The sequence below is a fragment of the Urocitellus parryii genome, chromosome 5 (assembly GCF_045843805.1).
Source record: "Urocitellus parryii isolate mUroPar1 chromosome 5, mUroPar1.hap1, whole genome shotgun sequence".
NCBI classification, from domain to species: Eukaryota; Metazoa; Chordata; class Mammalia; order Rodentia; family Sciuridae; genus Urocitellus; species Urocitellus parryii.
Genome location: NC_135535.1, coordinates 57,742,866 through 58,303,797, shown reverse-complemented (window position 1 = coordinate 58,303,797; position 560,932 = coordinate 57,742,866). Strand labels below are relative to the sequence as shown.

Here is a 560,932-nt window from a genome sequence, read left to right as displayed (position 1 = left end):
AAAGTTTTAAATTATATAATTAATGACGTATTGTGAATCTATAATGATGAGAAAATTTGTAATAAAGGGGGACCCAGAGAAAGCTGCTTTAGCTCTCTCTCTGGAGATTGCTCGAACAGAACGACTCCTGTTTCATCTTTTCGCAGACACCACTCATCCTTCAGGACTCCCTGGACCCCGCTAGGGCAAGACCCCGGCAGTCAATGGACCTTTATTTTATTTATTTATATGTGGTGCTGAGAACTGAACCCAGTACCTCACACAGGCTAGGCAAGCGCTGTACCATTGAGTCACCACCCCAGACCCAAAATACCACCATATTGAATGCACCTAAGACCCAAGGTACAGGATAAATGGACATGGACAGCTGTTCTATTCTTCTGGGGGCAAGGACAGCAAAATGGTAAGACAATGACCTGTCCCCCTGCATAAACACCCAAACACAGAATCATGATAATAAAACCTAAATCAGAAAAAAAGCTGATTCACTCCATCTTAAAAGTCAGAGAGGTTGTAGGCCTCAAGTTAGTGCCTTACAGCTAGACAGGAGGCATTCCCTTGAACATAATCTTATATTTCATTACCACAGCAACTAGCTCAAAGTTTTCTCACATTAATTTCCTCTTAAATACACTGTTCTATCTCAGTAATTCTATTCCCTCTTGATGCTAAATGCCATGCATATACTTAAATATAATTATCAAAGCTCCATTAGCTGCTGAGGAAGAGATAAGGGTGTTCTCTTCTGTCATTTCCGTGTTCTTTCAGACTCTAAATACGTCTCACACTCATGAATCCCCATCTCTCACTACATACACTACATGCCTACTCTCTAGCCCTATAACCCAGAGCCATTACAGATGCTGGTCTACCACATTCTCTGAACTTATTCTGTGGATGAAGTTTAAATATTAAACCAAAGAGGAAAGCGAATTAGAACACAACTGTGGTAAATATTACTTCCATACGTTTCATTTCTTTTTACCAACCTTTACCAGGTTTATGCTTATGTTGACACTATACTAACAGATTTACTCAATGCCTTTAAGAGAGGCATCTAATTACGTAGGTAAGACTCCTGCAGGCTAGTTCAATATCACTTTTTCCCTTTTCAGCTCCTGCACGCCTAAGTTGCATGCTTGTTCAGTCTCAGGACTCGCCCTGCGCAGCAAAACCCCTTTCTCCATTTCATAGATTCCACCAATAACTCCCAACTTTTTCCGGGCCCAGCAAGCTTCTGAATATTCTTGGGTGCCAGCCACGCATCTCCCAGGCCTTGGCGGCCACTCATCCACGGTGGACGGGTCAGGGCACTGGGTAGCCTGAGCCGAGACCGGAGTGGGAGATTCGGAACTTCAGGGGAGGACGCCCCAACAAACGGTGGCACCGCGGTCTCCCCCACGGACGATAGAATCCGCGAGGTCAGGGCATTGGACTGGACAGGGGCACTCCACCTGAAGGACCCCGAGCGCCAGCATCCCCCCACAAACAGCGCGGGGTCCACCCCGGCGACCCTGAGTGGGAGGCGGGGTGGGCGCGGAGCCGAAAGGGGCACAGAACGGCTGCCGGGCCGGCGCGGAGGCGCGCGGCGGAAGGATGGGGCCGGCCAGGAGAGCGGACAAGAGGAGCCCAAGGAGAGCGACAGAAAGGCCGGGCCGGGGTCGGGCTCGGCCAGGGGCAGCCCTAGCCCGGCCGCGCTTACCCGGCTCCGCGGGGCCCGAGCACCATCGCCGCCACCGGCTCACACAAAGGCCCCGGCCCGCCGTACCCGGCCCGACGAGGAGGCGGCGCCGCCGGCCGCGGCCAGACTCTCCATCCGCCGCGCCACTCGCCGCGCCGGCCCGGGCCGCCCCCGCCGCCCGGCCCGCAGCGCCCCCCGCCGTCCCGGAGGAGGCAGCGCCCCCCGCCGCAAGGCCGCAGCGCCCCCAGCCGCCAGGGAGGAAGCAGCGCCCCCTCACGGCGGGGCCGGGAGCCTGCCTCCGCGCCAAGCCCCCAGGCCTGGCCTTTCCAGGAGCAGATCCAAGACTGGAAGATCACCCACTCTTCGCCTTAGCGGCTGGGGAGTGAAAAGCCCGATCAAAACTCATTTTGGATCTGGTAGTCCAAAAGCTTCTCAGAATGTCCCCTGTTGCAGTTTTACAAAACATTGAATGCTTTCTGAAGGCAGCTCCTGACTTCATCTCTGCTCTTAACCACACTCCCTGGTAGATGCTTAACAAAGCCTGTGTGAATGATTCAAGGAAGGAATGAATGAAGGAGCACTTGAGGGCTGGACCTCTGGTGTCCCTCATTCCACTGATGACCCACTGCTGTCCCTCCTTCTGTGATAATAGGAGCAAATGTGACTCCATTTTGTTTTATGACTTCATTCTGTAAAACAACCATGCCAAGTAGAAGAGTCATGACTGGGGCAAGATCTTCTTTTCCTTTTGCTATAGAAACCTTTAAGAACATAAAACTACCTAATGGGGTATTGTTTCTATAACTAGGGTAATGGGGCTCTGTTTCTGTAACTGGGGTGACTGGGCTAACTGTGATTGGTTAGGCTTCCCTTTGCTTGACTGCACTGTCCCGCTTCTGTAACCTGGCTTGCTTGCATTGGCTGGACCCCCCAAAATCCCTTTTGTGGTTTTCAGGCTTATAAGGAGCGCCCTTGGAATTGTTCAGGGCCGATCAGGGGAACAGCTTTATTTTCTGGTCAGCCGCCACGGGTGTGCTTCAATAAAGTCTTGATTCAATTATATGTGAGTGGTCTGGAAGTCAGTTTATGAAACCCTGGGACAAAGCTTTAACTCTAACACTTCCACTTAGCCAGATGAAGGAAGTCACAGAATCCATCGCACCCTGGAAACCTAGGCCAGTCCTTGAAGCCTATACTTCCAGAGTCTTTCTAGAACTCCATCACTCTGCCTTCCCAACATTCTAAATACTCTCCTCAGATGTGCCTGTCCAAAAGTAGCCATCAAAACAAAATGACCTACCCTGCCTGCCCTCCCCACAACCGCCTTGGAGACTTTGGAGGTCTTGGTTACCCACTCTGTCTCCCAACAAGGAAGAAAGGTCCTGGACTCCAGTACCCTTCAGTTTCATCCTCTTTCTGGTTTCCTCCTGTCCACTGGCTAAAGATAGCCCTCAGTCAGGACAGTCATATGGTAGGGTTCCGTAATTCCCTGATGAATAAATTAGAAGGAGGGAACACAGGATCTTGCCAACTGATCTAAGCCAAGTTTGGCCATTTGGTGATGGCATGTTCTCTTGATGAATTTGGAAGATCATGTGTCTTCATTTCCACAACCTCACTAACTGATGGTTGATAGTATTGAAAGGAGGCACTGTACCAAATGCTGCCCCCAAAAAATATTGCATTTATTAGCTAGAGGGCACAAAAACAGCCATGCAACCCGTTCTTATAGTTTGGGGCTGAGGAATTCTATTTTGCCCTCTAGTAAAAGGGTCACTTAGAGACTGATGCAGTCAATATTCTAATGGAAAGCCCAGCCCCCATGACTAGGCAAGGTGAAAGAACTCACACTGGTCAGAAGATTCCAGACCTCCAGTACAATTCTAGAGATGTTAGGTGAATGACTTGCAAGGGCCATGGTTCAATCTTCCTAACCATCTGTTTAGGCCATCTCTGGAGTGTTGACTCCAGTAAACTTCATGAACTAGCAACCACCTGAAGGGTGCAGGTGAAAGTTTATGCTGTTTATACTCAAGTATTTCTATTTATTTATTTATTTATTTATTGGTACCAGGGATTGAACCCAGAGGTACTTACCCACATTCCCTAGCCTTTTTTTTTTTTTTTTTTTTTTTTTTGAGACAAGTTCTCATTGCTTAGGGACTTGTTAAGTTGCTGGGCTGACTTTGAACTCATGATCCTCCTGCCCCAGCCTCTTAAGCCACTGAGATTACAGGCTTGCACCACCATGCCCTGTTGAAGTCTTTTTAAAGTAAAGCAACACACAGTCACAACACCACGCATACAGAAAGCTAAATGGAGAAGAAAGAACCAGGAACTTAGCCAAGGTCTTCTTGAACAGGTCTACTCTAGTATCAACCTCTTCACAACTAACAGCAAAAGGAGGGTCAAAATCCCTTCACACATTCTCTAAATTTAAAAAGAGAAACTTGATTTAAAATTTGTCTCCATTTTTCCTGCAATCCCCAGTATTGCAATTTTTGTCAGCCCCACCAGAGAGCAACCTTTCTGCATTTATACTCATACTTGGCAAGCAATTATCTCACCTCAGCATATATGCCTGACTCCAAGTCTAAGCAGAATCAACTGTCAAGGTTTCCATAACCCAAAGGAATTCTCCATATTCCATGAAAGTATCCCCTTTGAAAAGTGAGAGGTGTCTCACAGGAGAAAGGCTCTAGGATCTAGAGTGGGGGGCATCCTTTGACCTCTGCTATGAAGGGGGTTCTCTCTCTCCTTTCCCCGTCCACATCATGCAACAACTGTCAATCTAAGGTGACTCCAGTGAGGTTCTTGGAAGACAAAACATTCACTAGTTTGAAAGAACTACCAGAAGTGGCCTCTGACTCCAAGATCTTGTCCTGATGCCACCTTGGGAGAGCTGAATGTCGGCTTTATATTAATGCAGTTGAAGGGCACAACCAAGGCACCTGAACCACGTTAAGATGGGGAGCCTGAGAATTTCCCAGGATGTTTTATGGGTACAGAGACCACCTGGGATCAGTAGGCTGTGAGCACTGGCATATCAGATTAATGAAAGATACCCACACCCTCCACATTAAGTGCCTTTACACATTCTGAACTACTAGGCCAGTGCTTCAGGGGCTGATAACAGGCACATTATAGAGGAATAAGAAACAAATGTTTTCCCCATTAATGCTAAAGATTTCTGCTCCTCTCTTTCTGGGCCTCGGTAATCACTTCTCTGTGCACCCTCCATTCCAGCCAGATCAAGTTCTGTTTGTTTTTCTTTTTTCTTTTTGTACTGGGTGTTGAACTCAGGGGCACTTAACCACTGAGCCACATCCCCATCCCTACTTTGTATTTTATTAAGAGACAGGGTCTCACTGAGTTGCTTAGGGCCTTGCTAACTTGCTGAGGCTGGCTTGGAACTTGAGATCCTCCTGCCTCAGCCTCCTGAACCACTGGATTACAGGCATGTATCACTATGCCTGGCTCTGTTTGCTCTTCCACAACCCTGCTAGTCTATAAAATCTGTGTACAGATCACCATCTCATCTCCATGATCTGTCACAGAACCTATGCTCCATGTTTACAGATAGTAAGATGGTGCAGTTCTATGGACACATCTTCTTCTGCAGCAGTGTGCTTTGCACAGCCTCGATCCTACTTCCCTCTCTAATTAAACAGTGTCAATTCAGGGACTAAGGTCTCCCAGGTTCATCTTAGAAATATACACAAAGGGCTGGGGTTGTGGCTCAGCGGTAGAGCGCTCGCCTCGCACATGCAAGACCCTGGGTTTGATCCTCAGCACCACGTATAAAAATAAACAAGTGAAATAAAGGTGATGTGTCCAACTACAACTAAAAAATAAATTTTTTAAAAAAGAAATATACACAGAATCACAATATTTGTTTTTTTCCTTATCTGAAGCTGGTCTGTGAAAGCCTCTGAGTGTTAAAAATTATATTCTAAATTCATATATTTATTTTTTAAACCATTAAATAAATCTAATAGTAATTGTGTAAAGCACTATTAAAGGCACTATTAGGGCAATTGATATGTGTACAAAATAAAAATACTTCCATTTAAATATATGGGTCATACATAGGTATATATGTATTTATAATGTAGCTGGAGAAAAGGAAAAGAATACATCACATCACTCATACGTAAAAATTCTTTATTATTGGGGAGTAGAGAGAGACATTATATTTTTAATGTAGGATGCTACAGAAACAATATTCAATCTACAGAATCTACAATCAATGACCATTGGGACTGGTGTAGTTTCTTTACAGTTTCCACATCAGGCTGGGGTAGAAGAGTTGAGGAGGGTGTCAAAGCACAAGAAAGTTACAAGGATGGGGAAGAGAAAGGGAAACAGGAGAACGTGCACCTGGCATCATGATAGGGGACAGTGTCTTCATGATGCAGCCCAGGGGTCCAAAAGTGGAGTGCTAAGGACAAAAAAAACCAAAAACAAAAATCACATCCATGTCCTGTGAAACTCCCACCGACCACCTGCTGGGGAAGCAGGAGACAGGGAAGGGGCATTTATAAAGGACTTACACCTCAGTTTCACTGCAACCTTTGGACAGAAAGACTGGACCTCTTAATATCAGGTGCCTGCCCCTTCCCTGCTGCCTATCCAAGGTACCAGGTGCTAGTGCTTCCCCTGCCTTATTTAGTCCTTCCTTTTCCCAGAAACATCCCAGAGAAAGGATGGGCACACAGATCACTTCCTTTTCCAGCAGTTTCATGTGAATGAAGAAGGTGATACAATGATCTGTGTTGATCCATCTCATCTAATCTCCAGCCTTCAGGGACCTTCCGTCCTATTCTGCCTGGCACCTAACAGGTTGAGAATGCTTCATCAGTGCTGAGATTATGAAGGCTGCAATTATGGGCCTGGTCCCTCTGAAAGAGCCTGGATTCACCAGCAAACATTAAAAGTAGATTTCCACAATGCACTTGTTTTTGCCATTTGTATAAAATACTATGGCAAAATTGCACTGTAATTATCTTTATGGCCGGTGCATAACGCCAGAGGAGAGTATGTCATCCAGATATAGCTGCCCATATAATTATCTGGCCGACGGCAGGACTGAAATAACCATCTAATGAGAGCAAAATGATACGGTAAGCACCATGTAATCAGCGAGTTACAGTTATTACAGCTCTTTGTGCCCTCTCACCCAATAGTAAATGGGGGGCCAGACCCAGTCTCTGGTCCAGGGAGTCATGCACAGGCAGTATCATCACCAGCCAGCCCCTTGGGTCTCTGGCTGGCCACCTTGAGACCGGCAAGTGTGGATTCTAGGGGCACAGAGAGAGAGGCAGGGGGCTCCCTGTGATTACTGGGGCTCATGCATCCTTCTCCTCTCCTCTTCTCACCGTCTTTTTATGGAAGTTAGTGAAAAGAAAGCCATTAGTTGTGCGCTATTGCTGGGGTGTGGGGAGACGGTGTCAAGGCATTAGGTTCTGAGATTTGACTAGACAGTTTCCCTGGGGGCTTACACTCACAGACAAGTGAGGAATCTGCCAGCCAACTCAGGCCTGAGGTCCATCCCAGACAGCTCTCGCAGGCAGTTCAGAGCCAGTCACGAGAAACACTACGACATCCTCCCACCTCCCAGGTCCAAAGAGCCATGATACAGCTAACACAGCATTGGGCACCAGGCACCAGGCACTGTTCTAAAAATCCTCTCTTTACTCCATCCCCAAGACCACAACGCTGGGAGGTACCACCATTGCCCTCATTTTTCAGATGAGTAAACTGAGGCACAGAGGATTAGGTAACTTGGCCATGGAGTCACAGTTAGAAAATGGCAGATCCAGGATTCAAAGTTAGGTCATGTTCTAATCCCTACATGGCACATAGAGGCTAAGATGTGGTTTCCAGCTACTCCTGTTAGACTTTAGAGTCCCTTGCATCTCTTCCTAAATCATCCTGTGTCTGACTAGCTCTATGCTTATTTCCTGAGTCTTTGAACCAAAAGATTCAGCCTGCCCAGGAGGCAAATGCTTCAAATGTGAATTGGACACCATATCTATAGTAATCAGATGATGACCTCTCCATCATAAGAAAACAGGGTCCAAACAACAGAAACTGCCTGTTAGGCTTCTTTTAGGGCAAATTAATGAGCATTAATGTCTTTAGCATCCAAGGAAATGTACAACTGGCAACCCCTCCCCCAACACACACAATCACACCAGTCCCCTCTCCACTCTCCACCAACGGTCCTTACTTTATTCTGCACTGGGGGGATACTTGAGGGTGCCAAAGCTGGGGATGTTCTCTGGATTCAAATCAGTAGGATTATCTGGATGAAGTAAACAGTGTAATTAGAATAATTAGAAAAGATTTTTCTTTTTTCTTTCTTCTTTCCCTCCAGTACTAGGGACTGAACCCAGGGTTTCATGCAGGACAGGAGGGATTTTTCTGAATGTGTCCTTTACCCTGACCCAACACCCTAGCTAGAAAGGAGAGTGTTGGAAGAGAGTTGGGAGAGTGGGGAGGCAACAGAGCCTCATTCCTAGCAGTAGCAGGACTATCTTAGAAAAGGCCCCCACTCACTGCAACCAAAAAAAAAAATCTTACTTTTCCTCTGGTGACAAATAGGCACTTAATTTCTGTCATGTCCTTACCAGTTCTCCAAATTCTTCTACTATACCTCCACACACTCCTACCTGGCTGGCTGTTTCTCTTGCCCATAAGTCCAACAAAGAAATCATGCATGTCACCTGCAGAAAAAAGCCAAAATTGTCAACAGAAGGAGTGATGCTTTCCCCATACATGTGTCAGGACTTCTGAGGTTGGGTTTCTAGTCTGTTTCTTTATACTGACCCTTCACAGCTAACCAACATATCCTTTATGACCACCTTTCCCTCCTCCACATTTCAAGGACTCTCTGTCCCAGCAGGTGCCTGTTTAGCATCTTCATAGGCCCCAAGAGATCCTTTGGTTCCTAATGTCCAGCCAGTGAAGCAGGACACCACCCCACCCCACCCCCTGGGCCCTGGCCTTCACACCTGCTGAGGAAGTACGTATGAGTGGGAGAGACAACTCCTAAAACTGTCCTCCTAGCTCCCTAGTTGTCTTTCCAGTTATACAAAGCTGGCTCATCAGTTGTAGCTGACATAGTGTCTGCACCAGCTGAGATGGGGCTGGCCAAAATGGCCCCTAGGCCCCTGCCCATGGAGCTCTGAGTAAGTGACCAGGGAAGCAGAGCCTCCTTGTGTCTCCCTCCCAGCAGCAGCAAGATTACCTTAGAGTCCATGTCATAGGTATTTGGAGGACGAAGAGGCTACTCACGTTTTTGGGGAAGTGATGATTCCTTAGGATCTGAGAAACCAAGAAAATGTGCATAAATGGGGAGCAGACCAAGAAAGTAATGATGAAGGGGGATTGGCATCACAACCCTTACAGATTCACTAAGCTATGCTCTGTCTCCCACCCTCTCAACCCACCTAAATGGGTCTCCCAGGCCTATCTCATCTTCAGAGTCATTCCTCTCACACCCTCTCCCCCGGGGACTGCTTCCTACCCACGCTAGCCTTGCTCAGCACTTTGAGCAATCCTTCCAGGGAGACAGGGCGGCTGTCAAAGAGTCTCCGCAGCAACGATGGGGGCAGCTGGTAAAGATCCGAGTCCTTTAAGGAAGAGAAAAGGAGGGCTGAAGGAGAAGGCTCATACCCTGTCCACACACTCTTCCCATACAAAGCAGCCTGAACCCATTACAGCTGAATTCCAATACATCTTTTATTCAGGATTTCCTCTGGTTTACACTGGAAGAGAAGCAGGTGCTCAGAGTATAATGTATGGACCAACAGCAGCACCAGCACAGAGGGGAGTTTGTTAGAAAGGCAGAATCTCCATCTTTTGCCAGACCTGCTGAAGCAGAATCTGCATTTGAACCTGACTGAGGTGATTCATATCTACCGTGAGGTTTGAGAAACCCTAATGAAGCATCCCTGTAGGCTGGTCAACTGTCCTGTTTGCCTAGGACTAAGGACTTCCAGACATGAAGGACATTCTCTGCTCAAAATGGGTCAGTTGATCACACTAACTCCCAAGCTCGAGGACTGTCCTCTGGGGCCCCATTCCAATCCTGCAATCTCTCAGTGACAAAGGCCATAGGTTCTTTTCTCCCTGGCATATCAGGAACCAGTGTGCCCAGGGATGTGTTTGTTCTACCAAGAGAGAGCCATGAATGCCCCCATTCCCAAGAAAGCACCATCAGACAAAGCAGGTGTCCTCTGGTCTATACTCCATGAATGAGTCACAGACAAGACTCAGTCCTGAGGTGGGGTGGCAATAGATAGCCAGGGCACACCAGCTAACCTGAGATCCCCACGTTCTGGGCTATGTCCATGGACGTTCCCCTCTCTGCTTCTTTATGGGAGGGAATTCTCTCATTCTCCCCTTCTCCATGTCTTTTTGCCTCTGGTTTTTGCTCCCTCTCTCCTTTCTGTCCTGGATCTGTAATTTCGGGAAGGCCACATGCTCGGAATGATATCCCTTCCTCTTCCTCACAAACAGAACCCAGATTCTGGAACTGCTGCCCAGCAGGGGCTCTTATGATTTTTTTTCTAGCAACTTGGGCACAGCAGGGTAGTGGGTACATGCCATACACCCAGTTAATTGCAGTTGCAAAGACGATGATTGTGTTTGGAGATTTTCACCTTCAAACTCAGCAGAACCTCTCTCCAGAGCCCAGGCATCCTTAGGCTGCTATGCACACACAGCAGTGCATTTACCCAAGTACATACCAACCTAGTTGCCTGGGCACTCTAAGGACACACATATATTCTACCCTCTTCCTGCCTCAATTTCCCCATCTTCACAACCTGTGGGGAGAAGAGGCTAGAGGGCATTCGTCTTTCATTTGCCAGGAAGAGCAGAAGGGACATCTTATTACCCAAAATCCAGCAGCAGGTTTGTCTCTTAATAACCCAGACACTCTGACTACCCCAGACGGGAACTTTGGGGCACCAAACACAGGGTCCAGCCCATATCTGGCACTCCTGGGTGATTCTGAATGGGTTCAGGGCTTTTGGATCTGGCGCAGCTGCTGCCACCTGCAAGGCTGCCCTGCAATCTCTTTTTGTCTCTCTTCTTGGCCCAGCAGACACTTTCCCCAAATTGTTCAAATACTCTGCTGCCCAGCTCTTGTAATGAGATGTTAAACAGATTGGAGCTGGAGAGGCGGTTAGACTTTGCACACTGAATTTGTAATAAACTCCACCCATAATCATCTTAAAAGCATTTGTACCAGTGTAATTGCTGTCATTTCAAAACCTTCTAAAGACTTCTTCCCTGCACTCTCCCTGCACCGTAACCCTGGCAGTTCCTTTTTTTTTTTTCCCTTAGAGGAACTTTAGAAATCAGGGCTCATTCTGACTTTTGGGGTTCTATTTTGTTCTGTTTGTTTTTGTTTTGTTATCCCATTTAAGCAGAGGCTAGAGGCAGCAAAGGTAGAGGAGGGCAGGAGACGGATTGAGATTTTACAAGTACCCAAGATTACAAGAGGTGGATAAGTGGAGGAAAAGACAATTTATTTTCATTTTAAAAATAAGATAATACATATAACTGATAGGTGAAATAGTATGCAAATGATCATTTGGGAGAGACATTCTGCATTTCCTACTATCCAGGGAGTAAATGAGATCTGCCCTTGCCAAGAATAGAATCTGAGCCAGACCCTACAGAACCTTAGACCATCTTAGCTCACCTCTCACAGGACTATCAAATCACCAAGCCTCCTGACAATCAACCAACATATTTGTTGGACACATTTTATGCACAAAGACATGCAGAGACAAAGATACTTAAGGACCTGAGACAATGGGAACGTGAGAGGATCAGAGAGGCAGAAACCCAAAAGAAGACAAAACACCCTAGGACAGAGAACCCACGTAACTCCCAACCCTGCCCTCCTCCCTTCTTCCCTACTCCATACAGGCAGAACCCCAGGTGTCCATGATGTTCCCAGGACTCTGCCATGGCTGCCTTACCTTGCTGTGGCTCCCGCCAGGCACCACCTGTTCCTGTGACTCTTCACAGACAGCCCCAAAGGTCTGAGCCAGACCAAGGGCCAGGATGACTGCGAACAGCAGGGCACTCCTCATGGTGATTTAGAGGGCAAAGAGAGGCCCTGGGCAAGGCAGGAAGGGGAAGAAGATACAGCTCCATGAAAACACAAGAGGCATTTGTGACCAGCAGCTGGGCTCAACCTGCTTTCCCAGCCGCCAGTTCTCCCATCCTAGTCGTAGTCAGAAAAGAATAAAACACATCTCTGAGCCAGGGGTTCATCCTTTGGGCTCAGTTTTCCTGCTCCCTCATTAGACATCACCCCAGGATGTGCCCTTGGCAATGAGCAGTGGTAAATGCTGTCGGCCTCTAGCTCCCAACAAAGATGATGATTTATACGACATAAACTAGTCTGTTTCCTTAATCAGTTTAAAAAGAGGTGCTGAAGGCTATTTTTCAGGACTAGATAACCCCAAGACTTATGCAAAAACTTTCTGCTGTGGAATAATCAGTCTGTTAAAGCTCCAAATATTAGCAGCTCGCTACCCTACGGACACTTTCTGCTCACTACTCTGCTCACCTATCAGAATGCTATCTCCTTTATTCCCTCCTGACTCTGGCCCCTGACCCTTGGTGCCAGCTTCAGACTATCCAACACTCTTCCCCTTGTGCCTACCTGTGGGGCAGCTCTGAGCCTGGTGCTGGGGGGGACTGGCAGATCAGGGAGTTGATCAGTGGAGACTCCCCACTCCCCACAAGCTGGTGCTGCCGGTGCTGCTGATGCTGAGGCAAAGAGAGAAATGGTGGCAGGATCTGGAAGGTTGCAGGAACTCAGTCCCAGCTCCCCGATTAAGGCTCTGGGAGGGTCTGGGGGAGCCAAGGGGAGGGGCTGAGAGTCACCAATCCCAGGGTGGCTGGAGGGGAGGGGGGAAGATAGTGGGGGTGGGAGGACGCAGACTGCAGCCACATACCCAGACACACACACACACACACACACACACACACACACACACACACCAGATCTGGCAGTAAGCTGGAGCTGTCCAGCAGCCCACTTTCCAATGGCACAGAAGGTGGGCATTCTAAGGAATGTTGTTGTGTATGATTTGTCATAAAATCACCATACCAGGTCTAGCTCAATAGGTGTGGACCCTGGACCCCTTTCCTCCATGTTCACCCCCTAGCTCCTTGCCCTTTAAGCCTTCAAGCTTGACAGCCAGGCTGGAACAGCACAGCAAGTGCCTCTCTGTCCCTGTCACATCAGGATCACCAGGTGCAGGCCCCCTACCTGAGGATTGGGGGTGAGTCTGGCATCCCCTCCCATCTGCATTCTCTCTGTCCTCCTCCTAGGGGAGACTGCCCCATCACATTAGTCCTCACCCCAGTGAGTACCAATGCTTCTCTCCTGTTGCTGAGTGCAGAGAGCCCTGTCTGCCTCCCTCCCCTCTCCTTCCTGACCCTGAAATAGTCAGACTTAGCTACGTCTTTTACAGTTCTACCTTCTATCCCCCAGGGAGGAGGTATGAACACTCCACTGAATGGTCCCCCATCCCTCTCCCACTCCACTGTGCTCCAGCATTGATCTCATTGCTTCCCTTTTCCTTCAAAGTTACATTTTTCCCTGCCCTAATCTGCCTCCCTGCCGCTTGAGCATCTTCTCCTCTGACCTTTCAACCCTCTATTCACACCCCACACCCATGAAGGGATTTATCTGCCTATTGCCACCCAAGGGAGAAAGTCCCAGAGGAGAGGCAGAGTCAGGTCAGGAACAGAGTCCAGACTCAGAGCAAGAAGTTGTTTCCCAAGAGATGGGGGAGATCTGTAGTGAAAGCCAGCTTCCAAGCAAGGCGTTAACCTTAGTATTCTCCCTAGCACAGGGTTTCAGCATTCACAAAGTACTCTGGCATGGAGCAATCATTTGGTTTTCAGCAACTCCATCATGGAAGTAGGTAAGAAAGATGTCTATTTTTTCAGATGAAGAAACTGAGGCTCAAGAGGTTAGGTCATTCACTCCCATACACACAGCTACCAGTTGGTACAGAACAACCACGAATTCAGGTTCTTCTCACTTCATCTCTTCCACTCTTTTTACTGCATTGTCATGAACATTGACCTGTGAGAGAACACTTGGCACTCCCAAAGGGGCAGATGGCCCACCTCTCTGAGACTTTGAAATATGGGACCATTTACTTTTCTACATCTTGGGATGAGAACAGTATCTCTATCTCACATTTACCTCAAAGACTCCTTTTAACAAGGTCTTCCTTAATCATCCTATTTAAGTAATTACCACCCCAATATTCCCTACATCTCCCTCCTGTTTTTATTTCTTCATGCACATTCATTACATCCATTATGCTAATTACTTATTATTGTCTCTTTACCACACACTACTTTCACTAGAATATAAGCATCACAAGGTCAAGAAGTTTTGTCTGTTTTTTTTAATATTCTTTTTTTAGTTGTAGTTGGACACAATACATTTATTTGTTTATTATTATTATTTATTTATTTTTATGTAGTACTGAGGATTGATCCCAGCACCTTCACGTGCTAGGCAAGTGTTCTTCCGCTGAGCCACAACTCCAACCCACTTTTGTCTGTTTTGTTTGCTATTATATCCTATAGTATTTGGCATACAATAGGTGCTCAATAAAATGAAAAGGGAAGCCAGAGTCAACTCAGCCCAAATCATGGATCCTTCATGGAGTCTCTCAAGTGTTGATGGGATCCTGAAATCCTTACTCACCACTCTACCCACTCTAGGATTTGGGCTATATTGACAAAAGTTACCCTGGCTGCACATGGCCTCATGTTCACCCTGATTGAGGGCAGCAGCTGGGTACCAAGTCCTCTTTATTATGTGAGAGGCTAATGGGGCCTGATTGAAAGCTTCTCATTACCCAGCTAATTGCAGGGGTGTGTGGGAAAAGAACATGGGCCAGAACCCAGGGCTGGAAGCATTTAGTGGGATGAAGAACAGAAGTGGGTGGCAGTTTACATACAAATGGCATGACTGGTTTATTCTTTTGAGAAGCCCAGGTGCTCTTCCTAATTGACCCGTCATCTCTCTGCCTCCTCTCCCATCAGTCTGGAGTTAGAAACCCAATCTAGGCAGGTGGAGGGAGCTGGGTGTGCAGAAGGAGGTGTTGGACCAATAGCCTCCTGGGCCCCATCTCTGTATCGACCCCTCCCCAACTATCCCGTGTGTCCCTGCCCCCAAGCCCTGGCACCAGGGAAGCAGGGCTTCAGCAAAGGTCCACCATGAATAATGTCCTTTGATGATGCAGCATCTCACAGAGGATAGTGAGAGCCAAGGCTGTGGGGAGCAAAGGGATGGCAGGGAAAGCTGATCACCCTTGATCTCTGGGATTAGCTAAGACTTGAAAGAGCTGATGTTAACCTAAGTTAGAAAGGTGATGAAGGAGGGAGGCATTGGAGAACTGTAGCAGGCAGCTTCGTTTTGCCCATGAATCATATGCAAATGACATGTAAATTGCCTATTGCAGCTATAGAGCATCTAGGTATTTTTTCTTTGAATATCTACGTGAGCCACATCTCAGATGCTGTCACCAACCTAGAGTAGATGGTACTTGGAGTCCAGGCTCCCTAGCAGCAGATCCCACCTCACCCCCCAACAGATCCCCCTCATTATTGAGGGCAAGGCAAGGAAAAGGTGTGTACAGATGTGCTGAGACAGGTTTGTCAGTCTTTCTCTAGGGATTAGAGGTGGAGGTAGACCTTGTGCACACATGAAGACCTGCACCTGTCCTCCACCACATGCTCCACTTGTGGACTTCCTCTACATCCTGGAGAGGTGCTGGGTGTGAGGGTAGGGCTAGGGCCATATGAGACACTGGTTGGAGATACCAGGGAAGAATGGAAAATCAGCAGCATCTGTGACCTTCCATGCCTGCAGCCAGGAGACAGCTGGAGACAACCCACAGAGCAGGTTGATCAGGAAGATCCCCTTAGGGCCTCTTAGAGCCTGTGAAGAAAATTAGCAGAGCCAGAGAAAGAAAATCAGGACTGTGCCAGAGCTGGTTTAAGCTGTGATATGTTAGAATGGCTTCTCATGGTGGTCAGGGGAACCCAGAATGGCTGTGGCTCTCAGAAGATGGAACAGTCTAGATTTTGAGAATGCTGAGCAGATAGTGGGGAGGGTTGGGAGAGAAGGCTGATGCAGAACCCTTGCTTCTTCATGATGAGAAAGCCAATTCCAAACCCTGTAACACAGGTGGGGAAAACTGAGACCTGTAGTTTTCAGATTCCTGGGCTTCAGAAGCAAAGAAAAGCAACACCAGGAAAGAGAAAAATGGAGAGAAGGAAGAATAAAGGAGAAGAGGAGCCCCATCCATCCTTGAACCATCATCTACGCACATGACTGACACAGGTAGGCCAGAGATCTATTCCTCCCCCTACACCCACCCCCTCCTTCCCTGGTCAGAGAGCTGACAGTTCCCTCAGCCCTGGGAAAAGAAAAGCAGGATAGGGAGCAGCAGCTGCATTTTCTCCTGAAATTGCTTCTGAAAATGACCAGACACTTCACTGGGAAAGTGACGACAATTTGGGCCCTGGGAGCAGGAGATGAGGCAGAGAGCGGGGGCGATCAAGATCAGGTCATCACCCCCCACACCTCCCACCCCCTGCTCAGCCAGACAGGATTTCTTGAGCCTGATTCTGAGAAGTCAAGGATGGGGGAGTCATCGGGTAGAGGAAGGCTGGCCAGAGCTGGAGCTGCCCCTCATCTAGATATAGCCCCCACAATCTGGGCCCAGCCCCTCCCCCATCTGGGAAGAACTGACACCCTGGGTCCCATCTCAGCTCAGAGCAGGATGTGCAGAAGCATGGGGCTCCAGCTCAGAAAACAAGATTAATCTGCAGGCAGGAAGAGAAGTTAATCAGGTCTCCCCGACAGCATGATTACCTGGAGCCGTGAGCTGCCTGCTGATGGGAGCCAGGTGAGGCAGACCCCAGCCTCAAGGCACAGCAAGCTCAGAGCTTAGCGGAGGAGGCAAGGAAGAGATAGGGAAGGTGGAGGTTATGGAAGGAGGAAGAGACTTCCAGAGACAGTAATAAAGGCAGCGCTTTTTAAGCTCTTATAGAAGGCAAACCTAAATTTCACTGTGAGTATATGGGCAGCATGTTTCCCAAAGGTAAAGAACAGAAAGTAAGAGGTCGGAAAAGACAGAATCTATGAGGAAACAGATGTTAAGGGGAGTGGGAAAATATATAAAGCATTCTATTAAATATGATTATATATTGATATTAGAGCCCACATGAACAGGGACAATGAGATAGTATGAGACAGTTGGGGACTAAGAAAAAGATAATGACAATGATACAGTAGAAATAAAGAGGAAAGGAGTTAAATCATAGGGGTAGGGGAAACTCCTCTTGTCAAGTGCCACCAGCTGCAGGCCCCAGCTGTGGAACAGTGATTAGCAAGATAACTGTTGGTGGCAGCTTGGCATTCTAGATGTGCAGAAAGGCAGTGGGTACAAGGCAGGCAGGTGTGATGAGTCCAGTGCTGAGCCTGGGGGTGGAGGGGTGATGGGAGCTCCTGGGTGCAGGGGACCCTGAATTACCCAGCTCACCTCAACTTACATGAGCCTTCCAGCCCTGGGCCTCTTATCAGGCTAAGTCTTCAAAGCAATCCCGTCTCTGCCAAGAAGGGATCCTCACTTCTTCCCTTCCAGGGACACATTTAATGAATCAGCCCATCGGCCACCTGAGACCTAAGCACTGTCCCCGAAGGCCCCACCCCCACCCCTCTCTCCAAACCCCTCCCCTCAGAGCTCAGCCGGTCAAGGAGCTCAGAGACAATTTCCCTTCTTTTCCCTTATTATCCGTACTAGCTGGCTCTGAGGAGCCAGAGGGAGGGGAAAGGGCATGGGGGACAGGGATCTAAATGCAACTGTGTGGGGAGATTGAGAACAGGGACTCACCCACAATGACTAAACCTTTTTGAACCACATTTTATTAGTGGGCATAGAGGCTCAGGGCAGGAGGGAGCAGCGTTTAGAGGAGAGCTCTGGAAGGGTTGGGAAAGTCCTCTTCAAGAGTCCTTCTGTCTCCAAGGCCCACCTCATGATCAGAGGGGCTAGACACAAGATGCCCCACAGAGGCAGGCGGAGGGACTTAGTGCTGCTCCCAGAGAAAGAAGCTGTGTCTCTGCGGGAGCCTGTCCTCACTACACAGTCACCTCCAGGCCGTCACTCCCCTTCTTCTTGCAAATAAGCTTGCTCTTTTCACCACGCCCAGGGCCCTGGATGACCTTGACAGCCACACTGCTCTCCTTGAACCTCAATGAGAACCTGGAGGGGGAACAGACAGAAAAACTAAAGCTAGTGCCCCCATCTCCTTAGCCCTACTCCTACATATCCATGATGGTTTCTCCTCTCCTGGCCCTGAAGCCAGCACGCGGTACATCCCCCACCCTCTGTGAGATGACTCAAGGTCTCAGAGAACTTGGGTAAGGGACTAAGAAACACTGCCAAGACCTGCCCTGACATAGCATCCTTCACTTTCATTGCACAAATTTCCCCGGTCACAATGACCATCAGCCCGGTCATCTGTCTTAAGCTGTCCCTCACCACCAGCTCTATGGCCTTACCTCTCAGTCACAGTAACAGAAAGCTGCCTCTGCGTGGCATCCAGCACAGCCTGGTACATTTTTGTCAGCAGTTCTATCACATGGTCACTGACCAACAGGAAGTCACCCTTGGATCCCACTGGTGACATCTTACAAGAGGAAAAAATAGCAGGAAAGGGATTCATTTTTTTCTCCTCAGAAGTAGGTTAAGGGATATGAAAGACCCAGAGTGAGAGGTCTGGCCCCCATCAGCCCCAGATGCCCACCCTCTTTGGCCCCATCAGCTCAGGTACCTCATTCAGATGCAAACCAAAGAGTCCATCCTGGAGGCTCGTGACTGACACCCCAGCCACACTGTCCAGCCCAATGACAGTTTTGGCCTGGGACTTCTTGGTGTCTGTGAGAATCACATGCCCCCTGGTTAGGAGGAGAATCCGGGCAGAAGTCTAGGGATGGAACAGGAAAGAGTGAGGATGGGCAGGATCAGCCTCCAGTCCGTTCTACTGAGCAGAGCACACACAGCCCTGTTCTCTGCCACCCACTGGCCCCAGATCTGGATGGGGCTGTGGGGAAGTGTTCAGCATGCAGGCCTTCACCTTGCCATTGCCACGGTTGACCTTCTTCACAGTCTCTGCCATCAGAATTTGGTCTTCCTCCCTGCCCTTCAGCTTCTGCAGCTTGGGGTTACTTTGCAGCCCAATGTAGTCACCACGGAATGGAATGGGGACACTAAGGACACATGGAAGGTACACAGTGGGGATACGACCTTGCACCTCCCCACCCTCAGAGTATCTATCCTAGTTCTCTGGGCCGTTCCCCCACCCTTCATCATATCCTTTGTCTCAGTGGTTCATAGATGTTATCCAGGACCAACAATATCAGCACCACTGGCAGACCTGGTAAGTCAGAAACTCTGAGGAAGGGCACAACATCTGGGTGTCTACAATCCTGCCAGGTGACGCTGATGCAGGCTCAAGTTTGAGAACCACCTCTGGATGGAACTAGCTGTGCAGGTTCTGAGCCCTCACCTCTGGGGGTAGGAGGCCTTCTTGCCCTTGAACAGTTGGCTGGCACAGAGTTTCTCCCTCAGCATCTGCACCTGCTTGGGGGACAGCTGATCGCGGAACTTCTTGCACTGTAAGGAAGGGGGAACAGCAGCTAAGATCATGGAGGAGAGGGCAGGCAGAGCTGGGGAGGAAGGTAAGACATGGACTAGCACATATTAGAGGAGAAGAGGAACAAAGGGAAAAGGACAGGCACTGGACGCTTCAGAAGTATGTACACTTCAGGAGAGGTCCAGGGCTGAGGATTGCTGAAGAGGAGGGAAGAAGCTGGAGAGGGAAATGGAAACTATCATGTATGAGCATCATGAGGCATAGGCTCAGCACACAGGGCAAGGCTTAGCTCAGACGGGGGCTCAACAAGTATTTCCTGAATAAAAGAACAAATGTCATCACACTGAGTAAAATCAGCCAGTCACAAAAAGACAAATACTATATGATTCCAAGTACTAGGACGTATCTGTGATAGTCAAATTCATAGAAACAGGAAATAGATTATAAGGTATGTGGGGGGAGGTAATGAAGAGTTAATGCTTAATGGGTACAGAATTTTAGTTTGGGGTGAAGAAAAATACATGATGGTGATGATTGCACAACAACGTGAAGGTACTGGACACCACTGAACTGTACACATGAAAATAGCTAAAATGGTAAATGTTATGTAATCCATATTTTACTACAATAAACAAAATGGGGGTAGGGCGAGTAGAAGAGGGAGGCAGAAGATGGAGATGAGAAAACCACAAAGGAGAGGAGAGGTGCCTGTCCTTACCTTCCATTGGTGGAAGAGCTGATGCAGCTCCTCATTAGCCCTGTTGAAGCACTTGTAGGGGGCTGCTGGCCATGTGTTGTCCAAGACCTTGGTAGATGGCAAATTGTTCTTTAGGCCCAGCAGGAATTTCTGTGCCTGGGTTGGGAGCAGAGGGTTGGGAGTGGAATGATGATAAGTAACATTTCGTGGCAGGCAGACTCACACCCAGATCCTGCCACTCATCAGGAAGAAGGCTGCCCCTATGAGAAGCAAGAACAGAGTCAAAGAGACAAGGAGATCTATTAACATGAAGTGTAGATAGGGACTAGGAGGTGAAAGCATGAATGGAGAATGGAGGGAGACAAAGACTAGCTTCAACCAGGGACCAGTTACCCAAGGCAGTAAAGTGGGAGGAACCAATACAAAGGCTGGTCTTAACGTATTGCTCACATGTTTCCTATACTCTCAGCTCAGTGGCCTACAGTTGGTGGCCACTCTCTGTGTTGGCTACTCGATGGGTAGCAAATCTGCTCTTCTCTCTGATCAGTCAGGTCTAACACCTCAGTCTGCCATTCAAACTCCCCCATTTAGAACCCCATTTAGGATCCTCTGCACTTCCCTTCCACACCAAACAGACAGGACTCCTTACCACACCTCTACTCAGCCCACACACTCTCCTTCCATGCCTAGCCTCCCTTAGCTTAGGTCTGCCCACCCAGATTTTGCTGCATCCTTTGAGATACAGCTCAAGCCTTCCCTGATTCTCCAGGCAATAGAGTGCCTCTCCTTACTCTGAAGCCTCCTCATACTTTGTCTAGACCTCTGTGTTTTTACATTACAGTTATTTGTATAGAAAACATCTTCCCCTTCTAGATAGGGAGTCTTTGGGAGTAAAGATCTCATAGTACCAATTTTTTTTTTTTTTTTTTTTTTTTTACCATTCAACATTTATTGTCTCTCTGCCTGTCACTCTTCTAGGTATGAGGACACAGCAGTGAACAGAGTGCATAAAGTCTTGATTGTCATTGGGTTTACATTCTACAGGGGGGTAGGGAAGGAGACAGACCACAAGCAAAAGAATACAAAATGCAATATCAGATAATGCTATCTGATAGGATGCAAAGAAGCAGGCCCTGCGGCAGATATGACACATTCCAGAAACACAAAGAAAGACAGTGTGGCTGGAGTAGATTGAGCAAGAGGTAAGAAGAACCTTGGTTAGAGGCAGATCCTGAAGGACCACGTAGGTTTAGAGGGCTTAAAGCAGAAGAGTAACATGATCTGACTTAAGGTGTTTTTTTTTAAATACCTATATGGCTTATTTTTCATTTTGAGTTTTTATGTTTGCAGAAAAGCTAGGAAAAAAATCTATTATGAACACATGTATACTGTGTACCCCTTACCTAATTCCCCAATTAATAATGTTAACATTCTGCCCTCACTGTATGCTCTTTCTTATGTATACTAGCACACACATACATACTCACATAGACACAAATCCTTGCTACCCCACTATCCTTCGTAGGTTACAGATATCATGACATTTCCCCCCTAGAACTTCATCATGCATCTCCAAAGAACAGGGATACTCTTGCACAACCATAATTCTATCACACCTAAAAAAATCCACATTCATTAGAAACACTCATCTAACAGCCATCTAGGCTCAAATGTCTCCATATGTCCTTTATAAGCTTCTAAACATGTCCTTTTTAGCTCCATTTTTATTTTTCCTGTTCTAAAATGCAATCAAATTTGATGCATGATATCCTACTGTTTAGCCCCTATAATTTAGAACAAGGATTGTTCAGTTTTTACTGCCCAGAAAACACCTAGCACCCTGTTTGTTTATGGCATAGACTTATTGAAGATAGGGAAAATAACTTGATCTTGGGTATTGCAAAATGATTGGAATTTTTATGAAAATGTTTTACTAAGACATGAGGTTTAAAAATTATAAAAATTACAATAGACAAAGGCAGAGCACGTGGTGTATTGCTGTCACTCTGCAAGAACTGCCCAAGTCTCTTCTCAGAAGCTGGCTTGGGCCACAAGACCTGAACCTGGCGAGGCCTCTAGTTACTCTGGAGTACCCAGTTCTTGGTCTGGTTTGATTTAATTCAAGAAACATTTCTAAGCATCTCTCATAATCTCCTTTGTTCCAATCAGTGTGGAACATCTGAAAACTTTATTCTTATTGCTTGTTTTTTCTATATTTAGAAAGTTCTGCCCTTCCCTATGCAGTCCTCCTGCCTCTTCTGCCAAGGGCCATGAGTTTCCCAGGCCTATGTTATTGTCACACAGTCTTAGGCAGTGGTTAAAAGCCCTGGAGTCAAATATTTATATCCCAGCTCTATCATTTACCAGCTATGAGACCCCTGAGTCTTAGGGGTTTTTTGTTTTGTTTTTGTTTTTAACCTATAAAATGGAGGAAAGAAAAGAGACTACTTCATAGGACTACTGAAAAACCTTAAAAGTTAAGCATATGGGCTGGGGATATAGCTCAGTGGTAGAGAACTAGCTTGCCTATCATGAGGCCATGGATTCAATCCCCAACCCCAAATAGGGAAAAAAAAAAAAAGAAGTTAAGCATGTAAACAGCTTACCACATGGTGTTTAAAATATAATGGGCATATAGACTAGCCTTAGTTATCATCAAGGCCTTGGCAAACTATGGAATAGTGGGGAAACACTGGAGGAATAATGCCTAGAGTCCCTACATGCTTCTATGGTGGGGTGTGATTTATTGAAATCTGAACCCAGCAGCTCCTGGGTTGACACTCAACAGCTGCCTGATAAAATACAGGTGAAAGAAAGTGCAAGGGCCAGTCAGGAGATAGGAGCAAAATCAGATTACAGGTCTCAGGTATGGAGCAAGAAAGCACGTACTCTAGAGGTGCAGACACACTGGAGCCAGCAGGAGAGGAGGCCAGGTGAGGAAAAGGCCAGGGAGGAAAGAATTTCCCCAGGAGGTGGGAGGAATCAAGACTGGGGGGACAACCTGGAGGCTCTGAGCCTCGGAACGCCAGCTCCCCTCCTCAGCAGAGGGTCCCAGCCTCTCTGACAACAAAGAGAGGCTCCAATGAGAAGTAAGGGTCCTAACAACTGTCCAAAATCTCACTGATGGAAGTCAGTTATAATTACTGCAGTCCTCTAGCCAATCTCCTCTCCTCCTTCCCCTCTCTGGCCTTTCCCAGGGCTTCACTAAAGTGCTGCTTTCTCCCTGGCTTCCTTTCAGACACTTTCAGAAGCACCACTGCTATCTGACAGGTGACTCCAGAAATCACACTTCTCTGTACCATTTTCCTCCCTGGAAACTGCTCACAGTTTTTTTTTTTTTAATATTTTATTAGCTGTTGATGGACCTTTATTTATTTATATGTGGTGCTGAGGATTGAACCCAGTGCTGCCTCACACATCCTAGGCAAGGGCTCTACCACTGAGCCACAACCCCAGCCCCACTGCTCACAGTTTGAATGTGACCCAGGGCCTGGCTTCTTCCTGCCCATCCTGACCCAAGTCCTCCAGAATTGAGAGAGATCCTTCCTGAGATTCATTTTCTGACTTGCCTGATATGGATTCAGAGGGCATAGAAGGAAGATGAGAATTCCTTTACCCTAACCCCAAAGTAGATCTTGGAAGGTTGGGCCAGTTAACCCTCTGTGTGTCCACTCTGTCCTGATATCCCAGTCATTCCTCCAACCCATTATCCCATGGACCAGATGGCAGACGTGCTGGGACCCTTTCTGCTACAGGCTTCCAGCAGTATCCACTCAAGCCAAAATGCTGTCTGATTTTGCCCTGGGCCTGAGGCAGCTGGGGCCACTCCCCAGGTTGCTGCTCCATCCAGTCTTCTTAGAGGACTCAGGTACACACAAGCTGAGGAAGCTCTTGGGGAAAGCTTGAGTCACCTCTTCCTCTTCCAAATCTGCCCCAACCTCTTCCACCCTCCACTTCCACCCTAACACTCAGCACTTACTATGCTCTTATAGATGAAATTTGACAAGGTGAGGGCAGCTCCTGACCGGAAGTATTTTCGATAATTCTTGCGAGCCTGGTGGGGATATACAAGAAAAAAGCCAAAGTGAAGACAGATTCTGGAAGAGGTTATTTTTTCAACCATGAAGGAAGAGAGCAAGATAAAGAGCTGAAACCGTAGGGGTGGATGGGTGTGAAGTCAGACAGGTGGCGGTGAGGGGGTCACCTACCGCAGAAGGCAGAGCCCTGCTGCTCTGACACACGTACAGATCTCCTGGACACCCCCCTCACACAGGCCAGCCTAGGAGGAATGCCTGGGTGCCACAGACCCGCCCTTGGGGTTCCTTCTCCCCAGAAGCTGGCTCAATCCAGGGGAGGGGGAGTCACAGGCAGAGAGGATCCCTCCTACCTCCCCCTTACCTTCCACCCTCTCACGAAAGCCTGGATCAACAAAGCTGATGCCTTCATCCTCCCATAGTGTTTCTTTTGCTGTAGAAAACATTAGTACTGTGAGAAAAATCCACATCCTGAATCACCTCTCCCACGCTAATGAAAGGGTTGGGATTTGGGGAGCAACTGTACCCTGTTGCCCCGGAACCAAGCTGATATGAGGATCTGACTCTTCCGCATCAGCTGGTAGTGGGTTCGGCAGCGCCAACCCCGGTAAGTCTTCTGTATGAGGGTGGCCAGCTGCTGGAGCTTCAGGCGCCTCTGCTCTTCCAGATAGAAAAGCTGTGGGGGAAGAAAAGGGTGGGGCAGAGGGGCTGGCCTAGGGAAAAGTGCTGTCCTCCTGGACCCCACAGGACCACAGGCTTCCCAGCCCTCAAGGAGCTCTGCTCCAGGCAGAGGCCCTCAGAGAAGGCCAGGCTGCACACCCAGCTCCCAAAATTCAGGGCAGGGTAACACTCATGAGGATTCAGTTCCCAAAGATAGGTCTCCTGCAGACTTCCTGAGCCACTGTCCATTCCAGGTTATGGGTACCACCTTCCCTCCAGCCTTTCTTAAGTGGGATTTTGAATCCTCCACCTTCCACCCCCACCAAATGCAACAGCACTTTCTAACTCACAGTCTTGGGGCTTCTGATGAAAATCTTTGTCTTCCCAAAGGCCAGCTCCTCTGACGACATGCTCAACTCCCCCAGCAACTTCTCAACTCCCTCCCTACAGAAGCAAATGGGGGAAAGCTGTAGAGGGACATCTCAGAAGAGTCCTTTTACACGTTGCCCCCTAACCCTTTCAGCCTCTGGGAAGAGATCTTTCGTTTCCGCCAGTATCCATCCACCAGCTTCAGGAGATATGGCTGGCGCCTCCAGAAGCCTTCCCCAGAGATGTTCCCTGTGCTGCCCTTCACTGCTTCCTAGTCTCCCCACAGTGTCTTACCTGTCTCCTCCATTCCAGTGAGGCCAGGTGCTCCGGCTCAGCAGTCGGTACCTTTCCAGGAAAGACTTGTAGCCCTGCCGGTAGGCATAGCCTGCCCTTCGCACCCGCACATTCTCCAGCAGTCCCAGGTACCGTGCCTGCACTGCCACCAGCTCTGAGGAGAACCGACCGTGCTGCTGATGCTCATTGGGCTTTATGCACCTGGTAGGAAATGGAGTAAAGTACAGGATTCAGGAGCAGATACAACTGCTGGTGGGGACTATCCTGGTCTCCACACAACTATTCTGCACACAGTCTCCTTAGCTGAAAATTTCAGTGAAAGTGAACCACTCATCTTCCCAGTTTCACTCACTACTCTGATACTATCCTCTCCACCTACAAGCCATTCAGCTTCTCATCTGGCTCTGTCTTCCATGAAGAAAGGATCTCTGACACCCTGTTCCAGAGACATCCCCCACGGACATGTTCTGCACTGCATGGAGCCTGCACATGTCATCACCTATGAAGCATGTTCCCCTGTGTGCCCAACTTGTCACCTGATGTAATTGGGGTTCTTGGAATACAGGTTCTTCATGAGAATTGCCACAGAATTCTTGAACTGGGACCCAGCAGTTGGGGGGCGTTTGAGGGATGCCTGTTTGGGATTGCCCTCAGGGAACAAGGACCGAAGGAGAGGGTGCTGGGCCTTCCACATGGCCTGGGACAAGTCTCGGAAGAGTAGGTCATTATTCTTGTCAATGAAGCTGGTCACATTGTACATTACCTATAGAGAAGCAGTTATCGGTTTAAAAATTCCACACACTGTTCCAGCACTGGGCCCTCACAGTCTTGTTGTAAAGTATTGTCAGCTCTTATCTCACCCCAAACCACACCCCCAGCTGCCTACAGCCTGTGCCCAGGCCCTAGTCTTTACCCAACATTCCTGCTATATCACCTTGCCCGCATAGTGGCAGATGCGAAAGCAGCTGAGACCCATGTTGTGATCATACAGGCGCTGGGCATTCTGGGTGACTTTGCTCTCGTAGTGACTGTGGTTGCAGAAGAGCTGGTTCAGCTTCGCTAGGAAAGTAGAGTCACTGACCACCCCAGGCCGAAGGCACTCTTCATCCAGCATGGCCAGGATGCCTCGTTGATTCTGGGTCAAGGGAACAAGATCAGTGCAACCTAGACCTGATCCTTGAAGATGTCCACATTCTCATCATTGCCTGCTCTAGCCCTTCATAGCCTTTGCTCTCCTTTACCATTCTTACCAAGGGGACAGTGGAGAGAAAGACAGGGGAAGGATGTTCTGGAAAAGGAGGTCCTAGAGGTAAGAAAAAGATAACTCACATGTTCAATGAGGTTACAGATGATGCCATTATCAAAATATTCCACCTTTGTCCATGGTATACCCTGGTAAGGGGAGAGAGAAATTGTAGGAGCAGATTCAAATCAAGTCTCCAAAGACCTTCCTTTTACCTATCCTACAAAGGACCATCAGAAAAGCCTATAATTCCAAGGGTCCTTAGTATGGTTCTGTTTATGTCCTGTCCCTTCAAGTTGGTGGAGAATTTGAGGGGTGAGTGGACACACAAATGGCAGGAACCAGAGCCACCTGAAAGAATAGGTGAGACAATGCAGGTAGTGCAGGATGGGAGGAAAGTATAATATTTTGAGTGGAGAACAGGACAGAGATTACTCCAGTATGGGAGTGGGGAGGGATCCATGTGTCTGTGGAAGAGTAATGGCTACTCTTCTCTGACAATAAACTCTAAGACTGGAACACTTGAGCAAGAGTTTAGCATCAAAAATAAAACTCAACTGATAACACTTTCTAAGATCTACATCAGTAATTTTTAGACTTGAGAGTTCATCCTAATCACCTGGAGGGCTTGCTAAACACAGATTTCTGGGTCCCCAACCAAGTTTCAGATTCAGCAGGTCTGAGATGGTGCCCAGGAATTTACATTCCCAACATGTTCCTAGGTGATGCTAATGTTGCTGGTCTAGGACCACACTTTAAGGACCACTGATCTAGACCATACTTTGGGAAAATATAAAACTTTAAAAAGCAAAAATGGCACAACAGCAAAAGACTCAAAGACAATCGTTCTCTGCTTTAGGGAATTGTTGAGCTTCAGGCCCACAGTCAGGATAGCTCCTAATCTCTCCCAGGCTGAGGTCACTCCCAAATGTGGCTAGGAAGCACAACCCTTTCTTTTTTCCCAAGTCTTTGGAGAAAGTAGAAGGAAATTAAATCAAGTTTCTCTCCAACTTCATCCTAAAAATATCTTCCCTAACTGGTTAAATGAATTACGATAACCTTATAATCCCCTGGAGGTATAAAAAATATCTTTATGTGGAAAAATCTCTTGCTAAGTGATGATAGCAAGATACACAACACTATATTTACTGCCATTTGTATAATTTTTGTAGAAAAATACATTTACATATTGCTTTCGTCTATGCAAAAAACCTCTGAAAGGAGGCCCATCTTGTTTGCCTCTGGCAGGGGATGGAAACTAGGAGGCCAGGGACAAGGATGGCAGGGAGACTTTGTGTATACACCTTTTTAAGCTTTTTGAAATTTGAAGCACGGGAATTATTATCTATTTGGTAATTTAAATTGTTAAAATAAAAATACACGAAACAACTTCAAAAACTCTTTCACACATTGTGACCATATTGCCTGAAATTCTGCCACAACAGATTCTTGAGAATTAACAAGGAATATCCCTGGGAGGATTTTGAAGAGTGAGACAGTCATTCACACTTTGGGATGGATTAGCTCAATCAGAGAACTTTTCTAACGCCTTGCCATTGAAAACAGGAGTTTGCACTGAATCAGGGAAGGGGTATGGAAATTTGGAGCCATGGGGCACTTCCAGTGAGGAAGTCTGGAATCAGGATGCTATGAGGGGATGGCAACATCAACAAGCGCCCAGAGGAAACAAAGGATTCTGAGATGTTGGAGAAAGGCACAGAAAGGGATGTGGGAGGATGCCAAACCCAAAAGAAATGTCCCTTCTAAATCTGGATCACAGACTGCCATAGGCCATGCACAACTGTCACTTCATTCATGTCAGGACTCTCCACAGACACATCCTTACATCAATCTGTCCCCTTCGTGGCCTGGCCTGGAGTGGAGGCTGGGAACACAGAGGGATGGGAGCAGAGCATTAGGACTACTTAGTAATGCTGAATGCTCAGCTGTGCAAGAGAAACTTTTCATCCTTTGTGTTCCCATCTGGAGACAATTTAGAGGAAGTTGTGGTCAAGAAGAAAGGAAGATCTGGCATATGTCTGGAAATAATTAAAAGAGTAAGGGGGCACTGGGGATGTAGCTCAGTGGTGGAGTGCTTGTCTAGCAGTCATGAGGTCTTGGGTTTGATCCCCAGTAATGGGAGGAAAAAAAAAAAGAGTAAGGGAAGGGAGAAGACTTAGCTTACCTCTCTTTTATATTCCTCTTGCTCCTCCTTCAGGGTCAATTCTATGAATACCTGCTGCAGCTTCTCATTGCAGTAGTTGATCACAAATTGCTCAAAGCTATTATCCTGAGGGTTAAAGAGAGAGATCAGCTCACCCAAGACCTTTCCTCCCTTGCAGCCCTACCTCCATCCTCTCACATCCCCCCATCAGCCTGCCCTCCGTAACCAGGAAGCAGGCTGCTGAGGTTGGGTGAGACTCTCTCACCTCTAATATCTCAAAACCGTAGATATCCAGGACCCCCATTACCTTCTTCTTCTCTCCAATGCCTACCTGAAGAGGAGAAAAGATAAATCTAAGGACAGGCCACATGAGCACACCAAACCAGGCCCTTCTGGAGCAGACAGGGTCAGAGTGGGGGCAAAGAGGACTAGAATGAGTTTGACCAAGCTGAAAAGGAACTGTGGTATCTTATTCTCCTTCTCCCTCCATAAGCTGCAGGATAAGCAGAGGAGGAAGAAGGAAGAAAAGGAAGATAGAAATAGATTCCAGGATGATGTTCCCATGAGGTAGAAAGACATTAAAATCCTTTCAGGATAATAACTATCCCTTATGTTTATAGAGCATTTACAATGAGCTTATTTAATGAGCTTATCATAACCTTATAAAGTATGATTATTCCCATTTTTGAGACCAAAAAAAAATCAAATTTCAAAAGGGAAAAGCAATTACCCCAGCCTAAATTCAAGTCTCATCTTACCTGCTGCCTTTCAGTAGTAGCTTCTAAGTAGATAGTACTTTCATGTAGATAATTGCTTAAAAACAGCTTTATTTGGGCTGGGGGTATAGCTTAGGATCTTTGTGAAATTGAAAGACCACATAGCTGGGAAACAGATGAATCAGACTGTCAAACTCAAACACCAGTGATGTTGCCACAACACATGGAAAGGAGCTGTACCCTTCCCCCATCCTCTTTCCATCCATCTCAGAAACCAAGGAATGGAGATGGGGGCCAATGTAAGAAGCCGCAGCAGGCAGAGGGCATTGAGGGAAGAGGCCCATCACTCACTTTGATGCTCTCATTGATTCGATTCACTATCCAGTTGAAGAGGCGGCTATAGATGTTCTTAGCCAGAGCATCACGAGCATACTGAGCCTGCAGGGAGCACGGGCAACTTGGTTAGTGTGGCAGCCACAAAAACAGACTCAAAAGCAGCCCCTTTCAGGAAAGCCCTTACCTGGATGACATTCAGTACGGTGACCACCTTTTCCTTGGCTGTTTCCATGGTCCTTGAGCACAAAGCTCTCTCTAGTTCCTCAGAATTCAAACCCACCATCTCCCCAATCTCCTGAACACCTGGAGTGATGAGGAAATAGAACCTGGCCAAAGAAGGGGCTTCCTTCTGGGGAGAGGATAATAAGTGGAGCTGTCTGTGAGACTGATACCCTGGGTCTTGCTGGGGAAGTCACTACAGCTAATTCAGAACATGGCCCTGGAGGAATGGGGGTGGGGCAGGCACCGTGGGTGTTGGGATCTAGGCACTCTGTGTGCAACCTCTACTTTAATATGAATATCTCCTGAAATAATTGTGATTACCCCTATTTTGTATAAGAAGCAACTGAGACTGAGAAATCTTGGACCCAGTTCTATTAAACTTTACCACCTCATTGGGAGTTCTCATTGAGTCTCTGGGGGGAGAACTCAGGGGTGGGCTGCGTGAGATTCATCAGGTGAAGTCAATTATACTGGAGATGGTTAAACAGGACCCAAAGTAGGAGATTCAGGATGGGGGCTCTAGCAGGGTGGCACAAACCTTTCCCATCACGAATGCCACTTCCTGGGATTCCACTGGCCTGGAATTCATCAGTCAGTTCCACGTTTCCCAGCTTCAGGACCAGGGCTGTCACCTCTAGCACTTGTCGAATTTCCTCCTCTGAGAACCCAATCACTGTCATTGCACTCTTGGGGAGAAAACAGAATTCAAGCTGAACTAGTGGTACCAGTCCAATCCCATCTTTTTCAAAGCCAGAACCTGGGCTCAAGGGACAGACTAAGAGTCTGAGCCTGCCCCACATTGGTCACCCACCTGTACATCTTGGAAGTTGGAGGCATCATCCATGCCACCCACTGTGGACACTTCCTTGTTCAGATAGGTATAGGCACTTGTATCCCGCTCGAGCTTCAGGGCCTCTGGGAGGGCCAGCATAGAGGAAGAGGGTTAGTACTAGGCTCTCTGTAGCCCTCTAGCCTTGACATCTTGTCATCTCACTGTCCTTGCCCTCACTGGATTCATTCCTTTATTCCTAAGGACCATTTTGGTCTTAGGCTCTTCCCTTTTCTCCTTTGTTTGAGGATTATTAATTCCTATATTGATAGATCTAGGTAGTATTTAAGGCTTGGGTATTCATACTTGTTGTTTTCCCAACTTTTATGAAAGAAAAGCTTCATTTGCCACTTCTCCCCACACTTGGGGTTTTAAACAATGAAAACAATCAAGCAAACCATCCATCCTGTTCAGGTCTCAGTGCCTTTGGGAAGACAAAGGTAAGGGAAGAAGACAAATACCTATCTTCTACCCTACCCCTGGAGCTCAAAACCTCACTCACCCTTGGCCTAGGTTGCTCATTCATTATATGTTCACCAAGCATCAACAAAGTGGCAGATAGTGTGTTCCCTGACTATGACACCTCTTCTAGAAGATTCATTCTGAGGCTGAGGAGTTGAGTTATATGGCTCTCTTATGTTCCCCTGCAGTGAATCTCTATCCTAGCCCACATCACATGGGCTGCATTTTGGTTTCTTTCTCTCTCTCCCACAAATGAGCAACCTGTGTTTTTGGACTGTGTTTTTCATCTCCATATTCTGTATGCCTAGCTGACAGGTAGGAACTTTTTTCTTTTAAAAAATGAATCAAGGAAATGTTAAAATCTGTATACCTAAATGTTCAAAGCTGTCTACCTAAGATATTCTAATCAGGAAGCTTGAGAGGTGTCAATTATCTCTTTTGCAAATAAGCTGAGAATCAGGGAGTATGCCTTAAACTAGAGTTTAATGGCAGCTCCCTCTAGCACACAAATTTTGAAACAAGAGCCTGCTAAGGAAGGGCATCTGGAGGAAGAATGAGTCAGAAAACCTAGGGATAATGACACCAGGGAGACTCCATCTAGACTCAGCTTAAACTAACAGGTGAGGAAACAAGCTAGAGCAAGACCCCAGTACCTATGATTCAGACAATCCGAACATGGCTGAGACTATTAAGCCAATCAGAAGGATAAGACCTGTGGAGACTCTTGAACCATAGAGATCTCCAGGAGGGGAAATGTAGTCAGGCATAGGACCAGCAGAGAATAACAAGAAACCAAAGGGACAGATGTCTGGGGACCAGAAACTCATGGTTCTCCTAGCAAGAGAGGAAATTAGGAGGTAAATTCTATCAGGGTCAAAGTCCCACCAGAGCCCACAGTGATGCCCATCCAGAGCCACCTCCATCCAGTCCAGCATCCAGGCTCTTCCCCAGGACAAGGCAAGGGACTCTACACCTTAATCCCCTAAAGCCATTCATACAGGTCTATTGACACCAATCACAGTGTACTGCAATCTGTTTACATGCGTGCTATAACTAGAAGACTAAGTTCTTTAAGGACAGGGCCCATGTCTTACTAAACTCTGTATCCCTAGAGGCTAACATAATGCCTGATCATAGTAGGTGTTCAAGAGTTATCTGAAGAATGAATGAATGAATGAATGTATAAAACCACTTTAAACTATCTAAGAAGAGAAAATCAGTGACAGAGTCCTAGGTGAGGCTGATGTAGGCCCAGGACAGCTTCAACTAGAGTTCCTTGAAAGTTCTTGAACACTTACAACATCTTAGCTTCTTTCCAACTATAAATAAGCCCATGAAGTTGGAGGTAGGAAGGAAGGTAGATGGGGGTGATTGTTCCATATTTCAGGCCAGCTTGGGGAAAGAGGAATCAGGCAGGACAGAGGGATGAGAGTAGTGAAAAGGCAAGAAGCATATCCCTGGCAATCAATCTGCAGCAAAGGAAGAGAACAGTGGGATCATGGGATTTGTTCCCAACAATGAGTGGAAAGGTTCCAGCTGGGGAATTCCGACAAGGAGAGGTCTGGGGGCTCAAGGGATGGGCACCACAGGGTTCACAGGGGCCTGGGGATCTGGCTTTGCCATGTGTCCGGGGAAAGCACCTACTCAACAGTTGTGCATCTGCTCCAGCCAGCAGCTGATAGAAAATGTGGAAGTTCCTTTCCCCTTTGAGCTGCTTCACCACTCGGGATTTCTCAAGCAGATCTGGCAGAAAATTAGGAAAAAACCTCTTGAGGGCCTAGGAAATACCTCGGCATCCATCTCATTCTGCCCTCAGCCCTGGTGCTCCTAGTGGTTGGGAAGTTTCCAGAAGTCTAATGCTCTTCCTTCCTACAGAAGTAAATGAGCAGAAAGGGATGCTGCAGGGCAGGGACAGGAGAGTTGGTGAACAACATGGGGAAGACACGTACAGTTTGTGATGACACCGCCAAGAGGAGATCCTTTGAAGTCAAACTCAATATCCATGTATTTTCCCTTCAGAGAGAGACCAGAGAATGACTTTGCTTCTCTCCCTCTCACCACCCTGTCTTAATTCCCCACCTGCTCCTCCCAGGCTGGCCACATTCACTCACAAATCGAGAGGAGTTGTTGTTGCGAATGGTCTTGGCATTGCCGAATGCTGCAGGGATAAGAGAGGGCAAGTGAGGTGGCTGAGGGGAGAGAAAACTCCAGAGAAGGGAAGGAGAAATCCTCATGCCAATCTCAGTTTTCAGGCTAAACAGGAGAAAAGTGGTCTTGGAGCACTGGGGAAGTGGGTCTAGGTCTGAGGGATGCTGGGGCTGGGGACTGGGGGAATGGGGGGAATGAAGAGGGCAGAGACCAGAATGCTCACCCTCCAGCACTGGGTTTGACTGAAGTAGCTGTTCCTTCACAGAGTTCACTTGCTCCCCTTTCCCACAGACGGCAGCCACATAAGACATCACTAGCTTGCTAGCCTCTGTCCAGAAGAAACTCTTACTCAGGGGTCCACCCAAGACTAACCCATCCTCCCACCTTCCTCCTTAACTTCCCTCACCCTAGCACCTCACACCCCCTTGGAGTCAGAAAGAGTGGGAACAAAATCTGGGTTGGAAGGAACAGGGCTGGGTTTGGCTTGGAAAGAGGTAGGGAGGAGGTTCCAGAGGTGACTCCAAGGCTTCCTGGCCAGGTGCCTCACCAGTCTTCCCAGCTCCACTCTCGCCTGTGATGAGGATACACTGGTCTAGGTCCCGGTCCCTCAGTGATTGGTATGCCACATTTGCCAAAGCATAGCTGGTAGGGAGGAAGTGGGCTATGACTAATGGGAGGCCAACCCAAGACACCAACTTCACTCAGTCCCTAGCACTATGCTTATTCACCCTCCCCAAATGGGTCAGATCAGATAAAAAACAATAGGCCTAGGAAGGGCCCTCCAGAGGGCCAGGGGAGAAGGGGGCAGCTGGTGAATCCTCTTTAGGGGATTGTCACAAAGCTGGGAACTTGTCAGTCTTCCCTGGGTCCCCCTACTCACATATGGGGCTTTAACTCATAGAAGGTATAGTCCTGGTATTTGGCAATGAACTCCGGGCCATAGATGGGCAGCTGTTGGTAGGGGTTTACTGAGATCACCACGTTCCCAATGTAGGTCTGGAACCAGGAAGAAGGTGAAGGGAATGAGGCGGGTGGGTAAGGGATGGGAAACATGAACTCTCCAACACACCCTCAGCCAGGGCACCCACAGAAAACTAACATAAATCTCCTTGTTTTCATAACGAAGCTGAAGGTTCTTGAGCAGAGACTCCTCCTCCAGGGGTTCCAAGAGGACAAGGTCCTCCACACCAATGGTACCTTCTAGGATAGGCATGTCCGGAGGAGCTGTGGATCCTAGGAATAAAAGGGCAATTTGTTGATGTCTGCTTAGCTTAAGGGGCCACATGAAGGGAAGAGGGCAGAAGGACCTGGGAGCTTTCCTTTCCCCCTGTCCAGAAGAATCCCTATCTAAAAGGGCTTTTGGGCCAACCAGGAAGGCCAACATTCTCTGTGGGATGTAGGGGGAACCCTCTGCTCCTGAGGTGGAAAGGACAGAACAACCCACCTCTGATCACCTGGGGAAGAAGAGCTGCCAGCGATGAGGGAGCAGAGTTGTGCTGGAAGGAGAGAGGGCTGAGGAGGAGAGGGTTAAGCCACAGCCAGGTAGAGAAAGTTCCCTCCCTCCTGCTCTGAGGCCCTGGACAGCACCCCGACTCTGCTCAATCCCCTACTTCTCCAAGCCCCTATTCCAGTCAGCCAACCCCATATAAGTAATTCAGGAGCTCTTCCAGAGGTCTCTCCTCCCCTGCCATTGTTACAACCAGCTTCATTTTTATTTATTATTATATTTTTTTTGTGGTACTAGGGATTGAACCTAGGGCCTCACACATGTTAGGCAAACAGTTTATCACTGAACTACATTCCCAACCCCCTTTTTAAATTTTACTTTGACATAGGGTCTCAATGAATTTCCCAGGCTGGCTTCAAACTTGCAATGCTCCTGCCTCAGCCACCTGAGTTGCTGGGATTACAGGCATGTGCCACTATGCCTCACTGAGCTTCAACTTTAAATGGCGAGTCAAGGAGGCAATGAATTAGAGAACAGAGGCAGGAGTACTCTGAAAAATATTGGAATACTTACAGGTACAGTAGCACAGGCCTCTAATACCAGCAACTCAGGAGGCTACAGTAGGAGGATTTCAAATTCAAGGCCAGCCTCAGCAACTTAGCAAGACACTATCTCAAAATAAAAAAATAAAAGCTCCTGGGTCAATCCCCAGTATCAAAATCAAACAAACTGGAATTCCCCATAAAAAAATGAGAGTGGAGTTTGCTTCCCCAATTAATAAATAGCTGTCAGGCCTCTAGATGTCCTCTATTTTTCCATCTCCAGCTTTTACACCCATTCCTGTAAACTTCTGGCATGGACTTTGTCCAGAAGGACACACCCAGCTTTTTAGTAGCTGTTAGGTGGGCAAGGAGGTAAGCTACAGGGAGAGTGGGGGCTGGGCCCCCATGCAGTAGACACATGGCATGACAGGTATTCTCTCAGGAGGAAGCCCAGCCCTCTTCAGTCTTTCCTGTGGAACTGAGTAGGCGGGGTGGCCTTGTACAGGACAGCAGTGTTTGTACAATGGTCAATGCCACTCCCAAATAGGAATAAGAGAGACACATTCTCCCACTCTCCTGTATCTTAGAATCTGAATGGAGGAGGGGAGGAGAAGGAGAGAAATGAAAGGTGGGGCAAGAAGGGATGGGGCTTTCTTCTTTCCTCAACCTGCTTCCCCTAAGCTCCAGTAACTTCCTAGACACACCTAAGGAGGCAATAAGAATACTGATAAAAGCAGTCTCCAGAAATCATGCAGCATTTACCATGGGCCAGGCTGGGCTCTAAACACTATGCAAATACTAATTGATTTGGTGCTTAGAGTATCCTGATGAAATAGACACTATGGTTATCTCAGATTTTCCAGATTTAAAAAAAAAAAAAAAAAAAAAGGGCTGGGCTACGGTGTAGATCAGTGGTAGGGAACTTGCCTACCACACACAAAGCCCGGGGTTCAATCCCCAGTACTGCAACAACAACAACAAAACAAAAACAAAAAACGCTGAATCTTTGAAGTAACATGGAAGGGTGAGAAGCAGAAGGTGGGTTAGAAAGAGGCATTTTCTTTGGGTTTGAATTTGAGAGGAGTGGGAATGTAATTAGTTGGAGATAGAAAAGGGAAAAGGAAGAAGGCCTCAAGTGGGGCACGCCAAGGTGTGAAAGAGGAGCAGTGACGAGTCAAGGCAGGACTTACCACACTGGTGTAAATCAGCGTCCCTTGGAGAATGGTGAATGAAATCCCAATTTGACAAGAAGCAGGTAGGAGTCCCAAGTGCCAAGGGTGGAGAGGTATCTCAATTAACAGGAGCTGTCCATGGTGTCGGAAAGCCAGGAAAGTGGTTGATCTTTTTCTAATGTCCACTCTTCTGACCTTCCTTTGTGCTGCTTCCTTCAGTCCAGGTTCCCTATGCCAGTCAAGCCAGGAGGGGCTGGGAGAGATGGCTGCTCAGCACAAAGTCCGAGGCTTTTCCTGCTTAGGGTGTGGCTCACTTAACCCTTGCAGGTCTGCCATGCTCAGTCTCACCTGGCTGGATTTCATTGAGAGTTCTTGCTCCATCCACTGTCTCCAAAATTTGGAAGTGAAAGTAGGAAAAATGAAATTCATAGCCAAGGGAAAGGTTTTCCAAGGAGAAGTCAGGAATTGTGCCAAGGAGGAAGGCAGGCTGGAATATCTTCCTAGCAAAGAAAGTACTTCCCTCCAGCCTCCCTTTCCTATCTTATAGGGAGGGAGTCATAGGTTATTCATGATATTATTTGGGGAGTTAAGCAGACAAAATTCCCAAATCTTTCTCTAGTTCCCTCTGCCTGTGAATCAGAACTCATCACAAAGATTCAGATATTAAAATTCACAGTAGTAATATCTCACATTTGTATGGACATCACAGTTTCACTGAACTCCAGACTATCTCTTCTGAGTAGCCCCACCCTGTGATACAGGCAATGCAGACTCTCCATTCAAAAGGCAAACACTGAGCTCAGAAATATTAGTCTACAGCTACACATGTCAGATCCAGGAACAGAATGCACCGACCTAAATCTATCCCAAAGTGTAGTTCACATCTGATGTTTGTGATTTTTTTTTTTTTATTTGTAGATGGACTGAATGCCTTTGTTTATTTTCATGTGGTGCTAAGGATCAAACCCAGTTCCTCATACATGCTAGGCAAGTGCTCTGCCACTGAGCTGCAGCCCCAGCCCATGATGTTTGTAATTTTAATCCTTCTTCAGATCTAGGAACTGAATAAGACTCTGAGATGGTGTTTCCTGCGCATTAGCCTAGCAGAAAGTAGCTCCCTCTGATAGATAAAAAGCCTATCAAATCCAGTTTCCCAAGCACCCTCTCATCTACCAGAAAATTCCTAAACAGCAGGCCTCTTCTGCTTGCCATCCTCTCTCTCAAGCATGCACAAAGAGCAAATTAGGTAATTACACACACTTAACTAAAGATAAGAGACTTGATTCTCCAACTCCCAGCCATGGCTGCTTGGTTCAAGGTCCAAATTCTATTGCTCTCACAGAAACACTCTGCAGAAGCCTGGGCCATCAGCAGTTCCATTATCAACCTGCCCTTACATAATTTATTGATCCACTGTATCTACTTGAAGTGGGGGAAAAGCAAGGAAAAAAGAAAGAGAAAGCTGAGTGGAAGTGAGTTAAAAACATTATCGCTGTTAAAGTGGAGCATTACCACAGGATCGGAGGCAGAAGTGACTACAGATCCCATTTTTTTTTTTAATATTTATTTTTTAGTTCTCGGCAGACACAACATCTTTTGTTGGTATGTGGTGCTGAGGATCGAACCCGGGCCGCACGCATGCCAGGCGAGCGCGCTACCGCTTGAGCCACATCCCCAGCCCCAGATCCCATTTTTTAGTGGAGGAAACAAACCTAGAGTGAGAAAATTATTTTTTCAGAGCCACACCACTGCAAATCTGACAAAGTACTAGAACCCACATCTCATGTTCTCTTGGCCAGGAATCTACAGTCACTTGGGGTGTATCTGTGTGTCTACCCATTCATTTATTTGAGTGTTTACTATGTGATCTTAGGAGAGAAGTGACTATAAAATGAAATGGCAACCTTGGGTTTTAAAACAATGGTATGAACACCACAGCCATAGCAACCAACTATGCTAGTCTGCCTAGGACACATGATAGGTCACACCCACCTGGAGGTATGAATTTGGATATCAAAGTCCTGGGTAAAATGGAACATGTAGGTCACCCTAAATTAGCAAGGTACAAAGAAACACACCCAAGTCTGCAGGGATTTCAAGATCTATTCATCTATCAAAACACGTCCTAAGGTAGGAGGTACAGGGGGATATAGCATTGTAATCTCTTTCTAGACAAAACTGAAGCAAATGGAACTTATTAGCTTATTCTTCTACTGAGTCCTAAACCACCCTACTTTGCCTCATTAAAATATCCAATCTGGAATAGCTCATTGGTAGAGTGCTCCCTTAGCATTTGGTAGGCCCTAGGTTCTCCTAGCACCAGGGGAAAAAAGGTCTGGTCCATGTAATAGGCATGAGGAAACTTTTTGGAGTGGTGGAACATTCTATATCATGATTGTGGTAGTTGTTATTCAGCAAAACCATACCTGAAACAGATAAATTTTATTATATAATAAATTATACTTCAATAAAGCTGGCAAAAAAAAAATAAAAAGCAAACAAAGAAGAAACAATTCCAAACCCTATCTTGTGGATTTCTAATAAAGCTGGGAGGGCAGCAATCTAATTTAAACCAATTCACTCAATAATTCTGAGATATAAACTTTTTCAAAGATGCTATACAATAAAAATACCTTAAGTTTTAAGATATGATGGGCAAAATATTTGGTAGTAGTTATGCAATAAAAATACCTAAAGTTTTAAGATATGATTGGCAAAATATTTTGGTTCTCATAAGTTATCTGATTTCAATTAGTAATACTTGTTTTGTGTTAGGCATCAAGCCAAGTACTTAACATCCTTGCTATACAAAATGAGGTCCACAGACCAGCAGCATCTAGACCACCCAGAACCTGATTAGAAATGCAGAATTTTGGGCACAGATAAACATAGTGAATTCAGACAAACACAGTGAATCAGAATTTGCATTTTAATAAGTTTCCCCAAATGATTCCTATGCATGTCAAAAGTTTAAGGGCTGCTTTATGCATCCTGGTCTTTTTCTATCTTCACTAAAGCTCTGTGATGTAGCCATCTAGCAATTATGCTTCAAATTTTTATTAACTAAACCATTAATGATCGCTTATGTCTCTTAGTTACCTAGTTAGTATGGAAGGGAAAGGAGAAAGGGTGTCATCAGTGTGCATTCATCTACATAAATTTAGTCTGTATCCTATTTTCTTATTTTGCCAATTTTGTCTTTTAAAAAATATGGACAATGGATTTCCATGTAGTCTAAGGAAAAAGAGAGAAGATAAGTACAGAATTAATACAAATGCCATAAAGAATTCTCAGAATGAAGAAAATAGATAATACCAAAAAGAAAACGGAAGGCCCCAGACTCCTACTACAGAAGCTGGGCCTAGACAAAATTGAAGTTTTTATTCCATGGCCCCTATTACAACAGCGCTGCCTCTTCTTTTACCCTACACACATCTCTTGGCAGGCATCCCATAGCTGGATCCACTGAACCCACAGGTCTCCCCAACAATCCTAGTGGAAAAACAAGAGATACTTTATACTATAAATAAAGAACTAAAGCACAGAGTAGTTCTCTGGACAAGGAGTAACCTTTACTTTGGTTTTTTATGAGACTGCACAGTAGTACAACCTGCTACTTACACAAGAATGTTCTTTGTAACTCAGTAGCAGAGCGCTTGCTTGCCTACCATGTGCGAGGCACTGGGTTCGATTCTCAGCACCGCATATAAATAAATAAAGGTCCATTGATGACTAAAATGAAAAAAAAAATGTCCCTTAGAGATCTGTCACCTGGGAAGGGTGACAATGATGGAAGCAGAAAGACTCAGGATGGGGGAGGATGGTTAAAAAGCAAAGGGAAACTAATGGTATGAACACTGAGGAGTAAATTACTGATTACGTAGAAACATCAAATCCAAACAAGAAGACTGTAAGTTCATTAAGAGAGACCACTATATAGTCTATAAAACTTTATTAAAATTGGGACTATTTACAAACCATATAATACAAATGAAAAAATACATAAGACATCATTATTTTTTCTTACAGAAAAGTGGGCAAAATGAGACCCATGGCAAAGAGCCATCCCTGATTTTTTTTCTTTCAAACATTCATTAACATTTATTTTAAATATAAATGACAAATCTTTTCTCTAAGTAATACTAAGGTTTTACCTGTAGGCTAAAACTCACACAGTGATTTCTTAGCCCTGTTATCTCAACACTAATTCCATAAATATGGGAAACTGGCAACTGCACACTGTTAGCAATTTCTAAAATTCACATTATGAGCTATTCGTTAACATGAGAATGCTGCTCATGCTATAGGAAAGTACAAAAAAAGTGACTTCAACATTTTCAAGTCATCATCAAGAATGTGAAAGAGGAAGATGATATACATGGGCATGGGAAAATGGACACCAAAGCTACACATTTAGGAAGTCTGTGTGACCACTCCCATTCCTGCTAAAGATGCAGGTCAATATTGGCATGAATCTGTTTTTGTTGTTGTTGTTTTGTTTTTTTTATTCCCAGCAAGCTCTGGCTTTTGCAAGGTAAGGCACAAACACCCTTTTACAGGTAGTAACTGTCTAGAATCCAACTCAATAGCAACCTGAATCCATACATCACTAACACACCATTGGTCGCCATAATTGCATAGGTTCCTCTAAAGAGGAGAAAATAATAATAGTTTCTGCTACATAGAAAGAGAAATAACAATTTTGGGTGCATTTGTCTAATGCAATGGTTATTTACTTGGTTTCAGTTCTTACATAATGTTAGGGCACAATAAGTCTGTTCCACTGTCCTTTCCTTGGTTCATATAAAATTCTTAGCATTTCAATATAGGTTATTATCTAACATGTCAGACCTGAGTCCAAAGGAACACTAGGACATTTAATTTCCTTCCCTCCTACTTCAACTTTCACCACTAATTAAAAAAAAAAAAGAGTTATGAGTACATAGTTAGGAATCATTTTTATGCAGGCATCCATCTGAGCCCATCCTTGTGTGTGTGTGTGTGTGTGTGTGTAACAATAAAAAGATTTGAGGGCCAATTATATAATTCATTCCTAAGCCTCTTATTTTTTGGATATCAGGACCTGGGGGGACTATCTGGTCTATCTGGATCCTTTAATTCATCAAACCTCTATCAGATATACCCAGTGGAGACTGAGTTAAAGGAAACTTAGTGGACAAAGAGAGGGCTGGCCCCTAGAATGGGATGTACTCTCACAGAATGGTACATGTGGGATCCAAAAAGCTATCATTAGCAGAATTCCCTTTGCAAAAAACTTAAAAATCACAAATTTGAGGGGAGAAACAAAGTACTTTAGTGTGATGAAGACTGATAGGAATTTCTTATTAGAAGGTCCCGGAATGGGTAAGTTTTTCTTGATTTTGGTAATGTGTTCTGTTGCTCTCACAAAAACAATGAGTGAGGAAGTGAAAGGAAAACATTTTAGGCTAGTTGCCTCTCTGTGTTCCCAGTAATGGGAGTCATGCTCTACACAACTTTGTCAGACCGATTAGAGGCAATAGATTTCCAATGCTGATGAGACCCTGAGCCCCAGAGCCAATTTACAGCTTGATATTTGGCAAGCAAGACGCTGACGTGGCAGCAGACATGGCTCCAATGTCCATCTCACCCCACAGTTATCCCTTCAATCCTTCTTGATGAGATTGGTCTGAGAGATGAGACTGTGCTGAAATTGCAAGAGCTATATAACTGCCAGAGAAAATTAAATAGGGGCTTCAAGTAGTGACTGAGCCAGCAGACTAAGTGGCCATGAGGGAGACAAGAACAGTTCCTAAAGAAGGTTTACAGAGTCAAGCAATCTCCAGGCAGGGCTCTGAAGTATAGCCACACAAGCAGGCAGGGCAAGGACATGCTCCACACCAAAAAAGCACCGTCCTTCACTGTCTGAGAGCAACTCTCATGCTGCAGGGCAACTGTCATTTCCTGCAACTCAGTTCTCAACTACCAGACAGGGAGAAATAAAATAGTTTGATTTTATTCATCCCAAATTCAAGCACAGTGAAAAATTGGTCTTGGTATGGAAACTATAGTTCTCAAGGAGTTTACTATACAGAAAAGGGAGAGCATTTCCTAACTTCACAATGCCTTTCTCATGAAAATAAAGACATGAGTCAGGAAAAGTCACCTTAGAGGAAAGCTACCACCTCCTTAGGAGTTGTTTTGGGGAAGGCACCAAAATCCCCATAGAGTCCTGAGACCATCCATACAGTTGGAATTACTTCTTCAAATCAACTTATGTTCGCATATGCTAGATCTCAAATACTATAAATAAGGTAAAAGAACACTTCAGAGGGTGTGTGTGTGTGTGTGTGTGTTTGTGTGTGTGTTTTTGTGTGTTTAATGCTGGGGATTGAACCTAGGGCTTCATACATGCTAGGCAATTACTCTACCATTGAGGTACATGTCCAGCCCCTTGGAGGTTTTAGTAGTACTTTAGAGGAATAAAATTTAACCATGTACACAATTTACAAAGGCATAAAAGTTTCCTTGTACTCTGTGACTTTAAGACATCTGCCCAAATATTGCTCATTTTTCACTTTCTATTATTTGTCTCTTTCTACCAATTGAGGTAGTTGTCATTTTAGGATAGTTTAAGGCTCCAGGGAACCCTGATGGAAATAATCGACTGGCCACCTGGAGGGGAGACTCAGAGCTGATATTTTAGAAGTTAGCAATGGAGCCTGGGGCCTTTCAAAACTACATGCTAATAGCTGGTCTGAAAAAGTTGTAAAAGCTTTTTAAAAAAAATCTTTCTTTTCCAAGATCAAGATAAGTCAGGAAGGGGCTGGGGATGTGGCTCAAGCGGTAGCACGCTCGCCTGGCATGCATGCGGCCCGGGTTCGATCCTCAGCACCACATACCAACAAAGATGTTGTGTCCGCCGAGAACTACAAAATAAATATTAAAAATTCTCTCTCTCTCTCTCTCTCTCCTCTCTCCTCTCTCACTCTCTCTTTAAAAAAAAAAAAAAAAAAAAAAGATAAGTCAGGAAATCCAATGTTGTGTACCTTCCATGAGTTTCTATCTTCCTGGGTAAAGGAATTATAGCTTTTTCCAGGGTTCAAGAATGAGGATAACAAAGAACCAAGCAAATGACAGATACTTGGGAATTTGCTCCTTCATAAATGATATTGCTGGCCTAAGGGTACTTTCCAATGGCAAAAGAATCTGAAAGTAATGCCACTATAACAAAAGGCAGCATGAACCTCTGATGAGAATTGTAATTACAAATAAGTACAGTATTCTTAGGAAAATGTGTCTTCTCCTGATGGCTAAATAGGCATCAGAGGCATAAAGATAACCTGGAGACCTATTTCCTGGCAAGGCATCAAGAAACTTCACAGATTGTTTTAGGGCTTACAAATTAGCCTGAATCAACAAATTAGCCAGAATAGGAGAGTGCAAGGAGTAAGGAAAGACTGAAAGGAATAGATAAAATGGGCATACAAAGGAAGAAAAAAGGAAAGGAGATAATTTCTTGGTTCCATAGCAACTCAATGTATGTAACACATGAGAGAAAAAAAAATGGGGTAAACATCATCATTTCTCCTGGCCAGCAGGAATAATGCTATAAACCAAGGGGAAGATAAGGAAGAAATGAGACAAACTCTCAACTGTATGAAATAGACCCTTCCTCAAAGGGAAAAAGAGTGCAGGAGGAATAGGAAGAGAAAAAGGCAAATATATTTTTAAAATGGAATTAAATGTTGAATAAAATAAAAAGTTCAAGAGCTCTTCACTATAGAAGAACCTATAGGCATGTTACTAAAAGCAAGCAGGACTCAGAATATCATGTGTAAGAACTAATTCAAAGCTCAACACACAGCTCCTAGGGCTTTAATGAATAATCCATAAAAATATCTAGGGGCCAACTGGGCTTATCACTCTGGAGCATTTGCTGGTTCAGGAACATGAGTTTGATATATTTTAAAAAACATATTTGTTTAAAAGACAAGACAGGCGCTGTGACTATAGCTCAGTGGCAGAGCACTTGCCTAGCATGTGTGAGGCACTGGGTTCAATCCTTAGCACCACATAAAAATAAAAAAAAATAAAGGCATGCTGCCCATCTACAACTACAAAAAAATAAAAAAAATAAGACAGACAAAAAATCCATTTTCCTCTCAAAACAGTTAAATCAAGGATTATTCTAAAGTCACTGTAATAAAAGCAGAAAGCGAAGGATGTTCAGACTTATGGATTTTTCTCTGGAAGATGCAGCCTCTAGTCTGAAAGCCCTACTTAAAATTCTCATTTTAGAGGACCAGCCAGTGACAGAAATGTCATGATCAAATCAACTTTCAAAGAGGAGCTAGAATGCCATGCTGGCTGTGACCTTCCAGTTTTTTTAGAAACAGAAAAGTGGGCTAATAACTTAACAGGTGGAAAGCACACTACCATAGCATTCACTTTGTCCACTCTCCCTCCTTAGGGATCCCACAGAGACTACCACAATCATTCCCAGAGAGATCTACTCAGGCCTCTCATTTAATTTCTGCACTATCCTTCAACCTGCTGTAAAGGCCTGTAAGAAATGCACAGTGTTTGCAACACAACCACCGAGGCACCAAATCAGTCTACATGAAAATAAATAACCACCACACTTAAGTCAGGAAATTGTTCTGTGTGGCAATGAGGTGCTGAGAACCTGAGTCCTCCTCCTCCTCCTCAGAAGTTGCTTCCTCATCCTGGGCAATAATGCTCCCTAATCCATATTCCTGTTCATGGACGGAAACTTCATTTGGTGTGAGGTGGAACGAACCTTCTACAAAGTCAGCAAATCTGGAAAAGAGAAGGTAATATTCATTAGGAATCTGCCTTCTGTCCTTTTAAAAAATATATTTTTTTATTTATGTGTTTTAGTTGTAAATGGACACAATACTTTATTTTACTTATTTATTTATTTTTATGTGGTGCTGAGGATCGGACCAAGTGCCTCACACATGCTAGGCAAGTGCTCTACCACTGAGCCACAACTGCAGCCCAGCCTTCTGTCCTTTCTAGTTGTCCTTCAATAAGAACAAATCACAACACCTGTTATGTTCACAACTCAAATTATAATGAGTCTCGTCAATATCCCTGTCTTTACTCTGACAGATAAATGGAATAAAGCAAGAAATAGAGAGAAAGGAAGGCTGGGATCATAGGCCAACCTTCCCTGCAACCCTATTCTGCTTAATAAGCACTAGCCTGTCCTTTTTAGTCACGGAAGTGCTAAGGTTCCTTGAGTCACCATATTCCTGATAAGAGATGATTAGGGGCATTACACAGTTATTTTTGTTTATGGCCCTATAAACTTCATGCTGTCAGGATTCCAAATTGAAGCTTCGCATACTCATTGGTATAACTACTCCCAAACAAAAAGGAAAAGGAAAAAGAACAAGAAAAAAGAAAAACCAACTCAGAGAACAATGTAAAACTTTCATTGTACAGACATAATATGGAATCATCCCACCTCAGTGTTATAAATAAAAGGTAAGGCAGGTAGTTCCTTGGGGAAAGTGGGGAAAGAGGAAACAGGTTACTGATATAGGTATCTTTCTCTTGACTACCCTTAGATTAACAATAAACAAAGGCCACAAATACAACATGACTATCTAGAGTATGATCTCTGTTAGAATTCAAGGTCACAATTACCCTGATAGATACTTAGCTTATCTGGCTAAGAGTTTACCTTTTTGGAGACTGGATTCGAGAAATAGTCTTCCAAGCAGAACAGTCTGGACTGTTACAAAATTCTCGGAGCTCCTCTAAAGCCCTTCGGGTCTCTACCTCTCCTTGTATCCGATATTCTTCTTCTGTCAGGAGACGAGGGGGGACAGGCTTTTCTGTTGCTTTACACATCTTTCTGTGCTCACCAAAATAATATCATGAATCATTAATCAGTAACCTATATTCATCCTTACTTCTAGAGCCCTTCAGCAGACCAAGCATACAGCAGACAATCTGAACATTTTAATAAGAGTCATTACTCCCACTTTTTTCCATAGACATCCTTAGTTATGATGGATCCTGACATATTAAATTACAAATGAAAAGTCGGAATAGTCATTATTATTCACTAATGTGAATAAATTCATTTATCTTCCAATAAATAATAAACAAAGTATTTATTTCCTGATAAATAGAAAAACAGCAAGAAAACAATGTTATAATATTGTGGTCTGTTAACTTCATTCCTCAAACTGAAGGTATCACTCTATCTGAAATAGAACAACCACTGATAATCTCAGAATCCATGACCATTTCATATTCACTATGCAAAGTGATAACATGCTATGAATTATATCTTAAAATAAGATTAGGACTTCCAGAGCAATTTGATCCCCAGTGTGAAATAACCTGAAATAAGGTAACCTGAGGTCTGTGGTATAAAAGTGATATAATTTGCACCACCTAGTGGTAACAGGGACACATAACAATTTACTGGATGCTTTTATATAAAATGATTAGAATAAAAATTTTTATAAAGCCTAACAGAGTCTAAAAACATAGTCTCAGGAAGAAACAATGTCAGAGAATAACACAGTGACTTCTCATTAACAAAGAGGCTCTCACAGGGTAACGCCTCTGGATCCTTTTGCTACAAACTGTATCCCATACTGCACTGTGTCAATACAAAGTTATACTGCCTTCCAGTCACCTGTAGGTGATGTACAGCCACTGAATAGGGTACTCCAGGTTCTTAGTACACAGTGCAATGATGATAATGGCAAGGGCAATGTGAGGTATCTGGATGCCGGAATACATGAAACCCAGGCCCATCAGTTGCAAGGTCCAGGTCAGCAGGTTGATACTTCGTTCATTCTCCAAGGGCCCATACTTGTAACATACTGCAAAACTCATGAATCCAACTGTGAGGATGTAGCCTATGAGAAAAGTTATCAGAAAAAATTCTTTTTCATCTATACCTGATAAAGATAATATATATGGGAGCAGTACTAAATTCACAATATAGCATCTACAGAAGCAGAAACTGGATGTGATCTTTACTCAATTTTTCATTTTTCACTATTAGAAAATATAAATATACACTCACCCACACATATAAACACACACTTATATCTTTAATTTTCTATCCTTTTTCTGTTGTACTATTTGGTTCAAATGAACAATAAAGCTACATGTTGAAAAATTCTGAGTTTACTTTTAAAAACCTGAAATATGAAAACATAGATTAATAACCACATAATTTCTCAAATGATAGACTGAGGGTTTCTATCAGCATAACCAAAAAATTCTCATTTTATGGTCAAGATTCACTGCAGTCTTCTTTTGAGGAAAATGGGGGTACCGAGGATTGAGTCCAGGGGCACTCTTATCACTGAACTACATCTCTAGCCCTTTTATTTTTTACTTTGAGACACGGTCTCACTAACTTCCTCAGGCTGGACTTGAACTTGCAATCCTTTTGCCTTAGCTTCCTGAGTCACTGGGATTATAGGCATAGGCCACCATGACCAGCAGCCCCTGTAGTCTTTTACTTCTTAAACCCTTTAAGTCCCATTGTTCCAAATGAGAGACACCTAAGAAACTTAAATTGGCCGGATGGCATGGTGGCACATGCCTATAATCCCAGCGGCTCAGGAGGCTGAGACAGGAGGATCACAAGCCAGCCTCAGCAACGACAAGGTGCTAAGCAACTGAGTGAGACCCTGTAAATAAATAAAATACAAAATAGGGCTGGGGATGTGGCTCAGTGGTTGAGTGCTCCTGAGTTCAATCCCCAGTACCCATTAAAAAAAAAAAAAAAATCCTTAAATTGTGCAAGAAATATACCATTTATGGTAACTTTTGAAATGAATATTAAGTTTTTACAGTTCTATTCTTTTGAGAAAATAGGTGAATAATTAGAGTATTCCAAAAGATATTTCATGTATATAAAATATATGCAAAAAATATATGAGCTCTAGATTATTTTACCATACTTTTGTCAATTTCATTGAAATATACAGAGTTGAAAACTTGGAACTTAATGAGTTAGGACTTCATGTACTTAAAATATAATTATATTAACAAAGTCAATTTTATCACTTGTCAGAAAGATACTTTTTGTGCAAAGAGAAGTGCATTTATAAATACCAACAAATTAAAATCTTCTCCATAATACCTGCATTTTAATTTAAAATAAGGTAGTAATGGTGGAGATGTTTAAAATAAATGGAAAACTATGATTTTTCAAATTAATCAAATGACATAAACTATTAACTCTTTGTAAGCAGGCAACATCTTTTAATGATCAAATTAACTAAAATAGCCTACAAACATGCAAAAAGAGAAGCAAAACCGACAACACTTACTTAAAAGATACTGCCAGTAACACCTCCAGATCTCTTGTAAATTCTTAAAAACTAGCTGAATGAGGTACAGAGAAAAGGACCAGCCTCCCACCAGGATGACGTAAATGGGACTTTTCTAAGAGAGTAAAAGTGAAAGCAAAAGTTACAACAGACTTTCCATACATAAAAGAAGCAAAATGGAATTATGATTTTTTTCTTAAAATTCAACCTACTCAAAATGCACAAAAACCACATCTCTTAAAAAGATGTCCTTTATATCTAAAAGGTACAGTCTGCAAGGAACACTAGGAAAATGAGATGCTAAATAACTTAAAAGCCTGGCTATGCAATTAGAAAACAGAAAAGTGACTTTACACTCCCACTGAGCACAGGATTTTAAATAAAGAGAGTTTTGTATATAATCAGGCTTCAAGTTTCATCAAGGAAAGTTCCTTTCAGAATCAAGGAAAGAGTAGGGCATTCACTCTGTCATCAATGCAAATTTTCAATGTTCTAAGATTACCTAAGAAAACAGGCCTTCAGCTATTCTGAGTTCATCCTAACTGCATATGAAGATTCTGCTACTTACCCTGGGCATGAATTTGGATAGTATAAAAATGATAATTAGTAGAGAAGCCACAATTCCCACACTCATCCCCGTGGAATAGTAGAAAACTTGACTCCTGCAGAGAAAAAATTTATTTCATGACTGTTGGTATAGACTCTGTACACAGCATTATTGAAGCCAGGGCAACTAACCAGCCAAAGGATTTTTTTTTTTTTTAAGATATGAGATTAGAGTAGGTATTTACCAAAAACTTTAGGTCAGAGAATTATAAAGACTGATACAATATAGTTGCTGGGAGATTATGAAGATTATTATCAATGAGGTCCTCTCAAATATATCCCCACAATAAATAACTATGCTTGATCTTCCACTCACATCCCCAATCTCTCTCCCAACCCAATTCTTTTTTTTTAATATTTATTTTTAGTTGTAGTTGGACACAATACCTTTGTTTTATTTATTTATATGTGGTGCTGAATATTGAACCCAAGGCCTCGAAGGTGCTAGGCGAGTGCTCTACTGCTGAGCCACAACCCCAGCCCCCAACCCAATTCTTATTAAGAATCTCTCTTCTGAGGAACAACTCAGCTTCTCTGGGGAGAAGGAAGGAACAAGAATACTGCCCAAGTAGACAGTAAAAACTAAAACCAAACTGACTATCCAGAAAGATAAATTAACCTTTCATGGGTCCTAGAACAGAAAGGTCCTATTTCCATTCCAGGTTCTTTCTTCAATTATTTCCTGCTCTCTGTGAGTTTCTCTTAGGATCCCCCAAAGTAAGGAAAAATTTCCACCAACTCCACTTCATTCCAACTTCAAATTTTAATTTTTAATCTTTCATTCACTATTCCACAAATATTTTTTACTTCATATATACATAATGATGATTCAACCTTTATCCAATGTTTTCTTAGTTATCCATATTTTCTTTGCATCTGTACATAACAGTTTCACCTCTCTCAGTAGGTAAAAAAGAAAAGCAATGTACAGCAGCTTATGTTTGTCTCCTTACATGTGAACAGTATGAAACTCATCAACATATGACCCTGTAAATATGAGACCTTCAAGTATTAACTCTAACAGTAAAAAGGATAATGACGGTCACCTTTACAGTAACTGTCTAACTCCTATTGGCCCTCCATGGGTCTACTCAATGGGAGAATTTCATTATTAACATTGCTATTCAAATCAGAAAACAACAAAAATCACAACACATGTTATTTTAAAAATATACAAGCAGGCAACATCTAAAACATATAGGCCTGAAGGGGGGATGGCAGTACTTATGGCTTTTACGATAAAAGTCAGACCTTTTCAAGCTGTACATTAGCCTTCAAACCTACCTGCTCAATAAGTCTCCACAAAAAAACAACATAAGTCCAAGGAGGAAAATGAGGAAGAGTTTGGGGTCAAATCCTGAAATAAATAAAGATTTTTTTCTTAAAAGGGGAGCCAAACAGTTTAAGGCATTATAAAATAAAAGGCAGTTTTAACATTATTGGTCAGCTACAATAAAATAAATACAAATAGCCCACCTAAACAGCATTGTAAATTCCACACAAAGCCTGGGCACTCTTTCAAAGAGAGAATATAATTAGGTTTCTGCTTAATCTACTTTTCTGAAGATCTTACTTATATTTAAGTATATACCTACTTAAAGCTACCTGGACTAAGGCTCAAAGAAGCTAAGCTTCACTTTGGACCAAATTAGACACAGTGACATAGCACTTCAAGCAATGCCCACAAGAGGTCTCTACCACTCTTTATACCCTTAAGTTACAGCACAGAAGTTAGTAAATTTGCCTAGAACTCTGGGTCTGAGCCTCCTGTTTCTTTCTGACTGCTTATCTTGCCCAATCTCCTTCTTTTCTTTGCTACATAGCACTGTGCTGGAAAAAGCTACCTGTCAAATACATCTTGCCCAAGACCAGAGAGCCCAAGCAAAGACCCCTTAATAGCATACCAGAGACTCCTACAGCTTTTACATTCAAGAGCTCTGAATCTACGGGAGGCCCACAAACAGAGCCAGAGGGCTTAGTTAATGTAGAAGGGTACACCGAAAAACCATGGAACTCTATGACTTTGGAAGGGCATAATCTATTTTTGTAGCAAGAACCTAGAAACATGTCTACTATTCACAATATGCCAGGATCCCAGGTAATAACAAAGGAAAACCCAAGTTGGAGAGAACTCAACAAAATCCATCTCCTCTAAAATTTTCTCAGATATCTTCAGAGAAGGAAAAACATTTCCCAGCTCCACTGAATAAGTCTTAAACTGCAATGGTCTTTACTTACAGTTCCACTCTTTTTATTTGTGAATTACTAATAACCAATTTTATCTTTCTTTGGTTTTTATTATTTAACCACTAGAGTCTCCAAATACAGGACAGCTACCTTTGTCTAGAAGTGTCTAGAAGGCATAAACATAACTGACTCACTATAAGAGTACTATGCATATCAGCTCAGGGCCATTGGCAATATTAGAAATGCAAGACTTCACAATTTTAGGAAGGAGGTACTCAGAATGGCCTGAGGTAGTGTCTCGATTCTAGGTCTAAAGAGTCTTATGTGGGTGGAGTCTTTGTGAACTGTTTGGAGCTATGGTACACTCAGGGCTATAATCAGAACCAAAAGGGAGCCATCTTGGGTGGACTTGTCTGTCTCACTAATTATACCCTCCAGAACTCACTCCCTTCTCAATCTAGAATCCATCAGAAAAACAGGGGTGAGACTTACTCCGGGTCACAATGACACTGTACTTGGCATCCTCTATAATTTCAACTTTAAGGCAGGTTTTTGTGCTGTATAGACCCACGTTAATATAGGTGTCATTCAATTTCTCTTTTAAAAAAGAGGAAAAAAAGTTCCAGATACTGAACTGCTCGAGCTCCTTCAATTTCTCCTCATTGTCCACCTGGGTGACTCGGACCAATGTGGAACTATTTACCCGGATCTGTAACACAAGTAAATCAGGATGAGAAAGAAGGAAGTAGGTTTTTAAAATTTTCAAATAAAATTTTTAAAAACCCTTAGGTAAATAAATCAGTAGTGGGCAGTTTTCTACAAGGCTTATCAGAAATATAGAGATACAGCAGCTAAAACATAGTTGGGCAAATAACACTGCACATGGCACAGAAAGGAAGCTGTTAGAATGTCTTCTTGTTAACATGATCTGAATCTACTATTAGGCCAGAACATAGTGGGGTGAAAGACTCTCAAGCTGAGTTATCAATACAGCTATTTATAAGAGATCATACAAAGAAAGGATCTAGATTATTAAGAAAATTACCAGTCATAAACAGCCCCAGAAAACTAAAAATGTTTCCCATAATGACAGGCTGAGAAGTTCAACCTATTGTTGCAAATCACGGATTATGTGTAAATGCTGATTATAATGTACCCCAGATGGAGTATGATTTTTATACGAGACAATAAAAAAAGAGAATTAAAAAAAGAAAACAAAAACCACAAGCCCCCTCATAGGTTTTTGAGGTGAACAACAAATACCCTTATCAGTAACTATACTTATAGTAGCAGCAACATTTTCAAAAGGACTCATTTTGTTCAATCACTATTACAGCCAGACACTCTTGCTTGCCAGGTGACTTAACAGTGTTATGAAATAAATAAGACCAAAGTCATTTTACCAAGGGGAAACTTCAGCTCAGGTGGTTTATAAAACATCTTTTGTAGAATCAAAATAGAACAGGGGCAGCGAGGCAAGAGTTTACGTCCTGACAGGCATGCCAGTTTCCAGCCCAAAGAAGGTATAAGGGCTTTAAAAAGAGAGAGGTGTGTTTATGTGCATATTGCCAAAAGGAAGAAAGGGGAGGAAGCTTCTTTGGGAAAAGAAGAAAGGAAGTTTACCTCAAAGTCATAGTACTGTAAGCTTCTTAAGGGAGCTGAGATGCCCCTGCGAGGGGCTTCCAAATTATTACCTGTATCCGTGTCCATATATCATGCCACTTTGGGACAAGCACATTTTTATAACAGAACTGTTGGCTGGTACTCATACTATAAACTCGGGATTCCTGAAGCATGATCACATTTACATCAATTCCAGCTTTATGCAAAGAAAGGAAACAAAAATTAAGTATAACAGAACAACCTAATAACTGTAACTCATTTCATAAGAACTAAACTAACCACTTTCTTAAACTTGGAGCTGAAATATCAGCCAGACCAAGAAACAAAACTAAAATGAAAGAATAAGGCAGAATCTTATTTCTGTTCCATTTAATTGTGTGCAGGACTGCGTGCACTCAGGATTAAACCCAGGGCCTCAAGCATGCTAAGAACACAATCTACCACTCAACCCCAAAATTTTATTATTTAAATATTACAAATAGTCATTAACTCAGAATAAATATTAACTACTATTAAGTGTTTATTAACATAGAGTGCTGTTTCATTTAACCCTCTTAACAGTGCTATGAGAGATATTTCCATAATGCCTAGTTTACAAATGAGGAAACTAATATTGAAGAAAGGTTAAGTAATTTGTCCAAAGTTAGACAGCTAGTAAACAGCCTAATGGTGAGAGTCACAACCAGGTCTGACTACAGCTTTAACCATGTTATCCTGCTTTTCCTGTAATGGGATAACTAAAGTAAGCTAAAGTAACCCCATATGTTGATTTTTCTAGATACCCTGAATATGACAAACTAACAGAAGTTTTTTTTGTTTTGTTTTGTTTTTGTTTTTAATAAGTCTTTAAGAAGAAACTAAAAGATTGCAAAGTTGCTGTTTATTCCAGCTGTTTCAAGTTTTAAGAGCAGCCAATATGCAGTCCCTCTGATTTATCAAAATGGAAGATTCTCCCCTCAGTTTGTATTCACCCTTAGCTAATTCAAGGTTTAAGAGTGACCATTCAGCTAGGTGTGGTGGCACATCTGTAATTCCAGCTACTTGGGAGGCTGAAGCAGGAGGATGGCAAGTTCTAGGCCAACCTGGGCAACTTAGTGAAACCTTGCCTCAAAAACAGAATTTTTAAAAAAGGGTTGGGGATGTAGTTCAGTAGTAGAGAGCTTGCCTAGCATGTGCAAGGCCCTGGGCTTAATCCCCACTACAGGGGTCAGAGAGGGGAGTGACCAGTTTCCTATACTTTCCCATCCAATTTTGTTCACATTCCTGTTTTAAACACATGCATTTAATTTTTTTTTTTTTCCCCAGTGCTGGAGATTGAATCTAGAGCCTCACACCTGGAGTAAAGTCCTCTCCCACTGAGCTGCATCTCTACCCTGTAACTTCTTTCTAAAGTTCTGTGTTTTGCATACCAATTTATCAAATTCTATCAACTGGAAATTTAGTTATCACTTTGGTTCTTGATATAGTATAAAGGTGGGGAAATTAAAATAAGCTAGAAAATAAATAAATAAAAAATACAAAAATCTTGATCAAATCTTAGAAAGTCAAAATTACACACACACAAAAAGCACTGATGCCTACCACTGAGTCCAAATGGTTTTGGGGTGAAGCTAAGACCAATTTTGATTTCACATTTAGTCTTTTAGCAAAAAAACTACAAAACTCAGAAGAAAACATAGGTGTACATCATTATGACCTCAGATTAGGTAACAGTTTCTTAGATATAACTCTAAAGTATAAGCAACTAAAGAAAAACTAGGTAAACTGACTTCACCCAGCACCAAAAAAAGAAAACCAACAACAAAATATTGCTTCAAAGGACACTATCAAGAAAGCGAAAAGACTAACCCACAAAATGGGAGAAAATATTTGCAATCGTGTATGGTTTAGTATCCAGAATACAAAAATAACTATTACAACTCAACAACAACCCAATTTTTTAAATAAGCAAAGGATGTGTATACATTTTTCCAAAGAAAATACACAAATGTCCAATAAACACATGAAAAGAAATTCAACATCATTAGTCATTAGGGAAATGCAAATCAAAACCATGATGAAATACTATTTCACACCCATCAGAATGGTTATATTAAAAAAGAGATCAATAACAAGTATTGGTTGATGATATGGAAAAATTAGAACCTCCATATATTGCTAATGGTAATGGAGAAGTTTGGTAGTTGGTAATTGAAAAAGTTTGGTAGTTCCTCAAAAAGTTATCATACAATTCCACTGCTAAGTATATCTCAAGAGAACTGAAGAAATGTGTTCACATGAAAACATATGAATGAATTTTCACAGCACCATTATCCAAAACAACCAAAAAGTAGAAACAACCCAAATGTCCACCAACGGAAAGAACAGATAAGCAAAATGTAGTATATCCATACAATGGATATATTCAGCCATAAAAAGAAATGAAGTACTGATATATGCTACCAGACAGATGAATTTGTTGGGCTTGGTAGCATATGCCTACAATCCCAGTGACTTGGGAGGCTGAAGCAGGAGGCTCATATATTCAAGGCCAGCCTCAGCAACTTAGTGAGACCCTCAGCAACTTAATAAGACTCTATCTCAAAAAAAATAAATAAATAAAAAGGATGTAGCTCAGCACTTCTGGGTTCAATTCCCAGTACCAAAAAGAAAAGATAGATGACTATGGAAAACATTACACTGCATAAAAGGAATCAGACGCACACACACACACACGCGCGCGCACACACACAGCAACAGAAAGCCACATATTGTACAATTCTGTTGATACAAAATGTCTAAAAGAAGCAAATCCACAGTGACAGGAAATAGATTAGTAGTTGCCCGGGGCTAGAAGGAGAGGAGAATGGGTAGTATATAGAGTTCCATTTTGGAGTAACTAAAATTTTATGTAATTAGACAGTGGTGATGTTGGCAAAACCTAGTGAAACATTAAAAACCACTGAAGAGAGAATCTTATGGTGTATAAATTTATATCTCAATTTTTTTAAAAATTAGGTCTTTATAAACTATCAATTTCTCACTAGGGTTATACAATAGTAATTTGGATTTCCTCCAAGTCTTTCCTAAAATGAAGCCTTTTCAAAGTCCTGTTGACACTTATCTCCCTAACAAACCTACAAATATACAAAAAGAATACCCATTCACAAATATAGATCAAGTTAATTTTCTTATGAAGAGTGAAGAGTAAGGTTACATAAAACATTAAACATACTGTATTTACAAATGTGTTGAGACCTGCAAAAACACTGCTAAGTTAAACAAGAACTGATTACTTTGTTAAAATAATATATAGTCTATTTACAAATCCCTAGGCAAAAACATGCACCTGTGCAGAAAAAGAAAAAAAAAACACTTATTAATCCTTTCTCTCCCACAGCACCAAATAATATGACATAACACTTTTCTAAGTCTATTATTACTTTCAAAAGGGTAGTTAGATACAAATAATGCATCAGTACCACAGGACATTTGAAAAACTTAATGTCAGGAAAAAACATCACTGTTTTTCTTTTGTTTGATTGTTTTGGTGCCATGGATTGAACCTGGGGCGCTTAACCACTGAGCCATATCCCCAGCTCTTTTTTATATTTTACTCAGAGACAGGATCTTGCTAAATTGCTTACAGCTTCTCCAGGTTGCTGAGGCTGGCTTTGAAGGGATCCTCCTGCTTCAGCCTCCCAAGCTGCTGGGATTATAGGCACATGGCACCATGCCCAGCACCATCATTTTAACAGTAACCTTAAAGTTTTCCAAAGCCACATTCCTAAAGAAATAAAACTGTCCTGTAAGACCCAATGCCAGAATTAATAAAAATCTAGTTTTTTTCTTTTCCTGAGTCCCATACTATTCAAGGGGGAAAAATGAATAAATAAATAAACCTCTTCGATAGTAACCTCCAAGAGAAATAAGCACCTTGGCTAGCCATATCCTTGGAAATGAACTGAGGGGGACAATATGACAATTCGGCCTTAGGGAATAATCTGCAGAAACAAGCAGGACTCCAGATACAGATTAATATTTTTAGAAATATACAACTAAACCAAATGACCTTAAATATATTAGTACTTTGTATTTCCCATAGCAAAATAACATACATCACTTTTCCTTCCTTCCTCAAAGTGAGTTAGCCTACATGTTAAAAAGCAGAATAAATTAAAGTCAGGCGTATAATTCAATAGAGCACTTGTCTAGCATGTATGAGGCCCTGGGTTAGATCTCAAGGACTGCAAAATGATAAAAATAAAAACTAGCAAACATGAAAGAACAGAACAAATTAAACATTAAGGAAAACAACTTCTAAACCTCCCAGAATTTACTGAATAATAAATTGCTAACTGTATTACCTATAAAGTACCTATTCAAAGATTAATAATTAGGGGCTGGGCTCAAGTACCTAAAGAGAATGGAGTACTATTTCAAAACACAGGTAGTAGCACCAGGTAGCAGGGTGCTTAGCTAGCCTGCACAAGGCCTGGGTTTAATCCCAGTTCTGAAAAAAAAAAACCAAAAAATAATAAAATCATGTGAAAAAGACCAGAAGAGAATGTGATAAAATTGATTACATCTAAATGGAATGAACAATGAGAGTTTTGATTACTTCTTTATGCTTAATTGTACTTGCAAAATATTTAGAACAAATATGTATTACCTTTATAATCAAACATTTCAATAACATCCAGTGAGGACTGGGGTTGTGGCTCAGTGGTAGAGCACTTGCCTAGGGCAGTGTGACACTGGGTTCAATCCTCAGCACCACATAAAAATAAATAAAATAAAGATATTGTGTCCATCTAAAACTAAAAAAAATATTTAATATCCAATGAGGGCTGGGGTTGTAGCTCAATTGGTATAGCATTTGCCTTGCACGCGTAAGGCACTGGGTCGATCCTCAGGACCACATTAAAGAAAGAAAGAAAGAAAGAAAGGTGTTGTGTCTGTCTACAACTAAAAAAAATATTTTTAAAAATCCAATGAGAACCCTTACCTCCCCACCCAAATATGAATCTCAATTTCATTGTGAGTTTTCTTGACAAAATGAGTGAACTTCTACATATAACATGTAAATCGGAGGTAGGATAAAAATCAATCTGTGGTTTATATATGCTTTGAGTATACAATTTCATAATAAAGAAAAACTTCATTTAAAAAAAATCCAATGAGAAGAAACTAGATCTTTTTTTTGGGGGGGGGGGGGCATTGTGGATGGAACCCAGGGTATTCTACCACTGAGCTACATCACTAGCCCTTTTTATTTTTATTTTTTTTAAATATTTATTTATTAGTTATTGGCGGACACAACATCTTTGTTTGTATGTGGTGCTGGAGGATCGAACCCGGGCCGCACGCATGCCAGGCGAGCACGCTACCGCTTGAGCCACATCCCCAGCCCCTAGCCCTTTTTATTTTAAAAGAGTAACTTGCTAAATTGCCCAGGCTGGACTTGCTGTCCTTCTGCCTCAATCTCCCAGTAGCTAAGATTACAGGCATGTGCCACTAGTACACCACTACTACCTATCTTTTGCAATAATATTTCATTCTCTATTACATGATGGCTCTTTGTAGCTGCCACCCACATAATATATCAGGCTGTACAGAACAAATATCATCCCCAAGTTTACTTTTCTCTAAGCCAAGAAGTTCCTGTTCCTCTCAACAAATCTGCAGGGCTCAGAAAGAAAAAAAAGAAACTTCAAAGAGAAAGAAACTTCTGACTGAGTGCTTAATATTTTCTCCTTTCTACAAACCACAATTTCATTTTAGAAGTTCAATCTGATAATAGCCTTCAAATGCCATTGTAGGCCCTGACTCTGTAAAAGTACATTCCTGAATACTTATTCCCCTCTCCCTAGGAGGAAAAGTTTTCAGAAGGATGCTGCAGTTTGGAACTAGATCTTTGAGTGCTGATATGACGCCTTAATCCTAAATGACAGCAGAAGATAGACATGAACCTAAAAGGAAAAATGAGAGTGCATTGCATGTGTTTACAAGATAAGATTATTTTTACTCTCCTCCGCCGTTTCCACTCCCTCCAGTGGAAGCTTGGGAACCCCACTTATTTTTCTATCATGAATTTAACAAAGGTTAAAGGAAGTTTCTAAAAAACACACTTTAAGATTTCTGGATTCGAGTGAAAAGCTTCCTTCCCAATCCCAAACTGTCAGTCCAGCTAGCAGATATCAAACACATGTGTTTGAAGGAATCCACAAATTTCCAAAAAGAAACCCATTGATGTTAAATAGCACTAGCATCTTTTTTGGGGAAACTGAAGTATAATGATCTCAGGTCCGTTAAATAGGGCAGTTAGGGGACAGAGTCTTAAAAGAGCAGATGTTAAAGAACAATGTATTTCTGTAAACTCTAGGGACCTATTCTACCGCCCATGCTCCTGCTCCTGACCGCACTGGCTGAGAAGGTGTTTGCTAATTTGCTAAATAAATGTGATCCTCCCTTTCATGAGGCCTCTCCCCCATCCCCGAAAGGTTCCGGGATCTTATTCCTTTTAACCTACAATCTCGAGAAGACCCCAGCAGCGTGGCAAAGTCCCCACGGCCAATTCTCACTCAGCGCAGGCCTCTTTTTCCAGTGTTCGCCAAAAGATTCCAGGATCCTCCACTCTCGGGGAGCTCCCCAAGACCTCCCAAGGGCCTTAACCCACCAGTCCCGAAGGGGCTTCCCCCCGCACCCCGGGCTACTCCACAGAGCCACCGCCCCTCTGAGGAGTAACGGCCCACGCCTTCAGGGCAAGACCCACTTTTCCAAAAATAAACCCTTCCGCCCCCACCCCCAAAGCAGCTGCTGCCCGGGTGGTACCTGAGCCGCAGACCAAGCAGCCGGAAAAGACCAAGAACAGCCGCATTGCCCCACCATCCCCGGCCCCCCAGCCCCAGGACCCGGGACCAACAGCCGGCGACACCGCTACTTTGATTCCTCCCGCCATGGTTGCCTTAAGCCGCCTCCTCCTCTCTTGCCTCTCCCCTGCTATTAGCCCCTAACAGGCAGTCCCAACAGCCAGTCAGCTACAAGGCCCTCTCCTAGCCACTAACTTGGAGGGCGGGGCTTCGAGCTCTAATTTCTCCCAGGACCCTAGGAGTCCCGCCCCTTAGCAACTGATGTAAGAGGGCGGGAGAAGCAGCTTTAGCCTATTAGAAAACCGGTTCTCGCCTCACCTTAGCAATGGCAACAGGAAGATCCCACCCCTTAACAACATGCTTCCGTTCCCCAGTTTATTTACAAGCGCAATTGATGGCAAGTTTAGCCAATGGAAAACCAGAATTGGCGAAGCCTCCTGATCAAAACTTGGTATTTCCATCGAAACTGTCTCAAGTTCCTTCTGCTTTCTTTTTCTTCTTCTTCTTCTTTTTTTAACCACGATCTTTTTGTTATAGGAAGCCTATAATCAAGATCTCTTTATGAAGAGAGTCTATTCATGTTTTAAAATAAAACAATGTTTTAAAATAAAACGATTTGGCGAAGTGTGGTCTTCCAAAGTCCTAAATGATTTAAAACAGAAATCACAAAAATTTTGTGTTGTCAGGCATAAATGTTGGAGTTTAAAAATGTGGGGCTGGGGTTGTGGCTCAGCGGTAGAGCGCTCACCTAGAATGTGCAAGGCTGTGATCGTCAGCACCACATAAAAATAAATAAATAAAACAGAGATATTGTGTACAAATAGAAAATAAATATTTAAAAAAATGTGGCCATATGTCTGGGGATGTAGTTCAGTGGTGGAATGCCATCTTAGTATATGCAAAGCGTTGATTTGGTCCCCACACACACAAAAATGTCACAGGGATTTTTTTTTAAATGATGTTCAATTCAAAACAAAATTAATTTGAGAATTAAGAAAAGGTCTCTTTACTATTGCCATTTAAGCCAAAGATAGCATGTACAAATATGCGACAGCAAATCACTCTATAATACACAACTACAATTCACCAATTTAAAAAGCATGGAAAGGAAAAACAAAAGCAGCAGCAGTCCAGGATAAGAGGCAAAGGAATCCCCATAGGATCTAATAGTTGTAGATAATAAAACTAGACACAAAGGAGCCAAGTGAGTTCAGAAATTCAAGGACAGGGATAACTTCTGAAGATTCAAGCTTTCAAAACAGGAAGGTTTTTTTGTTTTGTTTTGTTTTGTTTTTTTCTGTCTTTTCTTTTTTGGAACTGGGATTGAACCCAGGGCTTCGGGTATACAAAGAAAGTTCTTTGCCACTAAACTACATCCCAGCCCATCAAAACAAGGACGTTTTAAAAATTCCAAATGTCCTGAGCTATGGACAAGAAAAGAAATTACATTCTCATAAAACGTTTAGGCCAACCATACTTCAATGTTCATCCTGTCTCCTAGAAACACTCAACAGATGACCAAGAAAGGTCAATATCAACAGCAATAAATCACACTTATATTACATGTACCCTTGCTATCATCTGATGAAAATGGTAATTTACTTCTGTGGTATTCTTCTTCAAAACTCATAACAGGGTTGGGGGTGTCACTCAGTGTTAGATTGCTTGCCTAGCATGAATGAGGCCCTGGGTTCAATCCCCAGCATTGCAAAAACAAATAATAAAAACTAGTTAATACCAGTCTTAATCAAAACAAAAATATTGCACAAATTCCAGAAGGACAGTAATCAAAAATGCTTCTCAAACTATCAAGACCAGGGGCTGATGTTGTGTCTCAGCGGCAGAGTGCCCGTGTAGCACATGCGAGGTGCTGGGTTTAATCCTCAGCACCACATAAAAACAAATAAATAAAATAAAGGAATTGTGTCCAACTATAACTAAAAAAATAAAATATGAAAAAAAAATATCAAGGGGCTGGGGTTGTGGCTCAGCGGTAAAGCACTCGCCTCTTACATGTGAGACCCTGGGTTCGATCCTCAGCACTACGTTAAAAAAATAAAAATAAGGATAAGGGCTGGGGATGTGGCTCAAGCGGTAGCACTTTCGCCTGGCCTGTGTGAAGCCCAGGTTCGAGCCTCAGCACCAAATACAAACAAAGATGTTGTGTCCGCCGAAAAAACTAAAAAATAAATATTAAAATTCTCTCTCTAAAAAAAAAATAATACAAATAAGAATAAAAAAAGTTATAAAACTTAAAAAAAAAAGTTTAATGTGGTATTATGGGTAAGATTTTGGACCAGAAAAAAGAAAGGTAAAAATAAAACTAAGGAAATATGAACAAACTACAAACTTCAGTCAATAATAATATATGAATAACTGACTATGGTGATGTTCACCTGTAATCCCAGTTACTCAGAAGACTGAGGCAGTAGAATAGCAAGTTCAAGACCAGTCTGGGCAATTTAGCAAGACCCTTTCTCAAAAAATAAAATGGGCTGTGGATGTGGCTGAGCGCTAGAGTTCCTATGGATTCAATCCCAAGTATCAAATTTTTAAAAAAGGACTGGGGATATAGTTTAGTGTTACAGTGCTTCTGGGTTCAATCCTCAGTATTGTAATAATAATAATAGTAAATGAATAATATTTTACTAATGGTGGAAAATATACCATGCTAATGTTGAATAGTAATAGGGTAAATAATGGGAATCCTCCCCTCGTGGTGGCGCAAGCCTGTAATCACAGCAGCTCCAGAGGCTGAGGCAGGAAGATAACTGAGTTCAAAGCTAGCCTCAGCAAGTAAGACTAAGCAACTCAGTGAGACCCTGTCTAAATGAAATACTGGGGATATGGCTTAGTGGTTGAGTGCTCCTGAGTTCAATCAACAGTTACCTGCCCGCCGACCCCCCCCATGGGAACTCTCTGCACTCTTTTCAATGTTTCTGTAAGTATAATATAGTTCTTAAAGTCTAGTAATATGCATGTGTATATATGTATATTTTATATATATTTCAGAATACTATTATGTACAAATATATAATTCACATACACTTACATAAACACACACACACTCCATTTTTTCTTCCACACCATTCAGAGCTTGCTTTTTGGTTTTGACTAAAGGCAATTTAATTTCAGGTTTGGGAACTAATTCCAAAAGATCATTAACTACTGATTATTAAAATGTGTAAATGAAGTATACAGTAATGAGATTAGTGGTCCACAAATATATCACACCTTATCACACAAATGACTGCTGTTGGTTCAATATAGTACTTCAATGCTTATAATACCTGTGACTCCACAGACTGAGCCAAGAGGATCTCAGGTTCAAGGCCAGTAATCCCAGCAGCTCTGGAGGCAACTTAGGGATACCCCCCACACGTATACACCTCCATCTCAAAATTTAAAAAATAAAATAAAAAGGGTTGAGGGTGTCACTCAGTGGCAAAGCACTTCATTCCCAGTACCAAAAGACAGAAAAAAAAGGAGTAATTTTTGCCTTATTTTAATAACGAGGACACCACTCAAAACACTTTGAGATTCACCTTCAAAATCTATGTAGCACACGCTACAATGAATATTCATTATCTGCAGGTGGATCTGATTTATGCAAATAGCCAAAAAAAACTTAGGCCAAGGCTGATGAGTAAATAGGGTGGGAAATCTGGATGTAAATGTGTGTTCAGAACTTCTTGAATTTTAGAAAAATAAAATGGCACATATGCACTATACAAGGCAACAATCGTAATGGCATCTAGGACAACACCTGTTAACCAAATTAATATTTCTGCAATGACATATGAATAGTGATACTAAGATAAATGAAAGAGGTATAAATGAAAACCATAAATAATCTCATGTAAGTTTAGGTCAGATTCTTTGCCACAAAATAAGCACAATTCAGATTAGGTTGAAGGCTTTGTTATTGTTTTCAGTGATGGAGGGCCTGGCACTTAACAAGTGCTCTATCACTGAACTACATCCCAGCCCCCAGAATAGGTTTTAATGTGTCAAGTAAGTTATGAAAAAAACTTTTGGTTTTCCTAATTTCAAAATTTATTATTATAAATAAAGGATTGCAGATTGTGAATATTTTATGAAAACAATTCAGCCATCACCAAGTCCTATAGATTTTATTTTCTATCTTTTAGATCTGTCCTTTCCTCTCCATTCCATGCCACTAAATGCACCCAGCACTTTGTAATTTCTCACTGGGAGGATCTTGAAGCGACAGCATCCTTTGGTTTCCTTCATCTGGCTTCCCTGTTTTTGCAGTTATAAATCCTTCCTCTACTTTGCTCCTTAATGCAGATCTGACCCTGCCATTCCTAAGATGCAGTCTTTATGGTTCCACATTATCTATCTCTGTAGGATGAAACCCAAAACATAGATATAAAGAAACTACAAATTGCTATTCAAAGTTTGATACTGTTTGATATTTTGATACTAATCTGCAATAAAACTATTGCAGAAGTATGCTTAAGAAGTTTACTAGCAATCTGAGGGAGAAACAATATTTATGAACTCTAATTTTTAAAATGGGGTGATTTTTTTTCTAATCCACTTTTTTTGTATTTTATAAAATTAGTGGGCAACATTAGAATTTCTTTTTTTTTTTTTTAAAGAAAAAGCTTAGTCCAGTCCTTAACAACAGTTTGAGATATACTGGTGTATAACATCCTTAATACCACGCTTGTACACCTCCCAGGGCTCATTTTTAACCTTTCCACCTACCTTAATGTTCTACCCGGCAATAATAAACAATGCCTAGTTTTCCAAACATGGAGTTCTGTTTCATGACTCCACACAAGCACATGCTCTGGTCTGATTTGACTTCCTTTCTTCCCAGAAATCTCTTCATACCTCAAAATTCTGGACTGCCTCATCACCTCTCTTGGATCCCTGTCTAAATCAGTCCCTCACAACAGGCAGAATAGGTAACTTGCCCCTTAACACTTCTGTCATAGTTTGTACCCTTATTATTACAGTATGTTGTAATAATTTGTTTGTATGGCTATTCCCCTACTAGTCTTGAGTTCTATATAGAAAGAAGTTAGGAACATTTGTCTTTTTTTTTTTTTTAAATTTTATTTTTAATATTTATTTTTTTAGTTTTTGGCAGACACAACATCTTTGTTGGTATGTGGTGCTGAGGATCGAACCCGGGCCGCACGCATGCCAGGCGAGCGCGCTACCGCTTGAGCCACATCCCCAGCCCAGGAACATTTGTCTTTAAGAAGTGAAGCACTTCTTGTAAAATAACTGAGTCGTGAGTGCAGATACATCCTTATTATTCCAGCTACTAAGGAGGTTGAGGCAGAAGGATCACAAGTTCAAGACCAGCCTCAGCAATCTAGCAAACCTAATATCCTAGGTTTGATCTTTAGCACATGTGTGTACATACACACACACACACACATACACACACACGTGAAATTGAAGGATGACACTTCATGGACTAAATTGAAGGATAACACTTCATAGACCATAAATTCTGATGTTATTAGAGGAGAGGAAAAGAAAAAGGAGAATCATTACTTTATATTCATTTTTTCTTTTTTTATATATCTCTTTATTAATTTATATTTATTTTTATGTGGTGCTAAGGATCGAACCCAGGGCCTCACACGTACAAGGCAAGAGCTTTTACCACTGAGCTACAACCCCAACCCTATATTCATTTTTTTCTATTACCAGCAAGGATTTCAGCTTTCTATGTATAGTACCAGGGTGTGAATTAACTTACCAGAGTAGTGGACATTTAAGAATGCCAATGAGCCAGACTTGCAGGACTCACTGGAAACTAAGGAGGAGAGACATAAAAACAAATGTCTCCACTTAAAAACAATTTTGTCCAGGCTCAGCCCCTTTTGCTCTAAATTTTGTGTTAATTGCCCTCTTCTTAGTTGCTCAGGCCTGTAAATAGCATCATCAATTCATTCATTTTAGAGGGCAAACCAGGTATCAGGCCTCTAAAGAGGTCCTGAGCTGAGGGTAATACAACTATATTGAAATAGTGTATAAAGACCTCCTTGGAGAAGTGGGAGGAATTAATTTTGCCTGGAGGCGTGGAGGTGGTCCAGGAAGGAGAGGGTCCAGGAAGGTGAGTTTGAGCCACAGTGAGTGAGTCTTCAAGCATTTGGCACTGTGAAAAAGTGGGGAGGAGGAGTGAGCGGTGCAATCTGCTAGATGAAAATCTACACGTGCCTGGGAACAACAATCCTTCTGGTTCGCAGTGACTGGTTTGCAGTATCCTCACTCCTCTTCCACCCACTTTCTCCCTTTTCTTCACAATCTTTTTCCCCTTTTCCTGGAGAACTAGGTCCAAGGATGTTGTCTCCTTTCCTGGAAGAGACCAGTGTAGACAATAAAGAGAATATTAAACTTTGATTAAATAAGATCGGTTGATCTGCTGTGTGCATTTTGAGAACACTGATGGGGGAGGGGGGAGCAGGTGAGTCAGGTACCGATATGGTCCTAAATGACCAAGTGGGACACTAAGGAGAATGCGGCCCATGCAGAAAAAGCAATGAAAATTTTTGTTGTTTTTTTCTCATTCCCTTTTTGTCCCTCCCCCAACACACACACACACACACACACACACACACACACACACCCCTCTTATCTTTATGTTTTTCTATAGTTTCTCCTGGTCTTAGTCTCTCCTACCTCTCTCTCCCTTTGCTAAAGGCTGGAAATTCCTTGTTCTCAACGGAAGGGAGTAGGAGGGGAGTGGGGGTGGTAGGAGTGGGAGGGAAGCGAAGAACAGACATCTCAGCAGCTCCGGCGCGGGCTGCGGGGGCGCTCTGGGCCTCTGGCGGGGCCTGACAAGTCAATGATTTTTAAAATGTATATATTTTTAAATCCACACATAGATGGGCCCCAATACAAACCTAGATAGACAGAGACACAGATATACAAGTAGATATAAAGAAACATAAATACATAAACTCAGGGTACTGAGCTTATTTATTTAAGACAATAGCGTCTTAAATTTGCTTTGCATTCTACAATTTGCAGAGTTTGTCACATAGTTTCTATTTGAACCTTATGACAATCTTGAGATACAAATACCCAGTAGTTTCACTCTCCCACACAGAGGTTCGCACCCGGACCCTTTCTGACTGCGTTTCAAAGAGTGGACAAGCCCCTTCCGCGGGATTTTACTCCCCTCCTTCCTCTCCCGCCAAGCATCCGCCCCAGGACGCGGGACCGGAGCCCTCAGAATTGCTCCTCCCTCCTCCTCTTTCCTGGACCCGGACCCAGTAGCCCATCACCCAGCAAGTTGCCGCCCCCTTCATTCACGCCCTACTCCGCCTCTTTCCACCGACGGGCGTAGCCCAGCAGATCCCAGGACTCAGCACCGCCCCAGGGGGGCCGGTGGGAGGGAGGGGGCGCCTGGAGCAGAGGCTGCGTGGGCGGAGGATGTGCGTCACGGGGAGCGTGGGCGGGGGAGGGCGGGGGCACGTGGAAACCCGGGGCCAGCGGCTGGCAGCCGGGACTCCAAAATAACCCGAGTGGCGGTGGGGGAGGGGCACTAACACTCCTCCAAGGGTGTTGGGAGGTGCCCCCGGAGGGAGCCCCTCTAGGTAAGGTCCTTCCTTGCAGGATGAGGTTTGGGATTGGGGGGGCCTTACTGGTTTCTACCACCCACATTATATGTGGTGTTTAAGAGGATGAAGACAAAAGTCTGAGCTACTGAGATCCTCCCAACCAATAACGCACCCTTTCTCCCCTACCCCCACCAGAAAAAGAAAGGTCCCCTGGCCAGGCTGGAATGTAGAACCAGCCGGGACCCACGCCACCCACGCCCTGCCTGACCGAGCCACTCAGAAGGGCGGAATGGGCGGGCGGGGCTGACGTTTGCATCTAAGGGGACCCTGGCCAGTGGCTAGTCCTCTAGCTTTCCCCCACCTCCCTTCCCCGCATCCTAAAACCCCCACTTGCCCGCCCCCCCACCAGCCCTCCTAGTAGTGGGCGGGAGTGTAATGGGAACCAGATGGGGCTAGGAGAAAGCAAGGGGGGAGGGGCGGTGGGTTGCGAAGTGGGGCTAGGCTCCTTGAAGGAGCTCCTCCCTCTAGCTCTTCCACTGGGAATCACGTCGGACGCTCCGGACCTCTTGCGCATCTTTCACAACACTCTCTACAGCGAGTTCTCTAATAGACAGTCCTAGAAGAGGTGTTCTCCTTATCCCAGCTTTGCCACCTACTCCTCAAGAGGTCCCCAACCTCAGCACATAGGGTGTCATCCCCCCATCCCTGCCAGATCACTAACAAAACGCCTTGCACCTAATCAACACGCACCTATCTGATGACTTCTAGCATAACCCGCCCATCCCTAGTCCCCAAACTCCGGCGCTGACTGGAGGCAGGGGTGTAGAAAGCCTGTGTTTCTGAGAGTTATCCTAAGAACTCCTTTTGGGGCTGGAGAAGGGCGCTGGGATATCTAAGGGATTCCTACAGAAGTCCGCGCTCACACTTGCCCTAAGTACCACTCCCTGGGAGTCAGATGCACGCACAAGAAAAAGCCGCGCACCCCAAAGCCTTCACCAACTTTTCCCTATACTCTCCTCTAACATTCACACGAACAGCAAGCACCACGAGGCCGGAGTGTGGGCAGCGGACTTTCGTGTAGTTGTTTAGACGAGTGTGCACGTACGTGCGCTTCTCTGTGTCTTTGTGTACCTGTGCGTGGTTGTGAAACAGCGCTCTCAGCTTGGAGGGGGGGGGGGAGTAGGAATGTAGCCGGCGGGGCGCTCACGTGGGTACGTGGGCGCAGAGAGGGCCGGCTGTGCATCCGGCGTGGGCGGCAAGGAGCGACCTCGCCCCGCCCGCTGGGTCCCCAAGCTCGCCCTCCACAGCCCGGCCTCGGTCACCTCAGTCCCTGACTCGGCACCCTGACTCCGAGCCCCCGCCCCCGCCCCCACACCTCTTGCCCCAGTCTCCTCCTTTCTGTCTTTGCTGCGGCGTCTCCGGCAGCCCAAAGGCCCGGGCGCCCACCCCCAACCCCTGGCCCCAGCCCCAGCCCCCGGCTCTGCCCACGCCCTCCTCCCGCCAGCCCAGCAGCCAGCGCAGCGCCGGGCCTCGCTCCCCGTGCGTCCTGCGGGGGTGGAGGCGCGGAGAGGCGGCAAGCGCAGCCGGGGAGGGGGGGCAGAGGCATAGACAGAGGCGCGGAGGCTCGGAGAGAGAAGACGTGGAGGGAGGGACTGAGCCTGGACAGCGGTGGACACAGCATTGCGCCGGGCAAAGCAAAGCGTGCAGCAGGCACGGAGCGCCAGGCATCGAGAAGGCAGCCCGGGTGGTCTTCGACCGTCCATGCACAGAGCGCCCTCCCCCACAGCCGAGCAGCCGCCGGGCGGAGGGGACAGCGCCCGCCGGACTCAGCAGCCTAGACTCAAGTTAGTGGGCAAAGGGAGGCGGTGGGGAGTGGAGATGGGTGGAGCTGGACTCAGGAATGGGGTCCGGAGGGTGGAGGTCGAGGAGAGGACGTGGGGAAGTGGGACGGGGGTGGGGGGTGGAGACTGATGGAAAAGGGGGTGAGTCTTTGAATTAGGGGACCTTGGGAGAAGACAAGGAGCTGATGAAGCGGAGTACAAAAGAGTACTATCTCGTTCTCCATTCCAGATTTACTCTATGGGCATGACCTAGCACGAGAACCCCCTGTAAAGAATGCGGGACCCCCTAAGTGCCTGGGGAAAGCCCAGAAGCTTGAGCTGGCGATAGTACGGAGGGTGGGGGACGCACAGCTGTATCAGTGTGTTGTTGGCACTGAGCGTGGTCCCCGGGTCCAGGAGAAGCTAGCGCCTTTGAGTTAAAGGCGCATCAGCCGGCTTAAAGCAGGGGATGCCTGAGGCGTCCCTTCCTGTATTTGACCGTTCCTTCACAGCGTGGGGAGGGGAGTTTCGGTGTGCAGCCTCTCGCTGAAGAGGCCTTCAGCGACTCCCCACTCTCCTTAAAGATGTAGGTGGAAAATAAGGGAGAGGAGAGTAGGCGGGAGCCCCCAGGCGGTTTTCGCCCACAGACGCTACCACTGTGGGAGTGTGTGGGTGGAACAGCCCCGGAGCAGAACAATTGAGGCGCCCCTCCCCCATTGCCTGAGCTGAAGGGACAGGACTACCGAGGGAGTGGGGAAGGCCACACCAGGGGAGGTCACAACTGAGGGGCACTGGGCAGGCTGGAAGGGAGAAGAGGTCTTGGAGGGAGAAAGCAAGGGGGAACGCCTAATTTGTGGGAAAGCTGAGGGTAGAGGAGAAGGGTCCACCTGCCTCACTGAGTAGGAAAGCCAGGGAAGGGGCCACACCCCTCCCTCAGCCACCTGGGCAGGGATGCTATCTGGCCAGCAGTGGGCCCCAGCAGTGGGCCCCACTGTGAGTAGGAGAGACTCCTATATTCTCTTTACTTTGGCAAGTTATGTGAGGATTGTTTTGAGGGAGAAAAAAGGTCCAGCCATCTCAGAGGTGCGATAATGGGCCTCAGCACTCCAGGTCTTTTTGTCCCAGACCAAAAAGGTCGAAGATGAAGATGAAGGGTAAGAGTCTGACTATAAATAGACAGAACTGGCTTTTGGTGCGTAAGGTTAGCCTGTGAAGGCTCTATCATGGTTAAGCCTCCAAGAGTGCCACATTCTCATAGTCTGTGTTCAGCTCTGGACATTGGGCAGAAAGAGTATTCAAAGGAGGGAGGGGAAGAAGAGGAGGCAAGAAAGAGAGGTCAATTGTTAGTGTGGGTTGGTACCCAGCAGGGGCATTTGCACTGACTGCCTCTTTTTTGTACCCTCCTCAGGGCCAGTGGCCGAGCCATGGCACTGCCTCGGACACTGGGGGAGCTGCAGCTGTACCGGGTCCTGCAGCGGGCCAATCTCCTTTCCTACTATGAGACTTTCATCCAGCAAGGAGGGGATGATGTGCAGCAGCTGTGTGAGGCTGGGGAGGAGGAGTTCCTGGAGATCATGGCACTTGTGGGCATGGCCACCAAGCCTCTCCATGTCCGACGCCTGCAGAAGGCACTGAGAGAGTGGGCCACCAATCCAGGGCTCTTCAGCCAACCAGTCCCTGCTGTGCCTGTCTCTAGCATTCCGCTTTTCAAGATCTCTGAGACTGCGGGTACCCGGAAAGGGAGCATGAGCAATGGGCATGGCAGCCCAGGGGAAAAGGCGGGTAGTACCCGTAGTTTTAGCCCCAAGAGCCCCCTTGAACTTGGAGAGAAACTGTCACCACTGCCTGGGGGACCTGGGGCTGGGGACCCCAGGATCTGGCCAGGCCGGAGCACTCCGGAGTCGGACGTTGGAGCAGGAGGAGAAGAGGAGTCTGGTTCACCCCCCTTCTCCCCACCTGCAGGGGGAGGAGTCCCTGAGGGGACTGGGGCTGGGGGGATGGCAGCAGGTGGTGCTGGGGGTGGTCCAGACCGGCTGGAGCCAGAGATGGTACGGATGGTGGTGGAGAGTGTGGAGAGGATCTTCCGGAGCTTCCCAAGGGGTGATGCCGGGGAGGTCACATCACTGCTGAAGCTGAATAAGAAGCTGGCACGGAGTGTGGGGCACATATTTGAGATGGATGATAATGATAGTCAGAAGGAAGAGGAGATCCGCAAGTACAGCATCATCTATGGCCGCTTTGACTCCAAACGGCGGGAGGGCAAGCAGCTCAGCCTGCATGAGGTGAGGACCCAGGTCCTCTCAGTACTGTCATTGACTCTTAGGTTTCAGTCTGCTTACCTCTTGAGAATTTCTATGTTCTCCAGCTCTGCTTCATTGCCCCTTGACCAGGACCCTTGTCCTGGACCCCCTCCTTCCCACACCCACCCTGGCTGCTGCAATGCCTTCATTCTTAGCAAGGAGAGCAGAGATAATAGGCAAGAGCTCAGCTGCTCAGTAGTATTTACTTAAGACCCCACAGGAGTGGAGGAGGCCCTGAGCATTACTAGGAAGCAGTGGGTGCTGCTCTCTTGTCTTCCTCCCTTACAAAATTGCTGTGTATTGTCCAAACAAAGCAAGCCTCCTGTGGATAGGTCTCTTTGATGGTAAAGTGGGGTGAGGTGGTCTGGGTAAAGCAATGGGGGAGTTAGGATTCTGTCTGTGCCTCCTCCACAGCTGACCATCAATGAGGCTGCTGCCCAGTTCTGCATGAGGGACAATACACTCTTACTTCGGAGGGTGGAACTCTTCTCTCTGTCTCGACAAGTGGCCCGAGAGAGCACCTACCTGTCATCCTTGAAGGGCTCCAGGTGAGACCCCTTCCCTGGGGGTTCTTCCTAGATTGGAATGCTGCCAAGGAGTTGGATCACATCCCGACTTCCAGTTCAGGCAGCTCTAGACCTTCTTCCCACCCACCTGCATGCTTTGCCTTTGGCCAAGTTAACTTGTCTGAGGTCTGGTTCCTCCTCCCGTCTGCCTTGGCTCCTCCCAACCCCCCACAGCAGCTATTGAGCTGGAGACTCCTACTCACTTAGCAGCTTTTCAGAGTTTTCAAGTAATGCATGTCCCTGACCAGATTCTATACCTTGACCATCATGTGGCCCTCCCCTTCATCTCCTTTAATCTTTTCATCTTTATAGGCTCCATTCTGAAGAATTAGGAGGTCCCCCTCTAAAGAAGCTCAAACAGGAGGTAATGTTTTATGGGATGTTGTAGGGGTAGGAAAGCCTGCCCCAGCCTCCTACTTTGCCATGTTTTCATTTTCCCATTTGGGGTATCCACAGGTTGGAGAACAGAGTCACTCTGAAATCCAGCAGCCTCCACCAGCCCCTGAGTCCTATGCATCCACATATCGTCCCAGTCTGGAAGAGGATAGTGCTAGCCTGTCTGGGGAGAGTCTAGACGGACACTTGCAGGGTGAGTATGCATTAGAGCACTTCTCTCTTCATTGTGGGAAGACAGGGATGGGTGGGTGGGTGGGAGGATTGAGCCAGGAGCCACTGCCTGGAACAGGGTTGGGACGCCTGGCTGGATGGGGACAGAGGGCCTATGGGTCTGGCTGTGTGGATGAGGGTGGGGTTCCATTGGCTGCAGCCCCTTACCTGACAAGTGCCCATGCCCACAGCTGTGGGGTCGTGCCCAAGGCTGACGCCGCCCCCTGCTGACCTGCCCCTGGCATTGCCAGCCCATGGGCTATGGAGCCGCCACATCCTGCAGCAGACACTGATGGATGAGGGGCTGCGGCTCGCCCGCCTCGTCTCCCATGACCGCGTGGGCCGCCTCAGCCCCTGTGTGCCTGCGAAGCCACCTCTCGCAGGTGAGGCAGGCAGCAGTGCTGTCCCCAATCACCCCAGTCACCCAGGCCCCAAACAACAATCCTGGTATCCTGGGACCTGGGGGGAGGAAGAGGGGACAGTAGGAGGGGTTCCAGCTAATCAGGCCTTTTGTGGAGTTGAGGGTGCTGCTGTTCCCATTGGGGGGGTTGGACCCTGGTAAAGATCTGAGAAGAGGGGCCAGGGGGTGTAGAGAATGGAGGACGAAGGCAGCAGAAAGAAGTGTCATTAATAAGAGTAGCGTGTCTAGAACTTCCACTGATTCAGGGGGTAGAGCAGGCTAGGATTTGTGGGGATGGGTTGCCCAGCCTGGAAGCAGGGGAGCCCAAAGAGGGTTGCTTTGTGGACAGGGGAAGAGGGAGTGGGCCAGCAGAGGGCTGGGCAGCGGCTGGGCTGAGAGTGACGCAGCAGACAAAGCCACCAACCCTGGCTTGGTATTTTTAAACTCTGCGTGGGTGGGAAGTGGGGGCGGGGACTAGAAGGGGGACTCTTCTTGAGGGAAGAACTGGGAGGCTGGCTTCCTGTGATCCCCTTGATTTGGCTACCAGAAAACTTGGGGGAGCAATGGTAGGGTGGGTGGGGCCTGGGTGGGGGCCAGAGATGAGTGGGGGTGGCACAGCCAGGAAAGGGGGGAGAGGGAGAGGTCAGAGCCAAACCGCCCCCGCGGCTCCTGACAGAACCAGAAATTCCAGCAGAGCAGAGGCGGCAGAGACAGAGACACACACAGAGACAGCTACACACGGCCAGAAAGGGGAGGGGGGCTGCACATACTTGGGTACAGAACCTTCCCCTCCCCGGGCACAGGCAGAGGGCATTAGATAGCATTTCAATAAACTAAGTATGTCTCACAGCTTTCTCTGCCCTAGCCTCTGTCCGTAGCTTCTCTGTCCTCAGCTTCTGCCCCACTGTTTTCTAACCTATGCTTTTTCCTTGCAGAGTTTGAAGAGGGACTGCTGGACCGATGCCCGGCCCCAGGACCCCATCCCGCACTGGTGGAGGGTCGCAGGAGCAGTGTGAAAGTGGAGGCCGAGGCCAGCCGGCAGTGAAGGAGGACCCAGGACCCCAACTTCTGGCTCAAACAGACCCTCACTTTCCATCCTTGGAACCAAGTCACCACCCCAATCCTTCCGCTGCCCTCCTCCTGCCTCCCCACCTGCTCCATGGGCACAGGACTATGGGGCTTCAAGCAATAATGAGCGGGGGCCTGGCGAGAGGACACATGGAGGGTGCGTGGTGCCCCCTCACCCCTGCCCAGAGCCCAAAGCAAGGGGCAAGGACTCTGCCTCCAGGGCAGCTGGGGCTCTCCTCTCCCTCACAAAACACACTCCCATTCTCTCTAGGTGGCCACCAGTGGTGTGAACAGTCCGGACTGAGTTTGGACATGGGATAAGGGACTTCCCTGGGAAGGTCCAGCAGCTAAAAATGGCAACATTTCCTCTCAGAAAGGGGGGCCTGAGAACACTGGACCTTTCCTCCTCCTCCCCTCCCTGTCCTCATTTTTGTGCTTCTAGTTTGTTTCTTTAATTTAACGAGAGCTGCAGTTTGCCGGTCCATCCCTCTCTCCTCTGAGTCCTCAGCAGTTCTTCCCTCATGCCCTCTGGAGGAGATGGATGGAGACTTCCTCCACCTGCCCCTGGGAGGCCTGGGTTGGATTCAGGGTCTCCCCAGGCAAGGCCAGACTGCAGCATCTGTCCAAACACTTAGAGCGTCTTTCTTTTCAGATTGTGTACAGTAGATTATTTATTTTGTTATTTTGGAATAAAATTTATTTTATGGCTTAGGATCCATGACCCCCTGAGAGGGGAAAAAAGGGTGGCATGGGGTGGGGCAGTGGAGGGAAGTGGGCAGTGGATGGGGAAAATAGAAGACAAGCAATGGGCATGGCCCCCAACACCCTGGAGAGCCACTCAGCAAGGCCTGGGCTCCTCTCAGGAAGGTCTGGGTCCTTGTCATCCTCTGGCTCCAGGCAACATTGAGGGTGTGGAGACACTGAAGCTATAGCCTATATGTAGATGTCACAGCCACACAGACCCACCCAGGCACTGTCACCTTAAAATGATGTTGGGTTAGCATACCAGAGGCCAGCATATTCCCTGGTGTCTTCATCAGTGTCTTATATTTCCAAATTTGTGTTGTCACACAAGCAAAAGCAGATAGACACAAGTTATATGTGATCATGTAATGAATATATATGTCATGTCATAGTATGTTAACATGTCCTGGGTACACATAATTTCACACAGCCATGCAGAGGTTTGGCTCCTGTACTATATAATCTCATCTGTGTACCAAAAACCTAACAGGCAAGAATTCAGGGGAATTTATTTTTCAGTCTAGCAAAATCCGTATAAGTAGTCACATGTCCAGGTCCCTCCTCTCTTCCCACCAAGGGTCTCCTGGGTTACTACTACAGGATCCCAAAGTTGAGACCCAGACCCATGCCCTCAGTCTCTGGCCTCTAGTGCAAATGTGTGCACATCTGTTTCTGCACATGCCCCTGGCCCTGGCTTAGAGTGAGTAAGAGAAGCCCTCTATGCCCTAATCTCTGATCCCTCCCAGCCCCATTCTCCCCAGAGAGCTGTGTGTATTCTACAGGTGCAGGCGTGTTGGGGCTTGTCTCTCAGTGCTGGAAGAGGGGGGACAGCGATGTGCAGTGGGAAGGAAGGAGTCAAATGGCTCCCTCCACCATGCATTCTCCAGGCAGTCTTTTCCTCCTAATGGAGGAATGGCTGGAGATGGAAGGCACCTGCATGAGCAGGTATCCAAGGCAGGTCCATGGAGACAATAGAAGAGCTGTCTCTGGGCTCCTCCTCCTCCGGTTGGAATCACCAACTGGGGTTAGCCCTCAAGTCCAGGTGGGACATTGAGATCCCAGACTGCCCGTAAGGAGTGGACTGCAGGAGGGGCTGGGCTCCCAAGGACCCTCCCCCTGCCTCTCCTTGACCTTCCAGGAGAAGCTTGGTGAGGTCCTGTTCAGTGGGGGGCAGCAGGGGAGGGAACATGTCCTCACCAACCCTGCGAGAAAAAAGAAAAGGGGAAGCAGTGGAATAGGCATAGCACCCGCTCCCCTGCTCCCACCCAGCTTCTGCCCCAGGCTGCCACTCACCAGGTGCTTTGGGGGAACCCTGCCACTGTCTGGTTTAGACAGTTGTCTTCTGCCATGGTCACATCTGGGCAGAGTAGGGGTTCAGGACTAGACACAGCATGCTCTTGAGGCTGGCACTGCAGTAGGCCTCTGCAGGGAACCAGAAAAGGAAATAAGAAGAAAGGAATGGAGTGAACTCAGGGAAAAAGGGGAAGCATGGGGTCAGGAGGGGCTTTGTCACTCACTGGGGGTGAGGCTGGTCAAAGGACAGACTCATCTGGCTCAGGCTGGGGGGCATGTGCAGGTGTGGCCTAAAAGCAGAAAAGAAACAAAGAAAAGAAGGCTAGACAAAAGCAGGGTATTGCAAAGTCAAGACCACTAAGTGAGCTCTAGCACCGCCTTCTGAATTAGCTGCTCACTGAGTGTTTGACCATGAGCAGGCCATTTTTATACTCTGAGCAGTTTCCTCACCTATAAAATGTGATAGGGTGAGAGATAGGGGTGGCTTAGCCCATTTCTAATGTTTCTTTGGACTCTGAATTGGGGTGGTTTTAAATCCCCGCAATGTTGTATCTTAATGAAGAGCTAATGTACACCTGAGTAATACTTGGGGAAGAAAAATGTCTAGGGCATTTCAAGATTGAAGTAAAGTAAAAATAAGTAAAAATCAACACAGCAGCTGGGGGTATAAGTTAGTGATGAAGTGTGTTCTTAGCATGCCTGAGGCCCTGGGTTATCCCTAGCACCTCAATCATTCCATCAATCAATAATAGCCAATAAGTGACAGTAGATTTCAGATGCATAAGAGGAAATATTAAAATGGTCCTTGCCATAATATGGGCATAAAGCTCAGCTCTACATGTATTATGAACTCATTCAACCTTCACGACAATCCCATGAGGCATTATTCTTATTATTATGTCCCACTTTATAGCCAGAAGGTTAGGTCTCATTTCCAGTCAGTAAGTGGCAGAGCAGGCAATTGGGATCTTACCCACCAGCACCATCAGTAAACAGAGGAGAAGAAAGGGTGTTAGCATTTGCTGCCCATTTCCACAAATAGCCTTTTCTAGTAGAGGCAAATGCCCACACCTTGCAGTAGGATGTTGTCCCCACTCCATCCCCCCAAATCCTAACTTACTCTTGGAAAGCCGGCAGCACATTGACCGACTCTTCTGTAGGGAGGTTCTGATACGAGGGGATGGAGTGAGAGTGTGGGGGGTACACCTGGGGCCTGGGGAAAGAAAACAGATCCCTGAAGTCAGCCCTCCCTACCTTAGGAGGGGGAATTCCCTTCATGGGAGAGAAAATTCTCTGTTTCAGCCCCCATACCAACTCTCCCAGCCACCCAAGCTGAAGGTCCATCTGCACAGACCACATCCCTCCCCATTTATCCAGTTCCTTACACCATATCTGGGCCAAGCTGCATGCTCATGGAAGAATCAGGGGGCATTCCAAGATCATAAGGTGGCACCATGGTAGTCACCTGGGGCTCTGGAGTGAGAATAGGCTGGTCCCTGGAGGAGAGAGGAAGTCACAGGTGACTGATGAAGGCATGAGGCTGCCACTCCTTCCTGCAGGTCAGTACCAGCCCCTAGCTGCCACCCACCATCCATGGCCCCACACTAACCTTTCTACAGTCATCTTGATGATAGCTGGGACATAACCCCTGCCATCCTTCCCCATCTGTTCAGCTGTTGTGGGAAGGAAAGGATAGTCATAAATGCTCCAGGGGTAGGGAGAAAGGGCGGTAGAAAAGCAGGGAAGACTGATGGGCAGGTAGAAGTGGGGCTAAAAAGGGGAAGGGAAGTTAGGGATGATATATAGCAGACAGGGAGAAGGGTGCGGCTGGGATCAGGGAAGTGGTGGGCAACTAGAGGGCATCAATGCTGCCAGCTGCAGCTTACGCTTATAGTGGCTCCGGAAAGCCTCGTCCTTGGGTTTCTTGGGGTAGAGGTTTCTGAGCTGAGCAAGGTCCCGGATTCGGTCTCCCAGTGAACGAATGGACAAGTCTTTGGCAGAGAACGGTTGGATGTTCTCTATCTGTGGGGAACCTATGACAGGAATGAGACCTTGGGTTTCCTCTGTCCAGTCTCCCCCTTCCCTACCCCTGGCACAGGACCCATTCTCATTCCACCAAGGCAAGGGAGAGTGAACTTAGATCTCAGGGAGGGAAATCCACTAGTCTCCATTGCCATGAGCTCACAGCAAGAGGTAGAAATTAAGATCACAGAGGAGGAAGAGAAGTTGGACCCAAGGAAGAAGTTCCTGAAGATCAGGTTGGCATCAAGGAAAGCCAAAACATTTCCTTCCCAGTAGAAACCCCAGAGGGCATAGGTACAGAGGCAGAGGACTAGCTAGGGTTGGGGTGACCTCACCATCCTGGCCCCGGATGACATGGGCAATGGTGATGCCCCCAATCTCTGAGTCACTGAAGCGTAGGAGGAAGGTTCCATCAGGCTCATTGAGAAGAAGGCTAGTGACATATTGTTTGCTGATGAAGCCAATGATCAGCCTGGACAGAATGAAGGAAAAGATAGGGTGTGGGTACTGGATGTGGAGAGGGAGCCAGAGGTATAGTTGCTCAGACCACCTGGGGCAGATACACACCGGTCTGACCAGTAGCTTCGGAGACAGCGTTTGGTGAGGTCCAGAACACCATCGAACCACTGCCAAAAGGTAAAGCCACGGCCCAGCAGGATCTCCTGGGAGGGGGAGAGGGAGCTGGGGTGAGCAGGGGTGGGGGCAGAGCTGGAGCCTGGTTAGGGAGGCCCATCAATGACATTCTCGACATGATTACATTGTGTTAGGCACCATTCCAAGCCTTTCCATATATTATTTGCTCTTTACAAGAATATAGAGGAAGGTACTATAACAATCCTATCTTACAGACAATGAAATGGAAGTCCAGAAGGATCAAGTGATTTGTCCACACCCACATAGCGGTTGAGAGGGAGAGCTGTGATTCAAGCTCAAGCAGTGTGGTACTGGTGCCCCTTATAACTCCCATACTAATCTCCATCCCTACTGAGGGATGGCAGAGATGGACTTCAGAGGAAAATGAGTGACTTGCTGGCTTTAATTTCCATGCTCCTTTTACTAGCATGTCATGTGGGCTTCTTTTTCCTCCTTTTAAAAAATATTTATTTACTTATTACAGTATAGCAATTGAGCCCAGGGCCTTGTGCGTGCTAGGCAAGTGCTCAGTCATTGAGCTATGTTTCAGCTCTTTTATTTTATTTCAAGACAAGGTCTTGCTAAGTTGCCCAGACTGGCTTCAAATATTCAATCCTCCTGCCTCAACCTCCCAAGTAGCTGGGATTACAGGAGCGCACCACTGTACCTGGCTCCTCTTTTTGTTTTGTTTTAAAGGGAGTAGTACATGGCTGTGTTTACCCAGCTAGGTGTCAACCAAGACACCAGATCTGCTTCTTCTCATGTTCTTTTAACTGACCTAGTCCTGAACTACCTCATTTTGGAGGCAGTAAAATATAGTAACTAGAGCTCCATCGTAGCCATGGAGCTCACTGCTGTGAGACTCTACACAAACTAGTTAACTTCTCTAACCATAGCTTCCTTATCTGTAAAATAGAAATAAAAATAGAACCTACTTTAAAGGAATGTTGAGAGGATTAAGTGAGATAACATACATAAAGTGTAAAACATTATGCTTGGCACAGTGGACACATAGCAGGGTTATTAGCATACATGTTCCTATGGAGTTTCATCCAGCTTTTGCAATAGGAACTATTTTCCCAGTGGGTCAAAATCATTTTTTAATCAGAGCCCTGTTTATATACAATTTGGGTGAGTGGTGCACGTCACTGGTAAAGAGAAAGGACAGAGTGCCCCAGACCAAAACCTGAGGGATGCCTGAGAACGCAACCCTAGGGGTGACCACCAGGGTGAGTGATTTTCCTGCCTGGACCACTACAAAGGACTTCCTGATGGCCATGATCTAGCAGTCTGTCCCTCAGCAGAGGGTGGGGAGGCCTTGAATGCCCTGAGGATGTAGAGCTTGAGGATGGGAGAGTCAAAGAGCAGGAGAATAACCTTGTTAAACTGTGACCAGGACACAGAACGGTGCTGGAAAGCCTCCATGCTAAGGCTATTGTCATTGAAGATCTTCTGGGCAAGGAAGAGGAAGTGCTCTGGGAGTAGCCCCCGGTTGGTCCCCACTTCAGCCATGAACTTGAGGTTCAGAGTTTCACACATCTTCTCCCAGGGTACCCTCTCAGCCACCACAAAGGGCACACGGTCCTGAAGGAGAGAAGCAAGGATGATATCATCATTAGTGTTCCTCAGGAGACCTTCGTTCTTCCCACCTCCCCAACCTGCACCTCTTGGTATTGTCCCCTGAACTGGCTCACAAACATGGTACTTTCCCAATAGTAGTTTCTGGTGCTATAGAGTAACAGTTGTTACTGTTAGAAGCCAAAAAGTAGGCTCATAAGAAGAAAAATTAAAGTAAAATGCATTTGAACATGCTTGCTACCCACCAGCCCACACACCCTGTGTTAGAACCCTTCCTACCCCTGCCTCTGCCCTCCACTCCTCACCATCTCAGAGAAGGCATTGTCCCACAGGATGGTGGCTTTGGCATTGTTGTCTTGATTGCCATGGACAATGACCACCAGGGGCAGAGATAGGACCTGAAGGGATTAGAAGAGACATATCTAGTTAGTGGTGTCCTCAGGACACAGTTAGAGAGCTTGTGGCAGTTAGTTCTCACTGTAGAGAAGTGGGTGTATGTCAGTACTATGGGAGCCAAACTTCTCAGGCTCAGATACCCACCTGACACTTATAGCGCATGACCCGGGCAAACTACAAAATCTCTCTGTGTCCCAATGTCCTTATCTGTAAAATGAGGCTAATAATAGTAATAACCTTATAACGTGAAAACCAAATGTGTATGTGTGAGAGGGCCACTAAAACAGTGCCCTGGTGTATAAAGTACTTGGTAAGAATTAACTGCTACAGGGCTGGGGATAGAACTCAGTTGGTAGAGTGCTTGCCTCACATGCACAAGATCCTGAGACCCTGGGTTCACTTCCTCGGCACCACACACACACACACACACACACACACACACACACACACACACAGTTAACTGCTACACTCTATGTTCCCTGGATGAGTATGCTGCAGTCTTGCTTTCCCTTACTCACCTTCGCCCCAGTATGCATGAATCTGAGACCCATGAGGTATGAGGCAGTCAGGCGGGGTGAGGATCCAGGTCTTGGTGTGTGGCACAGAGAGGGAACTGAGATCCCAGTCTGGATTGGGGCAGGGGCCACATCTCACCTGGAGCTGGATGGGGAGTTTGTTGGGGCCAAGCACAAAGCTGGTGGAGAAGAGCACAGCACATTTCTCCTCCGTGACAGATTCAGTGCCCTTTCGCTCACACCGCTTGATTTTCTTCAGTAGCTGTGGAGTCATGGGAAGAGTGGATGAGAGAGAGGAGAGTGAGAATGTGAGAACAGAGATCAGTACTCTGGGGCTCCCAACATGCTCCCCAAGGAGAGTCCCATATGAGGTATGAGGACCCCGACCCCATGCTCTGGAGCTCCTCACCAGGTTTTTGAACAGTGCAGAGCAGCAGTTCCCAGGAATGCTGTTCTCCAGGGGGACTGTGTTGTTGATGATCTCCCCAGTGCTCTCTCTGCCAGGGGGGTCAGAACATGAGTAAGCTTATTCCAGCTGGGCTAGGGGTGGTGACGAGTCCATGGGTAGTGATGGGGACTATCACTGTCATTGGCCACAGATCTCCATGTCCCTGCTTGGGTATTTTTTAGTGGGGAAGGAGACTGGTGATCCAACCCAGGGGCTCACATATGCTAAGTTTGGTTCCTAAGGAAGGCGTCCCCATTTTGGCCAAATCCTGATGCCTCCACCCCATAGATTGAATGGGTCTCTCCCCTTCTTCTGCCTTAACCATTCAGAGCCTCCACACCCCAAGGGCCTCCATCTTCATCTCCCTGTTCTATGTGGTATCAGCCTCCTGGCTCCTTTTGCCTCCATCACCCCAACAGGCCCTCTCCAGCCCCAGATCCAATCCTCACTTACGCTCCAGTTCCAGGCCCCTGGGGCATGCTCAGCTCTCTCGCCTGCTTCTCAGTCACCATGTCAGCCCTGACCAGTGGAGGCTTGGCTGGGGCCCCAAGGAACCGCAAACCCAGCAGAAATCGAACCCCAGCCTGGAACTTGGTCTGGGTCTTCAGAACCTGGGGGGGCTGCTTCTCCACCAGGAAAGAGCTGGGGAGAGTGAGGAGGACAAAAGGGGAGTTAGGAAGAGGTTCCTTCCTGGTACCTTCCTCACAACTCTAACCACCACTTCCTTCTCCATGGCATCTGCATTAGACCAGAATGGTATCTTATAGGGCATACCTGGTGACAAGTGTTCGCAGGACTTCATCCAGCCGGTTAATCAGTGATGCCCGGGTCTTTGGCTCAAGCTCCCCACCAGCAGCCCCTATCTCCTGCTGTAACTGGGAGTAAATGTCCACCAGGCTCTCACACCTGGGGCCAGGATAGTGGTCAGGGGGGCACAGGATTCAGGATGTCTGCTCTGGCCCAGACTCCCTTCCCCTAAACCCAGGGAGAAAGCAGGATGTTGTATGTACAGGGGTAGGGTGGGCAGTGGGAGTGGCCACAAGGCACCTGGGCTGAAGGGGGTTCTTAGGCCTGCCTTGGCTTTAGGAGGGATGTTCATTCTTAGTGCCTAGATGCCCTGTGGAAACTGGCTGCCTCTTTCCCAGGGTTCCAGTACCTAGCATGTAGTATACTGTAAGGCAAAGTACCTGCTATTTGTGACCCCTCAACTGAGCACACTTGTGCAGGATGCAACTTGACCAACTGTGTGCAGCCCTCTGGAACTGGATTCTCTGAGTCTTGTCCACATCAAGGCCCTCTCCTCCGGCCCTCCCCTACTTGAGCATTCTCCCCAGGGACAGAAGCACCACCCTACCATGCTCCTCTTACAGCCTTGCTCTAACCTCTCCTGTAGTGCTGCCAGGCTCTCCTCAAAGGGTGCACCATTCCCTGCCAGCTGCTGCTGCCGTTTCCAAATCTGGATCCTCTTCAACACCAGGGTCTGGGTAGCCTCCAGCTCCCCAACAGTCTCCTGCAGTAGCGTGGCTACAGCCTAAGGGCAGGGAGGGGCCTGAGCCAGGGCCACACATGGCCTCCTCACCCAGATCCTAGGAACAGAGCTCTCTTTCTCACCTCCCTGCCATTCCCTCCCCCCACTTTAGTCTGTGTTTCCCTGAGGTCTGACTTCCACCCTTCCAGGGCACTTTTGAGTTTAATCTCCACCTCTCTATCAGTTACTCACCTCACTTGGCCCAGTCCCATTGGCGGCAGTTTCAATCAAGCTGCGCAGAGGCACTGAGGGAGGGGGCAAAAATCAGGGATGAAGAAAGAACAGAGGTTCATCAAGGCTGGTGTCCAAGAGAGGATCACTCCCAAACTTCCCAGAACCCCTGAGAGCTCCAGTGCTGGCCCCCACCTTGGCCAGCCTCAGTCCCCTGCTGCAGGGCTTCTCGGAGAAGGCGAGCCTCCCCTACTCTGTGCTGCAGCCTCCGCAGAGCTGTATTAAACTTAAGTTCTTCCTGTTTCCAGTGGAAGGGCATTGGCAGGTGGCGGAACTGTGCAAGAGGAACAGATGACAAGAGGTGAGACACTCTGCCCATTCCTCCCCTGCCCAGCCTCCACTCTGCTTTGCAGAAAAAGAGATAGACCACTTCCTTTTCTGATTCCCTTCTCCCAGTTGGATGTTCCTCTGACCTCCTGGATCTCCTGGAATAAAACCTTTCACCTGGCAGAATCAGCTCCTTACCACTTGCTCTGTCCTCTCTAGGCCTCACTACTAACCACCGCTCATTTGAAGCTTCCCTAAACTTGGCTTGGGGTTTATTATGACCTAGGAATTCCCTTTGGTCATCCTGAATATTAAGACTACTAAGAATCCTAGAATACTAAGCCTTTCCTGAGTTTCAAATTCTTTCTAGTTTCTATTGGCTCATGCTAAAGCACCAGGGAAATGAATTAGGGTAGTAACGGAGTATCACAATACCTGGTCCATAACAGCTTTTTTCTCCCCTTGAAGTATTTGTCGGAAAGTGGACACCAGCTTCAGGGGATCCCTCTGATATATGCTCTATGGAAGTCATGATGGTGGGCAGTTAGCTTGGCTCTGACCCATATCCCCTTCCCCCTCCCATCCCCAGGCCCCCATTCATACATACACTGCAAGGTAGCACAAGCATAGACTCCAGAAGTTTTGTGCATTTGCATGCTTTTAAAATCAAATTTGCATGCTACCTAACAGCTAACCACAGGAACACCATTTTGCTTCCAACAACCTCCACCAGCCAAGCATCTCTTCTAATGCTCAATGCTCAGCTCTGTCTTGGCCCCACCTCAACTGTGTTCCTTGCCCTCCTGTCCCACCTCCAGGGTGCTGATATGTTGTAAGATGGTGCTCCCCTCTCCCTGCTCTCCTGCAGAGGCTTGCAGATGCTGGACAGTTGCTGAAAGTAGGGCGCTGGCCATGTTGCAGCAGAATGCATCAGAGCCGACCAGGAACTCCCTGCAGGAAGATCAGGATGAGTCTACCTTAAGCCAGGGCTTCCTCAGTCCCTGACCCTCCATCACACAATCAACTGTTCAGTGGTTCCTTTCCCTCTCCTTATACTCCATCTAGGTCATCAGCAGTGGTCACTCTTGTTCCCTAATATTCTAGCTATCATGAGAAGTGCCTTTGTCTCAGCCCTGACCTCCATCCTTCTTTTTTTTTTTCTTTCAGCACTAGGGATTGAACCCAGGGTCACACAACATGCTAGACAAGTGCTGTACTACTGAGCTACATCTCCAGTCCTTTTATTTAATTAATTTTTAATTCATTTTTGAGACAGAGTCTTGGTAAGTTGCTGAAACTGGCCTCAAACTTGCAATCCTCCTGCCTTCCTGCCTCAGCCTCTTGAGTAGCTGGGATTACACAACTGTGAAACTGTGCTTAACTTGACCTCCCTCCGCTTTGACTCTGCCTCCTAGGAGGTGAGTTGTCCACATGTCAACATGCATAATCTGATCTTAAAAAGGTACAGAGTCCCCATTAAGTCTAGGCCACCACACAAGGAATAATGGGTCCCACGTTTTTAATTCTATGGATAGGGGACAGAACCTAAAGAGAGGGTAGATGGGTAAAGGAGGACATGGGCAGCGCCACTCACCAGGGTTGGTTCTCTAGCCAGTCAGCCAAGAGATGCCGCAGATGTTGGGGAAAATCAACATAGAGCCGCTGCAGTTTTTCTGGGGGCATCTTGGAGACCAGACCCCACAGAGACATGATCTGGGTTTAGAGGGTGCTTGGAAGAGAAAAACAAAACCACTCTGGGAGACGGCCAAGAAATGTGGGGTAGCTACTGACCTCTTACAGACTACCTTCTGAGACAGTGTGCCCACAGCCACTGATGGGCACTTTGAGTTTAATCTTCAAACCCTGGGCGCCCATTGTCAATGCCTGAGATGGGGCAGCACCTTCAACGGTAGCCACAGGTGATAGAGGTGAGAAGAGCTGAGCTGCAGCAAGAGGGGATAACAAGGGAACTCAGGGAAGTAGGGCAAGAGCTCCCTACAGAAGCCAGAGGATTTAGGTTGCAGCTCTAGACCTGGCTCTGGTTCTGTGGGTAAGGATCATCTGGTCTAGGGGCCTTGATCTTCTCATCCACAAAATCTGAGAGCTGAATGAGTGGAGCATTTTCCTTTTTTTTTTTTTGGTACTGGGGATTGAACCCAAGTGCACTTAACCACTAAGCCACATCCCCCCAGCCCTTTTAAAAAATATTTTATTTAGAGACAGGGTCTTGCTAAGTTGCTTAGGGTCTTGCTAAATTGCTGAAGCTGACCTTGAACTCGTGATCCGCCTGCCTCAGCCTCCTGAGCTGCTAGGATTGCAGGTATGTGCCACCACATCACTGCTTCCAAATTTTTAAGTAGTGGATGATTTTAGTTTTTAATCTGTGGAGTCCCAATATGGTAGTCCCCTCTAACTGTGAGGAATACAGTCAAAGATTTTGTAGGGATACTTGAAACCTCAGATAGTACCTGAAACAGAAGATAGTATTGAACCCTATATCTACTATTTTTTTTTTTTCTTTTTTTTTTTTTTTTTTATTGGTCGTTCATAACATTACATAGTTCTTAATACATCATATTACACGGTATGATTCAAGTGGATTATGAACTCCCGCTTTTACCCCGTATACAAATTGCTGTATCACATTATCTACTATTTTTTTATACACATGTACCTATGATAAAATTTAGTTTATAAATCAGGCACAAGAAGAGATTAACAACAATAACTAATAATAAAATAGATACCAACAAACTAAAAGTTATTTGAAACATGAATTGTTTTCTTCTGGTATTGTCCATTTAATATTTTCAGAGTGTGGTTTTTCTGAGGATAACTGAACTGTAGAAAGTGAAACCATGGATAAGGGGGAACTACTGTCCCTTAAAGGTATAAAACCGGAGTTGTTTTGTTGAAGCCAAGGGTGGAGGGCCTGTAACTGTGTCTGCTTCCCCTCTTTTTAACCTCTTAATCCCAAAGGTATCCCTTGAAAAACCTGTCAAAATTCTAGGACTCCATGAGGTATTCTGAAAACCAGTGGGCTAGATGACAAAGAGAAGAGTAATAGAGTGTCAATAACTACTATTTATCATGAATTTCTCTTCAGAAGGCATTACACTCAGTACAATATTGTGGGTAGTTTTGTGATGCTGGAGATTGGGCCTAGGGTCTCATGCATCCTAGGCATGAGACCACTAACACTGAGTTTGTACCCCCAGCCCCCTCACAAAAAAAATTTAAAGGTATATAATTATATACCTCTTTCATATATGAAGAAACCAAGGCTCAAGGAGGTTCTCTAACTTGCCCAAAGCCCCTGGCAAGTGAGTTGGAAATCAAGCTATGAATCTGAGTGGGGATTAACTACCACATTGTGCTGTGATGATCCCTTCCAGCTCCAAATACCATCATCCTAAGAGTGGGGAAGGTTTGAGGAGATGGAGAAAAAGGGAAAGTAGAAAGATGGAAGAAAGAGGGTGAGAAAGACTGGAGAAACACTGGGATTAGTCAGCCTGGGGTGAGGAGACTAAAAGAGGGAATGAGAAAATCAGAGGGCTAGAAAGCTGAAGGGAGAACAACAAAGAGTGAGAGAAAGGAAGAGACAGGGAAGAGAAGAGGCTTGCTCTCCATTTCAGGGGTGCGGGTGTTGCAGGGAGGGCTGGGTAGACTAGTGGTCTCTCAGTTCATGTTTCTCACAATGTCACTTTCCCAGAGAGGAGGGGGAGGATAGAATGGAAATTCCCTGGGTCTCTCCAATCCAGCAACACCAAGTCCTTCTGTTACTTTGAGCCTCTCACCTCTCCCAGCCCTCCCAAATAGATGGAAACCAGAGGACCCTTCTCTGGACATTCCCACCCCAAGACCCTTTGCTTCTCTTGCCCCCAGTTCCTACTCTCCTGAGCTCTTTTCTATGAAAAGCAGAAATCTCCCTCCTGCTCAGGGTCTTCCAACAGGCTTTTTTCTAATCAACTCTCCTCTGGGGGAGGCACATTCTGAACTGTGTTCAGTCTGTTTCAAATTCAAGAGAGAACTCCATTCCTTTCTTCTCTCTTCCTCCACTCTCTCTAAGGTGCTGATTCCTCGATTTCAGACCTTTGACCCCCTATCACTACCCTGTTGGAGACTGGGGAGATACCCAGGTCATAGGCAGGCCCCATTTCCTCTATATCCCCTTGTTGAGTGACCAGTCGCCTGGCTTGGCCAGGTTTCAAATTTCCAGCCCTCCTCACTCCCCAGACATGAGGAAGCCACATATCTCCCCACCACTACCCAAGGCTAGGTCGCTTGGTCTGGAGAGGACCGCGGTACCTTTAGTCCCTTCCAGGGCCACGGATGGGGAGGAGCAAGAGGCGAGGGGGCGGGGCCGGAGTTTCCTCCCAAACCCGGAGGGGAAGCCCAGCGTCCAACGTCCTCAACCGCGGGCTTGGTGGCCTAAACCCCGGCCCCTCAACCCCCTCCAAACGCGATTCCTCGGACCGTATGACTACAGGATCTAAAGTCAGACGAGCTGCTCTAAGTTACCTAGAGTGTGACTGTGGCGGCGGGGTGGGAGGAGGGGCGCGGGGAGGTGGAGCCTGATCAGCACGAGGAGGGTTAACTCCACGCCGCCCCGGGAAATCTCGGCGTCTACAGCAGCCAAGCGTGGAGCGGTTTTGAGGGGGAAATTCCTCCTCCTCTGGGGCACCATGAGGTCTACATCTGGGGCTCACTCACCAGCCCCCCCTCCCACCCGAGTCCGGCCACACCCTTGAACAGGAACCTTCGGCAGGGGGCAGAATAGAGATTTGACAAGGGCCCACCGCCCTCTGGCAGCAACCTCCTATGGAGGGGCAGCCACTTCCCCCACCCAGAGGACAGAGAGGCCCTCCTCCAGTCGCCCCCTGCCCCCGACTTTCCATGCCCCTGGGAGTGCAGAGGTTGGAATGTTTAGAAAGTGACCCATGGGAGAGGGGAATGCGGAGGTCCCTACCCACCCAGATTCCGAGAGTCGGAAACTGCCAAAACCTAGTACCACGGGGTACTAACACTAGACGAAACAGTTTCTAGGGGACCATCCGCCCCGCCCAGGGGAGGATCCCAAGAGGCCCCACTAATCCATCCCCATACTCAAAGTCAGAGCCCCCACCCCTCCTTTGCTCGCAGGCATCCCCTCACCTCGGCAGGCACCCCTCTGCCGTCTTCTCCCTCTCAGAGGGCACTGCCAGGCCCCATGGGTCTGTAGCTCTGTCCAGTGAGTTCAGGGCTGGCCCTCCTAGCACCCCCTCCACCACTACCACCAAAAAGAAAACAACAACAACTCTAACTCTCTCTCTCTCTCTCTCTCTCTCTCTCTCTCTCTCTCTCTCTCTCTCTCTCTCTCTCCCCTCACTCGGCCTTCCTTTTCAGTGCAAGCAGTGGCTGCCCCAGCCTGCTGTTTCCGGCTTCTCTGTCTACCCAGGTCCCTCCCTGGAGCTCTGACGACACAGCAAAGAGAAAGTGGGCTGGAGGAGGAAGAGGAAGAAAGTGGGGTGAACATGTGTGCCTCCTCTGCTGGGTGGGGAAGCACATAGTAGGGAGGTGGGGCAGGGCTGAGGCTCTCAGTATTGGAACCAGGCTGGAAGGGAAGTTGATCCCCTCTTACTCTATCCCCCTCAAAAACAATCAGCTTCTCCAGAAAAATCACATAATATCAAGCAGAAATATGCCACCCCAAACTGCCTGGCTTCCATACCTAAACTTTCTCAGGGCTAGAGTTTGGGGCCCGGAGGGATTGGGCTCCCTGGCATTCTCCAAAAAAGCAAATCCCTCTGGGCTCCCTCCAGTGGAGGACCCTGAAAACTAGCTGGGGAGCTTGAGGCCATCTGGAATGCCAAGGTTCACCTCCCTTCTAGCTGGCAACGCCTTAGAGGTCCCTGTGACCACTAGTGGGAGGAGGTGGCTTACGGGAGCCTTCAGCTCAGAATTCTGAAAGACTCCAAGAGTCCCTCATATTGAAGACCTTCTTTGCTACTCCTCACTGGATACCCCTTCTCAGATTCTAGTGGTAGCAGTACCGACTGCCTGCAGGCTCCCAGGAGACAAGTTTGAATAGGAATCTGCAGCCTTGGCAAAGTTCCTATCTATTTCTGGTACAAACACTGAGACACACCCGGAAACAAACACACACATGCACAACTTCCTCAGCCACAAGAACTCCACACACCCTCACACGTGCAGGCGGGCACACACAAGTTAGCACTGAGACACACACACACAACTTGCTCAGCTTCTGAGTCATCATAACTAGTGGCTTGTTCAGCATTTTTTTTTTTTTTTTTTTTTTTTTGCTGGGGAAGGAGCTGGAGAAGAACAGGAGACCCAAGGAAGCCTTTAAGACCCTAAAACTTAGAGCCCTGGTATGTGGAACGCCTAGTGTCTAGGGCACAGCAAGAGATGGGAGGAATTTTCTGCTTCCCTCCTCCTTCTACAGGGCTGGGCTGAGGGGCCAAAGCTAGGCCTGTGCTGCCCCCTGGTGCCTGAGCTGATTCCTCCCCTTCACCTCCATGTGAACAGGCACATCTTTGCATGCCACGTGAATCAAACCAGTTAGCAGAGAGTAGGAGCCAGCTGCAGAGTAACTGCTTGGGTTCAATGAATACTGTTGACTGCACAACCCTGGGCAATTCTCTGTTTATGATTCACTTTCACTACCTTTAAATGGAGCAAATAAGGGTCTTAATCCATAAGATTGTGTGAAGGAAATGCAATGATACATGTGAAGGCTTAGAACAATGCCTGACACATAGTGAACACCAGGCATTATTTTTATGGCTTGGAATAAACCAGGAAAAAAGAAGGGCCTACATTCTACATAAAGGTCTCTTGATTTGGAGGAAACATTACTGCCACAAAAAGCCTTAGTGGAAGTGTGAATGTTTGTGTTTCTTGTGTCTGCAAGGCAATAAAAAGGAGAGACAACAGGTCAAGAAGGCAAGCAGGAAATCCATCCAGAGAATTGTCTAGCAAGCAATGCTTGGATTGAGGTGTGTGCACATGTGTGCTCACAACACATAACCTTTACATGCCTACTTTGCCTGCAGACATCCACAGACAGTAGCTGAAGTTGAGATTTGCCATCTGAGGGTCTCAAGAGGTCCAGGTCCCTAAAGATGGGCAGGAAGAGGGGAAAGAATAAATGCAGTCTCTAATTTTGGCTCCTTTTAGAGAGTAGGAAGGTGATGAGCAAGTACTGATAGGAAAACAATATTTACTATTTTTCTTTTTCATGATTGCATGACTGGGGGACACTGTGTCATGGAAGGAACCCAAAATTTAAAGGCAAATTTGACTTGGGTCTGATACCACCTCAGAGCTTTGTAACTGTGTGTCAACCTCTCAAATGGGGACAATAAATACAGCTACTTCAACAGGGCCTCAACTGCAGTGATGCATCCAGGGTACAGAATTTCAGGAAGCAGTCATCTTCACTTTGTGTAATTGCAGGGTCAGTGAGACCTTCATTAATGACAAGTCAGCACTGAGACACACACACAACTTGCTCAGCTTCTGACTCTGAGCGTGAGCACCTCCTTCCTCATCCTCAACCAGGCCCTGCGGTCCATCAGGTGACTATAAAGATTGCATGAAAGAAAGCATAGGAAAAAGAGAACTTTATGGTCTGTGAACTACAGTTTGCAACCCAATAGTGAGTCACAAAACCAATTTGGTGAGTGTATTAGTTTTCTAGGGGTGTACCACAAACTGGGTGGCTTAAACAGAAATCTGTCTCACTGTGCTGGAGGCACAAAAGTCCAACATCAAGATATTGTCAGGGTTGGTTCTCTCTGAGAGCTGTGAAGAAAGAATCTATTCTAGGCTTTCCTCCTTGGCTTGTAGATGGCCACCTTCGTGTTCACCTGGTATTCTCTTACATGCAAGTCTGCCTCCAACTTCCCTTTTTATTAGGATGCTAGCCATATTGGATTAGGACCCACATAATGACCTCATTTTAACTTGATTACCTCTGTAAAGACCCTATCTCAATATCACCATGTACCATCCACATATCAGAGACAGAACTTTCGGGCTTTAGTTTTCTGGGATTGTTAAGCATCATTTTTAAAAGTGAAGTAAAATAGAATATAAATAGAATATAAAATATCAAAAGACACCATATAAAAAAGAGTCAGTGTTGTTTAGTAAGGCTTTTGTTTCAGATTTTATGTTATTTTTTGCAGTACTAGGCATTGAGCCCAGGGGCACTCTACCAGTAAGCTACATCTCAAATCCTTTTTATTTTCAGACAGAGTCTCTCTAAGTTGCCCATGCTGACTTCCATCCTACTGCCTCAGCCTCCCTGAGTCGCAGGGATTACAGGTCTGGGCCACCATACCCAGCTTATTTCATATTTTATATGTACCTGAATTCTAGGTCATAATGTAAAACCTACTTTCTAGTGAAGGTTAAATTTTCTAAAAAAGCATCTTTTAATGCATTACTTTTTTGTTTTTATTTTTGTGGGGGTTTCTTTTGGGGGGAATCAACTGTTTTTATTTTTGTGGCGCTGGGGATGGAACCCAGGGCTTCACCTATATTAGACAGGTGCTTTACCTTGGAGCTACACCCCAGATCTGCATTGCATTTTAATATTTTTATGAGCACATCTTTCTTCCTCAATGGGAACATAAGCTGGAGGAGGATGGGGACTCACTACACTGTACACACAGCTATGTGGCAGCTAGAAAAGACAACATGTATCCTTGCTAGTAAATACAGCAGGGCTGCCATTTACTGAGTGTGTCCTATGTTCCTGGAGCTGGGCTAAATTTTTTACACAAACTTTCTTTTATAAGGACTAAACTTATTGATGCATTGATTGCTAGAGCTCAGTACATTTCACAGACCAGACAATACAGGAGCGCTGGGTAATGGCCTGGCATCTGTGGAGGATCAAGGGATTACAGGAAGAGGTCACAGAAGATGGGAAGTTGCTGAGGGCCCCTTGTCAGCTCTATCTCCAAGGTCTACACCACTGTGCCCAAATTTACATCCACCTTGATATCAATTCACCACTGAGACTAGAGAAAACAGGGGCCTTTTAGTTGGAAACTCCCCCACTTTCCTGCCTGCCACCTAAAATAGACACACATATCAGCACCCGCAGGCTCAAAGGAGTGGATCCCTTTCTCTATCTGAGTTATATTCCACCACCAGGGCTCAAGGGCTCTGCCTTCTGCCTCTCCAAGCAATTATTCTATTATCTTTTTTCTTTTTTTTCCTTTTTCTTTTTGTACTGAGGATTGAACCTAGAGACACTTAACCACTGAGCCACATCCCCAGCCCTTTTCATTTTTTACTTTGAGATGGGGGTCTCACTAAGTTGTTGAGGCTAGTTTTGAAATTGTGATCCTACTGTCTCAGCCTCCTGAATCTCTGGGATTACAGGAATGAGCCACTGCATCAGGCTTCTATTCATTACCTCTTTTTTTTTTTTTTTTAAATGGAACCAGAGGCTTTATTTTTTTTTTAATTTTTTTTTAAGAGAGAGTGAGAGAGGAGAGAGAGAGAGAGAGAGAGAGAGAGAGAGAGAGAGAGAGAGAGAGAGAATTTTTAGTATTTATTTTTTAGTTCTCGGCGGACACAACATCTTTGTTGGTATGTGGTGCTGAGGATCGAACCCGGGCCGCACGCATGCCAGGCGAGCGCGCTACCGCTTGAGCCACATCCCCAGCCCCTTCATTACCTCTTGATCTGCCAAACCTCTGATCTCTTGCTCTTTGATTATTGTAGCTCTATCCTCTCAACATATATACATTCAAAGCCATTCCACCTTTAAAAAATAAAATAAAACTGATATCATACAAACAAAACCAATCCTTCTAGTACTACATCCAGTGAATTCAACAAACATTTGTTGAGTGTCTGTCTTTAGGAACTTATAACTGAGAGGCAAAGTTAAGTAGTTAACAGATAATGATACTACTGGATAATCAGGACTGCAATTCCAACAAGCACAAGGTGCCGTGGAAGTACATGTAGAGGCATTAAATTAGGCAGAGTATGGGGGAGACCAGGGAAGACTTCCTGGAAGAAGTAATGCCTGAACTGGATCATTTTATCTGTATTTTTTACTGGTGCATTATGATTATACATAATGGGGTGGGATTTGTTTTTATATATTTGTACATAAACATTATATGAACAATAACAAAATAATTTGGTCAATATCATTCCCCAGTATTTCCCTTTGCCTTTCCTCCTCCCTTTCTTCTACTCTACTGATTGCTCTTCTATTTTTGTGAGATCCACCTCCATCTTTTTCTTTTTCCTCTGTAGCTCCCACATATGAGAGAAAACATACAACTTTTGACTTTCTGAGTTTGGTTTATTTTGCTTAATGTTCTCAAGTTCTATTCATTTTTTTGAAAATGACATAATTTCTTTATTTTTTTTATACCAGGGATTGAACCCAGAGGCACATAATCACTGAGCCACATCCCCAGCCCTTTCATATATTTTATTTAGAGACAGGATCTTAACTAAGTTGCTTAGAGTCTCGATAAGTTGCCGAGGTTGTTTTTGAACTTGTGATCCTCCTGCCTCAGTCTCTGGAGCCCCTGGGATTATAAGCATACACCACTGCGCCCAGCCTCATTTTTTTTTTAATTCTAATTAGGTATGTATGACATCAGAATGCATTTTGATTCATTGTACACAAATGCCTCTCAACTTTTCATTTCTCTGGTTGAACACAGTATCGCACCATAGTTCAGCCATACATGTACCTAGGGTTACATGTCCATTGCATTCTACATTCTTTCCTGCCCCATATCCCATCTCCTCTCCTCTCCCCAGCTTTGCCCAATCAAATTTCCTCCATTCTTCCCATGCCCCCTCCCCATTATGGATCAGCATCCACTTATCAGAGAAAACATTTGGGCTTTGGCTTTTTGGGATTGGCTTACTTTGATTAGCATGATATTCTCCACCTCCATCCATATACCTGCAAATGCCATAATTTTATTCTCTTTTAATGCTGGGTAATATTCCATCATGTATATATACCACAGTTTCTTTAGCCATTCATCTATTGAAGGGCATCTAGGTTGATTCCACAATTTAGCTATTGTGAATTGAGCTGCTATAAACACTGATGTGGCTGCATCCTATAGTATGCTGATTTTAAGTCCTTTGGGCATAGACCATGGAGTGGGATAGCTGAGTCAAATGATGGTTCCATTCCAAGTTTTCTAAGGAATCTCCATACCGCTTTTCAGATTGGTTGCACCAATTTGCAGTCCCATCAGCAATGTTTGAGTGTGCCTTTCATTCTTCTTTATGGCTGAATAACACTCCATTATACATACACACACACACACACACACACACACACACACACTACATTTTCTTTATCCATTAATCCCTAGGCTGGTTCTATAGCTTGGCTATTGTGAATTGTGTTGCTATAAACATGGATATGCATGTATTGCTGACTTTGATTCTTTAGAATGAACATTGAGAAGTGGTATAGCTTCATACAAACAAAACCAATCCTTCTAGTACTTACATCCAGTGAATTTTAATGCTGGGTAATATTCCATCATATATATATATATATATATATATATATATATATATATATATATATATATATATATATATATATCACAGTTTCTTTAGCCATTCATCTGTTGAAGGGCATTTAGGTTGATTCCACAATTTAGCTATTGTGAATTGAGCTGCTATAAACACTGATGTGGCTGCATTATTCCATTCCATTCCTACTCTTTTGAGGAACCTCCATGCTGATTTCCATAGTGGTTGTACTAATTTACAATCCCACCGACAGTGTAAAAGTCTGAAGTGAATCTTGAAGAAAGAACAAAGAAAAAGTTGAACCAGGAAGAAAGCCAAGGACATGCAAAGGCATGGATACCTGTGGGAGCTTAGTGCCTTCTGAGAACAAGTAGTAGCTGGCAATGGGGAGTGTTGAGGATTTAGCAGTTGAGTAATAGGATGACATTTAGTTACAGCTATCGCCCTACCTGCAGTGTGGAGGATGCACTGAAAAGGAAAGTCTGAAACTGGTTCAAAAGGAGGTCATTGGGTTGAAGAGCTGAGGGGAAGCCTACGGAAGAGACTGGTTAGAAAGAGAAGTAAAGAAATGAGGGGCCAGTGGGAAAGGCAAGAATGGAATCAAGGAGCTGGAAGTTTCAACAGACATAAAGAGCAGGCTTCCTGGGGGCAAGAGATAGAAAGAGTGTGAGGCTAGGATGTTGTGGTTGGAGACCAGGCGTGAGGTCTCAGTCCTGCTCTTCTGGAGGAGGGCAGGAGACAGAATGTGGGAGTGAGTAGCTATGGCATCGTGGAGGTGAGTCAGTGGAAGAGAGGAGGGCAAGAAACCAAGGTGCTGGCTGGACTATAGGTCACTGTGTAAGTATTAAAGCCATCTGGGTTTGCAGAAGACCTATCAAAGTCTTCAAGGAGAGGAGAATGATCCGGTCACCAGGACTTCAGTAGATGGCCATAACAATAAGAATTAACGTTACATGGGGCTTTATGTGTTACTTCAATTTCTGCCTAAAAGTTGAAGCACTGTACATTTTACAGTAGCACTAACCACATGTAAATATTTAATTTTAACTTAAAAATGTATGTCCTCATATGCACTAGCTACATCTCAAATGCTCAATAGCCACATAGGCTAGTGGCTACTATAATACACTGACATGGGACATTTCAATCATCACAGAAAATTCTACTGGATAGTGCTGGTAGCCCTCATTTAGCAGACAAGGGAATGGTGGCATGGAAAGCCAGGCAACTTGCCCAAGGCCAAAGTAAGGCAGCTGGGATAAATCCAGTTAGTCTGGCGTCAGCCCTTAAGCAGTGTAGCTGGACCTTAAAGGAAGAGGATTTTATGACCACTGAGGCAAGCACTGATGGTGCTTAATCAGCAGTCAAGCCCTTCTCCCTTGAGGTAAAGTCCTGACTTTGTACAGATTTTCTCTCCCACCTATTCAGGAGAGGAATCTGATTGGTCTAGCCAATCAGTGTATTTCCATTCGCCTGGCCAGTGACTCAAACCCAGCCCATAGGATTTAGGGGACTCCTGGAAATTTCAGTGCCAGGCCCACTTGTGAGGACTGGAACAGCTGCAACCACATTGAAGATATGAGGGGAGATCCTAGTAGTCACTGAAGACAGAGTGTCAGTGTGAAGACGTGGAAAACCCTTGATGAATCAGCCTTGGCCTGCTCTAGAAATCTTTATTGTTCAGTCTACTCTAACTGAACCTTCTATTACTTGCTAATAAATGCATTCCCCCCTGAGACCCCGTGAAGCTATAATGGCTATAAGCAATAGGCCCAGAGCAGACTGTCTATGCTTCCACTACCAAACCTCTTGTGTACTTGGGCAAATAAGTGAGATCTCTTCAAAGGAAGAGTGTCCACAGGGAAGAACCAGGTTTCAGACAAGCAAAGAGAAGCAGGGACAACATGAACTGAGGTTGGCTCAGGGTTTTGTGCAAGAAGCGGGGCGGGAAATAGTGCAATAGTGGTTAGGAAGAGGAAGCACTGGGCTTAATGGAGAAGGGTGGATGCCCATTACAGCCTGCCAAGGGTGACAGGATGTGAGCAATGGTGGAATCAGCTGATCTCAAGACACCACAAGAAGCTCTCAGGCTGTTAGAGGCTTACTATGGCCAACAGACCTTCAACTCCCAGAAGGACAAACACGAGTCCTAGTGGGTGGGCAAAGTCAAGCATCTCTGGATGGAGCCAGCTGTGGTCAGAATTGAGCCTCTGCAAGGAATTTCCAGCCCTCTAATTACTGTCTTGCCTTTCTCTCTTCCCCTGGGCCAGCCAAGCTTCTTGGGAATGTTTTTCACATCTACTGTCTTCTTTTCTTCACCTCCTCATTACATTGCCAGCTGGCTGCTTCCCCCACCAGCCCAATGAACTGGTTTTGGCCCATGTCATATGTCCTTCAAAGCGTTGTCCCTTTTTCCTTATCTCATAGATCTCAGCAATTTTCAACACCATTATTCTGTGTGCACTCGCACATCGCACCCTGGAGATCAAATGCAGGGTCTTAAGCATGTTAGAAACTGAGCTACAGTCCCAGTCCCAGCCATTCAGGCTTTTTTTCTTTTTCCCCAGTACAAGCCATTCTACCACTGAGTTACACTCTCAGTTCCTTTTATATTTTGAGTCAGGGTCTCACTAAGTTGCCTAAGGCCTCACTATGTTGCTGAGGTTAGCTTTGAACTTGTGATCTTCCTGCTTTAGCCTCCTGAGTCTGGGATTACAGGCATGCACCACCATATCTAGCTGCCATGTTAGTCATTCTTGAGTAAGCCCTTCAGCTGGCTTTCAAAGCCCCTCTTTCTTAGTCTTCCTCCTATCTCTCTGCATGCTGTACTCGTTCTGTGTGATCTCATTCACACTTGAGGCTCTATGTCCTAAGTAAGGCAATGTGTGGTGGTAAACTATGACTTCTGGGGCCAGACCATCTGCCCTACAATGTGGTTGTTGTATGATATTCAAACTCTTATTATTATTTTTTTTAAAGAGAGAGAGAAGAGAGAGAGAGAGAATTTTAATATTTATTTTTTAGTTTTTCGGCAGACACAACATCTTTGTTTGTATGTGGTGCTGAGGATCGAACCCAGGCTGCACGAATGCTAGGCGAGCGCGCTACCGCTTAAGCCACATTCCCAGCCCCTTATTATTTTTTTAAAAGAGAATTTTAATATTTATTTTTTAGTTTTTGGCAGACACAACATCTTTGTTTGTATGTGGTGCTGAGGATCCAACCCGGGCCACACGCATGCCAGGCGAGCACACTATTGCTTGAGCCACATCCCTAGCCTCGATATTCAAACTCTTATCAAGGAGTGATTGTGGGCTGGAGGTGTTGCTCAGAGGTAGAAAGCTGGTCCCTGCATGCAAGGTACTGGGTTCAATCCCCAGCACGACCCAAAAAAGGAAAAAATAAAAGAAAGGAAAAATGATATGAATCATTACTCTCACCCATCCCAACTGATGGAGGCAGGGAGCCACCATTCTGATTTTTTCTACAATTCATATAAACAGAGTAATACAGCTGTACTTTTATGTCTGCCTTCTTGTACTCATCACTTTTCTTGGGTGGGGATACTAGGGATTAAACCCAGGGGGTTTACCACTGAACTACATCCACAGACCTTTTATTTATTTGTTTATTTATTTATTTAATATTTTGAGACAGGGTCTCACTAAGCTGATGAGTATCTTGCTAAACTGCTGAAGTGGGTTTGAACTGTGATCCTTCTGCCCAGTCACTGGGATTACAGGTATAGGCCACTGTGCCCAGCCTATTTAATGCATTTTGAGATTTATCTGTGGGCTGGGGATATGGCTCAAGCAGTAGCGCGCTCGCCTGGCATGTGTGCAGCCCAGGTTCGATCCTCAGCACCACATACAAACAAAGATGTTGTGTCCGCCGAAAACTAAACAATAAATATTAAAAAAAAATTCTCTCTCTGTCTCTCTCACTCTCTCTTTAAAAAAAAAAGAAGAAGAAGGAAAGTAGGTATCCATAGATGCTAGAAATGCTAGAAAACTAAATTAAAAAAAAAAGAGATTCATCTGTGTTGCTGTATGCATCCATAGTTTGTTAATTTTTATTGCTGAGCAGTATCCCATTGCAGAGATATACCACAGTTTATCTTTTTTACTTTTTAATGATGGACACCTAAGCAATAGCCAGGTTTTGGCTATTAGAAAACTGCCATGAATATTCTATGTTCAAGCCTGTGTTCGAACATGTTTTCATTTCTCTTGTATAAATTACTAGGAATGGCTACTGAGTCATAGGGTAGGTGCATGCTTAGTTAAATAAGAAAACACCACATCTTGTTTCAAATCTATATGCAGTTTACATTTTCACTAAGGATATATGAGAGCTCCAGTTGCTCTACATTCCCATTAACATTTTTGTTTTTTGTTTTTTTGGTCCTGGAAATTGAACCTAGGGGCACTTTACCACTGAGCTACACCCTAGTCCTTTCTGTTTGTTTATTTTGAGACAGGGTCTCTTTACATTGCTTAGGGCCTCAATAAACTGCCAAGGCTGGCCTCAAACTTGTGATTCTCCTGTCTCAGTCTCCTAATCAGTGAAGAAGAGCTAAAGAAAGGAAAAATTTGCCCAGCCAATACCAAAAAAAAGCAGGACTGCAGGGGTACAGGGCAGGGCAGGGCAGGGCAGGGGGAGACGTGCGGAAGAGTGGTAAACACTAAAGAATTGAAACAAGAAATTGATTAACTATCTGATTTTGTTTCTTTCTTTTTTTTTTTATCTTGCCAATTTCATTTATTTAATTGTACGACAAACTAAAATCAGTGGTTTAACATCACTACCACGATTGTCCCCTTGAACCTGAAATTTGGATTGAGTTTGGTAGGAAGTCAGTCTATGTATCATGCAGAATCAGTCAACAGGACAGCTCACCTGGGGGTGGAGGTCCACTTCCAAGACAGTTCATTCTCCCTGTAGGCAAGGTGGTGCTGGCTCTGGGCACCTCTCCAGAGGGGTCTCTCCAAGGTGTGGCCAGATTCTAAGGATAATTATTTCTAAATACAGAAAATAAAAGTGGCCAACTTCTAAAAGCCTACCCCCCAAACTGATGCTCTGCCATTTCTGTATTCTCTTGGACAAAATTCAAAAGAAGTCATGGAAGGAGTACCCAAAACGTTGGGAATCATGTGACAAAACTCTTAACTCCTTAAGATTTCTTATTCAGCAGTGATTTTCTTAGACCGTGAAGCTCCCATCTCCCATTACTTTAAAGATAAATATCCAAATGGTAACTTCTTAGAGGAGAAAAGGTCTGAATCTTTTTTTTCCCATTTACCTACATATTCCTTATCTTGTTTTTTTTTTTTATTTATTGTTGGTCGTTCAAAACATTACATAGTTCTTAATACATCATATTTCGCAGTTTGATTCAGGTGGGTTATGAACTCCCAATTTTACCCCGTATACAGATTGCTGTATCACATCAGTTACCCTTCCATTGATTGACATATTGCCTTTCTCGTGTCTGATGTATTCTGCTGTCTGTCCTATTCTCTACTATCCCCCCTCCCCTCCCCTCCCCTCCCCTTTTCTCTCTCTACCCCTTCTACTGTAAATCCTTCCTTCCCTTTGTATTATCTTGTCTTACCCCTCCTTTCCTCTTATATGTCATTTTGTATAACCCTGAGGATTGCCTTCTATTTCCATGCGATTTCCCTTCTCACTCCCTTTCCCACCCACCTCTCATCCCTGTTTAATGTACATCTTCTTCTCAAGCTCTTTGTCCCTACCCTGTCCTTGTTTACTCCCCTCATATCAAAGGAGTCATTTGGTATTTGTTTTTTAAAGATTGACTGGCTTCACTTAGCATAATCTGCTCTAATGCCATCCATTTCCCTCCAAATTCTATGATTTTGTCATTTTTTACTGCAGAATAATACTCCATTGTGTATAAATGCCACATTTTTTTTTATCCACTCATCTATTGAAGGGCATCTAGGCTGATTCCACAATCTTGCTATGGTGAATTGTGCTGCTATGAACATCGATGTAGCAGTGTCCCTGTAGCATGCTCTGATTTTGTTTCTTATATTTAAAGATTTGAGGAAAATGATAGATACATAGAAAACTAATCAAATGAAAAAAAATAACAATTCCAAGACAAAAATGTACAAAACTACCATTGTAAAATAAATGCATATAGAATTTTTATTTTAAAAAATCAGATATCTGTTAAGTGTCAGTCTATTTCTGGCTCTCTATTCTGTCCCATGAATCTGCTAATCCTTGAACCAGTTCCACACTATCTTGATTACTTTAGCTCACAAGACTTACAATCAAGTAGGCTAAGTCCTTCAGTAGTAAGATTTTTTTTCCCATACAGGATTTTTTTCAAACTTCTAGGTGATTATAATGTACATCCCAAGTTTGGTAACCTTGAGAAATTCTAATGTAAGCTGAAGTTTCTCAATCACTATCTTTAGGGCTATATGATAAAACAATTAGTATACTAGATCCTACTTCCTTAGTGTCTCAAAATGCCCTTCCTCAACAGCTTTACCACTGATGCACTAAAGACTTCATTATTGTCTCACCTGGTTCCACACTACTTCCTTTTTAAAAAATATTTTTAGTTGTAGTTGGACACACTACCTTTATTTTTTTATTTTATGTGGTGCTGAGGATCGAAACCAGTGCCTCACACATGCCAAGCAAGTCCTCCACCACTGAGCCACAATTTTAGTTCATACTACTCCTATTAAAAAAAACAAAAACAAAAACAAAAACAAAAAGCACCCAAGTCTTTAATGTGGCCAAAGTCACCCTTTGTGATTAGACTTCTTGACAGTTCACCCATTACTCTCCACCCCATAATATTACCTAAACTTGAGCCATGCCATATTTGCCATTCCTCAAATATTTAAACTCCCTTATGCCTACATGCCTTTGCCTGATCTGAGGCTTAAAACACCCTTTCTTCTTGTCATTGCTTGTCATCTCCTTCCTCTTTCAACATTTAACCTGGCATCATCTGCCCTCTTTGCCTTGACTTCCTTACCTGGAACATGTATGCTTCCCTGGTTCCCATGCCCCTCTGTGCATGCCTTCATCATGGGCTTTAAGGTATTGTGTTGTAATTTTCAGTTACCTTATTAAGCATTCCCACCAAACTGTAATCTTGGAATATATGAGGTACCTAACAAATGTTTAGTAAATGAATAAAATCTGGGCTCTAATCTGCTCAGAGATTTGGGACAAATTCCTTAATTTCATTGAACCTCAATTCCCTGGTCTACAAATTGGCAATAACACCCATGCTGCAAGATAGCTATGAGTCTTAAGTGAGTTAAACCATATGAAGTCCATTGCATGGACGCAGTATATAATAATTGCTCAATAAATATCTTTTCTCTCTCCCCACCTTCCATCAGATTCTTCAAATATCCCTTCCTATTCACACCACTAGGTGGTGGTAGCCTCTGGCCTGATGTCAGTACAAGAGCTGCCAGCTTAAAGCTCCACACCAGAGACCCTGTTGAACTCAGAAAAGGAGGATGGTTTACAATTTGCATACCAACTTTTTTTGCAGTCTATCACCATTGTAGGTATCCCGATCACGAATTTTAGAGAATTCCTCCTTGATTTCTTATGATTTTGGCTATAATTCCAACTCAAACATTTGATGATGAAAGAAGCTTCTGAAGAAGTGGATATAAAGAAAAGACACAGAGGTGGAGAGGAATTGAATAATGTGTGCTTTAGGAGCAATCCTGTTCCCTTATCAGGCAGGAACTCTCAAGTTCTAACACTCCTGCAACCTCTCCACCAATCAAGAGCTGGATAGATACAAAGGAGTAAAAAAACATGATCTCTGCCCTCAAGAAGTTTATAGTCTAGTGGTGAACATACAACCCACAAAATCAATTGGCTAAACTCTGGATACTTAGGTCATCTTGTGTACAAGTTTTGAACAGGGAAGATGGGCAGAGGAAGAATAATAGAACTTTTCTGAGAAGAGCAGAGAAACTGGGGGAACAGAATAATTAAAGGCTCAGGTATTTTCTCATTTTACAGAGACACATTTAGCATTTTTCATACTAGAAATAACCTAAGTGCCTAACAATCCCAATAGATTGTGGAGCACCCAAGCAAGGAGATTCCAAGGAGCTAATATAAAGTGTCAGCTGGATGCATACATAGTATGGAAAGGGATCAAGACAACTAATTGAAAAAAATCAAATTGCAAGAACAATATACATGAGTTCACTTGTAGTTTTAAAGGATATTTATTTATATTTGTATATCATTTAAGAAAAACCCTCCTGGGAGGAGCCTCAATGAACTGCTAGTTGGGGGTGGAGCTGAAGAATGGGATCCATGGAGAGTGAGCAGTTGCCTTTTCACCTTCTTCTACCTTTCTATACGCTGAGGTTTTTTTAGCCACTAAGTTTTATTATTTTTTTGCAATGCAAAGTTTAATAAAAATAAATACTCATTCACATTCAGGAGCTAGCAGGAGTTGGGAGGTTGCAAGTGAGGTAAATGTTAACACAGTGGCTAAGACCAGATTTTAGAAGGCCATGACTGGGAGAAAAGTTCATGGTTCAGTTCTCTACAGACACCCGGTAGAGGTCTGTCAGCAAGGAAGAGACACACATGAAATGGAGTTTTAGGAAAATTCACTTGTGTAAGTAAGAAAGCTAGGGGGAGACCCCTCACAATACTTAGGCTACATATACATGGTTGCTCCAGATATCTTTTTCCTGACAAAGTTGCCTGAGGTCATCTTCAACAAGATCTCACTTTACCACACTGGGAGCGGGAGTCCTGATAGAAACCCACATAGTAGGCATCCATTAAAAATATTTGGACAGTCTCTGCTTGGCCTGGCACTGTGTTAGGCCATAGAGGCTGGAAAGAAGGAAAAAGACCCCACTCCTGCTGGAGGAAACCCTCTGACAGTTAAAACAGAAAATCCGACATGTATTTCAAAGGGGAAAAACTGACAGGCTTTAAGCATAGGTTGGTTCGACTGGATATAGGAAAGAAAGACTCTGTCAAGTTAGCCAAAGTCTGTTTCCAACCTGAAGACTAATGTCAAGTGACCATGGCCCTGAGCAAAGAGAGCCAGGACAAAGCTCTGGTTTGGGGGAAAGGTCAAGCTCACTGTCATTAACAGACAAGTCCTTTGCTGCTTCTCTTTGTGCCACTGTCTGACTGGAGTGAAAGCCCTTCCCTGACCAGAAGAGAAAGTTGGTGCAACTGTCCCTCAACTCTAATGTCACACCTCTATCAGCTGAGGTCGCTTGCCGGTCTCCCTGAACTCTGAAGGATATAGCTTCAAACGGCGCCCAGAAGGGGGCAGTGGCCAGAAGCACGTTCACCCGCCCTAAATCACAGCCTTCTGGACTTAAGACTATTCGCGATCGGGCTGAGCCCGGGGACAAAGGTCCAGCACTCAGCAGACACCCCCTCCGAACCGAGGCCTGAAAGCGGAGGTCTAGAGTCCCTTCTCTTATTCCAAATCCCCGTTGCTCGGAATCTAAAACCTCGACTTGGTGGGAAGCCAGTCAGAAGGTATAAAACACACACACCAAAAAAATAAATGAGCCCGACTTAAAAGGGGGTGGCCCTTCCTCAACCCCACCCGCTGGTGACTCACCTCCCTCCAAACCAGGGCCTGCCCCTCCCGTGCCCGGTGCCAGGCGAGCAAGGCGGGGCGGGTCCTAAGGTGGGTTCCATCCCCAGCCCTAGGCGGGCAGACAAGCTCCAGCGTGTCCCCTCGGGTGTCCCTGTTTACTCCGAGTCCGGGAGCGAGGTGGGGGCGGGCCCTCCCGGCCCCTCCTCCACCCCGCCCCCCTCCACCGCAGGCCCCAATCCCGGTCCCAGTTTTACAAAGTCTCCAAATCAAAGCTCAGCCTTTCCGAGTATCTCCACCACCAACTGGCGGTCCCTGCCCCCACTCCGGGCAGGGGAAGCACAGTCACCGTTCCCCCGAGGAAATCGGGTCTCGGCCCAGACACCCGCTCCTGGACCCCCCAGCGAGGGCCTGAAAGCCTAGGGTATGACACCGAGTTTCAAAGAGGAACGCTCAGATCTGCTCGCCCACTACCCCAACCAGCCTTAGCCCCTTCAGCCCTCTGGAGCGCAGGGGAGAGGGCCAAGTCACCGGAGAGGGCGCCCCAGGACCCCAACCGGCTAGCAGGCTCCCGGGACTCCCACTCTCGGACTGCTTCCCAGAACTCCGAAGCTCGTCGCGGCTCCGATTCCCCCTCCCCAGGGCAGCGCGCCAAATCGACGCATGCGCATTGGCAGGATTGCCGCGTAGCTCTTTCTCTCCCCCCCCTTTTCTTTCCCCGCCCCTTCCCTCCCTCCCTCCTGTCTCCGTCCCCTCCCTCTCCCCCCTCAGTCCCCCCCCCCACGGCACTTCAGTCCGAGGAACAGCGGTGCGAGCTCCAGGCCCGTGCACTGAGGAGGCGGAAACGAGGGGCGCCCCTAGAGCTCCATCAGGCCCCCTCCAAAGGCTCCCCACCCGGTCCACGCCCCCCACCCCCCCACCCCGCCTCCTCCCAATTGTGCATTTTTGCAGCCGGAGGCGGCTCCGAGATGGGGCTGTGAGCTTCGCCCGGGGAGGGGTAAAGAGGAGCGAGGAGTAAAGCAGGGGGTGAAGGATTTGGATTTGGGGGCAGGGGGCGCACCCCCGTCATCAGGCCCTCCGGAGTGGCTTGGAACTCTACCTCTTCACCCACACCCTGGTGCTCTTTGCTTGAAGGAAAGAATAAAAATAGAGAAGAGGAGGAGAGCAGAATAAAGGGGGACGGACCCCCCAGTTGGGGGGGCGAGGGTGAGAAGTAGCAGGACCAGAGGGGAGGGGGCTGCTGTTTGCATCAGCCCACACCATGCTGACCCCGACGTTGCTGCTGCTGCTGCCCCTGCTCTCAGCTCTGGTCGCGGCTGCTATCGATGGTGAGTGAGATTCCGTGGCCCCCTCGGACCCCTGGGGGCATCCCCTCCCCAGCCCCCACTCCGGTGTACGGATGGGGAAGAGAGACGCGGGAGGGGGTGCCTTTTGTTATCCCAGTCCAGCTGACACAGCAACGGCCCGACTGGAGGCGGGGATGGGGGTCCGATTTGGGAGATGGGGGCCCTGGGCAATGATGCTTGGGGGGAGCCCCCAGTCCAAACAAAGACCAGAGGCCTGGTTAGGGAGAAGAGGCTCCCCTTTTTCTGATCCCGGGATTGAGAGGCCTTCTCTTCCTATCCCTGGTTGGGGAGGGCCTCCGCCTCCCCTACATCCTCCACCCTCCCACCCCCCATCTGAATTGTGAAGGAATTCAGATTTGCAATGTACAGCAGCAAAAGGGGGCGGAGGGGGGGCTTTGCGGTAGCCTCTGGAGGCTGGAAGGGGAAGCCGGGCCAGGGTGCCCCCCTGGGCAGAGGGCAGACAGGCCCGAGAAGGCTGTAGGTGGGGAGAGGGAGGGCCCCCTGCTTGGGTGTGGAATCGCCCCCGCAGCCTTGGAGGCCTGGGTCCAGAATTGGGGCTGGCCGCCTGGGTTCCGAAGTGGGCACTTCCCCTTCTCAAGGCCTCTGTCAGTAGCCTGGGTAGGGCTGTGTTGGGGGGTGCAGGGGAGGGCAGCATGCTATGTGACTTTGAATTTCCCTTCTTAATTCCTGGGAGCTTTGAGATGAAAAGACGTCAGATGTCATCATTGGGGAAGGGGGCTGAAGAATGGCCTGGAAGGCTGGGGTAGGAGAGTGTGAGGAGGCTTTTTTCTCCCAGACTTCTGGCTTGATCACAGTTTGGATTGGAAGGAGAGTTGGAGGTTGGATGGGGGTTATGGCTATGCTCCCCCCACCCTAGTTCCTCCGCTCCTTAAGCAAATATATTTAACCCCAACCCCACCCCATCTCACTCACACACTGTATACTGCCCTTAGTCTTGGGCTAGAACTGTGTCCTTTGGGGGAAATGGGGTCCCCTCTCCCCTTTTTCTGTCAGCTGTTTTTCCTCTTACTGTGAGTCACCAGTTCAAGTCTTGCCTAAGCTTTAAGCTGGGGTCATGGGGTTGGGCTGGGTTGGGTTCCTGACTTGAAAAGGGCTGAGTTCATCCCTTCCAGACATCTTCTCCCTCTCACCCAGGGACAAAACAGCCTCATTACCATCATACACCCCTCCTCTGTCTTCTAAATCATGGCAGGCTTGGACTAGGAAAATTTTTCTATGAAACCAGATTATCTACCCCCACCCCCATGTCTTCTCCCTAACTTGCTTCAATTGGAAGAAGAGGGCTAGAGGGTCAGGAAGCAGCTGTGCCCAGAAAAACAGTTTATTCAGTGACCCTCAATCATGCCATCTTGGGGACTGTCTGCCTCCCTCCCCCCACCACCCTGAGCAATTATCTGTCCAAGAGAAGAAAAGAGGCTCTGCCCTGAAAATCCTCCAGACCAGCCCACATACCCACCCTCTGCCCTTGATTCCTTCCAGGATCGAGTTCTTTCCTCTTGTGCGAAGCCCTGTGAGGGGAGAAGGGAAACTGAGGCTGAGAGATTTGTGTGCAACTGCTTCTGGGAGGGAAAGAAAAAAAAATTGAGCAAGGAAGACAATCAGGACCCCCATAAAAAAAGGGCAGATGCAGTTAGGCAGTTAGGTAGAAGCAAAGGGGTCTCTATGGAAAGCAGAAGAGGTCAGGAATGAGCTCTAGACAGCTGCCCTCCCAAGGTCCTAAAGGGGTCCTAATTGCCACACTGAGTTGTCCGTGATAATTAGATGAGGGAGGCTGGATATGTTCTCCTTAGCTGTCTCCCTACCCTTTCTTGAAATCTCTGCCCTGTCCATCTCTGACTTTCCAGTTCAGACAAACTCTAAAGTCCCAAGAAGAGGACCCTTCCTCAAACACACACCAGTATTTCCATCCCTGAAATGGGAATAGGAATACTCTGCCAGGTAGGAAAGGAGAACTGTATAGAAACGTAGGTCCTCCTCTATCCAGAGGCAGCGCCTTGCCCATGTCCCTGTCCTCTTACCTCTGGATGCGCAGCAACTGAACTTCCTTCTAAGCTTTTCAGAGAAGAAAATCTCTCGGCCGAGCTCACCTGACTTAACATTTAACCTCCTTCTTTCTGCTGTCCCAGACCTTGCTGCTTTCCCTCTGTGCCTGAAACTGCCTCCTGGGTCCCTTTCTTTTGGGGAAGAATTGTCATTCCTCCAGTAGACAAACTTTAGTTTACTTGCTACTGGGGAGGATGGAGAGAGGTGGGCTGTAGAATAGGAAGAGGGATTATTGAGAACCCTGCTGCGATCAGGGGATATTTTGTAGTGGAGAGGGTACCCCCAGGCTGAAAGAGCTCAGAGAAGAAGGCTGACTTCCTCTCTACCGATCCCACACACCCACCTTGAGCAGATATATGACCACTTCTAGAAAAGGTGGGCAATTGAAGTGATCTATGAGGCTGGGGTTAGCCTCCTGGCTCCCTGAGGAAGGTTCCAAACTATATCCTCCCTGCCCAGACCGATATCCTAAACATCTCTCCTTACCCTTATCTTTCAAAGCAAGGATAAGAAATTCATTGGGGATTATTTTGATGTTTGGGGTTGTTTCTCAAGACTTCTTTTCTATCTAATCTTGTTCCTTCTCCATTTTCTCCAAATTCTTTTACCCTCTACTGCTCCCCCATCACTGGGCCTCCCAAGGATGTTGGCCAGGGTCCTGGCCAAGTCAAATCCTGTCCAAATCCCCCTACTCTTCAAAACTCCTTTCTGGGCTGGGGGTGTAACTCAGTGGTAGAACACATGCTTAGCATACTTCAGGCCCTGGGTTGGATTCTCAGCACCAGAAAACCCCCAAACAACAAAAAGCGACTCTCTTTCCTTACCTTTGGGAAACCTTTCTACACACTTCTGTGGCCACTCTTTTCCTTCCTGCTGTAGTTTCAGCCTCCCCAGTATTCTAGTCTCAGGGGGTCCTCCCCACCCCTTGAACTCCCACTTTTTCTGGTGCTCCAGCTCTGGGTGGAGGGTTTGCCGTCCTTGGACAATCTGGTGCCATTGAGCCAAACTGCATAAGGGTCCCTGACTTGGTGGTGCCAGTGTGAGCACCAGGGAGCCTGCCCCCCCTGTGTTCTGTCCCAGATTTCAGCTTGGTTAGCAGGATCCTGCATTGTTTGGAGAAGGAAGCAGTTGGCTCTGGAGTGTTTCCGGTGCAGTGGCCTCAGGCACCGGTGTAAGGCCTCCCTGAGAATGAGATGAGGGGTGAGGGAAGAGAGGCAGTCACCCCTCTTGTTGCTCCTGGGGAAAAGAGTCTTTCCCAGGACACGGCTTCCCTGTCTAAAGATCTCCGCTTCCTTCTTCCCTCCCTCCCACTCTGTGGGAGGCAGTGACCCCTACTTTTTCTGGGTCTCCAGAAAACCGTGTCTGGGTCAGACACTGTAAGTGCTAGGACTCCACAAGCCAGGATATATGCTGCCCCCCACCCTGCTCCGAATCTTATGAGGTAGTCATTCTCTGGGTTCATCCCAGGACAACTGTGTCACTGTCTTGGCAACCACTGGGCTGAGCCCCCTTCCTATCTCTTTGCCTGTCTGCTTTCCTGTCTTTCTTTCTTTTTTCGTACCAGGGATTGAACCCAGGGGCACTCAACCACTGAGCCACATCCCCAGTACCCACCCCAGCTTTCCATTTAAGACAGGGTCTCACTAAGTTGCTTAAGGCCTCACTAAGTTGCTGAGGCTGGCTTTGAACTTGTGGTCCTCCTGCCTCAGCCTCCAGAGCCGCTGGGATTTCAGGTTGTGCCACGGTGCCAGGCTCTGTCCTTTGTTAACACATGTGTGCCATCTTGGCCTTCCAGAACTTCTCTGTTGCCCTTTTGGTTCCTCTCTTATTTGCCTAGGCTTCATGGCATTTTCTGCCCTGACTTTCTGCCTTCTGTTGCTTGTCTTACTTCTCTGTGTGTCTCCATTCACCTCCATTAAGGCTGGGTATCCCAAAAGCTATGTAGGTAGGATAGGGCGTCTTTCCTACTTCTTCCCTAGCTCTCACATCACCATTTTGGAGTTATTTGTCCTCTCTCTGGCCACATCCAGATTGTCCAGGAAACAGTGGAAGTTCTCTCTCCACTTTCCTCCAAGCTCCTTTCACTAATTTTGGGATGGGTTTTAGAATGTTTCTGGAAGAAGGAAACTGGATACCTTTTGTGGGCCAACAGGGGGGAAGGACGTATTTCAGAAGAAAGGAGGTTAGACTTATGTCAGAACTTCCTCCTGTCAAGAGAGTCTGAGAACTGAAGGAAAAAGATGTGGAGAGTAGGTCAAAAGCTGAAAGCTTTTACTTCTGGTGAGCAAAGGCCATGTAGGGGTATGGTGGGAGGGCTTATAACGGCCTGGTGAGAGATAAGCTGACCTTTGCAGGCATTTGAGGGGTCTGGATTTTATTTGTGGGGAAAGGAAAAGATGATAGGGAGGTCACGGGTCAGGCTAATGTCCTGCTGAGTCAATATTGACTCAAGATGGAAGGGGAGACCCTTCTCTCCTGGCGGTCCAAGTCACCCCATCTGTCCATCTGTCCAGGCCGCAAAGCAGAGGCCCAGACTCAGGAATGACAAAAATGTGTCTGAGCCTCACTGAGCTGCGGGAAGGAGCCACCGGGTAACACCCAAAATACATAAAATTCAGTGGAAAGCTCTCCGTTTGGTTCTGGGAGGCCCTTGCTGCCCCACCCCCATGTGTTTGAAAGGTCAGATTCCTGTAGGCTCTGCCTCCCCAGCCCCTCGGCACCCCTGGCTTCTCTGCTCCCTTAGATATACATTTGGTTCCCTTTAGAAAACACCTCCCACCAGCCTCAGAGGGAGAGCCCCTGTCCCTTCAGCCGTGTTCAGGTCTCCTAGTCCTTGAGGAAGTCTCATCTGAGGCTCCCAAGGTATTTCGAAGACCCAGGTCTCCCCTCTGGAGAAGACTCTGTTGAGGCCTGGGCTCTTCCCTCAGCCTCTTTTGCCTCCCTTCTCCTTCCCACCCCCAAATTCCCAGAGTGGGATAGAGGATGACAGCCAAGGCCCAGGCAGGGCAGTGGGGTCTGTGTTGTGTCTGGACACACACCCAAGCCCACACCTCCTGCCCTGGCTCCAGCTTGGTGGCCCTGGGGGCCATGGCTGGGCTGGGTGCCTGAGTTGGCGGTGTGTGTGTGTGTGTGTGTGTGTGTGTGCGCTTGTGCGAGGGTGTTGGCCAAGTTAGCATGGCGGTCACATTCATCTCCAGGCAAAGCTGAGAACAGACGGGCCCTGTGTCCTGGTGTTCTTCCTGCAGCCTCACTTACTCTCCTCCCTCTCCGTCTTCTCCTCTTCTCCCTCATATCTCACCTCTCTTTGACTCACCCTTGTCCTTGTCCGTCTCCTCCACGCCTTCCTCCTCTCCAAGGGGCCCTGAAGGCCACACTCTTCAATTGGCTCCCACTCTGTGCCAGAGTGCACCCTGCCATTTGTTTCCCTTCTTAATCAGGCTCCACACGCTCAGTTACTAATCACTCCTCCGTCTCCTCATCTGGGTTTTGAGGCTCTAAATGCGTTAATTCACAAAAGTGTTTGAGACTTGTGGCTGGCCAGAGCAGAGCCAGCCCTTAAAAGTGTTAGCTCAGGTCATTGGGAAGCCCTTGTTCTCATGAGGTAGGGGGAGGTAGGGGAGGCAATTATTTGCTTCCAAACTTAGGGCAACGTTGACCACTATCAAAGCTGCAGGCCACCAAGGTGGGTTGCCTGGGTGCTGTGTTCAGGGGCAGAAGGCTCAGCAAAGGGCCGGCTTTGCCTGTAAGCAGATTATAAGTTTTCTCCCCCACCCCCACCCCAGCTCCTTCCCAGCTCAGAGAAGGCTTCCCTTGGCTGTGGAGACTGCCCCAAAGTAGGTTATGTGTTTCTTTCCTCCCCTCTCCCCCTGAAGGAAATCAAAGACAGGCCTCAGCCTTTTCACAGGAGATTCCGAGGGCTTTCTCCACCAAGGATGATGGGAAGGAAGTTCCTTCACTTTTCTCTATGATCCTTGTGCTGCCCTGGAGCTGGGGAGATGTGCACCCACCAACCCCTCTGCCCTGGGGCCAAGGAGATGCTGCTGTGGGACAGGGGCTGAGTCTTCCTCTTCCTTTCACTTGCTCCCATCCCCCACTCCCCTCCCTCTGCAAGAGCACATCTGGTTTGTGAATCTCTCTCATTCCAGCTTTCCGAGTTTGCCAGCTGCTGTTTCCTCTGTCGAGTTCAGGCCAAAAATGGGGGTGGGGGACAGTGGGGGGACTATATGAGGGCCAAAGGAGGGGGGACCATGGCTGGGACATGGAATGGTGGGGAGATTAGAGTGACCAACCAGTGACCTCAGGCCCTGGCTGCAAGTTCTGCCTTCGGAAGGAGGAGGGGCATGAGTTAAGTTCCAGGTTAGGAAAGGAAGATGTGTCATGGGGTCTGGGGTGGCCTGGAGGTCCCTTTCTGGGTTCCAAACATCCCATCTGCCTCTAAGTCCCACTGTAGTCCCCTCTCCCCCCGCGGCTGGCGGCTTGGCTGGCCAGGGAAGTATGGTTCTCCGCATGCTAACTAGGCTGGGGGCTGTGTTTCCTGGGAAGACCTCACAGCTGGCCCAGTGGGGCAATGAACTCGGCATTATCCACCTCCTCAAGGGGCCTTTATTCCCGGCTCAGGGTGGGGGGAGGGAGGGGGACTTCGGAGGGGGGGCCTGGCCTGGCCATCCTTGATGTGTTTCCTGAACTTAGCTCTGGTTCTGGCCAGGGGCCTGAGTGCAGTCCCCTTTGCCAGAGATGGGGGCTAGGGAGGGAGGACATTTCAGTGTGGCCCCCAACAGACTCCCTCCTTCCTTGGAGCCCTGACACACATTCCATACTCTTCTGTCTCTGCCCTGAGTTTGCATTAGTTGTGTACAGCTGTCCTCCCTGGGGACTGTATGGAGTGGGCATATCACCCTTCCTTGGCACCCCTGCACCTAATACAGTGCCTGGCGCAGAGCTGCCCTTCACTGTGTGCCAGCGGCATAGAAAGGGACTCAACACAACCAAGGAAAAGTTGACAAGGAATCCGGAGGCTGGGAACACAGTCTGGGGTTGGAGTGAAGGACCTTGGTGGATGGCACTGTGTCGGGGTGGAAGAAACGCAGAAATGGCTCCCGAGGACCTGGGGGAATGGAGGCTGGGGTGGACTGCGCTGTTGAAGTCAGCTGAACTAGGTTGAGGACTGGTTTTGTCACTTGCCAGCTGTGTGACCCCAGGAAAGTCTGGCCCAATTTCTGTGAAATGGTGGTGTTAGCTGTCCCTATTTTGTCATCCTGTGGAGAGGATTAGATGAGATGATACATGGAAAGAACTGGTTTACCACAGTTACCACAGTTCCCGGCACATACTTAGCCCACTATATTGAGAATTAACTGTTAACATTCACCATTCTCATTCCTTTTTGGAATACAGGATAGGGACAGGGACAGGGACATGGGTGGGAGGGTAGGGCCAGCAATTCTCAGATGTAGTAACTCTACAGGTTGGCAGGGCCAAAACTAGCTCTTAGAGCTCGTGCCAGCCAACCCCCTGCCTCTGTTCTCCAAGTCTAATATCCTGAGCAATATTTAGGTGCCTCTTACCTCAGGATATCTTCAAAGTCCCCCTCCCCAGGTCTAATTAGCAAGAGAAGACATGTCTTTAAAGAGTAGAGGTAGAAGCCAATCTCTCAACCCAGCCTTGACCTTCTGGCCTTCTGCAGATTCCATTCTGAGCTATGCTGTGTGCCAAAGGCACCCCCCCACACACACGTAGTCCCACTTGGGGGTCTGGTGCTTAGGGTGATGGGTCAAGGGACCAGGAGTGTCCTAGAGGGCAGAGAAGTAGAGAGGTTAGCACAGGCTTCCGTATCCCTGCCATCACTGTTAGTCAGCAAAGCTGGTGTCTGGTCAGAGTAAGTAACAAGAGCAGCAAGGGCTTTGACCCAGAAGGAGCAGCAGGGACACACTGGACCGGCAGGGCAGCCTAAGAGACTTGGTGGGGGGGACAGTAAAAATCCCTTGGATCCTTCCCCTTCCCTGCCACAGGTATGCAATAGTGTCATGGAATGCCTCCCAGCCACCCCCAGCCCCCAGGCACACAGACTGCTGATGTCTGGTAAAGAGGGACTCCTAGGGAGCTTTAGAGTCCCAGTGTTGGCCTCCACCCTTCATTTGCATTCTCCTTTTCTTCCTTGCCCCTAGCCCCTAAGACTTGCAGCCCCAAGCAGTTTGCCTGCAGAGATCAAATCACCTGTATTTCAAAGGGCTGGCGGTGTGATGGTGAGAGGGACTGCCCAGATGGCTCTGATGAGGCCCCGGAGATTTGTAAGTACCTTTTCTGGATTCTTCTCCCTAAACCCTTGACTTATCCCTTTCCTTTGGCAGATGTTTGGGATGAGGACAATTGCTCTTTAGCCTGGTGTGGACCTTGTTCTGTGACAATGTTTGTCCATGACACAGCTAAAACTGCCCTCTCCCTCCTCTTCCAGGCTCCCAGCAGGGAGCCGGGTGTGCGTGGAAATGGCACCTTAGATTTCTCCCTTGGCTGCTACACCCTGAAACCTTGTCAGGGACAGAGTCACTTGGCTTCAGCTTTGACAGAAGGAAATGGCGTGGCCATCCATCCTTCCCTTCTAGCTCGTTCCTCTCCTCCCCAGCTTTGAGCCTCCCTGGCCCTTGATGAGTGGCCTTCAGGCCCTGCCAGGTACTCTTTACGTCCTCAGGCTCCCAGGCCAAAGGCCACACATTTTTGCTCGGCCTCTGTACCAGAAGCCCCACCCCCGTGTGTTTCCTGTGTTTCCCGACACCCCATCTTCCCCTGCCCCCAATAAATGGTGTAATCAGAGGCAGCTGTTTAAACTGGGAGAAAGGTCCCCGCCCAGCCTTCACCCTGCCAGTGGGGGTGGAGAACTGGCTGGCAGGACCCCAGAGTCCTGGCAGCATTCTGGGGTCTCCACCTGCATCATCTCCCCTTCTTGGCTAAGCGATCCTAGACCGTCAGTCTCTGTCCTTTCTCCTGGGCTTTATTCTGCTCCAGTCCCATATCTTCTCCCCATGCCCCTATCCATAATTATCAGGAGTAATTTTAGGGCCAGAAAGGGAGCCACCAGTTCTCCCTGCCTCACCCCTACACCCTGCCCTGGAGGGCTCGGGGCCAGGGGTATTGGCCTGGAGTCTCTTCTTGTCTGATGACAACTTTGCCCCCACATTTCTGACTCTGTGCTCGATTGTTAGGAGTAAAGAAAGCCATTCAGAGGGGCTGGATTTGGATTTTTTTGTGCATTTTTTTTCTTCAGTTTGGTGCAAACCCCACCTTATTCACGTCTCTACTATTCATACTCATGGACGTTCCCGGATCCCTAATGGTCACAACATACCCACCTGACACGTCCAACCCTACTGAGACAAAGGCATAGACACATTCCCACAGTTCATGTCCACACTCTCAAACATGGAGGCAGAAACAACCTGAGCCGGAACAGATGCCCCAGACACATATACTAACAGAGGCACACAAACCCAGACTCACTCACAGAAGGGTGTGGAAACTCACATACCCAGCGCCCACACTACATAGTACAAGCCACTATCCATTGCACACCGCCCCTCACTTGTGTGGATACACTCCTATCAGGCCCATGTGGATCTGCACTTAGCATGTGCACACTCTGACACCCTGCCTGGCTGGGGGGACCAACTGGCAATGGTCTCGCCATTTTGCACATCCTCCTGGTATCTGTGAAAATACCAAAGGTATGACACACCAGTTGAACACAACCTCTGACCCTTCTCAAATCCTTCCATCAAGTTGCCGCTCTGGGTTGGAAGTCCAGGTTAGTGCTGTCCAGTAGAAATGTATTGTAAGTCAGATATGCAATTTTGAAATCTTCTGGTAGCTACATTAAAGAAAAAGAAATAGGTGCAATTTATTTTAATATTTTATCCATTGTATGCAAAGTATTATCATTTTAATATAATGTCCATAGAAAATTATTAGAGATCTTTTGCCTTTTTAAATATTGTCTTCAAACTCCAGTATGTATTTTTTTATTTTTTTAACTAATTATATAGTTTATTGTTTAGATGGACACAATACCTTTATTTTATTTATTTTTATGTGGTGCTGAGGCTTGAACCCAGTGCCTCATACATACTAGGCAAGCACTCTATCACTGAGCTACAACTCCAGCCCTCCAGTATATATTTTCTACTTATAATTTTTGCTCATCTCATTTCAAGTGCTCAGTAGCCACATGCGGCTGGTGCTACATATGCATAGTCCAGTTCTAGATGATTTGGTGCTGCTCCCTAAGCTCCATGCCCTGGAGAGCTGTGGAGAGGAGGTGTTCTTAATCATTTGAGCTTCTCCATGTTCCACTGAGCTCAGCAAAGCCTTTCACCTTGACTTCAGCCTGCCTGCTGAGTGTAGATGTTTGAGGCATTGGGGTCCACAGGCATTGAGTGTCTGAGGAGTAGATCCTTTGCAGAAGGCCTAGTTTTCCCTCTCTACCTGACTATTCTCAAATGCATTACTATTGTTGGGAATGGTGAAGGTTGAAGGGTCTAACCAGCCCCCGAGGTCTCTTGAGATCTAAAAAACATAGGTGTCTGAAACCCTGTGTCAACTCACCCCACACTCCACCTACCCCCAGTGAACAGCTGGCCAGACAGCTACCATAGCTAGCTTGGTCATGCCAGCCCTTCCGTCTGCCCCCAGGTCCACAGAGTAAGGCCCAGCGATGCCAGCCAAATGAGCACAATTGCTTGGGCACTGAGCTGTGTGTTCCCATGTCCCGCCTCTGCAACGGGGTCCAGGACTGTATGGATGGCTCAGATGAGGGGCCCCACTGCCGAGGTAAGCACTTTCACATGCTCTTCTATCTCAGGTGAATGCATGAACCCTCAACCTGGCATCGGGTGGGATGAGCCACCTGCCATCAGAGGACCATCCTTATGCCTTCAGTGACGATGAAGCCTGTCCTGGTCCCCTGCCCAGACTTGCCATCTGGGCCTCTTGGGCATGGAGCTTGATCAAACAGCCCTGTGGACCTCAGCAATGGGCCTTGGATAGGCATTTCCCTGTGGCTGTGTGTGCTTGGACAAGTCACCCCACCTCTCCAGACCCTAATTTCTCATCTTTAAAATGAAAGATCAGTGTTTTTATACACTTTGTTTTCAGAAGTGGAATCTTTTCTTCAAAAGGTTTCCTATGTGATCCTGAGTGTGAGCAAACAGAAGCAGAGGTGCTGTGATCGAGCTGGGGTCAGGGTCTGGTTTTGTTCACTTGCTGCCCTGCCAGTGCCCTGGAAGGCAGCCTCCAGGAACTGCAGATCTAGGAAGGGTCCGAAAGCTGCTTTGGTTCCTCCTTTCCTGGCAGTCCACATCTTGGAGGTGGTTGATGGATGGGAAACCATCCAATCTGAGGAGGGAACAATAGGATGATAAGTCAGATTTCTTCCCACCTGTGGCTCAGGTCACAAGCTTTGCAGTCTTCCCTTGAAAGTCCCTGGGGGGGGGGGCATGAAGAGTCTGGGTCATTACATGAGCAACTGGGGAGGAATCTGAGATGAAGGAGTGACAGAGCCCTTGGCCCTGCCTGTCTGGGAAAGGTGACCTCTGTCTGCTGTCCTGGAGGCTGGACCTGGAGCAGTTGGCCTTGGAGAAGCCCCGAGTAAGCCCTGGGGGAGGGGCATTTATAGGGGTGGAGGGTCAGGCCTGTGTTTTGTGCCATACACATGTCAGAACACATCTGCCTGTGGGAGGAGACACATCTGGATCCTTTCACTTGGACAGGGAGTGTGGAGCAACAGAGTTTGTGGAAGATCTTTTTCCTTTCCTTTGGTTGATTTTATCTGAAGCTCCTGGGAAGGGATGTAGAAAATGGGCTTAGGGGCTATAGGCAATTACAACTCATACCCGCTCCTTACAGATGGTATGTTTCCAAGTTCGCTTCCTTCTGAATACCTTTTTAGTTTTGAAAACAGCACAGAACCTGTAAGGCCAAGGGTTGGGACTTCTTTCTCTGATATTACAAAAGTTGGGCCTCTTCACCCCCACCTCATATCCAGAAGAGAAACTCAGAGTTCTAAGTTTTTCAGGAAAATGACATTCCCCCACCTGGGGGGAGGCTGGACAAGCAGTACCTTTGGGCTCTCTGGTGGAAGTGGGGAAAGGAAAGAATAACTGGGGCCTGGCCCCCCATCCCAGCTCTTCCTGGCAGGCTTAGTGCCTTAAACGCCTTAGCATCTCAGCGGCTCTCTCTCCTAGGTAGGGAGGGTGGCGGGGGTGTGAGGCAGCTGGACAAAGGGGTCTTTGTGGCCCAGCCGCCTGGCCCCACGCAAGGCCATTAATTGGGTCGCTGGTCTGGGGGGGGGCAACTGCTCTCCCACCTCTCCTCCCTCCTGTCTCTCTCCCTGCTGTCTCCCTGTGGAAGTGGGTCAGTAGCAGAAGAAAGATTAGAAAGGGATCCTGAGGGAACCAGTTTTGCACCTCCTCTGCATCCTCTACCTGGACCTTGGGTTTTGTCTCTGAGGTCCCTGGGGCTCAAGGAACAGATTGGAGGGGTGCTTCCAGGCCAGCACCAGGACACACGTGATTCCATGCCAGCTTTTCACCCTCAGCTGAAGCCAGCATTCTAATCCCTGGGCAGTGCAGACCAGAGACACATGAAAGGGATAAGACTTACTGTCCCCTCTTCCTGTTGACCCCAGTAAAGTACTAGAACACCTCCCATATGGGGACACCAATGGTCCCAAGCAGCCATAGCAGGAAGAGGTGGGTTCTAAACCTTAACTGGCTATGTGACCTTGGGCCTGCCTTAGGTCCTCCTTGGGTTTCAGTTTCCTCACTTATAAAATATGGTACATGCTTCCTTCCTAAGGCCCCTTCCCTCTCAGACACTGCAGCCCTTCGAAGTGGTTTCTGAAGGCTAATTGGAGATGGGGAAGGTTGCCATGGGGTGGGGGTGGCTGCTTGGTCTGGAGGCCTGAGTGTGTATCTCTCTGGCTCCTATGCAGAGCTCCGAGGCAACTGCTCTCGGCTGGGCTGCCAGCACCACTGTGTCCCCACACTCAACGGGCCCACCTGCTACTGCAATAGCAGCTTCCAGCTGCAGGCGGATGGCAAGACCTGCAAAGGTATGTGAGCTGTGCTTGCCTGCATATGTGTGCATGCTGGGGCTGACCTGAGTGGGGGAAGCCAGAAGGAAGGGGCAAGAGGGGAGTTCAGGTCATGGCTAACCGTTTGTTTCCACCAGACGTTTACAAATTCATATTAAAATTATAGATTGTATGGGACTTTTCTTGTTGTAAAAAAGTTAAAACATTATGCATAAAAGCCAAAGTTTCCTTTAACAAATTCTCTTCCATTCTGGACCCCCTCCCATCTCTTTGGAGGTCATCTCTGCTATTGGTGCTACCTAACTTTGCAGACCCTCTTTTATGCATGTATCTACACACGCTTATGGAAAATTGAATGGGAAGTATTACTTATGTGTGTATTACTCTTTTTTGCATACATAGACCCCATACCATATTCTAGGATCTTTACAATGTTTTTCACTAAGTGTGTTCCAGCAATTTTTTTCAACGTTAATAAGTAGAAATCTACCTCGTTTTTTAAAAACCACTGTGACGTATAACTATTACCACAGTTTACTTGGCCTTCTCCCTATTGATGAGTAAGATGTTCCCATTTTTCCCCTGTTACAAACAATGCAAACTTTTCTGTTTTAAATTTGCCTCCCTCAGTCTTTGTTGATGCCACCTTCTCAGTGAAGCCATCCCTGATCGTCACGTTGGGAACAGTGCTGCCCAAACACAGTTAAAGTGTGCCCTCTGTGTTCTCTGTCTTCTCTCTTGTTTAATTTGTGTGTGTGTGTGTGTGTGTGTGTGTGTGTGTGATATTGGGGATTGAACCCAGGGTCTTGCACATGCTAGGCAAGGGCTCTGCCAATGAACTACACCCCCAGCCCCTCTCTGCTTGATTTTTTTCAACAACATTGGTCATTTTCCACTGCACTAGCATTGCATCATGTACTTTTTCTTTGTTTCCCTTATTATTATAACAGTATTCCATTTATTAGCAGAATATAAGTTTCATGAAGTCAATGATGTGGGTCTATTTTAAAATTCACTGGTATTAGTACATGCCTGTAATCCAGCTGTTCTGGAGACAGGAGGATTGGAAGTTCAAGGCCAACCTGGGCAACTTAGTGAGACCCTGTCTCAAAATAAAATAAAAAAGCAGGTGAGGATGTAGCTTAGAGGCACAGCATTTGTCTAGCATTTGTAAGGCCCTTGGTTCAATTCCCAATATTGCAAACAAAAATGTCGAATTCACTGATGTATTTCCTCTCCCTGGCACATAGTATATACTCAAGAAACCTTTTCTGAATGAATGGTTGGCTGATATAGATAGATAGATAGATAGATAGATAGATAGATAGATAGTTTCTCTAGAGTAGATTCCAAGAGTGTACTTTCTGGATGAAAAGGTTTCGACATTTCATACTGTAATTGATTCTGCCAAACTTTCTTTCAGAGTAGCTATAAGAATGGATACACTGGTGGTGTCTGAGAGCCCCCGCATTCCTTCCCTCATTACAGTGGAAATGACCATGTTCTTCTCTTTTTCCTTGGTAGACTTTGATGAGTGTTCAGTATATGGCACCTGCAGCCAGCTCTGTACCAACACAGATGGCTCATTCACGTGCGGCTGTGTTGAAGGATATCTGCTACAGCCAGACAACCGCTCCTGCAAGGCCAAGAATGGTGGGTGAAGTTACTGTGGCCACTGTGCCAAGCACCCTCAATGCAGTTCCCTGATGAGTAGTGGCCTAAGAAGTCCAAGGGTTCTAACTTCACTGACCCTTCTCTACCCCACCTCCAGAGCCAGTAGACAGGCCCCCTGTGTTGCTGATCGCCAACTCCCAGAATATCCTGGCTACATACCTGAGTGGGGCTCAAGTGTCTACCATCACACCAACCAGCACACGGCAGACCACAGCCATGGACTTCAGCTATGCCAATGAGACCGTATGCTGGGTGCACGTTGGGGACAGTGCTGCCCAAACACAGTTAAAGTGTGCCCGCATGCCGGGCCTGAAGGGCTTCGTTGATGAGCACACCATCAACATCTCTCTCAGTCTGCACCGTGAGTCAGCCACTCCCAGCTTGGAGGGCAGGGGAGGGCCGGGGAGGGCCGGGAAGATGGGCAAGGTAGAGGGTGTAGACAATATGACCTCTGTCCGGGGCAGAAGCCTAATCAAAAAGCCCCTGACTGAGGCTGAGGCAGGGGCCTAGGCACAGTGGTGCCTGTTTGGGACAGGGGCAGAGCCCTGGCAAGGCCTCGTCTCCTCTCTCTAAGCTGTCTCTAGATGACTCTCACATTTCTGGCCCAGGACTGAGAGAGGTCTCTTAGGAGAAGGGAGGGCTGAGGGGATAGTGAATAGTCAATCTCCAGAGACCAGGGACTGTCCCTTCTCTGAGAGAAGAGTGTTGATTAGACCGCAAAGGGGCTTTCCCATGCAGTAGGAGCCTGAGGGAGCCCTGTTAAGCTGTGAATGAGGGGCAGAGGAGCCAGGGTCTGGCTGGGTCATCTTCCATGTGCCATTCTTTCCCTTGGTGACATGACCAGAAAGACTTTCTGCTGTGGGGTGGGCGCTGAGATCCTAAGGCTATTTCTATTGCAGTCAGTGATTATGCTGGGAGGAGCTATTCCCTTTAGGTTCCCTGGGCAATACTCTGTAGTCTCAGAGATGAAGAAGGGCTCAAGCAGGGTTGGGTAGATCCAGTTCCTGGAGGAGTCCCTCTCCTCTCAGATGCGGTTTCACAAACACACAAAAACAGCTTTAGAGTCAACATGTGGTATCATCACATTTCTACAAAATGCCCCACAGGGGTGAGGAGAAGAATCTGGCTATGGTTGATCTGCTCCCACCTCCCAGGGTAAACTGATCCGTGACCTTGAGTCAATTGGAATTCCCTCTCTGACTTGGTTACTTAATCTGCATCATGGGTTTGAACTTTTCTGTCCAGATCAGATAAACGAAAGTAAAAAGTCTTCCATGAGGTTTAGAATTGTGAGCCTTGGGCCTTTCTAGAAGATGTTCTGTTTTTTCAGTGTTAGGGATGGAACCCAGGGCCTCCTGCATGCTAAGCACATGCTCTACTACTGAGCTACATCTTTAGCCTCTCTAGAAGATCTTTAAGTTCCTTGATTCAGTTCCTATAATGACCCCCAAAGAAAACAAGGATCCTAGGAGGTTACAAGGGATTCACTCTGACAGAGTGACCCACTTGGGGGTTATGGAGAGCAGAGGAGCCCTTCCCTCTCTGTGGCCTCATCATAGGATTCACACCACTGCCTGTGACTCTTCCAGAGCATTCCAGATGGTGTCTTTAGGCTGTTGGCGTTAAAGGCTCATCTTTAATCAGACATGGGTCCTTGGGGTGATGGGCTGAAGGCTACCAAGCTCTTGAGGGGTGAGAAACTCAAGAAACCCTATGGTCACTAGGGTTCCATTAGGGTGGGATTGAGGCAAAACCCCTGGAGACAGCTATTTTCCTCCTGCCCTCACCTACCACCCCACTCAATAAGCATGTTTGGGCAAATAGGTCCAGCAGTCTCCTCTCCAGCCCTGCCTCAGTGACACACATTGGGCCTATGAGTAGGTGGCTATGAGGTGCCCTGATGGGAACCTTCTCAATTCTGCTTTGGCCTGGTCCTTCATTCTGACTTCCTCCCCAAGAGATATAGAAAATAACCTTTGGAAGACCCTCCCTCTGAAAACAGATTCCCTTGCCTTCCAGTCTGCTAGGTTCATGGGCGCCCCTCTGGGGCAGAGTCCCCGAGTCTGGAAGAGACCAAATTTTGGGGGGAAATGAGGGGTGAATGAGTGGGTTCCCCTTGCCTTCACTTCTGTCCCTCCTTGCCCTGCCCCCATCCCACACCCCTGACGCCAGAATGTCTGGCTGTCACCCTGAGGATGGTTGTTTTGCTCTCATCCCACAAACTAATTATGGGCCCTGAGCTGAAGATGTCGGAAGTGTCTTTCCCTAGCACCCTCCCCCATGCGCAGCTCATCCCCCTCCCCAGGAGGAGGCCTGCCCTGGGGTATGGGGTGGCTGGGCCAAGTACTCACCTGCTGTAGTGGGCTGTTGGCCTGTAATTAGCTCCCCTGGAGGATGAAGGAAAAGGCTACTGCTTTCTCCTGCTTTCCCTGCCCTCCCTGCAATCACCCCATTCTTTGCTGTGACTGTGACCTCTGTGGACCTTCTTCAGCCCCACGCAGGAGGTGGGCCCCTGGAGGCAAGAGTCTGACAATTGAGAGGTGTTGGAGCCAGTGAAGCCAGCCTGCTATTGTGGGGAGAAGCGGGAGTCTGCCCCAGAGAAAACTCTGGAAACAGAAATAGAATAGAAAAAAGGAAGGAGGCCAGGAAGTGAGCCTGGTTCACAGGAGTCCTGGGGTGCAGGAGCCAGATCTGCTCTGAGTCCTGAGAGCCCTCAGGAGGCCTCTCGGGGACCCTGCAGAGTACGTGCCCTTGCTTCCCTCCACTGACCCTTCTTCCCCCAGCCCCATGGTTTTAACAGCCTGAACTGAGGAGGAGGTCATCTCTTCCCCTCCTCCCTGGGATTACATCTTGGGGTACATCCTCCCACTTGCTGCTATGCCGTGGCATGAGGGGACCTATGTGGTTCTAAATCTATGACTAGAGACCTTGAGTGGTCAGAGCTAGAAGAGAAGACCCTTAGCAAGCACCAGAGGCTAGCCCCTTAGTTTTTTCTTTTTTCTTTCTTTCTTTTTTTCCTTTTGGTGCCGGGGATTGAATCCAGGGGCACTTAATCACTGATCCACATAACCAGATATTTTTATATTTTATTTTTGAAACAGAGTTGCTAAGTTGCTTAGGGCCTCACTAAGTTGTTGAGGCTGGCTTTGAACTTGAGATCCTCCTGTCTCAGCCTCCTGGGAGGTTCAGCAATTTAGTAAGGCTCTAAGCAATTTAGCGAGACCCTGTCTCAAAAACAAAATATAAAAATAGCTGGTAATGTGGCTCAGAGGTTAAGCTGCTGGGATTTTAGGTGTGCACCACCATGCCTGGCTATCCCCTTAGTTTTCAATTTTTGCTTCTCCCAAAGAGGCTGCGCCTTAATTTTAGGTGGTACATGGACCACCTAAAATATATATTATATAAAATACATAATATTTTATAATATTATTAGGAAATTTCTATAACTAGCATATCTATAGCATCGATTGTTTAGGATTCAGCAAAATCAGAAAAGAAAGTTGATTTGAAGATATAGTAAGTCTTCATGCAAACCATACATACGCATGGCAAGTATTTTGGAAGTGATATACAAAAGGCTGAAGTTCTGGAAACTAAGGCCCAGAGGGGTCAACAGACTTGGTAGTTCCAAGCCAGGACCCGGCCTGCCGACACTAACCACACATCCACTCACGGGGAGTTCTGCAAGGCTGGCCCTGGCCAGGGCTATCAGTCGAGTCTACTGGCTCCTCTCCTCCCTAGCTCTGCCTTTCCTTAGCTGAGCTCCTCTGGCCTGTCCTACCTTCAGCCCTGAGGAAGTTTCCACTATAGGAAAAGTAAGGTAGGGGGGCCCTGGGCAGACGGTGGTATGGCAAGGGAGGATCCGAGGTTGTAGGGGGCTAGAAGGGAATGGGGTCTGCTGAAATCACTCAGCAGGGTTGGACTATGTAAGAGAGGATGGTCTGGAGGGTCTTGGGGGTTCCTGGACTTTCCCTCCCTGCACCATGTTGCATGGAGAAGAAGGAGGTGAGCGTGGAGGCCCAGAAAAGGCCCCTAAGCTGCAGGCAGCAAGGTTGCGAAATGGGTCCCTAAGTCCAGCTGGCCAACTTCACTTTTCTCTTTTCTCTCCCTCCCTCTTTTTTTTTTTTTTTTTTTTTTTGGTGCGTGTTTTTTAAAATCACAACAGGAAATGGGGTAGTGATTTGTCTAGAGGGAGGCAAAGAAGGGGCAAACAGCAGCTTCTCTGAGTGGTATGAACTGGAAGGGGCGCTGCCTCTTCACTGCTAAAGGCACCCGAGGCCTCTCCCATGCCCACAGAGCACTTGCAGATTTTATGTAAAAGATACCCCTACTTCTATGGCCTTTCTGACCCATGGGGTGTCAGAATACAGGGGAGGAGATGTCTAGCCACCCTACATTTTGGCCCTGGGCCCCCTGCATCCTGGCGCTTGGCTTTCCCTTCCTCTGTTCCCCTTCCTAGTTTCCTAATCATCTAACAGCCTTTTCTTGCTCCTCCTCTTCCAGCCAAGGTCGGGCCCTGTGTCTCCAGGCCCAGATCCAGCCCTGTCCTCTCCTCCCCCGCTGTCTCCTTGAAGTTGCCTCTCCACCCAGCCTGCCCCCAGAACCCTCCTCCCTTTTTTCAAGCCAAAGGAAGTAACTTAACCAAGACAGACATGTTTTAGAGTCCGGCAAGGATTTCTCAATAGTGCAAAGACCCTAAGACGGTGGAGTAGAATCCTGGCGTCTCATCCTTGGGATCCAGGATGAAATGCCTCTTGAGGACCCTAGCCAGTCCAGGGGAAGGGAGCAGGGTATAAACTCCAGGCTGGAAATATGAGAAGGTTCAGGAAGGCTACCCAGGGCAAAGGGTGGCAATGTGGCTAAGGTGTTCGTTGGAACAAGGAAGAGCTGAAGCCAGGGCCCAGCAGCAACAGCAATGAAAGTCCATGTCATCTAGCAAAGCTTCCACCAGGCCTGTCCCACAGTCTCCTCCTCAACCTTTGAAGTCCCCAGATTCTCAATCCTCCCAACCCTCTAGGTGAGATCCCTGAGTGGATTAGAGACCATCCTCTCCCAGTGTCCTGGGGCAGCCCAAGGTCACAGAAGGAAGCAGAAGGGGAGGGAAAAAGTCATATCTCAGCTTTAGAACAGCAAAGTGAGGACTCTGTATTCAGTAAACATTTGTTAAGTGAATCAATATATGTGTGTCCAGTGCTGGGGACAGAGATGAAAGGCAGTGTCCTGCCCTCCCATTAGCTTAGTCAGGTGAATAGGCTGTGATGAAAGATGCCCCCGCGGCCAGTGGAGTCTGTAACAGGGAAAGCTGCTTCCAGTGGGGTGGTCCTCCTCTGGGAGCCTGAGCTGGTGTAGAAGAACAATGACTCTTGGTCCCCAGCTGCCTGCCCAGAAGGCCTGCCTTTACCAGGAGGCCTTAGGGCGCTGGCTAGAAGCACAGACTTAGTAGAAAAGGTGGGACAAGATGGGGTTGGTGTGAGGGAGCGTGGGGGCCTGAACCGTATCTCCTGTGTGTGGAGTGCTTATTACGTGCCAGGCCCTGATTAAGTGCCATTAATGTACCATCCCATTTTACAGATATGGAAACTGAGACAGAGACATTGAATAACTGGCCCACAGTCCCACAGTTCCACAGTTGAAGGTGACAGAACCAGAATTCAGACCAAGACAGCCAGTGTCCACAACCTGGTTGGACCCAGCATTGGAAGGGGCGGGGGTCCTGGAATCAGGGCTAGAATTCAGTGTGGTGCCTTGGGGTGTGACTAACATGGAAAGTGGATTCTCCCTCCCCATCCTGGACCTTGTGCCATACCCTACAATCTTTGGCTGTGTTGGGGGACGTTTTTCTCAAGGCATAAAGACCACGTGCTTCCCCCAGATTTCCTTATTTTAGAGAAAATAACTGGAGTCTTATTAACTGGTAGGGCCTTCTTGGGAATCTGGTGAGGGCCTGTGTTTCTGGGAAAATAGCCACTATTTGGGAAATACTTCTTGAACAATGTGGGTGCTGGAGAAGTTGATAACAACTGGAATTGTGGGGGTGCAGCCTGTTCGGCATTGAGCTGGGGGTTGCAGGGAGGGCTTAGCACTTGCAACACACATCCCAGGTCTACTCTGGGGCCTGGAACTAAAGTCCTTGGCAACATCATAGACCCCTATGTTCTCCTCTCTGATTCACATTTTTCTCTCCTATTCCCTAGTCTCCTTTTTTTTTTATGTTGGAATCCCCAACTTCTCTGCCACCAGATCACCACCAAACTCCTCCCTCAAGGGTCCTTCCCTCCCCTTGGATTTATTTGAGATTCTCCTGTCTGAAGGACTGGGGCCTTTGGTCAGGGCTTCCCCTGAGGGTAGTTCTCTTCTAAGTTTGTGGAGCCAGAATGCTTAGGGCCTCTAGGCCAAAGCCCAGGGCTCCATCTCGCTCCCAAGCCATCCAACAGTTGGGGAGTTGCCCCAAGTAATCTATGGGGGAGCTCTGGAGGGAAAGTATCCCCTCCTAACTTGACCCTATCTTTCTGTGTTGGCTTTGGCATGGTGGCTGTGTGTGTGTGTGTGTGTGTGTGTGTGTGTGTGTGTATTGGGGCAGGCAAAGGAATCTGAACTTTAGGAAAGAGGAAAATAATGTGGTAGAGGGGGTTGGATAACAAAGGATTTTTGCTTACAACTAATAGTCTCCAGCTGCAAAAATACCAAAGGGGAGGCCAGGCAGGCCAGGGACTCTGGTTCTTGCCAACTCCTCACCGGCCTGCTGAGTGGGGCCCTTGCCTGGCCGTTGGGGAGGTGGAAGGGGAGAACAGCCAAGGGTAAATATCTGAGTGTAGGGACCTTCTCTCCTCCTTCCTTCCTGGAAGTGGGAAGGAATCCAGGCCAGGAGGGAGGCTTTCAGGTCAGCCACATCCTGAGGCTTGGGAGGATGACTGTGGAGATGGGGGCACCCAGGGATGGGGGCACCAGATCTCTGCAGGTTTCTTCCTTCTCTTGCCAAGGAATGGTGAATGGGCGGGGGGTGGGGGGAGGGGGGTTGCAGGGGCAGGGTGTTGCCAGCCCTAGGGCTGGGCAGTGACTCAGGGAAGCCTCAGGAAGTTGGAGAGGACATATGTGCCAGCTGGTGCTGGGAAAACAGCTTGACTGATGAAGTGTGCACACAGGCCAGCAGTCCCAGACCCCTGCCGTGCCCACCAAAGAAAGGGCACACAGCCCTGTTTGACTTTGCGCTGCCTTGCTGGCTGCCTGGGGCTGTAGGCAGGTCCCCCACTTTGGGCCTTCAGTTTCCTTTGGAGGTGGCCCAGGGCATTCCTTTTAATCTGGTTTCTCTGTGGTAACAGTGTACAGGGCAGTTTGGTAGCCTGGACCTTCTTTCTCCTTGGTCTGGGCCTTCCCAGGCGAGGCTGCCCTGTCTCCCCAGGATGAGACTGGGGGGCCTGCAAGAAAGAGTGGCTGGGTTTGGGGATGTGTCAGCACTTAGGGGGGGGTAATACCTCATCCCTGTGACCTCTTTCTCCAGTCATCGTGGGGTGGAGTTTACCAGAGGGGACCTGAAGAGGAAACTGGTTTGATGAAGGCCTCCAATTGGCTCTTTCCCTTCCTCCCCACCCCAGCTTCAGTCCTATGACTGTGAGTCAGTGACCCCGCCAGCCAAGTTCCTTGGGAGCCATGTTCCTGTTCCCTTTGCTCCACCTCCTGCCACCCCCCTTACGCTCCTCACCCCCCACCTCTCCACACCCCTGCCAACTGTTAGGAAACAGCCCCTGAATCCCTGTGGAGAGGAGGGGGGATTAGGGAAGAGTTGAGCAGAGCTGAAGTTATTATACCTGTAGCTGTGGGGACACAGAACAAGACCTACTTAGGGTTGAGTGTGGGGAAAATTTCAGTTAAGGGCAGATAGGCCAAAGATTTCTTTACCTGTTAGGGCAATTGGTGAAAGTAGTGTTTACGGTAGGAATTTCCCAGTTTGCAACAGGCATTACTTCTGTCGGTGGTAGTTGGAAGGAACAGTGGGAAGATAAAAGGCCACTAGTGGGTCCTAGGAGGAGGGGTCCAAAGGAGGCCAGCAGTCCCAGGCTTCCTGCCTCCTAAAGTTCCACTATCCTTGCTCACTCCTCCTTTCTTTGTCCCTTCTGGGCCTCTTCCAAACCCTCCAGAACTGAAGCTCCGAATGAGTGGCAGCACCTGGTCTCCGTCTTCTCCCCCAACTCTCACCCTCCTGAAGCCCCCTCTCTTTCTGAACCATTCCTGTTTACCTTTGGTGTCCTTTCTTTACCCTCCCTATAGACTCTCTCCTTCAGGCCTGTATTTTTTCGCCCATTCCTTCTGATCTTCTTTAGGAAGTTGAGCAATAGGAACATGGAAGAAACAGGGTTGTGGGGTAAGTAGAGGAAATTTGGCCATGTTACTCGTTCCCAACCTTGTACCACCATGAACTTTCCCTTTTCGATGTGAGTGGATCCCATATTTTGAAATATTTTTCTCCCAAACTGGGTTTATTCATGTGTATCCTGCTTTTCCATTTTAAAAATTTATGCTAGCTTCTGGTCAGTTCTTCTGGTTAGCATAAGATAGGTAGACTTACCATATGAAGTGAAGCCAAATGTCTAGCCAAAAGCAAAGATGTGATGTTTTCATTAGCCTGGATGCTCTTATCTCAAGTAAAAGCAGATTTGAAAAAAAAATATTGGAATGAGCTAGTGAACCTGTCCTACCTTTAGGTACCCCAGGAAAATAGTTCCTGTTCAAGGATGTGCTAGAGCTGTAGAAGAGTGTTGGTTGACCTCAGCCAGTTTTTACCCAATACCCCTGCTTACAGCAAAACTGAGCCCAACCTGGAGAGTGGGGGCATGTCCAGGCTACTCAGAGTCCAGATGTGTACAAAGATGGCTTAGGAACAAGACCAAGTGTGATGCTGCTGATGGTCCCCATAGGAGCTGAGAGAGAGGAGATGCTACTGGGTACCCTGGGCTCTGCACCAGTCAAGAGGGGCTGCCTGTGGGAGGATCTGCCTTCATAGCTGTTTCATTCACACTCTCCAGACGTGGAACAGATGGCCATCGACTGGCTGACGGGCAACTTCTACTTCGTGGATGACATCGATGATAGGATCTTTGTCTGCAACCGAAACGGGGACACGTGTGTTACTTTGCTAGACCTGGAACTCTACAACCCCAAAGGCATCGCTCTGGATCCTGCTATGGGGTGAGAGTGGCAGGCGGGGATTCTGGCCCTGGAAGTGGGGAGGCAGACACTACAGTAGGAAAGAGGGCGTCCAACGTCCAGACCCCATTTAATGTGCATCTGCCTACAGGAAGGTGTTCTTCACTGACTACGGGCAGATCCCCAAGGTGGAGCGCTGTGACATGGATGGGCAGAACCGCACCAAGCTGGTCGATAGCAAGATTGTGTTTCCTCATGGTATCACACTGGACTTGGTCAACCGCCTTGTCTACTGGGCTGATGCCTACCTGGACTACATTGAAGTGGTGGACTACGAGGGCAAGGGCCGGCAGACCATCATCCAGGGTATCCTGGTGAGGGAGCTTTTGTCTGAGCATATTGTGAGGGAATCATTAACCAGGGCCTTCTGGTAAGGGGGACGCCTTTGCAGGGGAACTGATCTCTAGACCTCCAGGTAAATGGGAGACAGTATGGGAACATGGTTGTCCCCAAGTCCTTCGGAGGAGTTAGGTGGGCAGGAGCACTTCAGACACAGGAAAGGATATGGCTTCCACTGATGGGAATAGTCATTTTAGAGACACCTTTTATTTCCTTTTTCACATATGCTCTACAAAATTGCCCATGGGAGATGAGCAAACAGGTAGGTTATTCCCCTTTTGGCCAATACAGGGGGAAAAAAAAAAAGGCAGGGTTCAAAGATGCTTATTGACTTGCCTGAGGTCATACAACTGAGCAATAGTATTGAACTCAGTCAGGAAGGCTTGCTATTCAGAGTTGACATTTCCTTTGTGGGATAGTTAGGGTGAACAGCCATATCAGTTTGCCTGGAACTGTCCTGGTTTTAGTCATGAAATTCCCAGAAACCAGAAAACACTAGTCTTGAGCAAATTGGGACAGTTGGTCACCCTGGGTAAGCAATGTGGGCAGTGAGGGTTGTTATAGGGCTTGCTTGGGGCAGGTATATCTTCTTAGTCCTCCCAAATTTGGGGACTAGAGTCAGGCTAAGAGTGTTCTCTGGAGACAAGAGTTTAGGGTCCATCTCTAACTCTGCCTAAAATCATTAAATCATCTACTGCTCACCTAATTCTGTGAGGGACACAGTTCTTGCCATCCAGGGATTTGGGTGAAGTAGGTGGGACAAGTCAGTAATCACACACCACGCCCTTGATAGCATAGAGTCAACAGAGAGTGTAGAAGGAGAGAACATCTCTTGTTAGAAGGTTTCAGAAGGATGTGAAGAATGAGTGGGATCTTGGTAAACATTAAATCTCTAGAACAGGATAGAGCAACTGGAAAGGATAATAATAAAGTATGGAATTAGAAACCTGTAGGTGGTTCAGTGCAATGGCACACACCCATTCTCTCAGCTACTTAAGCAACTGAGGCAGAGAATCATAAGCTCAAGGCCAGCCTGGACAACTTAGACCCTGTCTCAAGATACAATTTTTAAAAAGGGCCTGGAATATAGCTCAGTGGAGAGTACTTGCCTAGCATGTGCAAGGCCCTGGGTTCAATCCCCAGCACTGCAGATATAGAACAAAACAAAACTGTAGGGTAAATTTGGGAAAGCAGACAATGGAGTTTGGGTGAGAGCTATGGAGCTCTCCAGGGGCAGAGGAGGAGTACCTTCTAAACTCCTGTTGACCACTCTCATCTGCCATCTCAGATTGAGCACCTGTATGGCCTGACTGTATTTGAGAATTATTTGTACGCCACCAACTCAGACAATGCCAACACACAGCAGAAGACAAGTGTGATCCGTGTAAACCGCTTTAACAGCACTGAGTACCAGGTTGTCACCCGTGTGGACAAGGGTGGTGCTCTCCACATCTACCACCAGCGGCGTCAGCCCCGAGGTGAGCAGGCTCCCATGGCCCCTCCAAAGTTGGCTTCACCCTGAAAGGGTTCTGGGCTCAGGCTCACAGCCTCTCTCTGGACCCTCCCATGGGGACCCTGTATTCCTTCATATCATGAGTGCCTCTCCTAGTCATTCACCCCAGGCTTCCTACCCTGTCCCCTTCCTACCCTCCGGAGACCTTTTCTCTCATTCTGCTCCTCCCAGTTCCCTTACTGGGCTAGAGCAGGAACACCTGGCCCTGGGCAAAATTGGGACTGTCCCCTGACTACTGGAACCCCCACCTGAGAGAAGCCTGAAGGTTAAGTTGTGGTGGGGCAAAGGTATCCGCATTCTGTGGCTTCCAAATCCTAAAATGGAACAACAGCCGCCAAGAACCACAGCAGCAGGAAGTGTTTCAGACTTCAGAAAGATTTCTGAGGGTCTGGACTCAGGGTCTCTAAGGGATCCTGACCGCTCTTCCCCCTGCCCCCAGTGCGGAGCCACGCCTGCGAGAACGACCAGTATGGGAAGCCTGGCGGCTGCTCTGACATCTGCCTGCTGGCCAACAGCCACAAGGCACGGACCTGCCGCTGCCGCTCCGGCTTCAGCCTGGGCAGTGATGGGAAGTCCTGCAAAAGTGAGTGACAGGGAACGGCGGATGCATCTGCTGGGGGTAGAAGGGTGTCCTCAGATGTACCCCTCACAGCCTGCTGCTTCTCTTTGAGATGCAAAGAAGTGAAGGCAGAGATGGAACTTGAACAGGGCTTTTCCTACTGCCCCACTTAGGCTCCATAGAAGTCTATAAACTGCAATCATTCATTCACTCACAAGTATCTGGTGAGCACTGGCCATGTGTTTGGTGCTGTTATGGAAATGAGGATTCAACAAGGTAGATGCCATCCCTGGCCTTATGGAACTTATAGTGTAGTCAGAGAGACAGATAAATAAATATAACTTTAAATAATAATAGATATATAAAGAAAATAAAACAGATAATACCATTAGTGATGACAGGGAGAGATTTCTTGAAGATGTGGTATTTGAGCCAAGTTCTCTGTAAAGTAAGAAAGCCAACCATGTTGAAAAGAGCATTTCCAGCAGAGAAAATCGACATGCAAAGGCCCTGAGGCCAGTGTGAGCTTGGTGTGCTAGAGGAACAGCACAGAGACCAGCAGGGCTGAGTGGTATGAGTTAAAGGAGATAGGGAAGGAGAGGCTGAGTTTTATTCTAACTGAGATGAAAAGCTTGTGGTGACTGTGGAGAAAAGAAATGACGTGATTGGATTCACATTGTGTAAAAAAAAATCACACTTCTGGTAGATGGAGGATGGGCAGTAGGGAAGTAGCCAGGAGGCTATTTCCGTGGTGTAGGCCAGAAGTAATGTGGTTTAGACTAGGATAGTAGCAGAGGAAGTTGTGAAAAGCCATCAATTTTGAAGGTACTCCATTTAGGCCACTAATTTCACTAACAAGTAGTGGATACTTAACCGAAATCATGCTGTCCTTCCTCCACTTCCTACCTGAGCACACGAGTCAAAATCTCAAGGACCCTGGACCCAGAGTCAAACTTGTCAGTGTGTGTTCTGTTCTTCTGACATAGAACCCCACTTTTCCCACGTCTCACGACCCTGCACAGCCGAGGCAGTGCATCCTTCCAACTGAGAAGAGTATGTGTGTGTGTGTGTGTGTGTGTGTGTGTGTGTGTGTGTGTGTGTGACTTCATGCCTATTTGTGCCTTCTCTAGAGCCGGAGCATGAGCTGTTCCTAGTGTACGGCAAGGGCCGGCCAGGCATCATCCGGGGCATGGACATGGGGGCCAAGGTCCCGGACGAGCACATGATCCCCATTGAGAACCTCATGAACCCCCGGGCCCTGGATTTCCATGCAGAGACGGGCTTTATCTACTTTGCTGACACCACCAGCTACCTCATTGGCCGCCAGAAGATTGATGGCACTGAGCGGGAGACCATCCTGAAGGATGGTAAGAGCCTCCACAGTTGGAGGCGTGGGTAGGACTCGTGAAGGACATGGCACCCGGCGGGAGAAATCTGGGGCCTAGGCATCTCTTTCTTAGTGCCCTGTCAGCATAGTGAGTCCCCTGCTGAGCGGTTGGCTGGGCTGGTTGGCATGGAGATAAGGGGATAGACAGGTTGACCCCTGTGTGACCCTCTTCTTGGCTGAGTCAAAAAGAGGCAGGAGGATGGATGGGTTAGGCAGCGTGGGCCGTCCTCGCCAGCCCTTGGGAAAACTCAGGGTCTCTCTGTCATTGGCTCAGAGCCCTGGTGCTGCACACAGCACACAGCCGGGAGAGGCCTGAGGCCCTGAATCAGAGCCAGGCTTGCTAAATCAGAGCAGGGCACACCCACACGTGTGCACACACAAGGTCTATGCAGCTAGATCTCACGGACACCAAAAACTGTACCCTTACATGTCACTAGAAAATTGTGCTTTGTGAGTTGCATCTAGTTTTTTTCCCTCTGAGCTGCTAGGGCAGGTCCACCATTCACTGTCTCCTGAACACCATGCACACGGAGGCTGCTGTGTTCTATGGGTACCATGCCAAACCTGCACTTGAGCCCCACTTGGGCTCCGTAACCGGTCAATCTGGCTGAGGCCAGTTACCACCCTTTGCCCTTCTCCCCACTCACTCTCCAGTACAGCTCAGAGAACCTCCATTGTCAGCAATCATAAGACTGTGGGGAAATCAAAAGTAACTCCTCATCAGGAAAAGATTGGGGTTCCCTATATGGGGGAGCTGCTATTTAAAGGACATTTGAGATGAAACCTTTGGCTAAGTGAAAAATTACTTCCTGATTTATTCATTTTGTTAATTCAGGAGTTTTAGGCTTAGAATCTGGCATCACACTTGTGCCCCAAACCATGTCACACTGTCTCAGCTGTCCACATAAGCACAGGCCCCAAACTGCCCACATGTGAGAGCCCACGTCAGCCACATAGTTTCCCAGCCACCAGGTGCAGTTTTGAGTGATTCTGCAGACAGATGGGGCCACAAAGTGATCTTCTTTGTTCCTCCCTCCGGCCTCCAGAGCACCAGGTGCTTCCCACCTCCCTGACTGGCACTAGTTGCTCTCAGCTCCTGTGTCCTGCAGAGTTCGAGGCAGACACTTTGGAGCTTCTTTTGTGGCTTCCCCTCATGGCTTCCTCAACCCCCACAGGCATCCACAATGTGGAAGGTGTGGCTGTAGACTGGATGGGGGACAATCTGTACTGGACAGATGATGGGCCCAAGAAGACCATCAGTGTGGCAAGGTTGGAGAAAGCTGCTCAGACCCGCAAGACCTTAATCGAGGGCAAGATGACACACCCCAGGGCCATTGTGGTGGATCCACTTAATGGGTGAGTCCTCCCAGTCTTGGGGTGGGAGGAGCCGGGAGTATGTGGGTCTCAGAGAAATGGGGAAGGAGATGGGGAGGGAAGCCAGGGAGGGCAGCTGAGGTAGGCCACTTAAGCAAGAAGAGAGGTTGAAAGAGGAGCAGATGTCCCTGTCTTCAGGGCATTGGAAGTGATGCTTTCAGTACATAAGTAGAAATTTGATCCTGTCCTCTACCAGTTCCCCTTACCCTTTGAATGGGCTCAGAGCCCTCTGCTGGTTCCCCTTTCCCTTTGAATCAGACCCAGGCTCCTTATCCGGGCCACAGGGCCCTATAGGTTTGCTGACACTTGTCTGACCTCATCTGCACCTCGTTTCCTACACTTAGGAGTTCTGTCCCTGCTACCTGCTGTCTTTTCCTCAAACAGACACCCCAGCAACTCCTGCCTCAGGGCTTTTGCTCTTGGACTTCCTCTGCCTGGAACGCCCAGATTCTTGCAGATCTGATTCCTTCTCCATGTCAGGTCTCAGCTCAAACGCTACCTCCTCGGAGAAGCCTTCCCCTGCTAGGATCCCCCCAGCTGCTGTTCAGCCACTCTCCATCCCATCACTGTTCCATTTCCTTCCTGCTTTTATCATTCTCTGACATGAACTTCTTCTTTTGGTTCTTTTGTGTGTTGTGCTGGGGGTTAAACCCAGGGCCTCACGCATGCTAAGCAAGCACTCTACCATGACATGACTTTCTTGATTGACTTGTTTCTCATGGGAGTGGGGACCTTGGCTGACTTGGTCTCTGCTGCATCTCCGAGTGCCTGAACTATGCCCACTTTCAGTAGCCACTCAGCAAATGTTGGTTGAATAAAAGAGATGTGAATGAATGCAATGTGTGGTCCAAGAATGAACAGGGCAGAAGACCCCTAGAAGCGGCTCTGGACACCACTCACGAATCAGGATTGTAGAAGAGGCTGCTGATGGCATAAGTGGCCCATGTGGTGCTGACCAGTTGCTGCCCACAGGTGGATGTACTGGACGGACTGGGAGGAGGACCCCAAGGACAGTCGGCGAGGGCGACTAGAGAGGGCGTGGATGGACGGCTCACACCGAGATATCTTTGTCACTTCCAAGACAGTGCTTTGGCCCAATGGGCTAAGCCTGGACATCCCAGCTGGGCGCCTCTACTGGGTGGATGCCTTCTATGACCGCATTGAGACCATACTGCTCAATGGCACAGACCGGAAGGTGGGCAGGCATGTGTGCATTACTAGACCACATTTATACATGCATGAGGCTGTGTGTGAATATATGGGTATTTATGTGAGCAGGCCTGTGTGCTTCATGTATGTTTACCTGTGTCTGTAGTTGTGTATATCTGTGTGTGTATGTTTCCTGTATTGTGTTGTCCAAGGATTACTTGTGGTAGTGTATGTTTGCGTTCGTCCATCACACACATACACAGCATGCTTCAGTGTGTCTGCACTAAAGTATGAGACCCTGAGAGAAGGCATGTATGTATGTATACCTGTACATTTGGATGGTTGTACTCCATGAGTCATGTGTGTGCCTAGGTGTGTGGACCAAACTCTTAGTACATAAGGCCCTTCATGATATGGCCAGTGACTACTTCTGTGGCCTCCTTTCTCCCCCTTGTTCCCCATATTGCAACTTTCTTTTAACAAGTGATGCTAGACAGCTTGTAATTCTTAGCACACATGGCAGTGCCTCTGCCCCAGAGCTGTGGCTTATGCAGCTTTTTCTGTCTGAGAATCCACCCCAGCTCCTCTTCCCACTGGATTTCTCATGTGTGCCCTCCATGAGACCATGGTTGCTCAAGCACAAGAACTTGTATTTTTCTTCTCTGAATGCCTACCACAGTTTGGCCCTTAATATATCATGATAAATGTTTATTGAATGGAGAAATGAATTCTGGCTCTCTGCTCAGTAGTGTATGTGGGGTAGGGGGATTTAAATGAATATAAATGACCCCAAGAGAAGACAGTATGGACAACCTCGTCATCTTCATCCTTTCTACGTTACCTGTGGGGTCAGGTTCTGGCATCTCACTGTGTGCAAAGCTATCACCCATATTAGCCAGAGCACCCAGGCTAATGGGCAAAACAAGGGCAAGGCCCCGAACATAAACAAATGAATGTATGTAACATTTATCTCCCCGGGCCTCCCTCAGGCATACCCCCTTGTCTCCCCAACTCCTCAGAAACATCCCCTCCATTTCTAGATTGTGTATGAGGGTCCTGAGCTGAACCATGCATTTGGCCTGTGTCACCATGGCAACTACCTCTTTTGGACTGAATACCGGAGTGGCAGTGTCTACCGCTTAGAACGGGGCACAGGAGGCACACCCCCGACTGTCACTCTTCTGCGCAGCGAGCGTCCCCCTATCTTTGAGATCCGCATGTATGATGCCCAGCAGCAACAAGGTACCCACTTTGGCTGGGGCTGGGGGGGCAGGGTGGTACCTAGATGGTGGAGTGGATATTGAGACGTCTCCCAACCCAGTTTGACTCTCTGTTCCTGTTTCTCTCCTTGCCCCATGTCAACATGCCCTTTGTTCTTTTGATATTTCTTTCCTCTTCTGTCTCCTCATTTTATGTGCCTCCTTGCCAATCCCCTCCCCTCCCCTCCTAACCTTTCCTGATCCTGCTGCACCCATCCCTGTTCTGTCCTTCCCATATGCCTCCCTGTGATTCTTCCCCAACAGTGGGTACCAACAAATGCCGGGTGAACAATGGCGGCTGCAGCAGCCTGTGCCTGGCCACCCCTGGGAGCCGCCAGTGTGCTTGCGCTGAGGACCAAGTGTTGGACACAGACGGCGTCACTTGCTTGGGTACAAGGGGCCTGGTGGGATGGATTGGGAAGCAGACCCCACCAGATGGATGTCACAGAGAAGGCAGGAGAGGCAGAAGGACCCTGTGGGGCCTATAGGAAGCCAGGCATGGGGGTGAGAGAAGGTTCTGGGGGCTGGGAAGGTATCAAGGGGCCTGAGGGATGGCGGAATGTGAAAGGTTATGAAGATCAAGAGAAACTGAGTGAGAAACAGGACAACTATAGAAGGAAGAAGATATTCTTAACTCCTTTTAACTTTAATTCCCCATTATCAAAGTAAAATAATAGTAGTTCAAAATATTGGAAATTAGAGAGCAAAAAAGCCCAAAGCTCACCATCAAATACCCACCATATTGTTAGCATGGTGGTAAATTACACACCATCCTTTTTAGATGGGTTATACTGTTTTTTGCTTTGTTTTGTTTTTAAATGTCATTGTATGTTTATACCTTTATTTATTTATTTATATGCAGTGCTGAGAATCAAACCCAGTACCTCACACATGCTAAGCAAGTGCTCTACCTCTGAGCTACAACCCTAGCCCTACACTCTTGTTTTTTTACACAGCTATCATCATAGCTATATATGAAATATCTTCTCTACTACCAACCCCTGTCTTCCCCCTTTTTTTTCTGAGACAGGGTCTCACTGAGTTGCTGAGGCTGGCCAGGAACTTGAGATCCCCCTGCCTCAGGCTCCTGAGTCTCTGGGATTATAAGCATGCACTACTGTGCCTGGCCTCTTCAGCATTTTTGACTCATGTGTAATAGTATTTTCTGTGTTATTATTGTGTTATTTAATTTATTTTTTTATTGCAATGTTGGGGATCAAACCCACCTGCTAGGCAAGTGTTTTACCACTGAACAACATCCCTGGCCCTTATTGCATTGTTTATATATCCCTGTTGTTAAAAATAAAAGGGGAGGGGCTGGGGTCCTGCTCAGTGGTAGACCACTTGCCTCACATGTGTGGGGCATTGGGTTCGATCCTCAGCACCACATAAATAAATAAAGTAAAACTATTGTATCCATATACAACTAAAAATTTTTTAAATAATTTTTTAAATAAATAAATGAATAAAAGGGGAGTCTGGGGATGTAGCTCAGTAGGTAAGGATTTGATACCTAGCACTACAAAAAAGGTTTTAAAAATAAAAGTGGGCCATGTTCATTGTAGCAAGAAATAAATATGAAGTATATAAAAATGTAAGGTAGAAAGTACAAATCACCCCAAATTCTACCACCCCTAGATAAGCACTGTTGCCATTTTGGGGAGCATCCTCCCAAACATTTCTCTCTGCATTACTTTTACATAAATGGAATTGTGCTGCACATGCTGTTCTGTGTCCTGCTTTTGTCACTTGGCAGTATGTCATGAACACATAAGCAGCATTTTTAATGGCTAAAATATATTTCATTTAGTAGTGTTCCATATTTTGTTCAGCCATTTCTCTACTGTTGGATGTTTAGATTGTTTCCAGTTTTTTTTTGTTTTGTTTTGTTTTGTTATAATAATAACAGCTGGCATTTATTGAGCACATACTCTGTGCAGAGCACTATTATGAGTCTTTCTCATGCAGTAACTTAGTCCTTAAAACATCCTTGTGGGGAAGGTGTTTTTATTATTTCCACTTTACAGATAAAGAAACCAAGGCACAAAGTTAGAGCAGCATTCAAACATAAGTCTGACTCAGAGCCCATTTCTTTCTTTCTTTTTTTTTTTTTTTTTTTGTACTGGAGATCAAACCCAGGAGTGCTCAACCACCAAGCCTACATCCCCAGCCTTTTTAAAAATATTTTATTTAGAGACAGGGTCTTGCTCAGTTGCTTAGGGCCTCACTTAGTTGCTGGAGTTGGTTTTGAACTCACAATCCTCCTGCCTTAGCCTCCTGGGATTATAGGTGTGCGTGCATCACCATGCCCGGCAGAGCCCATTTCTTTTCTTTTCTTTTTTTTTTAATATTTATTTCTTAGTTGTACACAATACCTTTATTTTGTTTATTTATTTTTATGTGGTGCTGAGGATCGAAACCAGAGCCTCACACATGCTAGGCGAGCACTCTACCGCTGAGCCACAACCCCAGCCCCAAGAACCCATTTCTTAATTCCCACTCTGCCATTACTCTCATCTTGTCTTCCCATATTCTGGATGATTTCCATACAGCAGACTCCCAGGAGTGAAAAGGGTTAGTGGAATTTAGTGTTCAGCTAAGATGGAGAGAGAGTATCAGCAGAGGAGGGTGAGGCACGGAGGGGCCAGGGTAATGAAGGTCATCTTGGTGGACATTGAGTTCACCAGCAACCTGGGAACCCTGTACAAATAGAGGTTGGCATCGTCTAATAATGTGAAAGTCAACACTGATTTTTTAGAAAAGAGAAAGAATACATAGGAAGCACTAGTGAGATGCAAGGAGGACACACACCTACCTCCAGGCTAGTGGTTTTCATGGCATAAGGAGAGAAAATAGCCACCCATAGGACCCAGGGAAAATTTCATAGGTTGGAGATGGGTAGATTGGGTCAGAAATGGAAAGTGCACAGATGTAGGGCCTGGGAGACAGGGGCTGACACTGTGCTCCTGGATTTTTGCACTTACCAATGTGAATGTAGACAAAGGACACAGTAATTTCACTGTTAAGAAGGCTAAAACAGATGGTGATGTGTAACAACTGTGTTGGAGACAGGAAGGGTGGAGCCTGCAGAGTTCTGAGGCCTGTCTTCACTTCTGCTGGTGGGGTAGATACATCTGCAAAAAAAAAAAGGTCCAGAGACCAGGGCAGGGTCCTGGGAATCCCCGAAATGACTTCCAAGGGGAAAGGGCAAAGAGCAGGGGCAGAGAGGGCTGCTTGGGAGTGAGAAAAGTATGGGACTCTCTTGGAAGCTGTTTTATGCTTGGGCTATGTCAAAGTACAAAAATTACTAAGTAAACATCAACAGTGTTTCTTGAGAAACAATTGTAGCTTCCATCCAGATAATTTGTTCATGAAGATTCATGTACTAGGGATAATTACTCTGTATATTATTAAACCATAGTAAGGGGCTGGGAATGTGGCTCAGGGGTGGAGTGGTTGCCTGGCATGCCCTGGGTTTGCTCTCCAGCACCACTGATGATGATGATGATGATAATAATAATAATAATAATAATAATAATAGTTATTATTATTATTTAATAAAACATAGTAAAAAAAACATACAGGGGGCTTAACCTGGGTCTGACCTTCCCCCTCACATTCCTGTGGTGCCCACAGCGAACCCATCCTACGTGCCCCCACCCCAGTGCCAGCCAGGCGAGTTCGCCTGTGCCAACAGCCGCTGTGTCCAGGAGCGCTGGAAATGTGATGGAGACAATGACTGCCTGGACAACAGTGACGAGGCCCCGGCTCTCTGCCGTGAGTGTCCCCACCCCCTGAACCCCCCACCTGTTGGATAGCAGGCAGAAGGCTCTGGTAGCACCTGTCCCTGACTGGTCAGATAGAGAACTGGGGTCACACCCTCTCACCCCACACCTGTCCCCTCCCCAGATCAGCACACCTGCCCTTCAGACCGATTCAAGTGTGAGAACAACCGATGCATCCCCAACCGCTGGCTCTGTGACGGGGACAACGACTGTGGAAACAGTGAGGACGAGTCCAATGCCACTTGTTCAGGTGTGGAATGGGGGTAGGGCAGGTGGGCAGCCAAGCCTGGGAAGGCAGAGAAGCCTCGGGGAGAAATGAAAAAGCTCAGGACCTCGAGGGCAGAGGGGATGGAGCTTGGGAGAAGGCAAGTCTGCCCCTTCCCTGAAAGGCTGGCAGGGCTCTGCTGTCAGGAAACTGGGGGGCAGGGGAGCCCCAGATTGGAGAAGAGCAGCAAGGCAGGGCGATCCTCTTTGTGAAGGACACAAGAGGCCTCTTGAGAGACGAGACAAGAGACCATATAGATGGTCTCGTGAAACCATATAGATGGTCTCATGAGACCATATAGATGGTTTCAAACTTCTCCCAAGAGGAAGGGTTTTGAGCCCTGGGGAATAAGGGTCTCCAAAGGCAGAGAGTAAAGGCAAATAATCAGGGAAGAAAAGGACTAAGAGAAGGTCAGGGCTATAAGCACTCTTACCTCTCCCCGTCCCCCAGCTCGTACCTGCCCACCCAACCAGTTCTCCTGTGCCAGTGGACGCTGCATCCCCATCTCCTGGACCTGCGATCTGGATGATGACTGTGGGGACCGCTCTGATGAATCAGCCTCTTGTGGTGAGAGGGACAGTAGAAAGGCCAGGCTGGGCCTGGTGGTGGGCAGAAGAAGCCCATGAACTCATGCCCTGGGGTGGGGGCCTGGAGAGATCCTGCACCTTAGTACCTTGGTGGCCTTGAGCAAGTTACTTCATCTCCATGGCCTCCGTGGGTTTCATTTGTCAAATGGGGCCAATAACAGCACTGACATCACAGCACTGATGTGGAGGCTCAGGGTGCTCAAGCACACAAAGCACTTAGCCCAGGGCCTATAACGGTGCCTGGTAAGAATGAGGGAGCAGTTTCCTGCTGAGCACCTGGCCTTCCTTCCCCATCCGAGTGGCCTACAGGCTGCTGGTTATGGGAGGGCCCCCTGTTTGGTGCATGAATGTTGTGTGATCTTGAGGGCCTTACTCGGCTATCCTTTCTCCCTGACAGCATATCCTACCTGTTTTCCTCTGACGCAGTTTACCTGTAACAATGGCAGATGTATCAACATCAACTGGCGATGTGACAATGGTAAGAGCTTGCCTCCAGTCACCCACCCCCATTCCTAGGAAAGTTAGAAGCCACATCCAGATCCTGGTTAGGGAGGAAAGAAGCTTTAGAATCAAGAGCTGGGGCTCCCTCCAGTACACAGAAGTCCTGCTGGGTTGGCTGAAAGCAAAAAGGAGCCAGAAATGCCATAGGAAACCAAGGCTGACAGAAGGGAGGCCCTACCCATCGTCTATTAGCACCGTTTCTGCCCCTAGCAGGGCCTGAGCTGCCCACCCTCTGACAGGGCTCAGGGGCCAGGGTGAGATGAGCAAGAAGGACAGAGCAATGAGAGCCTGACTCCCTTTTCCTATAACCCCCCATTTTCTGGGGCCCTTGGTACAGACCCTAGGCTCTGGGCTCCAGGCCGGAAGCCCACTTGGCAGTCAGCCATGGACCAGGTGATGTCAGCCCCAAGTTGCAGGGGCCTCCACATGTGTAAATGTGTGCACAGGTGACTGTTGTGTGTGTATCATCTTGGGATCTGTCGTGTCTGGTGTGGTGTCATGTTGTGATGTGCTGCCCCAGTGGCTCCAGCCCTGGCTCGCATGTGCAGATGGGTGGGTCGGCGCCATGTTGCCCTCCTCCTTGCTGGGTCTCGCGTGCCAATGGTTGCCCTGGCGGTTTCTGTGTTTCAGAGAAGGATTGTGGGGACGGCTCTGACGAAAAGACCTGTCCTGAGCCTGCCGGTCAGTGCATAGAAGCACATGCACCATCACCCCAGAGCCCCAACTGCTCCCCAGGATCCCCAGGCCCCCTGCCCCAGAGCTGTAGTCAGATATGAAGGAAAAGCAGCAGAGAGGAGAAAAGGGGAAAAAAAACAGAAAGAAAACAGTGGATGAGGAGGAAGTGGAAAGGACAGAGGGGACCACTCAAAGGAGAGATGACAGAGAGATGGTGAGAGAAGGCCAGGATGTGGGGGAGGAGAGAGTTGGGGAAGCAAATTAACTGGAAAAGGAACAGGAACACGACCCAAGAGGGACAGCCAAACCCCAGCCTTCCCATGTGTCCTATGGATGTGGGGGAATTTCAGCAGCCTCTAGCCCGGGGCCCAGAAGACAGGGTGTTCATTCATCCAGGCTCAGACACCTTCTCCAGAACACCCCGACCTTCCCAGCTGCAGGTGGGCCCCTGAGAGCTAGCACCCAATCATGGTGCCTGGGGTGCCCACGCTCAGACTGGGGCCTCATGAAACCCTCTTCAGCCCAGCAGAGAGGCCCTACCTACATTCTGCCTACCTCTGCCTCCCAAATCACAGAAACCCCTGCCCGTCCCTCCAAAGCAAGCAGACCCTGTTCCCACACCCCACTGAAAAGGGAAAGCAATATCTCCTTTCCCACCCCAGCCTTTCTGAGACTGAGGAAGGGGCCCTCCTGGAGCCCACCCTGCCCCCGCCCACGGGCCATGGTGCATGCTGCAGTCTATGCAGTTTCTGTGTCTTTTCTGTTTGTTATTTTCTCAGTGGGAGGTTGGGGGGTATCTGTGGGTGGGAATGAGGAGGTGGAGGGGGCCAAGCTGGGGTCACAGAGAAGGCTGCTCTGCTGACCTCCTTCTTGCCTCTCCCCTTCTCCCCCCAGACAATGACTGTGGGGACAATAGTGATGAGGCTGGCTGCAGCCACTCCTGCTCTAGTACCCAGTTCAAATGTAACAGCGGCCGCTGCATCCCTGAGCACTGGACCTGTGACGGGGACAATGACTGCGGGGACTACAGCGATGAGACGCACGCCAACTGCACCAACCAGGGTGGGCACCTGGGGACCTGCAGGGTGGGGTGAGATCATGCCTACTGCATCAGCCCCTTGGCCCATCCATCCATCTGCCCACCTCACTGTGGGTTGGTCAGCGTCTAGAAACCCAAGATAGCTGAGACCTGGCTCTCTCTGTCCTTCAGGAAGTTCCAGTCCTGTGGGAGAGGGAGATTGCCAACAAATTATTGCCACACACTGCTAAGATCACGGGCTTCGAAGTTGGGTGGCCTTGGGTTTGAGCTGCAGTTCTGCAACTTATTATCTGAGTGGCCTTGGGCAAGCTACTTAATCTCCGTGGGCCTCTGAATTTCCTCTGCAAAGGGGGGTAATAATAGCACTGACATCACAGCGCTGATATGGGGCTTTAGTGAGATTGCATAAAGAGCACTCAGCACAAAGCTGTGTTTGGTAAATAATAAATTGAAAAAAAGGGTGCTAGTAGGTAGGGATGAGTGAGCACAAGGGAACCAGAGGGGAGAGGGGTTGGCTCAGTGAGGCTCAGATGCCCAGGCCACCAGTGTTCCTGGGAGTGCGGGGGCTGTTTCCTGGAGCTGCACAGGCCCTCTTTAGGTAAGTTGGTCTCTTAGTTCTGGCTGATTGTTGCCATGGAAGAATGCAGACCAGAGTTGCCCTGGCTTCAAGAAAATCAGAAATGATTTTTGTGTGAAAACCGCCCAGATTTTTAACACTGGCATATTAGTTTCCTAGGGCATCTGTCACAAAGACCACAAACTGAGTGACAACAGAAATACATTGTCTCACAGTTCAGATGGCTAGGGGTCTGAGATCAGATGGTCAACAGGGCTGCTCCTTCTGGGGCTAGAAGGGAGCACCTGGTCCAGGCCTGTCTCCTCGCTTCCACTGGTTTTCTGGTGACTTTTGGCATTCCTTGACATGTAGATGCCTTACCCGCTTCTCTTTACATGGTGTCTTCCCTGTGTGTCTGCCTCTGGGTCCAGTTTTCTCTTTATATAAGGATACCGGTCATTAATTAAGCCCCACCCTAATGACCTCATTTAAAATTGATCATTGGTAAAAAATACTGTTTCCAAATAAGGCACCATTCATAGGTATGATGGGCTAAATTCAGGCCATAACCATTGGTGGTTGATTTGAAAAGTTTTTAAAAACACCACAGGCTAAAACCTTTCTGCAGGCCTCATCCGGCCCACAGCCTGCCAGCCTACAAACTCTGCCTTAGGGAGTTAAGCCATGTTCCCACACAAGTAGGAGTACTGAGCAGCACTGAGCACCTGCTGTGAGCCCAGCCTGAGAGGGAGGGCCAGGAAGGTCACAGGAGGCTTGGGAAACAGTAACTGAGTCTCCAGGGCCACCTCAGAAAAGGTCTCAATGATGGGGACAGGTGTTAGTGCCTTGAGTTTCTAAAAAGGGGCCCCTGGAGGCTGTGTGGTATAGGGAAAGAACTCCCTGGCCCTTCCCAATGGCCAGACGAACCTGGACTATAAACCTAGGCTTCCTCTGCTGTGAAATGAGACGCGACTGGTGAGGCCTGGCACATGACATCAGGGGCGTCCCGACTGGTAGTGATGGTTAACTCTGGTTCTGACCTGGGATGGCCTGGGACCATTTGAAAGGATTTGGTGAGGGATTCGGCTCAGGGTAAACGGACAAGAGGGCAGGACTTCTAATGGGGGAGGGGAGTGCACTGGAGAAGCCAGTAGTTAAAGACTGAGGGGAACCTGAGCACTTCCATAGGGTGATGGTGGGGTCAGGCAGACCAGTCAGGCTGCAGAGAAGGCTCCTGAGGCTGTCCCCAAAGTGGGCAGATTACAACAGCAGGGGAGAGTCAGGCAGAGTCTTGTCGGGTGGCACTGGGGACCTGTGGAAGGTGACGTGATGTGGGAGGCATTTTAGGAAGGCAAACCTGGAAGGTGATTAGATTAAAAAGAGATTCAGGGGCCTGAGGAAGGGAAGTGAGCTCAGAGGCTGCCACTGAGATGAGAGCATCAGCCTGTCCGTGGCGGGGAAGGTGGAGGTGCGGGGCCACAGTGGTCCGAGTACGAGGCTCAGCCCAGCACCCAGCCATATGTGCTTCTTATGAGGGTGGTATGTCTGCGGCACTCTTGGCCCCCAGTCAGGTCCCAGCCCAGCAGCCAGAGCCATCCTGATGGAACAGCTAGTCCTGCCTCAGTGCTGGCCTGTGCATTGGTTCCTTACACAGCTGGAATAAATGACAAAGCCCTGTCCATGGCCTGCAGGGCCCCTTCCCCTACCTCTGACCTGTGCTCCTGCCATTGGTCTCCAGTCTGCCTCCTGGGCATTTTCTGAGCATGTGGGGTAGTCCTGTCTCAGGGAGGCACCAGCGGTCCCCTTTGCCTGGAGTGTGTCCAGGTGTCCATGCAACTCATTCTCACTTCAAGTGCCTCCTGCCCAGAGGCCTCCCCTCACCTTATCTAAACTATCATCCCACCCTGCTGGAGCCCTACCTGGCTTTGTCTCCACAGCATGTGTCATTACCTAGATCTGTGTGCCATCCTCATTGTCTCCCTCCCCACTGGGACCTGAGCTCCACTGGGGCAAGGACTTTTTGTCTCCGTCACAGCCTGTACCTTGGACTGTGCCTGGTACACAGCCAGCACTCAGGAGATGTTTGTAGGATGAATGAGAGAAACAGGCTAAGGTGGGAAGCATTGGAACTCTGACCTGGCAAATCGCCTATCCAGTTGCCACCACTTGTGTAAAATGGGGACATCAGACAGGGTGGTCGCTGTGTCCTTGAAGGTGTAACATCTGCCTCTGGTACCAAGTTAGTGCTTCCAGGGGCATCAGCATGGCTCACAGGACTCTCCAGGCTGCCTAACTCAGAGCTCCAGGCTGGGCATAGTGGGAGGGGCAAGGGGAAGCTGACCGTGAGCTCCTCCCTCTCCTGACAACCTCCCCTGTCCCCCTGCAGCCACAAGACCCCCTGGTGGCTGCCACACGGATGAGTTCCAGTGCCGGCTGGATGGACTATGCATCCCCCTGAGGTGGCGCTGTGATGGGGACACTGACTGCATGGATTCCAGTGATGAGAAGAGCTGTGAGGGAGTGACCCATGTCTGTGACCCAAATGTCAAGTTTGGCTGCAAAGACTCAGGTGAAGAGAGTTGGAGGGAACCTGCCCGGGGGTGACATGGGCAGGAGGAGAGCATCTGGAGAATAGAGCAGTGGCAGGGGGACAGCACTACTGTGTGGGGTAGGAGTGGGGACATTGTAACACAAAAGGTATCACACACTGGAGGAAGCATGAAGGGGCCAGGGCCTGCACAAGGACCCCCCCAGGAACAAAACCCTGACCAGAGTTGAGCTTCAGCACTTCCTGCCTTCTTGGTTGGCCATGTGAATTTGACAGAAAAAGGTTCCTAGTGGGCCCCCAGGTACTGCAGTGATGACCCTATTAGAGAAGCCCACTAGGACTGGGAAGAAAGGCACCAAGGGGTCCCGCTCCACTGTCCTGGCTGCTCATACTGCACCCATTCCTCAGCTCGGTGCATCAGCAAAGCGTGGGTGTGTGATGGTGACAGTGACTGTGAAGATAACTCAGATGAGGAGAACTGTGAGTCCTTGGCCTGCAGGCCACCCTCACACCCCTGTGCCAACAATACCTCAGTCTGCCTGCCTCCTGACAAGCTGTGCGATGGGAACGACGACTGTGGAGATGGCTCGGATGAGGGCGAGCTCTGCGGTGAGACCCAGGGTCAGGGGAGTGGGGAGGAGTTTGGGGCTAAGAGCCAGCAGCACCCAGAGCAGCCACCAATGGCCTGTGTAGATGTAGGGCTCACGGTGCCATGGTGCCAAGTATCCCACAACGTTAACAGCATTTACTCCATGGAGCAGCCCTGGGAGGCAGGGACCATTACATATCCATTTCACTGATGGGAAAATGGAGGCAGGCACAGAGAGGTTCAGTAACCTGCCCACAGGTGCAAATCCCTCACCCACAGTCATACCAAAGGGCAGGGAGGCTCAGGCCTGTGGGAGGTGGAGATTTAACTGGATTCCCAAGGACATTCAGCGGAGCTTCAGAGTGATTAAGAAGGTGGGGGAGGAGGGTAGTCATTCAAGTTCCAAAGACATGAGGTTGGAGGAGTGGTGGTGGGTTAGGAAGTCTACACCGCGTGACTTGGGGTAAGGAGCAGAACAGCCTTATCTGTCCTCCGAACCAGGCAGGGACCCCGCTCCTTGAAAGAAGAGTAGGAGATAAGGCTGGCTGGGACTGACAGAGAAACTGCTGACACACCAGTCAGGGCTGGCGGTTACAGGGTGTGTCAGAGGACCCAGGGCAGAATATTCCTGGCCACACCCACCCAAATCACCTCACCAGGAAAGCCAGGGGGAAGGGGACTGGACCCAAAGACCCCCAACCAGGAAGGAGGCTTGAAGTTGGGCTCCCAACTGCAAGCCTGAGAAGGGACAAGGAAATAGAGACTACAGAGGGAGAAGCGGGAGAAGCGAAAAGGTGGTCCCAGCTGTTGGGTGCTGGGTCCCAACCCTGGCTCTGAGGGAGCCTGGCAAGTGTTGGGGCAGAGGCTTAGCAGGAATGGAGAAGAAGGGGGCTGTGGGAGGGGTGCCAGGGATTGGCCCTGGGCCCCTACACAGGGCTTGGGGCCCAGCAGGACTGTAGTCCTACCTCCTTCCAGTTCTGACCCTGGGCCTGTCCCCTGCCTTCCCTCTCAACCCAGACCAGTGCTCTCTGAATAACGGTGGCTGCAGCCACAACTGCTCGGTGGCACCTGGCGAAGGCATTGTGTGTTCGTGCCCTCTGGGCATGGAGCTGGGGCCTGACAATCATACCTGCCAGATTCAGAGCTACTGTGCCAAGCACCTCAAATGCAGCCAAAAGTGTGACCAGAACAAGTTCAGTGTGAAGTGCTCCTGCTATGAGGGCTGGGTCCTGGAGCCTGACGGCGAGAGTTGCCGAAGCCTGGGTAAGACACGGCGGCGGCGGAGGGTGGCCGAGCAGGCCAGGCAGGCTGAGGCAGGCCACTGATCTGCAGTGAACTGGGTTTGGGTGGCCACCAAATGCCAAAGGCTGAGTGTTTCATCTGGGCCCTAGTGCCAGAGCCAACAGAGACCCTGCTTGCACCTGGACAGGGTGAAACAGGAAGCAGCAAGCCCCTCATTGACCCCATCACATCCCTCCCACCCTAGACCCCTTCAAGCCATTCATCATTTTCTCCAACCGCCATGAGATCCGACGCATTGACCTTCACAAAGGGGACTACAGTGTCCTGGTGCCTGGCCTGCGCAACACCATTGCCCTGGACTTCCACCTCAGTCAGAGCGCACTCTACTGGACTGACGTGGTGGAGGACAAGATCTACCGTGGGAAACTGCTGGACAATGGAGGTGACTCCCTGGCCATGCCTCCAGCTGACTCCAGGGTTGCATACAGACTGGACACTTGGGGCCACAGACCCAGATCCAGATAGCCCCAGGCAGAGGCCTTAGCTCCCCATCCCCCATATTCCTGTTAATTGGGTTAGATTTTGCTGTGGGTCTCAGTGCCTGATGCCCCATAATTATCGTCAGCAGAGATGCCAGCCTGATAATTAACAAAATGATCAGCCTTTCTTTGGAGTGGCCGGGAGCTTGGCTTCCCAAGTCCTGGAATTGTAAACTTGAGAGGAAAAAGCCAGTTAGGGGTGGAGTACCTGAGCCTCTGTCCCATGGCAGCCTGAACCATTGCAGGCTCTGTATTGAGCACCTGCTGTACTTCCGGGCTATGGCAAGACAGCAGTGATCAGGACAGGCTGTTTTAAATTGTGTGGTTAAGGAGGATCCCCTAGAAAGTGACATCTGAGCAAAGATTCAGAAAAGGCACATTTTACTAAAGGAATCTGTTGTCCATAATAAAGGAAACTTGGAACCATCTCAGATATCCATCAACAGGGGAATGGCTAAGGAAGTTATGATAATTTTCATACAGTGCAATAGCTTCTAAGTAATGAGGTATATACATATGTATTAGCATTAAAAAATCTTTAGGACATTCTGTGGGTTGACTTCTAGAAAACACTGTCTTCATATTGAGTCCAGGTCTGTCCCCCAAAACCTCCACCCTCTGCTCTGACAGCCTCCTCTATATTGGCCCTTTAGACAGTTGCATGCAGAAGGTGGCTCCCACCACCAGGCTTCTCCTCTCTGCTTGACATCCTGCCTGGGTGAGGAGAATGGGGGTGTCAGGAAGTCCACTGTTGGATCTGGGCTAATCAGAGGGATTAGCAGAGGTATCGAGAGTGAATCATTGAGGAGTTCTAGGATTCACGTGTTCACCCCACCCAACCCAGGAGACTCTAACTCCCCACAATCCTCTTCTCCAGCCCTGACCAGCTTCGAGGTGGTGATACAGTATGGCCTGGCCACACCCGAGGGCCTGGCTGTAGACTGGATTGCAGGCAACATTTACTGGGTGGAAAGTAATCTGGACCAAATTGAAGTGGCCAAGCTAGATGGAACCCTCCGGACTACTCTGCTGGCTGGTGACATTGAACACCCAAGGGCAATTGCACTGGATCCTCGGGATGGGTGAGGACACTGCCCAGCCCCATTCTGGCCCACGGGCCCTCTGAAGTCCCATTCAGCCTAGCCAAAGACACCTGTCTTCTTAGTGCAATTGCCCCCCCTTCTACCTTTTACCTGTGGTCCTACCACTGGCACCCAATTTTGGACCTCCTAACCCCCTCCCTATTCCCAGGATCCTGTTTTGGACAGACTGGGATGCCAGCCTGCCCCGCATCGAGGCAGCCTCCATGAGTGGAGCAGGGCGCCGCACTGTTCACCGGGAAACTGGTTCTGGGGGCTGGCCCAATGGGCTCACTGTGGACTACTTGGAGAAGCGCATCCTGTGGATCGATGCCAGGTCAGTGCCCTTGGGAGGCCAAGTCAGGAGCATCAGGACCTGCAGGGACGAGGTTAATGAAAAGATCCAGGGGGTCTAGAACCAGAAGCAGGTGGCAGAGGACCCAGCACTGTAGGAAGAGGACTATGGTGAGAGACAGCTGAGCAGAGGAGGCAGGTTGGAGAGGTCAGAAGCAGGGCTGTCGCCAAAGTCATCTAAGCCTGACTCTCCTCTCACAATCTGTGCTTTCTGCTGGGGTTATGTCTACCTAGAGCAAGGGAGCCTTCCCAGTTAGTCTGCCCAGAAAGGGCACCTTTTCTTCACTTTTACAAAGCCCTGTGTGCTAACCGCTGGCCTGGGGAGAAGGGAGCCAGAAAATTCCCTTAGGGAATGGGAGAGTAGAAACCTAGACCTGCCAGATTCCCACATCATGGTCCCAATGCCCTCATGTGCTTATTTGGGAGGGCAGTGGGCCTGGCACAGGAGGGGGGGTGCCCCTGAGCAGGGTGCTCTGAAGGCTGTGATCTCAGCCAGCATCCTCACTCTGCCCGACCACACTCTCAGGTCAGATGCCATATACTCAGCCCGTTACGACGGCTCCGGTCACATGGAGGTGCTTCGGGGACACGAGTTCCTATCACACCCATTTGCAGTGACGCTGTATGGGGGGGAGGTGTACTGGACCGACTGGCGAACCAACACACTGGCCAAGGCTAATAAGTGGACCGGCCACAATGTCACTGTGGTACAAAGGACCAACACCCAGCCCTTCGACCTGCAAGTGTATCATCCCTCCCGGCAGCCCATGGGTAAGGGGCCTGGGGCCTCTCAAGCATGAGATGGGAGGGGTCTGTCAGGACAGCAGGGGTGAGCCAGTTTTTTAGCAACAGATGAAGGTCTAGCAGCAGCAGATGCTGAAACAGGGAGTGAGAGTGGGCAAGGAGGGCCTGGTCTGGCTGAGAAAGGCCATTTAAGGACCAAAAACATCACTAAATATTCCTGCTGCTTTTCTTCCTTCCCTTCCCCCAGCTCCCAATCCATGTGAGGCCAATGGGGGGCGGGGCCCCTGCTCCCATCTGTGCCTCATCAACTACAACCGGACTGTCTCCTGTGCCTGTCCCCACCTCATGAAGCTCCACAAGGACAACACCACCTGCTATGGTAGGGAAGCCCCTCCCTCAGGACCAGGAGTAAACTGAGGCTGAAGGGATGGTCTAAGGCACCTAGGACTCCTGGTTTAAGCAAAGGTTAAGTCCCTGCCAAGAGGGGTCTCAGAAGGAGGGGCCCAGGTGATAAGCACTGAGAGAAGAAGCTGTAATCCTGTCGGGAGTCTACCTCTGGCAGGGCTGCTTCCCCAAAGGCAAGGGCGGAGGGAACCTCAAGAGGAACAGACCCTAATCAGGTGGATGGGCAGCCTGGAGGCAGGGGACCACCCTCAGTGACTGGCCTCACACCCACAGAGTTTAAGAAGTTTCTGCTGTACGCACGTCAGATGGAAATCCGGGGTGTAGACCTGGATGCCCCCTACTACAACTACATCATCTCCTTCACGGTGCCTGACATTGACAACGTCACAGTGCTAGATTACGACGCCCGCGAGCAGCGTGTTTACTGGTCTGATGTGAGAACACAAGCCATCAAGCGGGCCTTCATCAATGGCACAGGCGTGGAGACAGTCGTTTCTGCAGGTTCTGTCCTGGCCCTGACCCCTCCACTAGTGGGTGTGGCGCCCCTAGCCTGGCTGCTGACCCTGGTCCCCTACCCCTGCTCACTGGTCTTCTTGATCCTGATATTCCTTTTTCAGATTGTTTCCTCTCAGTGCTCTAATCTGACATTTCCTGGCTCCTGTTCTCCAGAAACCACTCCAGCTCCCCTCTTGACCTATGCCCTGCAAATACCCAACCACCAACCCTCTGCTTGTTCCCCCAGACTTGCCAAATGCCCATGGGCTAGCTGTGGACTGGGTATCTCGAAACCTGTTCTGGACGAGCTACGATACCAACAAGAAGCAGATCAACGTGGCCCGACTGGATGGCTCCTTCAAGAACGCAGTGGTGCAGGGCCTGGAGCAGCCCCATGGCCTGGTCGTCCACCCCCTGCGCGGGTCAGTCCAGGGCCCAGCCCTGGGGAGCTTGGGAGTGGGGCCAGGAAAGAAAAGACTGTGACCCTTCCCTCTCGACATCCTCCTCCAGGAAGCTCTATTGGACTGATGGCGACAACATCAGCATGGCCAACATGGATGGCAGCAATCGAACCCTGCTCTTCAGTGGCCAGAGGGGCCCTGTGGGTACGAGCTGGCTCTCCCTTTCTCTATAGCCCGTCTCTAATCCTCCATCCAAAGATGCTCACAGGGTCTCTCAGTTGCCCCTTACCCCAACAGTCCCCAGCTTAGTGCCTGTCCTCACCCACCTCCCCACCAGAACCACATGCCCTTTACACATACTCCGTTCCCAGCCCTGGGTCCACCCTGGTGCCAGGCTCCCTGGCAGTGACACCTTCCTCTTTCAGGCCTGGCTATCGACTTCCCTGAAAGCAAGCTGTATTGGATCAGCTCGGGGAACCACACCATCAACCGCTGCAACTTGGATGGGAGTGGTTTAGAGATCATTGAGACCATGCGGAGCCAGCTGGGCAAGGCCACTGCCCTGGCTATCATGGGTGAGGACCCGGGAGGGAGTAGGGATGGATGGGAGCAGGGCTGGCCATGCCAGATCTGTTGGGAACAGGGTGCCGGTCTGGGGGTCACCCTATGGGATAGGTCTGATGACTTCAGAACATCAAGCCCTTCAGGAGAGCTACGTGTGGGGCCTCCCTAAGGATCTCATTCCCTCCTGCCACCTCAGGGGACAAGCTGTGGTGGGCAGATCAGGTGTCAGAGAAGATGGGCACATGCAACAAGGCTGATGGCTCAGGGTCTGTGGTCTTGCGGAACAGCACCACGCTGGTGATGCACATGAAGGTCTATGACGAGAGCATCCAGCTGGGTGAGCAGAGGGAACAAGAGCCCTGGTATCCAGGCTTCACAGGCAAGGGGGTTGGGAGCCAGAGAGAGGCTTCAAGCTGCCACTAAGAGCAGCCTGCCAAAACAGTGGGGCAACGGGGATGAATGGGGATGAAAGTGGGTTAAGCTCCACTCACCACCCACAGGGTTTCCTTTTCTTCATTCCCACAAAGGTGCCCTATAGGTTTATAGCCTGGTCACAAGGTCCAGGCCTGGGAGGTTAGAAGACCTGAGAGTTGAGTTGGGTGGTGATCCCACCAGGTCCAGGGTAAAGGTGGTGACCATCCTGTCCCTGAGCAGCTGATTCTGGGAGGGCCATCTAACCCTTCTCTCTTCCTCCTGCCTCCTTTCCCCAGACCATGAGGGCAGCAACCCCTGCAGTGTCAACAATGGTGACTGCTCCCAGCTCTGCCTGCCCACATCAGAGACAACCCGCTCCTGCATGTGCACAGCCGGCTACAGCCTCCGGAGTGGCCAGCAGGCTTGCGAGGGTCAGTACTCAACCTGTCTTCCCTGCCTGGGCCCAGGCCCCCAGCCGTAACTCCTCCAATCCTACAGTGGTTATGACTTCCTCTTCTTACCTTGGTGCCAAGACTGTAATCATTATGTATTATCAAGGGCTTTCTGGGCTAGATACTTAGTAAAACTAAGCATGTGCTGGGTGCTGTGGGGAAATCACAGGGACAGGACTTCCTGTCCCTATGCTCTGTAGCCTGAGCCAGAAGATGGGATCAACATGACAGGGAAGCTGGACCATAAAGTGGCTATGACTGTCCAGGGCCTGCATTAGGTTTTTGAGAAGATGCCAGCAAGAAAGGTGTGCTCTGAGCTGGATTTATAGGACAGATAGGATTGGAGTATGTGGCTCAAAGAAGAGGATGCAGCTCAGTGGTAAAGCATGTGCTTAGCATTGCACAAGGCCCTGGGTTCAATCCCCAACACACACACACACACACACACACACACACATACACACACACACACACAGAAAAAAAGAAAAGCAGATAGGGCTATGCACAAGGCAAGAGGTATAGCTAAAGCCAAGTAACCAAAGTTCGGGAGGAATAAGTGGGTGTGTGCAGGGGCCCTGAGCTGAGTGGCAGGTAGGGTGTGGGAAGTCCTGGTGATAAGGCTGTGAGGGAGGGCGAGTCTCCTATGTGTTCTCTGCCAGTAATGCCTGGAAAGTGATGTTTGGGAAAGATTAACCGGGTGGCAGAGAGCCCGCAGAATGGGGGAGGGAGAAACCGAGGCAGTTAGACCAGTTAGGAGGCTATTAGGAGTAATCCCCATGTGGAGTTGGGGCCTGGTCTGGGCGGAGCAGCTGGATTGAGGGAAGGGGTGAGAGAGACTGAGAGACATTTCACAAGAACTTGCTAACTGATTTACAAGCTTGCCCCAGGACAGCATTTCCCAAAGTGTACTCCCAGGAACCTCCTTCTTTGATGTGGTGAGATGTTACAGAAACAAATGCTGGGTTGAACCAGGTTGGACAGTGTATTTTTACTGCACAACTTCTCAGAGCCTTGAATATGCTTATGTGCTGAGAATTTTTCAAGAAAGCTCTCCAGCGTCTGAGGTTTTCCAAACTCACTTGACCAACCATTCATTCTTTTTTTTTTTTTTTTTTCATGGAGCCTGAGCAATCAGGGCCCACTTAGGGATTCATTTGGGGCTACACTGTGTCAACAGGATAAAGACAAGGGATGATTTGGTGATGCCTGGATAGTGGTGCCTCCTGAGAAGTGGGTATAGGGAATGAGACTAGCTAGGTGCTAGGAAGGTTTGAGTTTCAGTTGGGAAAGGGTTAGGCATAGAGCAAAGTCCGGACGAAGAGGAAACTAAGGTCAGTAGAGCACAAATTTGAAGTCCTGATTCTCTGTTTCAGTCCTCCCAGACTCTCCCTAAGGCCCTTTGAGGGGTAGTAGGTTTGGTTGGTGGAGGAGGGCAGAGCTCAGGGAGAGAAAGCTGGGTCTCTTCTGCCCTCTAGTGGTAGCTAGAGGTCCTGCAGAGCCCTGTTCTCCAGACTTACTGGCCTGGTGACTCTTTCCCACCAAGCGCCAGGCTCCTGGCCTCATGCCAGAGTGTATATATATGGTGGGTAGAGAACATGGCTTGTGGGCAATATCAGAAGGGGATGCAGATAACAAGTTAAGAGTGACAGGAGCCAAGCCTCAAGGATGTCAGCAAGGCCCATGCATGAAGTGTCCTTGTGTTTCAGGTGTGGGTTCCTTTCTCCTGTACTCTGTACACGAGGGAATCCGGGGAATTCCCCTGGATCCTAATGACAAGTCAGATGCTCTGGTCCCAGTGTCGGGGACCTCATTGGCTGTTGGCATCGACTTCCATGCTGGTGAGCCATTTGGTAGCGGGGGAGTGGGACATGGCCGGGATCTTTGGGGGGGGGTGCACTCTGAGGCCCAGTGACAGGCTGCCTGCGCTGGCTTGAAAAGAACTTACCAGAGCTTCCCCACTGCCTACTGCCTCACCTTCCAAGCACCAGGTGCCTACAGCACTTACCCACCTCTACCCTGACCCACTATGTGACTTTGATCCCCTTCCTTGCCCCTGCCTTGTTGAGCATCTCCTGTTGGCTCCTCTACTTCCAGAAAATGACACCATTTACTGGGTGGACATGGGCCTGAGCACCATCAGTCGGGCCAAGCGGGACCAGACATGGCGCGAGGATGTGGTAACCAATGGCATTGGCCGTGTGGAGGGTATTGCAGTGGACTGGATGGCAGGTGAGCAGTGGGAGAGACCAGGGACTTGGGGTGGGGCAGAGGTCTGGGGGGAACATGGGGCCTCAGAAGAAGAGGGAAAGGAGTAGGCAGGAGCCAATGGGGAGCTACATAGGGATCTAAGGGCAGAGGGGTACCAGGAAATATGTCCCCACTGACCTCCCTGAGCCCCACCAACTTCCTCCTCAGGCAACATCTACTGGACAGACCAGGGCTTTGATGTCATCGAGGTCGCCCGGCTCAATGGCTCTTTCCGCTACGTAGTCATCTCCCAGGGTCTAGACAAGCCCCGGGCCATCACTGTCCACCCGGAAAAGGGGTGAGGAGCTAGAAAGGCTGGCTTGGGTCTGGCACTATCACTGAAGAGGTCCCTCTCCTGCATGGTCTGGGGACTGACCCTCCACTTTCATCTCCATCCCGCAGGTACTTGTTCTGGACTGAGTGGGGTCAGTACCCCCGTATTGAGCGGTCTCGACTAGATGGCACAGAGCGAGTGGTGCTGGTCAATGTCAGCATCAGCTGGCCCAATGGCATCTCAGTGGACTATCAGGTTTGGACCCATACTCAGCCCTGCAGCTAATGGGCTAGATCCCCCTGGCTCTGTGCTCTACCATTCTGAATCTCCTTGTGATGAGCCCCATTCATGGGGAAGACATGGAACAGGGAGAGTCATGGAGTCTTCTAGCCCATCCCCTACCCAGAATAGGTCTTCTCTGCCCTAGGGAAGATGGAAGGGTCACTCAGAAGTGGGAAGTGGAGGGACACCTAGAGAGTGGCATCTTAGGCAAGTCAGAAGTCAGGAGGACCTGGACGAAGTGGGGAAAGCTAAATTAAGGGCTCCGTGCAGGCCACACACTGTGCTGGGATATGGGAGCTGGAGGGAAGCATGGTTCTGAAGCAAGGTGGGTACTTCTGTCCCACAGGATGGGAAGCTATACTGGTGTGACGCTCGGATGGACAAAATTGAGCGCATCGACCTGGAGACGGGTGAGAACCGTGAGGTGGTCCTGTCCAGCAACAACATGGACATGTTTTCAGTGTCTGTGTTTGAGGATTTCATCTACTGGAGTGACAGGTGAGAGCCCTGCCATCTCTCATCTGTTCCCCCCCTCCTGGTTCCATCAACACCCTGCTCATACCCTTCCCTTCCCCCCAGGACTCATGCCAATGGCTCCATCAAGCGCGGGAGCAAAGATAATGCCACAGATTCTGTGCCCCTGCGAACTGGCATTGGAGTGCAGCTTAAAGACATCAAGGTTTTCAACAGGGACCGGCAGAAAGGTGAGGCTGAGACCCTAGGCTAGGGAGGAGAGTCCATTGAGGACAGCCGGGTCTAGGAGTGAGAGGGTCTGGGAGAGAGGTTTGACCCACAGGGGCACTTACTAGTGACTTCCAAGACCCCAGGATTGAAGGAGAGGTTTGTCTCCAGGACAGATCTGGATGTTGGGCTCTGGGTCCTGGAGGGTCATCTGAGCTGAGGATGAGCAGGATGGAATTTCCACTGGACTCGGCTGACAGAGGCACCAGTGAGCCTTTTCAAAAGGTGGACTGTGCCCTCTGTAACCCCCTCTCCCCACAGGCACCAATGTGTGTGCAGTAGCCAATGGCGGGTGCCAGCAGCTGTGTCTGTACCGGGGTGGTGGACAGCGGGCCTGTGCCTGTGCCCATGGAATGCTGGCAGAAGATGGAGCATCTTGTCGTGAATATGCCGGCTACCTGCTCTACTCAGAGCGCACCATCCTCAAGAGCATCCACCTGTCGGATGAGCGCAACCTCAATGCACCTGTGCAGCCCTTTGAGGACCCTGAGCACATGAAGAATGTTATCGCCTTGGCCTTCGACTACCGAGCAGGCACCTCCCCAGGCACCCCTAATCGCATCTTCTTCAGCGATATTCACTTTGGGAACATCCAGCAGATCAACGATGATGGCTCCGGGAGGACCACCATTGTGGAGAGTGAGCCAGACCCCAAGTGTTCCCAGGAAGTGGGGGTGGGAGGGCCAGTGTAGACTTACAGATATCAGCCAGCCCACCCTACCCTGGCTCTGAATTCTACCTGCTGTAGGTCCCTAGCTAAGGACCAGTTGGATCACTGTGTTGTTGTAGTTACTTCAAAGTTTCTCCTTATCTGGAGTCAGGTGGCTCCCTTGGGGCCTAGTTCTGCCCATAGGCTGCCTACAGTGTTCTCCTGGCAGAGCCCAGTATGCAAACCTAGGCTGCAGACTCCGGCCAAGGTGCAGCTCCAGTCCCTTGGCATTTCAGTAGCTTGGAAAAGCTTCTCACTCTCACCAAGCCCTAACTTTCTCACCTGATGGGAGACAGGATCCCAGAGATGCTACATGTGAAAGCTTAGCTCAGCACAGAGAAGTCATGCTCAAGGGTGGTTACACCCATAGGACTGTCCTACAGTGACAGACTTTTAGCTCTTTGGAAACTGCTATGTTGCCACACTACATTTTCTCTGCTGCAGGCTGGTTAGCCCAGTCCTTTTGATTCGTTTATTCATTCCTTCATTTAATTGGTCCATAAAGATCTGCCAGGAGCTGAATGAGGTGCTTCGTATACAGCAGAGCAAACCTGTTCTCTCTAGGACATCTTCTGTATCATAAAGTCCTGTCCACATGTCTGTAAACAGGCATGTGGGTGTAACTGGAGTATAGCTTTGTGCTAAGCATGCACAAAGCCCTGGGTTTTATCTCCAGCACCAGAGGGGAAAAAAAAAAGTGTCCAAAGCTAAACTCAACACTCTGAAATCATGGCTTGATCAGAGAGATGGGTAGAACCGCCCCTCCCTTCAGGCTGTTGGGACTACAATGCAGCACAGCCTTTTGGCAGCTGCTCTGTCGTACAGCTGGAAGCCACTAACCCTGAGTCTTCCTCCAGTACCACCATTCGGCTCTATCTCTCATAGTGCATGTGGTTTAAGATATCTCCTTTACCAAAGGATTCAGTTCAGGTCTTTGAAATAGGAAGCTCCCCACTCCAGCCCAAGCAGGAGTCAAGTTATTGAGGTCCACATTGAGGTCTGCACCCCAGTGGGCAGAATTGGTAGCTCTTGAAAAGTGTGAGCACACATAAGCCAAGTTGCCCAAGAGTGGGCTGATATCGAGAAGGATTAGGCAGGGAGGCCGTGGATCACTTGAATGGGTGATGATAAGGTGGTCCAGGAAGAGTCAAGGTACTTTGGTACTTGGGGCACCAAAGTTTCTGTGCTGCACCGTACACCCTATACTCCCCATACTCCCCCTTCCAGCCAGAGAACAGGTGCCTCAGGCCATTGGCCTTAGCTCCTGCCCAGGCTCCCCTCTGGTTCTGCTCTGTGACCCACTCCCTACCGTGGCTGCTCCTGTCTCTTTACAGACGTGGGCTCTGTGGAAGGCCTAGCCTATCACCGTGGCTGGGACACTCTCTACTGGACAAGCTACACGACATCTACCATCACCCGCCACACAGTGGACCAGACTCGTCCAGGGGCGTTTGAGCGAGAGACAGTCATCACCATGTCCGGAGACGACCACCCACGGGCCTTTGTGCTGGATGAATGCCAGAAGTGAGCTGCCAGGCCTGGGGATTGGGTGAGGTGGGCTGAGGGGGCAGCAGAAACTGCCTCAGGTAGCCCCAGGTTGGGGATGGAGGAGTTTAGAGGTGGGCAGCAACCCCGGTTTCACCCGTCTCTGCTGTGTAGCTTCAGGTGAGCTGCATAACCTCACTGAGCTTGTTTCCTCATCTGTGATATAGTAAAGGGTAATACTCAGGTGCTGGAACCAAAGGGAAGGTCAGGGTCGTGGAGGACACTTTGGCTTTTGTGATCGATTCACTCGTCAGACAGCTAAGTTCAAGGCACAGAGTAAGTCCTGTAGTGCTCTAGGACTCAAAACTTCAGGTAAAGAATGTTCACTGAGCCAGGCACAGTGGCGAACGCCTTGTAATCCTAGCAACTTGGGAGGTCGAGGCAGGAGAATCACAAGTTCAAAGCCAGCCTTAGCAACTTAGTGAGGCCCTAAGCAACTTAGAGACCCTGTCTCTAAATAAAATATTAAAAAGGGCTGGGGATATAATGTAGCCAATGGTTAAGCACCCCTGGGTTCAACCCCCATTACCAAAAAAAAAAAAAAAAAGAATGTTCACTGAACCCCAGGAATGTGAAATCCACAGGCTGAGCCTGTTGTTCATGCCCCCTAGCTGGGCAGAGCAGTCCTATTCATGGGCAGCAATGACAGCAGCACAGGGCTGTCACGGGGACTGAGAGGCATCATGGAGGCTGTGCTCGGCTCAGGACCTGAAAGTGGGAAAGTCAAAGCCTGCATAGGGAAAGGCCTTTTGAGTCAAAGCCTAGGTGAGGGAAAGCTAAAGGCAGGGCAGGACAGCAAGGGGACCTCCGCAGTTCTTCAGGGTATTGGCAGACCAGGAAGCTGGGGTCGGGTTGCAAAGAGGGTAAGCCAGAAAGAACTTGAAGAAAACCTCCTATGGGTGGATGCTCCCCAGTTCCCCAGGGTCTACCTGGGGTCTTGCTCTGTGCTCCTGCAGGGACAGCCCTCACCCCACTGTGTGGGCCTCTCATGACCCACCCTGCACCATGGCAATCCTGGCCCACATGTGGACACTTTTTCCCCTGATTCAGAAGCATTTGGAATGTTTTCAAAAAGCTTTACTAGGAAACTAAGGGACAAACAAAACCCAAAAGCAACTACATAGAAACGGTGAGTGTACTGAACCGAGATTCCTCACCCTGATGTAATTCTAATCCAGCCCCAGCCCAGCCTGCCTGGCACAGCTGACCCAGCACAAGGGCCCTCTGTTCCCTCCTGCCTCAGCATGTCTGGCTTGTAGGGACATGACTGATGACGAAGATCCAGGCTTCCCTGCCATGACCCTTGGTGACCCCACCTGTCTGGGGCTGGCCACAGGGCCTGTCCTTTATAGGCCTGGAGCCTCCATCATGCTGGGCTCCCTGGCCTGCATCCCACCCCCATCCCAGGGGAAGGTCCCTCATGTTACCCACCAAGTTCCTTTCCTCTCACCCCAGTCAGTTCTGTTGTTCACTGAGCAACTGGCTCCAGAGAACTAGGGATGTTCTGAGGACTCAGTAGGGAACAAGAGAGTTGGAGCCCTGCCTCAGGTGTGTCTAGTTCTACTGAGTCGAGGTGGCAGGGAGCTTTTTGACTGTGTGCCCAGGGCGTGCCCTTGACTGGATGTCAGGGAGCATGTTATCACAGAGGCCATTCTCAGCCCTAGTCTGAAGCTGGGGAAGGGCACAAGGTACACAAGGAGACAGGGCAGGGCTATCTTGAGGGCCTTTCTTGGCTAGAAGGAGCAGGCACTTTGGGGGAGTTGGAAGGAGCTGTATGGACCAGACGGAGGGGCAGAGGTGAGCAGAGGCTCAGATGACCCTGCCTCCTTACCAAGTCTGCCTGGAAGCTGGCATTGGGGCACTAGAGGGCCTGGGAAACTCACAGTCAGATGGGTAGAAAGTCTGCCATATTCCTGGCTGCTGAGTGCTTGTCCCAGGAAAGCCTTCCTCTGCTCCCACTGTACCTTCCTATGGAGCAACTTTACCAAACTTAGAAGCCACCATGGCGTCACACAAAACCCCACACATGCAAGTTTGTTGATTACAGGAGGAAAGCCACCTCCCACTGTGAATGTGACGTGGGCTGGATCTGAGGGTGTGAAAGTCCCTGGTGGGGACAAGTCAGGTCAGCTCTCACAAGGCAAGGAGAGGACTCTAACTGCTGTCCTGGGACACCTATTTTCTCTGGACAAGCTGGAGGGAAATGGTACCTCTCTCCAAACTCCTATCCTGATTCCATTGTCATCAAGAACCCCTGGCCCTTCTCCAGGATGAGGCCTTTACAATTGCAGCCTTGTCCTCATGAGCTCACAGAGGCTCCGGAGCAGCTCAGCTCCCTGATGGACAAGAAGCATAGTTTTCCTCCATGGCCCTAGCAGAGAAGGCAATAGTTCAGTTGTGGTGGGGGACTTGGTTGGGGGTAGTAAAAAGAGTGAGACTAGAGAGATTCAAAGAGATGAGTCCCTCAGCTGTGTGATAAGAGCAGTAGCTAGGCCAAGGTGGGAGGGGGCAAAGACAGGTCCTACTGGAGAATTCAATGACATAACTGGCTTTTGTGTCCTTGGGTGGTTCTCCAAATCCAGTGTGTATAAGGGTTGTCTGAGTACCACTGGAAAGTACTGGTTCCCCTGCCCAGCCCAGCCCAAGTAAGTGTGAATCTAGGAGAACAAAAGCCCAGGACTCACCACCCAATACATATGGACTACACTGTCACACTGTTATGTTAAATGCCCCCTGAGACCTCAGGAAACTGAGGCACATGGTGGTGAAGTAAATTGCCTAAGGGCACCTACCTAGTGAGTGGTGGAGCCAGGATTGGAACCTGAGTTCCTGACTCACTTGGCTACATGATCTCTCATCTCAGTAAATTCAGACAGTCATGTCAGAGACACTGTAGTGTGCCTGTGTGTGTACACACCTACACACCATAAATTAGACCAGGCCGTGTAGTGGGTGAATTGTGTGAGTAGTAGCCAGGCCCTTCCCAGACATCAGGGTTATGTTGGCTTCCATGGCTGAGGTTCCCATGCCCTGCGGTTTGGTGTATTCCTTGACTAGTCCCTGGGTTCCAGTTGTCTTCACAGCTGGCCCATGCTCTCCAAGGTAGACTCTTTGAGCCCTGTGTTCCTCTTCCCCCCAGTCTGATGTTCTGGACCAACTGGAATGAGCAACACCCAAGCATCATGCGGGCAGCCCTGTCTGGAGCCAATGTCTTGACTCTCATTGAGAAAGACATCCGCACACCAAATGGCCTGGCAATCGACCACCGTGCAGAGAAGCTCTATTTCTCCGATGCCACCCTGGACAAGATTGAGCGGTGCGAGTATGACGGCTCCCACCGCTATGTGAGTCTACAGGGTGGGCAGGCGGACAGCACAGGGGGAGGCCAGGGTCAGGGGATAGCCAGTCTGCCGGTCACAGAGCATCAGAAAAGCAGGTGTGCTTCACAGTGGGAAGACCAGGAAGAGATGAGAAGTCCCACTGGGTCCTGGCCCTGGACAGCCCTCATGAACTCTGTCAGAGCCTGGTTTCCTCATCAGTTAGACAAGGGAGATGGCAAGATGCCCCCACAGGTCCTTCCTGTTCTGTGGTTTCCCAGGCCCTCCTGTCCCTCCTGCCAGCCCAGAGGCAGAGTCAGATAAGAGGCCTGAGCCACACTGTGACAGTGAAGCTGTGGTCTCCATAGGTGATCCTGAAGTCAGAGCCAGTCCACCCTTTCGGGTTGGCTGTTTATGGGGAGCACATCTTCTGGACCGACTGGGTACGGCGGGCAGTGCAGCGGGCCAACAAATATGTGGGCAGCGACATGAAGCTGCTGCGTGTGGACATCCCCCAACAGCCCATGGGCATCATCGCCGTGGCCAACGACACCAACAGCTGTGAGTAGGGCCATCCTCACCAGCCTTACTCTCGCTGTGCCTATACACACACTACAACCTGGTCTTGATTTCCTGAGGCCTCCGTTATATTTGTATATACCTTTGCCCTCAAGAAATTCTAAAGCATTTACCAATCCTCTAGTCCAGACCCCTCAAGACATCTGTGTACACACATACACAAACCTGCACACTCCTAGGCCCATCTTATTTAAAGCATGTGTGCACACACACAAATCACCCACACCTCCCCAGGTATCATCTACATCCTTGGACAGCCCACCACATGCCCTGGTCATTGCCTCCACCCAGAGCCACCATACACTACAGTACGCCGTGTACTGTAGATATTCCATCAGTACTAGGCATGCTATACCCACCCTCAGCCTGTACATGCATATGCGCATGCCCATGCTGACCAGGTGTCCCACACAGATTTACAGCTTTCCCAGGCTTCTCACCTGCTCCTAACACATGCCCTGGGACCACCACTGTACATGTGATCTCAAGGTTCCTTGGATGAGAATCACCCTGAGATGCACCTCAAAGCCCAGAGTGCCCCGTCTAGGAGCACATACATCGGCACCTCACCATCCCAACATCCCTTCCTGGCTTCCCAAGGCAGCTGCGCCCCCTGCTGTGAACTGCAGTGCTAGGAGGCTCCGGGGCTGAGTGGGGCACCTTGGGTGTGTGTGCAGCAGAGCACATTCTGAAGCTTGTGGTCCCTGCTCAGGTGAACTCTCTCCTTGCCGCATCAACAACGGGGGCTGCCAGGACCTGTGCCTGCTCACCCACCAAGGCCATGTTAACTGCTCCTGCCGAGGAGGCCGAATCCTCCAGGAGGACCTCACCTGCCGAGGTGAGTGAGTGAAGAGGGGCTGAGAAAGGAGCTGCTGGGGTCATGAGCCCATGAGGGATCATCTCCCAGACTCTCCAGCCCAAGCCCAGAGGCTCTTTTGACAAGGAGGCTCTGGCAATGACCCCAGTCTGCAGGGGAGAGGGATATGGGCATTTAGGCAGGGGCCCTGACTTATGAAGCTCCCCCACCTTCCTCCCCAGCGGTGAATTCCTCTTGCCGAGCCCAAGATGAGTTCGAGTGTGCCAATGGCGAGTGCATCAACTTCAGCCTCACGTGCGACGGTGTCTCCCACTGCAAGGACAAGTCTGATGAGAAGCCGTCCTACTGCAGTAAGGAGCCCACACTAGTCCCTCCACTCCCAGGCCCAGGGCCCTGGTCCTCCTCCCCCAGGCCTCTGGTCAGTGTTGTGACCCAACTCCATGGTTTGAGAAGGAATTCTGGGAGCTCATAAGGGCAAAAGCACCATTGGCCTGGACGGAGCCTATAGCTGGCAGTGAACTTATGCTCACAGTCATAGAGGTAGCCTTTCCCCAGCCTACTGTGACACTCCCCCTTCTGCAGACTCCCGCCGCTGCAAGAAGACATTCCGTCAGTGCAACAACGGGCGCTGTGTGTCCAACATGCTGTGGTGTAATGGGGCAGACGACTGTGGGGATGGTTCTGATGAGATTCCCTGCAATAGTAAGTGGGACCCCCCGCCGAAACCCCAGCCCCAGCCCCAGACCTCACCCTTGCCCTGGCAGAGCTTTTGTTCCCAGGCCCTGGGCATCTAGTTCAAGGCACTCTGAAGACAGGCTGAGCAGATGCTTTGGGCCAGGAGCTCTGTCCTAGGTCCTCCTGGCCCCCATGGAGGGGACTCTGACCTGACAGTACTGGGTGGCACTGTTCTAGAGACTGCCTGTGGTGTGGGCGAATTCCGCTGCCGGGATGGGACCTGTATTGGGAACTCCAGCCGCTGCAACCAGTTCGTGGACTGTGAAGACGCCTCAGATGAGATGAACTGCAGTGAGTAACGTCCCACCAGTCCCTCCTGGAGTCTCAGCCCATTGGTCTCCCCTGCCCCATGTCCTCTTGGCATTCCTCTGCCCTTCCTGCTCCTGGACTCCCTGGGATTCAGGGAGTGGGGCGGTGAGTTGTCAACGTGGACAGCATTCCAGCTTTCTGAAATACATGAAGGCGCTGGGGGGCCAGCAGCTAGGAAGGTGTTTTAGGAGGACCCTTCGTCACTCTCCATCAGGTGCCACTGACTGCAGCAGCTACTTCCGCCTGGGTGTGAAGGGTGTGCTCTTCCAACCCTGTGAGCGGACCTCCCTGTGCTACGCGCCCAGCTGGGTGTGCGATGGCGCCAATGACTGTGGGGACTACAGCGACGAGCGTGACTGCCCAGGTCAGCCAGTGGCAGCTGGGTGGTAGACGGCAGCCCCTGTGGCTAGCAGTGTCTTCACACCTCCCTCGCTCTGCAGGTGTAAAGCGCCCCAGATGCCCCCTCAATTATTTTGCCTGCCCCAGTGGACGCTGCATCCCTATGAGCTGGACATGTGATAAGGAAGATGACTGTGAACATGGCGAGGACGAGACCCACTGCAGTGAGTGGCCACAGTACCTTGCTCACAAAGTAGGAGCCAAAGCATCTGTGGGCTGGGGTTTCAACCTACACCAAGGCTGTACCCATGCCCCACCTTAGTCCTCCTTGGAGAAGAGCACCCAGGGCCTTCTGCCATACCCCCAGCACCTGACCCTCAGGCTCAGAAATGGACCATCTCTCCGCCTCATGTTGAGCCCCACACACAGGGCTGCTGTGGGCATCTCTTCTGTCCTTCCCATGGCATCTGCCCAACTGAGCACCATCCTCCCCTCCCCTCCAGCCATCTAACTACATTCTCTTCCAATCCCAGACAAATTCTGCTCAGAGGCCCAGTTTGAGTGCCAGAACCATCGCTGCATCTCCAAACAGTGGCTCTGTGATGGCAGCGATGACTGCGGGGATGGCTCAGACGAGGCAGCTCATTGTGGTGAGCAGTAGCTGGGATCTGGTTGGGAGGGATGTGCCCCACCCCCACACCCACCCTGCAGAGGGGCCCCACACAGCTGTGGGGCATGGCCCTGCAGCTGCCTGCCCCTCAGTCCCTCAGTGGCTCCCTGCCCCCACAGAAGGCAAGACGTGCGGTCCCTCCTCTTTCTCCTGCCCTGGCACCCATGTGTGCGTCCCTGAGCGCTGGCTCTGTGATGGTGACAAGGACTGTGCCGACGGTGCGGATGAGAGCATTGCAGCTGGCTGCCGTGAGTGACAGGAGTCATGAGGTGTGGGTGGGCAACCAATGGCCATGGTTTTACTTTGCAAATGGGGGAAACTGAGGTACAAGAGAGAAAGTGCTTGAGCAAGAGTCCTGCAGTCGGTCAGTGGCAGAGCCATAGCTACAGCTCAGGGGTCCAGACTCCCTGCCCAGCACTCTGCCCATTCTACTACTCAAACCACAGGAGAGTCACGGGTGGGGGACAGCCATCAGTTGGTGGGGCAGGACTGAGGGGCCCTCTGCCTCTGTCTGCAGTATACAACAGCACCTGTGACGACCGTGAGTTCATGTGTCAGAACCGCCAGTGCATCCCCAAGCACTTTGTGTGTGACCACGACCGTGACTGTGCAGATGGCTCTGATGAGTCCCCTGAGTGTGGTAAGCCCTGGGGTTGAGGTAGAGGCTGGGCTCTACTCTGGGCTATGCTTGGACTGTACCCAGTGAACCAGCTTCATTGTCCCCCACCTTCCTCCCCAGAGTACCCAACCTGTGGCCCCAATGAGTTCCGCTGCGCCAATGGTCGCTGTCTGAGCTCCCGCCAGTGGGAGTGTGATGGCGAGAATGACTGTCACGACCAGAGCGATGAAGCCCCCAAGAATCCACACTGCACCAGCCCAGGTGGGCCCAGTGTGGGCACCCCTCTCTCTCCCCCTTTCCCTGGATGCCTGTGACTCACTGACCCGCAACCTCTACCCACCACAGAGCACAAGTGCAATGCCTCATCACAGTTCCTGTGCAGCAGTGGGCGCTGTGTGGCTGAATCACTGCTCTGCAATGGCCAGGACGACTGTGGCGATGGCTCAGACGAACGTGGTTGCCACGTCAACGAGTGTCTCAGCCGCAAGCTCAGTGGCTGCAGCCAGGACTGTGAGGACCTCAAGATTGGCTTCAAGGTATGCCCAGCCCCCAGCTGGGGCTTCCACACCCCCAGACCTGACCACAGCTGCCTGCTCCACCTCCTCATCTACTCATTCATCGTCCATTGAGTGTTTATTGAGTACCCACTCCGCCAGCCAGTGTCCCAGGCTCTGGGGATGCAGCAATGAACAGACAGAAGCCTCTGCTTGGGTGGTTCTCCATCTACCTGGAAGGTGCAGTGAGCAGGATTTGCTGACAGATAAGATAAGAGCTGTGAGAGAAGAGAGAGGATGTCAAGTAGGCAACAGATAACACAGTCCAGGGAGTTCAAGGGAGAAGCCAGCCTGGAGGGAGTGCTGTCAGCCTACAGATGCTATTTAAATCCATGAGCCTCATCAGATCCCCAAGGAAGTGTCGATGGCAAAGTGGAGGTCCAAGGCCTGAGCCTGTGCCGAATGACACTGAGGGGAGGGAGGTGAGAGGAACCAGCAGAGGGGACTGAGGAGGAGCGGCTGCCAAGACAGGAGGACAGCCAAGTGAAGAAAGCACTTCAGGGAATCATGCACAACTCTGTCCAGTGCTGCTCACCAGACACCCTGGGGGAGGCCCAGGCATCAGTCTTGATAGAGAGACATCCAGGGCACAACCTCTGGCAGGGTGGGTCAGTACTTGTGTGCTGTCTGCCTCCCTGTGGCAAGGGCAAGTCAAGAGGACTTCTGACTGTGGGTCTCCTTAGAGGGAGGCCCAGACCTCTGCCATATCCTGAGCCTGAGTCTCCCTGTGCCCACAGTGTCGCTGTCGCCCTGGCTTCCGGCTGAAGGATGATGGCCGGACGTGTGCTGACGTGGATGAGTGCAGTACCACCTTCCCCTGTAGCCAGCGCTGTATCAACACCCATGGCAGCTACAAGTGTCTGTGTGTAGAGGGCTATGCCCCGCGTGGAGGTGACCCCCATAGCTGCAAAGCTGTGACTGGTGAGATGGGTGCTTGGAGGATGTGAGGTGGCCCAGGCACTTGGGGAATGAGGAGGGAGAGCTGGGACAGCAGAGCTTAAGACAGGCTGGGGGACCAGGGCTGCTAGAACATGCTCTAGCCAGTAGCTGAGCCGAGATCCTCTGCCTCCAGAAGAGGAGCCATTTCTCATCTTCGCCAACCGGTACTACCTGCGCAAGCTCAACCTGGATGGCTCCAACTACACACTGCTTAAGCAGGTACCAAAACACAGGCTCTCCTCACCCCTGTCCAGTACAGCCTCCCCACCAACACTTCCCACTTGGCCACATGGTCATCTCCACTATTGCCTCTCTAGCTAGACTTCTCCTAACTGCAGGCCTTCCCTCCCCCAATACCAATGTGCCCCTGATGCCATAATTGACTTCTTCCACTTTCCCTACTCCCCAAATCCAGGGTCTCAACAATGCTGTTGCCTTGGATTTTGACTACCGAGAGCAGATGATTTACTGGACAGATGTGACAACCCAGGGCAGCATGATCCGAAGGATGCACCTTAATGGGAGCAACGTGCAGGTGAGGCCAGGGGCAGTTTTCCCTCAGCTGACATGCTGGGAACCCCAAAGATGTGATCTTAGTCCTCCTCCCCAGAAGACTCCCTGTTTTAAAGTCATTTCCTCTTTTCCCCTCCTACCTCCCAGAATTATTTCCCTCTCATCTCTGCAATGAGAGACTTCATGATTCTGTTATCATAACTTCTCCCTTCTTCAAGCCCAGAGCATGTAGGGCTAGAAGATTCTTCTTGCCCTTGCTGTCCTTTGCAGGTCTCCCTGTGCCTGACCTCCCTTATACCTATGCTCCAGGCACTGTGGGGCTTGGGTGTGGTCTTGCTCATCTAGACACTCTCCTGGAGCCCTTGCTGATATCCACTTAGTGTCAGGCCCAGGATGAGCATTTTACATCCATGATCCTCCCAACAAGGCCAGGAGAGGGAGCCCTACCCCATTTTATAGGAATGAGAAGCTGAGGGTCCTACTCAGGTTACCCAGGGCTCTTCCTGCCTTGTCCCTGCCTGCAGGTGCTGCACAGGACAGGCCTCAGCAACCCAGATGGGCTGGCTGTGGACTGGGTAGGTGGCAATCTGTACTGGTGTGACAAAGGCCGGGATACCATCGAAGTGTCCAAGCTCAACGGGGCGTATCGGACAGTACTGGTCAGCTCTGGTCTCCGTGAGCCCAGGGCTCTGGTGGTGGATGTGCAAAATGGGTATGTGAGCAAGGAGGGTTGGGGAAGTGATACCCTCAGGTATCCAGGCCCAGTCTCCCTTCAGGCTCCTGGTGGGACCATGCACTGGACCTCTTGGTGCTCACTACCTATTAACCTGCCAGGTACCTATACTGGACAGACTGGGGTGACCACTCACTGATTGGCCGGATTGGCATGGATGGGTCTGGCCGCAGCGTCATTGTGGACACCAAGATCACATGGCCCAATGGCCTGACACTGGACTATGTCACCGAGCGTATCTACTGGGCTGATGCCCGCGAGGACTATATTGAATTTGCCAGCCTGGATGGCTCCAATCGCCATGTCGGTCAGTGTGCCACTGAGACTGCCCAACATAGCAGGCCTAAGGGGACATAAGTCTGAAGTGACAGGGGATCAGGTTTGCCCTTCCCCTTGCTGCCCTTTGCAGGGCTCCCTAGTAATTAGAAAGTCCCCCTATGCCTGACAGCCCTTACACTAAAAGTGGGCATAAAAGCCAGAGGTAGCCTAGCACAGTGGTGCACACCTATAGTCTCAGAGGCTCGGGAGGCTGAGGCAGGAAGATCACAAGTTCAAAGCCAGCCTCAGTAACTTAGCAAGGCCCTAAATAACTTAGTGAGACACTGTCTCAAAATAAAAAATAAAAAGGGCTGGGGATGTGGCTCAGAAGTTTAGCACCCCTGGGTTCAATCCCCAGTACCAAAATAAATAAATAAATAAACAGAGGGTATGGTATAAGGACACCACCTACCAAGTAGGGGTTCAGAGTACCCAGGGCACTCCCCAGGACTGGCCCAGGTATGAGGCCACAATTCAGCTTCTTGGTAAGGAGAAAGGGAGGCCTTTCCCAGGTGTAGCTCAGGATAGCAGCCCTAAGAGAGGTGGGGATTGGAAGCCTGGAGCTGGGAAACACTCCTGACTTCCTAAGAGGAGCCATATACTATGTAGAACAGGAATTTCTAAGGACAGTCTGCCACTCATTAGTTATGAAACCTTGAGAAGCCATAGACCCATCTGGAACTGGGCGGGGCTCATGCCCACCTCACATGGTTAGGTGGGGGCTGAGGAGATCAAGTAGACAAAGCAGAGTGTCTACACTTGGAGCTGACTGCTGCCGTGCTTGTTTGCTGCACCCCACAGTGCTAAGCCAAGACATCCCACACATCTTCGCACTGACCTTGTTTGAGGACTATGTCTACTGGACCGACTGGGAGACAAAGTCCATCAATCGAGCTCACAAGACCACAGGCACCAACAAGACACTCCTAATCAGCACTTTGCACCGTCCCATGGACTTGCATGTCTTCCATGCCCTGCGCCAGCCAGATGGTAAGTGAGCAAGGGGCAGGAGCAGCAAAGGATGAGCTGGGCAGAGGGCTCCAGGGTGGTATGGGAACCCAGAAGAGGCAGGGTGCTCAGGCTAATGGAAGTTTCTGCTCATCCCCACTCCAGCATTGACTGAGGACTCCTTGCTAGGTACTGGGAAGTTCCAGAGGGCTTAAATAGAATGTGGTTAGGTTCATGAGAGCTTCAGCCCAGCCCAAGCCCAACCATGGAGTCTTGTGGCAATTAGGCCCTGAGGCCAGTCAGGGAATCCAGAGAGGGGTGGGTCTGGGTGCAGAGCACCAAAATGGGGCCCAGGAAACAGGGAGGGACAGTAAGGGATGGCAAAGATGTTTCAGGATGTGAGCTTGAGACCCAGCCTGATCTTGGGACCTTGAGAGGATCCTCTACTGCCTCAGGCTCCAGCTCCTTCCTGAAAGAGGCAGGATGGAGGTCCACCTTATCTCCACCCAGGTAGCCTTTGGAAGATCAGAAACTTCACAGAGAATTCTTCCCTCAATGTGCCAGAGGCCAATGACTTGGGGAGTCATAAATCAGGCTGTCAGCTTCCCATTAACCACCTTTTCTCTGGCAGTACCCAATCACCCCTGCAAGGTCAACAATGGTGGCTGTAGCAACCTGTGCCTGCTGTCCCCTGGGGGTGGGCACAAATGTGCCTGCCCCACCAACTTCTACCTGGGTGGTGATGGACGCACCTGTGTGTCCAACTGCACTGCAAGCCAGGTGAGGCTTTCCTCTGGACCCTCATGGCCTTGACCCCTCACGCCAGTACCCCCAATCCTCCTTGGACCCAAACACCTGCTCTAATACCCTCATACACCTGGTTTTCCCATGCTAACACCCCCACATTTCTTACCCACCTCTTGTCTCCCAACAGCAATACTTTTATACTTGTCACCACACACAGACACCTCCACTCCCTAACCATGACCCTCCTTCACAAATCCCCCAAGCCCTGACCTCCACATACCTTCCCCCTAACAGATGCCCCCTTGCCCAGCCTTCCTGCACTCATCCCATCTCACCCTCTCATCCAGCTCTACCTCCTCCCAAACACCCTGACCCTGCCACTTCTTTGAAGCATCTTAGCCTCTCAAAAGAAAAACTTCTGAGTTCCCCAGACCCCACCAACCCCTCTTGCCCCCACCTGCCCTCCAGTTTGTGTGCAAGAACGACAAGTGCATCCCCTTCTGGTGGAAGTGTGACACTGAGGACGACTGTGGGGACCACTCAGATGAGCCTCCAGACTGTCGTGAGTGCCCAGGGTGCAGATGGCAAGAGGGGCCTCACTGGCTATCAGAGAGGTGGAGGCTGCAGTGCTCAGGGAGGGTCCTGACCATGCCCACCCCCTGCACTTCTGACGCCAAGCCTCACCTCCCTGGCAGCTGAGTTCAAGTGCCGCCCAGGACAGTTCCAGTGCTCGACAGGAATCTGCACAAACCCTGCCTTCATCTGTGATGGTGACAACGACTGCCAGGACAATAGTGATGAGGCCAATTGCGGTAAGTAGCTGCCCAGCCACCAGCTACCCTCCTTCCCAGGATTTGAAGGTTTTAAGAGCAAGGCATATCCGGCCAATGGCAGCTTTCTATCCAGGCTGGATTCCTGCTGCTCAAAGCCCCAGACCCATTCCTGACCACTAAGGGAACCGGGTCCCCTCCCTGCCCCTGAGTCCTTGATCCGCCATTAGTTACCCCTTCCTCTTACTGCCTCCACAGACATCCACGTCTGCCTGCCCAGTCAGTTCAAGTGCACCAACACCAACCGCTGTATTCCTGGCATCTTCCGCTGCAATGGGCAGGACAACTGTGGGGATGGCGAGGATGAGAGGGACTGCCGTGAGTGCCTGAGGCCATAGGGGCCAGGGTGGGGAGCAAGCCACACACAGGGTGCACATTGATTCTCCACTACTTTTTTTTTTTTTTTTTTTTTTTTGGTACCAGGGATTGAACCCAGGGCTCTTAACCACTGAGCCACATCCCCAGCCCTTTTATATTTTATGGTCTCACTGACTTGCTTAGAGCCTCGCTAAGTTGCTGAGGCTGGGTTCGAACTCTAGATCCTCCTGCCTTAGCCTCCTGAGCTGCTGGGATTACAGGTGTGTGCCACTGCACCAGGCCCCCCACTGCTTCTTCTAGAGGTGCTCCAGTTACTTTATTAGAGGGGCAACATCAATCATCCATGTAACCTGGTTTGCTCATAAAATCATCTTTCTTGGAGGTATTACAGATCCAGAAAAGAAAATGCATTAAAATTGGAAATAAACTGTTCCTTTCTCCCAAGATATTTCTGGCCAAACCAAGGCCAAGGCTTGGAAGAGGGAGAGGACAGTGACCTTGAGGGGGGAGCACACGACAAGGGGAAGATCCTCATTCTCTCATTCACCCCACAGCTGAGGTGACCTGTGCCCCCAACCAGTTCCAGTGCTCCATCACCAAGCGCTGTATCCCCCGTGTCTGGGTCTGCGACAGGGACAATGACTGTGTGGATGGCAGTGACGAGCCTGCCAATTGCAGTGAGTGACCTGGCACTCCTGGGGAGCCCACCATCCCCCACAGCGTCTGCTGCTGCCACCACCTCCACACGTGCACCCTTGTGCCCATTCCCACCCTGCCACATGCTTCTGGAAGGGCCTCACCCTCTTCCTGCCCTCCCTTGCAGCCCAAATGACCTGTGGAGTGGACGAGTTCCGCTGCAAGGACTCGGGCCGCTGTATCCCAGCACGCTGGAAGTGTGATGGAGAAGATGACTGTGGGGATGGCTCAGACGAGCCCAAGGAAGAGTGTGGTGAGCCCGGCCCCCACTCCAGAGGAAAGCAATCTGCAGGGTAGGGGTGGCATGGTGCCCACTGGCAGTCAGAGATCTGGGCTGTGTGCTGACCATGTCTCAGCATGGCCCCGCCCCAGGCTTCCTGTGCCTGCTGTGGAATATTCTCAGCCAATGCCCACCACCTCCTAATCCCTTCTTCCGTGCTCCCGCCACACCTCATCAACACATATCTGTGCAGAATCTTCTCTGCACACACTAAGGAATCTGTTCATGTCCTCCCCAAAGCAGCTGTCTCCCCTCCACCCAACACACACAAACTCGTGTCTTGTCTCCTAACCGCTTTATAAACTCCACGTCACACCACAGTCTGGGCTCCCCAGAGCTGAGCTTTCCTCAAACCACACCCACCTGTGATCATAATATCTACTTGCCACTCCATCCCTGACTGTCCCAATGTCCACCCCATCTCACTTTCCCTAGATGAGCGCACCTGTGAACCATACCAATTCCGCTGCAAGAACAACCGCTGCGTGCCAGGCCGCTGGCAGTGCGACTATGACAACGACTGTGGGGACAATTCAGATGAGGAGAGCTGCAGTATGTGCCACTCCCTGCTGCCCCCAGGCCACTGCTCGCCCCTCCCCAGGCCTCTGCACCTCCTCAGCTCCCCTGCCCCTACTGCCACCCGTCTGGGCTAGAACAAGGGGCCCCTTCCCAGGGCAGGGGTCAGAGTTCCCTCGCGCCTCACCCCACCCCACTCCATGTCGTGTACTTGAGTTTGTGCCATTTCACCTCATCTCATGTTTCTCTCCATTTTCACACTGTCCTCTTGGGGTTGCAGAGGTAGGTGTCTCTGATGTGCCCCTGCTCCCACCATGTCCTGCTTCTGCCCCAGAGCCCACCCATCCCTTATGTGCCTCTGCCCATCATCCTTCATTGGCCCCTCCCCAGATTCAGTGCTTGTCTTAGTGGTCTTGTCCCTTCTCTACCCTCCCCACACAGAGCCTGCCCTGAGGGCAGGACCAAGGACCTAGTGCTCTCTCCCATGTGTCTGTCCCCACTGGATAAGCACTGTCCCCTGAGGGCAGTCAGTGGCTCTGTCCAGGATTGGTTGAGCATCTTGGTCATTACATCAGTCACCTGTGGCCTTTAAGGACACAGGGATGGGGTTTGTGCTCCAGAGTCTCACTTCCAAGGGCTTGGAGATGGCCGAAGGCTGAGTCCCTGTGCCCACCCTGCTGGGGTCTATCTCTCCCCTGTCCCTCCCCAGCCCCTCGGCCCTGCTCTGAGAGTGAGTTCTCCTGTGCCAATGGCCGCTGCATCGCTGGGCGCTGGAAGTGCGATGGGGACCATGACTGCGCGGATGGCTCAGATGAGGTGGGTGGGGAACCAGAAAGAAGGAGGCCTCAGAAGAGTCAGAGCAGGGCCCCATTGGTGCCAAACTGACCAGGCTGCTGGCTCCCATGCCCACAGAAAGATTGTACCCCCCGCTGTGACATGGACCAGTTCCAGTGCAAGAGTGGTCACTGTATCCCCCTGCGCTGGCGCTGTGACGCGGATGCTGACTGCATGGACGGCAGTGATGAGGAAGCCTGTGGCACTGGTGGTGAGCCCTCCAGCCTGTCTTCCCCTGGCCCTCCCACCATCCCCATCCCAGCGTGTGGCCAAGTTCTCTCATTCTTCCCCCTATTCATTATTCATGCAGTGATTATTTATTGACCGTCATAGGTGTTGGAGATACAGCACTAAACAAGACTCAGGGCTGCTGTGTGCATTTTTGTGCAGGTGGTTCTCTCCCCAATGGCACCTAATTGGGGCCAGTTAGGCTAAAAGCCAGAAGTCTGTGGGTTGTGTCCCCATAACCCTAGCCACCAACACAAGTTCCTAACAGTCTGCTGCCTTGAGAAGCCAAGTCTTGGTCACTTTCCTTCCCTGGGACAATGAACCAGAACCTGCCCCTAGCAGATCTTCCTGGGCTCTACAGAAGAAGGGAATGGTGTAAAATCTGCCAGGAGAGAAAGTTGGGGGGCAGGGACCTCATCTTTGAGGGCAGACATCCTGGCTCTGCCCTGGTAGGCTGAAGACAGGGACTTGAACTTTTGTCTTCTACCCACTGTTGTGCTTCTGTGCCTGTCACAGAAAAACCCTAAGCTTGCCTGCCCTGCCACATCCACCAGAAAGAGTGCCCTCCAACCCCTCTGGACACTTCTTCAAAATGGCCTCTTCTCCCCTAAATATCATAGGAGGCACCTTTGCCCCTCTGCCCATCAGGTAGAAAATTAGGAGATATGGATCTAGTCCAGTTGTGCCACTGCTTTTCTGGTGACCCCTCTGGGCCTAGCTCCACCTGTTGAAGGAGGGATCTGGGCAAGATCCTGCCCGGGCAGCCTGCAGCCCCTGGCTCATTCCTCCTTTTTTGCTCCCTCTGGCTCCCAGTGCGGACCTGCCCTCTGGACGAGTTCCAGTGTAACAACACCTTGTGCAAGCCGCTGGCCTGGAAGTGTGATGGCGAGGATGACTGCGGGGACAACTCAGATGAGAACCCTGAGGAGTGTGGTGAGATTTGGGGCATGGCAGGGCAGGGATGGGCTTCAGGGGGAGGGTGGAGTTCCCAGGCGCCCAGGTTCCCTGGTGGCCTGTGGCGGCCATCTACCCCTGACCCCAAGACTGATTCTGGCTGTCTCCTGGCTGCTGCAGCCCGGTTCGTGTGCCCTCCCAACCGGCCCTTCCGCTGCAAGAACGACCGTGTCTGCCTATGGATCGGGCGCCAGTGTGATGGCACTGACAACTGTGGGGATGGGACTGATGAGGAGGACTGTGGTGAGCAGGGGACCAGTGAGGGGGTCCTGGGGGAGCTGCAGTGGGGGAGGATCACTGCTGGGAGCCTGAGAGAAGCTCCTGGGGAGAAGAGGCTTCTGATGCCCTACATCTGCAGGAGGAGGCTGGGAATCTAATGATTAACCGGTTCCCCCTGCAAGTTTAACAGACAGCTGGGTTTGGACCCTCTGGTATCTGCGGGGTCCCTGTGGGAGGAGGGGACAGTATGGAAAATACCCAGAGCCTGAAGCCCCTGTCCTTCCCAGAGCCTCCCACGGCACAGACCCCCCACTGCAAAGACAAGAAGGAGTTTTTGTGCCAGAACCAGCGCTGCCTCTCCTCCTCACTGCGCTGCAATATGTTCGATGACTGTGGAGATGGCTCTGACGAGGAGGACTGCAGCATAGGTAAGACCTGACCATGGGATGGTGGGGCTGGGCTTGGGAGGAGGGGCTCTGGGAAGGAATCCACTCTCGGTCTCCCACAGACCCCAAGCTGACCAGCTGCGCCACCAATGCCAGCATCTGTGGAGATGAGGCACGCTGCGTGCGTACTGAGAAAGCCGCCTACTGTGCCTGCCGCTCAGGCTTCCACACTGTGCCAGGCCAGCCCGGATGCCAGGGTAGGAAATCAGGGTTGTGGGAGAGAAGCCCCAACTATTGGACTCCCCATGACCCTTCTGTTTATGTAACCTTCAGACATCAATGAGTGCCTGCGCTTTGGCACCTGCTCGCAACTCTGCAACAATACCAAGGGCGGCCACCTCTGCAGCTGTGCCCGAAACTTCATGAAGACACACAACACTTGCAAAGCAGAAGGTACAGAGCCAGGAGAAGACAGGAAGGATGGGTGGGGCCAGGTGCCACCATGATACAAAATAGTGCTAGCCTGGAATGGAACATTTCCCTCCACACACCTTTGCCCAGGCATGGACCCCCAGATCCAAGCAAGATGCAGTATGCTGGGCACAGTGTGGCACAAGCAGACAGCATAGCCTCTGACTCTAAAGTTCAATGGGGAGAGCACTCCCATTTATAGCACACATGAAAGCTTCCTCTCTCACCACTCTCAGGATGAGAGCACACTCTGGCACACTTACACTGTCACATGTGCCCCCCCCTACATATTCCGCATATGCTTTGATGCACACCTGCACTTCCATGTGCTTATATGCAAACACCTACACACATTCCTATGCATACACATACCCTACATGCGCATGAGCTTGTAGATACACAAAACCATGCACTCTTACACCTGTGTACACCCACACCCTTCTATGCCATGCACATAAACTCTCACATGCATGAGCACCCACAAGCCCTTGTCAGACAGCATGAGTCAGAGTGCTATGATGCCATCTAGAGGCCATGAGGGTGCAGAAGTTTTTGAGGCTGGAGGGGCAGGGACAGACTTCTGGAAGAGCAGGTCACAATAGATCATCTCAGAGAAGAGGGGATGTTCACAGGTTAGGCTGAAGCCCTATGTCCCAGCACTGGGAGGATGAGCGATGAGCATCCTCTTCTGGCTGGAGCAGATGGTTGATTAGGAGTGAGGATATTGCTGGGGTGATAGGGGCTGAACTGGGGACCCCCTTCTCCTAGCACCAGACCCAGCACCCCACAGCCCAACCCCAAGCCCTGGCCTCCTTCTGCAGCATTTTACCCCCACCTGACATCCAACCTGTTGCCCTTCCAGGCTCTGAGTACCAGGTCCTGTACATTGCTGATGACAATGAGATCCGCAGCCTGTTCCCTGGGCACCCCCATTCCGCTTACGAGCAGGCCTTCCAAGGTGACGAGAGTGTCCGCATCGATGCCATGGATGTCCATGTCAAGGCCGGCCGTGTCTATTGGACCAACTGGCACACAGGCACCATCTCCTATCGAAGCCTGCCACCTGCTGCACCTCCTACCACTTCCAACCGACACCGAAGACAGATTGACCGGGGTGTCACCCACCTCAATGTGAGTGCCCAGCTTGATACAGATTGGGTGGAAGAGTTTAGTAGAGCAGACAGTTCAGAGAAGAATTTGAAAAGGACAGAAGGGGGCAAAGAATGAGATTAGAAGGAATGGATGGTGAGGATTACATTCTAAGGCATGGACAGAGCAGTCAGAATTATCAGGGGTTGTCTGTGTCACGCGCAGCCCACGGCAGCAAGGCAGACTGACCCTCAGCATTAGAGCCCACGCTAATTCCTGATCATTACTGTCACCTGTGTCAGTCTTGGCCCATTTACTCTCTGGCCTCACTATTTTCAACAATAAAATGAGCTAATGATCCCTATCTGGGGCGGGGCGGGGCTCAGTGGTAGAGTGTGTTGAGCAGACAAGAGACCCTGGATTTGATCCCCAGCACCAGTGATAATAATAACAATACCTATCTTGTAGTCTTTTTTTAGTAAGGATTAACTGGCAAAACATGTGAAAGTTCCAAGCCTGGCATCCCCTTAAAGTCTAGGACTGGTTGATGTGGGGCAATGTTTCACAGGGGCAGGATGGCAGACCCAGAGGTGGGGATCGTGGGAAGGAAAAACAAAGTGGTGGCTCCTGAGCCCGAGACCCCTATTCAGATTTCAGGGCTGAAGATGCCAAGGGGCATCGCCATCGACTGGGTGGCCGGGAATGTGTACTGGACCGACTCTGGCCGAGACGTGATTGAGGTGGCACAAATGAAGGGCGAGAACCGCAAGACACTCATCTCGGGCATGATTGACGAGCCCCACGCCATTGTGGTGGACCCACTAAGGGGGTGGGCAAGGGTCCTAGGGGGGAGGCATCTGGGCTGGTGGTAGGAAGCCCCTGGGCTGGGGTATGGGCCCAGCATCCACAAGCACACCCTTCCAGGGTCCTCCTCAGGTACTCCAGTCTTCCAAGCTACCCCAGGCCCTGGCCCTACCCAGTGCTGCCTTTGCTAGGGACCCCCAGCGGGGCCTGCTCAGTGCCCAACCTCTACTTGGCTGGCTTCAAAGGCAGCCAGGTTATGGATATCCTCTCTGCTTCAGGGACATCTCTTCCCACTTACACATCTCTGGCTCGGCACACTGTGGTTTTAGGGTAGAAGGTGTTCACCTGGTCAGAAGCTGTCTCCCGTTCTTCTCTGTGGGAGGAAGACAGTGCACCCTCCTCCTGAAACCTAGCAGTCCCTGTGCCAGACCAGGCACCCTTTGTCTCTCCTCATTTTGCCTCCCCTGACTCTCAGGTCAGACCCATTCTCACCCCTTCTCCCTCCCCAGCACCATGTACTGGTCAGACTGGGGGAACCACCCCAAGATTGAGACGGCAGCGATGGATGGGACCCTTCGGGAGACACTGGTGCAGGACAACATTCAGTGGCCCACAGGTCCATTGGGCAGGGGTGGGGCTGTGGGAAAGGCAGGCTCTCCAAGGCTAGTGCTGCAAAGTCACAAAAAAGCTAGTGAGGGGCAGGGCTGGGGCTGGAACCAGGCATAGGGCTTGTGGACGCTTTTCCTTGATAAGTGGTTGGGAGTGGTCATGTGAGAAGGGTGCACTGTCCTGGACACTGAGTCAAGTCTGTCTTCACCTCTGATGTGGCAGAGGCTGAGCCCTCACAGCACTCCCTGCCCTCCCCCAGGCCTGGCTGTAGATTATCACAATGAACGACTATACTGGGCAGATGCCAAGCTTTCAGTCATCGGCAGCATCCGGCTCAATGGCACAGACCCCATCGTGGCCGCTGACAGCAAGCGAGGTCAGAGCCCAGCAGCAGCCTTGGTCCCCAACCCTACCCTCAGGCCCCCATCCTCCCAACTGAACCCAAAAACCTCACTCCAGTGCTACCATCCTTCATCAGCCTGGTCCCCAGCAATCCTGTAGGCTGTGCCCACCTGACTCTGGCCCACCTGTCAATTCATTTACTCTACCACTAACTATCAAGTTGTGTAGAGGCAGTGGAAGTGGCAGTTGGAACTTAAAATGTGGGGAGAAGTAGTAGAAGTCAACCGTGACCACAAAAGCCTTCTATCAGTAGTGGCCACAGAGGGGACACGTGGGAAATGCTGGGCACAGTGGCACACCCCTGTAATCCTAGCAGCTTGGGAGGCTGAGGCAGGAGGATCGGGAATTCAAAGCCAGCCTCAGCAATTTAGTGAGGCACTAAGCAACTCAGTGAGACCCATCTCTAAATAAAATACAAAAAATGGCTGGGGATATGGCACAGTGGTTGAATGCTGCCCTGCCAAAAGAAGAAGGGACAGGTGGGGGGAATGTTGATATTTTGGTCTGGATGTTTGGAGTTTGAGGTGCCTGGGAGCCATGGGGACTGGTATCCTGAAGGATGTGACTGCAACCCAAGATTCCTCTGATTTCACTTGATTTCAACTCCTCCCCAGGCCTAAGTCACCCCTTCAGTATTGATGTCTTTGAGGATTACATCTATGGCGTCACCTACATCAATAATCGTGTCTTCAAGATCCATAAGTTTGGACACAGCCCGTTGATCAACCTGACAGGTGGCCTGAGCCATGCCTCTGATGTGGTCCTGTACCATCAGCACAAGCAGCCTGAAGGTAAGGGAGAGGGAGAGCCTGGGGTCTGGAAGGGAAGGTCCAGGAGCACCAGGTCTCCAAGCCATGGACTCAGGTCTGAGAAGAAGGGAGCATTCTGGGTCCACAGGGCTTGGGAAAGGGTCCTGCTCAGCATCTGCCTCCCACACCTGTAGTGACCAACCCCTGTGACCGCAAGAAATGTGAGTGGCTCTGCCTACTGAGTCCCAGTGGGCCTGTCTGCACCTGTCCCAATGGGAAGCGGCTGGATAACGGCACCTGTGTGCCTGTACCCTCTCCAACACCCTCTCCAGATGGTACGTTCACACTTCTCCCCAGTGCCCCACCTGTGCCTCAGGACCCTCCTCCCTTAGGTCCTTGACCTCCCCTCACCTTTGTTGCCCACTCCTCTCCCCTTGCCCTGGCTTCTCCCTCTGATGAGTCCCTCCTGCAGCTCCCCGACCTGGAACCTGCAACCTACAGTGCTTCAATGGGGGTAGCTGTTTCCTCAATGCACGGAGGCAGCCCAAATGCCGCTGCCAGCCCCGCTACACAGGTGACAAGTGTGAGCTGGACCAATGCTGGGAGCACTGTCGCAACGGGGGCACCTGTGCTGCCTCCCCATCTGGTATGCCCACCCCCAGATCTGCTCCTTGTTTATCCCTGGCTCCCACCCCTCTGATTCCACCTCAGGCAAATGCCCAACCCCTGCCTCCCTCTCCTGGCCTCAGTCTCACCTCCTGCCTCCTCTCTGCAGCTCCGGCATCCAGTCCCTCTGGTCTCTGCCTCCCACCCAGGTCCTCCAAGCCCTATACCTCTGTTATAGGACCAGATGGTTCCTAAAGCCATAATTCCACTCATATATCCTCTCCCACCAGGCATGCCCACGTGCCGGTGCCCCACAGGCTTCACAGGCCCCAAATGCACCCAGCAGGTGTGTGCGGGCTACTGTGCCAACAACAGCACCTGCACTGTCAACCAGGGCAACCAGCCCCAGTGCCGATGCCTACCTGGCTTCCTGGGTGACCGCTGCCAGTACCGTGAGTGAGCCATCTCTGGGCCCCAGGGGAGGAAGGGGGGAGCCAGGACCCATGGAAGCAAGTTTGGGGGAGGGAGGCCAGATACAGCTGAGCCAGGCCCAGGCTGCTTGTGCTACTCACAAAAGTGTTGGCACACCTCCCTGAGGCAGAAAGCCCCCTGGACATCAGGACTATGCAAGCAAGAGCAGAGCCCTTCTAGCACGCCCTGGAGCTTGTGATACGGGAATAGTAGGAGACCCAGGAGGAAGTTGGAGTCATCCATGGGACCAGGGAGTCTTTTCAGGTGCCTAGCCACCCCTTTGGAGGGCCCCATGAGGGTGGGGCATAAGGCACTTCCTCTCCACTCCCAACTATAGGGGAGTGCTCTGGCTACTGCGAGAACTTTGGTACATGTCAGATGGCGGCAGATGGCTCCCGGCAATGTCGCTGCACTGTCTACTTTGAGGGCCCAAGGTGTGAGGTGAACAAGTGCAGCCGCTGTCTCCAAGGAGCCTGTGTGGTCAACAAACAAACTGGGGATGTTACCTGCAAGTGAGTGGGCTCCTGCCTCCACAGTTCTGCCCTGTTCCAGCCATATGCCCTCCATCCTACTGTTGCCACGTTCCTGTACCCCCAACCCTGTCCTGGAGCTTCCTTAGCATCACACACTCCTTGACCAGCCCCAGCCCCAGCTCTGACTCCTTCCCACAGCTGCACTGATGGCCGGGTGGCCCCCAGCTGTCTGACCTGCGTTGGCCACTGCATCAATGGCGGTTCCTGTACCATGAATAGAAAGATGATGCCTGAGTGCCAGTGAGTTGAGCTTGAGTCTTACCCAGACATACATTATCCCTCTGTTCCTCAAATCTGAGCGGGAGGACCATGCAATTTCCCTGGCGGCAGCAGCTGTGGAGGTCTTGCCTGTTCAGCTCTGCCCTCCTACCTGCAGGTGCCCGCCCCACAGGACAGGACTCCGGTGTGAGGAGCAGGTCGTCAGCCCACAGCAGCCTGGACGTAAGTGGCAGGGGGTGTGACAGGCAAGGCTGCTGGGACCTGTAGCAGTCTGGGCCTCCTGACTCATTCTCTCATGACCTCCCTTCAGATATGGCCTCTATCCTGATCCCTCTGCTGTTGCTGCTACTGCTGCTTCTGGTGGCTGGAGTGGTATTCTGGTATAAGCGGCGAGTCCGAGGGTGAGCCACCAGGAGTCTAGAAAGTTCTGGACATTATTTTGATACCCAGTGTGACCCCCCATACACCCCCCCACCAGAATCTCTGCCTCCTTAGACTCATGCCTCTCCCCAGGGCTAAGGGCTTCCAGCACCAGCGGATGACGAACGGAGCCATGAACGTGGAGATTGGGAACCCTACATACAAGATGTACGAAGGAGGAGAACCTGATGATGTTGGTGGCCTGCTGGATGCTGACTTTGCCCTGGACCCTGACAAGGTGGGCTGGAGGAGAGATTGGGAGGGCTTCCAGGGTAGGGCTAAGAGGCTATGGGTAAGAGGCTATGGGTAGGGTGATTTAGAGTGTCAGGTTGGATGATGGGTCAGAGGTGGGGTGTGGGGTACCTGGGCCACAGAGCCCAGCCCTTGAGTCCCACCTGAACCCTCTGTTGCTTTACAGCCCACCAACTTCACCAACCCCGTGTATGCTACACTCTACATGGGGGGCCACGGCAGCCGTCACTCCCTGGCCAGCACGGACGAGAAGCGAGAACTCCTGGGCCGTGGCCCTGAGGACGAGATAGGGGACCCCTTGGCATAGAACCCTGCTCCATTGGACTTCCCCCAGAGAGCCCCTGCCAGAGAAGTCCTTCATTGAGCCCCCTCCCCAGCTAGCCCTTCCCCGGCCCTGCCGGATGTATAAATGTAAAAATGAAGGAATTACTTTTTATATGTGAGTGAGCAAGCGAGCACAGTATTATCTCTTTCCATTCTCCTCCTTCCTGCCTGCTCCTCAGTACCCCCCATGCTACCTTGTGGGGGCAGGGAGGGCTCTGGGGGCTCCTGCAAGTATGAGGGAGCCCACCTCCTACTTTCCCACCAAAATGTACCCCCCTGGGAGAGCTTGTGGTGCAGCCCCCCACAAGACACTTTGTCAAGGTCCTACTCTTTCCCCCTCCAGTTCTCCCTTCCCCAAGTCCCTGGGGGCTAATTCTGGGGAGGTAGAGTTCTCTGCTGCCCCTGTCTGGAAGATTTGTCTCTGGCTGAGGTAGGAAGGGAAGAATGGAGTTTTTTAGTTCTTGGGGAAGGATGCCCCAAGACCTGGCCCCTACTCTTACGGGCACCTCAGAGATGACCATGCTCAATAACCTCCCAGACAGGCCCCCACTCTAGTGCCCTCACAATGGCTCCCAGGGCTGGAAACCTTCATTGGTAACAGACCCCCAACCTCCCTTCCCCTGGGGATGAGGAAATGGGGCACACCAAGGAAGGGCAAGTGGGCAGCCCCGTTTTGGGGACATGAACGTTTTAATAATTTTTGCTGAATTCCTTTACAACTAAATAACACAGATATTGTTATAAATAAAATTGTAAAAAAAAAAAAAAAAAGAAAAAAAAGAGAGAGAGAGAGAAAGAGAAGCTGCTTGTGTCTGCCTGCGAATGTGATTATGGGCTGGGCTGCGCTTTTGGGCTTCAGCCACCAGAGGGAGCCGAGATCTTACTGAAGGCAGGCTTGAGTGTCCTGCTCTCAGTTCCCTTCTCCTGGAGCCCCTTCCTTCTCCATCTTGCTATAGCAGGGAAAGGGGGTGGTACTGGACTTGGCAGGAAGGACCTTTTTCTCCTGGATATGTGACTTTGAGCCAGTGACTTCACTGCTCTGAATCTTGTGTGCCCTCTGGCTCTAGGACACTAACTCTGTATTACCACTTCCTTTGGATACCACCACCCCTCCTGCCCCATATTATCAACCACAGTAAAAAATCCCACTGGAAGGAATGAATACATTGGGTTGTGAAGGCTTTCTAGGCCTTCAAGATGGTCCTCTGTGGCGTTCTCTGCCCACATTTGCTCTCGAAGTATTGACATCTGACTTTATAGAGACTGATCAGATGCCAAGAGTAGAACCCTGGATTTAAGTGGGAAGGACTGAAGGAGAGCTGGACACACCAGTTTGCCAGGCCCATCATCCTTCAACAGATCCAGCTCACCAACCATTTCAGACATTCTAGAAATTGACAGAGACAATTTAAGTTGTACTTGCTCAAAGAGGGGAGCCTCTTGGAGAAGGTCACACAGCTTCACACACCCCAGGACTGAGAGAGGATTAGAGCCCCACTCCCCAACAACAGCAAGTATGACCTCAGAAGAGTGGCTGCAAATGCCTGATGATCTCTTATCCAGCTTCCAAAGGGAGAATATTGCCTTTCATTCCCTTACTGGTTCAACTTCTCCAGGATATGCCTCCCTGGCTTTCTCCTTCCTTGGTAAAGCTTCTGGGTTTAAGCACCTTCAGAAACAAGAACCCATCCCTTCCTTCTCAGTCCTGAAATTCCCATTTGCAATCTCATCCTCCAAGCCAACTCTGAGATCCACTTCCCCACCCCCACCTTCCTGGACACCTAGGGTCCTGGAGGGAGCAAACCTCCTGGGAAAAAGAGGTGTCCTTATTAATTACTGAGAGACTTGTGTCCCTATATGGCCACCAGGTGGCATTAGAACTCCCGCGGCGCTGTTTATCCTGGAACCTAGCACAGCCCTCTCCTCAACACACTTAATTATGCACCTGTGGGGAACCCAGGCCAGCCTCTCACTTCCCCGCCCCGGGCTATTTTGCCATACACCCCTCCATCCTCTGCCAGCCAGCTCCCCTCTCTCTCTCCCAGCGCCTGCCGGCTCACCAGCCCCACGCGCTCACCCCTCCCTCTGCCAGTCGTGCATCTGGCGCCCCCGCGGGAGCCACTGATTCTCTGCTTGTCGCCTAAAAATCCTGGGCATAGGGAGAAGGGCTCCCAGCTGCAGCTTAGAAAGCACACCCCTCTGGTAATCATCCTCCCTTTGCTGGCCAAGACTGGCTAAGAGAAGATCCATCAAGAGTGAACCTCCCAAACTCCCCATCCAGCAAGGTGGGAGGAGCCTACAAGACAGAACAGAGACGCGCAGAGCCAGGGACAGAGGCTAATACAGACTGATATAGATTCAGAGATGGGAAGATATAGGGACACAGGCAAAGACCCAGAGACAAGGAGTAGTGAGTGAGAGTGTGTGTGTGTGTGTGTGTGTGTGTGTGCACATGCACACACGCGCGCGGGTGCAAGCCCAGTCATGTACCTGTATGCATATACATATGTGTGTAACCACAGAGAAATCAGGTGACTTGAGGCTAGCAAAAGGAGGATAATGGGATGGATTGTGCCTCCCAAAGTTCAGGACCTTGGTGATGGGCTTCTGTCATAAGCACCCTAGACTTGGGTGTGCCCACTGCTGAAGCAGCCCCAGAACTTGGTACTGGGACCCAAAATTCTGGTTGGGGCCATCTGACCTTATGCCTCTCAACACCTCTGTCCCTTCCTTCCTCACTTCTCTGCTCTGTCTGTACCCAAGTCCCTGCTTCCTGGCTTCTGTTTCCCTGAGTGTTACTACTTCTGCTTCATCCTCTCGCCATCCTTGTCTTTTCCCTCTTTTTTTTTTTTTTTATGTCTGTCACATCCCATATCTGTCTGTTTCTTTGCATATGCCTGGGCTTGTCCTTTGGACTGCCAGTGCCAGTGTACACCTGTGTGTACGTCCATCTTTGTGGATATTTGCCTCTCTGCCAAGGCAAGGTGGAGAAGTGCTGAGGACCTGGTTGGGTGTGCTCATCTCTTGGCCCAAGCTTGCATTTGTCTGTCTCTGTTACTGTGAGCTCCTGTGTGTGTGTGTGAATCAAATGTATCCACTGTGTGTTGGTGTGCATCCCTCTCTGAGTGCTAGTTTCTGTGTGAATATATTTTGTTCCACATGTCTGTGTTCACCTCTACCTTGTGGTAGGCCATACCAACGCATCTGTAGCATGCCTGGAGGTTGTGTGTGCTCAGGTCTCAGGGCATGGACCTGTCTCTCTATTTCTTTGCTTGTCCCCATCTCTCACTGTCTAGGGTTGGTCATACCACAACCTCAGCCTCAGTGCATAGCAACAGCTGACAGCTGAAGATTCCCTGGGCAGGGAAGACAGAGACTAGAGGGAGGAGGGCACTGATGAAGAAACAGCCGAGAGAATGAGAACAGAGACAGATGCTGGGGACAGAGACAAGGACAGAAACAGACAGGGAAGGGGACAAGGATCAAGAAGAGGTGGTGGTGGAAGATGGGACAGTGGAAGGGAAGGGATAGGCTACATCAAGACTCTGGGCAGGCGGCATTGAGCTGGACTTCCCATGCAGCGCCTATGCAGTGGGGCGCTGTAAGGTGCAGAGGTCAGAGTGGGTGGGGGTCTAGGGACAAAGGTGAATGGGCCAGTAGAGCCTAGGGGTCCTGAGACTGCAGAGGTGCCTTAGGGCGGAGGTGGGGGACGGCGGGCGCCGTTTGTCAGCCCTATTGACAGACGTGATGGGGTTTCCGTCCGTGATCAATGATTCTCATCTCCGGGCCGAATGAGCCGCGGGGCGCCCATCCATCCCCGTCAGCGCAGAGCCACGGCAGCCGCCTGAGGCCCCACCCGCCCTCACCCTGGCCCCTGCCCTGCTCCTGGCCCCTGCCCTGCTCCTGGCCCCTGCCCGGTTCCTGCCCTGGGACCCACCTTGGCCCAGGGCATGGAAGGGCCCCGGGACATCAAGGGGCCCTGGTCCTGCAGCATCGCTGAACCTCGCCAGATTCCTGCTCCGCGGTGCCCCCTTTACACGAACAGTCCCAAAGCCTCGAGCCCCACGCCCTTTCCTATTCCTCGTCGGTGCACAGACCCGGCATCTCGAGGGCGCTGCCCCTGAGCCCCTCAACCCTCTCCGCTTCGCACCTGGACCAGGGGCGTGTCTGGGGCGTGTCGGGGTGAAAGTCACCTTCGGTGCCCCCAGCTGGGCGGGAGGGGGCGCGCGGGGCGCGGCCGGGATTGGAGCGCCGCGGAGCCCCGCCCCCCCGCCCGCCCGAGTCAGACCCAACTTTCTCCCCCGCCCGCGCCCCGCCCCCAGCGCCGCGCTCCGCTCCTCTCCTTCAGTCCGCGGGCCGCGCCGCCCGCTCCCGCCGCTTCGGCAGCCACCCCGCCGCCCAGCAGCCCGGAGCCCCGCGCCCTGTCCGGCTCTCCCTGGGACCCGCCCTGACCGCCCAGCTCGGCCGCCCGGGAAGATGCGACTGCTCGCGGAATGGCTCCTCTTGCTCTTTGGCCCTTGGCTTCTTAGGAAGGTAAGGGCTGCGGGGCTGAGGCGCGAGCGCTGGGGGTCCTGGACGCGAAGGTCCCAGAGTACTAGAGGATCTGTGCGCCCGCCCCGCCCCCAGCTCCGAGCGTCCCAACTTTGCGCGGCGTGGGCGAAGCGGACAGACAGACTGCTCGTTTCAGGACTGGCACTCTCCCAGCGCAAGTTGGGTGAGGGTTGGGGCGGGGGGTACGGGTGGAGGCCCTACCCGGATCCGGCTTCAGGCGCGGCGGGGGAGGGGACGAAGCGCGACCCGCGAGTGCGCCAGACAGAGCGGGAGTGCGAGACAGACAGACAAGCCAGCCGGGTGTCAGCCTTGCCGTCTTTCCGCGCCAACCTCGCTCGCCTTTCTCACTGTCTGTAGGTCCTTCCACCCCTCCACCCCCGCCTTCCCATTTCTCTTCTCTGCACTTGTCACAATGCCAGGTAGGCGCTGTGTTGGGAGCATACACGGCCGGGGCACACGCTCATACACGGACCCACACGGACACGGCTGAACTTGGCTACAATCTCCCATAGCATTTCCCGCGGAGACACCATCTCCCCTGTATAGCCTCACAGACACACCCCCCTCTCTCGACCCGCGATGGGGGCTGCTGTCTCAGGGACTCTCTCCTCCCTGCCCCCACGCCTCTCTGCTGCCTCTTTCCCCAAGGTTCCCGGAAAAGGACCCAGAAGCCAAGGGGACTCAGAATCCTGCCTCCCTCTCTACTTTGAAGCTTCATCTCATGTACACAGTGTGCATGTGTGGGTCAACTTGTGGGCTGTATGCCTGCATGTGTTCAGGGAAGCCAGGCTTGGGTGTTTAGCCCTGAGGCCCAGGGTGTATGTGTATGCTGAAGTGTCAGGGTAGTGATGTTGGTGTTGCATGGATGAGTGCAAGTGCCTGCTTCACAGTACAGCCATCTGTGCCCAGGTGTGTGTCCCACAAAGGGAGCCTAGGCCCTTGCTCTCTCCTTCATTAGCCTCCCTAGTCATGGCTTCCCTGTTTCCTGCACCTCAACGGGTGACCTACCTGGTTTAGGGGCAAGCAGGTTGCTCTCTAAACCCTCACTCCCTAAGCCCCAACTCCCAGTCCATATGGAGTCTGGAAAGGGTTCTCCCCCAACACTTGAACCCCCACCTGCCCAGCCCAGTTGCCCTCAGCAACTCCAGCAAGATAGGGGCTACTCCAGTGAAGCTACCAATAGAGCTCTCTAATTCTCCCAGACCCACCTGGTGACCTTGAGGAACCCCCTCCATGAAAACCGCTTCCACTGGTGGAAGACTCTTTTGGATTTGCTGCCCAACACTAAATTAGAGGTCTACAGAAGGGTGTCTGGCCCCCCACCACCCTTGTGTGAAGGCACAGGGTCAAGAGGTGGTAGGGATGACACTGCCCTGCCTCTCATTTCTCCCTTCTCCCTTCTCCTCTTCATTCTCCCCATCAAATAAACTCCCCAGTGGACAGATCTGGTTTAATTTTCTTCGCCCCCTGAAGGGGAATGAAACATCTGGTGGAGACTTGAGGGAGAGTGAGAGTGAGGATATGAGCGATGGGATCTATCTATGTGAGAGCTGCAGCTGTGGGGCCTCTGTGTTGAAGTCAGAGGGAGAGAGATATCTGCCATTTAGTCCAGTTTGTGTGAATGTGAGGATCTGTTTTATGCTTGGTGTGTGTGTGTGTGTGTGTGTGTGTGTGTGTGTACACACTGTGAGTGTGTGAATATGTATAATTGTGATGGACAAATGTGTGCAGAGAAGTGTCTACGTGTCTAAATACCTGCCTATGTGCTTATGTGTATTGGTGAATAGAGTGTGTGCACATGTGTAGGCCCCAGGGACTTTGGTGCATTTCATGCTGGGGCACATATGTCATCTGTATATGAATCTGGGGTTTTTGAGTGCATCTGCGTGTTTGTTTTGAGTGCAGTTGAATATAGGTATGGGGTTGTAAGCTGCAGATGTGTACATATATGTGAATGTGATTTATGTGTGGGTATGCCTTCAGGGATGTCTCAGTGTCAGCACTGGGAGTGGGGAAAGGTGAGGTTGACACTGGATGAGAGGCTCCGGGGGACAGTTTTCACAGTAGCTCTTTGGAAATCCCTAACCATCAAGCACTACCAGCCCTCTTCTTCACTAGTCCTTTCTTCAGGAGTTCTCTGTCTCCTTCCTTCCTGCTCTAGGATCCTGGTCTCTCAGGGTCTGGGACTTCTGGCTTCTACTGCTTCCGGCTTCCATTGCCTTACTGCCAGGGCTGCTTCAGGATCTTTCTAATATAGTGTCCGCCTCCTTTCCCTCTCTATCTCTGATTCCCCCACTTTTGCCAAAGCAGCTGCCTACTGGGAGAAGCAGCAGGCGATCAATAGTCACTAATCACTAATCACTAATTACTAATTAGCTGGGGGAGGGCAAGGGAGGGACCCTGTGGGACCTTTCAGCTCTATCCTGCCTCAGGGAAGGATTAGGCCCCAAAGCCAGTCTTTCAGAGCTGGCTGGCCACAGCCCCTGGTCCAGCCACCACCTCCCATCTCCTTACCCTCCTCTAGCCCCCCCAGCTAATCTCTGGCTGGGCCACTTAGGCACGCACAGCCTGGGCTTGGGCCCAGAGCTGCCGGCAGGGATTTGGGGGTAATCAGGGGTGGCAGCTGTGCTAGGGACACAGGGGAGGGGGCTGCTGTGACAGTTCCCTGGGGCAGAACCTCCTGTGGAAGCCCCACATCCTGAATGGGAGGGGTGCGGCTGGAAGGAGAATTTAGAGGATCATGGGTTGGGATGAGTGAGGAACTAGAGATCCAGGAAGAGATGACTGACAAAGAGGTAAGGTAAGAAGGACAGAAATAAGGCAAAGAGGGGCCACTGGGGTCAAAAATTGTGGAAGGGTAAAATAATTCCTGAAAGCCAACAGCAGGTGAGGGGGGGTCACTCACAGAGGTTAGAGATGGAGTAATTGGCCAGGAGATGGGGAACTTCACACAGAGCCCCTGTAACTCAAGGCAGGCATGCGGGAGGGGAACAAGGTAACAGAGAGGGGTCCTGTCATGGGGGGAGGGATCCTCCCTTGGGTGCAGGGAAGTCGGAGGGCTTCCTTGAGGAGCGAGCTATAGAGCAGGGATGGGGAGCAGGGAGTGCGGCCTTGAGCGTAGGAAATTGGCAAGTCTCCCCCTCTCCCCCGCCTGCCCCTCCTCCACCTCCACCCCGCCCACTCCCCCTCCGGCTCCGGCTTCGGGAAATTACATCCCCGCTCCGCGGCTCCCCCCCACCCCCACCGCGCCCCCGAGCCGGCGCCTTTATAGGCACATTTATTGCAATAATAAAGTGAGGCGCGGGGCGGGGGGTGGGGGGCGGCCGTTCCCGGGGGGACCGCGCCGGCTCTAGGAAGCAGGGAAATAAAATAAAATAAAATAAAATCAAAATTCAGATAACGGTGAGCCTTGCGCGGCAGGCCGCGAGCAGGCGGGCAGGCGGGGCTGAGGGGGAAGGGGCGCCCGGCCCAAGGGCAGAGCCCGCCCCACCCGCAGTCCCCCGCCCCAGCTAGCTGTAGTAGGGTCTGGAATAAGGTATCTTTGCCTCCACCCCATCACCCCCACCACCCCCTCTCCCAAAGCCTGATCCTGCCTGGCCTTCTGCCTCTTCCTTTGGCTTCTCTCATACCTGTCCTCAGCTTCTATCTCTGTCCATGTCTCCAGTCACTTTCCTTGCTCTCTATTTCCCATTCCAGTCCTCACTGGCTTCCTCCATTCCCATCTTAGGTCTCTGCATCTACCCTTACCCCTGTTTCTGCTCAATAACCATCCTTCTCCATTTCTGTTCTACCCCCTACTCTGTCCCCATTACCATCTCCCCATTCCCAGTCCCATCTCATTCCTGTCTGTCCCCAATGCCCATTCCTCATCTATCATCCCTACCCCATTTTGGCTACCATCCTTTTCTGTACCCTTTCTCCATTCCTCTGAGCCACACCCCATCTGCATCCACATCCGATGTGTCTCAGTCCAGTGCCTGTCCACTATTTCTGTTCTCCTCCGCATCCCTGTCCCTATGTCTATCCTTGTTGCATCCTTGTCTCTGAATTCTGTTGCTGTGCCTTCCTAGTCCCCAATGTCATTCCTGTTCCATCTCTGTCTCAGTGCTCACCCCATCCTGTCATGTCTACCCACCTCTTGTCCTAACTCCCTTCTGTATCTGTGATTCCCAGCCAGACTTCACCCCATCCTGATTGTGATGCCCTTGCCTCTTTCTAGGAGCAGGGGTTTAGTATGCTCTTTCTCCCTCCCCACTTCAGGCCTGGATCATTCTTTTCTCATTCACAGGGCACTGTTCCCTCCCCCAGCCAAATCCTGAAAACCTTGACCCGTGCAGAGAAACGACTGGCCCAGGGGAGGTGCACCCTGCAATGCGGCTGGGGGCTGACAGACTGATCCCCCGCCCCAGCAATCTCATCCCAAAAGAGCCCTCTCCCCCAGTGGAGCTTGTTCAGTAGCCAGAGATGCCTTTAACTCCCCTCAGGTGCATGGGCTCATTGCCTTGGGGGCAATGCGCCTCTGGCTTGGCTCCTACCCTCTCCTCTCGGGCCTGGAGAAGCCTGCTGAAGCACCCCCCCCCCAGCTACCACACACCTCCCCACCTCCCCCCCCCACCATGTGCTGGCAGTGGTGCTAGCCTCTCCCCTCTGCAAATGTCACCGCGCCCAATTAGCTTAATTAAACCAGCTCTGCAGCGAGGGGACCCCACCTCAGACAACACCCTGCTTCTGCCCCTAGTCGAGGAAGGGGAGAAGGGGTCTAAGCAAAGAGGAGCTCCTTTACCACCTAGTTACACACACACACACACACACACACACACACACACACACACCACTGCTACAGCCTGAAGGACAGAAGACTGCCTCAGTTAAAGACAGAAACGGGGAGGGGGAACAGAATCCTGGAAGATAGAAATTAGAGGCAGAGACAAAGTGGAGGAAGAAACAGAAAGAGTGAGAGAAGGGTGGGGAGAGAGAGAGATGAAAAATAGTGGAAAAGGGAGAGCAAGAGAGGGAGAGAGTGCTGGCGATCAAAGAAGCCAGAGGGAGGATTTTATTTTATTTTATTCCATGTTCCCATTTCTCGGCTCGTTTCCTCACAGACTCTCCAGCGCTCCGTGTCTAACCCCCACCCAAGGTCGCTTTGGCTGCCTCCCCTCAACTCTTCCCTTGTATCTGGGCTGTCTCCAGCCCCTGATGTGTGGGGGGTGCAAGTGTCCAAAGCCCAGGGATTTGCCAGGATCATAGAAGCAAAGACAGCAATTTGTCTGGTATCAGAGGTGGGGGTACCTCTTGGCACCTTTCCTTATCCTGTCCAACCCCATTTCCTCCCCTAGTCCCTGTCTCTGAGGAGTCACTGGACTGAACCACTCCTGGCCAGGTCTGCAGGACATAAAGCATGCTGGGGTGTACTGGGGTGCATTTGGAATCACAGCATGGGGTGTTGGGGAGGGGACTTGGATGTCTAGACTTTCCTGGAAAGAGCAGCAGTTGGGTTCAGAGGGTTAAGATTAGGGGGTCAGAGTTCAATAATACACATCTTGACTTTCTCCCTAGAAGCTTGCCCACTCCCTCCTCCAATGCCCTTTCCAGGGCTCAATCCTACCTCTTGGATTTTGGTCCTTTTCCCCTGGGAAGTCTCTTCTCCCTGCCCCTGTATGCTAAGACTTCTTCCCCCAGCCTTTCCCAACCCCACCCTCCCAGTGTTAGATGCCAGCTCAAGCTTGTCTGTCTGAGTCAATCATTCTTGCTGCCTCCACCCCCCTCACCTGGGCTGGGAGGAGGGTTGCATGGGAGGAAGGAGGAGGGGGGCGATAAATATGTATGACGATCGGTGGCGGCAGCATTAATAACCTGGGATCGCAGTGCTGCAGGGAAGGGGACCAGGCGGTAGAGATTCTAGCCCAGTAGCTTGGCTCTGCATTCCTGTCCCCTGCGGACACTATTGTGTACACATGGGTGTGTGCAAACAGAGGGGGCACCTACACTGTCCAGGCCTCCTTATGTACCCAAAACTCTCAGCCTGCAGGCCAGTATGTCTCCCTCATATACAATTCACATACATACACACACACAAGAACACAGACCATACTTGTCCTGTCACTATGGGTACACCCCCTCTAGAAAGAGCTTTAGACATGGACAGAGGATGATAGGAATTCACACAGGAAAAGTGACAACCTCCATACCACCAAAGATAGGCATATAACAAACCCAGACACACAACACAACCACCACAGAGACTACTACTACAAATTGACACACATAGCCTCACTGGTATCAACACACAGACACACAGCCAATCCAAGCACATATACACAAATCACCACAACTGATGTACATCCACTACAAGCAGGCATAGACACACACAACCTCCTCAGACTGATATACATAGACATACAGACACACAGAATCACCACAGCCACACCAACCCCCACAGACTGATACATATACAGTCTGTATCAGTTTGACACACCAGAGCAACTCTGGGTAGAAAGACACACACCATTTCAGGCTAACAGGAACACAGCCACCCCAGACCGACACAGACAGTACTGTTCCCCCACCCCCAGAACCTGAACGAAGTCAGGGCCACACCAAACAGCACAGTGGTGGCTAGCACAGGCTGACTGACACACTCTGACACGCTCTCGGTTCCTCTCCCTCCCGCTCTCCCTGCTGGAGCGGCATCTCCATATTTCTTCCTCTCGCTCTCTCCCCTTCTCCTTCACTCTCGGCCACCCCCCCCCCACCACCACCACCCAGATAATTGATGGCCCGGGCCTGGCCCGGACGCTCCCGCCTCTCGATCCATCTTGTACTCGCGCCCGCGCTGTCTCCCAGATCGGCCGCCACCTGAGACTCAGAGACGGTGAGCGGGCGGGGGCAGTTCCTCCAGTCCTCTCCCAGCTCAGGGAAGGGCGGTCAGGCGGCCTCCACCACAGCAGGAGCGCTGCGGATTGAGAGGGGAGCCCGAATTGAGAGGGGAGCCCATTTATGCCCCAAGCCTCAACCCACCGGACGGGGACTCTTCTCCATAGCTCAACCAGTTCTCAGCGGCCCTTCCCTTCCCCGCTGAGCAGTCAGGGCTGAGGCTCTAGTCTCCGCAGAAGCTGGGAGGTCTTCCCACCTCTTTCTTGATGCTGTATGTTGAGGTGGTCACGGCCTTACATGCTCCACTCCAACTCTTCCCTGGCCCATTACTTGGAACCATCCATGGGCCAGGTGAGGAACTTTAGGAGCCCTCCTAGACCCATTCCCTACTCACACCAATGCCCACACTGGATTTGGCATTTGGGTTCATTTTAGAGCTCAGTGGAGAAACACAGGGATTCTCAGGTCATCTCACAGACACTGGAAACTGAGGGCTGCAGATCTATTCCAACATCTACTCCTGAACTACCCGCGGAGGACTGCACGATTCCATGTGGTCTCCTTGCGGCTGCAGAAAAGGGCTGCCAAGGTAGGGCTCAGGCAAGGTGGCCAGGGCCCACCCTAGCATCTCTCTCTTCCCTCCTCTTTGTTCCTACACAGGTCGTCAGTGCCCAGATACCAGAGTCGGGAAGGCCGCAGTACCTGGAGCTGCGCCCAGCTACTCCAGGAAGGGGTGCCCCTGGCCAACAGCTCCCGGCGTCCAGGTCTTCTGATGGCCTGGGGCTGGCCGGTGCCTGGAGCTGGGCCTGGCCGGCTAACCACACGGGGGCGCTGACCCAGGCGGGGGTGGCCGGGGCACTGCCGGCTCAGCGCACTAAGAGGAAGCCGTCCATCAAAGCCACACGAGCCAAAAAGATCTTCGGCTGGGGGGACTTCTACTTTAGAGTGCATACCCTCAAGTTCTCGCTGCTGGTGACCGGCAAGATCGTGGACCATGTGAATGGTACCTTCAGTGTGTATTTCCGCCACAACTCCTCCAGTCTGGGCAACCTCAGTGTCAGTATTGTGCCACCTTCTAAGCGTGTGGAGTTCGGGGGCGTCTGGCTGCCTGGGCCTGCCTCCCACCCACTACAGTCTACACTGGCCCTGGAGGGGGTGCTTCCTGGGCTGGGGCCCCCTTTAGGGATGGCGGCAGCTGCGGGACCGGGGCTTGGGGGCACCCTTGGGGGCGCACTGGCAGGTTCGCTAGGCAGCGCTCTGGGAGTGCCCGGGGCCAAAGAATCACGCGCTTTCAATTGCCACGTGGAGTATGAGAAGACAAACCGAGCTCGTAAGCACCGCCCGTGCCTGTACGACCCTTCGCAGGTGTGCTTCACTGAGCACACGCAGAGCCAGGCCGCCTGGCTCTGTGCCAAGCCCTTCAAAGTCATCTGTATCTTCGTCTCCTTCCTCAGCTTTGACTACAAACTGGTGCAGAAGGTATGCCCAGACTATAACTTCCAAAGCGAACACCCTTACTTTGGATAGCGCCCCTGGCCCGGCCCTGAGCATCCCGCCAAATCCCAGACTCTGTAAGTGGGACTCCTCCCGATATCCCTCCGCTCCTGTGGTCTCCTCCACTCCTGCTGCGGAGTGGGGCGGAAGGGGACAGCCCTCATCAGCCAGTGTTTCCCTTGTCCTTGTGGGGAGTGGCCATGAGGCTGTAACCCCCTCAGATACACCCTAATGTGGAGAGATAAGGGCGCAGCCCTAGAATGGGCGGGGTTTGGAGGTGGTATACCAGGGTCCTCTTAGTCCACACTGGATCCCCTTTTTGCTTCTGGCGCTGGGCTGGGCACTCCCCTTGCGCGTAGCTTTAATAACAGCTTTAATAACACCTGGCCTGGCACCCTTATCCCACCCAGATATTCTGGCCCCCAAGCGCTTGTTCTCCTGTGCCCCTGGTAAAGACTAAAGGTCGGTTAAACCCCTGGCCTATCCTTATCCCTCTCTGCCTGCCGTTTGCCTGTCCCTTTTTCCTCCCAACCTCGCAGAAGCAGAACTCCTAAGCAGGGGCGCTCAGCCTGGCCCCTGCCCTCTGCTTGCTTCCCTCTTGTCGGTGCAGTCCAGTTCCACCTGCCCTCTCTGGCTGCTTCCTCTCGGTGATATATTTTTTTTTCTACGCCAAAACAGACGGGAAAGGGAACAAAATAAAGTGAAATCCAATACGTGTCTGTGTGAGACCTTTGTAGGGAAGAGGGAGACAGATGTGGATTTCTGTCTGATAGAGACCTGGCCAGGGCCTCCTCCATCCGTGGCTGATGGAGAAACTGAGGCAAAGGTGACAGAGCTAGCACCTTGGAGATCATCCAAGACTGGATCACAGAGAAATGTATCAGACCCTTGGAGTAAGAACTCTGCCTGGGGTGGGGATTCCCCTCTCTGCAGAGGGCAAAACGAAGCTGTTGCAGATAGAATGAGTGTTAGATCTGAGTGGGAACTACCAACGCACTATTTGGGATGACTTGAAAAAGAGGGAGATTCAGGGACAGAATAGGCAGAGCGCTAACAACCTGCTAAGCTCCGCGGGGCTTGGAGGAGGAGGTAGCTTGGGAGGGAGGGGGAACAGTGTTTGCGGCATCTGGAGTCATCGATCTTCCTTTTCCTTCCTAATTTCGTGGGCGCTGAGTTTGCAGACGGACGAAGAAGGGAGGGAGCTTTGGGATGACGAGATGGGGGAAGGGATGAGCGCAGGTTTGGAGGGCGGGGCCTCGTCGCTGCTGCTAGCCGCCAGCAAACACAGCCCCTTTCAGCCAGCTGCCCACCCTCTCCACCCGCGCCTTCAGCTCCCTCCTGCAGCCTCTGCTGCTAATTTTATCCGCCCCCAACCCTGGCCCGGGCGCTAATTGGCTGCGGTTTCATTAACAGTTCTCAGCTCAGCAGCCCCCCTCCCCTTGGGACCCCCGTGACTGGGGTAAGAAGGGGTGCAGACAAGCTGAGGCATAGAGGAACAACTCCTCTTCATCCTGCTTTATTTCTGAGAAGTCCGGGGTCAAGATGCCCACAGGCAGAGATCAGTGCTCACCAAGGGATTGTCCACTGGCTCTGGCCTGACAATGACTCCCCAACATGCCTGAGAGTGAAAAGTTGGTGAGCAGAAAGTATATATCAGATGGATGAATGGATAAATAATGGGATCAAGTGAAAGAAGGAAGATGGAGAGAGGTTCTGGGTTAGAGATTGGAGGAAGAAGAGCAAAGAAGTCTCCTTACACAAGGCTTATTGCTGAGAACACCTGGAAAAGCTGAGAGCCAGAGTGGGAAGGAAGTTAGATCTAGGGAGGGACTCTGAGGCCTGATATGAAAGACAGGTATGAATGGAATCAGCAAGTTAGCCTATCTAGGCCTCAATCTCCCCAACTGTAAAGACATAATATAAGTAAAAAAGTCACATTGCACTTGTTGAATTTTGTCATCTGTTCATTTCTTGATGTCCCAGTAGTCAGTGAGCTCTTCTGGTATCTCAGGGCAATGGCATGCTGGCATGAAGTAGAAGGTCAATATGTGTATTGAATTAATTTATGTGTAATGGTGCTGTGTAATGCAATGGTTTTTAAAACTAATGCTTATCAGAATCATTGAGAAGAGGTTTGGATGTGTCTTTGAAATTCATTTAGAGCACCCTTTTTCCCCAGTCATTTGGAAATCTTTTGTTGAAGATATCAATTAGGGGTGGGGTTGTAGCTCAGTGGTAGAGCACTTGCCTAGCACGTGTGAGCATGTGAGCACTGGGTTCCATCCTCAGCACCACATAAAAATAAAAGAAATAAAGCTATTGGTCCATCTACAACTAAAAAAAATTATTGAAAAAAAAAAGATATCAGGGGCTGGGGACGTGGCTCAATCGGTAGCACTCTCGCCTGGCATGCGTGCTGCCTGGGTTCGATCCTCAGCACCACATACAAAGATCTTGTGTCCGCCAAAAACTAAAAAAAAAAAAAAAAAAAAAAAAAAAAAAAAAAAAAGATATCAATGAGTACCTTACTCAGGGGTTTTATCCAGATACAGTAAGACTAAAAGGAAGTCCTCTAGCCAAGCACAGTGGCCAACCCTGTACCTGTAATACCAGCTACTCAGGTGACTGAAGCAGGAGGATCACAAGTTTGAAACCAGCCTAGGCAATTTAGGGAGACCTCCATCTCAGAATAAAATTTTAAAAGGGCTGGGGATGTGGTTCAGTGGCAGAGCCTCCTGAGTTCAAGCTTCAGTACCATAAAATAAATAGATAATAAATAAATAAATAAAGATGACTCACTGAGTACAGGATATCAAGTGGACAGGTAACAAAATGGAATAAATGCAACAGGAGGGGACACCTCATTCTCCTTTAAGCTGTCTGAGAAGGAGAAAATAGCCTTGGAGGAGGAAGCAGTTTTGTGACTCAGAGGAATAGGAGGAAGACAATCCATGGAATCTCATGTTCACATACGAAGTCTCATTTCATCCCCACCGCATGATATTTTATTATGACTTTAGAAATGAAGAAACTGAGGTACAGCAAGCTAATTTGCTACTACCTGGAGTTGAAACTTGAACTCAAGTGTCCCATCCTTTCAAACCACAGCGATTTCCACAGCACTACCCTATCTTGTATGGGAGTCTCTGGATTTCCCAGAGAGCCTAAGAATACTCGATATTCAGTAGATATCCAATAAACGCTTGTCTTAACAATTGACAGGAAAAAGAAATCCCGGATATCTTCAGGATAGTTAGAATATGTAACAGTCCAGTATTCTTTTAATCAAGGTTCTTTAGCCTTGGGGCTACAGATGTGGAATGAAGCGGAAGAAAACTACAATTCCCAAAAGGCCACAAAGGTGGCCCCATTGCGCACGCGTGTTCCCTCCCTTGCCGGGCTTCTCGGGTCGTTCTCGCGCATGCGCTCTCTGAACGGTGTTTTCCAACCTTTTGCTACTCTCCGACCAGAGTTGGTGGCTGTACCTCCTGCGACGTGGAGTTGCGATGCTGCCCTTTTCTTTCCTCCGGGTGGCTCGGGTAAGAACGGGGCTCCGGAGACTGGATAACCAGTGACTAGTCCTACTTCCTACCTTTGCCCATTCACAAACTCTCAAATTCTCCTGGCTTTTACACTGCACGTGTTCTTGGGCCTCAGCGGATGTGTAACTAGGGAATCCCTGAAACTCCCGGGCGCTCGTGGGGTGAACTGGGTTCTCTCTTCGTTCTGGCGGTCAGATGCCCCAGGGCCTCGTGACCGCCCATTTAACGTGGCATTAGGGGAGAGGACTGCGCCGGCTGCTAAACAGACACTGTGCTGGCTAACGAGTGGGTTCTCGTCATCGACCCGCAACCCGAGCCTTTCCCGCCAGCTCTTGAACCATGCAGATGATGCAACCAAGCCCCACAGCTTTCATCAGGCTGGGGTCCTGCGGCAGTGTGGGCTGGAAGGAAGTGTAAAGGGGGGGGGGTACGACTGTGACATGGGGACAGGATATGGGTTGGGCCTCCCTGCGGATCCACCCCTTCCCCATACATCCTCCCACCCCCAATACCTCTTTCCCAGGGACTGCTTCAGGTCTGCCCTCCCACCTCCTTTGCTCTGGAAACCACCTCTACAGCCTGTGGCCTTAACCCCTGTCAGTTTGGTCTCTTCTCCTGACTGGGGTATCAGTTTGTGGAGGCCCTGAAGAAAGGCCCCTTTGTTCCTATGGGTGGGGAGGTTCTGGAGTCTCTGGCTCGCTCCTGAATTTGGGAGACAGGGGCTTCTGGAGAATAAGCTTTGCCCTATGGCTTTGCAGAGTGGCTCATGGGTTGAGGTGGAGAGAGAGTCTGAGGTGAGGTGAGTGGAACGAATCAGAATTACCCCTCTGGACATTGATCTCAACCTTGGATCTAGAACTGGCTTTTAAAGGTGGAGATGGGGGTGGAAAGAACTGGAACAGTCTGGCTGGACAACTGGCTGCCTGGTACAGAGCCAGAGGGCTGTATAAGCATGGCTGGGGGTGATTGGGAGACTATTTGTATCTACAATTTTTATTTGACCATAGCTTTTCCTGCCCCTAGCCTCTGCAGAGATGTGACCAACTGGTCAGGATGGCTACTCGAGCTCAGCACAGCAAGGTGGCCCAGACTCAGACTGGAGAAGCAACCACAGGTTGGACAGGCCAGGAGAGTCTGTCAGACAGTGACCCTGAGATGTGGGAACTACTACAGAAGGAGAAGGACAGGCAGTGTCGTGGCCTGGAGCTCATTGCCTCAGAGGTGGGAGCTGGGGAGACAGGGTAGGGGGGTGGGTATAGGTAATAACAAGCTATCTTGCCAATATTTCTTCAAATTTCCTTGTCAGACTCAGGGCCTTTCTGCTGGGCTTTATTTCCCTCTCTTTATTCTCCTCTGAAGCAAAAGCAAGGCCAGTTTATGGATTTTGGGGCATTAGGAAGTTTCCAGAACCTTCCAGAGTCCCTACAGCTTCAACTATTCCCTCTCTGCCTCCCAAGAGGAAAGAGGAGCCTGGAAACACAAATTTGAGTGGACAGGTGACCTTACTGGGAACAACATCATGGCAGCTGAGTTTCTGAGAATGCTCCTTCTGGCCCTGCCCCATGCTTGGCAAAGAACCCAGAATTAACAGCTTTTTGTACAGCCTGACTCCCCCCCCCCTGCAGCCTGCAGGCTCTGGCAGGGCGGGGCTATGGGGGTCCAGGGGAAGGGACTCAATACCTTCTGACATTGCCCCCCCCATCACCCCAGAACTTCTGCAGCCGAGCTGCGCTGGAGGCCCTGGGGTCCTGTCTGAACAACAAGTACTCGGAGGGTTATCCTGGCAAGAGGTGAGGGCTAGGCACCAGAGGGCTGGAGGGCAACATCAGGGATGGTGCTCCCAGTGGTGGAACCTTCCTGTACCCTCCAGTATTTATGGAGCAGTGGCCTTCCCAGTCCTTTGCTGCTGGTCTAGAGTCCTTTCTCTGTGCCCTTATGTACCTCTCTTCATGGCAGATATTATGGGGGAGCAGAGGTAGTGGATCAAATTGAGCGGCTGTGCCAGCGCCGGGCCTTGGAAGCCTTTGACCTGGATCCTGCTCAGTGGGGAGTGAATGTCCAGCCCTACTCAGGGTCCCCAGCCAATCTGGCTGCCTACACCGCCCTTCTGCAGCCACATGACCGACTCATGGGGTTGGACCTGCCTGATGGGGGCCAGTGAGTATGGATGGGGCAGATGCTGGGCTGTAGACAGTACTAATGTGGCAAAGGAGTTATTGCATACCCACTGTGTTCCATATGTATGAGAGATACCTCTCCCTGTCCTGCATGTTACAGTGGATGAGGAAGATAAGATCGCAGTCACAACAGTGTCCACCACAGAGTGGACAGAGAAATGAGATGCAGCAAGCTCGGGACAGACATTGGAGATGGGTAGGAAGGGAGTGAGGAAGTTGAGTTTTTACACTCTGAGACCTCCTTATTTCGTCTCACTTCCTAGTCTCACCCATGGCTACATGTCTGACGTCAAGCGGATCTCTGCCACATCTATCTTCTTTGAGTCTATGCCCTATAAACTCAATGTGAGTGCTCTAGGGTGTAGGAGGTAGTTGCCCAGGCCCTGGTTCTGCTGGGCAGTGGGAGGGGCTAGAGCTCTGGGCAGCCCTCAGGGTGAAGAAGGGACAAGCACTATTGCCATCTCAGGCCTTTAGCTGTTTATCTGTCTGTCCAGCCCCAAACCGGACTCATTGACTATGACCAGTTGGCAATGACTGCTCGGCTTTTCCGACCACGGCTCATCATAGCTGGTACCAGTGCCTATGCTCGCCTCATTGACTATGCCCGCATGAGAGAGGTTGGTGGGGGGCTGGAGTACTGGCACTGTCTCAGGGTTTGGTGGAGAGATTGGGGGGTAGCATTGGGTATGCCTGTCTGGGCCTTCCCCAGGCTGAGGCTTATCTCTGTACCTGTCCAGGTGTGTGATGAAGTCAAGGCACACCTGTTGGCAGACATGGCCCACATCAGTGGCCTGGTGGCTGCCAAGGTGATCCCCTCACCTTTCAAGCATGCGGACATTGTCACCACCACCACTCACAAGACTCTTCGAGGGGCCAGGTCAGGTTCCCTGAGATCATGCCTTGCCTTTTCCTGCCTTCACACCCTGCTCTAGGCTGGATCTGAGAATTCATTCCTACCTATACCCCGGAAGACTTCCGTTTAGTCTGTGATGGTTCTCCTTTTCTTGCTTTTGATGGCCATTCCTTGGCAGGGGATTTGTGAGTGGGAGTGAGGGGCTGATTCCCTCCACCACTGGAATCCACTGTACAAAGGACAACTAAGGTGACTCTGAGAGGCCTCGACAGCCCAATCCAGCCAACCTCCTCTGATCTCCCCAATCCTTATCTCTTTTATTTTTAGCTTAGATTCTAACCACTCACCTTCTACACAGGTCAGGACTCATCTTCTATCGGAAAGGGGTACAGTCTGTGGACCCCAAGACTGGCAGGGAGATACCTTACACATTTGAGGACCGAATCAACTTTGCTGTGTTCCCATCCTTGCAGGGCGGCCCACACAATCATGCCATTGCTGCAGTAGCAGTGGCCCTAAAACAGGTTGGGGAGCCTGCCCTATGGGGGTGGGGGGGACATTGGTCCCAAGACGTAAATGCTTCTGGTAACTAAAGTTGAAACTGATGGAAGGGAACTGCCAGGACGGGAGGTGTCAAAGCTGGGGTCCTGGAGCCATGCTGTGTGAAGGGGCAGAAGAAGTAGACTTGGGTCCAGGGGCCTGGAGTCACAGGTGCTACTGTCTCATTCCCAGGCTTGTACCCCCATGTTCCGGGAGTACTCCCTACAGGTTTTGAAGAATGCTCGGGCCATGGCTGATGCCCTGTTAGAGCGAGGCTACTCACTGGTGTCTGGTGAGCCAGGGGGCTGGGTGAGGGCTTTTATAGCCTCAAGCAGGTGCACCAGACTCACCACTCCCTGATTATTAACCCCCTCAGGTGGCACTGACAACCACCTGGTGCTGGTAGATCTGCGGCCAAAAGGCCTGGATGGGGCTCGGGCTGAGCGGGTGCTAGAGCTTGTGTCCATCACTGCCAACAAGAACACATGTCCTGGAGACCGAAGTGCCATCACCCCCGGGGGCCTGCGGCTTGGTGAGATCTGGGGCTCAGGGAGGGAAGGACGCCCACAACGGGTGACCTTAGCTATACTAATCCTCTTTCCTGCCTCTCCAGGGGCCCCAGCCTTGACCTCTCGGCAATTCCGTGAGGATGACTTCCGGAGAGTTGTGGACTTCATTGATGAAGGAGTCAACATCGGTTTGAAGGTGAAGAGCAAGACTGGTAAGCAGACAAAGAAAGAGCCCCCTAGCCAGCCTCTTTGTCTCACTGTGCTCCCTCCCCCAGCTGATCTCACTGCCTTCCATACAATGCTAACCTTTTTTTTTCCCCCCTCACCGCTCTAGCCAAGCTCCAGGATTTCAAATCCTTCCTACTCAAGGACCCAGAAACAAGCCAGCACCTGGCCAACCTCAGGCAAAGGGTGGAGCAATTTGCCAGGGCCTTCCCTATGCCTGGTTTTGATGAGCGCTGAAAACACCTGGGAATCAAGACCCACAGACTGGAAATTACTACCCCTGTCCCCCGCCTGCCTCACCTGGGCCAGTGGAAGGGCATACTATTACTTACCATTCTATTTTTTGGTGGAGGAGATATAGTCCCCTTGCCAGAATTTGTAGCTGAGGTTTCTTTTTTGTAACTAGATTTAGAAGGAGCCCCACTCTACCTCCAGCTTTCTGCCCTAATCCTCTGCCATTATCAGTATTATATAGACTCTTGCTCTTTCTTAAGGTGAGAGAGTTACCCAGCTGAGCCAGAGGAAGGGGTGGGTGGCACACTTCCTTTTTTTTAATCTAATAAAATGCTCACCTGCCCAGGAGTTTCTATTACTGTGGGAGGGGTCACCTGGGCCAGCAGATGATTTGACTCCTTCAAAGTGTGTTCCTCCCTTCCCTACCACCACCACCACCACCACCACCACCACAAGGCCCCAGGAGGCTGCAGCCTCCTCTATGTCTCTGATCAGAACACCAGACGTGATTAGCAGGCGCAGCAAATTCAATTTGTTAAATGAAATTGTATTTTGCCCACGGCTGCTTCTGTTTGATCCCCTGGGACAGAAGGGAGCAAGGGAAGGGAGGGGAGAGGAGCAGTGGGAAGCTGCTGGGGGGAAGGCCAGGTGCTTACAGGGAGGGGTTGCTATTGGTGTGGGAGGCAGCAGGCTTGGGCAAGGGAGGAGCATGTAACATGGCATGGGTGCCCCAGCCTAAGCAGGCTGGGCATAGGCGACGAGCCCAGTCGAGCCTGAGCAGCACCGCCCCTAGGCAGGCACTCAGAGCCTGGGTTAACATGGGGCCTGCCACGTCTCTTGGCACTCAGGTCCCTGCTTGTTGTTGGCTCACGTAGGCCACACTTAACACGTAGCTTGCACCACACCCTGCAAGTACAGGGTAGGAGAGCAGAGGGGCTGGCTTGGGCCCTTTGGGTTGGACCCAGCTGCTGCTTGCCGCCCTGACTCCCCTCCCCCATGTGGGACTCAATCCAAGGGTCAGAGGCGCTTCCGATAATGGGAGTGAGGGAGGATGGTGGGGGTTGGAGTTGTTCTTTGCGTGGGAACCCAGCCTGTATAAGCAGGAACTTGACAGAATGGCCAGACTGATGCCCCAGAGTCTGAGAGCAGGGAATGGAAGAAATGAGTGTGTGGTTTACATCAAACTCATGAGCCCAGTCTGTTTAGAAGTCTGGCCGGTCCTTCTTCAGCTTCTTATAGTCAGTGGAAACCGCAAGGAACTAAGAGGAGAGGGAAAGGAGAGTTGTCCTGATAGACCCATTTTGCCCCATAAGGGAAGCACTAGGAGATGAGTGATGGGCAAGCAGCCCTAGAGTCACCTGGAAGTACCTTGTATTGGTCATTGGGGCTCAAACGGTTCCAGGGTTCTGGGTTGTTCTTCCGGTCCCAGCTAGGGAAGAGAGGGGAGTGTTAGAGTCTCTAATCTGGGACTGGGTTCCAGCTAGGGCTCTGACCCCACCCTAGAACCCCCTCTGTGTCTCCTACCTTGGGGTCCCATTTCCTAGAGACTGATGGGAAGGAGCATGTTAGTGGGTGCTGACAAGTGAGACAAGAAGCTTGTCACCATTGTCAAGAGTGAGGCTTGGTGACAAGACAACCCAGTCCAGGGACTCCCTACCCCTAGCTTCCTGCTACCCTAGGTTAACCCCTCAGAGCAGAGTCTTGGGAATTGGGCAGATATCAAGGGGCAGGGGTTTCAGTCCTTGAATTTGGACAGTGCAGTGGGTAGGTGCATCTTTTTCTTATGAAAGCAATCAATCTTTGCTGCTTCCCAGCAGGGTGTTAAGTCTTAGCACCTCCCCAGCTCCACTGACACCCCCAGTAGCTCACCCAGCCATACCCCCAGTCTACCTGCAAGGACACAGAGGTACCCAAAAGCCCGCAGTGACAGCAGAGCAGCGTTGCCATGGCAACAGGGCCTTGGAGCCACACAGGTTCAGCTGGCTCCAAACTAGCAAGTCTAGCAGTCAGGTGGGATAGAAGGAAGACAGGGGTCTCCCAAGTCAGGGTTCCAGCCCCAAGATACCAGATGCCTTAGGATTCTTGCTAGGGCTACCGATTCTCATTGTTCCAGAAAGGTCCAAGCCTTCCCACTCTACCTTGCCACACCCAGGACCCTTGCTTGCAGTCCCAAGCCCAGCCTTTACCATACGTCCGGGCTGCGTAGGGCCAGTCTCAGTAAGTAGAGTGCAGCACTGCCCATGCCCAGGCCAATGAAACCGATCATTGGGATGAGCTGCAAAGAAAACATAGGGCACTTTCAAGGTCAGCCCCCTCCTCATAGTTCCCATTAACTTTACAAGTTAAATTTTTCTGTCTGCCAAACCACCCAAGGTCTGGTTCTGTGGTCTTCCTTACCCCTCAGCCAAACTGACCGAGGTAATTTCCAGGCATGGAGGCATATTGCAGGGATAGATTGAGGAGGGGTGTCTCCAAGGGAAGATTTGGAGCACTGGGGGAACTGGGCAGGAGGCAGGGTTCTGGAGGACTTTCGGGGTAGGACAGCATGAGAGTTAGGAGTTAGAATCCCAAGTTCTGAGGACTGAACTCACCCCCGGATGTCTTTTGATCTGCCGGTAGAAGCGGGCCCCTAGACTGGTTCCTGCCATAACGCCTTTCCAGTGCCTGGTGCTCTTCTGTGGCTCTTCTCTATTTCTTCTCCTGGGGTCCGCCCCCCACCAGGGAGGGGTCAACCTAGCCCAGCCCGCTGGCGTTTTCCGACGCCAAACCCCACCCAGCTCGCTTAAGCCCGGCAATCCCAAAGCAGACATGGGAATTGTTGGGAAGTCAGAAAGTATCTGCTCCCCAACTCTCTCCTCTATGTGCCTGCACCATGGCCCATGGGACAATATCTTACTTGGGGCTTTAGGTCTCTCAGAGAGGGGCCCCACAGGCACCAAGAGACTGACTGAAGGGTGATACAAAAGTGGGACAAACTGACAGACCTGCAACAAGCACGTGTGAAGTATTCACAGGTGGGACCAGAGGGACGAGGGACCAGTGAGGGCATCTGCAGAGCTTTCCTGACACCCCTCACCCCTAGAGCCACCCAGGAGCTACCAGTTACTGATGATCCTGGTTCTGCCCTATATCAGAGTAGTGGGAGAAGGAGGGGGATGGATGGCCTCACTAGAGTTGCCCAGCCACTCTTGTGAGCAGTTTCTCCAGGTTGTGGTTGCCCTGGAATAATACTTGGAGGCTGGATAAGTCAGGACAGAAGGTCAGTTGTGGCAGTTTGGGAGTCTGAGAGACTTGACTGCCTTGGCAACCTGGGGTAGAAGTGAAGGTGGAGCCCCACTACCACCACCAAAGAGGCTATCCTCCACCTCTGTCTCTGGCTGTAGGACAAGAAGAGAATGGAGTGAGGAAGCCAGCAAAGATAGAAAAGATGAAGTAGGAAAAAGAAAAAGGCACAGAGACAGAACTGCAGAGTGATTGCCTCTTATTCAGCCAATTCAGGTGTATGCTATGCTGCCAGGATGGAAAGGCTCCAACCCCCGGTTTTTGGGGACTTGGAAGTGTTGGGGAAGCAGCAGCCCGCTTCATCCGCTTTTTCCCACTCCCACGCTAACCTCAACCATCAGCTCCCGCCTCTGCGGCTGGGATCTTGCCGAGGTCTCCCACTTCTATTCTCTGGTACCCGCCCTATGGCTGCACGGGCAGGGGCGAGCGAGCTGTGTACCCGCCGCTGGGCCCCTCAGGGGTACTGAAAAGGAGAAGGCTGTTCCTGAAGACCCCCTCCCTTTCTCTCACACTGATACCTCCCCCGCCCTGGGCTGACAAGCGCAGCTGTAATTAGGCTGCGGGGTCCGGGGCTCTCCGCCTCCCTCCGGCGGATAATGAGATAAAGTGTCAGAGACATGGCGAGAACAAAGAGACAGAGACTCGCTGCGATGTGTGTGTTGGGGGTGCTGACGGGAATGTCAGAGCCTCCAGCAGCGCAGAACCCTCCCTGAGCGCCCGCACCTCCAGGGCTGGGCCAGGGAGGAGGTGTCCTGTCACACAGAGCCCCTCAGCCTGCTGGTCTCTGGGGCTAAAAATCTCGGAGCTCTAGCTAGAGCGGCTGCCCAGCTGGGCTGCACATCTGGCATTCTGAGGCACAGCTGAGGAGTCAGAACACCAGGAGGGATCCTTGGCTCTTGCCCGGGCTCCTTTGCTCTGAGGCCCTCATTTTCCTCCCTCCGCAGTTTCTTCTGAGTTCTGGTGACACAGACCCTCAATCCCGCTTCTTTGCTGCAACTGCTACTGTTTATCCTGCCTTGGGCTTCAGCCGGCTTTCTGACCTTCCAATATTGGCCTTCCTTGACTCCTTGGCTTTTTACCTGCTTGTGGTCCTAGTTTCTGTGAGCCTATTCTTTTTTGGTTCACATCCCTGGACCATGATCTCTGGGGCTGAGCTGGAACACAGAACTTCTGGGTTCTCTTCCCCCACCTTCCTCCCTCTTTCTCTCCCTACCCGCCCCCCTTCCCTGCACTTTCTCACCACAATGACTCTGGAAGGCCGCGCTGGCCCACCGAGGTGATGGACCGCCGGAGACATTAGCCATGAGTTAGGCGCGTCCTGGGGTCGGGTCCGGACCAGAGTGAACACTAAATTCCACTAGGACCCAAATCTTCTAGGTGGCAGCGCAACGCGTCAAACACAGTTAGGCTCGCGGGTGCTACCCTGTTCCCGGGATGGTGGTCGCGAGCGCCCCCTGGAGGAGGAGCGGCTCCCAAACTCCGGGGAGAGGCCTTCCGCTCTCTGGTTAGGAAGTGCCGGCCCTTAACATGCCCAGTTTTCGGGCAGGTAAGTCTAAGCCTGCGAACGTATAGGTTCACTCCCCACGGGTCACTCCCGCTACGCCCGCCACGAAGACAGTAAGTCCCTCAGCCTTCACTCTTCTGGTGTGAGGTGGGGCCACAGACCGCAGAAGGGTCTTGGAGGATTGCTGCGGAAGATTGCTGCAAGCAGTATCTCAGCTTCAGGCTGGTTCCTCTCACCATGCCGGACTCGGACGCCCACTCTGGGGCTATAGGTCCCGAAACGAAACTCACACTCTGACTTGGCCTGCCTCTGCCCTTCTTTCTTCTTTGAGTCATTTGTCTGACTACCGCTGTCTCTGAGTGTGTCTCTGTGTGTCTGTGTCTGTTTCTTATATTCTGGTTGTGTATGTCTCCCTGCTGCTCTCCCTTTACCTGGCTTTGTCCTTCTGCATGTTTCTCTTTCTTGTGTGTCTTTCCTTTCCTCTACATTTCTCTATCTCCCTGTGTCTATCTTTACAAACGCCTTGCTCTGTCTCTCTCTGTTTTCCCCCTTCTGTCTATTCTCCACCTCTATTCCTATTCTCTGGCTTGCTGCTCCTGTGAGGCGGCAGCAGTCCAATGGGACAGCCTCGAGACACCTCAGTACACTGCTCAGGGTCTCCCTCCCTGGTCACCTCCACATGCCCATCACCTCGGAGTGGCCTCGATCTTCCTGCTGCAGCTGTGGGATGTGGAGAGGGCGCCCGGAAGGGAAACAGTGCCCAACATCTGTTTGGGAGCCCCCGGGCCCCCTGACCCTCTGTGCCACTATTAAAGGCGCGGGGTCCCGAGGCTCCAAGATGATCATGATTGCATCAGTCAGACAGAAGCGGAGCCGGGAGCTGCGCGGCGAGTGAGCAAGAGAATGAGACAAAGACGCCGGTGCCATCTGTTTATGCAAAGCGCTCTCCGCCAGGGACCCCGGCGTCCCGGTGTTTGGCTCAGCTTGGAGCACAGGGTCATGATCCGCTCCCGCCCGGCGCCCCCGTTGCGTCTGGGCTTTCCCCCTCCACAGCACCCAGAGGGGCCACCGGGCGAGCGGAACGGGGAGGGGGCTGGGGTGTTGATGTGATTGGAGCGGACGCGGCTGTTTCTTCAATAATGGATGGAGATGATGCGGACGGCGGAGCCGAGCCGGTCGGGAGAGGAGAGAGGAATAGAAATAGGGAGAGGAAGGAGCGGGGGCGGGAGACTCACCCAGTCACGCGCGCGTGCGCATATTCACATACACGCGCGTATCACACTGTCATTCGGATATACACCGCCGCCGCGCGGCTCACACCCAGCACACGCCCACTCACTGTCACACACCTGCAGGAGGAGATGCTGGAGAAACACACACTCACCAGTGGCTCTTCCTGATTTTCACACATACAGGCCTGAAGGCAGAGACACAAGGAGATGCTTGCACGCAGCTGGGGCACACCCAGGCGTGAAGAGCGCATAAACACAGACACACCAAAGCACATATCAACATCCAGACACCTAGACACCCTGGGGCTTGGAAATCAGAGATGAGCTTGGGAGTGGGAAATAGGCAAACCCAACAATACCTACTTTCAGGGACAGACACAAAATCAGAGCCCATAAATGGACATAAATCTGGGGCTCACACACCCAGGGCACAGACAACACACACCAGGAGTACCGGTGCTCATAATTGTCATGGGCACAGAAAGACCTTACCACCCACAGCCACTCAGAGACTCAAACCTACACATATTCAGGAGCTGCCATCTGTCCTCCTCTGGGTGAAGTGTGGCTCAGAGGTCGCCAGGGCCCCTAGAGCAGACCTTGTTAGCCCAGCAGTGTAATGAGATAATGCTGACAGGAGGCACCTGGGGCTGTGGACTCAGAGGCCTGTAGACCCCTCTTGGCAGCCTGCAAGCTTCCTTCCCTGGTCCTCAGAGAGGGTGGTGTGGTCCTTGGACATCCACTGCAAGCAGCAGTCCCAGTGGGTTGCTGCCCTGACTCATGCAGTTGAGGAAGGTGGGGTAGGACCACTGGAGGACAGTGGCAGCTGCACTGGGAGATTCCCAGGATCCCCCAAGAGGGCTTCAAAGTGAGAGTCCCACCTCTCTACCCAACCTTGACATCCTTGCTGCCCAATCTTCTGACTTCAAGACTGGGCAGTAGAGAGGGGTAGGACGCAAGTTGAGTCTTGGACCCTAGTACCCTGGCCCTTTCTCTGATCTATTTTCAATTCAGTCTGCTCCTTGGCCCAGACTTATGACCTTTGCAGCCTGAGGCAGCATCATCCATCACCCAGGCGGCTGCTGTGGGAATGGGAGGCGCTGGGGGCTCAAACAGGGTTGCTGTCTTGCCTGACGCCCCCTCCTGGGACTTGCTTCCGGCCCTCGGGCCAGGGCTCAATCCGCCTGGAGCTTATTGAGCAGAAGAAGGGAGTGATCTTGGGGCTCAGTTGTGATACTGTGTCTTCTCTCCCCACCCCTGGCACCCCAATACCCCTCCTTCCAGCTCAGCACAGTCTGTTTCCTGGCTCCTCCCGCCCCCCTTCTCTCGGGCCCTTTGCTTAATTTCCTATTAACTGCTGATAAATCCAATTAAACCACCGCTCTAATTAGGGACAGCTGCCGGCTCGGTAAGGCGAAGGAGGGGGGCGCCCCCCCGAGTGTAAGGGGAGAACAGCCGCTCTCCCTGCTCCTCGACACCCCCACACCAGCATCGCCGCCCAATGAGCCAGTAAATTGGTTTTGCTTCAGCTGTGTGTGTGTGTGTGTGTGTGTGTGTGTGTGTGTGTGTGGTCCCAGGAGAGAGGGCCTCCGGTTTTGAGCCCCTCAGACCTCTTGATGAATAGAGGTGATCAGAGCCCCGCTGCTGTCTCTCCTTCACACACTTATGATAGGCGGATCCCGAGGAGGGATGGGAGTAAAAGGTTGACTTGTGATTGTGGTGTGTGCGTGTGCCTGTGACCTGTCCCTAACCTAACCCATGCGTGATTAAAACGGGTGCTGCCTGAGTCTTCCTGAATGACCCTGCCCCCTACCCCCGCATCCGGGACAGTCAAGGGCAAAAGGGAACAAGAAACTGAATCCAGTCCTGCAGCGAGTCTTGCCTGTTTCCCTACCCCCATCACTTCAGCCTTCTGTAAGGAAGAGGCGGGGAGGGGGAGAACGCCCGTCCCGGGCCCTCCACTTCCCCAGCCCAGCTGAGCCTCTGCCCTCCCTCCGCCAGCAGCAGATGGTGCCCGGGCTCCCGCTGCCAACCTTGCTAGGCGGTGCCAACCTCAGTCCTGGCAGACAACGGACTGACGAGAAGAGGAGCTTCTGGCTGGCCAGGCTGACCCTCCCCCACCGGCCATCAAGCCCAAGACCCTCAGCCTGCCTCACTCCAGCGACCACCCAAGGCTGCCTTTCACTGGTCGGTTCCCAGGTCCCCAATCTCCTCGTCTCCTTCTGCTCTCTTCCCCACACCTTCCCGCTCCTCGCCACCTGCCGCCCTGACCAGGGCCGGTGTATTTGCATATTTGCATATGCAAATAATAACATTTGCATACAGCGCGCCGCAGGGGGGGTCTCGGCGAAAGCCAGTTAGCTGTCTGCCCCGAGTCCTCACACTCAGTACCTGTCGGAAAGGACTAGGGCAGGGGCCGCGAGGGAGGGGTTAGGCCCCCCGGCCTCGCTAACTGGGTTCCCGGAGGACTTGAGGAAGTGTTGCCATGGAGACGGCACGCACCCCACCCCCTCCAGGCCTAGGGTCTCAGGCTTGGTGTCTCTCGTTTTCTACCCTTGTCCACCCGCTACAGCCTGTCCCCATCCTTCGCTCTCCAACCGAGATCTTGCATCGCCCCCTGGTGGCCTAACTCGGCGCTGAGCCAGTTTCTAAAATGCAAAGGGCCGCCCGCGGCTAAACCGTCAAGAGCTGGGATACCTATCCTGACACGCAATCCTGCTTCCAGCAGTGGGAGCTCTGGGATGACGACTCCAGTCCAGCTCCCCCCTCTTCATTGCCAAAAGAGGCCTCGCCTGACGATTCACCTATCCCCCTGCCTACCATCAGTCTCAGCCCAGATAAGTTTGATACCTTATGGGAGAGACTGGGGACATCTGGAGAGTATTCCCACTTCATTGCAGGCCTTCTCGTCCCCAAAGAACGAACTTTTCTAACTTTTGTCAAAACTTTTATTTGGTACCGCGGATTAAGCCCTCGAGCATTTTACCAACGAGCTACATCCCAGTTTTTAAAATATTATTATTATTGTTTGTTTTTTTGAGACAGGGTCTCACAAAATTGCTGAGGCTGCGATCGAATTTAGGATCCTTCTGCCTCAGCCTCGCGATTTGTTGGGATTACAAGCGCACACTACAGTGCTCGGCTTGTCAAAACTTTAATAAATTTGCAGCATTCAAATAAGTTCGTACCCGCAATACCCCCGGACGCCTCCTTAGTGGAGATGTCTTCTCTCTCAAGATGGGCGGAGAAGTTGCGGGCTGCTCGAGTACCAGGTATCCGAGGCCCTAGGCCAGGGGTGGGGAGGGAGGCAGGAACCAGTCCCTTCCCAGAGCCTTCCTAAACCCCACGCCCCCAGCAGTCCAGTTGCTTTTGTCTCTTTTCTCCCCAACCTCCCCTGGGCCCGCCCAGAATGGGGATGGGTGTCTCCCGACTGCAGGCGCCCTCAAGCCTAAATCTCCTCTAGGAAGTCGGTGGGAAACAGCCCCACCTTGCGACCGGTGTAGACCTTGACGTAGCCGCCGGCTTCGTCTCCTTTCTGCACCACGATCTAGAAAATTAAAGTATTAGAGACTAAGAGAGGAATTGAGGGAAAAGGCAGAAGATGAGAGCAGCGGATCTTGGGGTACAGAAGCTCGTCTTAGTCTCATTAATGGGTTATGATCTCTAAGGAGTGTGACCTGCTGAGGAGCATTCAGGCTTGGGATTCGGTTGGGGCACCAGAGATACCTGGTCCTTCTTGAGAGTGATCTGCCCTATCTCGCGGTTCCCCACGAAAGATCTTGTTACACGGTGCACGCGTTCTCCAGCCCGAACTCGAATGATGAAGTTTGGAGGGAAAAATCCAACTTTCTCCCCGATTTTCCCCTAAGGAAGACAATGGGGAGATTCAATCTCTCACTTTAGGTTTTATATTTAACACATACCCCACCCCTAGCCCCTGCCATTTCTCTTACTCGCCACCACTCCTCATTGGAGTCATCAATGACTGTGATCTTCTCTCCGGGCCTGGGAGAGGAAGGAAGAGGCCTTTGAGATTTAGTCGCCTGCCTCATATACCACTCCCTGGGTGTGCCCCGAAAAGTCCAGCCCAAATAGGATCCAAGCTTGAGGTTCCCCCTTTTCATTTCCCATAGGGAGTCAAGCTCTCCCTTCTTCATTCCCCAGTACTCCCCACCCTCTCCTCTGAAGGCCTCTCACGGAAAATCCAGATCGTCCTTTTCCAGGGCTTTGAACCGATAGAGAGCCACAAAGTAATGAGACTGCTGGAAGCCAGGTTGCTTGTGCTGGGGATGAAAGGGGGTGGGGGTAATGCGTTTGAGGGCTCCTCTACCCCACATTGAGGAGCATTCTCCAGACATATTACAGTCCAACTCCTAAGTCTTGAGCTTAGTGTGTTTGTGTGTGTATGTGTGTGTGTATGTGTGTGTGTGTGGACTGGATGTGGCAAAGCAAGGAAAAGGGTGATGGGAACTTCTGCTGAGGCCATACATGGTATCAGACCTGGGCTGGGGAGAGGACTGGGATCTTTATAGGGAGAAAGGATTCTCACTTTGTCATCAGGTGTTTTCTCAGCCTTCTTGTTCCCTTCAGGGTTACCTGGGATGGGAAACACAAATGTTTTTGCCTCCTGGAGTATAGGCCTCATTTTCTTTCCCTTGTGTTGAAAGGCAACCTCTATTTTTTTTTTTTAAGTATGGTCCACCCCTTGCCTCTCCACTCTCTGTGATACACATAAATGAACCCCACACATAAACCTACCCCATTTCTGTAGATAGAGGTGGTTAACACTCACCATCCTGGGGTTTGCCTTCTTCTGGCCTGGCAGACTCTGGCTCTTCCTCCATCATGGCCGCTAGAGGCTGAAGGGGGTACCAGAGTTAGAGAAATATTACCTTTGGAACCCATGCTTACCTTGGCTCTCCAGTCAGGCCAGAGAACTATAGAATAATAGGATCTCAGGGTTGGAAGGAGAAGGAGGAAACATCTAGTCTAACCATCTGCTTAATGCAGAGACTTCTTCTGAAACAGCTGGCAGGTAGGTCACCTACCTGTGTTTGAATGTAGCTAATGGCATGGAGTTTTACTACCTTACAAAGTAACCCTGTGCAATTTTAGGGCAGTTCCCTGCCTTGAGCCTATGTTATTCTACCTGTAATCTTCAGTTATTAGTCTTGATTTGCCCTCTGGAGCTATAAATGTGAAACAAATATGGTCTCCTTAAATAGCTGAGGAAAGCTGGTATGTCCTTTCTGGCTTTTCTTCTCTAATAATTTTTAGTCCCTTCAAATCACCCCCATGATTCCAGGTCTTTCATTGTACTGTCTGCCCTTTAAAAGTATTCCACTGTGTAAGAGAAAAATAGGCTGGTGCAGTGGCACAGGCTTATAATCCCAGCAACTTGAGAGACTGAGGCAGGAGGATCACAAGTTCAAAGCCAGCCTCAGCAACTTAGTGAGTCCCTAAGCAACTCAGTGAGACCCTGTCTCCAAATTAAAAAAAAATAAAATAAAAAGGGCTGGGGATGGAGCTTAGTGGCAAGCGCCCTGGGTTCAATCCCCAGTACCAAAGAGTGAGGAGGGGGGGGGAGGGAAGTGGGCAGCACAGTTTTTTTTTTTTTTCTGAATTAATATAAAAGAACAGAATCCAAGAGAATGCTATCCTTTCTGGAAGCAAAGCTAAGGTTTTGTAAATTATAGTTCACACCACAGAAATCCCTAATCTGTGCCCAACCTTCTCAAACAGATAAGTATATTTTTCTTTAAGAAATTTAAAATTATAAGTTTTGGCTCTTTTTTTTAGTTTGTAAGAATTTAAAATATATTATTCATTATATGTTTTCCCTCTTAGCTTTCACACAACTTCATTTTTATCAATGAGAAAAAAAGGTCATCAATGAGGACCATGGACCAAATCATGTTGTAAGGCCTCAGAAATCTCCCTTTAGTTGGAAACTCCTAAAGGACCTAGACTCTTTGGTATACTGCCATTCAATCAATTTGAGGAATTGATCCAACTGTAACTATCATCCATATTAGTCCATAGTGGTTGTTTAGAAAGATATAAATTCCTTGCAGAACTGAAAACAAGTCTATATTACCAATCTAGCAACTCTATTATAAATGGAAATGAGGCTGTTCTTGGCCAATAGCTTTGTGCTTCAGTTTCATCATCTGTAAGATGAATGGGTCAAAGTGAATGATCTTCACAGACCTTCTTTGCATGGCTCTAGAATTTTCTGATTACTTGGAAATGACAAATTATTTTCCCCAAATCCAAAAGCACAACTCATGCCTCTGTTATCCAGCAATGCCAAGGACATGGGGCCTAGCCTTCTGTGGTAATTAATCTGACAATTTCAAAAGGGAGTTGAGAAACACACTATATGACAGTAGTTCTTTTTTTTTTAATTTTTTTTTTAAGAGAGAGGGAGAGAGAATTTTAACATTTTTTTTTTTAGTTATCGGCGGACACAACATCTTTGTATGTGGTGCTGAGGATCGAACCCGGGCCGCACACATGCCAGGCAAGAGCGCTACCGCCTGAGCCACATCCCCAGCCCGACAGTAGTTCTTAACCAAGGCCCATGGTGAGCCACAGCATGTCCATAAAGTCCTCTATATTTGCATGCAAAGATGTGTCTGTTAGGAATTGTGCCATTTTTTGGGAAAAGGATTTATAGTTCCTGTCAGCTTTCCAAAGGGGAAAATAACCTGCCCCATGGGATTCCTGGTAGGGACCCAGTAGGGATGTATGAGGCTCACATTTTTTTTATCTGCCTGGCCCTTCTTCCGTTCCTTGTTTGCCATGATTACCCCAGTGCGCAGAGTTTCAAACACAGGATCATTTCGATTGGCAGCAGCTAGTGAAATGGAAGAGAAGGAAGACATTATAGGGGAGGCAGAGAAAGGCTTGGAGAAAAGAGACCTCCTAAAGAAGAGAGAAGTGGGAGATTGGGTAACTAGGTATCCATGGTGAATGTGTATGTGTGTATGTGAGAGAGAAAAAAAGAGAGAGGGAGAAAGGGGAGGGAAGAGTTAGAGAAGGATTAGCTTCATAACACTAATCTATAAAGGGTAAATGGTCCTAAAACACATCACTGGAACCAGGCATGGTGGCACACACCCAATGACTTAGGAGGCTGAAGCAGGAAGATTGCAGGTTTGAGGCAAGCCTCAGCAACCTAGCAAGACCCTAAGCAATTTATCCAGACCCAGACTCAAAATAAAAAATGGAAAAGGCTAGGAATGTGGCTCAGTAGTAAAGTACCCTGGGGGCTCAATCTCTATACAAAAAAAAAAAAAAAAAACTGGAAAAGTAATATAATAGGGAAAAAATATTGATCAGAATTCCTTCCAGACAAAACTTTATATGATATTTGAAAGACAACCTTCTTCATTTTTGGGGGGGTGGGGTATCAGGGATTGAACTCAGGGGCACTCAGCACTAAGCCACATCACCAGCCCTATTTTGTATTTTATTTAGAGACAGGGTCTCACTGAGTTGCTTAGTACCTTGCTTTTTGCTGAGGCTGGCTTTGAACTCAAGATCCTCCTGCCTTTGTCTCCCAAGCCACTGGGATTACAGGCATGCACCACTGTGCCCGGCCAACCTTGTACACTTTTTGGGAGTTAGGGCATACTTGGAATCACTATTCTCCTAAGGTGAATGCTTTCTTAACTGCTGCCTTCTGCTTTGTTGAGAAGCATGTACAAACTGGGTGTTACAACCAGTGGGCTCTTCTTTTTCACCCATGCTTCTCACACTGTTTGGTGACATTGAACAAATTATCAATGAATTTTTATTTATTTTTTTTTTTTTTGGTGGTGGTGCTGGGGATAGAACCCAGGGCCTTGTGCACAGGAGGTAAGCACTTTACCAACTGAGCTGTATCCTCAGCCCCACAATGAATAATTTTTTAAGGATTATCAAATTAGGAACTTTCCAGGTTGTCCACAACTTTTGAGTCTGGTCCTAAGTCTGGAATGATACTATAACAAGGATAAGGACAATCTAGAAACCTTGTTCTTGCTTAGAAATGGTTTTGCAGGCCTGGCTCAGCGATACAGCGTGATTGGAGTGAGATGAAACCTTAGCACGTGTGAGGCCCTGGGTTCCATCCTCAGCACCATATAAAAATAAATAAAAATAAAGGTATTATGTCTAACTACAACCATAAAATAAATATTATAAAAAAGAAATGGTTTTGCATGTGAAGAACACAGATTTTGAAACTAAGATTAAGTTCTCAGTCTTGACTCCACCTCTGCTAGCTCCATGTAGTTCTAGCTAAATCTCACTCCTCTTAGTTTACAGTTTTTGTTTTTGTTTTTGTTTTTTTTCTTTTGGAAAGCAGAGGATTGAATCCAGCAACAACTGAGCATCATCCTACTTTTTTTTTTTTTTAAATAGGGTCTCATTGAATTGCTCATGCTGGCCTTTGCTTCAACTTCCCAAGTAGCTGGAATTATAGGTATGTACCACCACCATGCCCAGCTAAAACGGGAATGTTGACTGCATCCAAAATGACTCCAAAAATATTAAGTGAAAACTATGGGAAATAGAATATTTCTGTTTCAGAATCTGGCTTCTAAAGCCAAAAGTGGTGTGAAACCATCTCTGGGTCTTGCCCACTCCCTCAGGTTCATTATGAGGCACTTACAGAGATCTTTGACACAAGCATACTGCTGGTTGCTGTAGAGTGGGGAGCTATAGGCCCGACGGAAACCAGGTGGCTGTAGGATGGGATGGGAGGGGAGCATTAGAGATAGCAAAGTAGGGCCCAGCACCCCACTTCTCCCATGAATGCTTACCCCTTATCAGAGTAAGAGAGATGAGCCCAGAAAGCAGGAAGATGTATGGGATGACTTGAGGGACCAACAAGGGGGTAACTGGAAACATGTGCCCTCCCTCTTACTCTCTCATTCTCCAGACCCTACTCACGATCTTGCCGAAACATCTCTGCATCTCCACATAGGATTGACAATGTTCATGGATGTTGGTTTTGCAGTTCTTACAGCGGAGCCCAAATTTGTTATTGACTTGGGAGAGGGAGAACATTGGGTAAGGATCCAGCTTGCCCTTTCCCTTTGTACCCCACAGTTACTCTGTGCTTCCCTCTTCTGGGACCCTCAATCTCTAATCATTTTCATAAGCTGAATCTTGACATAGCCCATCTATCCATTGCAAATATTTCTCTCCTACAACCTGTTCCCACCCCCTGCCTTCAACATCACATTCTCTCTACTTCCCTTTATAACTCACGCACAATCATCCGGGCACAGACATCACAGAACTTTGGCTTCTTGAAGAAGTGATCTTTGAATTTGTGGGGCTTGTCATTGATAAGCTTAGGAGGTTCTGGAGGTGGCTCCTCCTCTTCTTCTTCCTCCTCCTCTTCCTCATAGATGTAGTAGATGGGCCCACCCCCAGCTCCTACTGCCTCCCCATTGACCTGGGGCTCTGGGGGAAGCTCCATCTCCTTTGTCCCTGGAGACCCCTTCCTGAATAACTGCTTCAGCCGCTGTAGCTGAGGGAAGGAGTGAAGGAAATCCAGTGTTAAAAGGACTTTAACTCTTCCTAGGGTAGCTGGAGTCAAAGCCAACTGGACATTTTCCTAACTTGGGTCAAACAATCTGCCCCAGGGTTAGGGGTTTAGGGTACAGGTGCTGAATAGCATTCTAACAATAAATGAGTCATACACAAGTGGGGTCATTTTAAGCACTTTCTTGTAGAAGCTGTAATGGCTTCCCAGCCGCCCACACCCAGTGGTGAGAGGCCCAGACTCACCCCACTTTGCGGAGTCTCTGTTGGGAAGGAGGGCTTAGGGGACTCCAGCACCTCCTTTTCTGTCATCCTGCAAGAGGTTGGACCCCACTATGAAATCTAAATCTTGATTGCCATTCTTCCCTCCCTTATTTCTATCCCTTAAAGTAGGGTGGTCCTTGAAGGGGAAGCTTTGGGAGAAATTTGGGTAGACAGAGATCTTTCAGTAGGGCTTATGAACAGAAATATTTCATGAAGATCTAGAAAAAAGACCAACAGGCTAAAGTTTCTCACACTAATACCCATCCTTCTGCCCCAAGGGGTAGCCCCAGAGTTTACAGCCCCAACATAATACTTAAGATTGTCTGGTTTCACACATTTTCCTATTCATGGGGAATAGAAATGTGACACACCTTTCCACATCCCCTCTTCAAGAAGTTTAACATTGCATTCTGGAGTGCACACATGGAAGGAGGGACTGAAACATTTCCTTCCCCTCTTTCCTGAACCCTGGGGCCCATGCCTAGTTCTGTCCCAGCTTGCCTTAGGCCTCAGCTATTTTAGGTTTTCAGAGTAATATGAGCCTTTCCTTCCCTTACTTTATTCCCTGGACCCCACCCCACCCCCACCTTCAATCCTAGCTAATCCTGGAGTAATAATTTCACTTCTAAAACCCAACTACTCACAGATAAGGAGAGAAATGAAGAAGCTGAATAGACTATGGATTGGGGAGAGCAGTCCTGGAAATAGAAAGAGGATGAAGGGGAAACTTACGTTTGGGATTCCCTAAACCAGTCCACGGTCTCTGGAGGGAAGAGGGAGACCCTGAGGCCTGAGGTGGTGCTGGGGAAGGACTGGTCCTCTTCCTTGGGGGCTAAGCCCCCCCAATACCCTCCGTACTCACACAAGCCACCCAGACGGCATTTTGTAGGCCGCTAGCCTCTTGTCTTGGTGTCAGTGTGAGATGACAGGGCTGAAGGAAAATGGACAGCTGAACAGCACAGCTGACACAGAGAAATTGGACACGAGAGGAGGTCTGGGGCAGGGCTGGACCCTAACTCCTCCCATCCCCCAGGGTTGTCCTTCCCTGATTCTTATGGTGAGTAGGTCAGTACCCGCTAGTCAGGAAGGGGCAGTTTCTCTTCATGCCACATACTTGAAGAGATTGTATTTGGTGGCGTGGGTAGGTACTGAAGATTGAAACCAGTGGCACTTTATCATCTAAGCTACATCCCCAATCCTTTTTTTTCTTTTGAGATAGGGTCTAAGTTGTCCAAGCTAACCTCAAATTTGCAGTCCTTCTGTCTCAGCCTCCCAAATTATAGGCATGAATCACCATGTCCAGCCTTGTTTGAGGGGATTTTAGATGTCTGAAGGTGAAGTCAAGATGAATTAAAAAACAATTTTCCAACGGTCCTAACAGGTTCTCAATTCTACCTTCCCTAGGCTACCTAAGTAGACATATACTCTCAGCCATTGTCTTCCCATGGCTACGTGTTTATATACCCTCAAACATTGATCTCACTTCAAGCCCTTAGTCTAGGAAAGGCCTGGGAACTGGTGAGGAAAGGATAATTGGGATTCTCAGAGCTCTCTTATCAGCCACATTAGATTGATTTCTCATCTGTGGTGGTCAGGGGCATGTACTGTCCTGTAAGGGAATGAGGAATATGTAGTACTCTTTGTTCCTTTCCACTGCTCCCAGAGACTTCTTTCTCCCTATTCCTCTAAAATCTTGTCCTCAGGGTGAAGGAACTATAAGAGTTACTGAAAAAGAGCTGGAGCCAGTATAGTGGCTCACAGGAACATACACACAACTCAGAAGGCTAAGGCAGTAGGATTCCAAGTTCAAGGCCAGCCTCTCAGCAACTTAGCAAGGCCCTAAGCAACTTACTTAATGAGACTGCCTCAAAATTTGAAAAAGGGCTGTGGTTATAGCTCGGTGGTTAAATACGGGGTTAAATCATCCACAGTACCACAGCAAAACAAAAACAAAAACAAACAAAAAAACCCCAAAAACCAAACAATAAAACACCTAAAAAAAGGGGGGGGGAGCCTGGGACTTTTATCTGAGGGTATCTGGGGAGTAAGAGTATAAACCCCAGGTAGAGACAACCCTTGACAAATTTATGACTACCTTCTATAGGGAGTGTTTAATCATTTGTAAGTAATATTCTCCCCCCCCCCTTTTTTTTTTGTGTGTGTGTAGTGCCAGGGATTGAATCCAGGGACACTCACTGTACCTGAATTATACCCCTTAGCCCTTATTATTTTTTGAGACAGGGTCTCAGTAGATTGCCTACGCTGGCTCAAGCTTTTATTTTTTTTTAGTTGTAGATGGACACAGTACCTTTGTTTGTTTATTTTTATGTGGTGCCGAGGATCAAACCCAGTGCCTCACACGTGCGAGGCAAATGCTCTACGCTGAGCCACAACCCCAGCTCCTCCCCGTATTATTTTTTTAATAGTTTTTTAGTTGTAGATGGACACAGTATCTTTATTTATTTTTATGTGGTGCTGAGGATTGAACTCAGTGCCTCACATGTGCAAGGTGGGTACTCTACCACTGAGCTACAGCCCCAGCCCCATATTTTGTTTATTTATTTTTAAATATTTATTTTTTAGTTGTAATTGGACATGATAGCTTTATTCTACTTATTTATGTAGTGCTGAGGATTGAACCCAGGGCCTGGCACATGCTAGGTGAGTGGTCTACCACTGAGCCACAACCCCAGACTGTTGTTTACTTTTTTTATGTGGTCCGAGGATCAAACCCAGTGCCTCACACATGCTAGGTAAGCACTCTGCCACTCAGCTACAGCCCCAGCCCTGGGCTCAAACTTTTGATCCTCCCGTCTCAGACTTCTGAGTTGCCCGGAGGCACCACTGCACTGGCAGAATTATAGCTCTTTTTTTATTCCCTGATTCTACCTCTTACCTCTGATGTCCTAATATATGGCATTTTTATCTCACAAAGATACAGCTAATTGGACTGTGACATGGCTGAAAGACACTATCTTCAGAGAGTAATGGAGGGCTGGGGATATAGCTCAGTTGGTAGGGTGCTTGCCTGGCATGCACTATCCCTTGTATTTGTGAGACAAAAGACTACTTTGGAGGTTGGGTTAGACGATCTCTAGGAGGAGCTTGACTAGAGATAGAGCTACCCAGGCCTAGATTTCCAAGGCAATGTCATTTTTTACTCACTGCTCTTTGCTCTCTTTAAGAGGTAGATGAAATTGAAAAGGGAATTCTGAATGGATGAGTCTACAGTTTTTTTTGGGCAGGGAGTGGGATTCAGGGGAGTGAACCCAAGGGCACTTAAGCACTGAACCACATCCCCAGCCCTTTTTTATTCTTTGAGACAGGGTCTCTCTAAGTTGCTTAGGGCCTCACTAAATTATAGAGGCTGGCCTTTAACTTGCAATCCTACTGCCTCAGCCTCCCAAACTGCTGGGATTACAGCATGCACCACAATACCCAGCAGTCTACAGCCTCTTTAATGGTTCTCCTCTGACGGGTTGCAGAACAGTATAGCCCAGAGGGTCCGTAGGTAGAAAGTTCTATCTTGCAGGCAGGTTACTTCTGCTCTTCATTTTTCTTCAGCTGCACAGGACAGAGACTGCTAAACACATATGGGCACTACAAGTTCAGTTGATAAAGTTTTTATTATAAGAAACCTCTAGTTCTGTTTCTGCCAAGTAGAACCCAATCTTCTGGGCTTTCGGACTAAAGGCCCAGGTTCTCCATCCCTGAAGGTTTTCAGAAGATTAGATAGATAGGAATGAGGATAGCATCTCAACACAGTTCTGGACTTCACTCATCCCTCCCCAGATCAGTTGCAAAGGCTCTAAATGAGAATTAACAGGATGGAAGCAAACTCTTGGGACACAGAGGTTCAGAGTAGAGAAGTGACATGTTTGATGAACCAGTTTGTAGCAGAGGTATAAGAGCCCAAAACCAAAGTACTGACAAAACTTAGCCTTCTATCAGAATTGACTCCAGGGGAGAGGGAGGAATAGTGTTAGGGAGAGGTATGTGCACATGCTGGGGAAAGCCATCTCAACCCAACAACCTACCCTCCCCTGCTGCCCACAAGCTATAGGGGTTGTACCTACCCAGGGTCTTCAACCCACACCTTACCCTCCCATACACACCAGGGTGGCAACAGAGAAACAGTGACTGATGTCCAGTGACAGTTTTTTTTTTTATATATTTAAAAACAAAATCAACCTCCCCCCAAGTAACCCCCCAAACAAACAAAAACCAGATTAAATAAAATTTACAGTGAATATACCCAGCAAACATCTGTATGTGCAATTAAATACTGTGTCTGTTACTGTGGCACAAACCTCAAACAAACAATATACAAGTGTTCTGGGGGTAAGGGGAGTCCCAAGTTTTAACTCTGGGGGGTTTGGGGAGACAAGATGGGGGAAGTAAGAGAATGGGGAAATCAATTTTGTTTTTCTTAATTCTGTCCATATAAATATACTCATAAAGACCAAAAAAGGAAAGGGAAAATAGGATGGAAAGGGAATAAAGAGGGGAGTGTGGGATGCTCCCAATTCTACCTGACCAAAAAAATAAGAAATTAATTCTGTGGTGGAAGAAGAGATTAAAAAAATGATAGAAGAGGATGGGAAGGAGAGGGAAGCAAAGGGGGTCCAATCAAGGAAAAAGAGGGGACCCATGGCAGGGAATTGGCAAGGAGTCCAGTGCCAGTGTGAGTCTGTTTCCCTCTTGATCCCTAATGTCTTAGGCCCCAGTTCGGCATCTGTCTCCTTACTTTCTGCCTCTGTTCCATCTGGGTCCTCTCCACTCTGTCCCCAGGCCCTATTGAGACAGTTCCTTCCCCTTCTCCATTTATTGGGAGCTGGCCCGCTCCAGGATCCTCAGGTCATAGTTCTTTTTGGCCACTCGAAGTTTGAAGCGACTCACAGAGTTGTTCAGGCGAAGGGAGGCATTCTGGGCAGCCAGGGGGCTGGGAAACACAGCCACAATGGTGTAAAAGGCAGCGAGGTCTGAGTGGCGGCCATTCTCGGCAGTCCCACTGTTGTCCCCTCCACCCCCACCAGGCAGCCCCTGAGCATCCTTGAGCCATTGGATCTTGGCGCCGGACATGGCGAGTTGAGTGAAGAGTTTGTCTGCCTCAGTACGAGTGATGCCTTCAGGGAGATCTGTCACCTCCAGCACGCGCCCAAGGACTGGAAGGGGAGGAGAGAAGATATTTTGTGAGAGATAGGGTAAGAAGGATTGGACAGCAGCTGGGCAAAGAAATATCCAGCTATGTCTGTATACAATGTCCTTAAAAGCTTTGCCACTTAGCCCTTTCCTCCCCTTCCCAAATCAACCCAATACCCCTCCCCTAAGACTTTGATCAGGGAAACTTAACAGGGGAAAAAAAGTGAAACTCTCTTCACCTAACCCAAAGACATAGCTTGTAAGAAGGGTCTGGGAATCAGAACCCCAGGCTTATGATCTCAGGACAAATACCTGTGTTCTATCATCAGGTGTCACTTTTTTTTGGGGGGGGTATTAGGGACTGAATCCAGGGGTGCTTATCCAATGAGACACATTCCCAGCCCTTTTTTATATTTTATTTAGGGACAGGGTCTCACTAAGATGCTTAGGGCCTCACTAAGTTGCGGAGGCTGGCTTTGAACTTGCAATTCTCCTGCCTCAGCATCCTGAGCTGCTGGGATTACAGTTTTAAATAAAGAGTGGGTTTTAATAAGAGTGGGTTTAAATAAAGAGTGGGTTTTAAATAAAAAGTGAATAGAGAAATGATGCTCCACCCCCAGCAAGGTGTTATTCTTATGAAGGAAATATTTTTGCTAGTGGTCTTTAGTAGATCAATCTGAAACATGTTCCTTTTCCACCCAGAGGCTGCCCCAAATAGATTCTTCCTCCTTAACATTTTGGAAAGTGAGCTTCCCTTCATTTTCTTTCAGTTCGGCTAACTGCTGCAAATAGGATTCTGAGAGACCTTGGATTCATAGCATGGAAGGGCCTGCAGGAGGAAAGTTACTTCTTCCATAATTCTCTATCAGCTTCCTCCAAAATCAAGTCTAGCACTACCCAAAGGTAGATGTCCAGCATTAAGATCAGGACTGTTCCCAGGAGACAGTTGGTTAATAAGAGGCTCAGCAATTCCCATGACTGTGCTATTCCCAATTTTTACTGTGATCTGCCTCAGGACCCAGAATGGCTTGGTAAGGGGACTGAGATACTCACTAGTGTAGCTTTTGTTTGCTCTTGAGCACAAAAGGCTCGATTTCTATTCCCCACCCTCAGATGGATTTCCTATTCATCCTGGACTGGTAACAAAGGGCTAGAGAGCTGGGCACTTTCTCTTAGGGATTTGGCCTTCTGCCACTCACCAACATCTGCTGTGCCCAGGTCAGTGGAGGCAGATTTGAGTGCTTGTCTCTTGCTGCGGTTTCCATGCTTCAATCCACTCTGTCCCTTCAACATTTGAAAGATAACTCTCACTCCAAGTAAATAATAATGACCACCTTGTTTTTCAGTGTCTGCTTGAGACACTGAGTAGCATCTAACCATGAGGAGTCCACTCTACAAGGTGGATTGGCCAATGAGAAACAGAGTCCATTTTTTGTTTGTCCACACAGCTGGTTGGAGCAGATAGCTTACAGATAGGCACCCAGATGAGAAAAGGGGGCAGTTCTGATGGCCCTAAGGCAGTGGACACCCTTACCTGGTGTACCGTGTAAGTTGACTGGCTGTGAAGCAAGGGAGGGCAGATGGACAGATTGTACTGTAATGGCTGGCCCAACAGGGAGTAGCGCCCATCACCTAGAGAGTAAGAGCAGATGGTTTTCTGAAGTTTGAGCTTTATAGTTTGGTTATTATGAAACTTCAGGGGGCTCTGGAATTGAAGAGCCATAGTGTATACTATTCCTACCTTTTCTATAATGACCCATATGTCTGACTTAAGGGCTCTCTCTCTTCCTTGGCTTTCAGCTGTATCTCCCATTGTTGTCTCCCCATTACCCCTGCCAGGCAGCCCTGAGTATCCTTGAACCACTGAATCTGTGTGCCTGAGTGGTCTGTCTGCCTCAGTACAAGTGATGCCCTCAAGGAGATCCATCATCTCCAGCATCTGCCCCAGGACTGGATGGGGAGACAGAACATTTCTCCATTTTGTACAGTATGTCCTTTGTCCACCCAGGTGGGTGAAGTAGATGACTCAGAGATAGAGGCTCAAAAAGGGTTGCTTTCATAGACAGAAACCTATAGAAATGATAAAGGAAGAAACCTACAGACCCTTGTGAATGTCTTTTATCTCTTATACAGATTTCCTCCACCCCCAAACCCAAGGGTCCAAGTTGCTTATGCATGTGAGAGGTAATACAGTGTGGTGGATGAGAACACAGCCTTGGTGCCAGATTGCTTAGATTAAAATACTGGCTCTGCAACGGGAAATATGATGTTGGGATGTTTTCCCCTCTTTAGTATTGCTGGAAGGATAAATGAATAAATGAACATAAAGCACTTATAGCAGTGTCTGGTACACATTAAGCACCACAAGTGCTACCTATCACCAATAAAATGTTACATTTCAGAGCACTTTAAAGTTTTAAAACCATATTCTATATATTTTTTTTTTTTTGGTACAGGGACTGAACCCTGAGATACTTAACCACTGAGCCACATCCCTCAGCCCTTTTTATTTTGAGACAGTGTGTCGCTAAGTTGCTTAGGGTCTTGCTAAGTTGCTGAGGTTGGCCTTGAACTTGTGATCCTCCTGCCTTAGCCCACCCCCCCCGCCAAGTTGCTGGGATTATAGGCAGGCACCACTGTACCTGGCTTCTAATCTTATCACATATATATATATTTTAGATGTAGATGGATAAAATATCTTTATTTTTATTTACATTTTTATGTGGTGCTGAGGATCAAACCCAGGGCCTCACGCAAACAAGGCAAGCACTTTACCACTGAGCTACAACCTAAGTCCTAATCTTATTTTTATATTGCTTGAGACAGTCAAGTCAGAAAGCAAACAAGACTATCTTCAACTTCATCTAATGTTTACCTCATTTTTATAGATCAGAAAACTAAGGTCTAGTTCTGAGCTTAAATAACTTGCTCAACATCATAAAACTAGTTTGTGGTGGAAATGAAACCCATGTTTTAGCCCAAACCCAGTGTTCCCTCTTTTAAAACCATACTATTCTCACAGTCCCACAGTCCCAGCCCTCAGACTCAGTACTGATGATAGGCTAAACTCTTTAGTTCATCAGAAAGTTAATAAACTTTTTCTCCAGCTCTTTTACCCTACTTGGTAGTAAATACAAGTACATAAAGGAGGGCTGGAATAAGTTAATTAAGGGCAGCAAGAGAGATGGGTAGGTTGTTGTTGGTCTCAACAGGGATGTTAAAAGAAAAGCTAGCTCCCAGAATTGAATCAGTTACATGGGTTCCCTGACTGTTGTTGCCCTCTAATTTCCCCAGCTAGAAGTGGTTTGTGAATGGTGAATTCCACAGCAGCCAGCCCTAATCTAACCCCCTACCCTGTGCTGGACCCCCAGGCCGGGGGAACTGTGTGAGGACAGGCAGGGGACTGAGTCCTGTGCAGACATTGCTGAGGCTGGTGACAGGAGAGGGTGCTGGAGACTGAGTAGGAGATGTGACAGGGCTGCTGCTCATTTGTGTGTTGGCCTGTGGAAGAGAGGAGCACATATCACATAAACACCAAACATTATTCTCTGCATATTCCTATGGCGTGGCTTTAAATTTACCTCTCAGGAAATAATTTGCTCTTGTGAACTCTGTCAAAGTCAGACTGCTCCTTGAAACTGATTTCTTAACCCTTAATTAATTAATTAACATCCACTTTTGACATACCATGTGCAATTTTTTTTTTTTTTTTTTTTTTTTTGGTGGTGGTGCTGGGAATAGAACCCAGGGCCTCATTTAAGCTAGGTGAGCACTTTAACACTGAGCTGAAACTCTTCATTTAAAATATTCTCTGATGAGCATTTACTAGAGTGTATTCCTTCTCCCACCTTAGATTTTAGGTTCCTTAATGGAGAATGCTCTCTTCAATTTCTTGGTGTATTGCTTACTGGCTTTTTTTTCCCCCTGAAAATGCCCAGGGAAAGATGTGTAAAAGAGGCTGCTCTGTCAATAACAAAGATTGCTCCCTGGGAATATTCTGGTCCCCTCCTTGCCAACACAAAGCAGGGTTGGAGGACTCACCTGGGGGCTAGTGTCAGGACTGTACAGGTCTCCAGGCTTCTGACCCCGCTGGTCCATGCTGTAGTATTTACAGTGATTCCATGGAACCATGGATGGGTTTGGGGGGGGCTGGGGTCCATTAGGGACATTCAGTTGCATGACCACCACTCCTGGTCCTGAAGGTGACACTCCTGAGTGGCAGGAAAAAAGCAGTTGGTTGAGAATTCAAAGTATATTTTATTCTTCCAGTTAGCCCTGAGTGGGAAAGCCAGTAAGCAATACACCCAACTCACTTCAGGGTCACTCAAACAGTGTCCTGCCAGGAATCTGAAATCACTGCTGATTTGGCTTCTGACTCCCTCTCCCCAAACCAGTGGAAGTTTGAGTGGAAGAGAGATGATGCCAGTGCTCTCTTGGCCTTCACCTGGTGAGGGGTACTTTGGTATGCTTGGCAGAAAAACTACTCCATTCCGTCAGAGTTGGGTATTACCAAATACCCAGGTCAGATTGCTCAAAGGTCTGGGCATGATAAAGGGCTGTAGACATGTACAAGTTTTTCTGGTAAGGGCTATAGGTAAGTCAGAAAGTTCTGATTGTCCTGGAGAAGATGCACACAGCTTCATGGAGCCAGACTTCAGAAATATTTCTTGGCCAAAGGTTGGATGGGGTGGGGTGGGAACCTTTCAAGCAGAGGGAATGGCATGGAAATATACATCATGTTTAGGAAATGACAAAAGACATGAGGTGCGAAGATACAGGCACTATGTAGGGGAAGCAGCAAAAGCTGAGGTATATTTATGAAACAAACATTTATTGAACATTTACAATGTGCTAGTTGTTTGGCTGAGCACTGAGTGTGCAAAGAACAAGCCTGATCCTGCTCTCCTAAAAGGAATAGTCTGCTAACAAGTCAGACATTAAAAAAAAGAGTTAATGTCAAAGTTTGAAGTGCATTTTGGTAAGATGCTTGGACTTTATCCTAGAGGTACTGGGACAGAACTGATGCTTTGACTGCCAACCCAAATAGCAAAATGTAGGATAGTGAAGGGAGGAAAACTGTGGCAAGAAGACCCATTAGGAAGTTCCTGAAATGGATGAGGAGGTTCTGAATGAGGCCAATACCAGAGGAGGACCATGGGAGGTCAGACATTCTGACTGCTACAATGACAGTTTCAGGTGATGGGATGCAACCCTTAAATATAGGCACTGGTAACCATGGATAGCCTCACCAACTCACAGGATGGAGGAAGAAAAGGGCACAATGAGGATGAATATTGTCTTAAATCCTCTTCGTGGTAAAAAGGTAAGAAGTCAGGGAGAAGTAGTTTGATGGACAGTTCCCCCAGGGAGGAATAGGTACAGTTTCTGCTTCCCCACAGGGGATTGTCCAGTCAGGGGGTTTGCTCTTGACCTCCCAGGCTAAATTCTGTTGAGACCGAGTTCCTGTGTGTGGTAGTAGAGAAACAGGAACTGAGGTATACTAGCTTGAAAAATCTGCTGCAATGCTGCTGTTTTCCTGGTTCTGTGCTCCAGGATTGCTACTACTGCTGCCACCATATTGCTTCCTATGATGGGAAATGTTGCCTCTTGCCCTGGGCACTAGTCATGCTGGGAAGTGAGTATGATTGCTTTTCTCAAGGTAGTATTGGTCAAAGGAAAGGAAAAGCAGCAGCAGGAGGCCTGAGAGAGCCCCTCAGAAGACATGGCATCTATCAGATCCTATTCCCCAGCCAATGTGTGCCTCCTACCCTTTAGGGTTCATCCAATCAGGGAGCACAAATAGAGCAATAGGCCTGTATCTCCCCATCCCCTACTGAGCGGGGTGGGCGGGGGGGGGGAGAGGGTATTCATCAGTAAGGTTTGTAGAAAGGCCACTGGAAAATTGCAGTTGTGGAGTATCATGCATTTAACAACTCTCTCCTTACTATAGTTGCTTTGGGCATTTTTATTTCCCCATCCTAAGAGCCCCATCCACTCCAACATCCTCTTTCAACAAAATTGCAATTGACCTTATTCAAACTCCTCATTGATACCTGAGGGAGCCAATGTAAAAATAATCAAATCCACAGCTTTTCTAGAAGGCAGCTCATAATCTGAGCCCAATGCCCTGGGCCAGGAAAAATGGGGGATGTGTGAGGGTATAGGGGTGAGCATAAGCAAGGCAAAAGAATCTCTAATATCAAAGTGTAGCCATAAGGAGCTACTGGGGGCTCAAGGGGAGAGAAGAAGAAGAAAAAAAAAAGCCCACATATTATTTTCTCTGATTCCAACAAAAACAAAGCCAGGATTCTTAGTCTACAGCCTCTGTCCTGATCTCCTCCCCATACTCAGTCCTCCCCCCATGGCCTGGAGCATTGTTCCTTCACTCAGCCGAGGACACAGAGCACTACTCTGCTGATGAGCTGATTTTTATGCTTCTCTTCCTCAAGCCAAAAGCAGGTGGCATCCGTTAAGCAGCTGAACTGTCGCTACTTCTTAATGGACGTGGCAATAAAAAAGAAAGACAAAAACCCACTGCCCAGTGATAGCACTCCCATATAATCAGGTTGGGGGAAGGAGCTTGGGTTGAGAGCTGGTAGGAAGGGGGAGAAAGGGGCTGAATAAGGAAATCAATTTCAGCTTGAAAGCTCTAAAAGGAGAGGGGACATGTGAATGGCTTTTTAAGTGGCATCATTAAACCTGGGCAGAAAGGTCGATTGGGCAGAGCAAATCGTATAAATATAAACAGATGACATTTATGTCTGGCAGAATTGTTTTTCGTTTTTTGTTTAGGTTTTTTTTTTTTTTTTTTTAATCACTGAGATAGAAGACTGATAAGTTTTCTTCCTTACCCCCAGGAATCGAACCTATGGAAAACAATGTCTAGAGAAATAAAATCCAAAGGTGTATTTCCCAGATTATAGGATAAAAATCAGTATCTTGGCCTTTTCTCCTTTTTCCCTTTGGTGGGGGAAGGGGTATCTTCAGGAAGTGGAAGAGAATAGTCTGAGCTTTTGAAAGCCCCCAGGTAAAAAAATAAGCCAGTAAGTATATGACAGGCTATTCCTGTATGCATCTTACTCTGTCCATGCTGCTGTGTCACTGTGAGTTGGGAGTACAGGTATTGCTGCCATTTCATGTCTGAGTGCACCTTCCCCTGACAAGCATCCCTGTAACAACCTCAAGGGACCCACAGCCATTATTTTGGTAGGAGGAAAAGTGTTTCCTGGAGTTATAGTTATATCTAATATTATAGAGGAGGAAATAAGGTACAGGCTTGGGGGTAAACTGGGCAGCTACAAAAACGTATTAATAAATCAGAACAGTTGTTCCAGGAATGACCAATCTAATCCCTGTCTTTATTTTTGGAAAAGTGACCATGTTGCTACATAACAGGAAGGCGGGTGACTGTTCTTTGAAGGTGACAGAGCGGTCCTTGTGGGCTATGCCTGTTGTCTATATTCCCAATAAAAGGTAAACTGGAAATGAAGGCAGAAGAAGCTTCTCCCCTTTTATTTTTTTATATGTGGACCTTTATTTTATTTATGTGCAGTGCTAAGAATAGAACCCAGTGCCTCATACATGGTAGGCAAGCACTCTTCCACTGAGCTACAACCCCAGCCTCAGAAGCTTTTTCCACTCCCTCCATGAATAGTGATTTAAAAAGTTAAAATTACTGGTGTGGTAAATATGGTCTCTTAGATGACCTGGGTAGAACACAGGGTTTCTTGGTTGAAAGCCCAAGATCAATCAAGATGGCTGGGAAGAAAGGAGATATTCCTGGGAAAATTCCAAAGAAGCAAAGGAAATAAATGATGAAGAAGGTTTCCTCATTTCTTTTTTCTTTTTTTTTGAGGGGGGCAAGGTGTGGGTACCGGGGATTGAACTCAGGGGCACTCGACCACTGAGTCACATCCCAGCCCTGTTTCATATTTTATTTAATGACAGGGTCTCATTGAATTGCTTAGCACCTTACTTTTGCTGAGGCTGGCTCTGAACTCATGATCCTCCTGTCCTTAGCCTCCAGAGCTGCTGGGATTACAGGCGTGTGCCACTGTGCCCAGCTTCCTCATTTCTTTAGATTTGAAAAGCCAAGATTATTTCCTTCTTCCATACCCCCAGCCCAGATGTCTAGTGTTGTTAGCTTCCAGAATAGCAGCTGTTTTAGTTGACTTAATCCAGAACTTAATCTGTAGTTTTTTTTTCTGGATTCAAAAATCTTGTATTTGAATATGAACAAAGATAACCAGAGACCCAATAGATAATGACATACCACAAAGGATATACACAAAAATGTGTATACAAGTATACCTGCATACACATGTACACACTTATCTTAATAAGTAGGAGAGAAAATGCCCTGCAGTGGTTCTTGCAGCTAGTTTCTACAATTTCCATACTCTGCTGGGAATTTCAAGGCCAAGTTCCCCTGGCGGATAGGAAAAATAGTCGAAGACACCACTTACATAATAAAAAACAAAAGTCTATTTAATTTAAAACCTCAGACTGTAAGAATCCATGTTTAGCCTAGATGAAGTCAGAAGCCACTGCTCCTTAAAGAACAGACCATGTCTTATGATCAAGATAATTCTAGAACTACCCCATAGAGAGGGTGTAAAAAACTTTTAAGTGAAAAATTCCATTTCTAAATGGGAGAAACTGGCAAAATATCTCCCTCTCACCAGAAGAGGGCACTCTGACATTCCCACAATAGAGTGGAACCAAGATGATTAAAGGCTAAATTGAGACTTCCCTCCAGAAACTCTGAAGTTTCTTTCTTTAACTGCTGTGGCATGCAACATAGGATATGGAAAGTCAAAAGTCCCAAGTTCAAGTTCTATGATAGTGATCTAAGTAAGTAATGTAACCTCTCTGAAGTCTTAATTTCCTCCTTACAAAGTATGGTAAGAGTTCAAATATCAATGTATGTGAGGCACACACTAAAAGCTGCTAAACTGATATGACTTAAAAAAAAAAAAGGCATTTTTTCAACTTCCCCCACCAGAGAAAAGCCATCTAAAGGAAGAATGAGTGCAGGTGACAGAAGTGAGTATTTTATGACCCAAAAGTATCTGAGTGTAATATTGGATTCAGGAAAGAAGAGAGGGAGGGGGAGGGGGAACACTGGGGAGGTAGGGTAGAAGAGGGGGTATTAAGGGGAGAGGCTGGGGATGTAGCTTAGTGGTAGACTGCTTGCCTAGCATGCATAAAGCCCTGGGTTCAGTCCCCAATGCCCAGTATTGTCAAAAAAAAAAAAAAAAAAAGAGAGAGATAGAGTGCAATATGGACGCACACACATGTGCACATGTGCTCAGAGCACAGCAGAGTAAAAGAAACCCAGAGATATGGCTTCCTTACCTCATCAGAGATCAGCTCCAGCACCCTTGGATAACCCCTGTCAAGACTTTGGTCTTTCTTCATGATGCGGTCAGTAAATCCTTGAACCTTTCTACCCTTTCAACTCTAAAGCACAAGCCTGGCAGCAATGTTTGCCCTTACCAGTACCCAAGCCCTCCCCAAATTCTTTTTTTTTTTTTAAACAAATGAATTTACATCCTTTCCCAGCACTTTTAATTAATTATTATTATTTTTTTTTGAGAGAGTATTTTTTAATATTTATTTTTTTTAGTTTTCGGAGGACACAACATCTTTGTTTGTATGTGGTGCTGAGGATCGAACCCGGGCCGCACGCATGCCAGGCGAATGCGCTACCGCTTGAGCCACATCCCCAGCCCCTCCCCAAATTCTTTATCCTCTTACCTGAGTACTGCTGTGGCATCTGTGGTGGACTGCAGGGAGAAGGAGACTGAGGCATCTGGTACTGTTCAGAGCCAGGGGGCTGTAGAAACCCCACAGAAGGGCTAGAGAGATGAGAAGAGAGGAGTGGTGAAGCAGTAGAGAGGGTAACAGCTCCTGGCAAACAGCTGCTGCTTTTTGGACCTCCCTGTGGGAAGCAGAGGCAGCTCCAAGCCATTCCCAGACCAATTTGCAGTGCAATTTCTAAAATCACTCATCAGTTCAAAGTTAATTATATATATTTGTACTTGATCATCTTTCAATTAGGAAACTGCTAATCAGTGCTACAGATGGAATGTTAGCGACACATGCTCTTTTCAACAGTGTGGAAACAGCAGGCATATACACATGCGCACAAACACGCACGTGCGCGTATGCGTGCATAGATTCTAGAAACACAATAAGAAACAGGCAGAGTGTGTCAGAGAAAGACACAGAATATTAGAAAGAAATGTGTTAAACAAAAGTAAGAAGATGTATGATTTAGGATCTATGTATAATGGCGTACACTGAGAGTCCCTAAAGACAAATGGGTATGGGGGGACCCACAAGATTCAAAACAACATGGAGACATATATATAGAAAGAGATAAACAAATATACACTGGGAGACAGACACAGAGAAATGCAGACAGTTAGACCCATACTTGAGTTCTAGTTCCAGCTCTACTTCTAGCCAGCTGTGTGACTTTGGGGATGCAACCCTACCTGAAATTTCTTCATTTAAAAATCAAGACAGGAAAATAAAATAAGGGCTGTGGACTAGATTATTTTTAAGGTACGTTCTATGGTTATGATTCCATTAGCTACATTTATACAGAAAATAGATATACAGAAATATATGTGTCATAAAAGTTTCATCTATAGACATACAAGTATACACAGAAACTTATGTACATAGAACCCAAAATTGCTTTGTTCCTTTTTTTGTGTGATACTGGGGATTGAACCCAAGAGTATTCTACTTCAGAATGGCTACATCCTCAGCCCTTTTAAAAATTTAGACTTTAAGATATATCTCATTAAGTTGCCCAGGCAGGCCTTGAACTTGTGATCCTCCTGCCTAAGCCTCCCAAGTAGCTGGGATTTCAGGTGTGAGGCACTTTGCCTGGCTCCAAAATTGCTTCTTTTAATGACAAGTACAGTCTCTGAAACCTGGTTCTCAGTCCCACTGATTTGAAAAACAAAAAAATGGGGAATATTATAAGCATCCATCTTTGAAGCAGGAATTTTTTCTCTGCTGATGGGCTCTATGCAAAGTTAAATCATCAAGGAACAAAGGAAAATGAACTCCCTCATATTCTACCTGCTTTAGAGCACTACTGGGATTCTTACTCCTGTGTTTCCTAGGCCAATAGAAATAGAAGACGATACAACAGTTGCTGAAAGTCTATGAAAAATACACCGTTGCTCTCCAGCAGTCCTCACCTTGTACCGTTCTGCTGAGCTGGTGGGATCATGCTGTAGTACACTGGTACACCCCCTGCAGGGAGACCTCCTTGTACAGACTGGCTCGCAGGGACCAGCATGGGTTGTTGAAAAGGTGGCTGAACCACATTTTGCGAGTCACTGCCCACTGGGACCTGGGTAGAAAACAGAATATCTAATTGTACTCTGAGTTCATCTACAGAACAGCTTAGTCATCACTAGATCAGGGCATTGCAACTTCCTTCTTTACTTCTTACAGCCTCCTCCTGTTCTCTTCATTTGTCCAGAGGAAATGGTCACAGAGCCATCTCCATTTTCCCCTTCTCTAAATATCACTCTTGGGCATCTGACATAAGAAAGAGTTGAAATCCTTTAGACCCTACTTTCCTAGGCATTTGCATGGCTTTATAAACACCAAACAACTTAAAAACTCCTCTCAGACTTTCTTTTAGAGAAAAGTTCCTAAAACTTCTAGGGGGGAAATAGACAATATTTTAGAATTGAAGTTGTATGGATGATCCTGGGAGGCTGTCCTTTTCCTCATCTCAAGGCCTGGATGATCTTTCCCAGTGCAGAATGCACTCACTTGGTAAGAAGGCAGTGGAGTGTACTGAACCACCAGGCCTTGCATTTGGCCCCCCATGTTGCTCCTCTGGTTGCTGAGCAGGCCCTGGTTCTGGGGCTGCTGGACCCCAATCATGCCTTGGTAAGCCGCCTGTTGCTGGTTAGGCATCATGGGCTGTAAACCTAGGGATAGGCAAAGCAGAAAAAACATTAGTATAAATGTTTAAAAGGCAACTTTCTAGCAGTAATTCCCTTCTCCATTCTATTTTAAGCCTCCACCCCCCGACCCCCATCTCTAGCCCAAGAACCTGGGCCCCTCCTTTGGACCCTAATAATTCCTTTTTTTTTTTTAAAGTGGGGAAGGTAATTTCTCTGTCCTTCTCCTATGAGCCATCTTCTTACACCAGTGGCTCCTCTTACCAGGCTGCTGGGATGGCTGAGGCAGCTGTTGACCACGTTGGGGGCTGTAGGCCACCGGGTGAGAAAGAGGTCTATATTGCTGGTTGGAATTAGGATATTGTCCAGGGGGATAATAAGAAACCTGGATCTATAATAGAGAGGAAACAAATCACTAAATACCTCAGGGCTAATAGATGGAAATTTGTAAATAGAGATATTCTATTAGGCCAGCAATTACAAGATTACTATACAAGTCTGAAATATAATAGCACTTGTATTAGAAAGAAGACCTTCTGTCTAGAGTGATAACGCTTAAGCACACTCTGGGGAGAGTTCCCCTTCTGGTCTGCCTAAACTAGAAGAAGGAAAGATTAAATACTGGATAAACTGAATTAGAGACTGAAGTTGAGGACAGGGGCTGCTTACCTGTTGAGGAGGCTGTATGTAGCCCTGGGGTGGCAGGACTTGCTGAGTAGGTGGTGCGTGGCTAGAAGTGGAATAGTTGGAAGTGGGGAGGGGCTGTCCGGTGGAAGCCATGATGAAGCTAGTCTGCTGAGGGTGCTGGGAGATAAGTGGGGGCTGGAATAGAGCTGAAGAGGGGTCAGCTGCTTCAGTAGAACCTTGGCGGCTAAGGCTCATTTGTCCAAAGGGGTTGCTGAGGTCATCTGCCTGTTGAGAGAGTTGGAGACTCTAAGTCTCATGTCCTTGCTTCAATATAGAAAGAAAGAAACAACAAGAAACAACAGTCTTCTTTTTAGGGTCAGGCCTGCCTTTTTGCCCTGAGAAGGCTTTTTTAGCCTTAAGCCTTTGACATGTGATATTTTAAATTGCTACGAACTGAATAGTAGAAACCTAACTTCAGAGCCATTCTCCTTATCACATGTGAGGTAACAATGGCTACATTGATCATGATTGTTATTAGAATTAGTCTTGGGGGGATGAGTACAATGATAATACAATGCAATGATACATAACAATGATAGATAACTTCTACTTATAGAAAAAACTGGATAAACTGGTGGGTTAAAGAAAAAGATTTTAAGGTTTTTCCTGTTTCCCACCTTCCTCATGTCCCTAACCATAAAAAATGGCTCCTATGTTGCTGTAGATTCTGTTTTTATAATAAAGAACCTAGATAACACCTCAAATGGATCCTGGGTGGCTAGGTTCATGTGCCTTGCAGCTCTGTCTAGCAGTAAAGGACTGCTGGGCTCCACTCCTGCTGCTTATCTTTTTATTCCAGATGGAGGTCATTTCCACCTTTGTTCTTTGACACTAGCCTAGAGTTCTCCACTCCTTCAGAAGCCACTTCTAATTCTCACCTCCGAAAGGAGGCCAGGGTGAGTGGCTGAGCTAAAGGAGGAGACTGACTGGCCAGACTGTAATTACCTTCTCCCTCAGCCTTCTTCCCTGAGCAGCAAGAGTGATGGTATCCCATCTTTCACTTGTACAGTGATAGGTTATTTTTTAAGTTTCCTTTTTTCTTCTACCCTCTGGATAGTAATATATTCTCTCTCTCTCTCTCTCTCTCTCTCTCTCTGACACACACACACACACACACACACACACACACACACACACGTGTATGTCTACCAGAGCAAGAGTTTTTTTTGAAAAGAAACTAGCAGAAACCAAAAGACAATGTTGTACTGCAGTTTCACTTTACTTTCAGGGATCTGTTTTGCTATCTTATTGGTTAGGAATAGATGATAAAAGATAAGAGATTAGTCTTAGATTGCAGATTATTTTAAGGTCCATGTTCTAGGACTTTTCAGAATAAAGATAAGAGATAGGAGAAAAGAGGGGAATTCTAGTGAAAAAGCAGAAAGGTGTAATAAACATAAAGTAAAAAAAAAAAAAAAAGAGGACTCCTATAACCATGATGGAAGTTATCAACTGTGAGGCAGATCAGACCTTCAAAGTATTTAAGTCAGGGAATAATTTAAATAACGTATACTGTGCAGAATACTTTTCATATAAAACAACACGTAAATTAGGTAAAAAATGGATCTGCTGAGTGCAGTGGCGCATGCCTGTAATCCCAGTGGCTGGGGGGCTGAAGCAGGAGGATCATAAGTTCAAAGCCAGCCTTGGCAATGGCAAGACGCTAAGCAACTCAGCGAGACCCTGTCTCTAAATAAAATACAAATTAGGGCTAGGGATATGGCTAAGTAGTTGAGTGCCCCTGAGTTCAATCCCCAGTATCAAAAAGCAGGGAGGGGGGGTATTAAGATTTTCAGTTTTTAACCACTGGTACCAAAGAAGTCTGCAGTTGTGTTTTTATTTTTAAAAGAAATTGTAGAGAACCATTCTATACAAAATAAACTGGGTTCTTCAAGACATGTCCAGGGAGCAAATTAAGAAGGCATACATGATATAATAAGGGGCCTAGGTTAGATCAACATCCAATTTCATTCCCCTTACTAAAACTCTGGGGAACTCAGCATTCCTATCTTATATTTAGGTGTCTTTCGGTGTGCTGTGATGAGGCCATCAGAATGGAGTACAGTTCAGCCTGTGCGGGCCCCTCAAGAATAGCTTTCAACATGCCCTCCAAAAGCACAACATGCTTACAAGGCCATCACAGATTGACCCAGACATACGACAGAAACAGGCCATACATGGACAAGACAAAAAGGGAGAATGGAGTTTATACCATGTTGTACTGCTGGGGCGGAGAGACTGGCAGAAGGACTTGGGGACAGGAGCTTGGAGAGAACTGAACAGGCTGCGGAGAGGGCTGCAGAGCTGGGACTGGCTGTGGACCAGCAGAGAGGCATGTAGAAAAGGGAAGAGAAAAGGGAGGCATGGAGGGAGGCAGCAGGGCAGAGATGGGGAGGGAAAGGGAAGGAACAACAAGGTTAATCATGAAAAAAATTTCACATGAATCACAAGGTTGCTGAGTAGGTTGACCACCAAGCCTGGGACAGCTTATAGCTTTCACCTCTCTCTGACAAACAAACAAATTTCTCCTATGAGGAGCCATCTACTAAATGCCCCACCCTCTTGGCACTTAGAACTCTGCAGCTGCTGTGAGCAATTTGAGAACTGTCAGGGCCAGGGCCTGTTGCCTGATTTCAAATGATGATTTTCCTAAAACCTTTTTTCTGAGCACAGGATTCCTGGTGAGCTTGATCATAACCCTCCTGAGTGCCTACTGGGATTCCTGTTTGCACTGCTTTAGTAGGAAGAGTCATCCAAGGTCAGCTCTCCTGGAGGAAGTGCTCTTTCACAGGGATCGACTCCCTCCCGAGGGTAGAAAAAGGAAAAAAACAAAAAACAAAAAACAAAAAAAACCCAGCTGATGCCTGCTTCCAACTACTTCCTCTTGCTCCATGATTTTCTGTGCTCCTCCAGGCTGTGAGGGCAATATGAAAAAATGCCCCCATAAGCAAACAGGGGGATTTTAGGGATAAAATATAAACAGCTTAGCTTCAGTTTCTGTACCTTCAGTCTCTTCACTAGCCTCAAGCAGCAGGATTTGTTTATTGGAACATGCAGTTTTCTAAACCAACTAATGGGTAGTTATTTTTTTCTCTTCTTTTCCCCTCCAGTCCTTTCAACTGCCTCATCAGTTCTCTAGTTATAACCCCCTGGTGGCAGGAGGGATGGGAGAAGGAGAAAGGTGATGAAGAGGAGGGAAATAATATTTATTTATATACTCTGTCTCCTGATTGCTTCACAAGATTCCCATAGGGAGATAGGATAACTTGTACTTGCAATTAAGAAAGTAAGCCTCAGAGAAATTAAATTCCTCACTTAGGATCACACAGCTAATACGGCAGAGCTGAGATTGAAACCTACTTTTGCAGGACAAGTGCTTTTCCAGTCTGCTCTAGCAATAGGGAGGAAGAGAAGGAAGAGGCCAAAGAGAACTCTTCTAGAATCTTCCATGGGCTCCTCCCTCCATATTTAGAGAATTAATAGATATGGGGGCTGTAATATTGATAGTATTGCCTGCCACATATCTCCAGGAAATTTTCACAAAGGAACTAATAGTTCAAGTAGAAGAACATGCCCCCACTCTCCTCCATCACCACCCAAAGGGAGAAAACTGGAGCTTCAGAAGAGGAGATATCTAGATTTTAAAAATTTAGTGGCTGGGTTATGCCTCAGTGGCAGAGCATTTGCCTGACATATGTGAGGCACTGAGTTTGATTCTCGGCACCGCACATAAATAAGTAAAATAAAGGTCCATTGATAACTAAAAAAAAAAAAAAAATTAAAAAAAATTTAAGTCATGTTGACTAGGAAAAAGTTACTGAGAAGACCTTTTTAGGACCTAGAGGGAAGTGGTTGAGGCCTGGAAAATCAACTCTTAGCCCTGGAAAATAAACTGTTAGCCCTACTGTCACACTTATTTTTCATAAACCAATCATATTCCAAATGTAACTGTTGGCCAAGTTGCTCAGCATTAGCAGCATAAGTTAGGGTGGCTTTTATACATGTTTTATATTATACTAAAATCCTGTTCTTGCTCTTGGAGGAGGGTATAACTTGGAGAAGGAACAATAAAGTGATAAAACAAGTCTGGCTTGTGGGTTTTAAATAAAGAGTGAACAGAGAAATGATGCTCCTCTCTTAGGCCTCCCCTAAAAGGGTAAGGGCAATAGTAAAGGTAAGGGTCTTGCTGTCTTTTTTTTTTTTTTTTTTTGGTGGGGGGCGGGGGGCATGGGATGTGTATTCTATGCTACCCTCACCTATAGTGCTCTTCTTGGTCTGCCTCAAACTGCAGAGTCAGGGAACCTCTGAGGAACTATGAGGATGTGGCTGCCACCTACTGGCACATTCTAGGACAGATCAATGGCTCTTGGATGCCTGAGGACACCAGGAGAGAGGTTAAGAGGGCTCTACTACAGTGGTCCAATCTAGTTTAAGTCAATTGGGTAAAAGATAGCCATTGGCTCTTTTTTTTTTTTTTTTTAAAGAGAGAGAGAGAGAGAGAGAGAGAGAGAGAGAGAGAGAGAGAGAGAGAGAATTTTTTCATGTTTATTTTTTAGTTTTCCGCGGACACAACATCTTTGTATGTGATGCTGAGGATCGAACCCGGGCCGCACGCATGCCAGGCGAGTGCGCTACCACTTGAGCCACATCCCCAGCCCCTAGCCATTGGCTCTTTATCCTCAGCCTGACTCCCTAGTTTCACATGCTTATACCAGATGAATGCCTTCATGGAGTGAGAAGGCCTGCCAAGAAGGGAAAGAGCACACTTGCTAGCACTGTCTCCATGCCTGGGGCAAATGCCTCCTGCTTCAGAGCTAGAGGTAAATACTCTTTCTTCGAGTTTTTCTTGTACAGGATAAGCTTTAACATAAGCACAGCGGTATGTCTATATGTGGTCACTTCCTTCATCCTTATACTGTTATATAGCATTAGAGAAACTGAACAATAATTTTTCTTGGGCTTAGCAACTTTAGTTTGCAGAGCCTCCAGTGCTGAGGGGGAAAAAGAAAAGAAAGAGATACAAGAAAGAGAAAGAAGGGCATAAACAGAGTAGAAAAAAATGGAAGAAGATATATACAATGGTATGGTGGTGGTGGTGGTATAACTTCAGCAGCTACCATAATGTTTCCGCAACATCAATACTTACTCAGGGTAAGATTATTTAGTTTAGAGTTTGTGATCATGATTAACCTCAAGATAGAATTTCTGAGAGAAAAGAGATCTCTGTATCCACATAATGATTTCCCACCCCTAATCCACAGCATCTAACCTGGCACATTTCCTATAGAATGGGAGTTAATACCAATGACTCAACCATTGATGCTTGGGGTCCAGTAGCAGCGAAGAATCCAAGTAGAAGTTTTGGGTGTAGGGCTCACCACTTGGACATTCAGTTTAAATTTTTAGTCTGAAATGGTTATTCTCTTATCTCTTTATTCTTCTCCCACTCTTGCTATCTACTTCTAGATACGGATGACAGATAGAAGGTGGAAGCAGATGGAAGACTAAGCATTAGAAAAGGGAACAAGACTCTATTAAAATAATCATCTTTTAGAAAAAGAAAAAAGAACTAAAAACATTGGAGCCTTGGAAAAGCTACACATATATAAGCACAGTAGGAGAAAGCCAGAAGAAAAAGCACAGAGTTTACCATGAGCTGGTTTGAATTAAGACAAAGGCAAAGAAAAGCATATACATACATGCAATGCTTTAGTAAGAAGTAAGGGAAGTTGATAAAAACAAGACCCAATAGGGTAAATGGTGGTAGAATAACAAATAAGAAAGTCAGCACTATAGAGAAACTGCTTTAGGGACTATGGACTGGAATGATCTACATGTGTCTGATCTACATTCAGACACAAAGCTGCATTTCCTAGATCTTCATCTTTTTTTCCTTTTTTTTTAGTACTGTGGATTGAATCCAGGGGCACTTTACCACTAAGCTACATTCCAGCCTTTCCCATTATTCATTGTAAGACAGGGTCTCACTAAGCTACCGAGACTGGCCTTGAATTTTAATTTTCCTGCCTCAATCTCCTGAGTTGCTGAGATAATAGGTGGGAACCACTATGCCCAGCTTCAGTGTTCTTTCTTTTAGCATCATTTCACAGTATTTAGGATGGGACAGAACTGACTGTGTCATTCTGAGGTCTTTCCACTTGAGTTCCCAGTTCCTAGGGTATTGGTATTTAGAACTTGTTTCTAGTACCTAGGAAAGAGATATATCTAGGACCACGATGGACTAACTGAACACAGGACCTTTCAGTTTAAATTTTTCTTTTAAAAGAAACCTTAAACTATAGAAAAAGAATATAGACCCATGGGATTCTACTCATTAAAAGCTCTGTTCATGGAAGAAGAGAATAAATGAAAGTCTCAGTACAGCTCTACTCAAGAGTATTCAGGCGGCTTTGTAACCTAGAAGGCTAGGGTTCCTGATTCTTAGGCTAATGACTTTCATGGTCTGCATAGAAGCAAAACTTCCCTTAATCCTAGTTGGTACTAACAGTTAGCAGTTCCAGCAATTGAAAAAGAAAGAAAGCCCTTTTTGTGTGAGGGAGGGGATAGGTACCGGACCCTGATTTCAGGGGCATTCAATCACTGAGCCACAACCCTAGCCCTATTTTGTGTTTTACTTAGAGACAGGGTCTCACTGAGTTGGTTAGCATCTTGCCATTACTGAGGCTGGCTTTGAACTCACGATCCTCCTGCCTCAGCCTCCTGAGCTGCTGGGATTACAGGCATGCACCACCGCGCCCGGCAAGGTAGCCCTTTTATAACTGAAAAACAAAGACAACTTTGGGGAGTATTTGAGTCTTAGGGCATGTGTTGTAGGGTATCTTTCTCCCTAACTCCAACAAATAAATACATGTTTTGGGTCAATATATTTAGTCAGATTATGTGGGAGCTATAATCTTTTTGAGTTCCATATATGAATATGGTGAGCAAAATCACCTTGCTAATTACGCAGAATAGAGGTAGAGGGGGTACAATAAAAATGTGTGTGATAAAAGACGCACTGACAATTATCAGGAAGAAGCAGAAGAAGTATAAAGCAAAAAACTCCTAGGCTGACTCTACAGAGTACTTTGGCCAGACATTTGTTCTTCTCTCCCCATAACTTGACAAATAGGAAATGGGTAAGGGAGTGGCATATTTCCAAAAATTGATCCTTTCTGCTACCCACAGCACAAGAGATATGACTATACTTCCAGTGTTTACTTGAATCAGAGCAGAGGTGGCTCTTTGACAATGACTAGTGACTCACCTGTGAGATTATGTGATTATTCAAAGGAGGCTGTTGCTGAGGTGTGGGTGGAAGAGCAGGAAGTTGTTGCTGCTGCTGCTGCTGCTGCGGCTGGGCAGTGCAAGGAAGAAGGCCCCGGACAGACTGGGGTGAGGTGACCTGGTTGCACACTTCTGGGGCACCTAGTGCCATGCCTAAGGCAAAAAGGAGACCAATCCAGAGTTGTAAAATTGAGCCATGAATATACTACCCTTGAAAGGCCCAGCTGCAGGGCTCTTACTTTTTCCTTGCCCTTTCTCTTTACTCTCATCTGCCCATTCTCCACTGTCTTTTGAAGATCCATGCATGAACAAAGATGCATTTAAGCTAAGAGCACAGCCTTCTACTCAGCAGGTTTCTACTCTCAAGGGACAGGAACCACCCTGTAAATGTTTAGTTTTAGAATTGAACAAAATGTGAAACTACTGAGGCATCTCCCCTGAAGTTCCTAAAATTCTGATTAGGTAGCTGAAAACACAAATTCTTACTTTCTGGGAAGGTACAGATTCATGGTCCCATAAGAGACCTGTTTTTCTTTGCTTTCTTCTCAACTTGCATTATATCTTTCTAAGGTTGCTAACATGGTGACCTCACCTCTACAAGCACACAGCTGAACACATATATGTGCAACCTATTTTTTATCCAACTATTTTTCTCACTTTTAGGTTCTCCAACACATGTACATATTCCTATAACATACTTTAAGAAAAAATAAAGAGAAAGGTTTATTTTGGCTCACTTTTTATTGAATATCTGCTATGTGCCAGGTATCATGTAATGAATTAAGGACACAAAAAAGTAAAGGGAATACAGTTCTTGTCCTCCAGAGGCACAGGACCTTCTTTTTTTTTTTTTTTTAATTTATTTATTTATTTTTTAGTTCTTGGCGGACACAACATCTTTGTTGGTATGTGGTGCTGAGGATCGAACCCGGGCCACACGAATGCCAGGCGAGTGCGCTACCGCTTGAGCCACATCCCCAGCCCAGGCACAGGACCTTCTGATGGAATGAACACCCATACAACTATCACAATCTGATAAGGATAAGGGACACAGAAACAAAATAACAAAGTATTATGACAGCAAAGATGAGGAAGCAAGAAGTCCTTAGAGGGTCAGAAAAGGATTTAAAGAGGAGGTGGCAGGAGAGATGGATTTGAAGGATGAATACAAGCTTGTCAAAATGAGAGGAGACAAAGCTAATACCATATTTGAAAAATGGTTTAAGGGCTGGAAAAAGATATCTGGAGATTAGATTGCTATAGCTAGTCAGAATTAGGAAGTTATGCTATATTAAGTAGTTTGGATTTTATTGTGCAGGTGATATAGGAAACTTTGAAGAGAGGACTGACATGATTAAATTTATTTTAGATTGATATATTGGTTCTAAAAAGGGCCAAGAATAGAGCAGGGAGATCAGTTTGGGGGCTAGAATCATAATTAAATAAAAGAAAGTAGAGGCCTGGTTAAAGGAAGAGGCAGTGGGACTAGAAAGTAGGTAAGAGAAGGGGGGCTGGGGATGTGGCTCAAGTGGTAGCGCGCTCGCCTAGCGTGCGTGCGGCCCGGGTTCAATCCTCAGCACCACATACAAACGAAGATGTTGTGTCCGCCGAGAACTAAGAAAAAATAAAATAAATGTTAAAATTCTCTCTCTCTCTGTCCCCCTCTCTCTCTCACTCTCTTAAAAAAAAAAAAAAAAGTAAGTAAGAGAAGGGCAGTAGAGACCTATCAGAAGCAAAAACCTCACCACTGCCAATGTCTAATAAGGACAAGATCTATAGCACTTCTAGAATGAGATTTAAGCAATTCTTCAGAGGGAGAAGAATAGTGAAATAAGAGTTCCACTGCATATGGAGAGCTAAATAAATACCCTTCTGCTAAGTGTACAACAGGAATGGAGGGAGATTAGAAGAGCTGAAGGGTGATGATAGGCTTTCATGTGAAACATGTGAGTGTCTGCTCCTTCCCAGTAACTGAGAGCTAAAGAAGAAGCCACAGCAGTAGTTTTAGTCTACTGGCTATCACCAATTAATTACAAGCAGCTATACTCTAGGGCTTCCTGTGCTCTATAAATCCTCTTATAATCTCAAGGGACACAGGATGAAAGCAGCTATCATATTCATCATAGTAAATAACCTGCACCTGGGCTGCAAGTAATGTCTCACTTAAGTCAGAAATAATCCAAAAATAAGATCAATTTTTTTTTTTTTTTAAATCAGGATGGGAATATTTGAAAGAAAATCAGATGGGACCAGATACAACAAAGGATAATGGATACAAGAAATCAAATTCCCCTCCACTGGTTGTTTTAGATTTTCATGAAGCCATACTGGGATAAATGTTTTGTTAAAAGTAAATATTAGTGATATTTTACATAAGTTAAACAAGAAGGAAGGGCATGACGTGGAAGGAAAAGAAGCTGTAGTACCTGGCCTGGAGATCCTTCCTGCACTGCCACCTTTACTACTGCCGATGCTGTCACCTCGGGTGAGGATAGAGATTCCACTGAAACTGCTGGCTTTGGTGACAGGAGGTCGCATGCTCCGGACAGAGCCATCTGAGTCCGTGCTGCTCCAAGGCCTTGGCTCCAGGGATTTGAGTTCGCTGTCTGTGCTGCTCTGGCGGCTGCTTGAAGTACGACTCAGCCCTTCTCGGTTCCCCCTGCAGAGACCACAGTGGTCAGAGCACCCCCCACCCACCACTTCAGCAGAAGGGCTAGGAGAGAGTTCACTTCTATTCTCTCAATAACAAAGAAGGGGTAAGGATTAGGGGAACTAGTTTCTTGTTAGTTGGCTGGCCAACTAAGACTTGATGGGAACAGACAGAATGAGATCCATCCAGTACAGTAACAAAGAGCACAGAGGCAAATCTGAAAGACATTGCACTGGTAGCTAATTCAAAACATTGGACCAGAGGTGAATGGGAAACCACATACATGATGCTGAGATTGGCTGTGGTCTCCTCCCCATCACCACAAGGATCCCATACATGCAGGAAATAGTGGGGAAAACAGGCAGCAGTTCCTTCTGGAAGTTCTTAAAACAATAGGACTCCCAGAAGTATTGCCAGAAGACAGAGTAGCCAATGACATGGATAAGTTCCATAACAGATCTTCCACATAACATGTGTCTAAGCCAGCAGAGGTGCTGCTTATGGCCACCTTTCCAGGGGTTGGAAGAAGAGTATAATGAATAATCTGAAATTGACCCAATTTGTTTTGTGGAAGTTCCATGTTCATATCTGGGGGCATTTGGTGCTGAAGTTTTTTTTTTGGATACTGGGGAATGAACCCAGGGTGCTTTACCACTGAGGTGTGTCTCCAGCCCTTTTTATTTTGAGACAGAGTCTAAGTTGCTTAAGGTCTTACTAAATTGCTGAAGGTAACCTCAAACTTATGATTCTCCTGTCTCAGCCACCCAAGTAGTTGGGATTATAGGTATGTAGCACCACACCGGGCTTGGTTCTAGAGTTTCTAGAGACTGAAGTCCTCAGCAAAATCAAACAATATACCCTTGGGATTCAGGGTGGCAAAAGTCAGGGAGTCAACTTTGTCTAGTTGTTTCCACATTCACAATCCAACTGCCATGGGCAAGGCACAAAAATTTTTGTTCTTACTATTTCTTAATTAATAAGCAACCAAGAACCAGGAATTTTCTTTTCACTCTCATCCCAATCCTAACAAATACTGACCTAAGGAAACTACAAGGCAACAATTACAGATTTTGATATGTATGCTGGGGAACAATTAGGCAAAAATGATAGTAGTTTGGGTTCCCTCATTTTACCACCATCCTATCAAAAACAGAAAACTCCATCCCAATCACCTTAGCTACAAAGGTCCTGGGCCCAGAGTTATTTTAATAACAAAGTTATTTCGGGTAAATATTAAAGGAGAAACTGTTGTTAATTAGGACACCTAATCCAAAGGCAGTGTAGGGAAAATGGGAAAAATATATGCTATGGTCACTTTTTAGTTTTTATTAGCTAAACCAACGATGGGGAGCTAAAAACAAGCTGACACAGCTGTTTTGGAATGTGCTCCTTCTCTGTTACCCCAAGTATATGTATGTATGTATATATTACCTCAGTTCTTCTCTCCATTTAGCTCAACAGGTGATTGTGAAATGTTACTGTTTCCCTAAAACTTTAATTCTTTTTCTTGGGATGCAAAAAGCAGAAGGGGAAACAAGAGAGAGAGAGAGAGAGAGGCATAAATCAGGGATTCTCCAGGAACAGACCCCAGGCCTATAGTGAGAGCCAATAGCTCTGTCTTAATAAACAAAGGCCAGTATACTGAGAAGACTCAAGAAAACATGGAGTAAGGAGATATAACAGTGGCAGTGGTTATTGATGCTCATTAGACATTAAAGTCTGAATTTTTCCAAGACAAACTAATGGCTTTTTCTACCTAAATCAAACACTTTACTGTTACAGCAACCTGACATTTTCTCTTGCTATCACAGGTGATGAAACAACTTTAAATGAAATACCTTGGGAAGCTATGGCCAAAATGGCAGCACTTTTCTATACTCATCCAGTTCTCTAGGCAATAAAGGCCAAATGCTCAATGTAGATTGCATAATGATTTTCTTTTACTTTTTGATACTGGGGAATGAACCCAGAACTACATCTTATTATGATTATTATTTTAAATTTTGAGACAGGGTTTCACTAAGTTGCTGAGGCTATCTTGAACTTCTGTAAATCCTCTTGTCTCACCCTCCCAAGTAGCTGGGATTACAGGTATGTACCACTGTGTCCAGCATTTGATGATTTTCTGGCTAATCTGAGTTAGTACTCCAGAAAGTCTTGGCAGGAAACAGATCAGTTTCTCTCTATATAAATAAACCTGATCTCTAGTTACATATAATAATTAGGGAGAGCCACCCAGATTCAAATCTGAGCACTGGATTCGGTTGTATTTATGTTAGCGAGATGGGGGTAAAGGAGAAGGATCATTCACACTTCATAACCTATAAATTCAGAGATGATTTATTTATTTATTTATTTGGGTACCAGGGATTGAACTCAAGGGCACTCAGCTACTGAGCCACATTCCAGGCCCTATGTTTGTATTTTATTTAGAGACAGGATCTCACTGAGTTGCTTAGCACCTCGCCATTTCGAGGCTGGCTTTGAAATCGCCATCCTCCTGTCTCAGCCAACTGAGCCGCTGGGATTATAGGCGTGGGCCACTGTACCTGGCAATGATTTAATTTTTACAAGTAGATTTAATGCTGATAAAAATCCAGTTTGTTAGGTCTGGGGAATGGGCAAGGAGGCCTGTGGAAGAGGTGGCAATAAATATCAATAAGCCTCACTGTGGCTTATTATTAATGGAGTAGGATCTTCCAGAGAATTGAAAAGTTGCTACTAGTTATTGCAAATGTGGATAATGGAATTTGGTGTATCAGTATTTGTTTCATGAACATACATTGGGACAGAAAAGTATTAAACAAAGAAGATCAGATTCTGCTCATTAAAGTTCTGGATTAATCTTCAAATATAAGTTGCCTCCTTAAAAGTCCATAATGCTGCATTTTAGATGACCTAGTTCATTGATCAAAGCTCAGTTTGAAAAGCAAATGCTTAAAAGGAGATCTGGAGAAGCAAGGACTGCACTTGTTCACCAGATTCTTTAAAATATCTGCACAATTTGATGTAGCCTGATGCTCCAAAGAAGAAAGGCATCATTATTGGCAGTAAATCTGAATTAGGGCTCCAAACAGGATACTACTTGGAGAAGGAGTGATATTTGTGAAGAGCTGGTACAGTGTAGTAAAAAGAATAATAGACAAAGAATCAGCTTCAGTTTTAACACTAATAGCCATGTAAACTTGGGTTAGCTCCTTAATCTTTGTTTTTTTCTTAGCTATAAACCAGCTGACTATTGAGAGAAATGAATCAGATAAAGTATACTCTGGCAACCATAGTGCTGTGTATTAATTCACACACAGAAATTAGCTTAAAACTTCTATTTATTATAAGTATTCTGTGATGATCAATATATCACCCTCAAGAGTAGACTGGATTAGGATTTTTTATTCATTTATTATTCATTTATTTATTTTTTGGACTGGATTGGAGATTGAACCCAGGAATGCTCTACAACTGGGCTACATCCCCAGCTCTTTTTATATTTTTGTTTTGACATAGGATCTCACTAAGTTGCTTAAGGCCTTGCTAAGTTGCTGAAGTTGGCCTTGAACTTGTGATCCTCCTGTCTCAGCCTCCAGAGTTGTTTGGATTATAGGCATGTGCCATCATGTCATTTTGTTTTTATTTCTGTTTTTTTTTTAATAATGTGAAGATTCTATCTTTGGTATCACCAGCAATGCAAAGCCATCTCCACCTGGGGATCTCAGGTTAGGATAATATAGGGAAAAAAGAGCTCAGAAAGACAGAAATCCCCCCTCCAAAGAATTGGAAATCTCAGTATTTCTACACAGTTTGACTACTTTTAGAAAAGACTACAGGGAAAGAACAACTAAAGTACCAGGAATGAAATCTCAGTCATCTGAGTTAGTTAGACATTTCTTATTAAGCTTAGGATTTGAAAACTGAGAATCCCCTTGGAAAGGGTCAGTCCCAAATCACAGTGTTAAGGACTCAGGGATTTTCTGCTCCATGTTTTTTTTTTTTGTTGTTGTTGTTTGTTTGTTTTTTCTTCCTGTTATTATACTGGGGAAGAATGTACTTAAAATGAGTTGGTACCAGCATAGGGCCCCAAAGTAGGGCTTCTCTCACCTCCACCCTGAATTATCCTTTGGGATGGGACTGAGAAATTGAAATGAAGATTCTTATGATTGCTTTGCAGGAAAATGGAGAATATTAGGCACTGGGAGATTAACATAGCAAGCAGCAGCTTTTGCCAGAATTATAGGTAAGTAATGGACAATCATATAAAAGGGCATTATTTAGTTCATTCTAAGGCACACAGGTCCTTTAGGTCCTTTCTGAGGTCATCTTACACACTGCTTTGTCTCAAAGAGAAAACTATGTAGACAGAGGCATTCCTTGTATATTTATGTATGTGTATGTATTATTTTTTCCTACAGATACAAAACATTCCTTATGCTGTATCAGGGATAAGCTCTCCACATCTTTCCCCAGACTCAGAAAAGGTAGCCAGAAGACACCTGTTCTTTAACCTTACTATAAATATATGTTTGAAAATGCCCAATTCCAGCAAATGTCTGGGAGGGAGCAGTACCCATCCCAGACACACTTATTTGGTTTTGTTCCCTATTCAGGACTCAAAGTGAATCAGCAACAATAAAAATTAAGTCATTGAGCAAGAGCCATTTTTTTTTTTAAATGGGGAAAAATATCCAGTGTTGCAAAAACCACAAGTTTATTCCACAAGCGGCCATGCATGGAGCAAACCCATTCTGCTGAAAAGATTGTAGCAAAACAAAACTAAAAGTAAGAAGAGATATAGATCACACAAAGGTACCTAAAAATCTGCCTTCTCTTGTGAGAGCTAGAAGAAAAGGCTTCTTTGGAGAGTCTGTTGGTTAACATAAACAAACAAACAAACAAAAAACAACAAAATAAAAGCATCATTACAGGATTATATTAACCTCACTGACAAAGCTCAATGAAAAGCAGGGAACATGCTAAGTGGTACTAACCTGATGTCATTTAGATATCCGTTCTGGCCAGTCTAGGTGAGGGGGAGAAAATGGAAAATAACTTATAAGAAAACAGCATGGCATAACCAAAAAGGATGTCCATGATGCTATGAATACCCAAGGTCCTCAAACCAAAGCTCACCCCACCAACAGGGAGAGAGGGAGCAAGGACAGAATGACCCATTCCCACATACCCAATCTGCTTTCTCACCTTTAATGGGAAAGAACATTTGGTGCTTTTAGCCTTCCCACAGAATGTTTAAAAAGAAGACTGATAAAGGGAGGATATGAAAAGGAGGAAATGTAAAGTTATTAACCTATTATTATTTCTTTTTAGCTCTAAATTTATTGCTATAGGAATAAGCTGAGTATAATAATTGATGGGCTTGTTCCTAAAGGGTGTGTTCAAAGGAAGGGAAAGGGAGGTATGAGAAATAAACTTCATTTTTTTGGAATTAACCTCAATGGCTAGTCCCTTTGTGTCCTTTTCTAGACTTGCCAAAATGAAAGACAATGTGACCTGAATCCAAGAAAGGGTAGGATATTAGGGAAGCAGGTACTTTTAGAGCCTAGGAAAAAAAATGTGAAAATTAAAAGTCTGAAATATTCCCATGGGGGATTATTTTCTGACAAAGTCACTGAGCTGAGTGAAGTGAGCATTACACTGGATTCCCAAAGCCTTAGAAAAAGGTACTAAGAGTATCCAGTTGCTTAGCAGAGTGGGCTCTATGCAGAACAGAGCCTACATTGAGCAGCTGTCCCAATACACAGCTAAGGCTCCAGAGAAAGCTGCAGCAATAGCATTTCCATCCAAACACCCTTCCTGCCACTTTCCTTTCTTTTTGGCTTGCCTCCTATCTCTACACCACCCATCTGCCCCCCACCAAACTTACAACTCTACCCTTAATCACTCTCTCTGGCCAAGTTTCTCTCCATATGGAATATTTGGAGGATGGTGGGCTTTGGCCACTTTTCATCATCTAGACCTCTGAGATTCCCAAGGCCTCTACCATAAGAGTGAGGAAGGGCTGAAACCAAAGTGATATATACCAAGGATTTAACAAAGAATACATATATTAGTAGAGGCTTGAAAGGCTAGAAATCAGGAGAGAAAAAAAGGACAGAAGAGCTAACTTTACTTTTGTTATGGCTCTAGGTAGATACATTCCATTGTTGCTGATAACCTACCATAAGCTGCCTGTGCTTTCAGAACCTCTGTGGCTTTGTTAAAGACTGTCATTCTCCACGTGACAGTAAAGCACAGGAGTATGTTATAGTCAGCCAGCTAAGGTATGTTGTCACTGGGGCTTCTTAATCTGAAAAGCCTAGGGCAAAATAAGCTATGGAGAGGTGGTTTACATTAGGAGTTAAGAACATGGACTCTGAAGTCAGACTGCTGAATTCAAACACCTGCTCTTAAGCTAATGACTTTAGGTGATTATTTAACATCTAAATGCCTTACTTTCTCATTTATAAAATGGGAAAAATAATGTAACCTATCTCATAGGCCTAGTGTGAGGAATACATGAGTTAATCTACAGAGAGTACTAAGAACAATGACAGAAAGATAATAAGTGCTATGAGTGTTCGCTATTATTATCCACCAACCTGCTCTATCCACAATTTAGAGTCATCACTGGTCACAACTGTGTACAAATGACATCTCTCCTCTCATTCCACCCAATTTATTTGCAGGTAAAAGCAGAGAACCTTCTTTGGGACGTGGTGGGATAATTTGGAGGATGGACTTTACTGACTCAGAATAGGTTATAAAACAGTAGGTAAGAAAATTCCTTCTCCTTGGACCTTAGGCCAGAATACTTATGATGTATCAGTCCCCACTGAGGATCCTTAGAAGCACTTGGCTCTCCTGAGATAATGGAACCAGTATATAGAGGAATTCAGATTTTAGTTACAGACAATATTTTTATGAATGAGGTGATGATGAAAAGATACATATACATAGAAAAAAATTTTGGCCTGGCTGAGAGAGGAGAGAGTGGGGGAATGGGAGAAGAGTGTTCATATAAGTATATAGATTAGCTTTTGTTGCTAATCTGACTGTGAGATGCTGCTGCTATTGAAACTTTACATTTCTGGAGATTTGGTCATCTCTTGACTACCCATGCCCTTTCCTAAGGTTCTGCTATATATTTTTTTCAACTGGTAGGCAATGGCAACAGATACAGGGATACCAAGTCTATTAGATATGGCCCATAATTCTTAAGAATAAAAACTTGCCTAAACTGATTAATGCTGCCTTTTGAATCATAAAGCCAGTCCTGTTCTATGAAGCAAGGTAAGAAAATATAGGAAGAAGGAAACTTCCCATTCAGGTAGCAACTGGAGGGAACAGGGGTACCCTCTGTGTATGTAGAATGTGGAGCTTAGAGATGATGGATGCCAGAACAGAGCTCTAACAATCACCAACATATCCTAGAAACAAGAATAGTCAAACAAGATGAATGTAGAGCCTGTATGGACATCAAGTCTTCTACTTAGAAGCAAAGATGCCTAAAATGAATAGTGGGAATCTAAGAGGGTAAGTGGGAGGAGGGTTTGACAGGCAAGATTCAGGGCTCTTCCATCAGCCCTGCCAAAACCATTTCTATTTTCAGTCTATTCATATTTACCAAATTCAGCCACTCCAAGTTTCAGTTCTCTTTGTATACCACAGAGTAGAACATATTAAAAATAATACAAATAAAACCTACAGCTTCCCAATAAGCCATATTTAATTTCAGAGGTCAAACCTGGGACTGGCTGATGTTGGTTTAAAAAAAAAAAAAAAAAGAGAGAAACAAACCAAAAAACCCAACAACATTTATGGAGGGTTATTCCATTCACAGTTCCAAAGATTAAGAGCTAAAAGCTATGGTCTGACAACTCTCAGAAGCTACACTTACCTCTCGGGCAAATATTCTCTCTCGGACCCTTTGATATTCCTCCTCTCTCTCTTCTATTGACTTGCTCCTCCTTCCATCCTGCAATGGAACTCTGATCTAGATCGATGAGCAGAATTAAGCTAGTTAAGTTCTCCTCGTACTGCAAGCTCACTGCACACCAGCAAGGAAGAGAAACCGGGAAAGTTTATAGTTGCCATCAAAAAAATGGAAAAAAAAAAGAAATAAAATTTCCAGTCCTGGACAGGTTTCACTGGGTACATCTGACCATGCAGTTTGGGAGATCAGGTTTTCTGGATGGTTAATGATTCTTCTTCTCCCCACTCCCCCCAGGATATCAAGAAAACTATTTATAAGAATTAGGGTTGTTTTCCTGTAGTAATCAGGTACTATCTAGTCAGTAAGGATCAGAAAACATCCCTAAGAAAATAAACAACATTGCTTTAGAGGGAAAGTAAGGGATAGAAAGAAGCTAGAGAGGGAAAAGAACAGTTGTTTAGCAGAGCTGAATATAGAAGAAGAGGTTTATAGAACTAGCACATGACATTATCCCTTTAGTCACTAGTGCTGTGACCTGAAGACCCAAGTCACACACAGTTTTGCAAAGAGGGCCTTGGAAATGAAATCCCAAAAGTGAAGCGAAACTCAAAGCCCAAGTCATTTTTCTCATCTTAATTATAGCAACCGAAGGGCAGTAAGGAGAGAGATAAATAGAGAATAAGAACAAAGTGACACATAGAGAAAAGAAGAACAGAATACAAAGAAGGATGGGCAGAGAAAGGAAAAGGTAAATGAAGTACTGTGAAGGGAGAAGACAGGCAGAAAGGGAAAAGAAGGAAATGGAGGACAGAGAACTTTATGTTCTCTGACAAATGCAGTGAAGTGACTAGCAGGAATGTCTAGGCAGATCACCTCTGGCGCTAGCCATCACCTAACTCCCGGTGTCACTGTCTTTTCCTCTCCTGACCTGCCTCTTGTGAATACTGTCCTGGGGAGGATATAGCAGAGGACCTTTTCCATATTGCTCAGAAAGGCAAGGAGCTCTAAGGGAGAATTCATCAAATGAACATCACCAGGCTATAGATCATTCTGACTTTCAATTAGAGGCTTTGAAAGCTTCAGACGAAGCAACCAAGGAGCCTGCTATTCTAGGCTGATGCTCCTGATTTTCACTGGTCTCTATAGGTAGCCACAACTTCAGGTATTTCTACTTTGATTAGATTCAGTCCTCACTTCTCACTAACCTTAATACCCTATATACTACTAATTGTCATTCTACAAATTCTATTCCAAGAAGACACAGGACCTCAAGGAGCTATATTATCCCCAGTCCCTAGCACTGGTAAATCAATGGTACAGTAGGAAGAGCATAATGGGCTGGGAGGGGTCAGGAAGAATCTCAGCTGTCACCTTCCAGTAACGTGACTTCAGGCAATTAATTTATCTCTTAGCCTCAGTTTTCTTATTTGTAAAGAGGGACTGATACCCCAAATACATTGGGTTGTGAAGAGAATTAAAAGAAATAATGCATGTAACATTTAGAATAGAGCCTAGTTCAGGGAAAACACTCAATAAAATAGCAATGCTATGTTTATTATTAATATCCCAGAGAGAAGTACACAGAGTCTACCCTATTATGGATCAAGTCTGAAGCTGAGAGATAAAAAGTTTACAGTAGAGGCAGATTCTACTTTGCCCCAATTTGCCTCTAGGACTGAATAATTCCTGATCCACAGAAAAGGGGTTTTGGAAAAATGGATAGAAGGGCATCAGGATGGAAAGACTCTTTCTTGTTTTTTTAAAATTTAGTTCCGTCTTTTTGTATGTTTTTTTGTTGTTATTGTTTTGTTTTGTTTTCAATCAGACCCAGCGTGTTTGTCCACATTAGATAATGACACTTCAAAAAGACTCCTCTAATATTCAAGCAGCAGGATGGGTCCTGGTATCAAGACCACACAATATCCCAAGAAAACTAATTTTGACTCTAGATATTATTATAGTTATCATTAATTAGCAGACAATAATGTCTCTAACCAACCACACTTTCCAAATCTAACCCCCTTTGGAGGTTAAGCAGAAGCAGGCTGGATCTAACCTCTACTTAGGGAGGAAACCTGCAAACAATCACTATCTGAAGGGTTTATCATAGGTCAGGGCAGCAGCTAGGCCTGTAAATGAAGGGTTAGGACAGGCTGTTCATTTGTTATTCTCCTAGAAGTGGATTACAAAGGGGATCTTCTCTGAGGTTCCCATCAGCAAAAGTCAAATTAACTCACTCACCTTGGTGGAAGGAGTTGGGAAAAGATTAAGGAGTTTGCAGAAAGGGATCAGACACACCTTTATAATTGGTTAAATCAGACCACAACTTTGTCAGTTCAAGGCTAGTCCTCAGCTAGGATAAGAGTGGAAGTGGGATAAAGTAGCTTTTAGTGATTCCTGAAGAAATCCCTAACTATAAAAGGGGAAAAAAAAAAAAAAAAAAAAAGAATGAAACCAACAGCTGGATCACAGCCGAGGCAGGGAGAGACCTTGCTTTGTCCAAAGTGACATGGAATTAGAAGTCAGTGGCAGACCCAAGCAGTTCTAGACCAAATGAGATCATCCAGCAAACCTCAGCACCATGTCTCTCCAGGACTAAGAGAGTGGCATCCAGCTCAATAAGTGTAGTCAATCTTCAACATTAAGCCAAAGTCAACTTAGCATAGTTCAATACATTTTTCCATTCTAAGGTATTTTGAGTTTTTTCCATCCCACAAACTTCTTCTCCCTTCCCAGTTTCTCTTACTGCAGGCTCTCTCTAAAGGCCCACCCTTTTCCATTCTTCACCTGGTTATCATCTCGGTCCATACTGGCATCATCTCTCTTGAGGATGAATCTCTGCTGAAATTCGGCATTCTTCTCATCTTTTATATGTTCTGAGAACCTCTGTTCAGGGCTGGGATTTGGAAAGAATTGTGAAAGATGGGAGGAAAAAAGACCCCTTTGTTAGAAAGAAGACCTCCTAGGTATAGCTCTACTACGTTCCACAATCCCTATAGGTAATTTCTGAAGTCAGACATCCAAAAAGTCAAATAGATGTTTTATTGAACTCCTCTGTTCTTTATACACCTATAACTTCTCTTCCTTCAAAGTTGTATGGTCCTATCAATGAAGGTGAAGAAGAGCTAGGGCCAATCTTCAAGAAATATCAGTGCCTCTAAAATATGTCTCTAACGCTTTGTAAAAAGAAACCGGTAATATAACCGCCCATCCCCCCAACCCCTCACAGAAGAGTCATCTTGATCCTATACCTTCTTCTTCTACCCTAGCAGGTTATCCCAGGAAAGTCTACCCACTCCATAGTTTTCTCCCTTACATTCTTGTGTTGCTGGTTTTGTTGATGATAACAGCTTTCCCAGTTTGATCAACATTGTGGTCCATTCCAAAATAGGCAGCTACCCGGTGTAATAGCATCCGGTGATATGAGGTCATCTGAGGGAACTTCTTGAACTGGTTACTGAAGGGAAACCCAGGGGGAAAAGTGAAATAAGATATATAATAGTAACAGTAGCTAACTGTAATTTTTCTTACCACTGTCTAAAGAAGAGCATTTCTTAGAAAAACAGACATATTATAAAGATGATACATATTTACTCAGTGGAAACCAAAAAGATTTCTCTCTAGAGTTTTGTAATTATTCTGATCTACCTACTATCCTAAGACTACTTCTTAAGGCCTTGGTCCCACCCACTTGGACGAAGTTTGACAAAGGAAAAAGGGAAACTTAAGAATACAAATTCCAGGACAGGGCCTAGTTGCTGAAAAAGACATTAATTCTTTCTCAATGTATGTCTATGCAACAACTTAAAAACCTCTGTTTTCATACATATACTTTTTTATAAGGTTAATTAGATATTTTTATTTAAGAATAAATAATTGGTTGACTATAATAATCACAACAATAATTAGTGTTGGCAAGGATGTGGAGAAGTTGAAACCTTCATACTTTACTGGTAGGGATTTAAAATGGCACAGTGCTTCATAAAACTCTTTGGGAATTCCACAAAAGTTAAACTAAAATTACCATATAACCCAGCAATTCCACTCCAGATATATATTTAAAGAAATTGTAAACATGAATCCACACAAATGTTAATTGTAGCATTACTCATAATAACCAAAAAGTAAAAAAAAAATTATGTATTTTGATTAACTGATGAATGGATTTAAAAAATGTGATCTACCCATACAGTGGATTCTTTTTTCCCCTATACATATACTTTTAATCCATTCTGATTGCTCTCTTAATTTCTTTTGTTTCCCAGTGACAAATTACTTCAAAATTCTCACTTTGAGGGAAAGACAAAAGAGAAAATTGTGTCTAAATTTCTTTCCAGTGCCCCCTCCCACCTCTAAGTGTATATTTCATACAAGTAACTTACTTGTTGTCATTAATAAATTCCAGAATCTCCTGTTCTAATTTTAGCAGCATCATTCTGTCCCTGTTTAAAAAAGATTAAAACAAAACAAAACAAAACACAGCCCTCCCATAGACATTGAAAGCAGGAATTGAAAATAACTTGTTCACTACAGAAGCTAAAGGGAGGGATATATCCAAACTCCAATGGACTGTAATGCAGAGGCTGCTGTGTCTCACTAGCCTGCACTTTGATATTGTTTTTAGTTGTAGATGGACATAATATCTTTATTTATTTATTTTTATGTGGTACTGAGGATCAAACCCATTGCCTCACATGTGAGCTACAGCCCCAGCCCCCGTACTTCGATATTTTGAAAGAGAAAACCCAAATATACATTTTTTTAGACTTCCTCCTAATCATATGCTTTGCTATCCATATCAGAAAGCTAATTGTTAGCAATATATTCATATAAACACATACTTTATACTTATAAATCTATTTATTCTACATCCCTTCTGGTTATTCAGTCTTTTAAAGCAATGATCGATGATTTAGCTTATGTACAAATCAATTATCTTTTTCTTCGTGCTTTTTAATCACTGTGCTCCCAAATCTTCATATTTCTTTGACTCTACATTCTTTTCCACAGAATTTTTTAACTCTTCCAAAAGCAGAAACTTCAATGTGAGGGTATTCTGAATCCCTCACAGAATATAAAACTATACTTGAGAAACACTCAGGGAGGGGATGGACATCCAAGATTCATAATGGAAAAATTCTGGGAAGTTGCTCGGCCTCTTGCCTCCTATTCCCTTTCTCTCTTAAACCAATCATGTTATTACCTTGGGTTCTTTTTCAGTGTATTTACAAGAAATTCATGTAGGTCTATTCCAGTGGAGTCTGTATATTCTTGGCTGGAGTCTAGAAGCACAACAACAAAAGAAATTAAAGTACATGAAATTGCCTTGTATGGTACCTAATCCCAAGTAAAACCCACAACCTGACTGAGAAGATAAGAATAGGAAAGCAGAATCAAACTTTAGGGTTTCAGCATTAAATCCAGAATGACCTTGAGTGGTAGCCCTCCAAAAGTCCCCTTCACAAAAGGAAAAATCTGGGCCATAGTGTTGCATCAAAATTATACTAAAATGCCACTTATCATTACTGAAAGGTAAGTGTATTTACTGAATATCCTGATTAAAATACAGTATGTTTTATTTTAGCTATAGCAAATAAATTCCAGATAAGGGAGCAGTCAAGACTGAATTTTGCAGAATCTAAATACAAATATGCCCAAATATTGACTATTTTTAATCCTAAGGTTGCCTTTTCTTGTCAACTATCACTTTTACGGAATATGTCTTTTTGCTACCAGTTCAAAAGTTTAAAGCCACCTGGGTGCAGTGGTGCACACATGTAATCCCTGCAATTTAGAGGCTGAGGCTAGAGGATCACAAGTTCAAGGCCAGTCTCATCGACTTAGAGGGGCCCTAACCAACTTATTATTATTATTATTTAGTTATAGATGAACAAAATACTTTTATTTTGTTTATTTATTTTTTTTTTTTTTTATGTGGTGCTAAGGATTGAATCCAGTGCCTCACGTGTGCTAGGCAAGTACCACTGAACCACAACCCCAGTCCCCTAAGCAACTTATTGAGACTCTGTCTCAAAACAAAAAAATTATCTGGGCACAGTGACACATGCCTATAATCTCAGTGGCTTGGGAGACTGAGGGGAGAATTGTGAGTTCAAAGCCAGTCTCAGCAACTTCGAGGTACTAAGCAATAAAATACAATACAAAATAGGGCTGGGGATGTGGCTTAGTGGTTGAGTATTCCTGAGTTTAATCCCTGGTACTAAAAAACAAACAAACAAAAAAACTCCCAAATTAAACAGGCTGGGGATGTAACTCAGTGGTAAAGTACCCCCGCCTCCCAAAAAGGGAGCAGGTCTGCATTAAAATTTAAAAAAATTATTATTCCAGCCATCCCAAACCAAAATATATATGTTATCTGGAGAGTCTGATTATCCATGTCACCATTTATTTCATAGCACAAATAAATCAGAATTGACTACACTGTCCTCCCCTGGGTAGTACCAATGCAGACAAAGTAGCTCTCTGGGGGCATGTGAGCCCTAAACCAAAGAAAGTAAACTAGTTAGGTATCTTCCCAAGCAATCAAGTTAGCAGGACACTACAGACTACAAGTGTTTGGCTAGTAAGGCCAGTGGGTACCAGGTTTCAGGATGAGAGGAACGTATACTACAGAGCCAGGCATTAAGACAGATGAGAGGGAAAGTCCTCACCTCTAGAGAGCATCTTCCTTGGGACCTTTTCTTTGTTTTTGTCCTTGTCTTCCTTTTCAGAGACATCCTTTGTGGACTTTTCCTCCTCCTTGTCAGAGGGGCAACTGATATGCAATTGAATTATATCCTTAAACAAGAGGAAAAAATAATATATTCAAAGAGGAATAAGGATTTTAACTGTCTTGCAACTTGCTTAGAATCTCAATAGAGGCAAATTTTGGGGAGGTAGCTTTATCTCATAGAAGAGTATGTTTTGTTAAATTGCTTTAGTTTTTGTTCCACCAAGAAAGTGGAGGCCCCAAGCTTTTCCTGTCAGCAGTCACACCCTACTTATAGAGCAAGAGCTCAAGTTACACCAGCTGTTCTTGACAGAAAAACTGGACGGTAATGCTTTAACCACTGGAGGAAGAATACGGGTGGGAAAACAGAATCAGCTCTGGGATCTCCTTGTTTGTATTAAAATGTATGGTCAAGACTTGATGATCTATACATCATACACTCACCCTGCCCTATCTTATTCAATAATTTCTGGGGTTTTTTATATTTATTTTTAAGGTTTTTTTTTTTTAGTTGTAGATGGACACAATACCTTTATTAATTTTTATGTAGTGCTGGGGATTGAACCCAGTGTCTCACATATGCTAGGCAAGCATTCTACTACTGAGCCACAATCCCAACCCCTCTGTTTTATTTTTTAAAAAGTACTTTTTTAGGCTGAGCATAGTGCGCATGCCTGTAATCCCAGTGGCTCGGGAAGCTGAGGCAGAAGGACTCCAAGTTCAAAGCCAGGCTCAGCAAAAGTGAGGCACTAAAGCAACTCAGTGAGATCCTAAAATATAAAATTGGACTGGGGACGTAGCTTAGTAGTCAAGTGTCTTTGAGTTCAATCCCTGGTACTCAGAATTTTGTTTTTGTTGACAGACCTTATTTTATTTATTCATATGCAGTGCTGAGAGTCAAACCCTGTGCCTCACACATGCTAGGCAAGCATTTTACCACGGAGCTACAACCCCAGCCCAATAGCTTTTGTTTTTAAAGTGCCATTTTCCCTGATTTCCAAGCTTGATGTTGATGCTGTGATTGCTACACCAAACCAAACAAATGCCATGCACTCAAAAGCTACACTTATTCTTTAAACAACCTACCTGGGTTTCTAATGGCCCATCAGCAAATGGGGTGGAGGACTCTTCACATACTGCCAGACTACGTACCAATTTCAGCTTGGAATTAGACTGAAAAACAAACAAACAAACAGCTATGTATATTTCCTTCTTTGGTTCTGTTAGCTGTTGATTCCTTACTGGTTCTTCATTGTTGTTGTTTGTTTTTGATTTCTGAGTTTCCAAATAGGTCCTATTTGCCAATTCCAGGTTCAAATGAAAGGTAATTCTGCTTACAACAATAGATATGTAAAAACAAATCACAGATGGTTGGAAACCTACTTTCCTTAGCCCTCTTCTGTCTTTAGACCAATGCTGTAATTTCTTGACTTGAAAGTTTATTGCAAATACGCAGCAGTATAGCACTATAGAAAGACAATGGACTTGAGCCAAAAGTCCTAGTTATGACTCTTGGTTTTTGCATTTATAAGACATAAGACTCTGAGCAAATTACTTAATTTAATTGTTCTCTGTTTTTCTTCAATAAAGTCAGACTAAAAAAATACCAAAAAGGTTGTGAAAATCAGATAATATAAAATATATAAATATACATATCATCAAATAGTGCCTAGCATACAGTAGACAATAAATGCTAAACAACTCTAAACTTGAGATGGGAAGGGTATGAAAAGAAGTGTCTAGGAAAGAATGAAGAGAAAGACAAAGAAATTTTATAATACTTAGGATTTAGTGTAATAAAAAGCTAATCCACCTGGTTTTCTTCTGCTGGCTCTTGAATCTCAAAAAAGATCTAAAATCCATTATGCAAATCACTGCTTTCCTAGGAATCACTGAAGCCAAAAATTATAGAGTGACTCATTAGACATCTAGCTATAAACATTTACTGAGAGTTCTTACGATAAAACTAAGGTTTGCAGTGAATACCAAAGCAAAAACAGTGTGTGTACTCCAGGTAGGGGAGTACCAGAAAATAATTTGTGAGTCTGAAGAATAACCTCAAGCTATTTCTGCTGTTAACTACTGAATGTCCTTGTTAAGTTTACTTAAATTCTGTAGCTCAAGTTTCCTCATTGCAAAATGGAAATAATAACTGTCTTATTTATGTCAAAAAATCTTGGCAGACCTAAAACAGCAGTGAATATCCTCTGTTCTAAACATTAACATCATGGCCTTCCCTGTAATTAGGCCATGTGATGCATGAGGTAGTGCTACTTATCAAATTTCTTGACCTTCTTCAAACCCAAACCACAAATTGGCTGGGCTACTCCCAAATTTTCTACCTTTAGTTTTCTAGAGGAAGGGGGTGGGCACCTCTGATGACAATCTTCCCACTATAAGGAAGGTCTAATATTCTATTATTCCCCAGCTAAATTAAAAAAGCTATCAGATAATAATATAGTCTTTCCTGATAACTCAGCTTAAAATAATCTATGGTGTGTTGATTTTATCATACAATGATTAAAAACAAAATCCTCTTCTCTGTCCCAATGTAAAAATAAAATATTAAAAAAAAATAAGTCTGTATTTCTAGGATATCTGAAAATGTTGAGTCATTTCTACTAATTGGGGCAGGATTTATGTTAAGAAAAATTCAAATGGAGGGGAAAAATGTGAAAGTGAATTTCAAAACTCACACAAACAGCCAATCTCCTAAAGAAGCCAGAGTGAGCAGACAAACTGGCATTTTAGCACAACCAGTACCAAATTCTCCCAGGCTCTGCAGAAGGCTCCAGCTGGGTGTCCTTTCAGGCATCAGAAATAGATTATGATTGAATTAGAGGTAATGGAGAAAAATGAAGAAGACCTTCCACTAGGAAATATATGTGTGTGTGTGTGTGTGTGCATGCAACTGTGTGTATGATGCAAATTCATAATTAGGGTAGAAAGTGCAAACAAGAAAACTTGGCCAACATATAATCTGAATAAACTAGAGGTTGATGATATATCCATCTGTGAAATGTATTACTAATAACATTAGAAAATAAGCAATGAAGGAAGAAGTCTTACCTTGGCTCTTTTCCTGGCATGACCATGGTTGGATGTCCGCCTCTGTTAAAAGGGAATTGGAAAATATTAAAGATGGGGAAAATCAATACTGAAGTTAGAAGCAATATATGCTTACAGCATAAAAGCACTAACTATAAAAACTATTATAACAATTGCCAAATTTTGATGAAAATCAATATCCTTGGTGTCACTCTACTCCAACTGCAGCAACTGTGACATGAAGGGCCTTCAGATCATTCAAACCAGTCAAATCATCATTTACCATAACTGACTTCATACCAGTCAAATCACCATTTACCATGAAGATAAAGAAAAGGAACAATTGATTTGCTGGCCTTTTTCATAGACTGAAAATACTTTTGGACAAACCATGGAATTCTCTCCTGATTAAAATGCTTCTGAAAATGTTACTATCACAGCATGAAATATTTTTTTTTACTCCAAGTTTGCATACAGAAGCCTATTTAATTTATAATGGATATAAAATGTGGTCCCTTAACTATGATTTATAATAACATCCTATGAGACAGATGTTCGAACATCAGAGTTCCAACTTGAGATACCCAAAATACCTGTCTCTATAAATCACTGCAAAAATGGAATGAAAAGTCTTCTTCCCATATGTCTCCATACTTGAATATGAAAATTCTCCCAGTTTTAAGCTCCTGGTGGTGAATCTCATAGCTAGCTTGTCTGGGTCAGAGATATGAGAGGGGAGAGGATAAAAAGGAAGAGGCATGGAAGAAAGGGATAAGATCTCCCAAGCAAAGGGAAGAAAGAGTGGGTAAGGAACAGGGTAGAAGCCACATAAGATGAAGGATGAGGCTTAAGGTAGGAGGAGGGAACAGCAAATAAACTCATAGGATTTCTAAACATCTGAGATATCAAAATGTGTATGATTAGGGTATAAAGTGCAAGCAAGAAAACTCTGCCTATATATAATTTGCATAGATATTTGTTCTAAATATTACCCCACCCTTTTGGGGAAGGGGTTGGAATGTCCAACTGAGGCTGTAGGGTGGGGAAGGGGAAATAAGTCAGAGGCAGAATACCAGCATGGTCTTGGGTAGGTGAGGATTTTTCTTTCCTTGGTCCTCTTCACTAGTTAGCAAACAACACTGCCACAATGCAAAATGGAGAACTGGGAAGGTAGATGGAAAGAGTAAGAAATGATGGAGCTGGTCAATGCCAAGACCTGTTACAGCAAGGGAAGATTCACAGTCCAGAAATATGAAGCAGCATTTATCACTACTTTTTCAAATAAATAATACATATACACATCACAAACATTTAAAAGGCATAATGGAGTTATATAATGAACAGTAAATCTTTTACATCTGTCCCCCTGACAGCTGGTTCCCTCCTAAAGGATTAACCAGTATTGAAATTCTTTTAGATCCACCCAGAGACATTTTTTATGCATATGTAAGTTTATTGTACTCGTGTACACAGGTATTTTTTTAAAACCATGTACACACTATTATTGTACACATTATTCTCTAAACTTTGCTGTTAAACTTTTTTCTTTTTTTCATTTTTTTTTTAATGGATAGCATAATGCAGAAGATCTACTCTGTCTTTCTTAATTGCTATACAGTATTTCACTGTATGGCTATAACATAACTAATTTTACCAGTCCTTAAATTGTACCATTTAGGACATTTATGACCTTTTGCTAATATAAACAACCACATCATTAAGTTTATCTATAAACAGTATATCTGTAATCCACTAACATTTTTATAAAATATTGCTAAATTAACCTTCAAAGTGTTGTATAAATTTATACCGCTACTAACGATATATGGATCTGCTTATTTCCCAGAATGGGTAATTTTCATTAAACAGCCAAAGACATACTAAAAGCCTAACATGTAGCAGGTACTATGATTGCTACTAGAGGATATGGAGATAAAAGACAAACCTTTTCAAAGGAACTCATAATCTTGTTGGAGAAGACAGATAAATAGACAATTACAGTATAGTACATTAAGTGTGTTACAGAGGTACTCACAAAGTTTGACAGAAGCACATAATGAAGTCATCTAACTCAGACCTAGCAACATATAAGTTCATATATTAAGTACTGAGTGCCTGTAAGGCACTGTGTTAGAACTTAGGAATATAATCATAAGCCTAAATGACCAAAACCTGGGCTTAACGGAGCCTATAATTCAGTGAGGAAGACAAGACATTAATAATAAGAATTATATAATATAGACCTTCAGTGGGTGAGTAAGGTTGTCAAGGAGGACCTCTTGAAAAAAAGACGTATCTGGATTGAGTTTTGAGAGGTAAATAGGTATTAGATGTTGGAAGAGGGTTCAGAAGTTGAAGGAGCTCAGGGAAAGAACATTAAGGAGGGGATACTGGGAAGAGAAGGCATATACAAAAGCAAGCTTTCCCCAAACTTCAGCTTCCTTTTATAAGGGACCAAGGAATCAAATCATACTAAAACATAGAATGCCAGAGGTGATGGTTGGCAGATAAGGGACTAGGTCACAATTTACCATGCTGGGAAATCTGGGACCTAGCCTATGGCAATAAGACACACAGAAAACTTGAAGAGAATTTAAAAATTCAGTTTCTCATTTCATGACCATCTTTCTAAAGCAGCAAGGTAGATGAATCAGAGGGATTACAAGTTTAAAGTCAGAAAGCCCAACAAGGAGGCCACACCAAGCTGGTTATTTATAGGATATACCTAAGTTCAATATGTGTTACCTGAAGTCTTGCCCATTATAAACAGAATTTCAGAACCTGAATTTTGCAGCACTGTATCCATGCAAAAGATACTGTGAGTTCCAACTGCTGATTCCCAAAATATATCTCACAATATTAGTAATGCAGTCCCCTTTCCTCAAAAATTTTCAGCTCCACCTCAAAACATAGACTTCCTTGACAGCACCAGTTAGATTCTTGGGGAGACTGTCAGGGTACAAGCAGAGGGAATACAGAAGGAGCAGAATTTTTAGTGCTGCTGAAGGGGTTTGGGTTCTGTTGGGAAATGGTAGAGAGGAGGGGGCTTCCTAAGGGACTCCTCCATATGATACACTGTGGCACACAAGATTAAAATTTTTGCAAAAGAAACAAACTCCAGTAGATGGCAGCAGCCTCTCCACCTGCTTTAGTTAGAGGCAGCAAAAGAAATCAAATTAGAAAGGTGGCAGGTCCTTTTGATCCCCATTTATGACTGTTTTTATATGCAGGTGAAGACATTTCCACAGTAAACAGGTGCTCATAAAGAATATAAAACCAACAGATGTCCTTTCTTTACTGCCTATTTTCAAAAAGTGTATACAACTGGAGTTCAGAACATCATTCATAATAGTCTCCTCAGAATAGAGTAAGTTGTACTAAAAGTTCATTTAATTGTTATCTTCCATGTAATATGACAGTACATAATTAAATATTCATTTATATGTTCTGAGTATTTAAAATTCATTATTGATATTGGTGGAGGCTGGAAGTAAAGTTGAACAGTAGTAAATTGTCTACACAAACTTTGGGAGGATGGGTGGGGAATAACAAGTCACATGTAAAAGATAATGGAGAGAAAAGCTGCCAGGATGGAGATCTGGTAAGTTTTAAGCAGAAAGACAGTAAGAAAATAGGTAGACTAGAGAACAAAATATCTCAGAGAGCTGTCTGATTTTAATTCATCCCTTTATGTTGTAGCTGTTTTCATCTTTAAAGAGGACAAGGCTAGGTCAATTAAGTTGTCTTGAAAAATTATGTTTCAAATTTCCAGACACTCCAAAATGCTATTGCTCCTGCTAGAGTTAATGTTCTATCTCCTAGGCTTATAACAAAGGCCAATCTCAGGCTTGGGCATCAATGAAAGGATTTAGAGATTAGTCTTGAATTATGGAAGAAACCAGCAGTGACCATAGATGGAAAGGAGAGCTGTAATAGATAGGGTAGAGGAGGCTCAGAATCCAGTTAGCTGGATACCAAAAAAGAACACTGGAAGAAGCTTGGCCAACTATCTACTATGTGTAATTCTGCATTGAATATGGATTTGGATGAAAAACGTAAGAACCAAAGGATGAAATTCCTCTCACTCATTCACCAAGTGGCAAGTTCAGAGACTATTTCTGACCCAGAAAATGCTGACTGTTTTAACACAGCCAGGATATGAATTTAATACTGTGTGTGAAGACAAGCAGCTCTAGTTTTAAGAATTTATTCTATGAGCCATGTTATGACTTGTTAAATATGTTTGTATACAGTTTATTTTTTAAAATTTTTATATATATTTTTAGTTGTTGATAGATTTTTAAAATTCATTTATTTATATGCGTGCTGAGAATCAAACCCAGTGTCTCATACATGCTAGGCAACGCGCTCTACCACTGAGCTACAACCCCAGGCCACAGTTTATTTTTTGATAGTTAAAAAATATAAAAATGCAGCAAATGTAGCAAGAACTATTGAATGTATTAGGGATTTCATTTTGTCCTTTCTTTTTTTCTCTCTTTCTCTTTTTCTCCCTCTCTCCCTTTCTTTCGGGGATTGAACCCTTGGGCACTTTACCACTGAACTACATCCCCAGTCCATTTTTTATTTTGAGAAAGGGTCTCATTAAGTTGCTTAGCACCTTGGTAAGTTGTTGTGGCAGGCCTCAAACTTGCAAGTCTCCTGATTACAGGAACATGCCATCAGGGAGATGTTTCTTTTCTGTTTTCTTTTTAAGTATTGGGGATTGAACCTGTGGGCACTTTACCACTGAACTTCATCCCCAGCCCTTTTTATTTTTTTTATTTTGAGACAGGGTCTCACTAAGTTGCTTAGGGCCTTGCCAAGTTGCTAAGGCTGGCTTTGAACTTGCAATCCTCCTGTCTCAGTGGCCCCAGTCATTGGGATTACAGCTGTGCACCACCATGCCTAGCAGGGAGAGATTTCTTGAGAGAACAAGCCCCTGCCCCAACATAAAGTAACCCCCTCTCCATATAGGGATTAATTGAAGGGTAATTCACCACTGAGCTACATCTCCAGCCCTTCTTATTTCTGAGATAGCAGGGTCTGACGTTAGCCTCAAATTTGAGATTTTCCTGCCTTGGCTTCCCTAGAAGCTGAGATTACTGGCATATACCACTGTGCCTGGCTTCAGGTTGGGATTCTTAAGAAGCATCAAGTGTTGATATTGGTGGCTAGATTCTTACAGATTCTCACTTCTATTCAAATATTAAAAAGAGTGTATACAATGCTTCTAATCCTTACCTGTGTCTCCTGTCGCAAACTGGTATCTTCACCTTCTTTCTCAACTTCTTCCTTACTTGGAGTCTTAGATATAAACTTGTTTTTGCTTACAGATTCCTCCACCAGTTTTTTTTCTGATTCTTTCATTATTTCCAGGGTCTCTTGACTAGTGTTACTGTCAGACATGTTCTTCAACAGAACACAGTAGCCTCTATGGACTCCTAAAGAAACATCAAAGGTATTAAACAGGAGGTGTGTCTCTATATTTAACATACACCTAAGACTTGTATTTCTCATGTGTGTATACACATATATATTTTTATAAATATATACATATAATTAGAATATATTATCAATACATACATATACACATATATATACACACGTGTATATACATAACACACACACACACACACACACACACACACACACACATCCCCCCAGTAGTCTCCTCTATAATCCAGAAAGGAGTCCTTTGATAAATGCTGCTCTGAATTAATTTTTTTTCTAAATTTATTAAGGTAAAACTGACTTAATAATAAGCTGATTGACTTAAAATGATTTAAAATGTACAATTTGATGAGTTATATATAAACACCTGTGAAACTACCGCTATATTTGAAATAGTATATCCATCACAGCCAACTTTCCTCATGCTCCTTCATAATCTCTCCCTTCTTCTCACCACCTCTGGTGAACCACTGATCTGTTTTCTGTCACTATAGACTAATCTGAATTTTCAAGATTTTTTGGGGGGGAGGAGGCAGGGAGAGAACTTGAACATAGGGTCTCGCCACACTCTCTTATCACTGATGAACAGGCCAGCCCCATGCATTTTCTAGAATTTTATATAAATGGAATCATACAAAGTCTAAACTTTTTGACTCAGTATAATTATTTTGAAGTTTACCAGCATTAAGTTCAAAAGCAAATTAGTAGAAATCCTCTTAGCATTTCATTTGTCCTCCCTTGTTCCCTATAGAAGTCTGATTACATTTTCAGCTCAATCACTGAAGTCACTAGATTCTCCAGAAAGAATAAAAATATATCATAAAGCTCGATTCACCACTAAAGAGAAACACTTTCCCAAGGGAGATCTTTCATAGCTACCAAAAACCACAACATTGTCACAAACTTCAAGCTACTCCCCATTAAAAAAAGCAACAAAAACAGACAATGGTTACAAGATCTTAAATTCTTTATCTTAAGCAAGCTAAAAAAGCAAAGAAGAGAACTTTGTAGCTATTTGTCCTTCAGAAAGATTGGGTCTCTTCCTGAAGGAGAGTAGTATCTTCATTTCTATCTGTTATTTGGGTTCAGTCACTCTACCATCTCCCAATAATACAGATACTCCTGTATCTACCGTGCAGGAGTAGCCACTCTTTATCATTTTCACTACTTGGGAAATGCTGTAATGAAGCCAGTGGTTCTCTAAACATACATTAAGAAACAGAAGTTGATGTTCTATACATGCTTTCACAGATTCACGTCTTCAACTGGTAAAATCAAATATGCTTAGTTACAACAAGAGGTTTGGTAGAAGTTTCTCCTTACATAGGTTACTGACTATACTTTAATCTTAAATAGTTCTTTCCCTCCTTTAAGATAAAACTGTAAACCCTCCCAGATGTCATATATATTCCTAGTATGGCTCTAGAAACAGTTAGCAATACTTCAAAAAAAATTGTCAGACATATTTCTGACCTTCAAATAAGTTTAAAGGTTAAGACTTCCCTTAATGGGCTGGGGATGTGGCTCAAGTGGTAGCGCGCTCGCCTGGCATGCGTGCGGCCCGGGTTCGATCCTCAGCACCACATACCAACAAAGATGTTGTGTCCACCGAAAACTGAAAAATAAATATTAAAATTCTCTCTTTCTCTCTCTCTAAAAAAAAAAAAAAGCCATAAAAAAAAAGACTTCCCTTAAGAAGTACAGATAGCCTCATCCAACACAAGTAAGACAGTCTGCAAGATTACTATTTTGTCCATCTTGTGGCAGCTCCTGAGAAGCTATTTGGAGTCTTAAGTTTGCATAGGTTTAGAAAACTTCTCTTTAAATGGAGCAGAGAGTCATTCATGCAACATAAAGTAATAAAGCTGAATTTAAAGATAAGAAATATTGGAAGAAACTGACTAAAAAAAAAATGGCTCATGCCAGGTACAGTGGTGCACACCTGTAATTGCAGCAACTTGGGAGAAGGAGGCAGGAGATTGAAAAGTTCAAGGTCAACCTAGGCAGCTTAGCAAGACCCTATCTCAAAATTTAAAAAGAGCTGGAATATAGCTTACTGGTAGAACACCTCTGGATTCAATCCCCAGTACCAAAATGAAAAAAGAAAACGTTTCATAGAAGAGTATGCTCTTATAGTCCCAGCACTAAGAGGCTGAGGGGGAGAATCACCTGAGCCTAGGAGTTTAAGACTAGTCTAGGCAACATAGCAAGAGCCTGTCTCCAAAAAAAAAAAAAAAAAAAAAAAAAAGGCAAGAAAACAGAGAGAGAAAGAGGTCAATATTAATTAATTCAACAGCTATAGGCATCTAAAAAGTTATAACCTACAGCTTTTTTTGATTATTGGTTGTACAGTGGACAACCAATATGTATGGATGATGAATGGGTTTATTTACTACCATCCTCCTATCCTAAAAGAGAAATCATGCCTCAATTCTCTTTAGTTTGGAATACCAGTAAAACTCAGCATACGCCTTGCCACCTCTAGAGCTAGGAAACATTGGTAAAGATAACAATTAGAAGAACTCTTAGATATGACCTTATGCAATCTCCCCCTATTCTACAAAGAAGAGCTCTTTTCTGCAACTTCCTGAGAGGCCTAATAACCTCTCCTAGAAAACTCTTGGGTCAGAATCATGTTCCTATTTCTGAAATAGTCCCATCTGTTATATAGTTGCTCCCTTCAGTAAGTTATCAGCTGCTTCAATCTTGATCCTAAATCAGTTTTTTTAAATCTCACAAATTAGGTTTACTTTTTTAATACCACATGATAGACCCTCAACATTTTTCCTTTCCAGGTTTAAATTAGCCTCAAACAAATTTCTCTGTCAGAAAAAGAAGGTGATATGGAAAAATGTAAAGCAGCTGACTACTTCTTTTTCTAGGATGGAACTAAATACAAAATCAGAATGACAACTTTGTAGCTCTTCTTCACCTGTTGGCCAGGAAAGGATCATTACATGAACACCAGAAATAATTTTGGTGTCCAAGCACTGTTTCTCAGCCAAAAAAACTAGGAAAGCAAATAGATAAATGATCTTTCATAACAGCCGCCTGTAGAATATGGTTACATATTCAAACTCAAGTTTTAAGGATCCATATAGTTTCCTTCATTCGTTGAAGATATAGGAAAATTTGTTTTAGATTCTTTTTCTTTCTTTCTTTCTTTCTTTCTTTCTTTCTTTCTTTCTTTCTTTCTTTCTTTCTTTTTTTTTTTTTTTGTACTGAGGATTGAACCCAAAGGCCCTCTGCCCCTGAGCTCTATTCCCAGCCCATTTTATTTTACTTTGTGATAGGTCTAAATTGCTGAGGCTGGCCTGGAACTTGTGATCCTCTTGCCTCAGCCTAGCAAGTTGTTAAGATTACAGTTGTGTATCACCACACCTGGCTACATAGCTACATCCTCATCCTTTTTTATTTTTTACTGAGACAAGGTCTCACTATGTTGCTGAGGCTGCACTTGAATTTATTTATTTATTTAAATTTTTTTTGGTAGTTATAGATGGACTGAAACCTTTATTTATTTATTTAAAACAAATTTTAAGTTGTTGATGGATCTTTATTTTATTTATTTTTATGTGGTGCTGAGGATAGAACCCAGAGCCTCACACATGCTAGGCAAGCACTTTGTCACTGAGCTATAGTGCCAGCCCCTGGCCTTGAATTTATAATCCTCCTTTCTCAGCCTCCCAAGTTTCTGGAATTACAAGTGTGCACCACTGCACTCAACCTAGCTCCATATTTCTTTTGGTGTTTGCCTTCTTCTGTGGACACATGATCAGGGAAGGTGACCTTACCCTAGAGCCTTGGGGGACAAAGCTTAATTATATGAACCAATTATGATAATTCTGTTTCCTTTTTGTGGCTGGTTTTAGAAGGAACAAGTGACTCAATCATCACTAGCGAGACATGAGGGGACTTTGCTGGGTGGGCGGCTTCAAGGAAAAGCTTCCTAGAAAGGCTTCCCACTATATTTAAAGTTTTTTTTAAAAAAACCTTAAAAAAAAAAAAGGCATCCTCTGCTGATGGTGATCTTGGGTGCAAATGATGCTGGGACTATGACAGCTGCCAACAAATGGGGGATGAGAAAGCAGAAGAAATAAGTCTACATATTTTTGTTTTGTTTTGGTAGATGGAGCATGCCTATATTTTATTTATTTTTACGTGGTATCAAGGATTGAACCTAGTGCCTCAAATGTGCTAGGCAAGCACTCTGCCACTGAGCTCCAGCTCCAGCCCCAAGCCTACTTTCTTAATTCTATGATGCAGACACTAAATTAGTCGACCTAGATCCTTCCTATCTCTGCAACTCTTGATATATGAGGTGATAAACCTTATCATTTAAGCTATTTTTTTTAAGCTGAGTTTATTATCTCAGCACCCTGAGTGATAGTCACAAAAGATGTATTAACAGAGTGGACTATCTGAAAAGACAGGGAAGAATAGTTTTATAAATAGAAGTATCTGACAGGGAGAGAGAATATTAATAATAATAATAATAATCATCATCAGCTAAAACTTGATTGCTCACATTGTACCAACCACTATCCTAAAGTACTTTAAGCATCTCATTATTATCAGCATCACAATTTTATAAATAAACCAAGGCACAGAAGGTAAATAATTTGCTTAAGGTCATACAACTGGTATATCCCAGAGACAGAACTCAAACCCAGGAAATATGACTTGCTTTGGTATTTGCTTTCTCTCACTAATGGACTAGATGGTCAAAGACCAGAGAGGAAGATGAAAAGTCCACTGAAGATACAAAAGGAACCATGGGATCTCAAAATTGGAAGGGTACTTAGAAGTTTTCTCATTTAACTCCAGCATTCCTCAGCCACAGTCTTTGATAACTAGGTTCTTGAATCATTACTAACTCTGAAAAATGGTTGTCTTGGACCTGTTTGTATACCTCCAGTAAATGGAGTCTTCACCTCCAGAAACCAATAATTCATTTTAGGAATACTCTGTAAAAAGGCAAAAATTCATCTCTGTATTATTTGTTCCCACTGGCCCCAGTTTAGCTTTCTGTGCCAGCTTTATAGAACATGCTTAATATTGCCCCCAGGTCAGTTCTCACAAAAGACAAACTTATCTTATTCTTTCTTTAAATATTCCCCACTTAAGTCAGTCAGGTCTTCAAATCATTTTAAGTTTCTTCACCATTTTGCCTCTAGGATAAAAGAAATTGTCATAACGTACACAGCAGCTAACCATACTACTATTCCAAAGCTGTGATGTATTCAAAGATACACTAACTATAAAACCATTATTTCTAGACTCAGGCTCTCTTTTGCTCTCAAAAATAACATTTAATACACACACACACACACACACACACACTTTTAACGGTGCTGGGAATTGAACCCAAGATCGTACACATACAAGGCAAGTACTCTCTACCACTGAGCAACAATCCCAATCCCAGTCCCAGTCCTGCAATCCTATGCAGAAGAATTTCCTTATTCTTGAGGCGTAAGCATTCCTAGAAACAAAAATGTTTTCTAGGCCAAAAAAGTGAAAGTTGCAGCTGAGGGACAAGACAATTTATTAACTAAAAAAGCCTTAAAAAGCAAGAACAGGGCTGGGGCTACGGCTCAGCGGTAGAGCGCTCGTCTAGCATTGTGAGGCCCTGGGTTCGATCCTCAAGTACCACATAAAAATAAATAAAAGTATTGTGTTCAACTACTTCTAAAAAATAAATTTTTAAAAATGTTTAAAAAAAAGCAAGAACAAAGACAGAAAGTTAAAAGAGAAATAATTTCCACTTTTGATGGTTTATTTAGTATAGAGAGGAAATTCAGGGCTTGGAAAGTTGTTTTGTTTTTGGTGTGAAAGAAGTAGATAGGAATAATTTTATGTCTAACTTTGCCTAGAACAAAGCAAAGACATTACGCTCCCAAGAAGGCCTTAGATGAGCCCTTTCCTACAACCTATTTGTGTACACTGTACACAGCATCCAGGCAAAAACACAATATCTAAGACAGAATATCTCCTGAGGACGTTCAGTAGCTCAAAGGAGCACACAGGGGACTATTATATATGGGGGCCAGCATGGGGAGTGAGGTAATAGGATGATACAGGGGAAGATGATTGGGAACCAAGATTCAGCAATTTCTTTCAGGGAAAATACTGCATATTCTCCATAACTTTTCTGATTGCCAAGGTAAGTACCTTTCATGACACAGTGATATTGTATATCCTTCCATCAACTCTACAAACAACTTTCTAGGCAACAGGCCAAAGGAATACATTATATAGGGGATGCTTAGAGAAGGAATGTTTCTCCCTTTTAATCTATGGCCAAGAAGAGGAAATGTAAGCAAAAAGACAATATGTAGGTACTAAAAATTCTGACTTACCCTGTGACAAATTCCCTATAAAGCTCTCTAGTCCTTTACTAATTCATATATCAAGAAAATATTACTCCAAATTGATACTCACATTTTAAAAAACTATTTAAAATTTAGGGGCCAAAAAGAATGGATAAAAAATTGTGATATATTTATATAATGGAATACTATTCAATAATTTAAAAAAGAATGAACTACTTGTGTACTGATAAACACAAAAACATGAACAGACCTCAAAACTATTATGATAAATTAAAGTAAGTAGCCCCACTCCCATATACAATTAGTTCAAGAACAAGAAAAACTAACTACAGTGACTGAAATCAGAAAGTGGTTGCTTAGGGTTTGAAAAGAAAAAAAAAAAAAAGGACCTGTCAAGAGTGATGGAAATATTCTTATTTGTGGCAGTGATTTCATGGATATATAGAATACAACTGTCAAGACTCATTCACTGATGATTTAAGATCTATACATTTTATTATGTTATTTAACTCCACTAAAAAAAAAAAAAAAAAAAACTCCTGAGAATTAAGCAGCAGGGACTAAACATCCATAGAGTTAAAATGGATGGCCAGCTATAATCCCAGTGGCTCAGGAGGCTGAGACAGGAGGATCCGAAGTTCAAAGCCTTAGCAACTTAGTAAGGCCCTAAGAAACTTAGTAAGACCCTGTCTCAAAATAAAAAATAAAAAGGGCTGGGGATGTGGCTTAGTGCTAAAGTGCCCCTGGGTTCAATCCCTGGTACCAAAAAAAAAAAAAAAAAAAAAAGCCAGGTATGTTGTTGTACACCTATAATCCCAGCTACTGCTATACTGCTATGGCTGAGAAATGAGGATCACAAGTTTGAGGTCAACCTGGGGAACACAGTGAAACCCTGTCTCAAAAAATATATATGAAGGGGCTGGGGATGAAGCTCAAGCGGTAGCGCGCTTGCCTGGCATGCGTGAGGCTCGGGTTCAATCCTCAGCACCACATACAAACAAAGATGTTGTGTCTGCCGAAAACTAAAAAAAATAAACATTAAAAAAATTCTCCCTCTCTCTCTCTCTCACTCTCTCTTTAAAAAAAAAAAAAAAAATATATATATATATATATATATATATATATAAACAAAATTCTGGGGTTGAGGATACAGGTCAGGGTAGAATGCTCGCCTAGCAAGAGCAAGGTCCTGGGTCTGATATCCAGAACCAATACCAATCCCACTACCACCACCAACAACAACAAGAAAAAAGGCAGAGGGTAGATTATAAACAACCAAACCAAAATGTTTAGGTGCTCACTGAATCACAAGACGTTTCTTATGTTTTCTGACACTGGAGCTAGGAAAAAAGAAAAAGGTGCTAATATTTGCTGAGCAAGAATATGTACACCTCAACTCATATCCACCAAGTGTAGTTAAGCAATTCGGATCAAAGTCATTCCACTCCTACATAGACAAACCAGACCCCTGGTGCTATCTGATTCCACAGTCTACATTCTTTCCATCACTTTGATTTTTTTCTTTTTATTACTTCTATACATTATTTCATCCTAACATAACTGGGGTTTTTTTGGAGGTGGGGTGGTACTGGGGATTGAACTCAGGGGTTCTTTACCAATGAACTTTATCCCCAGCCCTTTTTATTTTTTTATTTTGACAAGGTATTGCTAAGTTGCTTAGGGCCTGATTAGGTTGCTGAGGCTAGCCTCAAACTTGCAAACCTCCTGTCTCAGCCTTCTGAGTCACTGAGATTACAAGTGTATGGGTATGTGCCATTACACCCAGCTTATCCTAAAATAACTTTTTTAAAAAAATAACTCTTTATTAGGATATTTTTCAGTTGAAGAAATCAAAGCTCAGAGGAATTAAATAACTTTCCCAAATAAACAGAAGAAGGGCAAAGGCAAGATACCAATTTGCTATTCTGACCTCAAAGCCAAGTTGTAGGTGTTCCAAGATGGCTGACCACTCAGGAGAGTTCTAGGGTATGGAGTATGGCATGGGAAAGGTACCTAGATCTAAGGCCTTTTTTCAGAGACTATCAATAAAGACCAGATTTGGGGATTCAAAGATTAGGTTTATAAACTCTCCCATTTTTCCCTTCAACCTGATTCCACCCCTTTTAACTTTGAATTTTTTCATTTATAGAGAAGGAATTACTTGATCTTCTCAAGGTATAAAGTTTTATCTCCATTTTATTAAAAAAAAAAAAATCTAACAAGCCAGGCACATTGGTGTATGCCTGTAATCTCAGGAGTTTGGGAGGCGGAGGCAAGAGGATTACAAGTTTAAAGTCAGCCTCAGCAATTTAGCAAGGCCCTAAGTACTTAGCAAGACCCTGTCTCTAAGTACAATATTTAAAAAAGGGCTGGGGATGTAGCTCAGTGGTTAAGTACCCCTAAATTCAATCCCTTGTACCAAAAAAAAAGTGTAGTTAAGCAATATTTATTTGTTATTAACAAATAAATATTAAGTGACATATTACTATGGGTAAGACCATATAATATGCTTAAGGGGCCAAGATTCAGGTCTTCCTGGTTTAAAATTCTACTTTTTCCCACTACAGTGTCAAAATAAAGGACAAAAAAAGGAGCATAATAACTGTAAGCCGGAAGAGGTAAACATCTAATAGTACTTGGAAGGATGGAAAGGAAGGGCCTAGTGAGATATAAATGAGATATAAGTCTGTCCCTTTTTTTTTTTTTTTTTTGACACCAGGGATTGAACCCAGGGACACATAACTACTGAGCCACATCCCTGGTCCTTTTTTATTTTTTATTTTGAGATAGGGTCTCACTAAGTTGCTTAGGGCCTTGCTAAATTGCCCATGCTGACTCTGAACATAGAATACTCCTGCCTCAGTCTCCTAAGCTGCTGGGATTACAGGCATGTGCCACTCACTGCACCCAGCTTCTCCCTTAAGAAAGAAAACAGAATTTTGGGGAAGAATGTAAAGAACTTATGAAACATAAAGCTATAGTTATGTGACAACCATCAAGGTCTTTAAGGACTGCAGAAGTCAATTGTCAACAGCCTTCACTACTACTATGTCTACAACAACAATAGTAATTGTGCCAATTTTCCCAACAGGGAAGGATGAAAACAATTCTGTTCTATAATTGCAGAAAAGCTTCACTAGTGGTTAAGGAAGCTCAAAGGAGTTATTTGGTGTCCAGAGCAATTCCTTAGGCAAAGTAGGAAAACAAAACAAAACAAAACAAAAACCCCAAGATTAAAACATTCTGGAGATAATACCCTCCTCTCTTTGCTGAGTTATGTATTATGGCAATACTTACCCTAAAATGAGAACTGCAGGTGCTTTGATCAATGCACTAAAGTGTTAACAGGATCTTGTTACAGATTTTGTCAGCTTTTCTATATTCTTGGCCCAAAATGTCCATTTTATGTTCACCAACAAAATCATATATACTCCTCTTTCAAACAAACAAAAAGAGTATTGGAGGAATTTTGCCTTTACTATCTCCATTTTCTTTAGCTTTATCAAACCCAAATAAGTTCTATCCCACTTCCTTACCCTTATTTTCCTCCTCAGCATTTGTCACGATTTAATGCTTTATTTTACAAATTTATCTTGTTAGTTATCTAACCATTATACACACCAAAGAGGATAGGGGCTTTTGATTTTGTTTTGTTCACTACATATAATTAGGACATACAAATGTGGCTGGCACATAATACAGTTTTTTAAAAATAAGAAATGAAAGTCATTTGCTAAAACAGTTATAGAATTTTATGTGGCAAAGCTGGAATTCAAAACTGACTACGACAAGTAGGACATGGTTGTGCTTGCCTGTGGCTTGGAAGGCTGAGGCATGAGGATCATGAGTTCAAAGCCAGCCTCAACAACTTAGCAAGGCCCTAAGCAACTCAGTAAGAACCTGTCTCTACATTATTACCCTATATACATGTATGATTACACTACTGAAATGATTATGAACCATGAGCAGACAAAGGAATGAGAAGTTGAGCTCCATTTGTGTACTATATGTCAAAATGCATGCTACTATTAAAAAAAAAAAAAGAAAGAAAAGAAAAGAACCTGTCTCTAAATAAAATACAAGAAAGGGCTTGGGAGGACTGGGGCTGTAGCTCAGTGGCAGAGCACTTGCCTAGCATGCGTGAGGCCCTGGGTTCAACCCTCAGCACCACATAAAAATAAATAAATGAAGATATTGTATCCATCTATGGCTAAAAAAAAATATTTTAAAAAAAGAATATGGGCTGGGGATGTGGCTAAAGCGGTAGCGTGCTCACCTGGCATGTGTGCGGCCTGGGTTCGATCCTCAGCACCACATACAAACAAAGATGTTGTGTCTGCCGAAAACTAAAAAAAAAAAATATATTAAAAAATTCTCTCTCTCTCTTAAAAAAAAAAAAAAGAATATGGGCTGGGGTTGTAGCTCAGTAGTAGAACGATTGGTGAGGCTCTGGGTTCGATCCTCAGCACCACATAAAAATAAGTAAATAAAAATATTGTGTCCATCTGCAACTAAAAATTATTTATTAAAGGGCTGGGGTTGTGGCTCAGTGATAGAGCACTTGCCTAGTTTATCTGTGAGGCACTGGGTTCAATTCCTAGCACTACATAAAAGAAACTAAATAAGCAAAATAAAGGTATTGTATTCATTCACAACTAAAAAAATAAAAAATAAATAAAGAATGCAGTTACCAAAAAAAAAAAAAAAGCATATAATTACAGTGTTCATATTTAACAGCAAATTTTGAGAAAGGGGAAAAAAGTGCTCTTCTGGAAACATTTTACTTCATTGCTCTACATACAGTTATAGTATTAATGCCATGTCACTGAAAAAAATGAATTTTGCAAGGTTAAATGATGATGTGTTTTATGTTCTATCTGCTCATTGGCTCTTAGGTCAGCCAATCTGATCCAGGGCTCCATAGCAACAAGCTCTATTACTAAGAACTACAAGATGAGAGTCTCCTTGCTTTTTTCTTCTTTTCTTTCTTAAAAAAGCATTTCCCATAAACACTGCTGCAAATGCCATCAGAAAACAGTCTCCACAGACAAATAAGCAATGTTGCCATTCTAGCACACTAAAAATGAATAATTTCGTTTTAGAGGACAGTGAATAGCAATGACAATGAATCTAGACAAATAACAAGGGATTCTAAAAACCCTGGAGATTTTTTTAAAAAATATATTTATTTTGTAGTTTTAGATGGACACAATATCTTTATTTTGTTTTTATGTGGTGCTGAGAATCGAACCCAGTGCCTCATGAATGCTAGGTGAGCACGCTACCACTTGAGCCACATCCCCAGCCCCAAAACCCTGGAGATTTTTTTAAAAATATTTTTTAGCTGTATTTGAACACAATACCTCCATCTATTTTTATGTGGTGTGGAGGATAGAACCCAAGGCCCCACATATGCAAGGTGCACGCTCCACCACTGAGCCACAATCCCAACCCCAACCCTGGAGATTTTTCCTTATTTAACTTCAGTAGAAAAATTCAAGAATCTTTGGCCAGAAAACCAACACCAGCATAAATTGAAGGATTTAAGCAGGATTTACCCAGCTCAGATCACAATACTAAAGCCTCCCATGACACAAGATACAGAGAAAGAGGTAGAGGTAAAGGTTTTAACTTTGGATTGCTGATATGTTTCACATAACTTTTTTTGAAATGTTAAAATGAGCATGGAGGGGCTGGGGTTGTGGCTCAGTGGTAGAGCACTTGCCTAGCATGTGTGAGGCACTGGGTTCAGATTTGATTCTCAGCACCACATATACATAAATAAACAAAGGTCCATTGACAACTAAAAAAATATTTTTAAAAATTGAGCATGGAAACTCACATAGCTTATGCCATATTCCCCATATTCTCATTCACAGTCAGCTCCTACATTCCTTGGATTCTATTATGTTTGTCCTTTTTACTACACTCCCCGACATTTAAAGGGGGTGGGGGGGGACTGCTATGTCCTAATGCTGGAATACAAGGTACATGCTCTTCACATTTCATATGACCCTATTCCTTCTCCCTGGACTATAAACTTTCTTGACTGAGATAATTACAAACTGGATGAGGAAACGAAACAAAAAATAAACTACCCCTACCAAAAAATAAAAAAGCCATCATTTACCTCAGCAGTGTTCTTTGACATTCTAAAATCTATCTGGCATATTATAAGGTATTCCCCTTTCCTGGCATGCTGTTCCCCAATAATTGATGTAATATCTCATACTGTAACAATCATCTTTGTTCCCAACCTTCTGGTGTATGGTGGTAAGCAAATGCTGAGAACTAGACAGTATCTGAAAAGTCAGGGTCAAATTAGTTGGAAATTTCGCATTTTTACCTGGTTCATGTGTTGCGTGTGTTTGTGACAAATATATACAATATAAAATTTGCAATTTTAACAATTTGTAAGTGCTCAGATATTAAGTACACTTTCACAGTCACGTATTACAAAAGACCCATTAACAGACTACAGTCATTCTTTTGATGATTATTTAAGGAACATTCATTTATTGTACAAGTCTCTTATACAGATACTTTTCAAGTTACAATGGGGTTACATCCCAATAAACCCACTGTAAGTTGAAAATATCCTAAGTAGAAAATGTATATAATACATCTGACCTACACTCATCATAACTTAGCATCACAGTACACTGTAGAGTATTGGTTGTTTACCCTTCATGAATGTGCGGCTGACTGGGAGCTGGGGCTCACTGCTACTGTCCAACATCTTTTGTTTTTTGGTACCAGGGATTGAAACCAGAGGCGCTTAACCTCCGAGCCACATCTCCAGTCCTTTTATGTATTTTATTTAGAGACAGGGTCTCACTTAGTTGCTTAGCATCTTGCTTTTTGCTAAGGCTGGCTTTGAACTCACAATCCTCCTGCCTCAGCCTCCCAAGCCACTAGGATTACAGGCATGAGCCAACATGGCCAGGTTAATCTTTTTCTTATTTTGAGACAAGGTCTTGCTAAGTTATCTAGGGCCTTGCTAAGTTGCCAAGGCTGGCTTTGAACTTGTAATCGTCCTACCCACATCTTGAAAGAATATCATACTGCATATTGCTAGCCTGAGAAAAGTTCAAAATTTTAAATATCAGGGCTGGGGTTGTGGCTCAGTGGTAGAGTACTCGCTCACCTAGCACATGCGAGGCCCTGGGTTCGATCCTCAGCACCACATAAAATAAATAAATAAATAAATAAATAAATAAATAAAGTAAAGGTATTGTGTCCAGTTACACCTAAAAAAATAATAAAAATAAAAATTTAAATACCATTTCTACTGAGTGCATATCATTTTTACACCATCATAAAGTCAAAATAGCATTGTCAAATCATCCTAAATTGGGGACCATAGTTTGCATTAAGAACTACTATAGGGGCTGGGGTTGTGGGCTCAATGGTAGAGCGCTTGCTTAGCAAGTGTGAAGCCCTGGGTTTGGATCCTCAGCACCACATATAAATAAATAAAATAAAAATATTGTGTCTATCTAAATAAAAAGAACTAATGGATTTGAGGGCTGGATTAAGATGTAGCTCAGTGGCACAGTGGTTTGCCTGGCGCCCAGCAAAGCTAAAAACAAACAAACAAGAAAACCTCCAAACTATAGAGGACATAAAAGTAGTCAAATGTTAAAAATCTTTGATATTACTACTACTATGATGTCTTTTTCATGCAGAATTTAGTTTCGTACATGCCCACCCCAGCTCCCAAACAAGCGCAAAGTAGATAGATGTCTAGATCTTTTTGTTAGCACTGAGTTCCAAGGAACTCATAAGGACAGAGTAACATAACAACAGGCAGAAAATTCCAGAAATTCCTGAAACTGAGAAAATCTTTTCTGTTTCAAATATCCCAGAAATGCTTAAGGAGGCAACCCAGAAAAGGGGATAGATACAACTTTTAGTGGGAGTCATAAAATGTATTAAATCTTTTTTTTTTTTTTTTTTTTTTTTTTAAATAACAGTAAGTGCTGGCACAGTGGCACACATCCTTAATTCCAGAGATTTGGGAGGCTGTCAGAAGCTTCACAAGTTTGAGGTCAGCCTGGGCAATTTAGCTACACCATGTTTCAAAATTAAAAATAAAAAGGGCTGGGGTATTGTCAGTGGGAAAATGCTCCTAATTCAATGTAGGTGGAGAGGTACTGCCCAGAAAGTCACTACTATTCCTCTACATTGAAGTTCCTCTCTATACCATCATACTATCAAAAACAAAAAACAAAAACAAAATTTAATTCTAGCCATGTAGTTTTAAGATTCTGGGCCAGTAGGTATAGAAGAGCATATTTATTGACTTCCAAAGGACAAGAAACTACATGACTATTCAGACATTTATCAATGATGTTATCCCCCAATATGAAAACCCTAGGTTCTGACCACAAGGAGGCTATCTTCCTCCTATATTAATAGCAGTAGCTATCATTTATATGAGCATTTACTATGTTCCAAACACTATGTTCAGGAATTTATATGATTACATTTAACACATTCTAAAAATTTACTTTCAGGTATTAAGAGTGGGGATTTAAAGTTTTTAAATGCTTTTATGATTAGAAAAGTAAAGGTGGGCTGGGGATGTGGCTCAAGTGGTAGTGCGCTTGCCTAGCATGCGTGAGGCACTGGGTTCGATTCTCAGCACCACATAAAAATAAAATAAAGATATTGTGTAAAAAAAAAAAAAAAAAGAAAGAAAAGTAAAGGTTTCTTTATACTTAAAGAAAACACATACAAGTATAGAAAAGGAAGTAAAAAAATCACTCATAAATTTGTAACCCAGCAATTACTGCCATTAATAAAAACAGTTTTTCTTTATTTTTTGTTTCCATATTTGTATGGAATTGATATCCATAAACAACCATTTTCCATTTTTAATTACTTTTAACATAAAGTCATATTCTATGATACACATGTATTATAAATTAGTTAACCATTTCCCTATCACTGAAAATTTAGGCAGTCTTAATTTTTATTTATTTTTATTTTTAAAATTTTATTTACTTATTTGGTACTGGGAACTGAACTCAGGGATGCTTAACCACTGAGCCACATTCCCAGATCTTTTTTTTTTTAATTTTTAAATTTGTTTTAATTAGCAGTAGAATGCATTTATGCACTTTCATATATCATACATAGATGGGGTATAATTTCTCATTTTTCTGATTGTACATGTTGTAGAATCACATCAGTCATGCAGTCACGTGTGTGTGTGTGTGTGTGTGTGTGTGTGTGTGTAATAAAATCTATTTCATTCTACTATCTTTCCTATCCCCATATCACCTCCCATCTCCTCCCTTTACTTCCTTCTACCTAATCTAAGGTAACTCTATTTTTCCCTAGTGCCCCCCACCTCAATTAATCAGCAGCCAAGTAACTAGCCCTTTTTTTTAATATTTTATTTTAAGATAGGGTCTCACTAAATTGCTGAGGCTGGCTTTGAACTTGCAATCCTCCTGCCTTAGCCTCCCAAGTCACTGGGATTACAAGTATGTACCACCAGGCCTGGCAGTTAATTTTTATAATAAAATAATGCTATGATAAACATCTTTATACCTAAATCTTGTTTACAATTCTCATTAACTCTCCAAGAAAAATGTATGAAAGAGTTTTAGAAATAAAAAAATTTTCCCTTAACAGAATTAGTGTTTCTCAAGTTAATTCTTAGTGAATTACCATGAAGCCAAAGTGGGGTGTTTTAATGACAGGGGTATTGTTTCACCATGTCCCAGCGTAGTGCTTCTCACTTTTAATTTTTCTTCAGTTCACCATCCTGTCCCCCCAATAGCATGAACACAAAGCTTCATAACAAACAAACAAAAAGAATGCCACTCTAAGTTTTTAATGTGAAATTAAAAGATAAGAGGAAATAGGATATTGGATCTTCTAGTATTTGTGATCTGATATCTGGCCCATTTAAAATTGTAGATTTTTTGGCTGTGGGTGTAGCTCGATGATATGCTTAGCATGCATGAGGCCTAGAGTTTAATGCCAACCATCACATTCACACTAATGATATTAAGGAATCTTTAGACATAGTACTTCATATAAATCATAGTCTCACAAATATATGAAAAAAGAAGAAAATCAACAACATCAACTCACACAGAAAAAAAGCAAAGATAACAAAGATTCAAAGGTAGACATCAAGACAGTATCTTAAGATTTGAAAGTAGATCAGAAACAATAGTAAAAAGTAAAACAGAAATAAAACAAAACAAGCCAACACTCTGTAGAAGTCAAAAGATGAATGATGGTCAAGAAAGAAAAAAAAAGATTATAAAGCTGCTAATCTTTTTAAATGAACATATTCTCAATTTGGCTTCTGAATATTAAATTAGAAAAGATAACTCCTAAAAGGATCAACTGTGTCAAAGTAAAGCTGAAATGCTTACATCATACTTAAATTCATTTTAAGAAGTCTCTTAAATAGCTCAAAAGTCTCTTCTGGTTTCCTCAAAAATTACATGTGATCTGAAGTCACAAATGGTATATTCCTATTTAATTTCTTGATACAAATAATCATGGCTGATACTAACTAAGCCTTCAAAATGACCAGGAACTGTCTTAAAGGCTTTATATATAATAACTCTTAATTTCAAAACAACCCTCCTAGGTGGGTGTTATCATTATCCTCATTTTATATATAAAGAAATGGAGAGGTTAAGTAATTTGTCCAGGGTAACTGAATCAGCAATTGGTAAAGCTGAGAAATGAACTCCAGAGTCCAAGTATTCAATCAGTAAGTATACTTTTTCTAAAGAGAAGCTTAACAGGCTATACAATAACAGGCAGGTGGTGGTGGTGGGCTGCGGATAGGAAGACAACAGTAAGAATTAAATTATCATAGAATGATGCTAACACACCTTTTGAAAAACTACCCTTGATCTTTCCCTCTTCCTCCTAAAAGAAAGAAAAATAAATAAAGATTAAAAGGAAACTGAAATTTTACTTCTCTAGCAACTTTCAACAGCTTTCTTTCCTCAACCTTTTCTAAAACTTTGATGGTTAGAAAACAAAGATTTTAAAAGATATAATTTTTGGTCAAAATAAAATGATCTTCTGGTAAACCTTCCCTTGGTAATGACAGAAACATTTAAGAAAGACTTTTGGTCTATCCCAGCCACCCCCAAACAGAAGGAAAACCAACTTAACAGAACTGTCTTTTAATTTCACATTGGTTTTGTTTCCCCCTCAAAGGCTATTCCTGTTCTAGTTGCAGACGGGAACGCTCCCAGTGACGTCAAGGCAGTCTCCCAGCAACGATTAATAAGGATTGTCCACCACAGGGGTTTCCTGAAAAGCTAGCAAGAAATTATCCACATATTTGCTGCAATATCAAGATGCAAAGATGTGAAGGAATTTCTCTTAACCTTGTAATTCCAGTCTCTGGCAAGCTTCTAAATAGGTTATTCTTCCAGAATGCTCTCCATTTACCCAGAGGTTATTTTCCTTTCCTCTAGCCTTCCCCCACACTGCTTCTCTCCAAATAAAATTAGATTTTGTTAGTTTGAAACATTTATAGTTGAAATAAATATTAATATAATGGAGCTACAATAGCAAACAGGGCTGCATAATCTAATCTGAAAACCAGACATTATTATTCTTTTTTACTTCATACAAAGAATTTAGAATAAATGAAAGTACAACAGAAAAGAAAATCAAGATAGAAAATATGCCAGCAAGTTTTTAAAGGCACATTTCCACATATACTATCCAAACACACATCCACAGACAGGCAACTCTAAATTTACCTAGGCTCTAGTCTATTGAGTTTTTCAAATTGACCTCTGCAGGCATACCTTCAAAGATCAGCAGTATTAAGATGGAGTTGCATAAAAGGAAGTAGAAGCCCAAACATTCAATCCAAAAACGATGGGCTGGATTGTTATGCTCACACATAGGAGTATATCTAATATTTTTCTCCTAAACCAGAGTGGCAAAGAATTTTATATAACTACCCATTTTTGAGGTCTGAAAAACAACATACTAGCTGTCTGATCAGAATCAGTGCAAATAAAGCAGAAAAATTCCAAATTTGAAAACTCAACCTAGAATTATTAATGGATCCTAGGTTCCAGAAAGCTTATGAGCTCCCTTTCTTTCCATATTTAGAAAAAGCAGTTAGGCAAAATTCATTAGCATCAGGACTTATAGGGTTAATTCAGGCACCCTGCTTCAGCGATCCGATCCTGACTTTCAGTCTGAGCCTATTCTAAAAGGAAACAAAACAATACCCCTATCATTAAAACACCCCATTTTGGCTTTAGCTCTATTTAATTGTACCCAGTTTTGTCATCATCAAGTCATAGAAGAAGAACGCACCGCTTCAGATGGATTTTTCTTCTTCCTTCTCTCCGTTCCCTCCCTCTCAGAAGAAAAAGACTGCAAACAAAATCACTACGTCACTGGAGGTAGAGGGAATCCCATCTCTGCACTCTTTATAAACCAAAGCCGGCAAACAAAAACAAGTCAATTTTAAGAAACAAGGGAACAAACAAGTACAAAAAATAGGCAAAGTGATAAAACCAGAAGAAATTCATACAATGGCCTTAATATATAAAAAGGCACTTTTAATAAAAAGGTTTAACAAATTCCTCCAAGGATGTTTATAATCACAAAAGCTTCCTAGACATAGCAAAGGTGACATATTTCTTCTTATTACATTTAAAGACTAGGGGACAGTTACATAAAGACATAGGACAGAGAAGCATATTCACCAGCCGGGTGTGGATAGCTGGGTAATGACACAGTGAAGGATATTTATAGGGGATTCCCTGCTTCCTGCAATGTGCGTCAACAGCATCACCAAAGAGAACAGAAATCACCACTGTTCTCATAAGCTAAATCTGAATGAAGTATTGCTTGAAATAGCCAGGGAAGAGGTAGAATCTGAATACAGTAAAAGTTCTAGCAAACCTAGTTTTTAAAATATTTTAAAGATTAAAAAAGAACAAACGGAAATGCCCACAAAACCCTCACAAAATTTAACATTTGAAAATTCGCTAATTTCTCCACTGTTTATAATAGAGTTAAATAGACCAAGATAGAAAAGACACCATTCTTTGTAGCTTCTTCCCTCCCAGCCTGTGAAGTTCAAGGACTTTTATATAAAGCAAGAAAATCATCCAAAACTCACCCCAAATGGAGGATCAGCATTTACACCAACAGCAAGCTCACATTATTAATGGAGACCTCATTACAATGATTCTTACAAGAATCTGTTCTGCCGGAATTTTGCCGGAAGAAATTCCTTCTGGGAAACCTGTGCCTCTTCCCCCGCCCACAGTCCCCACACCCACCCCCTTCACCCTTGAATGAAAATGCTAGTGATCCTTGCTGCGGTGTCTCCGACAAGCTAATTGCTCTGACAAGCAGCTCTGAAGCAGACCATGGCCCAGCTGTTCTAAGAGATGTCACCCAGAGCTCTGCCAACAGTCTCTCTCTCTCTGTCTCTCCCTCTCACACACCACACACACACACACACACACACACACACACACATACACTGCAATAGCACCCTCTCCCACCTCCTCTTCTTGCTCTCATTCAAGTAGTTCAGTGGCATGCCTGCCTCCACACTGCTCTGAAGATAGCTTTTAAAGACACAGCAGCAACTCCTTTCTGCTGCACATGTTCATGCCAAAATAAAGTCTTTTTGGTGAAGAATAATGATTTGCAATATGTACCAGATTAAAAGTTCACCTTTAAATTTACTTTTACATTTATTCACCTGCAAAATAATCAAGGTCAGGGGCCTTGTAGCTTTTTAAGGACAATAGCTTAAAAACTACTGGGCTCAACTTTAGAAATGTAAAACAAAGACTAATCCTAGTTACAGAGAATTCTCTTTCCAGTGAACTATATTTAGTAAAATCATTTTTCATTTTGGAGCAGAAGGCAGGCAGCATAGAATACTAGAAGCTATCTGTTCCCTCTGCCATATTTGCCCCTAAAGGATGGAGAGAAAACTTTGGTTATAAAATGAAGGAATAAAAAAAATAGTGAAAACACCTACTGACAAAATTGATTTAAAAAAATGAAAACAGAAAATATAAGTTTGGAAATGAGGACAGATTAAAATAAAGGAAGTGATTCAAAGGATGGAAGAGTAATAATTCTAGAAAGTATGCTAGCTAGAGCTGTGTAACAAACTTAAAACATTCAAGTTTGTTTGTTTTTGAGCTGAGGATTGAACCCAGGGCTTAGTGCATGCTAAGCATGTACTCTACTACTGATCTATAACTCCAACTTCAGGTCCTAATTCTTTTTGTGGTGCTGGGGCCAGGGCCTTGTGTATGCTAAGCAAGTGCTCTACCACTGAGAACCTGCCTCAGATCCTAATTTCAAGACCCAAAGAAAATAAGTAACAATCTCTATTACTACAGCAAATAATGGATTTTCCAGTGGCAAAAAGTCTGCAATGGCACAAAATAACATATGGCTAGTACATAGGCAACCTGAGGAGAGGAATAAAGTCTGTCACAAAGACACAATTAGTCATTTTTTTTAATATTTATTTTTTAGTTTTAAGTGGACACAATATCTTTATTTTACTTTTATGTGGTACTGAGGATCAAACCCAGTGCCCCTCACATGCCAGGCGAGCATGCTACCGCTTAAGCCACATCCCCAGCCCCACAACTAGTCATTTTGATCCAAACAAGCACTTTTGTTTTGAGCTTGTGTTTTGATTATGGGCCAGGTACTATGAAAAGCTCTAAGAATATTAGATAAGTTCATTAAAGGACATACTAAAGACAAAAAAGGACTCTGGTTTTCATTCTGAGTGAGATGAGAAGCCACTGGGAGTTGGAAGACTAATATGAGAGGTCAAATAGACCACTGAAACAAACTGGCTTTTACATTTAGTAAGATGAGAAGTCACTGGTGGTTTTTAAGCAGGGAATGACATGTTTTTGACTTATATTTCTTTGTTGCATCCAAATTTTTTTTTTGAGAAGTTTATAACCATACAGAGAATTTGCAAAAAACAGTATAACGTTCATTTAGAAGATTCACATACAAATTTACACATAGGTGCATGTATAATATTTTCCAAAACAATTTAAAAAGTTTTCATAATGACTCTTCATGTCTAGAATATTTCAATATGTATTTCCTAAAATATATAATAAGGGAATTCTAAACTATAAGAATAACTACTTGCACATCTAGATGAGTTATTTGGTGATGCACATGCAAGGCAAATCTAACCAGCACGGTAAAAGGCTTAAAAACTGAGATGACTTTGGAATCACGAATCAAAGAAAGTTGAATAGAACTTTCAAGTTGAACTCAAATGGGTACACTGTCTGCTAAAACAGTAAGAGTCAACATTCACTGTAGAATTTAAACAAAACCCATACCATCATAATTATCAAAATTTCCAGGATATAATATAAAATTAATTGTTGTATTTAGAGCCAAGATGATCTCAATTTGTATAAAAGATGAATAGTCAAAATATCAAGAGACACAGATATTGGATTTAATTGCCTTGACAACCTTAACTGAAAAATACAACTGAAGGATAAACATATGCATTCAACAGCAGAACAGAAAGCACAGTGGAAAGACTCAGTGAATCTGAAGACAAGCCAAGGGAAATACCAAATATAATACTGATTCTGGACAACAAAGAAAAACAACTGGGTGGGGTGACTAGGTACAGGTCATTAGGATATGTGGGATAACATCCAAAAGTGTAACATTTACTTTGATACATCAGAGTCCCAGAAAGAGATATAAGACACTGGTGAAGAGTTCAGCACACTGGAACATACCTGTAGTCCCAGCTAGTCTGGAGGCTGAGGCAGAAGGATTGCTAGAGCTCAGGAGTTCAAGGCCAGCCTGATCAACAGAGAGAGATCCTGTCTCAAAAACATAAATATAGGGCTGAAGGTGTGGCTCAGTGGTATAGTGATTGATATAGGCCCTGGGTTTGATCCTAGCAGAGAGAGAGAGAGAGAGAGAGAGAGAGAGAGAGAGAGAGAGAGAGAGAAGGGGAGGGGAGTGAGAGACAGAAATAGGGGGGAAAAATAAAAGATAGACAGCCAAAGTGTGGGGACTGGGGCTGGGGCTCAGTGGTAGAGTGCTCACCCAGCATGCATGAGGCACTGGGTTCAATCCTCAGCACCACATAAATGTAAAATAAAGATACTGTGTCCACCTAAAACTAAAAAAATAAATAAATATTTTTAAAAAGCCAAAGTGTGGTAAAATATTTGAAGAAATAATGGCTAAAATGAACTTCACAAATGTGTGTAAACCAATAGATTCAAGAGGCAAACCCCAAGCAGGCTAAATACAACAAAATCTATTCCCAAATTCAAATAAAAACTATGAAACAAACAAACAAACAAAATTATTGGCAGCAACTACAAAAACAATACTAGTTATTAAGGGAACAATGACTTAAATAGCTTCATATTTTTTTATTAGAAACCATAAGGACCAGAAGAAATTAGCACAACATTTTAAAAGTTGTTCAAATACAGAATTCTATATCAGAGAAAATCCTTCTGTAAAGATGAAATAAGGATATTAAGGATTGAACTCAGGGGCACTCAACCACTGAGCCACAACCCCAGCTCTATTTTGTATTTTACTTAGAGACAGTGTCTCACTGAGTTGCTGAGCATCTCAACTTGCCATTGCTGAGGCCGGCTTTGAACTTGCGATCCTCCTGTCTCAGCCTCCCGAGCTACTGGGATTATAGGCGTGCACCACCATGCCCAGCTAAGAGGATTCTTTATAAGAAACTTCCTCTAGAAGAATGTCCAAAAGAAAGGAAATAGGACTGGGGTGTAGTTTGGTATAGAGCACTTGTCTAACATGAGGATCTGGGTTTGATTCCAATACTATGGCAGCAATGTGTGCGTGCATAAGTGGTAATACAACAAAACTTGAAGCACCAGGAATAAAGGAACAAAAACACATGGTAAATACTTGGTTTCTATGTTTGGTATGTTGGTACTGTTTGTATTCCCCCTCCCAAAATTTATGTTGAAGCCCTAACTCTCACCAGCTACTCGCGCAGATGAGATGAACTGGGTTTAAAAGAGCTGGCTGTAACATTAAGCTAAGAAAATGGCAAAAAAGCACAGGACACAGAAGTAATTTTCATATTGAGGGTGGGACTGCTCTGTGACCTAAAGGTCAGCTTCTACACTGGAAAGAGCGTGCACTGGGAATCTCTTTATTTTTATAGCTTTTATAGGGGGACATACAAAGGAGTTTTGATAGAATATTCTTCACTAAATAAGGCAGGGGATAAGGTTTCAAGGTGGGGGGTTGTCCAATCCCATTGGGTAACGCCCAAGTCCAGAGCTAGAGCAAACTTCTTTGCCAAAGGTGGAGACCCTTGCACTGCACAGCAGAAGGCATGCAATGTCAGACCAACACCCCCTAACTCAAGGCTGCGAGAGGATGCTTAGCTTATGGGCTAGTGGCCTCCCGCACCTAACCACCAGGGTTGCTATATTTGGAGACTGGGCCTCTAAGGAAGTAATTTAGGCTAAATTAGGTCATAGGGGTAGGGCTCTGATTCAATTAGTGACCTTACAAAAGACACCAGAAAGTAAGTTTTCTTTTTCTCTGTTACCTCCTGCACAAAGAAGAGGTCACGTGAGCACACAGCTGCCTATAAGTTCTATAGAGATGCTTTAGAATGAAACCTATCTTGCCAGGACCTTGTTCATGAACTTTCCAGCCTCCTAAATGATGAGAAATGTTACTGCTGTTTAAGCTACCTAGTCTGTGGTATTTTATCATGGTAGCCAAAGCTAAGACAATCTCCACATAAGTATCCATATTAATCTGATTAATTTTTTACCTTATTAAAAAAAAAGAAGACAAGCGTGGTAGTATACACATGTAATACCAATGTCTTGAGTCACTGAGGCAGGAGGATCACAAGTTGAAGGCTAGCCTCAACTTAGCAAGGCCCTCAGCAACTTGCTGTGACCTTGTTGCAAAAAAAAAAAAAAAAAAGAGGGGTGGGGACTGAAGTATATAGTTAGTTTAGTGATAAAGCACCCTTGGTTCCAATTCCTAGTACCAAAACAAAAAATCTTATTTAAAAAAAAAGAAAAAAACTTAAAATAAATAAACAAAATAAAACAAGTTCAAAGCAATCAGAATGAAGACTAATAAAAAGCAGAAATCAATGAAACTAAAGATAAAGAAAGGCAATGAAACCAAAAGTTGTTTCTTTGAAAAAAATCCAGAAAGTTAATAAATCTCTAGCAAGACTAACAAAGGAGACTGAGAAGACATATTATTAATAGCAGATCTGAAAAAAAAAATCACTACGGACCTTGTAGACATTTTAACCCCTTAACTGAAACAGACCAATTCCTTGAAAATCATAAACTATCAAAAGTTACCCATTTGAAGGGAGGGGAAGAACAAAGTTCAGTGGATTAGACACAGGAATAAAGGGAAAGGAGAGGAACAGGAACAGGAATAGGAAAGACAGTGGAATTAACTGGACATAACTTTCCTATGTTCATACATAAATACACCAACAGTAAAACTCCACATCATGTATAACCACAAGAATGGGATTCTAATAAGAATAAATCATATTCCATGCATGTATAATATGTCAAAATACACTCTACTATCATATATATCTAAAAAGAACAAATAAAAAATAAAACAAAATTGGTTCACTATTAAAATCTAATCAGCAAAATATTTTTTTAAAAAATGTTACCCAAGGTACAATAGATAACCTGAATAACCCTATCACTACTAAAGAAATCTATAGGCCCAGATGCTTACTCTGGAGAATTTTAGCATACACGTTAAGACAAAATAATATCAATTCTATGTAATCTCTTCAGAAAACAAAAGAGAAGGAAACACTTTCCAAGTCACTTTATAAGGCCAAATTATCTTTTTACTAAAACTAAGCAAACATAAGAAAACTACAAACCAAGCTAAATATCTAAATAAAAATTGGAAAATTAAATCCAGTGATAAAAAAAGATAATGCATTACAACCATAAGAGGTTATTCTGAGAATGTAAGATTGGTTTGTTTTTTGATAAGTAATCAATGCAGCCCACCATTATCAGTCTGAAGAAGAAAAAATTGGCTAGGCATGGTGGTGTGCCCCCTGAATCCCAGCTACTTGGGAGGCTGAATCAGGAAGCTGAATCAGGAAGATCCGAAGTTCAAGTACAGTCTAGGACACCTATCAAGACTTTGTCTCAAAACATAAAAAAGACTGGGGATGTAGCTCAGTGTTAAGCACCCTTGAGTTCAATCCCCAATACCACAAAAAAGGGAAAAAAAGAAAAAATACATGATCACTTCAACTGACAGAGAAAAAAAATTTGACAAAATCCAACATCCATAAAGATGCAAAGTTGGAATAGAAGAAAATTTTCTTAGTTTAAAAAAACGAAGTATAACAAACCTGAAAACTGAATGCTTTTACATTACACTAAGATTTTAAAAAAAGGGGGGGCAAGGTTGTTCACTGTTACTAGTCCTATTCAACTGAAGATGAAGCCAATGCAATAAGATGAGAAAAAGAAATAGAAGGCATACATATTGGCAAGAAAGGAAAAACATATTCCTATTCATAGACAACATAATTGTGTACATAGAAAATACCAAGGAGGGGGTGGGGTTGTGGCTCACCAGTAGAGCACTTGCTTAGCATGTGCAAAGCCCTGGGTTCAATCCTCAGCTCCACATAAAAAAATAAATAAATAAAATAAAGGTATTGTGTCCAACTACAATTAAAAAATAAATATTAAAAAAGAAATAAAATATCAAGGAATCAAAACAAAACATACAAACTCCTCAAAATAGAAAATAAGAGACATGTGCGGTGACTCACACTTGTAATTCCAGCCACTGAGGGGCTGAGGCAGGAGGATCACAAATTTAAGGTCAGCCTGGGTGACTTATGAAGACCTTGTCTCAAAATAAAAATAAATAAAAAAGGTTGGGGGGCTGGGGCTGTAGTTCAATGGTAGAGCACTTGCCTAGCATGTGAGAGGCACTAGAGTGGATCCTCAGCACCATAAATAAATAAATAAATAAATAAATAAACAAACAAATAAAGGTATTGTGTCCATCTACAACTAAAAATGTTTTTAAAAATATCTGGGGCTGGGAGGCTGAGGATATAGCTCAGTTGGTAGAGTGCTTGCATGTGCAAAGCCCTGGGTTCAGTCCCCAGCACCAAAAAAAAAAAAAAAAATCTGGGGATGAAATTCAGTGGTAAAACACCCCTCAGTTCAATTCCTAGTATTGGGGGCCAAGGGAGATGGGGGTGAAAAAAATATTTAGCTAGATTACAGGAAGTAATCAACATTGCCAAATCAAATTTATATAAAGTAGCAATAAATAACTGAAAACTAAAATTTAAAATACCGCTTATGATTATTTCCCACAAATTAAGTGCTTAGTTGCATACTTAATTAAACACGTAAAGTATTTGTATAGTGAAATCTACAAACTCTAATAAAATATATTAAAGACCCAAATAAATGAGAAAATGTATCTTTTTTGTTGTTGTTGCTGGGGACTGAACTCAGGGCCTTCCGTATTCTAAATATACACTCTACCACTGAGCTACTACACCATCAGCCCATTTTATAGACTGGAAACTTGACATAGTGAAGATGTCAATTCTCCCTAAGTTGATTTATAGATTTAGTACAATTTCATTCTAAGTCCTAGCAAGAGTTTTTATAGATATATGCAAACTTATTCTAATACGTTTATGGATAGGCAAAGTTATAAAAAGAGCCAAAATAATTCCAAAGAAGAATAAGGTGTAAGAATCAGTATTCAACTTTTAAGACAACTTTTAAGTTAGACACGGTGGCACACCCCTATAGTTCCAGCAATTTGGGAGGTTGAGATAGGAGGATTACTAATTCAAGGCCAGCCTCAGAAACTTACTGAGGCCAGAAGCAACTCAGCAAGACCCTGTCTCAAAATAAAAAGTAAAAAGGGCTGGGGATGTGGCTCAGTGGTAAAGTACCCTAGGTTCAATTTTCGGTAAAAAATTTAAAAAAGACTTTAAAAAGCTACAAAAATCAAGAGAACATGGAATTGGTGAAGAAAAAGACACAGAAAATTGGAATAGAAAAAGAATCTAAGAAGAGACTCAACACAAATACACCAACCGAATTTTTACAAAGGTGCAAAGGCAACTTAATGGAAAAAGAAAGCTTTCAACAAATAGTATAAAAACAATTGGATATATAAAATTTACCTACTCTTTACCTATGTCTTAGGCAAAATTTAACTCAAACAGGTCATTGATATAAATGTAAAATATAGGCTGGGGATGTGGCTCAAGCGGTAGCGCGCTCGCCTGGCATGCGTGCGGCCCGGGTTCGATCCTCAGCACCACATACCAACAAAGATGTTGAGTCTGCCGAGAACTAAAAAAATAAATAAATGTTAAAAATTCTCTCTCTCTCTCTCTCTCTCTCTCTCTCTCCCCTCTCTCTTTAAAAAAAAAATAAATGTAAAATATAAAACTACAAAACGATAGGGGGTCTTATTGTTTTATTTTGCACTACTGGGGATAGTACCCAACATATGGTTGGCAAGAGGTCTGCCACTGAGTTACATCCCCAGGCCTTGTAAAATGTTTAGAAGGAAACATAGGTGTAAATATTCGTGACCTGATATGAAGTAAAAGATTTTTAAATAAGATACCAAAAGCATGACTCATTAAAAAAAAAAAACCAAAAAACTGGGCTGTGGTTGTAGCTCAGTGGTAGAGTACTTGCCTAGCATGTGTAAGGCACTGAATTAGATTCTCAGCACCTCATATAAATAAATAAGTAGATAGATAGATAAATAAATAAAGGTCCATTGACAACTAAAAAATATTTTAAAAATAAAAATAAAAAGATTCTTAGCACACGTGAGGCACTGGGTTCTATCCTCAGCACCACATAAAAAATAAGTAAATAAAATGAAGGTAGTGTGTCCAACTACAACTAAAATATATATTTAAGAAAAAAAGACAAGCTACCAGATGGAAGAAAATATATGCAAATCATCTATCCAACAAATGACTTCTATCTAGAATATATAAAGAACTCTCAAAATTCAACAGTAAGAAAACAACCCAATTTTAAAAATGAGCAGAAGACTTAAATATAAAATACTGACATTCTTGTGAAGATATGGAGTAACTGGTGCTCCAATGTATTGGTACAGCCATTCTAGACAATAATTTGCTTCTTATAAAGTTAAATATATGTATTTACCATAAAACCCAACAATCCCACTCCCACTTATTTATTTACCATAATTAAATGAAAATTACTTTCATACAAAAATTGTACAAGAAAGTTCACAGCCACTTTATTCATACTTGGAAAAAATAAAACTCTATTCTTCAGTGAAACAACAAATAAATTGGTACATTCATACAATGGAATTCTACTTAGTAATACAGAGAAGGGACTTAGTAATATTTGTAATGACTCAGATGAATCTCAAAGACATTATGCTGAGTGAAAGAAACAAATCTGAAAAACTTTTATATATATATTCTATTTACATGACATTCTGGAAAAGCCAAAACTATAGAAACAAATACATTAGAGACTGCTAGGGTCTGGCAGTAGGGTAGAGAATGACTACAAGGGGCAAAAGGGAATCATTTAAGGTGATAGAAATATTTTATATTTGGACTATGGTAGTGGTAACCAGATTTTAATGTTTTTCAGGTATTAGAGAATTTGGAGCCAGAGAAGCTGCTCAGTGATAGAGTGCCTGATTAGCATGTACGAGGACCAAGGTTAGATACACAGCAGTGGAAAACAAATTTAGAGAATGGTTTTACATAAAATAGATGAGCATTATTCTATGGAAATTATACTCAATAAATAAGACTAAAAAATAAGAAGAAATCATTAAGCAGGAGATAAGAATGGGTGGAGTTATAAATTAAAAAATAAGAGTATTGATGGTTCTTGAAAGGTACTTGGGGGTTAATTATAATATCCTATTTATTTTGTATTTTGACATTTTTCATTTTTTTAAAAAATAATGCCTTTGTTTTATTTATTTATTTTTATGTGGTACTAAGGATCAAATCCAGTGCCTCACAGGTAGCTAGGCAAGTACTCTACCATTGAGCTACAACCCCAGACTTCCCACCCCTTTTTTAAAAGGGTTTAGAGCCAGGCATGATGATGTACACCTTATTCCTCATGATTCAGGAAGCTGAAGCAGGAGGATCTCAAGTTTGAGACCAGCCTCAGCAACTCAGCAATACCCTAACCAACTTAGCGAGAACCTGTCTCAAAATAAAAATAAAAAGAAGCTGGGGATGTAGCTCAATGGTTAAGTACTCTTGGGTTCAATTTCTGATACTGGAGCAAAAAAGCAAAAAAGAAGGCACAGGAGAACCCTGTACCCTTTTTAGGAGACTAAAAGGAAACGGCCAATGAGAAAAGGAAGTATGGTGTTTGGAAGCCAAGTAGAAAAGCATTTCAAGGAGAATACAAATATTTTAAGTACAAATAGGTCTATGAGATGGGAACTTACAACTGATTATATTCATCCATGGTGGGAGGGGTACTACATATAAATATGACCAAGTATAAAAAAGATATTTGAAAATAAAAAAATCGTGGCTACCCTGGAACGTGTACAGATTTTTTTGACAGGATTCCCTAAACAATACAGTACAGCAACCATTTATATAGCACTTGAGTAGCCTAAGGTATCATAGATTTTTCTTTTTTTTCTCTGTTACAGGGTCTCGGAAATGTTAGATAAATACTCTACCACTGGGCCACACCTCAGCCCACGTTATTTAAGGATGATTTAAAGTATACAGGAGAAGGTATGTAGATTACATGCAAAAACTAGCTTTTTATACAAAGGACTTGAGTGTCTGAGGATTTGGGCATCCATAAGGGGTCCTAGAACTAATTCCACATGGAAACTAAGAAACAACGGTCCTGGATTTTTTTTTTTTTTTTTTTTTTTTTTTTTAGGAGTTTAGAGTAGTGGTGATGAAGTCTAACTAAAGCAGGTTTAAAGGAGAAAAAAAGGCCAGGCACTATTAATACCTGCTAAAATTTAGAAGTAACCAAGATGTCCTTCAGTAAATAGATGGATAAACAAACAGTGGTATGTAGGAACACTGGAGTATTATCTAGCCCTAAAAGAAAATGAACTAACAAGAAAAGGCCCAAATGCATATTACTAAATAAAAAAGCCATCTGAAAAGGTTGCATGTTATATACTTGTTCTATCATTTAGAGAGTGGTGTTGAAATCTTCAACTATATTGGTGGATTCTCTATTTCTCCTTTCAGTTCTATTACCCTTTATGTACTTTGAAGATCTTGCTAAATGCATAAACGTTTATGATTGTTAGGTACCCTGAAGAACTGACTCTTTTTGTCATCATAAAGTAAGTCTCTATAGCCATGGTAATATTCCTTGCTCTGGTATCTACTTTGTCTGTTATTAATATAGAACTCCTTTCTTCTGAACAGTGTTTACAAGGTATATTTTATTTTACCCTTCTTTCAATATGAAGTTTATATATATTTAAAGTGGGTTTCTTGTAGACAACACTTAGTTGCATCTTACTTTTAAATGCAATCTGTTAATTTTCCTATTGAGGTGTTTCAATCATTTATTTAATGTGATTATTGGTCTGGTCAGATTTAAATAAACTATTTTACTATTTGTTTTTGATTTATTCAGTATATTCATTTTGTATTCTTCAGACATCTTTTAGATTTATTAAGCATTTTTATGATTCAATTTTATCTTTTATTGCCTTATTAGCTATATCATTTTCTTTTAAGTGGCTTCTTTAGGGTTTATGGTATACACATAACATCACAATCTACTTTTCATGTAACATACAACTTCACATATGTAAGAATCTTAGAACAGTATATTGCTATTTCCTGTCTCCCAACCTTGGGGGCAACTTCTACCATTCCTTTTATTTCTACATGTTATAAATCCCACAACACAGGTTTTTTGTTTTGTTTTGTTTTAACCTGGAGATTGAACCCAAAAGGACTCTACTTCTTGAGCTACATCCCAAGTCCTCTACTTAAATTTTGAGGCAAGGTCTCAATAAATTGCCCAGGATGGCCTCAAACTTGGGATCATCCTGCTGCTGCATCCCAGGTGGCTGGGATTACTAGAACATACCACCACACCCAGTCCAGTTTTCTTGGTTTTGTTTTAGGCAATTTAAATTTTTTTCTTATTGTCTTTTCTTTCTTTCACGTTTCTGGAGATTGAACCCAGGGATGCTCTATGGGTGACATCCCCAGTCCTATTTATTTTTTTTATTTTGAGACAGGGTCTCAATAAATAGCCTAGGGCCTTGCTAAATTGATGAAGGTGTCCTAAAACTTGAGATCCTCCTGGTTCTGCCTCCCAATGCCTGAGATTACAAGCATGCAAACTACACCCAGCTAAAATATTTTTTATTTACTTATTTTTTGTGGTGCTGGGAAATAAACTCAAGGTCTCCCACATGCTGGGCAGGCACTCCACCACTGAGCTATCCCTCAGCCCTAATTTTATTCTTGTGTGTGCATGCACGCGCATGTATACATATGGGGGAAATTGAATCCAGCAGGAATTAAATCCAGGGGCACTTAACTACTGAGCCACATCCCCAGCCCTTTTCATGTTTTACTTTGAGACTGGGTCTCACTAAGTTGCTTAGGGTCTTGCTAAGTTGCTGAGGCTGGCTTTGAACTTGAGATCCTCCTGCCTCAGCCTCCCAAATCACTGGGACTGCAGGTTGCATCACCACTCCTAACCCCATTTTATATATATATATATATATTTTTTTTTGGGGGGGGTACTGGGGATTGAACTCAGAGGCACTCAAACACTGAGCCACTTCCCCAGCCCTTTTTTGTATTATCCCTTTTACATAAACTGTCAATTTAATGGCACAGGATTGTGCATTGTATTCCTTTTTGTGTGTGTGTGTGGGGGGAAGGGGTACCAGGGATTGAACTAAGGGGCATTCAACTACTGGACCACACCCCCAGCCCTATTTTATATTTTATTTAGAGACAGGGTCTCATTGAGTTGTTTGAGCTGGCTTTGAACTCTTGATCCTCCTGTATCAGTCTCCTGAGCCACTGGGATTACAGGCATGTGCCAAAGCACCCAGCTTCCATTATTGTTTAATGCCTATAGAATCATCAGTAATGTTCCCGCATTACTGATACTAGTAATATGAGTCTTTTCCTTTCCTAGGAAGTCTGCTAAATTTATCAATTTCATTAATTTAAAAAAAAATTGGTTTCACTGCTTTTTCCTATCACTTTTCTGCCATTTAGTTCACTAACCTTTGCTCTGGTCTTTTTTTTTTTTTTTTTTTCTATTTTGAGATAGGGTCCCGTTAAGTTGCTTAAAACCTTGCTTAGTTGCTGAGGCTGGCTTTGAACTTGTGATCCTCTTCCCTGAGCCTATGAGTCGCTGTGATTACAGGGTCTCACTGAATTGCTTAGTGCCTCACCATTGCTGAGGCTGGCTTTGAACTTGTGATACTCCTAGCTCAGCCTCCTGAGCCATTGGGATTACAGGCATGCTCCACTGAGCCTGATCCCAATTATATTTTAAAGTGACTTTAAAAAAAAAATCTGATATATTTTCTCCACATTTCTGCGTCTCTTGTTTTCTGCAGATTGAAAATTCCATCTGGTTTAGTTTCTCCTATCTTCAACATTTCTTGTAGGAGTAGTAGTTTGATGTTGATGAATTCTATCACCTCTTGTATGTTTGGAAAAGCTTTATTTCATCTACACCTTTTTTTTTTCCCCCAGATTGAATCCAGGGCCTTATATGTGGCAGGCAAACATTCTACCACTAAGCTATATCCCTAGCTTTTTTATTTATTTATTTATTTATTTATTTATTTTTAATTTATTCTTTAGTTTTCGGCGGACACAACATCTTTGTATGTGGTGCTGAGGATCGAACCCGGGCCGCACACATGCCAGGTGAGCACGCTACCGCTTGAGCCACATCCCCCAGCCCTATCCCTAGCTTTTTTAAAAATTTTATTTTGAGGGGCCAGGGTTGTGGCTCAGTGGCAGAGCACATGCCTAGCATGTGTGAGGCACTGGGTTTGATCCTGAGCACCACATACAAAAAATAAGCAAATAAAATAAAGACATGCTGTCCTCTACAACTACAAAAGAAATTTTTTTTTTTTTAATTTTTGAAACAGAGTCTTGCCAAGGTGCCCAAGCTGGCCTCAAACTTGTATCCTTCTACCTTAATCCTCTGAGTAGCTGAGGTAACAGGAATGTACCATCATACCTGCCTTCATCTACATTTTTTTAAGTTGTCAATGGATATTTATTTATTTTTATATTTATTTTTTAGGTGTAGATGGACACAAAACAATGCCTTTATTTTTATGTGGTGCTGAGGATCGAACCCAGGTCCTACCTGTGCTAGGCAAGCGCTCTACCGCTGAGCCACAATCCCAGCCCCTGGATCTTTATTTATTTATATGTGGTACTGAGAATTGAACCCTGTGCCTCACACATGCTAGGCAAGTACTATACCACTGAGCCATGACCCCATCCCCTTCACCTACATTTTTTTTAAAAATTTTTTTGTGGTTATAGATAGATTGTTTTTATTTGTCTCAAACTTGGGATCATCCTGCTTCTGCATCCCAGGTGGCTGGGATTACTAGAATATACCACCACACCCAGTCAGTTTTCTTGGTTTTGTTTTAGGCAGTCAATTTAATTTTTTTTCTTTTTTGTCTTTTCTTTCTTTTATATTACTGGGGATTGGACCCAGGGATGCTCTACTGCTCTGCCACTAAGCTACCACATATAAGCTACAGCTCCAGCCCTTCATCTACATTTTTAACCAATAAAATTCATATGCCATATAAGTCACCCATTAAAAGTATACAATTCAGTGACTTTTAGTATATTCAAGTTGTACTTCCAATACCAAAATTAATTTTGGAACATTTTCAGCATATAAAAAGAAACCTATACTCATTAGCAATAACTCGTTTTCTCTTAATTCTCAGCACTTAGAAACTAAGTCACTTTCTAAGAGATTTGTCTATTCTGAACAGTTTCTTCTTCAATTTTGAAAGGTATTTTCACTGCATATAGAAATTTTATAGCTGGGTGCAGTAGTACATGCCTGTAATCCCAGCAGCCTGGGACAGGCTGAGGCAGGAGGATCATGAGTTCAAAGCCAGTTTCAGCAATCGTGAGGTACTAAATAACGCAGTGAGATCCTGTCTCTAAATAAAATACAAAAAAGGGCCATATGGCTGCCTTTCCTCATGGATTCCCATGGTCTTTCCTCATGCAGGCCCATGCTGCTGGTGTACCTTTGTGTGTCTAAATCTCCTTTCCTTGCAAGTTAAATTAGACTAGGGCAAACCTTGCCAAGCATGGTGGTGCACGCCTATAATCCCAGTGGCTCAGGAGACTGAGGCAGAGAATCATGAGTTTAAGGTCAGCCTTAGCAACTTAGCAAGGCCCTAAACAATTCAGCAAGATAAATAAATATAAAAAAGGACTGGGGATGTGGCTCAGTAGTTAAGCACCCCTGGGTTCAATCCCCAGTACCTCCCCACCCCACCCCACCCCACCCCACCCCAAAAAAGATTAGGGCTTACTTACCTCTTTTAACTTATCTTCTCTTTAAAAATCCTATCTCTAAATATAGCCATTTTGAGGTACTGGAGATTAGTGCTTTAATATGAATTTGCAGGGGTTGGAGGAGACACAATTCAGCCTACAACACCTTGGTGTTTCTCTCTCTCTCTCATTCATATATATATATATATATATATATTTATCCCCCCCCCCACCATCTACTTTTAAGACTTTATCACCAGGGGCTGGGAATGTAGATCAGTGGGGTAAAGTATGCCTAGCATGCATGAAGCCAAAAAAAAAAGACATCATCACTAGTTTTAAAATGTGCCTTGTTATATCTTTTCTTGTTGTTTTGCTGTTTTGGGTTCCCATATATCCAAACAGCTAAAGAACCCAAACAAAATCACGAAGAGAGATATCAAGGCATACTGTAATTAAACTGCTTAAGATCTGTGATGAAGAGAAAATCATAAATAAGCTTTTCTGGATCTGTTTGCACAGTCTTCATTAAATTTAGAAAAATTTCAGATAGTATTGCTTCTGAACACTCCTGAGATACCAATTACACATATTCTTATAGTATTTGATGTTTTACTGCTCACTGATATTCTGTTCATTTTTTTTTTCAGTCTTCTTCCTATTTTTCATTTTGGTAAGTTTCTTTTGCAGTGCCTTCAAGTTTACTAATCTTTTATTCTCTAGTACGATCTGTTGTCAATCTGGCCACTGTATTTTTCATCTCAGACATTGTAGTTTTCATCTCTAGAAGTTTAAGTTTTGATCATTTTTATCTCTCATGTCTCAAAATGTCTTCCTGAACATACATAATAATTAGCAATGCCCTTGTTTAATTCTACCATCTGTCATTTCTGAATTTATTTTTACTAACTTTTTTCTCATTATTTTCTGCTTATTTATATATTTGATAACTTGTGAGTGGATGCCAAATTAAATTTTACATTGTTGGCTGCTAGAAGTTTGTTTCTTTTTTCATTTTTTTTTGCCATTATACATGAGCTCTCTTATTATTATTTTTATTATTATTATTTTGCATTACAATTCTTAATACACCTTTATACCACAATTTATCATATTCTTTTTTCATTTTTGAGATGAGGTCCTAGGCTGGTCCCAAACTCCTGTGGGCTCAAGCAATTCAATTCTCCCATCTCAGCTTGGCTAACTGCTGGGATTTTAAATATTCCTTTAACTAATTTTGGACTTTGTTTTGTGACTCAGTGACTTAGAAACAATTTGATTCTTCTGAAACATGTTTTCATGTTTTGTTAGATTGATCCAGCATTTAAACTAAAGCTAATTTGATATCACTAGAGGCAATACCATTCTAAGGACTCTACTCAATCTCCAAGGTATTACAAGGTGTTTCTATTTTGTCTAATGGAAATACAAAACACTAATGTCCCTGTATTCCATCTGTTGAGAGCCACAGCCAAAGGGGCCCCAGCAAACTTCCAGCTGCCAGCAAACTTCCAGCTGCCGGCTGATGATTGGCTCACAGTGGCCCCAGCAACATCTAGCTGATTGGCTCCTCTGCGGTGATGTTCATTGGGCTGTTTCCCTGCCCTTCAAGCTGCCAGCTGATGATTGGCTCACAGTGGCCCCAGCAACATCTAGCTGATTGGCTCCTCTGCAGTCATGTTCATTGGGCTGTTTCCCTGCCCTTCAAGCTGCCAGCTGATGATTGGCTCACAGTGGCCCCAGCAACATCTAGCTGATTGGCTCCTCTGCGGTCATGTTCATTGGGCTGTTTCCCTGCCCTTCAGACTACGGAACTGCTCATTGGGGGACTTCTTTGGCTCCGCCCACGCGACCTAGCCAATCGGCCTCAAGAGCAGGAGGATTGTGGGAGGTGGTGGTTGGTGTGTGTGGAGGCTTGTGGAAGCCGGTGGTGGCAGTTGGGCTCTGAGGGTTTTTCCTGAGGAGCTGTTTTGTTTGGCGTTTGTAGTTTTAAAAATAAAGTTTGTTTCTTTTGACAAGTGGCTCCTGAATTGTGCCCAGTCAGACTGCGGCACCATCCGTTCCAATAGTCTGTCTCTGCTTGGGTAGCTTCCTCACTCCCATGAACTGATGAGTACTCTATTAAAGAGTCAAAGAAGTAAAGTCCAAAAGAACTTTCTGTGATAATGAAATTGTGGCTATTAAACACTTGAACTGTGGTTAGTCCTACTAAAGATACATATGCAACTAATTACTACTATATTAAAAAATCCCCCAAAAAAACAAATGCCGAATGTTTTCTCTGATATAAGGAAGCTGATTCATAGTGGGGTAAGGAGGGGGAACATGGGAGGAATAGACGAATTTTAGATGGGGCAGAAGGGTGGGAGGGGAAGAGAGGGGGCAGGGGGTTAGAAATGATGGTGGGATGTGATGGACATTATTATCCAAGTACATGTGTGAAGACATGAATTGGTATGAATATACTTGGTATACAACCAAAGATATGAAAAATTGTGCTCTATATGTGTAATAAGAATTGTAATGCATTCTGTTGTCATATATACATTAAAAAAATAATTAAAATAAAATAAAAAGTACAGGTATAGGGGAAACCTCTGCAGAAATCTGTAGCTCTCATGTGAAACTCTGTCTTCTCAAATAAAGAATCCTCAACTTACAATTATTTCACTTACAATTTTCCAACTTTACAATGATGAAAAAGAAATACACATTTAGGGTGGGTACAGTGGTGCTACTACTCTAATTCTAGCTACTCAAGAGGCTGAGGGAGGAGGATCACAAGTTTGAGGCCAACACTAGGCAACTTAGTGAAACTGTCTCAAAACAAAACTTTAAAAAGTGCTGTGGATGGGGCTGGGGTTGTGGCTCAGTGGTAGAGTACTTGACTGGCATATGTGAGGCACTGGGTTTGATTCTCAGCACTTCATAAAAATAAACAAAATAAAGGCATTGTGTCCATCTAAAATTAAAAAAAAAATTCTGTGGATGTATCTCAGTGACAGACCAAACATGCAAAAAATGCTGGATTCATTCCTCAATACCAGCAATAAGCCATAGCTCCCAATAAACTACATGATCACAAAGGTAAACAACCAATACTTTACAATGAATTGTGCTGTCAAGCCATAGAGTTCCATAAATTAGTAGTATTAAATGAATTTAGTACTTATGACATTTCCAACTTATGATGGGTTTATAAACTGAAAATCACCTATACTCTGCTCTATAAATTCTAGTTGCTTTAGCTTTCTAAGAATTACTGTCTCTTCAATTTAGGGAGATTACCACCTATTTGTGTATCCAATAATTCCAGTATCTACTGGGGTGTGTAGCTTAGTGGTAGAGCTTATTAGCATGTGTGAGGATCTGGGTTTATTCCCCAGCTTCAAAAAATAGTTACACATGCCTGTAATCTTAGCTTGGAAGACTGAAGCAGAGGATATCAAGTTTGAGGACAGGCTGGGCAATTTTGCAAGATCCTGTCTCAAAAAACCAAAATTATACTAAGAAAAATAAGATTATATAATAAATATTATTATTTATTACAATACCTAAAACTTCTTTTTCTTTAAAGAAAATAACATATTTTTTTTTAAAGAGAGAGTGAAAGAGGAGAGAGAGAGAGAAAGAGAGAGAGAATTTTTAATATTTATTTTCTAGTTCTCGGCGGACACAACACCTTTGTTGGTATGTGGTGCTGAGGATCGAACCTGGGCCGCACGCATGCCAGGCGAACGCGCTACCGCTTGAGCCACATCCCCAGCCCACATATCTTTTTTTAAAAATATCTTTATTTTACATTTATGTGGTGCTGAGAATCGAATCCAGTGCCTCATGCACGCTAGGCGAGTGTGCTACGACTTGAGCCAAATCCCCAGCCCCCAAAATACCTAAAATTTCTATGAATCTGAATCAATTGTTTCTATGAATGCTTATTTACAATGACTAGTTTATTTTGTGATTTTATTTTTATTGTTAATTATTACCAGATTACACATATTAGCAATCTATTTTTAAGAATGCTTAAAATAGGGGGTGGGGTTGTGGCGCAGCGCTTGCCTAGCACATGCAAAGCCCTGGGTTTGATCCTCAGCACCACATAAAAGTAAATAAAAAAATAAATAAAATAAAGGTATTGTGTCCAACCACATATATTAAAAATAAATATTTTTTTAAAAAATGAATGCTTAAAATGAAGAAAAAGAATCTTCTGAAACTAGGGTTGAAGTATGTTCCACAAAGGATGATCTGAGTTTGCTTCTCTCAGTTGCCTGGGAGGCCTATCAACTTGGATCTACTTTTAAAAAAATTTTAAAAAACATATATTTAAATTTTTGAAATAAATTTGTGTGGTTCAAAAATATTAAATTAGTTTTCGTTCCCTTTCTCTTAATTGGGTCTGAAAATTAAACACCTTGTAGTAATCAAGTATTTAACCAAAGAGAGGTTTAACCCTGAGCTAGACCCTCAGCTTGCCCTCAACACCTGGAAGTAACCTTAGAATATCTTCTTCACAAGGGTCTGTTTATTGGGGACCCAGCCATGTTAGCTAATCTATCAACATGATTTATGGTTGGGGCTTTTCCTGATGTTGGAATGACATTCTGACATCAAGAAAGGCCGGAGACTAAGGTCAGCTCCCCAGGTAGTCAATCAAATCTATGTGTTAGAGCCCAAATATAAACTCTGGACAAGATTCAGGTAAGTTTCTTTGGTTGGCAATATTCTGTATGTTTTATCACACATCACTGATGGGAGAAATTAACACTGTCTATGATTCCACTAGGAAGTCACAGACTTCCAGAGAAAAATGGAAGCTTAGCATTTGGAACCCTCCTGAACTCTGCCCATATGTCTTTTTCCTTTGCTGATTTTAATCTGTATTTTTTGCTGTAATAAATTATAACTGTCAGTAAACTAGCTTTAGTGAGTTCTGTGAGTCCTTCTAGAGAATTACTGAACTTGAGGGTGGTCCTGGGGATTCTGAAACTCTGCACTTGTAGCCAGATGTAATGGGTGGACTTGGGGACTGTTTGCTCTTTGAACATAGAATAATGGTATCAAATCTGAGGATTTGCCTGACATGACTTGGGTGGCAGCACAAGTGGTCAGGATATTGATTTATAATTATTCAATTCTAACACAAAGGTTCAGACAAATAATTAACCTTGGAAATTTTTCTTCTTGTCCATCAAATGAATTCAAACTGTGTCAGGAAGATGAAACACAGCTCAACAGTTTTTTGGTCTTTTTTTTTTTTTGGTGGGGGATTGTTTTTGGTTTTTTTAACAGTACAAGGATTGAACCCAGGGACTCACACATGCTTGGCAAGTGCTCAACCAGTGAACTACATCCCCAAACCCATTTTACTTTTTTATTTTGAGACAGGATCCCCCTAAATTGCCCAGGCAGCCTCCTGATTACACAGCTGGGATTACGGGGGTATGCCACACCGGCTATCATTCCACTTCCTAAATGGTCAGGGTCCTATTCTTAATTAAAATCTCCACAGCAAATTCAACTCCCTTGCAAAGTGTCACGGGGGTTTAGCAAATCAGGTTAAAAGCCCTCAGATAATATATGATTCTGGTTCTCAAAGTTACCTAAAAGGACTTTGTAAACTGGGCGTACAGTAATGCATGTGTGAAAGGAAGGAAGATCACGAGTTCAAAGATAGCCTTAACAATCGTGAGGCAGTAAGCAACTCAGTGAGATCTGTCTCTAAATTTAAAAAAAAGGGGGGGGCTGGGGATGTAGCTCTGTAGTTGGGTGCCCCTGAGTTCAATCCCCGGTTCCCCCCCAAAAAGACTTTTAAACTGATGTGAACTCAATTTTATTAAGAAAAGAATGTGGGCTGGGAGTGTAGCTCAGTGGTATAGTGCTTGCCTAGCACATGTGAGGCACTGGGTTTGATCCTTAGCACCACATAAAAACATAATAAAATAAAGGTATATAAAAAAGAGAAATAAAATAAAAATTAAGCTTTAAAAAAAAAAAAGAATGAATAGCCAGGTGCAGCTATATAGGCTTGTAATTCCATGGATTCAGGAGGCTAAGGCAGGAGGATCCCAAGTTCAAGGCCATTCTCAGCAATTTAGTGAGATGCTGTCTCAAAATAAAAAATAAAAAGGACTACGGATGCAAAGGATGTAACTCAGTGATGAAGTGCCCCTGAGTTGGACCTTCAGTACCCTTCTTGCACCCCACTAAAAAAGAATGTAAAATTAAATCATCAGGTTATCAGGAATAGACTTTAGCTCAAGTAAGCCATCCTTCTAATATTCCAATAACAAATATGGACAAACTTTAGTATGCAGAGAAAACCTGGATGGTTATTTTAGAAACCTACTATGTCTTTTTTTTGTACATTCAATCTTTAGTCTCCAAAAAATAATCTCACGTAAGATGATAAAGTCATTATATTTACTATTCTAAAAAACACTAAACAGAGACTCCCTAATACCTATGATCTCTTTTTTCCTACACTGATATCCTATTATCTGATGAATCTGCCCCATATTGAGGCAGGTGCTGAGAACAGTGACAACAGTTCACAAGATCCCACAAAAGAAAGATCCTTGCTTTTGCTCATATCATCAAAATCTGGAGTTTAAAAAATATGTAAAATTCAAATGCAACAGAAATTTGAAACAGTGACAGAAAAACAAATCCATTCACTTCTTATTTCTCCTTAAGATTATAACTCTTTGTGCCAGAACCTCAGAAGAAGTCATTGCTAAAGCCATCATTCCTGGGTTGGGCCTGCTAACTAGCTGCTGCAGTCACTCTTTCTGTAGACGAAGGTCACAGGTGTATTACAAGTGGTTCTTGGCATCTTGAAATGCCTATTTCTACTCAGGTGCTCATCTTCTTGTTAGTGATTCACCTTTCTGATCTTTTTAAACTTTCATCAGACTTTATTCATGCAAATGATTGTTACCCTTTTGACAATAACCCTGGGAGCAGACCAGTTCCAATGATACTGTCATTCTTGAGGACACGTTGAGAGCGCTCCTTTCTGATCTTTTTAAACCAGTCTCCCCCTAGGAGGAAAATTCCACTTAACTTCTAGTATCCAAATAACTTTCAGTATCTGAATTGTTCACCCATCTGCTTAACTATATTCTTGCACATCCAAAAACGGCACCCAGAACCTGTTACTTTTCATTCCAGAAGCTTCCATTCCTTCCTTAATTTTTCCTCCAGTGGCCCAATTCCTAGCTTTTCTCCATGTCCTATTTCTCTTGCTTTGGAAGCTTAAAAGATACTACAGGACCTAGTTTTAAGTTCCTATGTGGGAGCCAGTTATCTTGCCAAGAGAATAGAAATGGTTCGACCCCTGTTTTGCTCTGCACCTCGAGTCTCCTCACCAACGGAGATGATGCATAACAGGCTGCACAGCACTGGAGCATTCCTGGAGTGACGGCACTGCTGCTTTGGTCTCCTGGGCTTCCTTCCATGACTTAACATGAACTATGCCTAACAGAGCCCTAGTACAGCTGTTCTGCAGAATGGCTGCTACCCTAGAATGACTGTAGCACATTCAGATATAGTGTACTCCCTGATAGATAGGAAGTGACCCCAATAATAAACTTTTTTTTTTAAGAGAGAGCGAGAGAGATAGAGCGATAGAGAGAGAGAGAGAGAGAATTTTTTTAATATTTATTTTTTAGTTTTCAGCGGACACAACATCTTTGTTTGCATGTGGTGCTGAGGACCGAACCCGGGCCGCACGCATGCCAGGCAAGCGCGCTACCGCTTGAGCCACATCCCCAGCCCAATAAACTTTGATAATAAAGAAAAAAGGAGGGGCTGGGATTGTGGCTCAGCGGTAGAGTGCTCGCCTAGCATGGGGGAGGCCCTAGGTTCAATCCCCAACACCACATAAAAATAAATAAATAAAGATATTGTGTCCAACTACAACTAAAAAATAAATATACTAAAAAAAAAAAAAAAAAAGATTATAACGCTTGGGGCCATGGTTGTAGTTCAGTAGTAGAGTGCTTGCCTAGCATTTGTGAGGCACTGGGTTTGATGCCTGGCACTACATAAAAATAAACAGATTAAAAAAAAGGTATTGTGTCCATCTACAACTAAAAAAAATTTTCAAAAATAAAACAGCAGGCTGTTTAAAAAAAAAGATTTAACTTTTAAGTGTAGGGGCTATTAAATCACAAGTGCCCCATTTAAAAATAAAGGTTCATTAATACAAAAAGTAAGAGTATAGGCTAATTAATAAGAGTTGGACAACTTGAATCATGGCAAGTTTTCTAAAAATATAATTTGAAATGGATTTTTCAAGAAATAATGGAAATGTGTTGGCAAAAGGAGAGTCAAGTTAACTTGCAAGAGAGCAAAAACAGGCAAAGATAGTTGGGGTTGTAGCTCAGTGGTAGAGCACTTGCCTCGCTTATGTGAGGCACTAAGTTTGATCCTCAGCATCACAGCACTCACATGGCATGTGTGAGACCTGGGTTCGATCCTCAGCACCACATAAAATAAAATAAATGTATTGTGTCCAACTACAACTAAAAATATATATATATAAATAAATAAATAAATAGGGGCTGGGGCTCAGTGGTAGCACACGTCCCTGGCATGTGTGAGGCACTGGGTTTGTTTCTCGGCACCACATATAAATAAATAAAATAAAGGTCTATCAACAACTAAAAATAATATTAAAATAATAAATAAATAAATAAATAAATAAATAAAGGGCTAGGGTTGTGGCTCAGAGGTAGAGCGCTAGCCTATTATGTGTGAGGCACTGGGTTTGATTCTCAGCAAAGCATATAAATAAATATAATAAATGGTCCATTAACAACTAAAAAAATTAAAAATAAATACATACATAAATGTACTTTGTCAATTTAAAAGTATATATATATATATATATATATATATATATATATATATAGTTTAATCTAATTCAACTTGTCTGACATAGTTCAAAGAAAAGTTAATGAGAACATTCAGTGAATAGAGCTGTCCTAAGGTCCTGCCGAGAATATGGAACTTGTGCATCTGACAGCCATTATCACAGGAAGATGAAATAATAATGATAATAACAAAAATCACCGGGCAGTGAGATACCAGTTTCTGGTCCAGCAGAACTTAACTAGAAGTAGCAACAGAAGAACAAAAGGCTTGTTCTAGTTCAAAATACAAAAATAACTCTCCAACATTCCAAGAATACCATTACTTTTTTTAAAAAGTACAGGCAAACTCAGAAATGGCCAACAAAGCAGGGCAGATAAACAAGGTTTCATCCTCTTCAGTGCTCTAGTAACTGACAATTTATCCTCTTTCTGCCTATAGTAACAGCCAAGGGTTAAATTTTAAAAGAAAGAATACATAAGTGATAGTTCTCATACATCAAAGAGAAAAAAAAACTGATAAAGAAAAAAATGTTTTCATGAATCACAGGATGCAGAAAAAAATAGAGAATGAAGACAAAGGAGAAACATCAGTTCTGATGCACTGCAAAACAGAAGTGGGAAGGAATAACATTTGAAATAATTGTCTTGCTCTTAGATTTTACTACCTTCCTTCTAAGCCCATGAAAGAATAATCAATGGAAAAAAAAAAAAAAAACTTCTAAACAAAACAACCCATACCCCAAAACCAGGAAATTCCAAATGTCCACAAACATACAGGTTAAATTTATAACTAATAAAAAAAATCTTTGTACATGTATGTGTGGTACTGGGGATTAAATCCAGAGGCATTCTACTACTAAGCTACATCCCTAGCTGCTGCTGCTGCTGCTGCTGCTTCTTCTTCTTCTTCTTCTTTGAGCTGGAGTTTCACTAAATTGCCCAGAATGGCTTAAAACTTGCAATTCTCCTGCCACAGCCTCCAGTGTCACTGGGATTACAGATATGTACCACTGTGCCTGGCCTATAACTAAAAGGAATCTTCACTTAATGCCATGCCTTTCATAGAAACTGCTCCCTTCTCTTCCAAATAAATAACATCAATGTGACAAAAAAATACAAGTCATCAGAAAAGTCAGCATAATCCAGTCTCTAACTTTGAGCAGACTGTAAAGGAAAAAGGTAGCATAGTTTTCTCTATCCCACTGCTCCTGAAACAAAGCAACAATAAAAAGTCTGAATTATTTTACAGTATATCACAGATAGTGGCCTGTTCCCACACTGCCCCACAGCCTTCCCAGGATGGGCCAGTGGGATTTAACATGAACCAAATCTGTCAACCAAGCTGAAGACAGACATGTGGGTTCTAATGAGCAGCACTGAAAAAAAAACATACTGCTCCATTCAGCTCCAAACAATGATAAATAATTCAAGAAAAGAACTGCCGCAGTACAGAACACAGCAGCAGGGTTTAAAAATAGACCACAAGCTAGAGAGTCTAGGTGGGGGAAATCAAGAGTCACAGAGAAAATGATTTTCTGTGAACAAATTCCTAAGCCCATTGCAATAATGGAAGCTGCTGAAAGTGAACTCAAATGCCAAAATCTAATATACTTTATCAAAAATCAAATAGTTTTCAGGAACATGACAAATCTGATGAGAGCTAATAAATAATAGTACTACTTGGCAACAGTAGTTATTAAAACAAATAAAACTCAAACATAGGGAAAACCATATTTTTTTTGTTTTTGTGGTACTGGGGATACAATATAGGGGCACTCTACAACTGAGCTACATCCCTACCCCTTTTTAATTTTTTGGTTTGAAACAGGGTCTCACTAAGTTGCCCAGGCTAACTTCAAACCCAAGATTCTTCTACCTCAACCTCCCAAGTAGCTGAGATTACAGGCATGTACTATCACACTTGGTAGGAAAAAATGTTTAAAAAAATCAGAAGGGGGTTATAATTCTACTTTCTATACCACCAAGTTTTAGGTTTAACACAAATCTAAGCTTTTACTCACTAATTATGCTTATTGTACTGAAGGTACACAACACTTGCCATTTTTCTATTCATCCTTCTATCTTTAATAGACCCTAACATATAACACATATAAACACAAGATTCTTTTTCATCAATAAAAAGGTAGTTTGAAAACTGAACAGAAGCTATGATTATTGTTTTCCAGATTTAAATTAAACTCCAACTCTAAGAGACTGATGAATTTGTAATTAGATGAGGATAGTCCAAATTCTGGGCTCAATGAATTATACAGGTTTCAACCGACCCAATGCTTTATGAACAGGGTGACTGGATAATCAATCTTAAGACTGATGTCTTGAGAACCACCAGAATGACCACAACCCAGAAATATATAAATGATAAACAAATAACATTCTACACTTTGATATCCTCACAGCCATCAAAATTCACACCACTCTCCCACTCTGGAAAGGGGAGCACATGCCTATAAACCCACCAACTTGGGAGGCTAAGGCAAGAAGATTACAAATTCAAAGATGGCGTGGGCAACTGAGCAAACCCTGTTTTAAAAAAGGGGTTATGGGGCTTGGGTAGCTCTGTGGTAAAGCACCCCTGGTTTCACAAAAATTTAAAACAAACAAAAGTACTTTCCAAAAGCTTGAGATCAATTTCAGACAACTAAAACTTTAAAGACTATTTCAGGAAACTGTTAATGATGACTAATCTACCTATAAAAGTATGACTTAGAATACAAAAGAAAATATAATTTGGTTTTTATATATTAGTTTATCCAAACTAAGCAAAACAAACATTACCAAAGAAGTTCTCGTTCAATACAAAATACAGGCCAATATAATATATAAACAGACCATATGCTCCTGCCTCACCTATCTTAACAAGAAAAATTGGCTTTGTCTCCTAACTGTGCCATTAAACTTAAACTACACAAAGACTAGATGCACTTGGAATGAAGTTTTTTTTTTTTTTTAAGTTGTCGATGGATATATTTTATTTATTTAAATGTGGTGCTGAGAATCAAACCCAGTGCCTCACACATGCTAGGCAAGTGCTCTATCACTGAGCTATAACCCCACCCTTAAATGGTATTTTCAAAGGAGAAACAGTCTAGTTCATTTAAAACATGGTTCATTTAGAGTACTGTGAGTATAACTAAACATGGTCAGATCAACTGTTTTTTATCTCTGCTATACTCACCACACAGGTAAATTCTGTAAATCTAGGCTTTCTTACTATTGACAAGACACAGTATTTAGTTAATATAACTCATTTGAGTCCTCGCACCAGTACTCTTGATCTTAGTAAAGAGGCCCTTTCCTGACCATGTAGACAGAAATACTATGATCCTCTTCTGATCTGCCCATCCCCTCTGAGCAAGCTATCCATTGGACCAAGGGGTTATACCTATCTGAAACCCCTGAGTCTACTACTCCTAACTAGGCTCAATAATCACCCACCAAGCAGCCCCAGAAACCCTCTTCAAGGTTTTCAGTAGGTATCTTTGAAAATTCTGTCCTCCTATTAACCATACCACTCTTGTACTCATTTCATGGTATGAATGGCAGGTAAGGAACAAATGATGAGAAGGTTGTAGATAAAAATGAGACTTGTAGAATATCTCTGAACTATTGCATTCTTTCTCAGAACTCTGAGGATTCTAAGAACTCTAATTCCAACCTGACCTTTATATTTATCAAGGTAGGAGGGAAAACTTTTTTTTCTAACAATTTTTAAAATCTTGATTGGAACTCAGGAGGCTGAGACAGGAAAATTATAAGATCTAAGTTAGCCTCAGCAACTTAGCATGGCCCTAAACAACTTAGTGAGACCTGTCTCAAAATAAATAAAAAGGATGAGGGTGTGACTCAGTGGTAAATTATCCCTGGCTTAAATTCTCAGTTAAACCTCCCACCCCCAAAATATTGACTGAAATGTGGTTCTTCCATTCATACTCTGTCATGGGACTTAAACATAAATTATTAGAACCATGTCTACCAAGTCCTATCACATACCAGCTCTATAATCACAGATAAATAACCATTTCTTTTTTTTTTAACATTTTTATTTGTAGATGGACACAATACCTTTATTTATTTATTTTTATGTGGTGCTGAGGATCAAACCCAGTGCCTCAAACATGCTAGGCAAGCGCTCTACCACTGAATTCAGAACTCCAAGTCACGCTATTTTTTTTCTTTTTCCTTTTTAGTGCTAGAGAACCAAACCCAAGACCTTACACATGCTAGATCAGTACTCTTCCCCATATTATTGAGATATAAAATAAGCAAGCTAAAATCTCTTTCACAAGATTTTTAAAATATTTTTCTTAGTTGTGTAGGTGAACACAATTACTTTATTTTTGTGTGGTGCTAAGGATCAAACCCAGTGCCTCACACATACAAGGTGAACATTCTACCACTGAGCCACAATCCCAGCCCCTCTTTCACAGGATTTTAATGTGATTAAATAATTTTCAAAATTATTTTTCAGGGTTGCCTAATCCACAGCAAATCTATAACACACTAAATCTATTATTATATATCCTACCAACACTCTGATCTCTAATATGGGCATAAAGGGGACACAAAAATGCAAAAAAATAGAACCAATTTCAGAGAAACTATAATGAAGATACAAATATTTAAGGGGCTTGTTTTAAGGTTTTCCTTCCTTGATTCCATGGAAGTTTGGTGGTATTATTGTGCTTAAAATCATTCCTTCCACTAAAATGCACTCTCTAATCCAGTAATTCTACTTCTGCACATATATTTAAAATAATTAGCCATGAAAAAACAGATATGGATTGGTTATCTGATATCCCAACATCAATATATAAGTAAATACATGGCATAACCAGAAAGTAAATTACTTACACATGTCTACTCTACCTAGCTGCTTTTTCAAGTTTCAGGACAGTTCCCTTAAAAATGAAATTAAAGCATTAGAGTATGCCTTCAATATAAAGACATTTCTGTTTTTGGTTTTTTTTTTTTTTTTTGAGAGAGAGACAGAGAAGAGAGAGAGAGAGAGAGAGAATTTTTTAAATATTTATTTTTTAGTTTTCAGTGGACACAACATCTTTGTATATGGTGCTGAGGATCGAACCAGGGCCGCACACATGCCAGGTGAGCATGCTACCACTTGAGCCACATCCCCAGCCCCAACATTTCTGTTCTTTTCAACTTCTTTTCTTCAACTGACTACAAAGGAATACTAATACTACTTGGTAATTTCCCATATATAATCCCAACAGAGAAGGTTACTAGGATAATATAATTAATCAAATTATATTGAAGCTCTGGTTTTAGTAAGCTCCAAATATGATGGGACGTAATATAAAGAGTTCAAAATAACAGAGGAGAAAAAAGGCACCTTTCCTTCTTTTTCTCCTGCTTTTATCCCCAACCCCTCACTGGTTCATTCTATTAATTCCTAAGAACACAAAACAACTCTACAAACTATTCCTACATCCATCACACTCATAAAAACATATTATGGTTTTCAGATGTCCTTAATTCATTCATATCTCTGATAAAAACTCATTTCCAAACCAAAGATTATAATATTAAAGCAGAAATACATGACTCAGAATCAAATATATTCTGAAATAGATTTAAATGATACATTATATATCTATATATAAGACACATACAGAAAGGCAGCTGGTTAAAGATACCCCAGCAATATATTCTGCAAGACATAACTGAGATTAAAGTATGTCAACAAAGGGAATATGTTGCAGATGTGCTTCTCTGTTATGCAAATCTCAAAACTAACCAGAGTATTTACTCAAAGACTTATTATTTATTGTAAGAATGCATCGCCCATACTGGTGTGATCCTGAAACTTGTCTACAACAAAAGGCTTCATCTTAAAGAAAAACTCTTGGTGATCTCAAAATGCTATTAGCAAGACAAGTATGATATTCCTGGACATCCAGCAAAATAAAATCCCAAGAGCCCTAAATTCCATCATCAGACTTACATGGATTCATTCCTGAACAGAATCCAAAGCTTTCTTTAAGGGAAAAAGAGGTGGGGGGGCACAAAAGCCAACAAGCTCTAACACATCCTATTCTAGACCAAAAATACAAAGCTGCAAATGTCTATAAATGCCTCAAGGTGTGCAATTACAGAAGCTAATTAGCATTCTCAAAATCAAACATCCACTACAATGCTTAAGAAACAGGGGAATTTGACACAAAGAAGGAACGAACAGATAAATTCCACCAAAAGACAGAATTCAGATGTATTTCTCTACTAAAAGAAACAGAGTTCTAGAATTAAACAATGTAACTTACTGGGAAAATAAAAACTATATCAACCTCATAAGTCACAACTAAATTGTGAAGCTTTTTCTTGGTGTTATTCACTGTAAAAGTAGGAATTAATTGGGAAGAAAGCTCAGAACTGTGATAATGATTTTATAATAGAAAATAATGTGAAATCTGCTTTCATTCATAACCAAAAGATGTTTTAAAGAGAAAACACATGGCCAGGTATGGTGGAGCACACCTGTAAATCCTAGCAACTCCAGAGGCTGAGGCAGGAGGACTGAAAGTTTGATGACAGCCTGGGCAACTTAGCAAGATCCCTCAAAAGAAAAAATGAAGCTGGAGGTTAAACCCCTGGGTTTAACCTCCAGTATCGAAAAAAAAAAAAAAAAAAAAAAAAGACCACATTGAAAAAAAAAAAAAAAACCTACCTTAAATCATCTTTTGTCTAAAAAATCAACACACCAGAGTTGTGCCATTCTTATTTAATCCCAACAAGAATTTAACTATGGGATCTTGGGTAAAGAAGATTCTATGTAATTATCAGGAGATTTGATATGTAGGTATGCCACCTATATGCTGTGTAATTTTGAGGCCAATTATTAACCTGTTAGTGCCTCAGTTTCCCTTACTTATAAAACAAAGGTAACAGTAACTATCTCATGGGGATGTACAGATTAGATGAGTTAATATAAAGGCATAGTCCTTAGACACCTGAGAAGTATTTAAATAAATAATTAACTATTAATTATTTTTGGTTTACTCTTCACTAAACTAATTAAGAGGATCAGGGTCACTATTTTAAAAACTTAGAAGATTTAATAATATAATGATGTTTTATAGAACCTCCTAAACTAAGGATTTTGTTTGCTTAGAATGAACAAAATCAGGAGGCCCAGGGGGACATTACATTTTGAGGACCTCAATATGCACTTTGTTTAGAGACCCATATTCTGGGATGTAATATTCCTGTGCCAAAGAAATGAAGTTTTCTGATAAGCAAATAAATTATAATGTAAGTGCTAACTAGAGCTGCTCAAGGGTAAATGGCAATGAAGGAAGAGGGCATCTAAGTCAGACCCCAGAAAAGGCTTCCAGAATGGATAACAAACCTGATCCTCAAGGATAAATAATTTTTAGGCAAATGGAGACGTGGAGACCTAGCTTTCATATTTACCAGTTAGACGACCTGAGGAAAGTTAATCTCTCTCAACCTCAATTTCCTCATCTATAAAATGAAATAACAAGAGTACTTCTTTGGAGGCTGGGGATATAGCTCAAAGGTAGAGCACATGCCTAGCATAACTGACAACTGGAATATGAGAATGTAATTCAGTGGTAGAGAGAGCTTGCCTAGCATATATGATGGGTGCTGGGTTCACTCTCCAGCAATGCGAAAACAATAGGACTTCTTTTGGAATGAGGAAACTGTGCCTCAAGAGATATTAAGGAGGTGGTAGTCACATCAATAATCACGGCAACTAGAGAGGCAGAGGGCAGGAGACTGCAAATTCAAGGCCAGCCTCAGCAACTCAGTGAGAACCTGTCTCAAATTTTTTTTAAAAAAGGGCTGATTAGCTGGGATTGAGGCTCAGTGCCTAGCATATGTGAGGCACTGGGTTCGAGTCTCAGTAAACCTCATATAAATAAATAAATAGATAGATTTTTTTGGTCCATGTACAACTAAAAATTTAAAAGGGGGTGTGGGGGGCTGAGAGTGTAGCTCAGTGACAAAGCACCCCAGGTTCAATCCCTAGTACTGGGGCAGGGAGACACTAAGGAAGTAGAATCTTTAAGATTTAGTGACATATGAGATGTCTTTGATATCTATCTGGGGGAAGATATCGAAGAAGGAGGGACCTGGGGAACTAGACAGAAAAATAATCATAAAGTGTGGCATGGAACACCTGGGAATCCCCAACAACTTTTCTATGGCACCTGCAAGGTCAAAAACATTTTTTTCTTGAAAGGGAAGAGATAAAACTATCACTATTTGCAGACAATATAAATATCATCCAAGAAAACCCAATAGAATGAACAAATCATTAGAATTCATCAGAGTTCAACATGGTCACTATGTTGTACATGCAAGATCAACGTATAAGAGTTTAACAGCAGAATCAAGAAAAAATTAATCAAACTGCTGAAAAACAGTGAAAAAGAAAATATCTTAGAGAACCTAAGGAAAAAAATGACACTTAACAGACACGGTACAACTAGCATCTTCTTGTCAGAAATAAGGTAGGTCCAAGACAACAGATCAACATTTTGCTTGCTTGCTTATTTTTTGACTCTGGGTTTGGAACCCAAGGCCTTGTGCATGGGAGGCAAGCGTCCTTCCACTGAGCCCTAAGGACATGTTGTAAAAGAGGTGCAAATAAAGAAAAAAAAAAAAAGGAAAACATTAAAAACTCAAAAATGAAGTTGATGGATATAAAGATAACACAACTAATAACCACAGACCTATATTTTGAGAGGTCCTAAAACAATCTTCCAGGTGGAAGGAAAATGATACCAAATATCAAAAATTCAAATGACCTCTGTGCTTTAAAAGCATTTCTCTAAGAAAGAAGCATTAAACTTCTGATTACATCCACTGTGTACATCCAATTGCATCCCATCCATTTTAAAATGATGGGCATTTTAGATCCTGGTAGTTTATAAGATGACCCTGGTAGTTTATCAGTGCATGCTAGGCAAGCACTCCACCACTGAGCTATATAGCCTCAGCCCCTGTAAATGAATTTCTACAAATCTAAAAACCTGCTATTGTTAGTAAGTTAAATTCTGAGTATTCCAGGCTCAACTTATTTTTTTAGTTGTAGATGGACACAATATCTTTATTTTATTTATTTATTTTTATGTGATGCTGAGGATTGAACCCAGGGCCTCACCCTTGCTAGGCAAGTTATCTACCACTGAGCCACAACCACAGCCTGGCTCAATGGTTTTTGTTGAGAGAATATTTTGTTCAATATAGGAGTATCGGTACAACACTTGTTGTTGTTTGTCTTCATAATGACTGCCACTCTTACTGGTGTGAGGTGGTATCTTAGAGTAGTTTTAATTTGCATTTCTCTGATTGCTAGAGACGATAAGCATTTTTTTGTATATTTGTTGATTGATTGTATACCCTCTTCTGAGAAGTGTCTGTTCAGGTCCTCGGCCCATTTATTGATTGGATTATTATTTTTTTTTTTTGGTGCTTATCTTGTTCAGCTCTTTATATACCCTAGAGATTAGAGCTCTATCTGATGTGTGAGGGGTAAAAATTTGTTCCCAGGATGTAGGCTCCCTATTCACCTCATATATTATTTCTTTTGCTGAGAAAAAAACTTTTTAGTTTGAATCTGTCCCATGTGTTGATTCTTGGTTTTAATTCTTGTGCTATAAGCATCTTATTAAGGAAGTTGTGGCCTAGCCCCACGTGATGGAGATTAGGGCCTACTTTTTCTTCTATTAGATGCAGAGTCTCTGGTTTAATCCCTAGATCCTTGATCCATTTTGAGTTAACTTTTGTGCATGGTGAGAAATAGGGATTCAATTTCATTTGTTGCATATGGATTTCCAGTTTTCCCAGCACCATTTGTTGAAGATGCTATCCTTTATCCAGTGCATGGTTTTGGCACCTTTGTCTAATATAAGGTAGTTGTAATTTTGTGGGTTAGTCTCTGTGTCTTCTATTCTGTACCATTGGTCTACTAGCCTGTTTTGGTGCCATCAAAAACATTTTTACAGCCAAGAGCAGTGGAACAAGTCTACTACTACTCCAAAGGCTGAAGTAGAGGATCATTTGAGGCCAGAAGTAAGAGACCAAACTGGCAACATGGAATGGGGGGCAACATTTTCACATTAAGACCTTCTTTGTCCTTTTCACTGTCATACTAGGTATATGGTAGAGTTTTCCAGAAGCTATATAACATTTCAACTAAGTCTAATGAAAGGAAGATCTGGGAATCCAACAGTATTCTATTAACCCCATCATTAAAAAGATTTGTTGGCAGAACACTTGCCTAGCTTACCAGAGACTCTGAGTTCCATCCCCAACACTTGGTGGGTGGGGGGCAGGAAACTAATCATAAACCAAGTAAAAGCTACAAAAAAATTGTTGCTATTTTTGGGAAAAATTACTTTTCATAAAAATTTGCTTTTATGTTACCATGTAATGGTTTTATTTTCTTTATTTGCTGTTGTTGTTGCAGTGCTAGAGATCAAACCCAGGACCTTGCACATGCTTACTATCATTTTTTCTAATTAATTAATAAATGTTTTTAAATTTCTCAGTTTCAATTTCTAATACATTAATTAATGCTTATAAGTATAACCTACATAAAAAGCTCCTTGGAGGGGCTGGGGATGTGGCTCAAGAGGTAGTGCGCTCGCCTGGCATGCGTGCAACCCGGGTTCGATCCTCAGCACCACATACAAACAAAGATGTTGTGTCCGCCGAAAACTAAAAAATAAATATTAAAAATTCTCTCTCTCGGGCTGGGGATGTGGCTCAAGCGGTAGCGCGCTTGCCTGGCATGTGTGCGGCCCAGGTTCGATCCTCAGCACCACATACAAACAAAGATGTTGTGTCCGCCGAAAACTTAAAAAATAAATAAATAAATATTAAAAAATTTTTTGAAAATTCTCTCTCTCTCTTAAAAAAAAAAAATAAGAACCACACTGCAATGTGGAACTTATTAAAAAAAAAAAAAAGCTCCTTGGAGACCTCAATCATTTTTGAGTATAAAAGCTTTAGCCAGGTGCAGTGGCACATGCCTGTAATCCCAGAAGCTCAGGAGGCTAAGACAAGAGGATTGCAAATTCAAAGCCAGCTTCAGCAACTTAGCAAGGCCTTAAGCAACTTAGTGAGACCCTGTCTGTAAATAAAATACAAAACAGGCTGGGGATGTTGCTCAGTGGTGATGTTGCTCAGTGGTTAAGTGCCCCTGAGTTCAATACCCAGTACCAAAAAAAAAAAAAAAAAAAAAGAATGTAAAAGCTTTGATATCTAAAAAGTCTTAGATGGATGGTGGATGATATTTCCACTCAGTGAGACAGAATATACTAAAGAAGAAACCAGTTTGAAAAAGGAGGGGGCTGGAGATGTGGCTCAGCGGTAGCGCGCTCGCCTGGCATGCGTGCAACCCGGGTTCGATCCTCAGCACCACATACAAACAAAGATGTTGTGTCCGCCGAAAACTAAAAAATAAATATTAAAAATTCTCTCTCTCGGGCTGGGGATGTGGCTCAAGCGGTAGCGCGCTTGCCTGGCATGTGTGCGGCCCGGGTTCGATCCTCAGCACCACATACCAACAAAGATGTTGTGTCCGCCGAGAACTAAAAAATAAATATTAAAAATTCTCTCTCTCTCTCTCTCTCTCTCTCTCTCTCTCTCTCCTCTCTCACTCTCTCTTTAAAAAAAAAAAAAAAAAAAAAAAAAGGAGGATAAACTAGGCATGGTGGTGCATGCCAGTAATCCCAGCTATTTGGGAGGCTGAGGCAAGAAAATTCCAAGTTTAAGAGCAGCCAACACAACTTAGTAAGCCCCTGGGTCAAAATTTAAAAATATAAAAAGGCTAGGATGTAGCTCAGAGGCTGAATCCTCCTGGGTTCAATACTCAGTAACAAAAAAGAAGAAATAAAGAGGGGTGGAGGAGGAGGTAAGAGAGAATAGAGGGCTGGAAGGAAGGAAAGAAAAAATAAAGTTCTTTTTAATACATAATAAATGTGATATAACCATGGGCTGACAAAATCTAAGTATCCAAAAGGCAGTTACATAGGTGGGACTAGAAATCTAAACCACTAAACTCTGGGAGTAGCTGAAATCTTAAATTTCAATTGCAACCATAAAAGGGGAACTCACAGTGAGAAAAGTGGCAGGACAACAACAACAACAAAAGGTTGGAAGAAAAGCAGAGGCCTCAGGACATAATACTATTATTTAAGGGATAGAGAGGAAGAAAAACTTCCATATGGAGGGGGGAAAAAGTCATAGAAATGAGAAATTAAAATGAAACGTAAAACAACACTAGCTACAAATTAAAGACAGAAAAAGTAGGTCAGGGCTTTAAAGAAAAGTAAAACACAGTAAAAATCCAATCTACCACTAGAGATGGCAGGGAGAAACAGAATGGAAATATAAAATCAACATTAACTCAAAATCTCACTTTAACCAAGTTTTGCGAATTTTTTTAAATCACTCATAAATAACAGAATGGTTTCAGATTCATTTCCTTTGCCCTCCAGTAGAAATGCAAACAAGTAAGAAAATGACCAAAAGGATAGAAATTGACAGAAAAAGCCCAATGCAACGCCTATAATCCCAGTGGCTTGGGAGGCTAAAATAGAAGGATCAGGAGGGTTTCAAAGCCAGCTTCAGCAACAGTGAGGTGCTGAGCAACTCAGTGAGACCCTGTCTCTAAATAAAATATGAAATAGGGCTAGTGATTGGCTCAGTGGTTCAGTGCCCCTGAGTTCAATTCTGGTACTCAAAAAAAAAGAAAAGAAAAGACATTGACAGAAAAGAAAAGAACCCATTCACAAGTTAACAAGTTAACATGATAGACACTTTCAAAAATTGCTGAGTGATATTCCAAGCTACATCACTGGTCCACTGAGCAGAGAATAGAAACATCAATAAAATTTTATTGATGGGACAGACACAATTAGAAGCAGCTCTAGCAGAAGATTACCAGAGCTCTAAGTCTCCTTGTTACTGAAACGTGGCTTAATTGCAGAAAACAATTCCAAAGAAATATTTCTTCAGATGTTTTAATGGTCCTATAGCACTACCATACCCTAATTGAGATTTTTACATAAATTATAACAGCTTTGAAATACAGAGATAAATCTTTAAGAAATCATAGTGTATATACTTCATCATCAATCTTTGATGTAAGCCCTTTATTTGTAAACAAATAAAGATCAAAGGAGAATTACTTTGCTAGATGTACTTAGAATAGAAAGCCTTCTTTAACTGGTCAATTCTTCCCTTTAAATGTAGAAATTATGGTTTTTATATATATAGTCAATTTTTTTGAGAAAAAGAATATAGGGAGAAAAAGCTTATGATACTCAGAATTTACCAATACATCCAAAAAGAACCCTGAACAAGAAAGTATACATTATCATGTATAAGCTGTCACTAAAATCTTTTCACACCATAATCTTGTGCTACGGTAGCTGACCTGTTTCTACCTCTAAGCCCACATCTGATTATCTGTAAACTTGTAGGAGGAGCTGGGCTTCAATGGACACTGAAGTATCTTTTGACATTAAGTATCTTTTGACCTAAGCTCTATTTATCCTCCACTCCCCCTTTTAAGAATATGAGAGCAAGGTGCAGTGGCACACACCTGTAATCCCAGTGGTGCACACCTGTAATCCCAGTGGCTTCGGGGGGGCTAAGGCAGGAACACTACAAGTTCAAAGCCAGCCTCAGCAACTTAGCAAGGCCCTAAGCAACTGAGTGAGACTCTGTTGCAAAGTAAAGAGGGCTGGGGTTATGGCTCAGTGGTTAAGTGCCCCAGTGTTCAACTGCCAGTATGAAAAATAAATTAAACTAAATTAAATGAAAAGGGCTGGAGCTATTATTCAGTGGTAAAGCACTTCTGGGTTAAAACCCCAGTACTCCACCCCACCGCCCAAAAAAAAAAAAAAACCAAAAAACACCATAGTGTTCGAAATTATTGGATAGTAGTCAACAACAATGGGCAAAATGAAATTGTATAGAACTACATAAACACACACAAAGTGCATGTAAAACTGATCAAATAAACTCTAGATTTCACCAAAGTCAATCTCCTACTTTTAACATTATACTATAGTTATGCAGTGTTACCAGTAAAAATATTGCTATACTTTTTTTGTCTGAGGACACAATATATAAAGAAGTAATTTATTTGATGATAATTACAAAAAAGAAGAAAAGATTTTATGTATTATTATAATTAAGTTGATATTAATCAAATTATACTGTTATAAACTATTGTGTAATTATCATCCCTATTTGGACATAATCTTTTTTCCTCTTTTAATATAGATAGTTACAGCTACTCATAGGAAACTGCAAGAGGGTCTTGAAGAGCCACAACAATATTGAAATAGGAAAGCAAGGTAGGGGGCTAGGGTTGTAGCTCATTGGTAGAGTGCTTGCCTAGCTCATGTGAGGCACTGGGTTTGAGCCTCAGCACCACATAAAAATAAGTAAATAAAATAAAGGTATTATGTCCATCTACAAGTAAAAATTGTTTGTTTGTTTTAAGCAAGGTAGGGGGCAAAGCACTTGCCTCGTACGTTTGAGGCACTGGGTTCGATTTTCATCACCACATTAAAAAAAGCAAGGTAGGAAGACTTATACCTTCGGAGTTTGAAGATTCTAGCAGGGAAGCCCAGCTACTCGTATACCTTTGACCTAAGAATGGTCCTCCTCTATCACGCAAAGTTGCCCTCTTCTACCAAGCAAATAACCTTAGGAGGGATGCAGAAGGTAGCACATAAATTTGAATTTTTATAAACTTAAAAATACTCCCACTTAACCTACATTATCATTTCAGAGGTACTCAATCTTCATTTTTTACTAATCTTCAGACGATACTATTAGAAACCCTCCCTTCTAGACTTGACAAGTACTATAATATGATCTATAAATAAGCATTTATTTTTTAATATTTTTTAGTTGTAGTTCGACACAATATCTTTATTTATTTATTTTTATGTGGTGCTGAGGATTGAACACTGCACCTTGCACTTGCTACGAAAGCGCTCTACCACTGAGCCCCAGCCCCAGCCCCACAAATAAGCATTTAGATATACAAAAAAAGCTCCTATAAGAAACCCTAACCAGGCATGATAGCACATGCCTGTGAAACTAGTGACTCAGGAGACTGAGGCAGCAGCATCACAAGGTCAAAGCAAGCCTCAGCAATTTAGCAAGACTCTAAGCAACTTAGTGAGAACCTGCCTCAAATTAAAAAATTTTTAAAAGGGTTAGGGATGTGGCTCAGTGGCAAAGCACCCTGGGTTCAATTAGGTTCCTTAAAAATGAGAGAACCTATTAACAGCATCTCAAGAAATTAACAAGAGACTTTTACTATCTGCATTAATCATCTCTTAAGAATTCCCTAATTAGGGGCTGGGGATGTGGCTCAAGCGGTAGCGCGCTCGCCTGGCATGCGTGCGGCCCGGGTTCGATCCTCAGCACCACATACCAACAAAGATGTTGTGTCCGCCGAGAACTAAAATAAATAAATAAATAAATTCTCTCTCTCTCTCTCTCCCCCCCCCTCCTCTCTCTTTAAAAAAAAAAAAAAGAATTCCCTAATTATATTTATCTCATAAAGACATTCACTTATACTTTAATTTTTTCAAAAATTTTTATCTACTTTATAAATAATATAAATAATCTACTTTATTTATGTTTTTCTGTTTTGTTTTTTGTTGCTAGGGATTGAATCCAGGGTCTCTCGCATGCTAAGTATGTGCTCTACCAATGAGCTACACCCCCAGCTCTAGAACAGTTTCAAGGTTAAAAATCTTAAAATTGGGTCAGGCACAGAGGTGCATATCTGGATTCAATTCCCAGAACCACAAACAACAACAAGCAGCAGCAAACAAATCCTAAAAGATATGACCACAAAGATATGACTACTATTTTATTTATGTATTTATGTATTTATTTGTTCGTTTTTGGTACTGGGGATTGAACCCAGGTGTACTTTACCACATCCCCAACCCAGGCCCTTTTTATTTTTTATTTTGAGACAGCTTCTCACTAAGTTGTTTAGGGCCTTGCTAAGTTGCTATGGCTGGTCTCCACCCTACGATCCTCCTGTCTCAGCCTCCTGAGTCACTGGGATTAACAGGTATTCACAAAAGCACCTGCTCTGTCTACTATTTTAAAGACTAACAAAAACTATGGTATACTCACTAGTGGGAAATTGTGGTACAGTCTATTAAAACCACTTTTTATTCATGATATTTATGGCCAATGAACAAATGACATAATCTAACCCAAATCACCAGCATCTCTCACTTCAACTGCAAGACTTTATTTTTTAACTCAGCCAAATTCAATTTTGATGTCTTCCCTAAATTTCAATTTCTTCATCTATTAAATGGATATAATAATACTTAAAACCCCACAGGGTTAAGTATGGATTAAATGAGAATGCAGGTACTGTACTTAATTTGTTGCCTGGCACATAGAAAGTCCTCTTAAATGTTACCTATTATTACCTGAATAAATGTTCAGCCTCCATGAGTCCAGTGCTGGAATGGCATCACATATAAGAAACAAGTCTAACCTCAAAAAAAAAAAAAAAAAAAAAAAAAAGTTAAAAGCAATTTTAAATTTTAATATACTGAATACCCTCAAAGAAAATACATTCAATTCGAAATCTACAGCAGCACTGCTTAATATTTCTTTCACAATTCCTTTCACTTGTGTTTCTCATAAATATACACCTGCCCTGAATCCTCAATTCACAATTAAAATTAAAAAAAAAAAGAAAAAGAAAAACAACTGTTCAATAGGCTCTTTCTCCTCTATTGATCTCCCTCTTCTTGTAAGCAGTTCTTGGCCTGCTTTCTAACATAAATTAGTAACCCAGTCTTCTTGGAATTCCTCAGCTGCTTTTTACCTATTATTTTTTATACAAGTCTAGAACTCAGCAAGATGATCTAGAATCTCTCTTAGTAGGTGAGAAATAGAAGTGAGGCTAGAGATAGAACAAACACATAATTTAATATATCCTCACCCCATTTGCAGGATTCATTATTATTGCTATTACAAGACCCTAAAGGGTGGTTGGTGCTGAATCTACTTCAGGAGCCTAGAATGCTGAGAAGCCTTGAATGCTGAGTGTCACCACTAGAAACCTTAATGTACCCAAGCCAGTCTGAATTCCCACAAGCTCTTGAAACACCTGAGCCCTACTGTGTTCTTATGCCAAAGTGAGGAGAATTCCCAACACATTATTTGGTTTTACAACTCTATTTCACAAATATAACATCAACTAAATTCTACCCTCTTGATGTCTTACGAAGATTTCCATGAAGGTTGGGGTTGTGGCTCAATGGCAGAGCACTTGCCAACATGAGGCACTGGGTTCAATCCTCAGCACCACATTAAAAAAATAAAGATATTGGTCCACCTAAAACTAAAAAATAAATTTTTTTAAAAAAAAGATTCCCATGAAAAACACTTCTCCAATTCTTTATACCTCCTGCACCTCAGGACATGTGGTTGGTTAAGGTTGGTTAAGGTGACATCAGGACATGTGGTTGGTTAAGGTTAAAAAGGGACAGCCAGGACACTGCCCTTCCACTTTTCACCATTAAACTTGGTCATAAAACACTACCCATATGGTGAATTTTTTCCCATGAAATGCCTTGTTCTCCCCCAAGCCAAGAAATTACTAGTTCCCTTTCCTCACCAGCCCTCAAGTCATGCCAAAACACATGTGATTTTTAAGCAGACACAATGGGCTCACACTGAGAATCATGCCATACCAAGAGGTGACTCTCCAACTCAGAGAAACAGAAGCAACATAATTCAAAACACACACTAGTATTTAGTACTATAATGGCTATTTTACCCCAATGTAATTTTATCATAATTAAAAGTGGAACACTTTGGGGAAGAAGTTTAATTGCTTTCCGCCCTCTATCCTCCATAACTCCCTAATAGCTTTCAGTTTTTTTAATAAAATTCAACAGCCTCATAAGGAACATAAGTGGTTTCTTCTGTCTTTGGCATCCTGCAAAGCATTCTCCCAGAAATACATGAGTTATCTTTTTTAAATGTAAATCAGATAATTGGGCTGGGATTGTGGCTCAGAGGTAGAGTACTCGCCTAGCACGTGCGAGGCCCTGGGTTCGATCCTCGGCACCACATAAAAATAAAAGATATTGTGTACAACTACAACTAAAAAAATAAATATTTTTTAAAAATGTAAATCAAATAATTAAGCATCCTCATTCAACTGGCTCTCATCCATGCAATAGACTATAGAGCCCTACAAAATTTGGCCTATTCTTGAACACACCAAACCAAATTCTTCCCATAGGTCTTTGTATTTGTTGTGGCCTATGCTCAAAATACTCTGCTTATTCAAAGAAATGGGATTTCTGCCTACCTTTCAATGAATATTTATATGTCACACAAAGAGGTCTTCCTTGACTACCTCAATTTGAAGAATCTGTTCCTCCTTTTCTCCTCTATATCACAACACCACATCTATTTTCTTCATAGGATTTATCATAATCATTATCTATCTTATTTATTTACTGGAAAACTGTCTATCTTCCCAGACAAAAATGTAAGCTCTTAAAGGGCAGAAATCGTATGCATTTTGTTCACATACATATCTGCAATGCCAAATACTGTGTAACACAAAATAAGCCTGAAATGATTTTCTAATTGTCTGATTCACTTACAAAGTTAACTACTTCCTCTGAGGTAAACCTGGGCTTTTTAAGGTATTTAAATCTTATTTGTACAGCCAATAAGATAACCAAGTTAATAACTCTGTGTTCTCTTCTTCATTATAACGATCTGACTTACAGTCTCAGAAATCTTCCTTCCTTTTACTGAAGGTACAATTTACACTCAGAAAATAACATGGCAATCCAGTCTCACAACAGTTCTACGGTTCTGAGGGGCCCAAATACAAACATCTCAAACAAAAGCAATTGCCAAAGATCTGACTATGACCACTGCAATGAGGAGTTCCTCATAGTTCAGAACAACTTAGGTTAAACTTACCCAAGATGGAAATGCCTATGAGAGAATCACTACTGCTAAGAGCTCCGTAAAGCACTCCAAATAATGCCTTGAAGAAAACATCAAAGGATGGAAAGATTCAGTTCAGTCATCTAACTAGTAGAACATTCTATAAAGCTTTAATAATGATCCTATCACCAGAAAAACAGATACTTTTTCATAGACTTCTAATCAGATGTATTTAGCGGACAATATCTATCCTTTATAATAAAATGCCACGGAGTTCCTATTCCTATCAAATTACCACCGGTTTGGGCAACAGATAAATCAGAAACTATAGGTAACAAATCCACTTATCTGGGACTCAAAGCAATTAATTAAACTTACTCAGAAAAGGACAACTGCCTCTAGTCACCTGAAGACAAATTTCAAAGATTTGAACAAATGTGACATTTGGGTACACCAAAAAAGCTGTAATCTGAAAAACAGCCACATGTCACTTTCAATGGTGTACCCATACTCACCCTCTATAATAAATTATTTCTAAAGTCAGCTGAATCTTAAAAAATGATTTTTAGTTTTCTCTAAAATAAGAAGCTATGGCAGCTACCTTAATGAGAAGCCCAATAAACTTAGGGCAAGGGGCTCATTTTGTTGACATTGTCACCTCACCTAGAACTTATGCTGATTCACTCTGATAGGTTGACAGATCACTGACATCTTAGCCTTTCCCAAGTTTCTTGTTTATTTCACATTATTAAAAAAAAAAAAAATCACTGTCTACTCAAGACAACTACAATCTAGATATCTCCTGCTATCAAGCCTTTCCCTCCCTGCCTTCATTGAGCATCTGGCCAGGGAGGGAGTTATTTCAGGTTCATCTTAGTAACTCTGAATAACTAATAAGCTATATAGCCTATAAAAGGACCAGAGTGGGCCAGACATGGTGGCACATGCCTATAATCCCACTTAGAAGGCTGAGGCAGGAGGATTCAAGTTCAAAGCCAGCCTCAGTAGAGAGAGGCCCTAAGCAACTCAGTGAGACCCTGTCTCAAAACATAAAAAAGGGCTGGGATGTGGCTCAGTGGTTAAGCACCCTTGGGTTCAATACCTGGTTAAAAAAAAAGAAGAAGAAGAAGAAGAAGAGGAAGAAGCAGAGTTCATTTCCCTATCCCTTGAATCAGGTCTGCCCTGCCCTTGTAACTTGCTCTGATCAACAGAGTGAGACATAAATGACACCACAACTTCTGAAGCTAGACCTCAAGAGGCCTTGCAACTTCCACTCTCACCCTTTTGGAACATAGCCATCATGCAAAGAGGCCAAGTCAGACTGCAGAAAACATCACAGCAACCTAGCTGTCAGCTCTAGTCCAGTGTTAGACATGTGAGTAAGGCTCCTTGGGTCCAACCAGTTGTCAATCTGTCAAATGACCAAAACCACTTATAAATAAACCCAGCCAATACCATATAGAATCAAGGCAGAGTGTGCCACATTAGCCCTGCCCAAACTGCCAAACCATTTATATCATAAGCAAATAAATAGTTTTAAGCCACTAAGTTTTGAGGTGGTTTGTTCCATGGCAGTAAATAACAGAAATACCCACAATCAGCTGAAATTAATTCAAAACATCACATTGAGCTACTGAAAATCAGCCTGTGTAGTCCCAACATGTAAGGAAATCAGAATCTGTAAAGAGCAATATATAGGACTACTACGCTCCAATGTTAAGATATATGCCAGGGAATTTCACCAAATTGATCAGATTTATCAATCTGCTCCCATGTATATCCCATGAGCAAATACCCATAGAAGATATGTGCAAAGATATGCACCCATCAAAGAACTCATAATGAAAACTGATAGAGAATGTCTATCAAAGAATAAGACACCCAAATTTAAACAACGGGCAAAATAACTTAAATGGGCATTTCACACAAGAAGATACTTAAAGAGACCTATATGCATATGAAAAAATGATTCAACATCAAGTCATCAGGGAAATGCAAATTAAAAATACGAATAGACACCACTAATCTCCAACAGATTAGCTAAACTTGAAAGAACTGATAATACTGAATGTAGTCAAAAGACGTAGTACATCCAGAACTCTCATATCTTGCTGGCAAGATAATATAACAACTTTAGAAAACTGAGAATACTTAAGCTACACATACAAATAGCCTATGACCTAGCAACTCCACTCCTAGGCATATAATCAACAGAAGTGAGTATATATGTCTTACATGTATAAAAACTTTGCACAAGAATGTTCATAGGGGGCTAGGGTTGTGGTTCAATGGTACAGTACTTGCCTAGAATATGGAAGGCACTGGGTTAGATCCCCAGCACCACATAAAAAATAAAATAAACAAATAAAAATAAAGGTATTGTGTCCATCTATAACTAAAAAAAAAGGGGGGGGAATATTTTTTTAAAGAAAGAAAGAAAGAATGTTCATAGGCCAGTGGCTCAGGAGGCTGAGGCAGGAGGATCACAAGTTCAAAGCCAACCTCAACAACTTAGTGAGGCCCTAAGCAACTCAACGACATCCTGTTGAGTTAAAGGACTTGGGATGTGGCTCAGTGGTTAAGTGCCCCAGGGTTCATTAATCTTTGGTACACAAAAAAAATACAATGTTCATAGTAGTATTACTCATAACAGTTCAAAACCAGAAACAATTCCCCAAGCACAGTGGTACACACCTGTAATCCCAGCGGCTCAGGAGACTAAGGCAAGAAGATCTCAAGTTCAAAGCTAGCCTCAGCAATTCAGCAAAGCCCTAAGCAATTCAGTGAAACCCTATTTCTAAATAAAATATAAAAAGGGCTGGGACGAGGCTCAGTGGTTAAGTGCCCCTGGGTTCAATTCTTGGTACCAAAAAAAAAAAACAAAAAAAACCTGGAAACAAGTTTCAACAGAAAAAATATGATGGTAGTCAGACACTTGAGTATAACAGCAATGATAAAAGAATGAACCATTGTTATACCACTGCTATAATGTATATGTAAATACATACATTAATCTCAAAGGCAGTGTTGAACACAACACAGAAGAGTACATTGATGGGGAAAGAAAAGATGGTGAAATGAGATGGACATCGTTACCCTAGGTACATGTGTGATTGCACAAATGGTGTGATCCTACTTCGTATACAACCAGAAGTGAAAAACTGTGCTCCATTTGTGTACAGTGAATCGAAGAGCATTCTGTTGTCATATATAACTGTTAAGAATAAATAAATAAATAAATATATAATTTTTTTAAAAGGAGTACATATAGTTCTATTAATATGAAATACTAATACAGGTAATACTAATTAAGGTAACAGAAGTCAGAATAGTGGTTATCTTTTGGAAGTCATTTATGTGAAAGGGATTCTAGGGCATTACTGGTGTGTCTGATCAGATTTCCTTCCAGAGCAAACTGCCCAAACAAGATTATTTAAAGAGACAGCTTATAACTAACTTGGAAATTATAAGCAGTTTGGAAGCAGTTGGTCATGTTCTTGCCTATTCAGCCTGCATGCAAGATGCTGCAAAGATGCTGCATGCAAGATGCTACGCTAAAGTTTTGCTTTAGAAAGGACATGCTCTGACCCCTGCACTTGTCTGCACAATCTGACCTTCTATGGCTACATGACCAAGTCAGTGTCTTAGTTTAGGACCTCATCCTGTTCCACTGGCCTCCTTATCATCAGAGATACTGTAACAAAAATATTCCTTAAAATAAATAAATAAATACATACATACAATGGTATCACTATCATACATAAATTTCCTTGAAATACATACTTATCTACATAAAACCCTCCAATGATTCCCTACTGCCTATAGAAAAAAACAATGTACTCCATTCACAGGATGCTAAAGTCCTTTTGTGATTTGAACCCAGACTACCTTTTTTCTCTCATCATATGACTCTGAGTTCCAGATACAACAGATCACTTGTAGTTCACCTAGAAAGCTCTAAGTGGTCTCACCTCTCTGGATACATTATACATCCTTTATCAAGAGCAGCAGTTCTCAGAGCGAGGTCTCAGGAGGTCTAAGAAGTCAAATTAGTTTCATAACACAGTGAAGATATTCTTTTTCAAATTAATACTAAGATGTTATTTTGCCTTTTTCACACAGACAAAAGGACTGACAGGTGAAGCTACCAGTGCCTTCACATGATCAAGGCAGGAACATCAAACTCTACATTTGAAGTTTTTTAAAAAGTATAAATTTCACTTAAGAATATCCTGGATGAGGGCTGGGGATGTGGCTCAAGTGATAGTGTGCTCGCCTGGCATGCATGAGGCACTGGGTTCGATTCTCAGTACCACATAAAAATAAAAGATATTGTGTCCACCCCAAACTAAAAAATAAATAAAATTAAAAAAAAAAAAGAATATCCTGGATGAAGCAGTAAAACTAATTTTAGTCAACTCTCAATATCTTCAAGGAACTGATGCCAGAATCATCTCTCCACCCCTTGCTCCATTCCCCCACCAACCAAACTCTACAGATGCTCAAGTCCATTATAAAAAAATGGCATAGTATTTGCATATAATCTTTAAATATCTTTCCACATACTTTAAATCATTTCTAGTTTATAATATCTAATGTAAATGCTATATCAATAATTATTATAAAGTACTTTTTAGGGAATAATGATAAGACAAAAAGTATGTACATATTCAGTAGAGCCACAATTTTTGTATTCAGAAGTACAGAACCAAGGGGCTAGAGCTGGGGCTGGGGCTCAATGAGAGAGTGCTTGTTTAGCATGTGTGAGGCACTGGGTTCGATCCTCAACACCACATAAAAATAAATAAATAAAATAAAGGTATTTTTTTTTAAAAAAGAAAGAAATGCAGAACCTACACATATGAAGGGCTCACTATATTAAATTTCCACATCTGAGTTCATGTCTTTTTAATAATCTACATAACAAAATGGTAAGTACAAAGCACTTCTGCTACAAACAAAAGTACAACTATCTCAAGGAAAAGCACTTCTGTAACTGAACTTCAAGCTGCCCTGGCTTTTCTCACTTAGCATTTTATTTGAATAAAGAATTTTGGCAAACTATGGTTATTCAGCCTTGTATATCTGCAGTATTTTTCACAAAAATGAAAGAAGTAAGCCTATTACTTCAAAGCAATGTTATTTATTTGATACCATTCAAATGGAATTTGATAAAATTCATGTTCTTTAGTGAAAAATCAGAATTTTGAAAAACATGCATTTTCTTTTGTGAGCTTGATAGTTTCTCAATACTCAGACTTCACTGGGTTAGTTACCTAGCACCACATATAAATAAATAAAATTATATCAACAACTAAAAAAAAAGAAAAAACATAGACATTCCTAAAGGTGGTACTCTTGATTAATGTGATTATATATTTTTAAAATAATGAAATTAATCAAACATTTGAAAGGTCTACATAACTCAGTGAACCAATATTTTCCAACTGATCAATTCATGTTTCCAAATCACACATAAGTAAAAGAGGGTGAAAGAACTAGTCAAGCTGGGTGCAGTGGCACATGCCTGTAATCTCAGCAACTTGGGAGGCTGAGTCAGGAGGATCTCAAGTTCAAAGCCAGCCTCAGCAATGAGGACGCACTAAGCAACTCAGTGAGATCCTGTCTCCAAATATAATACAAAATAGGGTTGGGGATGTGGCTCAGTGGAGTACCTCTGAGTTCAATACTTAGTACCAAAAAAAAAAAAAAAAAAAAAAAACTATTCAATGTATAACATAGACAAATGGCTTTTTTTCCCCTTGTGGTACTGAGGATCAAACTCAGAACTTCACGCATGTTAGGCATGCAGTTTGCTACCACTGAGCTGTATCCCCAGACTCAAAAATGATTTTAATATTACCAAGTACTGAAGTTCATTATATAGTTTCACATTCAACATTGCAAGTAGCCTTTAAAAAAACTACCATTTTTTTACTTTGGCTGTAATATCAAAGAAAATAATCATCATCACCTGAAGAGAATATTTAAATATTTCTCCCATTTCCAATTACATATCCCTGAGGCTAGATTTTCTTCATATACTTCAACTAAAATGACATTCTGCAATAGACTGAACACAGATGCTGATATAAGAATTCAGCTGTCTTCTATTAATTCAGAGATTATAGAGATTTGCAGAAGTAAAACAATGTTCCTCCCGCCTCATTAAATTTTTTGTTTCAGAAGGCTTTTAATGGGGCTGGGGATATAGCTCAGTTGGTAGAATGCTTGCCTGGCATGCACAAGGCCCTGGGTTCAATCCCCAGCACCACAAAATAAAAAGCTTTTTATGGGAGGGGTGTAGCTCAGTGATAAAGTACTTGTCTAGTATGTGTGGGACCCTGAGTTCAATCCCCAAAACCACAAAAACAAAACAAAAAAAAATTTAAAGTGTTATAAGCATAAATGTTTATTATTATTATTATATTTATTTATTTATTTAAAGAGAGAGTGAGAGAGGGAGAGAGGGAGGAGAGAGAGAATTTTAATATTTATTTTTCAGTTATCGGCGGACACAACATCTTTGTTTGTATGTGGTGCTGAGGATCGAACCCGGGCCGTACGCACGCCGGGCGAGCGCGATACCACTTGAGCCACATCCCCAGCCCTATTATTATATTTAATTAATCAGTAAGTATTTAAATTATTTGTCTTTTAGTTTTAACTTCTAATAGAGTCAAATTTTTGGTACCAGGGATTAAACCCCAGGGATGCTTGATTACTGAGCCACACCCTCAGTTCTTTTAATTTTTCATTTTGAGACAAGGTCACACTAAGATGCTTAGGGCCTCACTAAATTGCTGAATATGGCTTTGAAATTGAGATCCTCCTCCCTCAGCCTCCCAAGTAGCTGGGATTTGAGGCATGTGCCTGGCTAGAGTTCAAAATTAATAAATATAACCCACATAAGTAAATAGTTCCTTGGGGTCCATAATGGTTCTTAAAATAGTAAAGAGGTCCGACATAGACCAAAAAGTTTTAGAGCTGCTAATATAGAATTTCCCCTGCCCTACTTGTCTTTTAAGGCTCTACTCCAGAAAGACTTCCTTGATAGCTTACAGTCAATTAGTGTAATTATTTACTTATAGAGAAGAACAAAGACTACATTGTTTCATTGCCACTAAATTAATGGTGTGTTGAATGAACAAGGCTAAAATGCAATCCAATACTGAGTGTTTCACTGTAAATACATATACATTAAGTTAATATTTCACACTAGTTATTCTGTATTTGTCCATGATGCTTAAACCTAGCCTCCCCAGCCACTGGAATTACAGGCTTGTGCCACCATGCTCTGCTTTCACTACTTTTGAATGTCTAAAATTTTCCATAATAAAAAGTTGGGTAGCCAACTTAGTTGGGCCTATAGGCACATGTCACCACACCTGTAGTATTCAAAACCTAAAGCAGGAGAGGATCACTTTTGCCCAGGGGTTCAGGACCAGCCTGGGCAAAGACCTGTTTCTATTGGGAAAAAAAGAAAAATTTGTAAAAAAGAAAAGTACATGGGGTGGGGTTGTAGTTCAGTGATAGAGCCCTTGCCTAGCATGTGTAAGGCACTAGGTTCAATCTTCAGCACCACATAAAATAATTAAAATATTTGGCTGGGGATGTGGCTCAAGCAGTAGTGCGCTCGCCTGGCATGCGTGCGGCCCGGGTTCGGTCCTCAGCACCACATACAAACAAAGATGTTGTGTCTGCCGAAAACTAAAAAATAAATATTAAAAAATTCTTTCTCTTTCTCTCTTTTTAATAAATAAATAAATAAATAAAGGTATTTTTTCTAACCAAAAAAAGAAAGAAAAGTACAACCTGGTGACACATCCTTTTAATCCCAACTACTCAGAGGCTGAAACAGGAAGATCACAAGTTCAAGGCCAGCCTCAGCAATTTAGTCAGACCCTGCCTAATAAAATTTAAAAGAAAGCCTGGGGGGCTGGGGATGTGGCTCAAGCGGTAGCGCGCTCGCCTGGCATGCATGTGGCCCGGGTTCGATCCTCAGCACCACATACAAAGATGTTGTGTCTGCTGAGAACTAAATAAATAAATAAATAAATAAAATCTTTAAAAAAAAAAAGAAAGCCTGGGGATGTAGCTCAGTGGTAGAGAACTTGCCTAGCATGTGAGAACCCCCAGTACCACAAAAAAGAAAAAAAGAGAGAAAGGAAAAAAAAGGAAAGAAAAATGCATGTATGAAATATGATAGCTGAAATGTTGTTTATTACTCTATTTTCAAAGCCCCAAATCAAGCCAGTGCAGTACACCTGTAATCCTAGCAACCTAGAAGGGTGAGGCAAGAGGATCTAAAGTTCAAAGCCAGCCTCAGCAATTCAGCGAGGCCCTAAGCAATATAGTGAGAACCTGTCTCAAAATAAAAAACAATAAAAAGGGCTGGGAAAGTGGCTCAGTAATTAAGCACCCCTAGGATTAATCCCTAGTACAAAAAAAAAAAAAAAAAAGCCCAGTTCTTTTCCTACCTCTTCCATGAAACCTTTCTATATTGATTTATCTCTTCTATTCTTGTGCATTTATTTGTACTACACAATTGACTTCAATTGTCCACATCACAGGATCTAATCCATTATATCTTTCTTATCCACATTTTTAAAATATTTTTTTAGTTGTCAATGGACTTTTATTTTAATTATTTATATATGGTGTTGATGAAACCCAGTGCCTCACTCATGTTAGGCAAGCAGTGTGCCACTGAGTTACAGCTCCAGCCCCCTCTTATCCACATTTTGGTACATTATAGTTGTACATATTGATGGGATTTGTTGTTACATATTCGTACATGCACACTATACAACAATATAATTTAACCAGTATCACTCCCCAGTACTTCTCCCCTCCCTCTTCATCTCCCACCCCTTGGTCTCTTTCTTCTACTGATCTCCCTTTGATTTTTAGATCTACCCCCACCTTTTTTTCCTTTTTCCCCACAAGCTAATCCATTATATCTTATTAACTGATCATGTTTTATCTCCACATAGCTAGTCTTTAATACACACAAAATCCAACCACCCCAGAATAATGCCTAGCCTCCAAAGATTCATTTTTAAGAATTTTTATGAACCTGGAACCTGTGGAAAAATCCAATATTCTTTCTTGTTACCCCAAGGGCCACTCTAATGTTAAAATTAGAAGTTTGGTTTATTTGTGGTGAGGGGTGCTGGGGACTGAATACAGGGCTTTGCACATGCACTGAGATATACCCCAGCCCTAAAATTAAGTATTACTCTAGAAAACCATATAATACTGTCCTCTTGAAATTTTGCCAGGGTCACTTCTTGACACCAAAATGCTAAGCTAGGATGAGGATGTAGCTCAGTGGCAGAGCACTTGCTTGTAGAAGCTAGAGAATCTGGGTTCAATCCCCACTACAAGAGGGGGAGGGCATGACAGGGAAAAGAGAAAGGAGAGAGGAAGAAATTTGTTAGTTAACTGATTAAGTAACGATTAAGTACAATGAAGTTATTTTATAAAATCTTCAGCTGGAATACAAAGGGAAAGCACTTACTCAAAGGAAAATTTGGAAAACCCAGGAAACAAAGAACCTGATACTTAGAGATAGGTAGTATCTATCTCTAATTAGAGATAGACCACCACTCCAGTGGTGAAAAACAAGACAACTGGAGGAGAAAAAGAAACTGGAGGGGCTGGGGTTGTGGCTCAGTGGTAGAGCGCTTGCCTAGCATGTCTGAGGCGCTGGGTTCGATCCTCAGCACCACATATAAATAAATAAGCAAAATAAAGGTATTGTGTACAACTACAACTAAAAAATAATTAAAAAAACAAAAAAGAAGCTGGAGTATTGCACGATTTAGAGTTGGTTCATAATCCCTTTATTCCTATTTATTCAGTTGTTGTAGTACAGGGGATTGAACCCAGGGGTGCTCTACCACTGAGCTACATCCCCAGTTCTTTCTTCTTCAATTTTTATTTTGAGAGGTCTCACTTAATTGCTTATGGTAGCCTTGAACTTACAATTCTACTGCCTCAGCCTCCCAAGTCACTGAAATTTCAGGTGTGTGCAATAGCATACAGCCCCTTTATCCCTTTTCTTTTCTTTTTTTCACTAAGTACCATGCTAGGCATGGTGGTACACATTTGTAATCCCAGCTGCCCAGGAGGCTTAAGCCAGCCTCAGCAATTTAGTGAGACCCTGTCTCTAAATAAAATATAAAAGAGTGCTGGGGATGTGGCTCAGTGGTTAAGTGACCCTGAGTTCAGTTCCCAGAACCACCCCTGCCACACAAACACAAAAACAATGTTTCCCCTCTCCAATTACAAAAGAAACATATGTTCTCATATACTACTTTTCCGATTGCCAAATCAGGTACTAAATACATCATATTCATCGAATATAAAATATTATTCTATTTTTAACTTACATTTAATTTGAATTAGCTACTCAAAGTAACTACTCTTTTATCTGCCATTTCTTGTGTTGAGGTCCTACCCAACTATATCAACAGTTCTTCACACTCCATGTACAAAAAAATATACATGGAATAATTAAGTTTCTTGCCAAAATATCCTATATAAACTCTAGTCTGAATTCACAACAACAATTCCAACATTATCATAAAATTCCCATAGCAATCAAGTATGATGCTCACCTGATTACTAGCCCAGATGTATTGCCTCATCCATCCAGGGTAAAGTATTAAGAATAGTATTTATCAAATGTAACTTGGAGAGACACTGGGAAAAGGTAGTGGATAACATGCAGGACTTTAAATATATGGACAGAACATATTAACACCTCTTCACCTTCCTTACAAACCATAAAATTCCCATAGCAATCAAGATGCTCACCTGATTACTAGCTGAGATGTATTGCCTCATCCATCCAAGGTAAAGTATTAAGAATAGTATTTATCAAATGTAACTTGGAGAGACACTGGGAAAAGGTAGTGGATAGCCTCTAGCAATTCACCTGGGAGGGGAAAAAAAAAATTATCTCTTTAACCACTCTGAATCCAGCTCTAACAATCTTTCCGCAATAAGTAATCAATCAAAAGTCTCACAATAGTTCTGCTATTTCACTGGACTCTATTTGTTTATTTGTCTGTTTAAGTATCAGGAATCGAACCTGGGGCACTTAACAACTGAGCCACATTCCCAGACCCCCTCTATTCTTTTTAGTTATACATGATAGCATGTATCTTGACATATTATACGTATATGGAATATAATTTCTCATTCTTTTGGTTACACACGATATAGAATTATATTGGTTGTGTAATCATATATGCACATAGGATATAGTAATGCCTGATTCATTCTACTATCTTTCCTATTCCCATTTCCTCTCCCTTGCATTCATTTCTCTTTGTCTAATCCAAAGTACTTCTATTCTTCTCTACCTGTCCCCCTTATTATGAGTTAGCATCCACATATTAGAGAAAACAATTGGCCTTTAGTTTTCTGGGTAGCCCAGCCCCCCCCCACACTTTTTAATTTTTTTTTTAATTTTGAGACAGGTTTTTGCTAAGTTTCTTAGGCCTCACTAAATTGCTGAAGCCAGCCTCAAATTTGTGATCCTCCTACCTCAACCTCCCGAGTTGTTGGGATTACAGGTGTGCACCAACCATGACTGGCTTGAATGCTATGTTTTAATTAAGTGACTTGGTTCTAGTTCAAAATTAATTTGAAGCTACCTTTCTTCTTTCTTACTCTGAAAAGCTGAATACCATCTGCCTTAACTATAAAAATCCCCAGAGACTTCAATTCTACAAGAGCTCTACATAGTTCTAAATTTAGCCAAGTAATAGAAATAGGTGGAAAGCATGCAATTCATTTTAATATCCATACTTTTATGTTGCCAGGCAGCTATTCTCTTAAGCAATCTTAAAGCAGTCATCTACATAAAATGATACATCTATAAGTCAACTAAAAGGTTAGCAATGGTTAATTAAAAGACTATCTATGACTTCTGGAAATGATCACACACACCCAAAAAATATTCTGTATTCTCCCACAGGGATAACATGCAGGACTTTAAATATATGAACAGAACATATTAACACCTCTTCACCTTCCTTACAAACCATGTTTATGTTTCCACATCAAATGAAAGCACAAATAGATTAATGGGGTTCACCTTCAGAATAAAATGTTTTTTATGGATGGGAAAGACATGTCTTGCGGCTGGGTTGTGGCTCAGTGGTAGAGCACTTGCCTAGCATGTGTGAAGAATTGGGTTCGATTCTCAGCACCACATAAAAATAAATCAATAAAATAAAGGCCCATCAACATCTAAAAAAAAATTTTTTTTAAATAGACTTAGGTGGGCACAATATCTTTTTATTTTATTTTTATGTGGTGCTGAGGATCAAACCCAGTGCCTCACACATGCCAGGCGAGCACGCTACCACTTGAGCCATATCCCCAGCCCAAAAACTTTTTTTAAAAAAAGAAAGACATGTCTTATTTTTATGTAGATATTAAAAAGGGGGGGGGGGCCTGGGATTGTGGCTCAGTGATGGAGCGTTCGCCTAGCACGGGCTGGACCTGGGTTGGATCCTCAGCACCACATAAAAATAAAGGTATTGTGTTGTATCCATCTACACCTAAAAAAAAAAAATATTAAAAAAAAAGAAAGAAGTACATTTATTCTCAAACTACTGGATCCATTAAGTGATTTTGCTGTATCACATACCAATTCTAAGGTTTTTGTTGCTGTTGTTTGTTTGTTTGGGTATTGGGGATTTAACCTCAGATGGAGCCCTTCACCACTGAGCTACATCCTTAGTTTTCAATTAAAAAAAAAAGACTTAGTAGTTAATGGGCTTTATTTTATTTATTTATATGCAGTGTTGAGAATTGAACCCAATGCCTCACACAAGCTAGGCAAGCACTCTCCCACTGAGCCACAACCCCAGCCCCCTAGTTTTTTAATTTTTGTCTTGAGACAGGGTCTCAATAAGTTGCTGAGATTGGCCTCAAACTTGAGATCCTTTGCCTCAGCTTCACAAGCTGCTGGTATCACAAGCATGCACCACACACCTGTTTCTAAGACTAACTCCATTTTGGATTTTCTAAAATATCAGACCTCTTAAGGAACTATGAAACTAAACTCTATCAGAAATGTTCAATACAATAAACACCCTAACTTCAGGTCAATTTCCTACATTGTATTCACAGTCCAATATGTAAAATATACATAAGAAGGAATTCAAGATGCAGGTTCAAAGCCCAAAGTACAAAGGGGGTTTAGAAGTTTCCCTAGCTAAGACAATTTTTATTTTAATTCAGACAGCCCAAGACACAAAGAGTGAAACAAATCAGCCAGTCAAGGTGATGCACACCTATAATCCCAACTACTTTGGAGACTAAGGCAAGTTTAAAGCCAGCCCTGGGCAACTTAGCAAGACGCTGTTTCAAAATAAAAAAAAAAAAAAAAATTTAAAGGGTTGGGGATGTAGCTCAGGGTGCTTTTACCTAGCATTCACAAGGCTAGGCAATCCTAGATCAATCTCAGGAACCACAAAAAATATGAAGAAGACTGAAACAATTCATAAGTGACTACAACCTGGACTACATAAGAGTAACAAGATATTGATACTTATTTTCACTTTCATGTCACCACCAATTGGGGGGGGGGGATAATAAAATGCCAATCTGTTGTGCAATATCTCTTTTCTCTACAGATACCTATAGTTCACTTCACTCTGTGAAATAATTCAGCTTAGATAATTTTATTATATCTGAGAAGATTCAAAAGGTCTAAAGTCTGCAATCTATTTTTTACTAGAAATAACTGATCCCATAAATAATAAAAGGAAAATATTTAAGAATGAGAGGTAGCCAAGAGCAGTGGTGTACACCTACAATCCCAGCAGCTCGGGATGCTGAGGCAGAAGGATACTGAGTTCAAAGCAAATCTCAGCAACTCAGTCTCTAAATAAAACAAAAAAACAGGGCTGGGGATGTGGCTCAGTGGTTAAGTATTCCTGAGTTCAATCTCTAGTATTAAAAAAAAAAAAAAAAAAAGGAATGAGAGGTAACTTTCCCATAAAGGATCCCACAAAAGAAATCAAGGTTCTGTCAGAAACTATTGACTTCAGGAAGTCAAGTGTGGTAGCATACACCTATAATCCCAGCCATTCAGGAAACTGAGGCAGAAGGTAAATTCAAGGCCAGCCTGGGCAATTTAGCAAGATCGTGTCTCAAAATAAAAAACTTTTAAAGGGGCTAGCCTTGGTAGGGCGTGCCTGTAATACCAGTGGCTTGGAGGCTGAGGCAGGAGGACTGTGAGTTCAAAACCAGCCTCAGCAAAAATGAGGGGCTAAGCAACTCAGTGTGACCCTGTCTCTAAATAAAATAAGGCTGGGGACATGGCTCAGTGGTCGAGCACCCTGGAGTTCAATCCCCAGTACCCCAAAAAATATTTTTACAGGGGCTGGAACATATCTCAGGGGTAGAGCACTTGCCTAGCATTTACAAGGGCCTGGGTTCAATTTAGGACAATTGTAGGTTTTTTTTAACCAGTCAATCTTGTTGGGACTTTTAATACTGACAGCAAGGTTCATAACTTTTTTAAAAATAACAATTCCATTGACCTCAAAAAGGAGAAAATTAAGATTTTCCCCCCATAAAACAATACTAAGTATAACTAGCAAATGTAAACGGAATGAGATAATCTGAGAATGAACATTTTGAAATCATCAATTTAATAACAGATTCGGACAATGCTCATCAATACATGCCAATGCCACTGGGGAAAAGGTAATACAAAGTATTACCTTTTCTTGAAAGTATCATCCCACAGAGCTGGGGATGCAGTTCAGTAGAAGAGCCCTAGCATGCGGCAGGCCCTGGCTTCAATCACCAGGACTGGAAAAAAAAAAATCATCCCACAGACTGTTTCTTTCCTTCTTTCATCCTCCTCCTCCTTTTTTTTTTTTTTTTTTTTCTGGAGACAGTGGCCTCACTAGATTGACTAGGCTAATCATGAACTCCTGGGCTCAAGTGATCCTTCCATCTTAGCCTCCTGAATGGATAGGATTACAGGTATGTACCACATGTCTGGCTTTCAAATATAATTTCTTAATTACAATAAGGAAAAAGGCACATTTACAATGAAGAAATCTAGCAGACATAAACTTAACCAAGTGATCAAACTTAACAACACCAATAACTGGACAAAGTGACATTATATACACACAACATCACCTAGGTGGTATTCTTGTCACATGTTTACCCCGAATCTAATGACAAATCCAAACTGTAGAATATTTTTTTTTTAGTTGTAGTTGGACACAATACCTTTACTCCATTTATTTATTTTTATGTGGTGTTGAGGATCGAACCCAGGGCCCTGCACATGCTAGCCACAATCCCAGCCCCTAAACTAGAATATTATTCAAAATAGTCTGGCCTAGACTCTTCAAAAATATCAATGACAACTATATGTCAAAATGCATTATTCTGTAAAATTAATTAATAAAAAAGTATCAATGATAAGCCAGGAACGGTGGCATACACTTGTAATCCTAATTACTAGGAAGCTGAAACAAGAGGATCACAAGTTAGAGGACAGCCTGGACAAGTTATCAAGACCCTATCTCAAAAACAAAATTGTAAAAGGGCTGGGTATATAGATCAGCACTAGAGCATTTGCCTAGTATGAGGCCTTGGGGTCAGTAGTCCACAATATTGAAAAACAAAACAATGACATGAAAAAAAAGAAACAACACGTCTCTGAATTAGGACACAAAGAACACTACAAACATGATAATTAAATGTAACAAATGACACTTGAATAAATGTGGAGCTATAAAGCATATTGCAATAACTGAGAAAATTTATAAACTATATACATGTATCACTGTAAAATATTTTGTGATTATAATGAGTTTGAAAATGGCATTTTTAATACAAAAACATTTTAATATAAAAAATATAAACATTTTAATATAAAAATGGCATTTTAATATAAAAAAACACTTGTTCTTCAGTGATTAGATGCTTAAGAAATTTTAGGGTGAAGTGTCCTAGTGTTAGTAATTTATTTCTAATAAAAATTAGAAATAAAAATTCCTAATACATACTAAACTACAAAAAAATTTTTGTGGGCTGGGGTTGTGGCTTAGCGGTAGAGCGCTCGCCTAGCACGTGTGAGGCTCTTCTGGGTTCGATCCTCCTCAGCACCACATAAAAATAAATAAGTAAAATAAAGGTATTGTGCCCAACTACAATTGAAAAATAAATATTACAGGGGCTGGGGATGTGGCTCAAGCGGTAGCACGCTCGCCTGGCATGCGTGCGGCCCGGGTTCGATCCTCAGCACCACATACCAACAAAGATGTTGTGTCCGCCGAGAACTAAAAAATAAATATTAAAAAAATTCTCTCTCTCTCTCTCTCCTCTCTCACTCTCTCTTTAAAAAAAAAAAAAGAAAAATAAATATTACAAAAAATTTTTAATATTGCATATACTCCTGTAGAAAGGGTTTAAAAGCAAAACAGAGGGAAGAAAGCAAGCTCCTAAATGTGGCAAAATATTATCAATCGATAAATACAGGTAAAGGTCATACTGGAGTACACTGTATCATTTCTTCAGCTTTCCTATAGTTCAAAATTCTTCCACAAAATTATTGGGGCTAGAAATAAAAAAGATCAACAGTATCTTTATGGGAATTACTATTTTGGAGATTAAAACGTATTCTATCTAAGGCCCAATAACAAATCCTCCAGTCAGACAAATAGATCTAAGAACATACTCTATAGAACATGTCAAATCATGGAAAAAGCTTCCCAGCTTACTTTTTATTTCTTCCTCAAAAAAATCACTAGTGGGTTACTTATTAGGAATAATATAAACTGCCTTGATCACAAAATGTCAAATCTTTTTTATTTTTTTATTTTTACAGTTCTGGAGATCAAATGCTGGGCCTCATGAAAGTAAAGCATAAGTTCTACCAAATGAGGTACATCCCCAGCCCTAAAACAAAAGAAAACAAAAGGCACCTAGCACAAAGGCACATGCCTGTAATCTCAGCAACTAGTAAGGGGAGACAGGGGAAATCACAAGTTTGAAGCCAGCCTCAGCAAATTAATATCTTAATTTAACGAAACTATGTCTCAAATAAAAAATAAAAGGAACTGAGGATGTAATTCAGTGATAAAGCATCCAAATTCAATCCCCAACACACACACACACACACACACACACACACACAAAGGCATTGAGATCCAAAGTCAGAGCCCAGTACAGTGGCTCATGCCTATAATCCCAGCAAATCAAGAACCTGAGGCTGGAGGATGCAAAGCTCAAAGTCAGCTAACAATTTAGCAAGACCCTGCTTCAAAATAAAAAATTAAAAAGGATGGGTGTGCAGCTTAGTAGTAGAATGCCCCTGGGTTCAATCTCCAGTAAAGAGAGAAAGGTGGGGGAAGGATACAAAGTACAGTATCATCAGATCAGGAGTGGTCCTTCAAAGGATATTTCCTGGGACTCCATGTCAGATCTCGTCATCCTACAAGTTTGCCCTGGGTGATCTCACCCCCTATTATGGACTGTACCCCCTCATGAGCAGAGTACTCCTAAATCTTGCCTCTCTCCAGAGCTCCAGACCTATTTAGACAATGAGCTGCTAGACATTTCTAAACATGAATGCTTTACCAACATTCCTCCACCCCAAACTTGCCCTTTACTTATCTCAATTAGCAACCCAACCCAGTAACCCAAAACAAATCTGACAGCCATTCATTCACATTTCTTTCCCTTTCCTCCCACATTTAAACAATTGCCAAATTCTAGTACCATCTCCTGGATCCATTTGATCTTCTCATTTTCTGTCCCCCCTTCCCCACTCCCACCACTTCAGTGCAGAGCATTTAATAAATGGGGCAAAGCCTCCAGAGCTCTCTTCCACATGGAGCAGAGTAAAAGGCAATGTACCAATGGTGGCTGTTATGTCATCCTTTGTCTCAGAATTAAATGTCTCTAGCCTATCCCTGATGGACACATGTAGCATGGGTGAGGAATAACATTATTTCAAGTTCCTGAGATTTGCTGGTTGCTTCTCAACTGATATATCTCAGTCTATCCTGACTTTAATATACTACAGAGCTATAAGAGCCTCCCAACAGTGTCTCTCCCTCTACTCTAAATCCTCTCTTTTCATTAAATTTCCAGCATAGCTTCCTTTCTAAAATACAAACTAATCAACCTATTTCCCTGATAAAAATCTTCTGAGGCACTGAGCGCAGTGGCACATGCCTGGAATCCCAGCAGCTCAGGAGGGTCTCAATAGTCATGAGAATTTCAACAGTCATGCAATAAATATTCTAATTTTAAAAAATATTTTAATAAAATAAAACCTGGCCGTATATACAGCCTTTTCTCCAGTCATTCAAACTAACAAGTACTAAGCCAGCCTTGGCAACTTAGCGAGGCACTAAGCAATTCAGTGAGACCCTGTCTCTAAATGAAATTCAAAATAGGGCTGGGGATGTGGCTGAGTGGTTGAGTGCCCCTGAGTTCAATCCTCAGTACCAAAACTTCAGAGGCTCTGCCAGGCAACATGGCACATGCCTATAATCCCGGCTCTTTAGGAAGCTAAAGCAGTGGGATCCCAAGTTCAAGATCAAATTGGGCAATTCGGCTCTAGGCTTCACTCTGCTTTTGGAGTCCTGGGTTGCTCTGCTATATACAGGTGTTAAAGATCCCTAGAAAGTGGGACTATCTCCTGAGCACCAGGAAATGGATGCACTAAGAATGAATTGATAACATTACTCAGAAACAAACAGAAAAAAGAAAACAAAGAAGCATACAAAGAAAATCAGAAGAATCAACAACTTTAAAAACGAAAGGGAGCACTGGATCACCTAGACAAAGAGGTTAGAAGTGGCCTTTGGAGCAATGAGAGAAGGTTGTGTTCATGAGATAGAATTCAAAGTAGTTAGAGAAGGATGGAGGGCCAGTGCCAAGAAAATGATCCCTGGAAATCATCAGTTCTCACTTTCAGACTAAGTCAGATCTTGCAGCAAATCAAGAACCTGAGGCTGGAGGCTGGCAGTGAATCAATAGATGGGAGACCCCTGGAATCCCTGCTACAAGCTATGAAACACTGATTTGCATTTGAGCAGCAAGGCAGTGTGGGCTCTGGTTTAACACCCACTTCCAGACAACATGCCAATGCCTGAGGATGGAAGAGAGCCCTGACCCCCAGGTCTGATTTATGCTTGTGATCCTCCTGCCCTCAGCTTCCTGAGTCACTCAAATTACAGGCATGTGCCACCAGGCCCAGCTTGAATGATTCTTCAAAACAATTAGACCTAAAGGAAAAAAAAAATACCAATGCATAAAAAGAGTATATTCCATACATTCCCATCATATGGAGCCTGCAATAATAGAAATCAGAAAGTGGTGTCTGGGTCTGAAAGAAGGAACTTGGAAATAAGGGAAAGGGAATTTTCTGGGCAGGTGGAAATGCTCTTTCCTGTCTGATACAGTGGCTGCCTGCCAATGAAACGGTAGTGGCTAGAGGGAGGTACCAAGGGATTGAACAACTTATTTAATTCTAACTAATTTACATTTTTTAAAGATGAAGCATACAGAATATTTTACCCTTCAACACAACCTGTATTTCACTTTAACTTAAAATTGAGCATTAAATGGAGATGTGCTATTGGTGCGAAATATGTCACAATTTGTTAAAAAGTAGTAAATTTTCTTATAATTCTGATCTAATTATGTACTGAAATAATAATATTTTAAATACATTATGTTCAAAATGCAATATGAGAATGTTTGTACCTGTTCCTTTTTGCTTTTCATAATGTGGCTCTAAAAACTTGAAAATTAAGTGGGTAAAAATAAATAAAACTACATGGGTGGCTCTCAAAAAAAAAAAAGCCAGCCTGGGTAACTAAGTGAGAAATAAAAGTAAATAAATAAAAGTCCATAAATAAAAAAATTTTTTAAGAGAGAGTAAGAGGGCTGGGGATATGGCTCAAGTGGTAGCACGCTCGCCTGGCATGCGTGCGGCCCGGGTTCGATCCTCAGCACCACATACCAACAAAGATGTTGTGTCCGCCGAGAACTAAAAAATAAATATTAAAAATTCTCTCTCTCTCTCTCTCTCTCTCTCTCTCTCTCTCCTCTCTCCCTCTCTCTTTAAAAAAAGAGTGAGAATTTTAATATTTATTTTTTAGTTCTCGGCGGACACAACATCTTTGTTTGTATGTGGTACTGAGGATCAAACCCGGGGCCACACGCATGCCAGGTGAGCGCGCTATGGCTTGAGCCACATCCCCAGCCCCGATAAATTTTTAAAAAGTAAATAAATAAAAGCTGTAGGGATGTGGCTCAGTGGTAGAATGCCCCTAGGTTCAACCACCAGTACCACAAAAGGAAGGAGAAAAAAAAAAAACTTCAAAAGCTATCTTTGCCTCAAAATATTCCAAATTCCTTAACATAATTTATAAAGCCCACCATAAAAAGCAGGCCTTAACCCAATTATAACTATATAGCATAACTATAAAGCTCTAATAAAATTTTAAAAATCAGGCCCTACAGCTGTTGCAGCATCTAGTTCATCTTGAGAATTTCAATAGTCATGCAATAAATATTCTAGTTTTTTAAAATATTTTAATAAAATAAAACCTGGCTGTATAAACAGCCTTTTCTCCAGTCATTCAAACTAACAGCATTCAGACATAACAACATCCATACATAATAACATTCTTTAATGTCCTTGAGGTTTTTGCCCAGGCTATTCTATATACTTAGAATGCCCTCCCAGGCACCATGTCTTTGTTTGCCTAGCCACAGGCGTCTTGTCAGCAGCTGTTCCACCCATTCTCTCAACAGCTATTCAAATTTGCCTCTCTTCTCAAAGATATTCTACCAACCCTTAACACACAAGCCCTCTACCCTAAGAGAGTAAGTCTCCTATATCACAGGGAATATAAATGTTAACAATTATGGCAGGAATTCCCTCAAATTCCTTTGTTCAGATACCAAACACCCTTTCTTTTTATTTATTTATTTATTTTTAATATTTATTTTTTAGTTTTCGGCGGACACAACATCTTTGTTTGTATGTGGTGCTGAGGATGGAACCCCGGGCTGCACGCATGCCAGGTGAGCGCGCTACCGCTTGAGCCACATCCCCAGCCCTAAAACACCCTTTCTTGAAAAAAAAAACTTTCTTGACCTTGTCATTCTTATCTTAATAAACGAGAAAATAATGATTATAATTCTTCTACTTTTTCTCTACATGCTCAAGAATTTCACAAGATAATCACCTCTCTTCTTGTTCGCTGCCCTCAACATACAAATATGCTTGAGTCTCTCACCTTAAAACATTTCCTTGAGGGCTGGTGATATAACTCAGTGGTACTGCTCTTGCCCAGCATGCAAAAGCCCTGGGTTTGATCCCCAACACCACCAAAAAAAAAAAAAAAAAAAAAAGGAAAAAAACACTTCCTTGAGCCCCATGTTCCCTCTCACTACTGTCCTTTCTCCATTTCACTGCATCACCTGGAAAGGCAGAGCTTGCTTACACCATTTTTTCTTCCCTCCCACTTATTCCTTAATCCAATGCAGTTTGGCCTCTGTACTCATCAATCCAGTGATTCTGCTCTCCCTGAAATTATTGATTACTTAAGTAACAAATTCAGTGAGCTTTTTCTTTCTTTATCAGACTTAAACTTTCCGCCACATCTGATAACTATTACTACCTTCCTCCTTCTTGAAAGTCTCCTAGTTCTCATCACACATACATTACTGGCTTTCCATCTTTCTGGCCTCCTCTGATTCCTTCCAGAGCTCCACTTTGACCAGTTACACCTTTAACTGCTAGTGTTCTCCAAAGCTGTCTCCTCCACCCACTCTTCATGCCCCTTAGCTGACCCAAACCCATCACCTCAACTTCAATGCATACTGCTGATTCCCAAATCTCTCTTCAGCCCCCAATTCTTCTCTCGACCTCCATACTAGTATATCCAAATGCCTACTATGAATTTATTTCCATGATTCCACAGGTACCTCAAATTCAACCAGTCTAAAACTTTTTATTCCCAAACAAGCATTTTCCTATATTCCCTAATTCACTGATATCACTAAGTTGTCTCGGCACCCAGAAAAATAGAAGTCATCCAAGGGATCACCCTTACCACTATTCATTCTCTCACTGCCTATGTTTGTCTCTCTCTCTCTCTCTCTCTCTCTCACACACACACACACACACAATCTCCATGTCTAACAGATTGTATCTTTTGTTTTTAAAGAGAAAGAGAGAGAGAGAGAGAGAGAGAGAGAGAGAGAGAAAATTTTTTAATATTTATTTTTTAGTTTTCGGTGGACACAACATCTTTATTTCATTTTTATGTGGTGCTGAGGATCGAACCCAGCATGCCAGGCAAGCGTGTTACCGCTGGAGCCACATCCCCAGCCCCAGACTGTATCTCTTAAATTTATCACTTGAATCCATCCATCACTGTACATTTACATGACCACTTTGGACTTTTTATGTGGATTACTGTGACTGTCTTTAAATGAATTCCCTGATCTCAATCTATTTTGTAATGTAGTCCTCAAATTGCTATAAGTGATATTTTTTAAAAAGTAAATCCTCTCATAGTTTAAGACATATTCAAAAAAAATTTTTTTTGAGAATTTTAATATTTATTTTTTAGTTCTTGGTGGACACAACATCTTTGTATGTGGTGCTGAGGATTGAACCCGGGCCGCACGCATGCCAGGCAAGCGCGCTACCACTTGAGCCACATCCCCAGCCCTTATTCAAAATTTTTTTGCCTATCAGGGGCTTCAAGACTGGGCCCCTAGGGGCTGGGGATGTGGCTCAAGCAGTAGCGCGCTTGCCTGGCACGCATGCGGCCCGGGTTCGATCCTCAGCACCACATACAAAGATGTTGTGTCCACCGAAAACTAAAAAATAAACATTAAAAAATTCTCTTTAAAAAAAAAGGACTGGGCCCCTACTTATACAGCCTTTTCTCTAATCTCCAGAAACATCCATTCTATACCTTGCAGTCTGGTAAAGGCCCCATGCTGCTCTGCTCTACACCTCCACCCTTACATACGCAGTTCCACTCTACAACTTTCTTCCTCATACTTCTCCACCTAGCTAATCTCTAGTGGTCCTTCAAGATTCAGCTGGAGCATTATCCCCTGACAGAAAGTTTTTCCAGACTTCCTTTGTGCTCCAAAGCACCCTTGTACATTCCTCTCAGTGTTCATTAGACTAGAGAGTTGCTGACTGACTTGTTTGAACTCTTTTGAAAGTAAGTAGTGGTCAGTTGTTTGTTTCTGTTTTTTTAACCCTAGCACCTAGAATTGTAGCCATTTAAATGCTGGTTGAATTAATGAATCCATTGAGATAAATTCAAACTTTACCCTCTTCTGAAGAGCTGAATATAATTTGCCAGTTTGGGCTAACTATCCCTCTTCATTTTCATATTTTTATCACCTCTTTGTCACACTTATTACCTTGTAGTTCATTTACTTTTTTTGTAATCTTCAATAAATCACAAGCTTTTTTTTTAGAGTAAGGGCAATGTCCCATTTATCCTGGTATTCTCAGCATGTAACTTAATAACAAATAAAGCACTTATTAAATGTTTGAGTGAATGAAAGAGAATGCTTTTTCATGAATTTTCTTAACCTTAGATCCTTACTTGGGAAGCAATTCTGTAATATTAATTAAAGATCCCTCTTTCTACTGGGCATGGTGGCATATACCTGTAATCCCAGTGACTAAGGAGGCTGAGGTAAGACTGCAAATTTGAAGTCAGCATCAGCAACTTAACAAGACCGTCACTTAGCAAGACCCTATCTAAAAATTCTAAAAAATGTTTTAAAAGGGCTGAGAAGTGGGTAGCTCAATGATAAACTTCTCCTGGGTTCAACCCCTCGAATCCCACCCCACTCCAAAAAAAAAGAGAAACGAGAAGATCTAGAAACTCTTATTTAAGAGTGTACTATCCTTGGCTGGGGTTGTGGCTCAGCGGTGGAGAAGAGTATACTATCCTTGGCTGGGGTTGTGGCTCAGCGGTGGAGCGCCCGCCTGGCACGTGCAAGGCCCTGGGTTCGATCCTCAGTACCACATAAAAATAAAAAAAGGTATTGTGTCCAACTACAACTAAAAAATAAATATTAAAAAAAGAGTGTACTGTCCTGAAAGAAAACATATATTTCTCTAAAATAGACTAAAAAACTGACAGTTTCTTTGATTTCTAAGCTAATACTATATGACAGGTACACAGTGCTCCAAAGCAGTTAAGTAATAGGGTTACATTTGTGTTAAGTGAAAAAGGAAGGGTTGGTAAAGTGAAACAGTGGCAAGTAAACACCCACAATTCTCCCAATTCTCCCCTGCCCCGCCTCAACCATTCTTTTTTTTTTTTTAGTACCTTTATTTATTTATTTATTTTTAATGTGGTGCTCAGGATAGAACCCAGTGCTTCACACATGCTAGGCAAGTGTTCTACCCCTGAGCTACCACCACAGCCCCACCAACAATTCTTAATTGAAAAGATATCATCTTTCCAGAGGGCCTCACAGGGCTAACCATAAGTAAATGGGATAAAATTGAATTTCAGTCCCCTACTGTAGACAATGAATAAAATACAAGTCAACAAAAAGAGAATAAAGAAAAGAGACTCTATGGCCTGGAACAAATTACAGATCTGAATGGATACTATAGCTAGGTCCAGTCAGTCCAATAAATTGGAAAAAAAAATTGCCATTTTTCCCCAACCAATGAGAAACTAAGAAACAGAAAAACAAGAAATCAGTATTAATTCCTAAGAGAAATGGCAGAGAGAGGAATAGAGAACACATAGAAATAAAGGACAAGAGTCTGACAATAAAATTGTTCCCAGTTTTAATAGCACTAGAGAATATTATTTAGAGACTAATAATTCTATAACGTTTAATAAACTTTCTGTGAGGTAGGCTATGCTTGCTGACTATGGCCACAAAACAGAGGTAAATATATCCCAGCTACTTGGAAAGTATGTATACTAATAGATACTTTTTATCCCTCTTTTGTATAATCTACCTACATATAAATAGAAAAAAATATTGAACCTAGTCTCAGAATCCATTAAGCACATCTTCAATCATGAGTACATTTCAAAACAATATATGTATCAAGAAGTATTACCTTATCTAACCTAAAGGATAACTCTAAAAGTCAGTTTTCTTTTACACTAAATGGAAGCAGACCACCAACCCCATTTTGCACATGAAGACGCTGATTCAGCAGTTAGGGCTGAGGATGTAGCTCAGAGGTAGAGTACTTGTCTACCCTGTGTTTAATCCCATCAAAAGGGGTTGGGGGAGAGAAAAGTAAAGAAAATGGGGAAAGAAACAGACTTAAAATGGGGATGAATCAACAAAGCCTCAGAACTTTTACTTTTTATTTTATTTTATTTAGGTGGTGATCATACTGGGTTGAACCCAGAGGCTCTCTACCACTGAGCTACATCCATCCCTAACTTCTTTATTCTTTAGAGAGACAAGGTCTCACTAAGTTGCCAAGGTTGGCCTCAAACATGCAATCCTCCTGCCCCAGACTCCTGAGTCACTGAATTTATAGGTGTGGGCCACAGTGCCCAGCTGCCTCTGATAATCAACAGGGTTAAAAATGCAAAGCTTGGGGCTGGCGTTGTGGCTCAGTGGCAGAGCGCTTGCCTAGCACGTGTGAGACAATGGGTTCAATTCTCAGCAACACATAAAAAATAAAGGAGTATTACACAGCACTAAAAAATGACAAAATCAGAATTATTACGCAGCACTAAAAAATGACAAAATCATGGAATTTGCAGGGAAATGGATGGCACTAGAGCAGATCATGCTTAGTGAAGCTAGCCAATCCCTAAAAAACAAATACCAAATGTCTTCTTTGATATAATGAGAGTAACTAAGAACTGAGCAGGGAGGAAGAGCAGAAAGAAAAGATTAACATTAAACAGAGACACGAGGTGGGAGGGAAAGGGAGAGAAAGGGGAAATTGCATGGAAATGGAGGGAGACCCTCATTGTTATACAAAATTACATATAAGAGGTTGTGAGGGGAATGGGATAATAAACAAGGAGGGAAATGAATCACAGTAGATGGGGTAGAGAGAGAAGATGGGAGGGGAGGGGGGATAGTAGAGGATAGGAAAGGTAGCAGAATACAACAATTACTAATATGGCATTATGTAAAAATGTGGATGTGTAACCGAAGTGATTCTGAAATCTGCATTTGGGGTAAAAATGGGAGTTCAGAACCCACTTGAATTTAATGTATGAAATATGTTATGTCAAGAGCTTTGTAATGTTTTGAACAACCAATAAAAAAAAAAAGGTATTGTGTCCATCTACAACTAAAAAGTAATTAAAAAAAAAAAAAAAAAAGCAAAGCTTTAATCATGTAGCTAATTTTACTCCCTCTTGCAAAAACCAAACATACCTGTATCTTTCAAGATTTCTCCTATGGGGGGAGGGTGTTGTTTGTGGCTCAGTGGTAGAGTTCTTGCCTCACATGTATGAGGCATTGGGTTTGATCCTCAGCACCACATAAAAATAAATAAAATAAAGTTTAAAAAAAAAAAAGAGTTATCCTATCATACTTGTCAAATCTACTTAATTTTTCAGTCATCATACTTAATTAAAAATAAAAATACTTGGACTAGGGTTGTGGCTCAGTGACAGAGCGCTTGCCTAGCCAAGTGTGAGGCACTGGGTTCAATCCTCAGCACCACATAGAAATAAATAAATAAAAGTATTTTTTAAAGATTTTAAAAAATGGGCTGGGGATGTGGCTCAAGCGGTAGCGCGCTCGCCTGGCATGCGTGCGGCCCGGGTTCGATCCTCAGCACCACATACCAACAAAGATGTTGTGTCCACCGAGGGCTAAAAAATAAATATTAAAAAAAAAAAAAAAAAGATTTTAAAAAATAATAAAGATATAATAATATTTTTTTAAAGTTTAAAAATAAAAACATTTCCCCATTATTATTCAGGGAAAATACTACAAGTACAAACCTCTTATTCCTATTTCTTCATGGTCAAAAATACAGCTGGTATAGAATACAAAACACAAAGAATAACCTTTGGGGTTTTTTTTTGCAAACTCAGGGTCTTGCACCAGGCAAGCACCAGACAGAACTTTAATGGTAAAGGAAGCAAAGGCAAAAACTAAGTTCAGGGTCTCAGTTACCTCAAGCTTTGGTACAGCTTTCTATCCCATATTCAGATTCAAGAACAATCTCTCTAGGTTACGGTATTAGCTAGGAGAGGCAAAACTGGCAAAATCACAACTTAGACCATACACCGCTGGAACACTTGTCTCAAACCATTTCTTTCTCTTTTCCTTATAGCCTGTAGAGGAATAGAACAAAATCACATACTCTGGAGAGCTCTTTTGGCACTACAGAGATCATGATCCTAGCAATTTTAACTTCGGTGTGAGAAGAAACTCAGAATGGAAAGTATAGAACGAAAAGCTTTGTGGAAATCGGTTCCAAAAAGGCAAAGTGAAAGGTTTTAGATGCCTTTGAAGGATTTTAGAACATGATCCTAACCCAGTGATGGTCTTTGTGTGGTGGTGGTTTTGCGGTAGAGTGGTGTTCAAGAGAAACCCTGGTGTATTTGAAGGCAGCAAAGTTAGATAACGAGGATGGTGAAAGAACACGTAACGGGATCTGTAACTGAAACCTACCACTGAGAACAAAAAGAGTAACAGCAAAATATAAGGCAGGTAAGATACAGTGGCCAGCAAAACCTTAGCTTTTGTACAAAAGACATTAAGCGATTTTAAGCAGGAGAAAATAACAGACTATTTTCTTTGGGTAAGGGTAAACAACTAAGTGAAAGATTAGAAGGAGCAAGACTAGAGCAGGGAGGTCAGTTGAAGGCCATAACAGTTGTAGAGATGAGAGATGATGGTCTCCTGAACTAAAGAAGTGGCAATGAGGGCTGGGGATATGGCTCAAGCGGTAGCCCGCTCGCCTGGCATGCGTGCGGCCCGGGTTCGATCCTCAGCACCACATACCAACAAAGATGTTGTGTCCGCTGAGAACTAAAAAATAAATATTAAAAATTCTCTCTCTCTCTCTCTCTCTCTCTCATACTCTCTCTCTCCCCTCTCTCACTCTCTCTTTAAAAAAAAAAAAAAAAAGAAGTGGCAATGATGATGGAGATATGGAAAGATTCAAGAGCAATTAAAGAGAATATGGGGCTGGGGATGTGGCTCAAGCGGTAGCGCGCTCGCCTGGCATGCGTGCGGCCCGGGTTCGATCCTCAGCACCACATACCAACAAAGATGTTGTGTCCGCCGAGAACTAAAAAATAAATATTAAAAAATTCTCTCTCTCTCTCTCCCCCCCTCCTCACTCTCTCTTTAAAAAAAAAAAAAAAAAAAAAAAGAATATGAGTTACAGCCAGGCACAGTGGCACATGCCTGTGATCTCAGCCACTAGGGAGCCTGAGGCAGGTGAATCCCAAGTTCAAAGCCAACCTCAGCAAATTAGCGAGGTCCTAAGCAACATGGTGGCAAACACCTATAATCCCAGCAAGCTGGGAGGTTGAGGTAGGAAGATTATAAATTTGAGGCCAGCCTCAGCAACTTAGCAAGACTCTCAGCAAATCAGTGACACCCATCTCAACATAAAAAAAAATAAAAAGGACTAAGGATGTAGTTCAGTGGTAAAGTACTCCTGGGTTCAGTCCCCAGTACAAAAAAAAAAAAAAAAAAGAAAGAGAGATATGAGTCTACATAACTTTATAACAACCAGATAATAAAGAGTAAGAGAAATTCAAGTTTAACATACAAGTTTCTGGCTTATACAACTAAGTGGTATAAGGACAAAGAAAATTGGGGAAAATATTTTTTGTTGTGTTTTTGTTTCATAGTTCCGGGGATTAAACCCAGGGTCTCATTCATGCTAGGCAAACACACTACCACTGAGCTAAACCCTCAGTCCTGAAAAATTATTTTTGCTTTGATTATGTTGAAAGGAGAGGTTGAGGTACTGCGTAACAGCCAAATGGAAATGTTCAAGAGACCAGTGAATAAATGAGTCTGGAGCTCAGGGAAGAGATTAGAACTGGAGAAAGACACACAAAATGTCTCAGTTTATAGTAATAAATGCTAAGTGAAGTTATCAGAGTGGATTAGAGTATCAGATCATGAAATGTCATCCAAGAGAACTGACCAAAGACATCAGAAACACCTGGAATGTTTGTTAATACATGAATTCCTAGGCTCCTTCCAAAATGTACAAAATCATAATCTCTGGAATAGAGTCAGACACCCAAATTTCATTCATTTAATACATGTGCAAAGAGAGACTATCATAGACATTAGGAATACAATAGTTAATAAATAAGGTCCTTATTCTCATAGGTTTTAAGTTGTATGTATGGACCAGACTATGGACAAAAAAAAAAAAAAATCAAACAAAATAACTTTAAAGTTTGACAATTTTGGATAAGGTGCTCAGGGAAGGTCTATGAAGGAATGAGTTTAGACTGAAAAGGTAAAGGAAGGTGAAGACCTGGAAGACTATTAATATAAAGCATAAGGATTTATAATAAATACAAAGGTCCTAGGGAAGAGAAAAGCCATGGTGGCTGAAGCATAAGAAGGAAAACGTGACACAAAGTAAGTTTCAGAAGGCTAGCAAAGGGTTTTATAGGCCATATATACATATATTATTTTTTTACCCAAGTACAGGGGATTGAACCCAAGTAATACTAGTGACACATGCTAGGCAAGTGATCTAACTAAGCTTTATCTACAAACATTTCTTCTTCTTTTTTTTTTTTTTTTTTAATTTTTGTTTTGAGCCAAGGCTTGCTAAATTGCCCAGGCTGACCTCAAACTTGTGATCCTACTACCTTAGTCTCTCAAGTAGCTACAATTACAGGCAAGCACCACTAAGCACAGCTATAAACCATATTCTTAACAAATTCTCCAAGATGCTATGTCACCAGATTTAAGAACCAGAGAAGGGGCTGGTGATGTGGCTCAAATGGTAGTGCGCTCGCCTAGCATGCGTGAGGCACTAGGTTCAATTCTCAGCACACATAAAAATAAAAACTAAAGATATTGTGTCCACCTAAAACTAAAAAATAAATATTAAAAAAAAAAAAAGAACCAGAGAAGCCTGGTATGGTGACGTACACCTGTAATTCCAACAACTCCAGAGGCTAAAGCAGGAGGACTGCAGGTTTGAAGCCAGCCTCAGCAACATAGGGAAGCCTTCAGCAACTCAGCAAAACCCTGCCTCAAAATAAAAAAATAAAAAGGGCTGGAGTGTAGCTCAGTGGTAAAGCTGCAGAAAAACAGAATAAGGCAAGGATGAAAAGAGGTCCATTAGAATTTATAAGGTCCACCACATTCTTCCTATTGATTTTGATAGATGCTGGGCCTGCTTCTTCAACTGCATTAGAAAAAGTAAATAACCACTGCTTTTATGGTGTACGTTCACCTGCTACCCACTCACAACACACTGCTTTCTGAAAATTGATCACTGTCCTAAATTTTCTTCTTCTTTTTTTTTTTTTTTTTTTTTTTTTTTAACACAGAATCACAAAGATAGGATAAGAAGTACAATGTTCCAGGATAGGGAGAAAATATTTTAAGTATATCCAGTATTAAGTTTGGATTGTCAATGCCTTGATTATTTTCTTATTAAGCCTACAAAAGCTTTCACAAGTATCAGCTGGGCACAGTGGCACAAGCCTATCTGTAATCCCAGCTGCTGGGGAGGCTCAGGCAGAAGGATCGAGAATTTAAAACCCACCTCGGCAACTTAGTGAGGCCCTGTCTAAATAAAATATTAAAAAAGGGCTGGGGAGGGGTTGGGGTTATAGCTCACAGGTAGAGCACTCACCTAGCATTTGTGAGGCACTGGGTTCAATCCTCAGCACCACATAAAAATAAAATAAAGATATTTTGTCCACCTATAACTAAAAAATAAAAATAATAATAATTTTTAAAAAGGGCTGGGGAGCCAGGCTCAGTGGCCCACACCTGTAATCCCAGCAGCTCAGGGGCTGAGGCAGGACAATCCCAAGTTCAAAGGCAGCCTCAGCAATGGTGAGGCCAAGATGCTAAGCAACTCAGAACTGGTCTCTAAATAAAATACAAAAAAGGGCTGGGGTTGTGGCTCAGTGGTTAAATGTTGCCATCAACATGAAACATACCAAAAACATCCACCCAAGGAAGATAATGGACCAATAAGCAGAGGAAATTTGTTAATGAAGTTCAAACAGTTTACCTCTATTATCTTTTTTTTTTTTTTTTTTTTTTTTTGGCTGGGGCAGGTACCAGGGATTGAACACCAGCCACATCCTCAGCCCCATTTTATATTGTATTTAGAGACAAGGTCTCATTGAGTTGCTTAGGGCCTTGCTAAATTGCTGAAGCTGGCTTTGAACTCTCGATCCTCCTGTGTCAGTCTCCGGAGCCCCTAGAATTACAGGCATGAGCCACCCCACCCGGCTTATCTCTATTCTCTACATTAGATAAGAACAGTTCAGAAGACTGAGAGAAGAAGCAGCCCTGGGGATAGAGCTCAGTTGGTAGAGTGCTTGCCTCACATGCATAAGGCCCTGGGTTCAAACCCCAGTACCACAAAAAAAAAAAAAATTTAAAAGAGACAAGGAGCAAAATTACCTCCAAAAGATCAAGACAGAATTTGGTTTGCAGGCTGTTTTTCTTTTTCTCTTCCCACTACAAACTCATAATCAGTATCAATTAGAAATAAACTGAGTGGGACTGGGGATTTAGCTCAGTGTTAGAGCACTTGCCTAACATGTGCAAAATCCTGGATTTGATCCCCAGCACCAAAAATAAAGACTCAAAGTGAGTTCCTTTATTTTTTTTTAATATTTATTTTTCAGTTTTCGGCAGACACAACATCTTTGTTTATATGTGGTGCTGAGGATCGAACCCGGGCCGTACGCATACCAGGCGAGCGCGCTACCGCTTAAGCCACATCCCCAGCCCCAAAGTGAGTTCCTTTAAATCCTGTTGATTACCTCACTAACCATTACACTTGAGTTCTACAGAATAAACACAAAGCTGGGGTGTAGCTCAGTGGTAGAACACTTGCCTAGCATGTACAAATCCTCAGTTTGATTCCCCAGCACCACACACACATATACACAAATATATACATAAAATGTATGTATGGATATCTGTATATATGTATACACACACACACACACACACACACACACACACACACACACATATATATGTGAATGATAAGGACCTTAAGCTGATAACTTTTGAGACCTCAGAGCAAGGTACAAAACTATAGTGTTTGCTTGCTGGCAAAAGACTGAAGTCTCCAAAAAAGCTATAAGACATACTTTTCACGCAAAGAGAGAAATGAAGAATTATAACATCTGTCCAGGTTAGGAAAAAGAACTTCCGGGAGCATTTACCAACTAGCTCCTTTTTTTTTCCTCTAAGAAAACACCCAGAAATGCCTAAAAACTGTATCCATGAGCCATGCAGTGAGTCATGCACAGTGGTGCACACCTGTAATCCCAGCAGCTCAGAGGCTGAGGCAGGAGGATCACAAGTTCAAAACCAACCTCAGAAATTTAGGACCTAAGCTGCTTAGTGAGACCCTGTCTCAAAATTTAAAAAAGGACTGGGAACGTGGCTCAGTAGTTAAGTGCCTCTGAGTTCAATCCCCAATGCAAAAAAAAAAAAAAAGTCACTAAAAGACTGTTAAATGAAATGGTTTTTGGTTTGGGTTTGGGTTTTGTGGTACCAGGGATTGAACCCAGGGGGACTCAACCACTGAGCTACATCCTCAGCCCTTTTTCATATGTTATGTCAAAAGAGGGTCTGAATTACTTAGAACCTTACTAAATTGCTGAGGCTGGCTTTGAACTCTCAATCCTCCTGTCTCAGCCTCCAGAGCCACTGGGATTACAGGTGTGTGCCACCTTGTCCAGCAAGTGGAATATTTTCTACACAGAGGGTAAAAAGGATACAAAAGAGGGAAAATACTCAGGCCGCTGGGTATGAAGTTGTCTAAAATTAGATACACCAACTGTGTTCATGCACACATCTTCAAGCAATGAGTCTAGTTATTTTTCTTACTTGTAAGTTGGCAATACATTCCACACAGAGACAGTTCTTTACCCAATCTTACAAAGATGCTCAGAAAAACCCTTAAAAATAAAATTGGGACTGGGGTTGTGGCTCAGTTGTAGAGTGCTTGCCTAGCATGTGTGAAGCACAGGGCTCGAATCTCAGCACCACATATAAATAAATTAAGAAAATAAAGGTCCATCAACAACTAAAAATATATAATTTTTAAAAAATTGTCCCACAAAATTCTCTCCTTTGCAATTACTGAAACCATATAATGAAAATTCAACACTTTTTCCCTCTTCCTCAAAATCTACTTTTTCCTGAAAGTTTATCACAGTCATTAAGAAATTGCTATGTACACTGAAGCATTGTCAGTAAATAGTACTTATCTAAAAATGAGAATATGACACAGAGGTTTAAGTGTCCTGAGGACCTGAGAAAAATTTCTTAGAAATTTTATGAAAGAACTTAAAAATGGGCAACAAAAAGTTTGGTAGAAGCTTTTTCCAGATATGCCTAAATTGTGTCAGAAATTATTCACAAAACAAAAACTACTAATATACTTCTGATGCTGTTACTTCTTTACACTAGTATCAGAACCACATCCAGTCAAATGCATATCAGATCTCCCACACACACGCTTTTTTTTTTTTTTTTTTTTTTTTGTGTGTGTGTGTGTGATGCTGGGGATTGAACCAGGGCCTTGTGCATGCAAGGCAAGCACTCTACCAACCGAGCTATATCCCCAGCCCATTGGATCCCCAATCTTTAATTCCACTGGAGCTATTCTCTCACAGGCCTAGAAGCTTTCAATGTCCTGGAAGATGTTTAATTAAAAGACATAACTTTGCCACAATCTTCCTGCAAAGAGTTTTTAAAAAAAAAAAAAAAAAATTAAAAAAAAAAAAATCACACCTCATTCTTGGCCTTCTAAACTGGAGAAGAGTAGCCAAGATTGCTCCAAAGAAAAATCTCATCCAGTGCACTCTTGGCCAGAAAGTCAATGAAGGTAACAAATGCACCAGTCAAGAAGCAAAAAGAGGGCTGGGGATGTGGCTCAAGCGGTAGCGTGCTCGCCTGGCATGCGTGCGGCCCGGGTTCGATCCTCAGCACCACATACCAACAAAGATGTTGTGTCCGCCGAGAACTAAAAAATAAATATTAAAAAAATTCTCTCTCTCTCTCTCTCCCCCCCCCTCACTCTCTCTTTAAAAAAAAAAAAAAAAAAAAAGAAGCAAAAAGATAAATGAGGGATAATCCACGTAACTCAGAGGGCCTGTTCCTTTTATTCTCAAATGTAACGTAGATTAGTTACTGAAAATGCTCCCCAAAATGAATTTGTTAAAAAAAAAAAAAAAAAAAAGAATTAAATGTGCTCTAAAACCAAATACTCCACTATTTTTTTTTTAATTTATTTTTATGTGGTGCTGAGGATCAAACTCAGGGCCTTGCATCTGCTAGGCGCATGCTCTACCACTGAGCCACAACCCCAGCCCAAATACTCCACTATTATTAGAGAAATCTATTCTTATAATTTTTTAGCTCGACTGTTATTTACATGAATGAGGAAGGTAACCCATAAGGTCAGGACTACCTATATTAATATCTTCAGTCTATTGAAAACTTCAGGGGCTGGGGATGTGGCTCAAGCGGTAGCGCGCTCGCCTGGCATGCGTGCGGCCCGGGTTCGATCCTCAGCACCACATACAAAAAAGATGTTGTGTCCGCCAATAACTGAAAAATAAAAAAAATGTTAAAAAAAAAAAAAAGAAAACTTCAGTGAAACCAGTTTGCTCAACTTTCTTGGTGCAAAAGAAGTAAGGATAGTGAAATGTGTCTCCGCAGGTTGTGAATCAATCTCAGAAGAAGAGCCCAGCCTATGTAAAAATTTTAGCCCCACAAAACCTAAGACCACCAACAATAAAGATCTCTACACTCCATCCTCCTCTCTGCCTTTGGAGTACTTTTCATTCAGTGACCTGAAAACACACAGACTTTGTCAAAAAAAGAGACATCCCAAGAACTAACAGAAAAAAATCTCAACTTTTTCAATAAATACCTTACAAAATCCTAGTGAAAACCCATCCCACACCTCAAGGACAACCAATCGAAATCAGAAACTTATTCAAGGAGAGAGTTCAAGAACAGAGCAGGGGGCTGGGGTTGTAGCTCAGTAGCAGAGCCTTCTCTTACTCATGTAAGGCACTGGGTTCGATCCTTAGCACTACATAAAAATAAATAAATAAAATAAAGGTATTGTGTCTATCTACAACTAAAAACATTTTTAAAAAGAGAACAGAGCAAGGCCAACAACTATAGTCCCAGTTATTTCAGATGATGAGGCAGAAGGACAGCCTAAGCCCAGAAGCTCAAGAACAGACACTAAAGTAAGACCCTATCTCAACAATATAAAAGAGAAAACGCTCACCTAGTCGGTCAACATATCTATTGAGTACTACTGCATGTCAAGTGCTGTGCTAAAGTTATATTAACTACAAGATGATACAGCAACTACAAAAAAATCTGCATTCCTGAAACTTACTTTCTTATGGGGGGAAATGAAAATATACAAAACATTATAGGTCAACAAGGAGTAAGGAAAAAATAGAGCAGAAAAGTAGAAATGGAAAAGGGAATTATGTAAATGTATGTGAGGCCATTCTTTGCAATTCAGGTAGCCAAGGAAATGTCACTGTTACTGACAGCTGAGTAAAAATCTGAAGAAGGTAAGGGGACAAACAGACTGTGCTGCTTTATAAGAGAAAGGTGATCCAAAAGGTACAAGCAAAGAATTTCTTGAGGCAGAAGTGCACCTAGGATGCTCAAGAAACAGCCAGGAGGCCAGCGTGTATGTTGGAGGAAAGATATGCTACAAATATAGAACCTTAAGGGCAAATCTAACAACTGCTTTTATTCTGAATAAGAAAGGAAATCATCTCTTATGACTCCTCTTCATTAAAAAATATCAGGCATGACATTTTTAAATTTTAAATTTTTTGTTTTAAATTGTGAAGCTCTACAGATCATTTAGTGGACACAAAGACAACTGGCACTGAAACTCTGAAATTTAACTTTTGCTGCCAGAGTTCATCAGACCTTCAAGAAAAATTCTCTCGAATCTCAATCCCTATGGAAAACAGCATGGAGTCAAATACAAAAAATGAACTGAATTAATCTAACCTACAGCTTTGCACCTGTATTTTTTGTCTTGATGTCACAGGCTCTAAAAGGGGGGAAAGGGATCATATTGAACAAAAGGGGGGGGGAATGCATTTGGAAGAGGAACCACAAACAACTAATTCAAGTACCAATCTGACTATCTGAAAATATAATAAAATCCTAGGAATCTGTGAAATTCCTGAAGTGGAACCTGTCACCTTCCTCCATCCTATGTTTCATGCTGCCTACGGCCATTAGGACTAAGGCTTCTGAAGCCTCTTCGAAAAAAATATATATTAGGACATTCATCCAACTGAAATCTGAGTTTAAATTTTTTCGCTTTTCTTCCTTGGGTTTTAATGCAGCTCCAGGGCCGTTACTGGGTCATTTCTAATCATTATCCAAGAAAAATTCACTTCTGACTAAATATTCTTTGGAGTTGTAAGTCAATGCTCACAAATGCTGAAAAAATGCTAGCCTTTTGAGAAATCGAATCAAAAAGGGTTTTCAGGGGCTGAAGAATGAGTTATCAGCTTAGTGTAGGCCCAACTTTTTTTTTTTAAGCTCCAGAAACGTCCCCCAGCACGTGCCGCCTCAAATCCCTGTCCCTATTATAAGGGACACCAACAGGATTTGAAGCACTTCAACATCTCTCCGTCTCATTTTTTCAAGGCTCGAAAGATACACGGGCACCCGAGAAACACATGGAAACTAGTCACCCTCAAGCACTGCCAAGGGCGCAACAGTTTTTAGGTCCGACCGCACAGGCCACAGGTGGCGCCAGCACCCCCGCCCTCTGCCCCGCGGTCCCCGCTTCTCGCCTGCGCTCCCGGCGCACACTCGGGGTGTCTCCGACCTCGGGGCGGTCCTTCCCGGGGACTCCGGCCCTGACCCACCGCCCCCGGCCCGGCAGCTCCAGCGTGGGGCACCCAGGCCAAGAGGCCTTCGCCCTCCCACCCACGCGTCCGCGCGGCCGCCACGCCCCCGCCCCACGGGCCGCCCGCCCCCTCGGCCGCGAGGTGACCTCACCTCACGCGGGCCGTAGCGGGGAGGGCGCCAGCGTCTCCGCCCGCCGTCCGGGCCCACGGCCGCTCGGCTGCGGCTCGGCCCCGACGGCCGGCGGCGGCGCGCTTCTGGGGGCGGGCTCTTCTTGGAGGGGGTTTCCCCGGGGCCCAGGGCGGGGGAGCAGGGGGGACCGGGGCGGGGGAGGGGAAAGGGACTTGGGAAGGAGGGGGGGAGAGGGGAAGAAAAGGGGGGAAACCAAACCCGGAAAGGGAGAAAAGGGGGGAGGGGGAAAATCAGAAGGGGAAGAAAGGCCCAGAGTCCGCCCCCCGCTGCGGCCTGCGCGATGCGTCACCACGGCGTAGTCGTCACCGCGTCTTGCGCTACGCGTGTCTCTGCTTCCTGTGTGCGCCTCTTCACGCCCGCGGGCACCCACTCACACTCAACGTGCGCGCCGCCAGAGGCATGCTGTCTCTCGCTCCCGCGTGTGTGGTCATGCTTCCAACCCAGATTCCCTAGGGTCCTCGGTCCACCCTAGGTTTAAACATAATGCCAATAATAACTGAGGAATTTCAGTTACAGAGCTCTTTCAAAACAGTCTTTCACTTAGGAGAGTAACTTCTGCGCCTAAAAGAGAACACATACTCAATAAATATTTGTATAAATAAAGAAAAAAACTGACTTGGGAGAAACTCTGGCCATCGTTATTAAAATCTCTTCTTACCATCACCCATTCCTCAAGATATCGTTCTTTTTCTTAATAGTCATCTTAAATTTCGCCATTCTATCCAGATGGAATCAGTCCCATTATTGATTATGAGTATTTGGATAATTTAATGACCAACTTCCTAAAAGAAGCCGTGCACTTTACATTGATGTAATTCCACCATTACGTATTGATTATCTGAGAGGAATGTTCCACGATTTCGAGTTGAAAGCATAGTGATGGCCAGGAAATAATAGCTAATGTTTGTATAATCTTTGTGTAATGTGCAAAGTGTAGCATTCTATAGAATGTGTAGCATTCTACATCTATTTAATCCTCAAGACCATAGGTGCTGTTATTGTACCTGATTTATACATGAGGAAACCTGATGCATATTAATTTAGCCAAAGTCCCAGACTTTGAACTAAAGCAATTGATCCTCAGAGCCTGATCTTAACTACTCCATAAGTGTAACTGGGGGGAAGAAGTGCAAAGGCCAGATATGGTGGCATGTTCCTGTAGTCCCAGCTACACAGAAGCTGAGGCTGGAGGATTACTTGAGTCCATGGGTTCAAAATCAGCTTGGACAACACGGGGAGACCTGTTTCAAAAAAAAAAAAAAAGAAAGAAAGAAAGAAAAGAAAAGGGAAGGGAGGAAGAGAGGGAGGGAGGGAGGAAGGAAGGAAGGAAATGTAGCCAGGCAGTGGCTCACAACCATAATCCCAGCATTATGGAAGACTATGGCAGGAAGATCACAAGTTCCTGGCCAGCCTCAGCAACTTAGAAGCCCTAAGCAATTTAGCAAGACCTTGTGTCGAAATGAAAAAGGCTGGGGATGTGGCTCAGTGGTAAAGTATCCCTGGGTTCAATCTGCAGTACAAAAAAGAAAGAAAAGAAATGTAACTGAAAAGAGCAGATTACCAAGGACCTTGATATAGAGTGAAATGGTCTGAAGTCTTTGTAGAGTAAGTGCAGCAACTGAAGAACAACTAAGGCAGAATCATTGAGGCATTCATCCCTGAGAGGAGCCTTCCTCTACTTCTCCTTTTTTGTCTACCTCTTTTCTTTTTTTTTTTTTTTTAATTATTTTTTAATTATTCAGGAAGGCTTATTTCCCAGCTTCACTGGGAAAAGAGAAGCAGCTAAAGTCATCTTAAGAGTTGAGGGGGGGGCTGGGGATGTGGCTCAAGCGGTAACAAACTCGCCTGGCATGTGCGAGGCGCTGGGTTCAATCCTCAGCACCACATAAAAATAAAATAAAGATGTTGTGTCCACTGAAAACTAAAAAATAAATATTAAGGGGCTGGGGATGTGGCTCAAGCGGTAGCGCGCTTGCCTGGCATGCGTGCGGCCCGGGTTCGATCCTCAGCACCACATACAAAGATGTTGTGTCCGCCAATAACTAAAAAAAAAAATAAAGTATTAAAATTCTCTCTATCTCTCTCTCTCTATCTCTCTCACTCTCTCTTTGAAAAAGAAAAAAAAGAGACAGGGTCTCACTGAGTTGCTTAGGGCCTTGCTTTAAAAAATAAATAAATAAATATTAAAAAATTCTCTCTCTCTCTTAAAAAAAATATTGTTGAGCTGGAGATGTTGGTCTGTGTTAGAGTACTTGCCTAACATGCATAAAATCCCTAGCTTCTATCCCCAGCATTGTAAAAGAAAAAGATCTTAGATAATAGAGACAGTTGCACAATTGTGTGACCAAACTGTACACCCTAAAAGGGTTAATTTTATTGTATGTTAATGATATTTTCATAAAGCTACTATTTTTAAAAATAAATACATTTATCAATCCCCAGCACCACAAAATAAATAAATAAATACATTTATACTACAAACCGCTAAATCTATTGTATCCCAATAAAAAGAGAAAAATCAGGGGCTGTGGTTGTGGCTCAGTGGTAGAGCGCTTGCCTCACACATGCAAGACCCTGAGTTCAATCCTCAGAACCGCATAAAAATAAATAAGTGAAGTAAAATTATTGTGTCCAACTACAACTAAAAAAAATAAATATAAAAAAAAAGAAAAGAAAATCAGCCCTGTATAAGAGAGCCAAAGTGGTTATGGGGGTAGGAAAGATGGTGGAATGAGATGGACATCATTACCTAGGTACATGTATGGTTGCACAAATGATGGGTCTCTACACCGCGTACAGAGAATTGAAATGTTGTGCTCCATTTGTGTACAATGAATAGAAACGCATTTTGCTGCCATGTACAACTAAGTAGAACAAATAAAAATAAAATTTTTAAAGTTTCAAAACCAAAAAAGAGGTGGCAGGGAGCCAAGAATCTCTGACACACACCCGTTCAGTCTAGGGGACTTGGGTGTAACTGAGAAGCAGCCTAGATTGTAACATTTATTCATGTAATATATCTATTTTAAGCAGGTGTATTGCAAATCAAAAACTGATCCAGGAGTGTAATGGTGAGCAGCAGAGATGAGTTGCTAAGTGACTGCATTATACACATGGAAGTTTGGGGTATGTCATAAAGGAAAGGAGCATCCTAAATAGCAAATACTTGTAAAGTTTCTTCAGCATATATGTAGATGAGGGTACTCTGGCCCACAAACAAGCCTATGTGACAGAAATAATAATTTTTACTAAGCATTTATTATGTCAACTACTGTTTACACAGCTTTATAAAATTAGTGAATTCTCAAAACTACTAAGATCATCATTACAAATCTATTATAACATATTCCAAATTTTTAGGGCTAGACATAATTCAGAATCCAGAAATTTTTGAGTTTTATTTAATTTTTTTATTATTTTTTTTTTAGTTGTAGGTGGACATGATCTTTATTTCATTTTTATATGGTTCTGAGGATTGAACCTGATGCCTCACATGTGCTAGGTGAGCGCTCTACTATTGAGCCACAACCTCAGCCCCTTATTTATTTATCTTGATACTAAGGATTGAACCCAGGGCCTCCTGCATGCTAAGAACACTGAACTACTCCCCTGACCTGAAGTTTTCAAGTTTTAGAAAGACAAAATGGTACATTAATAGTATGTTATATATCCCCAGGGTAGCATCCCATAACCAAATATTTCTGAAGTCTAAGTGGCACAAAAAGTCCTGGTGGAATGTGTTGGGGTTTTTTAAATAGTTTTTATAACTTTATCTTATCTATTTTTCTAATGTGGTGCTGAGTATCAAACTCAGTGCCTTACACATTCTAGGCAAGTGCTCTACCACTGAGCTACAACCCCAGCCCTCAGTGGAATGTTTTTAAAAGAACATGAATAACCTCACTTCCATTCACATCATGTTTAGCCACCAGATGAGTTATCCAAAAAAAAAAAAAAAAAAATTATGGACTACAGGGTTGCTGTGTTTTGTTTTGTTGTTGTTATTTTGTGTTTTTGTTTTGTTTTGTTTTTTAGTTCCCGATAATTTTTTCCATTTCTCCAATGAAGAAACTAAAGCAAAACAGGTCAGGTAACTTGCTCAGAGTTATACAGCTAATCAAAGGAAGAGACAGGGGGCTGGGATTGTGGCTCAGAGGTAGAGCGCTCACCTACCAAGTGTGAAATACTGGGTTCGATCCTCAACACCACATAAAAATAAAATAAAGCTATGTGTCCACTTATAACTGAAAATAAATATTAAAAAAAAAAAAAAGGAAGAGACAGGGTTTGGAAGTAGCTCAGTGGTAGGGCACTTGCCTAGCATGTGCAAAGTCCTGGGTTTGATCCCCAGCAGAGAGAGAGAGAGAGAGAGAGAGAGAGAGAAGAATTTTAGCCATGGTCATCTGGCTGAAAGGCTTGTGCTTCCTACCTCCACCCTCTTCCACCCTTGCCATGTAACACCCTGCTATGGAAACAGAACCCTTTTCCTAGGGACCCACTACTTGGGACTTTTGGAAGAGAGCTAAGAATTCTGAGAAATCTCAAAACTTCTCTTCCTAGGCAGAACAACTCCCAAAGGATGAGTAAATATAGATCTTAAGCCCCTTCCCCACATTTAAGACTTTCCTCTGAGGACACAGAAAATCGGGCTTGGATACTTCCCTTCCCTCTCCTTACCTTAACTCTCAGACTGAGAGCTTTGAGCCCTAAGGAGGGAGAATGGACAGATGGGTGGAGTGAACTTTGAGAAAGAAATATCTGGTGAAGAAGGCAGCTCTCAGTTATCCACATAACAGTAACCTAAAGTTATTCCCTTGTTGAACAGGGACCTAAAGTTATACCCTTCTTGTTTGAGAGTCACCTTTTAACTGTTTGGGTTTTGTTGTTTGTTTGTTTGTGGGTTTTTTTTGTTTTGTTTTGTTTTTTTAAGTCAGGGTCCTGCTATGTTGCCCAGGTTGGCCTGGAACTCCTGGGCTCAAGAAATCCCCGTGCATCAGCCTCTAAAGTAAAACTTTACCCTCAAACCTCTAATCACTCCCTTTCCACCCAGGCTTCCCAGTAAGGCCAGTGATCTAAAGAGGAATTTCATCTAACCTTTGTCCCCAGGCCTGGCAGCTAACATGGGTAATAAGTATCTCTCAACATTGGCCCAGTGACATCTCTTTCCCTAAACAAACCAACCTCTCCTCACATCCCCCACTCTGCACTTTCACTGATTATGTGTTGGCACATCTTGCCAAGATCTACCTGTAACTGGATTCATTTTTCAAGTTAGATGTTTGGCTGTTCTATCTCCTGCAAAAAGGAGTCATGCCAGCCAGACACAGTCCTTCCAGGGCCCCTGGCAGATAGGACAGAGTTGACACCACAACTGTTGAGACAATTGAGCACTGGATTTGTGTTGTTCAAAGAGGGTCTCCTGCAGCAATGACCTCCTCATGTCTCCTGACCTTTCTACTTCTGGCTTCAGCTACAGTGGCCAGTCTCAGAGGTGGCAGTCAGTGCCCAGCTTGTGAGGGGCCTACCATGGACCTGGGGAGCCAGCGGGAGCTGCTTCTTGACCTTGCCAAGAGAAACATCCTGGACAATCTGCACCTCAGCCAGCGCCCAACCCTAAACCGTCCTGTGGCCAGAGCTGCTCTGAGGACCGCACTGCAGCACCTCCATGGTCCCCCCCAGGGAACACTTCTGGAGGACGACAGGGGACAAGAATATGAGATCATCAGCTTTGCTGAGACAGGTGGGTTCCTGGCAGTTCTTCCCCAAAAGCTGACCTCTCAAGGAAAGGAAAAGTCACCTCACCAACTTCACCCTGACTTCCTCTATCAAGCCATCCAACTCCTGCTTCCTACAGCCTGCAATCCTAATCCCATGCTTCCACCCCCAGGCTTTCTCTGATAGCTCACACCTGACCAATGGATAGCTTGATATTAGTAAATTTCACTTCTTAGAGATTTCTTGCCCTCATCTCCTCAGGCTCCTCTCTATATATACCACATAAACCTCAACAGGCTATGGTATGAGCCCATACATTTCCTAGGCCTGGATCCAGGGGCTTTTTGCAATGGAGTCTGTACTTTCTCTGGCCCCAGGATCCAGTCACTTCATTCTTTCCCACTTCCTCCAGATGTCTTATTTGGTAAAAAGAGAAAAAGTAGATCACCAGGACTACAAGACTTCTCCGTATCTCATGTCCACATGTACCCCATATCAGAACAAGGTCAAAATAGGGCTCAGAAAAAGGGATAGGGGATAAAAGGAAGAAAGAGTTGCTTACATAGAGGAGGGAGTAATTAAAGTAATTAGTGGGCATCTGGAAAGAAAATCAGGAATTCTGAGACAGGATCTGAGAAACATAATGTAAACTGAGCTTTTGCAAGCTTTTTCATAGGTCTGGAACACTCTTCCCTTCCTTGTCCCTTTCTCCCAGGTACTACTTCAAGACCTGTCACAAACTCTGGCACCAGACAATTTGGATTCACATTTTTGCTCAACGACTTATTAGCTGCTTGACCTGCCAATAGTTTTCTTGTTTGTAAATGTGGACAATGAGGATAACTGAATGGGCTAATACAGCTAAGTCTTTAGAATGTTGAAATAGAAGGGAGCAAGAAATAAAAGACTCAGCTCCTGTCCATGAGGGACTATGGTAGGAACTTTTTCTCTCTTTACCTTCACATGGCAGAAAAGGAAAAGATAGCTCTCTGAAGTCTCTTTTATAAGGACACTAATCCCCTTCATGAGGCTCCACCCTCATGACCTAATTACCTCCTAAAAGCCCCACCTCCTAATATTGTGGTTAGGATTTCAACATATGAATTTTGAGGGGACACATTAAGTCCATAATAGCCTTTCCGAAAAAAAAAAAAAAAACTCTAAACATTAAGGAGTTTAGCCCATTTCTTTTTTCTTTCTTTCTTTCTTTTTTTTTTTTAAGTTGCTGATAGATCTTTATTTTTTTAATACATGGTGCTGAGAATCGAACCAGTGCCTCACACATACCAGGCACGTGCCCTACCACTGAACCCCAGCCCCAGCCCCTAGCCCATTTCTTTAAAACATGGTGACTGACCAAGCACCACCGTGGCACACACCTATAATCCCAGTGGCTCTGGAGGATGAGGCAGGAGGATTGTGAGTTCAAAGCCAGCCTCAGCAACTTAGTGAGGCCCTAAGTAACTTAGTGAGACACTGTCTCTAAATAAAATATTTAAAAAAAAAAAAATATATATATATATATATATATATATATATACACATCCACACATACATACATACTGGGAATATGGCTTAGTGGTAAAGCACCCCTGAGTTCAATCTCTGGTACCAAAAATAAAAAATAAAAAGATCCATAGTGGCTGGATTCCAAGAGGACAATCTCAGTGTGTAAATGATTGTTAAACTCCTGCATGAACCTTTAAAAAAAAAGTCATTGTGACCAAGCCCAGAGTCAGCGTAGGATGGAACTAATCAAAGGCATGAAAATCATAAGATATTGTTCACAGGAGGCTGCCAATGTATAGTTAGCCTTCTGGCCCCTAATAATTCCTGTCCCTGCCACTCAGAAAATATAATCACAGCCTCTCGATTCCTCTCCCCAGAATTTTCATCCCACTATGGCATTAGAACCAGGCTTGAAGTTCAGGATTTCATAGGCTGAATCAGGTGAAAATATATGAAGTTCTTCTGGAAGTTTCTTCAGGTGGCAGGACCCTCCATGGTATCATACTGCCTCATTAGAGCTGATTGTGACATCTTCTCACAACTCCATGTTCAATGACATCATATTAGTAACTTGAAATTGGACATTGTGGAAGAATTTATACTACAGAAGTTGGGAAACACTGCAATTTAGGTCTTTAAATTATTTTTCCCCTGAAGACCAGTTATTAAACATTTAAACTAACTCATCACTGCTTGTGTATTAAAAATACTGAGTATTGCCTACCACACACCTAGCATACAGTGCTGAAGCAGGGACAGGATAACCATAATAGGCCAGGTGTGGTGATGCATGCCTATAATCCCAGCAACTCAGGAAGGAGGCTGAAGCTGGAGAATAGCAAGTTCAAGACCATCCTCAGCAAATTAACAAGGCACTAAGCAACTTAGTGAGAGCCTGTCTCAAAATAAAAAAATAAAATGGGCTGGGGATGTGGCTCAATGGTAGGACAGGCCTGGCATACTAGGGTTCAATCCCTAGTACTATAAAAAAAAAATTCTCAGGCTGGGGATGTGGCTCAAGCGGTAGCGCGCTCGCGTGGCATGCGTGCGGCCCGGGTTCGATCCTCAGCACCACATACAAACAAAGATGTTGTGTCCGCTGATAACTAAAAACTAAATATTAAAAAATTCTCTCTCTCTCTGTCTCTCTCTCATCTCATCTCTCTCTCTCTTTAAAAAAAAAAATTCTCTTTAAAACTCTATGGGTTGGGCTGGGGTTGTAGCTTTGTGGTAGAGCACTTACCTAGCATGTGTGAGGCACTGGGTTGAATCTCCTGCATGTAAATAAATAAATAAATAAAGGTCCATTGACAACTTAAAAAAAAACTCTGTGGGTTCTCTAAAATAATAAATTATTGGGACAGAAGTCCCCTGTGTTTCTCCTTTACTAACAAAGCAATAAATCATTTATTTCTTTTTTCTCAAAAAATAAAATAAAATAAAATAATAAATTGTAGTCTACCCATCTAGACAAAAGGCACCCTGCTCTATTAAGACAAACAGACCAAAGTTAGTGTTGTGGAACAACACCCTGAAGATTCTTAGAAGACCTTTTGTCTAGTTGGGAGAGTCTACAGAACATCACCTTAAATTCTAGATCTCAATAAGATGTTAGATCTTAACCCAAGGTTTTACAGCTGACATTTTATTGATTCATATCTTTACTCTGAGACCATGTTTAACTGGTAGTGCCCTGGATTTGGATTTTATACTGAGGTCACTTCTTATTTTGAGAACCTTTTGTCAGAGAAGGGATGGAGAAAAAAAGAGTTTTAATTTTCAACCTAGCAAGTACTTTGAGAAATATTTTTCTAAATTCTGCTAGAAAATTGAACAGTTCCTTTTTTAGTTCATCTCTCTCCTGAAATGCCTTATCATAGGCAGCTAAAATAAGCTAATTGGCATTTTCAGGATTCTGCCTGGAAATATCTCTAGCTAAATTCACAAGTTTGTTAGATATTGTTTCTGGCTTCCAAGTTACCATAGGTGATAGCCAATACAGAACTCAGGTTCCTCTCTCTCGAGCTTTCAACAGCAATTTCTTCATGGTTCTTGCTACCTTCACTAATAATCTCTTTCTTGTCCTTTAACCTCTGCCTAACACTCAGTCCCAAGGCCAGTATTTCAGATTTTTGTTATGGTAGCATCCCACTTCTAATAGGAATTTCTTCTTCAGTTATTTATTAATTTAATATGCTAGCCCCAAACTGAACCTTTTTTATGGTGGTGGCAATCATATCCAGGGCTTTGCCCTCACTAGGTAAGTAAGTCCTCTACCATTGAGCTGTACCGCCAGCCTTATGGAGTCTTTATTTCTTCCTCCCAGTACCAGGGATTGAACCCAGGACCTTGTACTTGCTAGGCAAACCCCAACTACCACTGAGTTCTATTTTTTTATTTTTTTTTATTTTGTACCTGGGGCACTTAACCACTGAGCCACATTCCAGCCCCTTTTTGTATTTTATTAGAGACAGGGTCTCACAGAATTGCTTAGGGCCTTGCTAAGTTGCTAAAGCTAGCTCCAAACTTGCAGTCCTCCTGCCTCAGCTCCCGAGCTGCTGGGATTATAGATGTGTACCACCACGCCAGGCTTAGTTTTTAAATTTTATTTTGCAACAGGATCTTGCTAAATTGCACAGGCTGCCTTGAACTTGCGATCTTCCCGCCTCCGCCTTCCAAGAATCTGTGGTTACAAGCATAAGCCACTATGTCGGGCTGCCTTTTTATTCTTTACGTGGTCAGGCTAGGGATTTTCCAAATCTCTATGTCCTGTTTCCTTTTGATTATAGATTCTATCTTTAAATAATTTCTTTCTCATTTTACTGTATACAACTTTTAAAAGCTGTGCATCTTTTTTTTTTTAATTTATTTTTTAGTTTTCGGCTGACACAACATCTTTTGTATGTGGTGCTGAGGATCGAACCCAGGCCGCACGCATGCCAGGCCAGCGTGCTACTGCTTGAGCCACATCCCCAGCCCCAAGCTGCACATCTTGATCTTCAGTATTTTGCTTAGAAATTTCTTCTGCCAAATCACTCTTAAGAGTTCATCACTCTTGGGCTGGGGATATAGCTCAGTTGGTAGAGTGCTTGCCTAGCATGCACAAGACCCTGGGTTCAAACCCCAGCACCACAAAAAAAAAAAAAAAAAAAAGAGTTCATCACTCTTAATTTCTGCCTTCCATAAACCCATAGAATGTGGACACAATACAGTCCAATTTTTTGCCACCTTGCAATAAGGATTATCTTGACTCCAGTTTCCAGTAAAATAGTCCTTATTTCCATCTGACACCTCATCAGAATTGCCTTTCCTTTCCATATTTCTACCAACATTTTGATCAGGAGCACTTAGGTAATCTCTTAAGAAATATCACACTCCCCCCTCCTTTTATTTAGAGCCCTCTCCAGAATTGACCTTAAAACTCTGTTCTGGGAAATCTAGGTCTTTTTTAGTGTGCCTCTCCAAATTCTTTGTACCAGGCTCCAATGCCACTCCCACATTTTCAGGTATTTGTTATAGTACCATCCCACTCTCATTGCCAATTCTCTTAGCCCCTTTTGTGCTGCTATAAAGAATACCACAAATGGGGTAATTTATAATGAACACACATTTATTAGCTCATTGTTCTGGAGGCTGGGAAGTTCAAAAATCAAAGGGCCAGCAACTGGCAAAGAGAAGGCAATTTGGGGGAGGGAATCATGACCTTGATCTTTTATAAGAAACCCATTCCTCTGATAAGGGCATTAATCAATTCATGAGGGATTTGATCTCCATGACTCAAATCCCTCTCAATAGGCCCCACCTCCCAACATTACCACATTAGGGATCAAAGTTCTAACATACTAACTTTAGAGGACACATTCAAATCATAGCAAATGCCAAGTGCTACAGAGAGTTCAAGTATGCTGGAAATAGAGAGGTAATTGAGAGGTAGGATTGACAATTAGAAAGCTATAATGACTGGGACTTCTTGTGTCCACAGGCCTCTCCAACATCAACCAGACTCGTCTTAGTTTCCACTTCCCTGATAGAACTTCTGGTGGCATGGAGATCCAGCAGGCCAGCCTCATGTTCTTTATACAGCTCCCTCCCAATACCACTTGGACTATGAACATGAGGGTCCTTGTGTTGAATCCACGTGATCCCAACCTCACCTTGGCTACTCAGCAGCTGCTAGAGATGGATACCACTGGCTGGCACCAGCTCCTCTTGGGGCCTGAAGCTCAAGCTGCCTGTAGCCAAGGGCACCTTACCCTAGAACTAGTACCTGAAGGCCAGGTAGCCCCCAACTCAATCATCCTGGATGGAGCTGCCCATAGGCCTTTTGTGTCAGCCCGGGTAAGAGTTGGGGGCAAGCACCGGGTTCGCAGACGAGGCATCGACTGTCAGGGAGGATCCAGGATGTGCTGTCGACAAGAGTTCTTTGTAGACTTCCGTGAGATTGGCTGGCACGACTGGATCATCCAGCCTGAGGGCTATGCAATGAACTTCTGCACAGGGCAGTGCCCACTACATGTGGCAGGGATGCCTGGCATTGCTGCCTCCTTTCACACTGCAGTGCTCAGTCTGCTCAAAGCCAACACAGCTACTGGAACTGCTGGAGGGGGTTCATGCTGTGTGCCCACAGCCCGGCGTCCCCTGTCTTTGCTCTACTATGACAGGGACAGCAACATTGTCAAGACCGACATACCTGACATGGTGGTAGAGGCCTGTGGGTGCAGTTAGTCTTTGTGAAATGAACAAATATCCCTCACAGAGGTGTCCTTCCACAAAGAGGGAATGATTCCATTCCTGCCTCTGTCTAGAATGTGGACTGCATCTTCCTGAGCAACTTTTGGAAATTGTCCCACCTTGGACTTGAGATCTGCATCTAGGAAGAATCACTATACTATCCTCATAACCTCTCTCCTAAGGCATCATCTTTTCAACAAGTCTCTCATGCTCAAACCCCATACCAGGGACTCTGATCCACCTCCAACCATGAGCAGTGCCTTCAAGTTTCCAGGCAAAATTCACCCTTAATCAACCCCGTTATCAACTATGCCTTCACAGATGACTGGATCAACTGCCCTTTCCACTCGATGGTCCCCATTCCAGGGCAGTTGACCCAGTCACTCCCTCTGATTTTTCTGATTCTCCAAAAAGCCCCTTCCTTGGATTCACCAAAGATTAGATTATTGTTCTCCAAAGTGACACATACGCCCTCTGTGTATTGAGGCCCTTGCCTAAGTGTGTTGCTAATGCTCTCTGCACACTCACATCCATTCTTTGTTTTTTTCTGCCCTGCACTGTGCCCTTGAAGACTGACTCACCTGAGCTCCCACACCTTCTGGCTTCCTGCTGAGTTTGACCAAGGGGAGACCCAGGCAGATGACCAAGGGATAGGAGGAGACGGAGGTCAGACTATTTCTCATTCCTGCTACCTATTTATCTATATGTTATGATTCTGTGTAACTATGGCTGGGTTGTGTCCCTGTAGCTCCCAACTGACTACACCTTCCATGATTCCAGCTCTGCCTAGATTTTGATATCATTGTGTTGACACTGATGACTTTCCCCCTTTTTAGTCCCTGGTGTTTCAACATTCCTCACTGGTTGCTTTAACCCTGCCTGTAGCTTTGTATATAATTCCTCTACTAAGTCCTCTTGATGAAGCAGACATAGTCAGTTGAGGGGGGGCGGGTCCTCTATCTCCTGCTAGGACCCTAACACCCCCAAATGACACAGAGCCTGCCTGCCTGCTTTTCTCTCTTTACATGGACTTCTCAGGGCTAAGCTATTGTATCCATCTCACACTTCCTGCCTCCTCTTCTCCTAGGATGCCTCCTCCATCCTCCCAGAACCATACTTTGATGGTCTCATGGCTAATAAAGAACTAGATTTGGGGGCTGGGATTGAGGCTCAGCAGTAGAGCGCTCGTCTAGCACGTCTAGCACGTGTGAAGCCCTGGGTTCGATCCTCAGCACCACATAAAAATAAAGAAATAAAATAAAGGTATTGTGTCCAACCACTTCTAAATAAATGTTAAAAAAACAAACAAACTAGATTTTGCCTGCTCCTTTCCTCTCTATATACTCACTCCAGGAGATGAGACAGATCAATGATCAGTCAAGCAAGCTGACACTCTGTGGGCACACACATGGTGGGAGGCGGACCTTTGGCTTGTCTTCCTTTCATCCACCCCCAGGGCTCCATCCAGGAGTCCTGCCTAGAAGCTGCAACTGGCAAGGGTCTTTTGAGTGGGAGAAGAGGAAGACCTGGGATAAGGAGAGGGTGGCATTTGCTCAGAGACTAGGTCCTCTTTAGACCTTTGCCCTTCTTCCCCCACCATCTCCTCTCTTTGGCTGGACAGCCCTGAACCATGGGGTCGATATCGTCTGCAGCCCAAGGCCAGGTTTGCGCAAATCCCATGTGTCCTTTGGGGAACGTGATGTCTGTGTTTGCTCAGCTTATAACCCCCTCCTATCAGGGTAAGAGGTCCCCGGAATAGAAATACTAGAGGAGAAAGTCTGAGAGAGACCTCCTGGGGGAACTGCACATCTGAGCTGTAGGGCTTCCTGAGTAACCCATGAAAGTCATCCCACCTTTGAGTTGAGACCTTCATCTGAGGAGGTCTTCTGGTATATCTCCTTCTTTCTATCAGTGTCTCTCTAGTTCATCCCTGTCCCAGATCTAATCTCCTTTCCTTCAATCCCCAAAACTGAGACTAGAGTAAGGTAAAGTAAGGGGGCACTCACCCTGGAGCCAAAATTTTAAGGAGTGGGCAAAAAATTCATCAATCAGTATAAGCAATATTTTAATGCAATATTTTGGGAGGGATACCAGGGATTAAACTCAGGGGTACTCTACCACCAAGCCACATCCCCAGCCCTATTTTATATTTTTTTTTAGAGACAAGGTCTCGCTGAGTTGCTTAGCACTTCACTTTTGCTGAGAATTACTTTGAACCCACGATCCTTTTGTCTCAACCTCCCGAGCCACTGGGATTACAGGCATGTTCCACTTGCGCTTGGCTGCAATGTTTTTTAAATGTCAAAATTAATGCAAAAAAAATCCATGATGAACAAAATAGCATATTTTTAAATAAACACAGGATCCATATCATTCCTTTTTTTTTTTTTTTTTTGGTTCTGCTTTATGTAAAAAGGGGAAAGAATAGGTCTGTCTTCTTCCAACATTTTCTTCCTGAGCCTCGTAGCCCTTACCTCCTAACTCTTTTAGGCTGTTCTCATTTGGGCAAGACAAGTACTCCTGCTTCTGCTACTTCCTTACCCACCCCCAAGCCTGTCGCTACCCCCAGCCCCCAACCAGGTTGGTGGTAGGGCGGGCAGTGAGGCAGATGGCTGGGGTATTTATAACCCCGGAGCACTTCTTGGGAAAAGTGACTAAGATGCTAAGAGCGTATTTATAGCTGAGTTCTGACGTAAGTGTCAGTGGGGAGGTAGGGCCAGGCCAGGCGTAACAGCAAGAGGGTGGGAAGAGCTGGAAATTGGGGGCACCTGACAGGGTGTGGAGAGTCAGGATCAGTAACTCCTGCAGCCATTTCTTGCTACTTCCCATGACTCTGTTTCCTGGCACAAACAGGTAAGTCCCCCCAGGCACCACCATGGACAGACAACTCCACTTTGCAATCTCGTATTTCAAGTCTCAGGGACTAGAGGGCTGTAACTCACCTACAGCAACCAACAGAAAGGGAATTAGGAGCTTGAGAAAATACTAGCAAAGGACTTGAATGTTTCAGGGCCTGGAGAGAAATGCAGTGTGCACAGGAGCATGTAGGAATTTTATTGTCCCTTCTTTTGTCTCCTTTCCATATGGTGCCCTAAGTTCCAAAGAAGAGCCTTGCACCAGACATTGTGCTCCATTGCCATGTTGTCAGTATGATGAGGTCTAAAATCAAAGGTGGCAGTGATGCATCCCTGAGGATAGCCTCTGCTCTCTGGCAGTGGTGAGGGGGAATAGTAGAGGAACCAGCTCTTCCCTGACCCCTGTGGGGAAGGCAGGGTCCCAGAGGGTGAGGGTAAGGCACACTCCCAATCTCTTGATTCCCAACAGCAGTCCCTTTTCAGTCCCTGGGAAGCTCTGGTCATCTAGAAGCCAGCTGCTGTCCAGTGGCACAGCACTGCCACATAGTGGACACTGGTGGTATTGAGGCCCAGCCCCCAAGATGGGACCCCCTTTTGATGGCTCTTGACAGCTCCACCAACTGAACAGCAGGAAGAAGAATAAGTGGTATAGGGACACATTTCCAAATCACACTACCTTCCCAACAGTTTTCTCCTTGCTACCTCCCCCAGCTTCTTGAAGAAACTGGGGCAGACTGAGAAAAGCTAGCCGGAGGCCCATCCTATTAAAGGTTCTTTCTACTCCTATTTAAAGTCCTTGAAGACTAGGCAGGTGACATATACCTATAATCCAAGCTACTCAGTAGGCTGAAGCAGGAAGATCACTTGAGCCCAGGAGTACAAAGCCAGTCTAGGTGACATAGCAAAACTTTATCTTGAAAGAAATTTTTAAAAAATCAGTGAAGTGTATAGTAAGGAGGGCTGAGACTGGGAACTAAGGTTGGTGTACTCTCTTGCTTTATTCTCAAAACCTCTTAAACTTCCCATTTCCTAACTCCATTTACAGAGGCCTCACACCACTTCTAGGATGCCTCAAAACTAGGAAATTCTTATAGCACCCTGAAAGAGAAGCAGCAGTTGGGTACAGGCCCTTCCAAGTCGCATGCCCTTCTGCCAGCCTTGATGGACTCTGCCCTGCTGTAAGGTTGCATCACTACCACCCCCACCTCTCTGGGTTTCCCCAGACATCACAGTAGCACGTCCCCCACACCTTGTTCTGGCCCTCCTCCACATTGTACACCAGTCCAATTGGACTCTGGGCGGACAGCACAGGCAGGGTCAGGGGGTGATTTCTATGTCCCGTGGCTCTGCCACCTTAGCTTGAACAGAAGGACTCCGTTCTCCTACCACCCCCTAACCCCTCACCCCTGTCCCAGTCCCAAGTTCTAGAAATAGACCATAATCCTTCTGGACCAGAGATCCCAGAGAAATAAACACTGGAACTAATAGCTGCCTCACAGAAATTGCTGCAGGAGTGGTGACTGGGAAAAGTAAAGACTGAACTGGGGGAAAACTGCCCTTCCCCATCTGGCCACCTGGCTTATATGGAGTCCCTCCTCTGAGTCCCAGACCTTGGGAACTGAGTATGTGAAATCATCCTCTTTCTTGCATCATGTGTGTCCACGTTGTCCCCCCGCCCTACCATGCCCCTGCCTCAAGCCACCACAGCCAGATGGTGAAACCCGAGCCCCAGGGGGGACCTTCACCCCTTGCAGGAACCTGATGGGCAGCACAGCTGGCCAATCCTAAGGTTCAGAAGGTAGGTCTGCTGGCTGACCACTAGGTGAGGAAGCCCCAGGCAGCTGGCTCTAAAGAGGCCCCAGGTCAGTAGCCAGACCATGAACTGTTTGGGTCAAACAGCTACCCATCGGACGATCCATTTACAGCCTTCCTGAGTCCCAGGCCACAGAAGACAAGTAGCCCTACCTTTGATCAAGGATAGCTGTGGCACTGGTGTTTGCCGCTGCTGAGCCCTTACTGGCCTCCATGCAATCAGACTCAATAGACGAGCAACTGCCATCCAAGGCTCCCGACCCAGGGTCATCCACCAGGAGCGTGGGGCTCCCAGATGTCCAGCTCTGGCTGGTGCTGCTGTGGGTACTAATATGGGCACAGGGCACAAGATCTGCATGCACCTCCTGTGAGAGCCCAACATTGGCACCCCAAGCAGAACGAGCTCTGGTCCTGGAGCTAGCCAAGCAACAAATCCTGGAGGGGCTGCACCTGACCAGTCGTCCTAGAATAATTCATCCTCCACCCCAGGCAGCGCTGACCAGAGCCCTTCGGAGACTACAGCCTGGGATTGTGGCTCCAGGGAATGGGGAGGAGGTCATCAGCTTTGCTACCATCACAGGTGGGTGAGAAAAGACATAGGTGGAGAGCAGACAAAGAAAGGGAGAGAGAAGGGAAGACTGAAAGCAAGGCAGAGGGAGTGGGGTGTGGCAGCAGACGGAGGAGCTAGGGCAGGGAATGGTTGTTAAGACACAAGGCATGAGCATGAGGGAGAGCAGTGGGTAGGAGCTTCAGAGAGAGTTTTATCTCTGCTCACATGTTAACTGTCTTCTGGGCAGACTCCTCCACTTCAATCTGCAGCTCCATGCTCACCTTCCACCTGTCCACTGTTCAGTCCCACCACCTATACCATGCCCGTCTCTGGCTGCATGTGCTCCGAACCTTTCCTGGCACTCTTCACCTGAGGATCTTCCGATGGGGCCCAAGGAGGAAGCACAGAGGATCCCGGACCCTCCTGGCAGAGCACCAAATCACTACCCCAGGCTGGCATGCCCTTACTCTGCCCTCTAGTGGCTTGAGAGGTGAGGAATCTGCTGTATTGAAACTCCAACTGAACTGCAGATCCCTGGAAGGCAACAAGACAATTACTGGACCACTGAGGTGGCTACTGGACACTACGGGACACCAGCAGCCCTTCCTGGAGCTTAAGATTCGTGTCAACGAGCCTGAAGCAGGCCGGGCCAAGAGGAGGACTCCCACCTGTGAGCCTGAGACCCCCTTATGTTGTAGGCGAGATCATTATGTAGACTTTCAGGAACTGGGATGGCGAGACTGGATCCTGCAGCCTGAAGGTTACCAGCTGAATTACTGCAGTGGGCAGTGCCCACCCCACCTGGCTGGCAGCCCTGGCATTGCTGCTTCATTCCATTCTGCTGTCTTCAGCCTCCTTAAAGCCAACAATCCTTGGCCTGAGGGTACTTCCTGTTGTGTCCCTACTGCCCGAAGGCCTCTCTCTCTCCTCTACCTTGACCATAATGGCAATGTGGTCAAGACGGATGTGCCAGATATGGTGGTGGAGGCTTGTGGTTGTAGCTAGCAAGAGGACCTGGGGGTTCAGATAGAAGATATCAAGTTGGGGGTTCCCAGGTAAAGGGCATCTGTGTCTGGAGGCATCAGATTTCCTGATCCGCACCTCCACCCAACAAGACCACCTGGCACTATGTCAGGGTTGACCCCTATGTGACCCAAATGCACACTTTCTTGTCCCAGACTTTTGGCCTTTTTCAGGCTGGTTGATATGTGGGCAAATGGGTAAAGTATTTCCTCTAAGGGGACTACCCAGGCAGTATGATTTTCTACCCCAAGTGAGAAGATGGCAGGGGCTAGCAGGGAAGAGAGGGAAGGAGAAGGCAGAGAAAATTACTTAGTATCTCCCAAGAAGAGTAAGTCCTCAAGAAAGGGAGGAAGCAGAAGTTTCAGCAAGCTTGGGACAGGGCAAATGGGCTGGCCAAGGGTAGGGATTGTTGAGTGCTTTAAGGGAGGGTCAAGAGGGAGATGAACAAGGTGCCAAGGGAAGGTGTTTAGGAAAACTCCAGAAGCAGGAATCAGGAAAAAAGGGTGCTGAGCCTAAGAAATTCTCTGATTTTCCCTGGGGAAACACAAACATTTATTCTTTTTTTTTTTTTTTTTTTTCGTTACCAGGGATTAAACCCAGGGCTCTTAACTATGAGCCACATCCCCAGCCCTTTCTTATTTTTTAATTTTGAGACAGGGTCTTTCTAAATTGCTTAGGCTGGCTTTGAACTTATGATCCTCTTGCCTCAGCCTCCCAAGCCACTGGATTACAGGTGTGTGCCACCATGTCCAGCTTATACTTTCTTAATAAAAGAGAGAAAGCAAATCAACAAATGTGAGTCATGAAGAAGGGCCGAGGTGATGGTCCAGAGTAATAGTTAGTGTGATGTGGGGACCTCAAGGAGGACCCTGAGACCCTTTCAGGGTTTCCAAAAGCCAAAACTGTTCGCATAATATTAAGATGTTATTTGTCTTTTTTATTCTCATTATCTCAAAATTGTACAATGGAGTTTTCCAGAGTGTGACAAGCAATTACATCATCTTTCTAACATTATTCTTAATGGAATGTGAACTTGTGTATTCTTGTGTTATAATTTTTTGTTTTAATTTCTAATATGATAAATTGATAGATCTAGATCTCATGCAAAAAAAAAAGCTCAATAATTTTGAAGAGCATAGAGAGGTCTTAAAACATAAAAAAGTTTAAGAATTGCTGATCTATAGTGTGTTCTAAAAGAGCTCCTCTGGAAGAAGGGGCAGGCATCTGGGAAGGGAGCATATGTTGTGTCCCTTCTTTTTCAATGACCACTGGTCAGCCTGACTGAATTGGGTGCAGGGTGAAGGTCCATGACCTTCTATGTGTAAGTGGTTTGAGTCAGTCATGTGGGGAGGCAGACTCAAACAGTGTTCCCTATACGTCCCCACCCACAGAATCACTACCCTGTTGTAGGACCTCTGGCCTGCCCCTAGCTTCACCTTTTCTTTCCCCCCTTGATTCTGATAGAACTGTTAACCCACTGTCCTTCCAGACTTAAGAAAGTGGTCCTTGGAGACATAGCTAGGATGTGGGAGGTCTGTCTGAGAGATGACATTAAGGGGAAGGGTCTCCTTTCCGCCATCATGCTTTCTCTTCTTTATCAGAAAGACCAGAGACTGAAATAGCTGCCCCCATCCCTGAATACAGTCACTATGGCAACACAAATCCAAAGGGACAGGGCACCCCTCGTCAGGCACAACCGCTAGGCGTTAACAGCCTCGCATGTGTGCCCTCCATTTCATTGGGCTCATACATCCCCCTCTCCGGGATCCTAACTGGGTTTTCGTGGTTGTGGTGGTGGTGGTGGTGGTGGGAGATCTGTCAAAGCTTTAGCTCCAGCGTGCCTGCCTTTTCCCGGACTCCAAGATGGTGTCAAGTGCCAGAACGGCCAGCAGAGGGAGCAGAAAGCCTGAAAGAGCAGAAAGTCCGCAGTGGGGAGAGTTGCGGAGGTGGCGGCAGACTTTAGAAGTTGGAGTGAAGGGAACCTAGGGAAAGGGCTTTAGACCCAGGATTCCTTAGTGACCTTGTGAATACACACCCCGAATCCAGAGCTCCAGTCAGTGTTTCTCTCTTTTAGGCTCCCTAGATCCCTAACCTTCCGCCACAGCCGACAAACGACAAACTCTCAATTCAGTTTGCTCAAATCCTAGCTCTATCCCAACCCCTCAAAGTTCCATCCAAAGAATGAGATTGGCAGATAAACTAGAGGGTGATAGAATATTCAGTTAACACCAACAAAAGTCCACGACCCTACCTTCCAATATTATCTTTCTCGTATGAACTTCTCTCCCTTCTTTCCTCGCTCCGCAGTATTTTTCTCAGTGTATTCCTGGCTCTGGTTCAGGGACTCCTCATTGACGACTGATCCTAGAATCCATTCCGGAATTTCCTGCCAACCACCAGCAGCGTGTTAAACCGGGCGGGGGGGGGGTGTTAGGCAGTATAGGGTCCCTCTAGGGAGGGGGAGGATCCTGGGGGTCCTGGGGGTGCAATAAGCCCGGCACCCCCTCACTCGCTTCCAGCCACCCCACCTCATCTACCAGAACAGCAAAAGGGAGAGAAATAGGAGGGAGGTGAGGGGTGAGCGGGAAGAGCGGCGGCGCGCCAGCGGCTAAAGCAAGAAAAAGTTTTTGCAAAAGGAAAAAAAAAGTTTGCGCTTCTCGCGGGTGGTCCCGGCTTGCGGCCCGGCGGGCTGGGCCGGCGGGAGGGCTGGGGGCCAGGTTGGGGGGGTGGGGTGGCACTGAGGCTGCGCTGCCGTGGCCCTGTCCACCCCCCCTCCCCACCGCACACCCCCCAGCCCAGACTAGCCCTGGACCGTGCATCCCGAGCCCTGCGCCCAGACGGAGGTGAGAAGGGGGGCAGGCGGGGGACCACCTGGGAGCGGTGGGGGAGGGGATCCAAAGGGGATGCTCTGCTGCCGAAGGACTCTTCCCAGCCGTGAGGGAGACCTGGGGCAGAGAGACAAAATGGGGTGGGAGAGACTGGGAAAGGATATTAGAAAGTTTGGAGAAATTTTTCATTTGTGTCTCCTTTTCTATCTGCTCTTTTTCCCCTGACTGTCTGTGTGTCTGTCTCAGGCAACCGTGGGTCTCTTTGTCTATCTCTGCCTCTCACACAATATTAGAAACATCTTCCTTTCTTGAGGTTGGGATGAAGAGACTGTTGGGACGGCCAGTTGGAGGTCTGCGTGGTAAAGAGGGAACTCCAGGTGTGTCTCTGAGCGCCGGGCTGGAAGACGTCAGTGTTTCTAAGAGGAGGGGACTGACAGCAAAGGAGGGAGCTCTAGGTGGGGTGGGGATAGGGTGTGTGTGTGAGAGGCAACAAAACCACTGGCCTTGGACCCTAGACCTGTCTAGTGACAGATGTGCCCGCGGATGCTTGAGTTTTGGGGGAAAGGAATGCATTCGGGACTAGGGAGGGAATGTCCAAGGTGTAGTCTAGGCCTTAGACAAATCCCAAGCATTTTTGGACTCCTGAGTCCCATGGGCTGTGGGCACTGCTCTGGGAGGAGATGGGGAGACCTTGTCTTGACCCTCTGACCTCGGGACCACCAGGACAGCTAGAGCCACCCGCAGGGAGACCCTACTGGGGCTGGGCGGAACTACTGGCCACTGCCAGCCTGTGTATATCTGCTGGTCGCCCTCCCAAACAGGAGCTGGGGACCAAGGCCCCTCCTCTGGCTCAGACCACCCTGCCTGCCCTTACTCCCCGCTCTGAAGCCTCTTTCAGGCCCCATGACCCCGAAACAATTAGCCCTGGGCAGCTAGCTTTAGGGACAGGATTAGGGAAAAGGGACCCCGTAGAGACTGAGGGTTTTAGGGGACTGAAGAACTGGGGTCTTAATGGGATGGATCATTCCTTCCAATAGAGGAAGAAGGCTGGGAGATTTCTTGGGGGAGAAATAAGAGCCAGAATAGGGTGGTTTTCCCTAGGGGGCGGGGTCCAGAGGACCCCCCCCCTCATTATCTCCAGGGCATCCCCGCCCGAGGACTCAGACCCCGCCCTTGACGTCACTAGGGGGTTCCCGGGGGTCTGGAAGGGTTAACCCTTAAGAAGCCAGCCGTGATACCCGGGAACATAAGACGTACCCGGGAACCTCCTCCGCATAGATGTATTTTACCCAGTCATTTTCTCGCGCTTTGGTTAACTGGATTCATCTTTCTTTCTCAACCTACCACACTGAGATCCCTGCTTTCCAATAATGCCCCCCATCCCAGAGCACTCTGTCAGCTTTCTGGATGCGCTGAGGGGAGAAGGGAAGAATGTGTCCCGCCCCCCCTCCCCCGCCGCCGCCCGCCACTAACTCCTTGCTCGACTGGGCTCCCCGGGCGGGCGGGGGAAGCGGAGCCGTCTGCAGCCGGAGCCTGCGGCGGCGACTTGGGTGGGCCGGGGAGGCACGGGGGCGGGGAGGGCGGGACCAGGAGAAGGGGGCGGGGCCGACTCCTGGGAGTTGGGGTACTAAGAGGACACTAGAAAATAGGGAGACACCGAAGATGATTTAGGGCTCTGGCAGAGGAACCTTAGGATTCCCTGCCCATCCCACATTATCACCCATTCCCCAGAAAAAACTACTGAAACTGGAAAAGTTAGCGACATTTTCCTTTTATAGTGTGAAGGGGAGGCGTGGGTTGGCTGTTGCACGCGTGGGCGAAGAGGGATGTCACCCCAGTTCCATCGCATCTTCTCGGCAGCTTGGTATTAGGACAGGAAGATAACAGAAGGCACGTTTGGGGGGATCTTTCTAGTGTTGGGGGGTCGTTTGCAAGCCATCTTCCTTTCCCTGGGTGAGTCATAGTGGAAGGAGGCGGGAGAAGTGCCCCCCTCTTCCAGCTGCCAGCCAGCTGTGCCCCCCGCTCCTAACATTAGTGCCAAGGTCGAGTTGGGAGGTCTTGGGTGCGGAATCGGGATCTCAGCTGTAAAAGGAGGAGTTTAGAAGGGTACAGCCCAGGCTGCAGGGCTCGGGCAGGTCGTAGGGTCCGGGTTCCACTCCCCATTTTACCCCGCCCTCACCCTAAATCCCAGCATCCAAGGATCACCCACCGCGCAGGCCGGCCCGCTCCCGGCCGTTCTCCACCCCACCCCGCCCCACCCCACCCTCACTCCCGGGAGACCGGAAAACCAGGAATGGAATAAAAACTGGAGTTTGAGGAGAAATGCAATCATAGCATCCTCTCCTTCCTCACTACTCCCTTCTAATCGATGGTGACTTTGTTTTTTTCACACTCCAAGAAGCCTTCCCCCACACTCTCTTTCCTGTTCCCCCCAAAAGGAGACCAGATCCAAACCACCCCAGAATGACATTAACTTCCATCCCTTGTACCTAACAGACCTGAGAGCACCCCCTCTGAAACCTTATTCCCCCTCTACAATTTTCTCCTAAGGGCAGATTGATCTTTTGAGCTCTCTCTTGGCCCTACCAGTCTGTGTGGACTGTGGCGAGGTCTCCCTCTACCGGACACTGCAGAGATTGCGGATGAACTGTCCTGGGGCAGGGGCAAGCCAAGGAAAGGAACAGGCAGAGCAGCCCAATGCATGAAGTCAGACTCTCCACATGAGTTCTCCCATCACAATCCTCAAAACTGGTCTAGGACATTAAAATCACTTGAAACTCATCCTGGCTCAATAGGTTCTTAACACCCCCCCCCGCCCCGTGGCGCGTGCGCGCGCACACACACACACTTTTTCTAGATAGATAGATCACCCAGGGAAAGCTCCTACCCATTTCCCAAAAAGATCCCCAAGACTGTCTGACAGCCTCTGCCTCTTTGGGATGTTTCTCTTTATCCCTTCCTTGGTTGAATGATGTTCTTTTCAATTTGATTTCCATGGCCTATGTCTTAGATGGGCTGGGGGCACAGGAGACATGCTGCCAGAGTTCTGTGCCTGAGATTTTCATCTGATCTTCTCTACTTCCCTCTATCTTTATAACCTTCAGTTCTACCTTCCCTTTCTACAGTGTCCCACACCCTCCTCTGAGACATCATGTTCAACTCGATGACCCCACCACCAGTCAGTAGCTATGTTGAGTCATGCTGTCTTCGACCCCTCCTCAGTCAAGGGACCCCCAGCATGGGGACAGAAGGTCAGTGTATTTACCAATCCCTGGGCCTTAAGGACTTGGCAGATATCTCATCTAACCCCAGGATCCCCCTCAGTCCTTTCCCTATCCCCTGTCAGTTTCCTTTCTTACAGGAGGATTTGAGGCTCTATGCTATATAGGCTTGGAATCTGGGGTCAGGTCTTGCCTGGGACTTTAAGGTGAGGCCTATGTCCTTCATTCCCATTCTGCACTCCAGCTGTCTCTCTTTTCTAGGACTGTCTGGTCTGCCCTTTTGCCATCAAGCCAACCTCACGTCGGGTCCCCACAGTTATATGCCAGCCAGAGAGAACAACAGCTGCACTGAGGGTGAGTCCTCAGGGAAAACCTCTTCCCTTTCTACTCTGGGACTTGTTTTGTAGAACAAAGTGGGAGGGCAGGGATCTAATTGGGAGGAGGAAATGCTCAGAAATGTGAGGGGTCAGAGAACAACCAAATGGTCACAGCTGGAATCAGTAGCACAAAGCAGAGTTGAGTATTATTTTTTGCTGAGAGGACCCGCAGGCTAGGTACATGGAGATTCCCTTTATCTCCTCTGTCTCTTACTCCAGGATCACTCTTTCCTCCTCCCCGGAATGCTGTCAAGTTGACCAAGAAGCGGGCACTGTCCATCTCACCTCTGTCGGATACCAGCCTGGACCTGCAGACAGTTATCCGCACCTCACCCAGCTCCCTTGTGGCCTTCATCAACTCCCGCTGCACATCTCCTGGAGGCTCCTATGGCCATCTCTCCATTGGCACCATGAGGTACAGACATTCTCTGGCTAAGATTCCAACTAAAAACAACTAAAAGCCTCAAGTAATCTAAATTTCCAGCCCAATTTGAATCACTTCAAAGTCATTGAAACCCTCCTCAGAACTTCCCTTAGGGCTGCCTTGACCAAGCCTTACATCAAGTCTTATAAAAAAAAATCCTCTAAATTATCCAATAACTTCAAAGACTTGCTGGTAGTCTTTAGTAAATGCCACCTCTTCTCTTCAGCCCTTCTCTGGGATTCCCACCTCAGATGAATCACCAAAAAGGGAGCTCACCTTCCTTTGGAGCACAGCCCTGTGGCCATGACTCCAACCGGGGTGGGATGATGCCACATCCTCAGTCCCGGGGACCCCTCCCAACTTGTCAGGTGAGATTCCCCATATTGTTACCTGATTTTTCCTAGGTCAGGGTGGGTGGGTGGCAACTTTACAGTAAAGGAAGGACGGGGTATATAAAAGTTTTCACTGGGGCTGAAGTTGTGGCTCAGTGGTAGAGCACTTGCCTAGAATGTGTGAGGCACTGGGTTTGATTCTCAGCACTGCATATAAAAAAATAAAGGTCCATCAACATCTAAAAAAATATTTTAAAATAAAGGTTTTCAGTTCCAGAGAAGTAGAGAGGTTTTACTCTTTGGGGCTGACTCAGGCTCTTCCAGATGAGATTCTACCTTTTGCCCATCCCGTTCACCAATGCAATCTTAGAAGGAAGTCCCTTCCACACCCAGGGGTTCCTGCTCCTTGGGTGGGAACACTTAGAACAGAAAGATCTGGCTGGGCTCCTTCCTTCTTCCTATTTCTACCCTTATCGCCCTCATCTCTTCCCCTGGGGAAGCTGAAGTCAGAGCTGGACATGCTGGTTGGCAAGTGCCCAGAGGAGCCTTTGGAAGGTGATATGTCCAGCCCCAACTCCACAGGCACACAGGTAAAAGGAGGGGCATGGGCTTTACCTTTGGGACCTGAGCAAACAAAAGCTGTCACCCAAGTAACCATAACACTGCTTCTCCTATCCTAGGATCCCCTGTTGGGGATGCTAGATGGGCGAGAAGACCTCGAGAGAGAGGAAAAGCCTGAGCCTGAGTCTGTATATGAGACTGACTGCCGCTGGGATGGTTGCAGCCAGGAATTTGACTCCCAGGAGCAGCTGGTGCACGTGAGCCCTAGGGGGTAACAGGAATGACTGACTGGAGTCTGTAAAAGACTCTGAGTGAGACATTGTGGAGTTTGGTTGAGGGTAGGAATCAAGATACTGAAGTCATAGGTTGAGTGCTTACTTGAGTAGGCAAAGCTCAAAAACTAGCCTTACTTTAGAGAGCTGGAAGGCATGAGATTTGGGATATGTTGTCTTCCTGCCCCTTCTTTCCCCACAAGGTAAAGTTGAGGAGGAGGAATAGGGAGCCAGGGCAGCTGTTCTGGGTTCCGGGAACATGGGGGAAACTTGGAAAACCTCTGTATCTTTTCCCCCAGCACATCAACAGTGAACACATTCATGGAGAACGGAAGGAGTTCGTGTGCCATTGGGGGGGCTGCTCCAGGGAGCTGAGGCCCTTCAAAGCCCAGTACATGCTGGTGGTACACATGCGCAGACACACAGGCGAGAAGCCACATAAGTGCACGGTGAGGCATTCATTCCCAAACCAAGTCCCTTCCTAAACTGGCTTCCGGTCAAGATAGGGTCCGAGAAAGACTTGTTCATAGGTCCTTTTTACCATAAATATTAAGTCCTAATTATGACTGTATTGATATATATTAAAACATTTTCTTGGAACTAAAAGCTCATTTTCCCCTTGATTTAAAAATATTTAAAATATATTTGTGAGTCCCTTAAAATATTGTGGGCCCTCAGGACTGTACCTAGATTGTGCGTAATAGCTAAGCCTTGCATCAAGTTCATAAGACACTCACTTGAACCTATTCCTCAGATAACCCCAATTTAGAAAAGTCTGAGATTCCACACAGGGAGCCCTGCTCAGGTCTGACCAGGAAGAGTCATTCCTCACACCACACCCCTAAGGGAAAGTGCCTCCAGCTGCTTCTGTTCCAGAGAAGCTCTCATTTGCCCTTATCCCCTAATTTTGGGAATTCTCTTGAGCCCTAGTGTTCTCCCATTTTGAACTATATTCTCTATGTATGCCTCTTATGAGATTTAGGGTCCTTTAATCTCCATGTTCTTCTGTTTAAGAGTTGTCATTTTACCCTCTGTTATGTCTCCTAGTTTGAAGGGTGTCGGAAGTCATACTCACGCCTTGAAAACTTGAAGACACATCTGCGGTCACACACGGGTGAGAAGCCATACATGTGTGAGCACGAGGGCTGCAGTAAAGCGTTTAGCAATGCCAGTGACCGCGCCAAGCACCAGAATCGGACCCACTCTAATGAGGTGAATGTCCCAACTAAGAGACCCTCCCCACTTGAGAAGCCGTCTGCAGGGGAGATTCCCCCATAAGAAATCCCTTAGCTCAGCACCCACTCCAAAGAGGTGAGTTCCCCTTGCCCCTGTAATTCACGCAGAGAGACCCTTTCTGAAACAAAGAATTTCAAGCCACGCATGATGATGTACATCTGTAATCCCAAGGACTCAAGAGGCTGAGGCAGGAGGATTGCAAGTTTGAGGCCTGCCTTAGCAACTTAGTGAGGCCTGTCTCAAAAAGTAAAATGACCTAGGGTATAGCTCAGTGGTAAAGTACCTCTGGGTCTAATCCTCAGTACAAAAAAAAAAGAAAGAAAGGAGAGAGACACACAAAACCAAGAATTTTCACTCGCCATTCCTCCTACCTTTTTAACCAGCAAAGAGACCAACCTAAAACAGACCTGGTCTAGAAACGATACCAAATATCTTCAACCCCTGAACCTCACAACCCTGGGTTCACCTCTTCATCTTTCCAAGGCCTGGGCCCACCTAAAGTTTTCTTAAGTCGTCTCTTAAACCTCTCATATTTTACTCCCACCCAAGGGTGCCCACCTTCCTTAGCTCCTTGGATGCTGTGTGCTCCTCTTTTACCCCTTTTGTCACCTTTCCTTATTCCTCCTGCAGTCTTCCACTCTAATTCCTTGGCCTTCTGTCTTCACTCTCCACTTGACAGAAGCCGTATGTGTGCAAGCTCCCTGGCTGCACCAAACGCTACACAGACCCCAGCTCACTCCGAAAACACGTCAAGACAGTGCATGGTCCTGATGCCCATGTGACCAAGCGACATCGAGGGGATGGCCCCTTGCCCCGGGCACCATCCCTTTCCACAGTGGAGCCCAAGAGGGAGCAGCGGGAAGGAGGCCCCATCAGGGAAGAGAGCAGACTGACTGTGCCAGAGGGTGCCATGGTGAGCCAGCTTAGGCAAATTCACCTCCATACTCCAGCCTGCCCTGCTGATCTCTTTCTAACCCCTTCTGAATCACCTCCTCCCATCTAAATCACTCTTCTGAGACCTTTGAGCCTTTTTCTCATCCTCTTGTTTCTCTTTGGCCTACCCAAAATATGTGGAATTTAGAGTTGTGAATTATTTAATTGATTCAACAACTCACTTTTAAGCAGCACTTTGTATTTTTTCAAGCCTTTTATGTGCATAATTTCATGTGTTCCTCACAACAACTTAATGAGAAAGGAACTTGTGCCACACACCTATAATCCCAGCTACTCAGGAGTCTGAGGCAGAAGATCTTAAGTCTGAGGCCGGCCTGGGCAAGATCTTGTCTCAAAATACAAAATAAACAGGGTTAGGGATGCAGGTCAGTGGTAGAGCACCCCTGGGTTAAAACTTTACCACCACAAAAATAAAGAGAAAGGAACTTGCACCCCAGCAGTCTATATTCCAGCCTGGGCTCTTCTAAAACATGTCTTCCAGTTTGCCACAGTTTCTCACTTGCTCAGCCCTCTGTACACTTTAACACCTTCCCTCGGCTCAGGTGGTCACTGGGACACAAGCTTCAGCTGCTTATAAAGTTGAAGAAGCTGTGGGGAAGGGGGAAGGGTGCCTCCCTCAGCCCTCATGTTCTCCACAGAAGCCACAGCCCAGCCCTGGGGCACAGTCTTCCTGCAGCAGTGACCACTCTCCAGCAGGCAGCGCAGCCAACACAGACAGTGGCGTGGAAATGGCTGGCAATGCAGGGGGCAGCACTGAGGACCTGTCTAGCTTGGATGAGGGGACTTGTGTTGCTGGCACTGGACTGTCCACTCTTCGCCGCCTTGAGAATCTCAGGCTGGACCAGCTCCATCAACTCCGGCCAGTAGGGCCACGGAGTCTCAAACTGCCCAGCTTGACCCACACTGGTGAGATCTGGGTGTAGGAGGTATTGCTGGGCTGAGATCTGGACCTGCCCTGAGGTTGGGAGGAAGTCACCCTTCAGGGCTTCCATATGACACCTTTGTACAATTAGAAAAAGATCCCCTTTTTTCAGAACACTGCCAGTGAATGCTGTCCCCTAGGATTGTGTGACACACAACCTGTATGACCATTCACAGCAGGCCTGAATCCCTGGTGAACCAGAAGAATGGGCATGAGAGGAAACAGAATTGAATTAAGGAGCCTAGGACACCTTATCCTGGAACTCCGGGACAAGGCTATCTCATGGGTGAAATTCAGGGGGCCCCTGACTATCCTGCCTTTTCTCCCTGTCACTTTGCAGGCACCCCTGTGTCCCGCCGTCTGGGCCCTCCAGCCTCTCTTGATCACCGCAGCAGCAGCTCCAGCAGCATCAGCTCTGCCTACACTGTCAGCCGCCGTTCCTCCCTTGCCTCCCCTTTTCCCCCTGGATCCCCACCAGAGAATGGGGCATCCTCCCTGCCTGGCCTCACACCTGCCCAGCACTACCTGCTCCGGACAAGATATGCTTCAGCCAGGGGCGGTGCTACCCCACCCATAGCAGCACCCAGCCTGGATCGGATGGGGAGTCTCCCTGCACCTTCTTGGAGAAGTAAAGCTGAGTATCCAGGATATAACCCCAATGCAGGGGTCACCCGTAGGGCCAGTGACCCAGCCCGAGCTGCCGACCGCCCTGTTCCAGCCAGAGTCCAACGGTTCAAGAGCCTGGGTTGTGTCCACATACCCCCTACTGTGGCAGGGGGAGGACGGAACTTTGATCCTCACCTCCCAACCTCTATCTATTCACCACAGCCTCCCAGCATTACAGAGAACATTGCCATGGATACTAGAGGGCTACGGGAGGAGCCAGAGGTTGGGACTTCCATGATGGGCAGTGGTCTGAACCCCTATATGGACTTCTCATCTGATGATACTCTAGGATATGGAGGGCCTGAAGGGGCAGCGGCAGAGCCTTATGGAGCTAGGGGTCCAGGTGCCTTGCCTCTTGGGCCTGGTCCACCTACCACCTATGGCCCCAGCCCCTGTCCCCAGCAGGTCTCCTATCCTGACACCACTCCAGAAACATGGGGTGAGTTCCCTTCAGTACACTCTGGGCTATATCCAAGTCCCAAGACTCCAGGTGGAGCCTATAGTCAGTGTCCTCGACTTGAACATTATGGACAAATACAAGTGAAACCAGAACAGGGATGCCCAGTGGGGTCTGACTCCACAGGACTGGCACCCTGCCTCAATGCTCACCCCAGGGAGGGGCTTGCATGCCCACAGCCCCCATTCTCCCATTACCCCCAGCCTCCTCCTCCCCAGTATCCTCAGACAGGTCCCTATCCTCAGCCACCCCCTGATTATCTTCCTTCAGAACCCAGGTCTGATCTTGATTTTGATTCTCCCACTCATTCTACTGGACAGCTCAAGGCTCAACTTGTTTGTGATTATGTTCAGTCTCAGCAAGAGCTTCTCTGGGAGGGTGGGGGCAGGGGAGAGGCCCCAGTCCAGGAACCTTCCTATCAGAATTCCAAGTTTCTGGAGGGTTCTCAAATTAGTCCAAGCCCTGCCAAAGCCCCAATGGCCACATATGAACCTGGCTTTGCACCCAGCTTGCCCAATCACAAGTCAAGCTCCTACCCCACACATTCATCATGCCATGAAAATTTTGCTGTGGGAGCGAACAGAACTTCCCATAGGGGAGCAGCACCACCCCGGCTTCTGCCTCCATTGCCCCCTTGCTATGGGCCCCTCAAGGCAGGGGGAACCAACCCCAGCTGTGGTCATCCTGAAGTTGGCAGGCTGGGAACAGGTCCTGCCTTGTACCCTCCTCCTGAAGGGCAGGTATGTAACCCTCTGGACTCTCTTGATCTTGACAACACTCAGCTGGACTTTGTGGCTATTCTGGATGAGGCCCAGGGGCTGAGTCCTCCTCCTTCCCATGATCAGGGAGACAGCTCTGAACATACCCCACCTTCCTCTGGGCCCCCCAACATGGCTGTGGGCAACATGAGTGTATTACTGGGATCCCTACCTGGAGAGACACAATTCCTCAACTCTAGTGCCTAAATGGTGAAGAATACCATCCATAAGATCCTCATTTCCTAAGGCTTCCATTCCTCCAGGGGAGTTGGGGAGAGGAGCCACAGACCCCTGCAGAAGATGCCCCAGGGATGGAAGATTGAGGTTGGGGGCTGTATTTAATCTGCGTATGTTTTGGAGAGGAATTTTATAATGACACTGATTCCTGAAAATAAAGGAACTGCATCAGAAAAAAAATGGTGTTTTATGTGTTATCTTGGGGAGGGGAGCAAGAAGAGAAGTGGGGGTTCATCTTCCCACTTTCCTTTTTAGAGGGTTCCCTCACCCAATCCCAACCCCTCAGGTGAGACTCAAGAAGATAAAGAGGGTTATCTGGGAGACAGGGTTTATATGCATGTCCTCAAAACAGAACACCCCCACACACAAAAGGCTAGCCTACAGATCATTGGAAATCATGTCCTCTTTCTTGCCTGAGTCAGGGGAAGAGGCTGGCGAAGTTGGTGAGCATCAGCTGGACCAGCTGCCCAGGGTAGAGTGCATGGGCTGCAGGATCAGATGTCTCCTGCTCTGGTCGAAAGAGGGTTGGTCCAAACACAATTCCCAGGTTGTGAGGGGTCATGCGGTTCTTATCTGAGTGTGTTATTACCCTGTGGGCAAAGGCCAATGGAAGAGGAAATAAGGCTGCAGTTCACTACTTCAAATCCATCTAACCCTGAAGGTTTGAGCACTAAAGGGCTCATTCTGGGATCCCTCTACGTGGTAGCTAAAGAAACGAAGAGCAGAATCTCAGGGCAAGTGGGGAGAGGGACTAGTGGAGAGACTTTCAGGATATAAGCTGAAAATGGAACCTAGGATGTAACTGCCTGTTTCCAGGCATGGCCCTTAGAATCCTTTCTGCTCATGATTTGGGAGGTTTAATTCAAATAGTCATCCCCTTTCAGAGGTCACTGCCCAGGCCTACCTCAGCTTAACAAGCCATCACCAATGCCCAGGTGGATGAAAAGATAATAGGGAAGGAAAAAATAAGATTTCCCTTATTTCTCTCACAGAATTCTTGGGCTTGTCTTCATCCCATTCCCCCATTTGATGCTGAGCTATCCAAAGATTCGATGTGTGTCTCTGGCCAGGTAAACCTGGATGCTTACCTACCTCCACCCCACAAGAACAGAGTTCCTGATGCATGCAGTACTCCACCCTCCCCAGCATGAGCAAAGATATTTGATATTCCCAACCTGCATAAATGCTCCAGGAGGTACCGCAGAGTATCATGGTTTGGCTTTGGCATTGAGTCTACTAATTCTTGTATCTGAGAGAGGCGCTGCTCTGATTCAGAAAGTGCTAGAGAGAGAGAGAGAGAGAGAGAGAGAGAGAGAGAGAGAGAGATGGGAAGGGCATGGGAGTCAGGTTAGGGAAGTTTCATGGGCTGGGGATGTAACTCAGTGGTAGAGCACTTGCTTAGCATACTCTGGATTCAATCCCAGCATAACCCAAAATAAAAACAAACAAAAACTCTAAATTTCACACATAATCCACCCCCTCCCTCCAAAAACCCCCAAACTATTGGAGTTGGCACATGAGTTACTTTCCATCTCTATGGTTAGAATGAAAAATAATCTCTATTCTATTATTTACCACACATGCCCCCCAAGAGTGTTGCCCCAAACTCTCAACACTTACCAAGGGCAGCACGAAAATGGGGCAGCAGCATTGGGGGGACCAGAGGCTGGGGTAGCTCCCGGAGAAAAAGTTTCAGGGCTCCAGTGACCACATGAATATCATCCCACTCAGCACTGTCCAAATCTAACCGGCCTTCTATAGGGAAAAGGAGGTTCAATGGGTTCAGGGTTCATCAAGGGCCAGAGAGACCTAGAGACTGAGAGGTCAGAAGTTCTGGAGAAATTCAGCCAAAGCTGATCACAAGAATGCTATGGAGGTCCATCACAGGGCAAGACAGCAAAGGTAAAAATGGAGATAACCTTTCTAGGAGCAGGACATGGGGGAATCCATTGGGAACAAGGAGGACATGGGGAAGTTTAAAGGGATCTCAGGGGTACTCCATGTAAGTACCTTGTCCTGGATTTTCTGGGAACATATACCTCCCATCAGAGGTGACTGCCCGTTCTACAACATAGATGAGAAGAGATCAGGAGTTAAGACTTGCAGTTCCAGCTCTCTTATTTAGTACCACCCCCAGTTCTTTTTTTTTTTAACATTTATTTTTTAGAAATAGTTGGACACAATACCTTTATTTATTTATTTATTTTTATGTGGTGCTGAGGATCAAACCCAGGGCCTCGCACGTGCTAAAGGAGCGCTCTACCGCTGAGCCACAATGCCAGCCCCACACCCCCAGTTCTGAGGCTTGAAGTTCTCAGTACCACCACTTGCCTACAAACCTTCTCACCTCGGTCCACCAGAAAGCGAAGTTTCTGAACCACTGCCAAGTTCCCGCTCACTCGGTAAATGCCATCCACATCTAGACCTAGGAGATGAATTAGGGAGCACATGGGACTCCTGCTCTAAAGTGTGTGTGGTGAAGGCCACACTGAGAAATATGAGGAAGAAAGAGGTCAGTAGAAAGACAAGGATGGAAAAAGTGGGAATTCCAGGGCTTGGTCTGTTTTAAAGGGGGAGAATCTGGAGTCTCTAGGAAAATGACCTCGTTTATCCACAGCAGCAATGCAGAGACGTACAAAGCTGGGCACCGTGTCTCCTTCCCGCTGGCACAGTGATTCCAACTGGCAGCCAAATACCTGGTCTGGAGAGGTAAAGTGAGGTGGGAAGCCAGGGCCAACTCACTCAAGGAAGCTCTTCTCAGCCAGGTCAGGTCTTCTCCCTGAAATGGGACTGGCCCTTCTGCTGTCTGTGCCCCACCTGGGTATGGGGGTATCCCCCCTCCCAACTGCCCAATAATCAGGAATAGTTGATTATTTTAAAACAGGGGTCTCGAGGGCTGGGGATATAGCTCAGTTGGTAGAGTGCTTGCCTCCTATGCACAAGGTCCTGGTTCAAAGAAAAGAAAAGGAAAAAACGAGCAGGGCTCTTAGAAGGCTACAATATAGCTCTAGAAAGCTCAATTCTGAGCCTTGCTGGAGTTCTTTCATCCACAAAACGGGCTGATACCCAGATCGGGAATACAAAAGTGCTTTCAAAAACACTAAAGCAGGCAGGTCCCTCAGTCATCCTAGCCCACCTCACCCCTGAGCAGACCCCGCTCCTGAAGGCTTTGCAAGGGCGGTCTCTTGGCGATTAGCCGCTTCAGCTTGTTCCGCACGCGGTTCTGCTCAGTGCCTTCCGGACACCGACCTGTTGGAGGCAGATAGAGTAAGAGCATGATAGCAAACGCAGGATCTAGGATCCAAGGATCCTCTCCCCTGACCCGCCCCATACTGGAGCTCCGGCGGCCGCTGAGCCGCAGAAACGGCTTGGGCACTGGCTCAGAGTCCTCTTCTTCGTCCTCTCCGGCGCTCAGCTCCGCCAGCTCTGCAGGTCCGGAGCCCGACAGTCGCAGCTCCAGCGGGTTCTCTCGCTCCTGGACCCGGCGGGCCATGCAGAGGGTTGCAAGAAAGAAGAGGGAAATTTGCATCCCTGGCTCCCTAAAGAGACTCTAATCCTCTGCTTGGGTCCCAAGTCCCAGCCTCACCCTAGGCCAGGTCTTTACACCGAGATCACGGTGCCCCCACATCCCCAACTCCTGCTGTTCCTACCCTACTCCCTTGGTCCCCCGGTCCCCGCCTGGCCAGAGCGTCTCCCGGGTCTCCCACCCTTCTAACCAGCCGCTCGATGACAGCCCGCAGCGCGCGGTGCCAGGCTCGAAGCTCTGTCTCTTGATCTGACTGCAACAGGAACTCGTGGCCAGGGACTGTGCGGATCTAGGGAGCGGGTGGGGAAAGGTTTGGGTCAGTGGGAAGCCTCAAAAGCTGGGACGCCAATATCAAGAGTTATAGGGAGGTTTTAAGGGCGCGTCCTGGGTTTGGGTGGGGATTTGAGGACTCGTGGGGACCGTACTCACGTGCAGGACGTTGCGCCGGCTGGACAGGTGGCGGCCGTGTGCCAGGGCCGCCCCACGCAGGTCCACACTGCTTTCGGGCCGGCTACCCGCTGGCCCCTGGCAATTAGGAGAGAAACTGAAGCCATGGGGTTGTTTCTCTCACTGCTTCCCTCTTCCACGACGGGTTCCTCATTCCTTCACCTTCCTCTGCATCGCCCTCTCCACCTCTCCCCTCAGTCGGCCGGAGGCGGGAAGAAATAGCACCCCAAACTTTCCGGCACCCCTTTCCTTACACTCATCCAGCCTGAAGAGGGTGCAGTTGGCGGTGGAGGATCTCGGTAGAACACCAGGCTGTTACCAGCTAACACCACCCAAGACGGGCCCCAGTTCTTCCTGCGGGGGTGGGGGCGGAGAAGAGGCAGTAGTGGTTGTGAATAGGTCATTCTAGAATTTCACTGGGTGTGAGCTCCCCCAACAAACACCCTGGTCTACCCTACGGAATAACCCTGATCCATGGTGTATTCCAGTTTCTCCTTACCTGAGCTTGCGCCCCCCTTGGGCAATCTTGGTCATGTTGAGAAGGCCTGACTTTTCCACCTCCTGGGAAGGGGAGGGAGTGGTATCTGTAAACTACCCAGTACCGCCACAGGCTTTCCCTAAGGGGTTTCCCAGGAGTGCGGTCCCTTGAAGTTTTGTACGAGTAGGGGGCTGGATATGAGAGGATACCCGCAAAACAGGAAGATTTTTTGAGGAGCAGGAATTGAGGGGTGAAGCATGGAGGATCATGGCATTTGAAGGACATGGGAGACTCACATGGGGGTCGTCCAGGAGCTGCGGCAGAGCTCTAGGAGACTGCAAAGCTGGAGGCTGATCTGAGGGGACAAACTGGGAGGTGCCTTGGCTGAGGCAGGGTGAACCCTGGGGGAAGGAATTGAAGAAACAGGTGGAGGAAACTTAAGTTTTGGGGTCCCTGGCTGTAGGAGGAAGAGGAGCGATAATATGGGTGAGAGGCAAAGTGGATAATGAAGAAGAATGTCTTGCATAAGAGAAAGCTGCAAAAAAAGTACTTTTTCTGCATGATTTTGGGGAGGTTGGAAAGGGCCTCACCTGTGGGTCAAGCAGTTCCAGGTTCCCTGTGTCAGATCCTGAGCCCTTTGCCTGAGGTTGCAGGACACCATTGTCCCTATTCAGGGTCTGGATCCCTTCCATTGAGCCAGAGTTCTGGGTTTAAGGGAGAGGGAGATAAAGTTTCAGCCAGTTGTCACCTCAACCCACACTCAACATCCTTCTCACAATTTGCTGATTCTTCTGATCTCCCGAGAGCCACAGAAAGAAAACACGCTACCTTGGGGTTCAGTGGGAGAAAGGAGGAAATTGAGGGGACAAAGAAATAAGCATAAGGAAAGGTCTCACCGTGTCTTGAGTGCGACTGCGGCGTGGGGGCTTCCAGGACTTGCAGCCAGTCAGAGAATTTATGTAGAAGCAGCGTCCAGAGTTGGGGTCCAGGTGCTGCTCCCAGGCATCCAGCCTCTGCAGTGGCGGGCATGCAGGGACTGGGGGTGGGGACCGAGGACAGCTGCGAAGGTCCACCAGGTTACAGTACACAGGGGCCTCTGACATGAGGTGTTGGGGTTCTGCCTGCCAGAAAGGGTCAGGGAGAAGTCGGTGCTTTCTCTGCCTGTGCTCCCCCCCAATTTTCTCTCCCCCTTATCACCTCCTTCTTCATCCCCCACCATTTTCTCACCACCAGCTCCCTGCCTGGGTGACCCAGGTACAGGGGGAGAATCCCCAGTCACCCAGCTGCTTTTAAAAAATTCTCTCTCACAATCTTCTTTGCTTTTCTCCTCACTTCCTGTTGCCAACTTCCCTCCTCCCCCACCCAACCCCCGCCCTGGGCCGCAGGAAAGGGGAACAGGCTTTTTGTTGGGGGGGGGGGAGGTGAGGGGAACACTCCACCCTTACATCCTGCAGGGTAAAAGAAGACCAAAAGGAGTGAGAGACCCCTGCTAAGGAGATCTGAAGGAGGAGGGACTTTTTCCAACCAGTAACAAGAAAGAGGGAGGGGAGGAATCAAGTCTGGGAGTTAGCTCCAGAGGGGATTTGCTGGTGGCCCAACTGACAAGACATAAAATAGGAAAAACCCTACCCCAGTAGGAGTCAAGAGGAAGGGAGAAAGAGGATGGCCCATTGCTCTTCTTTCAGTCCTTCTATTGTGCCAGGTTCCTTGTCCCCTCAGGGCCTTGGCTACTTGTTCTCCCTTCTCATGTCTTCCTTTGTCTTATGGCTGTCTGCCTCTTCCTCCTCCTCCTATTTGCTGCCTTCTCAGACTACCTCAGCCACTCTCTACCACCTTTGCTCTTCTTTGTAGCTTTATTAGCAACAGAATAAGTATGGGTTATTTATTTATGTTTGTCCCTTAAAGACATGAATGCTTCTGTCCTGTTTGCCCTTATTCCCATAATGGGACCCAGCTGTAATATTTGTGAACTGGCCATGCTCAGGAGTAAAGCTGTTACTCACCATATTGGCACTGGTCTTTGACAGCAAGTCTTCCTGGGAGAAGGATCTTCCATTTGGCCTTTCCTGGAGGGGCTTTAGGCGGCTGGGCCTCAAATTGGCCACACTGACACTTCTACACATTTTCGGGGGAAGTGGAGGAGGCTGCTCTGATGTAGGCTGGTGTGCCTGAGATAGGTGCACCTTCTCCAGGGAGCCACGAAACAACCTTGGTCCTGAAAACAGAAATGGGGGAGAGTTATGATCATGATTGGGTCTTTAAGGTGGTCAGAGGGAGGATGTGGAAAATAATGAGCCGGGTGTGGTGATGCGTGCCTGTAATCCATGTGGCTCAGGAGGCTGAGGCAGGAGGATCACAAATTTAAAGACAGCCTTAGCAAAAGCAAGGTGCTAAGCAACTTGATGAGACCCTGTTTCTAAATAAAAAATGCAAAATAGGGCTGGGGATGTATCTCAGTGGTTGAATGCCCCGAGTTCAATTCTTGGCACCCCTCCAAAAAAAAAAAAAAAAAAAAAAAAAAGAAGAAAAAAGAAAAAAAGAAAGAAAAGAATGAGACCCAGAAGTCTTGGGACTAATAGTGGAGAAGATGGGATCATTATGCTACCACAATGGGGATGAGGTGTAAGCTGTTGGGAGGGAGATAAGAGAAGGGGACCAGCAGAAGCAAGTGGGAAGTCTCAAGGTGTAAGGGCACACGCCTTTAATCCCATCAACAAGGAAGATCGAGGCAGGAGGATCACAAATTCAAGGCCAGCCTTAGCAACTTAGTAAGACTCTGTTTCAAAATAAAAAAATAAAAAGAGCTGGGAATGTGGCTCAGTGGTTAATCTCCCTGGGTTCAATCACTGGTACTAATAAATAAATGAACTTACAAACAAATAGACTGGAGATGTATATTAATGGTAGAGTACTCCTATTCAATTCCCAGTACCAAAATAATAATAATAATAATAATAGTAATAATAATCGTCGTCATCATCATCGTCATCATCATCATCTGCCAAAACTAGGATAAGACAGGAAGGTGATGGGAGAGGGCTTAGGAGTTACTTACCAGGAGTCCAGAGGGATTGGCTGGGTGTAATGATGGTTGTGCTCTGTGAAGGGACAGATTCCTCTGTCACGTAGGCAGCTGGGACAAAGATGGGTCGAGAGGTAGAGGGTGCTCCCAGGCGCCTTGCCAACCACCAGTCTGAGTTGGTCTTTCGAAGCAGTAGGAACCTGTCTCCTTCAGCCAGAGACACCTGCCGGCCATCTGCCCCAGTATAAGTAAAGGCATAGAGGGCACACAGCTGGGATCCCTGAGAGGGGTTTCTGGTCCCCAACCCTAGACTCCCCCAGGTACTTGGCCACCACCGGCCAGAAAGCATTGTGGTCAGCACTGTCACCTATGGGAAAAGGGTAAGCTGGAGATGCAGAAGGAAGCAGGACTGGCTGCTTCCAGGCAAAAGGACATCGTTCTAAGAGAAGTGGTGGGGGAGAAGGGGAGGGGGAGGGAGAAGGTGAAGACAGGAGCACCCCGGTAAGTAAAAGGGTAAAGCAGAGGGCTTGGGTTGGGGATCAGTATGGGCCTGGGGGGCTGAGAACTCCTGGGTGATGTGTCTGGTGAGGAAGTATATAAGTAAGGTGAGAGAGGATGTGGTCAGCTGGGCTGTGTGGCCAGCAAGGCAGGAAATCAGAGGAGTTGAACTTGCTTGTGAATTTTACTGCAATTATACCTTGTGGGGTCCATCTGAAAATCCAGGGACAGGAGGAGTTGGTCCTGGGTGCTGGTGGAAGTCTTGAGCTAGACACAGAAAGAAAATGAGGAGGAAAAATCAAATCCAAGACAGAAACTCAGGGAAATACACAAGAGGTAACGACAAACGTTTGTGACCCTTTATTAAATTTGCATAGGCATCAATATTTCCGTTACCAATCACCTCAGACCTAAAGCTGCATGCTTCCTGTGCAGACAGAGGGACAGAGAGACAGAGAAACAGAGAGCCAGAGAAACAGTAAGACCAAATAAGAGAGCAAGAGAAAGTGGCTAGGAGAAATGCAGAGGGATTCAGAGTTGAAATATCACCCTACTCCCTAGGGCATGATGTTGAGAGGGATAATCTTGACGTGATCCTCTGTGCATCGGCTTCTTGGAGGAGGCATCCAATTTTAGTGTGTAGTTTCACTCATTCAACACTCTTACCGAGGACTGATTGGGTGAAAAGAGCAGTGAAGCATTAGATGGAGATGAGAGAGAGAAGTGAGCCCTCATGGAACTTGAGGAGACCTTAACTGATGGCACAAAAAAAAAAAAAAAAAAAAAAAAAAAAAAAACAAAAAAAAAAACTTATTATACTTGAATCAGGAACTATCAACTACTAATGTCAGCTTCTCCCTGGTGGAAGGTGGGAACTGGTCTCCTTGGATTGCCAGCAGTTTTAAACCCATAATTCCTGACCACTCCTCTTTTCCCCTTCTGTTTTTCTACTGCACAGTGTGAAGCTTTCTGTTTGGGTTTGGAAAGGTGGAGTAGAAAATGAATGTCCATTCCCTCTGGTGACATCAGACAGCCAGCTGTCCTCCCCTGACCTGTCTGAGGACTGGATGGTCAGTACTGGGCTTCTGTCTCAGTGATCTTGATTAGTTCCACTTTCAACACATGGAGAACTCTTCCCTCTTCCAAAATATGACTAACTTCATCCATTTGATTTTCTTTTTTCCTTTTCTATTTTTCAGTATTGGGGATTGAACCCTTACTAATTAAGTGCTCTATCACATCATTCCCATCTGATGCTTGGTAAGTCTGAAATTCTAATCTTTCCTTCCTTCTCTGAAGCTAGCTCTCCTGCACTTTATTTCTTCTCCTTATGGATTAATTCCCATTCTTCTTCTTTTTTTTTTTTTTTAAGTACTAGAGATTGAACCCAGGGCACTCTACTGCTGAGAGACATCCCAGCCCTTTTTATTTTTTATTTTGAGACAGGGTTAAATTGCCCATGCTGGCCTGGAATTTGTGATCCTCCTTTCTCAACTTCCTGATCTTCCTGTCTCAGCCTCCAAGTAGCTGAGATTACAGGCATATGCCACCCAGCTCCCATTATTATTTTTGGTACTGGAATTAGAACCCAGGGTCACTTTTCCATTGAGTTACATCCCCAGCCCTTTTTATTATTTTTTTTTTAATTTTAGGCAGAATCTTGTTAAGTTGCTGAGGTTGGCATTGACTTGCAATCCTGCCTTAGCCTCCCAAATCACTGGGACTCCGGATGTGTGCCACCACACTGGGTTCCCTTTCACTTTTAAACATATCCAAGTCTCTCCCTTCTTTAAACCTCCCCTTACTAGGCTCTCAAGTTACTACCCTATGTCTATCTGTCTCTTTTTTTCTTTTTTTTTTTTTTTGGCACCGAGGATTGAACTCAGAGGCACTTAACCACTGAGCCACATCCCCAGCCCTGTTTTGTATTTTATTTAGAGATAGGGTCTCACTGAGTTGCTAAGCACCTTGCTAAATTGCTGAGGCTGGCTTTGAACTCACGATCCTCTTGCCTCAGCCTCCTGAGCTGCTGGAATTACAGGCATATGCCATTGTACCCGGCCTGTCTCTTTTTCTCACTCTTGCATCTTATGGTCTTAACTTCTTGAAGGAGTTGCCTATAGGGGCAACTATAAGGGTCTCCCATTTCCTCTCCTCTAACTTCTGTATCTTTCCAAGGTCACTCCTCTCTAAGATCATCCCACACTTGCATGGATATTTTGCAGTCCTTACGTTGCTTGATATCTCAGCAGCAGGCAACTCATCTGACCTTTCCTACCAATAGTCTGCTGGTGTCCCTTACCTTTCTGATTCTCTGTGGTACAAGGAAGGAACTTCCTCTGTCTGTTCCTTAAACCACAGAAGCCTTTCTTAGATCCTATGTCCTTTGTGCTGTATACATCCTCCCTGGATGGTCTTATTTTCTCAAACAATTTCCATATCCTGGTAAGTACCACATCTCTAGATCTTTCTTTGGAGCTCCAGTCTAATCCACTCTCCACCAAAAACAAACAAACAAACTAAAAACTCTACTTGGATATTTCACAGGTACCACAAACTCAGTACATACTAAACTGAACATGTCAATTTTCTTCACAAATCTGTTTTTCTTTCAGTACCACTATTCAATCATACTTAAATTCAAAAAATATTTATTGAATGCTACTACCATATGTGCATTAGGCATTGTCAGTTATGATGGGAAAGGGTCTCTGATCTCTTAAAACAATTAGAATACAGTGTGATAATAATCACTATAATAGAGGAAGTTCTAGTATCTGCTAGAGTACACAGTGTGCACCATTGCGCATGTCAGAAACCAGCAGTTGGCCTCAATTCTCTAGTTTCCTCACCACCTACATTGATTCAACTGATTACTAAATACTGCCATTTTTATCTCTCCATATCTAATTTTTTTCTTTTTTGATGGTGCTGGGGTTTGAACCTAGGGCCATGTGCATACTATGAAAATATTCTACAACTGATTATAGCCCAGACTTACCTACAATTCCTCTCTCTCACTCTCTTTCTGTACCCGATATTGAACTCAGGAGCATTTACCCACTCAATCACATCCTCAGGCCCCCCTTTTATAGTTGTAGATGGACAGTCTGACTTTATTTATTTTTTTAATGTGGTGCTGAGGATCAAACCCAGTGCTTCACACATGCTAGGCAAATGCTCTGCCACTGAGCTACAGCCCCAGCCCCCAGCCCTTTTTATTTTTTATTTTGAGACAGTATCTTGCTAAGTTGCTTAGAGCCCTGCTAAATTACGTAGACTGGCTTTGAACTTGGGATATTCCTGCCTCAGCCTCCTAAACTGCTGGGATTACAGGTATGTGCCTATATCAAATATATATATATATATATGTATATATGTATGCATATACATATATTAATATATATAATATATGTATATATATTATATATATACACAAACATACACATATATACAAATACATGTGTGTATATATATATATATATATATATATATATATATATATATATATTTGATAATGGGGATCTAACCTAGGGGTGCTTTATCACTAAGCTACATTCCCAGCCTTTTTTAAAATTTTGAGATATGGTCTCACTAAATTGCTGAGACTGGCCTCAAACTTGCAATCATCCTGTCTCAGCCTTTTGAGTTGCTGGGAGTATAGGCATGTGCCACCACCACTCCTCCTCCTTCTCTTCCTTCTTCTTTTCATGGACTTTTTTTAGGGTAGTTTAAGTTTACAGTACATATATATTTTTAGAAACATTCATTGACTTTAGACCTTACTGAGTTCTGATTATATAGAGTGTAGCAGTATCAGAAGCTCAAGCATGTTGGTTATGAATTGCTTGAAAATTAAGACTAAATAACAGATTAATTGTATTGCTTCTTCAATATATTGTAGGTCCTTGATATTACTGAAGGATATGTTCCAAGACCTTCTTGACTCCCAAATAAAATAATTTTGCTCTAGGATGAAATTGCTTTGTTGCAACTACTACCTCTTTACCTCTTTAATAAGCTCCTAATTAGTCTCCTTGTATATAGTTGTGCTCCCCTCCCATCTTCCCCTGGCACAACAGCCACAGTGATCTTCTAAAAATAAATATGGTGGGCTGGGGATATAGTACAGCTTTCCTAGCATGCACAAGGCCCTGAGTTCAATCCCCAGTTCCACCAAAAATACATAATACATACATACATACATACATACCCACGAATGTGCCCTGCTACTCCTCTGACTTAAACTTTTCAATGGCTTCTCATTGTCTTGAGTAAAGTTGAAATTTTACGATGTAATTTACAGAGATTTTCCCATTTTTTTTTAAAGTACCAGGTATTGAACCCTGGGCACTCAACCACTGAGCCATATCCCCAGCCCTTTTTTATATTTTATTTAGAGACAGAGTCTCACTAAGTTGCTTAGGGCCTCACTAAGTTGGAGAGGCTGGCTTTGAATTTGAGATCCTCCTGCCTCAGCCTCACAAGCTCCTGGCATGTGCCACCACACTTGGCTGAGATTTTCCCACTCATCTAGCCTTTTCATACTCCCCACTAGAAACTCCACATTGTAGCCTTATGCTAATTCCTCAGATTCCTAAAGGGCTCTGAGATCTTGATCCTTTGCATATGTTACTTCCTCTGCCTGGAACATTTCCCTTCTCCAGTCTTTCAGTCTTTGCCTTTTTAACTCTGATTCATCATTCAGATCTCAGCTGAAATTTCATTTGCACAATAAGGCGTCTCAGGTTTCACAAACATTATCTACCTTGTTATAACTATCAACATATTTTAAAGATTATTAGAATCCAGGCATGGTGGTGTATGCTTTTAATCCCTGGAACTCAGGAGACTGTGGCAGGAGGATCACAAATTAGAGGTCAGCCTAGGTAATTTATTGAGATCCTGCCTCAAAATAAAATGGATAAATCTTCAACATTCCCCTAGTAAGATTATTTGATTTTCTGTTTTCCAGGAAGTTTATAGAAGTTTACCTGCCAAGGTAGCCCATATCTACTTTGTTGATAATTGTATCTTTAATACCTTATATGGTTCCTGACACAATGCAACCTCTCTGTGATTCAGTTCTCTCATTGGTAAAATAAAAGAAACTATCTCATATCTATTTTTTTGGTGTGTTTCAATAACTGCTATTTTATTATAGCTCACAAAGCTACAATTTTATGGGGCAGAAATGTGAATAGACCCCAGCTGGGTATTTCTTCTATCCCATGTAGCATGGACTCACTAAAGCTCATTTGGTGGTTTCATAGGGTAGATGGGTTTGTCTGGAAGGCTTCACTCTCCTGTCCAGCATCCTCCATGGGGTTGCTGGAATGCTGAGATGATGTGGAGTTGCCAATCGAAATGTCTACCAGAGGTCTCAGGGTAATAGAATTGTTTTACATGGAAGCTCAAGGTTACCAGGGTGTTCCAAATAGCCTTAGCAAAAATGCAAAGCATCTTCTTGGTGCTGCTGGACATTGAACCCAGGGCCTCAGGTTTACTAAGCGTGCACTCTATCATTGAGATATACCCCTAGGGCTGGGGATGTGGCTCAAGCGGTAGTGTGCTCGCCTGACATACATGCGGCCCAGGTTCCATCCTCAGCACCACATACAAAGATGTTGTGTCCACCGAAAACTGAAAAATAAATATTAAAAAAAAAGAGATATACCCCTAGCCTCCTTTGCAAAGCTGCTTAAGGCTTAACTTCAAAAGGTCTAGGATATCATAGTTTGTTTTTTTTTGGTTAAGAATTATATGAATTAATGTATGTAAAATGCTTAGAACAATGCCTGGCTTATAAGTACTATCAGGTATTAATTATTCCATTTTTTTTCGATGCTGTGGTCCCAACCTAGGGCCTTGTGCATGGTATGCAAACACTCTATCACTGAGCTACATCCCCAGCCCTACCACATATCCTTAAAAAATAAATAAATAAAACATTATTATATAGTTTATAATAAATCATGACTATATTATACTAATTATTATATATAATATACATTATACTAATTATGTATAATATATGACAATTAGAGTCGCTTTCTCAATTACTTTTACGTGTTTCCTAGCATATGCTTATTGTGAAACAATTTTACTTTCCTTCAATTGGACCTTTCTCTTAAAGAGGCTCTTCACTGAGCCACATCCCCAGCCTTTTTTTTGTAGTATTTTATCTAGAGATAGATAGGATCTCGCTAAGTTGCTCAGGACCTCGCTAAATTGCTGAGGCTGGTTTTGAACTCGCAATCCTCCAGCCTCAGCTTCCCGAGGTGCTGGAATTACAGGCGTGCGCCACGACACGGGCTCCTTCTCTTCTTTTGATGGGATTGTCTAGCTTATATGAGCTGCAGACTGATGTGAATCAATATTTTAGTGAGCCATATCCTTTTTGGTTGATAGGATATCTACACTTATTTTCAGTTTACCAGTAAAGTAAGCTCATCGTTAATTGCTCATTCTAAAACTCTAATCTTTAATAACTTGAATCAAGAGTCGGTGATTGCGAGTAGCCGTAGTCATAATCGTTATTTTATCTTTGACAACTACAGGACCACAAAAAGCCACGGTTTCAGTCACAGCCTCAAAGCCGCCGGGCCCTAGAAGCAAAGGTCCCTAACTCTCCCACCTAAAAAGTGCTGCTCTAGCACTGCATTTATGGCTTCCTTGGTCTCGATGGTACCCTTTTCCTGTTTCCCAGTGTTGCATGACGGGGAGAAATAGTTCTCTTTCCGGGAGTCGACCGCAGGCCACACTTAAGGCCGAACTCCATTTCCCGGGGTGCCTCGCGGCGGCCGCTCAGTCCTGCGGCGGGAGGCAGGTTCCGGTTGCATCAGCGTTGGATTCATCTCCAAATGAGACTGTTCGTGAGCGAGGGCGCCCCGGGGAGCCTGCCGGTGCTGGCTGCGGCCGGGAGGGCCCGGGGCAGAGCTACAGAGCTGCTCATCAGCACTGTAGGCCCCGAAGGTACTTGGGGTGGTGCTGGTGGGCTGTGGATGGCGGTGGGTGGGGGGACAGAAACACAACCGACGCTCACCCGGCGCTTGTTTTCCCGAATCCCTTGGAATGTACCACACATTATCTTACCTTTTCCTTAACTTTTCCCTCCTGTCATATCCTTCATCAGTTATTTACCCTCAATATATTCTTTTCTCATTTTCATCTTCCCCTCTTTCATCTTTCAGCATCCTGAGCTTGGCCTCCTCTTCCTAACCTTTCACACCTGTTAGGCAGCCCCCCTCCACTCTATCATCGTCTCCAGGAACCTTTTTGTTATTTTTAGGACCCTGCCCCTTAAGACACAAGGTATTTGTATGCACACACATCTTTTTTTTTTTAATATTTATTTATTTATTTATTTTTAGTTCTCGGCAGACACAACATCTTTGTTTGTATGTGGTGCTGAGGATGAACCCGGGCCGCACGCATGCCAGGCGAGCGCGCTACCGCTTGAGCCACGTCCCCAGCCCGTACACACATCTTTCAGTTCTTTCTCTTCTCATGCCCAGCTTAAGAATCCTTTTGATTGACCTCAGGGGCGCTTAACCACCGAGCCACATCCCCAGCGGCCCTCACTCCCCCCCCCCTTTTTTTTTTAGTTGTAGTTGGACAAAACATCTTTATTTTATTTATTTATTTTTATGTGGTGCTGAGGATCCAACCCAGCACCTCTCACATGTCAGTTGAGCGCTCTACTGCTGAGCCCCAGCCCCAGCCCCAGCGCCCACAGCCCTTTTAAAAATATTTTATTAGAGACAGGGTCTCGCTAAGTTGCTGAGGCTGGGTTTGAACTCGGTGATCCTCCTGCCTTAGCCTCGTGAGTCGCTGGGATTAAAGGTGCGGTGCCCGCTGCCTGGCTCAGTCCCCAGTTTAACTCTTAAGCGGTAGTCGTGTTAGTCCTCCCATTTTTCTTAATTCTGACTTCCCATTGGGACCTCACATTATTCTCAGGATATGCTAGTTGCTTTGAGTTGTTATAGTTTTGGGCTGCAGCACTATCCCAATACCCACCACCTCCTCTGAAATCCCATCTGTTGTTTCCAGCTGACAGTCTCAACTGAACACCTGCTGACCTCTCCAGCATATTCTGGAACCCTGTTTCAGTGGTCCTATCCTAGAACTTCTGTGATGATATTGCCCTTCTTACTTCTGTTTTTCTGGGAACAATTTATAGTTGTCTTAAATTAATAAAGTATATTTTTTTCCTCTTTCTCTCTCTCATTTTTTTCTTTCCCTTGTTTTTCACCCATTTTCTTCTGCATCAGAGTGTGTGGTCCCGTTCCTGACCCGGCCTAAAGTCCCTGTCTTGCAACTGGATAGTGGCAACTACCTCTTTTCCACTACTGCAATCTGCCGGTCAGTATTGGTCCTTGATTACAGGGAGGTGGTTTGATCAAAGCACACCTCTGTGTTGTTTGTGTGACTAATTATTTGCAACCATTGTTTCACTGAGGGATGAGAAATAAGACTAGGTAAATGGGTCCTTCTAATTTCACCTTCTCTTGTTCTCTCCCTGGGCAGATACTTCTTTCTGTTATCTGGCTGGGAGCAAGATGACCTCACCAACCAGTGGCTAGAATGGGAAGCAACAGAGCTGCAGGTGGGCTAAGGCACAGGGAATGGCAGGTAGGTCCTTGCTGTGCATAGCCACCTTGACCTGTGTCCCTTTCATTTTAGCCAGCCTTATCTGCTGCCTTGTACTACTTAATTGTCCAAGGAAAGAAGGGGGAAGATGTTCTCGGACTACTTCGGAGAGCCCTGACTCACATTGACCACAGCTTGAGTCGACAAAATTGTCCTTTCCTGGCTGGGGTGAGTTGGTCTTGAGATGGGGTGTGGGGAAGATTTATAGTGTAAGAATTAATAGGGAAGACTGTATTCAGAGTGTTCAGACCCCAACACTGTCATTAGCAGTGTAATTTACTATTAAAAAAAATGTCTTGGGCTGGGGCTGTAGCTCAGTGGTAGAGCGCTTGCTATGCACGTGTGATCCTCAGCACCACATAAAAATAAATAAAGATATTGTGTCCATCTACAACTAAGAATTATAAAAAAAAAAGACAAATCTCTTAAACTGTCTAATCCTCCATTTTTTCCTTGTGAAAAATGGAAATAACATTAATATCTGTGAACACCTCTGTATCTCAATGAGTTATGTTGAGTATTGAGATAATATAATATGCTTAACACAGTGCTTGACCATAGCAGTTTTTCAGTGAGTATTAGATATTATTACTGTTACGGGAAAAAAAAAACCAAAAAAAACAAAAACAGTGCCTTATCAGTGTACCTTTTTCTTTTCTTTTCCCAACCAAGGAAACAGAATCTCTAGCAGACATTGTTTTGTGGGGAGCACTATACCCATTACTCCAAGACCCAGCTTACCTCCCTGGTGAGAATTATGTATATCACTTTACCCCACCCCAAACCCCAGGAGTTTAGTATAAGGGTTACAGAACAGACAGTTGAGGATCCAGTTGAGGATGCAACTTGATACTTGACAGGGCAACTATAGCAAATATGGCTGCAGGAACTAGGGAAAGCAAGTGGAGAAACCTTTGAAACTTTTTAAGAAAGTGAGGAGGTCCTACCTTGCCTGCTCATTCCAGGTCCTGTGCTTGCTGATTCTCTTTTTTCTCCCATGACCATAGAGGAACTGGGTGCCCTGCGTAGCTGGTTCCAGACTCTGACTACTCAGGAGCCATGTCAGCGAGCTGTAGAGACTGTGCTGAAACAGCAGGGTGTCCTGGCTCTCCGGTCTTACCTCCAAAAGCAGCCTCAGCCCAGTCTACCTGAGGAGAGGGCTGTCAGCAATGAGCCTGAGGTTTGGAACAGGACAGGGCATCTTCACGGAGCCCTGGGCCCTGAGGTGGGAGGTGGCTGGGGAGAGAAATGTTGAGTATTTGTCTAATTTCTTTAATTGTTGGAGAGAATTTCTTTACCTGTGGTGCCCCTTCACTTGGTAAGGAATTCTATACTCTCTTTGTAGGAGGAGGAGCTGGCCACCCTAACTGAGGAAGAGATTGCTATGGCTGTGACTGCTTGGGAAAAGGGCCTGGAAAGCTTGCCCCCCTTTCGGCCCCAGCAGAATCCAGTGTGAGTAGGCACCAAGGAGTGGGGCTTGGTTTTATAAGTAGATATTGTTGATAAAAGAGAACAAAGTAGACAGGCCTTGTCTGCTCATCAAACTACTAAGTTCTGTGAAGTAGAAGAACAGGATCCTATGAGGAAAAATATCAAAGGAGACTAATTTAGAGACCTTTTGACACATTGTATTTCACCATTGCAAGGACCTAGGTAGCAGTTATACAGTAGCCTCCTTGTTTGAGAATCTGCTTTCCATAGTTTTACTTGCCTGCAGTCTAAAAATACTAAATGGAAAATATCAGAAATAAACAATTCAAAAGTTTTTATTTTTTGTAGATGGATATAATATCTTTGTTTTATTTATTTTTATGTGGTGCTGAGGATTGAACCCAGTGCCTCACATGTGTTAGGCAAGCCCTCTACCACTGAGCTACAACCCCAGATCCTCAAACGTTTCAAATAACATTTATTACAGCATATTTTTATAATTGTTCTATTTTACTAGTTATTGCTATTAATCTGTTGTACCTAGTTTATAATTTAAACTTATATAGATATGTATGTGTTGGAAAAAACAGGATATAAAGGTTTTGGTATGCATTTTCAGGCATCCACTTGGGGTCTTGGAAAGTGTAAAGTGTCCCCAGCAGATAAGAGGACTACTTTGTTATAGAATGTAACCCCCTTGAGGGCAGAACCCAGGGTATACTCAGTACTCTCACCATACTCAGTACTCTCATAATGAGAAAGAAGTGAAGGGATAAGGTCAAAGGAGTGCTACATGATATGGTACGAAGTGATTAGGGTCTCAGGATACAAGGACTATGGGAGGCCAGTTGTCAGTGAAAGAAGATTTTCTAAAAGCTGATTTCTAAGTTGGATTTCAGAAACAATTACGATATTAAGGTATGGGGAGAAAGGCCAATGCAGGAGAAATTAGTGATGCCTGTGTTGAGGAAATTAGCTGAAAAATGTTCTGTGGAGCAGATGAACCATTTGACTGGGACATACAGCAGCAGCTGGAAAGAAGGGATGGGGTTAATGTGGGGTATTAGGGAGCCAGTGATTGTAGATTGAGAATGGTTGGAAAGATGACATAAGCCCTGATGCAGTGTCAGTGCTAAGGAGAAGGGAGAGGTACAGGATGTATGCAATTGAGCTTTTAACGGTAAAGAACCATGAATAAGGAATACTGAGTTGAGTGACTTTAGTCAGCAGATTGAATGGCATTAACTAGGAACAATCCTGGGAAAGTATGGAGAAGATCACAGTGGCTATGAGCAATAGATGGTGCCCGCTAGTTTGAGTTAGGTCTTGAGGAAATGATAGACATGGATTAAGGAAGAGTCAAGAGGTACAAAAGGACTTGGTAAGAATGTGCATGGAGTGATGAGCTGTAGGATTTTAGATAATTAATGATACTGTTAACATAGCATGTGGGAGAAGGAGTTCGTACTAGGAAACTTCTTAGGAATAGCAAGAGTGAAGATGGTTGGATAGAGCCTAGGGAGAGTTTTATGGTTACTTGGGAACTTCAAGTCTGAGATGAGCTAATGTCAGCAGTTAAAGGGACAGAAATTAGTGCTGGAATGAGGCACGTGAAATGCACAGAGCAGTATATGAGGTTTGCTCACTGTGGACAGGGCTTTTACCTGCAACTGAAGAGGATCTTATGGTCCTGTGGGTTCATGTGAGGAAAGACTTTATTTATTTATTTTTTTAAATAGAGAGAATTTTAATATTTATTTTATTAGTTATCGGTGGACACAGCATCATTGTTTGTATGTGGTGCTGAGGATCGAACCCGGGCCACACGCATGCCAGGCGAGCGCACTACCGCTTGAGCCACATCCCCAGCCCAGAGGAAAGACTTTAGATGTACAGAAACTCATGACAGTTGAACAAAGTTGTGTCTGGTTGTACTGTGCATTTTTCAGTCTTTCTTGACTTTGGCATCTCCCTGGTTGTCTTCTCTTCCTCTTTCTTTACCAGGTTGCCTGTGGCTGGGGAGAGGAATGTGCTTATCACCAGTGCACTCCCTTATGTCAACAATGTCCCTCATCTTGGAAACATCATTGGTTGTGTGCTCAGTGCTGATGTCTTTGCCAGGTGAAGTCAGCTTCTGGAGAAGCTCCTCCTGATGGAGGGCTGGACCCCAAGGGAATAGGACACCTCAAGGTTGGGAACTGGAAGGATCCTGGGAGCAAGGGCTAACCTGGGCCCCCATGACTACATGTTCCCTTCCAGGTACTCTCGCCTCCGTCAGTGGAACACTCTCTATCTGTGTGGGACAGATGAATATGGGACAGCAACAGAGACAAAAGCTATGGAAGAGGGCCTAACTCCACAGGAAATCTGTGACAAGTACCATACCATCCATGCTGACATCTACCGCTGGTTTAATATCTCATTTGATATTTTTGGTCGTACCACCACTCCACAGCAGACCAAGTAGGTTTTCTCTCATGAGATTGAAATGGAGATTGAAGGCTGGGGTCTGAGGCAATGAGAATATCGTGGAGACCGAATGAACCAGAATGATTGTCTAGGATTTCCTCTTGAACCCAGGATCTGAATGTTCCCCAAAATGTGTCCTGGGCAGTTATCAGACCTTCCTGAGGGCATATATTATTTTATTTTATTTTTTTAAATTTTATTTATTTATTTATTTATTTTTTTAAAAGAGAGAGTGAGAGAGGAGAGAGAGAGAGAATTTTTAATATTTATTTTTTAGTTCTCGGCGGACACAACATCTTTGTTGGTATGTGGTGCTGAGGATCGAACCTGGGCCGCACGCATGCCAGGCGAGCGCGCTACCGCTTGAGCCACATCCCCAGCCCGGGCATATATTATTTGACCGGGAGCTAAAGGAGCACCTGAGGGAGGGAAGAGTTGGAACTTAACCTGCCTTCTCTTCTTTGCCTCCTTCCTCTCTTACTGCCTTAGAGTCTTTAAGATATTAACTCCCACACCTGTGTGCATTAATAGATAATACACTTGCAATGATATTTGCCAGCTGATGGTACTTTGCAATTCAGCACTGGGACTGACTGAAGAGCAGACACAGTCTTGAAGAGAAAGCAAATAAGTTTGGATTCAACAAAAATGAATTCTTAAGTGCTGAGGGAAGAGATTGTGGGCAGATGAGGAATAGGTATGAGGGGTGTGGATCATTTCATTGTTTCATTAAGAATTTAATGAGGAATGGATGGCCTTTGCCTTGAGTTGCTTTCTAATTTCTTTGGTGCTTGGATTGAATGAATTTGGATCCCTGGTTTGAGTGGCAGGAGGGTGGTATGCATATTTTCTCTAACTTCCTATGTCTTGTTTACTTTGCTAGAATCACCCAGGACATCTTCCATCGGTTGATGGCACGAGGTTTTGTGCTGCAAGATAGTGTGGAACAACTCCGATGTGAGCGTTGTGCCCGTTTCCTGGCTGACCGCTTTGTGGAGGGAGTATGTCCCTTTTGTGGCTATGAAGAGGCTAGAGGTGATCAGTGTGACAAGTGTGGCAAGCTCATCAATGCCATTGAACTCAAGGTAAGAGGAAGGTCTCATGGGAAACAGAGGGAATAAATTTTCCCCCCTTTGGTACTGGGGATTAAACCCAGGAGTGCTCTACCACTGAGCTATATTTCTAGAACTTTTTAATTATTTTTCATATTGAGATAGGGTCTCGCTAAATTGCCCTGCTAAGTTACTGAGACTGGCCTTAGACTTGTGATCATCCTGCCTTATTCTCCTGAGTTACTGGGATTACAGGTGTGCACCAACAGTATTCTTAAAGGGATTCCCAGTCTTGTCTCATTCAGGATCTTTTTGCGGGTGTGTTACTGGGAATTGAACCCAGGGGCTCATGCATGCTAGTCAAGTGCTGTACCACTGAGCTATGTCCCCAGCCCCAGGATTTTTATTTTAGCATACAAAACCTTTTGATAGTTTACCCATTTCCTCAACTCATCATTTAGTTCACTTGAAAATATTTATTGAGTATTTACTATGTTTTTAACATTGTTCTAGGAAATACATGTGGCATTTATACTTCCAGTCTTTGCTCCAATTGGGCCACCTGATCTACATTGGTTTAGATTATTCTGTCTTCTATAAATGCCTCTGATTTCTAGTCCATGTTTAGTTATTTGTTAGTTAATTTATTTAGTTGTTTATTCATTTATTTGGCAAGCTTTTCTTTTTTAAAAATTATAATACTGGGGATTGGATTTGGGACCTTGCACATGGTAGGTAAGCACTTAAGCATTGAGCTATCTTTTTTTTAAATATATCTTTATTTTATTTATTAATTTATGTGGTGCTGAGAATTGAACCCAGGTCCTTGCATGTGTTAGATGAGTGCTCTACCGCTGAGCCACAACCCCAGCCCTTGTGTTTTTAAGATAGGGTCTCATGAAGTTTCGCAGGCTGGCCTTGAATTGTAGTCCTCCTGCTTCAGCCTCATGAGAAGAGATTATAGGCATGCATCTGGCTATTTGACATTTTTTAATCTGTACAGGCTAGTTATAGTTCAGGGACTAGGGACAAGGAAGTGAATAAGATAGACTTTTATCCAGTGTGGGAAGGATACCAACACTAAACAAGGAAATAATATAGGATAGGATAAAGTGCCAGGAAGATGTGCTAGGAGGTGGGCTTTAGATGATGAGGGAATGCATCTGAGAGTGAGTAACATTTGAAATGAGAGTTTTTAACTGAAGAATGAAAAGGAGCAAGTCAGGTGATAAGTGGTATTAAGAGAGTTGCAAGTTGAAGAAAACGTGAAGTGTTGCAATTACCAGGAAATGTAAAGGCTTTTTGTTGCTGCGATTAAATACCTGAGATAAATAATGTGAAAAGAAGAAAGGTTTATTTTGGCTCACAATTTCAGATTCATTGTATGGTCACTTGGCTCCATTGTTTCTGGGCCTGTGGTGAGCAGAACATCACAGTGTGGAGCAAAGCTGCAAGGCAGCTAGAAAGTAGAGAGTGAGAAGGCCCCGGGACAAAATATAACTCCCCATGACCTATGTAGGCCTTACTTTTTCAAGTCTATATGCCTTCCCAGTAGTCTAGCATTCATCAGTGAAGATTAGTCTATTGACGAGACTAAATCTTTCATGATTTAATCACTTCCTAAAGGTCCTACCTCTGAACATTGTTGCATTTGGGATCAGAGCCTTTAACACATGAGTTTTTGAGGGACCTTTCAGATCCAAACCATAAAAGGCCCAGAGGTAACAAAGAGCTTAAAAGGCAAAATTTAAAAGGCCATTGTACTTTTGTACATCTTTTGTGCATCTTTTGTGTCTAATCAGAAATATCCTATGCATATAAAAATATGTTTATTCCTCTCTCTCTTTTTTTTTTGTTTTTGTACCAGAGATTGAATCCAGGGACGCCTAACCACTGAGCCACATCCCCTGTGGGAGGGTAGATTAAGATAAGGTCAGCAAAAAAGGGACCAGTTTACCAGGGCCTCCTAAGCCATTACAGGAGTTTTAGATTTTATTCTAGTGGAATGGCAAGCTGCTTTGTGGAAAATGAATGGAAAAAAAAGAAAGAATTGAAGAAGGGTTTAGAGTCTAGAGTCCAGAATTGGGGAAAATTTAAAATAGATTTGGGATATATTTTGGAGGTAGACTGTAGTGTTGGTTAGACTGGAATTTGGAGTAAAGAAAAAGATGATTTATAAATTTTTGGCAGGAGCTAGGAAAATAAGTTGGTGTTAGAATGCTGGCCTACCATGGGTGAGGTCCTGGGTTTAATCCCCAGCACCACCATTTAAAAAAAAAAAAAAGAAAAAGAAAAATTGGCTTGAGCAGTTTGGATAGATGGTAATACCATTTCTGACAATGGGCAAGAGTAGGAGAAAAGGCCTTCATGCCAAATGCAGTGATACTGTTGGGGTTTGCTAAGCTTGAGATATCTGTAGTCATCCATGTAGACAGGTGGATCTGAGCCTGTGGAATTCAGGAGAGAGGTCTGAGAGGGTTACAATTTCTCACCTTCAAAAATCCAGGTGAAGGGCTGGAGTTGTAGCTCAGTGGTAGAGTGCTTGCCTCATATGTGTGAGGCACTGACTATGATTCCTAGCACCACATATAAATAAGCAAATGAAATAAAGGTCTATTGACAACTAAAAAAAAATATTAAAAAAAAACCAAACCAGGTGAGCTGGTTCCAGTGGTGCACACCTGTAATCCCAGTGACTCAGGAGGTGGAGGCAGGAGGATTGCAAGTTCAAAGCCAGTCTCAGCAACATTGTGAGGCCCTAAGCAACTTAGTGAGACCCTGTCTCAAAAAAAAAAAAAAAAAAAAAAAGTGATAGCCAGCATAGTAGCGCATGACTATAATCCCAGTAGCTTGGGAGGCTGAGGCAGGAGGATCACAAGATCAAAGCCAGCCTCAACAAAGGTGAGGTGCTAAGCAACTCGGTGAGCACATGTCTCTAAATAAAATACAAAATAGGTGAAAAGTTTTATTGATTAAAAAAAAAATGGAAAGTTTTATTGATTAATTCCATCTAACAGTTTAATACTTTAGCTGTCACTCTTCAGTGTTGTTATATATTCTATTTCTACCACACAATTAAGTATTTTTTGACATTTGCTTTATAAAGATCTGTGCTTGTTTGTTATGCAAGCCATCTTTCCCTGACTTGACTATAACCTTGAGGAGAGGAGCTACATGTCTTCTTTTGTTGCTCCTTCATCCTCTCACACAGTGCAGTGCTCTGTACTTAGACTGTGCTTAGAGAATGCTTTTTTCCTACTCTGCATTGATTTAGTAGAAATGTGAAACTCTGAAGAACAGATGTTATGCTGTGCAAATTTGAGTTTCCCAAGTTCAAGAAGCCCAAGTAGTTGAGTGGGCTGGTGTGAGGATGAAGTTCATCTAGAGGGCACCTGAGGCACTCAGGAACACTTCTGTGTTCCTTCTCTCATTTGTAGTCCTGATCCTGTCTGTCTCACTCTGGGTCACCCCTTCTCTGGAATTTCCCTTCACAGAAACCTAAATGTAAGGTTTGCCGGTCATGCCCTGTGGTAAAGTCCTCCCAGCACCTGTTCTTGGACCTGCCTAAGGTAAGTGAGCCTTTACTCAACCTAGTGTTCAGGAGGCCTCTTCTGTCCCTCTACCTTAACCACAAATATGGATATTTAACCACTCCAAGGTTATTTATTTCCATTAAAAATTACATGTGCTGGGCTGGGGATGTGGCTCAAGCGGTAGCACGCTTGCCTGGCATGTGTGCGGCCCTGGTTCGATCCTCAGCACCACATACAAACAAAGATGTTGTGTCTGTTGAGAACTAAAAAAAAAATAAATATTAAAAAATTCTCTCTCTCTCTCTCTCTCTCAAAAAAAAATTCTCTCTCTAAAAAAAAAAAAATAAATAAAAATTACATGTGCTGGGGCTGGGGATGTGGCTCAAGCGGTAGCATGCTCGCCTGGCATGCGTGCGGCCCGGGTTCGATCCTCAGCACCACATACAGGCAAAGATGTTGTGTCCGCCAAATACTAAAAAATAAATATTAAAATTCTCTCTCTCTCTCTCTTTCTCACTCTCTCTCACTCTTTCTTAAAAAAAAAAAAAAAAAAATTACATGTGCTGTTGTGAAGAGATTAAACAGATTAAAGGGCCACAAAGCAGAAGTCCTAGGTCCATCAGTCTTAAGCCCACTTGCCAGAAATATTTACTACTGTGCATCTTTTGTGTCTAATCAGAAATATCCTATGCATATAAAAATATGTTTATTCCTCTCTCTCTTTTTTTTTTGTTTTTGTACCAGAGATTGAATCCAGGGACGCCTAACCACTGAGCCACATCCCCAGCCCTTTTTATTTTTTATGTTGAGACAGGTTTGCCTCAGCCTCCTAGTCGCTGGGATTATAGGCATACACCACTACCCCTGGCTTGCTTTGCTTTTGCTTTTTAAATTTAAAAAAAAAAAAGAAAAAAATATATATATATACATAATTTTTAGTTGTAATTGGACACGATACCTTTATTTTATTTATTTTTATGTGGTGCTGAGGATCAAACTCGAACACACTAGGCGAGTACTCTACCTCTGAGCCCCAGCCCCTTGCTTTTTCGTAATACAATTTAGTTCATAGCATTTACACTTTCCTGCAACCTGCTTTCTTTTGCTTTGTAGTGTGTCTTTTATGGGTTTTATTTTTGTTTGTTTGTTTTTCCTGTTCTATGAATTGATCCAGGGGTGATCTATCACTGAGGTACATCACATTTTTTTTTTTTTTTAATTTTGAGATATGGTCTTCCTAAGTTGCCCAGGCTGGCCTTGAACTTTCGATTTTCTTGTCTTAGTCTTCTGAGTTACTGGGTTGTGTTTTTTTTTTTTTTTTGAGGGGGGCATACCAGGGATTAAACTCAGGGGCACTCAACCACTGAGCCACATTCTCAGTCCTATTTCATATTTAGAGACAGGGTCTCACTGAATTGCTTAGCGCCTCTCTTTTGCTGAGGCTGGCTTTGAACTTGCAATCCTCCTGCCTCAGCCTCCTGAGCTGCTGAGATTATAGGTGTGTGCCACTGGTCCTGCCTTGTAATACGTCTGTACCAGTTTTCTACCTTAGTAAATCTGCCTCCCCCCATAAACTTTTCTTTTTTTTTGGTACTGGAGATTGAACCCACAATGCTCTACCAGAGAGCTATATCCTCAGCCCTTTTTATTTTACTTTATTCTTTTTTTGAGGCAGAGTCTCACTGAGTTGCTGAGGCTGGCCTAGAACTTGGGATCCTCTTGCTCCAGCCTTCCAAGCTTCTGGGACTCTAGGGGTTACAGACATGTGCTGCTAAGCCCAGTTCCTTATTTAACTTTTTATTTGGAAATAATTTCAAGCTTGCAAAAATAAACTTGATAGAACAAAGAAGTTCATGTGAGGGTTGGGGTTGTGACTCAGTAGTAGAGCACTCATCTAGCATGTGTGAGGCACTGGGTTCAATCCTCAGCACCACATAAAAATAAATAAATAAAGGTTTGTGTCCAACTACAACTAAAAAGAATTAGGAAAAAAAAAAAAAAAGAACATGTTGTTTAACCAGAAGAACTTTGCCACCTGTGTGACCTTGCAGCTGGGTGCGCTGGTGCACGCCTATAATCCCAGAAACTTGGGAGGCTGGGGTAGGAGGATATGAGTTCAAAGCCACCCTCAGCAATGGTGAGGCACTAAGCAACTCAGTGAGACCCTGTCTCTAAATAAAGTACAAAATAAAAAATGGGGTTTGGGATGTGGCTCAGTGGTTGAATGCCCCTAAGTTCAATCCTCAGTATCTTTAAAAAAAAAAAAAAAAAAAAAGAACTTTTCTAACCATTACCTCAGGGGCACTTGACAACTGAGCCTCATCCCCAGCCCTATTTTTTATTTTATTTAGAGATAGGGTCTCACCAAGTTGCTTAGCACCCTGGCTTTGCTGAGGCTGGCTTTGAACTTTTGGTCTTCCTACCTTAGCCTCCCAAGCTGCTGGGATCACAGGAGTGTGCCACTGCTCCCAGCCTGATCCATTTGTTTTTAGCATATTTGCTCTGTTCCTTCCTCCCTTTTCCTCCTTTCCCTTCTATTTGTACATGTATATATTCTCTTATTTTTAAGTACTTCAGTGTGTTTCTAAGAAACCAGACTTGGGGCTGGAGATGTGGCTCAGCGGTAGCGCGCTCGCCTGGCATGCGTGCGGCCCGGGTTCGATCCTCAGCACCACATACCAACAAAGATGTTGTGTCCGCCGAGAACTAAAAAAAATAAAATAAAATATGGGGGCTGGAGATGTGGCTCAAGCGGTAGCACGCTCGCCTGGCATGCGTGCGGCCCGGGTTCGATCCTCAGCACCACATACCAACAAAGATGTTGTGTCCGCCGAGAACTAAAAAGTAAATATTAAAAATTCTCTCTCTCTCTCTCTCTCTCCTCTCTCACTCTCTCTTTAAAAAAAAAAAAAAAAAAAAAAACACCAGACTTTTTTGAATAACCATACTGAAGTTACATCAGGAAATTTAATTTTAATGTATTTGTTGATGCACCATTCAAATTCTATTTTTTTTCCATTATCCTAATGATAATTTTTTTTTTTTTTTTTTTTTTTTTTTTTTTAGTACTGGAGATTGAGCTCAGAGGCTCACATGTAGTGGGCAAGCACTCTAACACTGAGCTATACCCCCAGTCCTTTTTATTTTTTATTTTGAGAAATATTTCAACAATTTTTTTTAATTAAAGAAATTTTAAGTTGCTCACACTTGCCTTAAACTTGAGATCCTCCTGCCTCAGCCTTGCAAGACAGGTGGGATAACAGATGTGTGTCATTGTGCCCAGGACAGAAATAAAAAGGATGTAGCTCAGTGGTGAAGTGCTCCCTAGGTTGAATCCCCAGTACCAAAAAAATAAAAAAAATTAAGTTTGTGATCCTGCTGCCTCAGCCTCCCAATTAGATGGGTTACAGGTGTGTGCCTCTGTGCCCAGCCAGTTTATTTTTCCTTTATTTATTTATTTATTTTTTTGTGGTGCTGGGAATTGAAACAAAGGCATGTACTCTACCAACTGAGCCATATCCCCAGCCGAGTTTATTTTTAATAACTATATAGTATTTCATTCTGTGGTATCATAGGGGTCTTTCCCAGCCATTTTCTGTGTATATTATTTAGTAGATTTCTAGTATTTTGTAATTACATATAATGTTGCAGGGAATAACCTTTTGCATATGCATTTTTGCATTGTTGGAAGTTTAGGATAAATTCTTTAAAAGTAATCGCTTTGGGCTGGGGATGTGGCTCAAGTGGTAACCCGCTTGCCTGGCATGCACGGGGCACTGGGTTCGATCCTCAGCACCACATAAAAATAAAATAAAGATGTTGTGTCTACCGAAAACTAAAAAAAAAAAAAAAATATTAAAAAAAAAAAGTAATTGCTTTTGTGTTAAGGGTAAATGTATATGTAGTTGTCAAATTTGCCTCAGTGACTATTGTACCATTTTGCACTTCTGTTGGCAATGTGTGAACATGCCTATTTCTCCATAGCCCCACCAATAGAATGTATTGTCAGGCATCAGAAGTTTGCCTCATTCTCTTAACAGTAGTATGGTATTTATGTGGATGAATTCCATGTAGCATCTCTTCAAGAGGATTTTTTTTTTTTTTGCTTTCAAAAGTGGTATTAGCTTTTAAATATTTTAGATAGAAATTTATGACATAAAAAGTGGAAGTTGCATACTTAAGAGTAAGCACAAATGTATATTTTCCTTTTTTTTTTTCTGGTTAATATTAATTTATTTCTGGTTGCAGTGGCACATGCCTGTAATCCCAGCAGCTTGGAGGCTGAGGCAGGAGGATCACAAGTTCAAAGCCAGCCTCAACAACTTAGCAAGGCTCCTGAACAACTTAGGGAGAACCTGTCTCTAAATAAAATATTTTTTTTAAAAAAGGGCTGTGGATGTGGCTAAGTGGTTAAATGTCCCTAGGTTCAATCCCTGATACCAAAAAAAAAAAGTTAACCTATTTATTTTTATTATTATAATTAATGGGACTATATGTTATTGTTTTGCAGTTTGCCTTCTGTGGTTAATAATATATCTTGGAGATCTTTTCATGTCATTTCCTATGGGTATACCTCATTTTTTTTTAACCTCGATTTTTTTTTTAATGATTTTTATTTTATTTATCTTAAAATGATTTTGTAATAGTTCGTGTATTTATTTATTTATTTATTTTTTTTAAAGAGAGAGTGAGAGAGGAGAGAGAGAGAGAGCGAGAGAGAGAGAGAGAGAGAGAGAGAGAATTTTTTAATATTTATTTTTTAGTTCTCGGCAGACACAACATCTTTGTTGGTATGTGGTGCTGAGGATCGAACCCGGGCCGCACGCATGCCAGGCGAGCGCGCTACCGCTGAGCCACATCTCCAGCCCATAGTTCGTGTATTTATACAGTATATTTAAATTTAAAACTTGAATCAGGAGTTTCAGTTTTTAAATTTTTTTTTAAAGATGAGATCTTGCTGTGTTGCACAGGCTGTCTTCAAACTCATAATGCCACCTCAGGCTCCTCCATAATTAGGATTATAGGTATCTGGCTTAGTTTTGGATTTTTTTTTTTAATATCTTCTTTAGTTGTAGGTAAACATAATATTATTTATTTATTATTTATTAATTATGTGGTGCTGAGGATTGAACCCAGTCCCTCACATGTGCTAGGCAAGTGCTTTACCACTGAGCTATAACCCCAGCTCCTAGTTTCAGATTTTTGCTATCATAAACCGTGTATTTCTTTTCTTCTTCTCCTTTTTTTTTTTTTTTTTTTTTTGGTACTGGCAGTTGAGCTTTAGACTTTGTGTGTATGCTGTGCAAGTACTCTAAGTACTCTACCACTGAGCTATGTCCTTGGCCCTTTTTATTTTGAAACAGTGTCTTGTTAAGGTGCTCAGGCTGGCCCTGAACTTGAGATACTCCTGCCTTAGCCTCCAGAGTGACTGGGATTACAGGTGTGCACCACTTGTTCCTGGCTATTAGTGCACTTGTCTCTTTTGTAGTTTTGGTATTGGGGATCAAACCCAGGGGCACTTTACAACTGAGCTACATCTCAAGTCCTTTTTATTAAAAAAGAAGAAGAAGAAGTCTTTTTATAAAAATATAAATTGAGACAGGGTCTCACTAAGATGCTGAAGGTCTCACCAGATTGCTGAGGCTGGCCTCAAAGTTGAGATTCTCCTGCCTCAGCCTCCTTAGTTGCTGGGATTACAGGTATGTATGTGTCACTGTACCAGCAATGGTGTGTTTCTTTTCTCTTTTCTTTCTTTTTTTTTTGAGAGAGAGAGAGAGAATTTCAATATTTATTTTTCAGTTTTCGGCGGAGACAACATCTTTGTTTGTATGTGGTGCTGAGGATCGAACCCCGGGCCGGCCGCACGCATGCCAGGCGAGCGTGCTACCGCTTGAGCCACATCCCCAGCCCCTTTTTTCTTTTTAAAAATTCTATTTATTTATTCATTTGGTAGTTGTAGATGGACAGCATGCCTTTATTTTATTTGTGTTTTTTTTATGTGGTGCTGATGATTGAATCCAGTGCCTCTCATGTGCAAGACAAGCACTCTGCCACTAAGCTACAACCCCAGCCCAATGGTGCATTTCTTTACACATTTCTGCACTCCTCACACATGCTAGGCAAGTTCTCTATCCCTGAGCTACATCTCTAGTGTGTGTGTGTGTATGTGTGTGTATGTGTGTGTGTGTGTGTGTGTGTATGCTACCAGAGATTGAACCTAAGGGCACTTAACCACTGAGCCGCATCTTGTGTGTGTGTGTGTGTGTGTGTGTGTGTGTATGCTACCAGAGATTGAATCTAAGGGCACTTAACCACTGAGCCACATCTCCAGCCATTTTTATTTTTTATTTTGAGACAGAGTCTCTAAATTGTTTAGGGCCTTGCTAAGTTGCTGAAGCAGGCTTTGAACTTGTGATCCTCCTGCCTTATCCTCCTGCCTCAGCCTCCTGAGTTTCTGGGATTATAGGTGTGTGCTACCTACTGTGCCTGACATACATGTCTTCACTTTTAAGGGAATATCTCTGCTAATAAATTCATAAAGATGTAATTACTATTTCAGAATCATGAATCTTTTAAATTTTTATCATAAGGCCAAATGTATTCAAAATGTTGTTCATATTTATCCTTATGAGATATGAGGATAATCATAGCTAACCACATATGAGACTCCTAATTCTGCCCTCTGTCTTCCATCTCAGTTGGAAAAGAGATTAGAGGAATGGTTGGGGAAGACATTGCCTGGCAGTGATTGGACACCCAATGCCCGGTTTATCATTCGTTCTTGGCTTCGGGATGGCCTCAAGCCACGCTGCATAACCCGAGACCTCAAATGGGGAACTCCTGTACCCTTAAAAGGTTTTGAGGACAAGGTAAAAACTCTTTTTAACGTCTCAAATTATAGTCTCAGGATTAAGACCATGGGTTTGCAGAATAGAGTATTGATTATATCTGAAATTTTGGGTTGATTCCTATCATTTCCTTTTTCTTGAACCTCTAGGTATTCTATGTCTGGTTTGATGCTACTATTGGCTACTTGTCCATCACAGCCAACTACACAGACCAGTGGGAACAATGGTGGAAGAACCCAGAGCAAGTGAGCAGTTCTTGGTTAGCCTGTTTATGGAGAGGGCATATGAAGGAGGGCATGTATGACAGGGTATCTGGTCTTTTTTGGACTTTTGAAGAAAGTCTCAGATCTCTCTCAACTATATTCCCTAGGTGGACCTTTACCAGTTCATGGCCAAAGACAATGTTCCCTTTCATGGCTTAGTCTTTCCTTGTTCAGCCCTAGGAGCTGAGGATAACTACACCTTAGTCAAGCACCTCATTGCTACAGGTAGGTACCCTAGAAGAAAGCGGATGGGCTGTTGGAATGAGAACTAAGGCAGTATTTGGAAGAAGATCCTGTGAAGTGCTAGGTCTTGAGTTAGTAGTTGATATGGATTAGGAAATAATTAAAACTTGAGAACTTCATCCAGAAAAAGGAATCAAGATTCTGAAGAAAGCAAAAGACCAAAGCAAAAATTTTGTATTACATATGAGCAAAGAGAAAAAAGGTCAGAATGGATAGGAAAGGATCCCAAGCTACTCAGGGTGAGGTATTTTTGGACATCCACCATTAATGTTGAAGGAAAGGGAAGAATTACTGGGTCAGAGAGGGGAGTGATATTTGAGCAGATGGTTCTCATTCTTCTCTGTCTAGAGTACCTGAACTATGAGGATGGGAAATTCTCTAAGAGCCGTGGTGTGGGAGTGTTTGGAGATATGGCCCAGGACACAGGGATCCCTGCTGACATCTGGCGCTTCTATCTGCTATACATTCGTCCTGAGGGCCAGGACACTGCCTTCTCCTGGACAGACATGCTGCTCAAGAATAATTCTGAGCTGCTTAACAATCTGGGCAACTTCATCAACAGGTGGGAGTTGGTAAGGGGTTAGAGTCAGCAGTAGAGCTGAAATGTCCCAATTCTCCCTCCAGAGATAAGAATATAGAGAGAATATGTAGAGACATTGTGGAAAATTGATTTCTTTAAGTTGGACTCTGCTCCCAGCACATAGTAGGTAAAGTATACTTTGGAAAGAGAGATAAGATTTAGCAAAGTTGTCACAGAGGGATTTTAACATAATTGTTTTCTGATGTTCATTGAAGAAATGATATATTTTATCCTTACACAAAAAAGGTTCACTTGTAGGCCACTGAAAAGTTTGGCTGAAGAAAGGGGTTATTTCAGTGTAGTGATAGGAGGCTTCTGTTCTACTCTTCAGAGTTGTTACTTTAGGGTCACATTTCTATTCTTTGTCCCTATCACAGTGATTCTGCAGTCTGAAGAAATCTCCATGACTTAGAGTTTTTCTATTCCTCTCTTTGAGCCCTAGGCCGTTGGCTCAATTACTATTTACCCTTTCAGGTTTTTTTCATTAACCATCTTGAACAGATAGTCTTCTTTAGAGTGTTTGATAGCAATTAACACATAATAAATTTAAACTTGAGGGCTGGGGTTGTGGCTGAGTGGTAGTATGCTTGCCTCACATGTATGAGGCCCTGGGTTTGATCTTCAGCACCACATAAAAATAAATAAAATAAAGGTATTTTGTTTATCTACAATTAAAAATATTTTTTTAAATTTTTTAATTTGATCCTTTTTTGTTGTTTGTTTTTTGTACCGGGAGTTGAACTCAGGGACACTCAACCACTAAGCCACATTCCCTGCCCTTTTTTTGGATTTTATTTAGAGACAGGGTCTCACTGAGTTGCTTAGGGCCTCACTAAGTTGATGAGGCTGGCTTTGAACAAGTGATCCTCCTGCCTTAGCCTCCTGAACCACTGTGCTTGGCTTAACTTGATCATTCTTAAAAATTTACTTAAAAGCAAAATGTATAGTTGCTTAACTTGATTAGGTTTCTTCATTTGAAGAGTGACATTTTTAGGGGCGAGAGAATAAAGGCTTAATTTGTTAAGCTTTGCCTTTTAGTTTGAGGGGCCAGGAAGCATGTTAATGTGGACAGGAATCCTGAGAGAATGAAAAGTTGTGGAAAGTGTCAAATGTTTATAAGGAGACTGGCCAAAATTTTTTTTCTCCTCTTCTCCTTCTCTATCTCTATTAAGAGCTGGGATGTTTGTGTCTAAGTTTTTTGGGGGCTGTGTGCCTGAGATGGTGCTTACCCCTGATGATCAGCGCCTGCTGGCCCATATTACCCTGGAGCTCCGACATTATCACCAACTGCTGGAGAAGGTTCGGTAAGTAACTTACACAGCTCTGCCTCTTAGGGTTTGCTGGCATGTCAAGAGACTCATATACCTTGGCCTGCTTCCTTTCTTCCCAGGATCCGGGATGCCTTACGCAGTATCCTTACCATATCTCGACATGGTAACCAATACATTCAAGTGAATGAGCCCTGGAAGTGGATTAAAGGCAGTGAGGCTGACAGGTATGTTAAAGGGGTAGGGGTGTCTCTAGAAATTAGATGGCTGATAGGCTATGTCCTCCTGGAGGTCTTGATTAAATCTCTCTTCTCCCTAAGGCAGCGGGCAGGCACAGTGACAGGCTTGGCAGTAAATATAGCTGCCTTGCTGTCCACCATGCTCCAGCCTTTCATGCCCACGGTTAGCACCACCATCCAGGCACAGCTGCAACTCCCGCTTCCAGCCTGCAGTGTCCTTCCCACGAACTTCCTGTGTACTTTACCAGCAGGGCACCAGATTGGCACGGTAGGTCTCCCTCCCTGCCATGTGACTATTGGGATGATGTTAGAATAGACCTAACATTCTCTTGTTCTTTGCTTTTGGGGCAAGAGCTCTTATAGGTCTTCTGAACCCCTCCTCATTCTGCAGTTGGGTGTGCTTGTGATGCAAGGTCCTTGGTACTGGTTCACAAGTTCAGTGGTTTTTTTTTTTTTGTTTTGTTTTCATGCTAAAACCGTACCCGGCACATAAAAACTAACTGGTATACAGCCATTTGAAGAAATACCACGATATTATTGTTTCCATAATACTAGTAGGCAGTGAGGCAGAGAGAATACAAGAGTATCATTACTCTTTGACACAGGATTACTACAGAGTACATCTAAAACTTCTGGATTGACCTAGCATCATTAAATAGTTGAAATACTTTCTGATCCTATCAATACTTTGGGCTTTCTGAGGAATGCTTTTTCTGAATTATTTTCTTAACCAGTAGGTATTTGCTTAGTGTTATGTTCCCTCTAAGACTTTTTTTGGGGAGGGCCAGTACTAGGGATGACCAGGCCTCATTCACTCTTCCATGCTGGGCAGATGATCTCCTGATGAACTGCATCCTCAGCTCTTTATTGTTTGAGTTGGCCTTGAACTTTCAGTTCTCCTGCCTCTGCATTATCAGGTAGAATACTCAAATGCCATTATAAAATATATCTTTCAAGAGTCACTTCGCAGTCTGATCTAAACCTCAGACAGTAGTCTTCCATCATGCAAAGAAACCACAAACAGGCTGGCTCCGTGGCACATGCCTGTGGTCCCAGTGGCTTGGGAGGCTGAGGCAGAAGGATCTTGAGTTCAAAGCCAGCCTCAGCAACTAAGTGAGATCTTGTCTCTAAATAAAATACACACAAAGGGCTGGGTATGTGGCTCAGTGGTTAAGCACCCCTGGGTTCAAGCCCCAAAACCAAAAATCTAATTTTTTTTTTGGTAGTTATAGATGTATACAATGCCTTTATTTTATTTTTATGTGGGTGTTGAGGATCAAACCCAGTGCCTCATACATAGTAGGCAAGCACTCTGCTGCTAAGCTAGAGCCCCAGCCCCAAATACTCCATCTTAAGAAAACATATTGCTATTCTGGGATTAAAACCCTAAATGCAAAAATCCCTCTCCTCCCATTATCTACTTGGGCTATAAGTGGAAGAGGGATTCAGTGTCCACTGGGCCCTCTCCACAGGTTTGTCCAGAATCAGTCTGTTACTATTAACTCTCCATTTCCTTCATTTGCTTCTTTCCTTTACATATATTTCCTGGGATTACAGGTGTGTGCCATGGTACCTGGGAGCATTAAGGATTTTTAAATATCAAGAGTAGGGTTGGAGAAGCCCATTATATAGTTTGGTAGAGTTTATATGTAAGCAGTGAATGATTCTGGAATTCTCTTTCACAGGTCAGTCCTTTGTTCCAAAAACTGGAAAATGACCAGATTGAAAGTTTGAGGCAGCGATTTGGAGGGGGCCAGGTGAGAAAGCTAGACTGTGCCCTCACCCAACAGCCACAGCAGCACCTTAATTCTCCCAAGTAGTATTCCCTCATCACACTTTCCATCTTTTGGCCCTGCTACTTCCTTTTTTCTTTCCTATCTTAGCTAGAAGAGTCCTTGAGTTAAAAGTAATCACTTTTTTAGAGATCAGGAGATGTTTACGGCAGCCAGTGATAACCCAGTTTTTCTTCTCTAGGCAAAAGTATTCCCCAAGCCAGCAGTTGTAGAGACTGTTACAACAGTGGGGCCACAGCAGATCCAAATGCTTATGGATGAAGTGACAAAACAGGTATGAAGCTGAAGCCCATTGGGAGACTGGAAAAGCTGAATCCTAAACAGACTTTTACCTGGTCTCTCTCACTGTTACTCTCTCCACTCACCCTTCTCTTAGGGCAACATTGTCCGAGAACTGAAAGCACAAAAGGCAGACAAGAACCAGGTTGCTGCGGAGGTGGCTAAACTCTTGGATCTAAAGAAACAGTTGGCTCTAGCTGAGGGGAAACCTCTTGAAACTCCTAAAGGCAAGAAGAAAAAGTGAGAGAACGTGGCTCATAGAAAGTCTTTAATGGATATGGACAGTTAATAAATAAATGTATTATCTCTATATACAAGCTGAGACCCTTTGCTTTTGTCTCCCCCAATCCTTCCCCCTACTGGACATGTGTTGAAGGTCACATCATTGACACTGGTGTGAAAGTGGTCAGTAGCCACTTCAGGGTAAGGTAGGTAGTGGCCCCAGTTGGGGAGTGATGGTTCCAATTGTTCAGGCTTGGTGTAGATTAACCATTCTGTCAATTAGAGCACGGCGTGTGGCTTCTACTTCCTGAGTCAGGCGCTCTATTTCCTGCTTGAGCCGTTCATTTTCTTCCGTTAGCTGTGCCACTTTCCTTTCATTCTCTTGTTCTTTTTCCTTCATGCGTTGCTTTCCAGCCCGGGCTGGCCACTGGCCACTCTGTTTCCGTTTCCTAGTTTTTCCTTGGTCTTCCTCCTCTTCTTCCTGAGCCAGGGAGCTCTGACTGGAGTCTGGAGAGCGAGGACTCTGGGAGATGCTTGCGACTTCTGCTGGTCCTGGCTCCCCAGCCAGCCAAGCCAGAGACGCAGGGTTAAGAGTGGTGAAGGTTTTTGATTCTTCCTTCAAAGAAATGAGGAAAGGAAGGGCAGATATTAGTAGAGAAAGGAAAGATAATATCCCCTCAACTTTAGAATTAGCATTCTCACCTCTTCGTTTCTAGGGGGTAAGATATAAGTACCCCCATTTTCATCTGAAGACAGAACCTCCTGCAGATCCTCATACCAGGCTTCCAGCTCCCAGCTGGACACCGTCCCGAAGGAGAAAGGCAATGACTCAGCTGCCATCTCTGCAGTTGGATCAGGTTCTGGAAAAGTACATACTCGGTATAAAAGTTCCACTTGGCAAACAAAGTCTATACCACAGGTTGGCAAAATGATCTGTAGGTGAAAGTTTTATTGGAACATATCTATTTATTTATATACTGTTTATGACTGCTTTAATGTTACAATAGCAGAGATTAATAGTGATAACAGATGCTACCCAAACACATATTCTTATGAGATCCTAATGAAAGTTCTCAGCCCACATGGGAACTCTATAGGTACATTTAAGGGGCAATTACCAGGCCATTTGTGCTCCTTTCTGTGTGGGGATTTTGGATAAAAGGTCCTTTGAGACTGAAGATGAGCAAGGCAAACCAACCGTCTTTGCTAGGGCTGACTTTGAGAGCAGATTTCAATTAGGAAATGCTCTAAAAATAGTGATTTGGTCACCATGTTGTTAAGGGGCAGGCTAGAGGGATAGACATGGCCTGACAACAAAAGCTTGTTGAGATTCAAACCCTGCTCTCCTTCTTTAGGCTGGGTCTTCTAGTAACTTCTTAGGATCCCAGCAAAGGGAGCCTAAGCAGCTTTTCCTTAGGAGTTGGTTTTGGAAAAAGAGTTGTGAAGTTTACCTACTTTCAGGTGTGGTGATGTATGAAGATACACTTCCTTCTGGAACACTGTGGAACAAAGAGAAATGTCAGCCATTTTTGAAAGGAGAGGCAGATTCTTCTAACCTCTTACTGGTCTTGTGGAATATGGATAGTAAAAGGTCCTATAGCTATTTCCAAGGACAGAAGAGAGCTCTGCTTCCTTTATTTAGTTGTGACATGTGACATTTGTAGTCCTGATTACATAATAGCAAAGTCCTGGCCAACTCAGTTTCTCTAAATATAAGACAGCCCTCAAACATGCCCAGTAAGGGCTAAGAGAACAAGTCTAAGGCATTTTCCTAATCTATTTCTGCACTCATATGGTCCAAATGTACATTTCTATTTCTGGTCTAGGACCTTCAACTCTGTTATGTACTGCCTACTTACCATCTCCTTTTGGATGTGTAACAGGCATTTATATTAAGTCCAAAGACAATCTCCTGCTGACCTTTCCCTTCCAGGGTCATCTCCATTTCAAGATGGTTAAGGCAAAAATCTTGGTGTCATCCCCTCTCCCCTCACACTTGACAATCCAATCCACAGCACTAGCAAATTCTCTATTTTTTTCTTTTGTATTGGGGATTGAGCCCAGAGAGGCTCTACCACCTAACTATATCCGCAGCCTTTTTAAATTTTGAGACAGGGTCTCACTAAGTTGGCAAAGCTGGCCTCCCAATCAGCAATCCTCATTCTTTAAAAATAGGCACACCCTTGTTTTCAAATGAAGATCAATTTACTATTATCTCTCCTCATTACCTTGGAAACTTCCTTGCAGAATGTTTCCCCATTCTGCTCTTGCCACCACTCCCTAAGTCTATTCACAACATAGCACCCCAAGTGAACCTTTTTTTTTTTAACCTTTAATTTATTTTTTTTAATATGGTGCTGAGGATCAAACCCAGGGCCTTGCCTGTGCTAGGCGGCTCTACCCCTGAGCCACAACCCCAGTCCTCAAGAGAGCCTTTTGTGATGATGATGATGGTGCATTTTACTACTAAGCTACATCCCCAGCCCTTTAAAAACTTAAATAATGACTTTGCTTTGAATCTTCCAATGACTTCCAATTTCATGCATATTAAAAATATCCTCATAATGGCTTGCAAGGCCCTACAGAATATGCTTCTTGTCTACAAATTGTTGAGTTTTCATAGGCCACTCTCATCCTTGCTCACTCCAGCCCACCTGGCCTGTTCCTAAAGATATCAGGCATACTGCCATTTTAGGGTCTAAGCTCTAGCTGTTCCACCTGGAATGCTCTTCCTTCCATAGTATCTGCATGGCTCACTGGCTTGCCTCTTTCAGGTCTTTATTTTTTGGTGTTGTGGATTAAAACCCAGGGGTGCATTACTACTGGGCTATATCCCCAGCCCTTTTATTACTTTGAGATGGGGTCTATTTAATGGCTGAGGCTAGCCTCCAACTTGCTATTCTCCTGGCCAGCCTCCAGAGTCATTGGGATTACAGGCACCACTTGCCTGGTTTAGGGCCTTTCATTTAAATGTTATCTCAGTGAGGCAATCCCTGGCCAACTGATAAAAAACTAACCTCCACCCTGAACATTGTTTTTTCCTGCTTAGTTTTCTCCATCTCAATTATGGCTTCCACTGCAGAATATTTTTTTCTTATTTAGAAATACACTTTGAGCCCCAAACTGCTTGACATATAGTAAGTGCTCATTGAGTATATGAATGAATGTAAATCTCCCGCCCCAATCTCACTTATAGGGAGGACTAAATCCAGAGTTGCCTGTCCCTCGAGACTGGAGATGCAATATTGCTCCGATTATTTCTCTACATTGCTGTCCTCTCAGGGGAACAATTCCTTGCCTTCTAGTGTGGGGACTTGGCTTTCATCAGCAGTGGAGCTCCAGGCCAGAGGACTGCAAAGCCAAACAGTAGGGCTGGCCTGATGCAATGGTTACGCAGAGATTAGTTGAGAGTGGGGGGGGGGGGAGAGGAAGGGATCAATCCCAGGAGAAGGGGAATACCCTAGGGAAAACCTAAAGGGCTTCCCACTTTTAGAAAGATCCAAGCTGCTCTCTTGTGCGGGAGGCCAAGATACCTCTGGGGAAAATGGAAAACCCATCTCTCCCTGTCCATCAGCAACCCTCCTCTCCAAAAGTTGTGTGCAGAGTCCAGGATCCCCAGCTACCTCAGTGGACATACTGACCCCTGGAGGTGCTGTAGTTGAGACAGGGCTGAGGGTGGGGGGGCGGCGATAGGGAGAATGCCCGCAATGGCGAAAGGGCGGATACAGAACTGAGCTACAGGTCACCCAATCTCAGAGCAGGGGTGTGTCCTGCTGCCCCGCCTCTCGTGACAGGCCTACAGAGGTTGCCTGGAATCGGCTACGAGAGAGAATGAATTTCCCGAGGGCAGCAGGGATCCTTCATCACAGAAACGGAAAAGGATTGGGGTGACGTTATCGCTCAAAGTTAAGAGGGGCCTGCCTGTAAACACAACTCCTGAATAAAGAATTCTCCCCAACCCTCGAATGGTTCCTAAGATCGCTGTGGCAGGGCATGGACCCGTATCGTAAAGAGCAGACGCCCAACTTTTGAGGGAACAACCGATGTTCGCGAGGAAGGAAAGGTAAAGGGTGGATAGGGAGTCAATACTCGCCTTTCTCCTTAGGTTCCGGAACTGATTTTGGCTTTGTCGCTGCCACCCGCTCATCTTCAACATGATATGCTCTGCGTCTTACACCCAAGCTTCTGACCTCGTACCCTGGAGCTGGGATCTTTTATGGTGGCCTTGCCCTCCTCCCATGGGCGGGATCCAGAATTTTACCAATCAAAAAGCGGCACGCCGGCATTGGCTCCGCCTCATCCCTCATATCCGCCACTCAGCAGCTCTGCAGCACCACCCTCATCGCTACCTCCCACTTGGGGGTCGATGTCTTGTTGGACCCGGAAGTGGCTTTGGGTCACGAGGCTTCGCGGAGGCGGTGGGTGAGTCATGCGCGCGCGCGGAGGGGAGTGTGAAGGGGGGAGGGGAGGATGGGGGGGCGGGGATGATGCAATGTTTGGCAACCGGTGTCTGCGCGCGCACGCGCAGGGGACCACGAGGGTGGTGGGAGGTACGGGGGGTGGGGGAGAGGAAAGAGGGCGGGGCGCCAGCTCACGGCACCCAACGGCTGCAACGGCTCTCAACTGTGGCCGCCCCTAGGCTGCCTTGTGGAGGCTTATCGCATCTTGTCTCCCCCGAGAACTGCCATTCTGTCACCTAGCGTTACCCCCTTTTTACCTTCCCATAAGGGACTTCCATTTGCCTTGACCCCTCCCTAGATAATGAGCACTTCGGCCCTTGAACCTTCCTCCTTTGAAAGTTTGCATCCGTCCACCTAGATTGACATCTGGAGTCTTCTTAAAGGGATCTCCTCTTTTAGCTTCCCAACATTTCCAAAATATGCCGAGGTACTGGAACCCCCTAGGTCGTCCTTTTTCACTTCTCTCAGAAAAGCACCCTTGCCTTGATTCTTGGAGTTTCTGACTAGCCCTGGATATTTCTAGAATTCATGTTCCTAATCTGAACAATTCAATTCTGTTTTCCCCGCTTTCACCCACCCCGCCACTGGTGCTCTGGTGCCCTTCATCAAGGATCACGACCCCTCCTTTCCATTGTCCCAGATAACAAGTCCTGTGACTCCCTGCTGAGGAGCTGAGCTGGGCCCTGCCTCCCAGGTGTCTAGGGTCGTGACCTCTACTGTAGAACCTCTCTACCTGGGACGTGCACGCACTTTTAGCTCACGACTGGGTTGCCAGAGTCTAGTCTCAGTTTCCCCTCGCTTGCCCAGGGATCCTGACGTTCTCATTTGTAAATTAAATATAACGAGTGGCGAAAGTAAAACGAGAGAACTATGCACTTGGAGACAACTTAAAAGTAAAAAGCACCATGCAAAATATTTTTCTTATGCTTTGAAAACAGGCCATGTGGTGGCCTTTTACATATCCTGTCATACCCTCATGGGGGCAACCAGAGTTTGTTTAAGGACACTGTCCCAAGGCCGGTTGCGACTATTTGGTATAGTAGTGACAGGTCTTTGGCCAGGCTGTTCCGTTGCTCTAGACCTCCATTTCCCCTTCTGTAAATGGAGGTGGGGGTTGGTTGGACCAGATGGTCTCTTCTGGCCTAAAGACAGACCAGGTTGTCAGTGACAGGCAGAGGTCATGTGACTTGACAGGCCGAGGTCGTGTTGTGACATGTTGACCTGGGGAAGGCGGGTCAAGTCCCAGCACACTACTCGGGAAGCCTTTGGGGCGGGGCGGGGCAAGTCGCGACTTTCATCTTTTGGGGCCTGCCCCGCCCGAATCTGGCATTCCTGGCTCCCCCAACAAACTGTGGCGTTGGAAGGGGCCCCTCCCCGAGGAAGGCTGGGATTGGCCACCGGTGGCCTGGGAAGAGGCACAGATCCTTCCGCGGACGGCGGGGGGGCGGGGGGACGGGGGGGGCCGCGTGGGGTGTTTGTTCTCTTGGGGATTAATGGGAGGTTGTGGGGGAGGGGTAGGCGCGCTCCCGCATGCGCACTGCAGCCCCTCCTGTTGGCTCGCTGCTGTCCGCTGGGCGGGGGCCCGGCCCCGCCCCTCTCCCGTCCGGGCAGCGGCGGCGGCGGCTGCGGCGGTGGCGGCGGCAGCGACGGCGGCGGCGGCAGCAGCCTGCGCGGTGCCTTCTGGGAACGGAATCCCCAGGGCTGCCCCTGGCCCCTATGGCGCATGCGCGGGAGGCCGCTCGGTGATCGGCGGCGGCGGCGGCGCTTCCTGCTAGGACCGGCCGGGGCTGTACCGGAGGTTCGGGCTCCACCGACCCTCCTCCCACCCCCTCCCACTCACCCTCTGGGCCGCGACTGCGCAGGGCGGGGCCGGCCGAACCATGGGCCGCGGTGAGTGCGGGGCCCGGCCCCCCCACCCCGCCCCTCCCCCTCCCCTCCCCTTTCCTCTCCTGTCTTCTACCCTCTGCCCCCTCCGCGTCCTCTCGGCCCCTTTCCCCGGCCCCATCCCTACTCCCCCGCCCTCACCTGCCCTCACTGTTTCTCTCTCTCACAGCCTGACTTCTGCCTTCCTCACCTACCTCCCTCAGCGCTTCGCCCACCCTCCGCCCGCCCTCTCCCCAAGTTCCTTCCTACTTCGAGCGCCTTCCCCTCCTCCCTAAGCTGAAGGAAGCAGTCTGGGTGACAGGGCGCCTTGTTATGAGAGGGAAAGTTTGGAAGCCGTCTGTGTGGGGTGGTAGCGATGGAGAGGTTGGGGAGAATACTTGTAGGTTTGAGGGGCATCCCTACAGATCAGAGGAGAACGTCACTTGGAGCTAATTGGAGGCCAGCGGGACAGGAGGTTCTGGACCCTCATGCCTTAAGCTTGAGGGAGATTCAGGAGCCTCTTAAGATCTGGGAGAAGACAGAGTTGTGATTCTAACCTCTCTCAAACCCCAAATGAACTAGATCAGTGATTGTCTGATGGATCTAGTATGGGGGATCTTTGCTGGTACCACCCCAGCTGGCAATTGGGCAATTGTCTAGTTAACCTGTGGCGTTACAGTCTGCATTTTATATGATCTTCCTGGGGAGGGAACAGCAGGGGCCAGAAACTGGGAAACTTCCTAGTGGCCTGTCATTATAGGAATTTGCCCACACTCTACACACAAAAGTGTCCCTAATGGGATAAAGGGGCCTGGCCCTTCATATGTCTAGAAATGAGGCTATGATTTTTTGGTCCGTTGGAGTTGAGGCACTGATCCTCTGCCTTGTAGGGACTATGCTTGAAAAGGATGGTTGTGGACTTGGCCAGCAGATCCCTGAGATCTTTATAGGCATTTACTCACATTATTAAGGATCTTTCCTTGAGAGTGTCTTGGGCTGTGGTGCTCTCAAGTTGGGCAGATTTCTGACAGTCCCTTCTCACTCCTTATGTTTGCAGGTGTGGGCTAAGCTGGCAGCCCCGGCTTTAGACTGGACCCCACAATGTTTGCAGAAATGTTCAGGTAGAGTGTTATGGAAGAGAACTCTTGCTCATTCTCCCTTCCAGCTTTCTGAGGGACTCCCCTTGCCATTGAGACTTCCCTTGAATTTCCTTGGGTCTGCTCACAACCTTTGCCTTATGGGAGTCCTTCCTCAGGTGCCTAGCCCAGTTTAATCCTCCTAATGCCCACATGGATGTCTGTGTTATCAGGCACGCGGGAGCTGATTACACACAATGAATGGGGGCAATGAGAGCAGTGGAGCAGACAGAGCTGGGGGCCCTGTGGCCACATCTGTCCCCATCGGCTGGCAGCGCTGTGTACGAGAGGGTGCTGTGCTCTATATCAGGTGTGGATCTTCAAAGTTCTCCAAGACCTATCTGCCTAGTTGCCTGGGTTTTCTTTCTCCCACCCCTCTTCTCAAAGCTCTTCAGCATTTTTATTCTGTTATTTCTGTTATTTTGTTATTTTCTGTTTTATTCTGTTATTTCTTAGCTTTTGAATCATTCTCCCTTTTTTCTTCTCATATCACTTATGTTCTGCCTTTCCTAGGAAAGTCTTTTTTTTTACTTGGGAACTGTCCTTCAGGGAGTTATCTTCTGAGACATTGTCAGCTAACTTGATATTCTCTGATACTGTCCTCTCCCAGCCCAAGTGGCACAGAGCTGTCTTCCTTGGAGCAAACCCGGAGCTACCTCCTCAGTGATGGGACCTGTAAGTGCGGTCTGGAGTGTCCACTCAATGTCCCTAAGGTGAGAGTTGTGAGGGGTTGAATAGAGTATAGGGATAAGCCAAAAGACTTAATGCAAATAACTGACTTTGGTAGCTCTCCTCACATATTCCATCCCCTCAGGGTTGCTGTCTTTGCCTTCTACTTTACAGGTTTTCAACTTTGACCCTTTGGCCCCGGTGACCCTGGGTGGGGCTGGGGTGGGGCCAGCATCAGAGGAGGACATGACCAAGCTGTGCAACCACCGGCGGAAAGCTGTTGCTATGGCAACTCTGTACCGCAGCATGGAGACCACCTGCTCACACTCTTCTCCTGGTGAGTCTTTTGATCCTTTACCAAAGACTGAGGAAAACCTAAGGGTGGGGAAGGTGCATGGTGGGAGGGGCTCAATGAGAGGTTACACGGAGAAGGATGGAGTTAGGTAAGGAGCTGCTTAGTGGAAAAAAGAGCAGGGGACGTTGGGAACCTGGGGGAGATGGGACTGAAAAATAGAAAATAAAGTTTTTAGAAGGGAAGCTGCAGGCTGACCTTTCATTTCTCTTTTATTGCAGGAGAGGGAGCAAGCCCCCAGATGTTCCACACTGTGTCCCCAGGGCCTCCCTCTACCCGTCCTTCCTGTCGAGTTCCTTCTATAACTCCACTTAATGGGGGTCCTGGCTCCCTTCCCCAAGAGCAACCCTCAGTTCCCCAGGCCTTCCCATCTCTAGCAGGCCCGGGGGGACTCTTCCCACCACCAAGGCTTCCTGATCCAGTTCCTTCTGGGGGCAGCAGCAGCCCCTGTTTTCTCCCAAGGGGCAATGCCCCCTCTCCAGCCCCACCTCCTCCACCTGCTATTAGCCTGAATGCCCCCTCTTACAACTGGGGAACCACTCTCCGATCCAGCCTGGTGCCCTCTGACCTGGGCTCTCCTCCAGCCCCTCATGCCTCTTCCTCACCACCCTCAGACCCTCCTCTCTTCCACTGTAGTGATGCCTTAACACCCCCTCCCCTGCCCCCAAGCAATAATCTCCCTGGCCCCTCTGGCCCCCCTGGCCCTGCTACTCAGCCACCAGTGTCTTCAGCCACTATGCACCTGCCCCTGGTCCTGGGACCCCTGGGAGGGGCCCCCACTGTGGAGGGGCCTGGGGCACCCCCCTTCCTTGCTAGCAGCCTACTCTCTGCAGCGGCCAAGGCACAGCATCCCCCACTACCCACTCCCAGCACTTTACAGGGCCGAAGGCCCCGTGCCCAGGCACCCTCAGCTTCCCACTCATCACCCCGTCCCTCTCAGCGTCGTCCCCGCCGACCCCCAACTGTATTGCGATTGCTTGAAGGGGGTAGTCCTCAAAACCCTAGAAGGAGCCGTCCTCGGGCCCCTGCTCCTGTTCCCCCGCCCTTTCCTATTCCAGAGCCATCCCAACCAATTCTCCCTTCTGTGCTGTCCCTGCTGGGACTCCCCACCCCTGGCCCTTCCCACTCTGATGGAAGCTTTAACCTTTTGGGGTCAGATGCACACCTTCCTCCTCCCCCAACCCTCTCCTCAGGGAGCCCTCCCCAGCCCAGGCACCCCATCCAACCCTCCCTGCCTGGGACCACCAGTGGCAGCCTCAGCAGTGTGCCAGGTGAGTGTTATGGAACCTTTCCTCAGCCTTGGAGGATAGAGGCAGCCAGGGCATTTAGAGTAAAGTTTTAGAGAGCTCTTCAGTGGTTTTCTGGGCTGGGGCAGGGAGGTTGGGTTCTTTGCTGGGAGAAAAGGGCCTCCCTTAAGCTGAATTTCTATTCTTTTACAGGTGCTCCTGCCCCACCAGCTGCCTCCAAAGCCCCCATAGTCCCTAGCCCTGTGCTTCAAAGCCCATCTGAAGGGCTGGGGATGGGGGCAGGCCCAGCTTGCCCTCTGCCTCCCTTGTCTGGTGGGGAGGCTTTCCCTTTCCCCAGTCCTGAGCAGGGCCTGGCGCTGAGTGGAGCTGGCTTCCCTGGGATGCTGGGGGCCCTGCCTCTCCCTCTGAATCTGGGGCAACCTCCACCTTCTCCATTGCTCAGCCACAGTTTATTTGGCATGCTGGCTGGGGGAGGAGGACAACCTCCCCCTGAACCCCTGCTACCCCCCCCAGGTGGACCTGGCCCCCCTTTAGCCCCAGGCGAGCCTGAAGGGCCTTCCCTTCTGGTAGCTTCCTTGCTTCCACCACCCCCCTCAGACCTTTTGCCACCCCCTTCTGCACCCCCTAGCAACCTCCTTGCCTCTTTCCTGCCCCTGCTGGCCCTGGGCCCCACAGCTGGGGATGGGGAGGGATCTTCAGAGGGAGCTGGGGGTCCGAGTGGGGAACCATTTTCAGGTTTGGGAGACCTCCCCCCCCTGCTCTTCCCTCCCCTTTCAGCCCCCCCTACCCTCATAGCTTTAAATTCCGCGCTGCTGGCTGCCAGCCTGGATCCCCCCTCGGGGACACCCCCCCAGGTGAGAATAGGGGGTGAGTGGGTGGGTAGAACAAGAAATAGAATCAAATGGGCTCTGGGAACCAAAGGCTTTCAGTTTCATACCTGAGTTCTTCCTCAGATGTTTTCGGGGGAGCTTAGTCTGGATGGGGAGAGGATGGCTGGAAGAATGTAATCTAAATGTATTAAGCATAGCCTGCCTCACTTGAGCTTCAGTCAGGTTGTGTGTATGAGAAAGTAGTATGTCTGTGAACACTTTACAAATGTTAAGTGCAATAACCATTCTTTCTTAGCCCTGTGTCCTGAGTGCCCCCCAACCTGGACCACCTACCTCCAGTGTCACCATGGCAACTACTGACCCGGGGGCCTCCTCTCTGGGCAAGGCCCCCTCCAACTCAGGGAGACCCCCCCAGCTCCTTAGCCCTCTGCTGAGTGCCAGCCTGCTGGGTGAGTCTGAAGGGGAGGACTCTTGGTGTGAAAGAGAGCAATAAAAATTAGGAGCAGAGGTTGGATGGATTGGGGAAGAACTTCTCTGACCCACTGGGTAAAGCCTGAAGAAAATAGTAGGATCTGCTTAGCCTAATTGGTTTGCCTAGGGAGGGACCCCTGACTATGATCTCTCAACAGGTGACCTGTCTTCACTAACCAGCAGCCCTGGAACCCTCCCCAGCCTGTTGCAGCCTCCTGGTTCTCTTCTCTCTGGCCAGTTGGGGCTGCAGCTCCTCCCTGGGGGGGGAGCTCCTCCACCCCTCTCAGAGGCTTCTAGTCCCCTAGCCTGCCTGCTACAGAGTCTCCAGGTGAGGGCAGGGATGGTATTTGTCAGAAAAATTTCCTAAAACTGGAAATTAAGGGCTGAGTTACAAATAAGGAGGACTGTATTTGAGACTGAGATCTTATTTTTGCCAGCAGATTCCTCCAGAGCAGCCAGAAGCCCCCTGTCTGCCCCCCGAGAGTCCCACCTCAGCCCTTGAACCAGAGCCTGCCCGGCCTCCCCTCAGTGCCTTAGCCCCACCCCATGGTTCTTCTGACCCCCCAGTCCCTGAGCTGCTCACTGGGAGGGGGTCAGGGAAACGGGGCCGGAGGGGAGGAGGGGGACTTAGGGGCATTAATGGTGAGGCCAGGCCGAGCCGGGGCCGAAAGCCTGGCAGCCGGCGGGAGCCTAGCCGACTGGCCCTCAAATGGGGGACACGTGGTGGCTTCAATGGACAAATGGAACGGTCCCCAAGAAGGACCCACCACTGGCAGCATAATGGGGAGCTGGCTGAAGGGGGTGCTGAGCCTAAGGATCCACCCCTTCCTGGGCCCCATTCTGAGGACCTTAAGGTGAGTGCAGTGAGGGAGGTCCCAGCTCAGGGTCTCTGAGGAAAGCCTGGGACCCCCATGCCCTTTTCTCACTTTTCCCATACACACAGTCCATCTTTTCTCAGGTGCCCCTGGGGATAGTCAGAAAGTCTCGTCGTGGCCGGAGGAGAAAATACAAGTGAGTGTTAGGCCCACCCCTATATTGGCCTGGCCTTGTTGGGATTACAAAAATGTCCAAATAGTGTCTTGGTTTTCAAAAAGGGCAGACATTTATTTGAATATGAATAAGGATATTATGCCTTTACTATCCAAATGTAGAAAGTTTCCCACCCAACCTTCTGAAATTCACCTGGTGCTTGGGGAGCTGTTCCTGATCATCTGTGCCCCTTATTGCAGCCCTACCCGGAACAGCAATAGCTCCCGCCAGGATATTACCTTGGAACCCAGCCCTACAACCCGAGTAAGTGTGCATTTGGGTAGGTGTGGATATGGGTAGGAATATGTAAGAGATGAGACAGGAGGAAAGGAGGCTTGAGGGAATGGGGAGAAAATAAAAGACTTCCTTATACCTAGGTGATTGATCACTTCTTCTTTCAACTTCCCCTCTGGTATAGGCGGCTGTCCCTCTGCCTCCCCGGGCCCGCCCTGGCCGTCCTGCCAAAAACAAGAGGAGGAAACTGGCCCCATAGCAGCCATACCTGGAGCTGGATCTGACCCTGATTGGGGAGAGCTGAGTGCTGAGCCTTGGGAGTCCCTGCCAGCCACTTGCACCTGTGGACAGTGGGTGGGGGCACTACTCCCCACTCAGAGCACAAATGCAACCCCTTCCCCTATAATCCCATCCTGAGCCATTGCAGGGGGTAGGGAAGCTCATCCCCTCCCCCCCAAAGCCATGTCACTGAAAAGGCCTGGGGGGGTAGCATATGGCCCTCTCCTCACCAGGCGCTAAGGGGAACACCCCCTTCCCCAGGTCTTTTATTTAAGTTATTTTTGCACAAATGACTCTTTTATATTTAATTCGACTTCATTGCCTCCCTTCTTAAAGCCAGCAGGCTCAGTTTACAAACCTGTGAGCTACTGTTGGCTGCTGCCCTCCTTCCCAGTGAAAGGTACAAAGCAATAAGCATCATGCATCTTCCCCTCATCTCTCCAACACCCCTCTGCCTCTGGCTCAGGTTGCTCAAAGCACAGATCCCCTCTTACCCTTGTCCCCAGGTTTGAAACACATAGCCTCATTTCAAGGTGTAGCCAGGTTCCCTCTACTTTCCTCTGGGATATAAAAAGGGGGTAAAGGGGCAAAGAGAGCCCTCTGGGTCTCTCCTCCCATACACACTACACTGCCCCTTCTCCCCCCCTCCCCAATCAAAATGCTCAGAGACGTTGTGATGATGCGACTGAGGATTATGCAACGTGGTCCAACCGGAGCGGCCAGCATGACCAGCTGTCCAGGGGCTGCCTCCTGCCTTTTCTTTTGTAAAGACAAGACCCTTGGGAGTTTTAATTCTGTTTTGTACTTGCCCTATGGGGCCTCCACTGCTTTTCTATGGGAGACACTCTTAATTTAACAGATGAGAATATTTTGAAACTCTGGCTCTGGCTCTGTACTCTTTTTTTTTTTATTTAGTTCTTTGGTAAGAACAGGTTACAACTGAAATCCGTCTTCAGTAGAGACTGGCTTAGATTGTCTATTGTGCCCTGAATGTCTGTGTCTCAGTGCTGCCTCTTCCCCAGGAAACATAGTAGAAGCTACACAGAGTACAACAGCATTTAATGGTCAGAAACAGTTGTACAATATTATAGTCAGCCACAAAAGCTGTGTTGGAAGCCAGGGCCCAAACCTCCCCCACACCAGGCAAAGCAGTTTTGGCCAGGAGCTGGCATGTAGCTGGGCTCATCTCTTCTTCCCCTGGACCTAAGGGGAGCCCACTTCTAATATCCTCCAGCTACCACTCTGTATTCATCAGGGGAGGGGTATAAACCCCACATGCAAGAAGAACCCTTGCCCCCAGTGTAAAATGGGATGGGATTTTGAGTTATGAAGGGAAACCCTATGTAAGCTGTTAACAGAGTTCAGGGGTTACTCCTGATCTCCACCTCCCAAAGGTGCTCACTTTCCCAGCTTCTTCATCCGCTCGTCAATGCTGGCAAAATTCCCCTCAACTGTGGCCAGGTTTTCACGCATGGTTGTCTGCACCTACAAAGTAGGGTAGAGAGGTTTTACACTTGTTGGGTCCAGGTGCTCACCTGGATGAGGAATCTCCAGAAGAAATTCTCTCAAAAAGAAAAGAAAGAAATGGAAAAATAGCTTATGGCCCCCCAAGGTGGATTTTTTTGGTGTGTGATGGGGAACCAGGTATTGAACCCAGGGTATTGATCCCACTCAACCAGGTATTGAACCCACTCAACCATGAAGGACATCCTCAGCCCTTTTTTTGCACTTTAAATATTTAGACAAGGTGTCGCTAAGTTGCTGAGGCTGGCTTTGAACTTGTGATCCTCCTGCCTCAGTCTCCCAAGCTGCTGGGATTACAGGTCTGCACCGCCATACTGGAAGGGGAATGTTTACTGCAACAGTTTCCAACGCTACTCTTAGAGTACCATGGGCCTAGCTCAAAGATCTGTAGGACTCCTAAAAATTCCCACCCTGACTTCAAAACAGTTATCTTTTATAGGTAATGAGAACCAAATGAGATTTTATTGAAATGAGGGTTTCTCTAGTTCAAAATTTTAGAAAATTAAAGAAACACTACTATGCCAAGTACTTTATATGACTTTTCATTTATCTTAATGGTCCTATGATGGTCTCCCAACTTTAATGCTCCCTCCAACACTGAAAATAGTGTCTCCAATGGAAATTGAGGACTTGGTATGTGCTAGGCTTACTAAAAGAATGAACGAATGAAGGTGATGCTCACAGTCCAGGGTCAGAAAGGACGTGGCAGAGCCAGGTTGGACCCAAGCCTACATTCTTTCCAAAGCACTGTGCTCAGGAGCATCTGGAAAAGGACCCCAGGAAAGGTAAAGCCACACTGAGACACAGAGGTAAACAGTAGGTTTTATAAGAAGAAAGATCAACTACCTCCTCACAATTCATCCTTATTGCTGAGGAAGGTACAATTTCCAAATGGAACAACAGGGGTTCATAGGTTAATTAAGTTGTCAAAGGTCCCACACTGAAAAACAGTATGGAAGATCAAACCAAGCCTCTACCACAACACTGTGCTACAAAATAGGTTAAGGCAAAACCCTATGAGATAAAGCTGGAGAACCTTGTCTCTACATGCTGGAAGAAAGTGATATCAAATCAATAAAGGGGCACACACCTGGGTCAAGAGGGTGGAATTGTCCTTGAGAGAACTGGCAATCATCTGTTGGGTAGTATCCAAATGTGTCAAGAGTTGACCAAACTGCATGGCTACAAAAGAAGAAAGGTTTGGTTGAAACTAGAATCCAAGTTGAGAGAGGGCAACCAAAGTGGTTCACTTTTCAACTCCTGGAATGACTGGAATCTAGCTTCTCACCTTGCTCATGCAGCTGTTTGATGCTAACAAGTCTTTGTACCAGCTCAGGAAGGGTGGAAGCGATGGGGCTCCAGCGCTGTATGGTTTCATATAGCTGGTGCACCTGGAGGGACATGACAGACTATGGCTGAAGTAGCCAGTGAAGAACCCTCTGACTGCTACTTCACTAGACTGAGGAAGGACCAACAGGCAGAGGGAAGCACTGCCCTGTTCCCCTCAGGTAATTAGAGTACATGGGAGGGCTGGGGATGTGGTTCAGTGATAGAGTGCTTATCCAGCATGTAAGAGGTTCTGGGTTCTATCCCAGTACCGCACACACACAGCTTATGGGAGCTGAGAACTGTGTTCGCATGTTTCAGTGTCAGCACTTGGAGAGCTAAGAGGGTTGAATGGTTTGAAGCTAGAGAAGATACCTTCCTGACCTTGCTTTGTGTATCTGCATCCTCCACAGAGGCTTTATGCTTGGCAATCTCATTCACTTTCCCCAGGACACTCTGAAAGCATATTTTGAGGTTGATAGTGAGGGCATCTGGGCTTTCCAAGTCCCAAGCCAACCAGGATCCAATTTGCCCCCCATTTAATACCTGTAGCCGAGCCTCTACTTGGTCTAAAACTGCAAGGTCCAAGGCGCTCACCTTTGCCTGCAAGAGCTCTACAGTTTCCTAGGAAGGATGGGACAAGTGTCACCAAAGAAAAAGACTAAGAAGAGGCCTCTCCTATTCCACCAGAGTTAGTTCAAATATACCTACAGACCCCAAAGTAATTCTTAGACCCAATCTTTAAATCCCCTCTGTAATCCAATATTCCCATTCCTGTCATACTTACCATAAGACAGGCTCCCTGCAGACCTGCAGAAAGGGGATTCTGGTGGGAAAGGGAGGGAAGAAATCAATTGTCCTTCTATCTCCACATGATTACTGCCTTCTCCCATTCTCCTGGTTCTAACACTTGATCCCAGTAACCGAATCCCTTTTCTATCTTCCCAGGTTTGTGTGGAATGTTGTAGACCTTAGGGCTCAGGGTGAAAGATCTAAGTTTCAGACTAAGAATAGGAGAGCACCTGACCTGAGCATCCTGATCACAGCGTACAGTTGCCTCCAGCTCTGTCAGACGCTTCTCAAGTTCTGCAACCTATGGGAAGGAAGGAGGTAAGATTTGCTATCCACCTCTCTGTTGCTAAGGTGGGAGGAACAAGAACCAGCTCTGTCTGTATGCCATTCCCCACTCCTGCCCCAAGGGACACCTTTCCCTGGACCACATCCCTAGCCACAATCTTAAAATCCTAACTGAAAGTAGATAGGCAAGGGAAATACTGAGAATGAGACATCAAGATGGCTCAGAAGCCTTCCCAGTACCCTCTCCCCAGGTCTGATCCTTCAGAGGGATGCAAGAAAAACTATAGGGCCATGTCTCTCCTGGCCCCCCAATCAATACTATATATATATTTACTTTGGCAGCTTGAGAGAATTTGTCCTGCTCAGGCCGAGAATGTAGTTCGTAAGTGACGAGGCTGCTGTCTGCGGGGGTCCCACTGGTGGTCTTTCCCCCTGAACTCCCTTTGCTGTTCTTTGTTGCTTCCAGCTGCAGCAGTAGGCGCCTGGGTCAGGAGACCAAGTAATAATATCATGACTTGAAGGATGATTCTTTTCTTGCCTTAGCATAATGAACAGCTAGGTCACTTCTCCCCTTAGTTTCCCTGTCAGAAGCTGGCTGAGTCCCTCCATAATTCCAATCAGCAATAATTTCCAACAAAGTGGAGCACCCACTTAGCCAGAGCTCCGTCAGGGTCAGTAAGGTTGATCGCGGCATCTGGTCCCAGCAGCTTCTCCAAGTGAGAAGCAACTAGCTGCTGCTTCAGGGATGCCAGCTGTTTAGCCAGTACCACAGGGGTTAGCTTCTCCTCAGTGGCTGACTCCTTTACTGTTGTCTGGTATGAAAAAAAAAAAGGTACACAATGAGGGGTGGCAGGAATGAATCAAGGGAAAAAAAAAAGTAGAAAGAAAGATCAATAGCCTTAAGGATAAGGATGCCAGGCAGGGTGGTGCACACCTATAATCCCAATCATGAGGCTGAAGTAGGAGGATCATAAGTTCAAGGCCAGCCTGGACAATTTATCGAGACCCTATCTTAAAAACAAAAAGGGCTGCGAATATAGTCCAGAATATCCCTGGGTACTACCAGTACCCCAAGGGAAAAGAAGCCTTAAGGACAGTTGTGGCTAAAAGTCACTAGGATGGTTTTTAGCATAGTAAACTTCCTATATAACAACAATGAATGTAGGTGTGTATTCCCAAACTCTGAAAACCCTAGTGCCCTTATCCAGGAGCTTAGGGAATATTTCTCTTCCTGCTGGGAGGTTCTCTTCTGTTACGTAAATCACTGCAGAGCTGAAGAGGAGAGAGTATACAGTTACCTTGATTTTCTCAACTTCAGTTGTCAGCTCTTGGACCTCATGCAGTAGTCGCTGGTACTTTTGCTGAGGTGTCTCCTTCACTCCCAGACCCTCTCCAAGCTAAAAGCAAGGATGGACGTTGATGTTACACCTTCCATTCAGAAAGCTTCCAGAATTTATCCAAGCCCTGGGCCTAAGTCATAAGGTATCATATCCCACACTGAATCCTCAACACCCTAGTAAAGAAGATGTGGAGATAGCCCAGAGGTCTGGAGATGCTCCAGAACAAACAGCAGGGGGGAAGAACATGGTCAACTGCATCCTGCTATGTTTCTGAGGAATACAACCAGAGAAACTCAGAATCTGAACTATACTCCTCAATCCCCTATTAAAATGCCTACTAGACAGGATCACCACTCCATTCCCATCAACACACACACAACAAACCATCTCATAATCTCCGGATTCATATCCTGTCCTCTTGGTTTTTCCAATGCGATCTGAGAAATCTGCCAAGAAAAGAAGATAGGACTGAGGGCCTAACCTAGGTCCAGGGCAGTCATGATCTCAGGTGACTGTGAAGGATTCCAACAGAGATCTCCCTGAGGAACCCTTTCCCCAGAGCAAAAGTCACTAAGATATGAGGACAGGAGACCACTTCTCATGCTTGTCCTCTAGGCATCCCCCTCACCCAACTTTCAGCCCAGTCTTACCAAGTCCCTTTGTCCCCACTCTCTTGTCCTTGAACTTGTCATAGGCAGCATTGGGATTGACAATGATATGCTCCACACTTGTGCTCGTCAGCTCCTCCTGAAGAAATAGGTAGTTCAGGCCAGGGGTTGACTCATTCCCAGTCTAGAACTTCCTCTATCCCACAAAAATCCATACATACTAGAAGACTAGGCTCTAATGTTCCAAAGGGAAAGTAGGAAGAAGGGCGATTTTGTTCCAAACTGCCAACCCAGGCTCAACCTAGGAAACAGAAGCTTCCTGGTAAATTTGGAACCTCCGTTGTATAAATATTAACACCCTGATTCAGCTGGGAACAGAGGCAGCATAACCTCCCCACCCACATTGTACATAAGCCTCCCTGCCCCCACCCCTCCCAGTTATCTGACACATACCATGCACTAAAGGTAAGAAACCAACCTGACCTCTCTTAACCTCCCCCTCCCAAAAGTAAATCTGCTTGCCAACTGAACAATCTCCCATTCTTGCTGGAGGAAAGCAGAAGGAAGGCAGGCAGACAGGCCAATAACTAAGTGCAAATATTAGGACTTTCAACCTGCTAAAGGTACGACACCAGCTCTTAGATAGAAAAGGAAGGCCAGCAGAAGGCTTAAGAAGGTTGGTTTCCAGACTGCTGTGAGGTCAGCCAATTCAGGGGATGGAAAAAAGAGGCAAAGGCTACTGGATAATTTTCTATGGGACATCTTAGTAAAAACAACAAGCAATAGCTGCTTGTCATGAGCATCATAGGCAAAGGCCATATGTAAGCCCTGAAATGAAGATGCTGCACTGTTTCTTCACAGAGAAGCTACAGCACCTGCTTTCTCCCCAATCCCTTTTCTACAACCAAAGAGCTGAAGCTCTGCCATAGCAGAGGACATGGCTGAGAGAGTAAAAGAGACTATACCCTAGAAACTGAAGCAGAAGGTTCCCCCTTAACAGATCAATTTTCTGTTCAGTTCCAGTAACTAAACCAAGACTGGGCACTCCTGATTCACATCCCTCCTTCAGTCAGAAGACTGACGGCTTTCACTAGAGCACTGAAGGAAGGGGAAAGGAGACTCATGAGTCCCTTTCTGTTGGGGGAGGTATCACCACTTTCCACAGGAGGAAGGCAAACTGACTCTTCTTTCCTTCACCTAGGAAAATGGTTCTTGACACTGGTTGCACATTAGAATCACTTAAAAAAAATTATTTTTTTAAGTGGTCTGGGCCCACTTTTTAAATTCTGATTTAATTGTTATGGAGTAAGGCCAACTTTATCCAGACAATTTTAAACTGCAGTCAGGACAGAACCTCTGCCTGTGTGGCTCTGTGGGAAGGGGAAAGGGGGAATGGAGGTATATCACAGAGCTAGCAGCAGATAGAGAAAGGGTCTGTCCTTCACCTTTGCTCTGCTATTAGAGAAGGAATCAGTGTGGATATCAGCTTTAAAAATAAAGGGGGAATCAGGCATGGTGGTACATGCCTATAATCCCAGCTGATTGGGTGGCCGAGACAGAAGGATGCAAGTTCAATGCCAACCTCAGCAACTTAGTGAAGCCCTAAGCAACTTATTGAAACTCTGTCTCAAAATTTAAAAAATAAATAAAAAAGAGCTAGGGATGTGGCTCAATAGTTAAGTACCCCTTGGTTCAATCCCTGGAACCAAAAAAAAAAAAGACAATAAATAAGAATTATCAACTTTGATCTCTCTTTTTTCTTCAGAGGCTGCTAGATGGAAGGGCAGGAGTTATAGAGGTAGGGAAAACAAAAGGGCTGAATGCCGCACATGAAAGTGCAAATGATTCTCTCTTGAACCTTCTCTGAAAGGGGCTGGGTATGATTTTACAAGCCTGTAATTCTAGTTTTCAGGGAGGCTGAGATAGGATCACAAATTGAGGACTGAGGATGTAACTCAGTAGTGGAAAGCTTGCCCAGCATGTTTGAGGTTCTGGGTCCAAAAACTGAAAAGAACCACCCTCCCCAGCAAAAAATAACATTCTCTGAAATTATAGCTAAAGCACCCATTTGCCAAATAGCCATGTGGTCTCTGGTTTCTATAAGCTGAGAAGAATTCGGGTTTAGAGTAGACAACCACTTATCTTAAATTGACAAGAATATGCCGCCTCTAGGGGCTGAGGCTGTGGCTCAGTGGTAGAGCATTTGACTGCTGGCATGTGTGAGGCACTGGGTTCAATTCTCAGAACTGCATATAAATAAATAAAGGTCTATCAACAACTAAAAACAATATTTTTTTTTTAAAAGAATATTCCCTCTCTAGCCAGGCATGGTGGTGCATACCTGTAATCCCAACAATTTGGGAGGCTGAGGCAGGATGTTCACAAATTTAAGGTTAACCTGAGCAACTTAGCATGACCCTACCTCAAAATGAAAATAAAAAGAATATGCAACTTCTTCCTGGGCCTGGTGGCACAGGCCTGTAATCCCAGCTACTCAGGAGACTGAAATAGGAGGAACTCAAGTTTGAGGCCAGCCTTGGCAGCATAATGAGATCCTATCTCAAACAAACAAACAAACAAAAAATTAAAAAATTAAAATTTATTTTTAGGGGCTGGGGTTGTGGCTCAGCAGTAGAGCGCTTGCCTTGCATCTGGGTTCCATCCTCAGCACCACATAAAAATAAATAAATGAAATAAAGGTATTGTGTCGGGCTGGGGATGTGGCTCAAGCGGTAGCGCGCTCGCCTGGCATGCGTGCGGCCCGGGTTCGATCCTCAGCATCACATACCAACAAAGATGTTGTGTCCGCCAAGAACTAAAAAATAAATATTAAAATTTCTCTCTCTCTCTCTCTCTCCTCTCTCACTCTCTCTTTAAAAAAAAAGGTATTGTGTCTACCACTAAAAAATAAATTTAAAAAAAATTTATTTTAAAGGGTTGAGGATGTGGTTCAATGATAAAGTGCCTGCTTATTATGTACAAGGCCCTGGGTTCAATTCCCAATTACACACACACACACACAAACACACACACACACACACACACACACACACACACACAAAGAATATGGGGCTTCTCCCCATGAAAGCCCCAATCAAGGCCACTTTAAATTTTTAAGTCCTTTTAAAAAGAGGAATGGGCTGGGCATGGTGGTGCATGTGCTTGTAATCCCAGCAGCTCAGGAGGCTGAGGCAGGAAGATTGCAAGTTCAAAGCCAGTCTCAGCAACGTAGGCCCTAAACAACTTAGTGGGACTCTGTCTCAAAACAAAAAATAAAAAGGGCTGGGGATGTGGTTCAGTAGTTAAGTGCCCTATGTTCAATCCCTGGTATGAAAGAAAGAGAGAAGGGGGCGGGGAGAAGGAAAGGAATGAAAAATATGGGCTGAGGGTGTATCTCCTTGGTAGAGCTCCTGCCTAGCATGTTCAAGGGCCTGGGGTCTATTCCCAGCACCACACAAAATAAACAAATAAATAAATAAGGAATGAGAGGTATAACCTACAGACCAAGGAAAGAAATCATAACCACCATCTGTTAAGTCATTATTATAGACAGGTGCTATGTAGATGAGAACCTACATTCTTATTTATGTTCCTAAGTAAGGAAAGTGGGGGAAAGGGGGGTAAAAAATGTTCCAACACTTGAAAGGTGAAGCTTCACTAGAAAGGTGAAGCTCAGAGATTCTGGACAGTCAGAGAAATAAATAGTACTTTTCCCTGCTATATAAATATGACCTGGACAGGACATTGGCATCCTCTGTGAGCCTCTTAGAGGCTATGGCCTCAGGGGACTCAGGTGGGCAGCACACAATAGTTCTCCAGTGGCATCTGCTCCACCAATGTCTAAAAGATCTGGAGCATGGGTTAGGGGTAGTGTCATTACAGTGACCTGTGAGACAGGAAAAGTTTGTCAGCTGAGTATAGGACTGAATAGAGGGATGAAAGATTTAGTAGAAACAAAAGGACAGAAAAATAACTGCCCATACAGCACACCCCGTTAAAAAGCAGATGAAAGGTCAGGCTTCTTACCAGCTCCTTGTGGATTCCCCAGAGGTGAGAAAATCAAAAGAGTTAAAAGGAGAGGGAGTTGGGGAATGGGGAGGAGAGAGGGGAAAAAAAGACAAAATTATTATTAGCAAATTGTCACATGCACTATATGACAGTCTTTAAATATACCATACCACAGGGCCCCAGGGGAGCCTAGCAAAATTTGGGGGCCAAAAAATTTTAGCTGGGGTCATCATATACCCCAAGGAAAAGAAGACCATGACACCCTTTCTTCTCTAGTGGTGAGGATGTCATGAAGCTTTGCTATTAACAGCAGCAATCTAGTATCATCTGAGAACTGGGAGTTAGATGTTAGAAGCTAGTAGCATGGAACAGAAAAGTGCAAGAAGGCTGAGGTAGAGGGGAAGTCATAGAAATGGCAGAATATGGAGCAGAGGATATGGAGACTCTGAGGACCTGTAGCTGATTGAAGGTCCGTAATTCTCAAGGGGGAAGTTTCCCTTCTTAGTTCATGGTCTAAGTCTTCCTGTCTCTTGGTTTCTTTACTTGTGAAAAACTGGACATTTGGATGGCAGAATTAAGTCAAAAGGTACTCCTATGGGTGGTCTAATAGAACTTTAGGCCAGGCAGAACAAGATATGTCAGGTACTGATGGTGATTATAAGGAAACATGAAGTACCCAATTGCAGTCTGGTTCTTATTTTCCGCTGCCAGAGAGAGGCAGGGCAAAACCTGGTCCCTTTCACAGCCTAGTATGTATTCATCCTGAGTGATTGGTAACTCACCCTGCAGCTCTGAGTGATGCTGAGCAATTCTGCCATGATATACTAGCACAAACAGCCCAGAGGACACCAAGCTTCACAGCTACCAGCCTATGAGTATAACATGTTTTTCCAACCCCTTGTTCACAAGTCTCACAGGGGATAGAGGATGGACAAGGGAGAAGGGTGAGAGTATTTTAAAAAGGCCTTATTTTAGTCCAGGCCACAGAGATAAGGTCTCCATTCTAGACAACATTGGTTTAAAACTGCTGGGAGGGGAAATCCAATTGCATGTTCTGCTTTTGTGGAGCTCCACTGATAGGCAGATGGAAGGAGGGAAGACTGAGTATGGTTACATATACATAAAAAACCCATGGTGGGAGAAAGATAAGTGCTCCCTACTCTAAAATCTAAGCCAGATACATTGACCCTCAACCTTTCCAGTACCTGGCCAATGCCAGGATCCAGCCCAGGCAAGGCTCCTCTTTTAGCCCAGGGAAGAAGTGGCTCCAGGTCCTGTGGTCTAGGCTGGGTTGTCTCCACAGTGGGCTTAAGCACTCACAAGTGCACACATGCAGACACACAAGGGAGGAACACACGCTATGCACTATTTCTCTGATTTGTCTCACCAAGCTAAAACCAGCAGGGGAGAAACTCAAGGGGTTGGGGGGACAATGGGCCATAAACTCAAGTTCAAACAATAAGGAATGGGCAGAATGGGGAGGACAGAAAACTTAAAGGAAAAGGAAAAGTGGTACATTGTTTTTAAATATATATACCACTTCCAGGTCAATTTTATGGTGGGTTGAAGGATAATGAGATTTTGTGAAGAATTTCTATTACTTGGTGTAGTAATAGTTACCATGGAAACCTAGTATACCACAATCACCTTGATAGAAAAATTCCAAGTGTCCTGACTCTAAATACCAGTTTACCTGGTACAAGACTCTCAGTCCCTCTCACTAATGGACTCCCAGACTCCCCAGGGCTCTTTGACTAAGTGTCTGGGTCACAGAGGACAAGATCTGAGGTTCTAAATCAGGCAGGGAAGTGACCACTGCTACCCCTGAACCTCTTCAGGCTCTACACCAACATTGCAGGCAGGGAGACTTCAGAACCATGATGACAGGGAAGGTGGAGAGAGCCACAGAATAAAACTGTCCAGGATGGACAAATGCAATGCTGACCATTCATCCATTTCTAAAGGAGGGGTGCAGAAACAGAAAGACTTGCAAAAATACAACATAAATTATCTTAGAACTGCAATATAATACTTCCTTCCCATCCTATATATGATACTCTAAAGGCTTAGCATGGGAGAATATTAACATGAGGATTCTTTCCCCAGGAATAATCCCATATAACTAAGAAGGCAAGACTTTGGCTGTCCCTTGTTCTCTGCCCTTGTCTAGAATGTCTCAAAGTTATTCCATAAAAATCTAATTCCATATAGTCTCAAGAAGAAAAAGGCATACCCTTGCTAACTCTGATCCCTAAATGCCTCGTTTAAAAGCATCATAGCCTCCATGTTTCTATCCCATCCTCCACTGGACAGTTTTATTCTTCAGACCTCATAAGGGGGAGAGACAATGATTTGTGGATCATAGTTGTTTTTCTAAACCTTGATTAATGATTTTAATAATAAGGCCAGCAGGCTCCTCAGTGACCCAGCTAGGGACTCATTGAAATTAAAAATGATTAGCTACAACAATTGCACAGTGGCAGAGCATTGCATGCGAGGTGGCAGATGAAAAAAAACATGCAGAGAAGAAGCACTGAATGGTCTTACTTGTGCAAACTAGTGTCCAGGCAGGGTGGTGAGGAGGGAGGATGGGGGAAGCATTAGGAAAAACTCAGGTTAAGTTCAAGTGCACCAACAGTCAGCGAACACAATCAAGCATTCTCTAGATATTTTAAATTGTAAGGAAGAAAACCTACTGTTTTTCATCTCAGATTGGGGAGTATCCAGCAGCCTCTGCTGGTACCCTACCAAACTATGGCTAATTAACTCTCCATTCTTTTACATAGCATTGGGGGTAATTATATAATAAAGGGAGAAATAAACTTTCTTAAACTTATTCCTTTTGTTCCAGCAGTTCAAAAGCCATGAGCAGAATGCCTCACTGACCCAAGGCAGGCTGTGGGTCCGAGGGAAGGCATTTCATTTGGGAACTAGTTTTCCTAATAAAACATTTTAAGAAAAGTTTCCAAATAAGCCTGCTGTTCTTCAACCCAGGAGTATCTGAAAATGCAGAGACCTTCCCAGATCATGAAGGAAACGGTGAGTCTGTACAGTTTTCTTACCTACTCTTATTTTAGAATATTCTACTTCTGGCTAAAATTGTTTTAAAGGGATTTTAGCAGAAAAATCAGGATCTACTGTAGAAAAACTAAAATCTTCTGCTACTCCCCCCCCCCATTTCCCCCACTATGGGAATCATAAAACTTTTATGTTTATCTAGCAATTAAGATCTTTAAGGGACATTAAAAGACATTGTTTCCTTCAGTAGTCCAATTTCTTCTGCAGTGAAGAAATCAGAGAAAGGAGGTTAAAGGGCAGTGAGCATCAACACTACTTGATAATCCTTTACAATAAAAATCTGAGGGCTGGAGTTGTGGCTCAGTGGTAGAGCATTTGCCTGGCATGTGTGAGGCCTTGGGTTCAGTCCTCAGCACCACATGTAAATAAATAAAATAAATGATCCATTTACAACTAAAAAATATCTTTTAAAAAATAAAGTAAATTAAAAAAAAATCTGGAGACTCTTCAAAATGTTCCACAAGAAGGTGGCCATATTGGTGTCTCCAGGGAAGGGAACTGAGTGGTGTTAGCCAGGGATAGGGGACAGACTTTTCACTACCCTACCTTGAATTTTTGTTTTGTTTTGTTTTCTGTGCATTTATTATCTATTTTTAAAAATAATAAAATTAGCTAGGTATAGTGGTACATAGTTGTCATCCCAGCAATTTTGGAGGTTGAGGCAGGAGAATCACAAGTTTGAGATCAACCTTGGCAACTTAGTGAGACTCTCAGCAATTTAGCAAGAAGCTCTCAAAACATCAAAAGGACTGGGGATGTAGCTCAGTGGTAGAGCAACCCTGGATTTGATTCCCAGCATCAAAAAGACAAAAGAAAAAAAATGCTAATAAAATTAAAGTTGAATGGTGGTGTATGCCTGTAATCCCAGCAGCTCAGGAGGCTGAGGCAGGAGGACTGCAAGTTCAAAGCCAGCCTTAGAAAGTTAGCCAGACCCTGTCTCAAAAAAAAAAAACAAAACAAACAAAAAAAAAAAAACAAACAAACAGAAGGGGGTTGCTGCTCAGTGGTAAAGTGCCTCTGGATTCAATCCCTGGAACTAAATAAATAAATGAACATATGTAAATAAATAAATAATCAAAGTTAAAAATAATCTGGAGACCAAGGCAGAGAATGCTGTTGCCAGGCATTAAGAGGTAATTGAAAAACTCATATATCATATGCACTGCTACTTGTGCTAGGTCTCAGGCAGGTAGGTGATAAGGGGATAGGTTGCTAGTCAGAATGCAGGCCTGGTGGATACAATGTTTCTGGCTGGCTAAGAATACAATTAACTGCTCTTTTGAGTTGCACATTTACTTCAGTATTAAGAGCCATTTATTCAGTTGATTTCCTGAAAGTGTTCTAAGACCACTGGGATATGCAGGGGCCAGATATTGGCTGTCATCAGGAAACATCAGGCTCCAAAAGCAGCTGAAGGTCTCCCCATTCCACCTACTAATCTCTAATGACAGAGAGTCACTTAGTTGAGCCTCAGGTGATGAAGGCAACTCAACTCCTTCTGTATTTAACCATCCAGCTCCTAGGCACCTCTACACTGGCATCCTGGGCAACATGCCACAGGAGATAAACTCTTGTGGTGTGCCCTCCCCAAAAGTCACTGTACTAGTTGCTACTAAAATAGGCTGCTCTGACTTAGAGGGGAGAAAAGAACCCCATATTCAGAGCTACACATTCAGGTTCTCCACACCTACAATGGGCATCATCTTCCTTTTATTAAGAGTTATTCAAGTATCTTCAGAAGGAAAATGAAAATGTAATTTTTCTTTTTTTTTTTTTTAATTTTTTAATATTTATTTTCCATTTCTCGGCAGACACAACATCGTTGTTTGTATGTGGTGCTGAGGATCGAACCCGGGCCGCACGCATGCCAGGCAAGCGCGCTACCACTTGAGCCACATCCCCAGCCCGAAAATGTAATTTTTCTTTGAAAAGGAGACTGATGTGACAATTATCCATTTGTATCACAGTTAAGTGACAAAAGGACAGAATTCTGTTCATTATTTCACCATGAAGTCTTGATATTTTTTTAGGCAGAGCCCAAAATATAAAGAGAGCAATCTTTAAACTGTGGTAGTACAGGGAATTCCTCAGCATACACACTGCTACCTTGTGGGGATGGAGACAGGTTCCTCCAACACTGCTACCCTCTTGGAGTGACAGGTGCAGTCAGGTCCTTGGGCAACATCATATGCATTACTCCAGATATTTACGCTTGGGGGACAGACTAACATGCCAGCAAGAACAGAAGCCACAAGGAACATACCACTGTGAGAAGGAACAGGGAAGGTGTTCCCTACAATGTAGGAAGCACTTTCACATGGGGAACCAAATAAGGAATAAGTGAGTACGCCAAGCCATACATTATAAATCAGCAACCAGCAATTCCCAGAACTAACCAGCCCCACAGACATGGCCACAGGACTTAAAGACACACCAACTGGGCCATATACTGAGACTGTTCGATGACTTATGGTCGGGCCTTCACTGATATTTCACAGCATCAACGTGACCCCAGCCCAGATCTCTGTGGAAATAAAACCTAAAACATACATACTATAAGAAATGCTCACAGATCTTTGTCTTTGTTGGCACTTACAGAGTTTTACTATATTGATTTCCATTCATTTTTTTCTTCCTTATGTTTTCTATATGTATCCATCTTAATTCTTCCATTATTTCTCATATGTATCCTAATCCCCTCATTAGTCTGGGGCTCCTTGAGGGAAGGGACATTTCCTCCTCTGCATTGCACAAAAATCAACACAGGTGCCAGGCGTGGTAGTGCACACCTGTAATCCTAGAGACTTAGGAAGTTGAGGCAGGAAGATCAAAAGTTTGAGGTCAGCCTCAGCAACATACTGGGGCCCTAAGCAACTCAGTGAGACCCTGTCTCAAAATAAAAAATAAAAAATGCTGGGGATGTGGTTCAGTGATTAAGTGCCCCTGGGTTCAATCCCCAGTACCAAAACCCAAACAAATCAACACAAATTGAACATATTCAATAAAAAATGCTAAGTGCTTTTCTCATGGTTAAAATGTATCTACACGGGGCTGGGGATGTGGCTCAAGCGGTGGCGCGCTCGCCTGGCATGCGTGCGGCCCGGGTTCGATCCTCAGCACCACATTCAAACAAAGATGTTGTGTCCACCGAAAACTAAAATAAATATTAAAAAAAAATGTATCTACAGCTAATTCCCTCCTCCTCAGAGTTCTTGGATGCCAAAGTGCTGCCATGACCTCTTCTCTGCTGATATGAAAGACTTATGTTTTCCCTCAAATTTATTTGGCTCTACCCTTATCTTTTTAGAATCTCCAAATCATCTTCTTATTCCTTGACCAATGAACACTGATATTCACATGGAAGAGTATGTCTCTAGTTTAAAGTCTAGTTCTTGGTAGGTAACTAATGAACACATATTGAGTGAAATAATAAAAGGCCTACTTTCTACCATCAAACAGATTATATATGTTCGGGCTTTAGGACCCATTGAAATGGGTTAGAACCCAAAAGCCTCATTAAGTTACTAGTCCCAAATGTAATAGTTTTGAGATATTTCAATTTTATTTAAAAGGACCAAGAATCAGGGCTTTGCAAAAAGATCTTGTTAGCTGTAATTTCACTGACTTGACTCTCCTTTGGCATTGCTTGTTGGTGGCTGCAAGCTCTGCAACCTACATACCACTCAGGCTGGGGTTGGCATACCCACTTATTGTGGTCGCTTGCCAAAGTAGGGAAAGGATCTATGGGGGAAGAGAGGTCAGAGTCCAAGGAATCCTGAGGCAGCACATAGTCTTACCGCATCAAACTCTGCTTGATCATCCTCAGGTAGGTCGCTGGTTTCATAAACATCTGGTTCGTTCCTGGCCTGCAGGTAGAAGCAGTGACCACCCAACCTCACTACCTAGCATCCACCAACCTCTTACCCGACTCCATTTGAACAAACTAATGGAGAAGGCAGGGTTCTGCGATACCAGGATTCTGTTCTTTCTTCTCCATCTGCCTTACTAATGGCATGTCAGTTCCCTTGTCTCAGTGAAGTGGGGGTGACAGCGAGTACAAATGGGACCTAAGGATAAACAGTGAATGTGATAACAAAGATGTTATCCTGAACTTGGACAGGAAGGGTCCTTGGTAATCATTCTGTCCAAGATAGGTGAGGACCTTCCTCGAATTAGGTCCCTGTGATATGGGTGACTCAGGACCTTAATTCCTAAGGTTCTGTGCCCCAACCCCCACCCCGAGAATACAGGCAGGGGAGCACAAAAGGAGGGTACACTCCAACTTGTTCATGAGGAGTGAGGGGCAGACATAGGTCCCCCAAAAGACAGAATTTCCATCGGGCACAAGAACGGTTCTGCCATAGTAAACCTCTTCCTTTGGCAGGATGAAGACCGTCACCAAGTTGTCTGGTGAGTATGTCCAGGGTAGGGATGGGGGGCTTATTGGGAGATTTGGGGGAGGCACGGGTGGTGTCGACACGGATGGCAGAAACACTCGGGCACAAGTGGTAAACACCCTGACGATTTCTGGGCCGAGAAACCGGCGACTGCCGGAAAGGGGGCCTGATGCGCCGTCCGACGGCCAGGCCCAGTCAGGTCAGAGGAGTCCGGAAGGTGCTGCAGCCGGTCGGGGAGAGCGGCAGGAGCCCTTGGGGCGGAGGAGGGGCTGCAGGCGGGAGGGGTCATGGGTTGGTTTCTGTTGGGGGTCCTTGGGAGGTCGGGGGCGCGGTCCTGGGAAGCCAGGGCCGGCCCTGTACTCACAATGCCGGGAAGGTCGGCGTATTTAGGGTCCGCCATGGCGGCGGCGAGGCGGGGCTGGGGGACCGGAGCCTCGGTGGAGCCGGGGCGGGTGATCGGGTAGGGGAGAGATTGGGTCCGGGTCCCCAGCTAAGGCGGCGGCAAAGGGAGCGGCAGAGGAGCGGGAAGTCTCGCGACAGGAGTAGCACACCAGAAGGGTAAAGCAAAAGTCGCGAGAACACCCCGCTACCACACCCCTAGAGACGGTGGGATTGGCGAGAGCGAGGCCAAGCAATGAGGTAATGGCGAGGATCGTCGCCTAGAATTGTGGGATATGTAGTCCTGGCTCTCTGGAGCTTGGGTGGGGAATGCACCTTAGGGAGCTATTTCGTTCAACTTATTTCCTTTAATTTTTACATCAAGTCTGGAAAAGAACTTTTTTAATTCCAGTATTGGACTCCCAGGAATTAGTGACGAGATAAAATCAAGTAGTCATGTCGTGAGGGCTTCAAAAAACAATAGTAATAAGTAAAATTTAGTTAAGGCTTAGCATGTTTGGAATGGAAAAGTTAAGCAGTCTTCTTAAGTTAGGACTGTTATATAAAATACAGGACATCTAGTTAAATTTGAATTTCAGATAAAAACTATTGGTGTTTTGTTTGGTTTTGCTCTGTTTTGTCCAATATTTGAGACACATAAAATTGCTTACCTAAAATTCAAATTTAACTAGATAAATTGCTTTTGTTTTTGTTTTTCAAGTTTGGAAATCCTGTCTAAAGTTCACAAATGGATAAATGACGGTTCTGAGTCTGTCTAAATGCTCTCTATCCTCTTAATCATTTCATTAATAGTTCCCAGACTTCTGAATTTCGCGGTTCAATAAAATTAAAACAACATACCTTTCTTAAGGATACACATAGTGAAGCTATATTTTTAATTTACCAGGTAAATATATTACAAATAGAAAACCTACAAGATACCATTGCTACTATTACTTGGTAGAAAAGTAAAAGGACAAATTCTTAGAGTAAAAGTCCTTTGAGACTCAACAAATCCAGCTTTATGTGAAACTCACTACATTGTTCTTTGGGGTTCAGACACACCCATTAAACTTTTCTTTCTGACTAGTGACACCTTATGGACTGGCATTTTGCAGCTCCTTTGCTAAGGATGCCACCTTATAGCCCCTGATGGCCTGAAGTTGGGATGTTTCCTGAGTTTGCAGGATGCTGCAACTCAGAAATATTGCCAAACCAAATGACTGGAGAGTTCCTGAGTTTGGAACTCATTGTGTTCTCTCTCCTGGCTCCTCCCCAAGCCTCTGCCTTTTTCTCCCACAGACTACTGCCTTCTTATTCAGTTGCTTCTGCTGGATCCCCTTCCTTCATTTTCCTTAAGATTTAAAGTGGGTTAGAATGTAGGTCTAATATGGGTAACCTCCTCATTTGAGTGGGTTTTTTTGGGGGGAGGGGTACTCAGGATTGAACCCAGGGGCACTCAACCACTGAGCCACATCCCCAGCTCTATTTTGATTTTATTTGGAGACAGAGTCTTGAGTTACTTATCACCTCACTTTTGCTGAGGCTGGCTTTGAACTTGTAATCATCCTGCCTCAGCCTCCCAAGCTGCTGGGATTACAGGTGTGTTCCACTGTGCCCAGGCCTTAGTAGAGTTAGGTCTTATCTGACCAGGCCATTAGCCTCTTACCCTTGTCCCATAATGTCTTAAGTGACTGTAGATATTGACCAATTTCTAAATAGAACCTACATTTCTTCCTCCCTTCTCCCATCATGCTGCTCCTCTCCTTCGCCAAGAGTCTCAACTTCTGCAATCCACTTCTGTGTTGGCTAAAAGAGGCCTGTGATGTGGATAAAAATCAATTTGGGCAGCTTCTGGATAAAAAGCAATTTGGCCAGCTCCTGGATGGTTCCGCTCAGGAGCTGCAGCAGGAGTCTGACTCAAGTGCAGGAAGGACAAGGAACCTCTGGGTGTTTTGTTTTGTTGTTTCCAGAGAAAGGGGAGAAGCAGTGAAGAAAGGGGATGGGGTGTTGGGTAGGGACCCATTGGGTAGGGTCCCTACCCCCTACCCAATGGTAACTTCGACTAGAAACAAACATTCACATTAGGTGCCTAAGACTACTAGAAACACAAATGCAGATGTTTGCCCTAAAGATTCTGTCAAAGTCCCTCTAGCCTTACCCACTCTCAACACCATCCCCCTATTCTTGCCCACCACCATCCTAGTCCCAACCTATGAGGCAAAAATGAAAATTTGGTCTGCTTTTAAATTCTGATAGTCCAGAATGGGAGTTTGTCTTGCCTCAACCTGGGGACCTGGTGTGTATGTTGGGAAGAGAAAAGAGTGCACTTTTGGATGTAGAAGGGGAAGGAAGAAACAGATCCTCCTTTGACACTTGCATATGACAATGGGATCTGGATACCCATTTCCACAGGGGTTCAGACAGTTGTCTTTGAAAGCTGAATGGGTTTGGAGTTCAGCTTTTGTGCATCTGTGGGGGGAGGGGAACGAGAAGAAATGTGTTCCCAGATTGGAGAGAGTACTGTAATGAGACTGGGGGATGCACTGAAATAAAAGGACTGGAAGTCTTGTGGACCTTCTTCCCTAGACAGGCAACAGGCCCACCTCAGCCCCCGCCTCATCCCTCCCCGGAGGTGGAGTCTGAGGGAAGAACAAACAGGTCGGGGGCGTGGGGGTGGAATGCTGTGAGCTAGTCCGGTCGGGAAAGGGTGAGGGCAAGGTTATCTTCCGGCATTTGGGGCGGGAGAAGAAGGCCAGAGTGAGGCCAGGCCCCACCTTTCGGTGGTCCAAGACAAGCAGATTGCCCCCTACGAAGGAAGCCCCGCCTTTACTGCTCGGTCGCGCCCCGCCCAGGCCCGCAGCGCGGCTGCAGCGCGAGGGGCGGAGAGGCAGTGCACGGAGAGAGGACCAGACGCCCAGGTTGCCTGCATCTCAGAGCTGCAGTAGACTAAACCGCTCCCCGGCCCTGCTCCGCCGCCTCGTCCGGGCGCCCCAGCTGCTTTCTCGGCCCCAGCGATCGAGCACCTGTCCTCCGTCTTGGTCTCAGCTGAGCGACCCCTCCTTCGGAGCACACACCATTCCTGCAGCCTGAGAAGTGCCCCAGCTCTACTTGGCGACCACCATGGCGGAGACTAACAACGAATGCAGCATCAAGGTTCTCTGCCGATTTCGGCCCCTGAACCAGGCGGAGATTCTTCGGGGAGACAAGTTCATCCCCATTTTCCAAGGGGACGACAGCGTCGTTATCGGAGTGAGTGCTGCTACCGGACGGAATTAGGGGAGGGGCGGGAGGCTGAATCTTCACCCCCCCCCCCCCCCGTAGAATCTTAGCCTTTGCTTGTCACTCTGTACTCCATCCCCGCCGCTCAATCACCATCCTATTCGCCGCAGCCCCTCCTTTTTCTCCCCTGCATCAGGATGGCTGGGTGTGGCCTGGCTAGGCCTGCAGCCAAGTCTCTGCAGAGTGGGAGGGGGTCCCTTCCCCATCAGGAGACCCTACTCTCGGTGGCTGGGAGCAGCCACATCCCCACCCCTTGGAGCCAGTCCCGTGTTTTTCTGATGTTTTCTCTCCCCCCCCCCCCAGAAAGCGCATTTTCCCCTTTGTTATTGGCTTAGGTCTTTACCCCCACATCCTAGGAAGGGAGGGAGAAGATAGTGGATGGGCTAAAAGGGAGATGGGTAGTCCAGGTTCTCTGTGGAGGTATGAATGGGAGTGGGCTCTAGGTCCAAGCCCTCCATTTTCCCCTAAAGTAGTTACCGTCTGTACTTAGAGGATTGAGGTCTGATGAAGGGTTTTATGGGAAAGAAATATATTGATGCCACACCCAGTTTCCGAGAAGCCTCTGGAATTCTAAGGACCTATCTGCCTTTCCATCCCAGGTACAGTAGGAAGAGGATTTCAGACTTCCCAACTGTACGCCCTAAATAAACATATCCAAACCCTGAGATTGTAATGCATACTTGCTTATTCATCCTTGCTCTTGATCCAATAAAAAGTAGCAGTTGACCTCTACCTCATCATGACAGCCCTTACCCATGGAGGAGATCTTAAGAAGGAGAATTAGTATTTATTTTTTACTTATTACTCTATGTAGAGTATTAAATCTTCAAAAAACACTCTAAAGTAGTATTGATATTTCCATTTTACAGATGAGGAGATTGAGGCCAAAAGAAGTTGAATGACGTTCTCAAGGTCATGCTGAGAATCCATAGATCTGAATCCAAGTTTGTGAATCACACCTTTTCCTTCATATCATATTGCCTTCCCACATTTCCATTCTGGACCTTCTTCTGTGGCCCAAACGGAGTTTCTAGGCTTTACCCACTCCACCTTTTCCAGGCTGTGTGGGTAGTGAAGAGGCCTGGGGTCAAATCCTATAGGGCTTGGGGGTGCTGGGCTAGGAAAGTCTTGCCAATTTAAGAAGGAGAGGCATGTATGAGGACAATCTTCAAGGTCAGGGGTGCTTCTTATGTATCTTTGATTCATAGCGCTTGAAACAAAGCACCTGGAAACATGCCGTTAAAGGAATGAGGGGAAAAAAGGGAAGGATGCCTGGGCCTTCTGAGTCAGTAATAGGAGTTTCATACACAGGCTTTAGGGAGGGCTCCAAGCTCCCACCCCCAGCCCGTCACCACCCGCACCCACTCTCTGAACTCCAGTGGTGCTTTTGCCTTGTCATGTATGTTTATAGATATGTATGTGAGTGTGTGTGTAAGAATATATGTTTGACATAAGAAGAGGACCTCTGTTTCTTTTGCCTCAAGGACCTCAGGCCTTGTAGTCCGATCAGTCAAGTTTGGCCAGTTTAAAAGAAAGCCCATATCAACCCTTGGGGGCCCCCTCTCTAAGTAGCTAGAACAACAGGCCATGGTAGTTGGAGCTTGGGGTCTGCTTGAGGTATTAAGGCTGATAAACAGGAGCTGGCTGTCATGACAAGCAAATCCACAAAAGGTTTTTACTTTTAAGTGTGACTTCCTTGTTTTGGAAGGATTTTCCAGTAAGTCTGAGGTGACTCCTTTAGGCTGTTTGGGCTATCTTGGTGTGTGGGATAAGTTAGACGTGTTGAGAGGAGGGATTGAGGTATTGATCTGTCCAGTCAGTCCAGCAAAACAGGAGAGACCCTGTTGGAGATGGGATAAAGGAGAGATGGAGAGAAGCCAAGGCCCCTGCTGATTTAGATTCTATCTTAGCTCCACAGCCAATGTTTTCTTGTCTATTCTGCCTGATATCTGTGGGTATGTACCTTTGTCTCACTCTGTATCTTCTCTTGCCTTGGCCTTCCTGTCAGTCCCTCACTTAAGATAAATGTTTGCAGGGGGCCATTTTGTCTCAGGCAATATCCCTGGAGCTTTCCTTTTAGGACTTACTATTAATTCTTCATTCGGGGGACTGAGGGCTATAGGAGTCATAATTGGTATTTTTTGGCACTGGAGATTTAACCCAGGATGCTTTACCCACTGAACTACATCCCCAGACTTTTTCATTTAATTTTATTTTTTTAAAATTTTGAGACAGAGTCTCACTAAATTGCTGAGGTCCTCACCTCAGCTATTTAGTTGCTGAGGCTGGCCTTGAACTTGTGATCCTTCTGTTTCAGCCTCTCAAGTTGCTGGGATTACAGACATACACCACTGTGCCTGGCAGGAGACATGGTTTTGAGATCCTTGAGGGTCCCAGCGAGGGAATGATATCTCCCACCTTTTTTCCTCTTCTGATCCCTTTTGGGCCCAGTGTGTGGGGAACTGTCTGAGGAACAGTGGAGGAAGCTGTTTCAGGATGTCTGGGAAGGTGAGGGAAGACTGAAAGAAAGAAAAAAGCAGAGCTCTGCTTTTTCCTGTGACAGCTTTTCCCTTCACCTCTGCTGCACTGCGGCTGGCTTGGGCTTTGGAGGCCCTTATGTTCTTGGGCTTTGTTCTCTTTGCAGAAGGTGGAAGGATAAGTTGGAGAGAGAGCTGTGTGTGCCCTATTTTCCTGCATACCTCTGACTTCTCCAAGGAATCTGGGGGCTGGGGGTAGCCAAAGTCATAGTGGTAGGATGTCTGGGTCGCAATGTGGTATATGTCTTGCTTTGCTTTTTGTACACTTAGAATCCAGTGTGCCTTTTTCACTGAACCCATTTAAGTATTTTGTTCATTCTCTGCATTGTTTTTTTCTCATCAGTATCCCAGTGCTTAACTGCCTGGGTTGCTGTATCCATGCCAGGTCTGGAGCAGATGACATTGAGAACACACACAGACACACACACACACAATTACACTCCCTCTCCCTCTCCTGCGTTCAAGTGTCCACAGATTACCCACCTACAGTCTCCCAGAAGTTAAGAGGGTTCTTAAGGATGCAAGAAACCAGGAACATCAAGTACTTTGTTTAGAAAAGCTAGACTGGACCTGCAGTATTAGTGGAACAGAATTTGCTTGGTTTAGGGTGGCCTTGGATTCCTTTGATATCTGAAAAGTGTGGGGGAGTCTCATTAAGGAAAATGGAGAGGGGAAGTAATGATCACTGTGGCCAGTGTCTGTCTAGCATTTCCATAGCAACAATCCCCAAGGGTGTCACCATGGAAATCGAGGCTGCTGCTTCAAGTTTGGGTTCTACCAAGTATTTTATTGAGAGTTGAACAGCTTGGTCATCTTTGAGCCCCTGATCTTAGGTCCCCCATTAGCTTTAATCAATACACATGATGAAAAACTATAGCACTCTGCTGGACCTTTCCTGCACAAATGGACAAGGAGACAACAAGAAAGCTTGGAGTGGGTTAAAGGCAAACAGAGCCCAGATTGACAAAGAAGAGAGGCCCTCTGGAGAAGGCTATGAGGAATGCCAAGCCTGCAGGGCTGGAAGAGATATCTGTCTCAGGGGCATTCCTAAAAGGTAGAGAGAATCCCAGAGTATTTCTAATGGAACAAGTCTTTTGGTCTCTGACACCATGCCAACTTGCAGGGCATTCGATTACTTAGAGGGGAAGAGGGTGAGGGTCGCCCTCTGAAAGGATGGGTGGGAGAAATGCGTATTTCTGAAAATGGGGTTGAGATTGGAAAAAGGGAGTGATGAAAGACTTAGTTCCATCTGGAAATACTTGGGGGAAATGCCCAAAAGGAAGGAGAATGAAAAGCCATGATAAGGATCTTATGCAGGGTTGACATTGTGGTTCTCTGATCACTTTGGGTGTGGGTCTGGAATCAGATTGCTTGAGTTTAAAACTGTGCCCTACCGTTTCTCAGGTATGTGAAAGTGGGCAGACTAACTGACCTCAGTGTTCTCATCTGTAAAATGGGATAATAATAGCACTTGCTTCCTAGGATTATTGTGATCATTAAATTAACTAATACATATAAATGTATTTTTTTTATATTTTTAGTTGTAGATGGACACAATACCTTCATTTTGTTTATTTAGTTTTTTTTTTTTTATGTGGTGCTAGGGATCAAACCTAGTGACTCACCCATGCTAGGCAATCACTGTACCACTGAGCCTCAACCCCAGCCCAACATATAAATTTCTTAACACAGTGACAGACACAGAATAAGTTATCTCTCAATAAGAGTTAGATGTTAAACCCAGCATGGTGATGTGTATTTGTAGTCTTAACTCTTCAAGAAATGAAGGTTAGAAAATTATTTGAGACCAGCCTGGAAAACATAGTGAGACCCTGTCTCAAAGAAAAAAAAAGTTGGGTGGGAAGTTAGGTGTTATTTTTATTTATGCTGTCTCCCTCCAAGCCAAAAATTGGAAAGTGGTTAACACTTTTCCCTCTTACAGGTAATTTTATCTAACCTCCAGGTCCATAGTATCTTCTTTCTTTCTTCATAAGCATCTATGTTTATTTGACATATTTTTATGAAGAGTGTCCTGTGTGCCAGGGACTTTGGGGATTTGGAAGGAATTTCTGCCTTCAAGAAACTCTGGATCTAGGTGGTGATCCGCAATCTCCGAAATGGCCTGGGCAGAGGCGGAGAGAAGGAAATAAGAAATGGTCTTTGCTGAGCTGGACACAGTGCCTCACATCTATAATTCCAGCAATTTGGGAGGCTGAGGCAGGAGGATCGCAAGTTGGAGACCAGCCTCAGTAACTTAGTGAGGCCCTAAGCAATTTAGCGTGTCTTTGTCTCAAAATTAAAAAAAAAAAACAAAAAAACTTGCTAGCTATGTGTATGTTCCTCTATATTCTGATAAGGAATCCCCACCATATACTACAGTTTGATTCAGAGTAATAATGAAAGATGTAAATAAGAGTGGTTAATCTAGAGGCAGAAAAAGTAGAAAACCACTGGCATAGTTATTCTTATGAAAAGAGTAGAAAAATAATTCATCTTGAGAGTAATCCATAGAAAACTAAAAGGAATAAATATTTTATTTTTTATTTTTTATTTTTTAAAGAGAGAGAGAGAGAGAAAGAATTTTTTAATATTTATTTATTTTTTTTTAGTTCTCGGCGGACACAACATCTTTGTTGGTATGTGGTGCTGAGGATTGAACCCGGGACGCACTCATGCCAGGCGAGCGCACTACCATTTGAGCCACATCCCCAGCCCCAGGAATAAATATTTAAAAATTTTTTTTTTTTTTAGTTGTAGATGGACACAATACCTTTGTTTTGTTTATTTATTTTTATGTGGTGCTGAGGATCGAACCCATTGCCTCACATATGTTAGGCGAGCGCTCTACCACCTGAGCACAACCCCAGCCCCAGGAAAAAATATTTTGAAGAAGAAAAGCTAGCTTTGGAATTTAAAGACCCAACAAAGAGAAGGGAGGTAGCTAGAAGTCTTTCTAGAACCCCTCAAATTACAAGGTATTTCACATGTCTTTTCCTGCTCATGAGATTATTAAATGCACCTATTTTTAGTTCTTGGGTTTTTTGTTTGTTTTTGTCCTCACAGGTCTGAGAACCCCATCTTTCTTCCCTCTCTGCTCTATTCCTTCTTCCTAGCCTTGGCTAAGAATAAAGAGTTCCTCAGGCAATAATTGGCTTCAGCATTTGGAGAGCACCCTCCATTTTAATGCATCCATGGAGCGAGTTTTCTGGAATCCTACAACTGGGAATGTTTTGAGTGAGTGTGTGTGTGTAGATGTGGGTGTTAGTGCCCATGTTCCCAGGAGGAAAGAAGGGTGAGGCAGGGCTGGCTTGTGAGTTATATTTAATCCCCTTTGGATGGATGCCTGACTTCATGAAGCATGGATAGAGATCATTGATGGAGAAAAGATAAGTGTCATTGGCCTGAGATATACATATTTTTTTTGTTTTTGGTTCTTGGCCACTGAGTGGGAGAAACATTGAGGTACATTACAATTATAGAAGAAACTAAAAACTACCCAAAATCTTATCACTCTAAGTAATTTGATTGTTTTTTTCCTGTATATATACATTAATTTTAATAAAATTGTATCACAAACTATGTATATGTGTGTATGTATATATATGTATATATATGCATATATATATATATATATATATATATACATGTAATTAAAAGCATTTTTTGGTGCTGGGAATTGAACCCAGGTCTTTGTCCATGTTAACCATGCACTCTAACCACAAAGCTATACACCCAGCCCCATGTATTTGTTGTTTGTTTTTTAAATTTTTTCACTTATTCTAGTTTGTTATACATGACAGCAGAATGCATTTCATAGTACACATATAGATTACAGTTTTTCATTTCTCTGGTTGTACACAAAGTAGAGTCATACCATTCGTGTCTTCATGCATGTACTTAGGGTAATGATGTCCATTTCATTCCACCATCTTTCCTACCCCTCCCTCTCCTACCTCTCCCTTCCCCTCCCTCCCCATTTCCCTCATGTTCCCTCCCACCCCCATTATGGATCAACAGCTACATATCAGAGAAAACATTCAGCCTTTGGTTTTTTGGAATTGGCTTACTTCACATAGTAGATATTCTTCAACTCCATCCATTTACCTGCAAATGCCATGATTTTATTCTCTTTTAATGCTGAGTAATATTCCATTTAATATTATTCCATTCAATAATATTCTATTCAAATGTGTATATGTACCACATTTTCTTTATCCATTCATCTGTTGAAGGCCATCTAGGTTGGTTCCATTGCTTAGCTATTGTGAATTGTGTTGCTATAAACATTGATGTGGCTACATCACTGTAGCTGTTTTTAAGTCCTTTGGGTATAAACCGAGGAGTGGGATAGCTGGGTCAAATGGTGGTTCCATTCCAAGTTTTCCAAGGAATCTCCATACTGTTTTCCAGGTTGGTTGCACCAATTTGCAGTCCCACCAGCAATGTATGAGAGTGCCTTTTTCCCTACATCCTTACCAACACTTTTTGTTTGTATTCTTTTTATACATACGTGTATTTTTAGTTGTAATTTGACACGTAACTTAATTTTATTTGTTTTTATTTTTATGTGGTTCCGGGAATTGAACCCAGTGCCTCACACATGCTAGGCAAGCGCTCTACCACTGAGCCACAACCCCAGCTCTGTTGTTTGTATTATTAATAGCTACCATTCTGACTTGAGTGAGATGAAATCTTAGAGAAGTTTTTTAAAAATATTTTTTTAGTTGTAGATGGACACAATATCTTTATTTTTATTTATTTATTTTTATGTGGTGCTGAGCATCCGACCCAGGGCCTCACACATGTGAGGCAACTCTCTACCACTGAGCTACAACCTCAGACCTAGAGTAGTTTTGATTTGCATTTCTGTAATTGCTAGAGATGTTGAATATTTTTTCATAAATTTGTTGATTTGATTTGTATATCATCTTCTGAGAAGTGTCTGTTCAGTTCCTTTGTGCATTTATTGATTGGGTTATTTGGTTGTTTGGTACTCAGTTTTTGAGGTCTTTGTATATCCTAAAGATTGGTGCTCTATCTGATGTGTGTGTGGTAAAAATTTGCTCCCATCCTGTAGACTCTCTCTTCATCTCACTGATTGTTTCTTTTGCTGAGAAGAAGCTTTTCAATCCATCCATATATTGATTCTTGATTTTATTTCTTGTACTATATATATATAGGAATTGTGTTAAGGAAGTCAGGGCCTAATTCAACATGATTAAGATTTGGGCCTACTTTTTCTTCTATTGGGGCAGGGTGTCAGCCCTATGTATTTTTTGTAATCCATTTTCTCCACTAATAAATTAATGAGTAAAATGACTATTTTACTCATTATATTTTTTTTTAACTATCCCAGTCAATGTAAGGGAAACTTCCATGCATGGGGCTTGGGCAGGAGCCACCTTTGGGGAAAAGAGTCAATGGAGGGGCTTTATTTGACCTTCTTGGGATGGAAATATTGTAGTGGCCACACAAAATATTCTACATTTTGTGGAAGTTGAAAGCCCCGGGATTGCAGGCAGGCATAATACTTGCAACAGATCATTTTGTCACAGTAGTACTTCTAGACAAGCTGGTACAGGGAAGGCTCAATGATTCCATCTCGCAGGCAAAGGACCAGGTGCAGTATGGACTCTTTGGATGTTGTAATCTGAGAGAGTGCAGCCATCCTCCAGCTGTTTGCCCCCAAATATCAGACATTGCTGATGCCTTCCTTGTCTTGCATTTTGGCTTTGACATTCTCAGTGGTGTCACTTCAACCTTGAGGGTGATGGTCTTGCCCATCATGGTTTTCACAAAGATCTGCATCTCTGCATCTGCAGCTCTGGAGCCTCATTGAAGAGAAAGAGCTCATTACAATTTTCTTATACAATTTTTTTATGATTCTAGGGATTAAATCCAGGGCCTCACACATGCTAGGCAAGTGATCTACTGTTGAGCCACATTCCCAATCCTGTTAAATCTTTTTAAGTAATTTTATTTATTACTTTACAATTTTTTATTTCAGCAGTTTATTTCTAATATTTATTAATTTTTCTATTATTACTTAATGCTATTATTATTATTTGATTTTCTCTATTTTTGTAGTACTATGGATTGAACTCAGGGACACTCTACCACTGAGCTACATCCCTAGTCCTTTTTATTTTTTATTTAGAAATAGGGTCTTGCTAAGTTGCCTAGATTGGCTTTGAACTTGGGATCCTCCTGCCTCAGCCTCTGGAGTTGCTGGGATTACAGGAATGTGACACCATGCCTGGCTTATAATTTTTAATTTAATTTTTGAATGTTTCATATTCCTAGGTGATAAAATTTAAATGACAGAGAAAGATAGTCAATGAAAAGTCATTCTTCTTGCTATCTTCTTCCCTGGCCACCTTTCAGAAGGTAGTTGTTGCCAGGCACCGTGATGTGCCTGTAATCCCAGGGAGGCTGAGGCAAGAGGATTACAAGTTTGAGGCCAGCCTCAGCAATTTAGTAAGACTTTGTCTCAAAATAAAAAATAAAATAGGCTCAGTGGTAAAGCAACCCTGAATTCAATTTCCAGTACAAAAAAAAAGGAAGGTAACTGTCACCAGTTTCTATGGACTCTTCTAAAACCACTATACATTTGTACTTTTTTTTTCTTTTTTACACAGATGACAGCATACTATATCTACCATTCTGTGCCTTGCTTTTTTTCTTTTTAACTCACTGTTGAGTCTTGGAGATCTTTCCATATCAACACATAAAGGTCCAATTCATTCTTTTTCTTAAAATTTATTTTTTAGTTGTAGTTTGACAGAATACCTTTATTTTCTTGATTTATTTTTATGTGGTGTTGAGGATTGAACCCAGGGCCTTGCATATGCTAGGCAAGCACTCCACTGCTGAGCCACAACCCCAGCCCAATTCATTCTTTTTAACATCTGTATAATTGTTGCAGAGACATTCCATAATTTATTTAAACAGCTCCTTATTGATATTGATTTATTTTGGGGGGTACCATGGATTGAACCTAGCCACATCCCTAGCCCTTTAAAAAATATATATATATAGGGCTGGGGATGTGGCTCAAGCGGTAGCACGCTCGCCTGGCATGCGTGCGGCCCGGGTTCGATCCTCAGCACCGCATACCAACAAAGATGTTGTGTCCGCCGAGAAAAATAAATAAATAAAATATTTAAAAAAAAATATATATATATATATTTTTTTTTTTAGTTGTAGATGGACACAGTACCTTTATTTATTTTTATGTGGTGCTGAGGATCAAACCCAGTGCCTCACACGTGCCAGGCAAGCACTCTACCGCTGAGCCACAACCCCAGTCCCACATCCTTAGCCCTTTTTGTTTTTTATTTTGAGATAGGGTCTCGTTAAATTGTTTTATGCCTCAATAAGGTGCTGAGGCTGGCTTTGAACTTGCAATCCTCCTGCCTCAGCCTCCTGAGCCACTGGGATTATAGGCATGCACCATCATGCCCAGCTCCCCTATTGATGTGCTTTTAGGATTGTTCTAATAATTTGCCATTATAAACAATTGAATGGGGTGCAGCGGGGCATATGTGCAGTGAGTATATAGGATACATTTTTAAAAGTGGAAGTCATAAAGTGTATGTACTTAAAAATGTAAGAACTATTTCCAACTTGCCTGTCCTATCTTTATTTCCAGCAGTATGAGCAAATATCTGTTTACTCAAATTTTCACCAGTGAGGTATATTGCCAAATATTTTACTATGACCACTTTGATAGATTAAAAAAAAACTGTTTCATAGTTTTAATATATGTTTGGCTTGACAGTGAGGTTGAGCATGGATTCATATATTTAGGAGCCATCAAAACATCAATTTATTTTTTATTTTTTAGTATTGGGGATTGAATCCAGAGGCACTTAACCACTAAACCACATCCCCAGCCCTTTTTTAATAATTTATTTAGAGTCAAGGTCTTGCTGGGTTGCTTAGGGACTTGCTAAGTTGCTGAGGCTGGCTTTGAACTCACAATCCTCCAGCCTCAGCCTCCCAAGCTACTGGGCCACTGCACCTGGCATAACATCAATTTATGATATATTTATGATAGCAGTTCTTGAGTTGCACAAGTATTTTTGTGTGTGTGGTAATGAGGACTGAATCCAGGGGTAGTCTACCACTAAGCCACACCCTAAGTCCTTTTTATTTTTAATTTTGAGACAAGGTTTTGCCAAGTTGCCCAGGCTGGCCTCTAACTTGCCATCCTCCTTTCTGAGCCTTGTGAGTCACTGGGGTGTTTGCCACTATACCTGACTCAATCCCACTCAAACTCCTTATACATGCTAAACACATGCTCTACAACTGAGCCACACTCTATTCTCTTCTTTAAATAAAATTTCTTTTTGTACTGGGGATTGAACACTTAGTGGCACTTCACCACTGAGTTACACCCCCAGCTGTCTTTGTTGTTGTTTGGTTTTGGTTTTGAAACAGGATCTTGCTAAGTTGCTTAAGGTCTCACCAAATTGCTGAGGCTGGTCTTGAACTTGTGGTCCTCCTGTCTCAGCCTCCTGAGTCACTGGAATTACAGGTTTGCACCCCTGACCTTGTCTCCAGCCTTTTCCTTTTATTTATTTATTTTTTTTAAAGATTGTTATTTTGGGGCTGGGGATGTGGCTCAAGCGGTAGCGCGCTCGCCTGGCATGCGTGCGACCCGGGTTCGATCCTCAGCACCACATACCAACAAAGATGTTGTGTCCGCCGAGAGCTAAAAAATAAATAATAAAAAAAAATTCTCTCTCTCTCTCTCTCTCTCTCTCTCTCTCTCTCTCCTCTCTCACTCTCTCTTTAAAAAAAAAAAAAAAAAAAAAAAGATTGTTATTTTGGAGCTGGGGATATAGCTCAATTGGTAGAATGCTTGCCTTGCATGCATAAGGCCACCATGGGTTCAATCCCAAGCACCATAAAAAGAAATAAAAAGATTGTTATTTATAAATAAATAACACACACACACATATATACACACATATATGTATATATATATATATATATATATATATTTTAAGTTGTTGATAGGTTTTTGTTTTATTTATTTACTTATATATGGTGCTGGGGTGTGTGCCGCTGTACCTGACTAGAATCCAGTGCCTCACACATGCCAGGTGAGTGCTCTACTACTGAGCCATAACTCCAGCACTTCCAGCCTCTTGATGGATATTTGAATTACTGTTACTTTTCCTTCCTCCCTTTCTACCCTTCCTCCCTCCCTCTATTCCTCTTTCATCCTCTCCTTCCTCCCTCCCTTTCTTCCTTTCTTTCTTTTTTTGTGGTGCTAAGAATTGAACTCAAGAGTCTTGCAGGAGCTGGGGATGTGGCTCAAGCGGTAGCGCGCTCTCATGGCATGCGTGCGGCCCGGGTTCGATCCTCAGCACCACATACCAACAAAGATGTTGTGTCCGCCAAGAACTAAAAAATAAATATTAAAATTAAAAAAAAAAAAAAAAGAGTCTTGCACTTGCTTGTCGAATGTTCTACCACTGAACAACACCCCTAGGCCTTTTTATTTTTTATTAAGTAATTAATTATTTTTTTATACTGGGGATTGAACTCAGGGGCACTTAACCACTGAGCTACATTCCCAGCCCTTTTTATATTTTATTTTGAGACAGAATCTTGCTAAGTTGCTTAGGGTCTCATTAAGTTGCTGAGGCTGGCTTTGAACTTGCAATCCTCCTGCCTCAGTTTACTGCCACTGGGATTACAAGTGTGTGCCACCACACCTGCTTTTTATTTTTATTTTTGAGACAGGGTCTTGGTAAATTGCTCAGGCTGGTCTTGAACTTGTAATCATACTGCTATAGCTTTCCAGGTATTGGGATTATAGATGTGTACCACTATGCTTGGCCCAGTTTTTCTCTAACTCCAACCACTCCAGTGAACATTCTTTTATATCCAACTTTAAGTGCTTTGCCAAGTGTTTTATAAAATGTGTTCTCAGCGCTAGAATCCTGGTAGAGAGTATGAACAGTCTGGATGTTTAGGAATTTAATAGAATGATTCTTCAGAAAGGTGCTGTCAGTTTATCAGTTTATAGCACTTCCTTCTTTAAAAAGAGTGCCTTTCCAACATCTTTTCCTTTGTGGATACTATTTCTTGGGCTTTAATCTTTTTTTTTTTTTTTTTTTTTTGATGGTGTTGGGGATCCAACCCAGGGCCTTGTGTATGCTAGGCAAGTGTTCTACCACTACACCCAGCTGTTTCTTGGGTCTTAGAGCTTTCACTACTAAGAGGACATATACATATTTCTGGCTGATTTTTTTTCCAGAAGCCAGGTTTATTTTTTTAACATTTATAAAGTAACATTTATTATGCTCGGCACAGTGGCACATACCTGTAATCCCAGTTTACTAAGGACACTTAAGGAGGAGCATCACAAATTTGAGGCCACCCTGGGCAACCTAGTAAAACCCTGTCTCAAAACAAAACTTTCAAAGAAGAAAACAAATGATTGTACTATTTTCTCATCATCTTTGACATTAAAAAATCTTGAATATAATACTTTTAAATGGTTAAAAAAATGTAAACTACAGGATACTCAATGAAAAACAGAAACTCTTTCTCCCAGTTTCTCTCCACAGTAAACACTGTCAAGATTTTTGCATAATTTCTTCTAGGAAAAAAATTCTGTGTATATTGATGGAATATAAACCTAGAGTCTCATGTTCAGCTTTAGCTAAAATTTATGGCCTTCCTTAATTTGTTAAAACATTTCTCCCAAACTCTGGTGTCTATAGATCTAGAGCTTTATATTTCAGTTGGATAAAGATGAACTCTAGTTATACAATTTGACATGTAAGTTATAGTCTCTTTGTACTGACTAGCAGGTAAACACTACTGGGAAATTTGTCACTTGGAGAAAAAACATAATCTTATTTAATTTAAGCAAGGATCTGACTTTTAACATGATTAGATGTCAAATAATTTTTTTTTGTTTAGTTTCCTGAGTTTTAAATAGTTTGTATCTTAGCCAGGGCAAACACCTGTAGTTCCAGCAGCTCTGGAGGTTAAGGCAGGAGGATCCAGCCTCAGTAGCCTCATCAACTTAGTGAGGCCCTAAGCAACTTAGTGAGACACTGTCTCAAAATAGAAAAAATGTACAGGACTGGAGATGTGTCTCAGTGCTTAAGCTCCTTTGGGTTCAATCCCTGGTACAAAAAAAAAAAAGTACATATAAGTATAAATAAATAAATAAATGAATCTATCTCCTATATATTCTATATATACATATGTGTTCTATATATTTTATATATATGTATATATATATATATATATTAGTTTTCTTATCAGTACATATAACTTGAAACATATTACCTAAATTAAACAAAGTACTTGTGGGTCTGAATGATTTGCTTCTACACTTTTACATTGCAGTGCTGGAGACTGAACCCAGGGCCTCATGCATGCTTTGCAGGTACTCTACTACTGAGCCACACTCTAGCCCCTGATTCCCTTTTTAAAGGGAGACCCATATTTCTTTTTTTTTTTTAAATTTTTTAGTTGTTGATGGACTTTTTTTTTTTTTTTTGCTTATTTATATGTGGTGCTAGGAATCAAACTCAGTGCCTCACACATATGAGGCAAGCACTCTACCGCTGAGCTACAACTCCAGCCCCAAAGAGACCTATATGTCTGATTTCATATATTCTTTTCACAAGACAGAACTTGTATTAATGTTTTCCCAAGAACTCTGAGTATATGTTTCATTTAAATTGTAGGGAACATGTTTTGCCTAGGCTGCTAACTTTGTATCTTTCACTTAATTTATCTTGAAGACCTTTCCATATTAAGACAAATGGGTTTATTTAATTTTTAAAATTATTTTTAGTTGTTGATGAACCTTTATTTTTATTTATTCTTTTGTATGTGATGCTGAGAATTGAACCCAGTGCCTCACATGTGCTAGGCAAGTGCTGTACCACTGAGCTACAACAGGAGCCCCAACAAATGGGTTTATTGAGGAAGATATTTTAAAACTTCGAGGTGCTTTTTATTGTTAATGAATTGTTCTTCACTTCTGCAGTTTACTTCTCTCTCCAATTTCTCTTGTCCCCTATATTTTCCATGTATTTGGAGGATTGAAGAATGGGGTGCCTTTATTAGGCTGATGGATGGGTCTGTGCATTTCTTCTCCCTTCCACTTTTCCTACTGATGGCCAACATTTCTTATTTTCATTCCAGGGGAAGCCATATGTCTTTGACCGTGTGTTCCCCCCAAACACGACTCAAGAGCAAGTTTATCATGCATGTGCCATGCAGATTGTCAAAGGTAATGGATGTCTTTTTAGAATGTATTTTCTCAGGCTTCTCATTCCCTGCCTCACTTATCTCCACCTATATGTTTATCCACCATCTCTTCCAGATGTCCTTGCTGGCTACAATGGCACCATTTTTGCTTATGGACAGACATCCTCAGGGAAAACACATACCATGGAGGTGAGGGTTCTGACTTTGTTGGAATAAGGAGCTAGGAATGCAAGTGGCAGATCAAGGACTTTCAGTGAGGGAAGATCTAGGAATCAAAGGTTGCCTGGTTTAGATGCAGATGGGTACACAGGATGAGCTGAGAGGCAATATTTTAAGGGAAGTTTAATGGATCCTTTCAATCTGCTGCAGTTTTGCTCCTTCCTGCTGCTCTAGTTGTCTTTTGATCTGCAAAAGTAGCAGCAGTGGAAGTCCAAAGGGCTGCTCAGTTATCTCCTTCCACTAAAAGGTAGACATGGTGGTAACCACCTCCTACCTTAGGATGCTCTTCCTATCACCTCTTACCTTTGTGTTCACTTGTATACCTGAAGTTGTCTCATCCTTCTTGAGTCTCAGTCTCATGCTGGAATATCCTTACTCCCCAGGGAAAGCTACATGACCCTCAGCTGATGGGAATCATTCCCCGGATTGCCCGAGACATCTTCAACCACATCTACTCCATGGATGAGAACCTTGAGTTCCACATCAAGGTGATCAGGGCATGACAGCTGGGTATCTTCAGATGGGGACTGGGAGGAGAAAATCTAGAGTGAACCTGCTGAAGATCCTGGGCTCCCCAATGTTACTCTCCCCCTCTGGTTACCTCCACTAAGATATTCTTTTCTGTTCTTCCTACCCACCACTATCCTTTGAGCAGGTCACATTAGTTTGGAATTCCCACATTAGATTTAAGATAAGCCCTCTTTAATTCATACTCCTTTCTCCCAAACCAGGTCTCTTATTTTGAGATTTACCTGGATAAAATTCGTGACCTTCTGGATGGTAAGTGTTTAACTTCACTGGGTTAGAGTGTGTGAGGAGGGTGAGGAAAGGAAGATCAGCTTGCTGTGGGGATTGGTGCCATTTGGCATACAAAATACACATCTTCACACCTGAGTCCTTTAGCTTCCCTCACCAAGAATTTCCAAAAACTTAGAGGCTCAGAAGATGAGCTTAGAGTTTACATGTACACAGCTCAAGAGGAGATGGAACCCTGCTGCTGGAGCCCTGAGGAAGACAAGGAGGAAGGAAAGGAGGAGGAATTGAGCCTTCAGTGGGAACATGGAGTTTAGGCTTCATTGGGAAGCCCTCCTCCATTTAGCACATAGAAGAAACCACCATCCAAGTTGACTACAGGGTGCAGAGGGGTAGGGTGGAAATGCTGGTTTTACTCACTCTGCATTATCTTGATTCAGTGACCAAGACAAACCTTTCTGTGCATGAGGACAAGAACCGGGTCCCATTTGTCAAGGTGAGAGTGGGCGAGACACTGGTGTGGAGTCAGTGTATCCAGAATGGGATGAGGGAAGAGGGTGGGCCAATGACCCAGAAGTTATAAAGGGGCAAGATATGCTAAGGGGCCTATGAGAGTCAGGGTGCTTGGAAACGATGACTTTTCTTTTGTCTCCAGGGATCAAACCCAGGGCCTTGCACATGTTAGACAAGTAGACAAGTACTCAACTGCTAAGCTACATCCCTAGCCCAAAAGACAGCATCTGTTTGAGTTTTTTTTTTTTTACTGGGAGGGTGGGGGTACCAGGGATTGAACTCAGGGGCACTTGACCACTGAGCCACATCCCCAGCCCTATTTTGTATTTTATTTAGAGACAGGGTCTCACTGAGTTTCTTAGCACCTCTCTTTTGCTGCAGCGGGCTTTGAACTCATGATCCTCCTGCCTCAGCCTCCCAAGCTGAGGCATATGCCAATGCACCTGGAAAAAAGGCAGCATCTTAAAAGGTCGCTTGGAAAGTGTTCAGGCAACTTAATTTGCAGATCAGAGTTTATAGGTCACTGTCTATTTGCTCCCTGCAGGGCTGTACTGAACGCTTTGTGTCCAGCCCAGAGGAGATTTTGGATGTGATTGATGAGGGAAAATCAAATCGTCATGTTGCTGTCACCAGTGAGTAGGGATCTAAAGGGTTCTTGAATCTAGGGGCCTCCCTCTCTTCTGTGTCCCCTAGGCAACAAGCAAGCAAGGGAGGACATTGTCCTTCAGCAGAGGGGCCCCTTGCCTGTGCATCCACTGCCTGGGAGATGAAATGTCAGGGTTGGTCCTGGCAGGTCCCTTCTCTTTCAATGGGTGGGAATGGCAGCCAGTAGCAGCTGGGATTGAGGGGTGCAGGTTCACAGGGGTTGATACCTGTCACATTTCTCCTCTACAGACATGAATGAACACAGCTCTCGAAGCCACAGCATCTTCCTCATCAACATCAAGCAGGAGAACATGGAGACTGAGCAGAAGCTCAGTGGGAAGTTGTATCTCGTGGACCTGGCTGGGAGTGAGAAGGTTAGGGGTCCTATGGGTTGGTGAAAGAAAGCCTTGTGGGGAGGTTACTTGTTTTATAATTAAAAGAATTTTTTTTTTTTTTTTAAGATTAGTGTGGTGGCACACGCCTGTAATCTCAGTGACTTGGGAGGCCAAGACAGGAGGATCACAAGTTCAAGGCCAGCTTCAGCAACTTAGCAAGGCCCTAAGCAATGCAGTGAGACTCTGTCTCAAAATAAAAAGTAAAAATAGACTGTGATGTGGCTCAGTGGTTAACAGGGCAACTTAGTGAGAACCTGCCTCAAAATAAAAAGGGCTAGGAATGTTGCTCAGTGGTTAAGTGCCCCTGGATTAACTCTCTAGTACCAAAAAACAAAGCAAAACAAAAACCTTTAAAATTGAGATATTCAGGGCTGGGGTTGTGGCTCAGTGGTAGAACACTGGCTTAACATATGTGAGGCACTGGTTCAATCCTCAGCACCACAAAAAAATAAATAAAATAAAGGTATTGTGTTCATCTACAACTAAAATTTTTTTTAAAAATTGAGATATTCATAATCAGAAAGTTCACCATTTTAGAGTGTACAATTTAGTGGGTTTAGTGTGTTCACAAGGTTGTATAACCATTACCACTGTCTAATTCCAGAACATTTTTATCACCCATTAATAGTAACTTCCCATTCTCCCCTCTGTCCATTTTCTGGCAGCCACTTATCTGTTCTCTGTAGATTTGCCTGTCCTGAATATTTCAAATAAATGGAATTATATAATATGGCAATGGGAGTGGCCTTTGGCAAGAGAGTATAGTAGAATGGAGGAAAGGCCTTCCCTGATTCTGGCTAATACCTCTTACTTGTCCTCTTCTCCATTCCCTCCCCCCATTTTTGGACTGGGTCCCCAAGTAGAAAAGAGACTGTGACAGTCTTTGTAGCTGCTCCTGATACACTTGTCTCCTAATACCCTGGCAGGTTAGCAAGACTGGAGCAGAGGGAGCTGTGCTGGATGAGGCAAAGAATATCAACAAGTCGCTGTCTGCCCTGGGGAATGTGATCTCTGCATTAGCAGAGGGCACTGTAAGTGTTTCCTAAGTCCCCTTCACCCCAACTACACCTTCTCCCAGTGTCCCTCTTTAATTATGCCCCAACTTGTAGGTTGCTTAATCCTTAGGCAGCACTATTGTTCTTTTGATTTCCATTTGAATTTATTTTTCTAAGTCATGGCCTCCATTCTCTCCCAGAAAAGCTACGTTCCATATCGTGATAGCAAAATGACACGGATTCTTCAGGACTCTCTGGGAGGAAACTGCCGTACAACTATGTTCATCTGCTGCTCACCATCCAGTTACAATGATGCAGAGACCAAGTCTACACTGATGTTTGGACAGCGGTCAGTGGCAGAGTCCCTAGAGGGACACTGGGAGCCAGGTCCCTCTCCAGACCCTGAGGCTCTGTCCCTCAGGTGTCACCCAAGCCTAACACAGGTTTCATCGCTTTCTTATTCTCTTCATCCAGGGCAAAGACCATTAAGAACACTGCCTCAGTAAATCTGGAGTTGACTGCCGAGCAGTGGAAGAAGAAATATGAGAAGGAGAAGGAGAAGACCAAGGCCCAGAAGGAAACAATTGCAAAGCTGGAGGCTGAGCTGAGCCGCTGGCGCAATGGTTAGATGGCGATCCTGGTTAGATGGAGATCCCGTGGGAATGAGAGGCAGTGGGAGGGACAGCCCTGCTTGGCTGTGTTTAGGGCCAGGCTGCCTTCAGGAAGGAGGGCTGTATTTCTGGAAGAGTGCAGTGCAGCAGTCATGAGGGAAGGGAGTGAGGGCATGGACTGTCCCCTGCAGCTCCTGCAGGAAAGAGATAAGGACTTGGAGTGAGGGGGGAAAGACTTGTGCAGGTAGCTTTCTCTTCTCCCATTTACCCCCCTTCTTCTGCCCCTCTGCCAGGAGAGAATGTGCCTGAGACAGAGCGTCTGGCTGGGGAGGATGCAGCCCTGGGGGCCGAGCTCTGTGAGGAGACCCCTGTGAATGACAACTCATCCATTGTGGTGCGTATCGCACCTGAGGAGCGGCAGAAATATGAGGAGGAGATCCGCCGCCTATATAAGCAGCTTGATGACAAGGTAAGGGCAGCCGGGCAGGGCACAGTTAGATAAGAGGCACGAGATTTAAAATTTTAGCTTATACTGCCTTTTTTTCTGATTTTAAAAGGGATAAATGCTCATTTTTGAAATGTGGAAAATAAATAAAAATATACAGAAGAAAATTATTACCATCCATCACCCCACTATTTAGAAATAATACTGCTAACATTTTGGTTTCCTCTATGGATATATCATACACTTGAGATATATTGTAATTTTACATCTAATTTTTTTCATTTAGTGTTCTATTATGAGCATTTTTACTCAATTAATAATTCTTCATAAAAAGAATTAAACCCAGGGGTGCTTTATTACTGAGCCACATCCCCATCCCTTTTTTTTAAATTTTGAGACAGGGTCTCAATGAGTTGTTTAGGGCCTTGCTAAGTTACTGAGTCTGGCCTTGAACTTGCAATCCTCCTGCCTCAGCCTCCTGAGCTGCCGGGATTATGGTGTGGGCCACCATGCACAGTTAAAAGTATTTTTAAATTACTGCCTAGGGGTCCACTTATTTAACAATTCACTTATTACAGGGCTTGTAGGGTTTTTTTTCCTATTAATAATAACTCTGAAATGACTATCTTTGCCTCTTCTGCACAAGATTTTGTTTGAATGATTTGGTTAGAAAGGAGTGCTAAGGTGGGGCTGGGGTTGTGGCTCAGTGGTAGAGTGCTTGCCTGGCATGTGTGAGGCACTGGGTTTGATTCTCAGCACTACATAAAAATAAATAAAGGGCCACCAACAACTGATAAAATATTTTTTTAAAAAAAGAAAGAAAGGAGTGCTAGAATGAGATTTCTTAAAAGATATGAACATTTGGGGCTGGGGTTATAGCTAAAAAAAAAATAAAAAAAAAAAGATGTGAACATTTGAAGCTCGGGTTGTGGCTCAGTGGTAGAGTGCTTGCCTAGTGCATGTGAGGCACTGGGTTTGATTCTTAGCACCACATAGAACTAAAATAAAGATACTGTGTCCATCTACAACTAAAATATATATATTTTAATATTTTTTAGTTGTCAATGGACCTTTATTTTATTTATTTATATGTGGGGCTGAGAATCAAACCCAGTGCCTCACATATGCAAGACAAGTGCTCTACCACTGAGCCACAACCCCAGCCCCCTAAAAAATATTTTTTTTAAATGTGAACATTTAAAGATTTTTGCTGTGTATTATCAAGGTTATATCAACTTCCTGGAAGAAAAGAATTTAGAGAGTGCTGGGGTCAGGGAAAGAAGTCAAGGAAAAGACCTCTTTTAAGCACATGAGCTTTCTAAATCAAAGCCTAAACTACCTGGAATTTTACTGGGATCCTACCTCTCTCACAAAGTCCCAGAACTCTAAACTGGAGGGAGTGGCTTCCCTTACTGTCTCCCCTTGCTTCCAACAGGACGATGAGATCAACCAGCAGAGCCAACTCATCGAGAAACTCAAGCAGCAAATGCTGGACCAGGAGGAGGTATTGGAAGACAATTTAGGGCAAAACACTAAAGGGAAGGGGTTTATGTTCATCCTTGAAAAGTGTGAAAAAGGCCTCTTTAAAATCAGATGGAAGAAGGGCCATTCTTATTAGGGGCTAGTCACCCCAAACTATAGCAGTCTGAGAACTTCATTGAGCTGTTACTAAAGCACTGCTGTTGGAGTCTAGATCCGTCTTTTTTATTATTATTATTATTTTAGTTGTAGATGGACACAATATCTTTGTTTTATTATATTTTTGTATGTGGTGCTGAGGATCGAACCCAGTGCCTCGTGCATGTGAGGCAAGCGCTCAGCCACTGAGCCACAGCCACAGCCCCCAGGTCCTTCTTTATTTTGTTTTGTTTCCCAATTTCTGTGAAATGTAATGCCTACTTCCTTTTGACTTTTGCTTTGTGGGGGGTCTTGGCTCCCCCAGGCCCAGGGCCCATGGAAGTGATCATTGACTACATGCTCCTTTACATGCCTCTCCTCTTCTTTGAAGCTGCTGGTGTCCACTCGAGGAGACAATGAGAAGGTCCAGCGGGAGCTGAGTCACCTGCAGTCAGAGAATGACGCTGCGAAGGATGAGGTGAAAGAAGTGCTGCAGGCCCTGGAGGAGCTGGCTGTAAACTATGACCAGAAGTCCCAGGAGGTAGAGGAAAAGAGCCAGCAGAATCAGCTGCTAGTGGACGAGCTGTCCCAGAAGGTGGTGAGTGGCCTACGAGTGGTCCAAGGGCTCCCTGACCTCAGAACACCTTCCATGTCCAAGGGGACCTCTGAGTCTTTTTGGGCTATGTGGTGTTTGTATCTCTCTAGTGCTGTTCAGTGTATTATGACCCTCCCTCACCATGCACTGTGCTTTGCCATGCTGAAATGAGAGCCTCTGTCTGGACTGGGGAGGGAAGAAGGAAGATGGCAATGGGAATGACCTGAGGGGCTGTCCCCAGGCCACCATGTTGTCCCTGGAGTCTGAATTGCAGCGGCTCCAGGAGGTCAGTGGACACCAGCGAAAACGAATTGCTGAAGTGCTGAATGGGCTGATGAAGGACCTGAGTGAGTTCAGTGTCATCGTGGGCAACGGGGAGATTAAGCTGGTGAGTGGGGAGAGACAGCAGTCTAGTTCAGGTCATTTTTGCACTGGGCACTGGTGGGACAATCCAGACCCTCTGAGACACTGAAAAAGGTGGCCCAAATTGCCTAGAAATGTGATGCCGTCAGTCTAGACTCAGGAAAATAATAGAGGTTTGCATAGCCTCCACTGAAAAGATGCATTCTAATGGGTGCAAACAAACAAGTGAGGTGTGCCAGTGGCAGGATCAAGAAGTGGGACACAGAGTTAGGAATGACATATGCAAATCTGTGCAGTGAGAAGACTTACCTGAGTAATCAAGTGGATCAGTTGGTCTACAAAAAAAAAAAAAAAATCAAGCTGGGTATGGTGGTGTCAGTAGTCCCAGCTACTTGGGAGGCTGAGGAAAGAGGATCATTTGAGTCCAGGAATTTAAGACTAGCCTGGACAACATGATGATATCTTGCCTCAAAATAAAATAAATAAATGGAAAGGAAGAAACAGAAAATCATATTGCTTTTTAAGGTGGAAGAGGGGGATTATCTTTAAATGTAGATAGAGGGCCTTAGTGTGAAATACCAGGATAGCTGGTAAAGGTCCTTGGGAAATATTTGTCCTACTTGAATCCCTGGGCATGTGGATTTGTGCAGAAGGTGGAAGGGAGCGGGTAAAGGCTTCTCTACTGCAGGGAAGCATCTCTTCCTCCTCTGCCCACCCTCAGCCGGTGGAGATCAGTGGGGCCATCGAGGAAGAGTTCACCGTGGCCAGACTCTACATTAGCAAAATCAAGTCGGAGGTCAAATCTGTAGTCAAGCGGTGTCGGCAGCTAGAGAACCTCCAGGTGGAATGTCATCGCAAGATGGAAGTGACTGGGAGGGAGCTCTCATCCTGCCAGCTCCTCATCTCACAGGTGACTACCTGAGATTGAGAACCCTTAGATGATGTAGGAGAGAGAAGGATATTATGTGGTTATAGGTAAAACTCCTAACACTCACCTTAGTATCAGCATTCTATGGAAGTCAAGAACAGAAGAGCTGGGTGGCAGGGAGTAGGATCCGGGGTCAAGAAGCAGAGACTCAGGCGGTATTGCTTTCTGAGCTGAGGCTCTGAAGGAAGAGTCTCCATGGGAATGGCTCCCAGCCCTACATCCACATGGAAGGTGCAGCAGGAAAGGAGGACTTGGCAGTAGAGCATGAGTTTATGGAAGTTGGTGCTGCCTAAGTTGTGTGCTTTGCTCCATTGTTTCCTTTCCCTCCCCATCCTTCTTCTACCAGCATGAGGCTAAGATCCGCTCACTAACGGAATACATGCAGAGTGTGGAGATGAAGAAGCGACACCTGGAAGAGTCCTATGACTCCTTGAGTGATGAATTGGCCAAGCTCCAGGCTCAGGGTAAAGCCTTCTTAGACCTGTATCATAGCCATCCTGGAATCTGAGATTCCAAAGGGTCAGGGAGGGAAGGTCGCACACATCAGAAGAAACCACCCAGCAACCACTCACCCAAAGCATCAGCCTGAACGCATATATTATTTAGTCAGGCTTTTGCATATAGGTCATTTTATGAGCATCATATACCCTCCCTTGTTTTCTGTCCCTGCTGTATCAAATTGGACTGTCCTAACCAGAAGAACTTCCCTGTGGGTCCATCCCCTAACCTGCCTGGAATGCTGGTCACAACATAAATTTTTTTCTGAAGGAGGTAGTTTTGATGGAAGCTATCTTCCCCTTTTCCCCTTAGAAACTGTTAATGAAGTGGCTTTGAAGGACAAGGAGCCGGACACTCAGGATGCAGATGAAGTGAAGGTGAGTGGGGAGGGTGGGGGGCAACTGGGGCTTGGCAGGGCCAGGGCTGTGCTGGCCCTCATGAAACTCATGTCTGGGAGTCTGACTCTTGAGCATGGGGTGGGGTTGTTTGCAGAAGGCCTTGGAGCTGCAGATGGAAAGTCACCGGGAGGCCCATCACCGGCAGCTGGCCCGGCTCAGGGATGAGATCAATGAAAAGCAGAAGACTATTGATGAGCTTAAAGAGTAAGGATCCCTGAGGGTGGCTCCAGTCTCCATTGGGCCCACTTACCTTGTTGTGCCTACTCAAATGATCCTTCTGGATCAGGTTCTTTAATTTCTTTTTTTTTTTCTTAATTTTTAAAATAACTTTATGTATTTATTTTCTTTTAATGTGGTACTGAGGATCAAATACCATGCCTCACCCATGCTAGGCAAGTGCTCTACCACTGAGCTACAGTCCCAGCCCCAGGTTTTTTAAATTCCATGTGTCATTCCCTCAACAATCATATAACTTCACAGCCCAAATTCAGAAGATAGAAGCATTAAAGACTAATTCCTATCCTTTTTGGCCTTATTAGATAGCTCAGGGTTCTTTACTGTCATGGAAGTATGACCTGTGTCTGCCCCTGATATCTGAAGATAGATGCATTAGTTTTAACTGGACTCCCTCATGTAAGAAGAAAGCACATGTTTGAGGGGCTGGTCTTTCCTTCTTGTTCATTAACATCTCTTTTTCTCTCCAATGTCCCTGACCCTCTGTAGCCTGAATCAGAAGCTCCAGTTAGAGCTGGAGAAACTTCAGGCTGACTATGAGAAGCTGAAGAATGAAGAACATGAGAAGAGCACCAAGCTTCAGGAGCTGACGTGAGTGAGGAGTTTGCTGGCAGGCCAGTGGCCATGTAGGCTCTTAACTGCTCAGATGCATTTGCAGAGGCAGGACACACACATAGATGTGATGCAGTGACTCACAAGAAGCAAATATGATGGGGTGGGGAAGGTTTAGAAAAATGGAGACCACCAAAAATGACAACTGCTGTGGATAACCTGACATGGATGGAAAGTGGCTTGAAGTGTTCTGTTAAGTGTGAAAATCAGGTTACAAAGCAGTTTGAATGATCTAATCTCATAAAAATTTATATGGATATATATGCCTAGAAAAAATAGTATATAAGCAGGGAGCCAAGCTACTTGGGAGGCTAAGGCAGGAGGATGGCAAGTTTAAGGCCAGCCTGGGCAACTTAGTGGGAACTTATCCTAAAATAAAAAGGGTTAGAGGTGCAGCTCAGTGATAGAGGGCCCCTGGAACCCTCTATCTAATAAGTATCTAGTACGAAAAAAAATTTTTATAGTGATTTTATTTTTTAGTTAGAAATAGATACATTTATTTATTTTTATGTGGTACTGAGGATGGAACCCAGAGCCTCACACATGCTAGGCAAGCACTCTACCACTGAGCTACAAGTGCAGCCCCACAAAATAATTTTTATTTAATATTTTATTTTATATTGATATTTGATATTTTTATTTAATAATTATTCAAAATAATTTTTTTATTTAAAATAGTATGCAAAGATGGATACCAGGCGTTTCCTCTGTAAGTGGTAGAATCAAGGCTTTTTATAAAAACTCCTCATAACTCTCTTCTAAAATTCTTTTCTGATTTTTGCAGAGTAAACATGAGCAACTTATGTAATAAATAATAGTAAAATAGAGATAAAAGGAATGGGGAGTAGGAAGGTGAGAGGAGGAGGAGTCCTGAAGGATTTTTCTGTTTTCTAACTTCTCCTTTTCTTTTGCTGCAGATTTCTGTACGAGCGACATGAGCAGTCTAAGCAGGACCTCAAAGGTCTGGAGGAGACAGTTGTGAGTGGTTTCCTTCTGTACCAAGTTAACAGGGTAGGGAGGGCTGCATCCCCTACATCAATTTCTTCCTCACCACATTGCTCTTTCTCCTTTGTAGTTAGTTTGTGGCATGATCAGGACACATCTTTTCCTAAGGGATGAGTGACACTTCACTGTATAGACTGAAGTTTCCAATAGTTTTGGAGGGTGTAGGCAGACCTGGTATCTGGCTATCCCCAATTTTCCATCATTTTTTCCAGGCCCGGGAACTCCAGACCCTCCACAACCTTCGCAAGCTGTTCGTTCAAGACGTCACGACTCGAGTCAAGAAAGTGAGTGAGATCCTCCACATCTTACCAGCCCCATATATTCCTCCCCACCTCAGGCTTCTGTGGCCCTGCTGTTCCCTATGGAACTTGCTTGGCCTGACCTAGTTGGGACCTGGTTAGCCTCATGACAGCCATATCTTTCTCTCCATCTCTAAGCAGAGTGCAGAAATGGAGCCCGAGGACAGTGGGGGGATTCACTCCCAAAAACAGAAAATTTCCTTTCTTGAGAACAACCTGGAACAACTTACAAAGGTTCACAAACAGGTAAGAATGCAAAGAAGAGATGAAGAGAACTTTTGAGGCCAGATCCCTTATGATACCCAAATCCTTGGTGGTCCCTTGGATTTAGGAAAATCTAGTTGCACATTTTCCTTACTTTTCTCTACTAACCCCATCTTTATATCATATTTGGTCCCACTTTTACTTTGTTCTTTCTTTTATTTCTATTTTTCACTTCTCAAAGTTCCCGACCCACTTCTGCTCAGAGAAGAATTCCCCAGGCCTATCTTGGAGGGAGAGGTTGAACTGGACAAAGATTGAAGAGGCATAGGGCCTTAACTGTACAAGAGGGATAGCAGAAGACTGGGGGTGTAGCTCAATGGTAGACTTAAGAAAGAAAAGAAAAGAGTAATATTAGTATGTCAGATCTTAGCTAGAGAGGGAAAGCAGGGAGACAAGAAAAGTAAGGGAATTGGGCTTTCTTCCATGAAGGAAGCTACATCTACATAGATCCGGGGCAGGCATATAGGACATTAAATGATGTGTTCAAGATGGCTCCTGGTTGGAGCCAGTCAGAAGTCCTGTGTATTAAGTTGCTGCCTCTCTGTCCCCCTCCTTCTTGCTGCGATTCCTTAGGTGGAAGATTGGGTTTCAAAGGTATGGGCTGGGGAGGTGAAAGGGCAGTCCAGAGGAGTCAGGACAGGAAATGTTTGGTGTGTGCACAGCAGGAGCACCTGCACTAGTAACAAGGAGCTGAGCCTGGAGACCCTCCAAGGTCTCCTGGGCCTTCTTGAAAATTGATTTGTAAAAGAAACTCTAACCCTGTAGCTGGCCTATAGCTCGGTGGTAGAGCACTTGCCTAGCATATGCAAAGCCCTTGGAAATCCAACCCAGACTTCATTCTCTTCCTTTTAAATCTACCTTAAGGCTGGCACAGTGGCATCTGTAATCCCAGCTATTGGGGAAGCTATGTCAGGAGGATTGCAAATTCAAAGCCAGCCTGGGCAATTTAGTGAGACCTTGTCTGAAAATTAAGAAATTAAAAGGGATGGAGATAATATTTCAGTAGTAAAGCTTCCCTGGATTCAATCTCTAGTACCCCACCCCAAATCCTCCTTAAAATTCTAGCTAACTCATATTCTCACTAGCTTAGAACTTAGCCTTCTTTCTTTCCAGTATGATGCTCAGTTTTTCATAGTAAATAGTATATCTTTTTTTGTAAAGAATTTCCAAACCTGCAGCTCAGTGGTAACCTGCTGGGTTTGTTGATTTTATTTGGGTCTTCAGAGGACTTTACTACCATCTTTCTTTCCTTCCCTTATTATAAAACAATGTAACAACACTATTGAAAAGTTGAAGGACAGCCAGGAAACATTTTTAATCAGTTCTGTCATTCTAATTTCATTCCTGTGTGTTCACTTTACCTCTCTGTCCAAATGCATATTAAATTTCTTAATACCCTTCCCCAAAACAAACAAACAAGAAAAAACTAGAAACTATTTCCTTTTCCCTCATTGACACTTCTGCCTCTTTTCTAAGTCCTAAAGATCAAACACTGCTCCCCTGAAGAACAGAGAACTTACCACAGTATCCTACCTCAATAGACAAGAGTCTATTGAGAAAAAAGAGAAAGATGTAAAAAACTTCTCAGAATCTTAATCGCCAGGACCACAGCCATTGTGCCAATTAAGCTAAAGTATTATCACAACAAAACATTGATTATAATCCTTAAATTGTCCATATTAAAGCTTCATGGAAGGTTCTAGCTCTTCCCCGGTACTCTCAGTGTTCCCTGCTATGCCAACTTGCCTGATATCCTACAAGGCCCTGCTCCTTTAGCAGTCTGTAGTGCCCCCAGTCACTGTGTGGAAAGATTAGGGAGTCTTTTTTGGCTGCAAAGTGGTTGCTATCACAGTGTAGCTTAATGTAAATAGGGGGAGGGACAACCCAGAAAGTTCTTGAACATGAAGGGAATAAGCACAAATGTTTGTGAGACCTCAAACATTTTCTTTCCTTCCTATGGGTCACCATGTGTATATGGATGTGTGTGGAGACTCCTGAATTCCAGCTTCTGCCCCTGCTCTGCACTGCAACTGCCTGCACCCATTCTCCAGACTGTGGCCATGCTCTTGCTGCCTTGCTTTTTGCATGCCCACACATCCATCTCTGGGGAAGGGGGTACCTCATCCCCATGGGGGCCCTGAAGCTGTTGATCTGGCATAAACTATGAGATATGGTGGAGGGGAGTGTCCAGGTTAGGCAGAGTTCTGGGCCATAGTAGAGATGCCAAGTTTTGCTGCCTAGAAAATGATGTATGAAGGAAAGAACTGGATAGAATAGCACATTACATAAAGGGAATAAGGCTTTTTGACTCTTTATTTTTCTTTATTCTCTTTCCCTACCCCTCACCCCACACACCACTGGGTGACTCAATTTTGGGTCACTCCCCTTTATTTTGGCCTCTTCCCTTTGGCTCACCCCACAGCTGGTACGTGACAATGCAGATCTGCGTTGTGAGCTTCCTAAATTGGAAAAACGACTTAGGGCTACGGCTGAGAGAGTTAAGGCCCTGGAGGGTGCACTGAAGGAGGCCAAGGAGGGCGCCATGAAGGACAAGCGCCGGTACCAGCAGGAGGTAGACCGCATCAAGGAAGCTGTTCGGTACAAGAGCTCTGGAAAGAGGGGCCATTCTGCCCAGATTGGTGAGTAGATGTCATCATGAGTGCTGGGAATACAACCTGAAGCAAATTCAGAAAATTCCTATGTGCCAAGCAGCTAGAGTATTGTTTCTGGACCCTAACTTTGGCCACTCCCCAAAAAGAAATAAGTGATGAATTATGTTACAAGCAACTTGGTTTAGTCCCAGCAAAATGACTTCAAGAACCAGGGTAACAGCAACCTCATGGTCATTTCCTCTCTTCACAGCCAAACCTGTGCGGCCTGGCCACTATCCAGCATCCTCTCCCACCAACCCCTATGGCACCCGGAGCCCTGAGTGCATCAGTTACACCAACAGCCTCTTCCAGAACTATCAGAATTTGTACCTGCAGGCCACACCTAGTTCCACCTCAGATGTGTAGTGAGTGACCATGGATGTGGGCTGGAGTCTCAACCTAAAGCTCTCTTAACCCTGGAAGGCATGGGATTGGGCCAATTATTAGTTGAAAATTATTTTCCTAAGTATCTTAATTTCTAAATCTTTCTCAGTCTAATCATAGGTATTAGAAGGTGGGACTGTGCCCTCTCTGCCTGCTCTGTTTATTGTCCTCTGTTCTCAAGAGGTGGGAGGGTTGTGTAGCTTTGTAGCTTTTGGCTGAGGGTAAATGTGGATTAGTGATCCACAAATAGTGGAGGGTATGACTTGGGAGGCCGAGGCAGGAAGATCCCAAATTTGAGGCCAGCCTCAGCAACTTAGTAAGACCTTTAGCAACTTAGTGAGATCCTGTCGAAAAATAATAAATGAAAAGGTCTGGGGATGTAACTCACTGGTAAAGCATCTCTGGGTTTAATGCTTAGTAAAAAAAAAAAAAAAAAAAAAGAATAGTAGAGGGTAGTTGCCAACCCAATGGGTGCATCTCTCTCTTATACCCAGCTTTGCTAACTCCTGTACCAGCAGTGGAGCCACATCTTCTGGTGGCCCCTTGGCTTCCTATCAGAAGGCCAACATGGACAATGGTAAGTGATCTTTGGAATCCCCAGTGAAATTTTGAAGGTATGAGAAAAGTAAGTTACCCCATTTTACAATGAACACTAACTAAACCTTTCTCATGTGTTGGACGTTAAATAAAAAGATACATATGACTGGAGATATAGCTCAGTGGTAAGAGCTCTTACCTGCTTAGCATGCATGAGGTTTTGGGTTCAATCCCTAGCATTACCAAAAAAATATATATGTGCGCACAGACGTGCGTGCATGCACACACACACACACACACACACACACACGCACGCACACACCTCTTCAGATTTCAGTTCTTTCTTAGAAGTGGATTCCTCCTATTATTGACTGTGCCTATCTCCACCTTTCCTACTTGTCCCCTTCTCTTCTCAAACAAAAAAAATGGTGCAGTTTGGGGTGGCTGAGGATAGAATGTCCTAATTTACCTTTTCCTCTAAGGGATTAGGATGGGAGAGAGTCTGGGGAGACATTCCTAATACCCAGTATCCTTTCTTCTTCTTTTAACCCTGTGTTCTCAATGCTGATCTGTTCAGGAAATGCTACAGATATCAACGACAATAGGTATGCCAGGCCCCACTACCCTTGGGTTCTGAGTGGCACCAAAAGAAATTACTAAACTTCCCTCTGTCCTACTTAGAGCTTCTCTGGAGCCTTGAGGGGAGGGGAGGAGGAAATGAAGATCATTCTTGTCCTGGATGTGGGGAGATCCCAGGCATTCCTCTTACCTCAGTGCAGAACACTCACTCCCCTCTTCTAGTCCCTTCTATGGCCTCTCCCCACACTAGTTATGGGGCTGTGGACATCTGATGATGTGGTCTCGCCCATCACCGGGAACTTTGTGACCTTGGGCAAGTCATTTACATATCTCTAGCCCTGCTTTTCCCTGTGTTCCTGTAAAGCCTGAGTAGACCTGCCCTTGCCAGTATCTCACAGGAATGCTATCAGAGAACTGGCCACAACAGGAATATTTTCATTTATATGGAGCTGACTGTGGTGTCTCTATTCTTCCAGGAGTGACCTGCCCTGCGGCTATGAGGCTGAGGACCAGGCGAAGCTCTTCCCTCTCCACCAAGAGACGGCAGCCAGCTAACCTCCCACACCAATGGCTATATAACCCGCACTTTCAGGTAGCACTGGCCTCAGATGGCTTCCTTTCTTGTCCACAGCCTCTAGTTCTCCTTTTATTTCTTTAACCATCTCAAAACATTTGCTATATAGTGACCTCTCAACTCCTGTTTTCCCCTGCTGGGGCTACATCAGCCCAGCTGCTTTGTGTGGTATGAACACTGACCTTTCTGGAACTGAATGCTTTTTCCTTTGGCTATAATAGCATCCACAGTACTGCTTTATGCCACTAGGGGTCATTGCTGCATGTCAGAAGATGAGATGAGCAAGGACTGCTGTCCATGTAGAGCCCCCACTGGTCATAGATCTTAGATAATAGGCAATCTTGGGAGATCATCTCAATCCTCCCTCTACCTCCACTCTAAAGTAATCTTGGATGGAAAGAGATTTTCTAAACTAAGACATCTTCAGTAAAGGCAATGTTTGATTTACTCCCACACCCATGACATCTCCTCATATCTATACATACTACCAAAAATCTTTAAAAATGTCCCATAAATCTGACCCTGTCTCTAGCATAGGCACCTTCCTGGTTTTTGTGTATCACCAGGCTTCTTATCCAGTTGCTTTATGGCCCAGAACTGGGCACTAGGATACAGTTTTGTCATCCATTTGGATCCTTACAGAATTAGAAATGAGAGAACATGGCCAGTTTCTTCCTGGGCTGTGTCCAAGCTGAATCCTCTCTAGGGGTTTTCCAGGATAGCAGGCTAGGCACACATAGGCAGAAAGACATGAAAAGTGGAGACATAGGAACAGGGAAGGAGGACTTAGGGAGGGTCCAGGGTGGTGAAGCAGGGGCTGGAGAATGCTTAGATAATTGTTATTAAAGGAACTGTACTATAAACCAAAGTATGTACAAATGTCACCTGTTCCTCCACAGCTGCTGGGCTGCAGGCTGGTTCCTCACATACTCTTTCTCTTTCTTCCCCAGTTTCTAAGAGGGACTGAGGCCTCTTCTCTCAGCATGCTGCAAACCTGTGGTCTCTGATACTAACTCCCCTCCCAACCCCTGTTGTTGGACTGTACTGTTTGATGTCTTCTCTCACTTACTATGTATCTCTTTGTACTCTGTATCTATATATTGGAAGCTGCTGCTATGTCTCTCTTCTCTCTGTCCCACTCTCTAAATATCTAATGATGTATTTAGCAATTTCTAAGCATAGTCTATCCTCCTTATTTGGGGCAATAGGGAGGCGGGGGAATGTTTTCTTCTTTCTCATATACTCGTCTCACACTGAGTGGTGTTAATCACTGAGCAGAGAACATAGAGATGATAAAATGAGAAATGGGAGCTAGAGGGCTGTGATCCTTTTCTCTCACAAACACATGTGTGCATGCACACATACACACATATTCACACACTACTCACACATACACGTACATATAAAGCCTTAAGCAGAAGAATGTCTTAGCATCCTAAGACGACAGAGAAATAGGCTCTTCCTCCCTTCTCTTTTATGGATAGCACAGGGGAGGGTAAAATGGAAGGGCTGCTAAATTCTACATATAATTTTCTTAATATTGCCCTCACCTAAATCAAGAGATTCCAGATGTTTACCTCTGTCCTACAAAGTCTGCCTTTTGCCTCCCTCTATTTTTCCCAGATGGAGACCATGGCTTGCCAAGGAACCTTTTCCTTTTCTTGTCCAAACCCCTTTTGATACTCTCCACCCCTGATGACCATAACTCAAAGTTAAAAATATTCTCAAAAGCTAAGGAGGCCAGCTGGGGTTATGGCTCAGTGGTAGAGTGCTTGCCTAGCACGTGCAAGGCCCTGGGTTCAATCCTCAGTACCACGTAAAAGTAAATAAAGGTATTGTATCCATCTACAACTAAAAAACAAATATTTTTTAAAAAATTGAGGAGGCAGATCACTTCCCCACAGTCTGTCAAATAGCTGCTCATCTTTCTGTGGTGATAGTTATAGGCAAGTATAGTCAGAATGACTGATTCCTTGGGTTTGAGGATTGAACAGGGTGGAAAATTGCTAAGTGATTTGCATCACAATGTCCTCAGGTTGAAGCGATGAACTGGATTCCTTTTTCCCATATTGGGCTACAAGTTCTTCCCATCTCTACCTTTTGGTTTGGGGGCTTCCAGTTCATTGGCAAAATAGCTGTTTCAGATGCCTTCATTTCAAACTGGAGCCTGGCTTTCCTCCACTATAAGTTGTTCCCCACAAAGAGTTCCTTCTATAATGTCCCTATGTGGTATAAAGTGCACTTTAGGGAAAGGGGCAGGGCAGATTTTCCAGAGGTGGCAGAGCCTGGGGGCTTGACCCAGGGCTCTTCCCCCAGCCATTCTGAGCCCATGTGCCCCCTCTCCCACAGTTAAGAAGATGGTTGCTTGAGTTCCAGATTATCCTTTCCTTCCACATGGTGCTAAGGTATTTTTTCAGGTAACTTTTGGGATGAAGGTCACTAGCCAGCCCAAACCAAGAAGTAAAGTCTGGAGTCCAGATAATTTTACCTTTTTATGGATGGAAGATAGGAACCTTCAGCATCAGGGATGCCCATCATCTGGCTTTTTCTAAGTTGGGAAAGAGGTTCAGCATGATTGCCAGCTGGTAAATACAGGATATGGGGGCTTGTGAGTCCTTCAAAGGAAAGAATCCTTGCTCCCTTTACCTGTTGAGCAATCTTAGCAGTTAAGGACAAAATCAGAGGGGTCTGAAATAAATCCAAACTGGTGATTTTCAAACACTTTTCAAAATAAATCTTATGTAGAACTCCAATGTAAAAAATAACATAGACTAGGGGTGTAGCTCAGTGGTAGAGCTTACCTAGCACGCGCAAAGCTCTAGGTTCAATTTCCAGCACTGCAAATACATAAATTAATTAATTAATAAAAATAAAGGGGGGTGGGAAGGGAAATAATGCAGACCTGGGTAGTTTGCATTTTCTTTTCTCTTTCTTTTGCTTTTTGGTGGAAAATGCTTCATTAGTTGAAGAGCCCTGGAAGAGCCCTAAGAGATCCCAAGGGTTCTATAGAGTGGTTTGAAAACCACTGCTCTGAAGAAGGGGGTACAATCTGGATTCCCTACACCAAACCTATAACTCATAGAAAAGAGGGATGGGGTAAATGGGGTAAGGTAGATGAGCCATGCTGTCCCAGACCCAGTCAGAGAGGAAGGAAGTTACCAGAACACCCGTGGACTTAGTATTTGCCAGCAGGAAACCTTAGAATCGAGGGGATTTTATGTAATTTTGCTACCAAATGATTCTTTAAAAGAACACACTTTAAAAAGATGTGAAGGTGTAGGGCAGATAAAAAGAGAGGTGACACAGGGGAGCAGCCTTCTCTTTAGCAAGATGTAAGGGAAATATAATTCACTTATACAAATAAGAACACATGCACAACTTTCACCAGAAGCTTCACACTGTATCCTCCTCCGCCTCTTCCTGTTCCCTACATTCACCACATCCCTTACAGACAGCCAGGCTCATCACAAGGGGTACCTGGCTTGCCCACTCACATCTGCCAAAATGTTGCATGCCAGTGTGGAAAAACAAACCAAACTGCACAAACCCCAGTGTGTATTTACTCAGTGTACATAGATACCTTTAAAATAAAATAAATTCAATGATGACTCCATGTGTTGTTGCAAATCTTCTTTATCACTCTTCTCGATCACTGTTGCATATAATGGCATTTAACAGCATGGTATATATCCTTCCAGATGTTTTTCTACATATTCACATCAATTTTATTTTCCACGCGACAAATCCTAGAAATATTTTCATGTCAGCGTACACTGACTTACCTCATTAAAACATATATAAACCAGGCGCAGGGGCGCACGCCTGTAATCCCAGCAGCTTGGGAGGCTGAGACAGGAGGATTTCAAGTTCAAAGCCTGCCTCAGCAAAAGCAAGGCGCTAAGCCACTCAAGAGACCCTATCTGTGAATAAAATACAAAATAGGGCTGAGGATGTGGCTCAGTGGTTGAGTGCCCCAGAATTCAATCCCAGGTACCCCCCCTCCAAAAAAAAACCACATTGCTGGGCATGGTGGCGCACGCCTATTATCCCAGAGACTCAGGAGGCTGAGGCAGGAAGATCATGAGTTCAAACTCAGCCTCAGCAACTTATCAAAGCCTTAAGCAACTCAGTAAGACCCTGTCTCTAATAAAATATTTTTAAAAAGGGCTGGGGATGTGGCTCAGTGGTTAAGTGCCCCTGAGTTCAGTTCTAAAAGAAAAACCACATTATTTTTCATATATTATCCTATAGTTTGTCAAGTATTCCAGATATCTAGGTTGGTGGATATCTAGGATGGTTATAATTTTTTTTTAAAGAGAGAGAGAGAGAGAGAGAATTTTTTATATTTATTTTCTATTTCTCGGCGGACACAACATCGTTGTTTGTATGTGGTGCTGAGGATCGAACCCTGGCCGAACGCCTGCCAGGCGAGCACGCTACCGCTTGAGCCACATCCCCAGCCCTAGGATGGTTATAATTTTTAACAAAAAATTTCTCTTAATCTTTTACCCAGACCCCATCATCTTAGTTCCAGAGTCAATTCCTTCCCCCCACCAACGTGTCTTTATTCCTCCCCTGCTAACAGCTCAATTCTATTCCAACATTATCTACCACTATTTTCTCTGCTCATCAATCAAAGCTTCTGAGATAGAGAAAAATATATAACCAAAAAACTAGAGCAAGCTGGGTGGGGTGGTACACACCTGTAATCCTAGCAACTGAGAGGCCAAGGCAGGAGGACCACAAGTTCTAGGCCAGCCTCAGCAACTTAGTAAGACCCTGGCTCAAAAGTAAAACAAAGGGCCACATACATACCACTGAATGTAGCTCAGTGGTAGAACACTTACTTAGAATGTATGAAATTCTGGGTTCAATCCCTAGTACTGGGGGTGGGGATGGGCAACTAAATATGAAGAGCTACAAATATATCTGGACCTTCAGTGCTGCTCTGTATTCCTCCTGTGCTTCCCTGCTCAGTTCCCTTTCCTGTCCTCCAGGGCAACTAGCTTAAACCCTCACATCTCAAGATCTCCTGCCTACCATCCCCAGACAACTTTATCTTCTACTTAAAAAAATTAATGTGATCAAGCATGAATTTCAACCACCACAGACAAAACTATATCGCGATATGTCCTTTCATTCTCCCTTATGACAAGTGATGAATCTCCTTTTTCTGGGCTGAAGTAAATCTCTTCTAGATACTTAATTCTCCCTTACTGTAGGATGCTAGGGGCTTTTGCATATCTTTGCTCTTGTCTCTTGGCAAGTGCTCTAACACTGAACTATATTCCTAGCCCCTAGTTACTTGATTCTTGAGATTATTTACTTAGAACCTCAGTATATAACTAAAAGTGGCCTGATATGGTGGCACACACCTGTAATCCTAGCAGCTCTGAAGGCTGAGGTGGAAGGATCACAAATTCAAAACCAGCTTGGGTAACCCTGTCCCAAAATTAAAAAAAAAATCTGAAACTAGTTCAGTGGTAGAGCACACAGTTCCTGGTACCCACACCCCCACCTCACTCCCTGCAAAAGTGTTGCAGGCTTGAGTCATTTGCATCTTCTTCAGTAACATCTCTCAATCATTTTTCCTTATAAAGTCTCTCCCCACTATGAGTCCCTACTTTGCTGTGTGTTTCTCTATAACAGACTCCCCAAATTTCCAGAAACAGTACCAATTTCCCGTCCCCACTTCCTCATCTCTCAGTCATTCCTTAGCCCGTCTTGATCTGGCTCTTGTTCTGCCCAAACTACTTTTCCAAAGCTTACCTCTTACCACATAAAACAGGAATTTCTCAGTCTTTTGTCTGCTTCACCTCTCTGTGTTCTCCACTCCTTCCTTTTTTTTTTTTTTTTTTTTTTGATATTAGGGATTGAACCCAGGGCATTTTATCATTGAGCTACATCCCCAACCCCCTTCTTATTTTATTTTTTATTATTATTTTGGTACCAGGGATTGAACCCAGGGGCACTGTACCACGGAGCCACATCCCCAGCCCTTTTTATATTTTATAACTCAGAGTCTCCCTGAGTTGCTTAGGACCTCACTAAATTACTGAGGCTGGCTTTGAACTTGTGATCCTCTTGTCCTCAGCCTCCCAAGTTGCAGGGATTACAGGTGTGTGCCACTGTGCCTGGTTGGTAGTGGCAGTGTGGCAGTGGCACACACCTGTAAATGCTTGCTCTATCCCAAAGTTCAGCCCTTGGTTCTTTTTTTGCTATTTTTGGGAGATGTTATACATGTCCACAGACTTCCACAATTTATAAATCTGTATCCCTAACACATACCACTTTCCTAAACTCTGGGCTCATATGTCTGTCCAGTTGCCCTCAGGTGCTCATACATTTTCCAAACTAAACTCGTTTCCCTTACACTGCTCTTTTTCACTACCATCTCTCCTCGTTTTACCCAGAAGCCTGGGACTCACCCTCAATGTCTCCCTTTTCCCCCCAAACCCCATATCCACTATGAATTTTCAAAATCAACATCAAACTATATCTTTAGGGCTGAGGATGTGGCTCAAGTGGTAACTTGCTCACCTGGCATGCGTGGGGCACTGGGTTCGATCCTCAGCACCACATAAAAATAAAGATGTTGTGTCCACCAAAAACTGAAAAATAAATACTAAAAAATTCTCTCTCTCTCTATTTCTCTCTCCTTTCTCTCTCTTTGAAAAAAAAAATATCTTTAAATTGTCTCCCATTTGCTGGGTGCAGTGGTGCATGCTTGTAATCCCAGGGACACAGGAGGCTCAGATAGGAAGAGGATCCCAAGTTGGAAGCCAGCCTTCACAATTTAGTGAGACTCTATCTCAAAATAAAAATTAAAAAGGGTTCAGTGGCAAAGTGCCCCTGGGTTCGATCCCCAGTACCTGGAAAAAAAAATTACATCCCCTTCTCCCAACCCAACAGCTGCTGCTTTAGTTCACCATCTGTATATAAACTTTTGCAACACTCCAGTCACCCTCCAGAATGATGCCTGAATGGTCCTTCTAAAAAGCACATTTAACAGATTAAAACTACTTGAAGGATCTTCAGTGCCTACCCTCCCTAACCTTGCTTCTTCCAACTAGTTATCAAACTCTAGTTCTACCTTATACCTACATCTCTCAGAAACACATTATTTCTTTCTCATCTCCAGGTTTTTTACACCGTTCTCTGAGAGCATTTTAATCCCTAGTTCTGAACTTTATCCAGTTTCCCATACCCAGCACAGAGTCTCTATTCTCTTCCAAGGCTTCCCTGCCAGTTCCACTGTCCTCCTTCTGTCATTAGCATTTTGTCTTACAGAACTCCAGTGCAGCACTTATCTTGAATGTTGCCAACTATCTCCCTGGCCAGCTAGTAATATTAGACTCCCAACTTATTTTGGGCGGGAACTATCATATCTCCCTGCTACAATCTAAGGAGAATGAATCCAAAGAACAGTACTGGGAAGGGGTGCAAATGAATGCACTTTTTATCACATTTTTAAATTTGTAGCTTAGAGTGTCATTTGGGGTAATTTGGCCCCCATTTGTGTTTGCAGTTTGCGGAGTGGTCATGTATATTATCAAGTATCTAGTCTAAAGCAGTTGATATGGGCAAGGCTGATGGAGGAAGGGCTGCCTCCCACTTACTTGGGTACAAGTAAGTGACCAATAAATATTTGTTGAATAGATGAATGAATGGGTGAATTTTAAAAAGCTTGAGGCCACCGATAACAATTCTGGATTTCCCATTCTGGCTCCTACCCAATTCCTATTTGGTAAGGAAACGCTTTCGCGTTAGCCTCAGACTGGAGGTTACTCATTAGAAACTGGGCAAAGCTGGACGGCGGTGACTTTTCAGTGAATAAGTTCCCGACCTGGGAGTAAATCAAGCCGGCACAGGACACACTTCAGCCTCCGGGCGGGCCGCGGGCGGCCATCTGAGATCCTGAGTTCCCGCACACATGCCAGGCGTCAGGTGAGCCCACCCACCTCGCGGGCGTTGGGCAAGCCGACATAGGGGGCGGAGCTACGGCTCCGCCCCGCCCCACTCGCGCGCCTGCGGTCCGGCCTCCGGTCACGTGATAGCGGCGCAGGTGAGCACAGCTTCCGGGGTCGGGTGCTGGGATCGCGACCGGCTCCTGCTTCTACTCGGTCGGGTGCGCGGGAGACTATGGCGTCCTCGGTCCCGCCAGCCGCCGCACCAGCGGCAACAGCGGGCCCAGGCCCGGGTTTCGGCTTCGCCTCCAAAACCAAGAAGAAGCATTTCGTGCAGCAGAAGGTGAAGGTGTTCCGGGCTGCCGACCCGCTGGTGGGCGTGTTCCTGTGGGGCGTAGCCCACTCGGTGAGAACCAGTCCTAGCCCTCACAACCCTGGCAAAAGTCCCTCCCGCGCCTTGGGGTGTCTCTGTTTTCCTTGCTCCAGCATTCCCAGCCCCTCGCCTTGCGATTTCCACCGCCCCCACCCCCTGCGGCCGGATTGCCCAGATCCCTGCTCAACAACCCCCAGTTGTACCCCCAGGTTATCTTCTGGTTGCTGATTTTAGTCTTCCCCCTCCTCCCTTTACTCCTCTCCTAGAGTTCCACCTTCCCCACCTGAAATCCACCTTCCTCTTCCCTGGCTTCTTACACCAAGTCCAGTTTCAGCCCCAGGCTACGTAAACTGGCCCTGATCAGCTCCTGCAGGAGGGACATTAGGGGAGTGGTTCTTTGGGTTGTTGGTGGTGAGGTCTTGGTGTGTGGAAGGGTGTGGAGGAGGGGTGGAGTAGCTGGGTGAAGGAGATTATTCACTTTCCTTTCCACCTTGCTTTCTAGCTTCAGTCCTTGACTTTGGAGCCTTGATTGTCTGGGGAAAGCTCCAGGTTTTTTGGACCTTCTAATCCTGCTTGTCCCTTCCTTTCCCTTCCAGAGGTACAGCATTTCTGAGCCCCACCCTGAGCCTAGAGGTTGTACTCACTCAGTACTTTATGTATATATGCATTTGGTCTTAATTGCATCCCCACTGCTGACTGGAGTGATGGTGTTCTGTGAGAGTGGGGCTTATTCTTGTGCAAAGAAAAGGCTGAGGAGCTCTGGTCCCAGGGACATCAACGTTGGTGAACTTTAGGAGGAAACTGCTCTAAAGGGTATGACCTGGGAGTCAGGAGGATGCCAAGAAGGCTAGTATATCTCTCCTGGGAGGCCTATAGCTGGGCTGCTCCCTTTCCCTCAGATCTGGAGTGGGAGGGATGCAGTGATCTTAATGTGGTAGGGAATATTTTAGTAGTCAACTTCCTTGAATTGTTATAGTCAAGGCAGACTTGTGGAGGTGGAAGGGGGTGCAGATGAATGCAGTTTTTAATCACATTTTGGATTTGTAGTTTAGAGTATCATTTGGGGTCATTTGACCCCCTTTTGCATTTGCAGCTTGTGGAGTGGTCATGTATTATTATCAAGTATCTAGTCTAAGGCACTTGGTATGGGCAAGGCTGATGGAGGAAGGGCTGCCTCTCCATGTGTCCCTTCCAGTTGACTCATCCATCCCTGTGGGAAGCTTAACAGGAAGGCTTTTCCTTTGGTAAGGATTGGGGGGATTACATGTAAGACCTGCCTCAGCTTCTTTAGATATATAAACTTCAGCTCCAGCACCGAAACCTCCAGCCAACATACATCTACTTCAGGTGTCTGGAATGGAGAAATTCCTTGAACATATGCCTTAGTGGTGATTCAGCCTGCTTAGCAGGTGGTGAGGAGGGGGCAGGAAATGCTATATCTAAATTTTAGGCTGGGAATCTCAAGTGTCTTTTTTTCCTAGAGGAATATGTTTTGTCCTCCTTTTCTACTGAGAATGGGAGGAGTTACATGCATTTCAGTGTGTGGGATTTAGGTTAAACCACAATTCAACCTTTCTAAATTATCAAGTAAGAATAAGCAAGGTATTTATTTATTCAGTTAATGAACATTTCACAACTTTCCTTTCCTTCCAGAGGTATGGGATTTCAGAAAACCTACCCACCCTGAGCCTAGAGATTGTACTAACTCAGGAATAAATAAATACACACACACACACACACACACACACACACACACACACATCCCCATTGCTGGCTGGAGTGATAGTATTTGGTGTAAATGAGGGTCGTTGTGCTAGCTAGGCACTTGAGAAATGTACATGATAAGGACAGGTCCTGCCTTGAAATGCTCACAGTCTTGAGGGATGTACTTACATAAACTGATGTTAAGAGTCATGTAGTACATGCACTACTAAAGGCAAATAAAAGGTGCTGTAGCAACACCAAGTAGAAAGCACATCTCCTTGGGATTCTTAAATACAGGAGCCCCCTATCTACTCTGAGTTAGCAGGCTGCATATCCTGGGAGTAAAGGACAGCATGTGATGCTTGCATCTTTTGGGTGGTGTATTGGCTTAACTTTAAGGAATAGACACCCAATGGACTCATATTCTCTGAGGGCCGGCATTCCCTCTGAGATCAGCTGCTCTTCCTTTACCTTATACTTAGGCAGGTGGGCACCTGCTGCAGAGAACTGGGTCAGAGTGCTCTGGAAGGACTGTCTTGTTTTAAAGGAGATACCTTTTATAGAATATGAACATTTCATTTTCTTGCCACTTTTGATCTCCTCAAGAGTCCCATTAACTCTCTGTGCGCTTTAAAATATGTTTTTTTTTTTTTAATGGAACACATGTAACTTTGTCTTGAGTCTGCAGTTTTTTTTTTCTAGAATTTCTCACAGCTTTAAAAATAGTCCTAAGTTGCTTACAGGGTTTGCCTAATATAAAATTCCCGTTGTGAGCATGAAGTTCCATGGGGGAGGGAGTGTGAGGATTGCTTACCACAGTCCTTCTTGGGCAGCAGAATGGATTAGACACATTTTTCTCACTTCAACATTATGTACAGCCAGTGTTTTTAAAGGAAAAAGGTTTGAGTTGCCCTTTCCTGACTCCCGCCCAGACACAGTATATAAGTGCTCTCCATACCCTTACTTGCTGCCTCGCTATTCATGTTTTGACTTATCAGATCAATGAGCTCAGCCAGGTGCCTCCCCCAGTGATGCTGCTGCCAGATGACTTTAAAGCTAGTTCCAAGATCAAGGTTAATAATCATCTTTTCCACAGGTAAGTGGAGGAATCCTTGCCCTTCTTATGGCAATCTCTTAGAAAAATAATAATTTTTTAAAGATTCAGGGAGTTAAATTGTTTTAGATTTAGAAGTCAACTTACAAGTTGTATGGTCTAGGGGATGGGGATGTGGCTCAGTGATAGAGTACTTGCTTAGCATGTATGAGACCCTGGATTCAATCCCCAGCACCAAACACACACACAAAAATGTTGTATAAACTAATATCCTTCTCAATGCAGAAATTCAGTTTTGTGGGGAAAAAAATATTAAAATAATTTCTAATATTGCCTTCATACTTGTATTTACCAGTGTTATTTCTCTTTTAGCCTGGAAGTTGCACAGAGTAAATGTATTCAGATGCGTTACCATTAGCTTCAAATAGGGATTCCTTGAAAGAAGTACTTTAGCACCCTTTTATTAGAAGATACTTTTCAAAACAATGATACCTATTTCCAACTTTAGAATGTCTTTAACTTGTTTGAGATTGGGGGAATGCTCCTATTTGGATGGACAGTAGATCCTTGATCTACTTATACTACTTACTAGCCTTGTGACTTGGGCAGGTCAGTCAATTAACTTGAGACACAATTTCCCCTTCTCTAAAATGGGAACAATGTACCTTTAAAGTACCTTATGGGGTTTTATGAGAATCAAATGAGCAGCTGGGCTCATTGGTGCATGCCTGTAATCCCAGTGGCTTGGGAGGCTGAGGCAGAAGGATCATAAGTTCAAAGCCAGCCTCAGTAACTCAGCAAGGCTCTAAGCAGCTTAGCAAGACCCTGTCTCAAAATAAAATATAAAACTGGCTGGGGATGTGGCTAGTCTTAAGCACCTCTGGGTTCAATCCCCGATACCTCATCTTCCCAAAAAGTGTAAAGGTGCTTTATAAACTTCCAAGCCTTATATAAATGCAAAGTGATATTGACACTTTGTTGTCTTATCTTGAAAACTCATATTAACAGAGAAAATCTGCCCAGTCATTTCAAGTTCAAGGAGTATTGTCCCCAAGTCTTCAGGAACCTTCGTGATCGATTTGGCATTGATGACCAGGATTACTTGGTGAGAACATATTATGGAATGAGGGTAATCCCTAGCAACTGGGAGTCCTTGGGAGAGTTATGTTTGGTAAAAGGAAAGCCTCAGCAAATATGATTCTTTATCTTTAGTGGTCACAGACATCTTTTAAAAATCTAATGAAAGCTAATGAAGCTAATTTAATGAAGCTGTCTTTGGGGAAAAATATAGGTACATTAAAAATTATATGTTCAATTTAAGGGTTTTATTCACTTTCAGAAGCATTTGGGTGGCCATTATCCTATGATTTGTATCTCCACGTAAAATGTGAGGAAGAGCCTCTAGCCTATTCTTTTGTTTCCAGGTGTCCCTTACCCGAAGCCCCCCAAGTGAAAGTGAAGGGAGCGATGGCCGTTTTCTTATCTCCTATGATCGGACTCTAGTCATCAAGGAAGTATCCAGTGAAGACATTGCTGACATGCATAGCAACCTTTCCAATTACCATCAGGTCAGGCCTCTCTCCAGCTCCATTTTATCTTCCTCCTCCTCCCTACTCATTCATAACTCAGCTGCCAGAGCACATAGAGACTTCCTATCCCTTTTTCCCCCTACAAAATATCTCCCCCAGAAGCACTTGATATCATGTTTTTGAAAACTAGGAATTTAAGCTGGACACAGTGGTGCATGCCTATAATCCCAGTGACTCATGGAGGCTGAGGCAGGAGGATTGCAAGTTCAAGGTCAACCTCAGCAATTTAGGGAGACCTATCTCAAAAACAGAAAGGATTGGGATATAGCTCAGTGATACAATGACCCCCAGGCTCAATCCCCAGTAGCAAGTTTTTTAAAAAAAGAAAAATAGGAGTTAAAAAAAAAAGAAAAGAAAAGGCATACCTATTTGTGTTTAACCTAACAGCAGAAGAATTTTATATGTCCCTTCCCATTTGGTATTTACAATCTAAAACCTGCTTCATCCTAAGAAGATCTTTTCACCCCACCTTCCATCCCTTACTTTATCTCTTATGGCTGGCTTTTTGGGACACTAGGGAACCCTGTGGAGAGACCCAAAGACCAAGTCAGCAAAAGTGGCTAAGGAAGATCTCTGGTAAGATTGTGGGAGTTAAGGCAAAGGAGCCTTCAAATTTTAGGACTTCCATTTACCAAGAACTGGGAAACAGAAAAAGGAACAGGTTTTTGGAGGAAGATAGTTCTGATTTGGACATGATGAGGTTTAGATTTCTACAGTTCATTCAGCTACAGATGTCCAGTCAGTGGCTGGGATACAGTATAGAATTCAGGAAAGAAGAGTAGGCTAGAAGTGTAGGTTTGGGAGTTGTACATGAGTAAGTGATCATCAAAATCACTTGTTACCACTTAAAAATCACTTAGAGATATAGGTAAGATTATTGAAGGAAAATGTGTGGAGTAAGATGAGAAAAGGGTTGAAGATAGAACCTAAGGAGGCTCAGAGTAGATGGGCACTTTTCATTATTTATTCCCCAGTACATTCCATAAAGGATTTGAAGACAGAGGAACAGAATCAGAAGAGTGGTACAGTGGAAGCTGAGACTGAAGAGCAATTTAAGGAGAGACTGGTCAACAAAATTGGGTGCCACACCGTTGGAACATAACAATGATTAGAATACCTATTGGATATACAAGTGAGGGATTTGGAGGAGATCTCAGAGAGGGAAATGAAGGTCTAAATTCAAGTTCAGTGGTTTGATATGTCAATGAGATGTAGGAAATGGTCTGATTGTTAATCACTTTTCTGTGAAAGTTTGCTTTGAAGAGAAGTAGGCAGCAAAACTGAGAGATGGGGGCAGGGGCTGTAGCTTAGTTGCAGAGCACTTGCCTAACATGCATGAGGCACTGGGTTTGATCCTCAGTACCACATAAAATTAAAAAAAAAAAACAATAAAGGTATTCTGTTCATATATAACTACAAAAAATTTTTAAAGCATAAATGCTCCTCAACTTACTAAAAACAAACAACAACAACAACAAAAAAAAAAAACAGAGATGGGCTGGGGATGTGGCTCAACCGGTAGCACACTCACCTGGCTGCGTGCGGCCCGGGTTCGATCCTCAGCACCACATACAAACAAAGATGTTGTGTCCGCCAAAAACTGAAAAATAAATATTAAAAAATTCTCTCTCTTTCTAAAAAAAAAACAGAGATAGTAAGCATTGAAAGAAGAATTGTTTGTTTTGTCTTTTGTACGTTTGTTTTTTGCAGTGTTGAGATCAAATTCAAGGCCTCAAGCATGTTAGTCAAATGCTGTACCACTGAGCTGTTGCCCCAGTCCTGAAAAATGAAATTTTTTTTAAGAATCCAGTTACAGGGCTGGGGTTGTGGCTCAGTGGCAGAGTGCTCATCTAACATGCATAAGGCCCTGGGTTTGATCCTCAGCACACGTTAAAGTAAATAGATGAAATGAAGGTATTAGGTCCATCTATGTCTAAAAAATATTAAAAAAAAAAAAGAATCCAATTACAGGGCTGGGGTTGTGGCTCAGCGATTGAGCACTCGCCTAACATGTTTGAGGCCCTAGGTTCAATCCTCAGCACCACATAAAAATGAATAAATAAAATAAAGGTATCGTGTCAACAATAACTAAAAAATAAATATTAAAAAAAAGAATTCAATTACAGGTCATCATGTAGGCATTTATACTACAGGAATTTAGCCCACCAAGAAACAGTGGCCTAGGAATAATTTCATTGATAAGCAGTTGTAAATTCTAATTCTGATTCTGTGACTACTTGCCTTTAGGAGGTCCTAAAACAAGGATAAGAAAACCTGGCCTTCCACATTTCAAAGAATGATACAAGTCAAATGAGAGAAGGCAATTTAAAATTAAGAGACATTAGGAAGGCAGGAAGATCAACAAGACCCTGGAAACTTAGACCCTGTCTCAAAATAAAAATTAAAAAATGGCTGGGAGTGTAACTTCGTGGTAGAGCACTCCTGGATTAAATCTCTACTACCATACTCCTATCCCCACAACAATTAGGAGTCATTATACACATGTAAGAAATCAGTGGAGATGGGGATTCAGAACCTGTTTGGGGCAGTTTTAGAAAGCACCCAAAACTTTTGATCTTCTTATGACCTATCTTCTTGAAGTTTTCTGCCCCATCCTAGAAGGGTAGTGTTTGGATTTCCATTCCTGGGCTATTTGTGTGTCTGCTACTCAGTCTGTCTTTATTCTTCATCCCCTCCCACCCTAGTACATTGTAAAGTGCCATGGCAACACACTGCTGCCTCAGTTCTTGGGGATGTACCGAGTCAGCGTGGACAACGAAGACAGCTACATGCTTGTGATGCGCAATATGTTTAGCCACCGTCTTCCTGTGCACAGAAAGTATGACCTCAAGGTAAGGACAGGTTAGCTCGGATTTAGGGGAGTATCCTGGTGGCCTGAGAATGGGGAAGGGACTGGGAGGATATTGGATGATTCCTTTTACAGGAAAGAAGGCTGTGGATTTGAGTACTCATCTTAGGTGCTGGGTTCTGTTATTTTAGCCACTTCTGCTGACTTGGTCTTTGGGTCTCTCCACAGGGTTCCCTAGTATCCCGGGAAGCCAGCGATAAGGAAAAGGTGAAACTCATTTTAGGTGATAGGGTGAAGGATGGGGGTGAATGAAAGGGATCTTCTTAGACGAAGAGGCCATTCTCCATAACAGATGGTGATCACCAGATGTTTAAATCACTGAAAGGAAGAGAGATGTGAACTTTGACTGTTCCAGGGATGGTTTGGCAATGGAAAGAAGAACAACTAAATTGTCATTGGCATGGGTTATTCCACATAGAAGATTTAGGGATGGGTGGAAGGGTGCCAGGCTTTAAGAGTACTAAGTGCTCACCCTTTATCTCCTATTATGGGTGCTTGTATTCAAGTAGCTACCTGCTGAAGGAGGAAAAAAATTCAGCATAGAGGGTATTGACTGAAAGTGGTGGGGTGTGAGCTGATGTTATATCTCAGTGGTAGAGCACTTGCCTAGCATGCATGAATCCTAGGTTCAATCCTCAGCACTGCAAAACAAAAAAATAAGCTGTGATGTGAGGTACAGCTGAGTGACAGCCTAGGAAAGCATCAGTATGAAGTCAGTGAACATAGGCTATAGCTCTCTTCTCAAGGCCACTGAGGTGAGGATAGAGTCCTGGAGATAGGATTCTTCAAGCCCTGGGGATGGGACCCCAAGATCTCTTTTTCCCTATTTTAGGTTAAGGAATTGCCTACCCTTAAGGATATAGACTTCCTCAATAAGAATCAGAAAGTGTATATTGGTGAGGAGGAGAAGAAAGTATTTCTGGAGAAGCTAAAGAGAGATGTGGAGGTGATAATTGGGGTGCTTTGAAATGTCTTTGTTCCTTTTTTCCCCCTTTAGTTGTCTCTTCCATTTACAATATGAGAGAGCTCCCCCTTTCTCCTTATTCTTTGGGTCCTCTGCATGTAGCAGGGTTGGATGTGAGACAGTTACATAATCTAGAGGTGACCTGTGGAGGGGGTGCCTGGAATGAATAAAAGGGTGATCTTAGATTTCAAAATATTTAGGCACTACAGGGTAGTAGTACACCCCAGCCTCAATTTTTACTCTTCCTTTCCCTAAAAGGGCCCCAGAAAGAGAAGAGTTGGTAAGGGTGGTACCTGGAAGTGGGGAAGGAGATCTGGGGTGTCTGATTTGTCAATGGGTCTCAGTTTCTAGTGCAGCTGAAGATCATGGACTACAGCCTTCTGCTGGGCATCCACGACATCATCCGGGGCTCTGAACCAGAGGAGGAAGGGTCCATACGGGAAGATGAGTCAGAGTGGGATGGGGACTGTAACCTGACTGGACCTCCTGCTCTGGTGGGCTCCTATGGTACTTCCCCTGAGGGTATTGGAGGCTACATTCATTCCCATCGGCCCTTGGGCCCTGGAGAGTTTGAGTCCTTCATCGATGTCTATGCCATCCGGAGTGCTGAGGGTGAGAGAGATACTGGAAATTTTGAGGGTGGAGAGGGAGGATTGTCACTGGGGATAGAGACTAGGGTGGTGGGTGGAGAGATTAGCTTTTCAGAACAAAACTGACTAGTTCCTGAGAAAGGGAATTGGGACTATAACTTTTCATTGTTGGTCTCTCCCCAGGCGCCCCCCAGAAGGAGGTATATTTCATGGGCCTCATTGACATCCTGACACAATATGATGCTAAGAAAAAAGCAGCTCATGCAGCCAAAACTGTCAAACATGGGGTGAGTTTCCCAAAGCCTTTCCTATCCTGTAATGATTATTCTTTGGGAAGAGAGCTGCTTATGTCTAGAATGGCAAAGGGAGAAAAATGGGCTGGGACGGGTTGGGGGACAGGGAATGGGGAAGGTGGTGGTTTGGACTGACACACTGATCCACATCTCCTCTCACAGGCAGGGGCAGAGATCTCTACTGTCCATCCAGAGCAGTATGCGAAGCGATTCCTGGATTTTATTACCAACATCTTTGCCTAAGAGCCTGCCTGACTCTGTGGTGATTGCTGCTTTACTCAAAAGGTGGTGGGCTTCTGAGAGGCTTGGGGGAACTGTGGATATTCTGGCCACTACTTCTCTTCCTCCTTTGCTAAATTCAGGCTGCAGGCTCCTTCCATCTATATAACTCCATTCCAGGTTCATCCTGGCCCCCAGAAATACATTGTTCTTTCTCCCCTTTATCCATTTTTTTCCCCTCTCTCCCTCCCCACAAAAAGCCCTCTTGCTTCATTAGAGAGGAATTGTTGACTTTCTCCCAAGTGCCTTGAGCTTTGTAAAATATCCTATTGTTTCTATAAAATAGGAGGAGCTGGGGGCAGGGGGTTGTTTGCCATCCTCAGGACCTGACTGGACAAATGGACCTGGCTCAAGCAACTACTCTGGATGCACTTTGCTGTTGGGATGAACTAAGAGTGTCTGAATGTTGCTGTTAACTTTATAGAACTCACTGTGGCATGCTTCCCTCCTGGTAGGCCCTGGGATGGAGGACTTTCAGAATACTACAGATGTGGGTGCAGGCCTGCACACACATGATGGAAAATGGCCAATCTGACACATGGAAGTAGGGTGGGGAGTGGTCAGGAGACTAGCACCTCACAGAGGCAGGACCTAAGAGGACTTTTGTGACTATGCAGGAAATTGGAGAGTCTCTGTCAAGGATTGACTACTCTCCAGTTTCTTCTCCCCCTGTATTTCCACCTCCATCCATCCACACTTCTGTCACAGGAACTGGAGATGTCCAGAAGTGTTCAGATTTGGGTGAAGGTGTTTTGACTACTGCTGTGCTATCCTAGTACATGGCCTTTCCTAGGGCTGGAACCCTATAGAGGGTATGTAGCCAGTTCTGAAGGCTGGGATAATGGGATGTAACGTAAAGTTTATTCCCATGTTAAGTTTCTTTTCTTCCTGCCTAGCTATCCCCAATGTTTATTTCCAGTACAAAGGAATATCTCTACCTGGGTCAATTCTGGTCATTTCAAGAGGATGGAGGTCTCAAGTGTGGGGACCTCCCCCCTCTCTGGATGTGTGCACCTAGCATACTTCCTTCCCCTGCCCTTTAACAAACAATTTTTCCAGTTGGCTTTATTATTCTGTTCTCTTCTATTCTGTCTTATACTGCTACTGTGTCTCCCAGGGGACAGATGGCCTTCTTTGTCATCTTCACTCTCCACCCCCAGAGAGGAGTCAGAGCCATAACTCAAGTCACCCAGCCCCCTCCAAAGATAGCTGAGTTTGACACATGATATTTTCAGAATGTAGAGGACCCTGATGAGAAGAGATGGATTTTTCTCCCCTTCCCCCCAATGCCTTTGGGACCAAGGCACCCATTTGACTTGATATCCTCTATTCTCCTTGTAAAGCTAGGTACCAGCAGCTGGCCTGTGGGGATGCAAAGCTGCTTTTCTCAGCATCTGGCTGGAATGATCAATCTCACAAGAAGTCATGAGGTCATATGGGAGAAGCTCTCTCTTTGTTTTCATCTTTTTTCCAAAGAAAGTAGCAGGAGTCGTCCCCAGTTAGGGATTGGATCCCCTATAATATCTTCTTTTCAGGGGCCTGCTGGATCTTTTCCATTCTTACCATCTACTTTTCCCCTGTTGAATGTAATAAAACTCCATGACACCAGCAGCTGTTGCTCTTTAGAACTGGATTTTGGGGTGGGGAGTGGCAGTAGAGTGCTTGCCTAGCATGTTCAAGGTCCAGCTCAGTAGTAGGGTGCTTGCCTAGCATGTGGGAGGCCCTGGGTTCAGTTCCCAGCACTTCAAGAAAAACAAAACAAAACTGGTTTTTCTGACCATGAGACTGATGTATCATGGGAATTATGGTCTTCCTTTGTTGCTTCTGTTTTTTTGTCTTTTTTGTTTTAATAAAATAAAATCCTGTGTATTTACTTCCATTACTATCACAACACAGAAAATAAATTATTCAATCCAGATTCCTTCACAGAAATGCTTTGTATTTCTCCTTTCTGATGAATCCAATGCTTAGGAGTGCGAAGACCCAACTGAGGAATTCTGGTCTTGGAAGTGTTGGGTCCCTAACTAAAGATGAAGATTCTCATATGGCTATAAACTTAAAAGGTGGTGAAGGGTGGACAAGGAATGGAAAACATAAATTTTGTGGGAGCTAAGCAGTAGTGGGGGCCAGGGAGGAGTGGAATGAAATAGCCCTCATACCCCAGGACTCTGGATTCAATCACAATTTTTGTAAAGGTGAGTAGGCCTTTTAGGGCACCAGCTAATCAAGGAATTTGGTAGTCTCCCAGGCTTCCTGGGAAAGATGGGAGCAACTAGCCCTCCAGGCCAGAAGGGGAGTGAAAAAAGGGGTGGATAACTAGAGGTTGTTGCTAGCCTGGGAGATGAGTATGTCTTGGTTGAGGAGGTCTTTCGGTTGGTGGAAAAACCTAGCTTGGAGTGGCCCCCGGGAAGTGAGTTGGACTGGGGGCGGAGACTGCTCTGATGTGGGAAGCCTCGCAGAGCTTTTTTCCTTTGAGAAATTTTAACTCTATTTGAACCATACACTTGGCACCAGCCCCCCAAGCCATTTAAAGATCTGATCGCTTTCCATTCTGCTCCATCCTCAGTCTCTATTTGAGGAAAGAAAGAAAAAAAAAAGCACTTATCACGGCCCATCTGAGGAGAGCAGATTTGTGTGTGTTTGGGGCAGGGGGGTCACAGAAGGTAACAATCTAGAAAGTGGCAAGAGATGAGGGTGGGGATTGAAGTTTAGTAATGGGGCTTATTTGTTTTGTAACACCAATGCTTTGCTTTTCACGAAGACTTCGCATCTTGCATTGTTCCTCAAAGGCCCTTCCAGCAAAAGGATTTCAAAAAATTTGCCCACCCCTTCAAATCCCCATTACCCACCGATACTGTCCACTCGCCCATCTACCACCAATTCCCAAGAGCTGCCACGCAGCTGGCTGGGAAAGAAAAGGCAGTGGGTTCCTCCAGGAGGGGCAAGCGAGAAGGGTGGCGTCTCTAAGGGATTTAACCTCCTACCCTTGGTTCCGTGACACCACCCCCTCCCTCCAAAGACTGGGACTGAGCCTCCATTTTTGTTTTGGGGCGGAAGGGCAGGGGCTCCCGGGTAGAAGGGGTCAAAGGAACCGGTTATTATCACCTGGGAAGGGAAAGGGGGTGCTATCTTCCCTCCCTCCCTTTCCTTCAGTCTGCACCCACTTCTACCTTCTCGGGGTCTCCCCCCCCGCCCTTGTTGCTAAGGCCCGGACCGTCATCCCAGCAACAGCCTCAGTCATGTGACCGGCAATGGCGGCGCTGACGAGAGGTAGGTGAGCCCGGCGCCCCCCACACCCACCGCGTGTCCCCCGGACCCCGCTCGCACCTCTCGCAAGCCCCCCGCTCCCCCTGCACCCCCGCCTTCTCCCTCGTCTTCTGCACGCGGCGCCTGGGCCCTCCTTGGGGCCGGTCTGATCATCTTTCTAGCAGCCTCCAGCTTTGGCCTCCATTTGGGGGTTCCGAGGGCCGCAAGCGGGCCGCCGTGCACCCCCACCCAGTGGCGGGGCTCCGGGGGCTTCCGCGAGTGGGATGCGGGGAGTTGGTTCCGGGTCGGGTCTTGGAGGAGGTCGTGGGGGGAAGGGTGGAGCTGCTTCAATGGATGCCCCCAGGGATTCTTGCCCTTCCCGGCTGTCCCAGCCTCTGGCCGCTGTCTGGAGGAGGGACTGGCCTGGTGTCCGGCCTGGGTTGCCCCACAGGAATCACGGAACCAGCCTAAATTGTGGCCCCGCCTCCCTTTGCTGTGCCAGCGGGACTTGGGGCTAGGACACCTGCGTCCTGGGTCTCCTCTGATGAGGAGGGGGCGTCCTACCATGCACAAACAGTATGGGCTGAGACTCTAGGGTTCCATTTTCACTTTCTGAATCTTGAGGGGCATATAGCTTTGAGGGGTCTGTCATGGAGGCACAAACAGACAGTGACTTCTTTTTGGATCAGTCAAGAAATTGAGGTCATGTTAATGGCCCCTCTTTCTAATTGAGCTGCACTTGGAAGTGTTTTGGGGACACTCCTGTAGTTGAACTTGACTGGACCTCGGGGGGAAACATCAGGCCCCTCCAGCTGAGCCCCACCCCTCCTAAATGCAGATAGGGAACTGACAGGCAGTGCTGCCTGCGCTAGGTTTAAAAGGTGACAATGAGAACTTTGTTATTGCAGGGGCTGCTACCACTTTGTTGGCATCCCTAACAGACTTCAGCTGCAGGGATTCAGTTAGCTCTCAAGGCTCCCACTCAACAACAGAGGATAAATTATTTGGGAATATGGAGTAGGGCAAAGAGTTGGAAAGAATAAAAATAATATTCCTATCCATGTGATTTGACAAAGGTAGCAAGAATGACCTCTGTCTATGGGCTTTTTCTTTTTTGACTTATCTGTGCCCTATTCTCCTCCCTCCCCTCCTCTTTTCCTCAGAGCTGGGGGGTTTTGGGGAGATTAGCATGTCCAAGTTCCTTTAGCAACTTGGGGAGAGGCAGGGGACAGGATTCTGCAGGCAGAAGAGAGGAAATGGATGAGAAGTTTTGTTTTTGTGCTGGTTAGTGGAAATGATCACATTTGCCATCATAACCCTTTACCTTCCCCCTTACTCCAGCCCTGGTCAGCTGAGTGTAGAAACAGGGATTTTTGCTGCCATCATCTTCCATGGGCTTTCCAGGTACCTGCCCCCACCCCCAAGAGAACCTCAACCCTTACACTAGTTCTCTCAAATGTTCCAAGTAATCTTATTCCCAGTAACCTACACCCAGGTTCCTATCTGTTATGTGGGCTGCTGGATGGGGGCCTGTAGGGGTTGGGAAAGGGATTTTTCACTTTCCCTCCTTTTCCTTCCCACCCCACAGGTCACACAACCTACAAGTAGGGAGCAGGGGAAGAGAGAGTGAGCCTGCATGCCAATTTTAAGCTCTTCAGGATCAAAGTGAGCAAAAAAGAGGGTCCAAAGTCTCTCTCCCATTTAAAGAGCCCATTTTTCACCCAGAGGGTGGGGGTGGGCAAGTTTCTATGATCTTGGGAGAAATGAAAGGAGAACCAAGACTGATGCTTGTCTCATGTAAAAATAAAGTATGGAAGTTTTCTTTTTCTTTAGGGGGTGCCAGAATATGGGAAATAGAAAATGAATTTAGGGGAGGGCTTGGGGGTTGGACTTTGAGAGAATAGAGGTAATGGATGGATTGGAAGGTACCTGAAGTAGGAGGCACTTATATATGTCAAATGGGGGACCCCCCACCCTGAGTCCCTTTCACCCTGGGGGCAGTGTCGTTCGTCCTGTCCAGAATGGCAGCCTGTGGAGGCACCTGCAAGAACAAAGTGACTGTCTCCAAGCCTGTGTGGGACTTCCTGAGCAAAGAGACCCCAGCCCGGCTGGCCCGGCTTCGGGAGGAGCACCGAGTGTCCATCCTCATAGATGGCGAGACTTCTGACATCTATGTTCTCCAGCTTTCCCCACAGGGTCCTCCCCCAGCCCCTCCCAATGGGCTCTACCTGGCCCGGAAGGCCCTTAAGGGCCTGCTGAAAGAGGCAGAGAAAGAGCTGAAGAAAGCTCAGAGGCAGGGGGAGCTTATGGGCTGCCTGGCTTTGGGGGGTGGTGGGGAACACCCTGAGCTGCACCGCCCAGGCCCACCCCCTCTTCGAGCAGCCCCACTCCTGCCCCCAGGGGCACGGGGGCTCCCCCCTCCTCCCCCTCCCCTGCCTCCTCCTCTTCCTCCCCGTCTTCGGGAGGAGGCAGAAGAGCAGGAGAGCACCTGCCCCATCTGTCTCGGGGAGATTCAGAACGCCAAGACGTTGGAGAAGTGCCGGCACTCATTCTGCGAGGGCTGCATCACCCGGGCACTGCAGGTGAAAAAGGCCTGCCCCATGTGTGGCCGCTTCTATGGGCAGCTGGTGGGCAACCAGCCTCAGAATGGGAGGATGCTGGTTTCCAAGGACGCCACCCTCCTACTGCCCAGCTATGAGAAGTATGGCACCATTGTCATCCAGTACGTCTTCCCGCCCGGTGTCCAGGGGGTAAGAAAACCACAGCCTGCCCTTACCGTCCGTCTGGTTTCCCTAAGCTTGTCTCTGATTTAGGGAAACTAGCTGAGGGTGGGTGTGTTTTTTAGATGTGGTATATCCTGCTGTCTCCCAGAATGCCTTCCTATTCAGTGCCCTGGAGCTTCAAGTTCCCCTTGAAGCCCAGCTTTGTCTATCTCCACAACCCCAACACACACATATAAAAATCAGATACGAGAGCTAGGGTTGTAGCTCAATGGTAGAGTGCCTGCCCAGCATGCAGAGTCCCTGAGTTCAATCTCCAGCACTGCAATAATAAACCAAAACCAAAACAAAACAAAAACCCCAAAATGGTATGAGAGAAAGGAATTGCATACTAGTTCCCTGATGAACATGGCTGTTGATAAGTATTCTCAATAGAGATAAACTTGTGGAAATGGTGACCCTAGAGTAGGCAGGCACAACTGGAAGGGATCTGACTATCCTAACAGCTGGGAGTGTTCTTTGTTTCAGATTTATGAGATAATAAAAACTTGATGAGTGAAAGGTAAAAACAGTAGTGGTCAAGAGCCTACAAGTATCTTCCTGCTAAACAAAGAGTAATGTCCAATTCTGGTTCACAGAGGGATGAGGAAGCTCTGAAGAAGAGAAATAGAAAATGGAGCAGGTTAGACAGTAGCAGAAACATAAGGAGTGTTTTCAGGTGAAGGAGGGAAGGCAGAAAGATAAATTATTCTGTCTCCACCTTTCTGCTGAGTTATTTGGAGAGTCCTAAGGACCAGCTACCTTCTATCACTTTTGAGAATCCATTTGTTGCTGAATTGAGGCTTGAGGGATTGTGACGGTCAAAAGAACCTCTTAACAATAAGGATTATGTCCAGAAACAGGCTTTTGCTGCCCAGACCTGAGAGTCACTCCTTCTATGGAAGGCTGTCAGCCTGCTGTTGCCTGTCAGCACCAGCTGGGGGTGCATAGACAAAAGGCTGGCCAACTCCCCCCACCCCATTAGCATCTAGGCCTTAGGAAGTTCAGCTGCTCACTCTCCACTCTGCTTCCTCTTCTTCCAGGCTGAACACCCAAACCCAGGAGTTCGGTATCCTGGCACCACACGGGTGGCCTACCTCCCGGATTGCCCCGAGGGCAACAAGGTGCTGACCCTGTTCCGCAAGGCGTTTGACCAGCGTCTCACCTTCACTATTGGCACGTCCATGACCACAGGGAGACCAAATGTCATCACCTGGAACGACATCCACCACAAGACCAGCTGCACAGGGGGACCCCAGCTGTGCGACTCCTGTTCATTTTCCTCCTCTTGGATTCTCCCCTTGTATTTCCACTGAGGGAACAATATCAAACCCCTCCCTCTGGAAGCCTCCTAACTGTAGAAGATCACCCCAAACTTTTCAACCAACTCTGTCATCTCAGTTTCAATCCTGATGTGCCCAGTTTCATCTACCAAAATATGCAGAATTGGGCTTGGTTTTGGAGGTCCCTCATTAGGGGAGGCAGGGAGAGTCTGAATGGGGCCTCTACTGAGTGGCCTAGAATGAGTGTGGGCATGAGAATAAAATGAGCAAGCCCAAACAACGAACCCTGATCCACATTTCTCTTTGCTCCCAGGTTTGGGTACCCGGACCCCACCTACTTGACCCGGGTTCAAGAGGAACTGAGAGCCAAGGGTATCACAGATGACTGAAGGACAGCCCCCATGCCAAGGCCCTGCCATCCTCCTCTTCTAGGACCCAGCGGAAGCCTCTGTTCTCCTCCCTCCCCCTGCCCCCACACCACACTAGTAGGGGACCTGTCTGACCGGGGAGGGAGTTCAGAGGGGAAAGGGGCAATCCCCTCCCCATCCCCCAATGGCCTAGTGCTTCAGTGCCCTGTGAGCCACTCCCTCTGTCAGAGGCTGGTCTCCAAGGCTCTGCTCTCTGCTCCCCGTGTACATACTCCTAGTTCCCCTGCCCCTCCATTGCTCTTGGCTTCTGGTATGTGCTGTGCTCCAGTGACCAAGCTGAGAAAGGACCTGGGTGGGTCACTTGAACCCCCGCTCCCACATACTGCTCCACTTTGGGCTAATGTGAGTCCCCCACCCCCATGGAGCCAGCTGTGTGTTCATAAGATACAGTTCTCCTACTTTAACTTTGTCCTTTCTCTCCTGTGTCTCTGTCTGTCAGTCTGTCTTTCTCTCGCTCTTCTCTGCCCCCTATAAGGAGCCTCCTTACCCTGTTCTGGAATCGCCGCCAGACTGTAGCTTTTAATTTAATAAAAATAAAGTAAAATATGCAACTCTCTATGCCACACCCATTATGTTCCGTGGACAGGGTGGGGGTGGGTGAGGAGCAGGACCTGCTGAGAAGGGGAACGGGATGGTGAGGAAATCCCCGCGTGCCTTCACAGTCTCTCTGCCTCTAGAGAATTCTGGGTTTCATGGTGTTAACTAGTGGGCTCTGTAATAATACTAAGAATCCTGGGCCACACGTCGATCTTAGTCGGGATTAAGAGAGGTTTGTTTTGTTGTTGAACTATGGTTGTAGAGAAAGGAACAACCCTACCCCCTTTTGCGAAGTTTGGCTGGGGTGGGAGTGGGGCGGAGTCGGGCAGGGGGCGGATTCCGCAGCAGCAACTCCCCGGACGCACGCAGGCCTCAGAGCCCCCCAGCTTCCGTGCCCCCTCGGCCCTGAAACTTGAAGCAGGGTAGGGGTCCAGCATGAAGCCCCCGGACCGCCCCGCCCCTGGCCGCACTGACCGGATACTGGGGGTCATGGGGGGCATGCTACGCGCATGCGCCGTACCCGGGCAGGAGGGGGTAAGAAGGGGAAACCAGTGCTGGGTCGGGGGTCTTCAGGGGCTTTAAGAAGGGCTGCAACCCACAATTCAGTTTACCCTTAAAAAGAGTTATTCGGGATGGACTCAAGGATCCATGAGTTTAATTACTAGGGACATAGCCACGTTCTCGGAGACCTTTCATAACAGTGTGGATTTTGACAGGAGGAATAAGGGAAAGGAGAGATCAAGGCTACCTAGACTGAAGGGTTGCTTAACAGTCATTCTGTCCCCGCAGCCCCCGAAGAGAAGCTCCCTAGGGTCGGGGTGTACCAAGCCAGAGTGTGACAGTACCGAGGGTGATCAGAGAAGGGAGCACGAACGTGAGGTCCTCGCCTGGGCTCCGCAGCCCGGTAAGAAACTGGGATGGGGTGGGGCACAGTTTGCCATCCTGCGCCAAAATATTTCAAAAATATTCTGTTCTTATTAGCATAAAGGTTCGCATGTAATTTACATGAGACTCTTTTAGTCTCAGAGACCTCCTCGCTTCTCTTCGCCCTGCAGTCCGATGTGTGTCCCCCACCTCAGCCAGTCTCGAGCCCCCGCAGGCAGAGTGTCCCCGCGCCCCACCCCTGGCTCTTCGCCAGCCCAGGCTCCAGGACTTCGCCTTAATTGGTGATTAGTTTTAGCTGGAGTCCCTGGGCCTGGAGGGTCCGGCGGAGAGCGGGGGTGCATTCTCTACAAAGAGCTCTCTATACACGTACCCCCTACCGGGGGTCCTGGCCCACTCCCCGAGAGGCCGGGGACAGCCCCAACCCGAAGACATCTTCAACCTGGCCAAGGCCCATCCACCGAGTCCTTCTCCACTGCAGAAGCCGAGGGACGACCCTGGCAGAACCCGCGGCCACGTTTATCCCCCACCTCAACGCTGTGCAGTCGGAGCGGAGATGGCAGAGGGAGGGGAAACCCAGGCGGGGGAGCCCAGACTGGGGAGGAGGGGCGGAGGCGCTGGGGACTTGGAGTGGGAACGTGGTGGTGTCTGGGGGCGGAGGGGGGGATTAGGCCAGGATCCCGGCGGGGGCTGGAGGGGGAACACGCAAGAGAGGCGGAGCTGGGCCGCAGAAGCCCCTCCCCTCAACGGTACCGCAGCCGGGCCTGTTGTGCGCTTGCCGCTCGGCCAGGACCCGCGCAGCGACACTGGCTCGGGGAATCGGCCCCCGCCTCCTCCCCGCCCGGGGCCTAGAGCCACCCAAAACCAGAGGCCGGTGATCAAGCTGGAGCGGCTGCGGCATCCCGGCCCAGCTTCCCCCACCGTCCCTCCCCCTGGCTGGACATCTGGACCCTGGGCCCCGCACCGACAGGGTTCCGGAAACCCTCCCCGCCTAGCTCCGCGGCCAGGCCCCTTGCCACCTTCTCTCTAAAACCCCCAGCCCCCTCCAGACCAGACTTGGGTCTACTCCTGGACACCCCCTTCCCGTGCTCTCCCTCCCCCCCTCCCCCAGCCTGGAACCCGGTAGGAGGGAGGGGGGGTGTGCGCCTTGCGCCGTCCCCTCCCCGCCCCCCGTGATTCCCCCTGCATGGCCGGCCCGGGTGGGGGGCGCGGGGGGGCCCAGGCGCCATGCGCGGGGGGCACAAGGCGGGTCGCTGTGCCTGTCCCCGTGTGATTCGGAAAGTGCTGGCAAAATGCGGCTGCTGCTTCGCCCCGGGGGGACGTGGTGAGTGCGAGGTCGCAGGGATCCAATGTTGAGTGGGGTTGCGGGTCGGGGTTCTAGGCATCTGGTTGTCCTGGCCCTAGGGGTTTAGGTATGTTTTCCAGAAAGTGACTTAATAGGTGGTCTGATCTGTAAGGTCTCTTCTACCTTCAGATTTGTATTAGTTCAAGTTAAGAAAATTGGGGAAGGGGCAGGGAACTCCTAACTCTTTCTTATAGTCAATTATATATGAGAAAAACCTACCCACAACCCCTTTAGCCCTAAAATATCTTCACTCAAATCATTTTGTTGAGACTCTACTTCTGAAGAGGGACAGGGAATGGAGGACTGAGGAAGGAGGGGATTCTATAAGAGGCTTTATAAAAACTCAAATCACAGCTCTTCTCAATAGCTGGTCAAAGATAACCCTGATGAACTCTCCTCACTGGCCTCCTCAATTTGGCATGTGCATGTGTTGAGAGGTGGGCTGCAGAAGTCTTTTCTTTTTATGATTACTGCAACTGAAGGAGGAAGGAGTCTGGGGGTGGCAGATAGACTCTTAGCTCTTTTTCTCCCTTTCCCAGAGAATGGTCTGTACCCATTGGAAGGGGGAGGGTTGTGGAAGAGCAGATGGCTACCCCCAGCTTCCAGTGTCTGCCCAGATGGTTGCCCCCACCCCCATATCTGTGCTATACTTGGGATATGGGGAACCTCCACATGCAATGGGGTTCAAGCTAGAGAGCCAGATGTTTACTGTCCTTCCTCCCCAGGGTGCCCTGGTGAAATTTCTATCCTAGCCAACTCAAATGAAGATGTCAAGAGATTGAACCCTGGGAGAGGGGGCTGACTGTCATAGAGAGGAGAACCTGGGAGTTCCCTGGAGACCCTGAGTCTGAAGCTGGAGCAGTATCTATTGCCTCCTTTCTTTTTCGCCCCCCCTTAGAATCCTATTCCATTGCTGGCAGTGAGGGGAGTGTATCAGCTTCTGCTGCCTCTGGTCTGGCTGCCCCCTCTGGCCCCAGCTCTGGTCTCAGCTCTGGGCCCTGTTCCCCAGGCCCTCCAGGGCCAGCTAGTAGCCTGAGAAGATGGTTGGATAATTCCAAACATTGTCTCAGTGTGGAAACTGAGGCAGATGATGGTCAAGCAGGACCATATGAGGTGAGCAGGGAGTGCCACAGAAGCATGTAAGACATCCTTGCATGACACTGGGAGAAAGGGCAGGTTGGGACCATTGGTCATTAGGAGACCCAACTACTGTCCCTGCTCTCTGACACTTGACCTCTGGCCCCAGAACTGGATGCTGGAGCCAGCTCTAGCCACAGGAGAGGAGCTGCCAGAATTAACCTTGTTAACCACATTGTTGGAGGGCTCTGGAGATAAGACACAGGTATGAAGAAATGGGTATGGGGAGGCTCCCATCACCAAGAGGTATTCATTTTATTACCCTAAGATGTTCTTTCCTTCCAGCCACCTGAAGAGGAGACTTTGTCTCAAGCCCCTGAGAATGAAGAGGAACAGAAGAAGAAGGCTCTGGAAAGGAGTATGTAAGTGTCCATACCCCCCACCTCAGTTGCAGAACTTCCACAAGACTGTAAATGGAATGACCTCTGAGGTTGGCTGTAGTTATGAAAGGGCTTCTAGTCCAAGAGGGAACTGGCTAAACCAAGAATGTGCCCAGACTCTGCAGTGGGGGCACTCTCATCCTTCCCTCCTAGGTATGTCCTGAGTGAACTGGTAGAAACAGAGAAAATGTATGTGGACGACTTGGGACAGATTGTGGAGGTAGCTCCCTTATCCCTTCCCAGCCCTGGTCCACCTGCCCCCTTCCCTTTGCCTGAGAGATGCCTTGGTGCTAGTCTTTCCCACCCTCTCAGTCCTCCCTACTTCTGGACTTCCTGGGGTGGGGGAAACCACCAAGACTGGGCTACATTCTCATGCTTCCATTCCAACCTTCCCACAGGGTTACATGGCCACCATGGCTGCTCAGGGGGTCCCTGAGAGTCTTCGAGGCCGTGACAGGATTGTGTTTGGGAACATCCAGCAAATCTTTGAGTGGCACCGAGAGTGAGTTGTGGAGCCCTGAGAGCCAGGTCCTGGGGAGGGACAATTCATCTGGTAGTCTCTGTATCTCAGCCTCCAGCCCAATGAGACCAAGGAACCTTTGGAGTTGTAGGGGACACAACTAGGGCACACAGCTCGAAACCAGAGACGTGTTAGAGAGGTAAGGAGTCTGAAATGTACTTGACTTACCTTTCTCTACCAATCCTCCCAGCTATTTCCTGCAAGAGCTACAGCGGTGTTTGAAGGATCCTGATTGGCTGGCTCAGCTATTCATCAAGCATGTGAGGCTCCAGAGGGTGGGGCTTAGGAGGGGAGGGGCTGGGGAATGGGTTAGGGTGATCTGGAGAAGTTCCCTCCCTCCTAGTTAACCCTACTTTCTTTTCTCTGTTATTCCTGTTAGGAGCGTCGGCTGCATATGTACGTGGTATATTGTCAGAATAAGCCCAAGTCAGAGCACGTGGTGTCAGAGTTTGGGGACAGCTACTTTGAGGTCAGTGGCAGAGGTGCCTTGGGGGAAGGAAGACAGAGAATCAGCATGACCAGGTTTTCCAGGCTGTATAACTACCCTGTCCCTGTCTTCAGGAGCTCAGGCAGCAGCTGGGGCACCGACTTCAGCTCAATGACCTCCTCATCAAACCTGTGCAGCGGATAATGAAATACCAACTGCTGCTCAAGGTCAGGATCACCTTCTCCCAGGGGGTTCAGCTGTTTGGGACAGCAGTTTCCTCTGTCATCTCCCCAGGTTTCTTAAGGCTCCCCATACTTCTTGGAGGTCCTCGCCTGTGTCCTTAGGAGAGGCGGTGAGAGCATTTGATAGTGTCCCATGACCACCCTGAGCATTTCTTCTCTGTATTTTAGGATTTTCTCAAGTATTACAGTAGAGCTGGGATGGATACTGAAGAGCTGGAGGTAAGGACCTCCAGATCCTCAAGGACACACCATATTTGGGATTTCCTCCAGCCCCCTGGGTGGTTTGGAACTGTCTGGTTTTGGTGTGTGGGGGGGCAGTTGGTGTGGAGATGTGTGAAGAAGCGGCTGGCTGAATAAACCTTTTTTTCCAATAATGCCTCTCTTTGCCCAACAATGCTCCTCTCACCTGCATCCCAGCAAGCTGTAGAGGTCATGTGTTTTGTGCCAAAGCGCTGCAACGATATGATGACTCTGGGGAGACTTCGGGGATTTGAGGTATGGAGATGGGGCAGGAGTCTGGCAGCCCAGTGCTTTTGTATTTGGTTTTGGCACTCTGGTGGTCCTTTTGGAGAATTATCTTCTTCTTCGGGACTGATGCCACAATAGGTTGGGAGAACTGAGGAAGGAAGGGAGGGAGGAGCAGACAGTTGCCTTTTTCCTCCTATTGAGCTTAAAGGCCATATTCTTTGGTTCTAGGGCAAACTGACTGCTCAAGGGAAGCTCTTGGGCCAGGACACATTTTGGGTTACGGAACCTGAGGCTCTTGGGCTACTTTCCTCCCGGGGTCGAGAGAGGCGAGTCTTCCTCTTTGAGCAAATCATCATCTTCAGTGAGGCTCTGGGAGGAGGAACTCGAGGTGGCACACAACCTGGATATGTGTACAAGAGCAGCATTAAGGTGGGGAGAGGACAACTGGGATGGGGTGAGGTCTCTGAGATGATATCTGGCTCTTGGATTTGTTGGAGGCATCTGAAGAATCTGGGGACTCTCTCACTTTTTAAAAAATATTTTTCAGTTGGAGATGGACACATGTAGCTTTTTTCTTTATTTTTATGTGGTGCTGAGGATTGAACCCACTAAGCTGCAACCCCAGCCCAGGGGACTATCTCTTATTTGCTAATCCAGGTGAGCTGCCTGGGACTGGAGGGGAACCTCCAAGGTGACCCTTGCCGCTTTGCACTGACCTCCAGAGGGCCAGAAGGTGGGATCCAGCGCTATGTCCTACAGGCTTCAGACCCTACAGTCAGTCAGGCTTGGATCAAACAAGTGGCTCAGATCCTGGAAAGCCAGCGGGACTTTCTCAATGGTGAGGCTCCCATTCCCCCCTCCTCCACATACTCCCTCAGCCCTTTGACCTCTTCAGTCCTTCACCATCCAATCTCTAGCACCTATGTTCTGACTCCAGCTTCTTTCCACTTCCAGTTTTGCATATTAACTCAAGATTTGGTAACTCAAAATCCTCTAAAGCCCCCAACACTTTACATTGACTGAGAATCCTCAGGCAGGAGGGAGGGCAAAATTGGAGGATGACACAAACAGCCCTTAAAGAAAGGGACCTGTCTCTGCTGTAACATTCTTTCTGTTCCTCTTTTTGCCTCAGCATTGCAGTCACCCATTGAGTACCAGAGACGGGAAAGCCAGACCAACAGCCTGGGGCGGCTAGGAGGGCCTGGGATAGGGAGCCCTGGGAGAATTCGGACTGGAGACCGGTCTCAAGTCAGCACACACACACCCATCAATGGCTCTCTCCCCTCCCTGCTCTTGTTGCCCAAAGAGGAAGTGGCCAGAGCCCCGCTGTCTCTGGACACACAGGTATAAGGAACACAGTTCTCTGTATAAACAGAATGGGGAGGGCCTCTTTTGTTTGTGGATCCCCAACCCCTTCCATATCATTCCTTTCTTCCACCACCTTTTGTGTACCCCTTTCTACTTCTTATACCTCCATTTACCTTTGGGGAAAGGGGAGGTGACTTGGCTAGGGGATTAAACTGAAAAGAGGAGTGAGGGTTGTTGATCCTCTGACTTGAATCTTTCTTTAGGCCCCTGGTGACAACTCCCAGGCACCCCATGGCTCTTCTCCAGTCCTTCCAACGCCAAACACCCCTCCCTGTCAGGCCAGACTTGCCAAGCTGGATGAAGATGAGCTGTAACTGATGAAGGCCACGGGATGGTGCTGACTCAGCCACCTATTCCCCAAGGAACTTCAGGGCAATCCTCTGGTTTCACTCCAGAGTTCTTCCTTCTTATTATGTCTGCAGGGTGGGCAAGGCTGGGAAAGATGTCAATTTGGAGGACAGTACCTAGATCCAAAAGGACTTCTTTCTAACCCAGGAACCCAGGATCCTTCAGCTCCACCCCTATGCATGCATCATGGTCCCTCCAAAAGGAAGATATATGGGTGGTCCAGAGGGAAGCCTGTGGCAGGGGCCAGATAGAAATTATTGGTTTTGGTTTTGATTTTGTTTTTTTCTGTTTTCTGAGAATAAAGGTTTTGTTATATCACTGAGGCTGCTGTCTTAGCAGAGGGAAGGAGAGGCTGCAGTGGGTATGAAGTGTTATGGAAAAGATCAGCTGGCCCCCGTTATTTTAGGAGGGGTTTGGTGAAAGGAGCAGGGCACAAGGTATAAGATAAAAGATACTGTTATCTTTGTCCCTTAACTTCAGTTGCAGCATCTCACAAACCAGAGCTGGGACTTTGGGCCACTAGAAAACCCTACATTATTTTTGATGTATTCTCCCTTTTATCCAACCCTTCTTTCTTTCCCATTCACCCTCTGGTCTAGACCCACCAGAAGACTCAGTATCCTGTGACTTCCCATCATTCTTCCAATACCCAGATACTAAAGCACAAAATACCCAATATACCTTTCTTTCTGAGGCCTCTGTGTTCTGCTGATATAGAATGGGAAGGTGAAGAAGAGCCTGGAGTTTTGAGCCCCTTCCTGACTTGTGTCTTCTTTGCTTTCTGGGAGGTCATAGGGCATGTCCATGCTGAACAGGCAGAGATTTTCTTCAAACCCAGATCCAAGAGTGGAGAGTCCAAAGGGGTCTTCACCCCTACCCAACTTGTGGCACAGCCCCTGGAACACAGAGTCAAACATACAGAGATCCACATGCCCTGTTCTGGTCCTGTGCATCTGTATGTCCACTGTGTCCGTTTGTCCCTTGGGTTCCATCACGTGTACTGGGGCTTCCTCAGCAGACAATAGACTGCTGGGGTGGGAGGGTGAGGAGATGCTGGAGTCTCCCTGTGGGCCCCAGGTCCCTCTGGCTGACAATGAAGGGAGGGATCTATAATGGGGAGACAGGACGTAGGACCCAGATAAGATTTCTGGGGAACAATAGGAGGAATTGAAGAGGGGAGACCCACCCTCTCTGCACCCCACCCCTGGGGCTTTGGGGTCAGGGATGGGGGACCAGAGGTTGATGGGGAGGGGGGCCAAAGATTCTTGTGAATGGAGGAGGGGATAGCAGCAAATAGCAAGATTCTGGAGCTCAGAACCTTTGTGTTTCTTTATGGTCCACAGGGCTACGTTAGGTGTGTGGTTGACCCCATTGTACTTAGTTTAACCATGCATGTATTTTTGAGTGTCTACTTTGAGAATAGCATTTAGGTATTATGTAATAAATGTAATAAACAGTAAGTGCTTCAGAGTTTTTGGGTTTTTTTTCATTGTTTTGGCACTGAAGATAAAATTTCCTATTAGTTCAATGTTTCCCTTAAATTCAGCCCAGCCACTCCTAGCAGAAGTGTGGGGTAGTAGTTTGTCATTGTCTTTGTCTAATACAGGTAGCTGCTTCCCATTTCTGTAATTTGTGAAACTGTTGAATCCAATAAAGCCCCTTTCTTGTGGCAAGCTGTGCTACATCAGGATTTAGGTCTGGGGTGGGACTCCCAACAAGTGCTGAATTTTCATGCTCTGAAACTATGAGAATGCAACCCTTCAGGAAAGGATCAGTGACTCCAGAGGAGCCTGACTCTGTCTCTGCTTAAAGTACAGACTGTGAAAGGAACCCAGAGTGAAGCCGGGTGTGGTGTGTGGAAATCAAAAGGCTTAGGAGTGTCCGAGAGTGGGTGTTGTTAGTTCACTTGTCTTTTGGCCTGTCTCTGATGGCTACATCTTTCCTCAGCTACCCTCATAGCAGGGCTAGCTGTCAGATCCGGCCAAGGATGTCCGAGGAAACGCCTAACGGGAGGACTCTCCCCTCCCAAGGCTGACCTGAAGGTCCCTGAGAAATGGCATTCTCCAGGGCCGGATTGGACCCTGCTTCTTGGAGGCGGGACTCTGGGCTAGCCGAGGAAGGTGTATTTAAGACTGTGAGGAGTTGGAAGGAGTCAAGGACAAAATGAGTGGGCTACTGGGTGCCAGGACTTGCTCAAGCCCAGGAGAGGCCTCGGACCTTAAGTACCCACTAGGCACCAGGCTCAGGGAGCCCCTTACCGAGGCTCGGTTCCAGCAGCTCTTCGGGGATGAAGAGCAGGTTCAGGAGCTACCGACTGAGCCCCGCGGGCCAAGGCTGTGCAGGATGTGGAGGAGACCCGCTAGCGCCTGTTCCAGGCGGGGGGCGTGGCGCCTGCTGCAGGCTCGGTTGCCCCCACTGCGCTGGTTGCCCCTCTACCGCTGGCGGGCCTGGCTACTCGGGGATGCTGTGGCCGGAGTGACCGTGGGCGTTGTACACGTACCCCAGGGTGAGAGGCCCCAATACCAGCTTGCGACAGCTCAAACTTTAAAGGGATTCAAGGAGGAGGCATGAGAACCTGGGAATCCCGGGATGAGGTTGTGGGTTAATGTTCGAGAGAGGGACCAAGAAGGACTGTGGGATTTCATCAGATCCCTACCCCCACCTCTCCTCATCTGCTCAATCCTGCGAGACTGGTTCCGCTTCTGGGAACTGAAGAGAGGCCTAGGGCTGCCCCCCAGGAGCTTGGCGACACCGATTTTTGACCTTGTCAGCCTCAGGGCCTCCCACGGAGGCCCATTAACCCCTTCAGTTCCCTCATGCCAGCACAGTTTAGTATCCCTGGTGCCAGGACCAGGGCTGGACTCCCCAGCCCTCCGCAGACCTTCCCTTCTATTTCTCCCCCAGGTATGGCTTTTGCCCTCCTGACCTCGGTACCTCCGGTGTTCGGACTCTACACTTCTTTCTTTCCCGTTCTCATCTACAGCCTGCTGGGTACTGGGAGACACCTGTCCACGGGTGAGTAGCCAGGGACTACTAATGACTCTTCTCCTCTTTGGGGTGAGAATGAACAGGGTTTGAAGCGTCTTTCTTGTAAGCTCCCAGTTCGATTCTCCTCTTCACCTCTTCCACCTTCCCTTCCCTCTGGCTGCCACTCTGCCACAGAACTCTGATCCAGGCATACTTGCTGGAGCCCGTACAGATGAGGCAGTTTACTTGGATATTTTCCCCTCGTGAACTTTGATTAACATGAACATCTCCAGGACTTGAAGGGGAAGAAGAGATGCGAGGCCCCTCACAGGAGCACCCAGTCCAGCGGGAGTCTGCGTGAGGGGCAATTTTTGCTGCCTGGTGTGCTCTCCTTTCCTTCCTGCCCACGGTTTCCTGACAGCTCATGGCCCCTACCGTCTTCATTGCGGGCAGTAGTTTTGCTTTCTAGGAGAGCGGGGTCAGGCAGCAGCAACCCTGGCTCCAAACAGCGGAGCCTGGGCTGCTGGCCGTCCGATTCAGCACAGTTAGTGATTTCGCCGTTTGTTCCCCGGCTCCAGGAACTTTCGCTGTACTCAGTCTCATGACCGGCTCCGCGGTAGAGCGGCTGGTGCCCGAACCCCTCAGCCGGAACCTGAGTGGAATCGAGAAGGAGCAGTTGGACGCTCAGCGGGTTGGGGCGGCCGCCGCAGTGGCCTTCGGGAGTGGGGCGCTGATGGTGAGGGAGGATCCCAAGAAGCCCCTGGGGGAATGGAGCCACGCTGGGGCCAGGGGAATTGGACAAAGGAAGAGAGAGGGGGAAATCTTCCGCTCAGGTTCAGCTGGGCTGGGGTGCAGTGGGGAAGCTGGAGCACGGCACCCTGGTGGGTCGGTTCCTCCTTCTGTTGGTGAGTGCACATCTTCTCCCCAGCAGCTGGGGATGTTCGTGCTGCAGCTTGGCGTTTTGTCCACCTTTTTGTCGGAACCTGTGGTCAAGGCGCTGACCAGCGGGGCCGCGCTGCACGTGCTTGTATCCCAGCTTCCAAGCCTTTTGGGGTTGTCTCTTCCGCGCCAGATCGGCTGCTTCTCTCTCTTCAAGGTGGGGGTGGGAAAACAGCGGAGAAGAGGCTTGTAGAGGTCTCGGGAAGAGGGAAACCCGAAAAGGGAGAAGAGATGAGGGTGAAGGGGTAGTGTGTGAACGGGAGGAAGGGAAGAGGTTGTAGAACTACAAGGCTACGTGGGGGCGCTGCGGATCTGGAAACCCTGGTGGCATCGGGGAGAGAAGGCTTTGCCTGGTCTGGTGGGTGGGCGCTGGGGCAGAGAGGGGGCAGTCAAACCTGGCACGTGGCCCTTTGCTCACGGCCTCTGCCCACAGACGCTGGCAGCTGTGCTCACATCGCTGCCTCGGAGCAGTCCAGCCGAACTGACCATATCGGCTCTCAGCCTGGCGCTGCTTGTGCCGGTCAAGGAATTGAACGTGAGATTCCGAGACAGGCTACCTACCCCGATTCCAGGGGAAATCGTCATGGTGAGGATGGCCTAGGGGCGATACTCCTTGCCCCTCACGTACCCCGCCCCCTTGTGAAATTCAGAGAGATCACAAGGTCCTGCACATAGTCATACTTTTCTAGGCCTCCTCCCACAACAGTTTGACCCTGAAGTATCCCCATCCTCACTGACTGAACCAGTCCTCTCTCAGATCCCCCTCTAGAACTCTTTTAGAATGCCTTCTTCTTCCCTGCAGAGCCCCCTTGCGGTTTCCCTCGCTTCAGCACCTCCTCTCACCGCTCCTCATGGGATCCTTCACTGTAATTCAGTGTATCCCCCTTTCTACTCCTTACCTAGGTTGCTCTCTTCCCAACTAAATAAATGACTCCACACTATTTACATGTGGACATTTACATGTCTCCACAGATTCCCCACATATGGCCAGATATGGTCCAGCTTCCCTGCTTAAAATGGCTGTTGCAACTCTTGATATTCTTTACCTTCATAGGAACTCCCTCTTACTTCTCCATAGCTCTAGGCTTACCTCATTATTCTTTCCCATGCCCACACACCTTCACTCTAAATGAGTTAGCTGTCAAACATCCATTCCAAACTGCCTAGACTTGCATGTGACCCTCTTTCATGTAGAGCCCCTTCTAGCTTTGCCATGGGCCCCATCTCCTCCTAGACCCCAATGTGGTGTCTTCCCCAGGTGCTTTTGGCCTCCGTGCTCTGCTTCACCTCTTCCTTGGACACAAAATACAACGTTCAGATAGTGGGGCTGTTGCCTGAAGGGTAAGAGAGAATGAAAAGACACAAGTACTTTTTTCTCTCACCTCTCTCACCAATATCTCCTCTTGTCCTGCCCCACCCTATTTGCTCTGCCTCCTCTATCTCCCTGCAGCACCCAACCTATCCTTACCATGGATCCCTCCCTTTCCAGATTTCCCCAACCCCTCCTCCCCAGTCTGGCTGAGCTGCCCAGGATTCTGGCTGACTCCCTGCCCATCGCACTGGTTACCTTTGCTGTGTCGGCCTCCCTGGCCTCCATGTATGCAGACAAGTATAGCTACACTATTGACCCCAACCAGGTATGACTCCAACTGTGGACCCCAGCCCTATTTAGAAGACACCCCGTTAGCCTTATTCCCCTATGTATCTCTCTTCATCTCACTGCATCCCTCCAGGAGCTCTTGGCCCATGGCATCTCCAACCTCATCTCCTCCTTCTTCTCTTGCTTTCCCAACTCTGCTTCACTGGCCACAACCAGCCTACTAGTGGACGCTGGTGGGAATACACAGGTAAGAGGGTGTCCTTAGGTGAGGAGAGACATTCAGGCTGGGATGGCTATAATGGAAAAACAGGTAGTAGATTTGTAGATACCCCAATAGCATCTATAGAGAGGAGAATGGGAATCAGAGGGAGGATGAGTGAGGGGATGGGATTATAGAGAGGAGAGATAGATGATAACAAGGCTCCATAAAGACCTTTGTAGGGTTTAAATACTGAAAAAAGTCTATGGTGCCCCAGATCTAATATAAATAAACATAACACTAAACTACAAGTCTAAGAGATGAAATTGTTTTTTCCCCCATGAGGATATTTTGTTTAGAAAGAAGTATCACATTTTAAAGTCTTCCCCTAATATTTTTTTTTCCTCATTCTGCTGGTGCTCTAAGCAGTGGTTAGCCTGCTTATAGGGTGATTCAACAGTGGCTTTTAAGATGGAGGTAGGCTGCAAAAATAGGAATCTTAATAAATGAACCAAAATAGGAAACAAAACAGATGAACTACATAACATCTGGGGTAGTCTGGAGAATGATGGACATTTAATTGGGGGAAAGGGAGGGATGTTGATAGCTGAATATCAAGTAGGAGGTTGAGGAGTGTGGTCTACCCATGTGGAAAGAGGTTTGGGAGGAGGGGGACTTCTGAGGAAGACGAAGCAGAGCAGGCAGAGAGACCAGCTCATGGGGGTGATGGATGCTACTGGCGTATCTACCAATCTTCTACCTGCCTTCCTTGCTTCCATCCCTCCTTCCCGCTAGTTGGCAGGCCTCTTCTCCTGTATAGTTGTCCTTTTGGTGCTGCTGTGGCTGGGACCCTTCTTCTACTATCTGCCAAAGGTAGGGGGCTGAAGAGGCATGGCCATATCAGGGGTGGTGGTGTATTCCGGGACATTGTGGCAGTCATCCCACCTCCTCTGCCCTAAGGCTGTCCTGGCTTGCATCAACATCTCCAGTATGCGCCAGATGTTCTTCCAGATGCAGGAACTTCCACAGCTATGGCACATCAGTCGCATGGACTTTGTGAGAAGTGGTGGCATTACCCCAGATTGCCCCTTCCATCTTCCCAGCATCCTCTGTATCCCCAGTCTCTACCATGGGCCAATGCTAACTGTCCTGTCCTAAGTCCTTCAACTCATCCTCCACCACCACACACACTTCCTAAAACCATTTAAAGGGTGGGGTTTGAACTCCTCAGAATATTTGTAACCTCTCAACTGGCACAAGGTCCAAGGTGTATATCAGTGAGTCAGTCCTGCCTCTTCCTTCTACCATGCTCCCTACTTTTTTCTGCGTCCCCCTTTCCCTCACTTGCCTTGGTAGTCACTGCCATTGGATCAGTCTTTCTTCTGGGCAGTCCACCCCTATTTGTGTCCTACAGGCTGTGTGGATAGTCACATGGGTAGCTGTAGTGACACTGAATGTGGACCTGGGTCTGGCTGTGGGTGTGATCTTCTCCATGATGACGGTGGTCTGCCGCACGCAAAGGTGGGCAAAAAGATGGGCAGAGTTGAGATGAGGAGAGGGAGAGACCAGGTATGAGGGGTAACTCTCTGGTCAGACCAGGTTAGGCTGAAAATCTGACCCCAGCTTTTTCCCTAGGGTCCAGTGCCTAGCACTTGGATTGGCTGAGGGAACAGAACTCTACAGGCCACTCAGAGAGAGCCATAGGGTGAGTGGGCTTTGGTCAAAAAAGGAAGAGAATATTAGACCTGGATGTTTCTATGACCCTCTCCCTTTTAGCTCCTCCAGGTCCCAGGTCTCTGTATCTTGAGATATCCAACACCACTCTACTTTGGGACTCGTGGGAACTTTCGCCGCATCTTGGAGTGGCATCTGGGGCTTGGAGAAGGAGGCAAGGTAAGGAACTTGGCCAAGGAGGAGAGTGAGTCTTCTGGGATTTGGAAGCAGATATGTTCTGAGGTGGGTTGTTGTGCTCAAAAGGTGTATACATTCCTGCTTATTTTGGGGGTCGTGGTGACCTCTCTTCTCTATTTATAGGCATCTCCAAAGCCAGATAACTTACCAGACACAGGTAAGATGGGATGACACGGAAGGAGATTTGGGCATGACCCATGCTGGTATCTTGGTACTCCTGCCTTCTCCCATCCTAGTTGCTGAGCCTGTCAGAGTTGTGGTCCTAGACTTCAGTGGTGTCACCTTTGCAGATGCTGCTGGGGCCAGGGAAGTGGCACAGGTGAGGGAGGGGGTAGGTTGACGAAAACCCATTTATCATCCTGTTTATATTCTGATTTGGGATTCAACCCCTCTGCTTCATCTCTGCAGCTAGCTAGCCGATGCAGGGATGTGGGGATCCACCTTCTCCTAGCTCAATGTAATGGTGAGTGGTATGGAGGATGGAGGGACTATTGACTGGAGAATGACTGGACACTTGGGGGATAAAAGAGAACACAGTGTGGATCTGGGGCCCCAGAGCCTGATACTTTCCTTACACAGCCTCTGTGCTAGAGACACTGGCCCGGGCAGGAGTCTTGGACAGAGTGACCCCACAACAGCTGTTTGTGAGTGTCCAGGATGCAGCTGCTCATGCCTTGGAGAAACTGGTAAGGGGCAGCAGCATCTGGAGTGGGAGCCAGGAGGTGCTACACTAGGACAAGGGGGTGGGGCAGTTGAGTGCCTGAAGATTCAGAGAGTTTCAGGAAAGGTTTCGTAAAGAAGGAAGATCATGAAGGACAGGATGGGGAAGAGATGATCAGCAGATTCAAGACAAGTCAGGAAAACTGGGCCAAGCTATGAGTGAAGAAATAAAGAACTAATGTTCCAAAGTGGGTGGTGTGCCACTCAGAGCATTGCCAAATCTCCATGAGGGAAGAGGGTACTCAAACTATTCCCAACCTGTCCACTCTTGTCTCCAGGAACTCACTGGCTCAACGATTTGCACAGTATGGATATGACCATGTCACTTGGAGTATGAAGGTCTCCAATGATGTGTGTGTATGTGTGTGTTTGAAGAGTGCCATGATCCTTCAGCTCCCTTACCTAATGTAATGAATAAAATGAAGCTGAAACCCTCTGGGATCCATGAAGTGGGTCTGGGTATTTCTTCATGGAACCCGGGTGCCCCTCCCTCCCTGCCCACAGCATCACAGAGACACGAGTAAAAATGGCTTTCACGGTGTGTTCACCAGCCCCACCCAACTCCAGAGTCACAAGTTGTCTCTGTGGGGGTGGGCTGGAGCTGGTACAGAGTCCTGGATCCCGAGCTGGGGGTGGGGAGGCACAGCCTTGGGATTGCACAATGGGGAGGTTTCTCACCCCCTCAGTCCCAAGGAGGCAAGAGGAGAGTGTTTCCACTTCAGGGTTTTAGAGTCCTCCTGGGCTCTTTGGCACTTGGAAAAATTACCACCCCCCATTTCCTGCCCCATAAGAATGGGGTGGGGGGAGGACTTGGCACTGGCTGTGGGAGAGGTTATGGCTCCTCAGGCCCCTGGGCACTCACAGAAAGGAGGGGTGTCACCAGGACAAACCCCTATTTGGGATCAGGTTCTGAAGGGGAGGGTGGAGGAGCAAAGTGGTCAGAGATCTTCAGAGGAGTGCTCATTGGATGAAAGGGTTGGTTGGACAATCATGGCAGGGACAAGGAAGCAGGCCCAGCCTGACAGCGGGAAGGCCCAAGTGGCCGTCACTCCGCGGTCATGCACTGCAGCCGGTGTTTGAAGTAGAGCAGGCGGTGTTTGGCCACCTGACTTTCGTCCAGTGATCCTGGGTAACGGAACCGGGCATAAGTCTCTGCCCCAGCATCCCTTGATACCCACGGCAGCTTCAGTTTCGATGCATGATCCACAACGACGTCGGAGCAGGAGCCAACCCGAAGGGAACCAAGCCCATCCAAGAAGAATTCTGGGGTTGGAGGGGAGGGGTGTAAATAATGAAGGCTCCTGACAGTGCAGAAGGTCAACCCACAAGGAAGAACTGAAATGTAGGGTATTGAGGGTGCCTACAAAGACCCAATTTCTAAGAACTCTGGCATGCACATTAACCCTTCTGAGTCTCAGTTTTACTCTGTGTAAAACATAGCATCGATTTGCTTGTGCTTTGAAAATGGAAAGACATGACCTCCCCACTTTAAGAGGTTCAATAAGTGCCCCAAGAGTTGCTTTGAATGCGGTTTGAACCAGGAGAAGCGGCTGGGAGTGGAGTAAAGGGTAGTGACTATGGCAGAGAAGTTCAAGGTGAACCCAGCGGCTGTGCTAGGCGGCAGGGGTCTAAAAGGAATGCGTGGGATGCAAGGAGAGGATGGGAGCTCTGTCTCTCGCCCGGGTGCTGGTCTTGGTAAATCCTTGCAGAACTGCTCCAGCGAACCCTGGTGACCAAGCATCGCCCAGCTCCTGCGGAGTGTGTGTGCGTGTGTCCTTCCCAGGCCTTGCCGGGAGGAGGCGCCACTCACCCAGATGTGCTACGCGGCTCAGGCGCGGATCGAAGCCGACCTCTCGCACCTTGTCAGTGCGCGCCAGAAAGAAGTTGACGACGCCATCGGTGACCACGCAGCCTGGGAAGCCAACGAGCTCGTGGTGGAAGCCACGCCTTTGCCGGAGGCAGTTCCCGAGGCCTGGGGCACCTTGTTCCACGCTCAGCAGCTGCCGGTAAGTAGTAGCAAAACCCGAAATCTCCCGCACTGCTCCCCCAACCTGCGGGAATGGGAGGATGGTTCCAGGTGGGGCTAGGCTCCTAACCTTGCCACATCCTTTTCTGCTTCACCCGTACAGAATGCAGACCGCCCCTCAGACTCCACTTTGTGGACTCTCTTTGTGCCAAGGCTAGTAGTTCTCAACCCCGCTCTCCCACCGGAGCCCTAACCTGTTTAAGGCCCTTCTACCCTACATTCCGCGGCCCCTCTCCTACCAGGTCCAACGGCGTCCGTTCCAGAACGTCCACAAGTCTCTCCAGCCGCGTGCGCGCTGTGAAGACAAAGTCGTCGTCCACCCACAACACATATTTGGTGGTTACTTGGGACACGGCCAGGTTCCGGCCCGCGAACCAGCCCTGCAGAAAAGGTGTGTACAGTTGGCGCGTCTGGAGAAATAGAATATGCCTCTTTGCCACCTTTCTTTTTTATCCCCCCTGACTCCTCACAAAAGCCTGTGCACCGCTCCAGACTTTCCAATGACCAGAAGCTAGGTTTAAAAAAAATTCAGATTCCCATCCTCATTCCCAGAGGTTCTGAGTCAGTGTTCTGGGGAGGGTTTTGGAATGCATCTTATTCCTTCATTAATTATTTTATTGAACGCCTTGGTAGGCATTAATAAGCATCATTCTAAGAATGCAGAACGAATAAGAGAAACATAATTTTTTCTTCCACAGAGTTCACAGTCCAGGAATCCTCATGCTTACCAGGTACCCTCTGGATTCTGAGGCACGTGATCTTGGAATCACTAACCTGGCTGCAGACTGAAGAAACGCCCCCTCCCAGAGTCTTCTTGCGCCCCAGGTCAGCCTGGCTGACAGCATACCTTGCCGAAGGGCATAAGATAGTGCTCCACGTGGGGACCACTAACACGCTCTGGTTTGTCACTGTCATCAGCAATGACCACGGTGACAGTGGGGTAGAAGCGGCGGATGCTGGCAATGAGTGCCCGTAGCCGATCATATCGAAGGAAGGTCTTGGTGGCAATGGTGACCAGAGCGCTGATGTTGTACTGGCCTGCTAGGACATAGGGTTGGATGCAGACAAGAAGAATGAGGAAAGAGAAGCAGGAAGACAACCCTTATTAGGGCCACCCTGTCCCAACTTACTCCCCACCAGGGCAGGACCTACTACTTCCTTGCCCACACCAGCCCAACTTACTTCCCACCAAAGCTGTACTACTACTTCCCTGCCCCCACTATCCTCACCTCCCTGAGGTAGAGACCCAGGCGGGTACAGTCGGGGGTTGAGGGGATGTCTTATGCGGATGGTGAAGGCAGCCTCATGTCCTTGGGTGGAGAACCGGACTGGGGATAAAGGACATGAGATTGGGCCCTTAAAGTTGGGACAACATTCTTTTCAGTCCATTAATATTTAAGTGCCTACTCTTTGTCCTGCCTTTCTAGGTCTTAGTGGACAAGAATACTAGGTTGTTAGCCCCATGGAACTTCCTAATGGGTGGGGAGAAAGACAATGAAAAAGTGTTAATTAAAAGCTAAGCTTTTTTGAGCATTTACTATGTTCCAGACACTTAAATTATGCTAAATATATGAATTACTTTAATTCTCTTGATAGCCCCAGTAAGTAGATTCCTACTACAGAAAAAGAAGGTGAAGTACAGAAAAGTAACTTGCCCACATTTACACAACAAGAAAGCTGATAGGAACCTAGTCTATCTTGTCCCAGGCTAAGTAAGAAAGCTCAGATACTGTTTAGTACCAAATAGAAAATAAGACAAAGTAATAGTGTAGAGGAGACATTTGAGCTTAGATCTGAATGACAAGAAGGAGCCAGCCATGCAAAAATCTTGGGGAAGAGCATTTCAGGTAGAGGGAACAACAAGTGCAAAGACCCTAAGATAGGAGAAAACTTTATGTAACAAACTTTGGAGAGGAGCAGGAGGGCTGTGTTATGCCCCTTTTGCTAGAGGAAAAATGGGAGTTCTAGAAGTTAAGAACTTTGCCCTCTAGCAAGTGATGTTTTGGGAATAGAGCCTGAGTCTTTTGGCTTAGGAGCAGGTCACTTCCTGGGGCCTGTCATGGTTGGCCAGAAGTGGGGACACACTCAAGACTCAGGTTTCTTTCTAACCTGCTCTGGCCCCAGATGAACAAAGGCCCCTTCTCTCCCTCTCTGGCCCTGCTTGCCCTGTTGAAATACCCATTGTGTGGCCAGGCAGCTCTGGCCATTGCCTGGGTACCTCCCACACCCTGTGATATTTGCCTACAGCAGTTTTTCTCCATCTTTTCTGTTCATCCAGCCTTCCCCTACCTCTATACAGGTCTCACACCTGTGTCTGCTGTGTTGGTCTGGTAGCTTCCGCTACTGTAAGTGACCAGTTGTAGCTGCCGGTTGAGGTGGTCCAGCCCTGGGCTGGCAAGGGTGAGATCTGGCTGCCCTTCTCCAATGACAGTCACTCCAGTCACTTGCCCTGCCACATCCCAAGTGCCCAGGGAAGCAGTCAGGTTCACCTGGCAGAGGAGATCAGAAAGTGTAGGGTCAGGCCCCAGACCCACCTCTTGTCTCCCTGATTCTTCCATCCCTCCCTTGATGGCCTTGTCTCCCTCCCAGCATTCTCATGCCCACCTGGTCTCCTTGTTCTGTTTTCTCTCACCTGGTATACCTCCTGACCAGAAGCTGCCTGCAGGCTCAACCCTGGGAGGAATGATGGAGGATTAGAACCACACAGACAACCCTAAATTCTTTCTCACTTTCTCTTGCCTCTTTCACCACACACAACATAGAACTTTTCACCCATCCATCTTGTTGAGGCTTCAGCAAGAAGCCTAGAGTAACTGATTTTTTACTTCCTGCCATCAAAATGGTATTTCTTTCATAGCCTAACCTACATATCCAACTAACTTTTGGTCAGTTAGCAAATAATAGATTCTTTTTCCCAAACCTCCCCAATTACAGTCTTCTGTAATTTCTGACAACCCTAGAATCCCCTCTCCCCCATCTCCTCCTCAAGTTCCCTTTCATCAGAAGTCATCCTCACCTTCCATTCTACCCAACCTTGGGCACTGCCACCCTAATAGTGACCCAGGCCATCCTCTTCCCCACCTGGCACTAAGATGCTCCTGAGGGGCTGAACCTCCACACCCTGCAGAGGATACTGTAGGGGGGAGTTGGCAGGGGCTATGAGCAGCTGGTCAGCTGGGGACTGGCTCCTGGAGTAGGAGAGGACAGAAGAAGAGAGGATACAGAAAGAGTCAGAGGGGCTTGCTCTCCTGGCTCAGTCACCACAATCCTTCACTACCATCCCCCACAAAGTCATGTTCTCCTTTCTCTCTAGTACCTTGAAAGGAAGGCCTGGAACTCTCTTTCCCTTTCTGCAGAGGCAGCCCTCAGCTCCTCAGGGTCAAAGGCCTTGGTGAGATCAATGGCTCGGACCTGTCTCTGGAAGGGAAGGGGGAAGCTCCCCCCACTGGACTCACAACTGCAGTTGTTCTGAGTCAACAGCCTGAAGAGGGGAGAGGGATCTTCAGAGTCCAGCCACACTCATCTCACAAAACACACTGGGCCCACACTTTGGCTTCTCAACTCTGCCCATCCAGTATGTGTTCCCTTAAACATTGCTCTTCAGATAATCCCCAGGAGTGGGAGATCATGAGTGTGACTCATCCCTTAAATCTGGAATTCACAGAGGTGTAGAATAGAACCAGTTACTAAGATTTCAGGACCTACGAATTGGTACCCATCATTAAGGAACCCTTCTGGAATCTCTTTTCATGTCTGAATCTGGACATCAGAGAATCTTTCAAGGGCCTTCCTCTGCCTGCACACCCTCCCATTTCCACCGCCAAGTCAAGGTTCAGGGAAGACAAATATCCACACCTCCCCCAGTCCAAGCTTCAGTTACCCGCTCCACGTCCCACTTTACTCCATACAACCACTCTGGAGAAGGGAGGTATCAGAGCCCAGCAACAGAGGAAACAAAAGCTCCCCAGGCCACCCCCCTAGCAAGCATTGTGCCGCTGCTGCAGTTGTCCGCACTCACCCGACCACTTGCTCCTTGATCCTGACTGGGATGTGTGCGTAGCGGGGCTCCGGGACAAGATCTGGCAGCTCCGGCCTGAGGGGGCCGTGCGGGGGCGCCCACAGAGCAAGAGGGGTCCGGAGGCCCGGCGCCTCTCGGGTGCTTGCGTACAGGAGACCTAGCGAGGCGCAGGCGAGCAGCAGGACCAGCGCGCACAGGGCCCGGCGGCCCAGCCGCATCCTGGGGTTGGGGGTAGGGAGGGTGAGAAACAGAGGGAGGGAAGGTGAGGGCTGGAGTCCTTGACCCCGGCGACCTCGGAGCCTCTTGAGGGCTCCCAGGGGCGCTCTCCGTACGTCGCACTGGGATTTTCATCGCGAGTCATTTTCCCGGTACCCTTCCCCTCATTCCCTCGGCCTCAAGGGTCTCGGGTCTCCTTTCTTCTCGCCTTTGCCGCATCTCGTTTTCCTCTCGCACCCGAGGCCTGGCATCTTGATGCGAGAGGCATTTGGATGCTGTGGCTTCAACGCGGCCATGCATAAGTAGAAAAGCACCGCTTTATTAGAGCGGGGGACGTCCCTATGCCGCTGACCGCCCTGCCCCTCCCCCCTCCCCCAGTCGGAGCATCACCTGGGCTGGGGTGGGCTGCAGAGGGGTGGCTCCACACCTTCCCGTCAGGAAAAATGCACAATCACGCTCCTTCTATTGGGTGTCCCGGCGGAGGTGACCCCCTGGCTGGCCTTGGGAAGCTGAGCGGGGGACAGGATGGACGGGCGAGCGTGTCGCCGGTCGCCTCCACCTTGGCCCCTCATCCCGCCTGGGCACTGACCTGTCTAACGCTCTAAGGCCGCCGCAAGATTTCGGTGCCGACTGCTCCGGGCTTTCAGCCCCGGCCTGGGGGTCCTCATGGAGCAGGGGGTGGCTTTATGCGGGAGCTGGGCGTGCCTGAGAGTGTGGGGGATCCTCCTGCCTCCGGAGAACGCCCGACCCCTCCCGCCTTCGACTCTCCGGGCTTTGTAGACCGCGTTGCGGAGGTGGTTCTGGTTGTCTCCTGCCGAGGGAAAACGAAATTAAGAATCCGCTGCACCAGTTCGAGGAACAAAGCTGAGGATCCCTGGCACGGTGTCCCACTTGCAGGGCCCAGAGGGCTCAGGCCGCCGCCTGGCTTTCACACCGCAGCGCCGCGCGGCTCGGTTCCCAGGATGGTTGCGGCAGAGGCTCCGGCTCCGCGCGGGGAATGGGAGCGCCGCGGCGCCTTCTGGTGGGCGCAGAAGAGATCGCCCGGCGCGGAGCCAACCCGGGAATGTCCTCCCTCCTAGCCCCGCATCCCTTCGCCCCCAGACCTTTGGCTTCTCAATTGCCAATCCCCAACTCTAGGCATTCTGTTACCTATTCGCTCTGAGCATGTAGACAAAGATGGGCAACAGGGCGTTGGGAGCGGGCGGACGCTCCCAACCCTCCTATAACCCCTTTCCAAGGAAGGTTTAAGTGGTTAGGGTGAGATAAAGGAAACAAGCCCTGGAAAATAAGCCCTCTGCATGGCTGACAGAGACAGATTCACACCCTCCCCTCCAGACTCCACCTCCACTTCCCGCCTTGGAAACCCCTACTACCTACCAAACATTCAGGAGGTAAGCAAAATTCAGGGGCCTATTTCCCCTAACTGCCCCTTATGCAACTTGCAGCAGAAGGGGAACTCCAAAGAGCAACCAGTTTGGTAGTAGCTGTGCTGCCAAGCTTAGGCCATAGAAGGCGGACATTGTCCGGAATCAAAGAACTATGGTTCTGTGGTCCTCATAAAAGATGTATCAAGATTTAATGGGAAAAATATATAATAAGAAATGTAGAACATGATGAAAATATGTGCGTGGAGGGAAGGATTGATTATTTAATGAATTGTATACAAAAGAATGACTCATCAGCTGGGGGAAAGGGGTAATCCCACTTTCCAAAATCAACCTATCAAATATTCTGTTAGAAATTAAACCATAAAAGTAAGATAAAAATCAAGTTTTTGTTTTGTTTTATTTTATTTATAATCTTGGAGTCGAGAGGAGATATCTAAGCAGGAGATAAAGGGAAATAGTAATAAATTTGCCTATATAAAAATACCTGAAGGGTCTAGGGGTATAGTGCTTGCCTACCATGCACTGGGTCCTGGCTGGGGTCCATGCCCTGCACCACAAAAACAAAAGCAATACTTGACTGAAGAAATTACTATTAAAAAAACTTGTGAAGTGTCAAACTGTGAGAAAACGTTTGCAATCTACTTTGATGATTACTCAAGTGAGTTTGTGAAAATACAGAGTTGTATATTTCACTATACACTTTTCTGTATACATTAAAGTACACAATAAAAATATGCAATATAAATATATCAATAAAACATTTAAAAATATGTGAGAACAATTATCTGATTTTGAAAATATTCAAAAGGTATCTCTTCAAGAAGTACACCAGTTGGGTGGGTTTTTTTTTGTTGTTTGTTTGTTTTTTTTGATGGTTATCTTGGATCACACATGTAGCTGCAGCCGTGTAGCAGCTCAACTGGGGTTAGATGATACAAATTGCCTTCCTTTCATGATGGAAATTTGGTGCTGGCTATTAGCTGAAATTCTCTCTTCATGTGATCTTTCATCATCATCAGAGAAAGGACTTCATTATATGGCTATCTCAGGCCATATAATGTATTAATTTCAGGTTATACCTTTTGAGGTATTGCTTATAATTCATGCAGTATTATTTCTCCATACACATATGTATACACACATGAATGTCTGTATACATGTATGCATATATGTTTATGTGTCAAAGCAAGTCATCAAGCTAATCCAGATTCAAGGAGTTGTTAAGCTGTATTTCCTGATTAGTGTGACTGCAAAGAATTTGTGACCATTTGTAATTCTCCAATATCACCAATGTCTTTTTTTTTTTTTTTTCCAAAGTACTGGAGATTAAAGAGCCAGGGGCTCTTTACCACTGAGCTACAGTCCCAATCCTTTTTTCTTTTTCTTTTTAAGGGAGAGAGAGAGAGAGAGAGAGAATTTTTTTAATATTTATTTTTTAGTTTTTGGCGGACACAACATCTTTGTTTGTATATGGTGCTGAGGATCGAACCCAGGCCGCCTGCCAGGCGCCCCAGCCCTTTTTTTTTTTTTTTTTTTTTTTTTTGAGATCAGGTCTTGCTAAGTTGTTGAGGCTGGCCTCAAACCTGTGCCTCAAGTCTCATGAATTAATTAATGGCATGTTATTAACAGCATGTGCCACCATGTAGGGCTGACAAATCTTTAACAGCAACAGGAGCAATTAAGTAAATACTTTTAAAAAGGAAGACTGTGTTAATAATGTGGTGTCAACATTATAAGGAGAAAAACTCTGAAATGGCAGAGCTATAAATGCTAAGGAGCCTTGAATTAAAGTCATCCCAATAACAATGAGCCACAGATACCCAGATCTTCCAATACCTTCCCCACCAAAAAGGATAGTGTAAGGTCAGCACCAGTGATCAAAAGGAGACAGATTAAAAGCAGCTGAACAAGGCTTTACTGAGATTTGCTCCTGGATGAGACCCTCCAGTCCAACAGAGGTGGTGTGGGAGAATTGCACCCAGGCTCAGTCAGATTGGGATTTTATTGGGTTTAGGGCAGGAAGGGAGGGCTTGGAACAAGAAAGGGAGGTTTTCAGTCCCTTGTACTTCTGGGGTTGGTCTGGGGATCTTGCTGAGAACCGTGTCCTTCCAGGATTGGTCAGGAGACCCCACTGATTGACAGGTGGTTATGAGGCACTGCTTGTCTGTCAGCACCTCATTGGTTGTTCTTTTCCGCCTGGGTTGCCTGGTGCTTTGTTTCTTTAGCCACCTCAAACCAACCCAACAGGTAGGCCTCCTTGGACTTACTCCAGGTCTCATGCCAGAGTTGAGACAGAAAAAGTCACAGAAAAACCTGAAATATCAGAAATTAATGAAGTGCTTTTTTAAAAAAAAGTGGTAGGAGTATGTCAAAAGGACACACAGAGTGGGGCTGGGGACATAATTTAGTTGATAGAGTGCTTGCCTTGCATGCACAAGGCCCTTGCTTCAGTCCCCAGCACCACCAAAAAAAAAAAAAAAGAAAAGAAAAAAAAAGGACACTCAGAGGAGCCAGCTTGAAGAGGCTTGCACTGGCTGAATCTATGAATTTAGGACAGTTTAAGCACCAAAATAATTTAGGGTAGGAATGAAATATAAACCATTGGAAAATAGAAATGTGTAAGTCCACACTAAAACAGTAGGAATCATGTGTCCACACTGGTAATATATAATTAAGTAAGTGAATGAAAGGGAAGGGAGAATGCCAATTGAGAAATGTGGAGGGAATTGACAGATTTGGAATATAACCGTTTTTTGGCCATCTTGGTAAAGATTGGTTTGGGAGCCAGGTGTGATTGTATATGCCATAATCTGAGAACTAGGGAGGCCGAGTCAGGAGGATCACAAATTTGAGGTCAGCTTCAGCAACTTAGAGAAACCATGTCTCAAAATGAAAAACAAAAAAGGGCCAGGGATGTAGCTCAGTGGTAAAGAGGCTTTGGATTTGATCCTTATTACCACAAAAATAAATAAATAAAATAAAAATTGATATGGTCAAGAATCATACATTAATCCTGATTCTTCAGGAGGGACTGATCAGAAGTAGGATTTGTACATAGCTAACTTATTTTAATCTTTATTATTTATTTATTTATTTATATTTTTGTGGTGTTGGGGATTGAACCCAGGTTCTCATGAGTGCTAGGCAAGGGCACTATCCCTGTGCTATATCCCAGCCCTGCACATAGTTTAAAGTGCCTCTTCATAGATGGTTAATTAGTCACAAGAGGAAAAATTGTAATTGCACAATGAAAAACTAGACAACACTTTGATAAGATGGTCAAAATTAATGAGTTGCAAAAGAATATGGTCTGCCTCCAGATATACTATCTTGAGAAAGACACAATATCACTTATGCAGTATTCTGGCTGGGGTTACTTAACTTGATTCTAAATATGAAGGAACAAACCCCAAATGAGAAATATTTGTATATATGAAATTAATCTGTATTTTTTAAAAATGTCATTTTCCAAAGAAAACCTGAGAAATTGTTCCAGACTAAACAGGACTAAAGAGACATGACAACAAAATGCACCATGGACATTTTAACTTATAAAAAGTTATAATGGACATTTTGGGGAACAAGTGACAAAACTGTAATGTGGATGATAGATTAGATAAAAGTTAATGTTTTATCTTTGTTAAAAGATAAAGAGCTGGGCATGGTAGCACATACCTCTATTTCCAGGTACAAGGGAGACTAAGGCAGGAGGATCACAAATTTAAGGCCAGCCTGGACAATTTAGGGATGCTCTGTCTCAAAACAAAAGAGGACTGGAGGTATAACTCAGGAGTAATTACTGGCCAAACATGTGTGAGGCCCTGGGTTCAATCCCCAGTAATGGGGGGATCAAGATAAACAGTAAATGTTAAATTTTTTGAAGTTGATAATTATGATTATCTAAGAAAATTTCCTGTTTGTTGATTATCTAAGAAAATTTCCTTGTTCTTAGAAGATATACCATAAAATGTTAAGCAGTAAAGTAGCATGATATATACAACCTACTCTCAAATTATGCAGAAAAACAATAATGTATATGAGATAGATGTAATAAAATATGCATATGATACATAAAGTAGTAAAAGTATGTTAGTTTAATAATTATTAATTTATTATAAATTACATAAAATTATATATACATAGAGGAGGATGATAAGACAAATGTGAACAAATGCTAAAAATTGATGAAACTGGATATAAGCTACATAGGAGTGTTCTATATTATTCTCCAAATTTCTAAGTTTGAAATTATTTCTTTTTAAGAGAGAGAGATGGGCTGGGGATGTGGCTCAAGCGGTAGCGCGCTTGCCTGGCATGCGTGCGGCCCGGGTTCGATCCTCCAGCACCACATACAAACAAAGATGTTGTGTCCGCCAATAACTAATAAATATTTAAAAAAAAAGAATTAAAAAAAAGAGAGAGAGAATTTTTAATATTTGTAGAATATATTGGAAAAGCAATATCCTGAAATGAGGAGGAATTGCCTAAAACAGGTTGTTGTGGTTGTGACACTCTGCCACAGAGTTGACTAAATTATAACAGGGTGCTTTCAGTTCTGTCCTGCACACTGGGTGTCAGATTTTTCACTTAGTAAGCCAGGGTTTGGTTGAGATGCATTATGGCATTAGGAATGTCGATGTTGTTTAGCAATGGCAGGATGAGAAGAATACTCTGGTTGGTGATAGTATGAGGTTTGGGATGGCAGATATAGCACTTCTTCAGGTTATCTTGGTGGTCACAGCATGGGAGAACTTAATGAGGGCATTATGCTCCCAGTCCTCTGCTGCTTCATCCTCCAGGAAAAAGAAGAATGATAGGTTATGTTGCACTCCTATCCCCTCAGGTCTCAGGTGTTTCTTACCTATTAGATAGGGGTTGGGCTGCATTGGTGTAGTGACCCAGCCTATCTGTCCCTGTTCTGAAGCTACTACCTCTGTGGATATCCATTGTACTTGTTTCTTGACCCAGACTGTTTAGACTCAACCATCCAGTTCAGGAAGAGAACTTTCAGTCTGTACAAACCTGATGTGCGTGGTAATAGAAGGAAGGACCAGATAGCCTTGGTACCACTAAAGAGATTCCAGCACAATTCCTTGGTCCCATTTCCCACCCTTAAAGATCCCAACGAGGTGAGGCAAGGTGAAGGAGAAGAAGGTTGGGATACATCATATTCTGAGTACAGTTGAAGACCTGTGGCTGGGGGATTATGGTGACCTAATCTGCAAACCATCTTGAGAGCATGCATTCCAAAGATCAAAAAGAGAAAAAGAATGGCTGGGAATACTGGAGTTTTGAAGGTGTAGCCTAGTCTGGTGGCTGCCTGCTCTACCTCCACCCCCACCAAGTTCAGTGTTTCTCACCATGCATTCAGGGTTGTGTTTCCCTTGCATTGGAGGGAAGTACTTAATGTCCATACTGTCCTTGTCATACAGGTTGCCATTCCACCACAAAGCCATTTGATGTTCATTCTTCAGTTGCTATGTGATGGATTTTCCATCACTTAAAGCTCTGTTGACCTGTGGATGACAGGGTATAATGTATCACACTCCA

General features: G+C 45.4%; 27 protein-coding genes across 80 annotated transcripts in view; 14 read left to right on the top strand and 13 right to left on the bottom strand.

Annotated features, from left to right (window-relative positions):
• The window catches only part of Zbtb39 (zinc finger and BTB domain containing 39), a 9,180-nt gene extending 7,373 nt beyond the window's left edge, over window positions 1–1,807 (bottom strand). Inside the window, exon 1 of the mRNA XM_026398474.2 lies at window positions 1,703–1,807. The gene's annotated coding sequence lies outside the window, so the exon portion shown is untranslated. The remainder of the gene's footprint in view (window positions 1–1,702) is intronic.
• Window positions 1,808–7,914: 6,107 nt separating this feature from the next.
• Window positions 7,915–11,796, bottom strand: Tac3 (tachykinin precursor 3). Of its 2 annotated transcripts, XM_026398255.1 has the most exons (6): window positions 11,683–11,796; window positions 10,967–10,969; window positions 9,213–9,318; window positions 8,981–9,010; window positions 8,356–8,409; window positions 7,915–7,988 (listed from the first exon to the last, which is right to left on the bottom strand). In XM_026398255.1, exons 1-6 carry the CDS (start codon window positions 11,794–11,796, stop codon window positions 7,915–7,917), a joined length of 381 nt encoding a protein of 126 aa, XP_026254040.1. The 2 variants fall into 2 exon arrangements, with proteins under 2 accessions (XP_026254040.1, XP_026254041.1); XM_026398256.1 differs by lacking the exon at window positions 10,967–10,969.
• A 6,095-nt stretch (window positions 11,797–17,891) lies between these two features.
• Window positions 17,892–34,795, bottom strand: Myo1a (myosin IA). Its single transcript, XM_026398410.2, has 27 exons — window positions 34,682–34,795; window positions 34,463–34,578; window positions 34,130–34,224; window positions 33,806–33,910; window positions 33,546–33,592; window positions 33,384–33,447; window positions 33,079–33,177; window positions 30,955–31,058; window positions 30,682–30,829; window positions 30,106–30,224; window positions 29,937–30,023; window positions 29,135–29,200; window positions 28,891–28,995; window positions 26,792–26,854; window positions 26,397–26,597; window positions 25,999–26,225; window positions 25,463–25,663; window positions 25,150–25,243; window positions 24,666–24,815; window positions 24,504–24,572; window positions 24,085–24,159; window positions 20,127–20,261; window positions 19,322–19,428; window positions 18,890–19,022; window positions 18,587–18,739; window positions 18,315–18,442; window positions 17,892–18,015 (listed from the first exon to the last, which is right to left on the bottom strand). Exons 1-27 carry the CDS (start codon window positions 34,793–34,795, stop codon window positions 17,892–17,894), a joined length of 3,129 nt encoding a protein of 1,042 aa, XP_026254195.2.
• Window positions 34,796–45,133: 10,338 nt separating this feature from the next.
• Window positions 45,134–60,419, bottom strand: Nemp1 (nuclear envelope integral membrane protein 1). 2 transcript variants are annotated; one of them, XM_026398457.2, is made up of 9 exons: window positions 60,293–60,419; window positions 53,551–53,675; window positions 52,349–52,565; window positions 50,954–51,026; window positions 49,632–49,725; window positions 49,064–49,178; window positions 47,407–47,632; window positions 46,438–46,611; window positions 45,134–45,545 (listed from the first exon to the last, which is right to left on the bottom strand). In XM_026398457.2, the coding sequence occupies exons 1-9, from the start codon at window positions 60,417–60,419 to the stop codon at window positions 45,368–45,370; spliced, it is 1,329 nt and encodes a 442-aa protein (XP_026254242.1). In that variant the 3' UTR covers window positions 45,134–45,367. The 2 variants fall into 2 exon arrangements, with proteins under 2 accessions (XP_026254242.1, XP_026254243.1); XM_026398458.2 differs by lacking the exon at window positions 50,954–51,026 and having other exon boundaries at window positions 52,492–52,565.
• A 9,094-nt stretch (window positions 60,420–69,513) lies between these two features.
• On the top strand, window positions 69,514–75,248 carry Nab2 (NGFI-A binding protein 2). Of its 2 annotated transcripts, XM_026398368.2 has the most exons (7): window positions 69,514–69,727; window positions 71,112–71,985; window positions 72,418–72,551; window positions 72,882–72,933; window positions 73,026–73,158; window positions 73,367–73,558; window positions 74,511–75,248. In XM_026398368.2, the coding sequence occupies exons 1-7, from the start codon at window positions 69,645–69,647 to the stop codon at window positions 74,618–74,620; spliced, it is 1,578 nt and encodes a 525-aa protein (XP_026254153.1). In that variant the 5' UTR covers window positions 69,514–69,644; the 3' UTR covers window positions 74,621–75,248. The 2 variants fall into 2 exon arrangements, with proteins under 2 accessions (XP_026254153.1, XP_026254154.1); XM_026398369.2 differs by lacking the exon at window positions 73,367–73,558.
• Window positions 75,249–75,354: 106 nt separating this feature from the next.
• Stat6 (signal transducer and activator of transcription 6) lies at window positions 75,355–89,752 on the bottom strand. 2 transcript variants are annotated; one of them, XM_026398366.2, is made up of 22 exons: window positions 89,453–89,752; window positions 85,893–86,027; window positions 85,111–85,249; window positions 84,734–84,817; window positions 84,167–84,305; window positions 83,993–84,045; window positions 83,655–83,803; window positions 83,047–83,178; window positions 82,726–82,914; window positions 82,234–82,321; window positions 81,964–82,086; window positions 81,219–81,311; window positions 80,713–80,919; window positions 79,270–79,364; window positions 79,038–79,174; window positions 78,567–78,713; window positions 78,290–78,353; window positions 78,066–78,176; window positions 77,801–77,893; window positions 76,905–76,970; window positions 76,681–76,809; window positions 75,355–76,589 (listed from the first exon to the last, which is right to left on the bottom strand). In XM_026398366.2, the coding sequence occupies exons 2-22, from the start codon at window positions 86,006–86,008 to the stop codon at window positions 76,400–76,402; spliced, it is 2,544 nt and encodes an 847-aa protein (XP_026254151.2). In that variant the 5' UTR covers window positions 86,009–86,027; window positions 89,453–89,752; the 3' UTR covers window positions 75,355–76,399. The 2 variants fall into 2 exon arrangements, with proteins under 2 accessions (XP_026254151.2, XP_026254152.2); XM_026398367.2 differs by lacking the exons at window positions 85,893–86,027; window positions 89,453–89,752 and having other exon boundaries at window positions 75,356–76,589; window positions 85,080–85,146.
• Window positions 89,753–106,442: 16,690 nt separating this feature from the next.
• On the top strand, window positions 106,443–186,506 carry Lrp1 (LDL receptor related protein 1). Its single transcript, XM_026398453.2, has 89 exons — window positions 106,443–106,783; window positions 115,030–115,152; window positions 117,545–117,682; window positions 119,844–119,963; window positions 121,470–121,598; window positions 121,717–121,980; window positions 130,640–130,802; window positions 130,912–131,134; window positions 132,448–132,637; window positions 133,112–133,255; window positions 134,362–134,598; window positions 135,794–135,974; window positions 136,965–137,187; window positions 138,182–138,383; window positions 138,665–138,790; window positions 142,037–142,177; window positions 142,310–142,435; window positions 142,901–143,017; window positions 143,435–143,515; window positions 145,108–145,275; window positions 148,195–148,377; window positions 148,765–148,965; window positions 149,963–150,208; window positions 150,432–150,629; window positions 151,604–151,808; window positions 151,978–152,142; window positions 152,686–152,930; window positions 153,151–153,282; window positions 153,582–153,809; window positions 154,051–154,225; window positions 154,314–154,408; window positions 154,630–154,779; window positions 154,965–155,105; window positions 155,479–155,613; window positions 157,341–157,472; window positions 157,729–157,863; window positions 158,050–158,179; window positions 158,284–158,410; window positions 158,784–158,935; window positions 159,017–159,141; window positions 159,440–159,817; window positions 161,222–161,411; window positions 164,572–164,776; window positions 165,118–165,310; window positions 166,041–166,166; window positions 166,367–166,495; window positions 166,728–166,847; window positions 167,058–167,171; window positions 167,404–167,553; window positions 167,630–167,752; window positions 168,062–168,178; window positions 168,318–168,446; window positions 168,716–168,838; window positions 168,938–169,078; window positions 169,163–169,353; window positions 170,109–170,292; window positions 170,444–170,529; window positions 170,726–170,845; window positions 171,348–171,535; window positions 171,658–171,863; window positions 172,676–172,864; window positions 173,454–173,602; window positions 174,038–174,131; window positions 174,265–174,381; window positions 174,598–174,717; window positions 175,272–175,394; window positions 175,541–175,666; window positions 176,129–176,245; window positions 176,919–177,025; window positions 177,122–177,254; window positions 178,085–178,204; window positions 178,346–178,468; window positions 178,732–178,872; window positions 178,953–179,087; window positions 179,164–179,283; window positions 180,164–180,432; window positions 181,041–181,219; window positions 181,704–181,810; window positions 182,063–182,179; window positions 182,820–182,996; window positions 183,149–183,289; window positions 183,427–183,600; window positions 183,851–184,012; window positions 184,369–184,543; window positions 184,703–184,804; window positions 184,941–185,005; window positions 185,094–185,184; window positions 185,297–185,441; window positions 185,622–186,506. The coding sequence occupies exons 1-89, from the start codon at window positions 106,717–106,719 to the stop codon at window positions 185,760–185,762; spliced, it is 13,635 nt and encodes a 4,544-aa protein (XP_026254238.2). The 5' UTR covers window positions 106,443–106,716; the 3' UTR covers window positions 185,763–186,506.
• Window positions 186,507–190,232: 3,726 nt separating this feature from the next.
• Window positions 190,233–198,730, top strand: Nxph4 (neurexophilin 4). Its single transcript, XM_026398476.2, has 2 exons — window positions 190,233–190,312; window positions 197,864–198,730. Exons 1-2 carry the CDS (start codon window positions 190,256–190,258, stop codon window positions 198,728–198,730), a joined length of 924 nt encoding a protein of 307 aa, XP_026254261.1. The 5' UTR covers window positions 190,233–190,255.
• A 3,401-nt stretch (window positions 198,731–202,131) lies between these two features.
• Shmt2 (serine hydroxymethyltransferase 2) lies at window positions 202,132–207,215 on the top strand. 3 transcript variants are annotated; one of them, XM_077798479.1, is made up of 13 exons: window positions 202,132–202,236; window positions 203,263–203,460; window positions 203,546–203,735; window positions 203,950–204,029; window positions 204,196–204,396; window positions 204,680–204,761; window positions 204,911–205,033; window positions 205,154–205,298; window positions 205,633–205,793; window positions 206,002–206,101; window positions 206,186–206,341; window positions 206,423–206,530; window positions 206,653–207,215. In XM_077798479.1, exons 5-13 carry the CDS (start codon window positions 204,368–204,370, stop codon window positions 206,778–206,780), a joined length of 1,032 nt encoding a protein of 343 aa, XP_077654605.1. In that variant the 5' UTR covers window positions 202,132–202,236; window positions 203,263–203,460; window positions 203,546–203,735; window positions 203,950–204,029; window positions 204,196–204,367; the 3' UTR covers window positions 206,781–207,215. The 3 variants fall into 3 exon arrangements, with proteins under 3 accessions (XP_077654605.1, XP_077654604.1, XP_077654606.1); XM_077798478.1 differs by lacking the exon at window positions 203,546–203,735; XM_077798480.1 differs by lacking the exon at window positions 202,132–202,236 and having other exon boundaries at window positions 203,396–203,460; window positions 203,599–203,735.
• Window positions 207,216–207,332: 117 nt separating this feature from the next.
• Window positions 207,333–209,451, bottom strand: Coxfa4l2 (cytochrome c oxidase hypoxia associated subunit FA4L2). Its single transcript, XM_026398349.2, has 4 exons — window positions 209,369–209,451; window positions 208,964–209,052; window positions 208,146–208,206; window positions 207,333–208,036 (listed from the first exon to the last, which is right to left on the bottom strand). The coding sequence occupies exons 1-4, from the start codon at window positions 209,423–209,425 to the stop codon at window positions 207,980–207,982; spliced, it is 264 nt and encodes an 87-aa protein (XP_026254134.1). The 5' UTR covers window positions 209,426–209,451; the 3' UTR covers window positions 207,333–207,979.
• A 6,391-nt stretch (window positions 209,452–215,842) lies between these two features.
• Window positions 215,843–223,552, bottom strand: Stac3 (SH3 and cysteine rich domain 3). 2 transcript variants are annotated; one of them, XM_026398347.2, is made up of 12 exons: window positions 223,332–223,552; window positions 222,582–222,648; window positions 222,057–222,321; window positions 221,736–221,833; window positions 221,455–221,527; window positions 219,557–219,654; window positions 217,588–217,654; window positions 217,345–217,391; window positions 216,993–217,078; window positions 216,749–216,800; window positions 216,522–216,659; window positions 215,843–216,342 (listed from the first exon to the last, which is right to left on the bottom strand). In XM_026398347.2, exons 2-12 carry the CDS (start codon window positions 222,645–222,647, stop codon window positions 216,244–216,246), a joined length of 1,089 nt encoding a protein of 362 aa, XP_026254132.2. In that variant the 5' UTR covers window position 222,648; window positions 223,332–223,552; the 3' UTR covers window positions 215,843–216,243. The 2 variants fall into 2 exon arrangements, with proteins under 2 accessions (XP_026254132.2, XP_026254133.2); XM_026398348.2 differs by lacking the exon at window positions 222,582–222,648.
• Window positions 223,553–226,226: 2,674 nt separating this feature from the next.
• Window positions 226,227–373,703, bottom strand: R3hdm2 (R3H domain containing 2). Of its 20 annotated transcripts, none has more exons than XM_077799220.1 (28): window positions 373,594–373,703; window positions 347,131–347,251; window positions 333,810–333,877; window positions 284,075–284,144; window positions 273,254–273,453; window positions 268,031–268,072; window positions 266,048–266,134; window positions 264,903–265,029; window positions 263,435–263,513; window positions 262,614–262,673; window positions 261,548–261,688; window positions 261,019–261,127; window positions 258,196–258,291; window positions 255,290–255,321; window positions 255,112–255,165; window positions 250,084–250,316; window positions 247,638–247,810; window positions 242,583–242,684; window positions 240,353–240,595; window positions 239,948–240,074; window positions 239,550–239,710; window positions 238,964–239,118; window positions 237,501–237,601; window positions 231,783–231,952; window positions 231,095–231,242; window positions 229,276–229,373; window positions 228,941–229,025; window positions 226,228–227,764 (listed from the first exon to the last, which is right to left on the bottom strand). In XM_077799220.1, exons 4-28 carry the CDS (start codon window positions 284,079–284,081, stop codon window positions 227,424–227,426), a joined length of 3,171 nt encoding a protein of 1,056 aa, XP_077655346.1. In that variant the 5' UTR covers window positions 284,082–284,144; window positions 333,810–333,877; window positions 347,131–347,251; window positions 373,594–373,703; the 3' UTR covers window positions 226,228–227,423. The 20 variants fall into 20 exon arrangements, with proteins under 20 accessions (XP_026254053.2, XP_026254058.2, XP_026254056.2 ...); XM_077799219.1 differs by having other exon boundaries at window positions 333,810–333,872; XM_026398275.2 differs by lacking the exon at window positions 284,075–284,144.
• A 5,312-nt stretch (window positions 373,704–379,015) lies between these two features.
• Window positions 379,016–385,581, top strand: Inhbc (inhibin subunit beta C). Its single transcript, XM_026398477.2, has 2 exons — window positions 379,016–379,372; window positions 384,839–385,581. Exons 1-2 carry the CDS (start codon window positions 379,060–379,062, stop codon window positions 385,579–385,581), a joined length of 1,056 nt encoding a protein of 351 aa, XP_026254262.1. The 5' UTR covers window positions 379,016–379,059.
• A 1,705-nt stretch (window positions 385,582–387,286) lies between these two features.
• Inhbe (inhibin subunit beta E) lies at window positions 387,287–392,788 on the top strand. Its single transcript, XM_077799046.1, has 5 exons — window positions 387,287–387,326; window positions 388,098–388,174; window positions 388,396–388,440; window positions 390,744–390,834; window positions 391,052–392,788. Exons 1-5 carry the CDS (start codon window positions 387,287–387,289, stop codon window positions 391,807–391,809), a joined length of 1,011 nt encoding a protein of 336 aa, XP_077655172.1. The 3' UTR covers window positions 391,810–392,788.
• Window positions 392,789–397,806: 5,018 nt separating this feature from the next.
• Gli1 (GLI family zinc finger 1) lies at window positions 397,807–405,042 on the top strand. Of its 3 annotated transcripts, none has more exons than XM_026398375.2 (11): window positions 397,807–397,906; window positions 398,138–398,230; window positions 398,473–398,668; window positions 398,904–399,045; window positions 399,510–399,599; window positions 399,690–399,827; window positions 400,142–400,291; window positions 400,890–401,054; window positions 401,758–401,991; window positions 402,674–402,938; window positions 403,295–405,042. In XM_026398375.2, exons 1-11 carry the CDS (start codon window positions 397,807–397,809, stop codon window positions 405,040–405,042), a joined length of 3,321 nt encoding a protein of 1,106 aa, XP_026254160.1. The 3 variants fall into 3 exon arrangements, with proteins under 3 accessions (XP_026254160.1, XP_026254159.1, XP_026254161.1); XM_026398374.2 differs by having other exon boundaries at window positions 402,671–402,938; XM_026398376.2 differs by lacking the exon at window positions 398,138–398,230 and having other exon boundaries at window positions 397,807–397,905; window positions 398,502–398,668; window positions 402,671–402,938.
• A 257-nt stretch (window positions 405,043–405,299) lies between these two features.
• Window positions 405,300–413,082, bottom strand: Arhgap9 (Rho GTPase activating protein 9). Of its 4 annotated transcripts, XM_026398400.2 has the most exons (17): window positions 412,579–413,082; window positions 411,527–411,738; window positions 410,420–410,644; window positions 410,114–410,227; window positions 409,820–409,924; window positions 409,545–409,606; window positions 409,300–409,399; window positions 409,028–409,123; window positions 408,789–408,887; window positions 408,406–408,547; window positions 408,214–408,321; window positions 407,675–407,773; window positions 407,420–407,497; window positions 407,083–407,136; window positions 406,693–406,827; window positions 406,248–406,353; window positions 405,300–405,662 (listed from the first exon to the last, which is right to left on the bottom strand). In XM_026398400.2, the coding sequence occupies exons 1-17, from the start codon at window positions 412,892–412,894 to the stop codon at window positions 405,491–405,493; spliced, it is 2,223 nt and encodes a 740-aa protein (XP_026254185.1). In that variant the 5' UTR covers window positions 412,895–413,082; the 3' UTR covers window positions 405,300–405,490. The 4 variants fall into 4 exon arrangements, with proteins under 4 accessions (XP_026254185.1, XP_026254182.1, XP_026254184.1 ...); XM_026398397.2 differs by having other exon boundaries at window positions 408,214–408,547; window positions 408,780–408,887; XM_026398399.2 differs by having other exon boundaries at window positions 408,214–408,547.
• Window positions 413,083–419,845: 6,763 nt separating this feature from the next.
• On the top strand, window positions 419,846–441,953 carry Mars1 (methionyl-tRNA synthetase 1). Its single transcript, XM_026398314.2, has 21 exons — window positions 419,846–420,018; window positions 421,317–421,407; window positions 421,573–421,651; window positions 421,729–421,863; window positions 422,368–422,443; window positions 422,703–422,875; window positions 423,041–423,147; window positions 425,131–425,247; window positions 425,386–425,589; window positions 426,479–426,680; window positions 430,142–430,216; window positions 436,879–437,049; window positions 437,178–437,273; window positions 437,399–437,516; window positions 437,883–438,096; window positions 439,287–439,418; window positions 439,505–439,609; window positions 439,703–439,889; window positions 441,307–441,378; window positions 441,596–441,688; window positions 441,791–441,953. Exons 1-21 carry the CDS (start codon window positions 419,907–419,909, stop codon window positions 441,935–441,937), a joined length of 2,706 nt encoding a protein of 901 aa, XP_026254099.1. The 5' UTR covers window positions 419,846–419,906; the 3' UTR covers window positions 441,938–441,953.
• Window positions 441,954–442,038: 85 nt separating this feature from the next.
• On the bottom strand, window positions 442,039–443,397 carry Ddit3 (DNA damage inducible transcript 3). The gene is made up of 3 exons (XM_077798392.1): window positions 443,367–443,397; window positions 442,618–442,775; window positions 442,039–442,531 (listed from the first exon to the last, which is right to left on the bottom strand). The coding sequence occupies exons 2-3, from the start codon at window positions 442,753–442,755 to the stop codon at window positions 442,163–442,165; spliced, it is 507 nt and encodes a 168-aa protein (XP_077654518.1). The 5' UTR covers window positions 442,756–442,775; window positions 443,367–443,397; the 3' UTR covers window positions 442,039–442,162.
• On the bottom strand, window positions 442,617–446,125 carry LOC113189505 (DDIT3 upstream open reading frame protein). 2 transcript variants are annotated; one of them, XM_026398316.2, is made up of 3 exons: window positions 446,009–446,125; window positions 443,367–443,414; window positions 442,617–442,775 (listed from the first exon to the last, which is right to left on the bottom strand). In XM_026398316.2, the coding sequence occupies exons 1-2, from the start codon at window positions 446,069–446,071 to the stop codon at window positions 443,373–443,375; spliced, it is 105 nt and encodes a 34-aa protein (XP_026254101.2). In that variant the 5' UTR covers window positions 446,072–446,125; the 3' UTR covers window positions 442,617–442,775; window positions 443,367–443,372. The 2 variants fall into 2 exon arrangements, with proteins under 2 accessions (XP_026254101.2, XP_026254100.2); XM_026398315.2 differs by having other exon boundaries at window positions 443,371–443,414; window positions 446,009–446,111.
• Window positions 446,126–446,295: 170 nt separating this feature from the next.
• On the top strand, window positions 446,296–455,366 carry Mbd6 (methyl-CpG binding domain protein 6). Of its 7 annotated transcripts, XR_003301659.1 has the most exons (14): window positions 448,066–448,265; window positions 449,296–449,359; window positions 449,548–449,684; window positions 449,985–450,087; window positions 450,218–450,380; window positions 450,617–451,666; window positions 451,835–452,496; window positions 452,768–452,921; window positions 453,102–453,271; window positions 453,381–453,797; window positions 453,887–453,954; window positions 454,173–454,236; window positions 454,391–454,885; window positions 455,152–455,366. XR_003301659.1 is itself a non-coding variant. In XM_077798279.1 (13 exons), exons 3-13 carry the CDS (start codon window positions 449,572–449,574, stop codon window positions 454,463–454,465), a joined length of 3,039 nt encoding a protein of 1,012 aa, XP_077654405.1. In that variant the 5' UTR covers window positions 446,296–446,337; window positions 449,296–449,359; window positions 449,548–449,571; the 3' UTR covers window positions 454,466–455,366. The 7 variants fall into 7 exon arrangements, 6 of the variants coding, with proteins under 6 accessions (XP_077654405.1, XP_026254047.1, XP_026254045.1 ...); XM_077798279.1 differs by lacking the exon at window positions 448,066–448,265 and adding an exon at window positions 446,296–446,337 and having other exon boundaries at window positions 454,391–455,366; XM_026398262.1 differs by having other exon boundaries at window positions 453,384–453,797; window positions 453,902–453,954; window positions 454,391–455,366.
• Window positions 455,367–455,527: 161 nt separating this feature from the next.
• On the bottom strand, window positions 455,528–472,395 carry Dctn2 (dynactin subunit 2). 2 transcript variants are annotated; one of them, XM_026398264.2, is made up of 14 exons: window positions 472,208–472,395; window positions 471,244–471,312; window positions 460,403–460,499; window positions 460,137–460,198; window positions 459,711–459,809; window positions 459,064–459,224; window positions 458,747–458,894; window positions 458,363–458,428; window positions 458,123–458,161; window positions 457,882–457,959; window positions 457,711–457,791; window positions 457,298–457,400; window positions 457,100–457,191; window positions 455,528–455,970 (listed from the first exon to the last, which is right to left on the bottom strand). In XM_026398264.2, exons 1-14 carry the CDS (start codon window positions 472,241–472,243, stop codon window positions 455,884–455,886), a joined length of 1,218 nt encoding a protein of 405 aa, XP_026254049.1. In that variant the 5' UTR covers window positions 472,244–472,395; the 3' UTR covers window positions 455,528–455,883. The 2 variants fall into 2 exon arrangements, with proteins under 2 accessions (XP_026254049.1, XP_026254051.1); XM_026398266.2 differs by having other exon boundaries at window positions 457,720–457,791.
• A 2,946-nt stretch (window positions 472,396–475,341) lies between these two features.
• On the top strand, window positions 475,342–506,387 carry Kif5a (kinesin family member 5A). Of its 3 annotated transcripts, XM_026398382.1 has the most exons (29): window positions 475,345–475,473; window positions 488,870–488,872; window positions 490,227–490,314; window positions 490,408–490,481; window positions 490,895–490,999; window positions 491,243–491,291; window positions 491,705–491,760; window positions 492,322–492,409; window positions 492,672–492,796; window positions 493,744–493,848; window positions 494,013–494,161; window positions 494,287–494,435; window positions 494,717–494,892; window positions 496,304–496,372; window positions 496,877–497,083; window positions 497,322–497,468; window positions 498,165–498,353; window positions 498,718–498,835; window positions 499,182–499,246; window positions 499,362–499,471; window positions 499,991–500,092; window positions 501,031–501,091; window positions 501,331–501,402; window positions 501,559–501,663; window positions 504,104–504,320; window positions 504,544–504,697; window positions 505,211–505,293; window positions 505,831–505,858; window positions 506,309–506,387. In XM_026398382.1, the coding sequence occupies exons 1-29, from the start codon at window positions 475,345–475,347 to the stop codon at window positions 506,385–506,387; spliced, it is 3,102 nt and encodes a 1,033-aa protein (XP_026254167.1). The 3 variants fall into 3 exon arrangements, with proteins under 3 accessions (XP_077654948.1, XP_026254167.1, XP_026254168.1); XM_077798822.1 differs by lacking the exon at window positions 488,870–488,872 and having other exon boundaries at window positions 475,342–475,473; XM_026398383.1 differs by lacking the exons at window positions 488,870–488,872; window positions 490,227–490,314; window positions 490,408–490,481; window positions 490,895–490,999.
• An 8,090-nt stretch (window positions 506,388–514,477) lies between these two features.
• Pip4k2c (phosphatidylinositol-5-phosphate 4-kinase type 2 gamma) lies at window positions 514,478–525,946 on the top strand. 5 transcript variants are annotated; one of them, XM_026398414.2, is made up of 10 exons: window positions 514,478–514,719; window positions 517,389–517,486; window positions 518,453–518,549; window positions 518,869–519,012; window positions 521,739–521,885; window positions 522,071–522,109; window positions 522,735–522,848; window positions 523,211–523,478; window positions 523,640–523,743; window positions 523,912–525,946. In XM_026398414.2, the coding sequence occupies exons 1-10, from the start codon at window positions 514,549–514,551 to the stop codon at window positions 523,990–523,992; spliced, it is 1,263 nt and encodes a 420-aa protein (XP_026254199.1). In that variant the 5' UTR covers window positions 514,478–514,548; the 3' UTR covers window positions 523,993–525,946. The 5 variants fall into 5 exon arrangements, with proteins under 5 accessions (XP_026254199.1, XP_026254198.1, XP_026254200.1 ...); XM_026398413.2 differs by having other exon boundaries at window positions 522,735–522,860; XM_026398415.2 differs by lacking the exon at window positions 522,071–522,109.
• Window positions 525,947–527,188: 1,242 nt separating this feature from the next.
• Dtx3 (deltex E3 ubiquitin ligase 3) lies at window positions 527,189–532,300 on the top strand. 6 transcript variants are annotated; one of them, XR_003301661.2, is made up of 7 exons: window positions 527,189–527,298; window positions 528,616–528,678; window positions 528,863–528,939; window positions 529,295–530,024; window positions 531,077–531,294; window positions 531,630–532,086; window positions 532,184–532,300. XR_003301661.2 is itself a non-coding variant. In XM_026398353.2 (6 exons), the coding sequence occupies exons 3-6, from the start codon at window positions 528,911–528,913 to the stop codon at window positions 531,703–531,705; spliced, it is 885 nt and encodes a 294-aa protein (XP_026254138.2). In that variant the 5' UTR covers window positions 527,189–527,298; window positions 528,616–528,678; window positions 528,863–528,910; the 3' UTR covers window positions 531,706–532,300. The 6 variants fall into 6 exon arrangements, 5 of the variants coding, with proteins under 5 accessions (XP_026254138.2, XP_026254135.2, XP_026254137.2 ...); XM_026398353.2 differs by having other exon boundaries at window positions 529,295–529,856; window positions 531,630–532,300; XM_026398350.2 differs by having other exon boundaries at window positions 531,630–532,300.
• Window positions 532,301–532,651: 351 nt separating this feature from the next.
• On the top strand, window positions 532,652–540,073 carry Arhgef25 (Rho guanine nucleotide exchange factor 25). 3 transcript variants are annotated; one of them, XM_026398468.2, is made up of 16 exons: window positions 532,652–532,815; window positions 533,071–533,185; window positions 535,407–535,621; window positions 535,755–535,850; window positions 535,931–536,007; window positions 536,179–536,245; window positions 536,424–536,527; window positions 536,736–536,805; window positions 536,925–537,014; window positions 537,107–537,199; window positions 537,383–537,433; window positions 537,632–537,709; window positions 537,911–538,111; window positions 538,340–538,520; window positions 538,815–539,026; window positions 539,254–540,073. In XM_026398468.2, exons 1-16 carry the CDS (start codon window positions 532,717–532,719, stop codon window positions 539,362–539,364), a joined length of 1,860 nt encoding a protein of 619 aa, XP_026254253.1. In that variant the 5' UTR covers window positions 532,652–532,716; the 3' UTR covers window positions 539,365–540,073. The 3 variants fall into 3 exon arrangements, with proteins under 3 accessions (XP_026254253.1, XP_077654587.1, XP_026254254.1); XM_077798461.1 differs by lacking the exon at window positions 537,911–538,111; XM_026398469.2 differs by lacking the exons at window positions 532,652–532,815; window positions 533,071–533,185 and adding an exon at window positions 533,897–534,487.
• Window positions 540,074–541,561: 1,488 nt separating this feature from the next.
• Slc26a10p (Solute carrier family 26 member 10) lies at window positions 541,562–548,152 on the top strand. 2 transcript variants are annotated; one of them, XM_026398478.2, is made up of 18 exons: window positions 541,562–541,904; window positions 542,303–542,413; window positions 542,944–543,101; window positions 543,297–543,461; window positions 543,738–543,890; window positions 544,563–544,645; window positions 544,794–544,941; window positions 545,038–545,151; window positions 545,899–545,976; window positions 546,064–546,159; window positions 546,518–546,624; window positions 546,739–546,808; window positions 546,880–546,996; window positions 547,138–547,171; window positions 547,251–547,333; window positions 547,423–547,477; window positions 547,594–547,700; window positions 548,013–548,152. In XM_026398478.2, the coding sequence occupies exons 1-18, from the start codon at window positions 541,562–541,564 to the stop codon at window positions 548,049–548,051; spliced, it is 2,061 nt and encodes a 686-aa protein (XP_026254263.2). In that variant the 3' UTR covers window positions 548,052–548,152. The 2 variants fall into 2 exon arrangements, with proteins under 2 accessions (XP_026254263.2, XP_077654609.1); XM_077798483.1 differs by lacking the exons at window positions 547,251–547,333; window positions 548,013–548,152 and having other exon boundaries at window positions 547,594–547,624.
• A 2-nt stretch (window positions 548,153–548,154) lies between these two features.
• Window positions 548,155–554,646, bottom strand: B4galnt1 (beta-1,4-N-acetyl-galactosaminyltransferase 1). The gene is made up of 11 exons (XM_026398479.2): window positions 554,584–554,646; window positions 553,779–553,997; window positions 553,077–553,241; window positions 552,842–552,948; window positions 552,393–552,433; window positions 552,069–552,249; window positions 550,990–551,088; window positions 550,608–550,798; window positions 550,000–550,140; window positions 549,545–549,785; window positions 548,155–548,997 (listed from the first exon to the last, which is right to left on the bottom strand). Exons 2-11 carry the CDS (start codon window positions 553,994–553,996, stop codon window positions 548,780–548,782), a joined length of 1,602 nt encoding a protein of 533 aa, XP_026254264.1. The 5' UTR covers window position 553,997; window positions 554,584–554,646; the 3' UTR covers window positions 548,155–548,779.
• Between the last annotated feature and the right edge of the window lie 6,286 nt (window positions 554,647–560,932).

Excerpts from the sequence above, each read along its gene's own strand:
- Nab2 (XM_026398368.2), top strand. The coding sequence starts at position 69,645 with ATGCACAGAGCGCCCTCCCCCACAGCCGAGCAGCCGCCGGGCGGAGGG. Across the intron at positions 69,728-71,111 it reads ACTCAGCAGCCTAGACTCAA|GGCCAGTGGCCGAGCCATGG; the intron begins GTTAGTGGGCAA and ends TACCCTCCTCAG. Across the intron at positions 72,934-73,025 it reads TAAAGAAGCTCAAACAGGAG|GTTGGAGAACAGAGTCACTC; the intron begins GTAATGTTTTAT and ends GGGTATCCACAG.
- Dtx3 (XM_026398351.2), top strand. The coding sequence starts at position 528,911 with ATGCCAATTTTAAGCTCTTCAGGATCAAA. Across the intron at positions 530,025-531,076 it reads TCCCGCCCGGTGTCCAGGGG|GCTGAACACCCAAACCCAGG; the intron begins GTAAGAAAACCA and ends CTCTTCTTCCAG. Across the intron at positions 531,295-531,629 it reads TGCACAGGGGGACCCCAGCT|GTTTGGGTACCCGGACCCCA; the intron begins GTGCGACTCCTG and ends CTTTGCTCCCAG.
- Inhbe (XM_077799046.1), top strand. The coding sequence starts at position 387,287 with ATGTCTGTGTTTGCTCAGCTTATAACCCCCTCCTATCAGG. Across the intron at positions 387,327-388,097 it reads TATAACCCCCTCCTATCAGG|ACAAGTACTCCTGCTTCTGC; the intron begins GTAAGAGGTCCC and ends CATTTGGGCAAG. Across the intron at positions 388,175-388,395 it reads AGCCCCCAACCAGGTTGGTG|CCATTTCTTGCTACTTCCCA; the intron begins GTAGGGCGGGCA and ends TAACTCCTGCAG.
- Myo1a (XM_026398410.2), bottom strand. The coding sequence starts at position 34,795 with ATGCCTATCCTAGAAGGTACCATTGGTGTGGAGGACCTTGTCCTCTTG. Across the intron at positions 34,579-34,681 it reads ATGAAAACAAGGAGATTTAT|ACCTACATTGGGAACGTGGT; the intron begins GTTAGTTTTCTG and ends TCCTGGTTCCAG. Across the intron at positions 25,244-25,462 it reads CACTGGAATGGAGGAGACAG|GGAGGGAGTTGAGAAGTTGC; the intron begins GTAAGACACTGT and ends TTGCTTCTGTAG.
- Nemp1 (XM_026398457.2), bottom strand. The coding sequence starts at position 60,419 with ATGGCGGGAGGAATCAAAGTAGCGGTGTCGCCGGCTGTTGGTCCCGGG. Across the intron at positions 47,633-49,063 it reads TTACTGGCAGTATCTTTTAA|GCTACATCCTCACAGTTGGA; the intron begins GTAAGTGTTGTC and ends CTTTTCTCATAG. Across the intron at positions 46,612-47,406 it reads TGGCTGTACATCACCTACAG|AAAGATGTGTAAAGCAACAG; the intron begins GTGACTGGAAGG and ends TGGTGAGCACAG.
- Coxfa4l2 (XM_026398349.2), bottom strand. The coding sequence starts at position 209,425 with ATGGCAGGAACCAGTCTAGGGGCCCGCTTCTACCGGCAGATCAAAAGA. Across the intron at positions 208,207-208,963 it reads CTACGCAGCCCGGACGTATG|CTGGGACCGGAAGAACAACC; the intron begins GTAAAGGCTGGG and ends TCTCTTCCCTAG. Across the intron at positions 208,037-208,145 it reads GCCCCAATGACCAATACAAG|TTCCTTGCGGTTTCCACTGA; the intron begins GTACTTCCAGGT and ends CTCTCCTCTTAG.
- Mars1 (XM_026398314.2), top strand. The coding sequence starts at position 419,907 with ATGAGACTGTTCGTGAGCGAGGGCGCCCCGGGGAGCCTGCCGGTGCTG. Across the intron at positions 425,248-425,385 it reads AGTGCTGATGTCTTTGCCAG|GTACTCTCGCCTCCGTCAGT; the intron begins GTGAAGTCAGCT and ends GTTCCCTTCCAG. Across the intron at positions 437,274-437,398 it reads GGTGGAAGAACCCAGAGCAA|GTGGACCTTTACCAGTTCAT; the intron begins GTGAGCAGTTCT and ends TATATTCCCTAG.
- Dctn2 (XM_026398264.2), bottom strand. The coding sequence starts at position 472,243 with ATGGCGGACCCTAAATACGCCGACCTTCCCGGCATT. Across the intron at positions 458,895-459,063 it reads CCTGACGGAGCTCTGGCTAA|GCGCCTACTGCTGCAGCTGG; the intron begins GTGGGTGCTCCA and ends CTCCTGACCCAG. Across the intron at positions 458,429-458,746 it reads AATTCTCTCAAGCTGCCAAA|GTTGCAGAACTTGAGAAGCG; the intron begins GTAAATATATAT and ends TCCTTCCCATAG.
- Nxph4 (XM_026398476.2), top strand. The coding sequence starts at position 190,256 with ATGCGACTGCTCGCGGAATGGCTCCTCTTGCTCTTTGGCCCTTGGCTT. Across the intron at positions 190,313-197,863 it reads GCCCTTGGCTTCTTAGGAAG|GTCGTCAGTGCCCAGATACC; the intron begins GTAAGGGCTGCG and ends GTTCCTACACAG.
- Ddit3 (XM_077798392.1), bottom strand. The coding sequence starts at position 442,755 with ATGGCAGCTGAGTCATTGCCTTTCTCCTTCGGGACGGTGTCCAGCTGG. Across the intron at positions 442,532-442,617 it reads TACCCCCTAGAAACGAAGAG|GAAGAATCAAAAACCTTCAC; the intron begins GTGAGAATGCTA and ends ATTTCTTTGAAG.
- Gli1 (XM_026398374.2), top strand. The coding sequence starts at position 397,807 with ATGTTCAACTCGATGACCCCACCACCAGTCAGTAGCTATGTTGAGTCA. Across the intron at positions 398,231-398,472 it reads GAACAACAGCTGCACTGAGG|GATCACTCTTTCCTCCTCCC; the intron begins GTGAGTCCTCAG and ends CTCTTACTCCAG. Across the intron at positions 402,939-403,294 it reads GCCCAGCTTGACCCACACTG|GCACCCCTGTGTCCCGCCGT; the intron begins GTGAGATCTGGG and ends GTCACTTTGCAG.
- Mbd6 (XM_077798279.1), top strand. The coding sequence starts at position 449,572 with ATGAATGGGGGCAATGAGAGCAGTGGAGCAGACAGAGCTGGGGGCCCT. Across the intron at positions 453,272-453,380 it reads GCCTGCTACAGAGTCTCCAG|CAGATTCCTCCAGAGCAGCC; the intron begins GTGAGGGCAGGG and ends TATTTTTGCCAG. Across the intron at positions 454,237-454,390 it reads AACCCAGCCCTACAACCCGA|GCGGCTGTCCCTCTGCCTCC; the intron begins GTAAGTGTGCAT and ends CCTCTGGTATAG.
- R3hdm2 (XM_077799220.1), bottom strand. Across the intron at positions 250,317-255,111 it reads AAGAGAAGGCAGATTTTTAG|GGGGAACCGAGAAGGGCTGA; the intron begins GTACCTTTGTGT and ends TGGTCTCTGCAG. Across the intron at positions 242,685-247,637 it reads ATAATCACATAATCTCACAG|CCAGTCCCAGCTCTGCAGCC; the intron begins GTGAGTCACTAG and ends GCTGGTCCACAG.
- Stac3 (XM_026398347.2), bottom strand. The coding sequence starts at position 222,647 with ATGACAGAAAAGGAGGTGCTGGAGTCCCCTAAGCCCTCCTTCCCAACA. Across the intron at positions 217,079-217,344 it reads AGAAAACACCTGATGACAAA|CACAAGCAACCTGGCTTCCA; the intron begins GTGAGAATCCTT and ends TTTCATCCCCAG. Across the intron at positions 216,801-216,992 it reads AAGGACGATCTGGATTTTCC|GCCCGGAGAGAAGATCACAG; the intron begins GTGAGAGGCCTT and ends TTCCTCTCCCAG.
- Arhgef25 (XM_026398468.2), top strand. The coding sequence starts at position 532,717 with ATGAAGCCCCCGGACCGCCCCGCCCCTGGCCGCACTGACCGGATACTG. Across the intron at positions 537,015-537,106 it reads TTGGGGACAGCTACTTTGAG|GAGCTCAGGCAGCAGCTGGG; the intron begins GTCAGTGGCAGA and ends CCCTGTCTTCAG. Across the intron at positions 537,200-537,382 it reads AATACCAACTGCTGCTCAAG|GATTTTCTCAAGTATTACAG; the intron begins GTCAGGATCACC and ends TCTGTATTTTAG.
- B4galnt1 (XM_026398479.2), bottom strand. The coding sequence starts at position 553,996 with ATGCGGCTGGGCCGCCGGGCCCTGTGCGCGCTGGTCCTGCTGCTCGCC. Across the intron at positions 553,242-553,778 it reads ATCAAGGAGCAAGTGGTCGG|GCTGTTGACTCAGAACAACT; the intron begins GTGAGTGCGGAC and ends TCCCCTCTTCAG. Across the intron at positions 552,434-552,841 it reads CAGGAGCATCTTAGTGCCAG|GGTTGAGCCTGCAGGCAGCT; the intron begins GTGGGGAAGAGG and ends CATTCCTCCCAG.
- Lrp1 (XM_026398453.2), top strand. The coding sequence starts at position 106,717 with ATGCTGACCCCGACGTTGCTGCTGCTGCTGCCCCTGCTCTCAGCTCTG. Across the intron at positions 166,496-166,727 it reads TGAGAAGCCGTCCTACTGCA|ACTCCCGCCGCTGCAAGAAG; the intron begins GTAAGGAGCCCA and ends CCCCTTCTGCAG. Across the intron at positions 166,848-167,057 it reads TGATGAGATTCCCTGCAATA|AGACTGCCTGTGGTGTGGGC; the intron begins GTAAGTGGGACC and ends GCACTGTTCTAG.
- Tac3 (XM_026398255.1), bottom strand. The coding sequence starts at position 11,796 with ATGAGGAGTGCCCTGCTGTTCGCAGTCATCCTGGCCCTTGGTCTGGCT. Across the intron at positions 9,011-9,212 it reads GCTGAGCAAGGCTAGCGTGG|ATCCTAAGGAATCATCACTT; the intron begins GTAGGAAGCAGT and ends TTGGTTTCTCAG. Across the intron at positions 7,989-8,355 it reads CAAGAGAAACAGCCAGCCAG|ATAATCCTACTGATTTGAAT; the intron begins GTAGGAGTGTGT and ends TACTTCATCCAG.
- Arhgap9 (XM_026398397.2), bottom strand. The coding sequence starts at position 412,894 with ATGCTTTCTGGCCGGTGGTGGCCAAGTACCTGGGGGAGTCTAGGGTTG. Across the intron at positions 408,548-408,779 it reads TCGAGCGGCTGGTTAGAAGG|GAGCGAGAGAACCCGCTGGA; the intron begins GTGGGAGACCCG and ends CGCCGGGTCCAG. Across the intron at positions 405,663-406,247 it reads CTCCTGGAGCATTTATGCAG|GGTAATAACACACTCAGATA; the intron begins GTTGGGAATATC and ends CTTTGCCCACAG.
- Inhbc (XM_026398477.2), top strand. The coding sequence starts at position 379,060 with ATGACCTCCTCATGTCTCCTGACCTTTCTACTTCTGGCTTCAGCTACA. Across the intron at positions 379,373-384,838 it reads CATCAGCTTTGCTGAGACAG|GCCTCTCCAACATCAACCAG; the intron begins GTGGGTTCCTGG and ends TTGTGTCCACAG.
- LOC113189505 (XM_026398316.2), bottom strand. The coding sequence starts at position 446,071 with ATGTTGAAGATGAGCGGGTGGCAGCGACAAAGCCAAAATCAGTTCCGG. Across the intron at positions 443,415-446,008 it reads TCCGGAACCTAAGGAGAAAG|TGTTCCAGAAGGAAGTGTAT; the intron begins GCGAGTATTGAC and ends TTTGTTCCACAG.
- Kif5a (XM_026398382.1), top strand. The coding sequence starts at position 475,345 with ATGGCGGAGACTAACAACGAATGCAGCATCAAGGTTCTCTGCCGATTT. Across the intron at positions 492,797-493,743 it reads ACCTGGCTGGGAGTGAGAAG|GTTAGCAAGACTGGAGCAGA; the intron begins GTTAGGGGTCCT and ends ATACCCTGGCAG. Across the intron at positions 501,092-501,330 it reads AAGGTCTGGAGGAGACAGTT|GCCCGGGAACTCCAGACCCT; the intron begins GTGAGTGGTTTC and ends CATTTTTTCCAG.
- Slc26a10p (XM_026398478.2), top strand. The coding sequence starts at position 541,562 with ATGAGTGGGCTACTGGGTGCCAGGACTTGCTCAAGCCCAGGAGAGGCC. Across the intron at positions 543,891-544,562 it reads TTCCAGGGGAAATCGTCATG|GTGCTTTTGGCCTCCGTGCT; the intron begins GTGAGGATGGCC and ends TGTCTTCCCCAG. Across the intron at positions 546,809-546,879 it reads CACTCAGAGAGAGCCATAGG|CTCCTCCAGGTCCCAGGTCT; the intron begins GTGAGTGGGCTT and ends TCTCCCTTTTAG.
- Pip4k2c (XM_026398413.2), top strand. The coding sequence starts at position 514,549 with ATGGCGTCCTCGGTCCCGCCAGCCGCCGCACCAGCGGCAACAGCGGGC. Across the intron at positions 518,550-518,868 it reads TTGATGACCAGGATTACTTG|GTGTCCCTTACCCGAAGCCC; the intron begins GTGAGAACATAT and ends TTTTGTTTCCAG. Across the intron at positions 523,744-523,911 it reads CCAAAACTGTCAAACATGGG|GCAGGGGCAGAGATCTCTAC; the intron begins GTGAGTTTCCCA and ends CTCCTCTCACAG.
- Shmt2 (XM_077798478.1), top strand. The coding sequence starts at position 202,204 with ATGCTGCCCTTTTCTTTCCTCCGGGTGGCTCGG. Across the intron at positions 204,030-204,195 it reads GAGGGTTATCCTGGCAAGAG|ATATTATGGGGGAGCAGAGG; the intron begins GTGAGGGCTAGG and ends TCTTCATGGCAG. Across the intron at positions 205,034-205,153 it reads ACTATGCCCGCATGAGAGAG|GTGTGTGATGAAGTCAAGGC; the intron begins GTTGGTGGGGGG and ends GTACCTGTCCAG.
- Stat6 (XM_026398366.2), bottom strand. The coding sequence starts at position 86,008 with ATGTCTCTGTGGGGTCTGGTCTCCAAGATGCCCCCAGAAAAACTGCAG. Across the intron at positions 84,306-84,733 it reads AAAAAGCTGTTATGGACCAG|TTCCGCCACCTGCCAATGCC; the intron begins GTATTGTGATAC and ends CCTCTTGCACAG. Across the intron at positions 80,920-81,218 it reads ACAATGCCTTCTCTGAGATG|GACCGTGTGCCCTTTGTGGT; the intron begins GTGAGGAGTGGA and ends TCTCTCCTTCAG.